Genomic DNA, 545,005 nt, shown 5'->3' on the forward strand with positions numbered 1-545,005 from the left:
TTATGGAAAGTAAGGGGAAATAGGAAAGAACAGGAACTTTCATTGACTTGAGTGGGATTTGGATTGAGCTGTGAACAAATTAACATGACAATAATGGGGATCTTTCATGTTTATCCTCTAAGGGGAAACAGATGGGGATCAAAATATCCCCACTAATCTCAACTTCCTTTCCCCACCTCCATTTAAAGAGAAGATAACAGGGATTAGAGAGAGCCAAGAGCAATTTTTGCTTTAACTGTTAAGTTCTCCAGATACTTTTGCAGCTTTTGGAGAGAAGTAAACAAAATCCAAACAAATCCAGTGCTACCTAAATTGAACTAATATAAAAATACTGAGAATAGGCCCCTTTGCATTTGCATCACCTCAGATTGTTGATGCAATACTAATATACTGCTGAATAAGAAAAAAACACAAGTGCTTAAACACAGTAATTAATAAGTCAGTTATCATAGAATCATCAAGGTTGGAAAAGGCCTCCAAGATCGTCAAGTCCAACCTTTGACCAAATCCCACCATACCCACTAAACCACATCACAAAGTGCCACACTCACTAATTTTTGAACACTCCCAGGGATGGGGAATCCACCACTGCCCTGAGGAGCTTGTTTCAGTGTTTAACTATTTCTTCAGTGCATAAATTCTGCCTAATATCTGGTCTGAACCTCCCCTGGTGCAACTTGAAGCCATTTCTCCTTGTCCTAAGGGAAAATAGACCAGTCTTAAGAAACACATGAGCCAAGTTATAAACACTTCAAATTACCCATGGTCAAGATCCTCACTAATATTTATGTATAAACTCACTTATTATCAGATCTAGATCACTGTTGCATTATAAATACACTGAAACTACACAAAAAAGACCTATTTAATTAGAAGATCCTGGCAAGACCAAGCTCAGCAGAGATGTTATGGATGAAGACCAGTTGTGCTCATCAAACTGCCCTAGTGAACCTTGTCTGCAAAATGTCCCAACAGCTCTGGGAAGTGGTGTCAAAGTGCTGTGTACCCTGAGGGTTGTTATATTTTTATAGGCTGCCCAGAGAAGCTGTGGCTGCCCCATCCCTGGAAGTGTCCAAGGCCAGGTTGGATGGGGCTTGGAGCAACCTGGGATAGGAGAAGATGTCCCTGCCCATTCAGAGGTGGAACTGGATGATCTTTAAGGTTCCTTCCAGTCCAAACCATTCTGGGATTCTATGAACTGTGTAAAGCAGCAGGTCCTCACCTGTCCCTCAACACACCCCACCCAGGTAGCTGGGTTAGGGTTTTTAATGTCACAATCCAAGGGATATGACACTTGCCTGGGCCAGTGGGGCTGCAGCCTTCACACAGTATTTTAAATGGATGTTTTACCACCTGAATTTAAGAAACAAGCTTTTAAGAACAAACCCCTGTATTTATCAGATTTCACAGTCTGTCTGCAGGGAGGAAACAACAGCAAAAGAGGATAAATGAAAAGGGTCATGGTGTATAACACAAGTTATGTGTTGGCCTTGAGGCTGCTGTAAAATCCCCAAGAAAACTAGAGAGAAACAACACTGAAGGGCCCACAAAAACAAACCTGTAGCGTCTGTAAAGCTGGAGCCACTTGGAAAACACACCTCTCAAGGAGCAGTTTAACTTATAAAGTTTCTCAGCCCATAAATTGCTATTTTCCAGGCAGGGCATGTTAGATGTAATAAAGCTATAGAGGGAAGGGAACTGATAATCTCTAATAATCCATCTTCATTTGTCATTTGTGAATATGAGAAGGTGAGAGGGCCCCATCTCTCAGCACTAAACTTTGCTCACTGATACCATCTTGGTAGTTACTCATCCCCCTCTCTCCCTTGACTCTTCATCCCTCTGGAAATGAAACTTAGCACAGGAGAGAAAACAACACAAAGGGATATCATTCAAACCCACATTTTAATGGACACACCAGTCAAGTTTTAAATGCTATTTTAGGTCGCTTCTGTTACAACTATCCCAGTGCTCCCTGCAGAGCCAAAATGTTGTGCAGTATATTAGATTTTAATGGCATCTCTGGGTTTAATATGAGATAATGAATGAAATATGCCCACAGATGGGAAAGGATCCTGCGAGCGAGGGTGCATTCAAATTATTTTTCAGCAGCCAGAGGGTGAGTACTTTTAATCTGGAAATAATTTCCACTATTGAAATCAAAGGAACAGGTTACTGAAAAGGATCTGTAGCTTCTGGTGAATTCTGGGGTGACTGTTCAGCCATTTTTTAAAGACATGCAAGTTGAAAATGCTTTTAGGCAGTTCATTGCTGAGCAGCACAGCTGAGGCTGAGAGGACACTACAAGATACAAGAGAGTATCAAAGTCCTTAATCAAAGGGAGTGCAGCAGGTAAATACATTCAGGTATAGAAAGGACCTGAACAGGGTAGAACTTTCTGGTTTTCCTCAGTAAAGGAGAGTCAGGGAACAGAACCCTGACCCCTTCTGTAAATTATACTCTTCATCCCTCTTTTCTCTAAAGAGGTTGTCATCACTTACTCCAAGAAAATGTTCCTTGGCATGGACTTGCAAGAATAAAGCCCAGAGTTTTATTTCATCATTTATATTGATTTATTACATGTGTCCAAAATAATTTAAAGAGCAATTTTTTTTTTCTCTAGAAAGCTCAGAAGTGCCAACCACACACTGGAAGGGGTGTAGGAACCCTCTTCTTCATATATAAAATATTCTCTGGTAATTCTGAAAGCAAAAATAGTATAGACAAACATACTTTGTGTACATGGAGTGGTGCCCAAGATGAATTTCAAGGCAAATATGTTCATCTGAAAGTCATAAAGCATCTTGAAGGAGGATTTAGTCTGTGAGATTTTCCTCTCTTGGAAATCTCAAGCAGCTGTAGGTGCTTGTTAGCATTCATTAAGGCTAAGAGCACTCTCATTCTCAGCTGTGGAACAGCTTGAAGCCAAGGATGGTTTTATTTCTTTATTTCATTAAAGAAAAGAAGATCCCTCTGATGTGAAAACATTGTGGAGTTGATTTAATTATGGCTGAAAAAAAATAAACCCCTCTATTTTCAACACTTAGTGAGTTTTCATAGCACATCAAACTAAGACACAAGTAAATGTGGGACATATTTATGAATGTAAAGAGGTTTAGGTGATGCTTTTGTGCAGAGGCAAGATCTCCTCCTCCCCCAGTGGCAGGTGCTGCTCAGGGATGGGGAATTTGCCTGCAGGGAGCTGCTTCCTCCAAATCCTTTTTAGAGGAAGATATTGAAGCCAGTACATTCCTTCATGGAAATGTCAGGCAGGTCTTACGTTGAAAGTCTAGCAAATAAAAGGACTCAATCTGTCAGTGTCAGGATGGGACAGGGATCTTTTTTCCCTCCCAGCACCTAGTGGTCCCTAACACTGAGATGTGACCAGATGGAAAGAGTCTCTCAATCCATTAAAATGGGTTTAGGCCAAGATATGAAAAATGTTCTCTGAATAATGTGATAGACAGTATTAAATATTTCTTACTTGTTTATGAACTTGTAAATGGAGTACAAATCCAACAGAACAGTTTGGGTTTAATTCTGGTTTTCCCAAAATTCCAAGCTCAAGGATTTTAGGCAAAATTGAGATTGTTCAGCTTGGAGAAGAGAAGGATCCAGGGAGACCTTCAGACACTGGAAGAGGCTCTAAGGGGCTCCAAGAGAGTTGGAGAGAGACTTTGGACAAGGGTCTGGAGGGACAGGACAAGCAGGAATGGCTTCCCACTGCCAGAGGGCAGGGATAGATGGGATATTGGGAAGGAATTGTTGGCTGTGAGGGTGGTGAGGCCCTGGCACAGGTTGCCCAGAGAAGCTGTGGCTGCCCCATCCCTGGAAGTGTCCAAGGCCAGGTTGGACAGGGCTTGGAGCAACCTGGGCTAGTGGAAGGAGTCCCTGCCCATGGCTGGGAGTGGGACTCGTTGAGCTTTAAGGTCCCTTCCAACCCAAACCAAGAATTTACCATTCTGCTGGACTAACTGACCCCTGTCCTCAGAGTTTCGCTGCTGAGTTGTTTCCCAGCCCACCCTGAGCACGTTGGGTCCATGGGAGGTTCTGTATCCCCTGGTGATGTTCCTATCTGGAGGTTGGGCAGTGTTTGATCAGATCACCAGCCAGATCCCCACAACTTGACTGTTATTTCACATCCCAGTGAGCTGAAGAACACTCAGGTTTCTCCTGTAAATCCAGGGAACTGTATAGTAGGTTTTTGCAAGCCCATTGTTGCATTTTATACTACTTTTATAGTTCCTGTGTATAGGCATGAAAAAATTAGGAGGACTCCTGCTGATTTTCCCATCATGGATGTCTTGTTAAGAGACAACAAATCTGCTTCAGCCTTATTATAAAATTGACTCAGAAGAGTTTTTCTTTAGTTCACAGATAACTGTTACAAACAAAAACCACACAAAATTTATCAGCTAAGCCATCAATCAGCTGAAATGAGGCACAAAACCCAAATAGCTCATATCAAACAAAAAAAGAGTATTAAAGGCACTCAGAGACAGTGACAGTGTTAGAAAAACCTTATTATACATCCAAGGCACCTTAGCCATAACTCCCAGAGGAGTTGAATGCCCCTGAAAATCATCCACATAGTTTTAAGGGGATAAATGGATTCTCACATTGACCCCAAGAGCCACAGTGTACTTGGGAGCAGCTCTTCAGAGAGCAGAGTCATTTCAGGAGTATAATGGAACAGCATCACCCATGGCAGTGCTCTTGGATGCTGAAGAGTTCAAAAATTCTATGACTAAATTTTGTAAAAAGTCTCCAGTGTGTTTAAAAGTGTATAATAAAGAATTTACCCACCAGTAGGAGAGTCAGGTAAGTGGAAGAGCACTCCAGAACAAGAGGGTGTAAAGTTTAAACTCTGATGCCTACAGGAGCCTCTGATGAACACAAGAGTGTGAAATGAAGAATAAAGAAACAGCAAAGGTCACTGAGGTCCAGGAAAGGGGTGAAAGAGCACAGGAAATTCTGGAAGGGAGTAGAAGGATGGATGGAGGAATGCTGTAAGGTCAGGACTCGAGAATCAGCCCAGCAAGTGCTGCCCAGCAGAGCTCTGCTTCCAGTGGCTGGATTAAGCACTTTAACTATGCACTGCCAGAGGCTCTCACAAGGATTGGAAGTTTCATTAACCCACAGGCTGTATTTTTCTCTGTATTTTTTTTTCTTTAGCTAACTATGCTGTAGTAGAGTTTGCTACACTACCCAAAACTCCCCAGCTGGTCTTAAAACAAAGAATCCAACAAAATATTAAAACAAAGAATCCAACAAAATCGTGGTGTGATAGGGAACCAAAGCTCCTCTGCAAGCCATGCAAAGCTGTGTTTTATGCAGGCAGCTACAGCCCTGGTGTTGTCTCAGTTAAGAGGGGCTTGGATGCTGCACACACCTCTGCAACCCATCCAGGAAGTGGGAAAATGCACCTGACATTCCCATTCAGGGTTTGCTGGTCCCTAAGATGACGTGGAGAAAAACACTTTGCTTTTTTCACCCCTCCAGGATACAGCCTGTCCAAATGACAGTTAGAAAAATAAAAAATAAAGAAGAGTTTCATTGTAGCAGCAGTTTGGCTGAAAACCTCTCCTCTGTTTATCTGAGATTGGCACTTCTGTTTTGATGTTACTGCAGTGACAAAGGAATAACACTGAGCTGAAGTGGATATAATGGCACTTCAAACAAGCCAAGGTAAAGAGGAAAACAAGTAAGTAAAGGTTCTGAAAATAGTGCTCACTGGAGCATAAAGTCAGATTGGTTTCTGAGCTAAAACATCAGGATTTATAGACCCCCTGACTCCAAGGTTCACTTCCCCCCACCTGCCCATCTCCAAAATGTGTTTCACCCTCTGGTGCCAGGTATGAAATTATACTGTCCTAGAGAAACTAGAATTTCAGCCCATGTGGGAAACATTTGGACAAGTGTACTTTATGAAAGCAAAAGAAAACATTTTAAGACCCACAAGTATTTTGCCTCAGGAAACTTCCTCTTAATCTTGGCACTGACACCTCTCTCAGACACTTCTCAGCACTTCAAACCCTACAAGAGGCCAGCAGCAACTCTTCCCAAGGTATTTGGTTTCTCCCCACAGGTTTTTGCAGTGATTATGTGACTTCAGATCTGAAGTTTTCTCTTCTCCTTGAGTGACAAGTAATTGAACAGGTGTGCAAAGGGGGCTGAACAAAGATGTTTCCTCCAGAGCTGCTCCTTCCCCCCACAAAAGAAAACAAGTGTTTCTTACCCCTGAAAAAGGGGTACAGTTGTCTGCTAATATTCTCTTAAAATATTTCATAACAAAGTATAATTGCAGGTTTAGATTAGACTCGATTAAGAGGTACAGTAAAGATGATTTTGGCCATCTCATGGCAAAGTGTGTTAACAAACCTGAGCAACACACAGACAAATAGTGGATTTTGGGACCACTCCAGCTGCAGCCCCTCACATGGGGTGATACTCAGAGCCCAGGGGGTCTCTCTGCAGGAATCTTGCATCCCTGAAGAACCTGGTATCTCTGCAGGAACATACACCCTGCCCCTGCTGTCCAGTCTCTCTGCCAGATCAACACTCTCAGGTGTTCTAGATGTTGCACTTGTATGTTCCTGCTACAGAAATTCACTCCTCTCCATATCATCAGCTAACAGAAATCAGCAGACAGAAGAAAGCCAAGTGTCTAAAAAAATTTTAAGTGATGGACATGACAAAGCCTCCAAGCTTCTTTACCAAAATATTACACTTGTGGCAGAAAAATAGTGTTGTGAACAAGGAGCTGGGCCTTGGGAACTCCCTCACTCTTCAGCATCTGTGCTGCTCAGTCCCACATAGCCTCAAGTCAGGTGTGTCTTGTCCTCTCTCCTGCAGTCCCAGAATCCTTCAGGTTGGAAAAACCCTCTGAGATAATTGAATACAACCATTAAAGCACTGCCAAAGCCCCCACTAACCCATGTCTCCAAGTGCCACATCCACACAGCTTTTAAATTCCTCCAGCCACGGGGACTCCATTTTAAATCCCTGCCAGGACTGGACAACCCTTTCCATTATAAAATTTTCTCTAATATGCAACCTAAACCTCTCCTGGAACAGCTTGAGGCCTGTTTTCTCTTGCTGTATCAGCCAGGCACTCTTTCACTGGAGCCAGTTCCAGATGTTGGGGAAGGAGGATGGGTTTGGCCTCCCAAGGCTGTGAAATCCCTGCCAGGTTCCCTTCCCACACTTCCAGGGCTTCTGGAAAGTACATAAGCTGGGAATAACAGCCCAGAACCATACCCAGTTAGCACTGGGCTTTATGTGAGGAGCATTATTGTATCTGACAGGACATGACACATCACTGCACTTCTGAGAAACCAGCAATATAACACTGCACTTCCAGGAGGTGGATGATCTTTTTTACCAGAATGGGAATATACTGTGATTTTCAATTAATGTGTTTGAAACTCAGAGCTATTTAAAGCCTTTTCAAGTTCTCATCCACTCTGGCTTTAACTTACTCAGCATTTTGCATCAAGATTAGCTATTTTCCCTTTTTTTGAAGGTGAGACATGGGAAGGACGTTGCTGTCACAGCCCACAGACATATGCACACTCCTACTTGCTCTCAGCTTCCCACTATGAAATAAAACATTCTGGGGACATAAAAATATGAATTCAATAAAGAGAAAATTACCCTGAGGTAGCAGCTTTATAGAAGTAACTGTAGAAATATTTCCATGGAAATAAAAAATATCCCGTTTATATCCCCATCTGTAAGAGGGAACTGTTTTAAACTTGACTTTCCAGCCCTGTAAAGCAGATTTTCTTCATTACCAATATAGGAATTTTCTTCCCCTATTCTGAAACTCACTTCAGCAACTGAACTAAAAGATCAAACAAGGGACTTCTGAGCATTGCAATATTTTTGATAGAATGAAGCAAGGTCCTGACCTCCATATCAATGCATTGCATTCAGTAGGCAGAAAAATCAGAGCAATACTGTCATTCTTCTTCTAATCAGTACCAAAATCTCCAGATATTCTAGTTTCTAAGGAAACTGGAAAACCAGAAGGTAGAAGAATTTTCTGTGTAAAGGTAAATTAAATAGCTCTTTTATGACAGATATTTGTCACCACCTTCCAGCTCTTTCACCTTGGCTCCAGCCACATTATCAGTAGTTTTAAGTGTCAAGTAATTCCTGTCTCAGACAAAAAAGAAATGAGTCAAGGAACTGTGAGGAGTGATCACACACGAAGGCCTGTGTGGGAGCAGAAGAAGGTAGCAGCCAGATCTCCAATTATTTTCCAGTTCTCTCATTTTCATAGAGTTCTAGAACGGTTTGGGCTAAAAGGAACCTTAAAGCCCACCCAGTCCCACGCCCTGCCATGGGCAGGGACACCTTCCACTAGCCCAGGTTGCTCCAAGCCCTGTCCAACCTGGCCTTGGACACTTCCAGGGATGGGGCAGCCACAGCTTCTCCGGGCAACCTGTGCCAGGGCCTCCTCATCCACACAGGGAGGAATTCCTTCCTAATATCCCATCTAAATCTGCCCTCCTTCAGCTTAAAGCCACTTTTCAGATGTGTCATTTTCCTTCTTCAGTGCCTTCAGAGTCACTTCAGAGCTTTTCAGATTGTCTTTTATCTCACCTCAACATCAGAGATTCAAAAAGTTCAAACCCCAATCAGTGCTCCACCCTGGGGAAAGCAGGTTTTCATTTTAGGACTGTGCTACTCATCTAAGCTTCATTGAGGTCAGTTGGGCAGATATTGCTGTCTGATGCCATCTGATTTACCCAGGTATCAAATATCCACCCAGGATGTCATGTAGGATGTAAAGGAGCCCACAGGTCTGGTACATCTGGAGGAAATCAGGGTAAATGCCACCAAGCATCACCCAGCTGAGTGAGCTGAGCCTCAGGAGCCCACACACAGATTTTCAACACACCTGGGCTGAAGTAAAGCAAACCAAACCAAACCAAATTCTCCCTCCCAAGTGCTTCCCCTCAGCCAGAGATCTGTTTTCCATCAAAAAATCAAGAGCCCTGAAGCAGAAAAAGGAAAGTAACATTTCAGCACTATGAACTCCTTTACCACTTGTGATGTTTCTGTATTTTGGTGCCTGGGCCAGAGGTGAAAAGGCAGCAAAATATTATTACATGGGATTATATTGACAGTAAACAGTCTGAAGCTGTTTCAGCTGTTACACTGGGAGGGAGTACAGGAATCTTGATGAGTTTTACAACTGTGGAAAATACCCAAACAAGATTTTTATGTCTAAATGTTTACAGCAAGTGATACCTTCAGAGCACGAGGTAAAATGTGTGATTGCTTGGGAATGGCAGGGGCACAACAGGCAGCACCATCCTTCTGCTATAAACAGCCAGTTGTAATAGAGGATACAGGGCAAAATAGGTTCAAAATAGCAAAAACATCTCCTCTAGAATAGGTGATAAAGAAGTGATAAATCTTTGCTCTGAGTTACAGCAAACATGATCAGTTTGAGCACTATGAATTATGTTGGAAGAAGAGGAGACAGGGATGAATCCCCCTTCTACCTCCCAGAGCAAAACAGCACTTGCTGTTGTGCTGTGAAAAAAAGGTAAATTCAAATAGCTCTGCTTTACACCCTCCTCCTCCTCCTCACCTGAGGCAGGACAGTGTCTGGCTGTCACATTCTTGTGTCTCTCCACAGAGGCACCACAAGGCTAATTTCAGTTAGTCAAGCTTAGCATTGATTTAGAGAGTCAAAATATTAAAGCACAAGAGATACAGATCAATACCACTGCCACTATGGCTTTAAACTGAAAAGGATTAGGTTTAGATGGGATATTGGGAAGAAAATCTTCCCTGTGAGGGTGGGGAGGCCCTGGCACAGGTTGCCCAGAGAAGCTGTGGCTGCCCCATCCCTGGAAGTGTCCAAAGCCAGGTTGGAAGAACCTGGAATAGGGGAAGGTGTCCCTGCCCATGGCATCATCAGAACTGGATGGTCTTTAAGGTCCTTTCCAACCCAAACCATCAATGATTCTATGAAAAACAGTGATGCTAAAATAACGTCACCCATACCAACTTTGCCTTTCAGGAGTCCTTCTGGAAGGATGCAGACACATGCAGGGCCCTCTATTAGCCTTTTCTGTTGTTGTTTTGAGCTATAAGGAACAAGTGCCAGTATTTTGTTATGTTGTCACAAGTAAATTCCAACATGGCATCTAATTCTGACAAGAGCAAAAAACAAAGGACTGTTTACATGGCACTGTCAATAACAGTCATGAACCAGTGCTGCAGGACATTTTTAATCAAATACTGCTCTCCACCAGGCAAGACACATTCCAGGCTTTAAATCATTCCAGAACACCAAGCAGCAAAGCAAGCTGTCAGGATTTTGCCTGAAATTTTCCAGCTATATGGTATTTTTAAGGGAAGCTGGACCTCACTAGGTGCTCTGCAATAGGTGGCACAGTCTTTTAACAAGACTTTATTTCATTCTGTACAATCTGTGGCAGTGTAGACCTTGACATATTGTTTTCATGGTGACAGTAAGTTGGTATTGGTTCAGTTTACAGTCTAAATGGCTGAGGGGGTGATGGAGTCTGAGATGACTCAAAAATACCTGCTTTTAAAACTGAAATACGAGGTGCTATCGACTGTCTCACTGAACAGTTTTTAAAAGCTTGTTCAGGATGAGATGAACCCCTGGAAAAGCTGCTTTAAGCTTGTTTTTCTTTGTAATGAACCTACCCTTACACAGGACTGGAGAAGCACCAGCATCTCTGAAGGCAAATCTCCAAAGCTGGATTTTTTTTTGGAATGCAAATCCTTTTTGCGCAGGGAGGAAGGGCAACAGCTTCTCCTCCAACCCCCTTAAAAAGGCTCCTCCACCCAATAAAAGCATAAAACCCAACATCATTCAGCAGTTTTGTTTTAGTATTGCCCAGTTGTGATGGACCAATGGAAAGAAGTCTGGTGGAAACCACATCCAGAGCTGGAATTAGGGTAATTTCAGCCCCCTTGCACCCTCTCAAACCAGAAGCAGCTGTCAGGGGATGGGTTGGCTTCCCCTGCAGCCCATGGAAATCAAACCCAACACTTCATAGCCAGTCTCCCACAGCCCAGTGGGTGCTACATCATCTGTTATTTCACTGTTCCATACACACACTACTCAGAGCCCTCCTCCCAGGAGAAAGCACAACCCTGATTTATTTGCAGGGCACTGGAAAACCACCCAACAGGATCACTCGTGGGAAGCTGCAGTGAAATTAGAATTCCTTCAAAGTCTAGAGAGAAAATGAAGCTGCCCCTGCACAGTGGGGCAAACTCAGAGCCAGAAATCAAGTCACACACTCATGGTGTGGTTTCAGCAGCTTCCTACAGGGTCCTGTCACAATTCTCTAAATTAACAAGCAGAAAAGAACATATATCAGCTTCCTTCTGGAAACAGTAACAGAGTGTATGGAAAAGGGTTTTATGACAATAAATAAAACTCCTTAAGTTAATTTTTATGGTCCTCAGCTCCCACAGCATTGTAGGCATTTCATGAGCAACATTAGAACCACGGAACGTACAACAAAAAGCACAGGGAATCAGAGGGACATGAAATATTGAACACTTTATCGCCCTGTCTTGCCAAAAATGTGTTCCAGTTTTAAAAAGATGTCTTTGCACTTGACTTCAGGCATGTTTTCATCTTGCAAGAGAGGCCAGGTACTCATATATAAGAACATAATACAAAAATATAAAATAATATATATAAGATGTAATTACATATTACATATAATACATTGTAACATTTATAATACATCATGTATTGTATTATAAATTATATTATAGTATGCATAATAAGAATTTATATATCTATCTAAACCTCTTGTGAAGCACAAACCAGATTCCAATCTCAGTTCTCCATGAATCCCTTACAGGTTTTGAAGCAAAGCCAACAGAATTGTAGGACTAATTACCCACATAAAACCCCAATACACAAGATCTCATTTCAGTGAGTTTTAGAGAAGATTCAAGAACAGTTTTTCTTGATGCTCTTTCAAATTTCTACTCCTACCTTCCAATTATTTAGGAAATAAAGTTGGAAAATTCTAAAATTGCTGTTAAAACAAGCTTTTAAGGCATTTTGAAATGATCACAGAAAGTGAAATTCTCCTGCTCACAAGAACAGCATAAATTGAAAATGGCTGGGTTGAAGTCAGGCACCTGTGGTGGGTTTTCAGCTCAGAAACACAGATCAAGATAACACCAGATGGAAAGCAGAGGGAAAACTGGGAGTCAGAGGAATACATTTATAAACCAGCCTCTACAGTGTTTCTAATCCGAAAGGTTTCAGAAATTATGAGATTAATTCATAACCAGTGAGAGGTTTTAATAAGAAACTAATAATATTTCTGTCCTTGTTCCTCATAGCAACTTTCATTGAGAAACCAAAGATTTCTCCAATTTAAAAATGAGTCAGAGAGAAACTCGTGCAATAATAATAATTCCCAATAAAGGAGTGTGCTAGCAAACCTACCTCTGACAGCACTGAGTGTTTCAGATTCCTAGTCCTGGTTGGAAGGTTGAAATAAGCACAATTTCTTGTTTGTTCTGCACCAAGAATTATACACTGAAAAGTGCATTGACTCAGTTCACTACTGTTTTGCTCATCTCTTACTAATAAAAAGCTTTTCAAACAGGGAAAGAAGGACATTATAAATATATTGAGACATATATACTTACCTTCCCTTTGCCAAAGCCTTCCAGTTCCAGCCCTTCCACCTAAAATAACCTGATTTCCTCACAAAACTGCTCCACAGGGACCCTGAGAGCTGAAAATCAAACTTTGCGCCATGGCTGGCATTGCTCTGAGAGAGGAGATGGTGGAGAAGCAGGAAGCACAAGCTGCCTATTTAGCCCCTCCTATTGTTTGATTGATAAAGCCAGATTTGGGGGGAAAATGGGAATTAGAGCTGTTCTCCAAGCAGGTGATTCCAGGCTCATGTAATTTGGTGAGATGTAAATCACATGAGAACAAATCCCAGCTGGCCCTGGGGTTAGAACTGGTTTTTATACATGATTGGGTGAATCCTATGGGCTTGGCCAGCTAATTTCAAAAAAATAACTTCAAGAACAATCCACTTTTGATTGTCCCAAATAAACAAACACCATACACCAATTTTGTGTCTCACAGCCAGTGGATGGATGGCTGGATTCACTGCAGCAGATTTTTGAGAGGATATTCCTAGCTGAAGTTTGACCTCAGAGACACTCTTTTTAGGGCATTTAGGTTTTGAACATTTACTCCAGAGTTCTGACAGTGCTGGAAACCTAAAAAACTCAAGGAATTATTCAGAAAGACAAGTGAGATGTACCAGTCCAGATCCAAAGAGCTTTTAATATGCATTTATAATTGGAGTAGTGATCTGACAGATGCTCCTTAAACTTGTGGTCTGTGGTGCTGGTGTCAAAAAGACATGGATGTGGTTTAACTATGTGTGACTCTGGAGTTCAATTGCTTTAGGGATAAATCTTTTCCTGGGTGGATGTCACATAACAATTTGTGCAGGCTCCTGCTCTAAAAGGATCAGGAAGGACTTTTGTTTCTATAAACACTTTGCACCACTCTGCTTTCATTTCCTCAGAATTTGGCTTATTGCTGATGCCTTCCAGTTTCCACTTAATTTTTTTTCTTTCTCCCCAAGTGCTCTCATTACCCTCTGGTTACACAGTTTTGGAAGCAAATTTGGGGGGGGGGGGGAATGGCTCTGCTGTATTGAGAAAAGCATTTATTTATTAAAAAACTCCCAGCTGTCAGGAAGGCAAAGCTAAAAAGGACTGTCTGGGTCTTAATCACTGCTCACTGGTACTGCTGGAGAGGAGGGAGGTGGTGATGGAGGACACTGGAGCACCATCTCCTTGTCTCACTGCTTAGGATGTGACAACTGCGGGGTCTGGAGCTGATATTAAAAAACTTCATTAAAAATGTTTTATTGTTTAAGTGCTTTACACAGTTTAAGGTCAGAGGGCAAAGGATTTAATGAGCAAGGGAGGAGTAATGAGGTGGGAGGGGGGATTGTCCCTCATGACAAAAGGGACATTGAGGGGCTGGAGTGTGTCCAGGGAAAGGAACAGAGCTGGGGAAGGGTCTGGAGCACCAGGAGTGGCTGAGGGAGCTGGAGGGGCTCAGCCTGGAGAAAAGGAGGCTCAGGGGGGACCTTCTGGCTCTGCAACTCCCTAACAGGAGAGGTAAGCCAGGTGGGGGTCAGGCTCTGCTCCCAGGGAACAAGGGACAGGATAAGTGGAAATGGCCTCGAGTTGTGCCAGGGGAGGTTCAGGTTGGATACAGGAAAAATTCCTTCCTGGAAAGGGTTGTCCAGGCCTGGCACAGCTGCCCAGGGCAGTGGGGGAGTCCCCATCCCTGGAGGGATTTAAAAGCCAAGTAGATGTGGCACCTGGAGACATGGGTTAGTGGTGGCCTTGGCAGTGCTGGGGAATGGTTAGACTCAATGATCTTTGAGGTCTTTTCCACCTTTAACAATTCTATGATTCTGTGCTATTTCTAATAGAAAATTTTACTTCAAGGTATATATTTTTAACTTGTGATCTGTAAAATCCACTTTTTCCTACTTTATTTTTTTTATTTATCTATTTCTCTTGGCTATGACTTGTCTTTCTTTCTTCAAGGGATAACATGAACTTCTTCACTCTCATAGAGTCACATAATCATGGAATGGTTTGGATTGGAGAGGATATTAAAGACAATCTTGTTCCACCCCCTGCCATGGGCAGGGACACCTTATACTATCCCAGGTTGCTCCAAGCCCCATCCAACCTGGCCTTGGACACTTCCAGGGATCTAGGGGCAGCCACAGCTTCTCTGGGCAACCTATGCCAAGGCCTCACCACCCTCACTGGGGAGAATTCCTTCCCAATATCCCATGTAAATCTCCCCTCTTTCAGGTTGAATCCATTTCCCCCAAGCAGACAGACAGTAATTGCACATACACAGCACAGGCTATCAGGGAAAGCAGCATCTGTGCAAGGTTGGTATTGGGCCTAATTAACGAAGCTAATTTTATCCCAAGTTTGGTCATTAGAAGGCTTTGATGTCTGTAATTTATCCCCAGCAATTGCTACCATGTGCTTATGGAGATAACTCAATGAAGCATCATTTTATCAGTGGCTGCTTTCAAGGACAATATTTGCTTTAAAATGAGAAGCTGCCACCTTGATGGAAAATAATGATCCTGAAAGGCAAGAGGCAGCAAGTGGTCTCTGGAAATAAGGTGAAAACATGGTTGTTCCCTGGAAGGCCACATGAAATTGTCCTTTAGCAGGTTGATATCCTCAGTCAGGTCTAAAATTTCAGCCTACCTGACACTGCCCATCCTGAAGATACAATAAACTGCAGGAACAAGACATTTAGAGGGCAGAGGTGACCCCAAGCATCTTGTCCCAGCCTCAACAATGAGCCTAATTCAGCTGTTGAGATGAATCCTATCCAAAATATGGACAAAGCAGGACTGTTTCCTAAAAATCCATGTCAATTACATCATTTCTTATGGTGTAATGAAGAAAAAAGCAAAAAAAAACCCCAACAAAACAAAATGTATTTCCAACAGAAAAGGAAATGTGAAACAGCAAATCCCCAGGGCTCAGCTTTGGGCACCCATCTCACAAAGTGTTCCCCAAACGTTGTTCCTCAAACAAGACTTTAACATCATTTAAAGAAACCCAAAGTACTACAGCCAAGGAAAAGAAAAAGAAAAAGGTAACACTCTGAGGGATATAAGTCTGTTGTGTTATTAGACTTTTGTTTTGAATCACTGCAGAATAGCACAAGCTCCTCTCTATTCCCAGAAATTCCCTTACAACCTACTCTTGCCCACACTGTTGCAGAGAAATCCTAAGCTCTCTCCCTCACCTCCCACTTGTGACTTTTAACTCAGGAAAGAGAATTAAACCCAATTATCTAGGTAAGCCTAAAAACAACTGGGCACTGAGATCCTCTGGGGAAAGAGAAAGTTAATTAACAGTGAATTATCTTGAGAGAGTCTCTCTGAAGCCCTGGAGGTACCAGCCAAAGCCATTACTGCCTCATTTAAGTTGACAGTACTCTCGATTCCACCGTCACCTTTTCATTTCCAGGGCAGGATTCAGCTCCTCATTACATATTTGTGTTTCTACAGACCTTTTTCACTCTGCTGTTTTCCAATCCCTTTCATTAAGGGGACTTAATGAAATATTGCATTAGGAATTCCACCCTTGCTGCTGGATAATTTTTCTTCCACAAAAATGCATCAAGGTCAAAACAACATCATATCTCTAATGGGACCACCCTGGTACCACAACTACTAATCATCAGCCTTTCCTGACTTGATTTTGATTTCACAGCCAGGTGCTTTTGGGTGATTTTTTCCATACCACCTCTCTACTCCCAGCGGTCTATTTTTCTTTTTTTTTTTTTTTTCTTTTTTTTTTTTTTTAATTTCAAGAGACAGCTTTTACTCTTTGCTTGAAGGTTCCTGGGTTTTGGTTTCACTGATACCTACTGGAAATATCTTCTGGGTAAGACACAGTCATTCAAGGTCTCTCAAAGGTTGTGCCTTGGCGTGGAGTCCCCATCTCTGGAGGTGTCCGAGGAAGGACTGGACGTGGCACTCAGTGCTCTGGGCTGGGTGACAAGGTGGGGGTCAGGCACAGGTTGGACTTGATGATGTCAGAGGACTTTCCCAACCCAAATGATTCTGTGAAAAGAACTGTTTTGCCTTAAGGGATGTGACACAGAAGACCAAAATCTCAATGGTTGTGGCATTAGCAGCAACAGGTATTCATTTGAGCAACTTCAGTTGTGTCAGTAAAATATAAATGCAATGAAAAGCATCTTGGATTTCAAGAGTCATTCCAGTCTCCTGCATCACATCATCTCTCTGAGCAGAAGGAGTGAATATAGTTTTACCTGTATTTCTTTACGAGATGAATTAATGAGTTTCTGCTGTCATTTGCAGTGAGAAATACGGAGAGCGTGGATTATTTGCAGGATCTCTGGAGTGTGAGAAAATTTCAGAAGGATGAAATATCTCACCACCTTTGTTGGGTTATTTTATAGACAGCAGGAGAAAGCTGTTGGAAGTGAAAATTGATGGCTACTGGTAAAAGATATTGTCATGATTCGGGTCACTTTGAATTATAAAAGTCATCATTGTACTCTTGGCTATGAACTCTTTCCAGAATCCAGCATGATAAATGTCACACCTGAATAATATGTGATGCATTTAGGGAACATCTGACCCCAAAAATATCTCTCTGTAAGATTATACCCCAGTGATGAGAAGTGCAGACACCCAATGGGGTGTCCTGGTCAGATGTGTCACCAGAAGGAGGGACATTGTGACACTCCTGACACCCACTGCAGGGACAAGGTTAAGGCTCTGCAATCTTCCCACCCACTTCTGAGGCTACAAAATCATTTAAAACTTTCCAAAACGTACAGGCGAGAAACCTTGAAGAGACAAATTATTTTTTTAGATGCTCAGAAAAAAAAAGGAAACTGAAAATACAGAATTTGTGTCGAGCTCAAAGGAGTGAAAAATTTCATACTCATGAAAATCTCTTCCCCCTTGTTGCCCAGAGAAGCTGTGGCTGCCCCATCCCTGGAAGTCCAAGGCCAGGTTGGACAGGGCTTGGAGCAACCTGGGCTAGTGGAAGGTGTCCTGCCCATGGCAGGGGGTGGAACTGGATGGACTTTAAGGTCCCTTCCAACCCAAAACATCCTATGGTTCTATAATTCTATGAAGGAGACCTCCAGCCCCCTGAGCTGCACTACGTTAGAGCTCTGAGAGGACAAGAGATTGCTGAGCCTATTAATGCCATTAAATCCTTGACAAAACCCCAGAATGGAAACAACCTTGGGAAGACTGGAAATGACTGCTGTCTTAGGGCATTTTCCCCTTCTCAGTTGGACCACAGCCCCTGAGATTGGGCATCCACAGGTTCTCTGGGCAACCTGTGCCAGTGCCACTCTCATAGAGAAGAATTTCTTCCTCATATCTCATCTAAATCTACCTTCTTTCAGTTTGAATAACAATACAACTTTATTGTGACTTTATGTAGGAGAGAAACAATAAGCCTAAAAATGTGTGCAGGATTGGGCAAAGCAGGAATCAAGACGCAACACAGGAATTATCCCCAGAAAACAGAAGTGTCTTGCTGAGTCACATTACAAAGTAGTACAGAAACTCAAAGAGCAAGGAAACAAAAGCAGAAGGAGCTCAGTTGCAGTGACCTGGCCAAAGGTGTGCAGCTCTGCAGCTCCACTTGGCCCCCCGAAAAATGAGTGCTACTGTGCCCTGAGGCTGGTGAAATTATGCCAAGGATAGCATTTCTGGTTGTAGAGAACTATTGGACTCAGATAACAGGCGATGCATTTCATCCTTTTTAGCTTTTTAGGAACATCCATCCCATTTTCCTCCCCACAGCAGTGAAGCTTTGTCCTCATACCCACAGTCTGGGCAACAAAAAGGGACTCTCACTGAACCCCCTCAGCCTTTGTTTCTCATGATTCCCAGACAAATTTTAAGTCAGTTTTAAGTCTAAATAATCCTCCCAGTTACAAAGCTAAGGGTTGTTCCTCTGCAAACCCCTTTCAAGGACTGAAAGGAAAAAGCACAAATATTTTTTCAGTATTTTGCTAGTTCTCACAAACTGGAAGACTGTAGCTGGAAGATGGGAGGAGAAGGAATTAACTACACAGGAAGTTAATTGTAGTAATTAGTTGTTGAAGAAGAGAATAGTGTATTAAAGTATCAAAATTTGTCACTTATGTATCATTATGAAACAAAGCATTATATCCTACGAGCAGAAACTTGAAGTGTTAATGAGTCATACAGATAGAAAATGCCAGTTTATTTTGTATCCTTAATATCCCTGGGCTCGAGTGCTAAAATGAAGTGTTAATACATCACTTTGTCACTAAATCCCTGTTAGAACTTTCCATTTAAATTTAGATGGATAAAACCCACAAGTGATGTTGTTTTTAAAGATATGTAACTATTAAAAGTGAGGTACATTATTAAAATGGATTTATATTTTTAAAGCAAAGATTAAGGTTGCATCCTCAAAATTTCCTGTTTTTAAAGCTGCACTTTGTGTCCCAGCAGTCCAACCACCTTTCCCCTGTACCCATGGCTCTGACTCAGGGTTTCAAGGAAACCCTTTGCACAGCTAAGAACAAAGAAATATTTTAATGTAATGTCTATCTTGTTCACCTCCTTGCATTGGAGCAGTTTTAAAGCTTTTTTTTTTCTGTGAGGATTTTCACAGTTTTCAATTTTTGTGATGAATCCAATGCACCTACTCACAGTATAACTTCATTCAGGGAAATTGCTTTCAGCAACTCTTTGACTTTAAATACTGGATATTCTTCTAGGAGAAGGTGTCCCTGCCCATGGCAGGAGGTTGGAATGAGATGATCTTTAAGTCCCTTCCAACCCAAACCATCCTGTGATTCTGTGAAATCTCACAGCTTCAGTGGGAATTAATTTAAGCACATGTTATTCTTAACAGGTGTGATTTCCTCAACAATATCCTCCTCTAAAAAAGGCCAAAATCTCTCCTCTAAGCCTACATGTAACAGGGAGTAAGAAACTGTGATTACCTGCTCTCCTCTCCTGAATCAACAGCTTTAAAACCCTCTTTCATGTATTGTAGCTTAACAAACCATGAGAAGCTTATCTTGTTATAGAAACCAAAGTGAGGGGAAAAAAAATTTAAGGGAATGCTGTGATCCCTGGCAAGTTTACAAGGGGAACCTGAAGGGATGGGATGTGTAACTTAAAAAAAAAAAAAAAAAAAAGGAAGCCTGTCATTTTAAAGGGCTCATATGAATCTGAAACCTTCAATTATGGTATTAAAACCTCTTCTTCCTTCTTAAAGCTGTTTCTCTTTCCATGGGCAGCCCCAAGGCCTGTCAGGGAGGATGTTCCCAGGTAGCAGAGCATGGAAGGGGTTGGGAATGGGGGGTTAATGGGCGCCTTGGGCAGCCCCAGCCACTGGAGCAGGGATCAGGCAGGAGTCAAACACTGAGATAAATGGCTTTGGACAAAAACTGAGTGCAAACCAAAACCTGGAGGGGCTAGAAAAAAAAAAAGATAAGCACAGGATGATTGAAGAATCAATTTATCTCCTTGTCAGCAATGTCTGTGCATCTCAGTGTGGATATAACACACGTTTTTGAACCAACACAGCTTTTATACTGCCTGGAGACACACTTATAGGAAAGGGCATTTTTTCCCCAAACAACTTCCACGTGTGATTTTTTGGTTTTTTTGATAGTGCTTTTCTTTCAGACACTATAGAGAGGAAAAAGGGGTTGAAGTTGAGCTGTCAGTTCTTTCTGCTCCTGTTTTACATGTTACAAGGTCTGAGCAAGTCCCTTTTACAGAAATCTCACCTAAACACGTGGGCACTGTAAAGAGCTTTTAAATAGCCATTAATTACATTCAAACTGTAGGAAAATTGTCTTAATATAAAGGAGAAGCTCCAGGGTAGAGTTTGAAGACATTTCATAAAATGCTTAATAAAGTATATTGATCTTTCACCACACACTTCAAGGCAAAAAATTCCCAGCTAGAAATGAACAGCAAAAAAACTAAGTTTATTTTAAAAGCAGTCAATGCTGATCATCTGCTGTGAAGATGTCAGAAAGCCTCACTAGTGATTAATTGCCTTCACATGGAATGGTTTTGCATTGGCTTTTCTTAGTCTGAAGAAATATTCATAAGTTCATCTTAACAAAATGATGGAAAACTCACAAGCTTTAAGTGTCTTTGGGCTCAGCATGAGCAGCAACACTTTGCAAGCTTAGCTCATAATGAAATTAAATTAAAATAAAAAATAAAATAAAATAAAATAAAATAAAATAAAATAAAATAAAATAAAATAAAATAAAATAAAATAAAATAAAATAAAATAAAATAAAATAAAATAAAATAAAATAAAATAAAATAAAATAAAATAAAAAGAGTTCTCTCAAAACTTGACAGGTGCAAACGAAATAAGCTGTTAACAGAGATAGTAGTATGAAATCCTTCAGCAAGCCCAGGAGAAATCACCCTGAAATAAGAAATCTTCCTTTTTTCCATGTGGTTGTACAGGTGATAAGCATTTTCCCTAAAAGAAGGAAAAATATTGCTAATTTGTGTTGCCATTTTGAAAGAAAAATCAGTGAAAAAAACATGTTAATCCTTTTTGGTAGACATGAGTTGGGCTTTTAAATGCTACTGGTGCAGGAAGGATTAGAGTGGTTTTGGTCCCTCCTGCAGCCATATGATCCTGGAGCCAATACCAAGTAGTGTTTTGATTATAATTCATTTTTTTCCCCTACTTCATGATACCATTTCTCCTCTACTATCCCTAGTCTTGCAGTATTTCATTCAGCACTCACTGAAACTGGTCCCCTCCACAAGTTTCCTGCTCTTGGAGGCAGCTCAGAGCATTGTTCAGAGCAGCTCAGCACCTCAAAGGGCCCCTGAGCAGAGTGGGAAGGACACCTGGGCTTGGCAAATTTGGGTGCCTGCATCCCAGAGAATGGATTGAGTTGGATGGGACCTTAAAGATCATCCAGTTCCACACCTTCCACTAGCCCAGGTTGCTCCAAGCCCTGTCCAACCTTGGCCTTGGACACTTCCAGGGATGGGGCAGCCACAGCTTTTCTGGGCAACCTGTGCCAGGGCCTCACCACCCTCACAGGGAAGAAATCCCAGAGCTGAATGTCTGGAGCAGGTTAAACACCCCGAATTCACACCGGGGGTTCTCTTGTGCCATTTAAGTGGCACTTCTTGCCATCCCAAAAGCAGCAGATCCAGGACCCTCATCAGGGAGATCCAGGGCCTGGATGTCACCCAGGGAGCACACGGAGAGGGGCTGGTGTTGGCCAGAAGCAGCATTTGGTCCCTGGGTGCTCCCAGGGCACTGAGGGAATCAGGACACACCAGGACACCAAAGGAATCAGGACACAATCCCAAGGAAGCAGATACACCAGACAGAGATGATTTGCTACAATTTACAAGACGAGTCATCCACATTCAACTTGCTTCCACTCCATATTTGTCCATGTTTTTTTCTACAGGACTAGAACTGCCTCCTCCTGCAGCATGGAATTCTAGACAACTCCTGAAAAGCATGAGTTTCCTGTTATTTTTTATGTAACAAGTACAGACACCTTGCTTTCCCTTCAGCCCTTGCCCTGCTGACTCCGAGGCAGTGACTGGAATGTGGAAACCTTATTATGTATTGATTTTCCCCACACAGTACAGCTGTAGAAAATTTAATAGTCCCTGTTCTGTCTTGCCAACAAAAAAAATCCTGGGAAGCAATGTTGTCATCCAGTAAAGTACAGGAAAGTCATGGTGCTTAACAAGGATGAATCACATGCAAGTATTGGAGTGGATGGAAAATTGAATCAAAAGTAGAAATAAATTTGATTTATCACATCCTGTTTGCATTTATTATGGGCTTCTCCTAAGTGATAATCACTCTAAAAATAGAGATTTATTGCTTTTGCAACTAGATTTGAATATAACTAAGACTAAAATATAAGGAATTAAACCCACTAAAATAATTCACAGACTAATTTCTTAAGAAATGAAACTTCCATCTCTCCTTTCCAGCCACTGTCTGCCTTTCCCTGCCCAGCCAGTGAGCATTGCAAGGACAGACCCCATGGTTTTTTTGGGAATGTGCCATCAGACTTCTTTTCCATTCCTCCAAGTTAATTCAGCAGACACCCCACAGGCACTGTTTGCACGCAATGAAAATCCCCTTCACCCCTGTGAGCCAGAGGTCATTCTGCACTGCCAAGCTTTGTCCAGCCCTTTTTGGGAGGAAAATCTGCCAGGGATGGCGAGAGATGAGTGGCTGTTCCTTGTGAAGACAGTTATTGTGTGCTAAGAGTAGAGATGAACCCTCCAACCTGCTTGGCTTCAGACCTAAAGCTGGGCTCAAGCCACGGCCCAAGAATTAAATGTTCAGCACATCACCTGCCAACCACTCGCCATGGATTAACCTCGCACTCTGGGCATCACTGCCTGCTCCCAAAAACATGATTTATGAGTGTTTGCCAGCCCCTTCTCTTTCTTATATAGGCCACAGTGTTACTCTAGAGTAAAGAAATCATCAAAATTATCATGCTGGATAAAGGAACAGCCCAGATCCTCATTTCCATGGGTTCATCCTTGAATATTGAACCAAGGCTGATGTTTTCTTGCCAGTGCTGCAGCTTCCCCTGTGACAAGCACAGCATAGAGTGCTGTTATGTTATTATGTTATTTCCTGAGCTTTTCCATAATACATTAATATAAGTCCAATTCTCCAGTGAAATGAACCATGAACACAATTTATTGGTCTCTCTGGGTAGTCCCTCAACTAGTGAAGCCTTTTCAACCCTGCTTACAGTTTATTGTGGAGGAAATGGAGAAAAGATGCTGTTTCCTTGATGCTACACCCATCCCTGCAGAGTTGACACCACAGGAGGCACCAATATGTTCTAAACTCCAGCAAGAGTTATAGGATAGAATCAGAGACTATGCTGAGATGGAAGGGACCCATCAGGATCATCGAGTCCAGCTCCTGACCCTGGATCCCCAAGGATCTCTCCATTGGATTTCTAATGTATCTAAGATCAGGAGATATCAGAAATTAAATCTAACTGCAAGAGCATCCTGTGCTCTTACTCATGTTTGACTTCTTGAGCTCACATAGATGTGGAATAACAGTGGCAAGTCATCCAGGGTGTGGGTGGCAGCAGCGGTGTGTGTCACAGGCTGCTGGGGCATTACACACTTAGGGACACTTCATTTTTTACATCTGATTTAAATCCCCAAGTGAAAAGCCCCAGCTCTTCAGCCCTTCTGCATTTCCAGTGTGGACAGGTTTCCTTGGAGCCTCATCCGAGCTCTTGAGTTGGCTCCTTGTTCTCAGACACCCTCCTGAGGAACCCACCCCAATGAGGCTGTTTCTGGGCTTCCATGGGAATTTGGCCCAAGCAAGGCTGGACCACAGATCCCACCCATCCCAGCATCCCATCACCCTTTTCCACTAGAGCCTTCACTACCCAATTAGCCCAGAGCCTCACTACCTGATGCAGTTCTTCCCTCAAGCCATGTTTTTTCTTACAGGGATTACAACTTCCCTGCTCCATTTGACTGATTTATTTAAAAAAATCTCCTTTTTTTTCAACACACAAAAATAGAATTAGAGAACAACAGGAGCACAAAGAAATACAAATGATGGCCTCCATGTACACATTGAATCATCACCTTAAACAGTCTCTGAAGAAAGGTTCTGGCAATGGAATGGGATCCTTTCACTGAGCTGTCCATGGATTTCCCCAAAGCAGGACCCAGGTGAGCTAACAAAGGCTATTCTGGGAAAGCTTGAAGCACCTGCAGCCTCCTGGGGTTCTCATTTTTGTGTTTTCCTGCATTTCCTGGGTCCTGCAATGGGATATTGTCCCGGGAGAAACAGTCTCAAGGTGAAAATACAGAGCTCGGCTCATAAAGTTGCATCTGGAACTTCGTATCCTGAAGCAGAAGAAAATGTGGGTTGAGTGAAATCATTTCTTGCCCAGCTCTGAGGTTCAGTGTCTTCACTGTGTTTTGGAAAGGCTCCTCTGGCTCTTCCTATGTAAAAGTGTGTGCCCATGCCTTGGAGAATGAATATCACAGTCCAAAGGCAGCGTGACCCCTCTGATAGGATCCTACTCACTTTAAAAAAGAAACAAGAGTTATAATCTAAATGACTTCTTACTCAATACCTCTGGAAAATAATAACATGAACAAAGAGATTCTGTCTGAAATATTTTAAAAGGTCTATTCAGAATAGTGATTTTGCTTATGTAAAAGTGATTTTTTTTCTTGTATGACGCTTTTCTTTCAAAAAGGGAATTAATAAACAATAAATTTATCTACATAAACCTACACAGGATATTGACTGATAAGTTCAGTTTGCTCTTTCCTTCACTCCAGATCTACTGAAGTTGGATATTTGTAAACCAGATACTTTGTAATATACTTTATTACATTTGGGGCCAAGAAAAACTTGGCTTTTACAGCTGAATCTTCACTTCCATCAGGAGCTTGAATCTCTGAAATGCTTTGGGTTCTTAGACAGTTTATGTAGCATTTTTTTGTCAACACGGCCCCATTATAATGCACAAAAAAAATGAATTATACAGGTTTCTATTTGGGGTTATTTTCTTGTAAGAAACAACAATAATATTTTTAGCTTTTTACTTAAGAAAGATGTATTTTGGTCATAAATGAGGAAGAGCCAGGAAGAAACAGAAAGCCAGGAAGGAGAGGCAAGAGTTTATACTTGTTTTCTTCAAAAAACAAGAGGAAAACAAAAGCAGGGAGCAGGCATCAGGTATTAATAAGAAAAGGGAGGGTTGACCAAAATCCTCTCATTTGAAGTATTAAATAAAAAGCTCAGACCTCACCACTGTGGCTGCAGCCCATTGGTGCCACGTTGCATTTTCCCAAAGCTTCCTAAAAAGTGCTTTTATGAGATGCTGTGGATAAATCCGAGGTGTTTTCTATGGCAGCCACAAGCACAGGTGCCTTGGGAAGCCACAGGGTGTGTGAGGGGCTGTGCTGGGGGCAGAGGTCGAGTGGTACCAGAACACCCACACCACAGGCCACCAAGCTCCCCACAGGAGATGGGCAAAGGTATGAGCAGGAAAACCAGCAATTAAGGAGCTCCTCAGCAGGGACCTGGCTTAATTTGAGATGCTTGATTAAATCTGGAATTCTTTGTACAAGTTCTGTCAGCTCCACAGGCTGACACAAAGATGAGCTTGTGTTTTTGGAAAAAAAAAAAAGGTTTTTATTTAGGAGCACTGCAGGGGATGGAGGGCTGGGTGAGCTGTTTGCCAGCCTCATATTCCCTGGGAGCAGGGGCTGGGGTGAGGGCACATCCCTCTGGCTCTGTCATAGAACCAGAGAGTCAGAGAATGGTTGGGTTGGAAGGGACCTTAAAGCCCATCCAGTTCCACTCCCTGCCATGGGCAGGGACACCTTCCACTAGCCCAGGTTGCTCCAAGCCACATCCAACCTGGTCTTGGACACTTCCAGGGATGGGGCAGCCACAGCTTTCCTGGGCAACCTGTGCCAGGGCCTCACCACCCTCACACCCAACAATTCCTTCCCAATATCCCATCTATCCCTGCTCTGTGACAGTGTGAAGTCATTTCCCCTTGTCCTGTCCCTCCAGGCCCTTGTCCCAAGTCCCTCTCCAGCTCTCGTGGCACCACTTCAGGCAGTGGAAGGGGCTCTAAGGTGTCCCTGGATCCTTCTCGTCTCCGGGCTGAACAATTCCAGACCTCTCAGCCTGTCTCTCTGGAGCATCTCCTGGCATATCTGGGACATCCAGGCTTGAAAACCATCACTTACCTTCCTGAACCAAGCCAGGAGGGCTGTGACTGGCAGGGAACTCTGCTTTAATCCTGTCCATGGAAAGGTGAGAAAACCACACTGGACACCTGCATGGCAGGAGGTTAAAGCCTTTCCAAGGTGGTGGGAAGAGACAGTGAAAAAAGGAGGGAAAGCAGCATCCACAGCCAGCCCTGCAGGCAGCACCCACACCCTTCCCGTCCTCCCGCATCTCCCTGTAATTATCGATTTTATATAAAAACTTACATTTAAACGTTACAAAAATACTCCTCTCTCGTGCCTCAGTGTACCTGGGTGCGCCCGGGGGGCTCCAGTCAGGGCTGGCCCCCGGCGCGGCCATACAGGGTGGCATCGGGGCCAGGGGGACACGCCACCCCCGCGCCCCCGCCGCCGCCCCCGGCCGCCTCCGCCGCTCCGGCCCCCTCCGCCCGCCGTCTCCTCCTCCTCCTGAAATTCCCGTTATCGAACATCTTCTCGCAGTTGGGGTCGAGGGTCCAGTAGTTGCCTTTGCCTGCGGAGAGAGGAGGATCCATCGGGGCTTTCGCCGTCCGAGGGTGCCCTTCACAGGATCACAGAATCCACGAGGTTGGAAGAGACCTGTGAGATCATCGAGCCCAACCTCTGACCTGACACCACCTTCTCTACTAAACCGTGGCACTGAGTGCCACATCCAATCTCACTCCAAGATCGTCGAGTACACCCTGTGCCCGATGCCCACCTTGCCACCCAGCCCAGAGCGCTGAGTGCCACGTCCAGTCCTTCCTTGGACACCTCCAGGGATGGTGACTCCATCACCTCCCTGGGCAATCATCCATCACCTCCCCTTCCAACGCCCAAACACTCTCTTTGCAAAGAATTTCTTCCTACCTTCTTTCTACCTTCTCTGGCGCAGCTCAAGCCCGTGCCCTCTTGTCCTAAGCCTGTGCCCTCTTGTGCTTACCCGGGTCGTCCTGGTCCCGCGGCACCTTCCTGAAGCAGTCGTTGAGGGAGAGGTTGTGTCGGATGGAGTTCTGCCAGCCGGCCCTGCCGCGCCGGTAGAAGGGGAAGTTCTCCGCCACGAACTGGTAGATCTGGCTGAGCGTGCGGCGGCGGCCGGGCGCGCTGTGCAGGGCCATGGCGATCAGCGCCGAGTACGAGTAGGGCGGCCGGGCCGGGGACAGCGGGGACAGCGGGGACAGCGGGGACATCCCCGGCCACCCCCGGCCCGCGCCCGCGGGGCCCGGCGGCAGCACCGCCCCGGCGGGCGGGCACGGGGAGCAGGGGCCGCCCGGCCACAGGGACGGGCTGGCGGCGGGATGCGCGGGGGGCCGGGGCGCCGGGAAGGGAGCGGAGCATCCCGCGGCATCCAGCAGGTCCCGGGCGAGCGGCGGCGGCGGCGCGGGCGGCCCGAAGGGGTGCATTGTGCGGGGGCAGCGCGGGGCCCGACCGACCCCCGCTTAAGTACCGCCTAAGGACCGCGTAAGGACCGCCCGCCGCCGCCGGACCCCCCGGGGGACCCCCTCCCGCCCCTCCGCCCCAGCACGGCCCGCCCCGCCCCGCACAGCCGGGCCGGTGCGGGGGCAGCGGGATCGGAGCACACGGGGGATGGGGAGATGGGGAGATGGGGAGATGGGGAGTTCCTGGGGAAACGGCGAGGATTTGGGAGTAACAGGCGGGTGGGATCTGAGCACAGGAGGGACGTGCACCTGTTGGAGCAAGTCCGGAGGAGGCACCAGGATGATCAGAGGGACGGAGCAGCTCTGCTATGAGAGAGAACTTGTATTGTGCACCCTGGAATAGAGAAGGTTTTGGGGTGACCCAATTGTGGCCCTCCAGGACCTGAAACGAGCCCACAAGAAAGATGGGGAGAAACTACAAGGGGGAATGGCTTCACGCTGCCAAAGAGTAGGTTTATATAGGATATTGTGAAGAAATTGTTCCCTGTGAGGATGGTGAGGCCCTGGCACAGGTTGCCCAGAGAACCTGTGGCTGCTCCATCCCTAGAAGTGTTCAAGGCCAGGTTGGATGAGGCTTGGAGCAACCTGGGATAGTGGAAGGTGTAACTGCCTATGGCAAGGGGTGGAACAACATGATCTTAAGATCCCTTCCAACCCAAACTATTCTAGGATTCTATGATTCTATGAATTTGGGAAAACCAGACCCAGCTGATCTCACCTTCTGTATTCTTCCAATTGAATGAACAAAATCTCATAACCCCAAGAGCCTCATCATGTAGCAAGGAAATTACCAGCAAGTCAGGAAAAGGGATAAAGGTAAGCAAGTACATATGCACGTTGCAAAATTAAAAAGAGCCTTTATACCATTGGCAAGGTATTCATCTGAATATCAGTTACTGCAGGCATATTTATAGAAGATCTGCCTTCAAATCTCAAAAGTATGAGGGGCAATATTCCATTTCAATGAAAACAACGCAGGAAACAACCTGACCCCTAACATTGAAGTTATTTAATTTCCCTGCCATCAGTGACTACCTGGAGATATCCAGCAGCAAATTGACCTCCAGGTATCACCAGCATGGCTGCCTGTGGATGTTGCTGTTTTGTTTTCCATGGCATTGCTTGTCTGTGTGTCAGGGAAAGGTATAACTTTTGTTTGTATCCATCATGTTGAAGCAGAGCAGCAGAGTGATACTATTTGTATTAGTCTAGTGCCTCGTGGCAAACTTCATGTGGGTTGGCTGAATTTTTGTGTAAGTTGTAGACATCTACCATGCAAACAAGAGGATTTGTTTCATATATTTTCCAAACATACCAATTTACAAGCCCACAGAGAGCTCATTAAATTGTCCCCTTCTCAGCTGAGCTGACACCTGAGGACACAAAACCACATATTTATTAATGCTGACTTCTTTTTGCTTTGCAGGAAACCTTTTACTAGGAAGCAGCAATCCCTGGTAAACACCCAAACATAATTTAACTCCTTGATGATATTCTAACCCACAGGAAAAATACTTCTTATTAAAGAATGTGAAGCTTTTTACAACCTTTTTTCCATTTCTTTAGCATTTCACCTGGATTGACAGGGTGAGGAGCGTGTCAAGGGGGCATGAGGGGAGAACTCATCGCAGTTACAACTTCCTCGGGAGGGGCAGAGGAGGGACAGGCACTGATCTCTGCTCTGTGGGGGCCAGGGACAGGACCCAGGGAATGGCCTGAAGTTGTGTCAGGGCAGGTTTAGGTTGGATCTCAGAAGAAGGTTCTTCCCCCAGAGGGTGGCTGGGCACTGAACAGGCTCCCCAGGGCAGTGGGCACAGCACCAAGGCTGCCAGAGCTCAAGGAGTGTTTGGATGATGCTCTCAGGCACAGGGTGTGACTCTTGGGGAGGGTCCTGTGCAGGGCCAAGGGTCGGACTCGATGATCCTTGTGGGTCCCTTCCAACTCGGGATATTCTGTGATTCTGGGCACAAGCTCTGTTGTGGCTTTGGCAAGTCTCTGATACACTTTTTAAACGCTGCAGTCGCTTAACGGGACCTTTTCCAGCAGCTTTTCCATCCTCGCGTCCTTCATCTCTCGGGCGACGCGCTCCTTCCCAGCGACGCCCGACAAAAAGCGCGAGTGGTCTGAGGAGCGGGATTTGGAGCTCCGGGAGCGCCGCTGACTTATCCCGACGTCATTCCCAGGGAAAAGCAGGCGGGTTTGGTCAATCGTGGGCCGGCGATGCCATCTAGTGGCACCGGGACCGGCTCCGGGAGCTGCGGGGTGTCCGCCCCCCTCCTCCTCCTGCGGGCACCCATCCCGCCCTTCTGTGCCATAAAGCCCAAAAATTGGGGTGCGTTAGCGAGCCAGCAGGAAAGACAGGCGGATTTCTAACCGATATTGGCTTGGAAGGGATTTCAAAGCCCATCCAGTCCCACCCCTTCCCATGGGCAGGGACACCTTCCACTAGCCCAGGTTGCTCCAAGCCCCATCCAACCTGGCCTTGGACACTTCCAGGGATGGGGCAGCCACAGCTTCTCTGGGCAACCTGTGCCAGGGCCTCACCACCCTCACAGGAAGGATTTCTTCCCAATATCCCATCTACCTGTCAGTTCCAAGCCATTCCCATTTGTCCTGTCCCTACATGTCCTTGTCAAAAGTCTCTCCAGCTTTCAAATATTTATCTCCAGCCTCAATTATTTATCACTACAAGTCTATCTGAGACCTTACATTTTTTGAAAATGTCCTGGCAAAGAACAAGAATTCCAGGCAGCACAGTTCCTCCTCATGGCACCATCCCTCATGGATTAACTCCTCTGCATCGTGGGAATAAATTCCCTGTTTATTCCTCTACTCAAAATAGTTACTGTAAACCTGAAGGAGTGGAGTTTACAGAGGCTGGTTGGGAGATTTAAATACAATAATTCACCTCAACAAAGCCTTCAATACTTTCCTGATGAAGCTGATTGAAATGTGGGTGTTTTGCACCAAAAGTGTCACTTTGATTTCTCTGGAAATACCAGATGTTGGAATAAACTCCTCTCATTTCAAATAAGAAGTGGAGAGAGTGAAATACAAACATATGATGAGAAAGAACAACCAAGTCATCTAAAATGAAGCATCCAGAGTTTATCAAAACAGAAACAAAACATCATAAATAGAAATCTGAGTATTATTTTGACTTCAATACTTGGTATAATAATTATTAGCAAATAAATAGATATTAGCTACAGTTTTCAGGTCAATAATGACAATAATTAGGTGACAAATGGATATTTTCCAGGTCAATCAGTCTGTGGCAATTAATCAAATTAGTTATAAAATTAGAATTCATATAATGTCAGCAATTATGGTTTAATCCTGAAATGCTTCTCTTCAAAAGAAGCCAATAAGACAGACAAATCCATAGGTTTGCCATATTTAAATTTCACACTGTATTCTCATTTATTTTGATATCTAACTCCTGACAGGTGAGGGAGCCCCTTTTCTTGACCCTGTGTTAAGAATGGCTTCAAGAAGAGAAATGTTACATAGATATTTCAGCCTTTTGTGTCTCAAAATAATAGAATTTGCATAGACCAAAGGTTTTGGCATTGAATTTAAATCCTTAGGTGTTGTGTTCGGATTATTTGAATTCATATTCTTTACATGGCTAAATTGTTTCATTTATATGCTCTTCTGATTGTTCATGAGCATTTATGGCTTGGATTTCATCCTATTTTTTTTCTACCTTTATCAAAGTTTGATTTTTGACATCCAATGCAATCAGTTCATTTTCTTCCTGCCCATCCATCAACAAAAGCTGTAAGAGCAATTCTTATTTAATGAAAAGCTTTGAAACTCTAGAGTGTTCTTTTAGAAACTTCTAATAAGTTTCTAATTTATTTAAAAAAAAAATGCGAAAACTAAGCTTTTCTCTTCCATTTATTGAAAAAAAACCAGCAAGTAATTTAGATTTCACTTGCTTACCTTGGATGGAGAAGAGACATTACAGTTATATTGTAATTTTATATCAGTGCTCATGTTCTGCAATTATTGGGAATTTAGGGGGAGAGAGGCTCCTCCCTGGTCTTCCATAGACTTTGCCACCCAAGGCTTTTCAAAGTTAGTTTGGATATTAAGAGAAATTTATTCACTGGAAGGGTTCTTAAACACTGCCCATGGAAATCACCCTGCCTGGAGGGATTTAACAGACATGTGGATGTGGCACTTGAGGACATGGGTTAGTGGTGGCCTTGCAAGTGCCTTAATGGTTGGATTCAATGCTCTTTTCCAACCTAAACGATTCCATGGTTCTAAATACAGAAGGTCTTAACATCAGCAGATGTTTAATTATAAAACTCACTAGAACAGCTCAGATATTTACCACATATAAGTGATTTAATCTCCTAATTCCACCCCCCTGCCATGGGCAGGGCCACCTTCCACTACCTCAGGTTGCTCACAAATGGTCTGCAGGAAATTTCTCATATTTCAGTTCATATTAAATACCTAAAGCCCTTTTCTATTTTTTACCAGTAGATGTAGAAATTAGTTTTGAAAACAGCAAAGGAGCTGCAACTACAGAAAACTAACTTTTGGGCAAGTGATGAGCACAGAAAAGAGAGGACATGGCCTGTAGCAACAAAGACTGCATATAACACCCATCTATCTTCTTAAATGAGTGTGTTTAATTCCTCAGTAAGCAGCTCCTTCTTTTCTCAGCTGAGAAAGAATTAATCTCTGCTTAAGAAAACCAGGACTTCATTAAAAAAAAAAAAATTAAAAAACGAAGAGCCACCAGCAATATTTTGTTTTAACATTTCTGAAGTTTACCAAAGACATGTATAAATTGTCTCTTATAAATTTATAAGCTGCACATACAAACTGATGCTTTTATATAAAAAAACAGAGCTTAGTTTTGCTCCTTTCTGGGTAAAATATTCCAGCTTGACAAGCACAAGCACAAAATAGTATTAATATCCTCACACCATGACAAGATCATACATTTCTTCATTAAGTTTTCCTTCACACTGCTCAGACTTTGGTCATTTATTTTTTTCTTTCTCATTAAAATGATCAGAGATCAAGACCTGGAATTCAGAAGGAGCTGTATTGAAAAACAAATTCCCTGCAGCCTCATTAAGGAGCAAAGGTGATCCCAATCATTCACCAGCAATTTGAAGAGGAGCAATATTCCAGGAGGCAGCTCCAGCAAGCTCTCCCTGCCTTCCCTAATGTCTGGACTATAAAGAGCCAGCCAGGAAAATCTATATTTAAAAAAAAAAAAAAGAAGTGGAAAATGCATTGATTTATTTACCTTCTTTTAAATTAAATACTTTTTTCTTCCATTCCAGAGAGTTGAGTTGTTTAGAAAAACCTCTGATTTTATGCTCTGCATGTGCAGTATATTTTTCAGACCAGAGTGTTTAATATGTTACTGGTACTGTGTTTCACCTATTTCCACCTAAAACTCCAGCCAGCTTTAATACTGTGTCCTCAAAAAACACCCCTAAATTATGGTTATCACCTTTCACAAATATCTAAAACCACTTAAAATAACTTTTTCAGACATAACAGGATTCCACCTGCTTTTATTGAGGAAAAATTTCATGGAAATTAATTATTATATGTAAATAAGGTGCTTGTTTATGACTATGTGGCCCAAATAATAGTAAAAACCTTTCAGAGGTCAGCACCTAAACGAAAATCTCAGCTCAGGGACAGGTTTTTTGTGGCTGTGGAAGAGGACACTTTGTGTGTTTGTGAGTAAATAACAAAGAAGATTAAAGATTTCTTTTTCATCTTTAGTGAGAACATCACATTTGTCACAAAACTCCCAACCACCTCTCCTGGGTCCCTGTCTTGGTGGTTTTCCCAGAGGAAATTACCACACACTGGGAGTCCTGCAGCAGAGAGGGAAGTGTTCAGGGAGCATCATCTGATGCTGCAACAGATCCCAAAGCAACCCCATTATTGATTCTGCAGGGCTGATGTTTTCCATTTGTTATTAAGTAGGTTATTCATTACTGCAAAATGCCTGTTTAATGGAAAGACAGAGCAGGGAATGTCTCCTCGAGGAGCTGCTTTGGTTCTGAGAGGCTTTTATGAGTGTTTACATCACACTCAGTGATTTATTCTCAGACTGGCTGAGTCTTGCTGTGCTGGACCATGGACAAAACCCATTTGTTTCTCCAGCCAGGAAGCCCATCCATCAAAGAGTGGAAGAGGGATTCAGGTTGCCAGCTGGGAGCTGGGCAAAGTGGAGAGCTGGATATCTGCTCAGCCAGGGATGCCAGCTTGTCCACATTCCTGATTTCCACCCAAATTTCGCTGAAATAATGGAAAAAAATCTTTTTGGTGGTGTTATGTACACAGTCCAACCTCATTCCTGCAGCTGGTGCTCAGGAAGTATCTGGAGGCAAAGGGTGGGGTTACCAAACCCCACCAAAGGCTGGAGCATCCTTGGCTCTTCATCCTTTTCCTGCTCCCCTCTGCAAGCAGGATCTGTCCAGAAGTTTGCACAATGTGCTGAAGGACAACAGAGGGAAACTACAGCAGAGATGAGTCTGCACCAACATTCCCGGGGTTGTTGCCATCACATGGAAACACTGCTCTGGCCACTCGGAGGGAGAAGAGTTCACAGAAGGTTGGAGGCTCTTGGCTTTCTTTTGAGAGCTAAAAAATGGGAGACAGTTTCATTTTCTGGTAGTTTCTCCACTTTCATTACTACCATGCAACTGTATTTGGATTTGCCACCTCTGGCAGTTGTTTCAAGCCCACACTAACCCATTTTCCCAAGACTGAGTCAAACTTCATGAGAATTTTACTGATCACCTGAGAGCTCAAAAAAAAAATACTGCTTGCAGTGTTTGTACTTTCAGCCACTCACCTTCAACTCTTCATTTAATTCTTCATGGCAATTGGAACAAGATGATCATTAAGGTCCCTTCCAACCCAAACCATTCTATGATTCTGTGATTTTTCAAGAGGTATGAAAACAAATCAACAGTTGCAATAAATCCAACCTCATTTCATTGGCACAGAGTATTGCTAATATTGTTCAGTTCATGAGCTTCTGCTGGTGGCTGCCTTGCATTTGATACAGAATAAGAGGGATTTGCTTCCTTGCAAAACTGTCTTTGCTGCTCTGCAAAGGTATTTGACCCTTAACAAAGCCTCAGTGAAATTTTGACATAACATTTTGCACTTGTTTTGCACGTTTTAAAGAGCTATTGCTGCCTAATCTGAGGATCTGAAAGTAGAAAAGCTGTAACAGGCAACTGATATAACTGATGAACACATATATCATGCAGAAATCTTGTATTTATATCAGCAATGTAAATGAAAATGTATTTATATCATTACAAAAAATGTACACAGGAAAGTTCTGTATCATACAGGAAAATTATCTGGAAAAGAGAAGATTTGCAGCCAAGATTGGAGTTTCCTGTTCTGTTGATGTGTTCCTCATATATTATTATCATAAATCATGCTCAGGTTCAGCACTTTGAGCACAAGGACCAAACCAGCAGTATTTATACTGTACCTCACAGAATTTGCTGATAATCCCAAAAAAGTAATTTCTCTTTACAGCCTTTTTTTTAAAAGATATCTTTTGCACTGCAGTTCAAAAATACAAATACAAATAAAAAAGTAAATAACAGATAATTTTGATTCGAGGCATGTTGTAACACAAATACAGTAGTTCCTGCAAATAATCCAGTGATACAAAATCAACTTGAAATCCTATTCATGGTTCAGCAGGTCTGTGATTTCACTCTGAGGAGAATTCGTGCTTTCTGGCACAACAGATTTATTTATTTTAGGCCATGTTTTGCTGTATCCAGAATAACTGATAGGAAAATACAAAATGAGTTGTTCAGTGAAACCTTTCTTACAGCACAGGAATGAAGGATGTTATCACTAAGAAAAATATTTGTGCATCAGGTGCAGTAAGCTCCTGATGCTACATAAAGCCCAAGTTCTCACTCCTAAACTCCCCAAGGGCTATTTTTTCCCTTCAAAGCACCACCTTCTCTTCCCCACAGTGACAAATTCACACTCTTCCCACCCATCTTTGTACAAGACATTTGTTGTGCTGCTTCAGATCCCGGCACAAAGGTGGGATGGAGGGGTGGACACTCCGGAGAGGGGCATCACAGGGTGTGGAGCCGAGTGATCCGTGTCCTGCTGGGCAGCTCCTGCTCCATCATCTTGTACCAGTCCTTAAAACACAGTTCAAAATCACAGATCCCACCTCCCATTTATTTAATGGATTTGGTTCAGCCAATTAGGCCCCCTTTTCCTTGGATCTCTGCATGAAGGATGGGACTAACACTTCCAACCTCATGGAATTAATTGCCTGTAAAGTCACGGCCAGGCCTTGGAGAGAAGCACCGATGATATTAATTATTGTTATAGATATTATAATGTTAAACATCATTTCATACATTTCTTTGGAAAAAAACTTTCAGAATGAAAGGGACTAAAACCACCCCCAGGCTGGTTAATTATTTTATTGCCCTTCAGTGTCTAGGTGATGCCTCAGCTCTACTTTTCTCCTCACACTGCAGTATTCCAGCCTCTCTAAGCCACGTCAGAAATGGGATTCACTGACTCACAGAAGTCAGAGAGATAAAAAGAACTATTGTTCACTGGCTAATTTCTATTTCTAATTTTTCTACAACCTGCAGTTTTTTTCTTCATTGAAATGTTTTAAATTTGTCCTCATGAGATACAATTAATTTGTGGTTCTAAAAAGGCAAGATGAGCTGAGATTCACAAAGCTGGGATTTAACAGGGCAAACTGTACTGTGCAAAAGTATGGTGCTCATTATAAATATGAAATATTATTTTCTTCCTGTAATGAGAAGACTTCCAACCAATGAAAAAATGAGAGAGCAAAATTATTTTAATTTTTACTGACTCATATGACACTGCACTGGGAAGGTACCAAAGTGCCACTGAACAGCCTGGAAGTGAAACAAATGAGGGCTGTTTCTGAGGATGGATTACAAGTAATATTTATGAATATAAATATTTATTTTTATAACATAAAATAATTATTTTATTTATTGTTGTAATGCAGGTTAGAAAACTGAGGAAGAACATGCATAAAATAGCAGAAATAGAAATATGGCCCTAAAAAAAATAAATCACTTTAAGGAACCCATGGCAGTCTCTAGAGGGACTGATATATAGATTTTTCCACCAAATGATCAAATTAAAAATGGGCCAGGAGTGAACAATCACTGCACTAACAAAAACCCCCTTTCAATACCAACATTTCCAAGCTGGGCTCAGAAAGCAGCTCCCATTATCCACTGGGAACATTGGCTGACTTTCTTACTGGTAAAAGTCAGCCAGCAGGCTGTAATTATACTGAATATCTTCCTGGAACCTTCCTCCCATAAATGGTGCCATCTTTTGAGTAATAGATCACTGGGCTGCCTTGCTCAGATTATTACACTAATATATCATTAGGGCACCAGCTTGGAGTGGTGATGGATTGGTGTAACGTGGTGTGAGAGCTGCAGCACACTCAGGAATGCCCGGGCTCTTGTGCTGATGGATGGGATGGGGTGTCATGGAGAGGTGATCCATCTCCCCAGAGACAGGGCAGCCTGCAGTGAACAACCCTGGGGTGATGCTTGAGAACTTATGGGCTGCTTTACATTCCCAGTGAGAGAGGATGGGGGCCCTGGACTGATTTGGAGCCCCTCAAGACACACCTGGGCTACCAAGGAGGGAGGACACAGGGCTGGTGCTGGGTGCCTGCAAAAACTGAATTAAGGGGAGAAAATTCTTGCTTTGATTACCTCCTATGCCTAAAGGGGGCTTACAAGAAGGCTGGAGAGGGACTTTTCACAAGGCCACATAGTGATAGGACAAGGGGGAATGGGTTTAGGCTGAAGGAAGGGAGATTTACATGGGATATTAGGAAGAAATCCCTCCCTGTGAGGGTGGTGAGGCCCTGGCACAGGTTGCCCAGAGAAGCTGTGGCTGCCCCATCCCTGGAAGTGTCCAAGGCCAGGTTGGACAGGGCTTGGAGCAACCTGGGCTAGTGGAAGGTGTCCCTGCCCATGCCAGAGGGTGGAACAAGATGATCTTCAATGTCCCTCCCAACCCAAACCAACCTGTGATTCCATGACCTTCAGAACCACATTGTCTTAAGCACCAAGAAACTCAGAGACAGTATCTGTGCACAGATATCACCTGTGCAAATACATCAGATCACTCACCATAGCTAAACCAACAAAAAATAATCTCTCATTTTATGGGAGATATGGAAATAAAGCCAAAACTTCAGGTATTTATTTTACAACGTCTTGCTGCACATATTCTGGGTTCTCAAACCACAGTGCAAAACCACTCTAACCCACAAATCCAAGGATTAGTCAAACGTTTTACTGAAAACTATCACAGTGTAAGACTTTTGCATTACTTACCATTAACTAGTTTACATTTTCTTGTTAAAGCTCCATGGTGTTATTCACCATTCTTTCATTTTCTTAGCTGTGTCAGAACACCTCAGGGTGAGAAATGTGGCAGCTAACTTTTGAACTGGGAAAAGTATGTCTTTACATCTAAAAGACTAAGAAAGTCTTAATTGGTTTTTTTTTCCCCAAAGTTTACAAAACAAGATTTAAGTTAAAAAAAAAAAACCATCATAGATTCTCTAAAACTTTCCTTTTCACTCACACAAAACCAAACCGTCACCATGTGTAAAAAACCATAATTCAGATTTCTGGTAAAATCTAAACCCAGAGTAACTCAAGCCCCAAAAGGAAAATATTTGCATTATATGAGTCAGTGCAAAGGATTTACCTTTTTCTGATTTTTATTGCTCTGCTTGTCCCAAATTAAACACTGAAATTCTGCAAGGACACAGAGTTGTCTTGTATCATGATACCAGCTCTGTTATTCTAGAAATGTGAAATCATTTTAAACCATCAATGATCCCCTCAAAAGTTATTCTCTTTTAAAACAAAGTGGTAAAACCTGTAATAAAGCAATCAGTGTTCTCTGTAATTTTATTTTTCAGATATTCACCTGACCTCTGGCAGGATGGTGCTGTATTCCAGCCATGATATGCGTGGAAATTAAATTAATTAGCAGGTGGAAAAGTGAATTAGCTTCAGTAAGTTAAACAATGCATGGAAATTGAACTCCACACTTTCTGCATAACCCCTCGTGTGCTGATCTACCCAGCTGCTCTCAATGCATGTCAGGGCAGCAGCATTCTTGACATGACAAGCATCTGCCACCCACTTTTCTTTTATAAACTGAATAATATGATCATTTCATAGTCTTTGCTGACCCTCCTTCATTATCCTTAAATCCAGGTGGATTTGTCAGCCAGCACAAACCAGCGAGTCCCTTCCCTACCAGCACACAGGAGCATTACCCAGCACAGGCAAATTCTGCTAACAAGGGAATGATTGTTCCAGCTAAAGCTTTGCAGATTTAATATAAAACCATGCTGTGTATCCTTCCCTCTGCCTCCAGTGAAGGTGCTCACTGGCTTTGGCTCCAAACCTGATGGTTCCAGCTCTGCCTCCCTGCACAGCCAGGTTGGCATCGAGATTCACTGCCTGCCCTTTGGGATTTGGATCCTCTTCCATGTCCTTCTCCCACAGACAAGCTGGAAGCAGGAAAGATGTACCTGCTGCCGACCTGCCTCCCACTCCCCTGGTGCTGGGAGAGGCTACAGGGAAATCAAACCCAACCCCACAGCTGGTTTAGAGCATATTTCTCCAGCCCCAGCTGATCGCTCCTTATCCCCTTCACCTGCACTATTTGGGAGACAAGAAGCTGCGGGGCAATATTTGGGGCAAAAAGAGCCCCAAATTCATTGAGATAAGATGGGAAAGAGGGAAGGAGCTGCTGTCCATAGGTGCCAAAGGCAGAGGAGCTGTCACAGCTGTGCCTCCCTACCATATCTGTCCCAGCCAAGCAGCACCTGCAGTGGGGAGATGTTTGGTGCATCCAACAACTGAGCTTTAGCTTGGGGGACATGAAAAGGGATATTAAGAAATATAAATGCTGTGTAATAGGAGAGAAAATTGCCAGGTATTCATGGATTAATTAATAACCCAGTGCACCTTAAGGCAATAATCAGGAGTTAATAAGCTGTAGGAAACATAAAGGAACAAAGAGAAAAAGAGAGTTCAGTAGATTATGACCTCTCTCAGCTTTTGAGTGATGTCTGCCCTGTATTTGGATGGGTCTTGGAGCAACCCGGATTAGGGGAAGGTGTCCCTGTCCATGGCAGGGAGTTGGAATGGGAGGATCTTTAAGGTCCCCTCCAACCCAAACCATTCCATGATTCCATGATATTTGAACTTTGATATTTGGAGCCTTCCATTTCTTTGACATCTCTTCCAAGACAGAGTGATCTCCACCCTACAGCAATAAACCTGAAGGTGAAAACATAATGTCTCAAGGTTGCAGTTTGTCTGATTTTGTCCCTTTTAGTTCCTCATAAGAATTTTCCTGGAGTGATTAGGTGTTTGCTTATGCAAGGTAATTACTTTGCATAAAGCTTCTTCCTATTATGTAGCTAATAAAACCAGCAGCAACATATATCTTGGCCCAAAGAGGCTGAGAGTTTATTAAAGTTTTAAATTATGAATTCTGCTAATGCAGGGTAATAAGATCAAACAGCACAGTATGAGCAGTGATCATTCTCCTATTTTTGTCTACTATTGTGTAGTTATTAGACATCTTGTCCCTTATTAATCTTCTTTGACCTTCTTCCACAAATTCTCCTTCTCATAAAACTGAGTAACTGCTGAGAATCATAATGTGCCTGTAGGGATGATGGGGCACAGTGTGATACAAAATGCAATTGATAAAACAAATGCCCTGGTGAGCCAACCTTACCCCCTCTGCTCCTCCCAGCTGGGACATGACCTGTTGGGTCACAGCTGTGGAGGAGGCCTGGAGTGATGGAGACATCCATGTTACATCAGAGTAATGGAGACATTGGGGGGGCTCAGCCTGGAGAAAAGGAGGCTCAGGGGGGACCTTCTTACTCTCTGCAACTCCCTGATCATCTCAGAGGTCTTTTCCAACCTCAGTGATTCTGTGATCTAAGATTTACTTCAGCAGAATATCCAAATGTAATTTCTTAATGTCAAGAAAGGGATTTGAATGGCAGTGATTTGAACAACAACAACTTCCTGTTTTCTGAGCGTTGTGGGAGAAGAACAGAGCAGAACCTTTCAGCAGAAGGGCCAACCCAGGCAGGACGTGACAAAGCAAACACAAAATCTTCTCTCCAAAGTCTTCTTTGTAAATTCAGTGCAAGATCTCCCACACTGGAAGACAGCCAGTGTGTTCCCACGGCATTCCCTCTTGTGTTATGAAAGATGAAAGAAACAAGGATGTGGCCACCTGCATCAAGGACGTGAGATGGAAGAGAGCTCAGCAGTTTGCTCACTCCTTGTCAGCACAAACCACAGCCCCAGACCCTGTTTCACTGGGAATCCACATGGCAGCAGCATCCAAGAATAGAAATAAATCATTCCTTTTGCTTGTAATATGACTGTGCTGTATAAAAATTTAAGTATTTATAGAATTTATAAGAATTTATAACTTATTCATTATCAATCACGACACTGCCACTGGAGTGAGACAGGTAGGAAGTCTCTACCGAGAAGTTTTTCCCCAAAAAGTTCAGTTCTGATCTCTTGATGGTTGTTTTTTTTTCCCTTATGTACAGAATAATGAAGAAAAACCCACTAAATTTGGAGCTGATCATGCTTGTTACAGCAGGTGGCTAAAGAGGAGAAAACCAGCTTTTAAGGACTATTACAATTATTTTATGTGTAAGCAAAAACAAAATTAAAAAACCCCAAAACACTAAACCCAAACCAGCAAAATCCTAAATCCACAGTTTTCATCATTTGATGGGCTCTGTGTGATGGCAGGCACAGGAAGGAAAACACATGAAATGGATGCATGAAAGTTTATGCAGCAGTGACCCACTGGCTCTCCGTGGTGTGTTCTGCAATTCCATGGACAGCACATGGCCCATCACCCCTCGTGCCTGTTGGCTGCAGTCCAGAGCAGGAGCTTCCACTTCTCCATGCTCAGCTAAAGGGCTTATAGCTCATGTTTGCTTTTAATTTAACACCCTCTGTGAGGTTTTATTTGGTTTGGAGGTGCCCTGTGGTGCTTCTGTATTTATATTCAGAGCATTTTGAAAACAACTGGAAGAGACCTGTTTTTTGCACTCGCAACTTCACTTTTGTGTCCTATTTCCTCTCGTTCATTGTGGGATCCATTTGTCTTTTGCTCGATTTTTGTGTAGAGTACCTTATTCCACCAAACCAAATGTTCTGCTCACCAAGGTAAGGGATTCTTCAGGAAGCCCAGCCAAGGTTGTCTCCTTGGTCTAAGAACACTGTGTGGCCTTGGTTATCAAACTGTTGTGACAGGATAAGGGGGATTGGTTTTAAATTAAAAGAGGATAGATTTAGGTTAGATGTAAGGAATAAATTCACTGTGAGGGTGGGGAGGCCCTGGTACAGGTTGCCCAGAGAAGCTGTGGCTGCCCCATCCCTGGAAGTGTCCAAGGCCAGGTTGGACAGGGTTTGGAGCAACCTGGACTAGTGGAAGGTGTCCCTGCCCAGGGCAGAGGATGGAACTGGATGAGCTTTAAGGTCCCTTCCCACCCAAACCATTCCACGATAAGCTCATTTGAACACCTACACTTTCCATTTTAGCACTCAAGAGACAATGGTTGGCTTTTATCATGAACAAACCCAGGCCCAACACCAGTATTGCAGAAGTTGTTTTTAATTAATTAGAGAGATGGAAAACTTCCCAAAATCTGTTCTGGCACTCAGAATCTGATAGAGGCAACTTGGCACTGCTGGGAAAGAGAAACAGCAAGGTGACTGATGTAAGGAAGGAGCTGTCTTGGGCTGGAGCTCCTCAGGTCCCGCTCCTCAGGACCTCTGCAGGAGGGTGGAGGGGACAAACCCCTGCCAGCACAGGATGCCACCCCTCTTGCTCAGATCTCAGCCATGGACATGGTGCAATGCAGAGTTGGAGTTCAGAGATGCTGAAATCAAGCAGTTAACACACATTTCTCATACACTGGGACAGATTTACTGCCCTGCTCTGTTGGCTTAACCCACAGGAAGGGCACAGCCTCCTCCTGTGCCATCAGTTCATCTCTCCACCAAAACAGGGAGGTTCATGGCCAAGAAGTGAATTCTCAGGACAAGTGACACCAGGGTTTCATCAGGTTGTTTTATGTGCCCCTGACACAGCACAGAGACAGGGACATGGACATCTCTGCCTATCCCATGCCACTGTGACACCTGGGGGAAGCCTGGGCAGGTATTCCAGCCAGGACACAGGAGAAATGAAGAGAAATGGCTGAAGAAAACACGTTGTCACTACAGGGGATGGTCTGTGCAGAGCTTCCATCGAGGGTGGAGATGCCTGGGAGCTGTGAGGACACAGTGGTGTGAATCAGGAGCTGTGTTTAGATCAGCTCTCTCCTATTTCCCTCTTGCATACTGAACTGCACACAGAAACTATTAAAACCTTGTCTGGGATTATCCTGTAAAGCTTATTTACTCCCATACAGCCAAATACTTATTTACTTTACTTATTAGCAGTGTTTACTCATCAGCTGTACTCTCTGAGCAACCTCAAACCTCAGTTTGTTTCAGTCTTTACAGAAGCATCATCTGTCACAAGCTGCTTCCTCAGTCTGCCCCTTTTTCACTCCTCAGCTGCATTTTCCACCATGCAAGGTCATTTTTAGTTGTGTGAGAGGAGAATAAAATGAGCTTTCCCATTTGTGCAGAACTCCCCCCCACAGCCAAAGTAGTGAGAAAAGCAGGAAATATATTGGAAAAATATATTGGAAAAATATATTGGAAAAATATCCCAGCCACAGCCTTCACTCCAAGAGTATCCCTGGGTGAACTGAAATTCTGCTGTCCACCAACCAAGTGAAAATTAACCTTGGAATCTTCAACCACAGTGCCAAGGTCTCTAGTTTTAAAAAGATACCAAAGGGCGAGCAAACACAAGAGGATATGATCCAGTCAGACAACCTGTTCATTTCCAAAGCGGTTCTTTGGCCAACACCAATAAAATCTGAAGAAAAATATAAATAAATGAAGGTTTTTTTCAAAAATATTGCTGATGTCTTTGTGTTCCTCCACCTGGAGTACTGCAAAGTGCTTACTAAGTGTAGAAAGTGTAAGAAAATAATCTGCTGCTTGATGCACATCATCAAGCCTGAAATTCCAAAGTTCTGCCCAGCAGTGGTTTTTTGGGTTAGACAGGGATATAATCCTCTCCCCAAACACCCTTCTGCTGACAGAGTGGGACATTGTCCAGAAACGTCCTTTCATCAATTCCTCTGCTTTATCTACAGGGAACACTGTTTTATTTTTAAGTCCAAATATTTTTAAAGTAAGTGTTTCGAAATGATGCTTTCTAAACCTCTGCAGTTATTCCATAGGAGAAAGCCTAAGGACAACGGCTATGAATGGCAACATAAAGATTTTACTTTAATGTAGCACTAGCTTATGAAAAGCTTTCAATTAATACAAGCTAATTCGAAATAAGCAATTTCCTTTAAGTTGCTCCAATACCCATGAAGTTTCGATAACGTTTTCTGCAGGACAACAGTTTATTCCTAATCCTGCCTCATTAAAGGGCTTTAAAGACATTCTTATCATAATTTTCCATGTGTTGCACATGATTGCTATGGAGTATTGTTTTCACAGTGACAATGCTCCAATCCAGAGCAGTTCCACCACGCTGGATGCTGTCCAAACATTTATCCCAGCTCCAAAGAGTTTATGATAATCCAGGCCGGTGAGGCCTGTGACAAAAAAGGGGATGAGAAGACAATGATGGAGGGATAAGCACTTTATACCCAAGAATGATGTTCAGAAAATATAACTCATGCTATGAAATTAATGAGATAAATGTATGAAATTAATTCCCAGCACATATTTGACTGCAAAATATTTTCTAGCCCATTTTACCTAACTCCAAAAGTCTGTTAACAATCAGCACCAGTAACTCTTTGGTGTTGACCTTTCCCACCCTGACTTGTAAGTTTTGTGTTGGCCAGGGCCAATGGATATTTAAAGGCATCTCAATGGGCAGGGTCCTGTTCCATGTGCCACAATCAATTCCAAGCTTATAGAAGGATGTGTGTTAGAATTTTTGCAGTCCTGCATTGTCCAGGTTTCCAATGCTCTAGATCAGATGCACAAATGAGGAAAAACAAGAGGAAAATATTTGTGTTTGTCCTGGAGTCATGCAAAGGTGGTGGTGATAAAATTGGTTATCCTGAACAGCTGAAAGAGGGTAGGTTTGGATTGGGTGTTGGGGAGGAATTCTGTGAGGGTGGTGAGGCCCTGGTACAGGTTGCCCAGAGAAGCTGTGGCTGCCCCTGGATCCCTGGAAGCGTCCAAGGCCAGGTTGGACAGGGCTTGGAGCAACCTGGGCTAGTGGAAGGTGTCCTGCCCATGGCATTATCAGAACTGGATGATATTTAATGTCCCTTCCAATTCAAACCATTTTGGGATTCTCTGATCTGCTCCAGACAAGGACAATCCTCTGTGCTGGCATTGCCCCATCCTGTTGTAGACACACCCAAACATGCATCATTTATTTAAGACCAACTTATTCAGTTGCTAAAGAAATGCTGTCCATGATACCAGATATGCAGTACTGTCTTTTCACTCTAAAATTTCATATTTTATAGTCATCATAGAATCCTATGATAAAAATATCCTTCCCACTCTTCCCTAAATATTTTTCTCATCCATTCCCACTTTGTCACCAAAGTCACCTGGCAGATTTCTGGTTGCAGAAACCTCAGCTTTCAGTCTGTTTATAAAAGGAAACTCCCAGAGATCAGTGATTTTTAAATTATATTTATGTTACAACGAAGTTCTCTTTTACAAAGTCAGCAGAAAGTTAAGGGCATTATTTGGTAAGAACAAGCATAGAAAGATTCGTCACTGAAGGAGATGGGTCTGGATAATTATCCAAGTCCATCAGAGGAATTCCATGATTTGAATTATATTGGTTGTTACCAATTGTGACAATAAGTAGATACACATTTTGGATAGGAACTCAGGATAGGAATTGATTCAGGGTTTTGCTAAAATGTCAGTGCATTTCAGTTCTATCTATTGATCTCAGGTTTATGGGGTTGCTTTTTAATTTATTTTCCTTCTATTTTTCCATATTACTCAGATGGCAAATGCAAATGCATGTGCAGAGTTACAGCAGCAAATGCACCAGCCAAAAAATCCTTCAGCAGAAGTTCTTTTATTTCAGTTTCAAGAAGTAGGATGGTGTGACTTTATTAAAAAAAAAAAAAAAAAAAGAAGATTGAAAACTTTGTGATGTGAGACACTTTTAAATGAAAACACATTAAATTATTTACTGTGGTAAAATAAGTATTTAATGGAGAAACATTTAAAATTTAATTGACTGCTGAGATTATTGGGTGAATTATGTGAGGCACCCACGCGATGTACAGATTTCTCTTGTAATTGGAAACACTCAGAAAAACATTTTTATAAATCTATTTTGAAACAAACAAACAAAGAGATAATGGAAGGTTTGTTGTAAAATATACTACCATGTTATTACTCAAGTCACTGGAGAAAACTAAACCTGCATAATTCAGGGGGGAGGGGAGGATGAGAAGGGCAGTGCTTAAATTTGAGGGCTATGACTGAAAGTTCTGGTTAGAATTTAAGATAGATAATTAAATAAATTATTTAATCTGGTATGTAATTTAACTGACTTACTGAAAACTCTTAATAAAACTGTAGTAGCCCTTTAATAGAATCATGGAATGGTTTGGGTGGGAAGGACCTTAAATATCATCCAGTTCTGATGATGCCATGGGCAGGGACACCTTCCACTAGCCCAGGTTGCTCCAAACCCCATCCAACCTGGCCTTGGACACTTACATGGATGGGGCAGCCACAGCTTCTCTGGGCAACCTGTGCCAGGGCCTCCCCACCCTCACAGCCAAGAATTCCTTCCCACTATCCCATCTCCCCCCCCCCCCCACCCTCCCCTTCCCTCCCCTTTCCTCCCCTGCCCTCCCTCCCCTCCCTCCCTTCCGAACCGCTCTCTTTCCTTTTCCTTTTCCTTTTCCTTTTCCTTTTCCTTTTCCTTTTCCTTTTCCTTTTTCCTTTTCCTTTTCCTTTTCCTTTTCCTTTTCCTTTTCCTTTTCCTTTTCCTTTTCCTTTTCCTTTTCCTTTCCCCTTTCCCTTTCCCTTTCCTACTATATTTATTATCTCTTCCCACATGAAATCACCAGCCATGGCTTTCTTTGAATGGCAGAGTGGATTCAAAAGGGCACTGAACTGTCATGGAGAGATCCTGCTGGTCTCTGGTCTTGGATAATTCTCCAGAGCACTCTCATTCCATGGGATTCAGCACATGTTGTTGTTCTTCCCCATGTGAAATGGCTCCCACCAGGTCACCACAGCAGTGCTTAACAAGTGGAAATCCTCCACCTCACAATTCCTTTGCAAAATTAAGAGAAATTGCATCAAGTTTTCCAAAAAATTACTCTGTAGTCATGTACTGCTGAGTCAGCCACTACATGATCCTTCCAGACTATTTCTAGTTTGTTTATAACACTTGACCAAATATTACTAATATTATACATTGCCAATGTGTCAAATTGCCACTAATTACTCCACCAGCAACACACATCCTTTTGCAGCCAATCACATTTGTGCATGTCTGTAAAAAAACTGATAACTTCTTTGTGTTATGATTAAATTGTTGCAAATTTATTTTAGATTTGCTGTGGAGCTGGAGTTGGGCAATAATAAAACTTTTCATCACAGCACAAATTTAATTGATGTTTCCACCTATTTAGGGATTTTTCAAAATTGGGTTTTAAAAAAAAAAATACAGAATGTTTAATACAGTCATTTTTTTAAAAATAATTTTGGCTCATAGTTAAGCTTGTGATCTGTGCACAGTGTGAAAATGGCACTCTATTCTAGAAATTCCCTTTTCTTTCTTTTATACCTTCATGGGAGGCAACAAAAGTAAACCTCATTCTGAGTAATTAAAGGCTTTCAACTGCAATCACTTTGCAAAAAGCCAGCAACACGTACCACAAATGAAATAATTCCTGAGGACCCAAAGCAACATTGTGTTATTCCCCTCAAAATGAGTGTATTGGAGTAATTTGTAAATATTAGTGGGAATTTCAGATTCGTGGCAAAAAAAACCCCACCATGGACCATGTCAAACACCTTCCAAAAGTCCAGACAGATGATGTCCACACCCCTTCTCTTATCCATACATGTAGAAGACCAGAAACCTTGTCTAGTTGAAGATGTCCCTGCTCATTGCAGGGAGATTGAACTAGATGGCCTTTAATGGTCCTTTCCAACCCAAACCATTCTATCCTTCTATGATCTAGACTAAAATCTGCACCTCAGGATTTAAGATCTTTCCTTTAAGTCTTCTAGTCTGCTAAAAAGAAAAGATATTGGAAAATGTTGCCTCCCTTAATGTTAAAAAAGCCACACTCGAGCTCTATAAGCCACACTGAACTTTTCTGTTAAATTTAGTAATTAAGTTTAGTCTCAGCTGAGAATCAGTATGGCAGATTTCAGCCTGAAGTGAAAATAAATGGCTGAATTATAAGTCCCTAAAAATAGAAATTCCGATTGCAATCACCGACACAACCTTCATTTGGGCCCCTGTAGGATTATAAAAGACATTTAGTAAACAACAAGGTGGGTAATGATGCAGGGAGTGTTTTCATACAGCACTTAGAGACAACTCACTACACATAATTAGAGCATTACTGGAGTCATCAATGACTAGAACATCTGATAGAGAAATGTCACCTGCCTCAAAATATGGGAGTGATTCTGGCTGCTTTACGTGCAAAAGCTTTAAAAAGCAGAGAGAGAAGACGACAAAAACAAAGCTAATGACGGTTCATGTCTTGTTGTTTTGAAGCAGCACAGAGTTACAGAATCACAGAAGGGACACAATCACCGAGTTGGAAGGGACCCACAAGGACCATCAAGTCCAACCCTTAGCCCTGCACAGGACCATCTCCAAGAGTCACACCATGTGCCTGAGAGCATCATCCAAACACTCCTGGCAGCCTTGGTGCTGTGCCCACTGCCCTGGGGAGCCTGTTCAGTGCCCAACCACCCTCTGGGGAAGAACCTTTCTCTGATATCCAACCTAAACCTGCCCTGACACAACTTGAGGCCATTCCCTGGAGTCCTGTCCCTGGTCCCCACAGAGCAGAGATCAGTGCCTGCCCCTCCTCTGCCCCTCCCAAGGAAGTTGTAACTGCAGTGAGGTCTCCCCTCAGTCTCCTCTTCTCCACTGAACACACCAAGTGCCCTCAGTGTCCTCACACTTCAAATCAAGGCCCTTCACCATCTTGGTTGTCCTCCTTTGGACTCTCATTTGGAAGTGAACTGGTTTATCCTCCAGTGTCATTTGCTGAACTTTGTAATAAGCTCTTGTGGGAGTTAATAAACCAACCAAAGTGTTGTGTCCATCCATAAGGAAATGTGTTGGATTGTACAAAGACTGGGATTGAAGGGTGAGCAATGAAGGTTGGACTCATTTCCCCCCAGGCTGACCATCCACACAATGATCATGTTTGTGCTGCTTGTGCATGAGCTGGAAAGCCTGGAGCTGCTGCCACCAATCAATTCCAATCCAGCTGGAAAAGTCTGTGTCAGCCTCTTGTCTTGGGCTGCACTGGAGCTGCTCACCCAAAATGTGCTATTTATGGAATTCCCTGCACAGACAGACGGGTCTGAGTGCTGAGATCAGCACAGCACCATTTCCATGGATTCTCAAACATTCATGAAGGCGACAGGAACTCAGCAAGCAGAGGAGCATTGGTGATGTGGAACATTCATATAAACAACTCATTGAGTGAATAGTGAATAACTCCAGCTCTACGGGATCTTTGACAGTAATGGCAGGACTCCCATTATTTGGGGTTTTGTTGGAAAAAAATGGCATTTTCTACCCTGACAAAATAACTCATCAACGGGGTTGGACTAGAGGAACTCCAGAGATCCCTTCCAGCCCTAACTATGCTGTGGTTCTTCTTTTACACTTGGAAATATTCAATGTGCATCCACAGGAATCTCTTCTTTACCTAATTTTCTTCAGTATTTTAATTTATGACTTGGATATAAAAATTTTAATGTTACAAAATATAAAAGAACTCAACCAACCAGAACTGAAAATTACTGTAGGGAAGGGAAGAAATGGGAAACATTCAGAAAGGTGAAATTCAGGTGGGCAGTAGCTTTCCATGCAGTGATACTTCAAGACTTACTGGAAGAGAGAGGATATGAAATAAGAGCCAGGATTGTGACTGCTACAAAAGAGATGTTTAAGAGATAATTTAAGAGATAGGTAAGAAAGGTCAGAGAGGAGCTGTAGGGGTTGGAGGACAGCAGGGACACCTAACAGACCTCAAAAAAAACACACCTTTTGTGGAAAAGTTGAAAGATTTGATTCTGTTTAACATAAGAGATGACTACGGGAGGCTGTTCCAGGGGGATAAACCACCAAACAGTTCTTGTCCATTGACAATGAGGCAAAATGAGACCAACAAGAGACATGCTGAGAATTCCTAATTGATCTTCCAGGAGCTGTCTAGACAGACCAGACCTCCTCATTTCCAGTCCCAAGCACTGCTTTTGGCTGCTGCCACAGCAGGATGGTTGTCTAACTTGGTATTTAGAAGAATGTGTTTTTGCTTGGAGGCCACACAAGATCTGCGGCTGAACCTTCTCTGGAGCCTCTTTCAGCTTTTCTTTTGGAGGATTTTATTTTTCTGACTCATAACATCAAACCCCCCATATTTGTTCATTTATTGCTGTTGTGTGTCAGGCAAGAGTCACTTGGGAGAAGAAGCAGAAACCTCTTTTGAAGCACGACGTGTGTGATGACACATGGAAGCCTGCAGCCTCTCCTGGCCTGGATTAGAAAGACATAATGGAAATACACCCTCTCTGTTTAGTCACTGGGAAACAAGTGGTTTCACAAGCCTGTATTTTCCATTCTTCTTGTTATTTTTCCCCCTCAGGATAGTTCTTTCCTGCTTCTAAAGGCTCATGTTACCATGGGAAACATGACAGAAGCCAGTGGGGATTGTTAGCCTGGGAGATATGGAATGATGTATGAAGGGAAAACATTTTCATTCCTAAGGTATCATTTTAAGGTGCTGCTTGAAAGCCCTTTGTAGTCTTGGAAAGGCTTTTCATTGGTGAAATATGTAAGAGTTTACTGATTACTCCTGTATTAACAAATTCCTGCAATGAGAACACGAAGGACACACAGAAGAACACAGAAATAGCTCTTTTGAGGACTGAAAGAGCCGAGTTTATTAACAGTGGAGGAAACCTTTGACTGAGTCAACACACAGCATTTTTCAAAGAGTTTGGTTCATGTAACTCAGAAGTCGATTCGCTGTGAGAATATTTGTTCTGGGCTTGTCAGGAATTTTTTGTAGGAGTAACAGCTTTGTTTGGAGAAGCCTCTGCTAAACACCACTGTCATTTCTGCTGCTTGTCAGATGGGCTTTTAGCCCACTGTTTTTTCTAAATGTGGAGATATAGTCTTGTTCTGTCTTTAAAATTGACCAGGTATTCATAAGGAGGACTTGGGAAAAGAAGCCAACTCATAACGTGATGCTTAGCTGGTAATCTGCTAAAATACAACACAAACCATCAGTGAGCATTGCTTTGTTTTCAATTTTATATGAACAACCTTCAGAAAGCTTCACAACTGTGTAATGTATGCAAACATCTTTTAAGAGAGACTATTTCGTCTTTTATTCTATTAATTCCTTTATCAAAGGGGAATAGGAGCCTATGGGTTTATTTACATTTTATCAGCAAGCAAAACATTGCAATCTGAAATAATCCCGAGCAGAAATCTGCCAAGAACATTGGGAAAGCAGCTTTTCTTGCAGGTGTTAATGTGCTGAATCAGAAGTCAAGCCTCAGAAACAACTGAGAGAAAATAAAGATATTTGTAATGCCTGACACACCACAATTTTCATTTTCCAAGAGGAACACTCTAAATCTTCCCCCAAAGTGTCTGTTTGAATTTGACTGAAGGTCAACATATTCTCTTTGTAAAATGAAAAGTATCCAATTACCCTGTCCATCAGGGAGTTAATGTGAGGACAGTTAATGAGATCTGTAGAGAAACATGAATATTAAACAGTCAATATTGCACAACTCATGTTGCTGCCCCGGGGATCTGATCCAAAGTCTGCTGGGATCAACTGAAGGATCAACAACACACTCAATCCAAAAGTGGGTTCAGCCCCATATATGTGGATGGTTTCTGGGCTGACTGAGATTGAAGTGAAGGGTTGGAGGTGGCTGCACCAGCCCCAAGCACCATTCCCAGCCCACGTGAGCAGCTCCAGCCAGGATGTGTCCTCCTGGGCCACACCAGCTTTTCTGTAACACAAAATCTGTCCCCACTCGTTTCTGTGTGTGCTGAACAATTGCAATCCATGCCTTTAATGCTCTGTTTCTTCTGCCAGACTTCATGGCAATTATAACTGCAATTAGTATTACTGTGTAGCTCCTAATAAACTATGGTAAAACACAGAGTTCTCCAATGTGCTGGTAATCTGTACTTTAGAGGATATATATACTCAGCCTGTCAGAGACACCAGCATCAATTTTGAAGTGTAATTACCCTGAGACACTTCACAAGTTACCAGGTAATTCAAACCAGCAAAATGCACTTATCTGCCTCATATATACAAGCACATTTTCAGTTTAGATTTGGCCATTTCATATCCTGAGTTAGACTTCATCTGTTTAATTGACTTCAAATATTCGATTACTTTTTGTTGATAAGAAACTCTCTAATTGAGTGGTAACATCAGACTCTAGAATGATCTAGGTAGGTGTCTAAATATCTCCCTGGAACGAGTTTTACACTGAAAAGACGAGTTTTTTGGTTGCTTGTGGAATAATTTAAATTTCAGAATGAGATCCGGATCCTTATTTGCTGCAGGCAATATATTTTGACTTATGTATCAGATTCCAAAATCAGGGAATCACTGAGGTTGGAAAAGACCTCCCAGACCATGGAGTCCAACCTGTGCCCGATGCCCACCTTGTCACCCAGCCCAGAGCACTGAGTGCCACATCCAGTCCTTCCTGGGACACCTCCAGGGATGGAGACTCCACCGCTTCCCTGGGCAGCCCCTTGCAATGCCTGACCACCTTCTCCATGAAGAAATTCCTCCTGATGTCCAACCTGACCCTCCCCTGGCACAGCTTGAGGCCATTTCCTCTCCTCCTGTCCCTTGTTCCCTGGCAGCAGAGCCCGACCCCCCCCCGGCTCCCCCCTCCAGTCAGGGAGTTGCAGAGAGTGAGAAGGTCCCCCCTAGCCTCCTTAAAATAGACCCCAACAATCGGAAAAAAAAGAAATCAAAGGGTGAAATCAGTAAAACAGAGGTTTTCAGTGAAACTGCCATTCCTTTCCCCCCAGATGTCTGTGTTTGCACCTACAGCTCCATCCTCCCTCTGGTTACCAGCAGAGCAGGGAAAGAGCTGCCTGCAGCCAGCTGAGATCCTACCTCTCCTGTGGCCATCCCAAGAGCAATGTCCTTAGAGATCAGAAAGTTTAAGGATCATCCCCCAAAGCCATGTTTCTCAAAATCCCAGGTGGAGTCTATGCAGGCAGGCTCAGGAGGATGGAATAAACCCATGAGGCTGTGGGAAGTCAACGGGTGCCTTCCAAATTGTACTAAATCTCTGTGTGAACTCTGTCACTGGGGAATAGAGTGACCTTGGTTCACTGTAGCTTAATCCTCCTCTAATCCTCCCCTCTAAGGCAGGATTACAGTACAGTGAAGAGAGAAATTTCTCCTCCCAGAGGAGAGTTTCCATACGGGAGTTTAACGGGATTTAACTCTTACACTCACCCTGCAACGGTGAAGTTGTGTCAGAGGAGGATTAGGTTGGATATTGAAAAAAGGTTCCTCCCCCAGAGGGTGTTTGGGCACTGAACAGGCTCCCCAGGGCAGTGGGCACAGCACCAAGGCTGCCAGAGCTCAAGGACTGTTTGGATGATGCTCTCAGGCACATGGTGTGACTCTTGGGGATGGTCCTGTGGAGGGCTGAGGGTTGGACTTGGTGATCCTTGTGGGTCCCTTCCAACTCAGCACATTCTGTGATTCTGTGAACTCATAGCGATGACTCCCCTCTTCTCTCCACTGGCACTACCTTATTTTTCAAGAGGTCTATCGAAATTAATTGGACTATTGGGAGAACATGACATAATCTGCACTGGTGCTGTAAAATGTTTTATGTCCTGAATTCCATCCCAGAGGAAACCTTTTGCAGCTCATGGACTTGAATCTGTTTGTTGTTATTGCTGAACAGTGATATCCCACTCAGGCATGTCAGTGGATATGAAGAATAGGAGAGACTTAAGAGTGTGGAAGGTGCACAGAAAAATAATTTTAATTTTCTGATGTTTTAAGGCACCATACCTACCATCAGTTCACAACAAATCAGGTACTGAGGAGGTCCTCCCTGGGCAAACCACTCTTCAGCAAAACCAGTAATTTCGTGCTGCCTAATGAGATATTGGATCATTAGTGAAATGTTTGTTTCCAAGGAAAAACAGAAGCAATTAATTTGGTCTCACATCATGGAAGGTTGCAGCACATGCTCTTTTTAGGGAGAATAATACCTCACAAGGAGCTCCCAGGTTTTCTATGGTTGGAAACCACAGGGCTCGTGGAAGACTTTGAGTCATTTAAAGTTTTATCTGAGTCATTTAAAGTTTTATCACTTTTAAAACAATAACATAAATTGATTTAGGTCTTGGTAGTATTAAGGTAAGAGTAAAACTTGGCAGAAACCTGTAGCCCATGCAGGAAAAAAATGCAGTATGTTGAATTCCACACAATAATCTAATTAGCTTTAAAAGTTCTGAGTTTTAAATTGCTTTATTGTCTTGGTTCTTACCTTTACTAATGGAAGATTTTACCTAAAATAAAGAATACATACAAATAGAACATAAAGATCACAGCCTAGGAGTACAAGAAGTAAATATTTTTAATGCAAACTTGGAATTACTTTTAAGTAAAGAAAATATTTGAAAAGAGTTCAGCGGAGGGACTTACATGGATGAAGACCTGACCCAGTCCTCAGCCAACTCAGCTTTCTGCTGATGGCAAGGGGTATTAGTTTAGGCCTAATGAGATCTCAAGACAATCATGCCCATCTCATATGTTAAGAACAAACCTCAACCCTGTTAGAAACCAAGACCTGTAATTGCCAACTTGGTTTTTGGTATCACAGCCAGAGATCTGCTTTGCTCCTCATTAAGACTTTATCCTTGAGGGGTAACAAGTAATCACAATTTAATTATTAATAAAGGGACTCTCAGAGATTTTAAGATCAACATATCATAGAATCATCACATGGATTGGGTTGAAAGAGGACCTTGAAGATCATTTTGTTCCACCCCTGCCATGGGCAGGGACACCTTCCACTAGCCCAGGTTGCTCCAAGCCCCATCCAACCTGGCCTTGGACACTTCCAGGGATGGGGCAGCCACAGCTTCTCTGGGCAACCTGTGCCAGGACCTCATCACCCTCACAGGGAAGTATTTCTTCCCAATATCCCATCTGAACCTTTAAAGTATTACTCCAGGTATTCCGGATCTTTGACTTCAAATATTAGACAGATTTCATCAAGAGGTGAACTTTCATCCATGGATGGAAAGTTTTAATTCATCTCCAGGAGCATCTGAGGATTGGCATCACCTCTCTGTTCTGAGTACACACTGCCGAAAGTTCTATTTCAAAACAGGAGGTCTGAGGGTTTATTTTCAATTTTTCTATGGTTGTATGCATGTTAAGAGAAAAGAAAAGGTTGTTTCTCTTGCAATGTTTCTACCGTGATATTGACATTCTGAAGAAATCAATAAAAACTCTTCCACTGGTTGGCTGCACCAAAGCAATGGATGCTGATCTTTCCAGTAATTGAATTTTTGTTTCATTTGTGAAGGTAACAGAGCAGCTTCAAGAGGCTCCCCACAGTGTGAGAGGAACATGCTGATATGAGTGGGAAAGGGGAGTTCAACAAGCAGGAATTCCTGGGTGCCCTCCAACAATCCTCTGCAGATCCCTGATGGGTATCCTACAACACAACCAGCAACAAGCCCAGAACAAAACCTTGAGCAAAATAGTAAATATTTCTTTGAATATTTTAAAAGCAAACCCAACTGCTCCTTTAAATATTCCCTGTGCTAAAGCTGGGGGAAGAATCCACTGTTTAAATGTGGGATGTGAGGACTTCAGGCTGGCTTCAGTGGGAATATTAATTCAGCCTTTATTATGGATAAGGTGATGCTGTGTGACAGTGCTAAACACACAGGAAGAAATTAAAGGGTTCGTTTAATTTAAGGTGGAAAAATCAGCTTTTAAATAGGAGTGATGCAAGTACTCGTACGTCCCATGGGCCTGTTGATATTTTCCCACTGTATTTTTCAAAGTCCTGAAAGAAGTGGGAAAAATTCCGTTAAAGTGGAGAGTTTTCCCTCAGTGGCAGGAGCCTTGTGCCTGGAACAACCTTTCTGCAGGAGGCTGTGCTGGATTGGGGGTCCTCCTTCTTGGCTAAAGCATCTGGGAGGAGAAATATTGTGTAACCTGCAGATCCCATCCACCCCATACAGCTTCCAGTGGTGCTTCTGTTGCACATCAGAGAGGGTTACGTGGCTATACTATTGTAATATTGTTATATTATTATTTTATAGCTCAGTTCAAATGCTGCCATGTATAGCAAGTGACATTTTTCTTAATTTTAAAATGAAAAATGTATGGCTTCTGCTATGAATTAAAAAAAAAATCATTGGGACTTAGTGCTAATAAACTGAGAAGTGTAAGAAATGTAAGAAAACTGACTGGAAGCAGCTGGGAATTTGGAACTTTGGAGGCTCTGCTCCCAGGGAATAAGGGACAGGAGGAGAGGAAACGGCCTCGAGCTGGGCCAGGGGAGGTTCAGGTTGCGCATCATAAGGAATTTCTCCATGGAAAGGGTGTTCAGGCATTGGAAGGGGCTGCCCAGGGAGGTGGTGGAGTCCCCATCCCTGGAGGTGTCCAAGGAAGGACTGGATGTGGCCCTCAGTGCTCTGGGCTGGTTGACAAGGTGGGGATCAGGCACAGGGTGGGTTTGATGATCCTGTGGGTCTTTTCCAGCCTAAATGATTCTGTGATAACTCAGGTTTGGTGGGTAACAAATATTCTCCTCGGGTCAAAGTTTGGGGCCCCGAAATTCCTCATGGCTTCAACTTGCTGAAAGAGATTTTTAAAAAATCCCATAAAACCTAAACAAAACAAACAAACAAACACAAAAAGTCACTACCTGAGTCTGAGGCCAAAGGAGATCATCACTTGCAAGGAAAATGATGTTCTCCAGTATGAAACACATCTACTGCTGCCCTGGCAATGTCTGGAACTGCAATATATCCAATATATCCACTTTCTCTCCGACACAAGATCAATTGGGAATCCCTCCTCAGCACAGAATTACTCCTCCAAGCCTCAATCTCCCCTTAAAAGATTTCCCTTCCCTGTGATTGTTATGGCAACTTTAAAAAGCTGAACTGCATTTTTCTGCAGAAAACCTGAAATGATCATTTTGAACATGTGAATTGTCTCAAATGTGGGAGTAAGAACATGGCAATTGAAATGTCAGTGCTGCTGAACGAAGCCACTGCTGATGTTTGAGCAAAATCGGGAGTCAAGAGTTGATGGCTTTTGTGGCACCACCTAAAAGTCTTGGCAGCAAGACCCATGACTGTACCATATGCTGCCATCTTAGCACAGAGCTGTAAAGGTTTATGGCAGCTCCAATGAGAAGTGACTCGACAAAATGCTGGACATCAGTAAAAAACACACGAATCTGAAAAAGCAAATTCATTTTAAGAGATTTCAAGTGGCCTCAATTCAAATAATTTCACTAATAATTTAAAAATAGTCTGTTATGAAACCTGGAGCCATGGTGGAGTCTGAGATGATCACACCAGTCCATGAAGGTGGAAAATGTTAAATGTACCTCATGTAGTGGCCACTCTTGTTTATTTATTTACTTAAGGTAAAAAACATGAATTGCTTTATTATCATGTACTTTTATTTGACTAATGGAGCATATAGATAATTAATTACTTTCTATTCTGAAAACACATTGACCTAAAATATCACATTGAGTTTAAAAATTCAATATAATTCTTTCCATGTAAAGCTCTAGTCAAAACCATTTATTAACCAGCTGGTGGCAGTGTTTTCATTAGGAAAAGATAAAAGTTATCCCACTTGTTTTCCAGAGAATCCACTCTTTCAGCTATTAAAGTGGAAGAATCTTCCTTGTTGTTTGGTTTCCTTCATTTAAATTCGAAGAAAATCCATACAAGACATAAAACCCTTCAGTCACTGCCGTGGAATACTCTGCTTTTAACAGGTTATGGAACGTCAGGAGAGCACAGAGATGTTTTATTGCCTTTTGTTGTTTCTGCTGTGTTAGAGGGCTCCTTGCTTTTCTCTGCAAGTTAGTTTAGATTTCAAACAGAGATGTTAGAAGGAAATAAAAACATGACAGATTTAATATTGGTTTCTGCCCACTAGTGGGTTTTGTATTTGGAAAGAGAGGTTAGAAATTGCTTCTGGGAAGCGAGGGCACAGCAGTATTTCCTTGCTCTCCCCACACACTCAGTAATGGCATGTTCCCATCACTCTCCTGAATCTTAATTTAAACCAGCCTATAGCTCTGTGGAGGGGAGCTGCATCTCTCCTTACGGGATTTATTAAAAAAAAGATAACAATTAGTCAGCATTTATCAGGAATAACTTACAGAACACAGGCTGCCTTAGCTGGAAACGCCTCTCACAATCCCATCCCTCTCCAGCTTCCAGCAATGAGCCCTGACATGTGATATTTACGGAGTTTTCCAGCCTGAAATAACAGGTACCAAGAATCCTGAGTGACAAGTGAAAGCTATTCTGACCCCTCTGATTGAGAATAACATCACACTCCTACTCCAAGGACTCAAACACTCCTCCCCATATGTGACAGCCGTGCCATCTGCACCAGCTCCATCTGCTAACGGGCATCTTAAGCCTACACATATGTACCCAAAACTGATGCCAAGAAGCGTTGGAACACCTCCTTTATGTCTGGGAAACACACCATGCTATAGCTAAAATGAAAAAAACCCCAAAAAACTAAAGTGCTTATTATGTTCCAGAAACACCTCCGGCATCTTGGGTGCAGAGCCAGCAGGGCCATTAACTGTGGATCCCAACTGTTGTATCCCCCCCATTGCCCCTAAATTAGTGCAGGTGCAGGAGCTGCAGGGCTAATCCCTCCATGGAGGATATAATGAGGTTTAGGAAAGCCTCCTGACCCACCCTGAGTACCTGCACTGCAGTTTGGGAATGGCCAATCCATGTGGCAGCTCTCCAAGGCTGGCACTTCTCTCTCTTTTTAGCACCAGGAGGGCTCAGCTTGCTTTGGATTATCTGAGAACCACTGAAAAACAAGGAATAAACACTTATTGACTTCAAGAAATGTGCTGATCTTTCGAGCCAGATTGGTCTTTTAGAGTCCAAATGCTTTGTGAATCCGGGAGATCTTTTCTTAAGGTTATGCCACAGTTTTCAGCTTGGATTTTCTTCTCCTTTCTTGCACAGGAGATCAGAAACCCCAGTGCAAGGATTCCTGACATTAAAAATACCCATTAATAAATGGGAAAAACCAAACACACCTGCATATGTCACTTCAAAAGAGGAAATCTGTCATTCAGCTTCACAGAAAGGTCGAAGTGACACTTGACTGCAATGGCTCTGAAGCTCCTCGTGGCTTCCAGGGTTGGAGAGACACAGGACATGGGATGTGGCAGCTCCCAACCACCTGTCCAGGTGCTCAGGTGGGTGAACATCATTGATCTGACACTTAAAAGAGAGAGGAGCAGGGAGTTTGGCAGCTGGCAGGAAATCTTCCCTGCTGTGACTTGTCAGGATTGATTGATTTCCACAGATCGCTTCATTTTTCATGATCTGGCATTTTCCAATGGAAAACTGTTTGGAGAATATTTCTGGCCAGACCATTTTCAAGCCCCTTTGGGGTTTTGTTTCATTCCCGGCCTTTTTCAATACTTGATGAGCAAACAATTCCTGCATAAATTGTAAATGTTTGGACTAAAATTTGCCCATAAAACCCCCTAGGATGCATGTTTCATTATTCCTTTGTCAAGTTAAAAACCCACTGTAAATATTTCTCAGTGAGCAAGTGATTGATGTTTCAATCATGTTTGAATTTACATCCACCTTGGTGTTCTTCCCCTGTGTATATTCCTATGAGCTGGCTGAATGATCATAAAATTAAGCATTGCACTCTGGAGGGTTTGTGGAAACACGTTTCATGTTTATTCCCCAAACCCTTCTCTGTGGATAAGCAGCAGTGGGTGGGAAACCAGTGTGTGAAATCAGAAATACCATAAACAACCCAGAAATCTGCTCCTGGTCAGCAATGGAAAGCCAACTCCAAAAATATGGTGGTGTAGAAATCACAGAAGGGCAGGAAAAATGTGTGTGTATAAGTAGAGCAAGACCTCACACCCAACTCATGCCCTATGTTTGATAATCTTTGATTCATAACGCAACTGTTGATTTTTCATTTCTTTGGGGTATCTTCAGCATTTTTATAGTACATTTGTTGCAATAAAACGTGGTAACAGATCCACTACATGTTTATTTTATAATCTGTGTGTTTTGACAACTGCTATCATATCATGAAATATTTTATATTTAGAGTCTGCCTTTCCATGGAGAACAGAAATGGGTAAGGTTGGAAGGGATCACAGTGGATCATCAGGTCCAACCCCCCTGCTCAGCTTTTCAGACAACCAGAAATTAATACTTGAAGTTTTTCTTGCTGATGGTACTTTTTTTTTTTTTTTTTTTTGCCTCCTGAAGTATCTTCTGTAAGAACAGAGGCAGCTGGAGGAGCTGACAGCAATGGGATGGTGTAACTTTACTGCTCTAAAATCAGACTCACAGAACCATAGACTGGTTTGGGTTGGAAGGGACTTTAAAGACCATCTGGTTCCAAACCCCTGCCATGGACAGGGACACCTTCCACTAGAAGGTTGCTCAGAGCCCCCTCCAGCCTGGTCTTAAACAAACCTTCTGCTGGACCCTGGTTAGTCTGAGTGACAGCTCCTGTCCCCGAAATGCCAACTCCTGTCCCACAAATGTGAGGTTAACGCTGTTGCTGAGATGTTTTCACTGCCACATTCCTCAAGGCTTTGCATCATCTCATGGGTTTCTTTGTGTATTCAACACCAGAAAACCAGGGGCCCTCTTTTCTGAGCTCTTCACTGCCCCACTGATGCTGCAGGGCAGCTCCAGGTTGTTCTGTGCCACCCAGTGCCAGCTGATTTTGCTGCTAAAATAAACCCATTGCCCACGAGCCCTCCCCTCACAGACTCAATCACACCAAATCTGCATCCTGTGAAAGGCAGTGAGGAAATGGCTGGAGCCTCATCTGGGGGAGGATTTGCAAAACAAACAGCATTTGAGGCTCTGATTTGGCTTTTTCTGGGTCCTGCCATCTCACCTGCACTTGATGCTTTTGAAATACCCACATTTTCAAATGTTCCTCCACTCTTCTACTCAAAATGCTGTTTATCCAGAGCAGTTGCAGCCAATCCTAAACTCCCCTCCCCTCCTTGTGCTGCCTTTCCAGTCCCCTTTGCTTGGTTTTGTTGACGTTAGAGGGCAGTCTTCCATTTTCCTGGTTTTTTTTCCCAGCGTGTTTTAACCAGCTCATTGCAATGTGCGGAGCCACCAGCGCTTTGGGAGGCTGGGGGTGAGAGCAGAAACACGTTCCAAATAAAACAATACTATTTTCATTTCAGAAACTACTACAGTTCTGTGAATATCTTCTCTCAAACACGGCATTTGCATGATCTTTGTACAGCAAGGAGGGTAGATTTAAAAAAAACTCCTAACACACATTAACTATTTCATATTGCAACTGCTCCATGATTTCTGAGCTGGAATTTGTGGGAATTAATGCAATGCAGCCCTTCCTTGACACTGCAGGGTATTAAGCTAGAGGTGGCTAAAAGTGACTACTCATTTTGTGATGAATACCTCTAAAATCCTATGATCTCTTAATTCCACTTGGAAATAAAAGATGAGCCAAAAAAAAAAAAAAAAGAATAGAGAAAAAAAAGTCCAAGACCAAAAGTTGCTTTAAAATGTGTAGGAAATGTGTTTCTGAATCAGAGGCTAAGAAATGTCTCATAGTCATAAAACCATAAACCATTCCAACATTCGAAGTGGTAACATTCATATATCAAAGCTGAGGTGATTTTAGCTTCCAACTTTTTTAGGATGGGATTCATCTTTATGACAAAAATAATTATGGAATGCTAACCCCCAGCAATTTCAGGGGAAAAAAGTGCCACATCTCCCATCCCTAGGCCCACCAAATGAAAAAAGCTCAGCTCATGATCATAAAGAAACGAAGAAAAATCAAAATATAGAGATGTCATGGACTTTTTTCTCTCTGGTAACTTTTTTCTTGGGCAGGTTGCAGGACAAAAGACATCTCCAAAATATGGAATTTACTCAGAGATCCAGTTTTAGACCCTCCTCTCTCCTCTGTAAATCTCCTTCATGCCATCACATCATTCCCACAATTAGTTCTTGTTTGCACTACAGTAGTGCTGACACATCACTTATTTGCTCTTAATTAATTTGCTCTTCCTGGATGCCACACAAATTCCAAGTGGAAAGTGTCTACCAGCCCTGGGAGCAGAAAATCTCATCAATGGAACAAAGGAAGGGAAAAAGGACAAGTTCATAACTTTTTCCTTCAAGACCCAAGTGCAGAAATACTCAGTAACCTGCCCAAGGTGACACAGGAGGTGTGGGGAAGTTTCCTACCAAAAAGAAAGGAAAAATGGGCCCATTTTTTAATGGTTCCATGTCAGGTGTATGTGTTTTAATGGTATGAAACACATGGGAACCCTTCCAACCCAAGCCATTCCATGATTCCATGATAATGAGGAAGATTAATTTCTTTCAAGGTTTGCACAAAATAAAATCGCTCCATTTGCTGGAAACACATTCAAAAAAAAAATATTGCCATAGATAAAAGCTACTGGCAACAGCTGAAAAGGAAGATTCTGGTGCTGTCACAGACATATGGGCATCAAGGAGGCTCATGTGGAGAAGGATGTGCATTGGGGAATTCTTATGAAGTGAAATGCTGCCCTACAGGGGCCAGGACCTTCTCCCTGCCCCTGTCTGTGCTGCAGGGGAGGAGCTTTAATGAGCTAATGCAAATGGTGTGGTGGCATCACAGAATCCCAGAGTGGCTTGGGTTGGAAGGGACCTTAAGGATCATCTCATTCCACCTCCCTGCCATGGGCAGGGACACTTCCCACTAGCCCAGGTTTCTCCAAGTCCCATCCAACCTGGCCTTGGACACTTCTAGGGATGGGGCAGCCACAGCTTCTCTGGGCAACCTGTGCCAGGGCCTCACCACCCTCATATATTAATAACCATTAAGGAACAACCACATCATATATTCCACCACTAACTCTGCAACCACTGAAACAAGCACTTTTCTTCTAATTTCTCAAATGGAACTGTCTTCAGCCATGAGATCCTTAAAAATTCTGTTGCCTTTTTTAATGCTATATGACTATATTAATCTAAAATACAAGGTATTTTACATAAATAAAAAGCCAAATAATTGAATATAGCTTAGCAAAATATCACCTTCAGCTAGTGACCCGAACATCCATTTTTTTAAGCCTATAGCATCTATGGGATCATTAATTAAGCAGTTACAGGCTCAGAGGTAGAGCCTGGGTGACAGGCAAACAGCACGAGCCAGGGATGAGAGCTTGCCCTGTGCCAAAACATCTGACTTCATCCTGAGAACGCTGTGAAGAGAAATGTAACTCATTTCCTTAACACAAGCACGTAAATGACACCTTATTTGTTGATCATAAGGAGCGATCTGTAAAGTTCAAGTACCCAAATATGCAAATTGGCACCATGCTTGACATGCAAAAGAGCAAAGCACCACAGAGCAGAGCTGATCCTGCTGCAGAGCTCATCCTCACACACCTTCCTCACACTGGGAAAATGTGAAGTTCCAGCAGTGCATCACAAAGCACCTGGGCTCCAGAAGCAATAGTTTGGTGGCAAAGGCTTGGAAAAAGGCCAGCTTGATACAAAAATAGAGAAACTGGTTGGGCTGCTCAAAGCTTTAGTGGTGCTGAGTTGCATCTATTTGAAGTGGAGATTGTGGTCTGACACAGGAGCTTGCCCAGCTGCTGGAAGACAGAAACATCCATGAGCATGCTTCTTTCAGGAGCTGGACTCTTCCAGTGAATCCCTTCCAGCTCAGAATATTCTATGAGAAAGCCAGTTACATTATTGCAGGTCTTTGCAGAAAAGCAAATAAAGTATAAAACCAACCCACCTTTGCAAGTGGGAAAAGAAATTTATTTTTTCACCTTTTTATAGCCCAATTCTACCCACATGGGTCATTTGTCTTCTTTCTTTTAAGGCTGTGTAAAGTAATCAACAGGATCTCCATGCATCAGTTGGCATAATTCATGAAGTCCAGCAATCAGAATTTGGCCTTAAATCACTCCATAAGCTCCTCCAGCCATCTTTCCTACATTGCCTCAAGTGGCTGTAATTATAAAATTTTATTATTAAATTGACATGAGGGTGGGGAGGCCCTGGCACAGGTTGCCCAGAGAAGCTGTGGCTGCCCCATCCCTGGAAGTGTCCAAGGCCAGGTTGGACGGGGCTTGGAGCAACCTGGGCTAGTGGAAGGTGTCCCTGCCCATGGCAGGGGGTGGGATGAATCCCTTCCAACCCAAACCATTCTCTGAGTCTTTACAAGACAATATAAATACTGTATTAAGTTTTCTTTCTTGCAATTGAGCTATTTTGTTGACAGATACAGAAATAAAGGATTTTCGATTGTCTTGCACATCTTGAGGGCAGACATATGAGAGCAGCTCGATTCCAGCACTCAGGATTAACCCCCTTTCTGCATGATTTCTGATGCCAAACATGACACAGAGTCAATAATGAGCAGTCAAACAGCTTCTACCCTTGACTTCCACATGGTTTCCTCACATTATGGCCGCTCCAGCCAGCACCAATTGCTGCCTAATTAGATGGATGGCTCACCATCCTTCCTGACATGCCATGGTGTCTCTTGCAACAATTATTTCTGCCAAATTTTGCCACATGAAAATGAATTAAAAACTGAGAAACATGAAACCAAGTGGCATTTCACAGGGTGTACTTTGCCAGGCATCGCTGAGGAGCACAAAATATGCTCGTGACTGTGCTGCTCCCATCATCCAGGAAGATAATGAGATCCACATTCTCAACAGGAAGGAATAATTTGAAGACCTGACTAAAACTACAAAGCAGAAAGACCAGCAGAGTCAAACACATCCCTTGTCACAACATGGGAACCCAAAGGTAGGCCTCTCCAAGAAGCCAGGTTCTTTAATCCAAAATATGTAGGAGTGTAGCAGAAGCCCTTATGCCTTCAAACCAGGAACATGTGATATCTCTCACATTTTCTGAGAGTGGGGAAGGTCACCCCAACTGCTATTCAGTTGCCACAAAAAAAAAAAAAATCATTAATATAATCAGTGTGACAGTTCAAAATTAAGACAACTACAGTTATGACCTGAAAGGAGATGCTTCCTACCAAAGGAGATGGCTCCTACCAAAATATATCATGACCCTGGGTCTTCATTTACTATAAAAGTATTCTAAAACAGTACTGTGGAGGATTATCCATGAAATAGTCAGTGAAAAAGAGCAAATACCACTAAATGGAAATTATTCCCCCCCCCCCCAGTGGTCATTTTATTTGTATATAATCTCCCTCTATGAGTTGAGATCCATTTATTCTTTTCATTTAATTTATGATTTTTACTTGAAAATAAAGGGGGGAAAAAAGCAACCTCTGCAAATGCATAACCACCATCTCCTTGCTAGTGTAGTTTTTAGTTAAAACAAACTGCAAAGCAGCGTGGAGGGGGACTGGAATGACTCTGGAATGCTGACTCCTGTATTTACATCTTGGTGTTTAACAATAAATTTCCACAGTTCCTTCGGTTCATCCAAGTGTCATGCTGCTAATTAAGATGCTAATGAAGACACAGAGCCAACCACAGTGGCCTGGGCTCCTCATGGAGCTCCAGCTCCACATTTGGCTGTGGTTTGGAAGTGCCAGCTGAGCTCTGGTGCCTGAATCGAGAGCTGGCGGGTTAGAGCAGACAGTGGGCACAAACCACAGGGATCAGGGAGGATGTTTTGTGGGCAGAGGAATCTGTTAGAGCGCAGAGCTGCTGTGAGGTGCTCAAGGGTTGCCATAGAGATTCTCTGGGCTCCTTGGACCAGCCGTGAGGAGCGAACACAAAACATTCCCTCCCCCTGAACGTCTGAGCCAAAACCCGTCGAGGAGCTCAGCCTCTCTCGGCTGCCCCCAACGAGTTGTGGGTGATACCTCGAGAGCAGCCCTTGACAGCTCATTTCTGCTCACACTGAGCCCTTTTATGCCTCCTGAAAGGTCCACACCGAAGGATTCGAGGAGATGGGTCTCAGCTGATCAAGCTGTTAAGATATGCTTCATTTCCAGCATAATCAACCCAGTGACTTCGAATCCAGGAGGGGATTAGGAGAAAAAGTCTTTCTATTGGCACAAAGGCAGCAAAATTTCCCCGGGCTCTGGGGTGATGTCTGATGTACAGCTGTGTCATTTTTTCAGGGAAAAAGCTCCATCCTCACTTTGGTTGTGCTCACCAACCATCTCACGTTGGGGTAGAACAATGAGCTCAGCTTGTTTTCGCAAAGAAAAATGTAATGCCACAGTGTTTCACTCTTAAAAATAAATTTAAATACAGTGAAGCTCTCTGCCAGACTAATAAAAAGCGTACCTTTGACATTTTTTCAGTCTTTTCCCAAACTCTTTAAACATTTAAGCAGACAGCTCATCAATGACATATTGCATAAATGCTTCACTGTTAGAAGTAATTTTTCATGATGAATCTTTAAAGTGCCAGACTATCTGATAAGTTAAATTTTGATTTTCTTTCTATGACAAATGGTTAATAGTTGTCTCAGAGTCTTTCTGCACTATGATTTTTATCTCTATTTTATTAGGGTAATAATAACATCTAATATACTCTCTCATATCTGTCTTGTTCTTTCTTAAGGTCAAAATTATATCCAGAGCTAAAAGCAGCAAGAGACTTCTTCCTTTCTCATTTTCAGTATTTTAAGGTAATAAATTACCATTTACAGGCAAATAATAGCAAATTAGGAAATCTCAGTGTGATATATATACTTCAGTATGTGCTTGGTAATCAGAAAACCAAGTATTGGTATGCCATTACAACAAGGAATTTTCAGTCTTGCAAGTTAATTAGATGCTATTACATCAGGCTATTTAATTGCCTTTCTTGCCAATAATCTGTGAAGAAGAAAAAAAATGTTAATTCCTCTTCTTGTCTTCGGGCAGATTTTGCTCGTTCACGTTTTATTGGATTTGTTCTTCTGAGTTTCACCTACTGGGAATCTCAGCTGCCTCCTTCAGAGTCACAGATCATTTTTAGGGAGCAGAGAAGCAGCAGGAAACAGGCAATAACACATCCAGCTCTTTGCAAGGAGCAATTCCAGGTGTGGAGATGGGATGGGGATGCAGCTCCCACAGCCACGGGGCAGCTTCATCCCAACCCCAGGGCTCAGGAGAGAGGGGTTGCTCAAAGTAGTGATTGCTGAGCTCAGTGATGGCTCCCACAGCCCATAGACAGGCAATCATTAGTGGAAATTTATGTCCAAAGCCTCCAAAGGTGGATACAAGTTAGAGCAAAGTAAGGTAAAAAAAATCCTTATGGATTCTGGATGTCCTTTAAATGCATTTTAATCTGTTTTACCAAAGGATGCACGGTCAAAAATTAAGAAAATACGTGGATTACTTAAGATTGAACAAACTGCAGCAGCTGCCCTTTGAAGGTGCAGGGGTAGAGGATGCCTCTCTCTCAGCCTCGGTGGGGAACGAGCATCTCATTCCAGCACCATTTATTTGGCTGGAGCTGGAGTGATGGACAGTGCTGCTGAAAACAGGCCATGAACCTGGGAATTGGCTTGGATGTGGGATCCATAGGGCTCCCCGGGGGTTAGAAAATGGACATGGGCAGAGGATGCTTGGTCCCATGCTGAAGGGGAGGCTGGAGGTGACACTGGTGGTGAAGCAGAGCTCCAGAGCTCACACCTCTCTCCCAGCCCCTCCAGCTGTAGAAACCACCCTTCTCTGCCCCAACATCTCCAAAGCCCTTCCCAAATCCGTCAGTCGTGACACTGCTTACTCAAGATGGCTTGATGGAGACAGTTTCTTATTTTTCAGTAGCAGAAATTCAGTATAAGTTATTTGTCTGAGGTCACAGACTGAATTACTATCAAAGGCCAAGACTGGCCAGGCCATTCCCAACCTCCCAATTTGCTCCTCAATCCCTAGACAAAGCATTATTCTTCCCACCCTCTATTTCTCTTATTTTCTCTCCTTCTTTTAGGTTAACCAAGAAAAATAGTAAAAAAAGTCAACAAAATATCTTTTCACAGTGTAATGAATCCTTGTTCTCCAGAAAGGAATATAATTCCTGGCAGCACATTAATTATGCTGTAAGTTGGCATCCCTATAGCCAGCCCTATGTCCTCTTTTTACTGAAAAAAGAGACATCTTATGCCATATTTCCAGTTTCTGTCAGGATAAAAATTAATGTGCTCAGCAATAGCACCCTTAGATCCTTATTTTCTGACAGAGATCACTGATGTTACTCTCTGTTCTTTCCAAAATAAAACCACCTTTAAAGTTCAGGGAAGAGTTCAGCATTTCATCAGTGGCAGCCCTGAGTTTTCAGTGGGTGGTGATGGCAAGATGAGCCCAGCAGTGACAGAACCACTCCTGCAAGTCAGCTGCATAATCTGCATTTTCCAGGCTTGCTCAGTGTGATTTAGGTGAGTACAAGACTTATGGCTCTTGGTGGCCTCCTCCTACGATCTTTTTGTCTATGCAGATCCCTCAAGGTGGAGTGGCTTGTCAGGGAATGGCTAAATCATAAATAATGAGCTTTTTCCTGCAGCCAAGAAGCTGTTTTTTCTTGCAGCCCATCCTTTCAGTAAAAGGGGATGAAGGTCTGTGCGAGCAGGATCCTGGCTCTGCATCCCTTCCCTGCTCCAAGGCAAATGTCAAACACTAAACGAGTTCCCTTCATCCTGCACAATAAGTGAAAGGGAAGAGGCTGATTTTCCAAGCTCCCCGTAGAGCTCTGTTGACTTCCAGACAACCTTGCTCATCCCAGGTTACCAAGGCAGGAATGTATTTGATTATGTAGAAAAACGTTAACAAAAATGGATGTGAAAGCCCAAGGAAAATCTGAATTTGTTCCAGTTTTTTTTATTTCCTGAAAATTAAGTTGGGTGGGATATGAGCTGCAAGGAGCAGGACAGAATCACACCAGGAAGCTGCACTGTGGCAAAACATCTCCATCCCCACAGCTGTGCACAGATGCAGAACAGAATCATGGAATCATGGAATCACAGGATCCCAGAATGCTTTGAGTTGGAATAGATCTTAAAGTCACCCCGTTCCATGCCCTGCCCTGGGCAGGGACACCTTCCACTAGCCCAGGTTGCTCCAAGCCCCATCTAACATGGCCCTGGACTCTTCCAGGGATGATGCAGCCACAGCTTTTTGGGCAGTTCTGGAGAGACCTGGATGCTGCTGGAGTTGGACAATTGTATTTGCAAGAGACTGCAGTGGCCAAAATCACAGCAGCCAAGAGCGGAACAGGACCAATGTCCTGCTGCAGTGGAATTCCTGTATCACTGCTCTTGCCCTGCTCATCTGACAGTACAGGAGACAGAATTCATGAGAATAACAAATATCTGATATTTTCCTTATAAATTTTTAATATTCTCTAGGAGACACTCAACAAAGAGATGCAAGAGCTAAGAAACCTAGAGACCAGCACTGTCCCAAAGGAGCCCAAGTGTCTAAGCAGCTCTAAAAAATATGAAGCATTAAACTTTTCAACTTGGACAAACACAGACAGGAGCGCGTTTGATCTCCCTGAATCAGCCAGGAATCATCCAGAAATCTGATATCCCACCAAAAGAGCTCCATGATTGGGTCACTTTTCCCCACGGGCTCAGAGGTACAAAACACACGATTGGGCACCATGGAGGTGATGATGCCAAACCACCTTTTTGTAGGGTTAATAATGATCTCCTGGGTTATGATCTTTAACAGGGGAATATTAGAAAACATCCATCTATTGATTTATTAGTAGTATCTTAGCTTTGAATGCAAAAGGAATTGCATGGACACTCTGCCACGTTTCAAGCCAGCATCACAGCACTTGGAGGAAACAGCCACAAGGTAGAACTCACACGTGTAACTCAGCAGATGACCTTTCTTACATCCTGCATTTACCTATTTTCAGACAAAATTACCTTTTTTTTTTTTTTTAACAGGAAATTTTTAAAAAATCCCACATTTGGCACATTTCCTCAGCTGTGTGTTGCCTACTGAAGTCAATTAACTGAGGCACAGGGAGCAGTGCTGATACCCTGCCTTACAGTGATTTCCCAGGACTCTTCTGGAAATGAGCTGACACGTCTCCAGAGATTATTCCCTGCTAAAGTAATTTTAAATAACTATATTAAAAAGCCAGTGGAAGTTACAAGTAGGGCCTGATTCTGCCTTTCATCAGTGCCCCTTCATATCTTTGGAAATCTGAAATAAAATGTGCTTTAAATGTGTATTAAAGTTGCCAGAGCAGTTGCCTTCAAGTAAATGTGATTTGGGACAGGAAAGCAGAGGATTGCCTCGTGTTTGTCTCTATGGCAGAGAGGAGGGATTTTGGGAATAATATTCTCTGTCCTCCCCACAGGCTGCGAACACACATCTACTCATAGCATAGGATTATCTTGGTATTAATCAAAAGCAACTTGATTAAATCTGTAGCTTTACAAAGAAGGGGAATTAACCAACTGAAAACATTCATTCCAAGACAAAACTTTATGACACTGTAACTTGGGGAACAAAGCCCGTTCCGAGCAATCCCATCTGCTCCGCTCGGCTCGAGCGCTCGGGAACAAACACCCGGTTACATGCTGAGGACACGGGCTGGTCTGATCCTAGAAAAGCATCAAAATAACTCTTTAAGCACAAAGTTAAACATCAGATGTCAAAATGGGGGCCGTGGCTGGGGGCACTTGTTCATGACTTTGCTCTTCGAAAGGAAGTTTTTTTAATTCCCGATCCCACGCCGTTGCGAAAGGACCTTTTGTCAAGAGGTGTCTCCAGGTGAGGCTTTAAAAGAGCCAGTTCTTCATCCCTGCCCACCTTGGCTAAGCAGCTGTTCAGCAGGAGCAGGCAATAATCAGATTTTCCATACAGCTGGCAATTCAAATAAAAAGGATTGTTGCTCTGGAGATTAAAAAACAAGCAAACAAGGGGAAAAAAAAAAAAAGACAGATAAGACAAGGTAAAATTATGGATTTGTGTATTTGCCAGGGCTTGTTCACTATGAAAAGCAAAGCAGAAACACAAAAACAATTTATTGTTTATGACAAGGATGAACTGTTATTTGCTAGGGATTTCTCAAACTGAAAATCAGATTTTTTTCATCGTTTTCCAGAAATCTTCACTGCATTTCTGGTATAAAATACTGATACAATTACATTCACAGTATGATAGGAATTGTTTTCTGTGATGGTGACCACTTGTGACATGTGACACAGTTTCCCTGGAATGACATCCGTGTTTATTGCTGTAAAATGAGATTTTTTCAGTGAACAATGAAATAGAATCTTGTTGTAGCTTGTGTGAAGTTATGTAGCTTAAATGACAGGTAAGAGAAAACAAAAATATCTGTAAAGCAGAAATCTGGGAGAGGAAGATTTCCAGTAGGTACGAGTGGTTATGGTAGTAGTAAAGTTTAATAATGAAAATATAGTAATAGGAATTTTAAAAATTCTGGATAAAAATCCATGTAGGTTTCTGGACACATTCCTTCTACCTGCACTTTAAAGGATAAAAATGCAAACTACACAGAAACTTTTCCAGATTTAAACTGCCCTTACACTAAATTGCATTTGAATTATCAATGAATTATAAAAGCAAAACATTTCCTGGCATGTCTATAGTTGCCGTGTGCATCTTTCACCATATCCTGATCTCCCAGCTGGTTGATTATCTATCTAAAAACAATACTCTTCCATCTCTAAAAGTTCCATGCAAAGCCACAGGATTAACCCCTGCCTTCACTGGAATAAAATTTAGATTTACTAGCTTTAATTCAGTATTCTACTGCTTTTATTTAATATTGTTTAGTACTTTATATTTTTTTGTTTGTTTAATGATTCTTAACAACCAAGAGCAAGTCCCAGCCCCTTCTGTCACAGATGAGTTTTCCCAGACTGAATTTTCTCCCTAAAACATGAAGAAACACTTTTTTTATGAAAAAAAAAACCCAACCCAGGCACAGAGAAATTCCCATTTGAATTTTTAGCTGCTACCTCCCTAGACTTCCCTTACTGAGGAGATGACTGTTATCTTGAAATCGAATAAATAAATTCAATGTATTGCAATAATTAAACTCAGTTTTACCTATGATATCACTGCCATAAAGAGATCCAGGAGGAAAAGTGGCTGCTCAGATCAAGCTGTGCCCAAACCACCCATGATCAGAAATGAAAGATGATTCAGCATTTACAGAAGTAAAACAGAGAGAGGAGCCAGGCAATGGATACTTTAAGGATAACAGGGATTTCACATCCATAAAATAGTAGCCAGTAGCCAGAAATTCTGATAACAGCAGATCACCTTAATGAAAAGATAATGATGCAAAACACACCAGAGGACACACAGAAATATGAGCTGTGGCTCCTAGAGGTGATTTACAGCAATAAAATACAGGGATGTAAGGAAGGCTTTGTCCAGAGGAGGGAAATTGGTCATCATTAGAAATAAAATATCTCATTCCACGTTGGGAAAGTCTTGGATAGTGTCTGGGTGACTTGGCCAGCAATTTGTCATGGAAAGGATATTAATATTATTCAACTAACCTGCTCACTTCAGCTTTACAGGCTGTTCTACTTTCTCTCGTAGTTCAATCAACTTTCTACTCCTGATTCTATGCAATAATTCTCCACAGCTTCATATAAGAATTTCAACTTTACCTACCCACTGACAAATAAATTAACTGGTTTATAAACAAGTCAAATTAATACATGTATCTAACTGTACCTATTTGATACAGACGAGGAATTTAGATGAAATGAAGATATTTATGTTTTTTTCTCTTCCATACAATATTTCAGCTCCCCACACTCCACATTAAATATGCACTGGATCTCTCACATGATTATTTTAGAGGCTGGCATATTTTATTAATAACTAAAGCAAAAATTGGGTTATACTCCAGGGAAATTAGGTAATGATAATTAACCAATACCTTTAATACAAGGAACTTCTTTCATTTCATAAAAAAAGCCACAGCAACAAAAAAGCACTCAAACAAACAAAACTAACTTAAATAAAATAGCAATTTGAAATAAAGGAAGCATCTCATCTTGGAGTAAGCAGGGAGTGTGACTTACCTTGGAAGGGCCAACGGGGTAACCCGAGCACACGAATGTCATTGAGATCCAAAGAAGGAAAACAAAGTTTAACCTGCATAGACTCCAAAGAAAAGATGAGATTAATTAAAATTTGAACCAAAATCAAGCAAAACTAGGTGAATACAGAGAAAACCACAGAAACCCAGCATATTTTCTCCATAAACCAAGTAACCAGCAGTGTCTTTACCTGCTCATTTTTTGCTCAGGAGAGCGTGTTGTACGTACATGCAGTCCTATTACCAAATTCCTCGCACATCCCTTCAGTTCTTTCTTAGATGACCATTTTATACCAGAGTTCAGGAGTGAAAATGTCATCAAAGCTGATTTTATTATGACTAATTGGCCCTTGTTTGGCCTTTTCTTCTTCTTAAATGGGCAAATGGCAAGAACACACGTTCAGCTGCCATTATGAAACCACCGAGTGATTTCATTTAAAGTGTCCCATTAAATGTCTCTCGGGAGGGTTTATTGTTACGTCTGGATCATCACAGCAAACCTGGGCAAAGGTCTAAGGATTTCAAAAATACATTCTGAGAGTTTGTTACCACTTCCAATAGATCAGGTTAAGACCTTGGAGAGCCTGGCAGCGAGGGAGAAACACTAAAACTGCACTTTAAGTAGAAAGTTCCTTAAAGAATCTTATTATACTCAGAGCAGCCTCAATACAGAGAACAATACAGAACAATTTTTTTTTCTTTTTCTCCTCCCTTTTTTTTATTTACATGCTTGGTTTCTAATGCACCCAAATTTTAAGTGTTTTTCTTTGAACTAAAGTCCTGTGGACACTTATTTCTTCTGTTACATGCAGACATATCTTAGCTGACATTAAGTTTATTCAATAAATGGTGTTAATTTCCAATGCAGCAAATGTTTGCTGACTGAGTGCATAACTTGTTACTGCAACAAATTTAATTGTGTGACATTTTAGGGGGCTGTGTGGTTTATCTGTACAGAGTCAGTCTCCTGATGTAGATGCACCTAATTCCAGGAGGCAGAGAGCTGGAAAATCTTCAGGTAAGATTTGGAGAAAGCCATGTAAGGGTCTTTACCAGTTTTTATAGAAAAATTCATGATGTGATCCCAGGTTGTGATTGACAATTTGTTCCCCACTGTCCAGGGTGGTGCTGATCATGTCAGTGGTTGACATAATCCAATGACTCTTCAATGACTTCTAAAAAGGACGTGCTTGTAGTTGCTGGTGAAATACTTCAGGATCCTTCAGGACCAGCAGGGCTAGAGAAATAGGGATAAATTAGCCTCATTTAAACCCTGCAGTCAGCAATCCCTTAAGAAAACCCGTCAGGAGAACATTTCACTATTTGCATATTCAGTCTGTGTCCTCTTATTCAGAGAGAAAATCCTCTGGTTTGAATCGAGCCTCCCGTTCCCACTCTACAGGACCTCCAACTCCAAGGATAAGAGGATTAGTCCGTGTTTCTGCTGCAAAGAAAAGCACTTTGTGGTGGATTCTGCTCAAGCTTAGTTTGGTGTCAGCTTTCACTGCATCTGCATTTAGTTTAACTCCATTTTCATACAAAATTAACCTTTGCACAACTCTGCTTGTGAAGACGAGGGACAAGAACAGGCTTGTGATAAAAGTTCAGGATTTCCATGTTCAGCCTTAGACTCTCCAGGTAAACTTTGGTGTGCCTCACTAACTTAGTTTTTTGTAAATCATGAGTTGTTTGCCCTCCTGGTGACCCCTACACTGTGCCTGGTCAGCACCTCCTGTGCTCAGCTTTATCACATCCCTCTAAAAAAGAGGATTGGGCCAAATTTCTGGCTCGCAAGCTTTGTACATGAGAGGTGCACAGAGAAGATTCCACCTTTTCAAGGGCTTTGACCAACCACAAACAGCTTTCACATGAAAAAACCATAAAAACATGAGAGTTTAGGTTGAAAAAGCTCCCAAGACCATCGAGTCCCAAGCACTGCCAAGGCCACCACTAACCCATGTCCCCAAGTGCCACATCTACAGGCTTTTTAAATCCCTCCAGGGATGGGGACAACCCCACTGCCCTGGGCAGCTGTGCCAGGGCTGGACAATAATTTTTGGGAAGAAATTTTCCCTAAAATCCAACCTAAACCTCCTTGGTGATGCAGATGGCACTTAAACAAGTAAGAATTATTGAGACATCACCGCCCCAGAACGGGGCTCAAGGGGTTTGCCCACCCCTCAGACTCACAGAAGAGGTTTTACCTGAAGATTCAATCCCTCATATTTGCTTCTCCCTTCTTTCTGTTTATTTTTTCTGGCTCTTCAGGCTGCAATTTAACACACCACAACTGTGATTTGCATGCAGAAAGTGTATGTGGAGATTCAGATACATCTTATATATTCTCACTTCAGGGTTGGAGGAAATCAGGTTTAACAGAACAAGTGGCAATTGACATTTCTGGCTTCTCCTCTGTCTGCAGGGCACCCAGGTGGAGGCTTTGCTCCCAGCTAAGGTTCACTGGCAGGTATCACAGGTCATGGGAATCATTAAGGACCATAATAAAAACTCCCAGCATCCATAAAATTTGCATTTTAGGACAATAAATTAGCAGCAATATCTTCCACTTGCCTGCAAAGCCCATGGCATCACCTCTTCCCTCCTTTGTTCTTTGCTTCTTTGTTAAAGGAACAGTGTATTGAACCTTGTTACTGCTTTCCTTTGGTTTTCCCACAAAAAATGTATGGAACAATAAAAAAAATGCTGATGAGCCTCTCAAACCTTGCAACTTAATGAGCTTAACAGGCCTATAAGCTTTAGAACATGATATGTCCTTCCCCCATCACAGCAGTCAAGCTAAATTAAATTTTTAATGTTAATTAAATGTTTAAATTAACTTTGCTAAGGGAACAAAACAATCAAAATTGATGAACACACCAAAAACTGTGGTCCATTGGTATAACCCCAAACATGAACAGCAGGCTCATGCTCTGGATAAAGGCAAGGTGTGGAATCTTGTTGTTTTCCTCTGAGATGGTCCCAGTGAAACCTCAGCATGGCTTTTCTGGAGAAAGCCTCCAGGACATTTTGCTCCAAGCTTAATTTTTTTGTTGCTTTCAAGAACATTGAGAAACCATTTGTTTTGAGACCACTGCAAGGTGCAAGATGGAAACTAATCATGCTCCCAGCATATGAATCTGTTCCTGGCTCAGTGATAATAGAAAATCCCAGCAAGACATGAAGACAGAAGAAAAACAAGAGTCAGAAAGCAGGTTTATTCCTTTGGTCATTATTGCTGTGTTCTCACTGCCAGCGAGGGGACATAACCAAACCTCTGCTTGCACCACTGGGATCTCATCTGCAGAGGCACAAAGGAGCTGAGGAGCTGCTGGAGATGCACACTTGACTGTTTCTGTGCATTGTCTCTAAATCCCTTAAACTCATAAAATTTGGATGTGGTTGCTCCACCTCTGGAAGCATCCAAGGCCAGGCTGGATGGGCTTTGGAGTAATCTGGGATAGTGGAAGATGTCCCTGCCCATGGCAGGGGTGGGATTAGATGATCTTTAAGGTCTCTTCCAACCCAATCATTCCCTGATCCAGACAGAGCCCAGCCCTGGCTGACAGGGGCAAGGGGTTCTAATGTCTAATAGTGCAGCTGTGGTGGACACAGCTCTTGCCTCCCTCCTGCTCTTGGATATTTGACAGGCAGTGCCTGACCATCTCTGACTAGTCCCCAAGCACGTGGCACTCGTGCCTGTGGCCTGGAACTGTCCTCTGTGCCATTTCCTTGGCTCCCGTGCCATTTCCTTGGCTCCTGTGCCATCCAGGTGTTCTCACCACAAGCTCTCTGTGGAGGACACAACAGTCTCATCAAAGGTCAGGTGCATATTTTCCCAGTCCACTGAGGCCTGTGTTGGCTGCTGTGGATAAACAGCTTTGTGTTCCTGTTTCAGCTGCAGAAGTTCTCCAGAAGGAGCGACACATTTATTGAATTTCATGCTGGCTGCTAAAGCTGCTGCCCACAGAGCACAGTCCTGTCAGGGACACACTGCTCGAGCTCCTGCAGGCAGGGACAGCTCCTAACTGAGCCCCGACACTTAGCCCTCGTTTAAAAGATACATGGCTCCTTTTTAAAACCTACTTTTAATGCAACTCCACTCAGGTATCACTCCCCTCTAAGCCTGAGCTTGCAGTGGTCAAGGCTCCAGCAATGCACCTTCTGACTCACAGGTTTGATCCAAGAGAGGAAGAAAATCAAAAGGCATTAAAGGCAGGAGAGGCACTGCCAGTCCTGCCTCCCCCTCCACAGCAGTGCCTGGGTTTCCTGGATAGATGCTCAGCAGGCACAAGGGGAGTAGAAAGGGCTGTATGAGGAACAGGTCCAAGATCTGTGGACATACTGATCCTGTGAACCTCAGGATGCCTTTTTCCACCTGATTTCAAAGCACTTCAGCATCATGAGGGCTGTGCATGTCACTATCACAGCAAAGGGGATGGAGCTGCAGCTGGATCCTCCCATGCCGGGAGGAGAAATCAGCTCTAAAGTCACGTTTTTGATCCCACCTCATCCAGGAACTGTCACTGTGTCATAGTCACCATCCTCAGGATCTGAAAATCTAAATCATCCTCTCTAATTATATATATTCCTTTTCTTGGTTACAACAGACACAGAGATGGTGTGGGCAGAGACAGCTTGAGTTTCCTTATCCCACTCCCAGCACGGGGCAGAGCTGCTGCTGATGTCAAACACTGATGATGGGAAGTGATGCCAAACGTCATCGTCTCCTACATCCTGCAGCACGTGGCACCTCACAGACCCTCTGCCAGGCCACAAACATCCACGCCACTCCTGCTGATGCCACCACACTCGTGCCACATCCCACATGGAATGGCACGAATAAAGTTTTTGGCAAAAACATATTTAAACACAGCAGCAATTTATAGACTTACAGATCTCCTGCATTCTTGGTCAGGTTCCTTCACATGCCTTCAGACAAACAATCTGCATGAAGCACAACATGAAAAACAAGCTCTCCTTGCTCTCTCTGCACCACCACCAAGTGTTAAAGCCATTTGATACTTTATCTGGAGGGACAAAAAAATAAAAGAGCAGAGCAGACAAAAGTTGCTCAAACCGTTAAGGGGAGGCTCAGCAAGGGAAAAGTGGCAGTAATTAACATTTTTGCTGCGCTGATTTGTACGTGCCAATGTAATTTATGCACTCAGAAACGTCTCAAATAGATCCTGCAGGAAGTTGCTGCCTAAGAAAAGATGTCAGTGCTGAGCTAAAAAGACACCTGTCAAAGCCAAACCCCAATTTCTGTTCAGATGCAACAAAGATCTCGATGATCTGAGACAGTCTGAATAGTTGTTGAAGTAGAAGGCAGAAAGAGAAAAGAGCCCAGATAGACAAGAAAAAGCAAAGTTTTTTGAGGAGAGTGAGGAGAAAAGGATGTAGGAAAGTCTGATGTGACTTTAGAAGGAGAGATCAAACTTTAAAGGGATCAGACTTTAAAGGAGTCAAGGAAAACTAACATAAATATTATAAATAGTAAGGAATAGGGAGGAAGAGCTGGGTGGCTTTGAAGGGTGCAATTTTTTATGTGTGTTATTGCTCTGTATCTCAAGGTTCTCTCATGGATAAGGCTAAGGAAGACAAGGAAAACATACCCAGTATTTTCTATTATGCTAAGATGCCAGCAGAATATTCTGTCTCAAGCAAGTTTGTGTATTTTCAGCTACAGAATCTCAGTACAAAACCATTTTTTCCTGCTCTCTAAGTCCTTGGGATGTCACAGCAACAGCACTTTGTCAATTAGGAATGGAAAAAAGGGAGCAACGTAGGGCAAAAGCCAGAGCTGGCAGTACTGCTATCCCAGGAATTATGTGGGGAGGCAAAATGTGGGACACAAACCCGCAGACCCATAACAACTGCAAGGGCAGAAAGGGACACAGAGGATGCTGAAAGCTCATCTGGATACTCAGCACCTACAGGCTGGACAGAAAGGGAGGAATTGCTCCCACCTGAACAGGATTTTATGCAATCCAGAGCGACCTTCAGGATGGAAAACAGGTCAGCTGGATGCAAAACATCTGTCAACAGGCTCATTGCCTCCACAAACAGTCCTGATCAGCTGGGTTGGAAGCGAAGTTACCTCTCATTTGGCAGAGAATTATGAGAAAAATCTCCAAATCACAACTCAGAGGTGACTCAATTTCCTTCTGAACAGGCAAACATTTGCGAGGGAGAAATCTCAGCTGTTCCCCAGATTAGCTGTTGGCATTTCTGGAGAAGGGTAAGATGCCACTTTGAATTTGTGACACGAGACCTAAAGTACCTTTAGGAAATAAGTGGCTGCATCTGGAACAGCTCTCATCATTCGGAGGAGGTGAGAGGACACACCTTTTTTTCTCCAAAATGCAGAGCGTTTTCCATCCTTCATGCTCTTTTAGCTCATTGCTATTTTCTTTGTCTGTGCCACTTAAATAAACAAGGATACTGAAGACTCTTTGAAGGAGTCGTTCTTTCCCACAAAAGCCTTTTGAAAGGAGGGATCTTCTCCATAATGACCCACCAAACAGAAAACAAACAGGCACTGAGCCCTAGAGCAAGCGTCTTGTCGGGCTTTAAAATTTGCTGGTAGGAAGATAAATTCAAACTCTGAGTCTGCCTTGTTCTGTAGCCTCTGAAAATGCCAGGCCTGGATGATTTCTTGGCGACTATCACTGCTTATAAAGGTCCTCAAGCAGCAGAGGTAATGTGGCTGTCAAACATTTCGGTGCCCTGGCTGACGTGCCTTTTGTCTGAACATGAGCGACCAAGGAGCCTGATTTCCCCTCGTGTTCTCTCCCCCTTAGAAAAGGCTTCATCCAAAAATATCACACACCAAAAGACAGGAGAAGTTGCAGTTTCCTCACTGAAAGCCTCTTGCAGCTGACTGGATTTTTCTTGCTCTGTACAAGGATTTCTTTGCACCCAATTATGTTTCAGTGTGTGATGTAACTCCTCAAGAAGTTGTATCTGGAAAGGGACTTTTAACGAGGGCCTGGAGGGACAGGATAGGGGGAAATTGCTTTAAACTTAAAAGAGAGTAGGTTTAGTTATATATTGGGAATGAATCCTTCCCTGTGAGGGTGGTGAAGCCCTGGCACAGGCTGCCCAGAGAAGCTGTGGCTGCCCCATCCCTGGAAGTGTCCAAGGCCAGGTTGGAGAGGGCTTGGAGCAACCTGGGCTAGTGGAAGGTGTCCCTGCCCATGGCAGGGGGTGGAATGAGATGAGATTTAAGGTCCCTTCCACCTCTAACCATTCTGTGATTCTATGATACTTTGATATCTCCCTCTCTTATTCTTCTATTACTTGCATCAATACCTAAATTGCAAACCTCACCTCTCCTCCTCTCTCCACCATCTGAATTCCCCTTTTAGCATCGGGGTCTTCAGGATTTTTACCCCTCCCCAGAGCTGCCAACTTTGGAGGCAATCAGCTTCTTAATCAAGAGTACAGATTAGTAGGAATAAACACAAAATCCAATATTAGAAAAGCTCATATAACCTACTCTCTGAGGAACAGGAAAGGCCACAGATGCTGAGGATCAGGATTGTTCCCTGTGGCAGGACAGTGGATATTCTCCAGCTACTCACCACAGAGTTTCACTGCTCTGGTCTCACAGGAAAAGCTCTGAAGGCACAGTACATGAAAAGGAGCAGCTCTCCATTTAGCCTGGCACTGCTCTGACTGCCAGGAGCAAACATGTAGTGCTCAAAAACCCTGTGCCTCTTTCTTCCTTCCCAAGCCCCTTCCTGCTGACAGCCCCTGCTTTCATTTGAGCACGGAAGGTTCACGCTTTTAAACCCAATTCCCAGCTCACAAGTACGCTGCAAAAGTGACATGCTGGACTTCAATATTGCACTTCTCAGTAAAGTCTGAGCGTGTCCCAGCTGTGAGGGGTGAGGAGAGACAGGGCAGCACTTTCAAAGGGCTGAGGGCATCATTTTAAAACCAAGAAGCACCAGGAGCTGGAGAACTTGGCTCTGCAGCAGGCAAGGAGCACAGCTGAGTTAACACTCTGTGGAAGCACCACATGCTCCACTCAGCTGGGCCTCAGAACTGAAGGGGTGTGGTGGGACCCCAGGGTTTATGGGGGTAAGGATGTGCCCCAGGGACAAGGTGATGCTTCCCCTGGTGCTTCACGAGCAGCATCTCCACCAGCTCATGGGTCTCTGTCCAGGGCTCCTGCCCTTCCCCATTGCCTCAAGGGATCAGAGATGCTCCAACTAGCACAACAAATTATGAATGAGCAGCTAAGGAAGAGAAGCTCCCACAGTCCCAGTTACCGCAGCCGGAACGACACGACCACATTACACGTAAGAGATCCCTTGAAACTCAAATAACCCCACAGTTCCCTGCCTTGCCAAACTCCATAATATCAGCATTGCCTGAGCCAACAGGACAAGAGCTAAGAATACTCTGATCCAACTCATTGCAGGCCCCTGATGTGAAGGCAGAGTCTCTTAACATGTGCTCTGTGGAAGTGTTGCAGTGTGTGCCCTCGGGGCGAGTCTGCACCACGGGCCTGACACCGATAACAACGTGGCCAAGAGGCTCAGCCCAAAGTTTTCCCATTCCCCTGGAACAATTCACAGCTCAGCCCTGCTGTGGTTTCTTGGTGCGTCTCAGAGTCAACCTCTCCTTTTTCAGTGCCAAACTATGTTCTCGAGCCACATCAAATCGCTTTGCACTCCCTGCAGTTCACAAGCTCTGAACTGGATGCTTCTGTTCCACATGTCAGGGATGGGAGACACAGACTCTGAGAACTTTGCATCTCCCAGGGCTATTTTCTAACCTAGAATCTCCCCCCAGACCCCACTGACACATTGGGGGTGGTGTAGCCCAAACAGGTGCTGGGGAGGGGTTTTGAAGAGGAGCACACTGTGTTCATGCAGTGTCATGTTCTCCACTGTCCTTCTGTGCTCAGTCCTGTTTTCCACATGAATGGACTCAGAACCAAAACAAAATGTATTTACTATGGTTTTCTTCTGCTGCATAAAGTGATGTTTTCATAGAATCCCAGAACGGTTTGGGGTTTTAAGGGGACCTTGAAGATCATCTCCCTCCACCCCCTGCCATGGGCAGGGACACCTCCCACTGTCCCAGGTTGCTCCAAGCCCCGTCCAACCTGGCCTTGGACACTTCCAGGGATGGGGCAGCCACAGCTTCTCTGGGCAACCTGTGCCTCCCAACCCTCACAGGGAAGAATTTCTTCCCCATATCTAATCTAAACCCACTGGTTTTGAGTTTAAAGCCATTCCTCCCTGTCCTTTCTCTACCTGCCCTAGTGAAAATTCCCTCTCCAGCTCTCTCAGAGCCTCTTTAGGTACTGACAGGCCACAATAAGACCACCCCAGACAGTTCTTCAGGGGGCCTTCTCCTCTCCCCTTCCTAATTTCAGCCATGTGGAGGTTTTGTCTTTTGTCTCACTAATATTTCTCTTTAGAGAGGGGCAGCTCCTGGTTCACCTGCCTGTCTCTGCCCCCTGAGAGGAGTTTTCCTCTGTGTTCCCAGAATCCATCACCCACTCCAGCAGGTCGTAGCCCAGGCTACATGTCTTGAGCAGTTTATTCTGGACAATACCAGCCCCATGAATGACCTTAACTTGGAGAGGGAATATCCCAAACTCATCCAAAGCACATTTGCTTTTCCAGCCTCCGGGAAGCTCGGCGAGGGGCGTCTGTGGAGTGCAGGCTCTCCAGCACGGAGGGAAGCTGGCCAGGCAAGCCCTGCACCCTGCTGGGGATGAAGATGTTACAGTTGCCTGGGAAACCACTCCATGGGATCTCTGAAATGTATTCTATATGTTTGCCTTCAGATACAAGATTATCACCTTGTCCATGAGCAGCGTCAGGAGAAAATCCTGACACGGGATAAACTCAGGCTGGAACCTGCAGGAATCAAATAACTCTTTTCACAGAGATAAATCCAATATAAAGTGACTCACGGTCCAACACCAACCAAATGTGCTCTGCAAGAGTAAAGGTGGGTCACAGAGCATTAAAGCACCTCACTCCTCAGCCAAGGACACAAGGTTTAAATCCATTAGCCTATTACTAGCAGGTGGAAGAATTGTCTGAGTAGAGAGAAAAGACCTATAATCAAAGGAGATGGGGTTATTCAAGGACTGAGAGTATTTATTTAGATTCAATGTTTTTAAATTTGGATTTTTTTTACCTATTTTAAGGAAGAATACATTCACTAATTACAGCAGGAGCACTGGTAGCCACCAGGTAGCCACAAGCCAGGCCCAGATGGATGGTGGGGTAAAATCTCTGTTTGCACTTTCTCATAGCAATGAGCAATACAGGACTCATCCAAGATGTTGGAGCTCTGCCACATTCCTTTCCCAAGGTTTTCTCTGGTACCACAACAGTGACATTGCACACAAAACCCCACAGACTTAATGGTGAAGGAATTCCAGTAAGGACTGGCAAATGCTGGTTTGGGGGAAATCAGGTTTAACAGCAAGCAGGAAGAGAGAAGAATTTAAGGTTAGATGACATTTTATTACAAAATAACAAACCAACAAGTCAAACCAGGACTGTGTTGTGTCTAAATATCACAGAATCATAGAATGGTTTGGGTTAGAAGGGACCTTAAAGACCATCTCATTCCAACCCCTTGCCATGGAAATATGGTGGGGGTATTGGACCAGTTTTAGAGAAGAAAGAGCAATAAAGAAGAGCAAAATATTGCTCAAAATTTCCTGTTTCTGGCAGCAGTTTAAACAAGGAACCAGTACAATTTCACTGCTTGCTTACCTTCAGTCAAAGAACAACACTGGGCTTTAATTCCTCCTGTGGGTGTAGTCAGCTCTTAAGTTAAAATCCAGGCTTAATATCCTCTCCTCATAATTTAGGTCACAGACAGAGAAGCAACACAAGGAAATAGAGAGAAATTTCAGGCTTTGCAGTAGAGGCTAAAAAACTCCATCCTGTGCTCGAGGCTCCTGGGGCATCAACTGCAGCCGCTGCTCTGCTGGGAAAGAGCCAAGTCTTGAAGCCAAAAAAGTCTGAAATCCCTACAGGATTCAAAACCCGGGTTACCAGGCCTTTGCTGGGGTCTGTCTTCCATCTCTGAGGTTGTTTGACTGGTTGTTGAGGTCAGGAAAGAGCCCGTTCTGCTCTTTGAATGGCTCACACGCTGTGGGCAGCCTGGAGAGCGGCAGGAGAAAGCCCAGTGAGGCACTGGGAGAGCCCCATTTCCAGCTCCTCTCCTCTGCCAGGGACAAAAGAAACAAATAGGGATGTTGAAGGAATCACTGGGATCATTCAGTTCACGTGGATGGAAAAAATGAAGGAGAAAACTGTTTAATGGAAGAAAAAGGTGAAAGGCTGGGAGAGCTGGGGGTGTTCACCTGGAGAAGAGAAGGCTCAAGGGAGACTTTAAAGCCCCTACCAGTGCCTAAAGGGGCTCCACGAGAGCTGGAGAGGGAATTTTCACTGGGGCAGGGAGTGAAAGGACAAGGGGGAATGGCTTCCCACCCAAAGAGAATAGATTTAGATGAGATATTAGGAAAAAGTTCTCCCCTGTGAGGGTGGGAGGCCCTGGCACAGGTTGCCCAGAGAAGCTGTGGCTGCCCCATCCCTGGAAGTGTCCAAGGCCAGGTTGGACAAGGCTTGGAGCAACCTGGGCTAGTGGGAGGTGTCCCTGCCCATGGCAGGGGGTGGAACAAAATGATTTCAAGGTCCCCTTTCAACCCAAACCATTCCAGGATTCCATGATTAAACAGCAGATCAGAGCAGTACCAGTCTGGAAGCTTCTTGTGTTGTTTTTTTTTTCCCAGTTCTTCACTTCAAAACTATGAACAAACCAGACCACCTTCCCCTCTGGTCCCTATGACACAGTTGCAGGGTGATGTTCAGTGTTTCAGCTGTGGTCCTGTGCATCAGCAGAGTTATACACATCCTGAGCAGTCAGTGCCATGTGACTCTGCAGTTTATGATGCTCATACTCATATAAACATAATTACATTGCACAAAGCTATAAACTCCACATTCTGGGGGGTGTATCTTTATTAAACTGTGTATTTACACATTCTTACTAATTTATATGGCATCTTTCTTGTTAAATATAACAGCAAAATATAATTGAGTCTTCCATTCCTAATGGTGGGCTGGGTTTGTTTATATTGCCAAAATGTCTGTGCCTAAATTTTTGAACATCCAGAAATCCTCTGGAGTCTTAGATGAGCAGAGCAGCCTTACAGGGCAGCCCTGGGGTTTCTGCTGACTCATCATAAGGCCTGGGCAGAGATTGTTCCATCCAGCTGACCCAAAATGCTGCTAAAAACACAGTCAGGTCCTTCAGCACTGCACAAACCAAATTAAACTTCCAGGAATCTGCATCCAACTGATTCCTGACATACATTTCAAGTATAAGTGCTTCTCCTTTTATTTATTTTTTTATTTCAGTTCTGGCTTGATTTGATTGAGATTTTCAGGAGAAAATAATAATAACTAATGAAGAATAATTAATCACATCCCAGGGGAAGGTGCCATATATTTTAGTTTACAGCTGGTGATACTGCAGAGAACACAGGACTTTATGGGCCCTGTTACCAACTGGCCTCTGTGTATGGCAAAGGGGAAAAGAGAAATGAAAAAGGAAATGGGGAAAAGGAAACGAAAAAGAAAAGGAGGAAAGAAAAAATGGAGGAAAAAGGGAAGGCAAGGCAAGGCAAGGTTCTATTTTGCACATTTTCTTCTGGTCTAGCATTAAGTTCAAGCAGGTTTATTAAGCCTGGCTCCACTCTGACAGACACCCAGCAGAGGCTGATGGAGCTGCTCCAGCCCTTGCTGCCAACGCGCTCCCAGTGGACTGAAGGGAGACTTCCAGGGGCTGGGATGGCAATTCCAACGTCCCTGCTCACACAGCTCCTTGGCCTCACAGCAAGGGCTGCCAATAAGGCTGTCAAATTAGAGAGATGGTGTCCTGTAACGTGGATTTCTTTCCTGCAGGAAAAACTATTTCAGGCTGGGCAGGGAAGCGCCAGAATCGCCACGGGCTGGGAGCTGCATCCACTGCCTGCAGGGAGGGAATGGAGCTGCATCCACTGCCTGCAGGGAGGGAATCCACATCCAGCAGCAGTGCCTGGATATCCAATCTGCTCTGGAGACTCACTTTAAAAACAAATACAGCCTCAAGAAACTGTAGTGATGCAGCAATGCCAGTGATGCCACCAAACCAGGCCCTATATCCGTCTTCTTCCATGTGTTTGGGTACTCTGAGCAAACAACCCAGCACTGCCAAAGCAATGCAAGTGGAACATGCAATAAATCAGGTAATACAGCAAAAATCACTGTGCCAGAACAGCCATAGCAGAGGTCTGAAATTCACTTTTACCTCCTTTTTTTTTTCCTACTGAAAGCAAAAGCTGAAATACCCCATGAGTGCTCCACACCACCAGCAGAGAGGATCTCACCAGAAAGCTCCATGAGAACACTTTTTCAATGCAGAGAGGAGAAAATTAGTGTTTGGGGTATCAAAGCCCATGTCAAAGAGAAAAAAAAATTAATTAAAAAAAATAGATCTGAACAGAAATTCTGTAGTTTTAGTAGGAAATACTTTATGATGAAGCCGAGCAAGCAAACAAACAGAATGGCAAGTAATCAAATAAGACTTTCACATATTGTTGGACAAGCCATAGGTGTTTTGTTGGTGGTTTTTTTTTTTTTTATAATTACATTTTTTTTCATAGTCTTTCTGCAAATAAACATTCCTACACATGTTTTAGGGAGAGCAATGCACTGGAAAATCACACAGCATTGGAGAAGCAGCCTGTGCACATTTCCAGGGTTAGCAGGTCAAAGACATCAGGATTTTCTAGGGAGAATTCAGGTTGCTGGTTAAAACCCCTAAAAAAATCACAGGTTTTCTTCACATCACATCAACTGTTCCCTTTTCCTGTTCTTCTGCACATAAAGCAGAAAATGCCTGGACTGAAACCTCCATGGAAAAAAAAAAAGAGGTGATGTTGCTGCCTTGGGGGTGCTGCTGGAAAACTCTGTGTGTTCTTTTGTCTGCCTTTGCCTGTGGAAAAATCCATCAGTGCTTTAGGCTTTAGGGCTTTATGTAATTATTTTATTCTGTGTTAAGTGAAAAACAGGAATCAATATTTATTGTGCACATCACAGTCCTGTGTTTAGCCCCAAAAAGGGTTTAAATTTGATAGCCAGAGTCCATATGTCAACAAACATATGGGCTGTGTGTGTCACAGACACTTTATGAAGCACATTCCTTTGTGAAATAGCTGAGAGCTTCAGGAATTTTTGGAAGTGCCTGAAAACAATATGCAATTGCAAATGAGGTGCCTAAATTATTTGAGATTATAATTTCAAACAGGGTGTCTCTATTACAGAGTCCTTTGTACTTGCTTCTAGGACTGTGTGATTTATCCTGCACTCCCATCATTGATTTTTGTAGTGGTACATCTCTCTTAGCAGAGCCTACATTTATTTCCATAATTAGGATCATTGCAATGTTTTGAGTTTAATTGTGACCTTTGCATCTCTTTAAACAAAACTTCTTTGAGCCAGTACAACTGTATTTTACACAGCTCTGTCCTGCAGTGGCAGAGAACTGGAAAAACACTCTCCCAAAGGCTTCAGCTCCTCACTTTTAATAGTAAGATGTCCTCAGAAAAGCAATTTCAACTTATTCCTAGACCAAGTTCCATGAAGGACTCCATTTGTCTGCAGCAAGCAGGTATTGACCATTCCCATCCATCCCTGTCCATCCCTAATGCATTTCCTCTGCCCACAGAAATGGGGATGGACACGTTTTCTGCCTGAAATTGCAGCTAGAAAAGTACATATTAAAGAAATTACCTTGGAAAATAGAGTTTTTCAGTCTTCCTCCAGTTTTCTTCAGGGACAGAGAGTAGAAAACTTCTGTGACAGGAGCAGAGATGGGAGCCCACGACTTTTGAGGTGATTTTTAGTTGGCTGAAGGTTCAGTGATGATGGAAAAGTCTAGGATTTCAGCAGTGGTGGATTTTCACTGCCTGTCAAATAATTTAGGAGAAATCATTACAATAAGAAGCCAGTTAGAAAAGGCATTGACATTAAAAACTGTTCTCAGATGAGAAGTAAAGGGTGCTTTGTCCCACACTTGGGTAAAGCAATGGCAGTGATGTCCTTTAAAATACGATTCTGTGATTTGCAGCAACTTGGTTTGCATTTCTTTAGGTAAATTATCATTATCAACAGCCTGAGCATGAGATTGTGCTAAATACACTACTTTCAACAGAAAAGAATGGAAAAAATTGTGCAAAATAACATCCATAAAGAGAGATTTCAAAATTGATCAGGAACAGTAACATCAATTATTCTTGGAAGCACTGGAAAATGAAGGCATTTCCCACTAGGACTGGACAAAAGAGTCAAACAGCCCAACACCTGGACTGACAGTCATAAAGTTCTCACAAATTTTAATTGCTTTGCCAAATGTCTGCTTCCACAACTTGTTTGCAAGAACTTGGCTCTGCAAAAGCTGCTGATATACAAAAGTCTGTGGCCATTCACAGACACTGAAATGAGCCTTCCAGCTTTCCATGAGATGGAACTACTGCCAGCTGTTTGTTGTAGTAACAGGAGTTTGCCTGGAAGTGTCCAAAAGCCTTAATTTGTGTCTGTAGCCAATCCACATGGCAAACAGGGAAAAAGAGGAGAAACAACAAAGCAGAGACTGCAACCTGGAATTTCAACCCTTCCAGAATTACTCTTGAGACGTGGAGAGCAGTGAAGACAGAAATGATGGATGAAATAATTGTGTGAGGCACTATCAGGCAAAACTAAACCTGTTTTGTGTTTCAGTTCATCCCAGTCAGGGAGAAGGGCCAGGCTGCACTTTGCATTCTAACAAATAAGAAACAGTGTCCCTGGCTGCCCTCAAATTTTTCAGGGGAGATCTTCAGCACACAGTCCTGAGAAAGCACCTGTCAAAAAACAGGTGTCCCCAGCCACAAAGCACTGCATGAACATTGATCATAATGATAATTATTTTGCAGCTGGAAGAGGAATGTATTTAACATCAGACAACTGGGGACAATGGTCCTTCTCCTGACAGATTTCACCAGGGGTCACAACAAACCCAGTGTAGCTCATGTCTGTGTGACAGCAGCTCCCTCCTGGGGGACACCTCTCACCAGCAGTGAGTGAAGTGCCAGGGGATGTCATGAATGAAGACAGAAAAGGAACTAAATCTCACTGAAGAGATAAATCTTCTTCATCCAGACTTCCCACAACAAGGAAGAAGCTCAATCAGTCAAAATTTCATTATTGGATTTATACTGGGTTCTGCACCCAGGCAGATGTTTGTGTGATGGACCCACCACCCCTCCTGCCCAGCCCTCCTCCAGGACAGCTCATCTTCTTCTGCTGAAGCATCTGTTGCTTTACAACTCTCCACTACTATTTTTCCTGACTGGAAAATGCTTTCCCATATCTCCCTATGTTTGCTAGGGTAGCATTTCAGTCCAAAACCACTAGAAATGGGTCTGGGATGGAAAATCATGGGTTCACAGAATGGTTTGTGTTGGAAGAGACCTCACAGACCATCTCATTCCCCACCTTACACTACACCAGCTTGCTCCAACCTGGCCTTGAACACTTAAAACTCCAATTCCTTCCTTTTCTTCCCACTCTCCTGCTTTCCCTCTGCAATCAGCTGCTGCCTTTGTATAAGCTCTGTTCAAAAAACTAGTGGATGTGGCATTTGGGGACATGGGTTAGTGGTGGCCTTGGCAGTGCTGGGGGAACAGTTGCACTGGAGCTTAGCAGCCTTTTCTGACCTTAATGATTCTGAGACACATTTGGTATAACCCTGGGCCACTCCAGGACCACTAAAGCTACTTTAATATGTACCAAATTTCAAGGTGAGGGAAAAGAGTGCAGATTTTAGGTGACATCAGTGATGGTTATGAAATATACTCATTAAAATGCCCTTTCCCTGCCTCTACCAGAGCACTTACAGTCACTGGTTTTCAAAAATAACTTCCAAAAGTGGTGTTTTTGCAGTATCAGAGCAGGTGGATCCGAGATCTGCAGTTAATGCAGCTGAGTGTGCAGGAGTACTCTGAGCCAGCTTATTTTCCCACTGAGGTTGATGTGAAACCTTCTTTTGATTTCACTCATGCAGGGTTGAACCACTCAGGTGGTGTTTATCCAGTGAATAAATGAGAGATGGCACAGGAGTGTCTGAGTGAATTCAAAATCACGTGGCAAACTCAGTCGGGAGCAGCAGCTTCCAGGGCTGTGACACTAAAACCAGTGAAAATGATATCAAAAGCAAGATTAAAATAGTTCTTATGTACATGGGGATGTGGTTTAGTGATGAACATGGTGGTGCTGGGTTAAGGGTTGGACTCAATGATCTTAGAGGGTTTTTCCAACCTTAATGATTCTTCTCTCTTCTCTTCTCTTCTCTTCTCTTCTCTTCTCTTCTCTTCTCTTCTCTTCTCTTCTCTTCTCTTCTCTTCTCTTCTCTTCTCTTCTCTTCTCTTCTCTTCTCTTCTCTTCTCTTCTCTTCTCTTCTCTTCTCTTCTCTTCTCTTCTCTTCTCTTCTCTTCTCTTCTCTTCTCTTCTCTTCTCTTCTCTTCTCTTCTCTTCTCTTCTCTTCTCTTCTCTTCTCTTCTCTTCTCTTCTCTCTCTCCTCTCCTCTCCTCTCCTCTCCCTTCTCCCTTCTCCCTTCTCCCTTCTCCCTTCTCCCTTCTCCCTTCTCCCTTCTCCCTTCTCCCTCTCCTTCCCTTCTCCTTCTCCCTTCTCCCTTCTCCCTTCTCCCTTCTCCCTTCTCCCTTCTCCCTTCTCCCTTCTCCCTTCTCCCTTCTCCCTTCTCCCTTCTCCCTTCTCCCTTCTCCCTTCTCCCTTCTCCTTCTCCCTTCTCCCTTCTCCTGTCCTCCCCTCCCTCCCCCCTCCCCTCCCCTCCCCTCTTAACAGTCTGGAGAGCAAAACTGGTATGAAAAACTTGGATATCTCTGGGTTTAAAACACTGGTAGCAATGTTTCATAACAAATCATTTAGTCTGGTTTCCAGACAGACACACTGGGGCTCCTCACCAAGTCCCTTCTTTCTTGGGCAAGTGGAGCAAACAGTGCATGAGACACAGACAGATGTGAAGCTCAGTGCAGGCAGAACCTACAGCTGCTGAAATGGAGTGAAAAACGGAGAAAAGAGAGCTAAAATAAACCTCAAGGCAACTTGCTGGGTGAAATGTCTCTAAAGTGGAAAGCTTCAAAAGTGCTGGGCTGCAGCAGATGCCTCAGGATGGGACTATTTAGGATATGATAATTGCATGATGCTGCCATGAATATCCAAACATGCACATGCAATAACAACATGCAGGCACAGGTATAAATATTTTTTGGGAAATATTTTAAAGTTTTGGACCATATAATGAAGTTTTCTAAAACATTAATTGAGCTAAACCAGCGTGGTCTTGTTTTCAGCACTAGACTAATTATTTACATCAGCTAAATAACTCACTTCTCTCTGAATCCTTCCTAATAAATAAATAACTACCCTTGAAAAAAAAAAAAAGGATTATTTTCATGTAGCTAGAGAAAGGCATTTTGATTGCTTATGGCTTTTAAAAGTGCTTTAGATCTTCCTTCAGATTTGCTCCTTATGTTTCAGGAGCAAATACCACTGTCAGGTTTGATGCTGCCCTGTAGGAGAAGGCAACAGAAAGAGCTTTTTCAATTTTTTTGTCTGCAATTTAAGAGCCAACTTGAAGATTCCAAAGTGCTTTAGTGTTCTTAACTAATCAAGGCACAGGATATATAGGTCAAAATTGAAATAGATCTGTGTTTCCTAGAAAGTACACAGCAATGCATTCCCTAAAAAAAAAAGCAAAAAGGAAAGAATATGAAAAATAACAGCTGCACCCCCTTCTCCCAGAACTGGAAAACTGTAAATTCAGATAAATTATGAGAAATCTAATAGATACAAAATGAGCCCATCCATTAAAACAACAGATGGGAAACAACAGATCATAGGGAAACCCAAAAGGCAACATCTATTCAGGTGGGGTTTTACACATATGTAAATAAGAATATATAATCTTCTATATCTACATGCTCAGCCATAATCAGCCTGATTTTTCAGCAACCAAAATCCTCCATCCAGGACTTTCTTTAATGTCAGGAAGATCCTGCAGTCCCTCACACCCTCCCTGGTGCCACCACTAACTTTTGCAAATGATGATATTCCAGATATTTCCAAGTTTCCTCGGCAAATATTACAACAGAAGTTGTAAGTAAATGAAAGCCACAATGTGATTGTGGTAAAAAAAAACAACAAAGAAAACCCCCTATTGATACAAATCAAATATTTCACTCATCTTCTCTTTACTTCTTAAACTTCCTGCAAATCACTGACTTAGGAGAGAACACCACACTGGTCATGGGTATGTGAAGGTCCTATTTTAGTCAAGGCAGTAGAAAACAGGCTTTCATAATCTAATGTTTATGAAAGACAGAAAAGCAGTATCATCAATGAAGAATCTGGGTGGTGAGGGGGTGGAGAGAATAATTTTCAAAGCACTTTTTACAGCCAAAATTAAAATAAGTATAATTCAAGCCACTCTGCACTCGAGGTGGGATTTTTTTTCCTTTGCATCTGAAGAATAAAGAAGTGTTCTTACATGCAGGAGGGATAAAAACACATTTAGTGCAGATGCTGAAAGGAAGCGTATCAGTGAACTGAGAAGTGATTATGTTGGACCCTTGGGCAATAAGGCTGTCACAAAATTTCCAAACAAGATGTGAGAATCTAGGACAGTTCTGCTGTTGGGTCACAGTGTTTGCTTTGCAGTTCCATTCCCCCTTTTCCAGTTGGAAATTAAACGGCAACATTTCCAGTATTGAGTCATTCCCTGTCACTGGAAATATGCAGGAGAGCCTGAGCAGAGCTGGGGAGGAGAGGGGAGGCTGTGACAGCAGAACGTGTCACACACAGGTCAAAACCAGACAGAAATGAAGGGGTGAAATGGGGGAACAAGAGAACTTCTGGCTTTTGCTCAAACCTACACCCCTTCAGCTATAAAACAATTATTTGTCATAAAACAGCTGAAGTTTTGTGCCTGTCGTCCACTTAAACCCCCTGGAAACATGGGGTTTCATAAAGTCATTTTGGGCACAGGAGATGCACAGGGAGGTTCCTCCAGAAGGCATTTTTAATTATGTATTGCTGAACCATCCCCTGGAGAAGCCCTTTCTTCTCCTCTCCCTCTCCCTCTCCCTCTCCCTCTCCCTCTCCCTCTCCCTCTCCCTCTCCCTCTCCCTCTCCCTCTCCCTCTCCCTCTCCCTCTCCCTCTCCCTCTCCCTCTCCCCTCCCTCTCCCTCTCCTCTCCTCTCTCCTTCTCCCTCCTATTTTTCCTTTATCTTTTTCTTTTTTTTTCCTTCAAAATAAATAAATAAAAAGCCAAACAACAAACCAACCAAAGAAAATAAAAACACTTGCCAAGGTCTTGGTGATATTCTACTGGGGAAGAGAAAATTCTGAGGTCACCTCTGCAACTGGGATATGTTTTTGTGCACAGCACAGAGCAGAGCTGCCTATAGTTACATAGCAGTGACAAAATTCTGCATTTAAAGGCTTTACAGATTGAAAGGGGAGTGAAATGGCACCAATAAAATGGCACAAACCAGTCTGATTAATAATTAAAATGAGTGTTTATGTGGTTAAGAGGGAAAGTTGCCACCAAGTGCCACAGCCATCCCCGAGGCAGCCAGTCAAGTGCAATAAAATGGTTATAAATGCAGCATTTTGGGGCATCCTCCCCCCTCCCAAATATCTCCTGAGCACAAGGAACTTCCAAAGTCAGAAGAAATGGAGCTAATCCTATAGTGAGAGGGTAATTTCAAAGGGTAATTGATGTCTTTTTAACCCAGAACTGTCAAAGTGGATTGAGAATAATAGAGCTTGACAAGGCTGAAGTTAAAAGAGAAATGGGAAGACTGATTTACTTCAGGGTCTGAATTTTAATGCTACATTGGGGTTGCACTTTTAGCAGGATAGTATCAAACAAATACTGTCCTGTAAACAAAGGAGTGAAGGAAAAATGGTTTAATGCTTAAAACAAACCCCAAAACGCTCAAACCCCAGTTTCCCCTTAACTTTGTCAGAATGGTTGAATCTCATTTCTCTGAACAGCAACAATGTGCCTGATAAGAGCAAAGTGTTGGGAAGTGGAGGTCATCTAGAGTGATAAAATCAAATCCATTGCAGTGAAAAGGCATTTAAATCCACCTTCTCTGCATTGGCAACCTCTCTGCTGAGAGGCAGATGGAGAGCTCTGCATTGAGAACGGAAGGGCTGAGGGGATTAAAAGCCTTGGATCAGTTGAAAAGAGACAGGAAAAGTCATGGAAAGACATAGAAATTAGAGATCATACTGACAGCAAGGAGCAGGACGTGAAGCTACAGAGAATGGAAGTGGCATCTTTAATTACTGACCCAGCAGCTCCTCAGGTCAGGGGGATTGGGATGTTCTCCCTCCCTGAGTGGCTCAGAAAGGGAAGATTCCCAAATCTGGGAATTTTGGGGTTATATGGGATGAATTTAGGAAAGGACATGGTTTTCAAAGGGCTGAATGTCCTACAGCTCTACATGTGGCCCTTTCTCTAAATCCTTTCCTTTTCCAAACAAAACAATAAAGATTTAAAAAACGTTATAGGCATTAAAAAACCCCAAACCAAAACCTAAACAAACCTGAATAAAATACAGCTTTATGAATAATAAAGTAATGAAAATGTCCCATCAACCTCAGGAGGCCAAGGTGTTACCAGGCACATCATCCAGGGGGTATTTTGCTGCATTCAGCCAGTTTTAGTGGGGTTTGAGGAGCAGAGTTATGTAAGGCATGGAAGAGGATGATGTAAGATGCAGAAGGATTGAGCTGTAAGAACACTAACATGTTCCCCAGAGGACTGAAATGGCACTATTTATATACCCTTAGATTTTTTTGCAATGTAGATGTGCATAGCTGTGTCATTATCAAAATCCAAAGAGCTCAATTTAGGTTGGGGGTTTTTGGGCCGGTTTAGGTAAAGTAAAAAAGCCCCCAAACCAGCAACTAACATGTAACCTTGTGTATTAATTCACAGGCAGATAATGCAAGACTCAGCTGCCAACACCAATTTCAACATAAGCTTTAAAAGTTTAGCTCCCATTTACCCCTCAGATTCGGGACTGAGGAGAAAGAAGAAATAAAAGCATTAGTTTTTAGGGGAACATTATCTAGAAAACTCAGGTAGTAGTTTCTATAATACAAGAAAACCCCAGCCCTCATTAGTGGTATTTCCTAATGAAAATATCCTTAATCCTTGAGCCTCCCTGCTCAATATTTGGATACATACCTAGTATTCAAAATACAATTATTTACAGTGGAGCTGTCTTTTCAGTATTTCTAACGGTAACTAAAAGAAACACCTTAACAGGACATTTCTACCACTGTCCTTGTTTTAAGTATTGGGATTTTAAACACTGAACACTCTGTGATAGTGGGAATTTAGGGAAGATAAACCCACCAACCCAGTCCTCTTTTCTCTTCAAAAGATGTCAAAGGATGTCAAAGGCCATAATTTTTCTGTCTGAACTCCCTTCCCTGTTGTTTCTTCATATGATTATTGTTTTTCCTTTAGGGTTTTATGCTTTTCCAGGCAAATATTTTCCCTTCTTGAATGCTGGATCTTGTCTCAGAAACCCTCCCCTGGCCCAGAGCTTGGCCACCAGCAGCTGAGCTCGAGGAGAGACAGGAGGGGACACACAGAGAGATGGCATTACCCAGGACAAGAGAAAGCAGGCAAAAATGTATGGAATTTATTTAATTTAACAGCACAGGTAGTCTGCTGCTCCTCTCTATGGGCAGAGGATGATGCATTAATTATTTTATAGATGATTTCTGACTCACCATCAGGATACAGCCAAATCCCTGCAAGACCATGACGCGCACAGGTGATTGTGGTTTTTTTGGATGGTGCACTCACAGCTGTTTCAGTTTATTACAAAATGAAGGAAACAGCACTCTGGCACAAATTCTGTGAAACAAATGAATTTTTGACCTACAGCACCTCAACATTTCACTTCCCCCATGTGAAAGCAAATCCAGAGGTTGGGAAACAGGGATAAATATTTCAGCTACTTTTTGCTACCCTAATTGCCAGCCTTTCCCTCCCACTCCCCCTCTGCCCACCCTTCCCTGCTCCCCACAATGCACACAAGGAGCTGCCAAACACACATCATTGCTCAGCAAACACAACAGGAGCATGTGCTCTACTTTGTTTTCCCACTAGCTCTGCTCTTGCCTGAAGGTGCCTTCCCCTGCTCCATCATTTTGTGTTAAGAGAGAAGAGAAATGCAAGCGACACTCATTTTATAGCTCAGCCACAGGTAAATTATCTGGTGGAACAGGTGAGCACTTGGCTTTCCTGCCTTTCATTTTTCTTACAGTGAAAATAAAATGTAATGGCTGCACTGATTTATTATTACCAGCAGAATGTAGCACAGGTATCATTTGACACTGTGTGTGCCTTCATAAATCCTTGGCTGAATGACAAACCCCATTCTGTGCAGTTTGAGGTTCCCCCTGAATCTCTGCCCCACAACTACACCAACTTTCTGCCAGGAAAAGAATTTTCTAAAGCCCCACATCTCCACTGGGAATAGTCCTCATGGCTTCTGGGACATGTCCCAGCTGGGAGATGCCATTTTCGAATCTGATGAAGGCTCCAGTGTGGGGACATGTGAGCTCAGCCCTTGCTCTGGGGCAAGAGGAACCCACGGGGATGATGGAGGGCAGGGCAGGGCAGCAAGAGCAGTGCCAGGCACAGACAGCTCACCCCTTGGAAACCCAAAGAGAGAGTCAGGATGGTCTGGTTTGGAAGGAACCTTGATGATCATCTCATTCCACCCCCTTCCAAGGGCAGGGGCACCGGCACCTTCCACTAGACCAGGTTAATCCAAGCTCTGTCCAACCTGGCCTTGGACACTTTCAGGGATTAGGCAGCTTCTCTGGGCAATCTGTGTCAGGGTATCACCACCCTCAGAGGGAATTCCTTCCCAATATCCCACCTAACCCACCCCCCTGTCAGTGGGATGCCATCCCCCTTTTTCCTATCAAAAACCATCCCCATGCTCTGGGGCCCACAGGATAACAGAGGTGGGTGAAAACTGATCACCCTCGTTTTTCTAAAACGCACCTTCCAGTTGTTCCCTTTAAATTTTTTTTCCTCTTTAAACAAAAGAAATCATGGAGGGGAAGGAAGGAGAAAGAGGAGGGAAAAAAAAAAAAGAACATCCTAAATGCAAACGTCAGAATGTTGAGAGCAGAGGGATCCAGGCTCCCGCTCGCACACGGGGCTCTGGGGTCACTGGTCACTTCCAATTAGCTCCTACCACCAGCTAATGCTCCCTGTCAGCCAGAAACAAGGAACTCTGGAGAAAAACAAGTTCCACACAGAGATTTTGGGTTTGTTTTTTCATGGTACTACAATGGCCTGCAGGAAAGTGAAGTGTCCCTGCTGAACTGAGTAACTCTGCCTTAGATAACACTGCCAGAGACTGGCTCTGCTGTGGTCCCAGCAAAGAGCATCCTCCTCTCCCAGGGTGGTGTGACAGGAGAGGTGCCCACTGTGGGATCAGCCTGTCCCCACTGACACAGCTGGCATTGTCCTGGAGCTGCTCTGGGAGAGCCTCAGATGCACTGAGGACAGGGGAGAGAAAATCACAGAAACACAGAATGGTTTGGGTTGGAAGGGACCTTGAAGATCATCCAGTTCCAACTCCCTGTCATGGGCAGGGACACCTTCCACTAGCCCAGGTTGCTCCAAGCCCTCTCCAACCTGGCCTTGGACACTTCCAGGGATGGGGCAGCCACAGCTTCTCTGGGCAACCTGTGCCAGAGCCTCACCACCCTCACAGGGAAGGATTCCTTCCCAATATCCCATCTATCCTTGACCTCTGGCAGTGGAAAGCCATTGCCCCTTGTCCTGCCGCCCTATGCTCTTGTCCAAAGTCCCTCTCCAGCTCTCTTGGAGCCCCTTTAGGCACTGGAAGGGGCTCTAAAGTCTTCCTGGAGCTTTCTCCAGGTGAACACCTCCAGCTCTCCCAGCCTCTCCTCAGAGCAGAGGTGCTCCAGCCCTGTGCTTCCCATCAAACAAACCACAGCTTCACATTTTCCAGGTCTTAAAGAGTCCTGGCCTAACATAAGACATGATTTCTGCTACTGACTTGACACAAACACCATGTCCCAGAAAACCTCACACCAGAGAAAAGAAATTAATTTTCCTAAAGTCACTTTTCAAGAGCCCCCTGGAGTAGCTGAGTCCAGAACAAACACTGATTTCTCTCCAGGTGCTCCCAATGGGAGATTCAGAAGTGTCCCATCTCTGCCCAAGGATTATTTTGTTTGGACACATACTTGTGTTCCCCAGTGCCTGCTCAGACACAGCACTGCACAGCAGCAACCTGTAACCTTCCATGCACCTCTGCCCACCTCCACAGGGACCACGAGGTCAGAAAAGACAGAAACTTCTTAAAAAATCTTGTATTTCTATCCTTTACTATTATTTCCCTCTAAGGAGCAAGTTAACAATAGTGTGCTGCTTGGGAAAAAGGAACAACAAATATATTTACCAAGTGTGCACAGTAATAAACTGATGGAATTAAGTTTATAACCAGTAGACTGAGATATTATTAACAACCAGATATCAATATCATTTAAAAAATATCTTTGGACAGGCCTCTGTAACACCAGCAACTGCTTCATCTTTTGAAAGAAGGCATTTCATTTTTGGAAATTTTTGAATTTGTGGTTGATTTATTTGGATTTTTCTCTGTGAGATTTTGAGCACATAAGACTAAAATGCAGGAAAACACATCTAATTTTCAGAGAAACAATAATTAGAGCCTCAGTGAACTTCCTGCCCTCTGCAGTGCCTTCTTCTGTTGCTGCAAGAACACACTTCCCAACACAATGCTTGGAATGTTAAATTGGATGTTAATAAGTGGTTTAAGCTGCATAATTCATGCTAATCTAAGGAATGTTTTGCCTAGACCAGAGCTGGTGGGATTGTTTCACCTGTCACACTGTTACATGTCATATGAGTCGCCTGTGATTCAACACAGCATGTGTGTTGCTGCTCCAAAATGGTGCCCGGGTCCCTATTCCTTCCCACAGGTTCCTTAATATCCTGTGAAGTTTTTTTTTCATTCCAGACAGTTTTTGTAGCTAATTTTCTCAGTTTTCAGCTGTTGGTGCAGTGATCTGTCATTGCTCACAGGAACGATGGAGAAAGAAAACTCAGTTTAAATCGGGATGGCAGTGCTGAGGAAATGTAAGCACAGCCATGGGAGAATAAAACAAAACTTGGAAGAGCAGCCAACAACAGGACAACACACCAAAAAAGCCTTATTGATAGGAAAGCAGGGTCACATTTGGTTTTGTCTGCACTTTCTCTTTGTGAAGGACTCCCTCAGTGCTGATGACACCACACATTCCCCTCTAATGCCACTGGCAGGGGACCATGGCTTCCAGTAACAGCAGAACCAGCATCTTTTCAAGCATCTGTTGAGCAGCCAAAGCTCCTGGTCTGCAAATGTGTGAGAAAGGACAATCACAGAATCATAGGATTGTTTAAGTTGGGAAAGACCTCTAAGATCCTCAAGCCCAACCATCACCCAGCACCACCGTGTTCACCACTGAACCCTGTTCTCCAGTGCCACATCCTCAAGTTTTTTGAACACAGGGTTGGTGTTCCCAAAGCTCAGACAACTCTTGTTCTTGGTTATAAAGAGGACAATTAGAGGCTCCAAGCTTTTTAGTAAGATGTGAGGGGTCACCCAAAGAATGTGGGAGAAGGCAACTGGACTCGCTGTGAGTGAGTGACAGGCAAAACACAAGGCAGCACCTTTGAGGACCAAGCAGATATTGTCCCAAAAGCCTAATAAACACCAAAAGAGGTGTTTATTAGGAATCATCAGACAAACAAGAAGATTCAAACACTTTAAGTGATAAAAACCATCTGAAAAATGGGAATGGGAGCACCTAGCAAGGTGAGAAAATACCAGGAGAATGTGCTGAGATCTTAGGGAATTCTGCCTTGAGCTCCATCTCAGAGGAAGCTTCGTAATAGTAATTTGCAAATTAGTGATAGGACTAGGGGGAATGGCCTCAAGCTGAAGGAGGGCAGGTTTAGATTAGATACGGGGGAGAAATTCTTTACTATAAGGGTGGTGAGGCCCAAGTGTCCAAGGCCAGGTTGGACAGGGCTTGGAGCAACCTGGTCTAGTGGAAAGAGGCAGGAGGTGGAACTGGATGGTCTTTATGGTCCCTTCCAACCCAAACCATCCTATGTTTCTATGATTCTGTGAAATGAAGCAACTGAACAGGAGCTGTCAGTGAAGCACGTGAAGTTCCATCTGTAGCATTAATCTGCTGTGGCCCATGTTCCTCTGTTTAGTTCCCTGGCTGGGCAAGAGTTTGGGCTGCAACACACAGAAGTTCAACAGCATCAGAGCCAGACTGTGCAATGAAAAGCTGAGAGAATGGCCAAACCAATGTGGATTCAACCCAAAATAGCAGCACATCACCATCCATAAAATCTCAGCAGGTTTGGGATGGCTGACAGGGAGCTTGGGTAGTAGTGAGGGCTGGTCAGATTGGATTTGGAGAACCACAGATCATGTGTAGCTGCAAAAAGGTGGAGTGAGGGAATGGAAACCACTTGGCTACACACAACAGGAGACTGAATGGAGTCACCATTCCAGCCCAGCCTCAGCAGGGTCAGTATATGTCTCCAGTGCACCAGTCCACAGCCAGTTAAATAAATGAGTTATTCAATTCAGCAACTTCTCGTTGAAGTGTTTGAATACAATGCCACACACACTTGAAATGAAAAAAAATTAAGTCTGTCATTTGATAGAGAAACACAATTTACAGTAATTATTCATGTCTGCAGAATACACATAAAAAACCCCCCAAGGGAAATTAAAAATCCTATAAATAGCCTCACTGGAGAACAGCTGGATAGATCCCATACAATAACCAAGTATTTAGACTGATCCACACATTTCTGCATCCCCGAGAAGGTGGCAATTGCAAGCCTGAAATTCAGTTTAGATCCATGAAAAGTACAAAAGGAGAACAAGAGGAAATTGAAATGTCAGCGCAGCTGGACCTCACGCTTCCCATTACCACTAAAAACTGAGGAAATAAAGGAAAACCCTGAATTTCAGTGCTCACCATCACTCAAGTGCCTGGTCTGTTTTTCATGGGCATTTTCTATAATTTATTGCTTTGTCAGAGGGCCGAGTGGAGATGCAGATTGAAAACTGCCTTACCTGGTGTGTGCAGAGGGATGCAGGAGCCACAGCTCGATGCTGAGGGGCAGGAAGGTTCACACCCCATCCTCCTGGGAGACCTGCTCCAGCCTGGGAATCTCTTGTCCATGTTTGCACCCTGTCTCGCACTGAATTTAAATACACTTCTGCCATCCTTTCATTTGCCTTCAGCTTGGGAATAAAACACTTCAGGTTTAGAGTTCCAGAATGGTTCAGATGGGAAAAGCCCTCCAAGATCACTGAGCCCAACGATTAACCCACACTGCCAAGGCCACCATTAAACCCCCTCCCCAAGTGCCACATCCACACATCCCTCCCCATCCCTCCAGGATGGGGACTCCATCCCTGCCCTGGGCAGCTGTGCCAGCACTTGCTGTTTTGTTCCAAAAGCACACAAAAGTATTCCACAGCCCAATCCAGGATGGTAATTCCCAGATCAGAAGAGGGTGACTCCTGTTACACCATGTACTGTCATAGTCTAGTCCACATAGATTTAAACATCAAACCAGCTGTAACCTTTGTTAGAAATTTTTCTGCTTATTTCACCTGATTTTGTCAATACATACACAAGAAATGACTTGTTTAGACAAATAACCTTTAGCAAAATTGGGTAATTATGAACATCCATCATGGGTCCACTGGCATCAACATGACATGAAGCTTCTGGCATAGAATGATTCCCAAAAAGGCCACATGAATCAATAGGGAAGATGTCTAATGTGAAGCTAGAAGGTGGACACCTCAAATAGACAATAAAATTAGATATTTTACATTAAAAATGTGTGTTTTGATGTGTGTGCATGAATACACATATATATGTGCACTCCCATGAATCTCTCATTCACATACCATAAGCATAACCATATGCACTGCAAATGTTTTATCATTTTCCTCTGTAAAGTCACATACAACAAACATCCAAGGTAAAGAAAAATGCCTTTGTTAAGACAAAACTGAATTTAAAAACATTTTTAGCCTCAGAATTTGTGATACCACCAGAGACATTTCAGTAATCATAAATGTCACTTATGGAAACCTGCTTAAGAAGTGACCTTTGTGCTGAGCTTCCTGTTGAAAAGAAATTTGATTAAAAAACAAACAAATCTTTTGTGGTTTTGTGTGGGACTGATGGGAACTGATCTGTGCACCTGTAAAAATTTACCCTCCCACTCCCACACCACCACTCAGGAAAACGGTATTGAGGGCTCCTCTTTTTTATATTGGCACTGTGAGTTAACTTTCACTGAGTAAATTCAAGCTACTTTTCAAGAAGTGAAAATTCCTGACCATTGGAATCTGTTTTCTCATATTATGTAGAAACTTGACACTTCTGAGTTTCTTCTTTCAGGTAAATTTGTGTTGGAAAGCCTTGGGGTGCTGCTCTCAAGTCTGAGCAAAGGGACAGCACTTGAGGGGAGGTTAATCCCTGACTTAAATGGTGAAAACCTGGCCCCTGTGGATCCTGCTAAAGCCCTGGAAAAGCTTTGCCATGGAGGAGATGGAGGGGGTCACCTTTCCAAGTAGAAATATTGATTTGAATGAAGTCTGAATGGGGACCTGTGGATGGGGAGGCACCAGGAGAGCTGGCAGGAGGACAAAGCAGTGATAAATACACCAGGTCATTGATAAATACACCAGGTCATCCCAATCCCACCATGTCCACTCGAGGCATTGAGGCAGGGAAAGCAAAAGACTCACTGAAGCCATCAAGGGATGAATTCCCACAGAAAGAGGGCAGACAAAAGACACATGAGATCCCACCACCTTGGTTAAAATCAAATAACCTTGTTCTGTCTTGTTTCACATCAAGCTCTTCTGCATTAGCTCAGCTGAACTGCAAACAATGTGACAAGGAATTCCCATGGCAATGGGGTGCTCTGACACCCAACTCTGGAATACAAAGGAAGAGAGCAAACCGTGAGGAATAACAGCCTTCCCAGGATTGTTCACTGCTTAGAGCCTGGAACTGAATGACTTCCTGAATTTGCTGAGGTGTGTTTTTACCACACTTTGAGGAGGGCAATGAGTTACAGCCTAGAAGATGTTAGATTGACAATTTGGGTCTGAGTGAATCTGAGAGTCTGATTTTCAATTCCCAGGCTCAGGTTGTGCATTTGTAAAACACACACAGATGAGGTTTCGAGTCTGTACTGTTAAGACCCATTTGAAAGTGCAGCTCTTGTTCGAGGAGTCTCATAGGGCCAAATTATACCACTTGCATGAGCACAGGAATTTGCAAAGGATGAGCAAAAACAAACACATTATCAGAAATGCAATTTACAGGCATCCAGTTAAAGGTCGATGGGAAAGCTCTTCCCAGCCTTTAGAAGGCAAAGGGAACAGAAAAGAGCAAAACTCACCAGCATCCCAGCACATCTCCCAGGCAGCACCAGGAGCAGTCTCTAAAGCAATCCTCAATTAAATAAGAGACTTACAGAATTAAAGTTGTAATACATTATTGATTGTCTACAGAATGAGTACCTGATTGACTGCAGCCAAGAATCCTTCCCTGAGTGCTCCTCTTGAACAGAGATTATATTAACAAAACAAAGAGGGAATTGGAGGATGGTATCCAACAGTAAATTCTGAGATGCTCTAGTAGCTGATTTTATAGCAAGAAAAAGTGTGTTTGTTTGATCCAAAGTGACACAGTGGTTTAAGGCAAAAATATGAGAATATCTAATTGACCATTCCAGCCACTTTTTATGAGAAAGGCAATTTTTCTGCCCTTGTAACAACAGTATTGTTTTACTGCTGTATAAAGTCACTTCTGCTTGCAACTTGCATCATGTAGCAGGTACTTGAGGTGGAAAATATTACCTAAAACTCATCTGCTTTCTGAAGAGTTCAGCAACAAATAACTTAAAGATATATAAGCCATCTTTATGGGCACAGACAGCACACAGAGATGGGTGTTTTTAGTGCTGATGTGTATTTTAGCTTCTTCCTGCAGGAATAATCACATTAACACAATGAAAGTTATCAGCTTTATCATGAGTTCCCCCCAAAATTACACCGAAAAGAGGTTAAGTATATATAGCCCTCTATAGAGTGCAACAGCTCCTGAAATTCTGCAGTAAGGATCAAAAATACCCAGGAAATGTATTCATTTTCTTAGACAAGTTTTTAAAATAATATTTTATTTTTGAGTCAGTGGTATATTTAAAAACAATCTACTGTAAGAGTAAAAAGATTGTAGATAGTAAAAAACAAAAGTGTGATGACAATAAAAAACACTAGAGTATAAAGTTAGTTTCCTTCCTCCCTCCCAAAACCCCATCCCACCATTGTCTGATATTTCTCAGAGTTTAATATCTGAAAAAAAATGCTTTTTTCTTTTTCTTTACACTTTCAGTACTTAAGAAATTAAAAATACATAAGGCATTCTTTGCAGGCACATTAATCCATTATTACATGAAAAGCAGGCACCATAAAAATGAAAACATTCTAAAAACCATCATATATACAAACACTGTACAGAATGATGGCACAAGGACAAAGTGATTCCATTCAGTTCATCCTAATCCAACATGAAATATTACACATTAAAGAAAGGAAAAAGCTCTTCCCATTCCTGTACTCAGCTTTTGGGTTCAGAATGACCAGGAGTCTCCCACCTGCCTACTCGTTCCTCTCCCACACGCTCGTGCCCGTCGGCAGCTCTGAGGCTTCCTTGATGTACCCTGTGATGGACACTCAGAAGATCCAACTGAACGAAAATGGCAATGGCAGAGCAACAATGACTAATTTTATAAAGCCCATTAATCATGGAGTCACAGAATACACTGAGTTGGAAGGGACCCACTAGGAATCCAGATCCTGGCCCTGCCCAGGACACCCCAACAATCCCACCCTGTCCCTGAGAGCATTGTCCAAATGCTCCTTGGGCTCTGTCAGCCTTGGTGCTGTGCCCACTGCCCTGGGGAGCCTGTTCAGTGCCCAACCACCCTTTGGGGGAAGAACCTTTTCCTGATATCCAACCTAATCCTCCTCTGACAGAGTTCCAGCCATTCCCTGGTGTCCTGTCAGTGGTCACAACAGTGAAGAGATCAGTGCCTGCCTCCCCACTGCCCCAGTGAGGTCTCCCCTCAGTCTCCTCTTCTCCAGCTGAACAGATCAAGTGCTTCAAACCACTACATGCCCTCAGCCACCCCTTGTATGGCTTCCCCTAAGGCCCTTCCCCGTCATCATGACCTCCTGTCAGGCAAAGAAAGTGTTAAACACTTCAATCTTGTCTGTGTCCCTGTTTGGGAGGTGACCATCCCCCTCCTGGAATGGGCCAATGATATTTCTATACTGCCAATTGCCATTAATGTATTAAAAAAACCCTTTTTATTGTTCCCCCCATTTCTGGCAGCTCCAACTCCAATTGAGCTTTGGCCATTTTCTCCCTGCAGTGATGAGCAGCATCCGTGTGTTCTTCCCATGTCACCTGACCTTGCTTCCACTGGGCACACGCCTTCCTTTTCCACTTTATAGCCAAGAGAAGATCCCTGCTCAGCCAAGCCAGCCTTCAGCTTCACCTACTTGACTTCCAATATTTGGGAACTGCTGCCCCTGTGCCCTCAGGAGGTGAAGTTTGAAAAGTGAGCAGCACTGATGGACCCCAGCACCTGCAAAAGCGTTTTTCCAGAGGACTTTACTCCCTCATTCCCTGAGCACCTGAAGTCTGCTCTCCTCATGTCCAGGGCTGAGGTTTTGCTGCCATTTTTCCCCCTGTCACCAGAGATTCACTTGAACCCTGTGGCCAGGGCGGCCAAGTCGGATTATTTGTAACACAGACCAATTAAAGAGAAGGCACATTTCACAAATAAATTGTATCTGATTTTTAGCCCTGTTATCTGGGGAAATCCTACAGAAGCTTCACCTCCCTGCGAAGCTCCTCCAATGTGCACTGAATTCCATGTGAATATTGTCATCAATTCCTATATACACCAAGATTAGGTACAAAAACTCAGCTCAGTTTAAACTCCAGAGCTACCTGAACACTTTAGATACAAAATATTCAGCTCTCACTTGAATCTCCACAGCCAGCTCTGTGCCTGGCATTACTCAGAAGCAGGGAGAAGGTTTAGGAAGAGGGTACTGTCTGTCAGTTGATGGACAATTCCAGGTCTCAAGTAGAAATCCAGATTTCTTTCAAGTTATGGGAGGGAATAACCCCCAGAAGGGGGGGGATGTAGTGTTGGTTCCATGGCTAGAAATGGATTTCTTATGGAGTTAGAGTCATTGCACTAAATGTTAGATACTGCACACCTGAATGAGGTAAACATTATATACCATAAAATACTTAGGGAAATGAATTGTTACAGCTTTATCTTTGGAAAAAAGAACCTGCTTCCTTCTTCATTGGACAATCCCAGAGTCAACTGACGTTTGCTTCCGAGTTGTCTTTGGAGGTGGAGGCGGGGGAGTCTTGCTGGGGAGAGGAGGTGGCAGGTGCTGGAAGAAACCAAATTGGATGGATCATGTTAGCAAAGGATGGAGTTTGGAAACATTTTCTGTTTCATATATAACTGTGGAAGAAAACAGGTGAGTCTGCAGCCTCTGACTCACAAAAACCTCTCCGTGCAACTTGCTGCTGTGGATTCCCAACACCCTCAGCCATTAGTTTTAAATATAACTTTTATTTTTGACAACGAAAAATAAAAATCTCTCAAGGGTTCAGGATTAATTAGCTCAATATTTCAGGAAAAATCTTTCAAAAGCACTGGAGAAGTTTATAATTCCCCACTTTATATCATGATAGGATATTGATCCCTTGGTGTGTATCGATTGCCTCAGCCCCCAGGCACTCAGAGCTTAAAAACTAAGCTGAAGCAACGGCTTCATTGCTTTTCTGTTATGTTTTGGATTTTGCACATTTAGAACAGAAATCATTTAAAAAAAAAAGAGAAAAGGGAAACAATTTAAAACCATTTAAAGAGATAAGTAAGTCGCAATTTACCATCACACACAGGGTTATAATTAAAATATTCAAAATAGAAATGCAGACTGTTCACATACATATATTTTAAATTGCTTCATGTATCATACAACAGAAGAGCACTCCCAGTTAGAATCATCAGCTAATTGGACAAATTAAAAAAGTCATTATGGAAATTAAGATTTTTTTATAATGTTAAATCATACATATGATAAAACCTGTTTCAGAAGGAGCTGGAGAACACTGCAATTTGCTCCCAGGCTTTGCAGGCAGGTTTTTACAGATTTTGGCTGTGCAGGCAGTGCAGATTTCCCCTCACTGCACCCAGGCTGTGCTGCAGCATCACAGCTCAGAAATGCTGCTTTGGGGTTGTTTTTCCCTAAGATTCTCCTTCTCCTCAGCCACTGCCTTTTGTTTTCCTCCAAACCTAATGATGCTTTTCCATTCCCACTTGTTTGTATTTCGTCCTGCCTCACCCACCCAGCACTAACTGCTGGCTTCACGCACTCTCACAGCACAACAAGCACCAACTCTGCCAAAATTCTTTGGTCACTGCTACAAGAACAGTCCAAACACCTGCAGTACTCCACTGCAGGCACTGCTTGGACAAAATAACTCAGGATTTCTCAATATCAGGAAGATACTGGTATATAAACAACTGATAAACCACGTGGAAGAGCTTAAGAAACAAGACTGTTCCTTTTAAAAGCTGTCCAAAGATGCTGTCCCAAAAGGATGAGCAGTTCAGGGTGATGCCAGGACATCTCAGCCTCTCCTCCTAATGCTCCTGCAACCTTGTGACTGGGAGTTTTCCTGGGAGTTTTCAGAGATGTGTAAGAGTAGGAGGAAAAAGCATCTCTAAGGTAACTAAACACCCTCTTTCAAGCAGGTTTTAAGACAACATGAAGCTACAAATCCAGATAGTTTTACTAAGCACAGACTAAAGAGAAAGGTAAGGCTGCAAATTGGCTGAGTCAGGAAGGCTGGGTTTTTGCTGGAATACTTTTCCTGTATCCTACCTGGGCAGAACTACATTCCCATCTGTTTTAAAAGTTTTCTCACTCCTCTTCTATGTCAAATGAAGAGTGATGCCAAACTACCCAGGTAAGCCAAGCCCTGAGCCTGTCTCTCCATTCTGCTCCATCCACTCTCCATTTCCCAGCCTCTCCAGCAGCACCACTGCCTGGATGTGCCTGCTCTCACCTCCCTCCTTGGTGCCAAAATGCTTCCTGACCTGGCAGCTTGGAAATAATTGGGTTTAATCTGCTGCTGAATGAGAAACTCTGCACCAAGAGCAAGGCACGGGAGCCGGGATGCCTTGTCTGGAATGACGTGTTCCCCTGCCTGCCTGGGGAAGAGGCACCAGCACCTGGCACCTGGGGACATGGGTTAGTGCTGGCCTTGGGAACGATGGGGGAATGGCTGGACTTGATGATCTCAGAGGTCTTCTCCAACCTAAATGACTCCATGATTTTCCAGAGCAGGCTCCAAAGAGGGCACTACTTAGTCCTGACTTCCAGTGGGACACGATGACTTCTGAGTTGGAAAACCAGGTCGACAGATAAATATGAAAGCAGATAATGTAAGAATTTAATTTTACCAAACGCAAAACTGAAGACTTGTTTGGCTTTTAGTTAAAATGCCACTGCTGATCTGCCTCTGAAATGTTACAGTCAGAACCATTAAATGTTCCCTCTACCTGAGCAAATACTTGGCATGTAAACTCCTGAATCCCTATTGAGGCATCTGAATAAGAGTTGGACTGTCAATTGTGATCTGAAGGTTTCAAAATCTTTGAGAACCTGCTTAATTACAGTCCTGTATCCAGGCAAGGGCTCTGGGCAAACTTTGGGAATCGCTGGTGGTCTGCAGAACATCAGTGTACAACGTGCAACAGCTCCTCATGAAGATGACATTCATTCCACAGCTCAGTAAACCAGGTATCCCTCTGAAATACATTCCAAAATATAAAACTTTCCTCTGCTCTGCTCTCACATGAGCTCTTTAACTTCATATTTATCACCAGAAAAAAAGCCCTAACTCTGCTGATAGCATCATTTGTGAAAATCCATTTTGAATTTAAATAACACTACATTGGCAATAATTCTCAATTCAATTAGATCAAAGGCATTTCTCAACCAAATGAGCCCTTCATATTGATCAGAGAACAATCAAATCAGCCCTGAAAACCTGCTTCTGAAGAAGAGATACAATGAGAATAAGCTAAATATATATGCTATAAATAACAAGCTCAAAACCTACCAGAGCTCAGATTCTGCAAGCAAATTAGGCAGAAAGAAATAACAGAGATAGGTAGATAATTATTATAATTGAATTTACAATTTCCATTAGAAAGTCGGATAAATTTAGCACATGTTCATTTATATAATAAGCTACCAATGAATATATTAAGTAGGATGTGTGAGGCTGGTTGGGGTGACATTATTGAGGAATTAGCACCACAAAACATGCCCCTGTGGAACTCCAAATCCAGCCACTGCTCCCAGAGCTGATACATCCTCCCTTTTATTCCAGGACAGGATGAAATTCCAGCATACTTCCTCTCTCCCTTTAATACCACACTCAGAAAATCATTACCAGGCTTATAAAGTTCATTTTTGCTGCGCTTTCCCTTAGAAACTTTGAAATAAAAATAGAGTTTACCTTGATTTTACATTTAATTAAGAGCTGCTTTGCCAAGTTCGTGTTTATATCTCAGTGGTTAATTGTGAATCTCAAAGCATCTTTTTCCTTTCTGACAAATTGACAGAGGCTGGTTCACATCCCAACCTATTTTGGGCAGAATCCTTGACTCGCGGGGACCTCAGGGGAAGCAGAAACCTTATGTAAAAGGCACATCTGCAACACAGAAACAATCTGTTCCTTCTGCTTCAGACATGAAATTGCTCCCATTTGTTTGCTTTTTTCTTTTTTTTTTCTCCCTCAGACAGAGAAGAATCAGGTCCAAAAACATTTGTCTCTGTTCTCTCCCAGATATGAACTGCACTGCAACCGGGCACGTTCAGGACATAGTAAAAATCAATTACAGAAGATGAGAAAATGCATTTTTTTTCTCTCCTCTGAAGAAGCAAAATTGTTTTTCATTCAGGAAACACAAAAAAATCAAACAAATTTGATTCCTAAAACTGGTCCTTGTGGCACTGTACGAAATTTCTTCCTGTGCAACTATTTTTCTTTGAAATTCCATGGTCATCAATATAACAAGCTCTGGAGATCCAATGAGAAGCACTCTAAATTGGAAGGATTAATGGATCTAATTAGGTCAGAAGCAGGAGAAATGGGATGTAAATAAACTATCAGCTACCCAGGACTGTAAATGCTTTCAGATCCTGAGTTGCTCCTTCAGCCCAGAGCTGAGCAGCCTGACAAGCAGCAATGAAAAATAATATCTGCAATGAAAAATAACATTATAGTGTGAGGTCCTGGCAGAATAACACTCCTATTGTGAAAGGGTAATAATGCACCAGCAGAGAGAACAGCCCAACTCCACTAATGTGAACCAAATTACAGACAGTTTAAGCTAATTGGCTGTTTGACCCAGGGAGCAAAGTTATGTGGAAAAGCTGGCAGGTAACTGGTGTAAAAGGACTGTTTGAAGCCTGTTGTCATACATCATCTATTAGAGTCTCATGTCACTGTGTCACAGCCCTTCCTGGAGTGTGCTTAGGTAAAAAAAAGGAATTTTAAGGATCCTTCTGTGGAGATGCACTTGGTGTTCTTCCACCTGCTGTGTGCCACCCTGGGCAATGTGAATGATCCCCCAAAATGGGCAACATGGAATTGCTTCGAGTCGGTGTCTCAGATCAGATCACAGCAGCCCCTCTGCTCTGGAGCCAGACTGGGAGAGCTGAGGGTGTTCACCTGGAGAAGAGAAGGCTCCAGGGAGATCTGACAGCCCCTTCCAGTGCCTAAAGGGGCTCCAAGAGAGCTGGAGAGGGACTTTGGACAAGGGCCTGGAGGGACAGTGCCCGACCACCCTCTGGGGGAAGAACTTGTTCCCAGTGTCCAACCTACACCTCCCCTGACTCAGCTCCAGCTGCTCCTTTGGGTCCTGTCACTGGTCACAGAGAGCAGAGATGCTGCTGCCCCTCCACTGGAGGCTGCTATTGCAAATCCTGACACAGTGCTCCCTAATTACCTGCTGCCTCCATCGTTTCAGCTGCTTTCCAGCTTTTTTGTCTCTGTCATGAGGACAACACTTTGCTGGAGCCTTCAAGGTCACTTTTTGCTCACTGCAGCTGACAGAGGAGATAATTTTCAGCTCTGCAGCACATGCACTGCAACACGGGGAAAATCCCCCTGGATTCTTCCTTCTGTGTATTATATTAGGATATATTATTCCATTATATCTGAATAACCAGCCTGAATAACCCTCATACAACAGCATCTCAGAGAGTCAAACCAGGCACCGCACGAGACCATTCCGCTCCTCGTCCCACGTGCTGCTCCAGCCTTTGCCGTTCCTCCTTTCCAAGGTCTGCCTGGATTGATGGAGGTGTTCTCATCCCAACCATTACCTGATCCTTAGTAAGTGTTACAGCCAATACCATAAACCCAAGTGCTCCTTTGTCTATTTTCTTTGAGCTCCCCTCCGGCCGTGAACACAAAGCAAGCGGTTGATTTGTATGCAAGGGTGAGGAGGAACCCATAAAGCAGGATAAGTGCCTAAAGGAATCCCCTGATGTAATAATAATCCTTGCAGGAGTCATAGGCTTCTTTTTTTTATGTTCTCATATATTATTAAGATCGTTTTTAGCAGAACAAATCACACGGTGGAAGAAAATATATTTATAAGGGTCTCACAGTTAACGGTGAGTAGGGGGACAATCAGGAAATCATAAGGAGATGATCATTTGGAAAAAAGACTTAAGGTACACCAAGGTAACAGTGGACTCCAAATAATCTAAGATTGCTGCCTCAGACACTAAATGACATTATTGCCTGCAGTTTGACTTGAAGCATCTGCTGCATTTCTAGCTGCCTGCTTTCAGTTCACTACAGCACTTGGCTTTCATAACCCACTGCAAGACAACCAGAGTGAAAAATCTAATAATTCCTCACACAAGGAGATATTTCCAGTTTAAAAGCTACCAAGATAATCTTATCTCTAATATGTTTTACTGATTTTTCTTCACTGATACAAAGCTGGTGTAATTTAAAGGATGATCAGTTTACTAGGCAGAGAATGATCAAGTTATGAATTATGGAGCTATTTGACCCATGAAACATAAGGCATTAAAACCGTGGAGTGGGATTTAATCACAGCAGCAATAAGAATTTACTCATCTGATCTTTCATGTCCAGCACTACTCATTTTCTTTATGTTCTTTAACAGCTTCCTTCCTACAAGGCTGATGAAATAAAGGCACAGAGTGATTGTTATAAGATTAGAAACCTTTTCTAAAATGAATTCTAAAACTAATACATGTGGTTTTGCGACAAATCTGCTTTAGATCCTTCTTCCAGACTTTGAAACTAAATTCCCTCATCTTGGAAGTTTATAAAAATACAGATGCTGAAGAAAATATTGGACAGTTAGATAAGAAGATGTAAATTTTGGACAGTTAGCCAAGGAGATGTAGCCTATATTTGATTGCATTTCTTAGCTGTGCTTAAATTCTAAGGCCCTTCAACACTGCATGTTAAAAAACAGGGTCTGTTTCTACAATGACAAGATACATTAAAAAAATGACAGGAGTCTGAAAAAATTAAGGCTGTAAAGAGCAAAAATATTAAGACCTGACTAAAACTTTGCAAAAAAAACCAGCAAGGGAGCATATTGGCACTATTTTTATGAACTTCCATTTAATGATGCAGAAACTCTGCTCATGGCAGGTCCAGGAGCTGCCCAAGGTCACATCTTCCACGAGGCTGAGGCTGGGACTTGAGTTGTCTCCAACCATCACAGCAAGATGGCATTTGGAAGTCGTACAATAACTACCCAACATCTCTCCATGGAGTGGAAACCCCTTCAAACAGCCTCAGAGGGAAGGGAAAGAAACCCTGACGACTGGGACTTTATTTCTCACCATTGTTTAATGTTTTTTAGCTAAAATTTGAACTTACATAAGCAATCCTGAGCTACCACCACGACCTAAACATTATACTATATAATAGAAAATGAATTTACTACTCTGGAGCTCATGCAGGAAGGAGTTGAAGAAATTTGAATCCTAATTTGAATTTCTCAGCTTTCTTCCTGAAGATGCATTCCTCAGACAACTCTCCTGGCAGCCCTGCTATACATGCTGTAATTTTCCACTTAGAGGTCTGAATTCAGGACAAATGAGAGCTGGTCCCTGAGAGAGACACCAGGGAAATGGGTTAAAAGTTTAGTCTACTTTGATGGAAATGAGAGGAAAAGTGAAAATATTTACTAAAACCACCCAGCCATGGGGAACAACTATGGAAGAGAGGATGGGAATAGAGAATTTTTCAGTAAATGCACATAAAGAGTAAAACATGGTGTTTTGAATAACACTATTGACATTCCTGAAGGTACTTCTACATTTGCTTTTTCCTATTTAGCCTATACATACTGAATTCCTGCTACAATAGGAATTACTTATACTATTAGAAATAGTTATAATTTCAACCATGGAAAAAGCTGGGCTTGTGTACTGTTGTGCACTGGGATAGTCTGTGTTAAACCCAATTATTCCCAGAGTTAAACCAAATTCCTGCCTGACACTCTCTGCTGAGACCAGAAATGCTTCCTCTAGCCATGAAAAGCAAATTACTGAACAGAATCTCATTGCAATGACGAACTTCAGAGAACTCTTGGAAGACACCTCTGCAAACAAAGAAGGATCAGTTTCCACAAAATAACAGCTTGGTCAAAGTTAGAGATTTCCAAGTGAAAGGATAGAAAACCCTCTGGTTTGGGTTTGTGTGAGAAGGTTGTGGTAGTTTCTGTGAGAGGATGCCAGCAGCTTCCCCATGTTCAATGGCAGGACTTGTGACCTTTTGGGGTCTCATTGCCCTGCTCTGATTTGATTGGCAATAAATTAAATTAATTTCCCCCAGATGAGCCTGTTTTGTCCATGATGGTAATTGGTGAGTGATCTCTCCCTGCCCTTGTCTCAATCCATGAGCCTTACATTATATTTTTTCTCCCCTGTCCAGCTGAGGAGAGGAGTGATGGAGCATTTTTGGTGGGTACCAGCCAGGGTCAACCCACCACACCTCTTTAAACCTGTTTTCTCTCTTCATAAAGAAAATAAATGGCCCTTTTCAAAAGTGCTGCTTTAAAGAAAAAGACCAAATTATTTTTAAAAGCTTCAAGGCTACAGGAAACAAAGTTGAAAAAGTGTATTTTCTTCAGAAAGCTCAAAAGGCTGTTGATGATGAGGAGTTTCTGAGCTCCTTCCCTCAAAGGGGAGGTGTGTGTTTGCCTCAGGGAAACAAGCAGCGATTGAACATCGACAGAACGGAGCTCCAGAAAGGAGAGATGGCAGGAACATGTTTTATTTCCTTTCCTGAGACAGCACTGAAAGGCTATTAAATCTAATTTGCTGCAGAGAATGTATCCTGTTGGTTAAAGCTCCCTTACCAACACACCTAAAAGCATTTGGCTTAGATTTCACCAGAATGAACCCAATCTCCCCCTCAGGTCGATGCTGCTCCCTCACACTCCAGACACTGCAACTGCAGAACTCTCTGGATGTGCTGACACATCCAGCAGCAGGATCCTGTCTCACCTGGGATTGCTCAAGGGACAAAGGAAAGAAAATTGCAGGAAGTGATGATTCCCTGAGGACTCACCCGCTGGTGGGCAGGGGGGGAGGTCGTCGGGCTGATCAAGTCCTGGCTTTCCATGAGGTTCCCATAGTCGGCTGTGCTTCCTTTGAGGGGCAGAGGGGGAGGAACGTCGGGGATGTCGGAGCTGGACATTCCATTCAGTTCCAGATCTGTAAAATCCAACACTGAGTTAACTCCTTCAGCAACTGAATCCTAGAAACAGAGTGGTTTGGGTTGGGAGGGACCTTAAAGCTCATCCCGTTCCACCCCCTGCCATGGACAAGGACACCTTCCACTAGCCCAGGTTGCTCCAAGCCCCGTCCAACCTGGCCTTGGACACTTCCAGGGATGGGGCAGCCACAGCTTCTCTGGGCAACCTGTGCCAGGGCCTCACCACCCTCACAGGGAACAATTTCTTCCCAATCTTCTCCTTCAGCTTAAGGCCAATCTAACCCAAAACTCCAGCCTGAGCCAGTCCTTAGGGTGCTGATACTGTGATAATGCTGCACATGCATCTCTCTGCCTGCTCTCCACAGCTTCTATAATTAACCACAGCTCATCTAATGAGGAATTCTATAGGAAAGCAGAACAAATGAACCAGCCCCATGGTAGTGGGAAGCTGCCCTGTGGAGTCATATTGGGCTCATTTTAAAATGCCCTCAAAATACTTGAACAACCCCCTATTTTTACCAGAAAACAATTTTTACTTCAGATTTCATAGCAAAATATTAATAGCTTAGCAAATACAATTTTCTCAGCTGTAAGCTCTGCATTTTCACCTTGTACATTAAAAGTTTTGAAAAGTGCACTAAGCAAATATATCAAGCTAGGCTTTATTGACCTTCCTTCAGTAAAATAAAAGCTTCTTGTTAATAAAATGCACAAATGAAAGCCCAGAATTAACTATGTCTCTCTCAAAAACTTTCAGACTCCAGGTAACTATAATAAATGAGCAGCCATTAGTCGCTGAGTAAATAAAATCACGCACGAGAAAGTACCAAACATTTATTATTCCTGTTCGCAGAGGAGAAAGTTCCCTTTTCTTAGCAGATAAATCCTCCCAGGTACATGCTGGAAATAGCCTGAGGGACAATAAAGTTTATTGAGGCCTGAATGATACATAGGTTTTTGGGCAGAAATCCACCCACAGTGTATTTCAGGGTAATTCAGTCATTTTCATACCCACTGTGATCTCTACAAGATAAAAAAGTGAAATTATTTTCTATAAATCAGGGAATTTTACTGAGGAAAAGAAGAAAGTTTTTTTTTATTTTACTGGGGTGATTTCTGAAGTAAGTGGAGGCCTTGTTTATGCAAATATTTTTAGTGCAAAGTTCACATCAATACCTTATTAAAAGTGTGATTTTTTTGTTCTCTAAAATGTCCTCTCACTAACACCATTTAACTCTAAGGTGCCTGTATTGATTTGGCACTGAAAACTCTAATTTTACTCTTCATACTTTTGAACTTTCCACTATACTGAAAGAAGATTATTTTCCTTCAAACTTTCAGTGGCTTCTCCTCCATTAGGCAGAAAAATGTTATTTGTCCTCCAGGACTTGAATTTCTCATATTTTTTTCTACTGCTCCTGGTTTTCATCCTTTCTTTTCCACACACAGAGGATTTCTTCATTCCCCAAATATTTCTAGTACTTTCCTTTAAGGATCTCCATGAAAATCTACTCCTAAGCTCATGTCATTAAACATATACTTGGAAAACAACCCCATGCATTTGCAACTAAATATTGATGCTGTAAACGAACTTCCCTTTTTATTCTGTTGGATTTTCTTGTCATTCTGCACATCTAAAGACCACAATTTGAGACCATTAATGTCACAAAACAACTCCTTGACACACATCCTGGATATCTCACCCCCAACTACACATATACCTATTTACATATCTTATCTAGATCTATATATGCATTTATTCAGTTGGTGTTTTCATGCACTTTAGGAAAATCCTGGGAAATGTTTGGGAAATGGCATTTTCTTTAGAGTGTTTAGCTGTAACTTTGAATCCTGCTTTGGAAAGAGAAACCTTCTTTCCATATTTACTATAAACAAGCCATGTTTTTAGGTCTCACTGTAGCCAGTCCTTGGGTGGAAACTGAAAGTGAGTAAAATAATACACTATTACCCAAAAATAAAGTGAATTTCACTGCCCTGAACACTTCAGCTTTGCATCTTTCATGGTATTTGTTCTATTAACATGACATAATTTCTTACATGATGTAACTTCCAGCTTCATCTAAGCCATTACATGTGGACTAAGAGGTCTACAAGAGGATGGGAACACCAATTTTGTTAGGAGTTACCCAAATCCTTTGTTTCTTTTAATAAATCTTTGGCAGATCCGTGGGAAGGCAGGTGAGGAATGTTTTCACTTGAGCTGTAGAGGAAACAAGGTGTGGAGTCAACTCTGCTTGAACAACCTGGATGGACCCCAGCTGTCCATTCTGCTTCTCTGCCTTTCCCCACATTCCCAGCTCCTGTTCCAGCTCTGATTTTCTGCAGTCCCTGCTGTGTTCCTCCACCTTCCCAACCTCATTCTGTTGCAAGACAGCAATAAATCCCTGCAAATGTGGACAGAGCATTTCCATCCACATGAACAGTTTGTAATATACACTGACAATATTTGCATTTAGCCTGGAAAACTACTTAAGACAACGACAATATTCTATATTGAAAAACAATTATTTGCCCTGACTAACTGATCTCTCCAATAATTTAATGCGATACAGGAGACTTCTCCCCTTCTGCTGAAACAGGTACTGAACACAAACTTCTGAAATTTTCAGTTGTGTTCCCTGAAGATCCATTTCTACAGGTCTATTAATTTTCTCCTGCTTAATCCATCTGAACTGAACAGAGTTACTATATAAATAATTACTCAACATTTTTGGTTTGCTGTCATTATTGAAGGTGTTTCATCAGAGGAGTGTGCTCTGACTATTCATTCCCTGCTGGACACGTGCCACGGGGAAGATCTCGGAGCTGGCAAGAGATCAATTAGGGGACTTTTTTTTTATCATCTTAACCTAATGATCACATTTTATACTCCACTCTCCTAAACTGCCAACTAACAAGCAGCCAGGATTGCTTAGCAACCCATTAACTGCTTTTAGCCCATTTGTGCACTGAAGTAACTTCTTTATCCTTGGAATTCCTAAGAAATTTTATCACTCCAATTCTTCAAATGATTATGGAGCAGCACCACGGATTTTCAATAAGCTGATCCTATTTTACACAACACCCATCGATCCCCAGCACATAAATATTGTCAGAAATACATGATTTCAGATAATTTTTTAAGTGTATTAATAAACATATACATATAATCCAATTAAACACTTCTTTTCCAGGAGTATATATCCTCTACTTCTCTGTACTTCCAGTCTTTTTTAATTCCAATTTATTAGTAGACTTATAAAACTGTAAATAAAAACTATAAAGCTATTAAAAATAAAACATAAAACTATTAAAAATAAAACATAAACCCATTAAAAATAAAACATAAATATAATTATAATTATTATATATTATATATACATTATACAGTTATAAAACTAAAGAAAGGAGAGAGTTAGAGTTCAGCATTATCAAAATACTCATTTTGGGGTCTGACTATTTAAAGGAAAAGGTTTCAAGTATCAAAAACAGTGGATAAAAAAACATCAAACAAGATTTTTTTCTTCACTCTCATCATCTGTTCTCCTCTTTACTAACACTGAACTCTTGACTATTGTACCAGGATTTGGGTACATGTATCAAAAAGATCTTTTTTTTTGCTTTTTTGTCACATGCTGGCAACTGAAAACTCTGAATAACAGTTTTTGGAAACCAGTACTGTGAAAGAAATAGGTGTTGGATTGCACCCAGCTTTGCAATTGGGTTTGCTGAAGACTGGAGCAAACAGATGATATTTTACAGAAAAACTGAGTGATAGATGTCAATGTCAAACAAAAAACACATCAAAAAGACTGACCTTTATTTTCCCATCTGGCTTGTATTCACAATGTATCAAAGACAAGCTCTTTTAAGGTACAATTACCAAAAAAAAGGAGAACACTGATTTTTGACAGTTACTCTACGTCTAAATAATTGCTAATGATAACTTGAAAACAAACTTGTTCAGTGGAAAAATTTTGCTTGGTTTTGTAAAATATTGAAATTATTTTAGTTGGCAAAGTCAAGGAGCACAAGGTTAAGAGGCAAGTTCTTGTTCCTGTTCTACCCACTCAGCTCAAACCAAGCTGCAATAAAATGCTGAGGAAACCCGTCTCTCGACCAGAATTTTTCCAGGAAAAGGAAATTTAGTTAAAATCAGAGACTTACTGGACTGGATGGTGAAGGAAAGCTTTGTCCTGGGGGTTATGGGGGGCGGGGTCAGCTGGGAGCTGGGAGGCGACGGAGACACGGAGAAACGCCGTTCACTGGACATCACGTTTATGACTTGGCTTTTTGGTCTCTGGGGTCTCAGTGGGCTGATCTGGGTGGGGACAAAACCAGTGAGACAACAAAAAAAATACAGGTAACTGAGTGGCAGAACTTGGGATTCCCACATTTTCCTCCTGAACACGACCAGGCAATGCTAACACTCCATATTGCTGATTCAGTGCAGTATCTCACAGCTCCAAGTGTTTCCCCTTCTCCCAAGGAATCACAAGTTAACACCCCTCCCCATACCCTGGCATATTTTCCTGAAGCAGTGAGAGGCTCTGTGACTTCCATCTGAATTCCCCAAACACTCACTTAGTAACAGCTACAGAAGTTTACAGCCTCACACGAGATTACCCGTCCCTCAAAATCTTTTCTTTCTTCTCATGTGGCTCTACTTCCTTCTTAAAATTTATCTCTTTAACCATTTGCAGGGTGAAACTCTCTTCTGAGGAAGACATCATCTGTCCAGAAACACTTTCTTGGTAGTGCTTCTATTTAATTCACTGAAATATCCCTTTTTTGCTCTGGATGCTTCATAGTCCATTCAAATTTTCCATCAGAAACCCTGAAATGATACTTGTAATCTGATGAGCAACTAATGCTTTTAGTTTTAAGGTGATTCTTCTTCCTGAGTTTAATCCTGAGCTCTACTGATGTTATGCATTTACCCACCCCCATATTAACGGTAATCACAGTGAAAAAAGGAATGTTTTATTTCCAACAGATCCCAGAAAATGGAGCAGCAGCCTGAAGTTAAGAGGGGAATTACTCCCAAGGTGCTGCATTAGGACAAACCAGAAAATGCCAGCAGCAATTCAGGCTTTTTTGAAGAATTTTGTCATTACACAATGGGGGTTTTTATGAATTATGTGGTGAAGGAGAAATCTGAAATGACATGTAAGTGCTTCCTTTTATTTCCAGAAGACAAACCCTAAAAGGGTTTGCGTAAAGAAGACCCTTCTATAAGAAATGAATGACAATAAAGTATGGGACGTTTTTTGGAAAGTTCATCCAGACCTCAGGGTGACCTTTCTGAAATTTGCCTGATACGAAAACTCAAGTCCTAAAGACTCCAAAAGTTTCTTCTTTCGAGGTCTTTCAAAGCATATTTTCGGTAGAATGGATGAGCAAAGTAATCGCTTTTTCAGAGGTATCTAATTATAAAAAAGCAACTAAGGAAAACACATGAATTGATGAGGAAAACTGACATTCCAGAATCAAGAGAAAAAACCCCAGCAACTGGACCACGTTCCCAAGTTAACCTGCTCCGTAGCTACTTAAATAAATTTTAACTTCTTCTGTGATTGACAATGTTGGGCCTCCTCTGAAAGCTTCAATAAATCACAGTTCTGCTGGGGAACACGAACCCTTTGGAGACACTAATCCATAATGGACCCATGGCTAATTTTTTTTGGTCTAACGAAGGGAAGATCAATGGTGAGTGATGTCAGACACCACTAAATCAATGGGATGTACAGCCTGTTATTGTGATTTCTAACACAAGCCTTCAATGCTCTGTTAACTACCTGGCTCCAGTGTTAGCTTTGCTCTCAGCTTGTGGGATCAAAGAATTAGCAAAGAAAATTTATCTTGAAGAAGTTTATGTGATACTTAAAAGAAGATAATAAATCTCTAGAAAACTATGAAGATATTACTGATCATAGTCACACACTGAAGTGCTTAATTCATCTTCGTTATCTTATGTAATTAGGGTTTGGGAGTTTGATCAGTCAATAAATTCACTTTGACTGGAAATTCAGAAAAGAGTATTTAAGCCATACAATTAGAGAAAACAGCCTCTGAATGCTCCTTTTCAAAGCACATGTAAAAGCCCCATGAAATAATTCCACAGTTTTACAACATCCCAATGTTATTCCATGATGATTCATTCGATTAGAAAAAAAGAAGTTCCTAAATAAGCCCATGGCAGTGATGGAAACACTCATTTCATTAGACACCACCATTGCTGGAAAAAGCAGCAGAAGCTCTGCAGAGATGGGGTGACCACGGGCTGACATTCTTCTCACTTGATATTCTCTGTAAATTCATCTTCTGCTGTAAACCCCTCAAATATTGTAGAAGAAATAAGAATCTGTTAGAAAATTCACCAAATCACTGAAATATTGTAATTAAATGAGCCATAGTACCATGAGTTCTAAAATTCTCAGCAGAATGACTCCAGTAACTAATATAAAATTTACTAACTAATAGTAGTTTATTACTAAAATCTCACTTTAAAACCTCTTTAAATCTTTAATTTCCATTTATAGTCAAATCTGTGTTCCAACTTTTTTGGGGAAAAGAAAATCCCTAATTTTTTTCCCTCTCCATTTCATCACCTCTTTTTAATTCAGCAAACTTTCTGCTTCCAAGTTCCCAAGGCAAGAGGAACCAAAATGTCTTTTTCTTCCTGCAACACAGTGGCAACAGTGCTTTGGGAATAATTTCAACTGAAAAAGGGAATTTGAACATCAACATTAAACAACGGAAAAGCTGAATTCCTACCCACCATAACAATTTCCCTTTATATCATTAACAAGGGACGTCTCCAGAGCGCGAAACTTTTGACACAAATTTTATCTTTAAAGTCCTTGATATTATTTGTACAAAATTCCTGAAGACAGCAGTGGGAACTGGACAACCACTCTGATAAACTGATCTCAAAGGAGTGATTCCTCTCTTTCACCTACAAGAGAAGATGAGCCTCGCTAACACCAGGCATTAAAAATTGACTCAGTCGTTTTGGAGCTCATCAAGCAGTTTGGAGATGTTGAAAAGGGAGAGTTTTTCTCTCAACAGTAAATTCCTTTTCATATTATTGATCTGTGGATTTGAAGGAGCTCAAAGTAACTGTAAGTAACCAGTTCTGACATTTAACTTCCCTCCCTCTCCATAACCAGGGGAATATTACTCACACCAGTCATGCACCGAAAGCTTCTTGACTGGAAAGAGGAGAAAACTTGAGTCAAACCATGTTGGGCTTTGCTGATTTTTGCTCCTCAGATGACAAATGGGAATATGCCCTGGAGGGTTATCCTGCCCTCCTTTCCAGATGGCATTTACATTTTTCCAATCATGAGCAATCTTTGCCCATGTCCAAGACCTCTCTGAGATGACAGTGACCTGGCAGTGACATCAACCCCAGCATCTCTGGATGCCTCCCATCTGGTCCAACTGACTCAGCTGCCCTGAAATACCATTTTCCTCTTCTGTGACTAATGCTCTCCACCCACAAGCACTGCTGGTGGGTTTGGGAGTCTGGGAGATGCCAGTTCAAGTCCTGCCATGGCAGAGCTCAATCAGTCAAAACACAACTGCTGCAAGGTGCCAAGTCAAAGGCATTGTGTCAGAAACATGAGACACATGGAAATCTATGCAAAATGTCTGCAAACACTGCAGTGATGCTCACCTGGCTGGCTTTGGCAGGAGGAATTTCCATTAAACAAATGAGGGCTGATCCAAAATTTAGTCAATGGAAAAACTCACTGGCTTCAAAGGTGAAAAGCCCGAGACCCCCACAAGGGATCAGAGTTTTCTGACTGGCCACATCAAACAAAACAACTCTGATTTTCTAAGATGTTACAAGACACATCTGAGAGAATAATTTATCTGGATAGGAAAGGAGGAGCAAATCCAGAAAACAAAGGAACTGCGGCTGAACAGCTAAACTATATTCTCCCACAAGTACCAAACAAAGATTTAAAGGATCCAGTTACCACAGATGAGAGAGAAATCATTTCCAAAGTCCACTGTAAATGACACAGCCACCAAAGGAAGACTCTGCTAAGTGAAAAGTTGGCCTACAAGTACTTGCACAAATCTTTCAAAGAACATTACATTTATTTCTGGGAGGCAAGTTTTAAACTCTTGGCCTCCAAACAGGTGTCCAGGCAGAGATTTGGAGGTTACGGTTGGTTCATGCACTCCCTGCTCCAGCTTTGCTTTCATTTTCAGAGCTCAAACTTCTCAGGTTACCTAAGCCTTTAGGACAGTTTCAGTGAATTAAATATAAGCCAAGAAGAGAGGGTTTAAGGGAGATATGGCCTGTTGTTAATATTCTTACACACAGCCACCGCTGGAACCGCTTACAATTTTCTGCTCAAAATAACCCTTCGCGAACATGCAACCGCCATGCAAGGAGTCACCTTGGAATATTTCCACCCTAAACTGTCTTGCAGCACTCAGCTGAAATAAGAGAAAACCCATCACCATCTACTGGGAACCAGCAATTCAAAAGGCTGCTAAAATGGCAGCATTTATTTCAGTTGTGATATACCATCTGCTCCTTTTATCAAATAGACACATATAGCTTTTGGTTAAGATATTCACATGAGGTACCATATGATCTTTTTACACTGTAAATAAAATCTGTATTTTTGCTTCATTATCACATATATTAACATTGAAACGTATTCCCTGAGAGTTATTTCTGGTCTACAAATAATAAAAATCAACATTTTTATTTCAACAGAGAAAGGACACCGCTCAGAATTAGATAAAGCATCACTTGCTAATAAAGTTACCGTCTCTGAAAGGATCACTGCCTCAGACTGCTGCAGAGAAATATCAGTAGATTTAAATTCTTTATCAAATATCTCTTGATGCTTGCTGTTCCTTTTCTCCTTCTTCTTTTCCTTCTTATCTTTATCTAGGTCATCCTTGTCCAATTTATCTTGCGACCTAGAATGCATCTTTTTTGGCAGGAGGGGCTCCAGCACGAACCTAAAGAAAAATGTTGTTGCTTAGCTCCATAAAACACTATTTTCAAACCAACTGATTTTTATTTACATATTTCCCAAAGTCTCCCTCCAGTTAATGACTCTGCTAAACCAGGAAAACTCATTAGAGAGAGAAGGAGGGGGCAGAAGGTCATAACAATCATAATTGTCTTGCAATAAAATTCATTGCAGAACTGCTGGAGAATCAGTGGTGCAGATTTCCCTGCTCTGTAGTGAATTTACTGGTTTGTGGCTGCACAAGTTCCTGAGTTTCATGTAAAAAATGAGTTTCTCATTCAGCATTTCCACTATCCAGGCTGTGGCACCAGGGCAGGTGTGCCAGCAGGCAGACAGTTGGAAATTCCAGCTGGAATCAGCACTAAAAGTGTGGATAATTGTACACTGTGTTAAAGAATCACAAGATGGCTTGGGTTGGAAGGGACCTCACAGACCATCCAGTTCCAACTCCCTGCCGTGGGCAGGGACACCTTCCACTAGACCAGGTTGCTCCAAAACCCATCCAGCCTGGCCTTGGACACTTTCAGGGATGGGGCACTTGTAGCTGGACAAACCTTTTTATGACTTATTTTATATTATAAATGCCAAAAAGCCACTAAGATCATACCTAGACAAAATGACACTGCCAGATTTTAAGAGATTGTCTCAAACCATCACACTACAAAACCAAAACCAAACCAAAAATACCCAAACAAAGGCATTTTTTAACATTGGAAAAGCATTTCCCATTTCATGGGGAGACATGTACAGGCCACAGTCTTTGCTGTGAAATAGCAGAGTATTCCTATTTCAGACAATTTGCAGTGACATTATCCTAATCCCCTCCACTAGCAGCAATATCCAGCAGCAATATCCCAAATTATTATTATTTTTGGCTGTTATTTGAAGCACTAAAGGCCCTTCAGCTTGCAGCCTACTTTAACTCATTTGATGTGAAGATGCTCAAACCAGAACCTGCAGTAGCAGCCCCTGAGCCATTTTTCCCTCGAAACCAAAGCCAAAATCACACAGGTTGGGAACAAAACCACAGGGTTTATCCATCCCATTTTACAGACAGGGAACCCAGGGCCACAAAGTAGTTCAGTGACAGAGCCCTGAGCAGCCAACAGCTCTCCCAACACCTTTTAGCCACCTGAGTTGGATATTTTAGGCTAAGCTGGGCTGGGTTGGAGGGCAGTTCCAGAGGCTGATTGCAGGTTTACAAGAGGAATTACCATTCTTCAGACAATGATTAATTGCTTCCCTTCCAGGCATTACTATTATTAGGGCTATTAATTATTTGTAGGCAATGTATCCATGATAAAATGGGTCAGCACACCATGCTCTAACTGGAAGAACATCAGGACTTGCAACAGCTGACAAATCTTGGCACCCTGGGACTTCCCCCTTCCAACCACTGAGTGTAAGTGCTCAGATTTGTACTTCTAAGTCCCGTTTTAGGCAGTGAATAAACCCAAGGTCCTTTTTTAAAGTCAGTTTTATTTATACCTAGAGTTGGGAGTTGTAAAACACATCCTATGTCAGTGTCTGCCTTGAGTCTTTAGTGTTTAAAAGCTCCAAAGCAGGAGGAGCTGGAGACGGCATAAAATAAAATATAAGTTGGGTGATTTGGACAAGACAGTCTGTTGGCTTAATTTTTAATTGTTTTTTTTAGTTTAATCTCTATTCTAAAAATTAACATATGAAGAGGGGGGACATGGAAAGCAGAGAGAAGAACTGACCATAAACCCAATCAACTATGGTAGGTACATGAAGGAACTTCTTCAAGGTGAGAAGTGCCAAACTTCCCACATGATTTAACAGTCACACGAATTTTTGAGTCTTTCATGGTATCATTTACATCTCATGACTTTTTTTCTCCTGCTCCACTGACCAAGCAAATGAGTACTTCTTCAGATCTTCACAATGCTAATAATTGTTCATTATATTTTCCTGTATCATCCTGGGCTTGGGGCAGGAGCTGAGATGCACCAGGATCTTTGTGAGTTGCTTTTAGAAATACAAACTGAGTAGACTCTTTGTGTGTATTTACATATTAAGACCCTCCCAAACTGCTAAGTGAGACTTACTGCACCAAAGCTAAGATGAAGAGGTGAAACCTGAGTAAATAATATCCAATTAGAAAGAAAAACACATTTAAGGATTTTGAAGGGAAAAAGAGAAAAAGGTAGAGGCAGGCAGCAAAAGAATCAGTATTTTTCTTCTGAGAGAAAATAAAGTTGCCCATTAACCTTTGATGGTTATTACCTCTAAATTCCAGCAAGACAAATTTGTGGCTGAATTAGTCAAAACACAAGCTCATCTCTGCTGTCCTACATTTCCACCATGGCTCCCGGTGTATACATTCTAGAGGCTGAACTGTGCTCTGTTTGCAGCTCTTCCCAATGGGCAAATAAACTACTTGTAATCAAGGTCAGCACCACGTTGGTCCTTCGGTGTTGTATTTAATTTTACTTGATGCTTTTAGTCTCCAGTCAGGTAATAACTCCCCTCTGAAGGTGCACAAGGGACATGAACATTTCTAGCACATCCCTATAAGTCAGCAGCCCTTCAGGAGGCTTTAAAAAACTGCTGCCTAGGTCAAATATTGCATTTCTGGATTACAGGGATGCCTCGGGGCAGGAAGAAGGAGAAGGGACTTCTGAGGCTGCATGGAAAGCCCAGAGAGCAAACAGATTATTTTGTTCTTTGAGGGATGTGACTGTGAGACAGGGCTTATCAACAGAATTCCCAGTTCTCATGTGAAATATCTTGATAAGTCTTGAAGTACAATCTTGCCATAAGCAGCTTTTCCTCTGGCAGCAAAAGTGAGCAGCAGTGATTGAGCAGTTCACTAATCCCTTCCTTCTCCTGAGCTCCACCTGGGTACTGTGACAGGGTTGGCTGCACAAGCACCTCATCACTGACTCCAAAGATCACTGCTGCACTAATACTCTTGCAATACTCTAAAAGGGGTAATTTGTCTCCTCTTTACTTTTTTTTTGTTTGTTTGTTTGAATGCTTAGGGGGTTTTGTTTCACTTTTTAAAAAAGGACAAAGAAGGGCATTATATTTATCTTGGTTAAAAACCTTGAGATAAATGTCCATATAGGCTGATGTTTTTACCCAATATTATGCTGGCACTTAAAAAAATCATAGAAAGTTAGGGTTGGAAGGGACCTTAAACACCATCCAGTTCCACCCCTTCCCAGGGGCAGGGATACCTTCCACTAGCCCAGGTTGCTCCAAGCCCCGTCCAACCTGGCCTTGGACACTTCCAGGGATGGGGCAGCCACAGCTTCTCCGGGCAACCTGTGCCAGGGCCTCCCCACCCTCACAGGGAAGAATTCCTTCCCAATACTCCATCTAACTCCGCCCTCTGGCAGTTTAAAGCCATTCCCCCTTGTCCTGTCACCCCATGCTCTTGTTCAAAGTCCCTCTCCAGCTCTCTTGGAGCCCTTTTAGGCACTGGAAGAGCCTTCTCTTCTCCAGGCTGGACAATCCCAGCTCTCTCAACCTGTTTTAACAGCAGAGGTGCTTCAGCCCTATGACCAACTTAGTGGAAAATCACCCCCACCCCACTCTAGTTCGCAGAGTATTATTATACTATGAACCAAATCTGGGATAAAATTCACTGGGAAACAACCCAACCAAAAACCTCACACGTCTGAGACCAAACAAACATCCTGCTGCCACAGAGGAGGAGTCAGGAGGATCGGAAGGAGTAACACCATGACAGCCCAAAGATCTGGGGATGATGACAACCCTCCAAACCCAAGGATAAGCCCTGGGTGAGCATTTCCCACTCACCCATCAGAGCCAGGCCGGGAGGGGGTGCTGTCTGAGGAGATGGAAGACACGGATGCCACGGAGAGGGGTCTGGAAGACGACGGCATCGTGAAGGACCTCACCATGGAGCGCGGCCGACTGCCCCGCCTGTCCTCCAGGCTGGAGAGCTGCGGGAGAGAAACACGAGATCTTACCTCTTAAACCACAATATCACTGACATCTGGCTACCAAAAGGAATGTGGGAAGGTCCCATGGCTTTCCTTCCACGTAGAGTTTTGTGTTATTTAATTATATTAAATATTATTATATTTATACCTTGTGTTTAACAACTAAGAAATAGATTGTAAAGGAAATTTATTTTAAAGGACTAGGAAGAAATATTTAGGTCCTCATGGGCACATGTGGAATTTTAAGCATATTCCATTAATTCAAGAATACTCTCAGGCACATGGTGTGACTCCTGGGGATGGGCTCATGCAAGGCCAGGAGTTGGATCAATGATCCTCGTGGGTCCCTTCCAACTCAGCATATTCATAATTCCTTTATTTCAATGGTATTTAAATGCTTTTTTACATCTGGTCTTTAAAAAGGAGCTTTCTACAAATATTTTTGTAATCCATCTCTGCAATCAAAGACACTGCCCTGTCAACATATTTAAGTGAAATGGAGTTTAAAAAAACCCCAAAACCACAAAGTAAAAATGCACTAAGAGAAACCTGATGTCAAAAATGTCAGGAGAGCCAATTTACAGAGTGACATCCAGTTTTAGAAAAAAATACCTTAAAGTTTAGGTTTTGTTTCAGACAATTTCAGAGTTCTGAATATTTATCCAAGCTTTGTTAGTCATTAATAACTGATATATGCATAAAATAATTGAACTCTTTCAGTCAACAAATAAGAATCTCATGCTGTTTAATTACAGGTATATTTTCCACCCTGTCAACTACTGGTAAATTGGCTTTGTACAAGGAAGACAGAAGCGATAAAACTCCATCAATGCTGACAATTCTTCCTGTGGGTTGAGTGAAATTAGAGATAACACCACCTGTGTATGACTTTCCAGTCATCTCCCTCATGATGTAAATGGATATTATATTATTGAAGTGACTGACATGCAACTATCATTAATGTTGATTATTCCTGTTCTCCTAGGGAATAAATCACTATTTGAACATTTTCCTAAATATTTTCGATGGGATTTGAAGGACCACGAATGGAGCACCAGTTGCAAGGATACCATGAAGGCTGGCATGTTCCCTGTAAGATCTCAATGTTCCTATTAAAAAAATTGTCATTGCTATGGACAGAATCAGAGAATCATAGAATCATTTAGGGTGGAAAAGATCTCCAAGATCATCGAGTCCAACCTGTGCCCAATCCCCACCTTGTCCCCCAGCCCAGAGCACTGAGTGCCACATCCAGTCACTCCTTGGGCACCTCCAGGGATGGGGACTCCAAACTGCCCTGGGCAGCCCCTTCCAATGCCTGAACACCCTTTCCATGGAGAAATTCCTCCTGATGTCCAACCTGACCCTCCCCTGGCACAGCTTGAGGCCGTTCCCTCTCATCCTGTCCCTTGTTCCCTGGGAGCAGAGCCTGAGCCCCCCCCAACTCCTCCCTCCTGTCAGGGAGCTGCAGAGAGTGAGAAGGCCCCCCCTGAGCCTCCTTTCCTCAGGCAAAAGTGATCGTCCAATACCCCCCAATCCATGTGGCTTTTGACTGAATTATCAATTCTATTCTCAATTACAAAGCTGTTTGCTGGCTTTTGGCCTTCCTCCACCTTGGGTAATGCTCAAAAGCAGAACAAACCCCCACTGGAAACACCATCAAATTCTGGTTGCACCTTGAAGATGAAGTAGCAACTGAAAACAATTTGTTGGAGTGAGAAAAGCATGAATTTGAGTCCTTCTAAAGCTCATTAAGTAGGAGATATTGTTTAATGCCTGCCCACATTTAGGGTGATGCCAGAGGACACATTGATTGCACAGCCCTCCCATCCCTAAGGGAATCACATCTATGAAAAGGTAACATTCAGCTCTTGAAGAATCATGTTAAGTGGCAATTTTTTAATGTATTTTTGTAACCCAAATCCTTCAAAATTGAAGAATTGCCTTGACTTTTAAGGAACAGAGTCAGGCAATTTAGAAATTGTTCCCACGCTCAGAAATGGAAGCCCCAAAGCTTTTTCTACATCTCTTATCACCTCTCAGTATTTCATAATTTGATGACCACTGAGCACAACCAGGCAATGCTTTATCGACATGGCTTTTTTAACCAGTGGGAGTTATGGCACAGGAATACACAAGTGGCTGTCATTGAAAGGAATTCCACCTATTAAGGGAAGAGGAAGCCAGGAGGTACTCACCACAGCACGGACCCCGTACTGCTTCTCCACCTTGTCCTTCAGCTGCCTGAAACAAGCCTCCATCCTCTCATGGAATGGCCTCAGGGCCTCTGTCACCTTCTCCCCGTGGATCCGGATGCCTTCCGCCAGGAACGGGATCTGGAAAGTAGAGTTTGGCTGCTTCACCCTGCCCAGTCCCTCCCAAGGGAAGAGTTAGGGAAGGACTCCCACATGGGAGTAAAAGATCTCATGGAATAATAATTGAAGTAGTAATAATTGCAATAATAATAGCAATGATGACAGTAAAAATTGTAAAAAAAATTAATTATGATAATGACAAGCATAAAGATAAAAACTAATTAAAACTAAAAAAAATATTAAGATGACAATAAGAAGGATTATATTATCATCATAGTAATCATCATCATTCATTGTATGAGACACAATACAATAAAAAAGATCTAAAAATCTGTTATTCATGATTTCCCATCTTCTCTGTTAATCAAAGTCCTTTAAATTTAATACGCCCTTAGTTCTTCCCAGAAATCCCACGTTGGAGGCCAAGCTGGATTTACCAGACAGCACAAACCCTCCTGTGATGTCCTATTCCCAACCTCCTATACATTCTACACTATAAAATGGCAAATTGAGGAATGATGAGTGTCACACCAGGTCAATAAAATCAAATCTTTTCCCAGTTTCATGAGAATAAAACCTTAAAGAGGAAAATAGTTGTAAGTTTTCTTTAATAAAAGCTTCTTCTAAACCTGCAGATGAGCTACATCCTTGGCCAGATCTATATTGCAGAGCAATACTGATTAATAAAACTATCTATATAGTTCTCCCTAAAAAAATTATTTTATTTTCTATGGGAAGAAAACAGAAGATGAAAAAAATTACATTAATTTCTTCTGTAACTGAAAATAATAATTTATCTTCAAGGCTTCTGTCACAAAATATCCACGCCAGCCCAGGATTACATAATTAGTTCAAAGTGTGGAGGTGTAGCTGACCTTTGGAAATGTTTTAAGAGAGATATTTTCATTCCCACAGCTATGCAGACACACCAATAGAGTTTTCTACCTCCAGCTCAGGAAAAATATTTCCTCTTCCAGGTCCATTCCAGCCCACACAGTGCTCTGATTCTAACTTAGATATTCTCTGCAGCAATCAAGCTAAGAGGCTTCTCCTTAATAATTCATAATTAAATCATAATACTGATTAAACCCAGATTTTTCTAATAAGACTGAGCAGCAATCAGAGGGAACAGCTTTATTAGTAAGGAGAATAATAAATACACAGATGAATTACAGATGAACAAACTCAAGGAATCTTATCGAGACGATTCTCTGGGATTTGGCACTATTTAAATGGACTACAAAGAGAAGGAAGAATAATGACTTTTTTTTTAACATAGTCACTTTATTTACAGCCACATGGATTTGAACTCGATAAAAAATAAACATTAATTTCAGAAAGTTCCCTTGCTCTGAGTAAGTAAATGAATTTCTAAATCTTCATAATTATCAGGCCACACTGTGACCCTCCTGTGTTGGAGTGGTGAGTGGTCACCTGGCTCATTCATTTCAAAGAACCTGCTGACCTTTTAAACGGAATCTTTTCTAAAAAAATGGAATTACTGCTGTGAAGCACAGGTGGGGTCTGAAGTTTCAGCTCTGGGATCATTTTTATGAGGAGAAAATGCTCTAAGGAGCCTGTCCCAGGGGTGAGCCACCTCCAATTTGGAAAATCAAGCAACATGAACTAAACAACAATATTTGTAGGAGGAAAAAATATGTAGAAGAAGGAGAAAGGAGAAGAGAGAAGAAGAAGAATGGAGAAAAGAGAAGGAGACAAAGGAGAAGACAAAGATGATGAAGGAGATGAAGCCAAAGAAGAAGAAAAAGATGACGAAGATGAAGAAAAAGCAGCAGCAGGAGCAGAACAAGAACGAGAACAAGAAGAAACCAAAGAAGACAAAGAAGACAAAGAAGAAAAAGAAAAGCTGTTCCTTAACAGAACCTGAAATTTAATAAACTTTCCATGGCTTTGCTACAGAACAACTGTGAGCCTGCTGAGTTGGGATATTTGGTCTCCCTGTCCAAGACCACTTAATCCTTGAAACAATTATCAAGTGCAGGAAGAACCTTCTGACTGTTTTACCGTTTCTGCTTCACCACCTTCTACCTACTTCAAAATTCTTCCAACATCTTCCAACATGCCTTTCCAGGCATTAACACAGGGAAATGTGGAGATGAATGACACGGAATTTTAAACCAACATGAATCTTCAATAGAGAGATAATTTTGCCACATTCATGGTATTGCCAATTTTCGTTGCTTTGGAGAAAGGGCTGGGCTTGCTTAAGGCTCTATTTCAAAAGACCATCCAGGGTGTCCCTCACCTTTGGAGAGGTGAATGCAAAAGTGGTGGAAGCAGCAGAGCTAGAAATGAATGAGGTGAATGAGAGAGGAAACGTGCTCAAGACAGCACTTATTTATTTCATAACTCTCCTCTTTCCTGATGTTAAAATTTTATCAAGCTCCACTGCAACTTTAAATTATTCCCCGATTTTTTTTTCCTTTTTAAAAAATCTTGATCTGCTTGGCTGAAAAGAATGAAAACCCTACATTGATTTGAATTATTAATCTTAAAAGACAATCTTTCATAACATGAAATATCATAAAATATGATCATTAAAACATTTTTGGTATGCAGCAGTTCTTTCAGCTCTGCAGAAGCAGCACAAGATTTTTATGTGCCATGGTATTTTTATGTTTTACTGTGCTGTAAATACATTAGCTAAATGTCATCAATCATTCATTTCACTACCTTAATTTCAATCAATCATTTCATTATCCTCATGTTAAAATAAAAGATCAGCTTGATGTGGTGCAGTTGCATGGGAACAGTTTTTCCTAAGTTGGAAAAGCACCAAGGTGGATGAAAATGGTGTTTTTCTAATGGTATTTATCTGGATTAATAATAGACAGAACCAAAATGTGCATTAAAAGTTCACAGGACTTATAAGAGGATAATATCCTGAAGAGCATGAATTCCACAGCTCGATGGAGAAAGAGGTAAGGGCACGGTAAAAAATTAAATTTAAGTGGTCAGCTGATAATGGGATTGTCAGGCTCCTACTATTTCATATCTCCAGATTGATTTATACAGCACTGAGAAAATCTCTGTGTGATTACAAACTCCAAGCCCCACATTAGCAAAAAATGAAAACTCATTTTTGCTTTCAATCACTGTCAGCCCGTGATGAATTCAGCCCCTGCCTCCCTTCCAAAGCTTCCACACACCTCCCCCTCCCAACACCAGCCAATACCTGGGAGTCAAATCCAACCCTGTGTGCTGAAAACTGAAATACTGTGAGAGGAAGTTTAAATCTGAGGATACCCCAAATGTATATCAAACATTTAAAAGCATGGAAATGGCTTTTAGTGACAAGAATTTCCAGATATAAAAATGATTTTTGATCCCTTTTCTCTATTTTTCTGGTTCCTATTGTTTTGCAACTACAAAACTGATGGGAAACCATGTATTTAAAAGCACTGGATAATTCAAATTCAATGTGATTAGCTGCCATATATATTTCCAAATTGCAATATTATTTTAATACACAAATGCCACCAAAGTGCATCTTTGCTGAGGAAAAGTGTGTTTGTAAATTCATTTGAAGTATCACTCTCAGAGAGCTGACACCAAGTCAGTCTTCTGGGACCAAATTATTTTCCTCTAGAAAACTTAAAGCCTATAAAAATCTAATCTTCTGTAAAAGCTCACAAGAAAATAAAATAATAAATGCATATTTTTTTTCAGACCAAAAGAGTTTTTATTCACTGATAGTTTTACGGCCTTCAGAGGATATTTTGGTTTTGAATTCTGTAGCTTTGGTTCTATCACCTCTAAGATTGAAACCTACAGGAATGTAAATTATTCCCTTTGTTATAAGGACCAAATTGAATATAAAAAGACAATGATTCACTTTCTTCTTCTGTGGGAAAAAACATTTCCAACCATATTGGTATTTTTGTACTTATTATCCTGAGACCACTGGAAATTGTCCAGTATGTGACTATGGAACAAAACTGGATTGCCTCTTGTTTGCCCTGAAAAATGTTTTTTTCATTTGATACAGATGGGAGATTTTCACTGTATTATGGTTATTAAAAAAAAAGGAATTAAAGAGAAAGAGGCTGACCATGTTTGTTCCTTGCAGGTTTATCAAATGAGAAATGATGGCATATGTGAAAAGATGCACTTTAGCTCAAGTTCCAAGTTGGATTTAAATGGCAAAGAAGTGTATCCAGGGTGAGGAGTTTAAGGTCTGGATTTTCTCAAAGTGACACTAAGCTGCCTTTCCACAGCAGTTGGCTCTGACCAACCTGACTTCAAATTTTTTACCTGCCAAGCGATGAGATCCTTCAGCTTCTCAATCTTGTCATGATCTTCCGGATGCTCATGTATGTATTTTTCAGTAAAGAAAGCCTGTTAAATGGAGAGAAAGGAGCAGTAATTTTAGAAAATGGATCAACATCTGCTGCCAGAAGAATGAAAAACAGCAAAGATAAATGAATGGACCCAAAAGGTCTGCAAAATAGCAGTAACAGTTCCAAAGTGAAAATTAGGGAATCACAGAACCCCAGAATGGTTTGGATTGGAAGGGACATTAAAGCCCATCCAGTCCCACCCTCTGCCATGGGCAGGGACACCTTCCACTAATCCAGGTTGCTCCAAGGCTTGTCCAATCTGGCCTTGGACACTTCCAGGGATGGGGCAGCCACAGCTTCTCTGGGCAACCTGTGCCAGGGCCTCCCCACCCTCACAGGGAAGGATTCCTTCCCAATATCCCATCTAACCCTGCCCTGTAGCAGTGGGAAGCCATTCCCCCTTTTCCTGTCACTCCAGACCCTTGTAAATAGTCTCTCTCCAACTTTCTTTTGCCTTCAGCTCCTGAAAGGCCACAATCAGGTCACCCCAAAGCTTCTCTTCTCCAGGTGAACAATCCCGACTCTCTCAGTCTTTCCTCCCAGCAGAGCTGTTCCATCCCTCTGATCATCTTGGTGCCTCCTCTGGACTTTGTCCAACAGATCCATGCCCTTCCTGTGCTGGGGCCCAGCTGAGGCACTGCAGGACAGGGAATTCTGCCCTTACCTTCTCATAGTTTGTGAAGCCTCCCATGACTGCAGGATCCACGATGCCGTTGAGCAGCATCGAGAGGGGGTTGATGGGCAGGTTTGGATCATTTAAGTGCTGCTGAACCATGTTATTGATCTTATCATTGGTCAACTGCATGGTCTCTATTGCATTTTCCAGTGGGCTGATTTCCACCTAAAATCAAACCAAAAGGTTTTAACCCAGGAGCACAGTTTTAAACTGGCTGTTCATTAAAACATCACAATTAGAAACACTTCAGGAATTTCAGGATTTATGATTTTTGACCAGTAATTACCAGAAAGGACGATTTCAGGCATTGAGATATTTGGTATCTCTACACTGAGGTAACTGGTGTGATGATCAGTATCAGTGGAGAAAGTTAAATGCATTTTGCTGCTGCAGGATGGATTACAACCCAGCACAACATTTAGAAAGGCTCTGGCAGGAACCACGTGAGGTTTTTGGAGGATTAGGGAGAACATCAGAGATTAAGGGTCGGTGAGTTTTAGCAGCACAAAGAAGATCCAGCTTAACGTTAACAGAAAGAAAGAAATGATAACTCTAACGTGGATTTTCTGATGGAAAATGTAATCCTAAGCAGCTCAAAAATCAAGGAGATATTTTTGCAGTGATTATTTTGGTGTATTTCCAAGGACATCAAGTTTAATATGTTGAAGAGATGACATCTAAGCAATCTGCTGGGCTTATTCCCACGAGGTCACATTTTCTTCATCAGAATGTCAAGAACTGAAGGGAGACATTTCCTTTCTCCCACAGCCTGGACTTCAATGAAGAGAACTCCTCATATGTCTTCATGGAGTGAATTAGCTCTTACACTGTCTAAAACTTGCTTATTTTAATTGACTGATCTCCAGCTATTTTTTTGATGCCCAGAAACTGTGTCTTTCAGAACGACAGTTGTTCATGTTGAAAAAAAAAAACAGAATTAAAATTTTTTAAGTATTAGTGAACGGGCTAAAAATTACTAATTTGCAGTGACCCAGAGTGTAGACAGTCCTCACTGGAAGACACAGCCTGCTTATATTAAAAAGATGATGTGGTAGGAAGAGAAAGGGAAGGTTAATTGAGGCCTGTGAGGAAAATGCAAGTGTATATTTGATTACACCCTCATTTACATAAATGCTACATAAACAAAGCAGCGCTTCTACCTGGCTATCAGTTGCTTACCCTGTTTCTGAGAACCACTTATAATCAAATCTCTTTAGTTGTTACTCTTACACCTGCCAGCTGATTACATCAAGGATGTTTTAATTAGCATTTTTAGCAGCCTGCCTGGTGAATTATTCTGGAAGGCAGGGAAGGAGCCTGATATTTCTGCTGGGAACAGGGAGCAGTCCAGGCTTGGACAGAGCTGAATGTGCCACAGGGGAAGTTGGGACTGTGAGAGTAAAGCCATATTCCTCATCTGAAGATGTGTCAGATCAAGAACTGTTGTGAACATTACAAGCTAAATTTAGGATTCTGTCATTTGTATTAATGGGTTTGTAATTATGCAATAATGTGTTGATGAACCATTGCTTTTAAAGCTCTTGAGCATCTACAGAAATTAGCACTCATTGAGCTGACAGAGCTTCTCTGACTCTTCTGCAGCAGCAATCATGGCTTTCTTTCTCTCTCATTCTCCTTTCTTTTACTACTCTTATAACCCTCCCTCTACTTTTTTAAAAGCAGATGGAGAATTGCACTTCCCACTACTATAAATTGGGCTTTGGCACTTACTGAAAGCTATTTATTACACGTGTAAATTATGAGCCTTCTTCCAGTAGTTTGCTCACTCTGGGCCAGGAATTACATACTTTCCTGATACATTTGCACCACTACAAAATTACAAGGTAAAAACAAAACAGAGATTAAAATTTGTGCTTTTTAAAATCAAGTGTGAGTCCAAATCCAGTTTTCTAATTCACTGGCTGGCCTCAGCAAATTTTTTTCCCCTACAGCTACTTGTGTCCAGCTAAACCAAATCAGATACAGAATAATGAATGTGGGCCACAAATTTCTTGCAGATAATGAACAGACTGAAAAGGTTTAGGTAAAAGTACTCAGAAGGAATTTTAAAAGCCAATAGATTTAAGGCAATTCTGCACGTTCCTATGGGTTATGTAACATAATACACTGCATTTATTAAATTACTCAGTTCTCCCAGCACTGATTTGATGTGATCTCACCTCTTCCTTTAAAGATATCCCAGTTCCATCAATAAAATATGAAACGTGCAAAGCTGCTTGAATATCTTGGTGCTTAGTAAAAGATCAATAATATCTGTATCCATAATCACAATTTAGCATTACAGGGATGTAACCTCATGATCCCACTCCCAGCTTTTTAGCTGACAGGGATCTCGCAGAAAGTCAATACCTATTTTGTAGTAACTAAGCCAGAGGAGGTCAAAAGTTATCTATAGCTGTCTTCCCACTTAGTATGAAGTTCCATTCTGGTATCATTTTTCAGCTGTGCAACTAATATAATCCTGACTCACCAAATCTCCCAGGATTTCTGCCCATTTGGATGCCAAGCAGAGAGTTAGGGGTGTGTGGACACAAACTGCCTGCCAGGCTCTGCTCTGGGCTCATCAGGAAAAGAGACTTTCACCACGTTTGCCAGCCTTTCCAAGCAACACTTTTTGCAATCAAGAGGTTAAATACAATCTCCTCCATCAGGATTATATTGAAACTACAAAATTCATTAAAAATTCAATGTGTTTTATTCAGCTGCCTATTACTGTCACACATCACATTCATATTCTGTTACTATAGATACCATAGTAATTTTCTGCATTACTTCTGTTCATCCAAATACAACTGTCCAACATAACCTCAATGGAGCAATGAAAAAGGTTTTAATTAATCATATGCAAATTGTTCTTTTCCTTTAAAAATAAGCCTCACAAGAGAGATTTAAAAACCGCAGTAACAATGTTTTTATTGCTCCTTAAAAATTACAGCTGCGTAAGAATAATTTAATCTTAAAGGCATTTAATGGATATGTCTTATCTAAACAGTCTAAATGGTTGAACAGAGAAATGAGTAATTTGGAGTTACTCTGTGAGGTTGCTGAGGGTATATTTAGCCAAATGTGAAGAAGAAACAAAAACAACCTTTAATCACAAATGGTGAGAAAAGCAGACACATACAATGCATTTGATTTATGGTATATTTTGGATAAATGACAATCAAAATACCCAAATCCTCTTTTATAAAATTCAGGCTTGATTCATTAGGATGGGCCAGGGTTCCCCTACACCACCTCGGGTTGCCTAAAATGAAGAGGGCTGTACTGGCCTGCTGGGAGCCACAAATACTTTATAAAAGTGCTCAAGAACTTAATCAGCCCTTGCCCTAAAGGCCCAGGAGAGCTGGCTGCATTCCCTTCCCTCAGGAATGGCAAAGCATTCCTTGAGTGCCCCTCAGACAACAATCAGCAGGTTCCCCTTAGGGTGTGTGGCAGTTTGAGCCACACTGTGCCAGGCACAGTCCCATCGATTCCTCCTTGTCCACAGAACTCAGGCACAGTCACACAGACACAGAAATGCTCCCTGGCTCTACAAAACCCCCATTTTTTTAGGCAATCTCAATACAGCTGAATTGATCTTACCATGAAAACTGATTTGACTTCAAACCACCTCAGAATCCCCGGTAATTTATAGGCTGTCACATAGATGGTTCTCTCAATCCACATGTTCTGCAAATGGAACAGAAGCCCCATGTTATCAGATGGACAGCTCTGAACTCAAGGAAAGCCTTAAAACATTCTCACCAGGAAAAAGAACCACAGCACGACAGATGTTACAAAGCCAAGGGGGAATTTCAAATGGTATCTGCTTGTGGGGAAGATGCAGCAGCACTGATTTATAACTGAGATGTGACTTAGCAGAGAACAACTGCTCTTATGAAAGGAGAAAGCTATGGGAAAGATCCACCAGTTTTACTGGACTGTTATTGTTCACAGAATCCCAGAATGGCCTGGGTGGGAAGGGACCTTAAAGCCCATCTGGTTCCACCCTCTGCCATGGGCAGGGACACCTTCCACTAGCCCAGGTTGCTCCAAGACCCGTCCAACCTGGCCTTGGACACTTCCAGGGATCCAGGGGCAGCCACAGCTTCTCTGGGCAACCTGTGCCAGGGCCTCACCACCCTCACAAGGAAGGAGTTTTATTGACCATTAAACATGTGCTTTAGTAAAAAATGACAAAAAAAAAAAAAAAAAGAAAAAGGTATTAGTGAAAGAAGATTTTTAAATCCCTGATTGGAATCTTCGTGGCAATAGAAGTTTTGGTAAGACACATCTATTGTTTTAGGTGTAGCAATTTAAAACCCTTTCTCAAAACATCTGTAAATTCAGCTTTGCCCATTTTTTTCCTATTGGTATAAAACAGAACATGACAAATAGGTTTAACTGAACTTCTAGAAAAAATAATCACTTTAAACCTAGAATTTATTTTTCAGAAACCAAAAGATAATGAATGGTTCAGATGCTCAAAATAGAGGAGAATAAACAATCCAACCCAAAGTTTAGTCTATGTTCTTTAATATTTTTTACCGCAAATTCATTGTCTGGGTTTTTCTCTCCTTTCCTAACGGGACGCGAATACTCAAAACGTTGGACTTCATTCACCCTGTAGAAACTGGAAGAAAGGAAAAGAATCATGGAATCACAGAATGGTTTGGGTTGGGAGGGACCTTAAAGACAATCTAGTTCCAACTCCCAGAAGCACAATGAAAATCAAACGCCCTCTGTTTAGGAATTGCTACTAAACTCTAGTATTAGAACAAGTTTATGCATAGATATAAAATGCTTATGGGATCACTGTTTTCCAGTGGCTTGGATGGAATCTCTACCAATATTAAGAATTATCATGAAATGTCCTCACTATTACCACTCTCCTTGGCTTTGTATAGATTCATTATACAACAAGAACCAGTTTGTTATAAAGGAGACTGATAAAATCACAAAACCACCCCAAACTCACCTCATGATTTGCTCTGACACTGGCCTGTGAAATTTAGATGGTAAATCCAGTTTTGGCTTTACAGTAAAGCACTGAATATCTGAATTTGGGAGTTAAGAAGTAAAAAGTGAATTTAAGTTACATAGAACAAGCAGCTCAACAGGAACACACACAAAAAAAAGACGGAACAACAAAATTCATGTATTATACAGAATCACAGAATATGCTGAGTTGGAGGAGACCCACAAGGATCATCGAGTCCAATCCTTAGCTCCAAACAGGATCATTCCCAGGGGTGACACCACGTCCCTGAGAGCATCATCCAAATGCTCTTTGAGCTCTGGCAGCCTTGGTGCTGTGCCCACTGCCCTGGGGAGTCTGTTCAGTGCCCAAACACCTTCTGGGGGAAGAACCTTTTCCTGAGATCCAACCTAAACCTGCCCTGAAACAGCTTCAGGCCATTCCCTGGGTCCTGTCCCTGGTCCCCACAGAGCAGAGATCAGTGCCTGCCCCTCCTAAGGAAGCTGTAACTGCAATGAGGTCTCCCCTCAGTCTCCTCTTCTCCAGCTGGACACACCAAGTGCCCTCAGTGTCCTCACATGGCTTCAAATCAAGGCCCTTCACCATCTTCATCGCCCTCTTTTGAACACTCCCTAATGGCTCAACATCTTCCTTATATTGTGCCACCCCAAACTACCCCAATATTTCAGGTGAGGTCGCCCCAGGGCAGAGCAGAGTGGGACAATTCCCTCCCTGGCCCGGCTGGCGATGCTGTCCCTGATGTCCCCAGGACAGGGTTGGCCCTCCTGGCTGCCAGGGCACTGCTGACTCGTGGACAACTGGCCACTGACCAGGACCCCTGGGTCACCCACAAGGGTGCTCCCTCAGTCCAGAAATCCTTGCCCTGTGCTGTTGGACACACGGCTGTGCCCAGGGTGCAGCCCAAGGATACACTGGCCAGAGGAGTTTTTGATGTCGTCGCCCGGCGGTGACGTCGTCTTCATCTTCTCCGCGTTGGGGAACTGAGTCAGGAGCCTCGCCTCGAAGTCCTCCCGTCGCTCGTACTCCTTGCCCCGGTAAATGAACACTTTGTTCTGGAAACAAGTTGACACATTAAATCCTGCTAAAACCAGCAGCCTCAGTAAGGACCTGCATCCCAGAAGCGCTGACTCCAGCGCTGTTAAGCGAGGAATTTCCCATTCCCCACACTGTGGTATAATCAATAGTTTACAAATATTTTATGCCGGCTCAGTAAAGCACAAATGGGTTTTCTCGCCTCCAATTCAGTGCTGAGATCATTAAGCACACACTTACCTTTAGGTATATGTATAAACCACACTAAAATCAACTAAAACGTGATCTCAAGAAGCTATAAAATTGGTGGCCATTGAAAATATATTAAGACAAATCATTTCTACCAAATCTCAGACCGCCCTCCGTAAATCCTCTCCTCCGCCTTCCTCAGCTAATGGTGGAATGCAGGCACATAAACTGAATTAGGCTTTTCATACATAAAAAATATTAAAAACCACTGAGGTGAGCAAGCAAGAGTAGCAGAGAAAAATATAAACATAAAATGATGCCATTTTGAGGAGGAAGATTCAAAAATACTGAGTCTTCTAGAAAGACCGATACAGACTTCATATTTGTGTATCAGTTTTTTGCCATTTTTTGCCTTTGTTAAGTTGTCTGCACACAGCATAACTTTAAAATTAGGTGTTTTCTATTCATAAGTATTGGGGTTTTTTTAACAATAAAGAAAATTAAGACATTTACACAGTCCCTTTCTATGCTGATTTAATTCAATTCGAAAGAAAAACGCATTTTTAACTGATCAAACATATTAAAGTAAGTTTGGATAAAATTTGCATCTGAATATGCTTAACCTCATTATTCATCTCAAAGTGAGCACTTGGTGAAAAAATTATACAGCACTTAATAAAAAAGGGTGTTATGACTCGGGGTAGAAACCTGGAATAGCTTCCATTTGCCCAGTTGGGTTTAATTCTGCAATGGTGCCTTTTGAAATGCTCAGCAGATGAAAGAATACTCTCAAATTGGGAAAAAATGGTAATAACAGATGCCTAAGAAGTTTCTATATAAGTGTAATTCATGTATATACACTTGTAATTTAGAAGGAATATTGGAATAGAAGGAAAAGCTTGAATTTAGGATTTTCTCAATTAGCAAGGCACTTAATAGCCTGTTTTTCAGGGGGTTTATTGCTCATTTATTATAAGTTGACCAATCCACAAGGCTCTTATAAGTGTCTTCCTGAACTTACAAAGCCCCCATTCAGTCGTGAGGAGAAAAAGCAGTTTAATATTAATATATCAGACTAACACTGCCTGGTCTCCTGCTGGCTGTTGATCACAGCAATTAAAGGGAAGGTTGTGCTTTGTGCTTCTGACAGAGCTCAGGATTAGATGGGATATTGGGAAGAAATTCTTCCCCATGAGGGTGGTGAGGCCCTGGCACAGATTGCCCAGAAAAGTTGAGTAAATAACTAACGATTTTAGTGGGAAAAAAATCTAAAATGCCACTAAAACTACATTCCTGGCATCAACCAAGTGACATATGTTTTAAACTGACACAAGACACAGGCAAATCAATGATAAAAGATTGTAATTAAAGGTTTCACACACCTCTGATAGTCAACTTCATTTTAGTGATCATGTTGGAAAGGACTCTGACATGAAAACAGGGTCACATACAAAAGGCTTCTCTACCATACCCATATATATATATATATATATATATATATATATATGTATATAACCTATCAGGCAAGAATGTCACCATTTCAGAGGGTGCTGGTTACAACCTTGAGTGACGGACTGGGTGATGTATCTTAATTTCTAGTTATAACTTGAAGAAATAGAAAGTACTGGATATGTTTGAAGACAAAAAAAAGTCTCTACTAAAATTCAACTACTCCATAACAAAAACTGGAAAAGAAAAAACAGGGCTTGTTTTATACATCTAAAAACAACTGCCGATGTCAGATAGTTTTCTCCACAACCAAGAGAAATTTCCAGAGCAAGAAACCTTGTTGACCTCTATGGAAAAAAGTGGACACTTACCCTTATGAATGTTGGGAATCCCTGGCCATAGTATCCAACAGCAAAATAGTCTGGTTTTGGTCTTATCACTTTCACAATGTTTTCATAGAACTGGGCTTGCTTTCTCTGCAAAGTAAACAGAAGGAATTTTAAATGGCCTGAATTTAGGGAGATTCCTTACACTTAAGATCTGGATCTGTTTTATGTGCACCTCTAAACTAAAGATGTACGTTTCCCCTGCCTCTTTTTCCTCACCACTTTATCAGATACATGGTGACATTTTGAAATACCAGACTCTGGAACCATTATTTTTATGTTCAGCTTGGTGAACCTGACTGTTCCATATCCGATATCTCCACTTTGATGAACCTCATCTTGGTGAACCCCATCATTCTACATCCAATATCTCCATATTGATGAACCCCCTTGCTCCATATCCAATGTTTCACTTGCAGTGAAGGCCAAGAATTTTCAAGGCAATCTGAATTCCCAGTTGTGACACCTCCAATGCCGAAACACAGGAACAATAAAGCCAAGTACACCAAAGCTCGTCTCCACGGTGCTGACTTATCACTTTGGGGCTCTTACATCTCATTAAATTTTTCTACTACTTCTCTTCCAGATTTACAACTCTTAATTTGCATATGGAAAGCAGGCAGTTGAGAACTGCAGGAAAATGTAAATTTTGGGATAAACACACGCGTGTCAGACACCATCTGTTTGGGACACCGATACTTCTTCATCTCAAATGATGAAATAATAACAAATGAGCAGCTTCACAAGATCTGTTCATCAACTTATTTTTAGTCTATTATTTCTGTAAAGAGAATGACTCCTGATTTGGGGGGAGGTTTATTGCTGCTCCCACACAACGGATAACAGTAAATGGCAAGAAGACTACAAAGACCCAGATCTGGTGTGTATTTCTGAGCTCATCTGTAGCAAAACTATTTTGTCATTTGTCAATTGTCTTAGAGTCTGATATTTAATATTGCTTGAATAAAAGAGACAAGAGGGAGAACAGAAAGAACAAAAAACTTCTAAATTTTATTGCGGTGAGAAAAAAAAGAGCTATTCAGCAGCAGTAATAAGAAAAGCTGATGGGGTATGTGAGACCTGATTCATTCAGGAGCATGAATTTGATCTTTGTGTTATGAGGAATGAATGCCCAAAGCACATCAGGACTAATTTTTGTGACATCTCTCTAAATTTCTCCTCACTGATAAATAAAGAGCAGATAAACTCAGTTGTCTGGTGTGAGGATTGGAAGTTCTGGGTTTCCCCTCTTCTAAGAGGGAGAAACTCCATACCCATGCCTGGTTTAAACCATTGCCTGGAATTATGTCACTTAAACACTGATGTATTTACTATGCAAGAGAAATGGTGAAAAATACATAACTTGGTATTATGTCCCATCCCTGGAAGTGTTCAAGGCCAGGTTGGACAGGGACTGGAGCGACCTGGTCTAGTGGAAGGTGTCCCTGCCCAAGGCAGGGGGCTGGAATGAGATGAGCTTTAAGGTCCCTTCCAACCCAAATCACTCTATCACTCTGTGATCACTGGCCATCAGCTACACTGAATAAAGTGTTAATTCCAACTTCTCCTCCAAAATGGATACAGCAGGATAATGAGAGAGTAGCTGCCTCTGCGCCAAACTGTTCATGTTCCCATGTTCAAGCATAAAAGAGATGGAAAATTAAAACTGAGGGACTCAGAGAGTAGCTACCCCCTGGTGAATAATCATTTCTGACACATGACAATCATCTCTAGCTGAGGAACAATCTGTACCAAATTCCTTTTATACTGAAATGAATATTCTCTGTTGAATAAATCCCTAGAACAACAGTGCAGGCCACGGAATAATGGACATTCTGGGGAGATGGGGATGGAGATACTTCTGGGGAGATGGCTCTGAGTCATCTGGGCTGAGTTTGGCTGGGGTAGAGTTAATTTTCTTCCCGGTAGCTGGTGTGGAGCTGTGGTTTGGATTTGTGCAGGGAACAGGGTGGACAACACAGGGATGTTTCTGTTATGGCTGAGCAGGGCTTGGACAGAGACAAGGCCTTTCCTTCTCCTCAGCCCACCAGGGAGAGGCTGGGGGTGCACAAGGGGTGGGGAAGGGACACAGACAGGACAGTTGATCCCAACTGATCCCAGGGATATCCCAGAGCATGTGTTGTCATGCTGAGCACGTAGAGCTGTGGGAAGAGGAAGGAACAGGGGGATGTTCAGAGTGATGACGTTTGTCTTCCCAAGTCACCATCACGTGTGACAGACCTCTGCTTTCCTGGGGATGGAAGATAGTCTGCCCATGGGAAGTGAGGAATGAACTCACTGTTTTCCCTGTCTTCATCCAATCCATTTTATTATTTATTTATTCTCACTTTAATTCTTCTGATTCTCTCCCCCATCCCACCAGGAGTGAGTGAGCTGGGGCCGTGTGGGGCTGAGTGCCTGGTTGGGCTGCTTAAATCATGTCAACACCAGATGAATGCCCAGCTCAGACAGACTGGGATAAAGGAAGCAGATAAACAATTCAAAGAATTTAAGGAAAATATACTCTAAGTGCAAAGGTAAAATGTATCAAAAACCTGAACGTTGAGCATTTTCAGAACCAAACTGGAATCATGTCCCAGCTCCCACGGAAATGGTTGGGACATTTAGGAAGGACAGTGACAGCTGCCATTTATCTCTTGGAAGAGAACAGGAGAAAAAAAAAATGGTGCAGGCATAATGAATGGGTAACATCAGGGCAAAAATAACTGACTCTAGACATGAATGCTTGGGGATTATTCATACCTAAAAAAAGAAATGTGAATATGGAAAGACACTTGAGAGAGAATGGGGATTTTTTCATGTTCCCATTTATATTTAAATTCCAAATTTCCTTTTATACCCCAAATAAATCAGCTTAACATTACTGAAATATTTTTCTTTCAGCTAAAAAAAATAAATTCAATCTTTTTCAGGCACTCCAGTGGTAGCCAGTTAATCAACATTGGTCCAACAAAGCCAAAACTGGCATCTATTTCTGTGTTTTACTGTCATAACTATAGGATTTTTGATATAATTTTACAAGCTTAAGAATTCAACTCTGAACAAATTATTGCAGTGTCTATGTCATTAAAAAAACCTACCAGTAGTTCACTGAGTTGTTCATAATCAAACATTTCATTTTCATACTGTTCTGCAAGTTCTTTACCCAAGGCAATGGCCTCTTCCCACATCTGTCAGGGAAAAAAAATCATAAAACAACAACAAAGAAACTGAATTACATACCTTGGTTAAACAACAACATTAGAATAACCCAAATCTGAATAAAACACACAAAATGCATTGTGTCGCATGCCTGAAAACACTGAGCATCTCATGTGCCAAAGAGCTGTGGCAGAGCTAGACATGTCTGTGCTGAGAGAATCACAGAATCAGGGAATTGGTTAGGTTGGAAAAGGCCTCAAAGAACCTTGAGTTCAACCATTCTCCAGCACTACCAAGGCCACCACTAAAACATGTCCCCAAGTGCCACATCCACATGGCTTTTAAATCCCTGCAGGGATGAGGACCCCACCACTGCCCCAGGCAGCTGTGCCAGGGTTGGACAGCCCTTTTCATGAAGAAATTTTCTCAATACCCAGTCTGACCCTCTCCTGGTACAGCTTGAGGCTGTTTCCTCTCATCCTGTCCCTTGTTCCCTGGGAGCAGAGCCCGAACCCCCCCCGGCTCCCCCCTCCTGTCAGGGAGTTGCAGAGCCAGAAGGTCCCCCCTGAGCCTCCTTTTCTCCAGGCTGAGCCCCCCCAGCTCCCTCAGCTGCTCCTGGTGCTCCAGACCCTTCCCCAGCTCTGTTCCCTTCCCTGGCCATGCTCCAGCCCCTCAATGTCTCTCTGGTCTGAGGGTCCCAGAACTGCCCCCAGCACTGGAGGTGCCCCAGCAGTGCCAGCACAGGGACAGTCCCTGCCCTGGGCCTGTGACACACCATGGCTGGCACTGGGGCCATTGGCCATTGGCCTCTTGCTCACCTGGGCACACCTTGGATCATGTCCAGCTGCTGTCACCAGCACCCCCAGGGCCTTTTCTGCTGGGCAGCCTTGCAGCCCCTCTGCCCCAGCCTGGAGCGCTGGGTGGGGTTGTGGTGACCCAAGGGCACTTGGTCTTTTTGAGCCTCCTACCACCAGCCTGAACCCATGGATGCAGCCTGTCCAGATCCCTGTGCAGAGCCTTCCTGCCCTCCAGAGATCAACACTCCACCCAGCTTGGTGTCACCTGTGACCTGATTGAGGGCACACTCGATCCCCTCATCCAGATCCCACGGCCTTTCCCTCATCCATGAGGTGGGTCCCATTCTCACAGAAGGAGATCGGGTTGGTCAGGCAGGACCTGCCTTTCCTAACCCCAAGCTGGGTGGACCTGATCCCCTGGTTTTCCTGCATGTGCCATGTGACAGCACTCAAGGACATCTCCATGACCTTCCCTGGTAGAGGATGCAAATTTACTTGATGCAAATCAAGTCAAATGATCAAACTGCTTCAGAAACAAAATGATTCCTGCCAGCCCAACCAGAGACCCAGTAATGTGTAAACACAGCCTATCCACAAAGAAACCCACAGGACTTTGGATAAATGCTGCTGATTGATTATACTTCATAATCACCTCTCTCTCCCTCTAATATCTATAATCTATATTAGACAGGACAGGCAATTTGCAGATATTGCTTTGAACAAATACTCATTATATTTCCAATGGTTCTTCTTCCTCTCGTTCTTCAACCATGAAATTCAGCAGCCATCTCAACTGACCCAAAGAAATTTAACAATATCCTTCAGCTCTTCAGAAGGCAACAATCTTAATGAGGAGCAGCAAGAATGGTTTTAAATGTGCATTTTTAATTTTTTTTTCCCCGCTGTAAAGATAAAGAACCACTCAAACCCAAAAATATGCTTAAATTAGCACACCAGGCTATCTAAGATCATACTTGATGATCTGCCTCTGCTGCTGAAATTTGGTTGGCATTGCTGACCTCACTTTATTAAAAAAATGAGATTCAGAATGAGTTATAAATCCATTTAGATTGCATTAGCCGTCATCTGAAATTTAAATCCTCTGTCCAAACCACCTAATTCTCCTCTCAGCACCAGGCCACATGTTCCTTGTCCTGGTGAAATACTGAGATGAAGCAGCAAAAAGCAGCTGGATGAAAGAGGGCTGACAGAAAGGGCTGAACACACAATTTCCCATTGCTCCCCAAAACCAGCCACCTTTGGGAACGAGGAGGTTGAGATGAACAACCACAAATTCCAAAGATGGTGGGAGCTGGAGGTGGGGAGAGAGAAGAGGAATGGTGTCCTGGGGAAACCTTCAGGCACACAACTGATTCCTGCATCCATCCCATACAGATCCCTCAATCCCATCCACTTCAAAGCACTGTGTAAATAAGAGATACTTTACACCCCAAAACCCAAAAGCCCCCCAAAACACACACATGAAATCCCACCATTTAAAGCCCAAAATCAATGTCAGGTGAATTTTGTCTTTTGATCTGCAAGTTGAAATTGCATTTCTTAGTATATCAGGAAAACTTGGAAAAAATAAGACTTTTAGGAAAATTCCTCATTCTAGATGTTGAATTAAAAAATAAGAGTAAAACATTAACGGTTCACATGACTGTCAGTGATGGAGACTGTTGCCAGCACAGGCTGAGCACAGCTACCTCTGACTGAGTGGCACAAACTCCTCACGGGGACTTGGAATATCCTTTTCCTCCTAGGAACTGGAAATTTGGATTCAAGTGTGGCTGAAACCTCAGTAAGTCTTCGTGTGTGACACACCAATGCCACAAAAATAAGATGTGGCTCGGGTCCCACGGGTCTCCATTCCTGCTCCTCCCTGGAAACAAGGAGCCAGTTTTCAAGGGGAGGGCAAAGGATGGACTGAGGGATCGTCCTGGCAAACTGAGGGAGAAGGGCTGGAATACAGCAGCCTGGAGAGGCAGGGAGCTGCTGATGCTGGAGGAGATAAGGAGCTGCACAAGGAAAAATAGTTATGGGAGATCACAGGGAGAAAGGACAGAGACTTATGCTCTCAAAGAGAAAATATGGGCTACAAACTACACTGAGTAGTGTAGTTCGTAGTAGTGTAGAACAGGAGATTTTGAGTTCCACAAATAAGGAATGGGCAGATGTTGGGGCAAACAGAGGCTGAGTGGTGACCTAATTTAAGACAAAAAAGTGGTGGATGCTCACGAGGAGCAGAACCTGGTACTGCATTAACCTTTAGTGATGTTCGACCCCTCCTCTTGATTTCTCTTATTTCTACAACAGGGTTCAGAATATTATTTATCCAGGGAAGAGGACTGGAATGAACATGAGCTCCCTCATGTTTGTGAAGTGCCTTGAAGGTGAAAAACTCATCAGAAGGACTAATTACAATCACGGTAATGAGGGATCACGTCTGCAGGAAATTACAAGGCAGACTATGGGCTCTGCAACGCAATCTTTGCAAATAGAAGGAGCTGAATGTTTTTATCCACATTATGGATCTAATCTAGCATGATGATACAGAACATATTTTTATTTCTAAACAAAAATTAACACAAATTTAATAGTAAAGGCACAGTTGCAGAAAGAGGAGCACATTTTCACATACTGGGTTAATTTTGACTCAGACGAGCAATATTCCACCAAATTATAGAAACTGAACTAGTATTCAGTTGTTTGGTAAGTCAGCAAGTGAAACCTTTCAAAATCACTTAACCTTTCCCCATTTTGATTGCCATTTTGTTTGGAACTTCAGTCATCCATAACTTTTGCATATTTTCATTTCAAAGACAACGGTGTTACCATCATTTCCCTTGCCTTGTGTGTTCCAGATTTAACCAGTCCCTCTCCAAAACCAAACCACTTCTACTCTCTTTTCCATTATGAAAATATTTATAAATGATCTCAGGCAAACAGCTTTGGAGCTGAACAAAACTGGAAATAAATGGAAGTCTAAATCACTTTAGATTTGCATTGACACTGTAAACAAACTCACTGGGTTCTTCCACTGAATCCTGGATAAGCACAGACATCTCAACATGTTCCCAAAGCACGTCTGGGAACACAAAGCCCCAGCTCAGTGCTAAGGCTGTGTGCCATGGAACACCAGCTAATGCACCTGAACATCAAGAGGTACAGGATTCTGGGAAAGAGGAGGGCAAGATTGGAGCTGAGGGGGCTGGAATGCCACAGGGTGAGCACTATCACGTCACTGTGGCTCTGCAGCCCCAGGGTCACACCACAGAGAGCCTGTCCCACACTGGCACCTGCACTGTTGCCCTGGAGCCCAGCAAAACCAAGACATGGACCTGCTGGAGTGGAGCCAGAGGAGGTCATGAGGATGTCTCAAGGACTGGAGCACCTCTGCTCTGGAGACAGGCTGGGAGAGCTGGGGTGTTCACCTGGAGAAGAGAAGGCTCCAGGATGACCTCAATTTCTACCATGTCAAGTGTCCTGAACTCCAGAGGTCCACGAGTCCACAGGTTTATAGAATCAGGGAATTGCTAAGGTTGGAAGAGTCCTCCAAGACCATCGAGTGCAACTGTTCCCCCAGCACTACCAAGGCCACCACTAACACATGTCCCCAGGTGCCACATGCACATGGCTTTTAAATCCCCTCCAGGATGGGGACTCCATCACTGCCCTGGGCAGCTGTGCCAGGGCGGGACAGCCCTTTCCATGAAGAAATTTTCCCTAATATGCAGTCTAAACCTCCCCTGGTGCAACTTGAGGCTGTTTCCTGAACTACTTGGCTTTTCCCTTGGCTGTTTGTGCAGCTTGACCACAACACTTCCAATATCACCACAAACCAAACCCAAGCCAGTGATTTTTCCAACATCCCAAAAAGAAACAGGAACTGTGTGTCTCAAATTCCCTGTACAACCCTCTGAAAAATTCAGCTGTTTACTCCAGAGCCAATTTATTCAGGTGAGGACAACACAGGGCTGTGGCACAGGATCCTGAGAAATGAAATCTATATTCTTGAAGGTCAGTAACTCCCAATCTGCTGCCTCGCAGATTTCCTGCCTTGGAAGGTTTCCCAGGTTTGCCCAGGACATGGCAGGTCTTGTGGAGAAATGAGTCGTATGGGGAGCTACTACACAGGATTTGTACGAGGTACAACTCATTAATGTGAGAAACAATTTATTTGGAGAGGGGACCAGAGAGAGAGGCTGCTGATAGTGGAAGCAAAATGCTTCTTTTAAACTGAAAGCATAAGAAAAATGTGTGTAGCCAAATTTAGCTGTGTGGACACGAGCTGCAAATTGTTATGGGAAAGACTTTGAAGATGCAGAAGGAGATTTTTTTTTTTTCAGGGAAAACCTGGTGATTTATTTTTCAAGCTGGATTGCTTGTTGCCCAAAAAGAACTACAGCATCCAATTTAGTTTTTGAGGTTAACAGCAGCAAAGGAGGATCTCAGGGTATTTCTCAGCTCCTGCTGAGTTAATGGTCAGTAGCAATGAAATAGTCTGGGATAAGAATATTATCATGGATATTCTGATGTGTGAGGGACATTCCAAGCTGATTAAATTTCAGATAGTGTTAATTAACCAACATGCAAGCTTAATATTTTAAATAAAATGCTAAAACACAGTATTTCTCTGCCAGGTTGGAAACCCTTTAAACAAAGAACTATATTCATTTGGAACACACTCAGACACCACATCTCTCCTCTCCAAAGGCTGTCTGTCCTTCACAGCCCTCAGGACAGGCTCACACTCTGATGTGGGATCTGAGCTGGCCATGAGCCTTGTGCTCATTTTTGGCAGACAGGTGAACTTCACCACTCTCTTGTCTGATGGAAGAAAAACCCATTTGATGCCACCCCACGAGCCAGAAAGAACAGGCATTTTAAGCCAAAGCGTGGCATTTACTGTGTAATTTCAAATATTTTGTGCTTTCTGGCTGCAGTGAAACAGTAAAAGGTGTTTTTTTCTGGAGGGGAGGAGGAAGGAGGAGCAGAAATAAATGAGCAGTGTGCATTTATTTACTTTTTTCTCCTCAGGATCAACACTTTCAATTTATGAAGGAGCAGAGGAAAACGTCCTGATTTACAGACTGCGGCATCCACCAGCAAACCCGAGACACGTCGCTGTTCCTGCATTTTTCCGTGCAGGAGCAACAATGCTGCTGCTTCCTTTAGGGCTCCAGAGACCACAGAAGCCTGTTTAAAATAACACCTTATCTTTGTCACTGACACTGAGTATTCCTTGGCTTCAGGAGTTCATTAGCATTGACTAAAACTGCTCCACACGGGCAAAATTTCACCTCTTCCCTCATCCCTTTATTGCCGTCGCTGTTTTTCCTTCTCGCCCTGAGATATCCCAACCTACCAATTTTCAGTAAAGTCCCTGGATTAAGGGCTTTGTTGGAAATCACAAAGCTTCAGGAAAACACAGAGAAAGCAAACACTTGAGAGCAGTTCAAAGGGTGGGTCTGACTGCTGGGATAAGCAGTGAGGATAAGCCTTTTAAGGGCAAAAGCCAAGAGAGATGGAATGAGACTGGAGAGTGCAATGCAGCGAAGAAGAATAATCTAGGAGAGAAAACGATGCCTAGATCAGGGACACAACTTGCAGTTTGGAAGCAAAGAGCTTAGAAAAGGAAGGAATAAAGTATCACTAATGAGGAATCAAATCATAAAGCAGAACAGCAAAATGCAGAAGTTGCACCTGAAAATGCTCATTCACTGAAGGTGTATTTCAGCTTTACAGAAGGTTGGTTTAAGGACCAAAAGTCAAATATAGGTAATAAAACAAGCTTCCTAATAATAATAGACTAAAAATAGAAATAAAAATGAAGAACCTTAATTGGTTCTCAAACTACAAATGACAGGGATATTTGGTAAGGGTCAGTGTTTTGTTCTCAGCCGAAATAAGGTGCCACCCTCCTGCTTTCAGTGCAAGCTCACACTCCATATTATTAAATTATGAATTTCTCAAGCATTTGTGGTCTTGAAGAGAGAGGTTCACTCTGTTCCAGTCTGTGTATGGAGAATTGTACCTTCCTCTAAATCCACCTCACCATGAATGCCAATATTTAGGGAATAAGCCTCATGGTTTGTCTTCACTTGACAAGTGTACCATATGTTCCCACTGGGAAATAACTCTGCTAAGAGAAAGGGATTGTGATTTTTGAGAGGCTGAACTACACAATCCTTTAAAAACCAAAAAGCCAATGATTTAAAACCAAGTGTTACCTTTCAGGAAATCCCTCTCCTCCCTTTCTTCCAGATAATGTTTCTCACCACAACTTCCTTCCCTCCCATGTCCACAGGTTCCCATTAGGCAGGTTGGGGTAGAGGAGGCACAGTCCCAGAACTTTAAAACAAAACTCCTGAGCTTCTGGAAAAGCCTGGAAGTAGCTCTACAGCTGTACAGGGTGAAGTGACCTTCCTTTGACATCTCTTGTTAACTTTATGGGAAGAGAAATCAAACTGGTGGGATCGACCCAGAGTGAATTGCCAGGCCAGGGACACAGCTGGGAGATTATGGTACAAAACTCCCCAAATTGGTTTGTGCATCAGCACAGTCCTCCAAAAAGGCACAGAAAATACTATTTCAGGTGTGTTATTGATCATGGTTAAAGCAGCTGCTGGAATACATTTGCACACTGCACAGGTAAATGTAATGAGTTGATTTAACTTAATGTCAGAATATCCCAAATGAGAGAATTACCTTCACTCTACAGTGGAAACCTCCACCTGGAGTTTCCTGACATTTGAAAATTCACGTAAGATGAATATTCTCAGTGTATATTGATTTTTTTATTTCAATTTTTATTGAACAATATGAAAAATTATCACCAACTTGAGTGACCAGAAAATGAGGGAAGGACTATCTGTAACTAGGAAAGAGCACTTTGGAAATGAATCATCTCCTCACACACACACAAAAATCACACAGGAGTCCTATGGCTGGAGTTATGCAAAGAATGGGAACAATCATAAACCACTAAATGGTTTGGGTTGGAAGGGACCTTAAAGACCCTCTCATTTCACCCCCTGCCAGGGACACCTTGCACTGGACCAGGTTGCTCCAAGGCCCTGAGCAATAATCACATGGTTGTTCACCAAAAATGTTGAGAATGACAAAAATTCAGTTCTTAATCCAACAACGAGGAAAAAGGCACGGACAGCATTTCCAGTGCTATTCCTTTTGAAAGCTGGCAGAGCCTTCTCTCATTTCCGGCAGCAAAATGTGACAGAATTAAGAGTGATTACTTGGTCTAACTGGTCTCTGGAGCACAGACCCGTGCTGGGGGAGGTATTTTGCCTGCTGTGTGTGTAAACACATCGTTAGTGCCATCCCAGACACAGGAGGGACAGCTCTGAGACAGGCTGGGTCCTACAGAGATGTAAAGGATGCTACAGCTCCTCCCTTCCAGCTCAAATCCACTGGCCTGGTGCTCAAAGAGTAATTCCTTGATAGCAGCACCATAAAGGACTAATGGGAAGCCATAAAGACATAAAACAACAAAATAAAAACAGGAGGCTTCTGGTTTTCCTTTCCACAGAGGAACGTGGTATTAAAATAGACTTTTAAGTCAGTTATGACCCTAATTCTAACAAGATTCTCCTTATCCACTGGGAAAGGGTTAGTAAAGGTTTTTGGGCAGGAACAACCAATACTGTCTAAGCACTGTCCAGGCACCTCCACCAGCCCCAGCCCCACTCAGCCACTCGTGCAGCACTCTACAATGACTGTTTTTACAATTTTTATCACAGTCTACAATTATTATTTTTACATTGCTTATCCAAGTCCAGAATAACAACTTTTAGCACACCACTTATTAACAACTTTTAAATATTGCATTAAGGTAAGTTATAAAATTTGACTCTTTAAGCAAAGTTTCTATCAAAATGAGAGAAGTTATGGTTTCTATCAAAATGATTCTATGAATTTATGGAAACGTTAACGAGATTCTGTTAAAAACTTACTTGGAAAACACAAGCTGGATGGATCATATTGCAGTTCTAGCATTTCTATTTGCACTACATTTATGCAACAGAGTTTACTTTTAAAACCCAAGTTCATATTTCTGAAATGTTGTGACAAAGAGATTCTTACTTTTATACTTAAACATTTTGGAAATATCCAAACACTGAAACATCCTTGTCTACAACATTAATCCCCTTCCCCTCTCACACCAGCACTCTCCCCTTCCCACCAGGCAATGCCAAATGCAAATTCCCTTGGCATTAAAAGATGCAATTGGAATGAAATATTCCCATCTCAGAATATTTATGATATTGAACCACAGACATCCATTCCCTGAGGGAATTATTTGTGTACATGAAAGAAAACAAGGGGAGCTGAAGGATTGCATTAGCTCCTGGAACTGCCAGAAAGGTCCCCCCCAAATTAAATGCATCACTTTTTTATTTACTCCATGGCATCATATGCACATATATTTACCCTTAACACGGCACTTGTAACTGTACCATTGATTTCTTTTGACTTTTTTTAGTATCATAACCTGTAAGTGCTTCCTGAAGGTCACTGGATGCAAACTATGTTTACTATTTAATTTATAAGTTAGAGAGAAAAGCAATGAAAGATATTTGCACTTTTTTTCTTCCCTTTTTACCTTGCCCTTGTCGAAGTAATGGATAATTTCTTGATAGAGTTGATCTTTCAACTGTCCTTGAGTAGCAGCTTGGTATCCATCCCGCTGGGTAAGATGTGCTGCACATGCTTCTTCTGACCACTAAATCATACAAAAAAAAGGGAAAAGAGAAAGCAAATCAAAAGTGATGAGATATGTCAGCAACATGAGGCTAAAAATAGAGGTTTTTTTTTTTTTTATTTAAAAAAACCCACAGCTAATGCACTAACAAAGGGGTTTTTGTGCACTTGGATTCTTTGGGCACAAGGACCATTTCTTTGAATGCTGTAATTGGAGGCTAATTCCATCTATCAGTTGGAAGGAAGCTTCTGGAGGTGGTTTCCTGTCCTGGATGAGGTTGATGAGACTGACCTTGGCCTGCTGAAGGTACAACCCCCTGGGGACACAATGAACACTTACAGTTCATTTTGAGAGAAGCCTGGAAGCCAAGATACATCAACACAAAAGGAAAGGACTGCAGGTATGGAAATGAGATGGCTACAACTCAGAGGGAATGTTTGGAGGGCTGGAAAAGCACAATTAACTTTATCCAGCCTGTCTGCAATTAGTAGCTCTTGCTCTTCCAGCAAATGCCTAATGGAGCAAGGCAAAGATGTCAATCACAGAATCCTGGAATGGTTTGGGCTGGAAGGGACCTTAAAGTCCATTCAGTCCCAGTCCCTGCCATGGGCAGGGACACCTTCCACTAGCCCAGGTTGCTCCAAGCCCCATCCAACCTGGCCTTGGACACTTCCAGGGATGGGGCAGCCACAGCTTCTCTGGGCAACCTGTGCCAGGGCCTCACCACTTTCACAGGAAAGAATCTCTCCCTAGTATCCACCCTAAAACTCACAGATTCATTTCCAGAAATACCATTACACCACCCAGTTTTACCTCTTACACCTTATTAAATTTCACCCAATTACTTCTTAATTTGGCCAAAGTGTTTGTGTTTGGGCCTACAGACAACTCTGACACCTTTGTAATGCAAAGCTCTGTTTCTGAGCAACACAAACCTCAGGCAGCCTGCAATACAATGGCTTTTTTTTTTTCAGCATGCAAAGAGCAACTATCTTCTGTTAGTTTTGAACATCTCAATTTTGACAAAATGGGTTAAAAGTACAACAAAAGTCTCTTTTCTTGAGTGTGCTTCATCAGCTTGCAGTAATTTGCAGAATATGATGGCATCTCTCTCTCCACAAGCACAGCCTTCCTGCAAATTTAAAGGTGAAATTCTCTCACACTCTCAGTCTTGACCTAAATGTGATCCCATTAAAATCAGTGTGATGGAATATCTGCTAGTGATGAGTGTCATTGAAAATCCTGTACTCGAGGCTTGACAAAAAAACTCAATTGCTTAGTTACACACACCACAATATTGCTGCTCCTCCAGCAATACTGAACCCTCCATCCAGTGCTAACTACTGGTAGTAACAAGAATTTGGGTGGATAGATTGATACATTTTAATAACAAAGTAATTCCAGGCTATAATATAATTATACTTATAAACAAACATCCCCTCAGTGATGAAAGCCTGTGACAAATCCTGCCCCTGTATTTGCCATGTTCTATCAGTTTGCATTGTAAGAGAGGAAAAATGGATATTTCTTCCCAGTGAATTCAAAGGGGTAAATTAAGATACTCATCTGGTCTTTGAAGACATTATCTAAGAAAAGCTAAAACTGGCTAAACTCTAATTTAAGGTCATATAAACTAACAAATGAGGTCAAGCCATAACAGCTAAAAGTCTGAATGACTTTTTCTGGCGGGGTTTATTCCATCACTTTTCCAGAAAATGAGCACCTGTGGAAGGGAGTGAATCCTTTATGTTGTCTAAAAGGTTCATTCTTGTGAATTGTCATGAGCAAGCACTGCACAGTTTGTCAGTCCTGCTTTATGTCCCTTGTGGGAACAAGACAGACCTTTCCAGCCACAGACTCGGCGAGTTCCTCTCTCCAACTCCTGCCCAGGGGCAGTGATTGCACCAGCCTGGGAGAGGGAGGTGTCAGAGCCATTCCTGATACTTTCTTTCTCTAATTATTTTAAAATACAGTAAATACATTTCAAAGTGTCTTAATTTAAGTTGCACACTTATGCTCTGCATCGTATTTAGTCTAATTATGGCTTGGATTCAGTTTACTCGTAGGAATCATTGGCAGTGCATCCATTAGAAGTATTTCATTTAACACCTTCCACTTTCCAACTTTTGCAAATAGGTTTTTTTACACCTGCATTTCACTTGGGATTGCTTAAATTAAATCCAGGATTGCCAAGAACAATTGGCTGCTTAGAATGAGATAAATTTTCTTTATCAAGTGGGGCACCATAACAGCAATAGTGCAGCAGGTTGCAATAATACAGAATCACAGACTCATCTGGGTTGGAAGGGACCTTAAAGACCATCCCATTCCACCCCCTGCCATGGGCAGGGACACCTTCCACTAGCCCAGGTTGCTCCAAGCCCCATTCAGCCCCTCAGTTATTCTGTCCCTGACTCTCTGCCCCATATGACCTTGGGTGCTACAGTCCTTGAGGGGAGTAGAAAGAGATCCAGGACCCCCTGAGGGAGAAAGATTTCACTGTGGGTGATAAAATATGAGGAAGATGAATGGGACTAAAGTAAACACTTCCAAAAATGCTAATTCTTATCACATTTACATTTTTACTTTTCCCATTAACTGCTTTTTAAAATTAAGAAATAAAACCCCTTGCTGGTATTTCAGTGATGACTGGGTTGTATTAAACCTGTGATTTCATGACCCAAGTGCTGGCAAGAGGAGCATCTTTGTATGTGATAACAAGGGGGACATGGTTGGTACCAGCTCCCACACATGTGACACTATCACATGAACGAGCTGCACATTAGAAACAACATCATCTATCCAGGAAGTTTTCAGTGAGATTAATGCTTAGGAAATACAGTTCCATTATGTTTCTGGCTGACACTGGATAGTGTTAAAAACTCAAATGCTTTATGTCATGTACTTTCTACATATACCATGTTATTAATATACATCACAGGTTCCACTGAAACATTCCTTGAAGAACAGCAATATTGTTGTGCCTCTAAATGTGCTATAAACTGTGCAAAACTGCATTAAAATTATAGGTACCTTTTAAAAGCATGAACTTGGAAAGAAGGCCATTTGAATCTCTCCCTAATTTTCCAAAATCGAAACTGAATCTATTACAGACAGCCAAGAACAGGCTGAAATACTCCCTTGTACTGCCTTTGCACAAAGATTCTGTGGAGAGCTGACTTACTAAAATATGTGGTTAGAGGCTTCCACACATTACACAACCATGATATTTTAAAGATTTCAGCTTTGCACTTTGTAACTCCTGGTGTTGCCTTGACCACGCTTCCATTCCAGATCAAGATCTGCCTCCGCCACACATTAATTCCTCCGTGGATGAGTTACATGGGCAAAAGACAACCCTGCCCTGAGCTGCAGCTCACAGTTTAAAGTGCAGATGTTCTGAGTGACAAACACCTCTCTGGGTTACTGCTGACATGATTTGCCAAAGTTGGGATGTGTTCTGGGGTTTACCTTCAGGAGCTTTGCGTGCAGGAGTAACGTGTAGGCAGCCTCTGTGTAGTTATCACACTCCTTGTGCAGGTCACACAGCTTGTACAAATACCTGCAAGGAAGAAAAACAGTGGTGCTTACAAAAGGTTGGCTTTAAGATGTTACTAAATAATTTATTTTGAAGATTACAAGGGTTCAAGTCCATCTTCTAACACCTAAATATTCGTGGGATTATTTAAAGTTCCTATTTCTGTGTGCAGACAACCTTTGGGACCATTTGCATTTCCCTTGTGTTCTTTTCAATGCATATTCAGAGAATCAGGGAATCATGGAATCATTAAGGTTGGAAAAGACCTCCAAGATCATCAAGTCCAACCTTTGACCAGACACCACCATATTAATGACTTGTGATGAGGAATCCAATAGAGATTTTGTGCAAGACAGAGTACTCTTACAATTCAGCTGTGGAGACAGATAAAAGTTTTCTTCTTTAACTTCAATACCATCACACCTCTGGCAGGGGATTCTCTTCATTTGTTTGTTGAGATTTTTACAAACAATTAAAAAAACCTCCACGAAACCAGTAAAACTGTATTTTGAAAAAAACAGTGAAAATAGTTTCAACTTTGATATTCATTAAGAGTTTGTTAACAGAAATAGGAGAGAGTTTGGGTGGGAGTGTGACACCGAGAGACAATTTGTCTTTCTAGGGATGCTGAGTAGGGCAGACCTATAACTCAAACCTCCCATGTTTGTCCACAGTAATCAATCCTTCCATTTTCTTCTCTTTTTGCAACCTGCTAAAACAACAGGAGCTGAGTTCACAAGTGAAAGTTCTTCCAAAAAGGTAACAAGCATGTGAGAATGAATTAATTAAAAATATTTAGATACCTAAAGTAGCATTACAAACACAAGGTTCAGCATTTTAGCACAACAGTGTAGTCAATTTTAAACCACAGCACAAATGGAGGACTAGGAACCCCGAGGTTTACAGAAAACACAATGACACATTTCCATGTTTACTTTGTGTGCAAATAGATTTTGAAAGGTTCCTGAAAGCTTTAAGTTTAAAATAAGTATCAGTCATGATATTATTTAATAGTTGTTTTTACCCCAAGTCACATATTTTGTACCATTATTTCTTTACTCAGCTTTCTTTTTACTTATTTATTTTCTCCACGAAAAGAAGAAGATTCACTCCTGAGTATTTCAGTGTTCAGTGGAATAAAACCGAAGGAGCTGGAGAAAGGGGACAAAGATAATCTCATGACTCCAACTTCCAGCACTCGGTGTTCTCAGGGAAGATAAGCTTTTGAATTACTTCGGGTTCAGTCAAGGTATGATTTTTCATTACTTCTCTTCCTCCAGCCCCCAAGTGACTCCTTAATAGGAACTCAATTTCCCCAATTACACCGGAGCACATCAGGCAGTTTGTCACCAGTCATGTTTACAAACCTTATGTACATTTCTTCTCTCTCGATCTCCTTGTAGAAATTCTGGAAAAAAAAAAAACAAACAAAAAACCAACATAATTTCATTACAAACTCTTTGATTTCTCAGTTTGGAACGTACAGAGAACACGCTGGAAATTAAAAATTCATAATTGCGTAACATCAGCCTCCAAACTGCAAAGGGAAATTTGCCTCCAGTGCTGGAACACAAGTTATTTAACTTACAAAGTCTAATGCTGTGATGTTTCATGTTGCAGCGGATTAGGGCTCATGTCTCATTGCAAAGGTTAAGAATTTGCAAGAATAGCTCTGCTAGAAAGCTGCTTCTGGCACTTGCAAGTCACACATCATTAACCGTTTCAACTTGAAAATTTTTTAATATACAAAAAACATAATTTTTAAGCAACAGTTGTTCCATGGATTTAAAACTCTGAACCTGACTTGGGCAATACATCATCTGCTCTTGAATTCTAATGGTTTCCTTAGAAATAAAAAGTTAGATTAGTGTTATTTCTCTGGTTTCATATGCCACACATTAGCATTACTCTCCTCTGGTTGCCTTTGAGATAAACTAGTTAACAGTACAAATATTGTAAATGCAAAGTATGATAAACTGGGTGAGATATTAAAGGCAATTCTGAATCTAATTTAAAGTTCACCTCCAAAAGCTAAAATATACTGAAGAAAACAAAATACAAAGCAGTTTCTTCCTCCCTGAATTAAAATATATTTCAATACTCAATTAAAGCAGTTTGAGAAGCCACTAATAGATGCACAAGCCCAGTACTAAGACATGGGTAAACCCGATATAAAGCAGTTCCCTTCAAACTGAACTGGAATACAAGACAAAATTCACATTTCACAGAGGAAATGATGGATTATTCCAGGGATTTACCATTTCAGTTGACATAAACGCTCACTGGTTTTGAGTTCAACTCAAACTGCCAAGGCCACCACTAACCCACGTCCCCAAGTGCCACGTCCACATGGCTTTGAAATCCCCCCAGGGATTGGGACTCCACCACTGCCCTGGGCAGCTGTGCCAGGGCTGGGCAACCCTTTCCAGGAAGAAATTTTCCCTAATATCCAATTTAAACCTCCTCTGGCACAGCTTAAGGCCTTGTCCTGTCCCTTGTTCCCTGGGAGCAGAGCTCAACTTCCCCCCCGGCTCCCCTCTCCTGTCAGGGAGTTGCAGAGAAGGAGAAGGTCCCTCCTGAGCCTCCTTTTCTCCAGGCTGAGCCCCCCCAACTCCCTCAACCATTCTTGGTGCTCCAGACCCTTCCCCATTAGCACTGGCTTAAATGCAGATCAAACCCTCCAACTTAAACTCCTGTCAATACAGACACACTTAATCCCAGGAAAGCCTCTGCATCATTAAATTCCCAATTAAGAACTCTCTGAGACCTCAGGTGGGAATTGTGCCGAGTACCAGTCCATGGCTGGATTTTTGCAAAGGCATGAATTTTGCTTCAGGTGCCTGGAGAATGATGAAAGGGCTGAGTTGGCCCTGGAGGGCAAATGGGAGTTTAAAATCAAGCTGAAGTTTTAAATCATGGCTACTGAAAATGAAGGAAAATTCTGGCCCGCGACACTTCCCGGCATTTCCCGTTGACTCCGGTGGGAGGTTTGTGCAGGGGATCTCATGGTGATTTAACCTGACAGCACCAAATCACCCACAAAATGTATCATCTGGAAACCCTGAGAAATTCAGATGCCAAAAATCAGCATCAGGAGATGCTGCTGGAGACACCTGGAGAAAAACCCAACCCCAAGTGTGCCATGAGTCCCCCGCAATCAGGATGGTGAGAATTCCTGGGAAGAGACTCAGAGTATTCTGGTGAAAGCAAGGAGGAACAAATTGACCTTCCTAAGGAAATTTTCCCAGTTTTATACACTGGCTTAGAGCATGTGATTTCCTATTTCCCATCTTGCTTGTGTGAACTGGCAGGATTTTCCAACACAATTCCGCTCGGGAGGACGCGATGACCTTTCTGCGGGCAACCCAACAGCCGGTGACAACTCCCCACGTCCCTCCTCTTCTCCCACGATGCTTTTTGATGTGCACAGGGAGGGAAAACACACTAAAAATAAAGGCCCAGTTTGTGGTTTGATGTCCCCATCCCCTCTCCTGCTCCAGTGGGCACCGCTGTGTTTGTGGCTGATGGGGCGACACAAAGGCTGCACTGCACGAGCTCCATTATGTGCAAAACAAATACTACAAACCACTCACTCAGCTCTTTCCTGCACAAAATCTATCAGCCATATCACATAAACCATAAACACTGGTTGTGCCCCATATATTAAAGCAAAATAAAAGCTTTGATGGCGATACAGAGGGATGAAAGCTCAGAAGCCTTAGTGGAAAACAGTTTAATGCTGAGTCTTATTGGAAAAATCAAATCTAGTTACTATGATTTGGGGGTCTCTAAAAGTTATTTTCCATATGTGCTCATTTAAGGCTTGTAAAATCTTAATACTCCAGTGCTTCCAGTGTGTACTATGAGGGATAACTTCTACTGCTTCCAACTCAAGTCCAAAGGGAAAAAGTTTAGTGTATAGAGCAGACACTCCAGAATTTCTAGAATTTTAAGAAGGAAATTTCCTGTCAGTGACAAAAACAACCTGAATTTTTTTCCTGTTGTGAACGGAATAGTAACTCAAATTTCCTCAAAAAATTTGAACACGGAGGCTGAGCAGAAAGCAGAATACAAATGGGATTGCAAATGTGTCAATATTTCAGGAATAAACTGCACAGAATCCCAACATTCTGTATGTCAGGTGTTCTTCTGCATAAAGTCGTTCACAAATCCATTGTAAATGTCAGTGAACAACCCTCCTTACAACACTTCTCTTTAAATCTTCCCCTAGAATCAATTAAAGAAGGAATAACCCACATTTTCATAAATTTGCCTTCATCAAAACAGGAAAAAAACCCCAAAGCATTTTAGATTTCCACGAGAATCCCAGCAGAGACTCAGTTTGACACCAAGGTGTAAAATTCCGAGTGCAGGGACCATCCCAGCTGGTGGAATCCCTGCTTACCAGCACGTTGACGGTGCAGCTCATGCGGTTCTCCTTGTTCTCGTCGTGCATGATGGTCCTGTAGTCCAAGAGCCTCTCCATCAAACGCACAACCAGCTTCACAAAAGTTTCCCCACTCTTAGCCAGGTATTTGTGCTTCCTACAGTGCTCCAGGAGACTGAAAAAACCAATTACATTCGCCTTGTTAATCCCACGCAGGAAAAACCTTGACTCAGGTGCAATTTTAAATATTGTGCATCGTTAACAGATTTTAATTATTTCTGGGCTGCAGAGTTCATTGTAGTCTAATTGCTCTCTCTCCTGACTTCACTGTGACATAAATCTCAACACTTACATTTTGTCAAATAACACTTTGTACTGTTCATCCCCTCGGCCTCCTTCCACTTCGTGATCCAGTTTGGTGATGATCTCATTTTCGAACTGTAATTAAACAAAGCAGGCGGAAATAATCAGATGGCAAATATTGCACTTTATTACTGGAGCCTCGGTGCTTCACAGATTGGTTGGGTACCTTGGTGAGATGTTCAGCCACTGTTTGAAAGCCTGACTGACTTTAGGAGTCTGCAGGCTCTGGTTTCAGAGCATCCACCATGAACTGCCCTACAAGGACTTTGTGTTAAAGAAATCACTGGGTACCTTGTTAAATGAAGTGTAAATATTTGTGCTATGAAAAACTAAATAAGGAGATTAATGACAAGAATGAGGGAAGGGGAAAAGAAGACACAAAGTCACAGAATGTCCCCTGCACAGAATGTCCTCTGTGATAAAGGTGACAGCAACAAAAATTGTTGAAAACTCTGTGAGAGAGGAGAGATAACACCTGAGGCTGGATAACTCGGCTGGATGCACATCCCAGCATCACTGACACCCCTTTTCAGCACACACACTGACTCACAGTGGGGCACAACTTGATAAACCTGTTAATAAGTCACTAGAGAGGGGAAGGAAGTAATTTCAAACAACTCCAAAGCAATTTTATTTGGGCAACAATAAAAGAATGCAAACTTAAGTGGGCATTAGAATATAGTTTAAATGCAAACTGGGTAATTCCCTGGATTTTTAATGATTACAGAGGGTTTTAACTGTTGCTGTAACATTCCCTAAGGGCCCAGGTTAGGAATTATGTGAACTGTTAGTGGAGGGAGGTTCACTTCAGGCCTGCTGCTCTGTAGGGAATTGGTTTAGGCATCTAATTCCTAATTCTTCATTAACTAAGCACAGACATTCACAGGATTAGTGCCACAACTTATTGTCCAGGGACCTCAGAAGAGCTGGGTGAGCTGGGAGCCCTGGCAGGGCAATAGGAGCCCATTACTCAGAGTGGGAGTTTATTGAAAGAACGGTTGTCACCAAGTTTGTTCACTGTCACTTGCTTAAGCAGCCCCTTAATGACTCTGAGGAGAAGCAAAGGGCCACCTGCACAAGAACACAGCATCCTCACATTTTGGAAATGTCAAGAGATGTGCTTTGCATCTGCAGTTAATATTAACAGCTCACAATGTGCCAATGGGAAAGGAATAGACTTTCTGATCACAGAATCAGAGAATATCTTGAGTTGGAAGGGAACCATCAGGATCATCAACTCCTGACCCTTCACAGGACACCCCAACAATCCCACTGTCCCTGAGAGCGTTGTCCAAACACTCCTTGAGCTCTGTCAGCCTTGGTGCTGTGCCCACTGCCCTGGGGAGCCTGGTCAGTGCCCGACCACCCTCTGGGGAAGAACCTTTTCCTAATGGCCAACCTAAACCTGCCATGATTCAGCTCCAGCCATTCCCTCGGGTCCTGTCCCTGGTCACCAGAGAGAAGAGATCAGTGCCTGCCCCTCTGCTCTTAGTTAGGAAGAGAAACTGGATTTTTTTAGTCCACACTGTGAAATTCTTCGAGCATATTTATTTCAGTGAGGAGTTAGAGATGACCCTTGCCAAGAGACTTAAATAATGATGAACCTCTATAAGACAGTGCTTTTCACCAACTAATTTACATCACTTTGAGGCACAGTAGCTATGTCCACCACCAGTCTCGTTTTGCCAACATACCCTGCATTTTAAACTCTGCCCACACAGCCTCACCTCAGCCAACAGTGGTTGTTGCAATGCCTCTACCAAGCACCAGCCAGCTATGCCCTTGGTTCTGCCAAAACCCCCTCCTCCTGCAAGGCAAACCTGGGCAGAGCAGGAGGAAACCCTGCACCTGCAGCAGGGAAGGATGAGGAGAAGCATCTCAACCACCTCACTGCTGGAGGTACCTGCCTGCTCCCCTGCAAGTCCTTTGCTGCTGAAGACCACAGTAGCTGTGAACCTGCACATGAAACATGGCCAAGGACTGTGGAGAAGTTCCTGCTTCGCTAAGAAAAATCCTTTATAAGGAGAAATACACATTGGTATGAGGGATTTGCTGGATAAATTGTGACAATGACAAACTACTCCTCTGCATCAGGGCAAGTCAATCTCTAATCACCTTAACAGGGCCAACAGCAGGAATGTGATAATCTACAGTCTGACCCAGGACACTGGTTTTGCCTCCCTTTCCAAGTCTCCATGTTCTTCCCAGCATTAACTGCAGTAATATTCACAGCATGAGAGAATCACTGAAGTTGGAAAAGCCCTCTAAGACCACTTAGTTCAACCAGCATTGCCAAGGCCACCACTAACCATGTCCCCACGTGCCACATCTACGTGGATTTTAAATCCCTGCAGGGATGGGAGGGCTGCCCTGGGCAACCTTTCCAACAACCTTGCTTGACAACCCTTTCCATGAAGAAATTTTCCTTGATCTCCAATCTAAACCTCCCCTGGTGCACCTCCAGGCTGTTTCCCACCTTCATGTGCAACCCCAGACATTTTGACCTCTGCATTTGAATTGGGAAATTTATGTTTACACACTACCTGCAGCCCACCAGGACTGGGTTACACCAGAGCAAAAAAAGGCTGTGCTCTGAGCTCAGTGACTACAAACCTTCATGGTGAAAAAGGGCAGAACAAGTCCTGCTCCCCCAGTGCTCAGAGGAAATTCAGGATACAGGATCAAACCATGCACAGGTCAGTTGAACTGTCAGGAAACTCCAACTACAGATTGTATCATGCAGACAGTGATAAAATCAACTAAGTACCCAAACAACTTGTCCGTCTTAAAGCAACTTTTACTACTATGAGTGACCCTAAAGCTCAGGTTAAAACACTTCAAAGGTGCTTTTCTGGTCCCCAAATGATCCAGAGAGTCAAAGAAACACTGGAAAAAGACCTCAAAGGCCATTCCATGCAGCCTCTCAGGTGATGCAGGATTACTGCCAACACTGGATCAGGCCAAGTGTGGCTTGCTTAGCCAAGAAATTACCATCTCCATGGATGGATGAAAGGTGGCCTTTCTGGATAACTTGTCCCACTCCCTCACTACTTCCCTTGAGAAGAAATGAACCAACAGTGACGTGAAATTAGGATTTTTATACAATGAATCTGTTATTAAAAAACTGACAGGCAAATGACAAAAGGCAGAACAGAAAAGGCAATCCACCCACTCTCAGAACCACCACAGGCTGAAACTTGTTCCCACAGCACGAGAACGTGTCAAGTGAAACACTGAAGAACACGATGATGAAACAGAGAAGTCACAAAATTCATGTTCTCTAATGAGCCCAGAAAGAAATTAAGTTTCTAGACCAGTGTGAAAAATGAAACTTGCTGCCAGTGTGAGCCCTTTAGGTGATGTATTTTTTAGCAGGAGATTACTCAGACAGAGAAGAGCAATTACATTTGTCATACAGGATCCTGAGTATCTTCCTGATATCAGTTTTACTTAAATCTCTGTAAATCCATGCTTTGTTGGGCCATTTCCCTAATGACCCTCTAGGGTTGAACAGAGCCAGACTTGTGGCATTTCTGGGGTTTTAAGGATTATTAACAACATCTTTGCTCTTCAGTCATTCTTGATACTTCTCAAGGAATTGCTGTGATGCAGATCATGCAAGTCAGATGAATAAATGCTATTTAACATCAGCTTAAATTCCTTCTACGGTCTTTCCAAGCCAGATGAATAAATATTATTTAACATCCTTCTCCGGTATTTCCATAGAGGAATGTTTTATCAACACAAGTTGAGGTCTATGGAGCTTTAGAGGTTTATCCTCTTCCATGATGGGAGCAGGAATGTGACCCTGGAGTGCTCAAGCTACTGGCTCTGGGACACTGCACCTTGTATCTGTGGATAAACTCTCAATTTTTCCTTTTCTCTTTTTTTCCTTTTAATGCATTAATTTTTTTTAATGCATTAAATTTAATGCAAAAACAGGCCTGCAATTATTGTGATGGAATTTACTCTCAGATGAGGAAGTGCCAAATTTCCCATGTTTCCATTACAGCCAGTGCCACTTGCTGAGGGTCCTTCTGGAGGCTTAGGGGGAATATCTGGCACCATCAAGGAATCAGATTGGTATCCTTGTGCTGACAGTGAAAGCTTGAGGGGTGATGTTAGGAAGATTACTGGACATTATTATCCACTTTTCCTTGCAGTTGATCAAGATCTGAGCTTCTCTTTAGGATGTGAGAGTTTGATCTTGAGCAAGGAGCAAATCCACAGCTTCATCTGTCTGCTACAATCTCTCATCTGGAGCACATAAATCAAGGGAAGTCATCTCATGTCAACTCAACTAATCGCTTTTGGACTTGGGTTCACCTCCAGTGTGGCCAGGCTGCATTTGCAGACTGGCTGACAATTGAATCTGGCTGGAGATGAGCAGGACTTTCAATCCTCCAAGCTGCTGTAAATTCGTTTTGTTGCAGGGTAATAATGAATTTGCCACGTAAAATTCAAGTGACAGATCACACCACTAGAAATTAGTCCTAATGCAGAGATAGAATGACCACAAAACTTTGCTCAAAGGTTTTTAGGGAAGTTGGTGGTAATTCCCAACAGTTTCATCTGTTCCCTTTCCTATTTTTCCACAGCATTCCAGTTGGCAAACAGATCTGGCAGCCATTTAAAATTATTAGGTGATTTTTGAGGTGTTTGCTCTTCAGGTGGGGTGAGGGAGGAATATTGATAATCTCCAAAAGGCCAGAACACAAGAAAAACTTACACATTTACATTTCAACCGCAGATAATTTAAAATGTTACTTATTGAAACGAATCCTTTGGGGGGGATTAGTGATTTGAATTTGCACGTTCAGTGGGATCACTGAGGAGAAACTGCGGCATCCCAAAAAGCTGGAGAGTCATTAACTTGTGTTCTGGCTGCAAATCTACAGCACAGGGAAAGGGAGGTTAACACAGGGCCCAAAAGTGGTAAAAAGACTTAATAAGGAAACATAGGTTCTAAAAGTCAAGAGAGATTCAGCTAAACCACGAAATTCTTATTAAGAAGAATTAAATCAATTTGAAATTCATCAATAACCAGCATGAAATCACACTGAAAATAAAAATGCCAGTATAACCATCTTGATGATACTGAGATTTCTTGTTAAGTGTTAAAAATGAACTGAAATTGTTTCTTTTCTTATTTCTTCTGGCCTTTACTCATTTAATTCCCTTCACAACAGAATGTTAGCTAGAGGTACTTCAGCTGTACCTATGGGTTTATTTCAGAAATCATATGCATAATGCATCATATATTTGCATTTCTATATAATTCTGTATTGTGCATTCATTGCTTATGCATTTCTATATCATTTTCCTACCTTTTCTGCTATGGATCTGTTGTGCAAAGTGTCATTCCCAGAACTCGCAGAAAACAGGACAGATGTGCTGTTGCATTTTTAGGGCTCTTTCCTCAGATCATTATTTTTCACAGCTCCTTAGTCTAACAGGGCAGGGACACATGCTGGAGCTTGTAAACTGAAAGCACTGATGGAACACCACCAGAAACTGATGGTTCCCCTCAGTAATGTGGTTCAGTCTGAAAATTAGAATTATGGGACTTCTAATTTCTTCCTGCTCATCACTACAGGGGGTAGTGATTTCCCTTTGAAGGATAAAGGTCCTTCCTTCCTGCTTGATGTTTGGGAAGCCAGGCTGGAGAAGAGCTTCTGACTTAACCATCATCCTCTTACCTTATAAAAGCATCAGAGTGGTTTGGGCTGGAAGGGACCTTAAAGACCATCCAGTTCCACCCCCTGCCATGGGCAGGGACACCTTCCACCAGCCCAGGTTGCTCCAACCCCTGTCCAACCTGGCCTTGGACACTTCCAGGGATGGAGCAGCCACAGCTTCTCTGGGCAACCTGTGCCAGGGCCTCCCCACCCTCACAGGGAAGAATTTCTTCCCAATATCCCATCTAAATCTACCCTCTTCAGCTTAAGACCATTCCCCGTTGTCCTGTCACTGCACAGCCTTGTCCCAAGTCCCTCTCCCCATTATTCTGTTAATATTTTGGTTTGGTTCTTACAATAAGCTACTTTTAGTCCTTAACTTGTACCAGATCAGTTAAAAGAACTGATCACTGGTATTGTGATGCAGTGCCATGAGACAGGCAGACCTCACCCACCACCTCCTCCCATTCCCTTCACACTCTGACCTGTTCCAGTTCCTGCACTGGCACATTCCTGGGAATGGGTTCAAGTCAAAACCAAGCAGAACATGACATCAGTAATGACACAGGTCCAGGAAAGGTAAGGTAAAGGTTATGCAAAGAACCAGGAGTGCTGGGAGGAACTGGACCAATGGAGCCTGAGCAAGGGACAGCTGGGAGGAACAGGCAGCAACAGCAGGAGCTTTCCATGCTCCAAACTCCACATTCCAGCTGAATGGTTGTTCCATGATGAGCTTTGCCCCCTGCTGTCACCACAGGATCCATCACAATCACCTGACCAGGCCTGGAACAATCAAACCAATTCTCTTTGATCGCTCCCATGGTTCCAAGATATTCCCTTTGATCTGGAGGGTTTGCTACTGGAACAGGCAAGGGGAGGAAGCAGAGTGGGGAAGGAGGCATTTTCTTCTACTGGGAAGCTTCAGTCCCACACTGACTTTAGTACTGGATTCATGCTTTGAGGTACAGGCTCCTTTGAAGCCTTATATGGGCTTCAAAGCACCTTCAGAGGGAGAGGACAAAAACGGGCAACTCCGGCTTTTAATTCAGTCCTCAACATAGTTCTGTGAAACAAGAGGAGTTTATCTGGTTTTTCTCAGGGCTATAGACACTGGAAGAACAAAAACACCCCTCCTGTCTGTTACTGGTTTTACCAGGCAAACCCAGTTCCTACTGAAATGAAAACCACCATGGGGAAAGCTGCCTGTTTATCACACAAACCATCACAGCCTGCAAAAAATTGAAATTCCTCCCCCACAAATCATGAGGTTTCTACATCTGCTGGAGAAGTGGAGCCAATCTAAACCCTCGTTGATGTGACTAATAAGGTTAGATAATTGGATTTCTGGCAGATTAGTTTAACAGCAGCCAACCATTGCATTTGGAAGTTCTCTTTGGACAAGGATAATTGGTACTTGCACATAAAGGATATAATGCAGCACATTACACCGACCCATTAAGCATGAAAGCTTGCCCAGGTACTGGTAATAGTTTAAAAAAATTATTTTATATCTATTTCTATCACTTAAATATAAAAGAGACAGAAAAATGAGCTGGGAATCTACAGACCCTCTTTAGTTCCTGAGGAAACCATGGAGCAATTCCCTCATGGAAGCTTTTTCCAGGTATGCAATGGGCAAGAGAGTGCCTGGGAAAAAGCAGGTGTTTACCAAGGATAAATCAAATCTGACTGCCCTCTGTGAGAAATCTGCTCATGGGTGAAGAGCTGTGGTTGTCTCAGCCTTAATAATGTTACAAGTCTGCCACTTGTTGACATGTTGGTAAGATCTGGACTGGACAGAGAAACTGGGAGATGGGTGGAGGAAGGGGCTGCACTGCTGATCTCCAAGGGTGGTGGCTCAATGACTCTGGAAGTCTCAGAGAGAGCCAAGAAGAAATTGTGTAAAATTTAAGGAAGAGGAAGTCCTGAATCTGGGAGGGCAGAGCTGCAAGCAGCAGGACAAGGATGTGGTGGACAGCAACCTGAACATGAGCAAGCAGTGTGCCCCTTCCAAGGGGACAAAATGTGTCCTTGATTGCACCAACAAGGGTATGGCCAGAGGACCAACAGGCTTATCTGAAGCATGGCTGGAATGCTGCATCCAGATGTGGCTCCCCCAGCTCAAAGGAGAGTGATCAACTGGAGATGGTCTAATGGAGGCTCACCAAGATGGGCAGAGCTGGGGAACCCGGTCTGAAGAACGGTTGGAGGAATTGGGTCTGTTCAGCCTAGAGAAAATCAAACCCAAGCCTTCCAACACCTGACAGGTGCTGAGAAAGGAGATGGAGTTGCTCTGCTTACAAGGTGCACAGGGGTAAGAAAAGCAGCAACAGGCATAAGTTGATCCAGGGAAATTTCATACATATATAAAAAGTCTTCATCATAGAATCCTGGAATGGTTTGGGTTGGAAGGGACCTTAAAGGTCACCTCATTCTGACTTCCTGCCATGGGGAGAGAAACCTTCCATTAGACCAGGAGTAAACCCTGGAATAAGTCACCCAAAGAACTGCTCAAACAACCCTCACTGGAGATATTCAATACTGAGCTTCAGAGGGCCCCAGATAACCCAAGAGAAGGCCCAGTTCAGACCAGGTTACTGCCAGAGGTCCCATCCAACCTGGACTTTTCTGCAACTCTCTGCTTTTTACAAGCCTGTGATCTTCATTCCACAAAGGCCAATCTGAGATACTCAGCAAACTCTATCACTCCATTATCTGCAAAACCATAAATAGACAGATTGATTACTCCTTGTTAGAGGGAAATGTTCACTCCAAGCCCACTGAAAAGAGGTTTATTACCTCTGCACTTGTCATATCAATGCTACCTCCATAAAGAAAGAGGCTGCACTGCCACAGGAAATATGATGTCAAGTACCTACAACCCGAGACATCTCTGACTTTAACATGAGGCATTTTTCTTCTCAAAAGGTAAAAAAAAAATTGAGTGAAATATTTAAGACATTCATTCATTAAAATCACCCAACTATTCCACAAAAGCTGGTTTCCTTCTGTCAGGAAAATACAAGGCCATAAATTTAGCTATAAAGTCACCCTCGGATTTTTCATGATCTATACAATTGTACAAATAAAAAATGACAAGCAACAAAAGAGAGCATCTGACAGGAAACTGGTTAAATGGCATCCCAGCGAGCATTTCAATCTTCACAGTATCACTGGAGTCAAACATAAGAAAGAATGATTATGCAGTAATTGGATGAAGCCAAAATACAGTTCACAACCTTTGCACACACCATCCAGCACAAAACAAATCAAAGCAATAAAGCTGATGCCATTTCCCTTGCTAAAGTCTCCCCATGCAGATATTCATTTACTCTGCCTACAGATTTATTAAGAGTTGGTTCACCAAAAAAAAAACCAAAGTATGGAAAAGGATAAAGTTTTTCATCCAACAAAGAAAACTGCCAATATAAAGGGGAAAAAAGCAAACAATACATGTCAAACTTTATTGCAAAATTCACAAGGTCATATCCTGAACTGACAGAGATTTCGGTGTGAAGGAGCTCCATTGGCTTATTCCATAACCCTACCTGGCCTAACTAGTTTTAAACTCAATCCATAAGCAAAGTTTCAAGGGAAAGAAGGTCAAATGAATGATGTGAGGAAACTTTCTTTCCCCCCACTTGTCTTTCAGAAGTCAATGCTATCAGGATAAGAAGGTGTGTGAGTATTCAAGGACTTCTCTCAGCATGTTAAAATAAAAATGCTACTTCAATATTTTAGTTTTTGCAGTGCCTGTGTAGCATGAAGAAGCACTGACACTGACTGCATAGTATTTTCCCTCTTCAAAATCCATAAAATGGTAAGGAACATCAAAATTACAAGATCCTAGGGGTAATAAATCCTTAGAGGGTATAGCTTCTGTTGCCACATTATCAGCCTCCCCTTATGTCCAATTTCACTGAGCACCAAACTCCTTTTTGTGAGTCACAGTGACAATTTAAGACACCTGTCTTTGCTCTTGGACCATAACAAAGGGTTTCATTTACCACATGCAAATTTCTCCTTCAATAACGATTTAAAACCAGCAGCTGAAAACTCTACAGCCCCTCAAGAGTTCTGGAAAATAAGCAAATCCATAATTACATTATTTCTTCCAGAACAAAAATCTTTGCGTTTTGTCAAAGACCAGCTAAACCTTTCCCACAAACTTTAAACGTCTGGAGCTCTCTCTCCTTACCCTCTGGAAGCATCTGGTGGAATGGAATTCACACTGCATCATGTCAAAGAAGATTGGGATGGTGGCTTTCCGCAGTTCGGTTTCCGGTATGAGCGTCATTTCCAGGATAGGTCCCACCATTTCCGGGATGAACTTGATTTTATGCTGACCTTTAAGAGAAAAGATGCATTTCAGAGTTAACAAACAGCCACTCATGCATTTCAGAGTTAACAAACACAAAAGCTGTAGCAATAAATACTCATGGAGCAAAACAAAGTATTTTTTAATATCTGGTTCTACTGAAACACTTCTTTCTCTCTTCTTATTATTTTTCTTTTCTTCTTCTTTTTTCTTCTTATTTTCTCTTCTTTCCTTCTTTTCTTCTTCTCCTCCTTCTCCTTCTTCATTATTATTCATTTTTACTCTTACTATTAATATTATTACTCCTATTGTTTTTTATGGCACAGGAGGAGAGGTATGTGATGTGTATAAACCCAAATTAACAAGAGTTGTCAAATCACTCGTCAAACTGGGACTTACCACATTTTTCCACTGAGAATTTTCACACTATTAAATTTCCAGGGTTTATTTTAAAACACAACTTATGGCTGCCAGGGAAGAAGGCTAAAAGGCACATCACTTGTATTAACTTATTTAGACTTCTGTGTCTTCCAGAGTGTACAAAATGTTCTCTGTGTCAGTCTATCAAAGTGTCACCACGAGTGCAGACTTACAGAGCCTCGAGACATGAAACTCCAGCTCACCCAGCTGACAATATGCCTCCTTTCCTCAGGGCTGAGCTCACTGGCAAACTTGATTTCACATTTATCTTCCCCAGAGAAAGCTGCTCCTCCCCCAGCCCTCCCTGCTACACTCTCTACACATGCAAGAGATATTAGAGCTTAACAGGAACGTGGCACCTAATAAATATTGGACTAGGAGAAAATATTACTGTTAATATTCTGAGCTAAATGAAGGCAGTGCTGCAAATTAGCTGTTAAATGACCCCATGGAAAAATCATAGAATCATGCAATAGTTTGAGTAGAAGGGACCTTCAAGATCATCCCTGTCCATGCCATGGGCATGGACACCTTCCACTAGACCAGGCTGCTCCAACCTGGCCTCGAACACTTCCAGGGATGGGGCAGCCACAGCTTCTGTGGATCTGTGCTGGTGTTTTCCCACCCCCATTGTATGATGACACTGCCACAGAGCTCCAGGCAGAGCACTCCTTGGCAGAAGTTTAGAAAATACAAATAAATTCCTCTCTCAGCAGCAGGATTCATTTGAACCTCAGGACACAACAGGAGCCCTTTCTCACCAATGCCGTGTTATGGGTGTCCCCCATCAGGCTCACACACTGCTCATGAGTCCACTGCTGTGCTTCACACCAGACTTCTTTGGATTTCAGCTAATTTAAGGAGCCCTCAGCTTCCTCAGACTCTTGCTTCCCATTGCATTTACCAGTGGTACAGGACAGAAACAGACTGTAACCCATTTATATTCCACTGCACTACAGCACTGTGACAGTAACCAGTGAAGTCTTTAATTAGTAGTTTCACTTTGGACCAGAACGAACATACATCTCAACAAATGTAATCAAGAAGAAATCCTTTAGTAACAAAACACACTACCTTTTTTTTAGCAGATGTAATTTAAATTACTTGATTTGGCAAACTTTACAATCCTATTATCATTAGCAATTCTATCAGGGCAAATTAATACTCAACTAAAACTGTGACTTTGGGTGCTGCTGCAGAGCTGGTTGTTGGTGAGGAATATCAAGTGAGAGGAATAAAGCTTTCCTCGATTTCTCCTACAAGTATTATTACATTTGGCCTCTCAGGTGACAGATTTCTTGTATTATGCCTGAAGACTGTCAGAGTCAATATGTCAGAACACAAATAATGGTAACAAAAGTCATTTGTTGTTCACAGATTCAGTGTCAGGATGTTCTCCCTGTACTACGGTGGGTTTTTCCATGGCTTGGAGCACAGGGATTCCCTCAGAAAAGTAACAAACAGCTTTTAAACTGCAGACATGAGGAGCTGAAAATCCATGAAGGACTGAAATGTTTGATCCTGTTTACTATTCTCCAGGGGAAGTCCATGAACTGGGAACCCTGGTGACATCCACCTGATGCTACACCACACGTTGGTGATGTGACAACACACACACACACACGTGTTTGCTATGATGACACGATCCTGTGTGATGTTGTGCCACAACAGAAAGCATGGGAGCTAAGTTGGAAAGGCAACGACCCTCCCCTGGCCCTCTGGAGCCTCCACTGCTCTGCCTGCACCGGCAGCACTTCCTGATAAACAACCCAACAATGAATTCCCCATTTTTTTCCCTGTGGGAGTGTGGGAACTCCACAGAGACTCAAAATGGGACAAGGCCGGAAGAAAATTGAGGATTCTCTTCTGAAAACCAAATTGTGCAGCTGCTTTAAGAACTACATGTAAAAAAAGCATCCTTTGAACGCGCAAAGACTTCCCCTGCAGCGTGTCCTGCCTTGCCCGTGCTCACACAGCAGGAACAGAGCTCATCACACCAACCAACCCAGTGCTCTCTTTTTGGGTAACGTGATTCTCATCTCCCACGTTCTTACAACTCAAATTAGGGCTGCAAACCCCCCTGACTAAGTTGCCAGCAGGCTCACCTCTGCCTTGGGTTGTTCAGAACATGCATGACTAACCCAGAGAGTGTTATCTGCAGTGACTCCTATTTATGCAACGCCCAAAGTTCAGGGCTATTTTTAAGCCTGGCCTTCCCTCCAACGACATCAACGTCTCTGTCAAGACACCTCTGGTGACGTCAAGCACCCGGAGGGATGGGCTGGATGGTGGGAGCTCACTGGAGGACACCACCAGCAACCAATTCACCTTCAGGAATTTCATTTTTCCACCTGCCTCCAGCTGGTTCAGACATCAACAACCAAAGTGCTGTTTTCCAAACTGCCTTTCCCTGACCAACTCTTCCACAAGGATATGATTTTAAATGGCATTACAACTTCTTTACCACAGAGCTGTTGAAAACATTGCCCCTGCAAACATGGACACGTGACCTCGTGTCAAACTGTTGGGTTGCAGTTGCTAAAACTGCATCAGGTAATGCTTTTAAATGTGTGGGTTTTGAGCTCCTACATTTCCAAGACAAAGGCCATGGCTTGTTTTAAGCATCTCTGGTACTTAATGTCTCACCAAGGTTTAAGCAGCTCTGCTTTCAACAAAACAGTGGCTCAAAATAACATGTTATTTTAAAGTTCAGGTTGTGATATGGAAGGAAAAAAGCCTATAAAGTGCTGCTCTGCACTATAAATGCTCTTCTCTTTTTTTCTTCTATTTGTAGAGAGAGGAAGGTGTGGCCATTGCAGCCCCCACTGCAGCAGAAAAGTGGAGGCAAGGAAAAACTTTTAGAATTTGTATTTTACTCTTTAATTTCAGAAAATAAATTACACTTTTAAATGTGTATTATAGCTGGAGGACTGCCTTGTTCCCAATTGGGGAGTTTTAACTCAGCAGGCACCATGTGTTAATCATGGCATTTAGGGACAAAACCTGATGAGACACAACAGTAATTTCTGAGGCTTATCCATACCTGTTAATCCATAAATCAAAAGTCAGGCTGGTTTAGTTTCATCATATCTTATGCACAACGGCACAGTCATAAAAATTCTGTGCTCAAGCACATTCCAGAATTCCAGCTTTTCACTTCTGATTTAGTTTCTGAACATACACATGACTAATTTGACTAATGTAGTGCAACTTATAAGATAAGAGTGTCAGGCACCCCCCAATCGATTCCCCTGCAGAGGGAAGTGGGAATTTTTTCTTAATTGATGCTGTGACATAGATGAGATTGGTGAAGAGCCAGAAGTTAAACATGATCTGCATGGACAATCTGTGAGAAAGATGAGGAAAAGCAAGAAGAAGCACAAAGGTTGCCTTGGATTGGAATCCTACATCCCAATTTACCTTCCTCTCCCAGCTTTTGTTGGGAAGAGCAGCAATTTACGGACTCTCTCACGACATGAGATTTCAGCATTAATGATCCCAGGTCTTAAGAGAATCACAGATATCAAAGCTAGAGGAGGTCACAGAGGCATCTACCTGGATAATCTCCATTTATAAAAAATCCATTGAAAATAAAAGGCTTTCAGGACAGCACAGAAAGAAATATTGGAGAAAACACCACCCCTCGTGCCAGTCGATTCCCAAAACTCCAGGGGAAATTATTACCCTTGTTAATGGTGAAGAAGTGATCCCTGGAGTGACTAAATAACCTGTCTAAGAGCAGGCAGTGTAAAAGGCACAGTGCACTCCACACACCCAGCCTGGATAGAACAACCTCAGATAAGAACAGCCAGTGGAAAACTCCACATCAAAATTCCTACTTTCAGTCCAGTAAAGTCTGAGAAAACTTTAAGAATCTAAAGAGGCCAAAGAAATTAGTCAGGATAAAGGATGGCTGAGGGAGCTGGGGGGGCTCAGCCTGGAGAAAAGGAGGCTCAGGGGGGACCCTCTCACTCTCTGCAACTCCCTGACAGGAGGGGGGAGCTGGGAGGAGAAGTTGGTCTCTGCTCCCAGGGAACAAGGGACAGGAGGAGAGGAAATGGCCTCAAGTTGTGCCAGGGGAGGTTTAGGTTGGATATCAAGGAAAATTTCTTCACCAAAAGGGTTGTCCAGCCCAGGGCAGTGGTGGAGTCCCCATCCCAGGAGAGATTTCAAAGCCATGTAGATGTGGCACTTGGGGACAGGGGTTAGTGGTGGCCTTGGCAGTGCTGGGGGATGGCTGGACTCGATGGTCTTCTCCAACCTTAACAATTCCATGATTCTATGAATACAGGACTGTGGGCCTGGAACAGGGAAAGGTTTGGCTAATTACTAGCAAAGAGACTGCCAGGATCCTGTGCTGGATATGCAGCATCAGGCACGACACTGATTTTATTACCTGTCTGTCAAGTCCCATATCAGTTGTGCACTAAGCTTTAATCTCTTCTCCAGACACTTAATTCACGAAAGATGCTTCTAATAAAAAGTGAACTCAGCTGCTCTCAGAAGCCTTTTCTCATCATTCCAGCAGATAGGATGCAAATTCTGTGATATCAAATACTTATGAACCCTTGGCACTCCCTTCTCTTAGAGATGCTGGGTTTTTTCAACTCTCAGCAACAACAGCTCAGCCAGAGATAGAAGTGAAGTGGCAAATGCATTTATTTCTGATAATTTAAGGAAGTTTTGATAAAACTCAGAAGAGCTGAAGTGTCTGTGCTGCTAAGCTCAGGAAAATGAAATCTGGCAGATGAGTACACTCAGGTCACAGTAAATACTCAGTTTCTCAGGAAATTCAATCCCATATAGTTAAATTATACCCACAGAGCAGCCCAGGCTGGAGAAAGGCAGAGATGCCTTTTTACCTACGAACTCCAGAGAGGTCCAAGCTCCCATTTTTCCCTGAGTCACTCTGATGCAGCCAAACAAGACTGCAAATCAGACTTTAAGCTGAATTTCCAGGCTAAGTTACTGATAACCCTTGGACACATTTTGCTACACTCCCACTTACTACATCCACAAGCAAGTGTGTATTTATGTGTAGACATATATATGTATATGGATATTTTTAAGGGGGGAAAAAAACCACTCAAGAGGTATCACCATAATATTTCTTTTTGTATTTAGCAAGAGGTTGAATACCATGAAAAAACAAAAGATACATAAATAGTAACAACGTTAAATGGTGAATTAAATATGCAGATTTATTTCTTAAATCACCTGCTTTTTAAAAGCCTTCTGGAAGCCTATCATTATTTCAAGAGAAACCAAGTTCATTTCATAGAATGGTTTGGGTTGGAAGGGACATTAAATATCATCTCATTCCAATGCCCTGCTATGGGCAGGGACACTTTCCACTAGACCAGACTGCTCCAAGCCCCATCCAACCTGGCCTTGGATGTTTCCAGGAACAGTCCTTGGTTTATAGGAACACTGAGGGAAAGCAATATGTTACAGGTGCTCAGGCTACTTACCCAGATTATACCACATGTCCCTGATTTCAAACCCAATCTGCCTTCTCATATCACCATACCTGAAAGAGGAAAACAAGAGCACCATTAAAATAAAATAAATCTAATACTTTTAGGCAGATAAATCCAATTTCAAAATCTGATCAGCATTCAGAAATATGGGAAATTACAGAAGAGGTTGTCAAATTGAACCCATACTCCTGAGATTACCTGGCCACCTGCAAACATCAAACTTTGGAGAACCCCTTGGAAAAGGGAAGAGACAGAGGCTGGAAGCCTTGGTGACCCATCAGCACCTTCTGATCCTCAAACTGGGTTTCCTACTCTCCTCAAAAGACCCTAAAATCCCATTTCTGTAGCAATATTTCTCAAGAGGAGAACATTCACCTGTGCAAAACCTCTCTCTGAAACATTTTCACGTTACCTGTCCTTCCCTGGGGACACAGGGATGCTTACAGAGATTAACTGTAATCATTTACATTGGATATTAGGGAAAATTTCTTCCTGGAAAGGGTTGTCCAGCCCTGGCACAGCTGCCCAGGGCAGGGATGGAGTCCCTATCCCTGGGGGGATTTAAAAGCCATGTGGATGTGGCACCTGGGGATGTGGGTTAGTGGTGGCCTTGGCAGTGCTGGGGAACGACTGGAGTCGATGACCTTGGACTCACCAATTCCATGATTCCATGGTCCCAGGCAGAGCCCATCCACCAGCATCCCTGCTAACCCTGCTCCAAAGCTGGTGCCACCAACACCTCACATCTCCAATCAGGGATATTTTTATATTCCACTCCCTCTCCACATTAATACCAGGAAAGCTCAACGAATGAAAAACATCCCATTGCCTTCAGTAATGAACCAGAATGAGCTCCAAGAACGTATTTGCTACATGGAATATTTGTAAGTTAAAGATCATTTACTTAAATAACAAGATGAGCAAAACTGTAATATCTGGCAACTTGTAGGATTTCTGTGGGATAACAGTGAGACACCCTGTCATTAATGTGGATTAAAGAAAATCTTCTGCATCATTAAGAATCTGTTATTATCTAATGCTTAAATGCAATGTTTAGCAAAACATACAAATTACAATAATTAAATTTTAATTATTAAATATTTGGCATATTAACTGAAATATATACTTAAAAAGATGGGTGAGCGTGATATTGAATTAACTGATTAATTCTACCCCTTTTGGCACAGAACTGGTAGTGGCTTCACATAGCAATGAAAGTCAGTGCCTCCAGACCACACATTTATTGCATCTCAAAGAATTTATAGTCTTGATTCCTGTCTCCAAAACATGATTACACTGAAAATAACACTTTGTAAATTCATTATAAACAAAGATTTACAATTTAGCAAACTTCATTAAGTAACCACTTCAAACAACTTAATCTATTTATTTCTATCAGCAGTGAGAAATGTCTGTTGATTTCTTGAATTTCTTCAACAAGAAATACTGCTCTGCTTAATACAAAAATCACTCAAAGGAGATTTCTGCTTAACGTTCCCATCCTGACAAAGAGGGATTATCAGTCCACAAACATATTTGACAGGAATTTCCAGCCCAGTTACAGCTCAGCTGTTGGCTCTTTGTTCAGGTCAGCTCTGAACTAAAATCCTCATGTAGGTGGACACCAGTGTTGGGTGGAGAGGGCAAGGACATTCTACATAAAATTAAATTAAATTAAAATAAATTTACCTGGCTCTACAACACCATCTCAATTTCTTTCTGCAAACGTGTAACTCTAAAGTTATTTATGATACTTACAGCACAAGCCCAAAAACCTGAGCTCTGCTTGACACCACTTTTCCACTGAACTTGTAAATATTCCTGTTTCATCAAGGAAGGCCCAAGAGTCACAGAAGGTGTATCAGAAGATAAAGAGCTTAAAAATTCTCTTTCAAGGCTCAGGTAAAGCACAGCTTCCAAAGGAAGCACCTCAGAACTCATGATGGAGTGGTTGAGTTTACAGGGCAAAACTCAGCTGCCAAAAAAAAGGGATGGGATGTGGACCCTTCCTTAAATTTTTTGGTCAAAGCCTTTCACACAGTGAAAGCAAAAAGCCTTTAAATTCAAGTCACTGCAGCAGTGATGAACTGTCCCTATTGTCACTGTGATTTCTCTTATCATAATAATATACAGAAAGGCTGGAATTTAGAAGGTGCAGTGATAAAAATGCATCTTCCCTCTCTCTCTCTCTAGACATGTAATATAAATGTACACACAAGGAGCCTGAGCTGCACTTGCTCAGGGAATCAGAGCTTTGAAATTCCCCATTTTTGTGCAGTACCTGTGACCTGACTATGGGAACACTCTGCTTTTACAGCTGCTCTTTCCAAATATTATGACATAGAAAAAGAAACCACACATTTGTCTGAAATCACACAAGTGGCTTTTCTCTGCTTGGTGTTTAGCTAAGGAATGATAAGGTCACTACTATGGAACCCCAAAGAAAGTCAGGGGGAAATACTGATAGGACAGAGGGAAACAGCCTCAAGTTGCACCAGGCAAGGTTTAGGTTGGATATTAGGGAAAATTTCTTCACTCAAAGGGTGGTCAGGCACTGGGACAGGCTGCCTTGGGAAGTGGTGGAGTCCCCGTCCCTGGAGGGATTTAAAATCCATGTGGATGTGTCACCTGGGGACATGGGTGAGTGGTGGCCTTGGTTAATGGCTGGACTTGATCTTACATATCTTTTCCACCCTTAATCATTCTCTGATTGAACAAAATATTCCTGCTCCAGCCTGATTTCCAGGTTGTTTTTTTTCCCTTTGACAGCTTTCCTTTGCTGTGGGATTCGGAATAGCAATGGGGTAGTTCAGGCTCCCTGTGTGGAGCCAGGCAATGTAATCCCTTTTAACCAGGGAAGCAGACAAGGCTGCAGTTATCCAAAGCCATTCTTCAGGGATATCACACTGAAACTGGCTGTAGTTACAAAAATTCCCTTGAAAAGGCCGTCAGGGATTAAGCAATAAAGAGCCCACGTAAAATGAGATTAGAATGAGGACGAAGCTAAAGTGATTTAAAAATGCAGTTTTATAATATGTTAATACTTCTGGAAAGTCTTGACTTTATGAACATCCTGCAGCATAAAATACTGTCTTCATCAGTAATGAATCATGTAATTTAGATCTTGATTTGAGGGTAGAAACACATGCAATACTTGATTCATGTTTTTAAAACCAACCTTTCATTACACCATGATTGCATCTCAATTTGAATAGATTTAGCTAAGAAATTAGACTAAAATTATATCAATATACCTTGAGTTCTTGCCCCTGATTTAGATAACGAACAGGACTTACTTGTTAAGGATTTTTGCTCTTTTAGCACTTGAAAAATTCTCCAGCTGTAAAGATTCTTGTGTGAGAAAAGCCACAGCCAGGTGGAAGTAGTTGTTCCAAAGCTGAAAGCCCCCAAAATGACAAGAACAGGTATCATTAATTCTCTGAAATGTTTTCCTGCACACCTACAAAACAACTTAAAAGTCTCTAAATTATGCACATAAATATTTAAAGGAGAAAATAACAGACACCACAGAGATGGTGCTTCTTGATAAATTCTTAACACATCTCGTTGTCTTTGTGTTTCCATGAAATATCTCCCATCTGCAAATCCTAACTCATTGTGTTTTGATGAGTCAAGTAAAATTCCAGTCCAAACCATCCTGTGATTCTGGGATTGCATGACAAGACTCAAAAGAGTGGATTACAAATACCTGAAACAGCTTAACTGGGATAAGTGGTCGGGACAACACAAAAAATCATCAAAATTACACGTTTAGGGCAGAAATTTATGACATTCACATCAGTCCCCAAGACACTGGTGGGTTTTTTTCTTACCTGTAACTCAAAGTTGGCTTGATCAAGGAATTTTTTGTTGAGCATATCTGCATACTGATTAATTGCTCTCAGGAAGACTCTGAAAGATCAAGAGAAAATGACATAATTACACACTTTTCTGGGGTACCTTTGTATATCTGGCATCCCAATTAGACAAAACTCTGAGTCTGTCTGGAAAGTGAAATTTGAGGCTGTTACTGGAACAGCAGTGTGATCTCACCCCACAGAATTCTGTGCAGAGGTTCTCCAAATTAATCAAGTAAATTAGCATATGTAGCAACACATGGAATGTTTGGGATGATATCACTTGTCTTTAAAATATCGCACGATAATCAAGAGAGCATTAAAAATTCAGTTTATTAGGAAAAATATATATATTTTTAAAGTTACAACATTTCAGTGTTGTATTTAAACTAGACCTGCAACTGGTTGTATTTTAACTTGCAGGTGAAACAAAACACATTTTTAAACACGAGGCAGAAAATATTTTACTCGTGGCACAACAGAAATGCTGCTGAAGGACAATCTTCCAAACACTGTTCACTGCTCTACTTCCAAAATGCTAATTTAGTACCCTCTGTACTTATTGAGTCTCTAAAATGCTTCTTAAATTGCAACAGGAGTTGGCCTGACAAGCTGTAAAGAGAAAACCAAATGGCACAGGAGAAGTAGGTCACTACATATTCATGGTGCTGAAAAATAAACATATTATTCTTTGGTTGCCTGATCTCCATTTTCAAAACAAACATTAGAGTCCTCCTGAAAACTTGGAATTAATGCTTTGCAAGTGCCAGCTGATGCCCAGACAAATGAGTCTGTCTTCTGGGAAGCTGTGGAGATTTATGTCTCCTCAAAGTCCCAACAACATGAAGACCTCTCATGACATGAACGAGTTTTTCTCCCCCACCCCAACAGCAATTTTAAAAAGAGATTTCACTGTTGAATTCAAATAACAAACTTAATCTTCCTACAGGCTGACAAATAAATACCAGAATTATTTAAAACAGACTATAAAAGGCAGCTGGAAAGATCTTTTACTGAATTTAAGATACCTACTGATCTCTCCTAAAAATAATTAATAATTAGCTAAAACTCTGGTAACCCAAGAGAAATGAAGCCTCCAGAAAACACACGGGCAACATCTTGCCAAGAGATTATTTATATATCTTTATATCTGGGCACTATGTTACCAAGAGATTATTTAGTGTATATTTATATATAGGCAACATTTTGCCAAGAGATCATTTATGTATATATTTATGTATTTACATAAATTGACAGAGTAAGGCATTGGGATCCTCAGAGAGGTTATTTATTTATGTATTTAAGTAAATTAATAAAGGAAAAATTTTGATGTCACTGGGATGTATCTGTAGTATAAAGTCAGATCACCTCCAGAGTAGCATAATGGAAGAGTGAAAATAAAACTTAAATTTAGAAAAGAAAATACAAAATAATTTAAAATATGAAAGTATTTATAAAATATTAACAAATATATATATATAAAATTAAATACATACATATATGTAGGTATATTTTATAATATTTCCCTTTATAGATAAGATAAGCTGGCAGAAACATCTTTGCCCTTGCACCCAGCACACACAAGGATGTCTTTCAGGACCAGCACTTCAGCCCGTTATTCAGCATCTTTGTCAGTGGCAACAACTTCATTAAGAGGTTTTATAAATGAGCTGAATGCAGCAAACACAATAACACTCTGCACTGATCTAAAATATATGTATTTGAGATCTATGATTCAATTACTGAGCTGTAGCACATACCAAGATTGAAACCCCAGTTATCTGTGTAATCAGACAAGCACCAGTTTGATACGTTGACTTATCCCCTGGCTTGGTTTGTGCTTTTGAAGTCTGATAATACAATGAGATTCACAAATCTTAGAAGAATTAGCAGTTTAATGTGGTGGGAAGGGCCATCCAAGTCTCCTTTCCTCATGGATATAAAACTGGTTCCAACTCAGGAAGGACTGTGCCTACAACTTAATTCTGCTGCCTCAAGACATCACTGTGATGTATTCAATCTACTCCACCTAATTAAGCCTTGGCACGATCTCATTACTTTATATACCATTGTTTTTCTTCAAATTGTAACTCATTTTTCCCTTATATTCATTCTAGTGGATACCAATAAAGAACAAATAATGCAGATTCTACTGTACATTGCAACTGGAGAAGGACCAGAGCACACAAGTGGAATTGGAATTAAACAACTCCATCCCAGCCCAGCCCACATGCTGCCCTTGTCCCCAGGTGGCATTAGGAAGGCAGGTACTCCTCCAAAATTCCACAAAAGAACATCCAAAGACGAGATGCAGAGATTTAAGTGTTGATTTTTGAATTATTTATTCAACCTCCAATTTGATTTTGATTTGATTTGATTATACACTGAGTCTTTCTGTTCCTGGATAAAACACTTTGTAACACAGGTCAGTGAAGAAGTCCCAGTGAAAGTCAACAGAACAATATTATTATTATTATTATCACTACTATTACTATTATTGCAGTACATCTTCATTTGCAAATCAAATGTCAGTCAAGGAGGATTTTATGCCCATTTCAACCAGTACTGAAAGAACTGCCCCTTCCAACTCAGACTGTTCTGTGACTGCCACAGGAAAAGAAAGAGTCTGTGATAAAATCCTGACAATGAGAAGCAGCAAGTTGCAGAGCAGAGCAGAGAGGTTCCATTACAGCACTCCCCCTTCACCTTGGGGTGAAGCTTTACTGTTACAGGGCCAACAGGGAAAGCTGCATTTAGATAAATGCAGTTTTCTACCAGGCTGAGGTCACTGATACCACTCTGTGCCCCCTGCCCACCTTGTCCTCTCCTACAGACCCACACAACAGTGAGGAGAGGTGTCAGCTGAGAAGGTTGGACACCTGGAGGATTCAAGCAGCATCCCAAGAACGAGCTGTGACTTGGGGAAGAAGAATGAGAAGAAATAACAACGGACACAGGGCTAGAGGGAAAAAGTAAGAGTACAGAATTATGGGATCATTTAGGTTGGAAAAGACCCAAGACGTAGTTCAACTGTTCCCCAGCACTGCCAAGGCCACCACTAACCCGTGGATTTTAAATCCCTCCAGGGATGGGGATTCCACCAGTGCCCTGGGCAGCTGTGCCAGGCCTGAATAGCCCTTTCCATGAAGAAAAACAGTTCAGGCTTATGCCCAAACAAAATTTGAAAGAGGAAGCAGAAATATTTTATTTCTCATCCCAGATATTACTTTAATCCTCCTCCAAAGCAGGTACTGCCAATTTTCAGCAACTTCACTGTCAAAGTCAGAAAATCTGAAAAAACGGAGGGAAATGTGGCTCTTCAAAATAGGCAGAATTAAACAATGCAAAGTTCTGTACTGAAGAATAAAGAAGTTGTCTGCTGGAACACACTTGAGGATGAAAGGTGGACTTGGACATCACTGGGCCAACACACAAGTGATCAAAACTCTCCCCTACACTCAGATGGAGCATCACCCTCAGTGCCTTCCCTTATCTTGCTGTAATTAATAATGAAGATTAGTTTCCAGTTGCATGTGAATAAAAAGAAGTGCTTTTCTTGAAATTCAGCTTCAATTAACAAAAGAATACATTATCTGTGTCAGGAAGAGCCAAAGAAGTTAAACCTTGGAAAAGAGAGAAGTTCAGAGACTGGAAGCAAACACAATGTTCTCTGCTGCCATGTAACACAACAAAACCTATTTCTAAGGTATTGGAAAAGATTTGTTAGACAAAAGACTTTATCAACTCAATTAAAAGAAGGAAATTAACATTTCCTATGATGTGAGTGGAATAGAAGGAATATGATTAGGGAAGGAAGTCACTCCAGGATATATGGGAGGAAGAATGACCATTGCTAAAGGGCATAAGAATGTACCAAACAACCAAATTAACATCCTGGACACACAAGGTTTGTGTGTGCTGAGCCCCAGGGGATCAGTGAGGATGGGGATGACTCCCAAGTGCATCCACAGCTTTCTGCTGCCTCTTCTCCTGTAGTTTGGTCCTTTCAGATCGGGATTGTCCTCTTATTCTGTGTTTAGAGCTTCCATAGAATCCTAGATTGCTTTGGGTTGGAAAGCACCTTAAAGTCCATCTTGTTCCACCCCCTGCCATGGGCAGGGACACCTCCCACTAGCCCAGGTTGCTCCAAGCCCCATCCAACCTGGCCTTGGACACTTCCAGGGATGGGGCAGCCACAGCTTCTCTGGGCAACCTGGGCCAGGGCCTCACCACCCTCACAGCCAAGAATTCCTTCCTAATATCCAACCTAACCCTGCCCTCTGGCAGTAGGAAGTCATTCCCCCTTGTCCTGTCACTCCTTTTCCAAAGTCCCTCTCCAGCTGATTTGCAGTTCTCCATGATCCAGCAGGAAGAAGGAATTGCAGACACACAGGGAAAGGCTGCAGAAGTGGGATGTTCAGCTGCTGGGCAGCAGAACAGAACTCCAAGTGCCATCTTGTCCCAAAAAGCTCGGTCAGGGCTGTATTAGGATGAGGGTCCACTGTGAGACAGGAACTATTTCTTCCCATCTCCTTGGCCCTGGAAAGGCTTTGGCTGGAATATTGTTCAGTTGAAGTCACCACCCCTCAAGAATGACACAAAAATATGGGGACAGCTCAGGTGAGAGAGGACAGGAGAGGAGGAAACCATGGCAGAGGTTGGACATTAGGAAATACACGTCATAAAGGGCAGAAATTCTCAAAAAAACAAACCCAAAGGCCAGATTAAGCAAATATCTGTGACCTGGTTGGGTCCATTCCCCTTGTCCTGCCTTGGGCAGTAATTTCTTCAGTAATTTCCCCTCATTTATGGCTCTCAGTCCAGAGTCAATACACCCAATAATATGCTGCTGCTCCACGGACCAGCTTCAACTGCAACTGCTGGCTTGTGGGTGTTTTTCCTGTTACTGATGATTATTCCCTTCCACTGGGCCCTCAGGTGGTTAATTGGTTTGTGGATTCAGAGATTGCTCCACCAAATAGTGTAACAATTAATGGTTTGATGCTGTAGTTTTCCAAAAGGTCCTTTTTTTCCTACAAACAACCTCACTGACTCCAGGAGGCTGGGAACATACATCAAATCCTGACTTCCAATGGCAATTGTAAATGAAGAAGGGACAAAGGGATTCGATTTATAAATGTAACAGGAGTCACTGTGCCAAACAACTCATTCTTTTTCCTCTCTCAGGTACAGTCATTTTTTATCCCACCATTCTCTCTCCTAATTAGTCAAGTGCCCTGATTTTCTCATGTTTAAAAATATTCTGTGCCCCATTTTCTTTCCCTCAGCTTCTCACATTGTTTAAAAAATATTTGCAAGAGTTAAAGGAGCTGAAGAAAAGTGGATGCAGGACACCCCACATCAGGTAACACATACAGATCAAACTGCTCTGCAAATGACTGTTCTGGAGAAATAATCTAGACAGACATTCCAAAAGTTGAAATATTTTTACAGTCTATGCCATTCTTTTACATTATTTAGTTTGTTCAATTAGCATTTACACTGTAAGTATTTGTGCAAAATATTTATGACAAGAATATATGAAACAACAGAAACTAGGAATGTCCTCCCCAGCATTTTTCCTTAAGCAAACATCAAAAAAGAGGGAAAAAGAAGGGACAAATGACTTCCCTAATGACAGAATAATTATCTAAACAAGAATACAGAGATACAGCTTAGAATAATTTCAGTTTAGCTGATAATTCGATAAAAGAGAGGGAATTTGGAGTGAGGTTCTAAAAGGCACTATTATGATGTCATTTCAGTTAATTTAGATGGAAGGATAATGAATGCTTTATTACAGCTCATCAGCCTTCCTGCACATCATCATGCTTTCCATGCCTGAGCTTTTGCTTCTCTGGGAGACAAATTTAGTGTGCTTGGATGAGACAGACCTCTCTTATCTTGTCAGGCTGTGTGTGAAACAGCAGACCTAGACCTTGAAATCCCAGTGCAAAACCCAAACCTGAACAAATGCTCAGTAAGGCATGAATAGCACAGCAAAGCCTTCCTTGAGCAGCATCACCTCAAATACCTTCACATGCTCCTGCAGCGCCAGCCTTGCAAAGCAATTCAGTTTTAAACAACAATAGGAATTAAACATGTATAAATTAAACCCAGAATTTCCCCCCAATATCCAGCCTGAACCTTCCCTGGTGCAAAGTGAGGTCGTTTTCCCTTGTTCCCTGGGAGTAGAGCCCGGATCCCCCCAAGCTCCCCCCTCCTGTCAGGGAGTTGCAGAGAGCGAGAAGGTCCCTCCTGAGCTTCCTTTTCTCCAGGCTGAGCCCCCCCAGCTCCCTCAGCTGCTCCTGGTGCTCCAGACCCTTCCCCAGCTCTGTTCCCTTCCCTGGGCACGCTCCAGCCTCTCAATACCTGTCTTGTCCTGAGGGGCCCAGAATTGTCCCAAGGATCTGAGGGGCCTCAGCAGTGTCTCACACAGAAAGTCAAAATCATTAAAACAAGCAAGTCTGAAGGTATCCTTGCACCTCCCCACACTTTTCTCCTTTCCCAAATTTTCTTTCCTCTTTATTTACTGCTGATGTAATACTGTTCACTCACAGAATCACAGAATGTGCTGAGTTGGGAGAGACCCACAAGGATCATCGAGTCCAACCCTCAGCCCTGCACAGGACCATCCCCAAGAGTCACACCGTGTGCCTGAGAGCATCATCCAAACACTCCTTGAGCTCTGCCAGCCTTGGTGCTGTGCCCACTGCCCTGGGGAGCCTGTTCAGTGCCCAACCACCCTCTGGGGAAAGAACCGTTCCCTGATACCCAACTTAAACCTGCCCTGACACAACTCCAGACCATTCCCTGGATCCTGTCCCTGGTCCCCACAGAGCAGAGCTCAGTACCTGCCCCTCCTGAGGAAGTTGTAACTGCAGTGAGGTCTCCCCTCAGTCTCCTCTTCTCCAACTGGACACACCAAGTGCCCTCAGCTGCTCCTCATCCCACCTCCAGACCTCCCAACTGCCCAGCCCAAATGAAGCTTTCAATCAATTCCATTTTACACTTCTTTATATTTACACACCTTTCTCCAGTCTCCTCCTTTCTCTCCTTTGAAAAACATTTAAAAAGTGCTTAAAAGACTCCTTGCAACATCCTCTAATTCAGCAGGCTAAAGAGCAGGCAAAACTTTAAATAAAAAAAAAAAAAGAAGGAACTAAATCCTTGATCATTTGCTGCCTTTTGAATTCCAATTCCTGGGCTGAGGATGATAATAACACTGAGTAATCCCAAAGAAGACTTGCTACTAAATACTCCCATTAGCATAATCTTCTCATAATGTGGACTCCACACCAGCACAGGTGCTCCATGTCACTTTATTAACCTATTTTCTAATAAATATTTCAGAAACAGCTTTAGCATATTATCTATAATCACTGATAGTTCTTCCCTCATTTATATTCTGGGCTGGCTGTCCTCTGAAACAATGGGGACAGATGAATGAAAAATAACTGTGAGTTACAAAATGCTGAAGGACAAACTTGTGGGCTGACTACCAATAATCAGGGCTGGGTAAGAGGCACAATGGGTTATTTTAACAAAAAAATAGGCTGAGGGTGGAAGGTGCCTCTGAAACAGTTGCTCAGGGCTGTATCCAGAAGAGTTCTGGAGATGGAGACCTCCTTGAACCTGAACCCTTGCTCTCCTCTGGGGTCTGTGCTGTGGTTTCTGGATGACTTCAGATTCAAGAAAAAAGCAGCTTTAGACTTCTACACCCTTTTTCAAAAGCCTCAGTAAATTCTGTCTCCTGAAATTTTAGCTAAGATATAACCCCAGCCACGGATAGAACCTTCTGCACTAAATTTTACCACCTAAAGAATTTTATGGCAGAGCAATAAAAGCCCAGAAATAGTGTTTTCTAATGGAAATGCTGGAAGACAATTTAATTTAGGAGTTTTTAGCTAGGGCTACAATGCTGGGAAAATAGCATCTATTGCAAGTGGACAGCATTACAGTTGCACTACCCAAAAGTTAATATTCTAAAGGAAGAAGACTCACTGAATTCAAAGAGATTGTTTCTATTATGGTAGTTGGCCCAAACTTGCACGAGATTTTGTGATTTAAAACATGGAATTTGTTGCAGTACTGCTGGGATGAACCTCTGCCACCAGGTGAGACATTAAACAAGCAGTTTTCATTAGAGTGAAGTGCTTAATAAAATACAAAAATCTTTGCAATGAACAGACACCACCTCCTTCCCCTCTGGAAATATCATGGAATTACAGAATGGTTTGGGTTGGAAGGGACTTTAAAGCTCAGCCCATTCCACCCCCTGCCATGGGCAGGGACACCTTCCACTAGCCCAGGTTGCTCCAAGCCCCATCCAACCTGGCCTTGGACACTTCCAGGGATCCAGGGGCAGCCACAGCTTCTCTGGGCAACCTGTGCCAGGGCCTCACGACCTGACTTGTCATCTTAGTTCTTGTTTTCACTTGCTCTTACGTGGGAATTCAGCCAGTTTTTGCAGAGGTAAAAATCAATAAAGCAGAAGATGATTTTTTCCTATTGCACTGCTTTTCACAGAAATATTCAGTCTGGAAAGAGAAATAATTACAAGAGAATTAATTAAAGGAAAGGATGGGAAAGGATGTCACAGATAAATTTTCTTGCCATGCACCAAAGTTCTGACTGAATTTGGCAAAAGGTTGTCAAACATTTGACTGTCTCACAGTTTGCAGCACAGGAACCTCCCCTGCTTTGTGCTGAGGGCACTGCCCGCTGCACCTTCCCCATTTCCATGGATACCTAGAGGTGATTAAGGCTACTTTAGCTAATTATGGATAAATCAATAGAATTGATCTGCTACATTTCAGGTTCTTTGGCATTTTCATCAATCTTGCAATCAACTGCAAGACAATTGCACCTGGCTAAACAAACATCATGAGGTTGCTTAGAAAAGAATCTCAATTTTTTCCTGCAGGATTTAATTTATCCAATTCCGCCAAAGAATACTAATGAGGAAAAGGAAAGTGATCTGCAGATGAAGAAGATGTCCAAAGGTTTCTTTAGCACTTCTTAAGTGCTGGGGTCACCAATCAGGTGTGCTCAGAGGTCCCTTCTCTCTGTCCATCACCCAAAATGCGAACTTCACTGTGATGCCTGATGGCAGAAAGTTTCCATGGGAGCAGAATTTGGCTTCTAGTCCTACACCTTATTTTCTAACTACAAGGAATCACAGACACAGAGCAGAATTTCCACAAAACTGGGATCCATCTCCCCAGCAGACAGACACAGGCAGTGTGTTCTCCCTGGGAAGAGGCTGAAAAGTGATTTCTTGTAAGAAATGAGCAGGCTAAACCTCAGCAGCTGCTCTGCTTTGCTGTTCCTCGGGTGCTTACATGGCTGACAGCTTTGTGAAGGGAACACTAATGCTGGTAAAGTAAAAAAGTCTTGCTGGAGCTTTAGGTAAGCCTGTGTTTGATCCAAAGTGTGGCTCTCAGATATTACAGTGACACAAACCACTTTAAGGAGGCAGTGGGGTGTGTGAGGGAGGGAGTGAGGCGAGACGGGAACGTCGCTCTCCTCCTGCACAGCCTCTCACTCCCCTCACCCAGCCATTAACCTTCGGACAAGATCACTGCTTTGCTGTTCTTCCCATTTCTCCTTCAGCCTCCTGTTTGTAGAAATGAGACAGGAGTGGAATAAATGCTTCAATATGATGCTTCAATACCTGCCAGTAGCACAAATCCTCCCAGCACGATGCCCGTCCGCTCCGTGGTTATCAGCAGGATTTTTGGCTCATGGGGAAAGGGTTAAATCATCCCACAAACGAGGGATTGTGCATGGAAACAGAGATGATACAGCACAAAAATCAGGCTTGCAGGGCAGATAACAACACTGTAACATCAAGAATGTTGCTGATTTCTGTTCTAGCAGGACTGAAGGGCAGCAGAGGGACATTCCCAACACTGCAAACAGATGCATTTAAACAGGGATCACCTGCACCACACCAAGGGGCTCTTGTGCAGGGGGGCTGCAGTGCAGCCTTGGGATGGGCTCAAGGCCAGGCAGGATCCAGGGCTGGCTCAGACATTCCAGTCCTCCCAGGAATTTTTACAGCTGGGATTAGTTTCTGCCCCGTGAAGTCAAAGCCTAAGAGGCAAATGCAACTGGGGTCATAAAAAACAGCCAAGTGTGTCAGTGGCACAAGGATGGTGCTAAATTGTTTTGGTGTGAAGTAAGACACGAAATATAATTGCGGATATAAATCCTTCCCTGTGAGAGTGGTGAGGCCCTGGCACAGGTTGCCCAGAGAAGCTGTGGCTGCCCCATCCCTGGGAGTGTCCAAGGCCAGGTTGGACGGGGCTTGGAACAACCTGGGCTAGTGGAAGGTGTCCCTGCCCAGGACTGGATGGGCTTTAAGGTACCTTCCATCCCAAATAATTTTATGGTTCTATGACATTATGCTGTATAAGATGAGGACAGCTTTAGCTGTTACTCTGTACACAAGCACTGGTTGAAAAAAGTCACCATGAACATTTGGTTTAGGAAGTTTTTTTCTGGGTGAGAAAATCTCCTATTGGGGTTGGTCTGAATCTTTCCCCACTTAGTTTTTTTGCTTATATGAGCCCATAAAATAATTACAGTCTGCTCCAAGAGAAGCTGCTGGCTTTCAGTGCCCTTGGCATTATAAATCATCCATTTAGAGGTAGCCAAACCGTGCAATTCAGGCCAGGGGAGAACATAAAAAGAGCATAAATGGTGCATAAATGTTATGTGGGGCTTTTGCCCAACTCTTCTTTGATCCAGTGCAGGGAAATCAGTCCAGTGGCACTGATTTTTGGGAGGGGAGTGGCTGGCTTGTCCTTGTGAGGCTCAGAACCACATTCCTATGTCCAAATTAACTTCCCTGGCACTGCACTGCCCCGTCTGCACTGCGGGATCGATGGAGTTCCCGTGTGCTGGAGTCAGGAACTTCCCAAGTAAGTGTGATTTTCAAACTGCAAGTAAACAGACCTTACACAGTTTTAGAGATGCACTTATTGCTGTGTCCACATTAAAGCAAACTGTGATACGGCTCTGCCTTGGCAAGGTGAGGATTCTTTAGAGCAGCCCCTGCAGGTTGTTGTTCTGTCTCACAAACTCAGCTGTCAGAAATGGAATTTTAGTCTTGTGGTGCTCTAAACTACTGTTTGTATTTCAAAAGCTATGTAATTTTCTGTAGTTTTTAAGTTCTTTTATCCTTAGCATAATTCAGTAGCTTAAAGAGCTTCCTCAGGATTAAGAGACGGAATGGAATTAAAGTATTTCATAAAAGGAATTGCAGAGAACCCGATTTCAGGGAATCACAGCATGGGTTGGGTTGGGAGGGACCTTAAAACCATCTCATTCCACTGGCACTGCAATGACTAGTGAAGGGCAAGAAAAAATCTGCTTTTCCAATGGATATTGATGCTCACACAGATCAGACCTGCCAGGATTTTCAAGTCCATTTGCAGCAGATATTATGGAAAAAGCCTGGCAACAGCCAGGAGCTCTGTAGGCCAGCACTGCTCAACTGGAGGGTTCAACTAAGGTTTATATAAGGTAAAAAGCATATTTTTCTGGATTTTTTCCATATGCAAGGAGAGAAATTAAAGGCAGAATGGCATATACAGGTTGTCCAGATTTTACATAATTTCAGCTTTAATGTCAGCAATAGCCAAACCCTGATCCCTGAAAACTGATACCCAAAAGACACTAAAAGTGAGATTAAGATCTTTCCCCAATATTTTAAGTCTTCTCCTTTTTCTCTGGAAAGAATGGCCTCTCCCCCTTGCTGGAGAAAACAGTGAAAGAGTTTTTATGATCTTTTTTTAAATCTATATCCATCTGAATATTTAATTTGCTACACTGAATTGAGAAATTCTCACTTTATTTATAATCAAAAGTTAGACACTTTCTCTGCCCTACACACAGCACATGAAGGTGCAAAAGAGCCTCAAAAACTGTGATTTAGTCCAATCCATGAGAGATTATTGAGTGATGACACCATTCAAATGATGTTCTTACCATGGGAAATATGTTCCTTTATGCACATTCACTCAAATTTGTAATTCATGATAAAATGATATTTTTATTCCCAAAGAATCATGAGATGTTTGAGAGCCAAATGCCACAAAAAAGGGAGGAACAGAGACTTATGCAGAGACCTCCTGTGATTCAACCCTTCAAGAGCTGACATTTCCATCAGAAATTATCTAATTTGCTCTAGGAAAGTTGTTCACTCACAACTGGGGCCACGAACACCGATCAGAGCCTCTCACCTCTCGTGGAATGAGCAAACATCACTAATGTGATTTTCATCAACAATCCAGGCTCCAAGCCCTCGTTCCACAGCCTCATTAAAAACCCTTCCGTTAAAAACACCACGTTCCAGCCCAGCTCCAAATAAGTGTGATTTTCTCTGTGCCACAGCAGGATAATTTAATTGTACAGAAACACAAAGGCAGAATTAGAAACAACTCTTGGTCCAAATTAACCCTACATGTATTATTTCTGCAAGAGACCATCTTAATTGCAATTACACATCCAGGGACCAACACGGGGCTTTGTTCTTAATTTGGACGTAGGATAACGAATGGGTTTTAAATTAGTCAAAGAGGTAAATATTAGTCTGTGACAAACTGTAATTACTGGGTGATCACAGCTGTTTAAATTCACTTCTGCCAAGGAGCTTTAGGTTATGGTAAACACAGATTTTTTGGGGAAGTTGCTTTGTGCAGCACAGGAAGTTGGGGTGTCACTTGGTTTCTTTCAAAATTACTTAAAAACACGTTTATGGGGACAGGGCTGGAAATCATAAGAACATTTTAGCACCTTGATTTGCCTAAATTAATGACAACTGCAATGGAAACAGCACTCAGTCAAGTGGTACCCAGAGACACGGTTAGGGATGGGCTTGGCACTGCTGGGCTAATGGCTGGACTCCACGGTTTTAGGGGACATTTCCAACCTAAACAATTCCATGATTCCATATATAATTTCTAACCTCATTCCTGCATGGGGAACAATGAGGATGGAGGACAGCAAAAATCTGGATGGGTGATTCCACAACAGGAATGAAATCTCTGGTAATTTCCCTGGACATCCACTTCCAGGGATCCAGCTTCTCTGGACAACCTGTGCCAGGGCCTCACCACCCTCACACCCAACAATTCCTTCCCAATATCCCATCTAACCCCACCCTGTGGCACTGGGAAGCCATTCCCCCTTGTCCTGTCACTCCAGGTCCTTGTCCCAATTCCCTCTCCAGCTCTCCTGGAGCCCCTTTAGGCACTGGAAGGGGCTCTCAGGTCTCCCTGGATCCTTCTCTTCTCCAGGTGAACACCCCCAGCTCTCCCAGCCTGGCTCCAGAGCAGAGGGGCTCCAGCCCTTGGAGCATCTCTGTGGCCTCCTCTGGACTCATTCCAACAGGTTCCCCACGTGTCAGGCAACCACTCACAGAAACAACTCCAGTTTTAAACAACAGATTTAAACTCATAATAAACCTTTCCTGTGGGAAAAGGTTTACAGTGGCTCCCCACGGCTTCTCCTGGGGAAGAAATGCTATTGGAAGAAATAAAACCCTACTCTTGAGCCCCCTCCCCAGATGATGTGATTTCCTGATACAGCTTTAGAGATGCCTTCCCCCTTCCAGCTGCTCCCCTGTGCCCCTCCAGGCACCAAAGGACATGTGTAAGGAGGGCACTGTAAAGGTTTTTTTAACAAATCTACATTAGAAATGTGTAAAGTCACCACGTGAAAGCTCCACTTGTCCCAAACAGGTCAGTTTTACATCATCCTGTGTCCCTGCATGCACGGCATCCCTCTCTGCAAGAAACCATGTCCAACCTGGAAAACCAGCTTCCCAGCCACAGGGACTTGGAGAGAAGAACTGAAGAAGCTTGAGTGTATCACATTTATTTCAAATTAATTTTCTGCCATCCAGCTCCAGCAGTTCATTTTTCCTACTGAATGGGATCTAATAAGACCTAATAGGTGATAAATCAGTTTGCTGGTGTAGGGCATTAAGGAACTGCAGTGATATGTTCTGCTAGACCAGGAAGGTCTCCAGTGCTCTGTTCCACAACAAGCGGGGCATTAAATAGTCTTAAATCACCAGGCTGTCCCTTCCTCAGCTCTGTGACCACTCCTGAGGCTCGGAAATTTCAGAATGAGAAATCATTCTTTCCAGCAAACTCTGTAGCTGCAAGCAAAGCAATTTAAAAAACACTTGAGGAGAGTGGTTCCTACATCTTGCTCCTGTTACAAATGACTCGGCCTTGGTGTTCACAAAATACACAGCTTAAATAATACAAATGGGTTATCAAATTATCAGGATGGGAACAGATAGAGAAGTTGTTTCCTATCAACAAATTCATTACAAATAACAACAAAATGGGATTATTTACTCAGCATCTGTTCGTTCCTACTCGTTTGGCACAGTGTTATCAGCACTGAAGCTTTACATGCAAAACACTCCAATTCTTGGGATAATCTGATAATGCAACACACGTTGCCTGATGCATCTTTTTATAGGAGAAAGGTGAAATAAACCTTTGTGCTGACAACTCAATCCTTACCCAGCTCTCATGTGGCAAAGTACATCCAGCTCAACTGTGAGCAACACCAGTTCTGCAGAAAGTTTGGATGAGGCTGATGTTTATTATCCTTGGATTTACAACCCACACTCCAAAGGCTTTATGTTCTAAGTTTAAAGCTGAACAAGGCTTAAAGAAGGTTCTGCAAACAGAAGAGGCTCCCACCCTTCACCTTCTTCCTGTTTGTGCTCTGGAGCTCAAAGTAAAGTGGTTCCTCAGAGCACTCACCATCCGTGTCAGTCAAAAGCCACTGGGTTAACTTGGTTAATTTAAACCATACAAACCATCCCAGCTCTTTTTGCCTAAATCCAGTGGGAATATTTACACAATATTTACACAAGGTGCTTTTTTGCAGCAATATTCTGGAAGTGATAACCTCCAGCAGCAAGATGGGGATCAAGAAGGACCATTGTTCAGCTCAGAGAGGAGAAGGCTCCAGGGAGAACTTGTGAGTCCCTTTTCAGTGCTCAAAGAGTCTCCAAGAGAGCTGGAGAGGGGGTTTGGACAAGGGATGGAAGGACAGGACAAAAGGGAATGGCTTCCCACTGCCAGAGGGCAGGGGAAGATGGGATATTGGGAAGGAATTCTTCTCTGTGAGGGTGGGGAGGCCCTGGCACAGGTTGCCCAGAGAAGCTGTGGCTGCCCCATCCCTGGAAGTGTCCAAGGCCAGGTTGGATGGGGCTTGGAGCAACCTGGGCTAGTGGAAGGTGTCCCTGCCCATGGCAGGGGGTGGGACCAGCTGGTCTTTAAGATTCCTCTCAACCCAAACCATTCTGTGATCCTGTGACAATTCTATGACCATCAACTTTAAACTCCACAAAAGTAAATAACCCTGTAGCCTGTTCAGGGTGAATGTTTGCCTACATCTTATAAAACTAAGTATTACATTGACCTTCCTTGATTTGGCATAAAACTTGGAATGAATTTTCAACTTCTTCACCCAAGATGTGAACTGGGCTCTCTCAGCTGGACATATGGGTTAATATTCATAGAGAAAACACACTGGTTATTAAAATGGAGCAGAACATTCATGTGAAAATAATCTATGATCTGAATTCTATTCTTCACTGCTGGTTGTTCCCTGCATGGGCACAGGCAAATTACTTCATTCCTCTATGAATCAACTTGAACATCTGTAAGGTCAACATAATGCAGATGATCTCCCCCAGATGCTCTGAGATTCTTACAAAAATAATTCAAATTAATATTATTGTTGTTATATAAAACTGTCACTGTGAATCTCTCTTTATGGCAAACAAAGCATCTTTGACAAAGGCCCTTCAGCAAAGAAAGAACTGAACAAGTTGGGAAAGTTTAATTTACCCACAATGCCCAGTTGTTTGAGTAACAAATCCAGTGTATGTTTTTTCAGATTAAAATGTAAAACCAACATTTTATATATATATAAATATATATGTACATATATTCTTGCACACGAGATCAAATTAGGCCTGTTTGTCATTGATATTTGTGCTGTAATTATCTCAAAAATAATTTTAACTGAATTCAAGCCAAAAGTATCTTTAAATTAAGTACTCAGTTAAGTAAGTGGACTGTGAATGGAAGACTGAATTTATATGTAACTTCAAACAGCACATAAAAAATAAATCCTTTACTATGCCAAACTAGGTATCATAATAAAATGCTTTTTAAAAAAAGGTCATTAGCACATTTATGACTAATGTTTATAGGAAATGGAAAACCACATACTGGTTTCCTGATAAGGAAGGAATTGATTTTCTTATATTGGCATGAGATTTAGAAAAACAATAGGTTGGAGTTGACACTGTGGATCCCTCCCAGTCTTGGGAATCAGCTCAAAGACTGAAGAAAAGTAAAATTTTAAGGCAAATTAAAATAATCCAAACTGCATCCTTAATAATCAGAGAACCATGGAATTTGTTAAGGTTGGAAAAGACCTTTAAGATCATCAAATCCAAGTGTCAACCAGCAGCACCACCACGTTCACCACCAACCACGTCCTCAAGTGCCACATCCACATGTTTTTTGAGCACTTCCAGGGATGGGGACCCCACCACTGCCCTGGGCAGCCTGTTCCAATGTTGGACAAGCCTTTCCATGAAGGAATTTTCCCCAATATCCAATCTAAACCTCCCCTGGCACAGCTTGAGGCCGTTTCCTCTCATCCTGTCCCTCGTTTCCCGGGAGCAGAGCCTGACTACCCCCAGCTCCCCCCTCCTGTCAGGGAGTTGCAGAGAGTGAGAAAGTCCCCCCTGAGCCTCAATAAAGCCAGGAAATATTGTCCTGGTGTTTATTTTCACATCATTTTCTGAGACCACCCATTAGCAGCAGCCATTCTGACGACACAACACCTCATCAGAGACACTTTGGTGCGACCACATTCCCACTGCTCTCCTGTGTGCTCAAGGATGGGAAGCAATTAAAAACCTATTAATAAAACCCCTCTGATTCTCCTGGGGGGTCCTCAAAGCAGGCTACAAACCCTTTATTCAACATCTGCCAGAGTACATCTCCTCCCAGCAGCCCGTGGGCCCAAAGGCAACATCTGTCTGTACAATTTATGCCCATTTTTTGTGAAGCCTGTGTCTATCAGAGCCTTCAGCACATCCAGAAATGAGCTGCTTTCTTGACTTTACTGCTGCCATCCCTCCTGACACCTGCAGTATAAATTCCCTGCGCTGGTGTTCTGAAATACCTGAATTTTGACATAAAATCTGTCCCTTTTCTTATCTTTGCTATAATTCAGACTCCAAAACGAACTGAGGAACTCCAAAAAAATGGGTTAAAATGCAAAACCTTCACAAATCATGTCCTTCTTAACCCACTGAATTTGCATGGCAGAATATGCCTCCTTGAGTAGTTTTCCTGCAGTTCTGTTGGATTCCATGGCCATCCTCAAGGAAAACTCCTGAATATGAGTTCAAGTACAAAAAGACATAAATCTCTGCAGAGATAAGCAAGTTGTTGCTTATTTGTTTTTTTCTAAACTTCTTCAGAGGAACTTAGTGCTACTTTTTAAAGCTCTTTCACATTAACATAACCCACTGAAATTCCATTAGGAAAAAAAAAAAGAGAAGTATTTACACTGTTACTGATAAAAGAGAAAAAAACCAGCCAAACCATGAAATTATTCACTTAGACCATCCTACTTCTGTATTTGTGAATTAAAATAAGATAAACATTTAGTGCAAAAAATTCACTCTGGCTCACAATGCTCAGGGCATGAGGGTCAGTGCCAAGGAACGAGAATCCAAGGAGTGATGAGAAGTTGTTCCCTGTGAGGGTGGTGAGGCCCTGGCACAGGTTGCCCAGAGAAGCTGTGGCTGCCCCATCCCTGGAAGTGTCCAAGGCCAGGTTGGATGGGGCTTGGAGCAACCTGGGCTAGTGGATGGTGTCCCTGCCCATGGCAGGGGATGGAATGAGATGGGCTTTAAGGTCCCTTCCAACCCAAACCATTCCATGATTCTGTGAGTGTCACAGCAAGACCCATCCCATCCCATCCCAACCTTTGCTGTCTATCACAGAGCAAAGAAAACCCACATTTTTCACCCCTCCAACGACATGTGGAATCAGACATTGTGCCCAACTTACATCTGCTCTTTTCAAAACCTGGGCTTTAATTTCCTTCTTCATTTTAATCTCTGACCTGTCTTGACTAAGATTTAAATAATCAAAACCCATGCCAGGTATTCGTGCCTTGGATTGATGAGCTGCTCTTTGGGTGACTCCACACCCAGTTTCCCCAGCTCAGCATCCTCAGCATTCCCCCCATCCAGACAGCACTCCCAGAGCCAGGGAATTTATGAGTCAGGGAAAGAAGGAATTGTTTAAGGGAAGTGTTTTGTAAGCTGACAATGGTCACAGCAATTGCTTATTGCAGGCAAGGAGAGCTCAAGGACACAATGTGCACCTGGAGCCCAAGAGCCACTGCTGTCAAGTGACTTGGAGAATATACCACCAAAAAAAAGTCATTTTCATAAACATGAATTTTTAATTATCCCATTATTTGCAGATCAGGAGACTTACACAGTAGGATAAGAATACCTTATAAATTTAGGTTGGAAATTTAAGTATGTGTAACCAAGACATACAGAATAATCTAAGAAAATTTTAGTATGAAGGGGGAAAAGGGCTGAGCAAGATTTAGTAGTAGGTATTTATTTTTCCTTTGCATTTTACAACTGAAAAAAAAAAAAGGAAAAATAAAATGTTGTAAAAGGTAATAAAAGTTTAGAATCATTGTTGGATGGGGCTTGGAGCAACCTGGTCTATGGAAGGTGTCCTTGCCCATGGCAGGGGGAGGAATGAGATCATCTTTAAGGTCTTTCCAGCCCAAACCATTCCATGATTCCATGATTCAATGTTTGTATCATGAGCTGTTTGTTCATGCACTCAACAGCCAAAATGCAGCACTCTAAGAGTAAATAAATACATAAATCAAAGCAATTAATCAATATCCAGAGGGGGAAAAACATCAAAAAAAAAAAGGCAATAAAGAGGCCAGTTTTTACCCAGTGAAATTTGAAGGAGAATTTGTGTAGGGAAATTCAGACCCATACAATGATCAAATCAAAAACACATTTAAATTGTTATTATAGTGTTCTAATGGACAAACTTCACACTGACCAGCACCAGAAAACCCCTTCTACTGTTGGTGCATCTTTAGTTCATCCTTTATACTGAATTTTCTAATTGATGTATCAAATTTAGTGATACAGAAGTAGAAAGTAAGACAAGTTAAAACCTTTACATGGTGATTTTCTCTCCAAGCATAAAGAAACCAACCACGTAAATCTCCCTTTTTTATTTTAGAAAAGGCTTTTCAGGATTGCTCCTTTGCAGCCTAAAGCTCCTGACAGATCCTGCAGCATTCCCAAATCCAGCACTGGCTCTGTAAGATGCACTACAGTACTTACATCCCAAACAGGCTTATTCACTGCATGGAGAGAATTCATTTATTAATAAAGAGCACTGGGGAGGAGGCAACAAAAACCCAAAACCCTAAAGCAAGATGGTTCAGCACCACTGTGATTTCATTTAATAACACAGCTGGAAATGATTTGGTGGGAACACTTTCAGACCATGGATAGGACAAGAGGAAATGACCTCAAAGTTGTGCCAGGGGATGTTTAGGTCGGATATTAGGAAAATTTCTACATGGAAAGGGCTGTCCAGTCCTGGCACAGCTGCCCAGGGCAGTGGTGGAGTCCCCATCCCTGCAGGGATTTAGAAGCCATGTGGATGTGGCATTTGGGGACATGGGTTACTGTGGCCTTGGCAGTGCTGGGGAATGGTTGGACCTGATGGTCTGAAAGGGCTTCTCCAGCCTAAATTGGAAATATGTTTCTATGATTCTCTGGTATTCATCCCTTCTGACCATGCCATGGGTGCACAACTGCCATGTTTACAGCTGCATGGACACCTCCCACGATTCAGATGGAGAGAACAAGACCTTCTGCTCTTCCTTAGAATCACAGAATCGTTTGGATTGGGAGGGACATTAAAGATCATCTTGTTCCATCCCCTGCCATGGGCAGGGACACCTTCCACTAGCCCAGGTTGCTCCAAGCCACGTCCAACCTGGCCTTGGACACTTCCAGGGATCCAGGGGCAGCCACAGCTTCTCTGGGCAGCCTGTGCCAGGGCCTCACCACCCTCACAGGGAGGGATTTCTTCCCAGCATCCAACCTAAACCTACCCTCCTATACCTTAAGGCCATTCCCCCTTGTCCCATCCTATTCCTTAATCCAGTGAATCCCTTTTGCTTCGAAAGAACTCCCACTGGCTCCCACCACATTTTGACAGCATTTATTTGACATCTAACACTCCTATCCACAAAACACAACTCAGCCCTTCCAGATTTTCAACTGAGTTACCTGAAAAGCTTGGAAAACCTGTATGTACCAGTAAATTTTGTCTCATCCCAAGCTGGCTATGTCAGGGTAATTGTGGTTGGTTGCTATCTCACGCCACGGGCTTTCTGTGAGACACTGCTCTGTCTGACAGATGGAAAAAGTTTTTCTAGATCTGGGGATTAATTCCCAAAATCACCCAGTCTTGGAGCCCTACTGCTCACCCCACACCCACCCCACACCCACACCTCTGCCCAAAACCCACTGCAGGTGTCTTAATTCAAACCCTCCCTATTTAGCAGCTCCAACAAACCCATCCCAGTCTCCACATTAGATCAAGGCAACTGCTGGATTTCATCCATCACAGGGAGGATTTCCATGTCAGAACAAGAGAACAGCTTTAAGAGAAACATGTAAGTAAAAGGGATTAGATATTTTACAGCAGAGAGAACAGCAAGCTCTGATACCAAACTCCATGTACGGGCGAAGTTTACAAGTTTCAATCAAATCCAGGTTAAGCACAAAAAATGGAGGAGTTGGTCACATCAGGGGAACCATGGAAAAAATGCTGAATGCAACAGTGTTTTTGCACATTGGCTTCTGTGGAGTCATTTTTTCCTGCTAACTCTCAGCCCAAACAAATTAGCAATTCGTACTACAGATGTCAGAAATTATAAAGGAAATTAATGCAACAGTCAAACTGAAATGAGGCTGAGGAAAATGCTATTATTTTCCCTGTGGACTCATATGTCCACACACCGAGTTCTGCTTTGTGAAGATAATATCCAGAAAGTGCCCAGAAAAGCTTAAAAAATAAATATCTAAAAAAACCCTGCTTTTTTTCTTCTTTTTTTTTTTTTTTTTCAGAGATGCATGTGAGTGTTGGGCTGAGGTTTGGGGGTTCTTTTAAAGATCTAATATTGAAGGATTTGGTCTAGGTTTGTTATTGGCAATACTCCAGTTTTCTCCTAAGGGGTTTTATTCCATGACTTTTTTCTAAGACAAAGATTAAGTTTGAAATCCTCACTAACAATGAAACAAACTCTTCTAAGTTAGAAGTCCATCAGCTGGTGCATAGATACGACAAGGGGGAATGGCTTTAAGCTGAAGGAAGGTAGATTTATATTGGATATTGGGAACAAATCCTTTCCTGTGAGGGTAGGGAGGCCCTGGCCCAGGTTGCCCAGAGAAGCTGTGGCTGCTCCTGGATCCCTGGAAGTGTCCAAGGCCAGGTTGGATGGGGCTTGGAGCAACCTGGGATAGTGGAAGGTGTCCCTGCCCATGGCAGGGGGTGAGACTGGATGGTCTTTAAGGTTCTTTCCAACCCAAACCACTCCATGATTCTGTGAAACACAAAGCCCAGCACAGGATGGAATCCAGTGTGCATATTTATACAAACCAGTCAACAGTTTTAGTCTATATTCAAACTGCCCATTAGCAGCTCCGATGTCAGAAGTTAAACCACACTTTATGTGCTGGATGAATAAATCTCTGAAGTCACCATAAATTTTTCACGATTTCCTCATAAATTCCTCATTTCTCCTTGTCAGTTTTCTTGGCAGAATCTAAAATATAGGAAGCTGTAAAAACATCAGGATGTTTTAACTAAGCCAAATGCCTGCTCTGAGTGGTATTTGACAAGCACTGGCTGATGCCATAGATCACCCACAACACACATCAAAGGGTGCAATGGCCCTTCAGAAATACAGAGAATTTAAAAAACCTGCATTGCCCTCTACTAGCTGGTGACCATTCACAAGTCCCTTGGCTTTTACATTTAATACTTGTTTGTGATTCATGTTCATTATAAACTGTTTTCAGCACCGAATGAGAGATTTTTACCTTCTGCAATCAAGAGACAAGAGTTTACCAGAGTGGTGGATTTTTTTCCATTTGGAAAACATTAGACTAGACCAGAAAATAGTAAATTAAAAGAGGAGAAATGAAGAAATGGACTACTGAGTACAGGTCTGGTGTTCCCAGCGTAAGAAGGACATGGAACTGTTGGAGCAAGTCCAGAGGAGGCCATGAAGTTAATAAGGGGACTGGGAAACAGGCTGGGAAAGTTGGGGCTGTTACAGCCTGGACAACAGAAGGTTGTGTGGAGACCTCAGAGCACCTTCCAGTGTCTGAAGGGGCCTACAGGGAAGATGAAGAGGGACTGTTCATCAGAAAGTGAAGTGACAGGACAAGGAGTAATGGGTACAAACTGAAGAAGAGCAGATTTAGTTTGAATATTAGGAAGAAATTCTTCCCTGTGAGGGTGGTGAAGCCCTGGAATGGATTTCTCAGAGGAGCTGTGGCTGCCTCATCCCTGGAAGTGTCCAAGGCCAGGTTGGACTGGGCTGTGAGCAACCTGGGCTAGTGGGAGGTGTCCCTGCCCGTGCAGGGGGTGGGACTGGACAGGCTTCAGGGTCCCTTCCAATCCAAACCATTCCAGGATTCTATAACTCCCTGCAGAATGAGAGTCCTCAGACATCAAGAGAAATTACAGAAGGGTTGAGAACGTGTTCTTCAATGAGAACCAAACTCCTTTCCTTAGAGATCTGCTGTGCTTTTGCCAAAAAAGGTTGGACCAGAAGATCCTTGAGGCCCCCTTACAACCTGGGATTGTACGATTTCATGACATGATTCCAGAGCATAAAGCTGAGAACACATTCTTCAAGGAGCATCAAGCCCCCACCCCCTCCCTCAGCAGCATTTAAACATGGTGAGGGTGAAAAATGAGCTCTGGAGGTTTGGCTGCACACACAGAAGTGTCATTTGAAGGAAAGCCAAACTCAGCACACATTTGTATCATTTCCTTGCTACACCAAGGTACTCCAGCAATGAATTTGGCAAGGAATGACAATGCAATGATCCCTCTCTACACCCCTCCATCAGTATTCACCTGGAAAAGCACGCCTGCTTCTTGGCATTGCTGCCATAAAAACACTTCGACAAATGGGAAAAGATGAAGAATAATTCTTTAAAAAACCCAATAAAACCCTTAGATGCTGTCAAAACCACTGAAAACTACAGGTCTATGTAGATCAGGAAAAACTCTGGCTAAGAAGTAGCATTTTTTAGGATACAAGACAGTGGCAAGTGCTCAATGCATAACTGTAAGCCTAAAAAGTGCTTGGGGTTGTATCAAAAGAAGAAAGTAAATCTCAATATGACACCAAATATCAGGTAATAACTATGATTCATATCTCAAATATGGAAATATTTTTCCTTAAGAAAACTTTTCCTTGAGAAACACGACTGAAGTGGTTGTGGAAGAAGGATGTTGTCAAAAATAGTTCGACAAACAAAAAGTTATTCCGTGTTCGAGAAGAACTTACAAAAAACATGTTTGGTTTTGACAGCGGGTAATTATACTCTGATTTTTAAAAATGAAACCTGGTTTCTGGCTGACAAAACAGTCCAGCAGGAAGAACACGAGACAACAATGTGGGAGGGAGAGTGGATCCTCACAAATACATGGGAGTTTCACACCTCCTTTAAAAACTCACTGACGGGAACACGCAGCTGAAATTCATCCCAGAAATGTTTCTGCTTGGATATCTTTATCAGTGAAGTGACAGAAAATCATCAATTATCTTCTCCTACATCCTTTTTTTGAGTACTCCCGTTACACCTTGCATACCTCAGGCCTGACTGGGCCAGCTACAGGCAAACAAACTAAATCCATCTCATCAAACACAGAGAGGAACAAACCCAGGGATCACTGAACACCTGAGCTCTCAGAAGGAAAATCCCAGCATTAAGAAATGTCAAAAGGTGATTTTTTAAGTTTTCTGTTAATGTAGAACCCAAACCCCTGCCACGGGCAGGGACACCTTCCACAGTCCAGGTTGCTCAAGGCCTTATCCAACCTGATTTCAACACCACCAGGGCTGGGCCATCCACAGCCCCCCTGGGCAAGCAGTCCCAGGGTCTCACCACACTCACAGTGAAAAATCTCTTCCTAATACCTGACCTAGATCTCCCCTCTTTCAACGTGTGCCCATTACTCCTTGGCCTATCAACTCCAGTTCCTGATGAAGGGTCCCTCTCCCCTCGGTCTGGATCTGGAGCGATCCCCACCCAGGAATTGGCTGTGGCACAGGAGACACAGCCCCTGCACCAGGCAGGGCTTTAGTGCTGGCTCTGCACCAGCTGCAGACAGACAGGTGACACCTGAGCCAGCACAAAGGCTGCCAAAGGCAATTAAACTGTCAGAAAATGAACAAATGGGATCAGGGGACGTTGCTGCACCAGAGGAGCTCTGTGTGTCACAGGGAGGCGTGTCTGTCACCTGGGAGCTCTGAACTCAACTGCAGCAGTTGTCCCAGCACAGGCAGAGATGGGATCAGGGAGCAGATGCTCCATTTCAGCTCTCTCTGTAGCCACTTGCAGAGAGAGAGACTTTTCATAATCACACTGACCTGAAAAATGACAGTTTTCCCACCTCCTGGAGCAGCCATATATTTATTTAATTTTTTTTGTATTTTACTGAAGTCTCTGGCAAGCAGCAAACAACTCCCACAAAGGCCAGGCTGATGCTCTCCCAAATCTCAAGGCGAGGGCTTAGGCAAGGCTTAGGAAAGCTAAACAGTCAAGCGGGGGTGGGAAAGGTCAGAGGAGGAACAGCAAAGGCATTTGCAGAGCTCAGTCCTTCCCACAGCAGGAGCGGGCTCTGGATGCAGGTTGGGAGCACAGAAAAGGCTTGAAGGGAGACTGGTGCTGGTTTTAACAGAAAAAGGGGAAGCCTTTCCCACACAGGCAGGACAAACAGCCGGAAAAGCTGGGAGAGCAAAGCTCCTGCCCCTGGCAGAGCAAATACAAACACATCCCTGAATACACTGACAGTAAAAATAAAAACCCTTCCCAGCTCAACAGGCATTTGCTGAATGTTTATATACAAGGAATTTAAAGAAGGAAAACATTTGCTTTTCATATCTTTCATATTATTGTTTTGAAGATCCCAAATGAAAAACACCTCGGAAGTTTAAACATCAGCCACTGAAAGAGCAGGATTTGCACAGCAGGTGCCCCAGGATGGATATTTTCTACTACCAATGATTATATGTATCCATTACCTGTATATTAAGGGTGCTCCCAATTTGGTTAATGCTCAAAAATAATGAATTTAACTTCTCACTTCAATCTGTTCATCCCAAGATCTACCAATCTCTCTGTTTTACTGCCTGCTCAGCTGGAATACTAATCCGTAGGATGGAAAAGGAGAAACATCCATCAGGAATGGCTTAGCTCAACCTATGCCTGCAATGCCATTGAGGGAGAGAGGTGATTTTCAGACCTCATAGTCAGTGATATAAACCCTCATACTGGTGATGGCCAATGATCTGGCACCTCTTTTCTCTCTAAATATACTTTAAACTCTTCCTGTCCTATAATCAGAGTGCACAATTTGTTACATCAGAGCATGAATAATTTCTTTCCTTTTTTAAAAAAAAACTCCACTTTTTACTATACTGGCTGTGCTTTCTCATACTTCAACTGTAAAAGCTTGTTTTCTAGAATCTGTTCATGAAATATTTCTGATCCTAAAATTTAATAACCCCAGAAAAGGCCTCACTGGCTTTTCATGCATCGAGCCTACTGCTCTCGAAAGCCAAAGTGCTGCATAATTGTCAGTCATTGAAAAGGATGGAAACCCAGAAAAGGGATGTGCTGGCAAGATAAAAACGAACAGGGCTTTAGGTATATTTTATCAAAATTGTAGTAAATTCATAACTGGGCTGGTCACTATACTTGTGATTTATTAAAAATCAGTATATTAACAATAAAGTACTATTTTCTAATAGGTACAAAATCTCTGTTTAGTGAAGCTGCTCCTCCTGCCAGGTTCACTGGAAATCATGGAATCACAGAATGATTAAGGATGGAAAAGCCCTCTAAGACCACCCTCTAAGACCACCGAGTCCAACCATTCCCCCAGCACTGCCAAGGCCACCACTAACCCCTGTCCCCAACTGCCACATCCACACGGCTTTTAAATCCCTCCAGGGATGGGGACTCCACCTCTGCCCTGGGCAGCTGTGCCAGGCCTGGACAATCCTTTCCATGAAAAAATTGTTCCTTATTTCCAATTTAAACATCACTGGCTCAGCTTGAGGCTGTTTCCCCTCACCCTGTCCCTTGTTCCCTGGGAGCAGAGCCTGACTTTCCCCTCCCCTCTGGGTCCCTCCTTCTGTCAGGGAGCTGCAGAGAGGGAGAAGGTCCCCCCTGAGGTGACAAAAGACTTTCTCAACACACAGCAACCCAAGAAGCTTCCCAGCATCACAGCTGCACCCTTCCCTGTCTTTGGGCTTGTCCAGGCCAAAGGAAAGTGGCTCAAAATATCACTCCTTCCACTTTGAGGGAAGCTTGCTCACCTCGCCACACTTAAATGGGGGAACTGGTGTTCCCAAAATTAAAACCAGCTCAGCCCAGAAGGCTCTGGGAAGTTTCTCTAGGTGTTACCCAGTTGTCATTTTTCACCAAATGCTGGCAAAATAAAGCAGATGAGATTTTTGAAAGGGCAGAGAGTAAAAGGATAGAGTTCTGTATACACTTATCAGTCCTAAAAGCATCTCCCAGGCAAAAAAAAAGAGGAAAAAACCATGAACGACCTTTAATAATTCTTAAGTCTGATAACCTGATGTGTTCTTTACATCTAGAGCTACCCAGCCACCTTCACTGCTTCAGCATGTGAAGGTTAAACTTCTCCAGGAGCCTGATAAATTTTTCTGTCCCTCATTCCTCAGGTTTAAAGCCTCCTGACTTCTCATACCCGTAATGATAAAAGTCCTTCTTCCATTTCTTCCCTGATGGCTCTTGAGATTGGTACAGTACAAGGGACAATATTGGAGCTTTTATTATTTCCCAATATTTTTTTACTCCTGTATCAAAAGGTGATTGATGGAAGGCAGTCAGAAGGAATAACCTGGGAATGTTACAGACACTGATCTGACCAGGGAAAGTAAATCAAGAGGAATCAACACACTTCAGTATTTCCTGCACTGTTTGCTGATACACAAGGAGAGGAGCATGGATTCAACTCTATTTTCCTTTGCAATGTTAAACTTCTCCAAGAATAATCCTAGAATGGTTTGGGCTGGAAGGGACATTAAAGCTCATCTCATTCCACTAGCCCAGGTTGCTCCAAGCCCTGTCCAACCTGGCCTTGGACACTTCCAGGGATCCAGGGGCAGCCACAGCTTCTCTGAGCAACCTGTGCCAGGGCCTCACCACCCTCACACCCAACAATTCCTTCCCAATATCCCATCTAACCCTGCCCTCTGGCAGTGGGAAGCCATTCCCCCTTGTCCTGTCCCTCCATCCCTTCTCCAAAGTCCCTCTCCAGCTCTCCTGGAGTCTCTTTATGCACTGGAAGGGGCTCTGAGGTCTCCCTGGAGCCTTTTCTTCTCCAGGTGAACCCCCCCAGCTCTCCCAGCCTGGCTCCAGAGCAGAGGGCTTGGATTCTCCCTTGTTTCTTTGGAAGAAGAAAAGAGGCATGAATTTCTGTTGTTCTAATACTTATTTAAAGAAAACTGCAGAATTACAGTGCAGAGCAAACTATTTTACTGGAAAAATAAATAAAATTCTTTTTAAAATATGACTGATCAGCCAAAGGGCCATTTTCTCTCCTACCTCTGAGTGCTGAAAATAATGAAGTCACTAATTGATGGTCAGAACCATAGAATTTACAGTCCAAAGGTAACTACAGAAATCAGCATTACAGAGGAACAGCCAAGAAAAGCACTTAAGCCTGAAATTCCATTTATAATATCCAAACAACCATTTTTTGTTCCTTCTAAAACTGAAATATTGAGGGGCTTTTTACAATACTGGAGGAGGAAAAGATTAATAAAACTCAAGTGTGAAAAAGCAGCACATATTTCACTCACCAGGTATTTTTAAACGTGCAGTAGCATTAACTTAACTGAGACTGACGTGGAAAAATAACGATTTTAAGTGAAAATTGCTACACCTTCCCTGGTAAAAACAGACATTAAAAATAGACATCACATGACTTTAACTTTTACTGTTGGTAAAAATGGAGTCCTGCTCACATGCTTTGGGATTTAACACCTTCAGCTTGATTTAATTACCTACTTCATGCCGTTGCTTTTATAAGAAATGGGGATTCACACATTTGTGTTCTCGACACACATTCTGTGCTAAAAAGGAGCAGCAGTTTCATATTTGGAAGTGTGACGTGGACACCCCTCATGGGGGTGCTTAAATGTGCAGAGTGGATGGAGCACAGGCTGTCAGGGCACCAGAATTCCCAGTAATATTGGAAGAGCACATCCAGGTGGGTTTAGGTGCCAACGTTGTTTTTCCCCACAGCCACAGAATCATGGAATTGTTTAGGTTGGAAAACCCCTCTAAGGTCAAGGCCAACTGTTAACCCAGCACTAAACCATGTCCCCAAGTGCCACCAGGATGTTCTTTGGATTCTCACCATCATCATTTTCTCAGTCTTGTTTATTTGTCACATTTACAACTGATAATTTTTCCCTGTGGGTTCCTAGATAGCAAATCCAGGTGGTCCCAAGAAATGTGGTGCTGCAGGGAGAGAGTGATCTGGCACCAGAACTTAATGAAAAGAGCCAGGCAAAGCAGAATAAAGCTGGAAGGAACATGGTCCCAAAGGCTCCAGGAAATGAGAAAGCAAATACTCAGATGCAGCTTCATCCCAAACACCCACACTGGGACAATAATGGGAATTCAAACATTCAGGATCTCATCTTACAGAGAGCTAAACTTGGAGTACGTACACACCAGGAAACTCTGAGTATCTACACACCAGGGTCTTTGGGGTGGCTTCAGACAACAATAGAAAAAAAGAACATTAGAATTCTAAAATCAAATTTAAAATTTAAAATTATGGTTCTTTCAGCTGTAATCAGAAAATTTTAAGAAAATTTTAAATTATAGGAACTCTTATGCTAAAGAATTTATCTGAGGAAATGTAATCTGCCAAGGGTTTCTGTTACTCCTGAAATAATTAGAGCACAAACCAGACAAACAAAAATATGTAACGACATCTTATTATCCATCATTTACTGCAGAATATATTGAATTCTTCTTGAACTGCATCATTTGACAACCAAAAAATAGCATAAAACTCGAACTGATAAATATATTAGCTGGTATGATGCTCATGAGTACAGTCATCCCAAAGTACCTTGATGTCAACCCAGGTTTAGATTCCAGAAGGGAAAATAATATCAGAATCATTCTGTTCCATTTGAAATTAATTTGGCAATGCTGCTTCAGCTCTCAATTAGACTCTCAACAGAGAATTACCATGACACACAGTCTAATAACCTCTTACAGCTTTCTTTCCAAACAATGTATTAAACCCAGGAGCTCTTAACGCTCAACATACACAAGTTGGGAAAAAATAGGGCAAGGATCCAAAATAATGAGTTGGCTTTGTAAGTGTATTGTTAAAAACAAAAGAAACCAGACATTCACAGCATCCTGTGGAAGATGGTTCCAGAAACAGAAGAAGAAAAAGCCATTTTCAACATTATCTTATTGTACCAGTCGATCCAAGCTGCCTCTTTCACTCTGTGCAGCTCCTGTGCCCTATTTTTCTCTAAAATTATCCCATTTCTGAGCCACTTTGGGAAGTGACAGACCTCTCAACTGCTCATTAAATGTTTGCAACAGATATTTAAGAGCTGGTAAAATACACCAAGGAAGACCAGCAGGACAAACTGGAGTTTGGTAGGAGAAGTCACTCTTACCAGTGATTCCCCTGTGGATAATCCTGTATGGAAAACCTGCAGGAAAACCTGCAGCAGTAACATGGGATGTCCCCTGGACCCAGTATCCTAAATGACAGTGACAGGATGACAGGGAACAGCCTCAAGTTGTGCCAGGGGACTGAATATTAGGAAAAATTTCTTCATGGGAAGGGTTGTCAACCCCTGGCACAGCTGCCCAGGGCAGTGGTGGAATCACCATCCCTGGAAGTGTTCAAAAACCACATGGATGTGGCACTTGAGGACATGGTTTCGTGGTGAACATGGTGGTGGTGCTGGGTTGATGTTGGACTCAGTGATCTTAGAGGTCTTTTTCAACCTTAACAATTCCATGGTTCTGTGATAAATCCATATATTTCTCTAAGCTCTCAAGGTTTCTAAGGCACATGTAGCATTCAAAAGGTCTTGAAGGGATAAATTTACCACCACTGCAAGGAGGACAACCAGTCCATGACCAGGAATATTGCTGTGCCTAACCCTCAGGACTGCCTTGCTACTTAAAACTTGGCAAGGTGCCAAAATAAAAGAAAAAACAATCTCAAAAAACCTCCAAGTTCACTTTTTTTCCCCCTTGAACTCAAGAACAGCAGCACCTGGGATTGTTTTATTTATCCCTTAGTGTTTCTTTCTGGTGCAGGAAGAGGTGTTCCCTAACACACAATCCCTTTCAAGTCACTGTAATTTTCTTGTGGCAAATCAAAGGCTGAGGTCTCAGGGAGTATATAAGGAATATTCTGAGAAGATGTTAAGTGGTCCTGACCAATGAAGGTGGTATTTCTGAAGCAAGACTAAATGCACCTTCTCCCTTTGTGCTTAGGATGAAATACACCTGCAACAGCCTTCACCTGGTTTGATGGAGCTGCCCTGGCACCAAGATCTACATCCTCAGGAGGACAGCAAAGCCCATCCCTGCTTTAGGGACAGAAAAATAGGTTTGGCAAGGGAAGCAGGACAATAAAATCCAGAACAAGCAGTGTCACAGTGGGTGTTTGATACAGTCACCAGCCCAAGCCCACCCTGCTGCAGGACATCTGCCCAAAAACCAGCATGTCTGCAAACCCATGAAACCCCTAATGAAGGTGATATAATTATGATCAACATGGCAACTATTTTAGCACTGGAAATGGCTATTTCAATTCTAGACCCCAGAAGGGATTAACCATGACACAGAAGATGGGAGGAGTGCTCAGAGAAGCAGCAGATGTTTTGGGGGGGCTGGGAGGGACTGTGACATCTCACAGACACATCCCCAGTGTGGGCAGCTTCACTGGCTCCTACTCAGCTTAGAATCATGGGATGATCTGGGTTGGAAAAGATCTTAAAAATCATCTCATCCCAATCCCCTGCCATGGGCAGGGTCACCTTCCACTATCCCAGGTTGCTCCAAGCTCCATCCAACCTGGCCTTGGACACTTCCAGGGATGGGGCAGCCACAGCTTCTCTGGGCAACCTGTGCCAGGGCCTCCCCACCCTCACAGGGAAGAATTCCTTCCCAATATCCCATCTAACCCTGTCCTCCTTCAGCTTAAGGCCATGACTTCTCCAGCAAAAGTTATCACAGATTACAGAAATAAAGGAGAAAAACAGATCATTAAATCCAATGAGCTGCCAACCCCCCAAATGTTCATCAATTCTCACAACCACAACACTGATGTATGTTATCAATATATAGTAACAACCACACCTATGCCAGGGACAACATTTCTAATTCTCTGGGATGGGATAAATCAACCTGCTGCAGAGGATGCTTCCCTTCCTCCTGCTATGGAAACCATCAAGGGGAAAGAAGAATATTCCTTCAAGGAATCGAGGCCTTTTGAGTAAGAAAAATCCCCCTGTTATTTTAAACACAGTCAAGTACATTCATTTTACTCCCAGGTCCAGTTAATTTGACAGGTACAATGCTAAAGCAAAAATCCTGCAAGGTCTGTCTTGAAAAGGTCAGTACATTATGCAACCAGGTTTTATGGACAGCAAAAAAAAAAAACCCTCCACGTACAGAAATTTTATATGGTTTTATCAATGTGCATTTGTGTCTTTTATTTACAGGTGAAAAGCAAACTTTGAGAAACAGGAGTTAATTCTAAAAGCTGGTTCCTAAGGAATTCCATGCTTTGAAAATTGTTATCCTCAATCTATACATGGTAAATAGGAGGAGGTTTTTCTATACAGAGAAATATTCAGCACTGAGGGAAAAGAAAATTGCTCCCATTCAAAGTCTTGTTGCATTCCAGCCTGGACTAAAATTATTTTGCTGTTCAAGCTGCATGTCTGGACTCTTAAACTTTCTAAGTAAGCACAGTCCTGTAGGAAATGCATTAATAGTCAGGAAAAGTAATACCAATTCCTTCTACTCCTTCTGCTTTTCATACTGTTCAGACTCTTCTTGAAACAATAATTCCTTTGTCCTCCTAAACTATAACTGCATTTCAAACACTTTCTTTGTTCCTATTTCAATTTAGAAATGTAAAGCAGTGACCACATTCCATAAAAAACACAAATTGAGGAAATATTTTAAAGATCAGTGCCCCAGATATAAGTTCAGACTTTCAAGTCACATCTACTAATCATGGAATAGAGTTGTTAAAGTTGGAAAAGATCTCCAAGATCATCAAGTCCAACCATCAACCCACTGTGTTCATCATTAAACCATGTCCTCAAGTGCCACATCCACATGTTTTTGGAGCACTTCCAGGAATGGTGACTCCACCACTGCCCTGGACAGCCTGTTCCACCCTTTCCATGAAGAAATATTCCCTAATATCCAACCTAGACCTCTCCTGGAGCAAATTGAAGCCATTAATAATATCTTTGAACATGGAATTACCACAGGCTTGAACCCATGCAGTGGTTTGGAAAACAAAACAATGATTTTAAAGATTTTTTTTCTGCTTCTTCCACCCCATCCCCACACATCTAACATTACTTGATAAACCGTGGAACTCTGTGTGTCCTTGCTTTTCCTGCAGTTTTCAATCCAGAATCTTTATCATCTTCCTGGTCTCTTTTTCCCTGTTATGAAAACTACACCTCATCCATCAGGAGCTTGGGATGGATTTTTAAACAAGGGCTTCTGCACTTGCACTTATTTGATGAATGCAACTTGACTGGTCAATTATGTAAGTGCAAAGAGCCCATTTTCGTACATTTATTAAAACCATCAGTGGGTTTGGTTTTGTTTCTTTTTCAATAAGCCTGTATAAAACCCAGCAGAATATTGCAATTAAACCGAATTTCCATAATCTAAACCCCAATTTTATTTTGGCTTTGGGTTACTTGTCAGGAAGAATAACTCCCAGGCTGCTGAAGCCTGGACTAGATTTTAAGGCTCCGAGTTACGCAAAACTTGCCCCAGTTGCTGCAGCACGTCAGTGTTTGCCCACTATTGATGGATGGTCACAGCCATCACTGGAGTTAATTCTGAGAGCACAGGATAGATCTGACAGGTACTGCTATGACAACCAGGGAGCAGAACAGCCCACATTTCCCTTGAAGCTCCAAAAATAAACACTCCGGAACAGTAAAAAGGTACATGTTTATCCGGTGTTCTCTCCCTCATCCTGCATCCTCCTCTTTGCAAGATGTTTTTTGGTTTTCACACAGAAAATTCATGAAGTTTCTGGCTGGGGTAGAGTTAATTTTCTTCCCAGTAAGTGGGGTGGAGCTGTGGTTTGCATCTGTGCAGGGAACAGGGTGGACAACACAGGGATGTTTCTGTTATGGCTGAGCAGGGCTTGCACAGAGACAAGGCTTTTCCTTGTCCTCAGCCCACCAGGGAGAGGCTGGGGGTGCACAAGGAGTTGGGAAGGGACACAGCCAGGACAGCTGATCCCAACTGATCATGTGGAATCATACTCAGCACATGGAATTGGGTGGGATGTTGGAGGGGGTGGCTGCTCAAGGCCTGGCTGGGAATCAGTCAGTTGGTGATGAGCAACTGTTTTCATTTGCTTTTCTCTTTGCTATTTTCATTTAAATTACATTTGTTGTTACTGTGATTATTATTATACATTATTGCATTTTATTTCAACTAATAAATGGAGGGAGGAGAGTGAATGGCTTCCCACTGCCAGAGGACAGGGTTAGATGGGATACTGGGAAGGAATTGTTGGCTGTGAGGGTGGGGAGGCCCTGGCACAGGTTGCCCAGAGAAGCTGTGGCTGCCCCTGGATCCCTGGAAGTGTCCAAGGCCAGGTTGGACAGGGCTTGGAGCAACCTGGGCTAGTGGAAGGTGTCCCTGCCCATGGCAGGGGGTGGGACTGGATGGGCTTTAAGGTCCTTTCCAACCCAAAGCACTTTAGGATTCTGTGCTCTTATCTCAAACCTTCTCACTTTTAACCTTTCAATTCTCTTCCCCTTCTCCTGCTGGGGGTAAGGAGTGACTGGTTATTGGTATTTTAGTTGCCATCTGGGACTAAACCACAACAACCAAGTTTCCAGGAGGAAACAAACCTCCAGCCCCCTGCAAAGCCAATATTGCTCTGGTGGGAAGCAGGGAATGCCCACTACATTCCCTCCCCAGGGCCAGATATATTTCCTCTGGAAGAAAAATTAGTAGGCACAAGAAACCTCATTTTCACTGAGAAGCACCTCATCCCTTTTTCTCTGACTTCAAAAGGCAAAACAAACAGGTATTTTATGTAAATGTGGACATTAGAAACAAAAAATAGAACAGAAAATATCAAATTCCTTTTTCATAGGCAACTCAGTTTCCAGTGGAACAGCTGCAGATGAAAGTAGTAGCTACAAATTAATATATCATAAGGTCTACCAAAGGAACTGATTGTCTCAAATGCCAAAAGTAAGACCAAAGACTAAATTATTTTCATTTACGAAAGCGTAGAGAGGAATTGCTTTCATGTTGTGAGTTATGTGTTTAGGAGGAACCTAAGTTGGGCCTGTCAGCTTCTGACAAAAGTTAAAAACAATTCCTAAAACATTTCAGAAACATGATTTAGAAGGGGGAAAGGTAAACAATACAAAGTCTCTGCCTTTTGCTTTAACTCCTTTTACATTTAAAACTCCTCGGGTGTGTTCTCCTGCAGGAAATGCCTGGAATGAAGAATCTGCCTCCAGACTGGTGACACCAAAACCTTGGACTCTTAATCAATGAATTGCTTTGCTAAAGTGATAAATGTTGGTTAAATTAAATTAGAGAATAATCAGTAAATATTTTACCAAAAAAGGAACAATTACCTCACTGGATATGAGGATTTATTGTGTTCATTGCAGCATGAAATATATAATATACGTATTTATATATATATTTATCCCACTAGTGAAGTGCAAAAAATTGTAATACTAAATTTTAACTAAACTTATATTTGCAAATATTCCCTGTATTCCAGTTGTTCTCACACATTTCTCCATTTCCCCTCTTCCCCCATAGCTACAACTTCATTTCAGCCAGAATATTTTAATCCACTGCTTAATCCACTGTATTTTAATCTGGAAGGAAACCACTGCACGGAGAGGAGCTGCCTGAGCTCTCTCTGCCATGAAGGTGATGAGATACCTCCTAAGAGCCTGATCTCTCTAAGAGGGGGCTCTCTTCCAGCTATTTTTATTTTTTTCCTGTGGTTTCACACTAATAGATAAATTCCATGCAGGGACATCAATGAAATTGTGGATATAGTTAAAATTTAGCTCACTTTCTTTGGCTCATGGCACAGAAATAGTCGACCTGCAGGACATGATTCCAAGAACGACCCAAAACTGCACATTCCAAGTTATTTCTCTTGAGAAGATGTTGCAGCTTTAAAAGGCGGAATTTGTTCTTAAATTTTGTCTCCTTTTCTTCAATAAAAGTTTATAGGGGTGAAAATAAACAGAGCAGATGGACAAAGAGAGGTATTTTACAGTGCAGCTTTCTGGTTTTGGAAACCACATTAACTTCAACAGGAAAAATGAAAAGCACGGAAATCAATTCAGGAGCATTTCCAACCGAGCTGGTGCAACGAAAATGAACGAGGGAATTAGGGATGAACAACCCCCTTCAGCACTTCTGCAGATATTCATCAGCAACACAGAGACTTGAGAAAGTTTTTAACTTTAAATACTACTTAGATATTCTACGGGCACTGAGGTTAGTCAGGAAGAATCTAAGATCTTAACAACACATCCCATCTCTGCTTCTTCAGGACTTGATGTTCAGTGTGGGATAAAGAGAAGCCTATTTTTAAGGATCAAAAGTCCAAGCCCCAGCCCTGACTGTGGATCTCTGCACCACACTTTGTACTGCTCCAAATTTTCAGAGCGAGGAACTGCCTGGGGAAAGGTGCCCTTTGTGCTTCAAGGAAAAACCGATGGTGAGGGAGAGGCTCTTTTTGCCCCTTTGCTCTTTGATTTGTATGACTGTAACTTCACAGTTTAAAATAAAAATCAAGGTCAAATCCCCACCCAAATGAACACTGAGAGGTCATCTGGCAATAGTGTGAAGATAATGCAGTCACAGAGTGGTTTGGGCTGGAAGGGACCTTAAAGCTTGACCAGTCCCACCCCCTGCCATGGGTAGGGACACCTTCCACTAGGCCAGGTTGCTCCAAGCCCTGTCCAACCTGACCTTGGACACTTCCAGGGATCCAGGGGCAGCCACAGCTTCTCTGGGCAACCTGTGCCAGGGCCTCACCACCCCCACAGCCAACAATTCCTTCCCAATATCCCATCTAACCCTGCCCTCTGGCAGTGGGAAGCCATTCCCTCTTGTCCTGTCACTCCAGGCCCTTTTCCCAAGTCCCTCTCCAGTCTCTTGGAGCCCCTTTAGGCACTGAAAGGGGCTCTCAGGTCTCCCTGGGGCTTTCTCTGCCCCAGGTGAACCCCCCCAGCCTGGCTTGAGAGCAGAGGGGCTCCAGCCCTTGGAGCATCTCCGTGGCCTCCTCTGGACTTGCTCCAGCAGCTCCACATTCTTCCTGTACTGGGGACCCCAGAGCTGGCTAATTTAAGGAATCCTCTTTGCAATATTGTTCTTACCCCTATAATTGCCACATGTCAGCTTATTTATGCCAGTCAAGGTATTAAGAGCGTCCAAACACAGACCTTCCCAACCCTATTTCAATCTCCCACAGAATCCCCCCGAGCCCAGAGGAGTTCTCCTGTTCCAAAGGACACAGGTAACACACACTGTGAGGGTTTCCCAAGCACCTGCAACAAGGCTCCTGAGACAGCTGCAGAAGCAAAATCACTTTGGAAATTACTAAAAAACAAAGAAACCCAAGGGGCTTTAGATGTTCCTCATGAGCTGCTCTCCAAGGGCTCCTGATTTCAAACACCAGGTGCTTCCCAAGCTGTGGCCACACACGAGGGAGAATCCCAAACCAGTGAGACGACCCCAAAATATGGCTCATTCTCCTGCCTCGTATTTATTCAGAATGAATTTTAGGAGGCAGTTAAGGAGACCTCAGAAACCAAGATTAAAGTTATGGCGCATTTTTACAACTGTGGTTCAGGATTTTATAGAAGTAAACGCTGACAACTTTATAGCCGTGGTCGCTACCAGTGAGCGCAGCCGAGATTTCTCCAGGCAACTAGTAAATATAATGTTTTTGCCTTATACTTTCATCTCAGTACACATAAAAGCATTTGACACACTTAATAAAACGTCACCAGCATAAAACACTGCACAAAGGAATGCTAAATAATGACACAGCTGCAATTATTGAGGAAAAAAAACAAGCATTAGGAACATTTGTAGCCTTTCTCTGCATTGTTGTGATGGTGGAATCTGGGTTTAAAATGCCCTTTTTTGTTAACACCACTGAAAATATTCCTGAGCATACAACTCCATACAGTAACTAGTTTTGAGGTCATGTGGAAAACATATCATTTATCCTGAGAAGAATAAACTTAATTGTTATAAGGTATGTATAGAACCTTTGCTGCACCTACTGTTGGCTCCAAAATCTGGGATCTCAGGCTGATGCCACCCTTAATTTGGGGACCCCTAAAACAGGTCACTAAAACACTGCTCAGCCACCTCCAAAGCCAGTTCTTAAATAATTCTTTGCATCAGAGAAGGAGAAAAGCCCAGCCCAGGCTGGCTGCAGCTTTGTGTTTTACTGTTTCCAAGCAACCCTGTGGTTTCGGCTCCAACACGAACCCAACCAGCCCAGAAATCCAGGGAGCCTTTCCCTCCGTACTCACTTATTCTGCATCATGTTCATTATCACCCAGTCGAAGGGATAGACATTCTTCCCGATGAGATTCTTGAACATGATGAATGTTTCCATCAGAAAATCCTAAAAGGAGAGAAAATATTTGGAGAAGGCTGTTCTGCTGGATCACAGAAATCCACGGGATGGTGGCAGTTATTAATGACCACACTCCAAAGGTGTCCTCGTGTTCTGCTCCATAAAAAAGCCATTATTCATATAAAACACACCTAAATCCTACTAAAGCATATTTATACATCATGTCCATAAATCCTACAATAATTCCAGTTAAACTTGTCAGAAGTTATAACAACTTTAATCCCACATTGTAACAGCCCATGGGATGACTCAGGACCTACCACTGGTTCACCAGTTATCCCAAAGGGAGTAACATCTGGGAAAAAATAATTTTATATATATCTATATATACATATACACACATTATATTTTTATATTTTTGATATAGAATAATTATTTTCTATACTATGAAGTCTCACAGTCCCTTTGTGGGCAGCCTGTATTGTGACACACATGTTGTGACACATGCCTGGGGTCTCTTAGAAAGCTGTTAAAAGCACACTGGGACATGGAAAGAGAAGGAAAAAAAAAGCTAAATATTCATTAAAATCTTATCATTACACTGAAAATACTCCCTGGAGTCAGCTGATGAGTTTTCCCTCCCTTTGTGAGGGATTTCCTCCTGAAATCAAGATTATTTATTTATTAAAATAAATACATGTTCTAGCTCAAAATGGGATCCTTAGGTGTGGTGGTGCCCATCACCCTGACATGAGGTAGAGCACAGCAATGGTTTGGTCATCCCAAAACTGGGAGAGACTCTCCCTAAAGGCAGCAACAGTAATTCCTTCTGCAAGTGACAACCTGTCCCAGAACAAAAGTTAATTTAGCAGCATAAAGCAATTTATTCCTACACAGCTATAAACAAACACTTCTTTGGACCAGAAACCTCATGTACTTTACAATGTAAATCATCTCCTACAATTTGGGAATCTGTAATTGCTATCTGACAATTGGAGCAATATCAAATGCTGGGAGAGAGATAAAGGGGAAAAAAGAACTTAATGCAGAAAGTCCTTGATCCACTTCACACAGAGATAAAAATGAACTTTTATTCCAAGGTTAGAATATTTTCCCTTTGATTCAGTTTCTCAGCAATGGTATTTATCTCGTCTATCTTTAAAATGTCAAATGCCTACAAAAAAACCCCCAAAATGTTACATTCACTGGACTTTTAACTAAGACTGCTTTTTATGTAACCTTTTCAGTGAGAAACAAATCTGAAGTTGCTGCTCTCATCAGTCTTTCTCCACGTGTGAGAGATGGTATCTTCGTCACATTTTATCTCCGGTTCGCTGTTCTGTTAAAATGCCTTTCCTGGCTCAGAGATCCCCAGGCAGAGGGATGCAGGGAGCTGCAGAGATCCTGAGGACACAACACTGGGATCACAAATCACTGAATCATAGAATGGTTGGGCTGGAAGGGACCTTAAAGACCATCTGGTTCCCCCCCCGCCATGGGCAGGGACACCTTCCACTAGCCCAGGTTGCTCCAAGCCCTGTCCAACCTGGCCTGGGACACTTCCAGGGATCCAGGGGCAGCCACAGCTTCTCTGGGCAACCTGTGCCAGGGCCTCCCCACCCTCACAGGGAGGAATTTCTTCCCAATATCCAAACTAAACCTACTCTCTTTCAGTTTAAGGCCATTCCCCCTTGTCCTGTCACTCCATTCCTCCTGGACATTCTCTCTCCATCTCTTCTTTCATGAAGCAACACGAACTTCCAGGGTCCTGGGCTCTGCCACATGCACGGCACGAGGGCTGCTTTGGGATGTTCTGCATCCCAGCTCCTGCTACCCAATTAATCATAAAATCAAAGTATCATTAAGCTTGGGAAAGACCCCCAAGATCATCAGGTCCAACCTTTGACCAAACACCAACGTGCCCACTAAGCCACATCATGATGTTTTGGAACTGCTCGTGATCCAAGAGGTGTCACCACTGTATAAAGCCAAACTCAGGCCAGATGCTCTCCAGGAGCTCAGTAAAATCTGCCTTCATGTAAGAGATCCAACTGCAGATTTTACTGCTCACTTTTCATGTACTTTGGTGGAGGAATTACACTGTTGATGATTGGGGCTCGTTCCTGACCCTGGAGGTTCTGCCACGTTGATCTGACCTACTTTGCTGATTCAGCTCTACATTTTAATCTACTGATATTTACATTTTAATAACCCCATGTTCACTCAGGTACTTTAAATAATGCTCTCTAACAACTGAGCTAATTATTGATCAAATACAAAGCTCCTCATGCTCACCTGTGGTTTATGTATTCAGAACATTGCTCTCTTTGCCATTTTATCTTTCTTATAGGAAAGCAAATGGCTTGGATGAATTAACCTCATGTTATTAGCAAAACCCAGGGCTTTTCTGGGGGGTGGGAGTGGAGAGGGAAACTCCCAGGGCATGCTGGGTTGCTGTAGAATCTACTTTTTTCAGTATATCTGGAAGCAGAACAAATTCTTCTGAACATAAAAAAATTATAAAAGCCTGTATTAAAGGAGCAAGGGCTGCAACTCCTGGTCTCTCTCCAACTACAAATACAAATCATATTTAATATCCCAAGGAAGCTTAATCCAGAATAGGTAAGAACCCTTCCCAATTCCCATCCACTGAGTAAGCTCAGCCTGAGATATTCCACATGGCAAAACATCAACATACTTTTTTTGTCAACTAATACCACATATGTCTCAAATAAAAATAATTTTTATCAAGTAAGAAGGGGAGAGAAATCAATTAGTCCCAGAAATAACCTCACTGATCTTGGCTGATGTTTCCTCTCAGGATGACAACAGAATCACAGGTTTGGATTTCAGAGAATCACAGAATTACAGCCCAGTTTGGGTTGGAAGGGACCTTAAAGTTGGAAATTCCTCTTTGAACGGACATATCTTAATAAATCTAAACACTATATTCTGCAGAGGAATAAAAAACTGGTTTTATTGCATTCTGCCTCACACTTTAGAAGGCTCTTGAGGCCAGATATGACCATTATAATAATCTAAACCTGACACCACCATCACACAGCCCATAAAGTTTCCTCCAGCAGTTCCATCTCCTGGCTGAGCAAAAGCACAGAAAGATTTAAGGGTCTCCCATGGCAAAGAAGCAACCACAGCTTCACTTTTCTTGTCATTTTTTTTCAAGAAAAACCTATTAATTTCTGTTTGGCTTAATCTAATTTCAGTCCTAAATCACTGCTTTGTGATTCAACTGAATACTCTGGAATAGGAGGTGCAATTATCACCTCCATGTCCAGGGATGCTGAGACTAAATGAAAAGACTTGTGGATTTAAACTCCAATAGGTGAGTCAAATGACAGCAGCTCACAAAAAACTGCTGGATTAAAGAAATGGAAAGCCCAAGAAATGCCAAATGAAGAGGCAGGGAAAGGTGTTTTTCCCATCCAAACCATCCAGTCCAGTTCAGCAACATCCCACCACTGAGGAGAGAAGAAAACAGGAGGTCCAAGAGAGGAACATGGACTGAGAACAGTAAAGGAGGTGACAGAGCTTCAACTCTGATGGGGAAACAGAAACCAGTGACCAAGAGGTGGCTTTCACACTAACAGTGAAATCTCATCTATGAGGAAATACTTCTGAGAACAGAAATTCCTGGGGTTGGCTCTCACTGAAAAGGTTGTGTCAGCTTTTCTCTTCAACACAGAAACTGAGTTGTATCATCTTTTTGTTCTCACTGATGACTCAATCAGTTTTATTTGTGCTTTAAAAAAAGGAAAGAAAATTCAGTTTACTCACTGAAGTTTCCTTTTTTTACAGCATTAACAACGTTCTGCCATTATACCTGCACATCTTCTTTTATTATACTTAAAGCCAGTTTAAGGTAGCATTTTCTACTCTTATCATATTACTCATTTAATATTTTACCAACTTACTACATACTTTAGTTTCCATTAGCACACATTATCATTTACACAGCAATATTAAAACATTTAAAAGGTACATTTAATTAAAGATATAAACTGTTGCAGCAACTGACCAAGTTTGGATTTGAAAACCTGCTAAAACAAATGATTACAGGGGAGCACAACAGTGGAAAACAGGGATTCAAACAGTTCACATGCTGTTGGATGGAAAATATGATTTTAACAGTCCAGAGTAATTCCAGCTGCACAACCCCAGAACATGCAGGATGAATATTCAGAGTCAGGACAGAAGAAAGAAGTGATTCCTCCTGAATCCCAGAGCACTGAGTGCACATAAATCAAACTCTTAAAAAGGACCCATTATAAACAGACCACTTGCCAAATTTCAAATATATAATAACTCTGTTTTTCACAAGGAAGTTCTGACCTACAGAAGCACCTTGCAGGCAATTTAGATCAAAAAAGAGAGATTTTAAACAGAACACTTTTGTTGCCATTAGAAAAATCCCAGATTTCCTAAGCAGCATTTTTCTCTCTGCATGTTTTTGTTATATGTTGTCCTGATTTTGGCTGGGATAGAGTTAATTTTCTTCCTAGTAGCTGGTACAGAGCTGTGTTTGGGATTTAGCATCAAAGTAACATTGCTAACACACTGATATTTGGGATTTTGCTGAGCTGGGCTTACCCTGAGTCAAGGACTTTTCAGTGTCCCAGGCTCTGCCAGGGAGGAACTGCACGAGAAGCTGGGGAGGAGAATGGCCAGGAGAGGTGACCTGAACTGGCCAGAGGGATATTCCACACCTCAGAACATCATGCCTGGTCTATCAACTGGGTTTTTTCCCAACCAAACTGGGAGAACTGGCTGGGAGCTGCCAATCACTGCTGGGGGACGGGCTTGGCATCGGTCAGTGGGTGCTGAGCCATTTTATTGGACAGCACGAGTCTGTCTGGGGTTTTATTCCTCTCCTTCTGTTTGTTATCTCTCCTTTAGTTGCTATTTTTATCATCATCATCATAATTATCATCATTATTACATTACTAATAATTTTATTTTTATTTTATTTTCCTTTCTTTCAATTATGAAACCATTCTTATCTCAACCCACAGGTTTTACCTCTCCCTGACCCCCCTCCCCACCCCACCAGTGCAGGGCACTGTGAGTGACTGTGTGGCACTTCTTTGCTGCCTGGGTTAAACGTGTTTTCAGAGCAAACTGCTTTCACCTTTCCTCATGTAAAACCCTGCAATCAGACTTCCTTTTCCAGAGCCAAATGCTTTAAAAATAGAGAAATATTTGGCTTGATAAACCTTAACACTCATGTTTTTTCTGTCTGTTAAAAAGCAGTATTTCCACTCCACTGGCTGCATTTCGCTTGGGAACGTTTTATTATTAGTGGAAAACCAAATGACTATCCATGTAAATGCTCCAAGATCCCACAGCAGGGTAACTGGGAAGCCCTTTCCATGTAGTGATGCCCATCTGCAGCTCTTTGCAGCAGGACTTTGTCTTCACCCTCTGGAATTATCAGCTCTGTGACTCAGTGATGCCAGATCAGGTGTAAACAGAGGCTTTAGCAACTTATCTGAAAACTGGCACGGGGCAAAGAGCTCAAATCTGGCAGAATATGGGTAGAAATAAGAAAAATAACAATTAAAGACAAACTGGAAAGTCCAAACATAAAGAATTTACAAAAAGGAAAGACCCTGGGTTTGTTCTGTTGGGTCTGGAAGGAAGAGAACCTGAATAAAGATTAAAATCCAGGTGAGACTGCCTGGAGCATTCCCAGGATTGCAGTGGGGAATGGTACAGAGCTTTGGGTCACCACTAATTGATGGAGCTCAGCCAAGAGTTTGGTGTCCCCTCTGCAGCCATATGGCAAAGACAGTTTAGGTTATTACAGAGTTATCTCCTCAGCTATAAGCTCCTTCTATTATGCTTTAATTAAGTTGGGTTGTTGCCTTAGTCAGGCCACTGAACGACTCTGAGAAGACAAATTTCAATTATTATTGCTTATTTAACAACTAAGGGCACCTCTAAGGTTAAAATGGTTTGTATAAAAGGGAAAGTGAGCAGATCTCTGTGTAAAAGCTACTCAAAGAAAGGAAAGCAGGACATCTGGAAGATTCAACACTGAAAGTTCCTTTCCTAAGAAAGTTTTATTTAATATTCTTCTCTTCTTGAACAAAAGTCTCATCACTTCTGTTTTTTCATGCTTTAATTGCTTCAAATCCAGTGTCTCATGCTTTGAACAGCTCCAGAGCTTTAATAAAGATTTTTATATTAATTCTATAATGCCAAACACATTTTGTTGACATTTCACGAGGGTACTTAATGACCAATAACAGGAAAAAAAAACAAACAGAAGGTGAACTATTTTATGAAGAGATAAAACAAGTTAAACTTACCACAACATCCGACCTCATCTTCCCAAAAGTCTTGATTAAATGAGCATAGTGATAGTCCTCCATCTGCCTTAGAATGGCTGTCATGCAGGCCACAAAACTCCCCTGGAAAAAATAAAAGTAAAGAAGGCAATTGTTTAAGAAAAGGCAACATATTTCTTGCTATCAAAACATAATATTGCTTGAGAGCCCCACACAATGCAGTAGATGTAATTCCATCATTAAAATTCATCTGTGAATATGCAAAATTCTGTTAAGAAAACAAAGAAACATCTCAAAAAGTTTCCATTTCCAATTTCATGGGTTTAGCACTGAAGCTTTTGCAACATGTTCTTCATCTAAAAATTGCTCTGACATTAAAGGCTTTGCAAGGTAATAAACACCACTCCTAAAAATATCACACAATATCAGGATTTGCATTTGGAAAGTCAATACTCTGCTCAAGGAAGAAATCTCTTAAAAAATCATTACACTGAGCACCACAGCTAAACCCCGAGTTTTAATTTCACTGAGTGGTATTTTCAGATATTGTGATGCTTAAAAAAACTCCACCAAAATCCAATAAGTTTCATAAAAGTAGAAGAGTTGTACCAACCAGACCTCTCTCAAACCATGGAAGAAGTAAAAAGTGCCAAAAAGAAAGTTAAATCTTTCCTTGTGGGGTGTCAAAGTGTGGTAGTAACAAATCCAACCCAATCCTATGGCTACTAGATGTAGTAAGATCCCATAAATAGGTTCTTCTTGTCCATCATCTCTCTCTAAATATCTGCTAAAAGCCTGTTAATAATTTCCAGGTCTCTTCTGGTCTTTGATGAAAAAAAACCCCAATAAAAATTTGAAAACCCCACAGAATGACTCAGAAAATAAATGATTCTTTCTGTGGTTTGATAAAACTCTAAATTCCCCTTTTCAGTGCCATTTCCAAGGTTATTCTGTGCCCCAGCCCAAGAGAATACGAAGGAATTTTCTCTCCTTTCTAAGGCACAGAGCCTTTATTGTTACCTTTAAGATCAGCATTACTTTCAATTTAAAATATTTCTTTCCACATCAGTCCAAGTAACTGAGATTAAAGCCCAAATGACACCAGGTTATCTGTGTGTGCTCTGAGCCCTTTTAGTTACAGGCTAATCCCCAGCCTCCACCAGATAAGCACTCTTGGAATGTGCTTTTCTCCCATGGAACTCCCCCAGAACTGATCTGGCCCACGTGGAACATTTTCAACATGATGCAAAGACACCTGATGGGAGCTGTCAGGAATGTGCAAACTCCAGGAATATGAAAGGGAAAGGCCACCAGAGCTGCTGTTCCAGGACATCAAAAGCACTTTCTAACAAACTCTGACAATAGAAGTTGGGGCTGCACAAAGACAATGTTTACAACTGTGAAATGGAAATCAGGAGGGCTCATCTCAGAAATCTGAACATTAATTGTCACCACAGCCTCTAACGAGCACTCACAACAAACCCCGTTGATGGGCCTGGAAGAAAACATCCAGTAGCCCACATTCAGTCCTGTCTCCCCTAATGATGTCATCAATCAAAGGGATGTGCCAGCACTAGTCAGAATTATAAATTTTTTAAACAGGCTGCCTAAGATGAGCTGCAGATGGAACTCAGTCCATCGCCGCACTCACGGCGCTGCAGACGGTTCAGAAACGCTCGGGAGAGCTGGAGACAAACCTTGTTTTCTCATGGTGTCTTTTCACACACACTCAAATAACCTCCACGTCCATTGCTTGGCAAAGACAAACCTATTTTTGCTTTTTCTCACATGAACACATCGAACCCACACTGGCAAATCCAGCCCTTTCCAGGTGTCCAGCAGCCAACACACAGCTCTGCTGCCTTCTGACAAAGTCGGTTCTGAAAGTGGCTGAAAGCTTTGGTCATATTTTGGTGTTTATCTACCATTTGGGGAGTAATTTCAGTGACTAGACAGGGCTGCAACATTCAAAAGATGAATTTCATATCCAAGGAAACTGTCATGGCAATTTGGTATGAAACAAAAATCACGGAATCACAGAAGGGTTTGGGTTAGAAAGGACCTTAATGACCATCCAGTCCCACCCCCTGCCATGGGCAGGGACACCTTCCACTAGCCCAGGTTGCTCCAAGCCCCATCCAACCTGGCTTTGGATACTTTCAGGGATCCTGGGGCAACCTGTGCCAGGGCCTCACCACCCCCACAGCCAACAATTCCTTCCCAATATCCCATCTAACCCTGCCCTCTGGCAGTGGGAAGCCATTCCCCCTTGTCCTGTCCCTCCAGGCCCTTGTCCCGAGTCCCTCTCCAGCTCTCTTTAGGCACTGGAATGGGCTCTCAGGTCTCCTGGGAGCCTTTTCTTCTCCAGGTGAACCCCCCCAGCTTTCCCAGCCTGGCTCCAGAGCAGAGGGGCTCCAGCCCTCAGAGTATCTCCGTGGCCTCTCTGGACTCTCTCCAGCAGCTCCACATGGTTCCCATGTCGGGACCCCCAGAGCTGCCCAGAGCCCTGCAGGAGGAGTCTCTCCAGAGCAGAGCAGAGCAAATTAATGCAGATCAACTGTTGAACTTGCAAACACATTTGAACTCTCATTTTTCAATGTAGGAGCAGCCAGAGGTGTGGATGAATTTGATTGTCACCCTCTGCACCTCCTGGTGACCCCTGTCCCTCCTCCATCCCCTCTAACATCCCAGCTCCTGCCCAGGCAGTCCAGCCCTCCCCTGGGAGCAGCACAGGCTGCTCTGGCTGTCCCCATCAGCCAGGAAAATGATGAGTCACTGAAGGGAGAGATAATTACACAAGAATATCTTCTTAATTAGCATGGTGAGAATGGGAAAGGAACATGAAAGTTTAATGCCTGGTGGTGAAACACTCTGAGTCCACGTGCAAGAGCGAAAATGCCAATAGGAAAGCCTGGTAAAAACCTGGAATGGGTGCTGGAGGAAAAAATAAACATAGGAAAATAAAGCTTAGCAAATACAAATGGAACATGAACAGGAGGGGATTATGTAGTGCTTTAAGTTTTAGTTAAAATCACAGAACTTTGTGAAATGTTGTTGTGTAGCTGATGCTGAACCCCCAAAGTGGTGCTGAGAGGGTCTTTGAGCAGTTAAACAACACTTATTCCTGTTTTCCTGCATAAACAATGATTCATGCTCCTCTCAGTATTTACCTAGGTAATAAACCCCCTTTTCTTTCTTTCTTTGATACATTATTGTTCTTTTAAGCCAACATTGTCTCACACAGACATCCCTGGTACATTTACCTGCAGATCCCCACCTATAAACACTGTTCAAGTCCCTGCTGGGTATGAAAATCTATTTAATATTAAGAAAAAAATGCACTATCAGTCATTTGCTCACCCTTCATCATTTTTTTTGCACTTAGTGAGGTATCATCTGCAGCCAGCATGCTCTTAATTACAATGCTAATAAAATTTGCAATTATTTATAGGCAATATTTGTACTCAAGGTGCTACTAACTATTTAGCAATAGCTAAAGATGATTAAATTTTAACCTTAAGCTGGTTCTTAATCCCTAGTTGGATGTGGAGACCACTGTCATCATCTACAGCACTCCAAGCAACACATAATAAAAAGGGGTCTAATTCTCTAAAAAATCAATTTTAATTTTAACCATAGGAATAATTGCAAAGCCACACTGATACAGAGAGTCCTGCAAGGGCAACATCAGGGACTTGCCATTGCCCTGGCAAGCAATTTATCAGCTATTTATTCACTGAAACACTGTCAGGGTTTATCCTGAAGTCTTTCACGTCCTTCCTTACTATCAAAGCTCAGAAATGAGGGAGCCCCACAGACAGTAGGATAATCAAAGCCTATCACACCAGGGGAGCACATTTACTGCACTTTGTAAGCAGTTTATTACAATTAATGTCTCTCCTGCCCAAACACAGGGGTGCTGGATTCACTCTTTCTTTTCAAACCAGCTGCACTGAGGCCAGTGGGTCACCTGGGGTCACCTCAAGCCATGGAGAGCTCCAGGCTGGAGGAGAAGGGGCTGGAAAGCTGCCTGGGGGAAAAGGGGTGCTGGTCACCAGTGGACACGAGCCCAGGTGTGCCCAGGTGGGCACAAGGCCAGTGGTCCCTGGGCTGTGCCAGCCATGGTGTGTCCAGCAGGACCAGGACAGTGATTATTCCCCCTGTGCTGGGCACTGCTGAGGTCAAATCTCAAATCCTGGGGTCAATTTGGGGCCCCTCCTGACAAGTAGGACATTGAGGGGCTGGAGTGTGTGCAGGGAAGGGAACAGAGCTGGGGAAGGGTCTGGAGCACCAGGAGCAGCTGAGGGAGCTGGGGGGGCTCAGCCTGGAGAAAAGGAGGCTCAGGGGGGACCTTCTGACTCTGCAGCTCCCTGACAGGAGGGGGGACCCGGGGGGGGGTGGTGGTTCAGGCTCTGCTGCCAGGGAACAAGGGACAGGAGGAGAGGAAACAGCCTCAAGCTGGGCCAGGGGAGGGCCAGGTTGGATGTTGGGAAAATTTCATCCCCAAAAGGGTTGTCCAGCCCTGAAACAGACTCCACAGTGGTGGAGTCCCCATCCCTGGAGGGATTTAAAAGCCATGTGGGTGTGCCACTTGGGATATGGGTTAGTGGTGGCCTTGGCAGTGCTGGGGAATGGTTGGACTTGATGATCTTAAAGGACTTTTTCAACCTAAACTGTTCCATGATTCGAGTATTCCCAAAGCAAAACCATGGGATCCAGTATCTGCAAGCCTGGATAAGGGAAGCCAGACCCAGCTCCCATATTGGAGGATGGTAATTCAGCCACATTAAAAGAAAATCAAACTAAACACAACACCAAAGTGTCCCTTTTTCCTTTGGAAACGATGCCTGATTATTCAGAAATTAATTTTATATTAAAAAAAACAGAACATGAAATTCCAAACTGTATAATTACTTCTAATTTCTGCACCATTGAGCTCTGAAGGAAAAGTTGAAGAGGCCCATAGAAGCTCCAAAAGTACCTATTTCCCTAAATTATCTTTAAAATAAGACACTCCATGTTCAAATGGCTCTTGAACAGGTACAAGAAGGGGAATTTTCATATCAAATAAACCCCACAAGTAAAACTAACACTGAGGAATTTCAGAATGAGAATTCCCTGAAGGAGAGACAACACATGCCAACACTTTTCTCCCTCAGGGATAAAATATCCTATTTTAAACAGTCTTGTGCATTTTCTTTCAGGGAAATCTTTAAATTGGGAATATTAAGCTCCTTATGTATAGTGAGAAAATCTAAAGAGAAATCAAAAATACATTGAGTTTAAGGATGTTTCAGTGCAATGTCCCTCTTTCCATGCTCAAGATTGATCAAAAAGTGTAAATTAGATTTATTTTTACAAAAAAATTCCCCTCCCATGTCCTTAAAAGACTACACAGCTAAATAAATAAATGGGTAAATAAATTAAAAAAAAAGAAAAACAAAAACCTCAAAACCACTTGAATGAACTATCTGCATTTTGGCTTTCAGAACGTTTTCACCCTATTTTGTTGAAAAGGGTTTAAGTCCCTCACAATTACCAGTTTGTAAAGATATAAAAATGAAGTTTTCTCTTTGCTTACAACATGTATTCTCTCTACATCAGCAACAAATAAAGAACTAAAAATCAGTTGTTACCAATTCTAGAAGCCACAAATTAAATTGTCACCATTCATCGACTCAAAAGATAAAAATCCATCTCTAAAATGTCCCAAATTTCTACTTTTTGTTAACTTCTAAGGGTACTGGCTTGTGAAAATGTAAAATTCAATCTGTCAGCAGACCAGTTTGCTCACTTAAATAATATATTTCATATAATTTATTGGATAAAGATATTATACAACCCAACATGGGTATGGCAGAGGGTCTCCCATCACTTCTTGTTTTAAAGAATATTTTATATTGTGTAATGTTTAATGAGCTGGATGGAATTGCAGCTTTCAGTGCATCCCAAAGGGAGTTTGACACAGATTCCTGAAGCTTTTACCAGCAGCATCACACCAGTAAGAGCAGGAAAAAGAACCAAAACAAAGCAAACCCCCTAAGGTCCATAAATATATATATATATGTATATAAATCCATACATGTATTTCTCACAGTATTAAAACAAACATTTCTTTTCCTGGAATAGAAAATCTGACAGTAAATTCACCAGCAGAATACAAACAAGTACCAAATGTTCCCATTTATCACATTTTCTTACTGAATACCCACTATTTTCCATTTCCTTAGGCCAAATCCTGCCTTTTTGAACAGGGGAAATAAAACATGGGAGTCTTTTCCCTTTGAGAAACACAAGTGAGCGTCTGCAATAGGGGGAGTGATAAATATTTGGGGATTCTCCTGCTGCCACAAACATTATTATAAAGCCTCTTTTTGCCAATCAAGATGCAGGAAGGTATTTTCACTGATAAATTTTGCTCCCACAGCTCCTGGAAAAGATGTGCCACCTCCTCTATTTGATATGATTTAAGGAGCTCAGGGCTTGCCTCGACAGCAAAACCTCTTTTAGGTCAACCCAGGGTAAGTCTATGCAGAATGCAGAGCACTGATATCAGAGTTTATAGGTGAATATCAATTTATTTAGTCTTGAAAATCTTGTTTTGCCTCATAACATATTTTATAGATCCTGATTTGATCTCTACAATTCAGTCTCAGTCAATTGAAAACTTGTTTTAAAAGGAAATCTCTCACAAGGCTTCAATGCTGATGATCAGGTCCTGCCCAGCTTCCAAAATAGGAAAGAATTAAAAAGACCTGATTTTCCTGAAAAGTGCAAAAGGTCTAAGGAAATTTTCCATCTTGACAGGTGGGGCATCAAAGAACAGCATCCTGGTGTCCTACTGGGATAATGAGCTATAGGAGGAACCTCAGGAAGCTTCTCCAGGGTTGCTGCTCCAGGGTTCCAGGACAAGAGGAAATGGCCTCAAGCTGTGCCAGAGAAGATTCAGGCTGGACATCAACAATTTCTTCCTGGAAAGGGTGGTCAGGCATTGGAAGGGGCTGCCCAGGGAGGTGGTGGAGTGCCCATCCCTGGAGGTGTCCAAGGAATGACTGGCCGTGGCACTCAGTGCTCTGGGCTGGGTGACAAGGTGGGGATTGGGCACAGGTTGGACTCGATAACCTTGGAGGTCTTTTCCAACCTAAATGACTCTGTTATTCCATGGTTGGACCAGGTTCCTCTGGGCTTCACCCCCTTGGATCTCAAACCTCCAAGGATGGAGGGAACTGCAGTGAGGAATCTGCCTCTGGCATCTCGACACCCTCGGGCACAGTCAGATCCCCCTGGAGCCTCCCTTGGGCACAGCAGAACTATTCTGCTGTTGCAAGGAGTCACAAGCTCCCAGCTTTCCCTGTTCTGGGGACCAATCCTGCACCATCAGGTGATCAGGATCTACCCACCCCTCTTTTGCCACCCCACGGGCTCAGCCCTTCCCACAGCAGAGCAGTTCCAACCCAGCCCGCACTTCCCAGTCCCAGGAGCTCTTCCAGGCCACACAAATGAGGCATTTTCCATAAAAGAGAACACTGGAGAGCTCAGCTCCACGCTGGGTCCCTGCAGGAATGGCTTAGCACAACTCCTACGTGGCAAACTAAGAAGCAAAACATTCCTCAGATAAAAGTTTAAGTCGACAAAAGCTCTTGCAATTAACAGAAATCACTTTGTGGACGCGACATAAATGCAACAAAAGTTCATTTTTCAGTTTCCTACTTCATGTTTTACTGAAATAAATTAGTTTGAGGACCACAGGGAAAAAAAGCCAGCTGAAAAAGGAGATTGGAGCCAGGTGAGGGGTGGGCTCTTCTCCCAAGTAACGAGAGACTGGACAAGAGGAAAGGGCCTCAAGTTGTGCCAGGAGGTTCAGATTGGAGAGTAGGGAAAATTTCCTCATCAAAAAGTTGTGCAGCCCTGGCACAGCTGCCCAGGGCAGGGGTGGAGTCCCCATCCATGGAGGGATTTAAAAGCCATGTGGATGTGGCACCTGGGGACACAGGTTAGTGGTGGCCTTGGCAGTGCTGGGGGAATGGCTGGACCTCATGATCTCAGAGGGCTTTTCCAACCTAAACGATCCCATGATTCTCTGAAATACCATTTTTGGGGAAGGTAGTTCAGTTGGTTCTTAGCAAAAAATCCCTGTCCAAAAGTTTCCAAACTTCTTTCAACTACCAAATGCTAACAGAGGACCAAACCTACAGACACCTTGCCCTGTTTGGGAGCAGCTCTCCATCACCCTCCTCTGACAAATCCTTCCCAATCCCAGTGAGCCCCAGCAAGGTAAAAGTACTCAACCATCTCCCTTTGATAGCTTCCTGTGCTGTAACACTTCCATGGGTTCTGATCTGCTGCTTCAGAAGGAACTCGTGATTATTGTTTCATTAGAAGGAAAATCCTATATTCCCAAAGAGCAGGGCAAAAAGCCCCACAGCTCTGAATCCAGGGAAACCTCTGAGGAGAAAAGGATCTTCACAGAGATCACAACCAGAACCCAAACCCAACTGGGGCCTTCCAGTACCTGAAGGAGACCACAAAAATCATGGAGAGGGACTACTGAGAGTGGCCTGGAGGGACAGGACAAGAGGGAATGGCTTAAAGTTGACAGAGAGCAGGTTTAGACCAGATATTAGGAAAAAATTCTTCCCTGTGAGGGTGGTAAAGTGCTGGAACATTTCCAGAGAAGCTGTGGCTGCCCCTGGATCCCTGGAAGTGTCCAAGGCCAGGTTGGATGGGGCTTAGAGCAACCTGGGCTAGTGGAAGATGTCCCTGTCCATGGCAGGGGGTGGAATGTGATGGGCTTTAAGATTCCTTCCAACCCAAACCAGTCTGGGATTCTTAGATCACAAGAGCTCAACTGGAATTCATTTTGCAAAAGGTTCACTGGTTAGAAACTCCAAAATCCACACAATGGGAATACAAAGCATTCCCTGCTTTGAAAGTGGTTTGCAGTAACTTCTGTAAAAAGCAAGCAAAAAATTAATGAGACATTTTAACAACACCATTTATCATGTTTTTAGGGCTCTTTTTCAAAGAAGTCCATTTTAACCAAAAATGCTTTGCTTTTAAAAGCTCCACACAGTGTCAGGATTGAACAGGAGGCTCTTCCATGGCACCCACGGTGCTTAACAGTCCTCAAGGTCAGGACTGTTTCTGGTTTTCTAAATGCAATTTCCTTTCCCCATTTTTTTTCTCCCCCTGCTATGCTAAACACCATTTCACCAAAAATCTGGAGAACTGCGCTCAATAAATCTGTTCCAGGTATCTTGGTTTACACATCTATTAATATTGGTAATAGAATTATAAATGTAGTCATAAAATACAGAAAACAACTGTATTTATGGCAATGGCCAATATTTAAATAGGATAAAATAAAAAGGAAATGACATATATTTTTAAGTAATTCTGAAAAAATGCAGCACTGAATGTGGGAATATAACCATTCTGGGACTTAGAATTCCTTATTTTTATTTTAATTATAACTGGTTGGTGCTCAAAGCCATTCATACCATTCCATGTGATAACAGGACACTTTGGGAACGACAAGGAAGGAGATGCAGAAGGAACAAGAGCTGGAGGGCCCATTTACCAGGAAGAGCTTCCAAAGAGAGGAGCAACCTCTGAGGAAGGGCTACAAGGACTCAAACTCACAGCAGAGCAGAGAGATGTCACTGACATTTTCATGGAATCCCAGAATGGTTTGGGTTGGAAGGGACATTAAAGTCCTGGGCAGGGACACCTCCCACTATCAAGGTTGTTCCAAGCCCTGTCCAACCTGGCCTTGGACACTTCCAGGGATTCAGGGGCAGCCACAGCTTCTCTGGGCAACCTGTGCCAGGGCCTCCCCACCCTCACAGAGAAGAATTCCTTCCCAATATCCCATCTAACCCTACATTCTTTCACTTTAAAACCATTCCCCTTGTCCTGTCACTCCATGCCCTTGTCCAAAGTCCCTCTCAAGAAATCCCTGAGGGAGCAAAAATAAAAACAAGACTAATGCAATCAGAAACTCCATTTTACTTATCAAACACAATGAAAGTTGAAAGCCAGGTAAATAAAGTGATGACATTGGTGCAGACCAGGCAAAGAATTTAAAGTTTGCAAAATACCTTAAGAAAAGAAAAGTGTAGATAAGCAGCATCCTGTGTTGGAAATGCCTGCAACTATCCCAGGAACTGGGATGGCTACAGGTATTATGGATATTGGCTCTGCAGCAGGCAAATCACTGCACTGAGGTATCCCCACGACAAACCAAGGGAATATTAAGGGAAGATTTATCACCTATTAAATGAACCCCCTGTTCACACCAGGCAGATGATGCTGCCAGATGAACACGCACCTAAAAGCAACAGCCATTTTCAAGACAAATTATTCCACTTTTGTTGCTTCTCATTCGACTGTTGTGACATAAATTATTTAGCAACTGGTTTATTGAGGGGCTCAGTGAGCTTGAAAGATAAGAAATATGTGCAATCAAAATTTAATTGATAAAACCATGCAGTTTGGATATCCCTGGATTAAAAAGCTGTTTGCAGGAGGTCTCCTGGGGGAAGCTTTTGCATTTTTTAATTAGTTCCCACCTTTGGTTTGTTTAGAGCATAAACTATCACACTATACCCTGGGGGCTGTTCTCTTACCAAATTTTTGGGAGAGACAACAGTGGATATGGGAAGGGGGTTCATGGGGAAGCAGGATGGGATGTGCTGCTCTCAGCTTTCAGGGCTGCAGAAGGTGACACAATCCTTGCAGACAGGAATTACTGCCAGGCTCTCATCAGTGGTAAAAATAAAGGCAAGGCTCTCCTCATATTTGCATGATATCAAAATGAAATCCCCATCACAGGCAATGTTCTCATTCCCTCCTCCCCAAAGAGCAGGAAAACTGATTAAATACAGAAGCACTGCTGATAACAGGCTGGTCCTTCGTTATGACTTCTCTAACTTAAGTTCAATTTTCCGTGATATTTAACATCAGAGCACCAAAATTAGCAGTATTTACACAAACCCACCACCATGGTAAACAAGAGAAATACAAATTCCAGACAGGATCCATTTCCAGTTAGAATTTCTGTCCCAACATTGACAGCTAAGAGGAGCTGTACAGATTAATACCCAGTAGGAGCAAACACAGGATTTCAAAGAAGTGAGATTGCTCTTCCCTGCCTACTGGAATATCCTCACCTTACCTGCCTCTTCCCTTGGAATCTGGCTCCCAAATCACCCCCGTGCTCCTCTGGGAGAGATGCAAGGTGAGGGCTGCAGGAGCAGAGCTCCTGCTAATGCACAGGTTGCAGCTTTGGTCCAGAGTTAGAACAGGAGTCACCAGAGGAAGGAGAAATCCCATTATTCCCATGCCAGAGGCACAAAACCAGAAGCACCACGAGAGGGAGCATTTCCATGGGGTCCCAGGCCAGGCTGTGGCAGAGCTGTGGGCTGAGCTCTGCTGGCCATGGAACCAGAGCCATCGCAAGAACCTGGATCCAGCATCCAGCTTCCAGCTCTCCCGTGGGGACAGATGGGAATATCAGCACTGTTATCCCATGGGAATTGTATACCAGAAAGTTTTATAGAATACTAAACTGCTTTGGGTTGGAAAGGACCTTAAAGCCCATCCAGTCCCACCCCCTGCCATGGGCAGGGACACCTTCCACTAGCCCAGGTTGCTCCAAGCCCTGTCCAACCTGGCCTTGGACACTTCCAGGGATCCAGGGGCAGCCACAGCTTCTCTGGGCAACCTGTGCCAGGGCCTCACCACCCCCACAGCCAACAATTCCTTCCCAGTATCCCATCTATCCCTGCCCTCTGGCAGTGGGAAGCCATTCCCCCTTGTTCTGTCATTCCATCCCTTGTCCCAAGTCCCTCTCCAGCCCTCTTGGAGCCCCTTTAGGCACTGGAAGGGGTTCCCAGGTCTCCCTGGAGCCTTCTCTTCTCCAGGTGAACACCCCCAGCTCTCCCAGCCTGGCTGCAGAGCAGAGGAGGAGAGTTTTATCCTTGTCCTACATGCACAGGTTGCCTCTTGCACAGACAATCTCACTTTGCCTGTAACTCCTTCAGGTTGTTCCATTTTGTCCAACGTGTGCAGGGTTTCCAGGAGCACAGGAAAAACTCCCAAGTGTTTCCCTTCAAGACCAAAAAGTCAAAAGTTCAGATTTCTCTATTTTCTGGAAGACTCCCTGTAGTTATTTGGAGGAGCAGTCACACCTCCATTCCATACATTCTCAAGGAACAGAGACCTGTTTAATACTTTGCAGTTAATTAAAGGGAACAGGGAAGGACTCCTCTGCAGAACCTGAAATGATAATATGTGGGCTGAGTCTCCAAGAATGACCCAATTCTTCCTGTAACATTATTAAATTTGAATTTTATTTCTTATTAAACTCACAGTAATTCAGAATACTTTGGGGGATTCTCTCAGACAACCTCCTGCTAAACAGTCTCCAGAAGAGCTTCAAAGGTACCTCATGAAAAGAATATGAAATCAATCTCTAACATGCAATCTAAGCAAAAGGAGATGAACATTTCTACTGTAGAAAACTGAATTAATTAAAACTCTTTTTTATTAAGATTTGGAACAATGACCAAAACATTCAGCATAATAAGCTCCAATAGGATGCTGCTGATAAAAGGCTCTTTATCCTTTTCCTACCTGAACTCAGCAGAAATCCAACACCAGCAGGAGAAAAGGGGACTATCAGCTGGGTAAAGGACAAACTTCCCGGAGCAAATAAACCACAGTGTGGAAACAGGAATTCCCCCCTCCACACATAATTCTTATTTTGAAATTCAATTTATTCTATTGACTTCAGATCAATAACAGAGACTTGGAAGTCGAGAAACAAACTAAATATTTTAAAACCAGGACATCTCATTCCCTCTTCCATTCCGTGGAAAAACCAAGGTCACAGAATCCCAGAATGGTTTGGGTTGGAAGGGACCTTTAAAGTTCATCCAGTTCCACCCCCTGCCATGGGCAGGGACACTTTCCACTAGCCCAGGTTGCTCCAAGCCCTGTCCAACCTGGCCTTGGACACTTCCAGGGATATCCTCCAACTCCTGAAGGAAGGAATGGAATATTTGAGCAGGTGGTTCTACTCCAGATAAAGGTAATTCAGGTTTTTTTACGTTTGCAATCCCACCAAAACCCACCTAAAACATCTGAGGGGAATAACTTCCCTACTGAACAACTCACTACCTCTAAAGTGCAGAACATGTTTTGGTAATTTTCCTCATCATATCCAGTGCTCTCTGTATATTCCAGCAACAACAAACCCTTTTGAAGTGCTGTTTTTCCACCACTGAAATAAATTTCGATTTATAATTGAATTTCATTTTTTCCTCCCAACTTGGTCTTGGCAGAAATCAGAAGGGAAAAAAGTAAATCCCCTCCCAAATAAGAAGTCATTTATCATGTTCTAACAATGCCCCTCACATTAACACCAGGATTAAATGTATATTCAGTATATTCAGCTCTGTAATTGCTTTCCCACACGTGTGGCTGATGCGTGTGGGCAACAAAAGCAACTTAAGTTGAGAGATGTTTTTTAATTACAAATCCACACCTAAATAAGAACTAATCTCTCTTTGAAAAAAGCAATTAAATCCAAACCAAGATTAAAACCAGTGATTTAAAACGTTCCAAAGTACAAATCAACCTTTCTGGCTGCAGTGGCAGCAGAGGGACGGGTCTGGGAAGGTGGTGGGAAGGGGTTGGTTTGGTCCACAGAGCTCAGCTCACCCTTCCCACATCACTCCAAGCAAATGCACGTGGATATTCCATCATCCACACCCTCTTCTCCTTTTTTTCCTCCCAGCTGGGCAGTAACAGGACTAAGCAGAACCTCTTTCAATGCCCAGACCCCCCCAGGATTTCCCATCCCAGACTCTGCCAAGTTCAATCCTCTCAGAACAGCACAACTGAGGCAAAGTCACTTTGATATATATTCAAAATGTGAAACAAATACTAAGAAAGAATAAATAAAATTCAAACTAGTGCACAGTAAAAGCTCAGTGGAATGGCAGGGGGTGGAACTAAATGAGCTTTAAGGTTCCTTCCAACACAAAGCATTGTGTGATTCTATGATTAAAATACTATAGAGTTCAAATATTTCTATATGATACAGTACTGCTTAGATATACCAAAAATATGAAAAGCTGGAGAAGCAAAACACCTGAGAGATCTCAAAAATCCCAATTAATCCCATCTTCAGTTCTCAAAACAGGAGTGAAATGTTTTATTCCTACTTTATTGCAATAGTATCATTATTTTGAAAGTACTTTTCCTGACATAATTTCTGTGCATTTAGAACCATCATAACCACGATTTTTTTAGGTGTAACATTTGAAACAACAGCAGGAGAATAAGCCAACCCTGTGTGGTGGCAGAGCCTACAGGACTCATCCCACTCCTGACATTTGGCAAAAATGAGATTTGAAAAGACTAAGAATTACTTCTGCTGGTATGGCTGAAAATACTCCTCATCTGTTGGGGAGGGGAAAAAAAGGATTATAAAAGAATGCTTTAAAAAAACCTTAGAAAAGCTACTTAGAGCAAGACAAAAGTCTCTCAAGGCTACAGAAGTAACCCTGGTTAAGTCTGTTCCTATAAGTAACTGTGAGGTATATGGGCAATTTCTGCATAAAGAGAGTACAAATATCACCCAAAGTCATTAACTGGTAGGTAGGAATTAATATGTTTATAATTCAAGGCAAGTGATAAACATGAATAAATAAAAGGGAAGTACTCATTGCATCCCTGTGTATTACTAAAACTCTTTTTTTTCTTATTAAATGTAAAAACTAACACGCATTTTGCTTTTTCCAGTCACTGGGGTTTTTCTAGCCAGTAATCTCCACCTAGTAATTTTGGATAACACCTGAAATTAAACAGTTTTCATTTAAAGAAAATCACCAACAAACACAAACATAAAAAACCCCCAAAAGATAATTTCAAGTTCAATTAAAATTTTGTGAAAAACATCACATCATAAATTGTCTATTAAATGAGCTCTTATGGGATACCAAGACACGGTTGGAGCAACTTGGTCTAGTGAAAGGTGTCCCTGCCCATGGCAGGGAGTGGGAATGGGATGAGCTTTAAAGTCCCTCCTAACCCAAACCACTCTGTGATTTTACAGTGACAAGAGAAAGGGGTTTGTCCTTTTTCCCCCCAACTTGTCTCAGCCACCAAAAAACGTGTGTGAGGTGAAACATCAGTCACAGGATGTCCCTCCCTGTCCATTTAGCATCACCTTCAGTCCCCAGCAGCTTTCCCCCAGGATATCAAGCCCCTTATTTAGATAATCAGTTCCTGCAGAGCTTATCTGTCACTGGGTAATTGATGGGAAATAACAGAATTACACATCCAAACAAACCTCATTAGCTCCTCAGCCCAGCTCATCGGTCCCAGGAAAAGCTCAGCTCACAAATAAAGCCCCAGTGGTGTTTCCTACAAGCCTTCGAGGAAAACTTGGATTTACAGCAACTCACAGGGAAGGAAAACTTGAGTTCAGTAAATAAATACAGTCTCCACAGCTTGAGGGGGATAGAAGGGATTGCAGGAGGTACAGGGAAGGGCAACAAAAATCCCAGCCTGGAGAAGAGAAGGATCCAGGGAGACTTTGTGGCCTTTTAGTATTTAAAGGGGATTTGGAAGAAAGATGGAGAGAGATTTTTATTGGAGTTCAGAGTTAGATGGGATATTGGGAAGGAATTCTTGGCTGTGAGGGTGGGGAGGCCCTGGCACAGGTTGCCCAGAGGAGCTGTGGCTGCCCCATCCCTGGAAGTGTCCCAGGCCAGGTTGGATGGGGCTTGGAGCAACCTGGGCTAGTGGAAAGGGGGGTAGAATGAGATGGAATGAGATGGTCTTTAAGGTCCTTTCCAACCCAAACCACTCTTTGCCTCCAGGACAAGGAGATGGAGAAGCTCCCTCCTGAGAAGAGGCCACAAAGTCACAGATTCTTCCAAGAAGACAGAGAGGAGATTTATATTTTTCCAAGATTTCCAAATCCATAGTGAAAGGAGTGCACAGCTGGTGTTCCAGATTTCACAGGTTGAAAAACAGGAGGCAGCTGCTGGAGTGAACAGGAGATGAATTTCAAACAAATATGAGATGGTACTTTTAACTGAGGCACTTATTTTCCACATGCAGTGAAAAACATGGAAGTTGTGTCTCCGAAAGTCCTGGAGCCAGGCAGCAAAGGCAAGGCCACCGAGGGAATGCACCAAGTCAAGTAAAGTTTGGAGACAAGGAACAATCATTCCAGCTCTCACCCAAAAAATTTCCCCATCCAGGCTCGGGCAGAAGGGCACTGACAAGGGAGGGATGTGGAGACACTCAAATATTAGGGCACCACTTTGAATGCCTAGAAGCAAAACGAGGAAGTTTCACAGTATTACCAAAACTACCAATTTATTTCTGTGGTTTCGGAGGTTTCTCCCTCCTTCCCAAGAGCCCCTTCAGTTATTGGGCTTTCCTGCAATGCTGATGGACACCCATGGATTTAAGGCATCTGCTAATTATGCTCCTCAACTGCTGCTACGTATTAATATTTAAAATTGTTTAAAAACTGAAGAAAATCAAAATGTGGTGCTGCTTTTAATGGTTTTTAATATAGTGCCCAGAAGTTATAAAGGACAGAGACACTTTATTGAACTGTATTTTGAAGACCTACAGACCACACATTAAGAAGGACTTCACTTGGTCCCTGCTGTCAACTGTAAACTCATTTAATGTCATTATCAGGCTTCCCATATTTATCATCAGGCTCCTGCACAACACAACTTATTTAAATAACCTGTGCTTTTAGGATTTTCGGACTTTAAAAATAACTTCTTATATTCCTGAGTTAAAACTTAGTCACATATATTTTAACACATAAAAGATTTAGGTGTCTGCACAGTCAGTCACGAATGTAACATATTCTTATGTGCAAAAGCTAAGACTTTAGCTCATTTTATTTAGAAAAAATAAATAAAGGAGTGGAAGCTCTTAATTGTGAGCATATGGCTAAATTTGGGGTGCCCACGATATTGCAACCTGCCTCTTTATATCCCTTTTTATTCACTGCCACCACATCTCTGTGTCGTGTATCAAAGTTATTGAGGGCAATTAGATTTTGGTGCCTGCTCAGGGATTTTAGAAACTCTGCTAAAGAGTTCATTTCTCAACATTATGGCCAAAATCTCTAATTTTGGTTTAGACTCAGAGCACCTGCAGAAATGGTGTGTTCAATTTACATCTATTTGCTCTGGTCACTTATTTCTCTCTTCCATAATTTCATATTTTCATTTTTCACTTGCTTCATACATTTAATCTTAGCTTGTTTTTCCTGTTAAACATTATGCAATAGGACCAGGATGCTCTCTGGGCTTCTAACTTCAAGGCAACATGTAAAAGCATATAAAAGTCTATATTTTTATGCTCTATTCAAATTTTAAATAGTTCAATATTTCAACTGAGAAAACCTTGCTGAGGGTTTGGGAGTTTACATTACTTTATAACATTGAATGTTCTCCAGTTTGACAGAAAAGTTGCATTAAATCCTCCATCTAATGAAATCAATGTTGTATAAATAATACATTCCACCACAGAGCAAATAGGAAGCAGATGCAGTATCCCCATTATTTGTTAGATCTGCCTTTTTTTTGGTCCATAACTTGAATTTTAAGATGGAATTCGTGCTCATTCCAAATTTCATTAGGTGCTTACATCTGAAACCATTTGTCTGAAGGCAATCAGAAGTCTGATCAGATTTTTTTATTTTTAAGCAGGGCAGTATTTTTCCCTTTGCCATAAAGCAGTCAGAGAGAAACCCCCGGAATCTGGAAAAGTAATAAAATAAACGAGACAAACCAAAATATTAACAAAGTTGGCATAATGTTCCTTTAAAAAAAAAATTCCCCCACACTCCCAGTTTCTCTTAATAAGGATGTAATTCCACATTTGTTCTCACTGAGCAAATCAAACAGGGTGATTTATTATTCAGATGGGCACAAAGGATTTCTGAAATGCAGAAAGAAGGGCTATAAAAGCACAAGTCATCAGTAATGAGGACAAGCTAAACTGCCTTTCAAATCTGAACAAAATGCAGCCATTTAGGGTCTCATACATCACACTCTCCCAGCCCCTCATTTATTTCCACACTGTACAAGCTGCATGATAATGGAACCAGGGCAGAATTCAGCACCTACTGAGAACATCTTGATCAGACAAATGATTCCTCACCACCAGAGATCAGAATCCTCATCCTCAGAAGAACAAACAAGGATTTCCAACCACTTTAGTTCTCTTCCCAAAAATATCTGTGTATTGAAAAGGAACTTTTCTGAACTAGAAACACAGTGGAAATATGAAAAAACTCCCACTCTTATTCCAAGAAAATTCAGATTTTTTTCTTCGTATGAATGATAAACATCTACAGCAATCTGGGTTCCTGATGGGACACCATTCAACTGGAACCCAAAATGTCAGCTTTAGCTGCTGAAACCTGCTGTTATATTTTCTTCTAAAGAGAAATTGAGAGAGAGGACTGAATCCTGCTCCTGCTTATCCCAACAAAGCACAGAAATAACCATCAGAGCTAATGAGGTTACTCAGCATTTTCTTTCTTAGAGCAGCAAACCCACAAAGAGCAGTTCCCTCAATGAGCTGGTTAATATTTTAGCTGCACACAGGTATTATGGGTATTACACACACAGGCTGAAATCCACTTTATCTTCAAAAAATAAAGATAATGATTATCTTCAACAGATAAAGAAAGACAACAGCACAGGCTCAAATGAATTGTCCAAGCTCACGGAAAAAACTTATCATGGTGCAAGACACTACATCAAATCCCTCAAATTTCTGCTGAACAGGACTCTGAGACACCTTATTTCTTTGGCATCACAGCCAAGCAGAATAAATCCTTCCTCAAAGCAAGGAGCACCTCCAAGGATTTGACTGCATGGAGACCTGTTTGAAATTCAAGCCAAGTTTGCCTCCACCTCAGCTGGAGCAGAGAAGCATATTTAACATCCCACCATTTTTCTTCCAATGGCAGGCTGGAATAAGTAAATAAACAAATAACCAATGTAGTCCAGGAAGCCAGGCAGATGTCATCCAAAGGCCTGGAAAAAAACCACCTAATTCATGGGAATAAAGATTCAGCAATGTCAAAATACCTGCTTTTAGCAAAGACTGGGTGACAGCACTGGGCCCAAGTGACTATAGGGAGAAAAGCCATAACATTGTCCATATCTGTGTTTCAAATCCAGTGAACTTCACTCTTCTTTCACCTAAAACAGAGTCTGTAATGTTCTGAGACAAATTAGGCTGGTCCTAAAGGACTGTGTATATCCCTTGGAGCCTAGCTCAGGTATTTAGTGTTGGGACTTAAATTACACCTCCTAATTTACTGAAGGTAGATCCAACAGCAGGCCCTGCAGGAATGGTCCCAAGCTGTGACACCTTCCCGAGCCCCAGACACATCAGCAGCTCAGCAGAGCCCGCCAAGGGGCATCTCCAGCCCATCCTTCACCTGGACATGACACCGGTCCTTTCCTTGGCTCTTCCCTCCTCACAGGGCCCTGAACTCACCCCTGAACCTGCCCCTCAGCGTTTCAAACCAGGGGAAGTTTGAACAGCAGCTTTCAGGCTGATTCTGAACAGCCCTTTGGTGTTGGTTTATCACCTTCCCCTCGCTGGTGCTCCCTGGAACAGCCAATGATAACTCCAGCTCTGGCTGCCACATGCTTTTCCCTGAGCTGGATTCCAGCTTGTTTCCTCAAAGACTGACAAGAACTTCATAGACTGTTCCAGAAAATCACATTTTAGCATTTCACTGTAGGACCTGCACATTCTAGTGAAGGGTAATCACACAGAACACCGGCTCAGCACACACAGCCCCCCAGGAGCAGCCCTTGAGCCAAAACCTGAGTGTGGGGAGGACAGGCCTTGGTGCTGCCAACCAGGAGGGCACAGGCTGACCCTCCCACACCAGCACCTCAGTCATTCAGTAGTGCCCTGTCTCCTCACACTCTCCCAGAAGCTGAATTTAAGAAAAAAAAATCAAGGAAAATCTGAAGTCTGTAACATCAGGCTGCGCTAGAAGATTAACATTTATAAGTACACACTCCTCCCCAAATTTATTATGCAATTAGCAGTGTAGAAGAAGGACCCCTTGCTGTACTTCTCCACAGAGAACACCACTATATATATATATATATATATATATATATATATATATATATATATATATATATATATATATGCTCTCAAATATATGATTTTCTCCCTCACTCCATAAGTCCAAGGCAGGACTTCCACTCACCCACCTGCCCGTGTCATGGGAACACACCATCACAGCCCTGGGCAGTGCTCACCCCTCCCTGACAAACACTGGGAGAAAAAGGCAACCTGGGAAGGCAGGACACTCCATTAGGGAGCAATAAATCTGTAATCTAAAACAATTAAAATGAACTGTCTCTTTTCTCTTTGCATCCTCCCAGGCTGAAGCCCGACCTCTCTCCCCCTTCTCAAGCACTGCTTTGACACTACATTTCATTATGCAACAGTTGTGCTCAGCATTTTTAAAGGCTAAAAAATTGGCAAAGGGGATGATGAAGCATTTCCAAGTTCCCAGTGTATTTACTTCTACGTGCTTTTACAGTAACGTGAACCACAATAATCAGGAAGCACTTCATTCTTCACAAACCCTCATCTGAAATATCCCTGGGCACACCAATGGTGTCAGTAGTTACACGTGAATCTGGTCCAGAACTAGAAAGTACTTTCTAATTCCCTAAAAATCTACAGAAAATGCTGTATGGTTTACAAATGGGGCATATGCATAATGCTGTGCAAGGCTAATCAGCCCTGAGACAACAGCTTCTAAATATCATTATGGAGAAGACAAGAATGATGTTTAACTGCTGCTTCTGTCAGAGAGATTCTCCTTTCAAGTCACTCAGGATATCGAGTATTTTCTTCTAGTAATCATGGTCTGTGCAAAGTCACATCTTCAGCCTGAGAAAAGCAACAGCATCTCCTACCACTGATCTATTTGCTCTGTGCAAGTAGCACACGTTATTTAAAACATGGTCACCCTACCATGTAATTTTAGCCATGTCTGTGTGCAGGCTGCAGGCAAAAAACACATTTATTTTGGTACAGAGAAATCCACAAAGGACCTGGAATAGAGCAAGTCAGCACTGCTGGAAAGAAAAGCAGAGAAAGGAAAAAAGCAAAAGCATGGTGGTTGCTGTCCTATCAACAAGCAAGTTGATATTTAATTCTTCCCACTGATGTCTTGGGGACAAAGAATCTCTGATAAAATACCATGAGAGATCTTCAGTGTGATCGAAGTTGTGCCACCGGCCTGGGGAGCCCCCAGTCCCTACCCCAGGGACTGATCATCAGTAGCTGATGCAGAAATCACCCCCCTGGACACCCTCTTTTAGGGATCAGCAGCAAACTTGCAGAGTAAGGAGCAGAGGAAGGAGGGCAGTCGGATACCTGGACAGGTACAGGCAGGGAGAGCAACTTAGCTGCCCTCTGCTGACTGCCTGATTTGTTGAACACTGCTCTGCTCCAGTCCTACACAGCCAAACTGCAGTTTAACCAGCGAGGAATTCTGTGGATCCATCTCCACGCCGATGTCTGTGTGGCAGCTGTGCCCACAGGGATGTCCCTGCCCACTCTGGGGGTCTCTCTCTCTCTCCCCTGCCCAGCCTGGCCCCGGTGCGGTGCTCCGGCCGCTGCGGCAGCGCCGTGCGTTCCCTGCTGCAATGGGCTGCTCCAGCTAATTAACTCCAGAAAGACACCCAGGACTCCAGCCAGGAATTCTGCTGCATCCTGCCCTGTGGATGCACTGACTCGTGCAGTGCCCAGCCCGGGTGTCCCTCCCTCCTGTGCTGAGGTGTTTGTCAGCCCTGGCACTGACGGGGCGGTTCGGGCTCCTCCGGCCGCTCTCAGCTGCCAATTCAAATCAGGGGCCGCTTCAGTAACCCCAGAATCAACAATCCTCACCAACGCCACCCATGGCCAAGACGGTGCCACCACAGAGAAACTGTGGCCTGTAACTGGTGGCACTTAGGTTAGGTGAGTTTTATGCCATGGTGAAAAGTATTAAACAGCAAAACTACTGGAATTCTCAGAACGAAAGGAGACCGACCCACCGCTTCCCAACTCGGACCAATTCCCGTGCCTCTCGTGACATCTTCTGTCAGTCAGTCTGGTTAAATACACACGACCCATTTAACTTCCAACTTTTTTTGCTATGAAAAACTAAACCTTCTATAAAAAGACAAAGTGGTTTGAGAGAGAATGAGGAAAGATGGGATTGAAGTTTTAAGCCCATTATCGCATTTATCAATCCCGGCTGCTCTACCAAAGTGCTTTGCTCTGAACTCGCATCCATTTTCCCCGAGCTTTAAAAGCAAATGGGAGCATCTATTCCTTCAGCACCTCAAACACTTGCCCTCCCAATAAAACGCAGCCGTGTAGCTTTAACCCAGTGTTTCGCTGAGATTCCCAATGGATCAGCATCACCCACTCTGCGGCTGCTCCAGTGCTCCCGTAGCGCAACTGGAAAACCGGGGTGCTCGGGGACGGTGTGTATGAATCTATTATTAACGAATCCACGCGTCGAGGAAACAGAGGAGTAACTGTGGGGTTTTAGCGAGGCTGCGAGCGGCGGATTCCCCGTTCCCCCCTTCATTTTGCGCGGACCCCGCGCGGCGAGCATCGCTCCATCCCTCCATCCCTCCATCCCACCTCCCCCGCCCGCCCCCGCCGCCAGCCCGGCCCCCGGCTCCTCCTCCCCGCTCCCGCCCGGCTGGGGGACGCCCGCCGGTCCCGCTCAACAAGTTCCCCTCGGCGGGGACCCGGCCGAGGGGACCCCCGGACTCCGAGCCCCCGCCGCAGCCCATGAGGGCAGCGGGGAGCGCGGCGGCGGCGGCTCCGCGGCTCCTCCGCGGCAGATGCGCCGAGGCTCTGACGCCCAGCTCGCCCCGGCGGCGGGAGGGAGATGCTCGCCCAGACCGCCACTTCTGCGTGAGGAAGCATAAGGTAAGGGACAGCCCTGCCCGCGGCTCGCTCGCCCCCAGACCCAAAAACCCCCCCCGCTCCGCTGGTTTTTCCAGCGGAAAACTTCGTAGGGATGAGGATAAAGGCTGGCGCTGAGCGCCAGCGTTATGCAATAGCGTATCTGCCTTCCTGGGAACAGCTCCTGCATCCAATAACTTTCGTGACAGAGAAGGAGAGAATATCCCGATCTAGCAAAATGCCAGCCTTTCTTTCCCTGCTCCCTTTCCAGCGGTGCCTGGGAGGGGAGAGGTGTAGCTGGAGGATTTTCGGAGGATGCACGAAGTGCTTTAGCTTTTCACATGGCTGATGGCGAGGAACTACCGCTGCTTATTAACTTCAGCCGTCCTAATGAAGTGTCCGCACGGCGCGGCGATGGAGGAGCATCGGATGCGTTCATCCCTTAACTTGCTATTAAAAGCCAAACCAACCCAAAAATCCTCCTCGGGGGCTGAACTGCTGCTATTCAGTGAAGTGTGAATATCGAGACGCAGGGCTCTCACGATTTAATACACCCAAGTCCCTCATCACCATCGGCACAAATCGGGGATGCCGCGAAAACGCCGTGGGAAAACGGGACGAAAGGTAGCAGGGATCCATCCCTGAAGTCACAGTCCTTGCATCCTGCAAGGCATCCCAAGCTTCCCGCTCTGCATTTCCATCTTGCCTCCCTATCTCTAGTCCGAATCCTCTCCCGTGACCTCAACGCCTGTACTTAATGCCATGTTTACAGGGAGTTACGGCAGCCAGGGGATGCAGGACTGCAGTTCGCTGGGATCAGCCTGGGGGAGGCGGGGGGGCAGCCGGCCCCAGAAAAATAGGGACATCTTGCAATGCTGGGAGCAGGGAATATATTCCCTGCTTATGTCACCGTCTCCCGAGGGCTCTGTCCCAAAGGAGCTGTGCCCCCCTCTCTGCACGAGTCAGAATAGGTAATGGAGCGGTTCCGTTTGACCTTGTGTGTCTAAGCAGCTCAAATCCTGCTCGGAGGAAAATTTAACTCATTAGGCTCTGGGATCGGGAAGTTTGGGAAGACCTGTTTTTTCCAGCCTCTGAGAATCATTTTTTTTTTCCCTGCTGGCAAGCGGTAACAAAAGGCAAACCAGTAACAGGTCAGGTCTGATATGAACTGGGAATTTATTCCCTCTCTTAAAGTGTTCCACGGTGCTCACCATTCACATTTACAGTGCTGCCAGGAATGCTGCATGTACCAAGGTTAAAATCAGGCTGCTGGCTGGAAAAACTACTAGCTAAAAATAAAAAAATAAAAATAATCACATGACATGCAACTGTCCTAGCCATGTACTCAGATGAATTTAATGTAGAATTTCAAGGGAACAGACCTATAGTAAAAATACGAAAGCAGGGAGAGTAACGTATTTCCTTACTCTTGGTGTGATGCCTGTTGGTGTCCTACGAGCCTGCTCTGTCTCCACTACAATGATCTGTTCTCTCCCAGTACAAATACCAGTTCTAAGTTAAAAGCTGGATTTTCTTCTGGCATTAGAAATTCAGATTCAGATGAAAAGATCTCAGTGCTCAGATATTACTGATTTATCACCTACCTGGAGGTTGATATTCTGCCTTACAGTGATGGCATATGGTCCCTGCTTTCAGGAGAAATCCATAATGTATATTGCTAATCCAAAGGCTCAGATGGAATTGTTCTAACAGTTCTAAAATAAAATTCCTGCCCCAGAGTTTAAGGTGCTGTTGCATCGGAAGCATCCTGCCTCCACAGAATGGGGAAGGCTGATATTAAATCAGTTTTTTGGGGGGGTTTTTGTAAGGATGTTGTGATGCCCTTGATGAAAAATGTGTGTTCTTTAGGACTCCACCATTATTAATGATGTGTATTTTTAACAAGATGCTCAAGATAATTCTAATCTTGAATGGAATCAGTGCCTTTCCCTCAGATTGACACATAAAAAGCAGCTGGGCAAGAGCACCAGAAGAGAAAGTGTTAGTTACTTATCAAGAGGGCCAGCACCTAATATTCAATGCACCCTTCTACTAATTAAGCTCACAAACAAGTATCTTATAAAATCATCGCTGTGGGGTTTTTTCCCAGTTAACTATTGCACTAACGAAGCATTTTTGCATGAGAGACACACATACAGTATTATATATTAGAATTTATATCTAATTAAATCAGAGGGGACACAAAGAGTAGGAAAGTTCAGTGGAAATAAACATAGAGAAGGAGCCCAAGAGCTGCCGAATCATCTTCCTGACCAGCACCACCAGTGCCCAAACCCTACTGGTCACCACAGCACACCATTAGTTACCTGGAGATCCAAACTCAACCACAGACTCTGCAAAGGACAAGGAAATATCAACACTGATGTTCTGTTCTGCAGAATTTAAAAGCCAAACTTAGCCATGCCAATCCTTTGCCGTGAGTGATGTGGTGGTGAAAGCCAGGGAAAACCTATGAGCCTGCCAAAAATCCAGGCTAAAATGTCAGGATACCTCCAAAAAGCTCTTGAGCTGGGATGTCTCAAGGCCATTCTGACCACAGGTCAGGCAGAACTGAGGATGTCTGGTCCCATAATTCAGGCACACTTGAGGAAATGATAGTAAATCTAGAATATCTGAGAGCATAAAAAATTCACGTGATTATCTGAACTAGCTGTTAATATTCTGCTTTCTGACAGCCACGATTTAAAGAACTGCTGAGAATTTGTGTGAGAGATTAAAAAACATGTAAGCAACAAATCTACTTTATAGCCCCTACCCCCTTTGTATTTTTACTAATCAGTTTGCAAATTAAATAGGCTTTATGGAAATGAGATCATGAGCATATTTTATGGGGAAAAAATCATCTTAGAGTGATAAATTCAGTGGGAGTTGCTTCTGAAAATCAGTGCTTGCTTAGAAAATGCTGTATAACCTATGAACACACACGAGTACAACTCATTAGATACTGCCAATTTTAAATTGTTATTGACCACACAGAATGCACTCAATTCACCTACTGTAGTGTAGCACATCCTCACTTTGAAGGTTATTTATTACAATTTTACTACATTCAGGCAGAAAACTTATCCCTTAATACTGACAACAGCTCACCTTGTTCATGAACATGCACAGCCCCACGTCGGGGTGATCAGACCTTAAAGCTGCTTTCCAGTTCCACATCCATGCAGAGTCTCACAGGCAAAGAGAATTGGGTGTAAAAATAACACTTCAGTGATCAAACAGCAAATCTTGGTGTCCACTTTGCTGGATTTTACTCCAGAAGTAGTTTTTCCAGCTAAATCTGCTGGATTTGATACAGTGTAAAAGGGTAAGGGCCATTTTCACAGTCTGAATTAAACAGAGGTGGATTTAAAAGCTGAAGGCCTCCAAGTCCTGCTATATTTGGGTGCAGATCTGAACTTCTATATCTGTCATTACAAGAGATTTTTGTGCTGGAGCTCCACCACATGTCCCGTTCCCCAGACTCTGCACATCGCTGATACCTCGTCTCAGACTCAGCCCACATCAAAAAGAGTGAGTTAAACATCTCACAAAACCCCAGCCTTACCTCATGTTTATGACATCCATGAGGAAGAGAAGCAAGTTGTGTTATTTTTGCCTGCCCATGATTGCTGTAACATGCCTATAAATAAAGCCCACACAGCTACAAAATTAAACCAGTTTAAAAACAAAAGCATTGGAAGCTCATTCCATCTGGTCTAAGTGAGGAGGAATTGTCACAAGTTAAAAAAAAAGCAGGCTTTGCTTGTTTTGTGCACTTCCCCACCTTCCCTGCTTGTTTTACACCTTCCCTTCCTCACCTCTTCCATTTTCTTTTTTCCCAATGCTCATGCCAAGGTTGTGATCCTGTTGCTTGGAAGGATTAGGTCAGGTGAAAGCTTATAAAGCCCAACCACGGTGGAAATGACTTTAAAAACTGGAACGGGGACTCTCTGACTCTCAGTACAAACCCACTTAAGCAGGTGTGTCAATTCAGGGCTGTATTTTCAAGTTAGGGACACGAAAAATAGTTTTGGTTTGATTAGTTGCCTCCTGGGAGAAGGAAGAGGAGAGGATTCGGTAAAGTCACTAATGTTTGTGTATTTATCTACAAGGAGCCCAGTGTCTCCTTCAAACCATTAGTGATTGGGTTGTTCGTGCCCATTTTGTTGTTATATTCATTATTCTCTGCAAATGCCAACAGAAATAAACGAGGAGACAACCACGAGTAAAGAAATATAACTTGTGGATCAGTTTAACACATTTTTGTGTATCAAGGCCATCGGCAAATAAAACACAGTGATATCTCTGAGGAGCTGACAGAGAGACAGATAAAACATCCCACTGCTGGAGAGAGTCACTCAGCAGAAATTATGCCTGAACTGCCTGGTAACACTGATAACACACAGCCCTTCTTGCAGACTGAGCCTAAGTTGCTGAATTCCAGAGGAATCTGTGTATTTTAGGTAGTTCTAGTTGAGCAAGTCAGTGAGAATAATGTGTTACATTCTCGCATTCACACCCTGTGATAAAAGCACACAAAGCCACAATAAAGGGGATGCAAATTATCTGTCTGCTTGTGGTGCCTCACCCAGACAGTTCTGGAGTTATCACCCAATTCTCATTAATAACAGGGGAGTTCTCAGCCACCATTCTGCAGCTTCACAGGCAGAGTACATAACTCAGACAAAAATATTCTTAACAAGGTCTTGAATCATTTCACGCACTTCCTAATCATCCGTATCACAAACAACCCATCCTAAAATCCAGAACTGGGTTGGAAGGGGTCTCAAAGACCATCTGGTTTCAACTCCCTGCCACAGGCAGGGACACCATGATTATTTTAAGGTCTTATTCCACATTGTCCCAGGTCCACAAAACCTGGGAGCATTGTGTTCAACATCTCCACACCATCTTTGCCTGCTCTCATTGTTTCCATGTTCATTCTCCACACAGTTCATCCCACATGGAACCAAAAACATGTTCCCTGGTGACCTGGAATGAGCTGTTTGCACCAGTGCTACCCATCAACTCCGAGCCTTCTCCCGAGTCCTCATGCTGGATGAGAACTTGAGGGTCTGGGAGTTGAGATTCGGGGCGTTCACACCGATGTTCGTATTCAAGATAACTTCCCCTCACATCAGAGTTTGGCTCTTCCTTCATATCATTTCAAAAGCATCTTACAACCAGTTTTTATGAAGACTTGCAGCATTAGGGACCATTATTCCCCTGCAGCACAGCAACCGAAGCACAGTTTTTTTCTTTACTGTATCCCTCTTTTTGGGTAACTAAACTCATTTTTGTACAAGCCTTTGCTGTAGCAAAGTCAGACTGATCTGTGCACTTTCCCCAAAATCAGCAGGCTCAGATCCAGCTGTACATGGATAATTCACAATTCCAGCAGAGCCAGAACCTGCTTAAACCAGAAACTTCAGGAATGTGCTGCTCGAGAAGGTGAAAAATGACACAGCCTTTATTTCATGGTACCTGCTGACAGCACTGGAGAGCAAATACACTCCTTGACTGAGACTATTCCCCAATTAATATCCTGCTAATGATGCCAGGTTTTAGACCTAAATTACCCAGCTGAGTTGTTTAACATACCTTCACACCCTCCCAAGCTTGTCTGCCTGTAACCCTAATCCAGGCAGAACAAGCTGACAAGGCTCTGCTGCTTTCCAACCACTGACCTCAGGAAAGTCATTCCTGGCTGTCATCTCCCATTTGGAGGAAGCTCCAGCACAGGCTACACAACACCCTTTCCATAGGCTGAGTCACCTGCATTCCCAGGGGAATGCTCTGATCTGCATCTCTTGTGCTGCTGTGGTGCCTCTCTGATACCTCACAGCAAAATCAAGGATGCAGGATCCAAGCCTGGAGCTGGAACCTGCATCTCCTTCTTCCCCCTTACCCAACATTTGTAAATCTATGATAAAGGAAAAAAACCAGCTGCAGTTGCTGTAGGAGCTCACAGGCCATCCCTGAAGGTATTCACATCCAGGCTGGACTGGGCTGGGAGCAACCTGGGATAGTGGAAGGCGGCCCTGCCGTGGCAGGGGGTGGGACTGGATGACCTTTAAAGTTCCTTCCAACCCAAACCATTCTGTGAGTCTGTTTTCAATCCCCAGCAGTCAGATCTCTCTCTCCAGAGCTCCAACAGTTTTAAGACCTGTTGGTCCAAGCTAAGGAGCAGAACTGCTCTTTTCCCCTGTGGTTTGGCTGTTTTTTTCCTTAAACACCCACAAAACCCATCGATGTTGACTCAGAACAATTAATGCTGAGCATTCCCCAGTAATGCAGATAAGGAACTGTCCTTAAGCTCTTGTTTTTAACAGCTTGCCCTTTCAATTATTTAACAGAAAGGCCCATAAAAATGAAAAAGCCTTGCAGTGAAAGTAGTGTGGCTTTTGGACTCCTGGAAGACAGTGCAGTGTAGTGAGAGCAGAGCTGAGAGTGATTCTCTCAGCAACACATCCCCAGCACATCCTTCTCCTGCCAGTACCACTGGAACCCACACAAGGAGTTGCCCAGATTTCCATGGCAAAATAATGTTAATAAACCTTTGCTCCTCCTATTCTCCATAAGCTGCAGAGCACAGTAAGAAAAAGCAGCATAATTCTTGTAACAGTTCTGTGATTTTTTCCAGAACACTAAATCCCAGCAAATGTTTGGCATTAGAACACTATGAATTCGCAGGGAGTATCTTCTGACATTGCATTTGTTCCAGTAGGAAGTTAATAGTTATTAATTCACCCCATAAGTCTGCACTGTTCTTAATGCAAGTGCAAATCTCCTGATAATGGTACTATTCGTTGCAAAATTCTACATAACCCTTATTTTCCAGGAGTTTATCACGTGGAATGGATTCCTTTTAATTTTATGCACAATATAGGAAGCAACAAAACCTAAGTATTATTAAAATTTGTGTTCACAAAGCACAGTAGAGATGTCAAAATTAGAGAAAATTGCATATACCAGCTGCATTCAGCTGGTTTGGCTCGTAAGGAAATTCTTAAATAGTTTATCCTCCAATAGATTCCTGTTTTATCTAAAAATTCTCCAGGCATATTAAATCGTACATTTTATTTGTTGCCATTTAGTTCTAAAGCTGAAGCTCACAAAAGCATTTAAAGGCATTTATTGGGTATCTCAGCCATTAGCTGGGATATGATTTTATACATCATTCTTCCAGAGCCTGCCAGTGGATGGGAGGGGAGAAAAGACAAATCAAATGCCATATGATCCTGTTTATTCCAAAGCAAAGACTTCCAAGGCACTTAGAAATGCAGCAGGAAGAATGACTTCAGTAGTGAGCAATAAATAAGGAGGTTCAAGAGAGAGAAAATTCAAGTTTGGTGCCTCGGGGTTTCCAAACAGAGTTAAAAAAATACTAGTTTGACATTTAGCAGGACTGCAAACTCTGTTATTCTACATGAACAATTCTGTGATAAAATGATGACAGGCTGCTCCACCACGTCACTTTTCCTAATAAGAGTCAGCAGTACTTTTTACCCCACAAAAACTGGGCACACCTGCACCCCTGAATTTATCTGCAAGACATAATTTATCCTCAGTCCTTATGTATTAAAAATCCATAAAACTTTGTAGCACAGGCAAACTTTCTGCAAACAACTAATAATTAAAAGCTAATTCATATTTTCCAGCATTTTTATCTTGTTACTGGACATTGCTTATTAATATTTAGGATAATACTATATGATTTTTAAGATATTTTTTTAAATAATGAAAAGACTCCTAATTTAATGGAGTCAAAATTAATGGGATATTTAGAATTAACATACTGTATTTATTTATATGAAGTAAATCTAAGTTTCTTTAAAATCTTTATTTTTAACAATAGAATTGTATGATATTCTATGTATACACTAACAAGACTTACAGGTTTTTGAAAAACAAGCATTTTCTGGTAGTATTTAGGCATATAAAAATTCCAAGTGAGGCAGCAGGGATCTCTCACAAGGAAGCACAACCTGGATATACTCAGGAGCCCCAAGATGCTGCAGATCACTTCCTTCACACGGAAAAGGCCAATTATTTGCAACCCTTTGCATGATTTTAAGCTTTTACAGCCATCCACAAAATCCTGTGTGCTCTTAACATGTGCACAGTTGTTTTCAGCTGCATCTCCAAAGCCTTCATTTGGTCTGAGAACACAAGGAATACATGGAAGCTGTGCCTTCCATCTGCATTTGGAACGTGCAAAGTTCAGGTCCAGTCTGTATTAACACATTGTGAGTCTGCTTCTGGAGCATAAAACTGACAGAAATAAAATGTAAATTACATTTAATAATATAATAAGAGCTCCAAATCTCTTCTTCCTTCGTTAACTAACCAGTCTGGAAATTCCACACTGTAATTCCCCCTCCCAGGGCAGTGACTTTGCAGAGTTTTGGATGCAGAGTGAAGGTCCTGCAAAGATTTGTACCTAAACTTTACCTGCTGACATACCCTGGAACAGGACTGTTGGTTTCCATAATTCCCCTGAAGATTTTATACTAACTTAAGGCTTCTCTGTGCATCACTTTATTATTATTATTATTATTATTATTTAATAGTTTATTTCCATATTCAAACATAGGAGAACACTCCTTAAGGGTAATCAGCCAGAAGTTTATAAACAAATCAAAGCTAAAAACGGAAAAAGTAAGCTGTGTGATAACTTAAATATTTAGTTGAGCAAATTGGGGTTTGTTGGGAGCAACTACAGACAAAAAGTTGAAATCTATTATGTGTATGTAATTGGCATCTGCAACTAAAATTCAACTTCAAAGCTTGACAGAGAGAGCCACAAAGTCTGTGCTCATGCAGACTGAGAAACTCAGTATCCGAAAGTATCCAAAAATCCTGCGGAGAGGACGCTTTAAGTAACTCAAAATTGGAGGCAACACCTCGTCCAACCCAAAACTGAAACCAAACAGGAGGCATTATGTAAACCCTTCCCTGTGAGGTGTTTAACTCACTATCCACTCTTTGCTCAGCTGTTCTTTTATCAGCTGAGCCCAGAGAGTTCCCCTTGGAGACACCGAGAGCCGAGCGAGGCTTAGAAAAAAATCGAGTTCTTTTGGTTGTTGTCATTCTTAATCACAGATATCTATGAAATTATTACTCCAAGCTACTGGTGGGAATAGAAAACTCCAGATCAGCTAAATCAATCAGGCCTGGGAGGTTGGGAAAGGGAGACAAGCAATTTTGTGAGGAATCAATTTATTGGCTATTAAAGACATGCTTAAAATTAACTGCAGAATACAGTTCCCCGTTTATCTACTCCGGAGAACAGCACCGGGCTCCTGGTTTTATCTGGGTTAGGGACTCCATGTTAAGTCATTCCAAACAAACCCAGTGATCCTGCAGCCCCAAAAATGATGGGATTAAAGGGGTAGTGAAATAACCTGGAAGTCGAGACAGGGCAGAGACACTCATGAAATATCAAGGCAATACTTGAAAATAAACTGCACGTTAACGGATCCTGCTGTCAAATAACCAAGTGCCCGAAAACTCACTTTGACAACTCTGAGGTATCCTCAGAGATGGCTGTAATGGGTGACTTTCAGAGCTAAGAGTCAATTTTTTTAAGCCTTTTTTTTGGGTAAAAACATGTGTTCTCTTTTCAGAAGCAATTACTGAGGATTTCACATCTCTGGAAATGCAGCATTTCATTTTTGCTGCAATTTTTTGGTAGCGCAGGAACTCACATTAGCAGATTTGAACACTAATGGCTTTTATGTTCCTGTATTTAGTTTTTGGTAAACTCAGTAATTTACCAGGCCATTTTGGAACATTGGCATCCAGTAGTTCTACATGACTGGAAATGCAGAGTTTTGGGGTTTGACAGTAGTTTTTACAACATATTTCAGTGTCTAAAGCTGATGTGTGTCCAATTGCAAGCTAATGGATCAGGTTCGTATCTTACACAGCACTGTCTTCACTAAAACATTCCAAAAACTCCACTCTAGGTAGATGGATGGATGTCTGTATTTCCTACCATCCCCATCTTTGGAAGCTGTGACCCAGTGGGGCTCTGTTTGCAGAATTTCTCTCAAATAAAACCATAACTTGACTCACAAAAGAGTTCATAATTAAAATACAGCCTAACACAGCCAGTACAGGACTCTAACAAAGCTCCTTAGTCATGGTTTCAACAGAACAAAAAATTCCTGACATTCATATGTAGTCAATTTATTCCCTTCAAAATCTGTCTATATTTGTATATCATGTAATAAAGGCACAGGGATAACTGATCTTTCCCCCCAGCCCAGCACAAAAGGATAACTCTACTCCAATTTAATGTTCAGGCTTCCCCCTAGAAGTCCCATTTTTCACTCTTTTCCCAAAAAAAAGGGGCTTGGTCGCTTTGGTATCAGCTACTAGGCCTGTATATATAACATGTCTAGAGGAAAACTAGTCTGGCAACCTCAAAATCCATTATTTGAACATTTTTTTCCTGCATTTTCCTTCCTTTTGCTTTCTTCTACAGACTCTCCACTACATCACACAGAGACAGACAGAAACTTCCCCTCCTCAAACAAGTGCAGGTCACTCACCTCTACCTGAGCCTCACAAGTCACACAGAAAAGGCAAACTAGGTGGATTCTAGAATATTTCAGTTACCTGTTCAAAAATTACTGGGACCAGGGAATTAAAAGGTTAAGAAAAAATTAAGTAATGACACCTTTGCATGAGATCTTTTGACCCAGGCATCCAACCATGCACATCTTGTGTCTTAATATCTTTAGAGAAGTGTTATTATTGCTTTTAAAACTCATAAACATTCAATTTTCCACTGAAAACAATTTCCCCATTATGCTTTCTTAAATTAAAACTAAATATAGACCAGTCATAAGGATTGACTCCCCTGTGCTTTATAAAACATATGCTATCGTGGCACTTAACTCTTCAAGAGTTCCACATATTTTATTTAATAGACAAAGGAATTTTAATTAAAAACTTATTTTAAATACACCTGAAAGTCCCTTTACTCATTTTACATCGTACTCCGAGTCCCTCTGAGGGTCCATCTGTGGCTAAGTAGGAGATACATGCAGAATATTTGGATTAAGTGGGAATTTGGTAATTCAGCAAGTCTCAGGGAGAAATTTGTGCAATAGGAGAGTAAAAATGACAACTTCAAATGAGGTGTAAAAATGAGATCTTAACTATCCTGCTACTACAAATTCCCTTGTGATCTGAACAACCACAGAGCTGTTGGGTTTTGGTGCGGGGGGGGTTGGCATCTTCTCGTCCTTGAGGAGGTGTTTATATTTCAATGGCAGATTAAGTAATTTCTGCAAATTATCACAGGTTTGGAGGGTTTTTTTTAGTGCTTTAGGACCCTTTGGGATAAGCAGCTGTATCATAAAGGCATTTACTGCCTCAAGGAAAGGATGAGTTGGTTTGCATTTGAAGCAAACCCTTAATTGATGCACTGCTGACTTCTTCCACAAACTTCCCTAGTTCATAAATTCTACACATCCAGCAGCACCAACCAGTTGCTAACAATAATTATTCTATATTTAGATTATATTTAGGTTTGGCTATGAGGTAAATTTTTATAAAAGTCAAAATCATGACACCTCTAACGACCAATTAATTTCTTGCCAAGACACTGAATACATCGGACAGGAGAACGTGTTTGGTAAGCAAACCCAGTGTAAAAAATAATGCCAGTGTGACACTTCTTGCTACTAAACATTTGCACTAAAGGAGAATTAAGGCTGGTCAGAGCTCTAGAGTTTTCTTTACTTGCACAAAGACACTTGTTTTTCATTTTCCCTGGAGTTCTGATTAACTGTCTGGTGAATTCAGGGGACTGGGAGCACCTACTGATTTGCAGGGAAGCACGAGTGCTGAGTGAGCAGCCATGATCCCTGTCCTCTGAAAAGGGGTCTGGAAAAGCTCCTGCTGCCAGGAATCCTTCCCTTTGAGGAGCAGGTGTTCACAAACCAAGATAAAAATCAGAATTCTCTAGAAAAACCAAAATCTAACACGAAGAACTACGACTTTACAGAGCCAAGCACATCGGTTGCGAGCGGCAGCCATTTCAGGTGCATCAGACAAAAGTAGCCCAAAAACTGCAAACCTGAGGGGAAAAAGTAGGAAAGCAGCCCAAATATTGCAAACCTGAGGGGGGAAATTAGCATTTGTGTTGTAATATGAGGCTTTTTGCACTGTTTTTGGCTGCAGGCATCATGGTGAGTAAGGAGCCCAGCAAATGCTTACTCACCGCCTCGGACAGCGACGTCGAGCCAGCGGCTTCCCTGGCCTTGGAGATGAAATACGCGCTGGATCCCAACCGGCAGATCAAGAAACGGAACAAAGCCCTGCAGGTGAGGTTTAAGGATATCTGCGAGGCCCAGAACGAGCAGAGGGACAAGCAGCTCTCCACCTCCACCGCCAGCACGCAGGACCCCGACAAGAGGGACGCCAAGGCCATCGCCTACAAGACGGCGTATCGCAAGTACATGACGGTGCCCGCCCGCAGGTCCATCCCCAACGTCACCAAGAGCACAGGAGTTCAGACTTCCCCCGATCTCAAAAAGTGCTACCAGACCTTCCCTCTGGACCGGAAAAAAGGGAATATTCTTAAAAGCGCCTCGACCGTGGACACCTTGCAGGGCGAGAACAACGGGTTTCTGATCGATGTGAAGGACAGGGAGGGCCGGGGCTCGGCAGAGGCCGTTCCGTGGGGCAGGAAGGCCGGCAGCCTGCAGACGGCCGAGTTCATCTCCCACGTCTCGGAGCGCGCCAACGCGGGCGCGCACGACGACGGCGCCGAGGCCTGGAAAAGCAGCGATTTGCACAGTTCTCCCAAAGAGCCGCCTCCTCCTCCCCTCCCGAACTTGGCCGACCCCGCCGAGGACGAGCCCGCGCGGCCGCCCAGCCGGGGCAGAGCGGCGGCGGCGCGGCTGAGCGGCGAGGAGGCCGCCCAGCCCCTCCACCACGGGAGGGTCTTCAAGACTGAGGTGGCCACCGTTTACCTGCCGGCCTCGCAGCCTGACCTGCCCAACCTCGGCGACTGGTCGCCGTGTGCCGAGGAGGACAGGAGGAGGACGGTGCACCTGAACGGTGTCCAGCCCGCGGCGGGCGACGCCGGGGCGTGCGCGGCGCGGGCGCGGTGCCCGGTCACCGAATGTAATGACCAGCCCCTGCAGGTCAACGTCTCGCCCGTGGAGGAGGGCCGGCCCTGCCAGGCGGCCGTGGCCCTGAGCGAGGAATGCCAACAAATCGTGCCTCACACCGAAGTTGTGGACTTGAAAGCGCAGCTTCAGATGATGGAAAGCTTGATCAGCTCCAGTCAGGAAACCATAAAGGTGTTGTTGGGTGTTATACAGGAGCTCGAGAAAGGAGAAGCTCACAGAGAAGGGTGAGTAGAAGCTTTTCGCGTGAGTTTAAGCTGATTTAAAATGTCTTTTCTAACAATCCTGCCCTTGAACTTGCTGACGTCAACACGCACCCGCCGCCGCACACGTGGTGCTTCCCACGCGAAGTTTTGCTGCTTTTTAGAGGCCAATCCTAGGGAAACCTGCCAGCACTATTCACAGATTGGTATCTGCTTGTCCTGGGACCTAATTAAGTAATTATTTAACGAAGGGCCTGTAATACATCTTGTGCCTTTTCCTCGGAGCACAGAACGAGCCGCTCTCCAAACAGGATTAGTGAGGATGCTTTCACATCAGCAACTTGCATTAACCATAATTCCTCACAAGGCATGAAAAGCAGCAGAAAAACCTTAATTCTGTAAGAGACTTACCTTTTTAAGATTAAGGGATATAATTACAACTCTTAATATAATTCCATTAATGGCATATGAATCTTGTCTGGTTTACTCTCACCTTCTGAATTTTTCATGGTATTTCTTTCAGAAGGAAATGAAATGAAAACTTTGAATATCAAAGCGTTTTTTACAGCATTCACACAGCTCAACACAATAAACTCAAGCAGAAGGAAAGAAAATTGTGTTTATCCCTATCTTTCATTATTTAAATCAACCTATAAGGCATTAAATAAATACTGTAACTCAGTACAACCTTTAGTGTTTGCCTGGACAGTTCAATCCCTCTATTACATAACCTTAAAAAGCATTTTGCAGACTGACTCACCTTAGTTCCCTCATCTTTATTCAATGAACACACCTCAAAATGTATGTGCACTGTTTGGGTGCTTTTAAATACTTCTGCAATTAAATCACAATTTGTCAGAAGAAATCAGGATTTTAAAATTAAGAACCCAGCAGCCTGTGCTACTTGAAGCAGCCCATGTTTTCATTTGAGCCAGAAAGGTACATCTTTAATTTAACTCTTTCTTTAGGAATGTACAAATCATGTTAATCCTAAAAACTAAAAGCGTTTGTCATTGAAAAGTCCTCTCAGCTGTTGGACACTGCTGTCAGCACAGCCTTAGTGCTTTTAGTTAATTTTACAGTATTATCTATATCAATATCAGTTATCTATATCAGCACTTTATCAAGTCCTGGATCTTCAGACTAGGAAGTCTCTTGATGTAGCTGAAAGCCACATGGGCTCACTGATCTTAAAGGTCTTTTCCAACCTAAACGACTCTATGGTTCAATTTTTTTAAATTATTATTCAGAATAATTCCCCTGCCTTTCTTAACTTACAGAAACTGCAGGAGATTTGGACAGAAGTGTCAAGCAGCATGTCAAATCCCAAAATACAGAAAAACTCTTCATCACAACTCATCACCTGATCCCTGAGAACCCTGTGTGCAGGAACACCCACCCCCAAAGTCACCTGCTATAAATACCTCTGCTTCCTCCAGACAATTATACAGCTGGTTTTTATCTCTTCCCAAAGATAGCACAGCAACAGGTGCAGCAAATACCTATTTTTTTTATTGCCCTTACAGAAGCAGAGCTATTTAATGTAGCCAACATTAGGGGCATGCCCTTGGCACAAAACTATCAATGACTGTCTTGAAATAATTTCAACCTGGCAAAGCTGTATTAGCCCTAAAATAGTGAAACTATCCATAAACCCCAGTTCAGAAAATCTCTACAGCCTCTTAGACACACAGACTTATGCATTAGAGTCTACAAGACTATATTTGACTGAAAAGAGCCTATCTATTAGCACTCCTGTGTACTTGGAACCACTTCCAGCTGCTCCTGCATACGCTCCAGACACGACCCAAACATGCCCCCTCCGTGCTGGGCAGGAAGGGTGTCGAGATGGGGAAGGAGGGAAAAGAAAGGAGATGCATACTTGCATATTTTCTCCTGTTCTAGGAATCCTTGCATCCCAGATCCCTAATTTCCTAGCTGCTGGGTGATTTTAAAGGAGGCTGCACAGAGGAGATTATGCTCAGGCCATTGCTGTTCTCCCCTGATCACACTCCAGAGCTGGGAGAACACTCTGTTCTCCTGCAAAGCACCAACACATCATTAACATGAAGCTTGTCTTTATCCCCATTCCCCTCAAATTAGACAACTCTTTCAATAATAGGCTGCCCCATCCTTTTATTAGAATAATTCTTTCCAATTGCTGCATTCATTCGACATTTTTGCCACAGACACCCAGCACTGGGTAAATTATTACGTGTCTTCTCCATTTCAGCATGTTGGTCTTTTTTCCTGTTATAACCAAGTGTTAGGTCAGCAAATACCAAGAAATTAAAGCAGTGCTACTGCTCCATCTCTGTTTATTCTAAAATACAAGAGTCTTCCATCTGCTAAAGCAGGAAGAAATGCTCTGTGTGTATGGACCTCTCCTGGTTTTCTTATGTATATTAAATTCCTCAGAACAACACACTGCAAGAAACAAATACAAGTAACACACTGCTGGTTAAAAAAATAATTTACAAACCCAGAAAACAAAGGCACAGCTAAAATCCTTAATCAGATTTTTCTCCCTTTAAGGAAATCAGTGCTCTTTAAGTGCTGTTGTAGTGCCCTGGGACTGGTGCTCAGTGGATTCATTTTCACTAATGTGCTGTAGGTCCTGAACTGCTATTACTGCAATTCATCACTAAATGAGTCAATGCCAGCAGAAGTGTAGCAGTATCTCTGAAGACAGCAGCATCATCTCTCTATACTTCCCAAAATGTCAGTGCTACATCATCTGCAATTAGCAACAACATCCAACTCCCAACTCTGCTGAAGGAAAGGGAAAAGCCACCTGAGGAGGAGGAGAAGCACAGCCAGCCTGTGACCCCCCCCAGTATCAGAGGAAATTAGTAAAATTGTGTATTATTTCCATCATTATTTACTAAACCTTTGGCAAACTGGCAATTCCACCTTCTATGTGGAAGCTTCTACAAAAAAACAAATTATATGCCAGCAAAACACAGATATTGCTGGATGCCTTAAGTCAGGCATGAAGAAAGTGCAGAGCTGCAGCTTCAATTAAGCTCAGAGTTAAAAAAAATGTTGAATATTACATGATGCAGGGTTCAGCTGCACAACACAAACCCATTTTTATGCTCCAGTTTTATATGAGAAACTATTAGCAATCTACATCACTTATAGACATATTTGTCTGTATTCAGATACAGAATTTAACAAGCCAAATTCTGCTCTGTGTGAAGCATAAATGCAAGTTAATAATTCTAAAACCTTGCTAATAACATCTAGGAAATGTATTACACAAGATGAACACATAATCAAAAATATTTTGCTGCTGGAGAACGACAATGACCTGCCCTTTAAATCCTTACTGTGGAAAGGAACAGAAATGTGGGCCCTCCTCATTATATAACAAATCAGCAATTTTAATAAACAAAGTGCTCAATTTGCCACACAAAACCAAGTCACAGTATTTTGACTCTGACAGGCCAAATGCTACACATTAGACAAGAGTTAAATGAACCTGTTTCAGAGATAATTTATATTCATTTATTAGTCAGCAGTGGTTCAGGAATTTAAAGAGCTCTCAACAAACTCCTTCGAAGAGGCTTTGAAAGAACATGTTGTTATGGAGGGAATTTAAATGTCAGCTCATGCTTTTCAGTGACTAAGGGATATTTGTGGCTCTTACTCTCATTCCTAAGCAGAAAATAAACCAGTATTATGTGTCTGGATGGATGTCTCACCAAAGGGGAGAGCAGGGAGCCTCCTCACCCAAGTCCTGCCTTCCCAGCACTGCCAGAAATCATCCCCAAGGTCACACAAACTTCTCCTCTGCCTCAACAGAGGAGAAAGTCAGAGAGCCAAAGCAATTATTGCCCAGATTGTTTGCTTTGCTGCCTTTCAGGAGCCAGCCCAGCTCTTCAGCTCAACCCAAGGAGACAAGGCAAATAAAGGCAGTAACAACCTCTGCTGTCTCGCTCAATCCATCCACACCCCCCCAAAACCCAGGGAGCTCCTTATTTCACACAAGAAGAAGGTTTAAAAGAGTTCACAAGAGCAGAGCCCCTGAAAGCCCAGCCTTTGGGAGGAATGTGCCAGTTCAGACAGGGATTTTCCCCCTCTTTGGTTTTGCTTTTTTAATTACAGACGTGGCAAAGGAGAGGTTTAACAGAACCATTTCTAAGAGCAAGCCTGGAAATGCAGGGAAGCACTAGATAAGCTGAACAGAAGGAGGCAGCTGCTCTGCAAATAAATACATGAAAATCAGAAAGAACATGGCTCATTCCATCTGTGAGGCACAAATTGTGTCACACTGTGAGTGACACCAGATTTTGGAGTCTGTAACAGCAGCCCTTGGGAAGAGGACTATGATCAATGCCTTTATTTCCAGTATTGGGATCTTTATATTCATCCATCCTGCCCTGTCCCTTTGGAGCACTCACACTTCCTTTCCCCTCTCTGGAGTTGCTGTATTTCAGATTATGCATCATTTACAGCTCATTCCCACACACAGACACACCAAAACACCTTGGAGATTGTCACAATTCACCTTCCCAAGGCAGAGCCAGAAAATCTCTTTGGATGCATCTTCCTTAGCCAAGGAAAAGGAGTAATTTTTGCACAGATCAGCACTTTGTGGATCTTGTGATCCTTGGGCCGTTAATGGTTGAGTGCTTGTTGGGGTTTTTTAAAATTCTAATCCACACCTACCATTTTCTCAGCTGTTTCCACAAAGATCAGTGTTAAAGTGAAGCATTTGACTACCCTAGAAGCAGTTTTTATTTTCTAGTTCCAACAGCAGCAGAACACCCTTCTGTGCCTTTTCTTAAAGTCATTTGTGTAACTATTCCCTCTCTTCTTGGAAGTGTACAGTTAATTCTAATTATTAATAGGTGCTCTGTCAGGCTTCACCACTGCCCAAAAGGAGTGTGTCACACTAAACTCTGAGTATAACCAAGCAAAATGCATTCAAAGACCATTTGTGTTTTCTTTTAGGTCCCTAAAGCAGTTTTTAAGCCAAATTCTTTGCCTGTGGGGATCCCATCTCCTTGTCCTGTGCTCATTCCCCAAGTACAGCTCATCCCTCAGATGCTCATTTCCCCTTCTCCCAAAGCAGGATCAGTGCTAAGATGTCACAAAAATCCATTTACCTGCCCTCACCATGAGAAATTTGGTTTTCCAAGTTATAAACCAGCCCTTCCATGCTTCCTCCCAACACACTGACACCTCCTCACTGGAACTATTCCATCATATCCCAAAACTCCCTATTTCCTCATGGAATTATTTCAACACCTGCTGTCAGTCCATATGACCACCCTTGAGCCCTTAAAATTCTCTTATTCAAAGAAAAAACAAATGAAACCTGATTAATTACGACTGATCACTGAAAGATGCAGTATCATTCAAGGGAAAAGATCCAAGATCAGCCAAGGTTTAACCTCATATTCCATTTTTTTCTGAATTAGCTCACTAAAATCACTCTGGAATTAGAGCTACAAGGGCAGGTAACATGAGTATCTCAGAGCACAGTAACTCACAGGCCTTCAAAACATGATGAGATTTATATTTTTGATAGGATTTTTCATTAGAGTTGGACACATTTATCCTGTTGGTGATAATCAAAGCTTCAGATCAGATTGTCAGAGTGGATAAAAAGGTCAAACTTCCACAGTTCACAGACATCCTGGAGCATTAATGTATAATAATTCAGAGTACCTGGACACGATAACGTTTAAGATAGAGAGCACTTAAATAATCCTGCTGTCACAGCCAGTTTATATCCATCCTCTGTGAGGAATGAAGTGGTGGGAGGTTTTCAACAAGCAAATGATGGACGAAAAGGAAAAGTGAACCCTTACCAACAACCAGTCCAGGGAAAAAAAGATCAAAAAAATATTTTTTTTTTTAGCAAAATTATTTGATCTTAATACTCTGTTTTCTCAAAAATAAAAAAAGACACTAAGAACGTTCTGAGTCTCAGAAAATATAACTTACTTTGCTAATACAGTCCAGCTTTTTATCTGCATACACTGGACTGGCACAATTCAAAGGGAAAGTACTTGAAGTGCTCAGAAAAATGATTTGATTTCTATCTGGTTGCTATTCACTGGACTTTAAAACCAAGATGAAATGTCATTCCCCACCACACTTCCCTGTTTCAGTCGGGATCAGCAGCTCTGAAGGGAAATTAAGGCTCAGGACTTTTCCAGCACAGGGACACGAAGGCCAAGAAAAGCAAATTGCCACAATTCAAATCTGGAAACACTGGTGAAGTCTTATACTGAAGGATTAAAACCAGTGTAAGCAAACAGTTCTTGCTCAGGATATCCACAGGAATTACCAGGGATCAGGAGCTTTCCAATGTCACCAAGCTGCCCAAAACACCTGCAAGGAGAGTTTTCCTGCTAAATCGGTCTTCTTTTAAAAAAGGATGACAAGGTACTGAATTCCCAGGTTTCACAATTAGAATAATCCTTTAATAACTGCATTTTGGCTCTTGGCAGTATCAGGATGCAAAGAGACAGAGCCATGAGCCAGGTGCCTGTGCAGGCAGGGAAAATGAGACCAAAAGGAGCTTTCCAGTGTTAAATTTCTCACTGTTCTCCGTTCACCAGGAGATGAAACAACAGAGTTCTAACTGACAGCTGCTCCTGAGCCCCTGTGCTTACACAGAGGTACAACTATCTCTCCTCTTGACTGGGGAAAAATGGGGAAAAAATAGGAAGAAGACTTGCCTGAAGATGGAAGTGTTTTGTTTTTAAACTGTTGAGGCTCCAGCTACCCCGGGTTCCAGATCTGGGACATGAACATGCAGTTCAGTCTTAAAAAAACTCCTGTGTAACATACCCAGGGAAATGAAGGTAAAGAAACATCAGAGATGATGGAGAGTTGAGCTGGATTCAGATCTGGGGGGTGGAACAAGGTGGTCTTTAAGGTCCCTTCCAACCCAGACCATTCTGGGATCTGTGGACTGAGGAAAACTTCTCTTTTAAGTCGGGACTTCCCAGGCTTGGATCTGTCCATCCTCCCTGCATCCCACCTCTGTGTCACTGCTGGGTTCTTAATTACAGACCCAGGAACTGTTCTCACTCAGATCTTAAAAAACCTAAAGTTTCTACATTGTTTCATAGCTCTTATGGGCTTCTCTTTGAGCTTTGCCAAACAGAGGAATTTTGAAGACAAAATTCCCTGTCATGGAACCATTTTTCCATGTTATAAGCAAGCCCTGGGAAAAGCAGCAGTTTGTAAAATACTTGAGTGAAACTGGGACAATTCTGAGCTTTCCATGAGAGTTTGTGGTGATGGTTTTTGCATGTCATGGAGCAGCACTGGAGGGATCAGTTGTGTTACGGGTCGACTGGGAAGGAAAAGTCCCATTCCAAGGGAGGCTGGAAACATCTCCAAACATGCCCAGCTGTGCTGAGCCCTCTGTATTGATAGGATGATGACAGGGGATGTTTTTCACCCCCACTCGCTGCATGAACAATGGATGAAGGAACAGTACCATTTTTTGTCTTGTTTCCAGTATCACAGAATGGTTTGGATGGGAAAGGACTCATTCCACCCCCAGCCATGGGCAGGGACACCTTCCACTAGCCCAGGTTGCTCCAAGCCCCATCCAACCTGGCCTTGGACACTTCCAGGGATGGGGCAGCCACAGCTTCTCTGGGCAACCTGTGCCAGGGCCTCACCACCCTCACAGGGAACAATTTCTTCCCAATATCACATCTACATCCACCTTCTTTCAGCTTGAAACCACAGAAGGTGTGTGAGGTCTACTAATTCCTCAGGAGAGGCTGGATTTAGAGACCAGCAGAGGTATTCTGGCACTAACAAGGCAGTTTACACTCTGGAGTAGTTTGAACCTGGCATGACTTAGCTCATTTCTTTGGTAAATTAGAGGGCATTTCTTTGCTTCATTGTCATTCATGCAAGCTCAGAAAAAATTCCCAGGGATGGGATCTGTAGCTGTGTACAAAGCTCAAGCAACTGCCAAAGTTCTGCCCTGTGGATTCTCCTGTACTGCAGTAAAGCCTCAAATATCATTATTTAAGGAGATGAGAAAACAAAGTACCAAGACCATCTCAAGCTGCAACAGAAAGAGTTCAGCACTGATGATTTTTTTCTCCATGAAGTTTCCCATCCTTGCAAGTACAGAATCACAGAATCCCTGGGGCTGGAAAAGCCCTCCCAGCCCATGGAGTCCACCCTGTGCCCGATCCCCACCTTGTCACCCAGCCCAGGGCACTGAGGGCCACATCCAGTCATTCCCTGGACACCAGGCACAAGCTCCACACAAGCTGCAGGATCAGTGGCCAGCAAATGTGCTCCCTATTCTTAATTTTAAACAGGCCTGGCTGCTGTAGTTATTATTTTAGGCCAGTGTAGGCTTAGAGATATAATGTACACGGGGTGTTTGAGCTTGTACTGAAATCTTCATCACATTGAATTAATGAAAAAATACCCCAAAATTGTATTTCTCACATCCTTCCTCCTTTAGAGAAACAGTGCCTGTGAGCAGGACTTAATTGAAATGTCCAAGCCAAGCAAAATCCAAGGAGTTGTGTTTTAAGAGTTACTCACCCTGAGTAGTTGAAGAACTCAGGGTGGGAGCAGCAGGGATGGATTTTCACCCCTGAACAAGCTCCTCCCAAAAAATTAATCTTAAAATTCAGTGGATTTAGGGGTGGAAGAGCACTGGGAAGTGGGAAAAGGAACATCACCACACTGAAGCTGCAGTAAAGGATGGATGGTGCAGCAGATCTGATGATGAGCTGTGGGGTCAGGAGTCTCAGGGCACCCAAGAAACAGCCCCGAGGTCAGGAGGAAACCACAGCAGAGAGATTTGGGATGAAGGAACAGACCTCATCTTAGCCTAACTACCACAATGTGCTCCCAGATAACTCCTGGAAGTGCTTGGCCTAACAATTACACACCATCAATACAGTTGTTATTCAGCCAGAGCAAACAAATTCCCTGAATTATTATTAATACAAAGATTTGACATTTTAATTATCCTCCTGATTTTTCTGATGAGACAACAGAGGCACAAATATTCAAGAGAGATACAAAACCTTGTATCCACCTAATTCCTGTAAGATTTCGTGATTTCACTTGAAATATGTTTTAATTCTCTCCACTCTCGGTGGGTTTTTTAAATCATTCAACGCCCTATTAAAATATGTATTTTATTTTTTTTTTAAAAAACACTCCCTGACTAACCTGAGTATAATACAAAATGTATTTACAGGGTGAAAGCACTTGAATTGCTGTTGTGGGAGTCGTGCCATACACCCACAGTGCAAATACCTCAAAAAGAAAATTAGTCATCTGCTTCCAACTGTCAGGATTCAGGAAAAGACAACAAACTACTGTCTTGGAAACAGCCTGAAAAATGTCACCATTGAGCTGCTGTACATTGCAGAGCATTTTCAGAAACCAAATCAATAATATCAGCCCTGGAATAAGAAGGGAGAGAGGAAAGAGTGTTCAAGTGGGGAAGTGTCCAAGAGCAGGCTGGATGGGCTTGGAGCAACCTGGGCTAGTGGAAGGTGTCCCTGCCCATGGAGATGGTCTGTTGGAGAGAGGGAAACTGTTCAATAAGATTTACTTAATCCTCAGTGACTCCCTAAAGAAAACCAGCCAGGGGCACATAAGCTGGGATCACTTCGACCTCTGTGGTTCTCTGAGGGCTTCCCAACTCCCAGGGGAAAACAAAACCAAAGGAAAACAGGAAGAATAGAAAAAAAAAGCAGGGAAAATGGAAACATTTTTAGGTGAAACCAAGGAGGAAAACCATAAAAAACCTGAAACCTCAAAGCTCCCCTGAAAAACACAGAACAATTTCATGTTTCCATCCAGCAGAAAAGCCTCGAGGTGATTGCTCAAAGCACAGCATCATTCCTGAGTTTTTGGGGCTGAATCACTCTCATCTATAAATGAAAACTGCTAATTAATAATTATCTTCTTAATGAAAACACAGCAGCAGAAAGGCTAAAACAATTTTTTTCTCCTGGGCAAGTGACTTTTCAGAACAGTTTTACATGAGCCAAAGGCTGACCCAAGGTGTTTGCACCTGCACAGACCTGCTGGTTTGGTGGCAGAACAGAAGTTCTTAAGGTAACCAGAGGTTTTCATCCTACAGAAACAGGATTTTGCTGACACAAATGCATTTCTAGGAGGTTTCCATTGAGCTAAAATGGCAAATCTTTCCTAGGTCAGACTAAACCTCTGTGGCTAAGCAGGATTTATTTTAACCTACAGAGGACATAAAAGAGATTTTCCTGCACTTTATGTGGCTAAAACATGACTTATTGAAGTCATAAGGACAACTAAACCACTCATGGCACAGTGATCTTATTCTGCCAAAAGGCAAATTATGTTAATAACAGCATTGCTAATTTTCTCCTGAAACACAGTTTTTAGCAATATTAGCTCTGCAATACTTTAGGAAACAAAGGCTTTAAGAAGTTCTCCACCAAACCACTGATTTTTAAAGCATTATTCTGTACAGACAGGGAACATTAGGCCAGGTTGGACAGGAATTGGGGCAACCTGGTCTAGTGGAAGCTGTCCCATGGCAGGGAGGTGGAAGGAGATGATCTTTAAGGTCCGTTCCAACCCAAACTAGTCTGTGATTAGTGTGTTTGACTAGTTGTGCTATAAACAGTCCCAGCAGGACCAGGAAATATAATTCCCATTTATACAAAGCCTTAAGCAGGACCATGGTCTGCACTTCCTCAGCTGTTCAGCACGGCCAGAACTGTCACTTCCAAAGCACTTCAAAGGCCCCCTGCCTGCTTCAGATCATTTGTTTCACTATATTGTAATAAAAACATTGAGAAAGAAAAATTCTCAAAGTCTGTTTATCCTCCTTGGTGCTGATGATACATCAAAAGTGTGAGGAGCATAAGTATCATCCAGATCTATATCTATCAGAGCATCAACACACTCTGAGGCACAGCCACTTCTGGAAAATTGTGCCATTAAGGAACTCAATTAATCTCAAATATTCCCTACATCATAGCAGACAAGGGAGGACATCCAGATGTAAGAGACCTAGCCTTCTAAATTGCTTTTTTGCTTTGTTTTTAATAGGTGTCCATTTAAAAACAAATCAGCACACACAGATCCAAGCTTCCCTCTCTCAGCTCGACATTGGCTCTAATTTATACAAATGTTCAGATGCAAAGATTTTGATGTTACAGTTGGTATTTAAATAAAAAAGCCTCAAGCAAGTGCACAAATTCTGGGTTTCCCAGGGATTTAGAGGGTGTAATCCCCTTAGGCTGCTCTGAAAATTGCAGCCTATTCTTAGTTACTGCCAGTCCATGTCAGCAAAATGGTTGCTCTTCATTATAATATTTTAATACTTGGGAGTGTTAATTGAGGTTAAGTTCAGGTTGTGCCCAGAATGCTAAAAAAAAAACCAACCCTGCAATAAAATGAAAGCCTCCTGAAAATAATATGAAATGTAGACAGGAAAAATATGTGGAAAACTTGGTGTGGAGATGAGATCTCCTTCCCAAGGGGAAGGACTTCCAAATCCAGGTTGGATGGGGCTTGGAGCAACCTGGGATAGTGGAAGGTGCCCCTGCCCATGGCAGGGGGTGGAATGAGATGAGCTTCCAACCCAAACCATTCTAGGATTTTCTGATTCTGTGACCTGCCCATCTCTGCACAGCCACATGGAAACAGAAAATCCAGGATGTAAGGTATGGAAGGATGAAGCTACTGCAGTACTGACTTCTCCTTAGTGCACATCAACACACTTTAGATCTGAAGCAGCAGGAAACCACAGGAATAACATGAATCCTAGAGAAGTTCATTACACATTGCAGTTCCCTTCTCACAGATCAACATCCATCCCATCAAACCAGGAATGAACAGTAACACATTTTGCTATGGTGATAGGACTAAAAAAAAAAAAAAAAAAAAGAAAACCTCACAGTTACTCAAGTCTATTTTCTTCATTGTTTTTGGGAAAGAAAACCCATAAGGTAGTACAGGTTGTAGCCAACTAACTTGGAAAGCAACCTAATTAAACCAACACATCTCCTTCAGCACCCTCAAGATGCATATTTCCCCAAATATAAACTAGAACATCTTTCTGACGTTTCTTTGGCGATCACTTTTATGTTTCTGATTTTTTGTTTTATGAGGAAGAACTGGGGAGTTCCCAGTCCCCTTCCACCAGACCATGTTGCTGGTTGATAGGGGAAAGGCCTAGATTTGGGTCTTATTCCTGAAGTCAGAAGTAGATGTTGAGAAGGAACTCGTGTCAGAAGGCAAAGCTGGCACATGGTGCCCTCACGCTGTGGTACCAGCACCACCATCCAGGTTGGACAGGGCTTGGAGAAACCTGGTCTGGTGGAAGGTGTCCCTGCAATGGGCAGGGGGGTGGAACAAGCTGATCCTGAAGGTCCCCTCCAACCCAAACCACTCCGTGATTCTGGGATTACAGGCACATCCAACTCTCACACCGGACAGGTCAAGCCCAACCTCACGGCAACTATGCTGAACCATCCTGAAGATTGGATGGAAAAAGGGAGAGACTGAGCTTGGAGTTAAAAAATGTCATATCCTTATACATAAACCAGTGAGGGATTCTCAAAATCAAGATATTAAGATTAATACAACAAGCTGCAAGGCTTAGTGCTGAGATTATCTTTAGGTGAAGCACAATGCCCACAGGAGTCCCAGCTCGGAGGGAACTCCTGGCTCCCAGGCATCTCCCTCAGTTCCAAGGGAAGAATTCCACTTTGGATCTAAACCAGACCAAAACCAACTTGCATTTCTCTAAAAAGATGACAGATTTTCTGTAGGAATCTCTGTTTTGTGAAAGACTTCCCATTTTAAGGGATTTCCTCTTACCGAAAATAATCACTGGTCTACTAAAGAACAACCAAGTTTTTGGTCTCTAACCTGACTCTCCTACACTGGAATGCCTTCCAAATATTTTTTAAGAGGAAGAAAAAAAAAAGCTTATTCAAAATACTGCATCATCACCCAGAACTCTGCTCTCCTTATCCTGGTATCCGGACTGTGCTCACAAACTGTTTCTAGCAGTTAACGCTGATAGAAACTCTATTTTTCAGGAATTCTGCACTGCAAATCAGCCTAAGTTTTACATGGAAATGCTCTGCCAACAGTGAAATCCTTGCTGGCATGAAGGAGATGAATTCCATGCAAGTGTTTATGTAGATAATTATGTGAAAACAAGAAAGTAAAAGTCCAAAGCCCTGGGGTATCAACAACAGAATTAATTTATATAGAAATAATTGAATTTATACTGTACTAACACACTCCCAGAACACAGAGCTCTGAAAGTGCCTGATGGAAACCAAACACTGGGACACCATGGGGTGTTCTTGGGGCTTACAGAGAATTCTAACAGGGTGGTTCAAAGAAGACAACATTACTAAATATGTAAAAAGTCACCTCTGAAAAACTAAAATTATTCAATGAGGAAAATATTGCTTTAAGAAAATTTAATGAAAAATAACATCCAGCTAGAAAATGAATGTATCACCATAACCAGTGGAGCTTGAGAAGGACAATGATGCTAAAACAAGCAGAGCTGAATGTGTCAGTTGAGAAATCAGGATTTCAAACTCATCATGCAAAAATCATCTCATTTTTAAATCCTTATATCAAAGGACCATTTTCATCAGCTTAACGAGGCTGCCTTATACTAGCAAATATGTTTTTAAGTATATGAAAATCTGGAATTATTGTGCATTTAAAGATCATCATATAATAGAATCACAGATTGGTTTAAGCTGCAAGAGGCCTTAAAATCCATCTTCTTCCACCCCCTTTGCTTATGTCAAAACCTTCTCCTCTGTTCTCAGTCCTACAGTGACCACCACGGGTCTCAAACACCCTGATGAGGGGAGAAAAGAGAGTTTTAGCAGTAAAATCAGGGTTAGATGGGATATTGGGAAGGCCAGGTTGGACTGGGCTTGTGGAAGGTGTCCCTGCCCATGGCAGGGGGTGGGACTGCAGGGGCTGTCAGGTCCCTTTAAACTCAAATAGTCTGTGATTCTATAACTCGGAAGATTTTATTGAAAACCTCTTACTATTAAATGATTTCTCAAGCAACAGAGCAGAGGCTGAACATGATCAGCAGAAACCTGTGTGGAAGGAGGAGAGACTGGCACAGGAGGAGGTTGTTAATCTACAAGCCAGATAATTACTAATTTGAATGGTTGTTTGCAGGCTTACAGAGATGAATGAAAATGTCCCAACTGGAAACCAATTTTAAACAAAAAGACAAAAGAATGTGGCACCTACCACAATATGTTTATGGCTTTACCTATAAAGAGGCCCTCACAGAGTCATGCACATTCCTCTGAGGGCAACTATTGACTATTCTTTATATCCTCAGTAAATAAAGACCTTCACCAACTCATCTGTAGACTTTAAATGTTGTATCTTTAGTAAGAGCTTTTAGTATCTGATCAATAGCTTGGGAAAAAAAAAAAAACATTTTACAAGTCTAAGTTTAACAGCAGTGACATTTGAATGTCGACTTCTGAAAGACTTTTAAAAGGGGAAATGAAAAACAGGTCTTGCTTCTGCTCCGAGAGAGCATAATAAGTACAAGCAAATACAAACTAGTGCTGTTTTTTTCCCCCATCAGAAATAGCACAGAATACATTTTGCTTTGTAGTTCTTTTGCTCAGCCAAAAGAGGACAGGGTCAGATGGGATACTGGGAAGGAATTGTTGGCTGTGAGGGTGGGGAGGCCCTGGCACAGGTTGCCCAGAAAAGCTGTGGCTGCCCCATCCCTGGAAGTGTCCAAGGCCAGGTTGGATGGGGCTTGGAGCAACCTGGGACAGTGAAAGGTGTCCCTGCCCATGGCAGGGGATGGAACTACATGATCTTTGTGGTCCATTCCAACTCAAACCATTCCATGATACTATGGTTTGCCTTTGGTGTTATGTTAAAATTTAGGTAATCTGAGCATGTTCCTCCAAATAAAAAGCAACTTTTGAGGCCAAATAATCATCTAGAACAGCAAGAACTCTACGTTGCCTTTGGCTTTTAGAAGGAAAGAAGTCTTAAAAGAAGTAGATTTACCCTGTTGTGAACTTCTGTCTGTCCACCAGAGTGCCAAGAGCTGTACCCAGAGCCTCAGAGCACTTGGCTACAACACAACTTCCAACTACCCATATTCACATCTTCAAACCTTTAAAATATTTAAGAAAATTGACATTGTCAGCACCAGCTGATCATTTTCTAAGCTAAACAACCAGCCTGCAGCATTTCAGAAATGCTGATTTCTCATCTCAGGGCCAGGCACATCAAACAGTTTGGGTGTAATTTCCCATTAACACTTGATGTTATATAGGCTGGGTATTTTGTCATGTAAAAAATAAGGCCATTTTTTTCCTACTGCTGGATTGTTCATTACTGTACCTTGGCAAGGAAGCAGAGGAGCAGGTTCTCTGCCCCTGCATGGGCAGGGAAGGGGCAGAGATGCCCCTGTTAACAAAGCAACACTGAATTATTTGAGGTCAATCGAATAATTTGGGTGAGGAAGGTCCTGGGCTTCAGGGCAGAACCTTCAGCAGCATTCCCTGAAGTAATCCTGACTGGATCTATCTTCCACATCTTCAAAGTTCCCCACATGAGTTATTTCCCCACTTCATTTAAAAACAACCATGGAGAAACTTTGCAGATACCTGTTTGTATTTAACAAACTGAAAATAACTTTAAAAGAGTCTAAATTTGTGATTTACAGAGAAATATCAAAGTACTTATGCATAAATACTGACTTAAGAATTTTCATTTTAAACTCGCCACGACATTCATGTTGACAGGTAACTGTTCTTTTTTATTTATTTATTTTAATGTGTAGAAAAAAAGCAGCTGCATACTTTAAAAACCCCTTTTTAATTAAAACTGACCAAATCAGAGACAATTACAGGTAAATGAGGAGTCACTGCTGTAAGAGACTTCAAACCAGAGCACGACAAAGCACAGCTGCAGGCTGGATGAGTACAGGAAATGTAATTGAAAAGGCATTTTCTTCCTTTTAAGACACAAACATCCCTAAAACAGACTTCACTGAGAGGTACAAAATTTCTATATATATCCTATTTTGCATTATTATATCCTATACATTCCTCCTAATATAATGCATTATGTGTTTTAATTTATTGCTCCATGCTAAGTTTGCTCAGTGTGAAAGTGGAGAAAATATTAATCCACCTCCAAAAAAATTAATTTCTTCATTGAAGCTGAATATACTGATTGTGGTCCTGGTTTCCTAAATGGCTTGATTTTCGTGTTCAATATTAAAATTTAAAAAAAAAAATCTTGAAGATCTGATTATTATGAAAAAAAAAATCATAGAAAACAAAAAAATATGTTAAAAGAAATTAGGTTTTAATGATTTCATGTTCTGCCTTTCCAGGCTTTCGTATCGGACTGGTCAGGACACGGCGAACTGCGACACATGCAGGAACAGTGCATGCATTATCTACAGGTAGGTTCAAAGAATATCAATATTCCCATTTTTTCCTGAGTGAAAGCCATGATTTAGTCACTAATGAAGGCTCAGTGGTTGGCCTTGATTTTTCGAATCAACACAACATAAATTTAACTTTGCCTAATTAATAAAATTCAAGTGTAAGTCTAAATTTTCAGATCAGAGATAGATGATCGTGGTCAGTGCTGCTGGAGCTCTGGGATGGGAGGGGCTACAAGGTGGGAGCTTCAAGATTTTGGGATATTTAGGATTTTCTGACCAACAACTCCAAATTTATTTTTGTACGCTTCTGTACACCAAATTTCTTTTTATAGCAGTAACAACTGGACTTGGGAAATCATTTGGAGAGAGGGAATGTACAACAAAGAGAATGAGATATGGGTTAAATCCAGAGAGTTTTAGCAGTAAAATCAGGGTTAGATGGGATATTGGGAAGGAATTGTTGGCTGTGAGGGTGGGGAGGCCCTGGTACAGGTTGCCCAGAGAAGCTGTGCCTGCCCCATCCCTGGAAGTGTCCAAGCCCAGGTTGGATTTGGAGCAACCTGGTGCAGTGAAAGGTGTCCCTGCCCATGGCAGGGGGTGGAATGAGATGGTCTTTAAGGTCCCTTCCAACCCAAACCACTCTGGGATTCCATGATTGTTACACACTGACACTCCTACCCAGGCCTTTTTTTGGCACGTCCTTGTATCACAGTGAAGGAATAACATGACACGAGGCCATCATGAGTCTGATGATGTGTCTCATACTGACAACTTAATTGTCCTTCTCCATTAGAGCCTTAAAAAACCAACTGAATGTTTTCCTGCATTGCAGGAAGGAGGAAAACAAACGTATCTCAGAGTGTGTCACAAAATCAGGTACCACAGCACAAATGAAAATGTGCAAACGTGACAATTCCATGGAGGTACAAACTGAAATGAAAGTACAAATGTTGCCCAGGACTGAAAAGTGTAGGATTTCCCCCCTCACTCCTTAGTTCTCTACTTAGTCTGGTTCAGACAGAAGAGCTGAAGGTATTTATTTAGGGAATGTCTCCTCACTGCACAGAAGTGAGGGGAAAAAAGGATGGAAACCCTCAGCTCCATCTTCCCAACCACAACAGAGTTCTGTGCAGGGGCAGGAACCAATTAATTTCTTTATTCCTCCTTTAAAGTCATGTTTAGAGGCATATAAATAAGCAAAGCCTCCCATGCCTCCCTTTTCCTGAGCAATTTCTGGCTCAGGGCAGCCTGGAGGTACAACCCAGCACAAATCCATCAGGGAATTATTCTTGTTTCATTAGCGAAACAAAATCCAATTAGAATTTTTTTTTTTCAAATCTTGACTTCTACGCAGTGGATTTCAAGTTAAAGAATAAAACCCTGAGGTTCCTTTGCTCCCTGCAAATGAAACGGCTCCAGAAAAGCAGATTTGAAGTGTTTCCCTAATGGGAGATGGTGGAAGAGGCAGGGCCAGCTCTCCATTCCCACCCCAACTGCCTTTGGAGTGGACATTTGCCTAAAGCCATGTTTGCAGGGCAGGTTTTAGCACAAAACAGCTCAGCTTTTTGCCAGTTTAGGAGAACAAGTGCTGCAGGCAAAAAAACCCTAAAAGCAGAGACATTGCAAAGCAGGGAACCACGAGAAAAGTGAATTACTGAGACAAGATAAGCAGCCAGAAGGGATAAAACAGGAATTCACTGATAAAACCAGCACTGAGACAGATTGTCTTGTAGGAACTTCTGCTCCTCCACAAATCAGCTACTCCCTGACACCTCAGAGTGCAGCAGTTCATTAGTGAGGATGTTAATTAAATCCACATGCACCTTTGCCAAGGGTTCACATGTCAAACACTGCACAGAGTCACCTGATTTCTCTTCAAGGCAAAAACACCTCTCAGGACCAAAAATTAAAGCTCAGCTTAAACTGTTCAAGGGGCAGTAAAACCTGGAGGAAACATCCCTGTCACACCAGGAGGTCCTTAGTCTTGAGCTCTTTTGCCCAATTAATACATAGGAAAGACTTAAATAAAAATATAACCAAAGCCTTGATTGCACAAAGCAATAATTTAAAGAGAAAACCTTCAGTTTGCCATAATTGACTGTGTAGGTTGTTTAAATATGGTCCAATTTTGAACGCTCTAACATTAAAAAAAAAAATTAGAGCTGTTTCAAATGTATATTTTTAAACTCCAGTGAAACAGTATCTTAGAGGAAGGATTAGGTTACCCAACTGCATCCTGCAGTGCCAGGTATAGCACAGGTGAGAAGGTGGAAATCCATGGAATTCAATTCTTCTCCCTCAAGATGAATTTTCAGAGTATTAATATAATGTAGCACAGAAGCCAGAGACAGTGTAGAAGGCAACAAAAAAAAGCCCTGTTGTACTTTATAGGGTTTTTAGCATCAAAACCATCAATACTGTTAGTAAAAATTCCTTTTGGTAATAGTTATTTTGCATGTTAAATTTAAATTTTTGCTAAGATTACAAATCTACTTTTACATTGTTTTCTCTTTATATTGAAAAGAATACATATTTCTTAGTATTAAAGAAAAAAAAAGGAAAACTTTCTCATTTGTCTTAATAAGTAGGAAACTGACAATCAAATATTAAACAGTATTAAAAAGAAAAGGTACCAAAGCCTGAAACTGTTTTAGAAATCAGGAAGAAAAGAAAAACATCCACATTTAGATACTCTATTTTCCTCAAAATTCTGCTTATTTCTGCAATATGTTCAGGAACTTGGAGCTCCAGACAGAGGAGTCACTGACATTTTCTTCCACTGCATCAGATGAGCCACAGACTTAAAACTGTCACTAAAATTATTCAGCATCGTGTCTTTGTAGTCATTTCCAGACTGTATTTAAAATAGGACCCAAAAATGTGATGAAATGCTAAAAACAACCAACCACTTTATCATTTTCCCCATCAGTATCAATATCTCATGACCCGAGGTCACAGAACAGTTTCAAAATCATCCTCTCCAAACACAAATGTCCACGTCTGTACTTCACAAACTAATGTTGATTCACCACTGACATTTTTAAAGTAAGTTTTATCAGGGCATATATTTCCAGGATAAAGTCAACTTAAATACAGAAATGAAGCAAAATCTTGCTATTAAGAAGAAACTGCATTATTATGCAGTCCCTGTATCAATCTGAAACACCCAAAACCCACGTGGACTCAAATCTCCCCAGCCTGGTTTATTCTGTAATTATCTTTTCCTGGAACTGTCCTTTCTGCTCCTGTTTAATTTCCCAGCCTGGGTGAATTTTAATCCTTGAGCAGAAATCTGGAGGAAAAAAGGGGGCTTCTTTGTAATATTTTGTGCAATATTCTTAGGCCTTTAGCAGGAATTACTTCTGTGAAGGAGCATCTTGGAGGATTCCTGCTGGATTTCCCTTTACTGGGAAAGGTCAGGAATACTCAGTAGCTTTTACAAGGCTACCTTGGCTTCTGGAAGGCAACTTTTAGGAGATCAAATCCCAACCAATTTCTGCCTATGGAGAACAAGAATTCAACTCTGCATTATTGTTCTTTGCAGGGGAGGAATCACCCCAAGTGGTACCAACCATTAACTCTGGCTGCTTTTTACTCCTTTGAAATGTTGATTTATGCTGCTGTATTTTTATTTGATATTAATCTAAGGTGGGTTCACATTATTCAACAGAAAATGTATTCTTAGAATCTATTAAATGCAATTCACTATAAAATCTGCAAGAGAAATCTGTTATAATAGAGGGATAAAGCTAAAAGTTAGCAAAGAGCCCACATGTAAAGGTTAGATATTTAATTTACTAATTATTAAAATTAATAAATATGGCCATACAAAGTGAACATAAGGCATCAATCCCTAAAATTGCAACAGTCTAATAAAATCAGGTGATTAAATGATTAGAATAGTCATTTTCATCACCTTTTTATTTCCTACCCACATTAATTAATTTATATGTTCTCATCTTATCTCTAGACTGCAAGATACTTAGTGGGAAAAATGGATCTTGGTGGCTTGTTAATGCTGGCAGGGCTTTGGATCCCAGGCTTTGGGGATTTTTGGGTTGCAACAGGAAATTTAATGTGCTGGAAAGTGCATTAAGGTAATTTCCAAGTGATTAGTGCTTATCTGGATCCTGTTTTTCCAAGATGTGGCACGAACTAATGCCATGTCATCCAATTACCGTGACCCAGGAAGAGACAGGATGAAATTCTTTAATTCCTGCTTCACCTATTCGACCTAAATTCAAAGGGTTCAGCTGCTCTATAAATGCTTGGAGGATTTGGGCTTAACATTGGAAACTGCAGGATAAAGAGGTGAACTGAAGGGGTGTCACCTGAAATGAGAGCAGAGGGAAGGGCTGCCTGGAGCCTTCCCAGGCTCCAGCCTTGGAGGTGACAACAGACAAGTGGAGGAAGGACATGGAGCTGCTGGAGAGAGTCCAGAGGAGGCACCACGATGATGAGAGGGCTGGAGCAGCTCTGCTGGGAGGAAAGGCTGAGAGAGCTGGGATTGATCAGCCTGGACAAGAGAAGCTTTGGGGTGACCTGACTCTGACCTTCCAGGACCTGAAGGAGCCCTCAGGAAAGAAGGAGAAAAACTATTTACAAGGGTCTGGAGTGACAGGACAAGGGGGATGGCTTCAAACTAACAGAGCAGGTTTAGAGAAATCCTTCCCTGTGAGGGTGGGGAGGCCCTGGCACAGGTTGCCCAGAGAAGCTGTGGCTGCCCCATCCCTGGAAGTGCCCAAGGCCAGATTGGACAGGGCTTGGAGCCACCTGGGCTGGTGGAAGGTGTCCCTGCCCATGGCAGGGGGTGGAACTTGATGGGCTGTAAGGTCCCTTCCAACACAAACCATTCTGGGATTCTATGATTCCCTGATCAAACCCTCGGCAACCGAATCCTGAATCTGAATCCCTCTGATTCAGCAATCCTGCAGTACCCAACAGATCATCAGCATCTCACAGTCTTAAAAGGATTCATGACAATAATGTGTGACTGTGCTAGAAAATAAGAAAACCCATTCCTACCTCTGAGCCTATTGCTTGATCCCCTCCCACAGTCCATCTGCTTAATCCCAATGGTTATCACTCCTCAAACTCTGCTTTCAATCCCTCATAAAGCAACTAAATTAGCAAAGGTTCACTGCTGCCTGCATGCAAAAAATAAATTAACTAAGTACTCAAAATAGTTAAAGAAACAAAGCCAAATCCAGAAAGTCCACATCAATTCCTCAGGTCCCTGACAGAAGAGCTGGAGAGGGATTTTGGACAAGACATGGAGTGACAGGACAAGGGGGAATGGCTTCCCACTGCCAGAGGGCAGGGATAGATGGGATATTGGGAAGGAATTCTTGGCTGTGAGGGTGGGGAGGCCCTGGCACAGGTTGCCCAGAGAAGCTGTGGCTGCCCCTGGATCCCTGGAAGTGTCCAAGGCCAGGTTGGACAGGGCTTGGAGCAACCTGGGCTAGTGGAAGGTGTCCCTGCCCATGGCAGGGGGTGAACTGGATGAGCTTTTAAGATCCCTCCCAACCCAAACCATTCTTACTGTGAAGGGATTACAGACATCTTAATTACAAAGCTCTTCCTGGTGTATAATGAGCACATCAAAATTAAATTCTCAAAGAGCTGTTATTTGGTTTTACTTGGCCAACTTTTCATAGGAAAGACTTTGATAGAAATACCAATATACAGGCAACTGCCCTAAAATGCAAAGTTCTGGCTGTAAACCGTGTAAGTACAGAGTTATTGTGGGGAGAAAAGCCAGAAAACCAAAGTATTTATCAGAGATAGAATTTTCCTGTTTATAGTTGTTCACAAAACCAGCTCATCGCTCTGCACTGGAGGAAGAATTTGAGACAGGCATTGAACGTGGAAAAACCCTGACCCAGTGTTCCAAATTTAACAATAGTGTAATTAAGAGAAGCTTTAGGATGTCCTGCTCAGGTGTGTGAGGCCAAGGTTTGTGCTGCTGGCATTATATAATGGATTTATCTCTTGTTTCTGTCAGGCTTCTTCACAATTGTCAGGCTCTTGAAAAATATTATTATATTATCTAGGAAAAAATGCTTCTGAAGCAAATAATTCTCACCTCCATGTGTAACAGCAGAAGAACACGGAGTCCTGGATAATTAAGTTAATGGAGTTATTACAGGGAGGCTTATGGGACAAAACCCAAGTTTGAAAATGAAAAGAGGCACATGGCACAGAGGATATTTCAGGAAAAGGTCATTTGGAGGGAGGATACCTATAGATACTGAGGGACAGAAATAGCACTGAGCAAAACAGGATGTCAGAGCTGTGACAGGTGACAAAATCAAATTTAGGAGTGAAAGACCTGGAAAGATCTTCAGCTCTATAACAAAACTATCAATAATTCCTACAAATATGGAATTCTTGCTGAATTTAATCCATGCAAGTGCTCAAGGCCAGGTTGGACAGGGCTCAGAGCAACCTGGGCTAGTGGAAGGTGTCCCTGCCCATGGAATGAGATGATCCTGAAGGTCCCTTCCAAGCCAAACCAGTCTGGGATTCACCAAACCAGTCTGGAATTCTGTGACTGAAGACTGATGGCGATTAATGTTTGATATCAAGAGTAAAAATAAAGTGAGCTATAGCTAATTTAGAAGGATACTTTAAAAAAATTAAAGAATAAGTAGTTCTTTAATTTTTAAAGAAATTTTAAGAAAAATTAAATAATAAGAAGAAAAGTAAAGAACTGTCTTGTTACTGCAGCATAAACAGGTATAAACTGAAACCTAAGTTTTCAAGCACACAGATTATTTGCCTGAAGGGAACTGGTCCATTAAAACACCTCTAAAGCTGGATAAACTGATCTTGAGAGACACCAATCAATTATTCTGCAAAATTTACACTTCCAAATGCTGAAATAAAACGGATGTTTTTCATGCAGCCTCTTTATACCCTTCAGAAGCAAAATATTTCATTTGGATGTGAAAGGCTGAAAGCCTGAGCTGAAAATGGCAATAACATGGGGTTTGTCAGATGGTCTGGAACTAAGATGCTTTTTTTCTCTTGAGGTCTGTCTTTAATAGAAATTGGTTATGTAAAAAGTTACTCTGTTCAGCAAAGGGTTTTTATAACAATTTCTCTCTCGCAGCAATTTCCAGCAGCTCTTAAGAGCTCCCCTGCAAGAATAACTCTTGAAAGAAGTCAAAATGAACTCTGGCAATGCCAGAGCTGAAAAGGCCTTTTTTTTCCCCAAAAAAATTTATCCTGAGAAACAAACCAGCCAAATGCTGCCCTTTAAATGAGATTTAGAGAGCTCTTAGAAGAGCATCCCCTTCCTTCTGAGATTTCCTTGCTGTGTCACCAACAGCATTTTTGTGCTGGGACATTCCCCATGGACTGATCTCCCCATCTCCCCACTGAATTAATGCTGCACTTCTCTAAAATCTGCTTTTTGCCAGCTAAAGTGCACACAGGAATGTGTTATCAGTGAAGACAACACTGTTCTTTCATCAGCAAGGAGGGATATTAATCAGGAGGGTCAGAATGTGCTTCTGCAGGAACACAATGCCCAACAGCTGCCTCCTGCAAAGTCAAGATTCTCCACTTCCAGCACAGAGCTGGGAATTTTTAAATTATCCTCTTTGATTTCAAATGGCTTTTTAGTCACTAAAAACATAATGCTGGGCAAAATACTTTCTATATTTGAACTCTTACCTAATGTATCTCTCTTCTCTGCTGTTACAAGGTTTATCCAAATAACTCCACATCACTAAAATGCTGACACTTTTGCTAGGGATGGATTGAACAGTTAAACCAGGCACCAAACTAGGCACAGGCTGATGCAAAACCAACCAAACACTAAACTAGGCACAGCCAGATGCAAAAAGCCCTCACACCCTTCCAGCATCCTTTTCTTTGGCTTCCCTGGAACTCCTTCCAGACAGACTCATCAGGTCTTAATAAAACCAAGCACAAAATTGTCCTTATCCTTCTCCCAGCATCTTTGACTCCTTCTCCTCCACCCTAAGAGGAAAATAAGCCCTGCCTAAGTCAGCAGATGGTATTAGAGGATATTCAGTTTACAAAGGCTGTGCACCAACATTGCCCATGGATTTCCTCTGAAATGGCTTTAGGTGTTCTGTACCAGATCCTTACTCTTTAGGCCAGACAGGGGTAGTAGTAACAAATCTTTTAAAATCTCTTTTTGGACCTTGTGCTCCACTGGGAGCACAAGGCCTGGGGAAGCAGATCTCACCTCTCCAGTGGGTTGTGCCCAGCAAGGAAGGGCAGAAACAGCTCAGAAAACACATTTAATACTAATTCAAAGTGAATTTAAGTCCAGGAACAACAATTTCACATTAATGATGAAGGCAGCCAGTGCAAGGCCAAGGACCCCTCAGCTGTGGAGGTGGACAGGGAACCTCTCAAGTGCCCAACAGCCACAAACTGCTACATTTAAAATATCCAGCAAAAGGCAGGGAGGAAATAAATGAACCCTACTGTCTAAATTCCCTGAATTTCACCCTTTTCAATCCATCCTCTGATATCCAGGGCCCTCCTGCAATGGGGTTGGACTAGAGGACTTTTAAAGGTCCCTTCCAGCCCAAAATATTCTGTAATGTGATGCACAAGATGGGAAAAGCCTCAGTGCACAAACCAACCAAAACCATCAAGTTCCAGGATATTTCTGAGGGGTCCAAATTCCATTTCCATCATCAGACAGGATTTTTCCTGAATTTTATAACATGTTTCTTTTGATTTATAAGGTTAACTCAAAGCCCTCTGTAGCATCCTGGTGGAATGGGGATTGTAATTTCATCTTGATTATGGTTCTTAATTGCTGACAGGATTTTGTAGCCAACACAGTGTTTAGAATTCAGGAGGGGAATTTTAGAGCCTCAGCCTATTTTTTAAATGCAAGGCTGCTCTGCAAGAGAATTGCTTTTTAATTTATTTATTTATTCTCCCACACATGTATATGACTCTATACATGACAGTAGCTTGGTGATATTTGGTTTAATTTACTGAAATTAATCTATTTCAGGGTAAAACTGGCAAGAAATACATCAAGTAAAGAAACTGCCCAATTGTTTATGGCCAACCAGTCAGCTTTTCCAAAAGCACAAGGATGCAGTGCCTGGCTGGCTGCTCCCAGGGCACCCAGACAGGAGGGAAAACCAAGCCTGGAAGCCCTCAAAGATCATTCCTCCACAGCAGGAATTGTTCCTCCCATAATCCTCAAGGCCCTCCTAACCCGCAGGAAAGGCTGAACAATCTCATTCCCACTTTTCTTTTGCACAATGTCCTTTTTTTGACCCTTCTCTTAAACATTTATTTTTTACTCCAATTTCTAAATTAAACACTTGGATGCTGGGTTAATTGAAATACTTTTATCATCACAATTAATAACTGCTTTTTTCCTTCTCATTTCTAGCGTGGAATTGGATTTTAAACAGCAAGAAGACAAACTACAGCCAGTTTTGAGAAAACTTCATCCCATTGAGGAAACTCAGGTTGCACCTTTGCCTTATTCTCAGGAGAGCTACTCCTCTACTCCCAAGCAAAAATCCAAAACTGAATCAAAAAAGCATGGAAGATGGAAACTCTGGTTCCTTTAACCCAAGTGTGGAGTTCAAGGCCTTCTCTGAAAAATATTTGGAGTTCTATCCATCATCTCTGACAGGCTCGTGGTGGATCAAGGAGGGTTCCTGGCCAACGGCAGCGCCCAGTTCTCACCGTATGTACCAAAAAGGCCTTTGTACCTTTGGACTCACCGGAGCAAGGGGGCAGGGAACACCTTGCCCACTTTTATTTGCAGTTTGCCAATGTGGGATGTAAAACCTGAATGGAAATTTGGACAGAGATGGAAAGCAAAACTATTTCCCCCTCCTCAGATCTGAAAGCATCACGTTCTAACCTGTTAAACCGTAGGCTCCTCCCGTCCGCTCCGAAACATCACCTTGTTTTAAAGCCTTCTGGGGGGTAGGTGGGAAGAACAAAAAACAAGCAAGCCTTATGTTTGCAGTGGTGTCAGTTTTACAGATCCATGTTGATTGGGGAGTGCAGTTTTCAGCACAGAAATCCTGGACAAAGCACAATTTTTCCCGCGGCCCGAGGCCACGACGGCCCCGAGCCCTGACTGTGTGTTCCTGCCTTCACGCGACGTAGACTCCAACCAAGCTCTCACATTTCCACACCATCTCTGATTTAGCTGTGTCCTCATCACCAGAACAACCAGTTGGTTGCTCATCTCCAGAAACTTCCCAAAATCAGGACAGGCCTTTAACCAACACCAAGCTCACAGGGTCAAGGCTACAGGACAATCTCGATGTCACTTTTGGTACCCAAAAGGTCTAAACGACACGTTCTGGCACAGGAAACCAAACCCAACCCCACAAACAGAACAAGCATAATCTGGATTGTTGGCATTTGCCATAATTTAGTATTTTTTGTAACAGTCTTTGGAAAACCTCTCCACTATTGCAGAAGGCACCAGGAAATTTCTAGTCTGCAGCACGTGACGAAACCTGCTTGGAAAGGAGCTGGAATTTTAAATGCTGTTTATTTACTAAGCTTCTCAGATGGGTTCCCCAACTTATTATAATTTATATCTCGATCTATTAATTGTACTTGCTAATTGATACACACTTAGGGGAGAGATGTGAAGCAGTTTTTTTTTTTTCCTAATATTATTTTGGTTTTCCTTTTTTAAATGGCACTTTAAATTTCGCTCTGACTTATAAACTGCAGCATTTTCCTTTAAGTGTTTGTTACTGTCATTAAACTTGCATCTAAAATGACCATGGGTGGAAAAATTCCTCATGTTAGAAGGGGCCAGCGAGTGGGAATCTTGCTGTCTTTTGTTCTGGGGGATTTTTTTAAGGATTTCAGATAACTTGAGCGTCATGTGACAAACTGGGGTTTGGAATTGCATCACCTGCAGCAGCTTTAAGGTACCAATTCCTCAGCCTTTAGGTGGAAGAAATGTGATCTTTAGCTTGCACACACTAAAAGTGCTGGAAGGGTTTTCCTTGGCACTATTTTTCCTCTTAGCTCAGCAGCCAATCCATTACTACAAGGAAAATGGAGGAAAATAACTAGGTTGTTTTTTTCCCCCCAAAAGAGCAAGAAAAGGAAGTTAAATTGGGAATGCAGGTGATGTCCATGGCCAGCCCAAAATTAATTTCAGTCTGTTTTCATGGAATAAAGGCACCTTTGCAGTAAAACTTCAAGAGGGCTACGAGTTCTTGCACAGAAACAAGTATCCTGGAATCCTTTGGTGGAAGCTGAAGGATTAGGAAGGTGATCCTGTGTACCAGGAAGGAAGTGCCATTGTTTCACATGGGGAAAAAAAAAATGTGTTTCACGTATTTTATATTGTTTTTAATTAAAAATATAGAACTGTTTACATGACAGCCCACCTGACATGGTTCAGAATATTTCCAAACTAAAAAATACTATTTTGTTTTCCCTAAGGTGAAAGAAATCTCAAATATAGACAGAACAAGGAACACACAGCAGTATCCAGTATTATTTTAAAATAATGTTAATAATTCATGAACTCTTCCGTGCTCACATGCCTAGTGTTGGGTTTTTTAAAGAAACTAAACCATCTCTCCGTGGCAATCAGTTCCAAAATCCTTGTAGTGTCACCACCTCAGTAGCTTTGCCCATGAAGCTGTTTGTGTGTGACACCAAACCTGTTTCCGTGTGGTTATTGATTCATCCAGAGCTTCTGGAATCCCGGAAAACAAGAGAGGGAACGACAGACTGGTGAAACAAAGAGCTGAAAGGGAACGTTCTCATGGCGTGTTCTGTCCATGTCCAGGCTATTTTCTTAAAGAAGTTGCAAATTTTTAATTTTTTACATTTTTTTAAAAACTGGGAAAAGCAAACATCCATCGAGTCTGGCTTCCCACCCGGCATCTCGTGTCCTCTCCTACCCTCCCATGTAATTTGTAATAAAATGTTTTTGCAAGTGTGTAAAATGTATCATATTGTATTGCCTTTAGAATCACTCAGGCTCAGGTTAGATAGACACCAAGAGAAAAAAAACAAACAAACCCAACCCTAATTCTTTAGAGCTTTTAGTTAAATGTGACTGACCAGGCTGTTTTCACCCTCCTGTAGAAGATCTCTGAGGTTATGACAAGGAAAATGCGTTTTTACTTTCAGTGTGGCTTTGCTGCATTCACTGACAGCCCCCTGCACTTCATACACTGATTTTCTATCTGCACTTCTCCCATTTCCTGCTTCAAAATACTTTTTAGCCAATAAATACTGCAGTGATTTTATATCCCTTGCGATTTGAGTCCATAATTTCCACGAAGCCACAATTCCATCCTTTGGTTCAGAACTCTGAGGAAACACCATCCCTGTGAGTAGCCCTTGGTTTCTTAAAGATTAAAAATCACTGTAAAAAATAGTTTAAAAAAAAAATCAGGATAAACTGAAAAAAATCATGATTAAAACTGGAAAATCCTACTGTGGGTACAGAGTGTTTGCTTTTTCTTGCCTGAGAAGCAAAACCACCATCCCTGCCTTTAATCTCACTTGATGTTTTAAAGGTTAATTACTTTTTCAAATCAAATAGGGTCATTTTTCACGGACTTTCCAATCTGCTGTTAGATTATCCCAGTTCTTTAGGATCTGGGTAGCAGCACACATTATATATATGGAATTTAACTGGACTGCCACTGAAAATCCACCAACACAAGAGAATGAAAGGAACGGCATGAAAAATTGTCATATTTCAGCAACCACAAAATACATCTGTGGTTCATTAAAATAAGGGGAGAGCTACAAATTTGCTGGCCATTTGATTAGGAGGATGCAGCTTCTTCCCATAAATGTTGGTAGGGAATGGTCCCTATCCATCCCTGCATGGTGATGGTTTGACAACACAAAAAAAATCCCACTTCACCTGCTGTGAAATTTAGTTTGCAGGATGTAATTTCAAATGATTTTGAAAGAGAAGAAAAAACATGTGATTCAATAAAACAAAGTATTTTCACATTGAAGAATTCCAGTGAAGAAAATGAAGCTGTCATCAACATTTTGGAATCCATTAACCCTAAACTAGACAGATTATAAGGCACAGAAAGATAATTTACAAACAGCTTCAACTCCTAAATAACTGTTAGCCTCAGAACTCTCTCCTGTGACTCTCAATAATAAATATTTTATACAGATTTGCTCTTGTATTTTACTGCCTTTCAGAAAGGCCTCCAGCCTAGAAGGTGCCAAGAGATGGACAATTCACCACTGTCCTGGATTGACTGATTATTTGTCCTTAAGTTGCTTCCCATCAGAGCCACACTCTCTACTTTACTCCTGCCTCCAGCCCCTCCTCCCTGTGACCCGTGTCACCTGCATCCCACAGAGCTTCACTAGCACCAAGGGCCACCTCTACATCTCCTGCACATGGACCTCAGATGGCTTCTGCATCTCACCACAAATCCCTTTCTTTATTTGCTGATGACTTCTGCATCATTTCTGTCCTGGTTTCACCACATCCTTGTCCTCAAGCATAGAGTGGGGAAAGAAGTGACATGGGAAACACTCCACCCATCAGCAAAGCCATCAAGGCCTCTCCTGTCCACTGCTTCCTAGTCACACATCCCAAGAATATCCAAAATAGGATTTTTTGCCCTGATCTCAGCAGGTTTTCACACTGACTTTGTTCCCCACAGACCACTACGTGTTCAGAGCCTGTTCTTCAGGACAGATTGTTGGGAGTTAAAATCCCAGCTTGCTCTGGGGAATTGAATCACAGAACCATGGAATGGTTTGGGTTGGGAGGGACCTTAAAGATCATCCAGTCCCACCCTCTGCCATGGGCAGGGACACCTTCCATTAGACCAGGTTGCTCCAACCTGGCCTTGGACACTTCCAGGGATGAGGAGTCCACAACCTCTCTGAGCCCTCTTTGCTCTTACATCTACAAGCTACATTTTTTTCTGTATCAAAATGGAATTTGATTTGTTCCATCATACAAAGGAATCAAGACTCTATTCACTATGATCACTGCATAGATCTGCCAACTGAAAGTATCTTCCAAAAATTACACAGAGGAATCCAAAAACCCCACCTGGACATCACAGGATCACAGAATCACAAGTTGGAGGAGACCTCCAAAGGCCATCTCATTCCAATGCTCTGCCATGGGACACCTTCCACTAGACCAGGAAATTCCCTTTTTAAAATTAAATTGTTCAGGAACTACCTTGGTTTTCTTGGCTTTGTAAATGAAGCACATTCCAAGCTGCTGAGCACGAGGAGGATTCCCTTTGGACCCACCATGGTGGCCGGTTAGCCCTGATTTATTGAAGGAGGACAACTGTTGCCTCACGCTGAAGAATGCTGGAACCCAACATTCTTCAGAAAAGGTAAGGAAAGGGATGGTTTAAAATCATCCTTCCAGAGGCTCAAGGATCTTGGCTCAATTTACTTTTTCTTCAGGCAACATGTCCTTCAGCAAGAAAGACGTGATTTTGTTCAAGGTGACTTCTCACTGTGCCAGGAGCAGGAGCAGCTCGAGGCAGGAGCAAAATTAACCTCAAACAGGCAGCTTTGAGCAGCAACCTTGCAGGAGACAGCTCAGCACCCACAGCCTGCATCCTGCTCCTCCCTCCACCAATAATATAATAAATACATATATAATAAATATAAAATAACAAAGAACCTTCTGCTCAGCAAACGGATCAAGTAAAAACCACCACCGAGGCTTCCACAGGGAAAAAAAAAGAATCTAAAGCAATGAGGACTAAAAATTCTCTTGCTACCAAAATTATGGTCAAATCAGATTTCAAACTATCAATTATACTCTGTTTTATTTGATATATAGTTCTTCTCCTTGCATCTGGTCTATATTATTTCAAGGTAATTCTCTTTTGAAGGTATATGAAAAAAACAACTTATTTTATGTAGGAACTTACATTCAAGGATTCCAAAAAACAAATGTGCAAGGTCAAAGGAAACTGTTGGAGAATCTTCCAGTTCAACACTCTAAAAAAGGCACCTCCTGTCATCAAACATTTTCACTTGAGCACTTAAATTCTTGACATTCCTCCACTGCTCATAAACTGGATTATGCAACATCAGGTTTGGGATAAAGATGGTATCACTGAGGATGTTTCCAAGGAGAAAAGATGCAGTTTTAGGACACCAATACAATTAAATTCATAGAATAAACAAATTGTTATGTCCTGTATTTTACTTCTTTTTAAAAAGTTATCATTACTTATACTTTGTCTCTAAGATCCTTTACTTTTAGAATTCCTTCCTCTTACTCTTCCTGGATGGTTAATTCTCTACTATAAGTTCCAGGTAAAAGTCAAAAAAGAAAAGTCAGTGCATCATTTCAACCCAAATCTGATCCAAGGGAAGTCAGGTTATGCTTCCTAATTATGATTATTATACATTTTGCTCTCCCTGCTTTGCTGACACCACAAAAATAAGTTGTTACTGGCTACTCACAGGGGCCTCCTTTCAGCAACAGGCTGAATGTTAAGTTAGGAGTAAGTACTCATTGAAAGTACCCTTCCTGTTAGTCCTCATTAACTAATTACAGAGCCTGCAGATGGAGGGACTCCAGGCTGTGCTCATGAGCACCAGGGATATTTTTAATACAAATGTACTTAATTAAAACACAAACAGAAGTTTTCAGATCTAATGTGATAACTGTAAAAGGCATAATTAACATTTTTGAATGCCATTTGAATCATGTTCATCAAACCAATAATTAATTCACATTCTAAGTGAAGCTGAAGAAGTTAAAATAACATACACGTCTTTCGACTTCCTTTCCCTGTTACTGAATCCCAGCACTGGAATATTCTGTAAGAATGATCTACTTGGAACCATTTGCCCAGAGAGGTTTTGGATTCTTAATCCCTGGAAGTGTCCAAGGCCAGGTTGGACGGGGCTTGGAGCAACCTGGGCTAGTGGAAGGTGTCCCTGCCCATGGCAGGGGGTGAATGAGATGAGTTATAAGATCCCTTCCAACCCAAACCATTGTAGGATTCTATGATTTCCTGCTCCAGCAATGGATCTGCTGACCCATTATCTCTTCCTTAAAACAAAAACTGTTGTTGGAAACTGAAGTGATAAAAGTGGAAGACCAAAAATAAGTCAGTGGATGATGAACAAAATTAAGCTGCAGCATCTTTGCCAACACAAGCACCACCATGTGCCAAGCAGAGAGGCAGCAACAGGTAAGTGAGAGGTGCTGAGGACACAGAGCCTTCTTAAAAGTCACATATCACTGTGTGCAATTACACAGAGAATTTAAAGTGGAAGGGAAAGGGGAGATCAAAAAAACAAGTTGCTAAAGGACTCAGATCTGACTAACAATGAACCCCTTTTTAAGAAAGAAATCAGGGTATTGAACCAAACCAGACCAAACTGGTGCAGAACAGAGGGACAAGGGCTCAGACAGATCACAGATCTGGGCCACTTGGACCAGTTTCCTACATGTATCACTTGCCAGATGCAGACACCAACAAAAGAATACAAGATAAAGGGAAATACACAATGACACCCCCCAAAACACACAGTGACACTCCCAAACCCACACTTAGATCTGCCCCTATTTTAGATATCAATAGGCCTCACTATCCTATTCATTATTTAGACCAATATTAATTAATGAACAGTTGAAAAATTCAAGTGTCAGGCTTTAAAGTCACAGTGGTAAGACAACAATGTGACTGGTATCAGTCCTTCCTGTAGGTATTCAGAACATCATAATTCAGGGCTCTATTCTTCAATAATTTGAATACCATCAGCTTAATTATCTCAGTCAAAAAAGGCAAGTAAGTGCTTGTAAAGTAGTAACAAACAGCCAAGTCTCTCATTTCCACCCTTCTCAGCTGACTAATTACCAACCATCCATCATCTAGGTGAACACAGATATCTCAGATCTGGCTCATCACCTGCCCACAGATACTTTTCAAGTCTTTTTTTTCTCCCCGGCAAAATGAGCAGCCAGTGTTTTCCAGCTTCCCAAGCACACAGACAGTTACAGGAGGTTTTGATTGCTTTGGGTCAGCTGGGATTTAAATCCTATTACAGGCAGGTTCCCAAAGATGTGACAGAGGTATTTAAGTTTCCATCAGGAGACACTTACAATGAGCTCGGAATCACGTCCCATGGAAATAACTGTTCTGTTCACTGTTCTCAGTAGGTTCTCCATGATTATCTGGACATGTCTCTGGGTTGGCCCCTAAGGAAAGAGAATAAATTAGTGGAAACTACATAACAACAGACACCAACACAACTGAACTTTAAATCCACCTGTCCTGTGAAAATTAATCAAAACATCACTTGCTGTTGATCAAAAGCAGAAAATTAAGTCTCCCACTTCAACAAAGTCTATTTTATTAACACATGTTACTGATAAATTAACATGTACTGGTACAATTTCAATGAAAAGCAACTCTCTGGAAATACAGTTACCTATTAATTTTCTTTTCCCCAAGTCCTTTTTCCAACATCAAAACCCCCCAGGCATTACCAAATCAGGAGGGGGCTGTTCTGCAACAGCTCAATTAAAAGAGAAAAGCAAAGCAAAACTTTCATTAAGGAACTGCCCATTTCAGTCAGTTGTTTCAAATTAGTATTTCTGTATTAGGAGCAATCCACCACTATTTTTGAAAGAGTTGAAAATGAAATATTTACTGCAACAGGTATTAAGGACAAGCCCAGAAACCCTGTGAAGAGTGATGGGCAAAACTCAAAGTCAAAAACACAACAAGGAGAAAGAAACAGATGAGCTTTGCTCCCATCTTTTATTTTATATATGAAAAATGTATTTGAAGACTGATCCCTCACCACTACAAATATACACAGGTACTGGTCCTGGAGCCAGGAACAGCCTGGGAGATGGTGAAGCTGTAGGTGAGGTCCCACCATGGAGAGAAATGCAGCCAACAAAGAATGACAGGAGCAGCCAAGCTGCCAAAACCAAATTCCTTTGTAAAACAACCCCCTCTCTGAAGCAGTCACACAGAGCTACTTTTAAAAAAGCAACAAAATCAGAGCAATCCCAAAAACCACTGTTAAATAAGATGCCAGATATGATGTGAGTGGCTGACCCCCGAGGTCCTTTCCAACTGAATTAGTGTATGATTCCACACAGGAATGAAGGCTCAGGCAGCAGAAGCAGCCCAAATTTTAAGAGAGCATCAAATCACTGCAGCTCTCCAGCAAAGCACTGATATTTGTATGTTAGCTGAAGTCAAGAGAAGGCAAAAAAAGGGACTATTATGCAAAAAAAGGGACTTTTACACATGCTGCATGTCTGTGTACCTTGTCAGGAACAATACATCTCAAAGCACATTTCCCAAAATGCTCATGGGGGAACACAAAAACAAAACACCAAAACAAAATGTTTTCCACCTGGCAGAGGCCACACACCACGTAAGGGGAAGGTTGAACTCCTAAAAATATCTATTTGCTCACTAACTAACCAGAAAAGCTGTACTGGATGCGCCTCAGAAACAGTCAGTGCTGTATTGGATGTGTTGTGTGAGGTGTCACACTGCACATCCTCATCCCTAGATACATAACAGAGCTAGAAGAGACTGTTTGAGGGGGGTTATATTTAAAATATAAAAATAAAATCCAAGTCATCAGGAGTTACCTGCTCAATTATCTTACTGAGATCACTGAAGTGCTGATCATCACACAACTGTGCAATACTCACCACGTCTTTCTTGTACAGCACTTCCAGGATGTTACTCAGCAACTGGCAACAAGCCTCCAAATCTTCTTGTCTTTCCAAGTGATACTTGAGCTGGTCTGTCATGGTTGGCAGCAAGATTTCCCTGCAGTCTGCACACAAAACAGGAGGTTACATACACAGCTTTCTGTAACTCCAGAGAGCTGCCTAAACGTCCTTCAGTGCTTATGTAAGATACAAAAATCAGGAAAAAGAAGGTAAATTCCAGATTTCCAGCCACCTGCTTTTCAACCAAAACCTCCACCTTAGAAACTTCTGCCTCTGAACTCCTCCAGACTTTGACCACTCACTCCTATCCACAAAATATCCCCTTCCCTGCTCACGTACTCAGATTGTTCTTACATACCAGGAATCACCAGGTCTAAATTAATTACTAATTACCATATAAATGTCAACCCAAGGAATGGCCAAGCTGCTTCAGTGATCTCAACCTGGTACCTCTGCATTTGTAAAGCCTCAGTCTAAGCTGTTCCCTTAGTCTTGGACTGCCATGGAAAAACAAAAAGAGCAGATTAAGCAAAACTCCACAGAGCAGGGGAGGGGAAGGGGAGAGGAAGAACCTCCATGTCCTGTTGCACAGAACATGCCTTTGCAAACCTGAGAGGTGAATCAATCTTTAGTAACCTAAAAGGCCCCTAATTAGAGGTTTGAGAGTGTTTCATGTCCCTGCTAAGCCCCACTAGTAGAGAGGGCAAAGATTAATTTAATATCTGCAGCATGAAGAAGGCAGAGCTGCAGCTGTGTCACCTCTGAGCTGGACTGTCTGGAGTCAGCCCTGATCAATGGGGAAGGGATTCAGATTGAATTTCTGAGAAAGGGAACACTAATTGATTTGTCACAGTGCTTTGTCTGGAGTTACACAACCCACACAAACAATCAGTTCCCTTGGGTGGACTTGACAAGGCTCCTCAGTTCCCACCTCTGCCTTCCTCAGCATCCACCTGGGAGCACCTGCTGGTTATAAAACAGGGAAATAAAACCAAGTGTCAAGGTGTGCTGGGCCCTTGAGAGAAAGATCCAAGTCTGAGGAGGAGCAGCTGAGGGAGCTGGGGGGGCTCAGCCTGGAGAAAAGAAGGCTCGGGGGGACCTTCTCACTCTTTGCAACTCCCTGACAGGAAGGGGGAGCTGGGGGGGGGTTCAGGCTCTGCTGCCAGGGAACAAGGGACAGGACAAAAAGAAATGGCCTCAAGTTGGGCCATGGGAGGTTCGGGTTGAATATTAGGGAAAATTCCTTCCTGGAAAGGGTTGTCCAATCCTGGCAGAGCTGCCTAGGGCAGGGGTGGAGTGCCCATCTCTGGAGGGATTTAAAAGCCGTGTGGATGTGGCACTTGGGGACATGGTTAGCAGTGAACACGGTGCTGAGGCTGGTTGACAGGTGGACTTGATGATCCTAAAGGTCTTTTCCAAGCTAACCAATTCTATGATTCCATGAAATCTTTTGTAATAACAAACAAACAAAGCCAAAAACCAACAAAATCAACAGCCAGAGGACCCTGCAAGCACCAAATCTGTGAAACCTTTCTGAAGATTACGTGGCACTCAAATTACCAGCGGAACTTTTATTGTAAAGAGAAAACACTGATATAGAGCTTACTATGAAGTAGGGAAAAAGGAATAAATACTGCCAATGGGAAAGCCAGGCCTAAAATCAAAAGGTGATTTCATGATACTCAGCATCTGGGCAGGTAAGGAATAAGGTTGCCCAGAGAAGTTGTGGCTGCCCCATCCCTGGAAGTGTTCAAGGCCAGGTTGGACAGGGCTTGGAACAACCTGGGATAGTGGAAGGGGGTGGAACTGGAGGGTCTTTAAGGTTCCTTCCAACCCAAACAATTCCATGATGCTCTGATTTTTGAACCAATCCATGGAGTGCTATGGAAACAGCCCCTAGGGGGACAGGAGATTTTCAGTGCATCTTTGCTACAGACTGTTCTAGACAACATTGAGTTGATCAACTGTATGTTAATTACTCGGAAGTCCAGAGGAGGAAAGGCAGGTATCAGCCTGCCTGTCACAACCCCCTTCCAGCCCTGATTAATGGGCAATCTTGATAAATGTATAGTCCAGAACATCCTTCTCCTGCTCCCAAGGCAGCTCTGGTGGCAGCTCCCGAGTGTGATGCACAACGATTCCAGACAACAATAATTCCATATCTGTTCCACTGCACAAGTCCAACCCATGGTGATTAATGTCAGGGAAATGGGCAGTGGGAATCAAATATTAATCTTCATAAAAAGGATGCTCAGGAGGAATTATCAACATAGGAGCACCCAAGCAAAGACTTCACTGAAGCAGTGACACAGGAACTGTGCTGAAGGTAAATACATGCAATAAATTTGTGTCAATTGAAAAGCATCTCTTTTGGAGGACACTGACAAATGCATTTCTTTATTTTATGGTTCATTTAGTGGCCAAAGAAATTAAACCAGTGCTCAGTAACTTCATTTCCACTACACAGCATGGAAACAGAGATGTAATTTTGGTCATAATTAAACAATAAGAACTCTTATAAATGCTATCTGCTGCCTACCAATATTTAATAGACTAAATTTCCTCATGGAGAAATCCCTAGATTTTCTTTTTCAGACAACAGCAGCTCCACAGCTCACTTGGTAATCAGCTGGAAGTCATTTGGAAAACAAAGCAGCAGAGAATCCAAACAACTCTATAGGACAAAACAAATCAGACAAATCATTATTTACATAATCCAAAATCTTGATGTTTGCAAGGATAAGACATTTTATTTAACTCCCAACCATGAGCACTTACATGTGCAGAACTGAAAGCATGCATTAGGTTATTATAAAACTGTTCCACACTCATCTATATTGTTATTTTATATGTTATTAATTGTGGTAGGGATAAATATCACCTATTTATACATGTATTTACTTCTATATGGAAACAACTAATTGTTTTATATAACTACTACATATTCATATTTAAGTTTATATATATAGATACATAAATTTTAAAACTGTATTTTACATCTTTTTTTTTTTTTTAAAGATACACAAACCACAGCACCATAGTCCATTCTCATCCAAGGTCCCAAACTCCTCAGATTTCACACTGAATCATCCATCACTCAACATCCTTCCAGTCTGATCCTTTAGCAAACTGCTTCACACACCCACCCCTCTCACCCCCAAATCCTCCAAGCTTCACAAATTCATATATTTTTGGATTTTAATTCCTCCGGAGACACAAATAAGTCCCCTCTGACCTCTCAAAGTACAGAATTCGAGTATTTTTCTCCACCAGAAATACACTGATGAAATTTTCTGAGCATTCACCAGCCCTCCATCAATTCCACAATCCTGTAGAGCACATTGCTTTTAGAAAAGAAAATCTCATTTCTGCAGCAGGATACAGGATTAGTTGACTACTTATACAGAAGTATTCCCTATCAGTTTGAAATTCCTGAATCAATGGGAAGGAGGAGAGGCAGTCAACTGCATTTTAGTCATGAACTCAACCCACAGAGCAAGGGAAAGAAGCAGTTAAATTTAAAAAGCTAAGGGGGTTAATTTATTTCCAAGTGAATTTTAGTGTTTATGAAAGGTGCCCAGCACAACTGGCTCTGCAGACATGAGCTCTGGAGAGAAGGACCATGATGATGAATTGCTACGAGAAGATCAGAGGGTTGGAGCCACTCTGCTGTGAGGAAAGGCTGGGACAGCTGGGGGGGTTCACCTGGAGAAGAGAAGGATCCAGGAAGACCTGAGAGCTCCTTCCAGGGCCTAAAGGGGCTCCAAGAGAGCTGGAAAGGGACTTTGGACAAGGGATGGAGTGACAGGACAAGGGGGAATGGCTTCCCACTGCCAGAGGGCAGGGCTGGATGGGACATTGGGAAGAAATCCTTCCCTGTGAGGGTGGTGAGGCCCTGGCACAGGTTGCCCAGAGAAGCTGTGGCTGCCCCATCCCTGGAAGTGTCCAAGGCCAGGTTGGATGGGGCTTGGAGCAACCTGGGCTAGTGGAAGGTGTCCCTGCCCATGGCAGGGGGTGGAATGAGATGGGCTTTAAGGTCCTTCCAACCCAAACCAGTCTGATTCCATACTGGTGGCAAGAGAAGTTTTTAAGAAAATAATTTGTTTATTGACACACAAAAAAACCTCAATACATCCACGAGAATCATGGAATCCCAGCATGGTTTGGGTTAACAGATGAGCCTGGAATCCTCATCACAACCCAACTGAAGCACATCAGATTTAAGAAGTTTTTAACAGCCAGTGACAGGAAAACCCCTGTCAGGAGCCTCCTGACAAGATCTCATAGCCATTAAATAGCTCTGCTCTGTCAGCAAACCTGGCCTGAGTTCAGATTCATCACCTTCCCGTTAAAACAGATTCATTTAAATCTCTCAGGAGCTCAATAATGTTGGACTGCACCATTCACTGCACCCTCAACAGCTGAGTGTGAGTCAGGTTAAAAACACAAAGCAGCCACACACAACTTCTCCTTCCACCTCAAAATTAAACTGGTTGAATAAGGGAAGTCAGAGATTAGTGTGGTAAAGGCATGATGTGCCTTTCTTAGGAGTGTGTTTTATAGTCATAATTTCTTGGTTTATTTCAGTTATCTCAATTTTCTCCTACCTAAGACAGTAAAGAATGATACCTTTTATTGCTGATTTCTGCCCCAAAAATCACCGCAAGCTAAGAACAGTCAGGAGAAGGCAAAATTACTACACAGAGAGAGAGAGCTGAGAATTGATGAATCAAAGGAATAACACTGATATGCAGATCTGCAAGAGCAAACATTAATGTGGTCTTGGAAACATCAGTGCCATTTTACCCAGGCTCTGAGAGCACCAAACCCATCTTCATTCCTCTGCTTTATTCCTGCACATCCAGCCCCATTTATGGGTTGAATAATTTCAAAAGATCTCAAAAGTGAAGATCAAGTTTGGACCTGCTGTTTCTGCCAAATTTCTATACTCTCAAGCAACAAGTACGTGGTGACACAACTGGCAGACTCTGGTTTTCAGCTTTATTCTTACCTCATCACCACCTGACCTGGTATAAGCCTACTACAAAACTAAACCACCAAGAATATTTCTTTACATTGGAATCAGAAAAGTTTTTAGTATTTTGCATCACATGGTCCCAGCTTTCCTCATCAAAGCATCCCTTCAAATCTCCTTTCTCATTGAACCATTGCCCATTTGCTCCCTCATTAACTCCCCTTAATAGCACACAAACACTTGGTTAGGTATCTGCACTGGGGTAGAAAAAAGAATAAAAGGTTTCACCCTAAATGAGGAAATCTGCAGGACAAGTGCTTGAACTTATCTTTCACTGGCCCACTAATCGAAAAGCAGAAAATAACAAAGCACGGATGGAGAAAATAATAAAACACGGATGAGCAGCACACTCTGAAAGGTTTATGTGTTGTTTTACTTCAGCCAGGGAACAGCTTCAAGGGAGAACATGATGCTTCAGACAGAAAGCACATCAAAAACCTCCATTTCCTCCACAGAACTTCACTGAGCACAAAAGCTGAATTAATAGTTTTGATGAAACCCACGGCAGTTAAAGCTACAACAAAGGCCAAGGACATGGTTATTTAGTGCCCTTTTAAAATAACAAATTCCAAGTTTTTGCTTTCAGTTCTTTTATGATCTGTAACCTGCAGTGTCAATTGGCATTTCCTCATGTTCAGGTTGGATGGGGCTTGGAGCAACTTGCTCCAGTGGAAGGTGTCCCTGCCCATGGCAGGGGGTGGAACTGGATGGGCTTTAAGGTCCTTCCAACCCAAACCATTCTGGTATTCCATGACTTTAACTCCTGTCCTTCTAATGGAACACCCTTAACGTGTTCCAGACCCTGCTGTGATGGCAGGAAGGACAAAGCAGCAGGAGCAGAGGTCTGGGGACACTGAATAAAGCCACAGATTGCTGGTGACAGGGGCCCACTCACCGTGCTGTGTGAAGAGGTCGCTGTGGACAATCTCGATGAGGCAGTAGAGCTTCTGGATGGTCAGTCGGCTCATGGGGACGTTCAGGATGAACTCAGTGAAGAGCTTGCTGCACACACAGGGAAAAGGAAAAACACATTCAACTCTCTCCAAAAATACATAAAAAACATCCAGCAGTAAAGGACAAGATACACAACTTCATACTTTTGAACAAGCAAACTCAGCACTTTTGAGATGTAGAAGAGTTTGACAGGAAAGTCAGAGAAATATGAATTGCCTTCAACACATTTGTTTGGGTTTTGATGCCTTTTCTTCTGCCCCCTCCCTTCTATCTCAGTTTTACACCCTTCTCCCACGTTTCAGATTTCTAACTTTCATTGTCTCTGCTTGCCCTCAATCCTCACATCCATGATTATACACACCAAAAATTAAAAGGGAATAATTCATCTTACTAGCTACCAACAACAAAAATAAATAAGTAAATAAAACCCACACACATTTTAGCATAAAATACCATCACACTCATCAGTTGACATCCCACAGAACATTGAAAAGACTTTTCAGTAATTTTGCATCCCTTCCTAAAATCTTGGGGTTTTTGGTTTTCCTGTTAAGCCTTCACTTCTAATTCAATCTCAATTTAAATCCTCTCAGTATTTAACTGTAATTTGGATTTCTAATAGCACAGAAAAAACTGTAGTTTGGGGTAAAAGAGGCGAAGTCCTGGTGTTTTCATTTGGTCTATTTTCCCAGTACTTTTGCTGTCACAAACCAAAGTTATTGTTTAGTCCAGAAACTCCACAAAAATGTACTTCCCAGGCCCAGAGGAGGCATAAATGGACATGTAACACAGTTGACAGGCAAAGAGAATCTAAATGCCAGGTTCCTCAGGCCACTGAAATGTTAGACTGAGATTATACTTATCTATTTCATTTCTACTTTACCTTTCTTTTCCTCATTTTCACATATCAGACCATAGAAATAAAACCAGACAATATGTAGAAGGGTTTGTGCAATCAAATTAAGCTAAAAAAGGGTTTTATTCAATTCAAATGCCTTGTAATAGCACATGAAAGACAAACTTTTTTTATCTCTTAAAAGTTCTCCTGAAATAAGACTTTTTATTTGGTTTCTCCATTTTTTTAATTAAACATCTTACTATCCTTTTTATTTACTAACAACATTCCTGTGTTTATGAGCTACTGAAACACTGATCCAGCAACAGGATTGACTGAATTATTTATTATTCTATTATTTACATTAAATTTATACTTGAAAAAGTGAAGCTTCATGGTGGCAGCTTAAGAGTTTTGATGGCAGTTGCCTGATTGATAATTCCTGCTATGTCACATTGTACTGCAAAGTTTCTCAGACATTTGTCAAACCTTGATGTCATACTTTAAAAAAAGATTCTTTCTGTAGCCCTATAATTATTTGCAAGGAAAAAAAAATAGGGTATAAAACCAAAGTAATAAAATTTCTCAGATGATTGTATTATAGAGAGAGATATATAAATATATATTAGAAAAATAAAGATCTGTATGAAATTCATATTTAACTAACTCCACTCACCTGAGCTCCTTTGGATCAAACACTAATTTCACATCATTGACAATAGCTGGCAAGTATTTAAGTGCTGCCCCCTAATAAAAACAAAAAACAAAAAAAAGACTGAAATTAATGTCTTTTAAGGGGGTGGAAACTGCAAGAAGAGAATCCACATATGAGTAGGTTGCTTTGGTTTCATTGAACCCTTGTGGTATGGCCTCGAGCATATCTTTGGGGGTAAATCAGCTAAACTGAAAATCAATGAAAATTAAACTCTTAAGTTTAACAGATACAAAAGAAGAGCCATGAAAGGTTTGTAAACTGGGAAAACTGACAAGTTATACCAAAATTAGGGACTTAGAAGCTCCTTCCAACACGTTACAGATACCTTTTGGTTCTCTAATCCCTTTATTCCCATCTCCTGTCTGGCACCTTCCCACCCTCCTCACCAGCCAGGCTGTAGTTGTTTGGGTTTAATTTTCACTCCACTACTTAAAAATTAAGCAAAAAGGCATAATTATCATCTTTCCCTGCAGAAAATGTTTGGTAGCCACTCATGGAACTGCAGCTCTTCCTAATTTCCCCCTTGAACTTGCAGCTGTCCCTCCATTTCACACCACAGAATTTCACAAAGAATTCAGAAGATGCAAAGAGATGTTTAATATTTTAACTCTTCACAGTAATTTTACCTCATTTTGTCTTTCCATGTTTCAGGAACAATTAGTCAGTATTTATTTATTCCTAGAGCAAACATTGCCTTACAAGCACCAAGAGCAAAAATCCAGCAGTTAAAAATTCCTGCCCAGCAAGTTCATGCAAGTATGTCAGAATGCACTTTGGTTAAAGAATAGTTGAATAAACCTCCAGTAATATTCCAGATAAAAATCATTTAGTCTGCACAGTCATTTCAAAGAGAAAAAGTTGGGGGGGGGTTGTTTCTTCATATTTTTAGTGACTTTCCTCAAGTTCTTGTGTGCACTGAGCACCAGACTAAGAAAAAGCCCACAGTAACTCAAATACAAACCACAACAGCCAGACTTATACAATAACATTTGTATTTAGTTGATAAAAATCAAACAGTTTGATTAAAGATGTATTTTTGCCTCAAAAGGGGGAATGATTCATTCCTTACACAGGGGTCAGAGGAGGCCACGAAGATGCTCCAAGGGCTGGAGCCCCTCTGCTCTGGAGCCAGGCTGGGAGAGCTGGGGGGGTTCACCTGCAGAAGAGAAGGATCCAGGGAGACCTGAGAGCCCCTTCCAGGGCCTAAAGGGGCTCCAGGAGAGCTGGGAGGGACTTTGGGCAAGGAAATGGAGGGACAGGACAAGGGGGAATGGCTTCCCACTGCCAGAGGGCAGGGTCAGATGGGATACTGGGAAGGAATTGTTGGCTGTGGGGGTGGTGAGGCCCTGGCACAGGTTGCCCAGAGAAGCTGTGGCTGCCCCCGGATCCCTGGAAGTGTCCAAGGCCAGGTTGGACAGGGCTTGGAGCAACCTGGGCAAGTAGAAGGTGTTCCTGCCCATGGTAGGGATGGACTGGATGGTCTTTAAGGTCCCCTCCAATTCAAATCACTCTTGGATTCTCTGAGATTCTCTGTGACAAGTGATTATACTTTACACCTCAGTCTGGGGACAGACAAATTCTCTGATCAGCAGTTACTACTGGTAGAAGAGTCACGAGGAACAGACTCAAGGAGTGTCGCCTCGTACATAAAAAACCACTTGTCTCGAAATAACATTTTCCTGCCACGACCCCAGTAATTTTAAACCAAATTCTACACTTCTTGAATGCAAGAAGTCAATTGTTTGAGAACTTCAAGCAGCCAGCAAGGCTTGTGACCACTTCTCAAAGAGCAAACCCAACCTGTCGATGGGTTGGGCTTCAAATTTCCAAGCGCTCCCATTCCTCTTCCTAGTCCACAGAAACTGTCAGGCTTGCTGATCAAACATTCCCACGTATGCTTAAAGGACTCCTTCCACGCTCCCAAATCAGGCTCAGAACTGTAATTATGCAAATGGGGCCATTATGTGCAGGCTCATGTGTTGTGATGGATGAGGGCTCTAATGACCAGTTATAAAGCTCACTCAGCGCTGGGGCTTTATTTGCTTATCATTCAAATGCATGTAGCAATAAATGTTTAGTAACACATCCTAAAAGGGAGCTCGCATTTTATAATCCTGAATTAAAATTTCGAGCTTGCAATTTTATAATCATGAATTAAAATTTCACACCGCGCCCGGCAGAGGCGTAAAAATTAACACTTAGATGGATGGTGGGTAAAACGCCATTTGCAACATCCTGTAGTTACAAAAACTAGAAGCAACCTCAGTTCTACTTTCTGGACAAACCAATCAAAGTTTAATTCTTAGCATTTAAAGAAAATTGTGGAAGTTTATTTCCTTATTTCCCACCTAAACTGGCTCGATTATACGACAAGATGATCAGACAACGAGGCTCTGCAGCTCCGTGATTAAACCTTTATCTGTCTAATCCAAAGGGCTCCTAAAAATACCTTTTTGTGGGTATTAAATCATGGAAAGAGCAGCTCTCAATGAAGATTTTACTCTGTTACAGCTGCAGCTGAAATAAGTTTTTTTTATTAGGAGCAGCTCAATGGCAATGCTGGTTATTCCCAGGATACTGGAATGTGGAAATTAGAAATATGAAATTCAGCACATAAAAAAACCCCTGTTCCTGCCTTTTCAAATAGCATCAAGAGAAAGCAAATGAGCATCTGTTTTGTTGTAGTTTGGTTGGGTTTTTTCCTCACTTAAATTAATTGCTTTCCACTCTTGATCAGCACTGGACTGAGGTTCAAATTTCCTCTTTTCTGCAAGAAGCACATGGCAAACTAAGACAAAATCTTCACTTCATAGTTACACAGCGATGCCTGAATTTGAATATTCCAAACAGCATTAGAAAAAAACACAATAACAGAGAATCTTAATTTTTAATCAAACAGGTTTTTGCAGTAATTTCCCTGTGATCACACAGGACGAACACACAAAGCTGGAAACCTCAGTCTCACACACACAGTCAATAATTACACATAGTTTCAAGCTGGGCTGCAATAAAAATTTTACTGCCTGAAGGGGCTTCTCTCTTTGTGGAAAACAAGTGACAAATTATTACCACCCTTATCGAGTTACAAAATCATTAATTTTCACTACTACAAAGCACACAAATAAAGCAGCAAAGGGGAAGGATGAAAAGGAGAGAAAGCAGGACGAGACAGGGCATTGTATGAATAATGGACATGTTTTCCTTGAGTTAAATTTCTTTGTACACTCAGTGTTCTATTGACTGTGGGGGTGTTACTGGAATTTGATTTTTCTTCCCAGGATGTGATTCACGTGGCTCTGCACGACATCAGCAAGGACAGGGCAGCCTGCAGCAAACCCAGAGTGCTCTTCCATCTTGTGTCTCATCCCTGATTTCTCCCTCTCCCAACCACACACTCACAAATTATCCATTAATTTCTCCTTTATGCATGTCATATCTGTGTATGAAGGGAGTTATATCCAGCCAAAGTAGATCCATATGCAAAGAAGCATTAAAAGCAGCTGCCAGCACAGCCCATGGAAGTGCTCAGTCCATGAGTGCAGCGCCTCGAGGATCCCCTCCTCAACTATAAAAAAGCCAATTAAGTGTGCCAAGAAATAAAACTCACCAAGTGAAAATTATAAGGGCCACAAAAGTCAAAGCTTTGCCTTAAACAGAATAAATTAAGCAATAATTGATGGCCACAGTTCCCTGCACAGCCAATCCAGAGGAGGATAATTCCCAGGTTTTAATCATTGCACGGAATAATTGCGACTTGTTCCTTAAATCATCACAACCACCTCTCAAAGTGGAGCAGCCACCCTTTGCAACCTTTAAGATAAATTCATTGATGGGTTTATAATGACTTAAGGGCTAATTGTGTTTTCCCAGACTCCTTCAGAGCTGGCAGTGAAATAATATTTGTGCTGAAGGAACAAACTCAGTGATGGGCTGTTTCTAAACATTAGCTGGGAGAAAAAAACCCTTCAGACATGTTAAGAATTCCAGAATAAATAAGATCAAGATCAAGAGGTTTTATTCCCAGCACTGGCCCCTCTGAACATCAGTGAAGAGTCCACTGCACTGCCCACAGCTCTTGCTGATAGTTCAGTTCCAGCCAGGTTTAATGAGACAAAAATGGGTAAAGAATGGGATCAACCAAGAGGAAAACCAGCACATGGCTCAGACCTAAAAGTTTGAGGAGTTCCTATGACTCAAAATTGATCTATCTTTCTTCTGAAATGATTTTTTTTTGCAATTTTTTTTGAGGGGGGAAAAAAACCAACTCAAAAACCTCCACTTCAACACTTGCAGATATTAACTGTGGAAAATAAGAGTAAGCTTCATTTATTTATTGGAATAGCAAAACTATTTAAAAAAAGAATGACAGAAAACAGTCACAAATGCTTCCTGGCAGTAGCTGTTTAAAAAACCAGCAATAGTAACTTAAGGTTGTCATTAGATTGAACACATTACATCTGCAAAGGATGAAACAATATGTGTTCTAAAAAAAACACACTCCAGGTTTTGTCTGGGGTTTATGTTCCTCTCTTTGTACTCCATAAAAGCCAAAATACTTAATTTAAAACTGTCATTTTCCAAAGTCATTCATTTCCACCAGTAAATGCCTCGTCTCAAAATTAAGCATAACATCTCTGCCAAATGCAGTGTATTCTTAAGAACTCTTTTGTTTGACAAAGCAATAAATTTGTTTTACCAGACTCCATTTGAACATTATTTTAATGTTAATTGTCATCTTTTGTGTTATTCAACACAAAGCACCTGCTCTCTACACATGATGCTCTTTTATTAAACTCAAATCTATTAAAGCCAAATACAGCCCAGTCAGCAGCAGGATGAAACAATATCCAGGGACACCTAAATACTATTTTTGAATAGTATTTAGTATTTTAGTATTTTAGCCCCAGTCCCCACCAGTTATTCCACAAACTGAAACAGTTTTCATCCCAGTTGTTCATTCCCAACCAGCACCTCTGGCACAGAATTCAGTGTAAAACAGCCCAAAGCACGATCACAAGTAAATCTCTTTTAGAAGTGCTTCCCCAAAAAGGTTCTAAAAGAACACAGAAAACTCAGTCCATGATTGTATTTTACTCTTCAACTAATTTTTAAATGATGGTTATTAAGTATCCAACCCACTGGAAAAGCCCTGCAGTCTCTTGTTTTCTTCCCAGGCACCTCAGAAGCTTGTGAGCTCTGTCTTCCTTTAAATACTTTTTTGTGGCTTTAACAATAAATGCTCAATAATAGAATAGGGAAAAGTAGAGTGTGGATACTGAGGAATGTGTTAAAAGTGACAGAAGTTATGCAAAAAAAAAAAAAAAACCACACAAGAGAATTCCCTTTAGTGAAATGATATCACCTTCCAGCCCAGCTCTGCATGGTCACACACAGGATCATTTAACGCCCCCAAAATACACACACCCACTCCATCAAATCATTCCAAGCACAGAGAACTAAAGCAGCTCCCAGCCTGTGTCTTCCCAGTCATCCTGAACAGGCTTAAGCTGAGGAAAAAGTTAAGGAATAATTATCACGCACCAATTAGCAGAAAACAGGAATAAACCCAGGAAGGCTCCTTACATTTGGAACTGTTAAAAATACATCCCAACTGCTGCACATCTCATTTCTGCAAGGAACTCTTAAAATCAAACTGGTGTTTGAAAAACTAAGTGTAATCTCACCTTCCCAAGCTGTAACTGCAGCTCTCTGCCACTCAGCATGCAAGGAAAATTTTACTAAGAGGACAACCAAAACCTCTGTCAGCTCGGATCACTGTGGGAATTTCCCTCTCCACTTTGGAAAATGGAACATCTTAAAAAAAACAGGTGTAAAAGGCAGCCCTGAAATGCCTGTCCCCACTGCAGCCAGCAATGACACACCAAAAAACCCCAATAATTATAATTATTTAACTACAAAACCCAAACTCAGTGTTGTTTTGAACACTGTCATTTATACCATTCCACCTTCTCACATTCAAACCTACAGGACTGATTATTGCTGCCCTTATAGCCTGGGAGGAAAGTGGGGTTTAGTCATTCTTGCACCTCAACATTCTAATTTCAGCATTTTTGAGTCTATAAGACGTAAAAGAAGTAAGAGGCATAAATGGTAGTAAAGTGCCAGAAGAATTTTCAAATCACGTTCCAAAAATACATGGAATTTTGCCTATTTATTATAAAAATACATAGCTGAAATAGTACCACTGAAATTTAAAATAACCCTTTAACAATGTTTATATATATATATATATACACACACATGTGCCCCTATAAAATCTCTCCTAAGGATTTTTGAACATCCATAATCCTAAAACATTTACAAATTCCCAGTCTCTGTTTTGTGCTTTACAACCTTAAATCCTTGTACAATTCAGAGACTTTTCTTTTTAGGAAAACTTTTATTTTGAAGCCTTGAAAAATTCAAATTAAAAAAAGAAGAGGCAATTTAAATGCAAAACATTAAGTGACTCAAGACCTGAGCTACAGTCAGGAACAACTCAGCTTCCACAAGGACATAAATATTTGAATAGATAAAAAGGAATTCTTGCTAAGAACCCACGACTGCAGTCAGTCATTTAGTGTCAGCTTGAAGGCTACTCTCCTACAGACAGCAAAAAAATCCAGTATATCCACCCAAAGAGAAAAGCTGTGAACATCTCAAGGAAACTTTCCCATCCTAGCTCTGCTTCTTGTTGATAAACTATGGAGACAGATACCACTTTTTGTAAGGAGAAACAGAAACACTGAAATGTGTGAATCAAGCATCTGTCTCTTTTAATGTGAAGCACCTTAATTTTCTGTGTAGGTCTTTGCAACTTCTTATCTCCCCAAACAGACTTATTTTGTGTATAATATTTAACTTCCTCAATATATATAAAAAAATCGGTGGAAAAAAGCCTAAAACTGCTACAGCTGGATCTGCTGAACTTCCTGCACAACACAGGCACTGGGAATTATCTGCTTATCTTCAGTAGCTTTCTATAAAACTTCAGCAGAGTATCCCACAACTCCAGAATGGTTTGGGTTGGAAGAGACCTTAAAGATCATCTCCTTCCACCCCCTGCCCTGGGCAGGGACACCTTCCACCAGCCCAGGTTGCTCCAAGCCCTGTCCAACCTGGCTTTCGACACTTCCAGGGATCCAGGGGCAGCCACAGCTTCTCTGAGCAACCTGTGCCAGGGCATCACCATCCTCACAGCCAACAATTCCTTCCCAATATCCCATCTAACCCTGCCCTCTGGCAGTGGGAACTCATTCCCCCTTGTCTTGTCCCTCCATCCCTTGTCCCAAGTCCCTCTGCAGCTCTCCTGGAGCCCCTTTAGGCCCTGGAAGGGGCTCTCAGGTCTCCCTGGATCCTTCTCTTCTGCAGGTGAACCCCCCCAGCTCTCCCAGCCTGGCTCCAGAGCAGAGTGGCTCCAGCTCTTGGAACACCTCCACAGCCCTCAGAAACATTCCCTGTGCCACACTGATGGTTTGCACCGCCCAGCACTTGGTCTCCAGCAGCAGCCATGGAGATGCCATCTGCAGTCAGTGTGTCCATTCCCCTCCTTTACAGGCTGCACCTCCACCCATCCTTTCAGAACATCCAGGACCTGTGCTCTGTCCATCTGCTGCCCCCACAACCCCTTGTAACAACAAGCTTCAGAAAAGATCAAAAGTTCTTTTGCTTACTTAAAACTGCACACTAAATCCCACAGTACAGGAAATTAGTGTTTCATCTGCCAGGAAGGTGCACCATTCCCAATCCTGGTCCTCTGCATCCCTTTAGCTACTTCCTGAGGTATGGACACCAGAACAGCACCTGGCATGCAGTAAGAGGATGCACCAAGGCTGACAACAAGGTGACAGCCCTGCCATCTCCTCCTCATCCCTCTGGCTCACACCCAACACCCTGCTGCTTTCCCTGCCACTGCACATGGATCTGATGCCTCTGGAGAGCCACCATGGATGACTCCGAGGTGTCCTGCCCAAACTCCAACTGCCAGCTCCAAGCAGAGCATCATACAGGGATTTATTTCCTCTTCCTGACATGTGTCTGCCCTCCAGCTCTCACTGGAGCCCCCTCAGTCCTGGGAGGTCCATCCTGAGGTACCCACTAAAGTCATAACAGAGATGCTGAGTGAAGTCTCTAATGTCATGTCCACTTCACATGGCTACTGACACCCTCCCAGCACTCCAGCAGCTTGGTCAGGCAGGACTCACAGAATCCAGACTCACTATCTCTCAAAAAAAATCCCACATTTATCCACCTTTTCAATAGTTTTGTTCTCTGTAACAGAACCACACGTTTCTCATTACTGCACAAACTGAAGTCCTTCAGTGGATACCTGAACATAATAAAAGCAATTTCACAAGCTGCAAAAAGCCAATACCAACAATTATGTGTTCTAAGAGCAAAGTAATTAGAGTCCAAAGGAGATGAAAGCAATGAATACTGAATAAAAGGTTGTCAAGGCTTCTGAAAGGCATCCTCAAGTACACTTCAACTCCACACTGGCTCCTCTGTCAGTGCTTCAGGAGATGTGCTCTACCCAAGTTTGCAGAGTCCTGAACATGAACCAACACACTGCAGTGTGATCTCTCCAGCCTTTGCCAGGAAGTTTTTCTTCCTGCATTTCAGGTGAACACAACCAAATCCATTTTTTAGGGTATTTTTTTTCCCCCAAGGTATAAATTGTTACAAAAGAAAAAAGCCCATGTGCATCTCCCTTCCTGAAGCAGGCCTTGCAAACAGGCCTCAGAATAATAAATATTACATTCCATTCTCATAATCTGAAAACATCCTATTTGCAAAACCCCCGACAGCACACTCTGACCCGCTGCCTCCAACTTCCCAACTTCCATTCAGGACTAATGCTTTGTCAAGGAAATGAAAATACAGCTTTGTGGAAACATAAAATATCCCTGTTTTATTATCAGATGATACAGTCTCAGCCTCTCTGCCTAAAACATTCCAACTCAGCTGCTTTATCCCCACTATCTCTCTTTGCTGTGTGCTCAGCATGGCATTACAAGCCCCAGCCCTGCGTGTGCTCAGCTACAAAGGACTGGGGTCTTTGACTCAGGAGTTTTCCTGCTCTACTTCTCCCAGTTCCCTTCAGGAGGAACCTCTTGCACCGGCACAGCACTTTCCCACTGTCTCTCTCTGCAACCCCTGCACACCTGAGCAGGAGGAATCAAACTATCCCCAAATTCTCCCCCAATTCTTAGTCCCTTTCTGATCATCTTTCAAGTGATTCAGCAGGGTTGGGTCAAGAGTTTAATCTTTTTATAAATTCTACTTGGAACCACGTGGAGAAGTTCAAGGTGTAGCTCATCAAACACACGTTTATGACACTCCCTGTACTTTTCCATGATGAAAAAGATCCACTAACTTTTGTATCCAGCCTCCTCTGGATACAAAGATCTAGGAGTCCTACAATTCAGTGATTCTGCTCTTTGATATCAACATCCATCTGAGGTCAGAGAGCACATTCCCAATTCCACGAGCCAGTCAATGTTACTGAAAGTAGATGCTGTTTTAAAGGGACACCAGAAGAGGGATGAGGGGTGAGGGTGAGGTTTGCAGTCTGACTCACTACTGCTTAAATGTTCCATTTAAAATATTTACTAGGGCTTAAGATACTAAACTGCAGTTCTGGAACAGCCTAAGACATAAATAAGTGCATAGGAGGATCTATGTTGTCATCAGCATCTTAAAGATAATGTTTTAAAAATAACTTGTACATTAAGGTAAATTAAATGTCATTTAACCCTTAACTAAGTTCTCTTTTAAAAAGAAAAGTATTTGCAGCAATGAAAGGTTGGACTCAATGATCCTAGAAGTCTTCTCCAGCCTAAATGGTTCTAGGATTCTATAAACTTACTTGGAAGTACCTTACTTATATAGTCCCAAACCTTCATTAGAACCAGCACCAAGAATTAACCATGTTTGAGGTAAAACCAGCTTTTGGGCAACCACACAAGCATCTACTTCATCAACTGCCTAACTGTGGTTTAGGATGCAAAAGTAAAGCCAAGATGGAGCTGTGGGAAGTACAAACCTTCACTATGACAGTCTGATCAGAGTTACTGCTCATCATCTCATTGATGGACTTGAAGAGCTGCAGCAGAGACTCCCTGAATGCTTCTTCTCCTTTGTTCTCATAAAGTCTGAAAAAGAATTACATTTCATAAGCACAACCCAACCACAATGGAAACCCACTTTTTAAAAACTCTATTCAAGTGACAGATGACCATTTGTTGTGTCACATTTTTTCAAGAATTTCTACAAGTTTCTTCACTGAAGCAAAAAATATTTTCTTTCACGAGACAAGACAGACTGACCAGGCTGGGCCAGGCAGGAGCAACAGATTTTTATTTTAAAGCTTCCTATGGTAAAATGCCACATCCAGGATTGTTGTTTCAGCCTTCAAGTCCTGGTGAATCCCTCAGCAGTGACCCAATTCCAGGAGCCCACACAGCAGTGGGAGAGCGTCTCTCCACCCTGCAGATGTCTGGGGGAACCACTGCCAAGCAGCTCTCCCATGATGAAGCCACAAAGCATCCAGACAACTTGCCAGCAAGCATTAAAATCTACCAGTAGCCTAAGGTGAGTGACCTTAAACTCTGTGAAAGAAAGAAAAAGCCCATCAACTCACTATTTGCTAAAAAAACACCCTTTTGTTTCCTGTGGGAAGGAAGCACTGAAGTTGAGTTGTGTTCCACCACTAATTTCAGGCTCAGTTTCCCAAACAGTCAGTACAGCTGCCACAGAAGAATGACTAATCCACAGCTCAAACTCACAAGGCAGGTCCCTGTGCCTTCAGGCATGAATCTTCACAGCTCATCTGCCCACAGAGACCCCCCTCTCTCTTTTTGTCAGATGCTTTCAGGGGGATAAAAACTGCCCAGAGATCACTGAGTAACACCAAAGACACAAAAGGTACAGCCAAGCTGAAGACCTTGGTCCACTGGTTTGATACAGCACAGGAATGAGTGTTCCTGAAACTCTCAGAGTATTTTAAATGCAGATTTATCTCTGCTTCAGGTATAGGATGAGATAATTCTCAGTGGAAAGCAAGGGGGAGAAGACCACAAGCTCAACATAAATATTTTAAAACTTGTTCTCCTCCTGTGGCACTGTGTATGACTCACCTGTGTCAGGGTTACACAGACTTATCATGACCAAAATAAAAAGGCATCTGGCATCCAGATTAAATCTAAGCAGGGGTGTTTATAAACATCAGATAGAATTTCAGTGCCAGGTTGGATGGGACTTGGAGCAACCTGGGCTAGTGGAAGATGTCCTTGCTCATGGCAGAGGGTGAAAGTGGATGGGCTTTAAGGCCCCTTCCAGCCCAAAGCATTCCATGATTCTATGACTCCTTCCCCAGCTAAAACCCCCTATTTACCCAGTCAGCTCTGGTTGTTTCCAAGAGTTTCATGCAACAACAACTGGGCTTCCAAAGCCATCCTTGGTTCTATTAGCTCTGTCCCTGAACCCCCTCAAACCCTTTACACCAAGACCCATTAGAGCAGCTCCCAGCAAAAGTTCAATTCCCCTCTACTTTCCTCCATTTTATTCTGGAATTAAACCCACCAGGAAGGTCTTGATTGTGGGTCTGCAGCTCCCAAAGAGCACCACACCCAGGGTTTTCTAGGTACAATCATTGTACTATTTCTTCATGTTTCAAGATCACTGAATCTCAGAACGGTTTGGGTTGGAAGGGACCTTAAAGCCCACCCAGTCCCACCCCCTGCCATGGGCAGGGACACCTTCCACTAGCCCAGGTTGCTCCAAGCTCCATCCAACCTGGCCTTGGACACTTCCAGGGATGGGGCAGACACAGCTTCTCTGGGCAACCTGTGCCAAGGCCTCCCCACCCTCACAGGGAAGAATTTCTTCCCAATACCCACTCTAAAGCTACATCACGATGGATCACAAATTACAGCAGGAAAAGGGCTTTTCTAAGGATAAACCCAGAGTTCAGAATGTTCTTGCTGCTTTACACTCAAACTAATGTGGATCATTTTTAATGCCGTGATCAGAAACCTTTGGGAGCCCCAGATATTAAAAAAGGCTATTTAACCAGGACCCAGAGGAAACGAATGCTACAGAAAAAAAAAAACCAACAACACAAAATGGTGTTATTTTGCACTGCAAACTCCTATTCTCCCCTTTTAGGCTAAAACTGGGGGTTATGCAGGACAAATAACTTGTTAACTCCTAATTTCAATAATGGATTTCACTGTCCCCCTGAACAGATTAGAGAGGTGAAACTAATACCAGTACAAAGCGTAACTAAACTTGACAGTCCAATAAATCAAAGTGCTTCAGACAAAAAGCTTTGCCTTCCAAAAAGGAAGTTGTAATAAAAATAAACAAGGTATTCACAAATGTGTTTCTGCTGTCAGTTAATAAGAGGTATTTATTTAATATACTTGTAATGCACAAAAACTCTGCAGCTCTGAGAGAACCAGGATTACACCAAGTTGGCCCTTCTAAGCACTGCCTTCAAAATTTTAAGACTGTTGTAAATACACCGTAACCACTGGGATCATTACTGAGGAAATCAAATAAAGATATTTCTAAAGGTCACTTTATAAACCTTGCCTTTATAAACCCTGATATACTGAACAAATAGATGTGCCACCAGCCTTTAACTAGATGAACAAGGCTTCTGTGTGTTTATCCAGAACTGAAACTTGCCTGCAATTCCACTGCTAAAACGCTCCATATATTCAGTCCACCACCATATTCCTCAAGTTAAAAATATGTTATATTTTTTAATAAAAGACTCAGCCTGCTCATTGTGATTTCTCAGCAGAAGCCCAGCAATATTTCAGCCCACTGCCACACTCCTGCATTACAATCACTCCAAATCACACACCCCAGGCAGGACTTTAATCCTACAGCAGAACAAATCATGGTGTCGTTCAGCATTCAGTAATTTTGCTGATTAATCCCTTGGCATTGAGAGCTGAGTCTTCCCAACACTAAAGAGCTGTGAATTAGTGCTTCACACAAGGAAATCCCACGGCCAGTTCCAGAGGGTCATATTGTCTGTAAATCTAATCTGCAGCAAGAGGTAATTATTTTTTTTTTTCTGTTCTAAAGTGATTTGTGGGACCTGCAACAGTGTAAGTGACATCCAGTATTTTATGAATCTCACAGCAGGACTCCTCCAGAAATAAATTACAGTGTCTAAATCAGAGGAAGGTTGGTGGAGATGGTAACGCAAGAGCTCTCCATAAATCCCCTGTAATAAGGTTGTTACCATGGCTAACAAGTAGTAAAATGACTCAATCTGAGGCTGAATATATCATCAGCTTGGTTTATAACTTCTTTAACATTTGTGTATAAAACACAATACAGTAACAGAACTTTTCCTCAAATAATGACAAGCTCTGTTCATTCAGAGACGTAAACTATCATGATTTTACCAGTTCACTGCTACTTGAAATACACACCTGTGTGAAGGAAACCTGCCTGGCTCACAGGGACAAACCTCCTGAAATGAGTCATCACAACTTCAGATATTTCTGAGCAACTTGAACTGTGGCAATTATGAAATTTGGCCACTTTCTGAGCAATATTAGCAGCGGCATTACAGGAGGTTTTAGCATCTGCTTTACTTACTGATTGAACAATATCCTGGAGCGGACGATGAACTTGAAGATGTATTCCAAGGCTTTCATGGCTTTGAAGAGCTGATCAGTGATCCCACTCTTCTCAGCATTGTCCACATATGTTCTTAAAACCTTGGTCAGTTTGCTGTTTAAATACAAAACCACATTCCAGTTACAAGTATGTTCACAGAAAAGAGTTTGGATTTTTAAAGCTTTCAAGAAAAATTATGTGCCCACAAAGTTACAGAATTAATTATGCAGCTAATAAACTCATTATGTTCTTCTTTCTGCTGCAACCTATTCTTGAAAAAAAATAAAATCAGAGCATGACACCATTCAACATACAAGAAATACAACATCTGACTTATTTTCTGCTGGATATTTAGGGATATTCAGATTTAGGCTGTTATGCAGATGCATTTACTAATAATAAATACATAATGTTTGGAAATAAATTTTACATATATTAATAGTCAAAATAATATTTATAAATACATAAAACTAATGATCAAAATAATAACAATAATTAATTGAAGTACAAACACATTGTTAGCATTAACACACAAAATATGAGTTTCTTCATTCAACAAAGGCTTTCCCTTCATAAAGCTTTCCCATGGATTTTGGGCTGGAATTTGTGAAATTTATGTCTCAAAAATGTATATAACCAGTTGGAAATTCTCTTCTTCCCCATTTTGAAGCCTATCAAACTCGAAAAGTGAAACAATTTTCAAAATAATCCCATTTCAACTACCTCCCTTCCAATGAATATAAATCAGGATTTTAATGGAACTACCAGCAATTCCATTTTAAATCATCCCAGCTCCACTGCATGATCCAACATCCTCAGGAAAAGGAAACAAGTACAACATTATACTCCCCTAACAGAAAACAACAGAGCAGACAGAAATCTGGATATCTGAGGATTTGCTGAAATAGGAGAAAACTGCCCAGGAATTTCAAGTATTCACTTTGATATTGTCAGTGCAGCCTCTCTTACTTCAGCAAACTTGGGCAGGAGTTTAAGGTTGGACTTGATCTTGGAGCTCTTTTCCCAACCTGGGTGATTCTATGTGTGTTGGGGTGTCCTGTGCAGGGCCAGGGGTTGGACTGGATGATCCTTGTGGGTCCCTTTCAACTCAGGATATTCTGTGATTCCATGACTCTCTTATTCTCCACAATTTTAAATCAATATTTTCAAACATTTTCTGGTCACTTAATAGACACTTTACAACAAAGTGCATCCCAGGCTTCCTGGTTTGGATTTGCTTTCCCATCACCACTGCAAAGATACCCACACTAACAGTCTAAAGCAGCAGCAAAGACCCCAATTGTCAAAAAACGCTTAAGACCACAAAAATAATGGACCTTTGCTTTTTTGTTCTCCACTGCTTCCTCCCCAAACTGGCAGCAATGTGGATAATCCAGGGTAGAATGTCAATTTAATGCACCAAACCACCTCTATTTGAAGCATCTTAAATGGACATGATCTCCTTCTCAAGTGTGAGTGAGAATTGCTCGTATTTTCCTTACAAAAACATTCCCTTCATCATTACAACACAATCAAGACTTCAGCCTTGCAGATGACTCCAAGTTTTAGCAACATTATTGCAAGAAACACATCCAATCTCCTTCAAGAACCTCCCACCCTCCCAAGCTCTATGGGCACATTCCTAACTAACCTACACAAACAAGTAACTAAATGACATTATCTGGGAAAATCATCCAAGCCACGTTGGGAAAACTGGATTTTCCAGCTTACGTGTAGGCCAACGTAGCACTGAAATGCTTCTTAATGTAGGTTTCCAAGACAGGATTAAAATGTTGAAATTTTCTGTCAGCAATCAGTCCAATGATAAATACCTGAAAATACAGCACAATTATTGGGTTATTCTAAGAAAAAAGTCATCTTGCATTTTGTCCAGTCACCTTTCTTTTCAGAGAAGACACATTACAGACACTAAAAACACAGCCTCTGGCTCCTGATCATCCTCCTAATATATAAATATTCTTCTTCCCTATGAAAACTCCTTGCTTATAACTAAGTTTTCTGTTCTAAGCACAGATTTTCTGTTTCTGTCCTGAATTCTGCTGTTCACCCACTAGAACAACCGGATTTGACTGCTTCCTTATTTTCTGGGGGGATAAAGTCCAACTGAACCTTCAAATATAACATTTGAATTAAATAATAATTAACAACTAAGATCTTTTTAATTAGCAAACTTTATTCCATCATTTACACCGTGTTTGTTGCATTTATTCACCATTTCAGTACCTACATTTCAGTCCATCCCCAAGGCAAACTTACCAAAGCATCAAACACTAAAGTGTCAAAGGTGTCGCTCTCTGAATTCTCCATCATGATGTTAAAAAGTGCATCCAATGTATCTTGAAGAAACTACAAATAAATACACAGTTCATCAGATTTTAAAAGACAAATTATAATTCGGATTTTGCAAAAGCTTCTACAGCTATATTTGCTTTCATTTGTACTTTTTGCAAAGATTAAAAGTTAGCAAAAAAAAAAGAAAGCTTCACATTTTTTCTTTTCAGCAAATTATTTTTTTAGTGAAGTTGATTATCTATACATACATCATCACTCAGAGAAAAAAAAAAAAGTCAGAAATCACACTTGGTACAGCTGAACAAGGAGTTTAATTTATTATAGTGAATCAACAAAATGTATTTCCAAACTCCAGATCCAGCACAGAGTCACCAGGATCATGCATTGCTGAAAATGTCATATTTCAGAGCACAAACCAGACAAGCAACTGAGTCTCATGCCAATAAATCCAGTAATCCTCAGCAACTTCGGAGCTGAGCAAGGGAAGGTTCACAGCACATCCCTTCTCAGGGCTGCACCCACTCAGAGCCACAATTCCCAACGGGATCACACATGCAGGCATGGGAAGCAGAGCACACAACCTGCTGCCCCAGCCCCAAACCTACAGAGGAATGTCTTCACCACCCCCTGGGCTGGGCACCCTCATCTGTGCAACACGAAAGGAAAAGCAGATTAGTGGTGGGGGCTCCAGGCAAGCAGAGGGAGAAAAGCTGTTTTACACCTGTGTAATTCCAGGATTTCTTCCCAGTGACAGCCAGTGATCCACACACAGCCCAGAGATACTCATCAGGGTTATCAGCACAGGGCTCTGTGTCTGAACAGTTTGTTCCTCCAGCTGACACAAAAAGGTTCCTGAGGCACAGTAAGGATGGATCACAGCCTCAGTTCAGGTTAGCTGTGGTTGAGAAAGGAGGATTGTTCTGGGCTCCAGTGAATCATAGAATAACAGAATAGTTTGGGTTGGAAAGGACCTTAAAGATCATCTTGTTCTACTATCCCTGCCACGGGCAGGGACACCTTCCACCAGCCCGGGTTGCTCCAAGCCCCATCCAACCTGGCCTTGGACACTTCCAGGGAGGGGGCAGACACAGCTTCTCTGGGCAACCTGGGTCAGGGCCTCACCACCCCTACAGCAAAGTAAAATGAAGCAAAAATAGTTTCTGCCTTGTAGACGAGACAAGGTGCAGCTGGGGAAGAACATCTCAACCAGCAGAAGCAAACTGATTCCTGAGATTGCAGCTACAAAGAGAGATTATACCCTGTGGGAGAGATGGAAAATCAGCCTGACTCTCAGATTCCTCCTTTAAAAATGGGTCTTCTGGATCAAACATGATTCACCTGATCTACTAAATCTACAATTAAACTTCAGGATTTAACCTCAATATAGCAACTGAATGCCAAACTCAAATCAAGTGAATACAGAGCCACAATTCATGCTACTAATATTTGAGGATGAAAAACCAGAAAAAGCAAAATTCTGGCAGCTCATTTTAGACTTCAGTCCTGGGGGAGATCCAGGTCATAATTTCACTACAGGATTTGGGGGCAAAAAGCCCCCAGTTGCTTTCTCACGGTCCCGTTTGCTCCATTGAAGAAGACGTGCAATTAAAGCATGTTAAAGGTTGGACTCCATGGTCTGAATGTTGAACTCAGTGATCTTAGGAGGTCTTTTCCAACCTAAATGATTCTGCAATTCTAAATGACTCTGTGATTTAACCAGCTGGCAGGAGGGAAAGAGTAAAGCACAGTTCTGAGCCTTGACAGAAGTTCCTCTTTGGTTTGAAGAGAAGTTGTACTCTCAGGTCCCACACACGGAGCCCCCTTGAATCCAAAGGATGGTTGGAAGGCCTTGTCATGACTGATCAAGTCTCCATTTCACATTTAGGTATCAAATACTGACTTTCATTAGCAGAGTTCAAGTTTTAAATCTGTTCCCAAGGACTTGATGTAACAGCAAGAAGGGCACAGAGCAGATGCCTGTGCTGTGTGAAGTGGCAGGACAACATTTCTCAGGTAGCATGAATAATTTCTAGACTATTAGTTTACATTCTCATATTCTAAAAACTCTCTGCACAAATGGAGCTGAAACCTCTGGGAAAGGGAGATAACATTGACTGTATCCACAGTGTATGGAAGCTGTAAATCACAGAGTGAGTATCTTGGCTGATCTCTACTTAGCAATAAATGAACACCAGTAGGCAAAGGCCTTTTACTGGGAGTTTTAAGAAATAGCCTAACAGAAAATATGAATATGTTTTATCACATCAATACTTCAATATACATAGACTGCACCATGTATTTAAAAACCTGAAGGACAAAAAAAGCTGGAAGAATAGAAAGCAACAGTTACAAACTACATATTGCAACAGAGCAGGCTACACAAAGATCCTGTGACAGATGGATAATGTAAACAGAGGTCTTCCAAAAAAAGAAAAAAAAAGGCATAAAAATGGTGATGGGAGCAACATTAAACACTCCCTCTTCTGTCCTATGCATGAATCCAGTTCTGCTCAGATCCCTGTGCAACAGAGAGAAGGGAATATCAGCCCATGAGTCCTGAGCACGTGCCAGCTGGAGAACCTCCTGATACTGTTTTCACTTAAACTCACTTGCGATGCATCCTGATGAAATCCCCGACCCCCATCCCACAGTAACCTGCCACACCCCCTCAGGGGGCACATTTGGAGAAGAGGGAAAATCACAGATGACAGAGCCATGACAGTGCTTGGCAGGAGCCAGAACCAGTGTCAAGTGTGTTCCTGTCAAATGATCCACAGCAGGTAGAACCTTCCTGAGAACCAGATAGTGTGAGATCCCACTTTCACCACCCTCAGCAAAGAACATCAGCACTCCCAGATGGTTTAAGTTACTCCAAGCTGAGGCATTCATTATGCTCCTATGAACCAAATAAAAATCCACTGATGTAAGGAAACAACACTCCAGGCCCTTAAGGGTCATCTGTCCCCAATACATCTTTTGACACTCTTTCAGACTTGATTTATTACAACACATTCAATAAAGTCCCAGTCTACCCTTTTCCACAGCTTTATGTAGCTCTCTACAGTCACTCAGTGGCCTTGGCAAATGTAAATAACTTGGCTCAGCTAAATATTTCCAGAAGAAGTATTTTAAAAACAAAAAAAAAAACCAGCAACACACAGCAGGATTGCATTGCACATCCATATATTAAAAACACATTTAATATCTAATCTTGCAAAGAAAGACCCCTTTTGCCTTCATGTATCTGTATATAAAAATTGACCAAAGTGCTAAAAAAGAACAAACTAAATTTTCAGAAATGTGCATTTTCTGTGTGTTTTATCAGTCCTCAACATCTAAAATGTTCTGTGAGGGCAGGGAGAGGGGCATCAGCCTCCTGAAGGCTGAGATACCTGGTTGCAATTTAATATGCAAGTGAGGTTGAGGGGGAGAGTGTGGGGAAACAAATACCTCAAAATAGGGGATTCAGGAAAATTATGATACCAAGTTTATTTTTAAAGAAACCAAATTTCTTTCTAAGGAAATGAACTTGTTACCTTAACCACTTCACCACCATCGACTTTCATCAGCTGCTTCAAGTTCTGCTGCAGCAGGTTCGTGTTAGATCTCCACTTCAGAAGTCCCAAGAGATCAACTAGGAATAAGAAAACCAATTATATCATGCAGGATGTTTAATATTTACCTTCCCTCACTCTCCATAACCACATTCAGGACAAACAGTTTTCCCTCCTTACCTCAGCCTTTTCCACTGGACAACAACATATTTCTGGTGTGCTCTGACACTGCAGAAAACTTGTACAATCCTTCTACCATGACAGAACTCTGAAAGGCTTTCAGAAAAGCAGCCAGCTTTTGAAAATATCAGCATGAAAATCTAGGCCAAGGAAGTCTGGTCCCTGGGTTTTAATTTGTTGTACACAACAGTTGTGTATTTTGAAAAAGATGCCAAAATGAAATTAGTCAGCCACCAACACAGTCATATCTACAGGGCAGTGACTCTCCCAGCTTTAATGTTTCCAGCTTCTTTGCTCTCACTGAATAAACTGAAAAGAAAATAAGGCACAATGCAAGGCAAACAGTTGCAAACTAAATGAATTCAGTGGAAAGCTGTGTGATGAATAATTGCTGGGTTGCTCTCAAATGATGGACACTGAGGGTACAGATCAAATCATGCAAATGGGCTTATCCCCAGAGTCTGCATTATTAAGATCCTGTCACTTAAACATTTCCTGAGAAATAAGGGAATATAGAAGGCAAGCTCTCCCTGTTAGTCACTTTAAAGTTTCCTTCAGGGAAAACTCCAGAGGAACTCATGGTTGGGGTTGCCCTACAAAGCACACTGGTAAATATTAACACCCACACTGGAGCCCCAGTGAGACAAACCCACCCCAGCATCTGCTGAGAGGCTGAACTGACCACAGACCCAAAACCCCCATGTTCATCCTACCAGACCAGCCTCAGGGAAAAAATCCTCCATGAAAGGTCAGGTTTTGGCACAAAACAAACCAGCAGTAAGTCAGGCTCAGGAGAAGCCTTCAGTAAGAGACTGAACTCGATCATCTTCGAGGTCTCTTCCAAACTAAATAATTTTATTATTTTACCTTAAAGATTGTCTGTCTTCAGTTCAGCCCCTGGATCACTACTGCACATTAACCACCTCCCAAAATGGTTCATATTATGTGAATTCTGCCCAAAGTCACTTCAATCAGGCAGTTTCTCTGAACCAATACCTCTTCACTTCTTTTATTCAGAATTCCAAAGTAACTAGCACAATGTTTATCAAGGCATGAATCTGCAGAGTATTTTCTGGAAATTATCTGCAGAGACCCAAAGTAGTTGCTATATTTTCCCAAAATATTTCATTCTAAGCAGTAAATAAAATGATTTCCAGTGGAAAGGACTGCAGATCTCCTTGGACAGACTCCTCTCTGAGCAGCACTCAAACCAAGCCTTCTCATCATCTCTTTGGGAACAGATATAGTGTTTCACTACATTAAAGCTTTGAACAATCCAAGTCCCCCATTCCCCCATTTTTTTTAATATATCCTACAAGTCTGTACCTGAACCCAAAGTCTTAGAAACTCAACATTAACAGAAAAATTCCTTCTGGAAGGAAAGCAAAGATGCCTCCATGAGTTATCCAAATTGTTTCATGAGTACATTTACATCAGCTTTCCACCACTGAATTTGGCTCCAGTCTGACTTCTAACAAGGCATCAGCTTGACAGAAGAAATGATCTGAACAAAAGCCAGCCCACAGACAATCTCCAAAGAGCATCATGGATTGCCCCAAGAAAACAAATCCACGTGTGCTCTCAGCGTGATGACAGAGCAAATGCTAAATGAATATACATATGTGCACAGAAAATGTCAGTGCAGCCCAACTTCCAGGAAGAGAAAAATAAGATACAGAGCACAGAAAAAATGGGCATTCACTCTATTAGTGCAAGCACTAAAACCCCAGCAAAGCACCAGTCAGTCAGTGAATCCCACTCTGTAGGGCTGTGTAAGGTAATACAGTGGAAGAATGCAGTAAATAAGAATATTGCAGTCAGCCCAGGTCAAGTGAAATGTGAGATTAGAAAACATCAGGAAGACAGAACGAGGTTGCCCAGAGAAGCTGTGGCTGCCCCATCCCTGGAAGCATCCAAGGCCAGGTTGGATGGGGCTTGGAGCAGCCTGGGCTAGTGGAAGGTGTCCCTGCCCATGGCAGGGGGTGGGACTGGATGGGCTTTAAAGTCCCTTCCAACTCAAATCAGTCTGGGATTCTGTGATTTCCAACGGCAAAGGGTTTAAACAAACATCCAGAATGCCAAGTACCCAAGAACAACTTTGCTTTATTAATGTGATTTATATTGACTCCATATGGGATTATCCTTTGCACAGAACTTACAGTTGGGAGAAAACAACCCAAGTTCCTGGTTACCTACTTTCCTTGACCTGTATCCATGGAAAGGTTTCCCTACAGATGTACCCAAATTCTTCTCAAAGCCCAGTCACTGCAGTCAGATAATACTTCCACTCACATTAAATTTCCACCCGTTCTTTGAAATTATCTTTCTTCTTTAACATTTGATTTTCCATTTTATGACTTTTATTTTAATTCTATACTTACAGCTTCACTTTTTATGCCACTACAGCACCTGAATTTGTCACACTGTGTGTTGTTTTGGTTATTTTTTAATTATCAACTGTGCTGACTGACTTAGCCAAATTCCTCTCAACTGTTTTCCAACAGCCTGGTCTCCTTGGTTCCTCAAAGTCCTGACTACAGTTAAGTAACAGCCACTATTATCTAGAGGTTTGAGTCCTTCAGGCAGAAAAGAAAAGACAGGAATTCTCTGAATAAGCCTTAGAGGTGCCCTGGATCCCTCACCACAGCAAATCCATGGGGAGAGCACCAGCTCCTGGCTACTGGTAAACAGGACATTTTTCCAGCAATATCAGTTTCTATTCCCAACACCCTGTTAATAAAAGGACATCCATCCTGTTAGTCCTGGAAGAGGCACCACTAGGATTTACTTCCACAGGTCCTGGGGGTATGGGCTTTTCCTCTTTGTCTTACATCACTATTCCTCCTAAAAATTCAATGCAAAATCCAGGAAAAGGCTATGGAATGTGCTGCTCTATTATATTTTGCCTCAAATCACTGACAACTGCTCAAGTTAATTAAGTAGATATTTCATATATTGCTCTCTCAAAAAAAAAAAGCAAAAAAAAAAAAAAGCTGAATTCTTACCAGTTTCTTATTTTGGAGACTAATGAAAGGCAACATTAATAACTTTAAAGATTATAGAGAACTGAAGTACTTTGCACCATCAAATACCACGCAGAACAAGCAAAGTGATTTATTCACATACTTTCAGAATTACTAAAATTTAGTCTTAAAGCCAATTCTAAGATGCTTGCAGGGGGGAAGAAAGTACTATTATAGATGAGCAAAAGGAGAAAAATGTGTTTTGGTTGAACATTTTGGTAAATGAGGATAATCATGTGTTCTAACTGACTTATTTTTAAGAAAATTAAAGGAGAATTATTAAACAACAATTTTCCAAAACTTAAAATCAGCTTTAGAAATTGTCCTGTGAAGAGCACTGCCAACTTTCAGAGGAAAACTCATACTTGAGGGAGGAATTTAATGATGATTTTTTTGTTTGCTTCTTTTCTAAACCACTCAAGGACATGCGGTGATCTTGTTGAACAATGTCAGAATATTTTGAAGAAAAGACAAGACTTTGGCAACTTGGAGGAAAAGTTTCACAGACAACATAATTAACAGCAACACTAAACAAAGATCAGACCTTCAAAGCAAACTACATGTAAATTAAGGCTGAAAACAATGCTCTGTCTTAATTTTAACAGCAGTGCTGTGAAGGCAACATCAATATATTGATCACCGTGAAATACTTCTAATTACTAACAAGCACCAGGGAAGGCTGAGGGGAAAAACAACACCAATATCACAAAAAGCAGCTCAATCCTATGTGCTGGTTCCTGTGTTCCACAGCCCCCATTCCCAGTGCGTTGCTGTGGAGCTACGATCCCATCTTTGCTCTGAAATCCTAAAAGCATATCCCAATTTTTTGCTAAAGGCCCTCTTAGGCTCGGAGCCTGCCAGGCTGCAGTGGATCCCATGTGCTCGGCATGTGAAACACCCGGGAAGTGCCGCTGGAAACGCCGCAATAAACTCGGAGCTCCCTCCAAAGTTGTACCCGAGCAGTGGCATTCCCTGTCAGTGGCATTCCCTGTCAGTGGCATTCCCCCTGGACACAGGGAAACTCATTAACGTGCCAATCTCATCGTTATTCCCACCCACCCCCCCATCCCAAGCTCCCCTCGTGCACAAGCTCAACTCCCAGCTGATCCATCCCCTCTCCTGAGTCACGACAGAACGATCCCGTTCCCTGGAATGACTCACTCCCGGCTCAATGACCCACCCACACTCCCAGTCTGCTGCTGGAGCAGCCACGAGAACAAGGGATCACTCCATGGCAACCAAGCACAAAAATTACACAGAGGGCACAGTCTGCAAATGTGAAATATTTGCTTTGGTGGCTGCCATCAGCTCTGACTGCCCCAGCCTTTGGGTGCACTGAGCCAGCTGACGAATACACAGGAAAAATGTAGAGAAGGCAAGTTTTATTTAAAAGAAGCAAAATATGCCAACTCCACTGCCAGCAGCCTGTGTTCGTGTGTGAACCTAAGAGTGACCTCCATGCAACACATTCTCACGTTCACATCCCTTCTGCATGAGAGGAGAAAACATCAGAGCTTTCTTCAGGTGTAAGAGCTGGGTATTGCACCTTGGAAATAACATAACCAGCTTATTTGGGAGCAGAGCTGTGATATCACCTCCTCTTGAAAGCAAACTCACCCTCTCCCTTAGTGCTATCCTTCATAGCCAAGGAAAAGTGCAATCCCACAGAGCCTGTTTGCAGTGTATTTCAGGATAAAAGTCTCAGCTCTATGGCAAACAGTATCCCTGTTCCCATTTAACTTGGGATTCTTCTGTTTGCTCAGAGACTTGTGCTGCTTTAAAGCAAAACAAAGGCTGGATAACACACAAACTCAGGAGATGCTTTTGCTGCACCCAGACAATGTAATTCAAGACAAACCACCACCATCCACTCACAGAGGAAGGGGGATGGAGAAGGCAGGGAAGTCAGCACAGAGAATCCAACTCCTACAGTAAGGAGCAGAAGCTCCAGCAGTTCCATGAACTCACCATTCTGGGTAAGTTTTGTTGAACAAACTAGAGTAGAAATCTGGAAAGAGTCTTTGCTGATGGTGCAGCTCCCAAGGTTCTGCATGCTCTTCCCTGTTGCTGAGTGTCCCTTTTCCTCCAGTTCTATTTTGGTGGAAGGCAGACTCAGATAGGTCGAGGCATCCTCCAGCTTCTTGGCTTCTGCCTGCAGTGATGTTTTAAACACGAGAAAATATTAAGTAAAAACCTTAGTAATAATAAAATTTTAACATTTACAGTGGATTTTCTTAGGTTTTGGAGCTATTCAGTGGGTCTTTAACAACAAAAATTTAGCACCAAGATAAGAGACAAGATGTGATTATTTAAAAGAGCTACAGAAGTAAATTCTCCCAATCAACACGGAACTAAGTAACAACTGCCTTTGAAATTAAAACATGCCCAGAAAAAACATATTCAAGTTTTAATCCTCAATCTGCCACACACACAAACTGCACAGTACTTGCTATTTAGTTGTTTGATCTACAGAACAGTCTAGAACACATTTTTCTGGGGAATTCTAGAACAGAAGTCAGTCAGCAGAGCTATGGAAAGTCAAAATTCTACCTTGTAAACTATAAGGTCGTGTTCTCCATCTCTCAGAGTTGTCCCATCATATCTCATGAGCTTCACAAATGCCAGGGCAAATATTTTCTCAGATTTATCTTTGGCTGTTAGAAAAAAGACAAATCACCACATAATGAAGTATTTGATACTTCTACAGACAGTACACCTAAATCTCAAAGACGTGGGTGATCATAGCAAAGATTCTCCTATGAACAAAGTGTACAAGGAATTAGGAGAGTCTTCTAAACACGAGATAGAACCAAAAAAAAAGCAAAATAGACACATCAATGGACCAGATGCTTCAACAGTAACCAGATGCTTCATATTTCTATATTATCTGTTCTTTCCAAAAGCTTTATTAAGGCAACTTTTTAAAAATAAACCTGCAATGTGATGCATTTAGAAAGTCCAAGTTTTTTAGAAGAATGGTAGTGTTTGGAAGCAAGAACGAGGATTTAAAGACCAGCACTAAGGATGTCAGGGCACAGAGCCCTGACAACAGACATCTGAAGGGGGAACATGAGATCCAAAACAGAAATTGGATCCATAATTACACAGCTGAAGTGCCTGAGCTTCTGAAAACTGACCCACTCTACAGCAACATGAACTAGAAAATGCATTGTTTGCTCTCATTGTTCAAAACTAACCGTCAAAAGTTAAATAAAAACAAAGCAACAGGACAAGTAGAGATCACAAAGTTATGAAGTAAAACCAGAAGGGAAGTGCAATCAACCTGAGACAGCCCAAGGAGCCTGTGAGAAAGCCCTGCAGCCCTAAGGAATGGCCTCTTTTTATTATTTAGACTGTGGCCAACCTAAATATTTGAGTCATAAAAACATTTCTAACTCTACTAATTTGTAGCACACAGTCATAATTTTGACACTTATGACACTGACTTTGCCACATTGTTTTCCTTAGCAACTATCATCCTCTCAATTAAGTAAATATTTTATTAATCAAACTTCATAATCCCAAAGTCTTTAATTTCTGATGCTAAGCTAACTGTAAACTCTTTCACATAACCATTGGTAAATATTTTTACTACTCTCTACCCACCTACCTCTAAGAGATACAATACCACAAGCCCTTTGAGTTACTAAAGGAAAGATTTATTCCATTAGTAATAAATTCCATTTACTCCTTTTCATTTGATTTGGAGAAAACAATGGTCAGGAAAGGAACAACTTGCTGTGGACAGGTAAGAGTGAGGAAGGCGTAAAGCGGAAAAGAGGCATAAAACAAGCAGGCAAGAAACTTAATCCTGCACTAAAATGGCAACAGCCAGTTACAGCTTGGGAATGTTATGCCTGTTTGAGGAGATTTTGGCACCAGTGACAAGAGCCATAATGAAGAGGCTGAGTTACTCACAGTCCTGTGAGGATCGGTGGCGGAAGGTGAACCTCAGGTGGCTGCGGTTCACATCCTCGATGGGGATTGCGACCTTCACACGTCGGGAGAGAGGATGGAGGAAGGAAACAGTCAGTACAGCACCCAAAATCTCACCTAGACATCTTCCAGCAAGACACCTGGCACTTCCAAACAGATTAATGTTTAAAAATCCCAGCAGAACATCTGGGTTTCTGCCACTTTCTGTCACACTGACTCAACAAAAGCACCTTTGGACTCAAAACGATGTTGTGGGGAGTAGCTCTAAGTCCCTTCTCAGCACACAGACCCTGCTCCCACTGCCTACAGCCAGATAGGATGTATTTTATGCAGCCAACATCAGCCTCCTCTGTAATATCCAAACTTGGCATTGAAGTGAAAAGGTTATTAGCCAAGCAAATGGACCAAGCTTAAAGCACAATCAGCCAGATCCCAAAACAGTGATGAGTTCAACGCTATGGCAATTGTGTTTTAACCTTAATATTCTGCCTCTCTAGGTCAGCTCCATGGAAATAGAGCAAAACCATTCCTAAAGAGATGTTGGAGGGCCCCCACAACAGTTGACCAAAGGATGAAATAAAGTTCAATATGCAATAAAAGTCAAATTCTTCCTTAGCTGAACTATTCCTTGTCCTGCTAAACACAACTACCAGCACTGAATTTCCCCAGGTTTGTTTCTCAAGCCTTCTCACTGAAATATATATTTAATGCATATTAACACACAGAGGAAGTTATTTTAAGAGTTTATATACCTTTACAGTCTCAAACCAGCGAGGTTGCTTTACTTGGTAATAGATCACTGACTTGTACTCTGAGATGGCTTCATCACCAGCACCAGGAAAAATAACACTCTTCAAAACACAAACGAAAGAGAAAGTGTTTGTATGTCTCAAACTTGTTTTTTTCATTCAAATAAACAAAACAGAAAACAAAAATCAGTGAAGTAGGTCAAAATAAGATAGAATGGCTCTTGCTCAAAGCTCCTCATGAAATTAATATCAAAGGACATCACTGATATGGCAAGATGTATTTAATTATGACAAAGGAGCAAGTGTGGTTGAAAATAAAAATTGGGACTTCAGCTGACAAGTACAGAAAAAGATGTAGAAAAGGCTTAAACAGATATGTATCAAAATCAAAACCCCCAGCCATTAAATACTTTAATACCTCTAATCTCTTGCCATCTTCATCATAAACAGACACTGTAACTTCCACATTCTTTGCTGTGGTTTTACTGCCTTTGTCAAAATCTCCCTGAACTAAGGTGACATAGATGTCATTCCGAACATCACCTGAAAGGCAGAGCAAAGCACAAAGTAATTCACAATTTTCACAGTAAACCCAGTGATTTGTGAAACCAGTGACACACAGAAACAACAATCAATCAGACTTACACATGGCAAAACATTTAAAACATCAGTTCCACCTGTTTTAGTTTTACACAGTTTTCATTATTCATTTGAAAGAATGCGTTTCCACACACGTGTAAATTTAGCCCATGCTCAGGTATTTTGCAATTTAAAAATATTTAACAGCCTACAGAGTTCTGTTTAACTTGTTACACTGGGAAGTGGTTTGATGTTTTCACTGGTTTGGGGGTTCCAGGGGAGGGTTATTTTTAGCTTTATGTCTTAAAATGCTCTTCAGCTACACCCCAATTCAATTGAAATTTTGCAAATTAACTGGGGAAACGAGGGATTTCCAATAATTTCATGAGGCAGATGGTTTATGTGCCAACATATAATCAAAACAAGGTGCTGAGGCACTTCCACCATACGGGATGGAGAGTAAAACATCTGACAAACACATCTGCCAGCAACCACAGGGAGACCTGGCACTGGGATGGGCTTTGGAAACATCTCATGGATCCTCTAGAGTCCATCAATCTGAGGAGGACAGTGCAGGGTTCTGCTCTTGCTTGTGGCAGGTTTCATTTTGAGAAGCACCACGTTCCATTTTGTGGGTTTTTTTTTTTGGTAAACACCTGAATTAAACATCCTCTGAATGCACATATTAAATAAAGATGACACAGCTTTCTTTCAAATACATTCTCTAAATCTGGTACAAACCTTAAGAGACTTGCATATCTCTAAATCAAGCCTGTTCCTCTGAAACTGTTTCAGGTTTGGATTCATCACAGGAGATAAGTTTTACATGTGCCCTTGCTATGGGGATGATATAAAGCGTGCACTTTGTATAGGTTTTTTTTTCCACTGGAAAAAAAAGGAGAATTTCCACAGCCACTGGGATTTCATGGTTTTTTGGAGGGAGTGGTACTTTTATTTATTGATGCAGCACATGTGGCAGGTATTACTAAATATTTTACATTTATTGGAGACAAAATCTTTTGATGCCCCTTTTTTTCTAATACGCAACATACGTCAAATTTTTTATTTTTTCATTTCCCCCCAAATTTTCCACACGTACAGACATTTAAAGCAGGTTAAAATATAACAAAGCATTCATTCATACTGGCTTACCAGGCATAATAATCTCAGGAAAGCCCATTTTCCGAGCCACAGCTGTTGACCTGTCCACTAAGTGTGGAAACTCCTTCCTAATCTGATGGATATCTCCTGGAAGAAGTTTCAAAGTCACCCACAAACCTGTTGTGTAAAAAAACCCACAATTATTAAACTGGTGGGATTTATTCCTAGTTACTAAAGATTTCTTTTTACAAATTGAAAAAAAAATGTAAGAACATTCAAATAATTAAGACACATTAAGATAACATTTAGGACACAAAGTATTTTAAAACACTCAAAACATCCTGCCACTTCAAGCAAAAATATGAGTGAAGCACATCTGATTATGTTCCAGTGTTTCTGATGAAACTAAACTGGAAAAAAGAAAAGAGGCAACAATGATTTGCATGAAAAAATAAAGTATTATAACCAAGGAATACCAGCAGATCCCTTCCCCAAAATGATTCATCACCACCACCCCATAAGTTGTTTTTACTGCTCTGAGCACAGAGAAATCTACAGCATCAGCTTTACACAGCTGATATTTTTCTCTTCAGAAGCAAAAGAAGCCACTAAAAAGCTGCTGCTTTGCCAACTAACATCAGGCATACTTGGTACAGTAAAAAGAAAGATGCCAAAATGGAAAAAACCCATAAAAATAAAAAAAAAAAAACCAACCTCAAAAAAGTCTTTCACTTGGTAAAGTGACTGGCAATCAAGTTTAAGCATGAAATAATCACAGCAGCAATTTGCAGAGGAAAATCCTCAAATTAAAATCTATGAAAAACACCCCAAAAATATTCATCTATGAAACAAATTGTGGGTTATCCTGCACCACAATTAACTGTACATTCATTTTGTACACAGTTGGCAGCTTGCTGTCTCCTCTGTGTTATCTCTGTAAAAGGCTCTGTGCTGACTTGCTGCCAGAGATGGTTCTGACAGCAGCTATTTCACCAAACAGCAACTGTACCTGCACTGACTGGGTAAGGAACAACTCAATCTTTCCCTCTTTGCTTGGGCATTTCTTTCTTTTTTTTAGGGAAAGAATCTGAAATGAATCCAAAAAGCTGAAATGTTTCCTCCTTTCTGATACACACTGGTTGTATGTGAAAACAAGGGGAGGAAAAGCAGATCTAAATTTTCCTCTTTAGCTAAAAGATAATTCAAAAATAAGGCTTATGTAGATTTCTATCTGCTATTAATTAGTAAAGAAAAAAAAATTCAGGAAAAAGTATATAATCTTCCTTGGGTCTCTTGTGCAGATATGGCTTAAGTGATACAGTGAAACACAGTGTCTGGGGAAAACTCTGCATTAGTTTGCATAACTCTGTATTAATCCAGAATCCCAGGAAAATATTGAAGCCAGTAATAACTGGACAGATCATGAAGTTTTGTACACACACAAGAATAAACCAACCCAGACTTGAGAAGTTGAGTTTCATGCCAGCTGTGTACAGTGAATTCTGAGCAGCCCCTAAGAGAAGGTACCACTGCAGATCTGAGAGGGCTCGGGCTCCATCCTCACCACCTGCAGGCTCAGGTGGGGGCAGTGCTGCAGGAACAATGCCCTGGTCTTCCTGGGAGGGAGCCAAATGTTGCAAGTGCAGCTGCAGAGTGGAAAAATAGGGCAAAGGAAAAGAAGGAAGAGAATATACCTCTCCCTTTCACATGAGGAGGCCAAAATCCACAGCTTAAGGGTACAACGGCCAACTCTTGAGTCATAATTTCCAGCATGGAATCACAGAATTGTTAAGGTTGGAAGGGACCTCTGGAGATCATCCAGTCCAATCCACTGCCAAGGCAGGGTCACCCAGAGCAGGTGACACCAGAACACATCCACGTGGGGTTGGAATGTCTCCAGAGAGGGAGACTCCACAGCCTCCCTGAGCAGCTGTTCCAGTGCTCTGCCACCCTCAATGGAAGGAAGTTCTTCCTCATGTTGAAGTGGGACTTCTTGTGTTTTAGTTTTAGTTTATGGCCATTGCTCCTCATCCTGTCACTGGGCACCACTGAGAGGAGTCTGACACCATCCTCTGACATCCCTTGGAGATATTTATATGGACTGATGAGATCCCATGTCAGCCTTCTCTTCTCCAAACTAAATAGGCCCAGTTCCCACAGTCTCTCCTCATAAGAGAGATGCTCCAGACCCCTCATCATCTCTCCAGTAGCTCCAGTAGAAACATAAAGACATCCAGACATGAACAGTGATGCAACCTGTAGAGTCAACATGGGGCAGGGGGAAAAGATGTAGGGCAGGGGGGCATATCAGGATGAGCCCTGAAGGTGGGAAGAGTCATGCCAACACCTTTTCTGTCACCAAAGAGCAGTGAACAAGCAAAATTCAAATCATCATCATGTTGCAAATCAGGAGACGAGCAGTTTTAGGCACTGGGGTGTAGATAAAGAAGGGCACCTACCCTGACCCTTGTGGTTGACTTCTTTAGCAGCAATCACTTTGTTTATAACAGTCTGAAGGAAATCATTCTCCCCTGCCACCCTGGGTGAAAAACGGGATGATATGTTCAGCTGCTTGTGTCGAATGGCGTCATCCAACGCTAGCCTGGAGGATGCACATGACGACCAACACCAGGAAACAAAGGGGCACAGAAAACCAGAAGTCACAGTGACAAGGGAACACAAAAGATCGTATCATAGTTTTGACAAAGAGTGTTTATTAGTCAACGCAAGACAGAGGACAGGAAAGGTGACAAGAAAGACAGAGGAAGATCATTAATCAGAAGAACGCTGGTCTACCAGAGAGTACAGCACACCTGGCATGTTACTGCTCCCCTCAGGGACATGCACAGACCCACTGCCCTCCTCCGTGAGCAGAGGAAGGTCTCCCACCTCAGAACCCCCAGTTAAGCATTGAAAACCTACACAGGCAGTTTTCCCTTTAATATAAATACATATATACAGCAGGCTGGCCCTGCAACACCTCCAGGGTCACCTCTGCCATTCCACAGGTAAAGCAGCAGTGCAGGGTGTCTGAAGGAAAAGCCACCATAAATCTCACAGAAAAAGGAGGAGAAAAGCAGATAACCCAAACGTTCTGTTAAACTTGGGGAATAAATGGAAAGATGGGAACTATAAATAAACAGCAGCATTAAGTGGCACTGAAGTAATCTTGCCAAGTGCTTTTGACAGCCATTGTGTCGGTGGCTAGTGAATGAATACAAACAAACAAAGATGTGAAAACAGACTTGTGTGTGGTACAACAGAAACAAAGCATGGAATGAGGAGAAAAATGTGGCTCATATGAACAGCATAAGCCTACGTTGGAAATAATGACACCAGCGCTCAGCATGCGATTCCACGTTATTCATGTTCTTTGGAACATACTTTTTTCAGAAGAATGTTTTAATTTATTACAGGGGGAAAGAAAAAAAAAGTCACATTGTACATCTTTTCCAAAAACCTGATTTGTCTACACAGAAAAAAATAAATCAGTGTTAATGGAGCAGAAAACTAGATGTTCCATTAGCATCCACTTTGATACACAAATGTTCATTTTCATTGCTTACTTCCCCACTCACTAAAAAACAAACTTGCTATTGTTTACCTCACAATAAACATATGCTACTCTTCCCTAAAAACCTATGGTTCCCTTGCAAAATGGAATTGTACTTTGATTTTCTCATTAACACCTTCTGCAGCACCTGCATGTCTTGCAGTCCTCTCACCAGCCCTACACCTTCAAACCACAAGGGCTTCCTGAATTAGGCCTATTTTTCAAAATAAAGTTGATTTGAGATAACATTATTTCAAGCTTCCTTTCTTTTTAATATTATTAAACCCCCTCTGAATACCATTAGTGTATCAATCAAGGAACTTAGGTCCCATAACTATGTTTTGCCTTTTGGAACAGATGGCACTCCAGCATTTCCCACAACAGGAAAACTAAACACCCATATTTTATGCACTTGTATTTGCCTTATCATTCTACCTTTCCTTGTTTCATGGAACAACAAAAACCCCTATGATCTATGGATGGAACAGAGTATTTCCCATACATTCTCATTTGTTAATAAGCTTTTGCTTCTAAAAGCAGTTTCTCTGCACATATCTATATATTCCATGTCAACAAGCTCAGAGTCAGTGTGGGAAGGTCTGTGGTTTCAGATAACTAGAATTAAGAGCAAGTCCATGTAGACACTGATCTCCCTGATTCTGTGAGCAGATGTATCCAACCACCAAAATATTTAAGGTTTCTGGTAAAAGTCTGGCATGATAAAGTTGAATTATGAGAAGATATTGCAGGAGGTTTATCAAGCCATCCTTCAAATGCCCAGTTTTTGTTTTGATTCTCATTACTGTGGCTATGAAATTCCATCTCCTACCAAGGAAAAGACAAATGTTATCATTTACTAAATCCACAGAAGTCACCTGCACTGGATGTTGGTAACACTGCTGGTCTTTATCCATCTCAGGCAGACATAAACTCAGAATGAACTTATTCAGGTGTTTCACCTCTCACACATTATCACCCTGATTATCACCATGTTTAAATAAAAACAAAACAATGCTGCAAAACTGGGAATACAGGCTTTAAACTCAAACTTAAGAAACCCCAAAAGTTATGACTAATGGGAAATAATCAAGAAGATATATTAGCACGTACTACTCAAAATAAAATACCTCACTAAATAAATTAATTTCAGAATATCGACTGTTTTTTTAAAAATCAAAGTTGAATTCTTAATATTTTCCCTTCTGCTATTCTTTAAACTCTTTCCTACTTACGGTTGGAATGGGATGAAGTGCTGCTTGTCCTCATCATCAACCTTCCCGTTAATTATGTCAGTAACATCCATCACTGCAAAGAAAAACAAAGGGTACTGAATTAAGGGATCAACATGGGAAGAGGGGGGCAAAGGGAACACCCCGGGGGACTAGAAGCAACAGAACAACCCAGAAGAGGGATAGAATTATTAACTACGTAATCTCAGAATTTTCCTATGGAACAACAACACATTGCAAATAACCTTTGGCACCTCTTAACACAAGTCCTGGAAGCTACAGTAATTTCTTTGATACATCAGTCTGATTACATTTGGAACAACTCTGAGTTTATACAACCCCACAGGAGTTTCACACACCCAATTTCTGTGCAAGAGATGACATGGACAGATCCAGCACAGTTACCTGCCACCCCAAAAGGTCTCCGCAGTCCAGACGTGAGTTTCCTGGTGTTGTTGTCTCTCAGCTCCATTCTGCCAACTCTTACAATCTGACACACAAAACTGATTTTCTCTCTCTTCAGGTCTTTGCTACCCAGGTCCTAGAAAGAGTTGTTTCACCAGGTTACTTCATAATAATTGGATTTCAAGTTCTGTTTCAGTAGGCAGAAGGTTTGCTGTTCAGAAGGTTTGCCTTTACTGTGCAAGCCTCTGGCACCAGGGCAAGGTGTTTTTGTTACAGTATATAAACATCTCATCTTGACTTCTGTGTAAATTAATTGCTTTGGAGGTCAAACCATTTCTAATAAGTTAAAAATTCGAAGAGCAGTTTTAGTTTTAGCCTGGAGTTGAGAATGTTTAGTGGATCACTTATGGGAAATGTCTCATGTGAGCCTTTGCCAGCGTAGAATCCCTGACTGGTTTGGGTTGGAAAGGGCCCTAAATTTCATCCTGTTCCAACCCCTGCGATGGGCAGGGACATCTTCCACTAGCCCAGGTTGCTCCAAGCCCCATCCTATCCAGCTTTTAACACTTCCAGGGATGGGGCAGCCACAGTTTCTCTGGGTAACCTGTGCCAGGGCCTCGCCACCCACACGGGGAAGAAGCCCTTCCCAATATCCCATCTATCCCTGCCCTCTGGCAGTGGGAAGCCATTCCCTCTTGTCCTGTCCCTCCATGCCTTTGCCCAAAGTCCCTCTCCAGCCTTTTTTTTGTAGGAAGCCGCAGTCCCAGGAGAGGTAACCCCACACAGATCGTATCCCCCCGTCACCCCTCTCAGAGCAGGTCGCACTCACGGTGAACACGGCGCGCAGGTTGTGCAGCCTGTCGATGTCCTTGGGCAGCCCACAGCTCGACCATCGCACCAAGTAGTTTTCACTGGAAAAAAACAGTATTGTGAGATTATTTTTTTTTTATTTCATAGAACAACACAATCACAGAATGGTTTGGGTTGGAAGGGACCTTAAAGACCATCTTGTTCCACCCCCTGCCATGGGCAGGGACACCTTCCACTAGCCCAGGTTGCTCCAACCCCCGTCCAACCTGGCCTTGGACACTTCCAGGGATGGGGCAGCCACAGCTTCTCTGGGCAACCTGTGCCAGGGCCTCCCCACCCTCACAGGGAACAGTTTTTTCCCAATATCCCATCTAACCCTCCTTCAGCCCTCCTTCAGCTTAAAGCCATTTTCCCCTTGTCCTATCACTGCGTGCCCTTTAACATAAGCAGATAAAAATCAACTTCAGAATTTACAGAAGACTCTTTTAAACCCCATCTGCTTATCCTGAACAAGTGAATACGTAGTGGAGAGCTGGCATTTCCCTTAGTGTATATTATTTTTATAAAGCAAACAACTCCTCAGCAACAGAGTGTGAGAATTTCTGCAGCTAAGGGAGGGCTCACACCTTGCCGGTGTGTTCACCTCTCACATGAGATCTGCTCTTGGGGAACCACAGGACAGCCTGATGAGGAACAGCACAACCCTGAAACTCAGATGTACCCAGGGACTTGCCTATGCCTTTCAGAGAAATTTGACTTTCATGAGCCCCAAAACTACCTCACTACTAGAACTGAGTAAGCACAGCTTAGGGGTTACACTGAGGAGTGCACTAACCTGATAAATTTTGATTCCAGTGGATCATACAGAGACATGAGGACTTCAGCATCTTCTCCTATTTTACAGACCACATTTTTTAAATTTACAAATAAAGCAAAGGAAGGGGTGGCAGCAAACTTGGCTTGTCTGTTGATATCAATATTCTGTTTCTGAGACTGCAATTCAAGAACAGAAGAAAATAAAGTTTAACTCAACCTAACAGACATTCTACCGCTATAAAACTTTCCTAAAACCTTTCAGACAGAAGAAGGGGTTTGTTTTTTTTAAGTGTCTACTTCTTGATCTTTGTTTATATCAGGATTTATGACAGTGTTTTCTGGATCTGTCTTCAAGTGCCACACCATAAGGAGAGAGAGTAAAAGAAAAAAAAAAGGGAAGAGAGATGTCTTCAGTTATTAAAAAGAGAGTTAAACATATGGAGGAAAAAAATAGAGCCTCGAATATACTTGACAAAACCCAGAAAGTTTGTTCCTTGCTTTGCCTGCTGTTTTTCTGACAGGTACAGAGCACCAAGAAAGACAGGAAAGGAAACAGCACAATTTCTACTTCCCACAAACTTAGAGATCTTGACCATAAATTCTACTAAATCCTTTAAAGGAAGATAAAAAAACAACCTAAGACAGACAAGTTCTTACAAAATGTTTAAGCCTGATAACTCTTCACAAAAATATCAAATTCCTCATTTGCAATGCTAAAAACAACAGTCATCCAATTAGTTTACAGTCTTATGTTGAAAGGGAAAAGCCACAGTGCTCAGGGTATCTTACTTTTTCCTCCTGTAGCCTCTCTTCAACTTGCTTGGAAGCTATTTCATGTGCTCTGAAAAGGCTAATGGTGCTGGTCTGCTCTGGGTCCAAAATGTTGCCATCCTCATCTCTAACCACCAGATCTAAATCAAGAATTCTAAGCAAACAAGAAAATATGCTTGTGAATTAACAGCGCTCAAATAAAGGCTTAAAAATCACCTGCCAAGTGTTTAACTTGCACACCTGACATATGAGAGAAAAACACATTATCTGATACATGATAATGTAATTTAACATGTCACCAACACTGGAGATAAGCATTCCTGGCTGGAAATCACTTATTGCCACAGCACAGAGAGAACTGATGTAAACGGAACAGCAGAAAAGCTGGGGAAGTAATTTCTTAAACAACTAAATTTGCAAGAGATTTTGTCTCCTCCTCTGATTCATCCAATAACCACTGAACAACCAACCACTACGGTCCCACCACAGGCAGTTTCTTTCATCCCATCCCACTCCACCTTCTCCTCCTCCTCCAAAGCAGCAAATTCCTGTTTTACCCAAACCCTACGAGATCCAAACAGGCATGAATTGTCTCCCTTTATTTAAAGCAGAAGCCAGATTTGTGTCAGCAGGGTGTTAACATCCACGATTACCTTCTGCAGACAGAAAGGTTTCTGCCATAATCAAATCCAGTCTTAGGACAGACCTTTCACGTTTTTCCAAGTTGGTACAGTGCTGGTAGCAGAACCAAGGATTAAAAAAGTCAGGTCCTCTCCCTAAGACTGACCTTCTCACCTCCATCCCAATCCACCAGGTCTCTATTTTCTCCCTCTAACTCTGCACTCAGCTCTCATGATGGAGTTGCTGTAACTGTGGGTTTGAAATGTTTGATCAACGAGCTTAAAATCACATTTGCTGCATCTGGTAATTCACTCAGAGGTTGGTGGTTTATCTGAAAGTAAATCCCCCTTGGACAGAACCTGAAAGCACTTAAAGAACAGGAGCTGTGGCAGACAAAGATGAGTTTCATGGACTTAAAGGATCTCTCTTCATCCCTTCTTGCACAGAGGGAGACCTGGAGGTGTTAAAGCCTGAAGCACGGTCAACACACAAACCCCTCCAATAACTGCACTGAATTAATTCAAGGGGAGAGAAACATCACTCAAGTTGCAGAGTGAAGGCAGAAGATTTTTAAGCAACACCTCCTAAGTTCTGCTCTGTAACTGGTTGCAGCCACCATGAAACTCAAACACCCCTGGAATATCAAGCTCCCTGATGAATTTTTTTAGCAAGAAAACGGTTTCATCATTGAAATCAAACAGAAAAGCAGCCAAAATAGTCTTGCTCCTCCCTACTACTGTTTCCTGGACAGCAGCCACAGCAGGGGATACACCCACTGAGCACTTGTGCTGGAACTGCCAGTCCTGCAGGGTCCTTCCATGGGAGGAACTGCCTGGAGCAGAGGAAATGGTACCTCAGGAATTCAGGGAAAGGCTCATCACCCAGCCTACAACACCAATGGGACAAGAACGTTTGCACAGACTGTCAAATAAGTCAAAGCAAACACTTTGATTCGATTCCTTTGTTTCATCCTTTAACTTGCAAATGATGCTTGGAAAAAAATCTGGATTTTTTTTTTCCTAAGCGTCCCAGTTACAGATTTTTGCAACTGAACAAAAAAAGATGTTTTCACAACAAAATTACCTGACCCAATTTCAGAAAGATATTAAAAATACAGATTCCTAAGGCCATTTTTACTTCCTCAGTTATTCTGACAACATGCTGTAAAAAAACGTTTGGTTCTATTTATAGAAATAAATCTTATTTACGAATCAGTATTTCACAAATCAGGAAAAGGTTGGGTATGATTAGAATAGAAAACATTTAGAATGGTTTGGGTTGGAAGGGACCTTAAAGATCATTTCGTATTTATAAAACACATAATGAATTCTTTCTGTCTGGACACTGAAATCACCATTCATGCCTCTTTTAGACACAATAAATGCAGGACTATTAGAAACATATGTTATCTTTCAGTTGTGAGTATTTACTCATAAGTTGGAATTCACCTCCCTCCTGCACCCCCCAGAGAACATTCTGATCACTTAATTAGTCCATCAGAACATCATGAATATAAAGCACAGCACAAGATGTTCCATTGTATTTGAAGGCTGAGCATCTGGAGGTTATTCAAAGTAACTTTTACCAACTCCTTGGACAGATGGTAAAATACAGTAGCCAAACAAATAATACCAACAACATCTGGTTAATTGTGTACAGAGGTACAGCCGTCCATATCTTGGATTATAAATGATAATTACTGACTGAATGCAGTCACTGAGTATTTTTTTCATTTCTTTTTTTTTAAATCACAGCTTTTGCTGATCAAGTGCACAAACAAATACTGCAAATTTGGCAGTTCTTAAGGAATTTAACACAAATAGCTAAAATCTGATGAGATATTTACATCTCAGAGGATTTAAAGACTGGTTTGGTGAAAACTTTTTCAATCCCCAGGTGTGCAGGACTACAGGATCCCACAGAACAGGTAGGACTGGAAGGGAGCACTACAATATTGTCTCTCAGTGTTCAATACACTGCTTCAAATAATGTCCTGACTGAAGTGCAACACGAGATTTCTCATTTTTGATCAAAATGGAAAGTTATAACTGTACAGACAACTTTTATTTTAAAAAATCATGCTTAAATCCAGACTGTTTGCAGAGAGAATACATTACTAAAACACCTAACATATGCAAACTACAGGTTTTGGTCAATATTTTCTTCCCAACTTCAATTCTCTTCTGCTAAATAGATACTTTCTTTTATGAAATCTGCCTGTTAATCTTCTGCTACCAGCTGGATACCATGGAAATAGAGGAACACTGAGCTAAATGATGCTTCTGAGCCAAATCCTTCACCATCACATTTAGCTGAGTGACTCCAGGGCACACACAGCTGGTGGTGCTGAGAGGGCCACAACTGTTTGTGCTGCAGAAGCAAGTGGAGTTTAAGTTATATTTTGAATGGAAGCAAAACTTGCACTTTTGAATTGCCCTTAAAAATAACAAATTGATGATATCATCATGAGAGAGATATATGGATTCCACTTTACATATTAGAAAGATGCTGCATCAACTTCAATCTTTACATTGCTTTAACAGAGCTGTTAATATGCAACTATCACATCCCCATAAAAACAGGAATAAAAGCACAAAAACTTGGAAAATACCATTCACAAACCTGTTGCCATAATCAATTTTGGCAGTCACTTTCTTTTTCAGTTCCTTGAGCTCATCTTGGGGCAGTGTCCCAGACAGGATTTGGGATCTCCACTCAATGAGATCATAAATCATGTGCCTCACGTTGCGGAACATTTCCCTGTTGTCCTGCTGTTGGGAGGGAAAAGAGGGGCAGAAGTTAGTTGTGAAGCCCTTTTAAATACACAGAATTAATTGCAATTATAAAACATGAATTTAAAGGGTAAAAGTCTACAACAGCTCTAAAATGGGAGCTTAATTTTTTATAGCACAGAACACCGAATACAGAGTCTGACATTAAGCTTTAGGGCTCTAAATGAGTGTAAAAGTTTGTGTTTATGACACCTTAAAACTTGGGTCATGCTGTATTCAGGCATTCTAGGGGAATATTCACAAGTAACTTTATTCAATGATTCTCTGTCCTGAGCAGAACAGGACTAAAAATGGTTCATTTTAACAGCAGGAGGCTCAAGTTCTGCAAAAGTCCATCTGCAACAGATTGGAGAATCCTTCCCCTCCCTAGTTAAACCTTCAGAACAACACTTTAAAATCCCTCAGGCTGCAAAGTCAGGTACATCAGTACAGGTAACAGCTAAAGGACAGTGAAAAACCAGGAAAACATTAAACCTCATAGGAAGTTAAATACCTAAATTATTTTTAAAGCCTGGAACTGTGGATATTAAACAGTGCCAGCAGTATATACAAACTTCACTTGGAAACACTCAGCTAACCTAAGAATAATTAAATAATTACAATAAAATTCCCCACTATATATAAGAGATAAAGAAAAACTGCAGAAGATGCAGGAAAAGAACATAATGATTCCAAGACTCTGGGAAAAAGGATATCTAACTGTGAAGCTTAAAGACTTCAGTCTGTTCAGATTATCCAAAAGCTGCCTTGATTATAGTGGGAGAACCTTCACAGTGAGAAAATACCCATTATTAAAAGCTCTGTAATGTAGCAGAGAAAGACACAAGAGGCACATATGGCTGGGAGCAAAATACAGACAAATCCAAATGGGAAAGTGGTTCCTGATTTTCAATGCTGCAGGAAATCATAAACTGGGGAGAGGGAAAACATGCCACGTCCTCTGCTTTGTGGAAATGAAAGCTGAGTATCCATTCAATATTTAAACTCGAATGACAAACTGAATAAAGGCATAAATGTGCCCATTTAATGGTTTTAGATACGCAAGATATGGACAACATGGAATGTCTATGTAGTCTGCAGATTACCCAGTTTGAAACCAGCTACCTCCAGTAAAACAAAGCTCCCCTGATAAAGCAATCCCACTGCACCAGTGCTCTTTCTGGCAGCTGACCACATGCAATTAATCCAACAGATATCCTTGAGATACAAACTCATGATCTACCTACCCAGAGTAAAGCTGTGACAGGGGTTGCCTTGAATTTTTCCCTAAAATCCAATGGAAACCTACTCCCTGTCAGTTTGAAGCCATTCCCCCCTGTCCTGTCACTCCAGGCCCTTGCAAATAGTCTCTCCCCATCTTTCTTGTGGGCTCCTTCAGGTCCCGGAAGGTCACACTAATATTTCACCCCAAAGCCTTCCCTTTTCCAGGCTCCCAGTTCTCTCAGTCTTTCCCTGTAGGAGAGATGCTTCAACCCTCTAATCAACTTCATGACCTCTTCTGGACTCACTCCAAAAGGTGTAGCTGTCACATGTGTTCATGGACATAAATGGCTGACAAACGAGATGTTAAAAATTAACAGCAAGGAGAATATTTACTACTAAAAAAAAGCACACATGTCATGGGAAGAAAACTCCTAACAATGCTTCTCTGCTATTCCTTCTTTCCTATTATATGTGCACTGCAATGAGGTCTTGTGTGGTTCAGAAAGCAGCATTTCTCTGACATTAGGAAATACCAGACTCAGGATAATCCCCCAAGAAGGACATCAGGTCAAAATGTAATTCTCGGTGTCCTCAGCAGCCCACAGGGCATGGAGTGTGAGGATAAGGGGGAATTCAGCTTTAAGGTGAAGAAGGGAAGATTTAGATTAGATATTAGGAAGAAACTCTTCCCTGTGAGGGTGGGGAGGCCCTGGCACAGGTTGCCCAGAGAAGCTGTGGCTGCCCCATCCCTGGAAGTGTCCAAGGCCAGGTTGGACAGGGCTTGGAGCAACCTGGGCTAGTGGAAGGTGTCCCTGCCCATGGCAGGGGTGGGACTGGATGAGCTTTAAGGTCCCTTCCAACCCAAACCATTCCATGATTCTACAGCAATGGAACTAAGGGCAAGGCTGTTCTCAGTGCCCTTCTGAGACTCTGTTCCTCCTGCTTTGCTTCTGCCTCCCTGCTTCTTCCTTGCTCCTCAGCACAACCTCTCTACTATAACATCATGTTAAAGCTCTCTCTTTAATATACAATCTGCTTCTCTTCATGTAAGATATTATCCTTCTTCCTTTACTCTGCAACACTGCATCATTTCCATTACACTGTATTTCTAATCTTTATTTTCATGGGTGTGATTAAAAAAACACATTAGTCAACACAAACATCTTCACTTCCAGTTGGTGCCTTCATTACCCAGCTTGCACTTTTATGATAGAAGATTTCAAACACATTTATAGGAAACAGACTCTGAATTAAATCCTACTTTAAATAAAAGGCTTTCATGTTCCCATTATCTTGTTACAGTGACCTTGCAACATGAGAGCAGGAGAAGAGTGAGCCAGGGCACCTTAAATCTCACAGCAGGTGTTGCTTTGCATCTGAATTGCACTTTTAGGTGTAAGTTTAAACTCTTGACCTTACTTATTTGCACTTGCATCTGTCTTTTCCTGTTTTCCCATCTGAGAGACTATCAGTGCTTATTACTATAAATTCCTAAGAATGTATTCTTATGTGCTTGGAACCTTAGCACATGAAAATAATCAGGTATGTAACTCAAAGATCAGGATAAACTGAGAACAATTAACTTTGAGTACGAAAATACTGAGAGGAAAAAGGCCTACAGTGATGATTTTACAAAGGTTTAAGTTTACATCTGCAAACTCAACATTAAATATTCATTTACTTCATAACATAGACAGCCTTACGAACTGCCCTGAAAACTATTTTCTTAATTAATATTATTATATGTTAGATTATTCCAAATCTGTCTACATCTCAAAAATCCAATGTATTCTGTATAACAGAACCCCCACACAAAATGGGTCATAATTGCTTAACAAATTATTCCTAGATCAAGGCAACACTCTAAAAAACTGATTCTGCACAATAAATACATGGGATTTGAGAAAACATGCAAGGGAATCACTAGAGAGATTTTCTGCTTTAACAGAGAAGATGCTGAAGAGCTTTTCAATACTACAAGTAGTCACTAGAAATAGTAAGAGAAGGGGAATTGCATTAATACTTCCTTCACCATTAGTAGTTCCATCCTTCTTCTCCCTTGCCAGCACTACTCTTTCCATAAACCATTACCAGTGGAAATGTTTTCCTCAGTTGTTACTTACAACGTATAATTGCCTCCATATTATGGACCATTCCCGGAGCGTGGTGGTGACCTCCTGAATCAAGGGGAGCTCGTTGGGGATCACTGTTTCATGTTGGCTGAGGAGGAGGAGGGAAAAAAAGGCTGAATTAAGTAGTACTTTTGAGTGAGAACACAGAATCACAGAAACTTAAGGTTTAAAAGACTTTTAAGATCAAGTCCAACCAGCAGCACCATGATGTTCACCAATAAACCATGTCCTCAACTGCCACATCCACACATGTTTGGAACACTTCCAGGGATGGTGACTCAAACACTGCCCTGGGCAGCTGTGCCAGGGCTGGACAATCTCTCCTGTGAAAATTTTTATCCTAATGTCCAATCTAAATCATCTAATCCAGAACCATTCCTAAGCAGGAACTGTTCATTTCCAAAGACGATAATACAAGGTTGAAAGTAACATCATTTACTATAAATTTATAAGCAAAAAGAAGATGTTATGAGATACTGAAGAGGTAAACCAGTATGGACACACAACATAAAGGGTACTTGGATGGGCTGAGACTATGGAACCACAGAATGGTTTGGGTTGGAAGGGACCCTAAAGATCTGCCATGGGCAGGGACACCTTCCACTAGCCCAGGTTGCTCCAAGACCCATCCAATCTTCCTTGGACAATTCCAGGGATGGGGCAGCCACAGCTTCTCTGGGCAACCTGTGCCAGCCCCTCCCCACCCTCACAGGGAACAATTTCTTCTCAATACCTAATCCAAACCTTCCCTTCTCCATCTTAAGGCCATTCCCCCTTGTCCTATCACTTCATGTCCTTGTAAACTTTTCCCACCCTCTCCTTATTTCCATACTCACAAGGATATCAAGACACACCTTACCAAATCATCTATTCCTGAGACATTTATTTTACCAGAAGCCAGATAAAAGCCACATATACACAACCTACAATACAACAATACTAATCTGTAATTGTTTTTTTCCTCAATATATTGGTCTTGCAATGACAATTCAGACATTCAAGTTCTCACCACAGAGTTTCTGTGTGACTTGTTTTAAAATTGTGAAAGTAAGAAACACCAACTAGATCTTTTAATATTTCCAAAGTAGGGTACTTAAAGGCAGTTTTGTAATCAGGGAGAAAGATGTCATTATGCAGCAATCTCATGATTAGAAGTTTGATCATTTACATATTTAACGGCGTGTAAAAATAAGTCAGGCACAAAGGAATAAAATATTTTAATCCTGTTTCACTCCATTTCATACCTGGGTAATTATTTAATAATTTCACTCCCTTTTTTTCTTCTCTGGGATTTGGTTGGGTTTTTTTCCTGTTTTTTAACTAAACTTTGATATCAATGTTAGAAACTTTTATATGTGTGTCCAGCAAAGCAGATTTGACATATTAGGATCTGAACAGCTGTTAAATAATAAATGCAGCTCAAATATTTAGTGTTGAACATGCCAGGGATGGGAAGAAGACACAAAATAACTTCTCAGCAAGGCAGAAAACAATGCCTGGATAATGGTTTTCAGCAAGGAGACCAGTCTACAAGATTAACTGAAGAAAAATAAAGAAATTACTTCAATTCCATGTGCATAAAAGAAAGGTGTCTCATATCAAAGGCCTCTTTAACACACCAGACAGAAGCCATAAGACTCAAGGGCTGCAAGATAAAAGAAGCTGGGAAAACTGACACTGGACTAAAGCAGAAGGCAGGGATGGAGGAATGGAGGAAGTTAATCTAGGTAATTATTAGTCTAGACAGTAATAAAAGTTATAAAGAGAAATGATAAATTATTAATTCCATGAATAGAGAGAAGGTTATGCTTTAGCTCGAGGCAGCCCCATCCAGCTCTGCTGATGTGACACCATCTTCCATGTGAGGTGAGTTAATAATTTAAAACATTTTAAACACCGAACACACCCATTTTCCATCAGCAGCTCCTTGACTAACTGGAAACAAGCCTAAGTCACTTGTTAGTACACCAAAATTACATCAATACAAACAGGAAAATGGATTTTCGTTCTTTTCAAATCAAACTTACCCTTTGCCTTCAACGATTGCTTCCTTCAGGTGTATATAGGAGGCAGGAAATATGCCCTTGGAGAGGGAGGGAGAGGAAAGAAATGTGTTAAATAACCAGTTGCACGCAACATCTTGTGTTTATTACCTAAAAATATGCCAAGACATTGCTGGGTCTGCAGAGCCATTCACATCCTCTTAAACATCACAGTAGTTGTGTCTGGGATTTTTTTAACACACATTTAAATTTTGTGTTGCATGTCCTCTCAAGAAGGTGTTATTGCAACCTTAGCAAATGCAGATCAAGTGCTTTTAAATTAAATTTCACAATATTGAAGGAAACAGCATAGACACCCTGTCAGAACTGGCCCACAGAGGGGTTTTTCCTCCCCTATTAGAGGCACAGTTTGCCAAAATTCTCCAAGTCCCTGGATCATTATATTCAGGTGATAATTAAGACAGATTTCATTTTCATACCATGAAAGAGATGATTTTACATAATCCACTCCAAAAATGACATTTTGCCTGGAATCCACCTCCACTCCTTGCTTTTCCTCACCTCTTACCAAGCTTTCTGACCCTGCTACAAGATGTTGCTTCTGGTCCCAAATTGCCTTCTACCACCAGCCTACTGTTACTACTACAAGCCAAAAACCAATTCAACACCCAATACTACAAGACACCAGTTCAGCTTTTCCGAAAAAAATATTCTAAATCAACCAAGATTCCAGAAATACAACAATATTTTTAAAATAATGTAAGCTCATATCAAAAAATAATTCAAGTCAAGCTGGGAAAGCAAGTTCCTCCACCTCACCCTTCAGGGTATAAGTTCAGTTTTCTTATCATATGGGAATGCAAAAATAGGAATTCTTAGAAAGCCACTGGGGGCACAGAAAGAGGAAGGTGGTTTTTTTCATCCCAGTTAAAAAAAAAAAATAAATAAAAATCACTGCATTTAGTGGCAGTCAGAGAAGTGCAGCAACACGTGGACTTAATTTAAACCAAGAAGAATGTGTAATTTCTTCTTAGGCTGTACAAGGCACATTTGTAAAACACAGTTGGTAAGAAATTTAAATGTATTCCCAAAAAATAAAAAAGAAAATATCAAAATAGAACAGAAAACCAGGTCTGGTAAGGAAATGGGTGGGACAAACCATACAACTCAGCTCTGTACTTTTAGACATACACAGCAACTAAAAACACACCTCTGGAGGCAAACATGACATTTTTGGTGTTCTAGTGAAAAAAAAGAAGCAAAACCAGAAGATGTTTAATTCTGGTTAATTACTACTATAAAGTAAAATGCTCAAAAAATAAAACATGACGTTACAACCAGTATTTGTGTGGTTTCCCTTTCTTTTTATTTTTCAGAAAGGCTGCTCTAAACTGCAGCCTGAAATTACACTGCTGAAGATTCCTCCCCTTCTCCCAGAGAAGGGCTGAGAAATCCCACTGTAGAGCTCCGTGTCCCTTTCCAAGATGCAACTGGCTTTCACCAGTAATACATTATTTAACAAGTGTCAGGCTCTAAATAGACCAACTAGAACATAAAGTTCTGAACTTTTTACTGAGCCAAAGACTTGATACATCAGTTACTGCAGAAAACAAGATGGTGCACATTAAAACACATGTAGTGAGTGACCAATATACCTCAACATTGCAAAAAATGGAATCCTAGAATGGTTTGGGTTGGAAGGGACCTTAAAGCTCATCCAGTCCCATCCCCTGCCATGGGCAGGGACACCTTCCACTAGCCCAGGTTGCTCCAAGCCCCATCCAACCTGGCCTTGGACACTTCCAGGGATGGGGCAGCCACAGCTTCTCTGGGCAACCTGTGCCAGGGCCTCCCCACCCTCACGGCCAAGAATTCCTTCCCAGTATCCCATCTAAACCTATCGCCAGTTTGAAGCCATTCCCTCTTGTCCTGTCACTCCAGACCCTTGTAAATAGTCTCTCTGCATCATTCTTGGAGCCCCTTCAGGTCCTGGAAGGTCACAATTAGGTCATCCCAGAGACTTCTTTTCTCCAGGCTGAACAACCCCAACTCTCTGCCTTTCTTCACAGCAGAGCTGCTCCAGCCCTCTGATCACCTCAGTGGCCTCCTCTGGACTTGCTGCAACAGGTCCATGTCCTTCCCATGCTGGGCCCCCAGAGCTGGATATACAACTCATCTTTTGGGCCTTGCTAAAATAAGTTTCCTTTTCTTTTTTTTAACCCTGGAAAATTCACACTGAGCAGAGCTTGGGAATGCAGTGATCAGGGCCCAGTGGACACGTGTTGACCAGCACACAAGATCTCCACAAATCAACACACCCAGTGCCACAAATTCATCTCTGTTCGGGAGAAAAATGAGCACCTTGCTCTGGCAACACTCACCTTCTTGGATTTCTTCCGTAGTGTGTAACCCCTGTACCAACCTAGAAGGGAAAAAGCATGAAAAAGTTCATTCATGTCACCTCCCAGCTCACCAGCACCGAGGTTTCTGATCATGCTTCACCCCTGCACATCCCACGTGAATTTCAATTTTCTACAGGTTGAATAACCTGGATAAAACAAGTCATCTTGGAAGCTGTAAAAATCCCAGTGACGATGATCAAACTGATGGACAAGACATGACAGAGATGGATGTTTACATTACGTGTTTAATTACCATCCACTTAATTTTAATTACTAATTCACCAACATAAACAAAAAACCACCTCAAGAGCATTAACTTTACAAAAATGTGCTGTTTGACTGGTTCAATTTTAAAACCTATTGAAATTGCACAACTGCGAGTTCTCAAATGTAGATCAGCCTTTAGCCATCTCATCAGAACACAAGAATACTTTGTGATTTATGGTTCACACATCAAAATATAAAAGCAAGGAGCCCTCTTGGAAAACTGAGCCTGGATGCAAACTGAGCCACACAAACAGGGGTTTTGTACAGCAAAGCATCCATCTCTGGGCAAGGAGGGAGAGATCACAAAGCAAATGTGGAAGAGAAATTGCAACCAGTAACAGCTGGGGCAGGAAGAAAGTTCAGTGAAGTCACTACATGCTGATAAATTCATTATGCACACTCTGGGACTAGAAGCACAAATTAAAGGTTCAAGCACACGGGATTTTTCAGTCTGCTCTCCTGCAGCAAAAGGTGAGGTGATTCATCACCTTTGCACTCCACCAGGAGCTCATCCCCCACGTTCACCTGGGGAAGGTTAGTGCCATCTTCTCAGAGTTGGGGTCTACAGCCATCACAGTTCACTTCCCTACAGAAGTTGCACTGGCCTCACATCTCACATTTCCACTGCCTTCAGAGGAATATCAACAACAACTGCTGTTGAAATGAACACTCCCAGCTTCCAGCTCAGGTGCAGAGAAGATAAAACATTTCTGCCACCGTTAACTCCACTGGCTGAAACCCACACACAAATCCCAGTCCTATTAAATAACTGAACTCCCTCAGTTTTATAGGAATAAACCAACATTTTGAAGTTCTACAGTCTGCTAAACACCGTAACTCCGCCCAAATGCACTGTACAAACTGAAGAACACACAGTCACAGTATCTCTTCTCCCACCCCATCTTCTGTGCTGCCTCAGGACACCACACTGATTAAAAACCACGTAGCAAAGAGAGCTCCTCGTGGCTGAACCTCTGCTTCCTGGAGCTTTGCAGCCAGCAGGAATTGCTCCAAGGATCACAGACAAGAGAGCAGCCAAAATCTGCCTTGGAGAACTGGTTGCACTCCTGCTCATTGCACAGGTCCCAGTGTGGCCAGGCAGGTCCAACCGGGCTCCTCCCTGGCAGCTGGATGGAGCTGGTGCCAGGTATCCAGCCTGGAGCTGTGCACTGGGGAGCCAAAATTTCCAATGCAGCTCTCACTGACTCAACTGGAGGCACTGGGGCTTGCCATGAATACACACAATGCCATTTAAATGCATGAAGTCATCTCTTATCAACTACCCAAAATCATGAGAGAGCTGGGGCTGTTCATCCAGGAGAAGAGGAGGCTCCAGGGAGACCTTGGAGCCCCTTCCAGTGCCTAAAGGGGCTCAAAGAGAGCTGGAGAGGGCCTTGAGACAAGGGCATGGAGGGATGGGACAAGGGAGAATGGCCTTAAGATGAAGCAGAGTAGATTTAGATTAGATGTGAGGAACAATCTTCCAGTATCCAAATGGGCTTACAAGGAATCTGGAGAAGGACTCTCCATCTGGAACTGCAGTGGCAGGACAAGGGGGAAGGGCTTCAAAGTGCCAGAGGGCAGGGTTAGATGGGATACTGGGAAGGAATTCTTCCCTGTGAGAGTGGTGAGGCCCTGGCACAGATTGCCCAGAAAAGCTGTGGCTGCCCCATCCCTGGAAGTGTTTGAGGCCAGGCCCCACCCTTAACAAATATTACAGGATATAATGCCTGGAAATACGGATCCACATAAATGCTCAGCTAAGGGAAGAGACCAATGAAATACTTGTTTCTCTGTTAAAACTGCAAAAGACATTCAAATATTTGCTTACTCTTGAACGATGCATCTCTTTACTAAACAGTTACACAGAGAAAGTATTTGCTGCATTTAAAAAAAAAAAAAAACACCTGCAACCAAGAACTAAAACGTTCTCCAAGTATTGGGAATAACTTATTTGAAAATCCATATTAGGGAACCCAAACCCCCTTCTCACAACAGCACCAGAAATCAACTGATGCTCAAACACACAACCTTGGGTTTGAGGTTGATTTTCTGTTACGTTTCATAGGCATTCACCTTAATAAGCCACATTTAGTGACCATGGTTTTTGGCCCATTCCATCAAATAACGTAAAGAAACAGAATTAAGACAATAAAGATCTGACAAGTACAAACCCAGATTGTGATAAATAGTTGTTTTGGGATATCTGCTACAAAATGAAGGATATTTACAAATTCATATGGCTTTGTTTGGTCTTTCCTTAAGGCTCATGTTAGAAGGAATAAGAATATTCTTTCTAACTGAAGAATAAATTATCTAATATTCTTCCTGAAAGAAAGGATATTAATTTGACTTTCAACATCAATTACTCTAGAAATTAGCTTCATCTTTACTTTGGTTCCTGGAAGAACACAAACTTTGACAGTGCAACGTGCACATTCATTTCCAACCTCCCAACTCCTGTAAAACAGAAGCTTGTTCTCACCACACCTTAAATTTACAGGATCTACATATTATGTACATATGAAATAGAACACTTTTTTCTTGCATTCTGGAGGAAAAAAAAACCAATTCTTTGATTAAAATTTAATGTGTCAGGTTTTTTGTTTAGTAATAAAAACAAATTCCAAAATAAGTTGTACTAACAGTTAAAAAACCAAATATTATTTCCCACACACAGTCAAAGTTCATCTTAGCAATCCATTCCATTCTCCTACAGACTCCTGTCTCTCCTTAAAACAGCTCTTCTAGACTATGGATGTGGGGCTGAGCCCTCCCAGCTGCTCATCTTCTGGTGCCTTCAGAGAGAAAACCAACTGAGCAAGGATTTCCCACGAGCTTTTCTTGACAACAGTGCAGATTCAGAGGGAAAAAATACACAAAAAAAACCCCAACTACTATGTACCACTTCAAAGCCTGCAGACACATCAGTTTTCAAAACTACTCTTAAGAATTATTGTAGAGAACTATTTCAAAATAGTAACAAATCTCTAGCAGGGTGGGAGGAGCAGAACACATGATAACAGCAGGTATCCACGAGAGAAGCCAATTGTTTTCCCCACAGCCTTCAATACAGGGAAAAGGGGTAGACCTTGGAGAAGCAAAATCCCAGATCCTCAGTAAAAAGGAAACACTGAGTCTTCAGAAACCGTTTCTGTCCCATGCTCATATAATTAGGGGGGTTTTCTTGAGATTGGACAGCAGTGGGATGGGCAGGACTGAGGGCAGGTGAGTTCCCAGGCACACACCTGGATATGGATGAAACCTCCTGGGGCACAACCTACACAGATTTTATACCAAGGAGATCAAACAGTTCAAATAATCACCTAATAATGGCAGCTCTGTGAACAAGAGAGATAAGAATTATGGGATCTAATTTCCCATCACAGCAGGGCCTTAATGAGTAATCACCGTAAAACACGTTTGGAAGAACATTGACTTATTTGCATTTCTTTTTACATGACCTCATCCCATGTGCTTGAAGCCCTGAGAGGAGTGTGAAGGTCTTCCCATTATTCCAGTCCAGAGGAAAAGTGAGTCATCTCCACTGTCCCACTTACTTGGCAGCAGTCAGCATTTGATATGGTTTCAGAGTTTCTCCCACGTTCATTAAATAAATCTATTTATATATAAAAGTACAAAGCTGTGCAATATTTAAATCATTCAATTTGCATTTAAAATCTTTGCATTATTAGATTTTTATTAAAGCTTGTAACGTCAGATAGCGGAACCATTGCTTTGCTCAGAGACAAACTTGGCACTGGAGCAGCAAAGCTCAACTCCAAGAAAATGTCAGCCCAGGAATAATGAGAAAATTCCATTGTACACTGATGAGCAGGGCTTGTTACTCTTGTTGAAATAACATTGTTTCAGTAAATATAATAATAAAAAAATCCAATTAAGCCAATATCGAAAACAAATTTGTCACACAGATTTCCCAAAAGATCAATGTCTTGAGAAAAAAATTAAATCAATATATTGAAATAAATCACCTTTCCACACGAAAAAATAAGTTGCAAGATTTTAAACCACACAGAGATTAGTTATATGTTCCTTACACCTTTCCAAACTGCACCATGCCATAAAATTTCAACTCAAGGATATAATAAAACAGCTGTATTTTGCTTGGCTCAGTACTGAATTAAGAGCTGAAAAGTGTTCTGATAATTTCCACATCCTGTTGATTATCAAACTCAGCATTCAAAATCCCTTTTACATGGATCAAGGAGGAAAGGTTTTGGTACAGGGAACATTTCTACAGTTTCATATCAAAACAAGAAAAGCATCTGGAAAAGCCTGAAATCAGTGCAGGGTACTGTAACACATGTACCCTTCTTACATGAGAGACATAAATAATTTAGGACCCGGGTGACTTTCAAATTCAGATTAAACTCCTTTTAGCAGCAGGTTCTTTTGCATTACCTGAGAGTATCCAAAAAGCATCTATCATTTCTCTAACATAGGGTAGAAGCTACAATTAATCCATACAAATAAAGCTGTGAGAACATCCATCTCCCCCAGAAAAGGAAATGATTATTCACCAGGTCATTGACCACACGTGGCTTCACTCAGTTAATTCTGTGTTCATTAGAAATAACAGGGTTTGTCCTTAAAAAAGCAAATTAGCAATTCACCACCTGATCCCATCAGAAGGTCATGAACAGAAAAAGGAATGCAGTCATGAAAAAATACTGGGTTTAATTCAGTTTTTGCCACCTTACCTTCATATGTTTCCAGGATGTGCACGGTGTCCCCAATTTGCAAGGAAAGTTCATCAGGTCCCCTGGCATCGTAGTTGTAGAGAGCTGGACAGGGGAAACACTGCTGTCAGTACATGCAAGGCAACACAACTTCTAGGATTTTGTTTCTCCACATAATTGTTTTTCTCACTCCTTGTTGCCTTTCTCAATCATTTTGTAAAGAAAAAAAACAGGAAAAATTTGGCCAAGTTCTTAAATCCATTAATATTTCCCCTTGCAACAAAAAAGCCACACGTTCACTTTCTAAAGCTGGCCCTCACTCCATTTGTAAGGCTTTGCTTCTTCGTGGCAATACAATCAATTAATTTTTGTTGTACTTGCCCATCTTCCAGCACTGTATGTAAATTTTAGGCAGTTCTGTCATGAACTGCAACATCTTCCACTATCAGTTCAACACGCAGAACACTTACAAAGTGTCTTTCTAAAACTCAAATCACCACCACAAACATTAAAGAATCATTTCTCGGTCACTTTATTCGTTTACTGCATGCATACTATAGTTAAAAACAGGATTCCAGGATTCCTGAATTCCAGAGGTAACTGCATCAACACACCATATAATGAATTACAATTAAAAAAACCCAGTAACTCAGAGACCACTCCTCCCTACCCTTCCCAAGAGAAAATCCAGAAACTCATGAGCACCGAGATTAGCAGAAATTTTTCTGACAAGTAACACTGCAAACTAGGTTTGGTTGGAAAAAAAAAAAAATATTAATAATCTGAAAAACTAAACAGTTGTGATTCCTAAAGCTAAATTTTCATGTTTCATATGGAGCAAACTCTCTGCAGGAAACAAAATCTCCCCACACCAAGTAGGGTCCTCATGACCGAAGGCGGCGACTCTGGTATTTCACAAGACTGAAATTAAAGAATTTTAGTCAAAGTGGATCCACAAAAGTTTCTGTCTAAGTGTGCAACTGCAGCTACTCCCTCCAATGAGGTTATCAATCAAAAACAGCTGAGAATCAGAATTTCTTATTGTTTGTCATAACTCTTGAGGGTGTCACAGCATTTTCTGGAACACAATAGCAACCAAACTCCCTACCACCACTCAGACAACCACTGCTTTTCTTTCTACCTCAGCTTCCAGGGCTGGTGGGCAGCACTGCTCAGGAGTGCTCCAGTGGGACTCCAGGATGCTATAACTGGAACAGAAAGACCTGGATAAGTTTGGTGTGACTCTCCTTCCCAGGAAATCTTCACCAGTGTTCAGACCAAAAGAGTTCGTAGAGCATTAACATATTCCACACTCATTACAGGTAATAAAGCAAAACAAAATCCCTCAAATATAAAATTTATAGCAAAAGCCACAGTTATAAATTAAACAGTGAGACCCAGGAAACACCTTCCCTCACCTGCCCAGTTTTCTCCTATCCCAAGCAGTCCTAAGAAGCAGAGGAGAGCCCTATTACACAGATCAACAACATAAATTACATCTGTAAGAACTTGTAACTCGAGAAAAAAGTACTTCCTTGACCTCAAATCTGATAATCAGTTTAGCCCCAAGTGCAGGGAACATCCAAGTGGGCACATGAGAAGGTCTAATCCCACCACAAGGACAGGGCACGGAGCCCAACCATGGCCTTGACTGCCTTTTCAACCCCCAGGAGTTACTATTTATTCTCCCCAGAACTTCTTGAATCCCAGCTCACAGCATTACCAAAACCAAACACCTAAAGGGCTGTCTCGGTCCTCTTCTCTGCACAACTCCTCCTGCTTGACAGACTTTAATGTTAAGAGGTAAATAAATAAAAAAAGCAGTTTGGCAGACAAAACACAGTGCACAGTGTAAGATTATAAATGGAATAAAAGGACACTGCAGGGTAAAAGGAACAAAGGTTGGGTGCACTGCAGAGAGTAATATCAACAGTATTTAAATGAAGGCTTTAAAAAGTAATAAGAGGTTTTTATTGACATCACAACGAGCCAAGCTATTCCTGTTCTAATGTTTTTGCTAATTTTGTCATTATTAAAGAGAGATAAACCCTCCCTCCCAGATATCTGGCACATGATATTTGAGAGCCATAACTGCTATTCTGCAGGAGAAGAGGCTTCTGTGAAACACATCAACAAAAATTGCCATTTTAAACTGCTCTGAGCAGAGGGATGATAACTATGGTGAGTACACGGCACGTGGGACCGGCTGCTTGATAACACTCATCAGGAATGTTTTCAGTTCAGCTTTTGTACATACCAGGGAAAACAAAGTTACACAGTCCTAACTCCCCCAAATTTGTAAGGCTGGTCACCCTTTGGGTGTTCACTCAGATCTCTTCAGTGCTCACAAATCAAGAGGACCAGAGGATGTTCATACATCCAAAAATTAATCCAACGAGAGTCTTCAACCTTCACAACCCTGACAAGCAATCCCACTGCCTCAAATCAGGCATCCCAGTCAGGAAAAATTCCCATTTATGACAGATTCGAGCTAGTCCTGTACTCAGTTCACACTTCAGCCAAGCAGTGCTCAAACATTAAATGGAGTAACGCTGAGGATCAAAGGCAGCTACAAACAAAAGACACTAAAATTTATGCCCAGAAGTCTTAACTGGTGTCTGCCATAACACAGGTCATGCACCAGGAGCTTCACTGTAATGACCAACCCTTTGATGATGACAAACAGCCATCAAGTGGTAATTACTGCCCAGACAGCTCCCACTGCCCTGAACTGACTGAGGAGCAATGGCCATGGAGGGGTGATTTATCTTTAAAAATATATGTCTGAAAAATGTGTCTGCAAGAAAAAATAAATCACATTTTTGGCTTGCAGCAGCATTGACAGATCATGAAAAAAACAACCAAAATAACTATAAAGTGCATTCCACCCTATGATTACAAAGCAAGGCTTGCACTGCACTGCCTACTCCTATGCAAGGTAGCAGATAACTCCCTCTCAGGGTACCTTTTTTTATGTACAGTGACATCAAAAGATGTTATGACAGAAAATGTTTGATTGGAGCAAACAACAAGGCTTTAATTAAAGGAAAAAACAAAATTTTGGAGGAGTAAAGCATGAAACTGGAATGCTTATATTTTGTTTGAACAACTGTATTCTGAGGCACCATTTAAAATATTTAAAATCTGACGTATAACTTCCCTTTTTTTTTTTCTTTTAACTAAGTTTTCCTTAATTTGGAAAATCCAGTTCTCAGCATGACAGATTTTCAGCTGGGAGAGCTCTAAACTAAATGGAGCATTAGGAATATTTACAACAGGTAAATTCTCCCAAACTGAGAATTACAGCTCAAGTTCTGGCAAAGGAGTTACACAACCTCATAAACCAGAAACACCTCTGCTACAACACAGAGCAAAATAAAGAACGTGGTTCCTCGAGCATCAAAAGATTTATGACCGAGCCCAAGCCAGGGTGAGTTACCTGGAGGGAGACAAAAAGGAAGATGGAGAGAGACTATTTGCAAGGGCCTGGAGGGACAGGACAAGGGGGAATGGCTTCACACTGACAGAGAGGAGGTTTTGATAAGATTTTGGGAAGGAATTGTTCCCTGTGAGGGTGGGGAGGCCCTGGCACAGGTTGCCCAGAGAAGCTGTGGCTGCCCCATCCCTGGAAGTGTCCAAGGCCAGGTTGGATGGGGCTTGGAGCAACCTGGGCTAGTGGAAGGTGTCCCTGCCCATGGCAGGGGGTGGGAACGAGATGATCTTTGTGGTCCCTTCCAACCCAAACCCTTCTGTGATTCCATGATTTTTGTTTCATACCAAATTGCCATGACAATTTCCTCAGGTATGAAATTCATCTTTTGAGTGTTGCAGCCCTGTCTATTCACTGAAATTACTCCCCAAATGGTAGATAAACACCCAAATATGACCAAAGCCCTCAATCACTTTTAGAACCAAGTTAGTCAGAAGGCAGCAGAGCTGTGTGTTGGCTGCTGGACACCTGGAAAGGGCTGGATTTGCCAGTGTGGGTTTGATGTGTTTACGTGAAGAAAAGTAAAAACAGGTTCACGTCTTTGCCAAGCAATGGACTTGGAGGTTATTCAAGGGAGGTTATTTAAATTACTTTGTCCAGAGAAGCTGTGACTGCCCCATCCCTGGAAGTGTCCAAGGCCAGGTTGGACGGGGCTTGGAGCAACCTGGACTGGTGGAAGGTGTCCCTGCCCATGGCAGGGGGTGGAACGAGATGGTCTTAAGAGTCCCTTCCAACCCAAACCATTACAGGATTCTATGAAAATACAACAAAGTCACAGTGACTCATTCCTAAGCCACAGGTGTGATGACTCACCCAAGACAGGAGGTTTCAGGCCACTGAAGGTATTTTTCCTCCTCAGCTGCGCTTCCAGCCAAGGGATTCTCCAGGTAAAGGCTCTCCCTGCTCCCCTACTCCTCCTCCTCCCTCCACAACCACAAATCACATTGACACAAGAGCCCTGAAGTGCCAAAAGCAAAGAATTAGTGTGGGCACAGAAAGAGCCATTTTTTTCTACTCTAAGAGTTGATAAAGGAAGGAACAATGAACAGGGCATTACAGTAATTGCACTAAAACCCCATTTACTGCTAAAGAATACAAAACAAACACCTTTCCTGAGCTGCACTCGTTAATCTGCACACATTAGAAAAACGAGGATGGCAACATAAGAATTAAAGAGGTGATGAAGGAGGAAAAAAAAGGAAAAAGCAAACAAAGGCAACATCAATTTATAGTGAAGGAGCTTTTCTCTGACTGTATCAAAGGTGAGATAATCTTAAGATACCATAAAGATGTCAGAGAGCAATATTCCCTGGAATTACTTTGCATTAAGGGCTGTATTAATCGTTCCACACTCCTGAAAGAAACCAAACTACATTTAACACATTCTCAGTTTTATTTTACACTGTCTTTTTAAAAAATCCCCAAATCATAACTGTGCTTTTTCAATAAAAGTAGTCTGAAAATGCAGAGGTGAAAGCAGTCTTTTGCAAATTCTCTAGCACTACAAATCAAAGATACCTGAAGGTTTTACTCCTATTTTCCCTAAAGTGAAGTGGTTGCTTTCAGTATTAGGGAGACTCCTTAGTCCTCTGCTACTTACCCAGATAAGGTTCTAATTTCTACAACTGAGATCAAAGGAGAAGGAAGAAGAAAAAAGAAGTGTTGGAGTCAGGAGGTGCTCCTGAGAACTGTTCAAGATGACTATTTCATTAATCAAGGGTAGATCTGAAGTCACCTTGTGTTTTGTCATTCCTGGTCTCACCAAGCCTGATGCACAGTTCTTTCTCAATCTTCCAGTTATGTTGTTATCCAAACATTACCAAAAAATGAATTTCCTAAAGAGAGGAGAAGCCTGAAGAAATTCTTAGGCCTGAAACAGTTACCACCAAGCCTACAAAGAAAACACAGCTTGTGGTTCCTCCTCCCCAGTTACACTCTACATCTTATTAAATCTGTGATGTGACTTTTACTGCAGGTCTAGACCAAATCCAAGAAGTTCAAGCAGACAGTAAGGATTTATTCTCATTTTCCTTACAGAGGCAAGACTATTCCTTTGACCCCTTCTCCACCTGAGCAGTGAATTCCTGAAACACACCTGGCTTCATCTGGAACTGTATTCCCACATGAGCCTGAGAGCATTGTCTCTGCTCCATGAACTACACAGGGCATCTGTCAAGGGTGAGAGAATCCTGACCCTGTACTCTGGAATCCCTCAAACTGAAATCCCTGCAGTGACAGCCTGTCCTCCCTCTTCCAAAGTGAGGACACCATGAGAGTGAAGGACCACCAAGCCTCTCTGAACATAAGCAGACATGTCAGGTTTTCTAACAGATGGCAGCACAGGGGAGCAATATGTTTTGCATCACATTTGGTGTCTTATCACTACCCAACATGAATTAATAAGCTGAGGAAACTTCATCAATCCAGAGCAATCCCCAAACTTGAGTCATATTGTCTTCCAGAAACACAACCACCTTATTGATGAATGCTGTAGGCAGAGCTCAAGTAGGACAGAACAAGATGCACACTTGTCCTTTCTGCACTAATTAAAAGTGGAGAAAAGGAGGCTCAGGGGGGGATCTTCTTGCTTTCTCCAACTCCCTGACAGGAGGGGGGAGCCAGGGGGGGTCTCGGGCTCTATTCCCAGGGAACAAGGAAACTTGAGAGAGGAAACTGCCTCAAGCTGCACCAGGAGAGGATCATACTGGAGATCAGGAGGAATTTCTTCACAGAAAAGGGTGTTCAGACATTGTAAGGGGCTGCCCAGGCAGGTGGTGGAGTCTCCATCCCTGGAGGTGTCCAAGGAACAACAGGACATGGCACTCAGTGCTCTGGGCTGGGGGACAAGGTGGGGATTGGGCCCAGGGTGGACTTGGTTAGATTGGAGGGATTTTCCAATTTAATTGATACTGTGATTCTGTGAAATAAAGAGTCCTGGACCAAGCCAAGATTACCAAGAAGCAAGTTCAGGTTCTTGCTTTTCTTCCTCCCCCCTTTTAAACCAGACACTTTATTTTTAGGGAGCTAATGAAGTAAGATGCCAACTCACTGTTTAACAGCTTTCTCCCTCCTCCTTCTTGCTAATCAGTATTCTGAGTACTTCAGCACAAAGTACTGGGGGTGTAAAACTGAAACTAATGCTAAAATAAATATATATATATAATTATCGACTTTAACAGTATTATTAATGTGCCATAATGCACAGCTAACAAGAAGCACAATCAAGAACATCCAAATTGATTTTTAATATTAAGAAATCCATTAACTGAAACACCCTGTATGCAGGAAGGAATCACATCACCCTGAGCTCTTAACACTGGCTCTGCAGAAAAAGCAAGATGCTGATGTAGACTAACAGAAAACACTATCTAGTGGCAGATGTCTTGGCATCTGTCTTCTGGTAACTCAGAATCACAAAGTGAATGAGTTTTGATGTTCCCTTGGCTTTCCTACATGTCACCAGGGGACACTAGGAAGCTGTAACTTGGCTCTTGCTGTGGTGGGGTTACAAGGAACATCCTCAAAGAAGGCAAGGAGAGCATTTGAGCCTTAACTGTTCAAAATGGACTTGGTATTAATGAACTGAAATTCCAAAACAATTCTACCGAAGCCTTTGCAAAATCTGCCAGACCATAAATATTGCTGTGGAGGAAATACATCCAGCTGTGTGCTGGCCATGGGAAGGAAAAGAGTTAAACACTGGAGGGGAGGAGGAGGCAGTCCAGCACAATCAGTGTGGCAGAGGATCAAATGTGCATGAACTGGCCATGAGTCAACGTCAGGATCGCTGGACTGAGGTTCCCCAGGAGATAAGTGACCAAAACCGGCAGGGCTGCAGCTCCACACCCATTCCTGGCTCCTGAGCCTCCAGCTGCATGTCCCTGCCCCTTCCCTTGCACCAGCACTGACACCTTGTCCCTCAGGCAGCAGCTGCAGGAGTCCAGCTTGTTCCAAACCTCAGGGTGATGGTGACAGCACCAATTAACAGACAGCAAGTGTAGCCTTAGGGAAAGGTCCTAAATTGAGCCACAGAATCTCAGAAGTGTTGGGGTTGGAAGGGACCTCTGGAGATCATCCAGTCCAACCCCCCTGCCAAGGCAGGGTCACCTGCTACAGGTGACACAGGAATGCTTCCAGGTGGGTTTGGAATGTCTCCAGAGAGGGAAACTCCCCGTCTGCCCTCCCTGGGCAGCTGCTCCAGTGCTCTGCCACCCTCCATGGAAAGAAGTGCTGCCTCATGTTGAGGTGGAACTTCCTGTGGTTTAGTTCATGTTCTGCTAACAGGTGCAACATCCCCAAATGCCACAAGCTCAATCTTACAGTCCCTTTCACAAGCTGGATTTGAGTCACACGAACGATGCAGGCAAACCCCGAAGTCCTTCCCAATCCAGAGCACCAGGATAAACCAGCACAAATTATGTCAAAGCCCCCGCAGGCACAATTTTGAGCTCAAGGACGGCACAAAGCACCACCTGAGGCATCAGTCCCCTGCTTCTTCAAGCATCTCCCTTGCCACTGCAGCAGGCTTCTATTGCACTGAACATAATTTTGTGAAGACAGTGTCTTTCACTAAGCATTTCTACAGCAGAGAGCTTAAAGTCACAGCTATATTTTAACAGTCATTTCCATGACTATAAAAATCAATTTCAACATGATAAAACTGCTACTGCACTGCTGCAGAAACAGGGGAAAAATGACACTATTCCCTGCAATACAGAGCTGATGATGCAGAGCAAAAAGCCTAAAGCAAGGAGGAAACGAGGTGATGGGAAGATGTTTTCATTTCCTACTCTTCTTCCTCCTCGGTATTTCTACAAGAGAAAACAAAATCAAAACTCCTCTGCTGCTTTCTCAGAAAAGCTCACGGAGTGGGGAAGAGAGATAAAAGAGCTTTAGGCTTTTCCCACATCAAACCTTGCTCAGTTTTTCTTTGCCATCACGTTATTTGTCTCTCAGGCCTTCAGGCTGTCTCCAAGAGCAAGAATGACAGAGCAGGAGCACAGATCCCGAGTCAAATAATCCCTGAGGAACTCGTTCTGCCTCCTCCAAAAGAACACTAGAGAGAGGAACGACCTGCCAAGAGCCACAATTTGATCCACCAATATTTCCCTTTCCCAAAAGAGCCAGAAATTGGAAAGAAGGGACACTTTTCCTGAAGTTGTACCTTAGACCGGAATTAAGGGGGAAACGTAACCATGGCAGCGAGTCAAGCAGCACTGAATGCACTGGAAGATAAGAGCAGCATTTTGAAAAAAAAAAAAAAAAAAACAGGGAAAAATTGTTTTTCTCCAAGCCAGAGAGCAATCACATGCCTTGTGCTGCTTTCAGAGCACTTGGCTCGGCCACTGGCCCTAACAAAGGGTCACTGTCCGGCTCACTCCAGGCTGCAGAGTCCCCTTCTCATCACCAGCCCTTCCACCAGCGCTGCTGGAGCTGTTAGAGAGAGCTCATATCCCTACAAATCCATGTTTCCCACCTAAAGGGAATCCTCTGAACCCACAGTAATTTTTACATTCATTCAGCAAGAAATAAGGAGAAGGAATTATACTATACAACATCACCATTCTTTAAGAAACAGCATCACATTTTACTGTCTCTATAAATATATAAACTTCTGGGAAGTGAGAAAAACCTGAGTAAAAGAACACCTTTCCAGACACCTGAACTCCACAATTTTTGCCCAATAAAAACCTACATTTATAGTTGCAAACCTTAACTTTATCACCAGTTAATTTAATCATTCTAAAGCCTTTTCTAATCAAATCACAGAACATTCTGATTTGGAAGGGAGCCACAAGTATCTTTAAGTCCAACTCTTTTTTTAAAATTATTTAAATTAACTAATAATCTTAATATGTATATTATAAAAAATTAATTTTTAAATTAAAGTTGATGTAACCCAGCAATCAATCACAAATGTATATAGGAATTCCCAGGTGAGAACTTTCCACCAGCAGCTTCTGAGTCCTGTCTGACTGATCATTGGTAAGACACCCCTCAACCCACTGAAATATCAGAAACAACCTTTACAACTATGTCCCTTACTTCCCTGAGCCTCAAAATCACCCTTGGTAATTCAGAATAGCTCAGGGCTGTAACACCTTCCTTTCTAAGCATAACCACACAAAGCAATTGTATTTTAGAAACACCACCAATGGTCACATTTATTAATGCCAGGAGGGTGTTTAAGGTGCCACTAACCTGCAGTAACTTGCTAACTTGCTATTATAAGAAAAAAAACACAATATTTTGATTATTCTTTCTTTGTCATGTTATTTTCCCAGCATCAATCCAAGTATTCCCTGAAAAGAGGTGCAGCATTAGCACCCAGCACATGCCCAGGGCAGCACCAGCCAAGGGAGGGGGCAGAGCCAGCTCCTGGCTGGAGGAGCAGCCCGGTGCTGTTCCCAGCACTGCTCCATAGGAAACAACAGCTTAAGGAGACATATTTCCCTGTCATGATTTCCAAACTCTGCTCAAATGTATTTGGCAAGCTCCAACCAGCAGCACAAGTTTGTGCTATGCTGGGCAGCATATCCTGTCTCCACAACCACTTTCACCTTAAAAGGTGCTTTCCCCACTGTAAAAATACTGCATTAATCTAAAAAACAGTGGTTATTTCTCAACTACTCAACTCATCCACCACTTTGAGGACCTCTCCCTCAAAATGAACCTATTAAAAAAATCAAACTAATGACTGCAAGCACAATATACACTCAGGAAACATCCAGCAAACCAGCTCTTTTTATTTTAAATATATCCCTAACACACACTTGCACTGGCTAAGTTTGGTGCAAGCATCCTATGAGACACCAGGGCCACTCAGCAGCGGGATTCACATCCACAAGGGAGGTGGAAAAAGGTGGGAGAGTATTTGTGCCATTTTCCTGTAGGAATCCAACTTACTCCCCTTGCTAAAGAGCCTTCAGTGTTCCAGAGAAAAACAGCTTAAACTTCACAGTGCCCCAAAAGCCAGAGTGTGTTGCTGCATGCAAAGGCAACAACAGAACCCCTGTGATGTGCAGATGCAACAAGAAGGGAAACAGTCGTAGAGCACAAGGCTTCACTAACCATCACCAATATTTTCCTTTTCACTACATTTACCCAGTCATTTCTCATTGCTATCACCACCCACCTCCTCAACACCTGAGCTGCAATTATTCTATTACCCCTCCCCAGAACTATTTTATATTTTCCACATTCCTTATGTAAATGTTATGAAAGCATCAAGACAGTATTTTAGAAATATCATACACAAACTTCTAGTGTTAAAAGTTTATATCTTGATTTAAGAACAACTCCCAGATCAGCACACTGGGTTAAGATGGTATCACACCTGGACTGTAAAAGCTTACACAGTTATCCCAATATTTTAAATATTCAAGCCCTAAAAGTATTAAAACTACTGGTTTACAGTCAAGAACACGTCCACCTTTGTGCTCTCTTAACTGTGGAAACCAGCAGCTGTTGCAGGAAACCCAAAGTGTACTTTGTGTTGAAGGCATAAATCAGAACCAGTTAAATCAGTCAGTTATCACAGCTCAGTAAATAAACGGAGGCCTCTTTCGCAGCACAAGTGATTGATTAAAAAATGTGTTAATAAATCATTTCACAAACACATTCAATTACAAAATCAAACCTGAGCTGAACCCACACAACACTTCCAAAGATGTAAGAGGCACCAAAACCAAGGAATTCTCACGAGTCTTTAGTACAATGTGCTTATCTGGCTATATCCAGTCCACTGCTTGATTTGTAAGGAATAAGAATTCCCACCCCAGCCACTTCAGGCACCCCTCAAAGACTCAACTGCTTCTCAAAGAAGGTTTGGATTTCTTTCCCCAAAAAACCTTTACTAATCATAAAATTGTTAAGGTTGGAAAATGCCTGTAAGATCAAGTCCAACCATCAACTCACCATGTTCCCCACAAAACTATGTCCTCAAGTGCCATATCCATGTTCTCTGAACACTTCCAGGGATGGTGAGTCCACCAGCTAATATAGGACACACTTCACACTGGCTGTGGCACTGCTTTAAAGAAAGCTTTGCCATAAACACCTTAAAGCTTGCTACCTACAGCAACATCCCAACAGCAGGAGAGAGACCAGATATGACAAAACAGAGTCCAAAGTCCAATTCCCATCATCAACATTTTAGAGACACACCAAGACCTCACAAAACAAATTCCCTCATCCATCAGCACCTCATGGAGCTCTTTAGGGTACTAATGCTCAGCATTAAAGCAATCCCATCCAATGTAACTGCAGATGCCCTTATTATCCAGATAAACATCTAATGTGCTTTTTTAATCCTTTTAGAGTCTTAGTTCCAGTCAAACACTCAAGAACAAAACCAACAAACAAACATAAACAAAGTGTAATGCAATAAATACCAAGAGAATATTTGGCTCTCCATCAAAAGTCTGGGGTTGGTGTTTTGTCCTGTTTGACTCACACACTGTGGAAACTACTAAGGAATATCTCTGCACCAGAAAAAGTGGCTGGAGATGAGAACAGATATTTAATCTCTGAGCAAAAACAACTGTTTTCTCACCAGAAAAGCTCAATAACTGAAATCCCTGGGAAAGGGATCTTTATCCACTGCTTCAATCCCCTCCAGTGCTTTGTCAGATGTCACTAAATCCATTTTCCAAAGGAGCCAATTCCAGTTGCTGTGTTTGTGAGGCAGTCCCAGTCTTACAGGGTTTTGGAGCTGCTTTTCTGCCCTTTGCCTGGGACATCCATGACAAAAAGTTGGCTTCTTTACGCCCAACCATCAGTGAGCAGCATCAAAAAAAGTGCAGAACAGCCCAATGGAGGTCACACAGAGGTGGAACAAAGGCTGTCAACAGCTACAGGGGCGTTGCTGACAGGCTGTCAAGGAAGGACAGAGGTAAAAATTGCCAGACCAAAGACATGCCTTCTACAGACTAACTCTGATCTGAAATGGAAGCCCAAAATACCTCCAAAAGTAAATGAGGGGGGGGGAAAAAGCCACAAACCACCTTCTTTTTAAACCAACTTAGTAAAAACACTATCAGTAAAACCACTGGTTTGGTTATACCACTTAGCTTTCACACTGGAAACTTCACAGATCAACCCATGGCCAAAAAAAAAAAAAAAATCCAAAAACCCAACACACAACACAAGAGACACCAACCTCAGCCAGGAGGAAACAAAACAGTGTCTCAAGTCTACTCCACCTAAGATTCTTGGTCAAAGAAGCCTCAGGAAGGTGATGGATTGATGGAGACACACCAACATGTACTAGTCAAGGTAAGAAAAACAAAGGCAAGACTGAGGCAGCACAACACAGGGAGGTGGATGAGGGTTGTAAGTCTCCAAAAATGAGCACAATTTCCCCCCAGTGTGAAACAGGGGGAGCCAGGTGAGTGGGATGGAAGGAACTCCAGCAGGGATGGCAAGATGACGGGAGGTGGCTGCAGAAAACTGGGTGGCATTTGTGTGCAAGGATAAAAGAGGAGATATAATGAAAAAAGAGGCCAGACACCAGGTAACACCACCACTACCTCGTGTTAGAGCACACTAAAGGCTTGAGTGTAAGCATTATTTTCTATATTAGAGCTACAAATGAGTCAGATTGATGCCAAACAGCAAAAATGCTCCCAGACCACCCCAAAGCAGCAGGAAAAAGTCAAAGACAAGTCAAACAAAAGCTGACAAGCACATCCTCTTTTAGCTCTTTCTGCTACTTAAAAAACAATAATTAAAGTAAAAAAATCCCACTTCTTGTCATTTTGATGTCAGTTTTCATTCATAACGCTCCTATTTTGAGAGATTAACCTTATATTTAGTCAAGAGAAGGTTTAAAGGTTCCCACAGACCCTTATCTATAATTTTCCTCACCCAAGCAACACTTAACCCATATCTACACACAGTCACTACTGCAGTGCAACCCCTCCTTCAGAGCACAGTATTTATAGGGCATTCCAAGCCACTGCCTTGATAATCCAGAGCCATGTCAGGGTCATGATTTGCTCACTGGAGTCATATGCACAGCAGATTTTTTTTGAAAGCAAGCGTCCCTTTAAATTGTTCACCATCTGCCTCAAGACTCAGAAACTCAAATTATCATCAGTGACTTCCATCTGGCTCAGCTTTGAGATATTTCCTATTCCAGGGTCTACTACAGGAATACTTTTGGCATTACCAGTTGCTTTCACTTTATTTCTGATGCACAGCCTTTGCTGCAGATACTACACACACTGGGCTGAGGCAATAAAAGGACCCAACTGCATCCATTGAAACATTCCCTACTGCCAAGATTTTCTTCCTGCAGATCAGCTGGCACCATTAGGAGGGTGTTAAAGGCTAAAGCACCAGCTAGGAGGCAGGCAAGCTGCTGGAGACACAGGTAAGAGTGGAGCTTTCCATGATCCTGTATCTCTGCCCACTGCCTGATTCGGGAATCACAGGCACCACCAGCACCAAGGCTTGACAAGTTATTCCTTAATTCTTTTTTCTCCTTTTATTCCAGGTATGGAAATTGGGAAAGTCCTCCTAACATAGCCCAGCTGAAGGCCCTTGAGAGTGAGGTTTGGGTATGGTCTGGCCTCCTCAGCTCCTTATGGGTTCCCTCAACAGATGTTATTTTATTACATTCAACTGCAAAGGGAGTGACGTGGGTACTTCCGTGCTTTGTTTGGATAAGGAGGACAGGGCAGGCAGAGCAAACACAGACACCTAAGGCTGCACTTCCAGGAGGTATCTGGATGCTTGAAGAGGCTCTGGGAGCACTTCAGCCTCTGTGCTCACCCCAGTGCCCACCTGCACTGCCCAAGGGACATTTTCCAGGCTGCCCAGGAGCCGTGCCTCCAGGAAGCTCTGCCAGGAACTCCTCAGGTCAAGCCAAAAGGTTCCCCCACGAGGAAGGCACTTCTCCATCATGCCACCACCAATGCCCTCCACACACAGGACTCCTCAGGAACAACACAATCCTCTCCCAAAATCCCTGCACCAGGCTCAGCCTGGGAGTTGCTCCAGCAGCTTTTCAATCTCAATATTGAATAATTTGTGTAGTACAAACATCAGAGTGACACAGCTACTGCAAGAGCAGAGGTGTACAGAACGCAGTGCCTTAAACCCCCAAGTGCCTACAAGCACATACATTGATTATGTACAATTTTACTGCCATTCACATTCATAAATTACACAGCAAACTGTCCCACTTAGTTGTTGGCATTTTCTACTGGGCAACAGAAAGACATTTTGCTACTCCAACACCCTTAGGCAAAATCAGCCACCACAAACCTCTGAAAACATGTTATAAAAAGGTTTGTGCAGAAATAACATCAGCAATACTGGAAACAAAGCAGCAGTACTAAGAAATATTATAAAAAAACCCCAAAATTCATGTATCACAGGCAATAGTTACCTCAGTTATTCATCCATCTGCTTGTTTTGTTAAGTATGTGGATCCCTGATTGCACAGAATAGTTCTCAGTGTAATTATTTCAGTTTAGTTACAAAGCTACATGGAGCACAAAAGTATTTCCAGAGATATTTCCTATTTTTGCTGACAAAATTAAAATTCAGCCACTGCTGCTTTCTGTGTTACAAATCTTTACATCAGAAATCAGATTTAATTCACAAGTTACATAAACATGGCCAAACAATACTATAAATATATAAATGTTTCCTCAACTACAGCCTGAAAACAGAGATAAAGTTTCAGAATTACAAGAATTATCTCTTACTGAACACTTTTTAGTTTAGATAGGGTAAGATTTCAATACTCCTCCCCAAGCCAAAGGAGGAAAGTATTCCAATAACTCATTAAGGAATTGATTAAAACCTTACTCAGAAAATTACTATTGTCAGAACAGCCTCAGGGGCTACCACAGGCTAGAAAACAGAATTAAAAATTCTTTTAAGTTTTAAAAAAATATAAAAAAAGCTAATTTTTCAGTGGTCCATCTCCCTGTCAAAGAAGAACCGTAATAATGAAGAGCAGCACCACTGAATGCTTTGTGGAAGTTTTGGACTTGCAGCAAGTCAAAGAGGAGAGACAAGAGTGACACCTTTGATAGAGTAAATACCTTAAGACTGGATTAGCAGCAGTTCCTTGCTGGAGCTTCCATTCATTAATATAAGTCAGCTTTCAGCTATTTATCTTGAGTTGGACACATCTACAGGTATTTAGCAAGATGTATTGGATTTCGGTCCAGCAGGGCTGCACTGAAGGATAAGACAAAGCATATCCTGCGTGTGCCCTACAGCCAACACTGGGCAAACCCCAGAAACACAAATATTTAAAGGAAAAATTATCCCAACACTCACACCCGCAGTTGCAGCTGACAGAAAGGCTTCCTGGAGATGTTGCTTTGACTCTAAGTTACCTCCAGTTTATTTTCCCCTTCCCTGCAAACTTTGCCTTTGCAGAAAGGAAAATGCACTTAGAGCACAAAGAAATCCGTGCCAAGTGTGGCAAAGAGCCCAAAATTAGCATTGTTTCAGTGCACCCAAGTCAAGCATTTATAATAGTAGAGATAAAGGGGATAACTACAAACCCACCAAGCTGCTACTTGAAATCACAGAATGGTTTGGCTTGAAAGGGACCTTAAAGACCATCCAGTTCCACCCCCTGCCATGGGCAGGGACACCTTCTACTAGACCCCATCCAACCTGGGGCCTTGAACACTATCAGGGAGGGAAATACCAAACCAAAAACCTTAAATCAGCCCCTGGACCTACTGTCACTGCCATACTTGTGTATCACGTATAGTGTGAAACCTCATCTTGTGAAAACTCTCCCTCCCCTTCTATTTTCTAGGAACAAGAGTAAAACTAATGGCTGAAAAAAAATCCCTAAACTGACTGAAAACTTTCTCTGCAGAGAGAGTTAAATAAAATCTCTGTATTACAGAGCTGGCTGCCTACTGGAAGTCAGTACGTGCTCTATGAGAAAAAAAGAGTAATAATTCCTGGTAAATCCCTAATCATTTCTCAGAACAATCCCAGCTTGTAATGTTGTTGCTGACCTGGATGAAAACAAACAGGAGTACACACTTATCCGGTATCTTTATCCCTCTCCAATCTGTTGTTTGCAACAAGTGTTTATTGATAGAGAACAATAGTGGCTGCTGAGTAAACTGGGAGTAATTGAGCACATGCCTGCAGTCAAATTAAGATCACTCATGTAGGAAGGAGCCTGTTTCAGCTACCAGTCCCTTCCCTCTGCTTCGTGGGGTGACAGGGATGGGGGAACGTGGAAATGCATCCCCTCAGCAAGTAGGGAACGAAAAGGTGTTGTAAAGATAGAATCCCAGGCTGGTTTGGGTTGGAAAGAACCTTAAAGATCATCCAGTTCCACCCCCTGCATGGGCAGGGACACCTTCTACTAGCCCAGGTTGCTCCAAGCCCTGTCCAGCCTGGCCCTGGACACTTCAGGGATGGGGCAGCCACAGCTTCTCTGGGCAACCTGTGCCAGGGCCTCCCCACCCTCACAGCCAACAATTCCTTCCCAATATCCCACCTAAACCTACTGTCAGTCTGAAGCCACTCCACCTTGTCTTGTCACTCCAGCCCTTGTAAAAATGCCCTCTCCATCTTTCCTGTCAGCTCCCATCAGGTCCTGGAAGGCCACAGTCAGGTCACCCCACGACTTCTCTTCTTCAGGCTGAACAATCCAAATTCTCCCAGCCTTTCCTCACAGGAGACAGATACCACAAATAAAGCCCTAATTTGGGTGTCCATGGTGTTTGTCATCTCTAGGACACTGAAGCTGCATGTGCTCAGTCAAAATGACTGATCAATACTGATCAAACACTGATCAATAAGGCAGCAAATCTTTTATGGGCATGAATATGCATAACACAAGGTCACTTTAATCAAAAAGAATCTCCACATGCCACCACTGCTCACCACAGCCATAGACCATAACTCCAGGGTTCCACAAAAGCCTTAAATCTGTCCCACAGCACCACAGTCCTCCTTGGAGCATAAGAAGTGAAGCAGCAGTGCTGGGCTGTAGGAGTTCCTGTGCTCCCACCAGCATTACCAAATTCCTATTCCCCCATTCAAAGAGCCATTACAACAGCAAAACTCAGTTGCAAAATAAGTATCATGACCATGGTATCACCACTTAGTTCACCAACTCCTCACAGCCCTCCCCTAAATAATAACAAATATGTATTTCTATGTACCTGGTACGAAGATACTTCCATATACACCTTTGGAAAAGCTCTCCCAGTCTCACAGAGGCACTAAAACACCCTCAGTGTGAAGTGTGGCCAAAGTCCACATCTAAAATCTGGCTAGTTATGATCTGTCCTGTCATGACACGCAACAAAAACTCACCAGTAACAAGGAAAAATACAGGAACACCCAACCGGTGTGGCACAGAGTAACATTGGATTCATTTGGGGGTTCGTTTTTTGTTTGCTTTTTGTTGTTTTTTTTTAAACTAATGCAGGTGTAGGCACCCACCCTACACAGTGAGTGGAGTCCCCATCCCTGGAGGTGTCCAAAGCATGCCTGGACATGGCACTCAGTGCTCTGGGCTGGGTGACAAGGTGAGGATTAGGCACAGGGTGGACTCGATGGTCTGGGAAGTCTTTTCCAGCCTTAAGTCCAACCTGTGCCCGACCTCTACCTTGTCACCCAGCCCAGAACACTGAGAACCATGTCCAGGTGCTCCTTGTAACGAGCATCTCCAGGGATGGGGACTCCACCACCTCTCTGAGCAGCTGTTTCCAGTGCCTGACCACCCTTTCCATGCAGAAATTCTCCAGATGTCCAACCTGACCCTCCCCTGGCCCAGCTTGAGGCTCTTTCCTCTCATCCTGTCCCTTTTTCCCTGGGAACAGAGCCTGACCCCCCCCCAACTCCCCCCTCTTGTCAGGGAGTTGCAGAGAGGGAGAAGGACCCCCTGAGCCTCCTTTTCTCCAGGCTGAGCTCCCCCAGCTCCCTCAGCTGCAGCTCACAGGATTTATATTCCAGACTCTTCCAGCTCCATTCCCTCCCCTGGACATGCTCCAGCCCCTCAATGTCTTTCCTGCAGTGAGGAGACAGAACTGGACACAGGATTCATGAAGCTGTCCAAGGACAGGAGCACTTTGCCTACAAGGCAGAGATCCTTACTGATTACAGCAAGGGCACAACTATCCACATTCTCTTTAGGAGTAGCAAAGTAGGGACCCCATCCTGAAAATTAACAGGATCTCAACAGAGCTCACAAGCCCCATAACTGGGAAGTTCTCCTTCTACATCCGACCATCCAAGGGCACTATTTCTTTACTTCACCATTCATTAAAAAAAAAGGGGGAAAAAGGGATTAAACTATCATAGTAATGGTCTAATTCCCCCATATAGGCACAAACCTTTGGACACAAAGGCATTTTAAATATTTATAGTAAGACCACAATGGCACCAGTTCTACCTCTCACTGCAGGTCTCAGCCCAAAGGCAAAGGGTCAAAAAACAGCAGAAGTCATGAGGATTTGGAAGCTACTACCACCACTTTATGCTATCTCAGAAGCTCTGTTCAGGCTCACAGAGTTGCCAAAGCAGCTCATTACATCTCATTAAGGAAGAACACCAAAATTACAATTTTCACATCACACTAAAAGCAGGAAACGGGAGACTGAGCAGCCACACTCCGGAGCCGCTGGTGCCACCGAGGGGACACAGCAGACATGAGAAGTCCTGGGACTCCAACAGCCTCTGATGTCCCCTCTGAGGAAGCCATACATCCACAGGGTCCCCTCAACACAACCATATGCATCCCCCCAGCTCAGGGAGGGAGATGAAAGGCAGGATTGAGAGGAAGGAGAAGGACATGCAGCATCAGGAGCGGGGAAAACCTTCTCCAATGAAGCTGATGGTTTTCCTGTTTCATAGGGCTCCCCATATGTTAATCTAATAACCATATTATCCCATTATACCCACACCCAGCCCTCGTGCAGCCTCCCCTGAACTCTCTCAGGAAGTGGAGCTGAGTCACGCTCACAAGTGCCTGCTGAGATAATGCCTCTGTACAACACCAAATTCACTTCACTTGAGTGCAGGAAATCCAGCAGCACCACAGACCTCACTGTGCCAGGGCAAAGGGCTGGGCAGGAGGAGCCTTCCTTAACACACCTGTGTCCTACCACTGTCTCAGCACAGATTGTTGCCTTAATTTATTCCAGCTGCATCACAGCAGATGTTCGGGACTGGATATGTTAAAAATCCTCAGTGGTGCACAGAAATATACCAGCCAAGAGGAGGGGGGAAAGTATATATATGTATGACATGAACATGTGTGTATTTCATATATAAACATCTCTTTGTATATAAACACACATATATAAACATCTCTTTAAATATAAACATCTCTCTATATATGCCCACAGTTCTGAGCTCCCACAATTGCGACACAAGTAACAATCACAACAGAACACACCTTCCTGCTATTTCTGCTTTAGGGAAGCGTGCACACTGAATGCCAGAACTGTTGGGGTTGGAAGGGACCTCTGGAGATCATCCAGTCCAACCCCCCTGCCAAGGCAGGGTCACCCAGAGCAGGTGACACCAGGACACATCCACGTGGGGTTGGAATGTCTCCAGAGAGGGAGACTCCACAGCCTCCCTGGGCAGCTGTTCCAGTGCTCTGCCACCCTCCATGCAAAGAAGTTCTTCCTCATGTTGAGGTAGGACTTCTTTTGTTTTAGTTTATGGCCATTGCTCCTCATCCCATCGCTGCACATCACTAAAAAAAGAGTCTGACACCATCCTCTGACACCCCTTGGACATATTTATATGGACTGATGAGATCCACACAGAACACATTATATATCACTAAGATGGCAGTTCAATTAACAATACTCTTTGGGAACATGAAGACTGAGTCAACCTCAGTCTGCAGGATTGGTCAGGGCAAACAGCAAGAAAAACATTCTTATGTTAGAACTTTTGGCCTAACAGTGCCTTCTGCAATTCTGTTTGGGACTGTGCAACTGTGGCATCAATTCTCCACAACCTCCAATTTCACAAGCAGCAAAAAATAAAACATCAGAAGACTCGTGGTGTACACAGGTGCCCTTTTTTAAGAACACAAACTTATACAACCAAACACATAAAACCAAACTGAATATTCATTCTCCTCAGGAGGAAGCCCAGCGACACCAAAAGGAAACTATCCCTCCCAAAACAGCCCAGTGAATTGCAACATTCAATTAACTCTAAATCCAATTTTATCTCCTTGCAATGCAACTTTCAACTCTCACACCCCTGTGATTCAGCAGAGAAATGCCCCAGTTTGGGGAGGACAGTCCCTCTCATCTTATTTGCAGGAAAAAGAAAACAAACTATGAAAGAAAAACAATCCTATTACAAACCCACGACAAATTTCTCTGGACACAAACAAAATATACCAACTAAGCACCAGCTGAGCACATCGTCTTGTGCATTTCCAAACTGGGAAATGTGATTTTTTTATTCTTAAATTACAGTTAAGTCTAGTTCTCTTACTACACAATCTCCAACGCTGAAGATCCATATTTACCTAAAGCATATTTTAAATTACTCAGTGTATTCCACGCTTCTTTCTCTCTCATCCTTTCAAAGTCACTCCCAAGACACGGATTCCTGGAAAGCCAGGTCTGGGCAGTGGCCTCCACCACAGCAGCAGACACGAGTTTGTGCAGAAGAGGAACTTGCTTTCGAGTGTCACTGGTTTGTAACAACTTCTACTACACGACAATTTATCATCCCAAACACCCATCCCACACCACGAGGAGCTAATCTGGGAACCTAATGAGCGACTGCCACCAGCAACACTTTTGCTTCCATACAGTTGTCCTGCATCCTCAGCACTGAAATTACTCCTGGGTCTCACACAGTGTAACTGGGGTTTGCTAATAATTTAAAAGCTGTGCCATGTTTTCTCAGGACATACACACAGAATTTAAAATTCATTCCTATAATTCACATGGGCTCTCCTTAGATCCAGAAACTCCCTTTTTCCTGCTCACTTTGTTTATACAAGGCTTATATGTAGGTTTACATGAAAAGTTTTTCTTCACAATCAATCCCACAATCAATCCAGTCCAAGAACTGTGGTGGACACTGAATTTCGCCCCTCCAATTTGAACAGTCAGATTTATTATTTCCTTCCCCAAGACAAACGCTCATTCATGCCATTAAAGTTTTCTTCTCCGCAATCCTTAAAAAAAAAAAAAAATACTCTTTTGCTCGAAATCGAACGTCTTTAAACTCAAGACGGGCCCTCTTGGCACAGCCCTGCCCAAACCCACGGGGCTTTGGTGCTGTTTAATTAGAGTGGAGATGTTTTAACCACCAGCTGGGAACAATCCCCCTCTGTTTGGGAGCGACGGAAGGAGCGGAGAACGAAATGGATCCGCGGAGAGCAGCGCGCAGGGAAACCCCTCATCTGCATGAACATCACACTCCCCGCAGAGCCAGAGCCCTGTCCCTGGGAGCCTCAAAACCCCCAAAAGAGGGACAGGGCACAGGGTGGGCTCCCAGCGGCCACCAAGGATCCAGCCTGGGAAGCGTATCCTGCCCTGCTCCCACCAGCGAGGTGGGAAAAAGAAACCGCGGTGGAAACAACTCCCAAGCCTTTTCTACTCCGAGCAGCGCTCGGGAAGAGGCAGCAACAGCGGAGCGAAGGGAAAGGCAACTTTTCCAGCTAGAGCGCTGCTCGCTCCCAGACAACTCCTAAAAGTTCCTGGGAGCGAGTCCCGGCAGGCGGGGGGCCGGGGAGGGTCCCGGGAACACCGGGAACACCGGGAACACGGGGGTCACCGCGCTCCATCCCGGCCCCGGAGGGGGGGATCCATCCCTGCCGCTTCCAGGGGAGCGCAGCGGGGGAGCCGGGCAGGGATGGGATGGGACGGGATGGGGGGAGGCCCGGGCCGGGGGTCCCCCCGCGGGGCACCAGGCGGGCTGGGGGCGGTGTGTCCTCACCTACGCCGTACTTCTCCTCCCTTTTGGTGGGCACCCAGCGGGTCATGGCGCTGGGAGCCGCCGGCGCCGGGATGCGAGAGCCCCGCTCCCTACGCCGCCATTTTCCAACCGCGGGACGGGAAAAGTTTCTCGGATCATGTGGTGCGGGCGGAGCCGGAGCCCGGCCGGCCGCCCCTTCCCTCCGGGCCGCCCGCCCTCCGCATCCCGCCCGCGCCCGGGGATGCGGGAGCGCTCCCGGGGGACGCTCGGGAACCAGCCCCGGGATTCCCACCGACGGGAAAACACGCCCGGCTCCCGCACAAAGGACAGCGGGACGGGGAGGTGCCTCCCTGATTGTGTTCCAGGTGCACCTGGTGCTGCTCCGACGGAAAGTTTCGGTGCCTGCGCAAAAAGTGTTTCCTTCGCAGCGGTGCGGCGATAAAACGGGAAAGGTTTCTGCGGGTGTTTCGCGGTTGTGGCGGACTCTGCGTTTGGGACCTGGACGGGTTCGAGAAGTGGGTCTGTAAGAACGTCGTGAGGTTTAACTGTGCCAGGTGCTGGTGCTGCACCGGCGTCGGGACAACCCCCTGTGCCGATGCCAACTGGGGATGAACTGATGGAGCAGCCCTGGGAGAAGGGCTTGGGGGAGCCGGTGGGTGAGAGGCTGGACAGGATCCAGCCCAGAAACCCCCACGTGTCCTGGGCTGATCCCACAGCCTGGGCAGCAGGGGAGGGGAGGATTCTGCCCCTCTCAGGTGAGACCCCACCTGCAGAGGTGCCTCCAGCTCTGGGCGTCCACAAGAAGGATGTGGAGCTCCTGGAGCGAGTCCAGAGGAAGCCACGGAGATGCTCCAAGAGCTGGAGCAGCTCTGCTCTGGAGCCAGGCTGGGAGAGCTGGGGGGGTTCACCTGGAGAAGAGAAGCTCTAGGGAGACCTGAGAGCCCATTCCAGTGCCTAAAGCAGAAGGATAACACTTAAGGGAAATAAGGAGAGAGGAAATGTCTGACTGGCTGTAATTTGGTAGGATTAGTTCTCAGCCAAAGGGGAAGCTCTGTACCACAAAGTTAAGGATTAAAATAGGTCCGGAGTTGAATCTTTTATCTCTCATGTTCTTTTGTTGTGATGGCAAAGGGCCAGTTTCTGCAACAGCTCTCTTTACTGTCAGGTTTTGAGATCAAGTATTCTCTCAAACACCTGAAGGAGTCTACTCCTCTTTTCATGTAGCTTTCCTTTGCCGATCTTTGGGATTAGTTTCCCAGATCATCCTCTACATGTTCAAACTAATCTAAATTTCATTGCTCCTGTCCTGCAGAATCCAAAGGCCACTGGGAGAGAGCAAACTCCTGCACCTTCATTCATTCTGCCTGGGAGTGAGGAGATCAAAAGGTTTTCGAAGTCGTGGCTCATCATCTTTATCCTGCACTGATGGAGAAATGATTAGAGCCTTAGCAAAGACAACTTACAAGTGAGCTCTTTGGTTTCACAGGTTTATTTTTGTAAGGGAAATCAAAGTGAATTAACTGAGATAATGGATGTACTTGCTCTGTGCCTATAGTCACCTTTGCTTTTCCACACAAGACAAAGTGGAATGGAAAAGCAGTGCAGCAATAATATTAATTTCCAACACTTAATGTTTCACACTTTTATACAACCGGTGCATTATTTTTTGTGGTGCTCCTAAATATGTGCAGCAAAGGTGTAGAAGCTGCTCGGGCATTAGATGGTTTAGAGACTCCTAAGGCTGTTAATGTAACAATCTGTAAATCAGGGAAGCTGATTGACTTTTCATTTAGATTCCTGATAACCGGGAATCACTTCCCTGGAACTGCAGTGGCTTTGGGGGTGTGAGCAGGGGATACAAAGCAGCACACTGATGTTAATTGAGCCTTGCAGATAGCTATAATTAGTTAATAAATGAGCTGTTGCTCATTTCTCCTTTCTGGGCCTCAAATCTGGAAGTCAAACTGTGGTATTTGTTTCTATTTTGAGGGAGGCTAAGGGAGCATGTTTACCCTTGGTGAAGAATGTGCTGCTGCTGACCTTTCTTGGGGTGTTAACCAGGGGTTAAATTAATTCTCATATAGATTGCCACTTCTTAGTCTCAGTTTACATTTATACCTGTACTAAGTGGGACCTGAAGATTAAGTGCATGCCTTTGCCAGGAAACACCAGATTCAATGAAATGAAAGCTGGAGAATTATTTACATATTCTACATATTAAATCCATACAATCCATACAACAGCAAAATTTATTTTGATGTCAGTGAAAAAAGAGGTTTGTCCTGTTGTCTGATGATGATGTGTAACAAATACAACACAACTGATCCCAAGACCACCATAAAGCCTCGCTGATGTTGATGAGGGTCCATATTCATTTTATTGCTTCCCACATTTTCATTTTAATGAAAACCTGTTACAAATAGAGCTAATGCCACTAAAATTTTGATAGCTGGTAAAAAAATACTCCTAATTCACCAAGCATAAATATCCCAATGCTGTTTTTTTTACAGCTAGAAAAAAATGGTAATGGGATAGGACTGTAATAGTGAGAAAATAAAAGTTTTATTTTTCTCTTGCAAACATAATATAAGCTATCCTGAAAAACATTTTTCATTAAACAGTAAAATGTTCAAGCTGACATATTTTACATGCTTAGGCAGGATATGATTCTTCACACTGTGCATGTATGGTTTTCATTTATTAAGAGGAAACCAAAAAATGCTTCTTTCCATAAAATCTGAAAGTTTTATCACATCCTTATGTCAACTCCTTGGATTCTCACCTTATTTTTTCAATACATCACACTGCATTGGAGGCACAGAAACATTCCTTTTCATAACATTAATTCCAGGAAACCCAAATGCAGTATTTGGCAATGGATGATATTTGCAGTTCTTGTCGCAGTATCTTTTCAAAAGGATGAATGGAAACAGAACTGTTACCCTGCCTGAGACAGATTTGCAATAAATAAAAGATACTCCATAAATGTACCGATATGATCAAGATTAGTTTCATAGTTATTGCACATGATTACACAAGGGGAATGTTTGTTCCATCTCAGTTAAATAGCACAGGTTTTTGTAATAATAATATTTTTCATCATCAGGCCTTGTAAGTAAATACAACATTCTCAGTCAAAACATGTAAGTAGTTATTGTGCACACACAATGCAAATTCTTCTTGGAAATATTCCTCCCAGGAGATGTGGAGAACTTATAAAAACTTTAATAAATAACTGTTTGGCTTTTCTATTTCTATTAAATATGTTGTGTTGAAGATGTTATTGCTTCCAAGCAGCTGCTCATCATCTAGTTTTGCTGTACAATTTCCATTTGGGGTGAATGACCTCTGTGCTCTCTAGATCATTTCTCTGATGAAAACTGCCTGTGTTCCATGTCTGGGTATTCACAAAGCCAGAGGGTTCTGTACCTGATGGAAACACAAGTTTAATAAATACTCTGGTTTTTACAATATATTGCTCTGAGTCAGAATGGAAATAAAATTAAGTTTATAAGTTTGTGTTACAAAAATTACTTCAGCCATGGTTTTACATATACCTGATATATCTATGATTTTGGGGATGTCTTACAGATGCATTTGGGCCATTTTCAGGGGAATTAAGAAGACAAAACTGCATTCCCTTTGACATTACTGTTGGCTTCAGTCAGCCAAGGTGTGGCATTTATAAACCTGGACAAAGTTTCACAACAGAGGGAAATTTTGTGCTCTCCCAGGCCTTGCCCATGTGTTTTTGCTCTTCCTTTCACTTCTATAGAAGCATTTTGATTACCTGTGGATATGTCTTAAGCTTTTCTTCCAAGAGGGTAATGACATTTGTGATAACCAACTTCCTGTGCCAGCAGAAGTGTTCCAAGGCAGCATTTGAATTTATTTGGCTACTGTGACATATATTGCATTGATTGCACTGATTTGGGATCTCTCAGATGGGTTAAAGAGCATCTCTCCTTCCATCCTGCTGACTCAATCCACAGTTACTTCCTTCTTGCATTTGAATTTTTATATCCAGAGATTATAGGGCTGTCAGGAATTTAAAGGATAAGTAATTATTCCTTCAGAGAGAAGGTAAAGATACTCAGTTCAGAAAGGAGCTAAAGATACTGATTTATTAAGTAATTTTTTTTATTAAACTGTTTGTGTTTCAGCCTAAAAAATGGGGCTTGGCTGTACATAAAGAAAGTGGTTTTTCCTAAGTTATGTTCCTTCAGACTGTGCTATACTGAAAGTGATTTAATAAACAAGTTTTCTTCAGTGGGTTGGGTGTTTAAATGCAAATGTGTGAACATCTCGAGGTGCTCTTTACAAATACACAGGAGTTTCCAAAGCAATGTGTTTCTGGAAGGATGTGATTATTATAGATACAGCTTAGTTTATACCCTGGCATTTCATCTTGTGCTCCATAATGAAGAGAGTTTTACAGTGCTACAATAAATGTAAGTGGCTTCATTTCTACAAAAGGGGAAAATCTGTTTTCTGATCATGGCAGAATGTAAGATTTTACATTCTCCAGGGAAAAGTGCAATGAGATTTTATGGGGAGGGGGCAGTCACTGTCACTGTGTGCTCTGCACAAATGCCATTTACAGGAAGAGTAGATCTCCTCCTGTCCAAAGCACCCCAGGCATCCCCTTGAGCAGCAGTTTATTTGATGTGTATCTTGGACACTGGCAAATAAGGAGTTAACTGGGGGCAGAAGGGTTGCCTTGCTCAGGAGATCTTTCCCTGCAGGGTCCTGAGCAGTGTAATAACCCCCCCCTTCACCTTCTCAGGAGGTTGTTTGTTCCTGCAGGACTGAGGCAGCTGAAATACTGTTGGCATTTGCAGGTTTATCCCACTCACTGCAGCCCAAAATTTCACCCAGTCTATCTGGACTGTTTTATTCCCAGCTGAAATATCTACTAACAGGAGGAAGAGACACTCACACTCTTGGGTGTTACATTATAAACTCCAAAGCACAGAAAAGTTAATTTTTCATCAGTTCCTTACACAAGCTGGGCTTTAACCCTTATTAATAACAACGGATTCACACCCCTGAATCAGAGCTCAGGAATATCATGACAAATTTTACAGTCAAGCCCAAAGCAAGTTAGGGAAAGGGTAGTAGAAATTAATCTAAACTACAAATTAGCTTATTGTTCACTGTTGATTTGTGACAACCTGTTGCTCTTTGCAATAGGTGTAAAAAAACCAACAGTATAAAGGTTTATGTGGTTGTGGGTTTTTTTCTGTTCAGTGTTTACAGGTACATTTTTCATATACTTGATATTTATTCTCAAAATAATGAACTCAATTTACATCCTGTTTGGCAAATTCAAAGGTAACCAGCAAAAAAAAAAAAAAAAAATGCTGGATGTAACAAGTTAGGGATGAATCATTCCCAGAAAGCTGATAAAGTTTAACTTCATCAACTCCAACAGATCTGTGATTTTAAACCTGACACATGTTCAAGCCTCCTAATAAAAATTAAGAACATTTTCCAAGAAGAGCAAACAAGATGTTTTCTGGGACTACATTCTGATAAAGTTGTTGCTTATTAGAAGCCAGATAATGATTAGATAGAAGAGTACAAGCTGCAGATGAAAACATACATTACTCCTGGTAATAATGCTTAGCACTTATGTAGCACTTAACATTTTGAAAGCACTGAACAAATATTAACTCTCTCTTGTGAGACAGGAAGGTTTCTGTATCTCCATTTACAGCAGCTGAGCTAAACCCAGCTTTTTAAAATGTGACAGGCATTCAGAAATTGAGAAACTCAGAATATCAGAGCACTTCTGGCACCTCTTGATTATGTGATTTTCCTAAGGCCAGAAGTGACACGTTAGCTGGGGCAGGGTTAGATTTTATCATTTCCTGGGCCTGCAGACAATGTTCCCTCTCAGCCTTTGATGAACGATATGAGATGACAACGAGAAATGACAGTGGAAGAACATGATGTCCTAGCACCTGTTATAAGGTTGGAAAAACTAGTTACTGAAATACAAAGTGTTTGAAGCGACGATGAAAATGGTTTTGTGGGAACAAAGAACAGGGCAGGAGTCACGGGAATGGCCTGTGTGTAAAAAGTGTTAATTTTTAAAGAAAAAAATAAAAATATTCTATCGACTTTCTACCGAAATTTTATAGCCATTTGGGCCCTTACAAGACTAAGAGGGGATGGGAGGATGCCCAGGAGGCTGCATGTAGTGTAAGAAGCTGACATTGCTTTTGACAGAGGATTGATCTAAAGCAGTTGGCAAACCCTGCATGGGGAATTGTGCAGCACTGATAGTCATGGGCCAGGGGCAAGTGGTCCCCATTATCTCTCCCTGCCTGCTGGAATGCCTCCAAAATGAGGTTTCTAAATGTATTTCTTGACAACTGTACTGCCAGGCTTTCCTACTGAGCAGAATTGGTTTCCTAAAGAGCCTTTTAAAAGACTTTCTCAGCTGTGCCATAGAACAAAAGCTGTGCCATAGAACAAGAGCTTTTGCTATTCCCCTGCTTTTGGATGGAGTCTGCAGTTCAGCCTCTCTCAGGGTAGATGATGGGATGGCAACTCCACACCTTTCAGCTGGGTTGGCATGACAGGTCCAGTTCCATTTGGAAAAGCCCAAATAGTTCCACTGAACCTTGCAGCTCACAAATGATTAAAGTAGCTCGAAGCAGCTTCTCCAAAATGAGGTGTTATTTATTCAACTGGGGACAAAAAACCAGCCAAGGACTCAACCCCTTGCTCTGATCTTCTGTAAATTCTTCCCTGTGAGGGTGGGGAGGCCCTGGCACAGGTTGCCCAGAGAAGCTGTGGCTGCCCCATCCCTGGAAGCATCCAAGGTCAGGTTGGACAGGGCTTGGAGCAACGTGGGATAGTGGAAGGTGTCCCTGCCCATGGCAGGGGGTGGAATGAGATGATCTTTAAGGTCCCTCCCAGCCTAAACCAACCTGTGATTCTGTGAAACTACATGAATTTTTCTTCTGATCATGTAAGATCCAGGATTCTGGCAAAGTGAAGGCAGCATTACCTGTGTTTTGCACGAGGCCCAGGTGGGTAGTCAGGCTCAGTTTTCCACCTGGAGCACGGAGCTATTTTGGAATTGCCCTGCAATTGGCTGCCAGACATTAACCAGTGCATTGCTACCCCTAGGAAAAAAAGACAGGAGCTGATCTAATACTCTGTGCCTTCCTTTTGCCTGACTTAGAAAAACATCTCCAAATTCTCTCCTGTCACACTGGAAAAACATCACTGTTTTTTTTTTTTATTTTCTCGAGGACAGTGCCCTGAGCTGAGTCAAACACAATCAAGCCCATATCTGTATTCCTGAGCTCGCTCTGGCTGGGCCCAAACTTCAGCTTGCAAACTATTTCTGTGGAGCCATTTGGAAATAGGAAGTTGTGGGAGCTGGTCCCTCACTCTGCTGTGTCACCCACAGCAACTCCTCACCAACGTGCTCTGACAGTGGTGGAGATGGAAATACAGAAGCCCTTGTCTGAAAATGAGAAAAATCTTCCTCCTCATCAGAAGCCTCCACCTGAAAAACAATGATTTATTTGTTTGACAGAGAGAGAAATAACTGATAAAATGAACCATGTTCCAGTCCATTTTCAATGTTCATCATCTATCTGTATATGAATATGTACTTTTATCTCTAAAATACACATATTTCTGTAAACTGCAATAAAAGTATTAATATTCTGGACAGGAATCCAATTTTATCTTTAAGCAGCATTTGCCAGGGATTGTTAAATCATATAATGGAAGCTTTGTCTAGACAGATTTCTCACTGGCCAAATGATTTTTTTTTTTTTTACTTTGACTGTTTTTAATGTATTTCTCGGAACAAAGGGTCCTAATAATTTGTTTACAACCTTTGCTGGAAACTATGTCAGTTTTATAATGTTCAGAGCTGATAATAATTTTTCTAACACAGACCCTAAATCCCTGGAGTCTGAATGTTCTCAGAGATCCCATCAGCTGTGAGTTGTTTCAGATTGTTGTAAAAAAAGTTATTTCAAGTGAAACATTATCAAGTGTATTACTTGGAAAGCAGCAAAGGTTTCTTTCGATGACTGTGAGATGTTTCCATGGGATGATTTCTATGCTGAATTACTATGGATATAAATTGACTGGGTGTATTTCCCCAGTGGAAAAGCCAAATTAGGACCATTATCAAACCCACTGCTTCTGTGACAGTCTCAGCACCCAGGCAGAGACCATGACATGGCTTAGAGTCTCAGCAGTGGTTGTTGGAAAAAAGGGAAAGATATTTTTTTGCAGCATTTTCAAAGCTGCTGCCTTTGTCCTCTCAACCCTGGCCTTGGTCCAGGCTCCCTGAAACCAATGGAAAGGCTCACCTTCGTTTTGGTTGGCTTTATCTCTGGACCAGCCCTTTAGTGAACAGGTTTAAGACTTTAGATCTCTGAATCACAGGCATTAAAGCAAGCCTGACAAAAAATTATTGGCTTCAGCAATGCTGCAGGTGCTGTTCCTAAGGCATGGATGGTATATTTTCATTTATTTTTTAATGTATGATATTAATGAAGTATTATTGTCTTCCACTTTCAAGGTATCTACCCCATCACCTCAAAGGCATAAAATAAAGAATGCTAAGATGCTTTTTAAAAGCAGAAATAGATGCATGAAGCTGGATTATCACCAAAGGCCATGGGTTCATTTGTGACACCTTTATTTGGTTTGGGTTGTTGGGCTTTTATCAATTAATTCTCCTTGAAATAGCACTGGAGGGGAAGATTGTGTTTCAAATTTAATTCTCTGTAACTTCAACCTGCCTGCTCTCTAAGAACTTCGGCCTCAGCCAGAGAGGAGGAAGTGAAACTTGTTGATTAGGAGAATAAAGCAGAATTAGCCCTTCCAGGATATGGAGCTTCCTGCCTCCCACAGACACAAGGGATGTTGAGATCCCATCCCTGCCCTGAAAAGAAGGGGGTGGGTGGGACACAAGGGGCTTGTTGGAGGTTGCCAAACCTGCTGAAGCATTTAGAGGGAAAATGTCATTTTGCGAGACTCCAGCGATCCCAGCGCGTGCCTGCTGGTGATCCCTCCTCTCCTCCAGGAGGGCTCTTGGATCACACTCACCCACCAGGTCCAGCTGCTGGGAGGTTTCCAAGGACATTCCATGGATTACATCACCAGGTGCCTTTCCTGACGTAAGGGAGAGTGGTTTCCATAGCCACCCTTCCATCCCCTCATCTCCCTGCCTGCTGCCTTGAACACAAAGGATTCACTTCCCAATCTAAAAAGCTGTGCTTAGTTGTGTATCAAAACTGTCACATTCTGATTGTTCTTTTAGTGCCTTAAAAACTCAACTTTTAATCCAACAGGGGTTTAAGAAATATTTCTTCCTGGAACTCTTTGTATTTATATAGCTCTCTGTCTTTAGATCAGACAAGCAGATACAAGAATTGTCTTGTAAAATTGTAGTTCCCCTTTAATAAGCCACTCTGACAGGCAATTATTCATGCAGTCTGCTCGGTGCTAAATGTTTTTTCATGCTGTGCATCCCCATCTCTTGATTGCAGGAATGCACTCCTGTGAATTATAATTATAAGTCAATATGAACTGGTACGTAGGAAATTATTTACTAGACCTTCCATTGCTACGTGGTGTTGATTCTCCTCTCCTGCATTGTAAAGATACTGGAGTTCTAATGAATATCAGGTGTTTTTTTCATTCTTTGTGTTTTTAAGTATTTGCTGGAAGTTGTTTTGACAGAAGTTGGTAATACTTTGCATAAGCAACCTCTTCAGTGACAAAGTGTTGGCTAATGTTTAAATTCCAGAACAAAATTACAAAAAGGTGTTAAGTGGAATATTGAATAGTGTACAGATATAACCAGGTGCATCCAATTCACCTTGATAGTTATCCCATTTTCAGCAGATACTTGCAGACAAAGAAAAACCATCATGGTACTGAATGTTGTCTTCAGGTCTGGCAGGTCTCAAAGAACAAGTCAGATTATACAATAAAAATAAAAAATATACCAATAAGGAATTTATATAGAAGTTCTCTACTTAAAGAGTTGGGGCCTGGTTGCAACTGGTCATCTGGGCCAGTGGGAGAAGAAGGGAGCACAGAAAACACTCATCCCTTTTGTCTCAGGGTTATCAGGATGGGATAAATCATCAGTGATCTGGTGGATGCATCACTGTCCACGGCAGGGGGTTGGAATGAGATGAGCTTTAAGGTCTCTTCCAACTCAAACCATTCAGGGATTCTATGATTTATCTATTGAAGTTAAAATATCTTCTGCTGGGGAGAGATTTATGCAACCAGCATGTCATATTTAGCTTAATAAAACAGATAGTCACTCATGATTGAAAGAGAAGTCTGATCTCACTTTTTATAGAGCTGTGTATATTTGGGCCAAACAGAGTGAAAATATAAAACTAAATAAAAACTATGTAATAATAACATGCTGTTTTGCTCTGTGGTTTCAAATAGGAGCTGTGTGACAGAAATGCACCAGGAAAGCACAAAAATAAAAGAACACTGAGGGTCTCTCAGGATCTAAAGTATTCTTACACACAAGGCAAATTCTGTTGACTCAGATGTGCTTCCTCAGAGAAAACATTGGAGGTTCTGTAAGGATCACAGTTGTATTTAATTTTAGCAACAGTATCACTTACATGGGTATGTAAAGAACAAATCATGCCAAGCAAAGATGATTCTTTTTTAAATTAAATTCTTAATTAGTGGGAGAGGGGAAGGAAGTGCATTAAAGCATCTAGAATTTACTAAAGCCTTTGACACGGCAGGTCTCAAAATTGTGTTTGACAAATGAATCCAAACGGATTACACAGAAATGCAATTAGGAGCCCCAGTAATTGACTGAAGAATGTGCTGAGGAGTGATGATCAACGTGGGAGTGAGATCCTGGGCCCTGGCAGGACATTATTAGGGTTTCACTACACCCCGTGGAAGGAGGTTTCTGGTGATAATGTTGCAGAAACAATTTAACTCATGGGGTTTGTGTGGCAGAACTGAGGATTCAAGGAGCTGCACAAATATTCTTCCCTTAATTCCTGCAAAGGTGCTGGTGGGCAACAGAAATGTCCAACTTGGCTCTGCTCACAAACACATCTGTTTGACATGTGTGGCTTTACTGATTCAGAACGATTTCTCTGACTTGCAGAGAAACATTTGCAGACAGACTTCAGTGCCCAACATCACCTCCTGCACAAAGCTGTCACCTTTTGAAGCTGTTTGCCCACAGTTCACCAGTGAAAATACAAATTAAACCACGATATTTGCTCATGGCAGGGCGCTAGGAACTCACAGACCACAGATATTTCTGATCAAGCGCATCCCTACGGACTGGATGCCAGGAATTAGAGAATCATTTAGGTGGCAAAAGACCTCTAAGGTCACAGAGTCCAACCATTAACCCAGCACTGCCAAACCCACCACTGAACCATGGCCCTAATCAGGATGGAAAAGAAAATTTCCCTGCTGGAAGAGCTGTAAGGCTACCAGAGAAATAAATTGTAAGTCACTGTGTGTCAGCTGAGCAATTGCCTTCACTGTGAGGATAAACCTGAGGAAAACATGAGCTCGGGTTACAGATCAAGGAACCAACAGGCTGGGGTGAAAATAATAATTGGCCTCTTTCCCTGTTTCACCTTCTGTGTTCAGTTACAGCCCTGAAAAGGGAGAGCAAAGTGTTGCAATTTGGGGCTGTGGCCCCAGTTTTCCCTTCATCCTGTTTGGCTTTCGTGTAAACCATTACACAGGTGCAGAGGTGGCGAGTTTGGCTCTACAAATACAGAGGGTTTTGATGAGCAAGATGGGATATAAAAGCCCAAGTCAGTTCTCTGGAATATATAAATAGGTGAAAATGAAGCAAGAGCTCTGTCTTATTGCTCAGTGGTCTATTGAGCAGCACAAAAAGCTGGGAGTGTTTTCAGTTATAACAGATAAAAAAATTCTGCATCCAATATGGGATGGGGTGTGGATTCTAGACCCTGCATTCTGCTCTAAGGGCTAAATTTGCTCCTTAAGGGGAATTTACTGGCCTTTATGGCAGCAAGTTTTATTTGAGAGGAAGAGCCAGGGCCTTTCTCCCCATTTATGTCAGGAACAGTTTGGCTGGGATGTAGCTCTCCACCTGAAATAGTACAAATGGTAAATATTTAGTCTGTGCTTTCATCTCAGTGATCAGTAAAGGGAGGATAATACATCTCATTTTAAAATATGTGCAAAACAGACCAGGTAGGTAGAATAAGTCAACTTATCCTTTTCTATCAGATAAAGTTACCCTGGGCAGGTGTACCCTACACAGAGCTCCTCCTGCTGAGGGGGGCCTGGGAAATTCTTAAAATCTGACACTTTTGTTACCCACCTCAGCTCTGGTTTACCTACTACTAAGGTTATAAATACTGATAAATTCCATTTGGGTTTTTGCCTATATTTTTTTATCCTACTTGCAAACTCCAGCTCTGTCCTTCTCCCCTTCTGTAGTGCAGGGAGTGACACTTGAGGTCTCAAAGTAAAATTGATTCCACCTCTACTGTGCAAATTCCATCCATCAATAAGTATTATCAAACGGGTCAAACTTTAGAAACCAATTTTTTATTAAATAAAAATAAGTTTTCTTCCTATAGGAAAATCTTTTCCAAGCTTTTACCAAGGAAGGCTGGACCAGATGGTCCTTGAGGACCCCCTCAGTACTGAGGAATTCTTTCCACCAGCATTAAACTGGTAGAAAAAACCCCTTCAGCTGAGAATGTTTTATATATAAAAGGAGAGCATTTGGCCAGAATATTTCAATCCATTCAATTAATGTTTTTCACTCCAGTAATCACAGGTTGGTGGAAAAGAACTGAGGAGCTGTTTCCCATGAAAGCAGCTCCACTGGCCCCCAGCTGAGGCCACCTGGGCTGGTGAACTGCAGAGATGAGGCCTGAGCTGACTAAAATAGGTGAATGTTGCCACTCATAGTACTTTAAAAAAAATAGCTGCCTCAGTATTCAGTAATCAAAGAGCATAAGGACCTCTAATGATCCAGTATTCCTCATTTTTATTTCTAGATCAAGTAGGCACCAGCACTGAGCAATGTATTGTCACCGTTGTGAGTAATGAACTTGAAAAGTGGACACTTTCCTAATTTGCTAAAAATAAGATTTTATATCTCTGTAAAAGCTCTTTTTCTTCCCTTTGGATGATCAAATACTGCCCTGAGATGTTCTGTTACATCAGGGCACAGGCTGGAGAACAGACTTCCCAACGTTCAGTCTTTAATCCTATTTCATGTGTGGTGGTCTCATAGGGAGAAAATAAAATGTGAATAGTAGAGTCATAGTCATAAAATAAAGAAAGTACAAGGCTTAACACTGGGACTATGAAAGCAGTTTCCAAGCAGGCCTTGTTGAAATTAGTTTTTAATCTGGTAAAAATAGAATATACATTTACAAGACTCTATTTAAATGGAGTGAAAATACTGCGAAATAAAAAGCTCTGTAGTTTATCCTGTGGGTTAGTGTTTGCTTTTATGAGAATTTTGTCATTGACAGAACAGATATTGTAAGTATTTCCTCATTTTTTTCTCCCTCTACTTGGGAAAATAACAAAATAAAGAAATAATTCTTTATTTTTCTCTGCCTGTTCATTCTGATATCGTTCTTCAAACCATTTCCCTTCAGTCTCAGTGACAAATGGGACATTGCAAGGAGCAGCCATAAAGCTCTCACAGTCTGTTTGTTGCACCTTGCTTATATGGATTTTAAAAGAACATTGTGTGGTAATAAACATCCGTGAAAAATTACAAATACTGATCAGTTGTGCTAACAAGTGTTTGTCAAATAAATCATAGAAGTGAGGGACGTTTAGTACTTTCAGTGGAGTCTCTTTGCCAGGCTGGGAGTTTATTTCATTTTTCTTTAGTTTTTAAAGTCAGCTTTGGCTTTTTTTAGATCTACTTTCCCATACAATTTGAAAATATATCATCCATCCCTCCTTCCATCCCTCCCTCCTTCCCAAGCCATTAAAAATGGGGTTTCTATCTCTGTACCCCCACTGAATTCCAGGGGGGTTTTTTCCATTTATTCTGCTGTGAGCTCTGTGGGTGTTGCACTGCAGAAGGATGTGGATCCTGCCCTGTTGGGAACAAATTCATTCCAAACAACTTGTCTGTAAAGTCCAGTTATTTGGAGACACCAAACAAGATAAGTTATATCGTTATGTTCTTTCTAATGAAATTAATCTCCATTTTCCAATTAGTCTTTTCTTTTTTTTTATCAGTTCTCACACTTAATAATATCTACAATTACTAATATAAATTTTAGTTAATAGTGTCTATTAACAACTGACTTTATAAGAATTTATCTCACATTTAAATATCTATGGTCATAGTAACAGAAGTAATTTAGGACTAAATGAGTTTTCAGCCTTGAGCATTTGATAGATTGCATTATTTCCTTTTTGTTATTTATGCAGCATCACAAGTTCAGATGGTGCTTTATGAGGAGGTCACAGGTGGAATTACACCCAACACATCAGTGTTTTATGAGGACCATAAACAACATACAGGAGAGTGCTGGAGTTTTTCATAGGCAGGGTGCAGGTTTGATACCTTCATCTGGGTCTGAAATGGTTCCTACTGTACATTCTCTTCCTGAAGGACAGGGTTTGGATTCTTTATCACGGAATCCAAAAATCATTTAAGTTGGCAAAGCCCTCTAAGATCATCCAGTCCAACCATTCCCCAGCACTGCCAAGGCCACCACTGACCCACATCCCCAGGTGTCACATCCACACGGCTTTTAAATCCCTCAGGGATGGGGACTCTACCAGAGGCTGGACAGCCCTTTCCATGAAGAAATTTTCCCTAATATCCAACCTAAACCTCCCCTGGTACAGCTTGAGGCCGTTCCCTCTTCTCCTGTCTCCTGTTCCCTGGCAGCAGAGCCCGACCCTCCCCGGCTCCCCCCTCCTGTCAGGGAGTTGCAGAGCCAGAAGGTCCCCCCTGAGCCTCCTTTTCTCCAGGCTGAGCCCCCCCAGCTCCCTCAGCTGCTCCTGGTGCTCCAGAGCTTCTTCCCTTCCCCTTCCAGCAGACTCTGTCCCCTCCATGGTGGTTCCCCAGGCAGACCCTCAGTGCAGTGCTGGTGTGACAGCACCGTCAGCAGTTTAATGTTGCTTTTCTGCATCTCAAACGATCTCCTTCTCTCCTGCCAAGTGATCTGGAGACAGGCCTGGGCGTTACATGAGGAAGATAATTCAGTGCAGGTTCCTTTCTCATCAGCATTTGTAATTCTATGCCATCATATTTCCGTTTATTTTCAGGAAAGCTGCTTTCCCAAGGAAAGGCTGTACAGTCACCACCATTTCACACGCTGGACAAGTCTGGAAATGAAGTACAAATCCAGTGGCACAGAGAACAAAGTCCAGAACAGAAGGGAATTCTCTTTAGTCCCAGCTGGTATAGGCTGGGCTCTTGCACTCCAAAAATTTCTGTAACCATCATTTTTAATGGACAAAATGAACTGTACAAGATGCACAGGAATTTCAGAACAGCCCAATGAAGGCAATGCTGCAGTTAACCCCTTTTATTTCTCATCATTAGGGCCAGATCTGGTCCCAAACAGCATCTCTCCAGCTCTGCCCTTACTCTTACAAGTTCTAAGCACTTTCTGAATGTTCTGGGCTTTTTCCTCCTCATTTTCCCTTTTCTTTATCTCTGCCTTCTGTTTGCTTTTTTTCTTATTCATTCTATTCCTTTTTCCGTATTAGTGGTTAATGTAACCTATATCCTTTTACATTTTCTAGGGGCATTCTTTCCTTTTCTACTTTTCTCCATTTATATTTTTCCCTCTGCTTTTTTGGGTAATTTCCATTTTTCATTCTTTGTAGGAAGATTATATTAAGTGACAAGAATAATGTCAAATAAATGAGATTATGTTAATTAACAGATCTTGTCGCATTTCCATGATTCACAAGAAAAAACATTCACACTGGCTGATTTTTCAATTAAATCATTTGCTGTGTTATCTGTTCAGCATATCTTTATGAATATGCATAACTATAATGCAGTTAAATTGTTTCAGGGTCCTTATTAACCTCAAAAAGCCACAAGGTGCCTATTAGCAAAAGTAGTGGATTTTTTTGCTTTTTTTCTGTGTAAAAATCACAATTCTTTGTTTTAGCCTTGATATCTTTTTCAAGGAAGTACAGGGGATTAGATGTTTGAAAAAATATCTTGATTCTTTCCAAGGATAACAGACTTATTCTTTTCCTCATTAAGCTTATTTCATCTTAAAAGTATTCTTTTTTTTTCTTTAATATTTCTTATAATGCCTCTTTGTCCCATGAGGGCTCCAACCACCAGCAAGTACATCCAAAAACGCTTCATAAAGGATCTGTAGAAAATTAGCTACAACTTCAAAGGTACCAGAAGTGTTAATTTTGAAGGGAAAGACTGCTACTGTCCACATACAAAGGGAACCTTTTGGGAATAAAAGTTGAGTTTCTTGAACATTCCTTTCCTATGGCTGTGAAGGAATTACAAGGTCTGGCACATGGTTATTGGCAAGAACCAACATCTCTGATTTTAGAGCCTGTAACAAAACCTTGGGTCGCTGTTGAAGTTTTAAAATGAAAAACTTTTATCAGCAGCTGAAAAATTGGGCTGCCATGGGCACATTCCCAGAGGTTTCCTGGGCTGAAATGGCTTAAATTGGTTATCCAGTGAGATTCCCCTGAAAATAAGATAGCAGTGCCTTCTGCCACGTGTGCCATGGGAGAGAGAGGAGGATACATTTCCCCTGGAGGCTCCAAAGACAGGATAATTTGGAGGAATTACAAGTTAAGGAACTACAAGTTGAGTGAGGTGGCAGTTGTTTACTGAAGGAAATCACATAAGATAGACATCCTCCTCTCCAGGTTCACTCTTTGAGGGCTTTCCCATTTGTAAACTTATCTCTACTTTGATTACTCTTCTAGAGACCACAGTAAAATTAAAAAATAAATAGAGGATTAGAATATATCAAAATTTTAAAAGATTGGATTAAAATCCAATTGCAGCAGAACATGTAATTTTATTGCAGTAAATGCTTCTTCTTTATGTGGCCCAGAGTACTGTAATAATTATTTTTCTTTAATGAAAGGTTAGCATGCTGTCAAATTTACAGCCTTTATGTCTTTCTATGTAAAGAACATAAGAGATAAAATAAGACCATTTGCTAATGTGGAAAATATTTTTTTCATTATAGAATGTGGTGGTTTATGTATTTGTAAGTCTAATTAGAACAGCAAAAATATTGGCTAACAATCTCCAGAATATTTTCCTTGGGATTTTCACAGAATTATCATAGAGTGGTTTGGGTTGGAAAGGATTTTAAAGCCCATCTCATTCCACCCCCTGCCATGGGCAGGGACACCTTCCACTAGCCCAGGTTGCTCCAAGTCCCATCCAACCTGGCCTTGGACACTTCCAGGGATGGGGCAGCCACAGCTTCTCTGGGCAACCTGTGCCAGGGCCTCACCACCCTCACAATATATAAGCTTATAAAAGAAAACATTGCAAGGGATGTTTTATCCTCTGCTCAAGAATATTAATTTTAAGGTAAAACTGATAGATAATACAATATGGGACAGAGCCCAAGGGCACATGAAGCTCACAGGAAGCACAACCCCAGCATTCCCCTTCTTCTACTTTCATCCTTGTCAAAACTCCCTTCTCCTCCCAGCACACATGTTCAGGTCATATCCCCCCTCCCTCACTCTCCTTCTGATTAGGATCTGAAGGTTCCACTTCCCTCAGTCAATCTTTGCCTTCTCTTCCATGCCCTCTGGGGGAGAGGGGTCTCCAATTGCAGTGACCTCTTCAGCTCTCTTGGATTGGGGTCATTCTCCCAAAATCTTGGCAGCAAAACTGCCCTGCAGGTTCCAGCCTAAATTTGTATGTTGTTTTTTGTTTTAAACAAGTGCTAAAGAACAGGAAGCCCAGTGTTCACCCCCTTTGTGTTGAATAGTTTTCAGCCAGATCAGTGATGACCACAAATGGGAAAGGGGGAAGGCACAGTGAGTCTCTGTGAGCCTGATCCAGGCACCTTTGCCATGAAAAAACTCAGGCTTAGGTTAAACTGAGCTTCCCTCTCCCTTGGAGTTCTCCTGGGTGCCTGTGGGTACTGCTCCTCCTCTCTGTCTCAGGCTCAGTTAGTTCAGATGACTGCTTTGACTTTGTTTCAGTGCATTGCTTGGGCTATAATTAATTTGAACATCTCTGCCTTTTGCTGACTGTCTTCATTTTATCAGAAATAAATGTCCCTAATCAATATCCATTATTCTCTTAAATTCATTATTCCTTAATTGCTGACAGGGTGCTTGCCCTGCTCTGTGCTCAGGATGGAGCTGGAATCCCAATGATGCTCCTGGAGGTGACGTTTTTCCCCCTCCTCCATCAGCCCTCAGGATGGATATTTTGGTGGAATTCAAACCGCAGTAAATGTAATTTTGTGTCCCATCACTGTAAATTAAAAATACAGGTGAAATCAACTTTTTGCCAGAAGTTTTTGATTTTCTGGGAGTGCTCTTCCCTAAAATATGCTTGAATTGACACCCTCGAGGGTTTAAACAAAGAAGATAATTAAACAGATCCTTCAAAGCAGAGACCTACTGGTGTGCTGGAAAATGGTGGTTAAGAACATTCTTTTATTTGAAAACTGTAGCTTTGCAATAGTTATTTTCTCTTTCCTCACCCATCTTTTGTGTTTATGAAATTATAGTAGGCCAATAACAGGCGGTTCAATTCCGAACTCAAAATCAGAAATATGTTCTTTGGGTTCCATCTCAGGACTCGGATTATGAGCAACGCCAGCATAGTCCAAAATGTTCTTCTGATCCTGAAAAAACCCCTCTGGAATGTGAGCATCCCAGCTCTTGTTCTGGTGCCATCAAGCTGTAGGACCGCTGGGACTGTGCTGGTTGTCCCTAGAGGTCACCAGTGGTGTGTGTTCACACCAAACACCCCCCTTTTGCACCCCTTCCTTGGGTTTTGAAAACTGAAGGTTTCAAAAATTGCATCAGTTTTTCTGCAAGACTCTGGTAGGATCTCAGTCCATTCCCTGGTTTCTAGTAGGCAAGTGAGAAAGGGAAAATAGTGTGATTAAAAGCATGATCCTGTGCAGACTAATGTAAAAATAAACTCAGTTTTAGTAATCAGCTGTAGGAAATTAACTCTCTCAAATCCTGGCTGCCTTCTTTTAAGGTAGAATTATTCATATTCTGAAACAGCCTCTTTAAATTACTTGTAAATATTTATTGGGAATAACTGCATAATATTACAATGCTCTTTGGTGACATTCTGAGTTATGGAAAAAATAAATCCCCTCATTATCAGGGGAGTTATTGGGCTTTGCATTCTCAAAGCAGCAAATTTCCCCTGTTTCCCTCCCACACGCTGCAGGTACGACACAGAATGACATCATACTTTGCAAGCTTTGTTACTGTTTATTCAGAATATTCTACAAATAAAGCCAGATAAAGTTACAGAGATATTTGTAACCCTCAATATTTGATCACTGTTGTTAACATCTGGGCAAATAAGTAAAGATTTACAGTCTTTGATTGTTGTTGCTCTAATTAGGTACTTAATTCCAAACCTGATCTCAAAGCTTATTTTAGTGGTTGGAAGGAAAGATGCACTTTATTGACTCTATTTAATAGACTTCAGGAGAGCTGAGAAACAGAAGTGGAATCTTGGTTTCAATGGTGTCAGTGGGAATCTCCCCCAGTGATTTCCCACAGGTCCATGAAGCAGCTGTTTAAAAAAGCTTTTGTTATTATTACAACCATAACTTCATAGAGCCACAGACTGGTTTGGGTTGAAAGAGACCTTAAAGCTCATCCAGTTCCACCTCCTGCCATGGGCAGGGACACCTTCCACTAGCCCAGGTTGCTCCAAGTCCTGTCCAACCTGGCCTTGGACACTTCCAGGGATCCAGGGGCAGCCACAGTTTCTCTGGGCAATCTGTGCCAGGGCCTCACCACCCTCACACCCAACAATTTCTTCCCAATATCCCATCTAACCCTGCCCTCTGGCAGTGGGAATCTTCCTAATGACTTCTTTGGCATCAAACGGTGCCCACTCAGTGGTGGGAAACCAGTGCCATAAAATATTGTTCCTCACCTTTTGTCAGCCTCCAGGCCAGAGTGGGGAACAAAAACACAAATAAAAGCTGAAGGAACCTGATTTTGGTCTAATTCCATCATACCCACATGATCTGGATAGTGCTGGGACTGTGGATTAAAGAACTGAGGAATATTTGGAAAGGTGCTGACCTGTAGCTGCCATGAAATGTAGGTTGCTATGTGTGACATATTAGCTTTGTACCCATTTTTTGCTTAGATTTTTCCCACATCACCATGGGGGAACCTACTATAGGGTCAGAAAACACTCTTGGTTTCCACTCCATGTGAGGAGAAAAAGAATGGAACTGGAAATTAAAGCATTAACACAAAGTTACACCAGAAGAGTGAGAGAAAACAGAGAAGAAAGGGAAAGATGCAAGTTTGGAGAGTTTCAAGTAGCTATCTTTGAAGTTTTTTATGTTCCTCTCATCTTTCCTGGTGCAGCCCATTGGGAATCTGAGCATGGAAGTTCAGAGCTCCATGTTCACAAAAGATGAAAGGCAGAGTCATTCAGTGGTGAGAGCTCATTTCTAAAAGCGCGTCCAACCCCACGTAAGTGCAATTAAATTATGGTACATGGTGTTGCTGGTTAAGGGGTAACGTGGCCCTCAGAGCTGTACAAGGTAAAATGAATAATAAGTTCTGGAAATAGTCATAGATCACTGAACTTTGCAACGTTGGTGGCATCACTGAAAATGAGCGACTGGGGATTAACTGGGAGAGCGTGCTGCTATAAATTACACAGACACATGCTCAAGTTCATCAGCAAAGGTTTAAAAAAGGCTCTTTAAATTAGCTTTCTAATTGATCAGGAGCAGTTCTGAGAAAAGATAGGAAAGGATTTGAGCAGTTGAAGTCTGTGAGCACATTCTGGACCTTGAAAAGTCTTGGTGTTCATAAATGAGGAGATATTCAGAATATTTCTCCAAACCTGACTCATCCCACTGTATGTCAGCTTGTGGAGAAGCAGAAGCCAGTGACTCAGGAGAAGAAAATGTTAACTCATGCAATGAGTACAAGAATTAAGATGTTTTCCTTTCTTTTTTGTAAATATTAGGAAATGCAAAATAATGCAAAAGGTTTTAGGATTACTTTTGTTTGCTGACACACTGTACATTTAGACGAGCAGTGAATAATGGGTGTTTATTCTGCAGCAATAGCTGTGTGAATATTGAACACCTGGAAGCATTTTCCTTGTTTTTATCCGAGCTTCTACCAGCATTGCAGAGCACAAAAGCAATGAGGTTTGTTCTGTTTGGTTTTGAGTGTGTCTTCTTTCCTATTTAGTTGCAACTTCATTTCAGAAGATGAGCAATTTTCCTTTACTTTCAGCCGTGCATGCTATTATGGTTTAACTCTGTGGACTAGTTTCTGTGATTCTATGAGCTCTGGGACTATCCTGGTGCCCTGAAGTGTGAAGGGTGTGATGATTCCTGGAGTGGGCATTGTCTCATCTCCAGCCTGGGACCAGCTGGAAGCCCCCTGAGATCCTGCTGGCTGAGCTTCCCCCCTCCAAAGGCACACGCGAGTTCTGCCGAGGCTGCTTATGTACAACTTAAATGCAAGAAAATGAAATAAAATAACCCCTTGTCTGCTAAACAGATGAAGATGAATAGTCATAGCAAGCATCAGTGGCCACACTGTTATTTTTTCTGCCTTCTGAGATCCTGTCATTGCATCGAAGGTTTAAGGCAATTCAAAAGGCATCATATTTAGGATTTCTAGTGAAAAAAGCTGTAAAGGTTCACACTTCCCTGCCTGCCTTGAGGTGGAATTACACAGGGTAAGCAGCAGGATGTGTCTTCATTCCCTGGTTTAGATTCTCTCGCTCTCCTGCCACTCACAGCACTCTCAAACATCATTAATCATGCCATGATAAAAGTTGGCTCTGCATATGTCTTACTATGCTCCCAGTTCATTCTGTAGCTCGTTACACTTAACTTCTCATAGGTCAAATGATAAAAGGAGATGAAAGAGGAGGCATTAAGGGTTCTCCTGTCTCCTCGTGTCCTGCCATCGCTTATTTCTACCGGGGAGAACAGGAGATAATTATAATCTCAAAGTGGGAAAATAACTGTCTACCTCCTAACTGCCACCCTGGGGAGCGTTTAAGTACTACTTAACCACAGGTTAAGCATTGCTGGCTTTGCAGTAAAGTTTAAGTACAACTTGCTTTGAATAAGTACAGGGTCTGCTCTCAGGGAAGCGCTCTGAGGGCAATCATCTCCTCAGAGACATCAGCTGGTAGGATTGGCTGGCACCTGAACTGCCTGCAAAAACTCGTTCAGCAGTTGAGTTGCTGAAGAGTTCAATAATTTAAAAATGGAGAAGACGTACCAAATTATCAAGGTAATTTCCTGAATATGGGTTTAACTGAATTTTCTGTGTCTGCAGCAAAGCAGTGCCCAACATTTCCCTTGGGAGCCATCCTAACGAATCTCATTGCCGGAGAATTTTCCCTTATCCTCAACCTAATTTTTCCCTGTCTTAATTTAATCCCATTACTTCTGCTTATGCTCCCTCTTGCTACACTAAATAATTCAGTGTCAGTAATTAGGTGCAATTATAGATGCATCAATTAACGTTCATCGGCCACAATGCTACGGGAAGGTCCATAAGACCTGGCTGAATTTAGAGAGTTCCAGGAACTGATGAACATGGATGAGGAGATTCACTCATCTGGTCCCTTCCAGGCTTTCATCCCGTTCCCACTCCTGCTCTATATATAGATGGAGTTGCTGGGCAGAGCAGTGGAGATATTCTTATCAGCTTTCCATTATTCTGATGACACTGAGCACATCCATCCCCCGAGCCAGTAAGGCCCGTTTAGGCCAATAATTAGCAAGATATATCACCAACATGAGTGTGGGTATGAAAACACAGACACATAAAATCATCATACTTGTAAGAAATACTTCAGTTGGTATGAACCCATTTAAAGTGTTCAAAGAAGCACTAGAGCCAGTTCAGTTAATGTCATTATTCCAGATACTGCTTGGATGATTTTTTACCACTGAATTTTTCTGTGTAAGGTTTGGCATTTTCTTTCCTTTTGACAACACAATTTTCCTCTTGTTTCCTGTAACAGTGACTGTGGTATGATATATATTTGCACTGCTGAACACTCAGCTGGAAAAGATTGACTGTAGCACTTTGTATAAATATATTTGATGCACAGATGTTCTAAGAACCTATTTTGCATGCTTGCCTGACTCGCTTTCCTTTCCATTTTAAAGAGGGATTCCACCTATTTTATCCATCTGCAATTCTTTTCTCTTGCCTTTAAGGAAAATAATAAATATTGACCTGCAGTTTTATCAAATCATAGAAGAGTTTGGGTTGGAAGGGACTTTAAAGACCACATAGTTCCAACTCCCTGCCATGGACAGGGACACCTTCCACTAGACCAGGTTGCTCCAAGCACTGTCCAACCCCTTGGACACACAATTTGGATTAATGGATCCCATGGAAATCCAGCTTGGTGAATGGGCAGTGTGCAGACAGAACTCATTCATGTATCCATCAGGAATTCAAGACCCTTTCCAGATCAGGAGTGTCCTGTCCAAGATGACAGACCTGGAAGAAGTGACTGTACCTGGAACAGCTCCCACTGGCACCTGCCCTGGTTCCACAAACCAAACCTACCCCCCTCATCCCTCTGAGTGAGGAGGCACTGCCTCGGGACTGCCTGGTGGCACAAAGTTCTCTGATCCCTCCACATTTTTAATGGCATGAAGTCGCTGGAACTTCCTCAGGACAAGCCACAGGAGAAGCACTGAACAGGATTGTCCCCAGAACTGCCAAGTCAGTCGTTATTTCCTGCTGTTGTCCCTGTGTTACATGGTTTGAGGGGCACCAGGCACGGATGTCAAAGCCTGTCCTGATTCCAGCTGATGCCCCTGGATCTTTCCAGGGAATTAGAGAGCAGTTTTATCCTCTCCCTTGAGCTATTCATATGCTTCCAGTTCAGCAATATAACGAGTTCTGTAATACTATTATTCCATATAAATTGGCTTATTATCCTTTTGAAAAACCTAAAGATCTGTGTTTACCCTTGTTGATATTTCAGCAGAGACCCACATGACCTTTTCTCAATAAATTAAAGAAATAAATAAATTTTTAAAAAGTAGCACAAGGAAATGAATGGGGAATGACTGCTAATTTTTTTTTCTTCATTTTAGGAAAAGAAAGCTACTCCAGCTGGAAAGAAAGCAACCTCAGGGTGATTTTACCAGAGGGGTTCTTATGTATTTTTTTCTGTATACTATCACCAACATAACAGACAGCCTTCCTGCCCTAGAAGGGGAATGAAAAGGTGCTTAAACTTAATGCATTTTAAAATAATTAATCATTTATTATATATGGCCAAGTTCAAGAAACAGTAAATTGCTTTTTATCTTTTATCGGTGAAAAATGTAATTTCAGGCGTGGGAATGGATAAATCTGGGTCAGTGGATGGATTTTCTGTGATTTCTCTGACATTTGAATAAATTAAAAATACACTTTGAACACTGAAAAAAATCCATCATTAAGTAAAAGAAATTTAGGAATTGGGCCTTCAGTTTGCTTCTCAAGGCATTGGGTTCAGTCACAATGTTATGACCAGCATATTTTTAATTGTATTACGCTCTCTGCTACTATTTCAATTGTGGCTTTGGGGCATATAAGAAGAGGATTTCTCTGGTATTATTTATTTTGGCTTTTCCCTTCTGAAAGTCAAACTGTGACTGTCAGTTTTACTTTTCCTGTGTCATGGCTCTACCTCACTTTGACCTTTGAGGTGAGCATCCTTGTCCTGGTCAGTCAGAATTAAGTCATGAATCCATCAAATTTCAGCAAGCTTAAATTGTGCTTTTTCCTGAAAATCCTCTCATGACACTTGTAATTCTCCATCTTTTCTTCCTTCTGTTTCCCACCCAGTATCTTGCTGCCTTTTTTGAGCAGGTGCTGTCCTGGTCTAGATGCAGCAGCATAATTGGTCCTTTGTCATCTTATTTTATGACATTATTGGTCAAATATCTGCCAGGTGCAAGGATTCCTGCTGACCAAGAGACACCCCTGCAGCCTTCATCCCTAGGGCTGGACTTGCTGCACATCAGAGTCAGTAGAAACTCATCAGACTAACCTGGGGAAAGCAGGGATAACAAGGAGCAGGAATGGGTAGGAAAAGAGCCTCTAAGCCAATTTACCTTCCCAGGCTCATCACAACATCCAAGGCTGTCCCAGCTCGTGCTGAGCAGACAGAGTAAGGAAATCCCACATGGCACGTTTTGGGCAGTAGCACCACAGCTTCTAACACAGGGTTGTCTGTCATGTCTTCATTTCTCCTGGATCTTATGAATATAAGTTATTCTTAATGGTGTGAATAAAAGGTTGATTGGAAGGCAGAAAAAATTTTAGGACCATTTCCCATGATGTTTTTTTGATCAGCACTGGTTTTATATGTTCTTTCAGATCATATCCTTTGCTACCATGTGTATTTACTGTATTTACTGTATTTGAGTGTTATTAATATGTTCTTTGGTCATTTAGACAGACAGAAAGGCAAGGTAGGGAGAGATCATTTTATCCAGTGAAATGTGCAGGAGTATTTACCCAAAACTAAACTTGAGGGTCTGGAAGGAGCCCTCCCACAGCCAAGATCAGCTGTGTCCCCAGATCTGGGGTTTATGAGGCATAAAAAAGAACATCTGTCTAATTGCAGTCTAATCCTTTGTATTGTTCACTTGAAACAGAAAACAAAACTCACCTGAGGCTTTGTCCAACCATCAGTTAAGGAAAGCAGGACAGGAGACAGACTGAAGGGGCAGGGGAAGGAGAGTGTCAGAGTGTCCTTAGTGCTTCATGGTCTGGTTATTTTCCTGATAAATAACTTGTGGTTTTGTCATCACTCCATGGCAGGTTCTCTTCAGGCCCCCATTGCATCTTCAAAGGCTCCATTAGCTGAACACCTTGTTTCAATTATTTTTGGAGGCTGTTGAGAGACCTGTTCTAAAACATGAATGAAACACCTTTTCCCTGGTTTGCTGGCTACCTGAACCAAGCAAAAAAACCTTAAGAAGCATTTCTTCAATTTTATTATAGCTTTTCCTTGTACAATAAAATCCCATTTCCCCTGAATTCAGACCTAGAATCCCCCCAAAATCTGGACTTCACACTTACAGGATTATACCTTAAAGAGGCTGGAGGATTTTATTCTTCCCTCATTTAAAGAGTATCAGACTGTTTGTCATCTACTGATGAGATATGGAAGATAAGGATTTTGAATTTCTTGGTTACCAGGATATAGTAATTATATTCTGCTTTTCCCATGGGATGAGCTTCTCCTTTAGGCTCCAGGACCTGTGCAAGGGTAAAGTTTTCCTGTGGAGATGCACAGGTTTGGTTGATGTAAAAGTGAATCTGAACAATCCTGTACAGAAAGTGGGAGACCCCTGGGGGACCCAGTTCCACACACACCAACAAGGAAAAACACCTTTTCTCCTCCATGGACATTGGATATTAGGAAAAATTTCTTCCCAGAAAGGGTTGTCAGGCTGGAATAGGCTTTCCAGGGAAGTTATGGAGTCACCATTCCTGGAGGGATTTGAAAGACATGTAGATGTGGTGCTTGGGACATGGTTTAGTGGTGACCTTGGCAGTGCTGGGGGAATGGTTGGATTTGATGGGCTCAGAGGGCTTTTCCAACCTTAATGATTCCATGATTCTGTGATCCCAGGAACGGAAGTGGATTTGCTCCAAATGGGAAAGAACAGAGCTTTAATGGAACTTTAATCTGAATAGTTTCAAAGCACCTTTCTTATCCTTGGCTAAATTGAAGCAAAATAAGAAGGAAGCTGAAGTTTCTTCCTCATTTGGAACTCACAAACTATTTAATTCCAGAAAATGGTAGGTTTGGTAATTTTAAGACAGATTTCCTGGGGAGTCCCTAAGGGCAAACTTTATCCAAGCAACAGCAGAATGATAGATGTGCTATTTAGGACACACAGCTCCACAACTGTGGATATGTCAGTAAAATAAGATTAAATTAGGAGAAATTCTTTTCAATTTCCCTTGGGTTTTGGTTGGATCTCCAGAGACAACGAGCTTCCCTGGAGGTGAGCTCTAGGGAACAACTGGAAAAAAATCAGCCTCCCAGCTGAGAAAGGGAGACAGCACATGTACACTTAAAGCTTCCTTGGTAGGAAACTGGAAGTTGCTAAGGGATGGATCCAACAAAAGAATCCAAAACTGAAAAGGGCGTTGCTGTTTTGGCCCCTGTGCAGGAGGTTCTCCAACACCATGTTTGGACTGGTGGTTGGTTGAGAGTCTCCATCCATAATCATAGAACTAGAGAATGGTTTGGGTTGGAAGGGACCTTAAAGATCATCCAGTTCCAACCCCTGCCATGGGCAGGGACAACTTCCACTAGCCCAAGTTGCTCCAAGCCCCATCCAACCTGGCCTTGGACACTCCCAGGGATGGGGCAGCCACAGCTTCTCTGGGCAACCTGTGCCAGGGCCTTCCCATGCTCACAGGGAAGAATTACATCCTCTCCTGCTGCAGCAAACCCACAATTTCTCCCAACATTCCCTGGCTGCTGATTTTCTCCTGCGAAGGAGAGAGAACTGCTCAGGGGGAGCCTGAGCGGCGGCGCGGGGTGAAGAGTACAGAGGAGCCCACTGGAAACAAGCTACAGTCATTAATATGGATTCCAGGGTAATTTTATATTTCATGAGCTTCTTTTCTCTCTCTCCTCAAGCCCCCAGGAGATGGCAGATGTTTTTGGGTATCACGTGGAGAGCAATGTGTCTTTTTTTTTTATTTTTTTATTGTGAAGATTCCTCCTCACTTGAAAGGATTACGAGAGGAAAATCTCTCTTTTGTTTTTTGTTTGTTTTTTTTTAATCCAAAGCCTAACTCAGATCTTCTTCACCAAATGCAATCAACATTTTTGAAAAGTTTTCCTCACGGAGCCCTTTCCCTTTTGAAGGAATGAACTTGTTCATTAAAAGTGGCTCCTCAGGAAGTTTGGATCCCTTCTCTCCTCCAGGGTTGCAGCCCATGTGCAATAAAATACCAGGATCAGTGAACTGCAAAATGTTTGTGCTGTTCTACATTGTACATTTATTCCATACACATTATTGTCTCCTTCTAAACCCAAATTCAGAGCAAAGCACCTTGTTAGATCAAATCTATGCATGATATTTGCAAAATTAGGTCTAACCCTGCAGTTTGTAACTAAAGAAAGGTATTAAAAATAAAACCTGCAAAAGCCACATTGAATTTCTTCTGGCAAAATCCAACATTATCACTGTAACAATGGACAAGATCACACATTAAATCTCTATTTTCCTCGCTATGGCATTAATCTTATTTTAATACTGAATCTATTGAACTTATCTATAATTGTCCCTTCAATTTCTTTCTTTTGATTTCCTGCTTTCCTTTAACAAGAAAAAAAAATCTCTCTTTTGCATACAGATATAAGGGTGGGAAGATGAAGTACATTATTTTTTCTGAAAAACTGTAAAATTTCAGTGTATTAATTCAAAAAAAGCAAGTTCAAAAGACTGGCTTTTGCCAGTGCATCTCTGATGGATAAACATGCTGGAAATGGGACCTTTGCTTCAGTCTACTCTGGAAGTACTTTAAAAACACTCCATGACATGGAGATGGGGACTAAGGTTGGAAATCGTGGTTGGATGGGATGTGGTCACTGTTTTACTGACATTCAACATCCATGAATTCCCTTAAAATGTGGGCATTCAGTGTGGGTGAATCAATGTTCCAGGACAAATGCAGCAATGTTCAAGGATAAATACAGCAATGTTCAAGGATAAATACAGCAAAGGCACTCCAGAAGAAATGTCAAAGTTCTACCAAGTCTCCTCTCTCATCTGACTTTTATTTTGGCTTAAAATGTAAGAAATAATTTACTTCTTAGAAAATATGGAGGGCAATTCATAAACTATTCATTTCCCCCTACCTTGCTGTTTAAGGTGGCTCTATTTTTTTTTCTCCTATTTCCAGGGAGGGGAACAGACAGATCAAACTCTGCTGAATGAAAGATATATGAATGATAAAATTGCTGGAGAATCTCTAATGTACATGTTCGAGACATCAGGCTTCAGTTCCTTTTGAGTGGGAGCAAGGACTCTGCCTATTCCCCTGTCTGACTGACATGGCAGGGTTTGAAACATTTATTTTAAAGGACAAAAGCTAAAAGAACTTTTATAGATTTCACTCAGAGTAACCAGGAATATTTTACAGAGTGTTATGGTTTAATAATCACAAAGAAGAGAGAAAGAGAGGAATAAAACCTCAGATGAACTAGTGATGCCCAGTAGGGTTTCTCAATCTGTCCCCTGGCAGTGATTGGTGACTCCCAGCCAGTTCTTCCACTTATATACTGGGAATGATGTTCTAAGGTGTGGAATATCCTATTTGGACATTTTGAATCCCCTGTCCTGGCCATGCTTCTCCCAGCTTCTCGTGCAGCTCCTCCCTGGCAGAGCCTGGGACACTGAAAAGTCCTTGACTCAGGGTTGACTGTACAAAATCCAAAATATTGCTGTGTTATCAACATTGTTCTCTCTATCCCAGCCAAAACCAGATGATGAGGATTATATTTCCTAAACCTAATGGGAAGGGTCCCCCAAGCCAGACCTTGCAATATTGGCTGCACAGAGGAAAACAATAATTCATTGTAATGTCGCTTTGCAATTTCCCTCTGCCTTCTCACCTTCAACTGATGCTCAGCAAAATAAAATGATTGTGGATGTAGCAGAAAAATGCTTTTAGTACTTCTCATAAAATGAGATGCATTAGGCTCTGTGAGCTTCTCCTAATGGTTATAATAGGGAGAGGCAGCCTGAAACCCCAGACTAATTTTGCAGTGGGGGTGTTATACAATGAGATATGGAACAAAGAAAGAGCTGGAAGGAGGATAAGATGATGATGGAGCCCTTCCTCAGTCTGTGATGTGCCTTTGCCCATTCCCAAGAAACGAGGAAGAAAAGTCTTGTAAGAATTGTCAGTGATATGAAAGTACATTATCTGGGACACTAAAGAAAAAAGATCATAACTTTTGCTCTGTATCCTCTCTATTCCCCTCGTGTCAAATGAGAGAACCTTAAAATACTCTTTTTTTGTTTTATCACTTGGAAAAGTGGAACAAAGTTACAAATGTGAAGTTTTAAATAACTGTATTTTTAAAGAAACTGCTTCTAATGGTACTTTTGCCTATAAATGTCCTGATGTGCAATATTGTGCTCTCTTCCCGGGCACATGGAGTAAAGGTTTGATCCTGGAATGCTCAGGGAGGTGCCTGGGAAATGAATAGTGTATAGTAGTATTTATATATGGTGTATACACCATATATAAATATATACAGTCTTCATATATGTACTACTGGATACTATTCATATATACATTCAAATAGTAGATGAAAAGAATATAAAAAACAGACCTAAAAATATCTCAGTGCAAATAATCTCTGCAGAGCTGAGAGGTGACTGCTGGAATTGGGAAAATATGGGAAAACACAGCAAAGGACAGCCTTAGGGTAAAACATGGACACATGTATGAGTTGGCAAATATGCAGCTGTCTATAATAATCAAATAAAATTTGGACAGACCTGACCATTCCTCATCCTCCAAACTATTCATTTAAATAATTACACTTATTTGCTTTTTCCCCCCCATAGGACTGAACATTCCAGAGCTTCAGACAAAGCCCACTACATGGAAGAAAACCCCAAAACCATTAAATTGGATGTCATTGGCCATGCACCATTTTTTCATAGAATCCCAGACTGGTTGGGGTTGGAAGGGACCCTAAAACCCATCTCATCCCAACCCCTGCCATGGGCAGGGACACCTTCCACTAGCCCAGGTTGCTCCAAGCCCCATCCAACCTGGCCTTGGACACTTCCAGGGATCCAGGGGCAGCCACAGCTTCCCTGGGCAACCTGTGCCAGGGCCTCACCACCCTCACAGGGAAGAATTCCTTCCCAACATCTCATCTAACCTCACCCTCCTTCAGCTTAAAGCCATTCCCCTTGTCCAGTCCCTCCAGGCCCTTGTCCAAAGTCCCTCTCCAGCCTTCTTATAAACTCCCCTTTTTCCTCACATTGTAAAATTTTGAAATAAATATGAAAATAATAAACTATGTGCTGTAGCCCAAAATATGACTGGGGCAGCTGGGGTGGATTTCCCCGCTCTCATGAGAATTGAGCGTAAAATTCCAGAGAAAAGATGGGGAACCATGAGCAGCATGGAAGAGTTTTTGTTTGCCACTTTGCAGAGGCACTTAGACTGGTGCCTGTGAGTGTGGAAGCACCACTGTCATGGAATTCCCACACAAGGCTCCCCCCTCTTCCCTCGGAGAGGATGAGCCCTTGCAGATCCAAGGCAGGAGCCCGTGATCCCGAGGTTCAGGGAGTGTGCAATTATGTGTGAGATTCAATTAAGGGCTTGTGGAGGCCTCCCTTCTTCCTTTCGACCAGCATTTATGTAACTTCTGCTTGATACAAATATAGTTCTTCCTGCTTAGGAAACTAGAAGAAAAATCCCCCTCAGAATAAAAAGTTCCCCTGGAATTTCATTCCTGATGCATTTTTCTTATGTAAACAGCTTCTGGGAAGGGAATGATCTCCAAGAGGGGGATGCTTTTCTTTCCACGTTGATTTAAAGGAGAGGATGAGAATTCTTCACAATGCAGTTCATCATTCCTTAACCATGGCTGTGACATGGTCTCCTGAGAAAACACACTCATTCCATCATTCCACATCAAGCCTGACACTTTCAAATCCCATTTCACTGTCATACATTTTGCCCTGCCATGCACTCCACAATTTATTTTGACAGAAGTGTATTTCCAACCCCTTTTCCCAGTGCAGTCATTACCAACGGGTGCAGTCCATGGGAAGCACAGGTGATGCTGGGAATGTCATGCTGAGGAGCAGAGGAACAGCACAGGGTCTTGCTGAAATCTGTCTAGGAGCTCTTCTCAAAGGAGAATTTATAAAAGATATATTAGAAAAAAATCAAACCATTAAGTTTTCATATAATGTAGAGTGTTTAGAATTGTAAATTTTCTCCTCTTTTGCAAAATCCCAAGAATATGCTTAAAATTGTAAATTATTTGACCTACAAATATTATCATCATAGATATTTAAATGGTACGACAGAGCTGGTTCTCCTCCCTTACTCTGCTCTCGTGAGACCCCACCTGGAGCTGCATCCAGCTCTGGAGTCCTCGGCATGAGAAGGATGTGGAGCTGCTGGACAGAGTCCAGAGGAGGCCACAGAAATGTTCCGAGGGCTGGAGCCCCTCTGCTCTGGAGCCAGGCTAGGAGAGCTGGGGATTTTCACCTGGAGAAGAAAAGGCTCTGGAGAGACCTCAGAGTCCCTTCCAGTGCCCAAAGGGGCTCCAAGAGAGCTGGAGAGGGACTTGGGACAAGGCTTGGAGGGACAGGACAAGGGGGAATGGCTTCCCACTGCCAGAGGGCAGGATTAGATGGGATATTGGGAAGAAATTGTTGGCTATGAGGATGGGGAGGCCCCGGCACAGGTTGCCCAGAGAAGCTGTGGCTGCCCCTGGATCCCTGGAAGTGTCCAAGGCCAGGTTGGATGGGGCTTGGAGCAACCTGGGCTAGTGGAAGGTGTCCCTGCCCATGGCAGGGGGTGGGATGAGATGGGCTTTAGGGTCCCTTCCAACCCAAACCAGTCTGTGACAGGCACAGACAAGTGGAGAGGTGCAGAGATACTCAACCACTCTAATACATCCAATCAAAGCCCAAAGAAAAGCTGAGGACCCAAGCTGGGCTGACAAGGAATTTAAACCTGCCTCTCTGTCCTGTATCCCTCTGTTTGAGGAAACCTTTCCAGGACCTGCCCTTGGATTGCTGAACTGTTCATAGCACCAGCATTTTGCACATTACCTTTTACTCTTCTGCACTTAGAGGAATTAAATGCTTCTAATGGCAAATTGGGAAACTGGGAAGTGATGTCATTCCTTCAAGACAAAGGGCATTTGATCAGGAAACAGTGACTTGGGGCAGGAATAGAGATTTCAGTTTTGGAAGGTGCTTTCTTCTGCCCCTGCTGGGTGAAGGGACAGGCCCCTCTCTCACCATGGAGGACACCTGGGGATGTCTCACTGAAATGGGCTTTTACAATGCCAAATCTTTTTCTCAGCTACTTCTGATTATCAGTTTCTGTCTTCAACAACAGTGCTTATTACAGTGAAGGGAAACCTTTCTTCAAGGGATTTGTGCACAGACCACAGATTAAGCACACACATTGATCATAACTACGGGTTATGATTAAAGTAAGGTTTTAAAATGTAATTCATCAGCTTAACATACTGTCTGAGTTCTTTTTCCCTCCAGATATTTAATGGTTTGTGGGTTTTCAGCAAATAGGAATCATATTTAAAGAATAAACTGAAAAAATATGTTTGAATTTCAATTATCTTTTTACCCTAGTTAAATTTTATTTTTTTTTTATAAATATGTAAAGAAATCTGTAAATTAAATAAATCCTCTTATCAGGAAAATGTTCTTCCCCCAGAGGGTGGCTGGGCACTGAACAGGCTCCCCAGGGCAGTGGTCACGGCCCCAAGGCTGCCAGAGCTCCAGGAGTGTTTGGATGATGCTCTCAGGGACAGGGTGGGATTGTTGGGGTGTCCTTGGCAGGGCCAGGAGTTGGACTCGATGATCCTTGCGGGTCCCTTCACTCTGTTCTTCAGAGCCAGAAAACACACTGGTTGGACTTGATGATCTTGGAGGCCTAATTCCAACCTTAATGATTCCTTGATTTTTCTTTGCACAGGGAAGCAGAAAACCTCCAGGTTGTGTTTCAGTGTTTCCTCTTCCGAAACAAACAGGCTGAACTGTGCCTAAAATAAGCACAAGCTCTTGAGCTGAAAAACAACATCAACCAGCTTTTTAGAATCCAGTTAATTATTAAACGACCCATGAAGATTCTGAATGCATGGCTGGCTTTTGTGAGCTTATCTGATAGACTTTCTCTCTGGTTTGTACAGATAACTTCAATTCCTCCTCTTTTCTCAAAAATATATCCATATTCATATATATCTATCTCATATATCTATGAATAGATGAGAACATGTGTTCATTTTGAGTAAGGGGTACTTTGACAAGGCACAACAGAGGAATGAGAACTCCAGAAACGTTGAAAGGAGAATAAGAGGATTGCAGATAAGTCAGTTTTTGACATTAAATAAAGGTCAAATTCAATTATCATTAGAGGTTATTAAGAAAATGCTGCAGGCCAAGTAAACACAGTGGCCAACATACCAAGGAAAACCAGGTGTATAATCAGATGGACCTTAACACCAAAACACATTTGTACTAACTAAAACAACCCCATTGCACGTGTGTGTAAACATTTGCCAACTTTCTAAGCCCAGCTTCAAGGGATCAGTCCAGGCCCAGTTTCAAGGGATCAGTTCAGGTCTGTTCTTTCTGCTTTGTACCTCTGGTCTCTCCCCATATTTTTTTCATTGCTCTTACCAAGTAGTGACAATCCAGAGAAGATATTTATCCTTCAACTCCCAGTGCCATTTGTGAGCAAGGATCCCAAAAAGCTGCTGCTGTTACTCAGTGCTGTCCCTGTGTGCTGTCCCTGATGGGGGACAGCTCAATTCGAAAAAGCACGGAATTAAGTGTGTGCTAATTTTTCATTTCCATAATGAGCTTTTAGAATTCTGTGCAGAGCACGAAGAAAAAACCCTTTCAAATATAGAAGTGATTTCCATGACAGGCCTTCCTGTGGATTGATTGCCACTCTGGCAGATAAGCAGCACCCCTTCAGTGCAGAATCAGTCAGTCCTGCTATCACAGCCCTCAGTCCTGCTCCATTACAAGAGCTCTGTCACAGGGACCCCTTATCTGCTGCTGGGTGATGGGCACGGCTGAGGAATGAAATCTCTCGTGATAGAAGAAATGGAATAACTGGATTGTAAATAAATCCATTTCAGACACTTAAGGAAGGCTAAAACCTGTGATCAGTTCTCCAGAAAAGGAATTATTATTTGTTTGTTAACTGGAGCCTGCCAAGTAGGTTATAAAGTGAACCCCAGTTCTAAGGTGAAATGGCAACTGGAATAGAATCACAGTTACAGACTATAATGATTAGCCCATCGTTATACTCCTATTATTTTGGGAGGTTCACAAATATCATTTCTAAGCCCTGCTGAAATCAGTGAGTACACTGCCAAGAAAAAAAATGAATACTCCAAAGGGAGCCTCACTGTTACTTAAGTATTTTAAGTACTTGTTTTGATGCAAGGATTATTTTCCAAGGAAGTTATGGGAGTGGAAAATTCTTGTGGAGAGAGATGGGTTATTTTTCATCATGGCTACTTCAAAAAATCAATTTCTGAGATAATACATTATGCTTAAGGAATCTGGTAAAACACAGGGTAGAGATGTATACTCATGTTTTCCTCTTTTTGCTACCATACTCTTACTTTATTCATCTCCAGCAGATCAGTAGGTAAGTTTGGTCCTCATCCTCTTACTACTTCAGCTGTTACTATTCTCTGATTCAGGACTTAAATATTGAGTATTTAAGTGTGCATACACATAAGTATATATACATCTATAAAAGTATTTAAGTATGTATATATATAAAGTATATAAGAGTATTTGAATATAACAATCAAGTTTAAAAGTGGAAGTTTTGTGTGATTTGCTGAACAATAAGTTGCACATATTACATGGCCTTGGAATGAGCAGAGTCAGACCTGCTACTCCACCAGTTTAAATCAACTCAGCCACAGAAGAAGGCTCTCCTGTGAAGATGGGGAGACCTGAGAACCCCTTCCAGTACCTAAAGGGGTTCCAAGAGAGCTGGAGAGGGATTTTGAACAAGGCATGGAGTGACAGGACAAGGGGGAATGGCTTCCCACTTCTAGAGGGCAGGGATAGATGGGATATTGGGAAGGAATTCTTCCCTGTGAGGGTGGTGAGGCCCTGGCACAGGTTGCCCAGAGAAGCTGTGGCTGCCCCATCCCTGGAAGTGTCCAAGGCCAGGTTGGACGGGGCTTGGAGCAACCTGGGCTAGTGGAAGGTGTCCCTGCCCATGGCAGGGGTTGGAATGAGATGGTCTTTAAGGTCCCTTCCAACCCAAACCATTCTGTGGCTGTGATTTAATTACCATAACTCTGCACCCTTGGCCCTCTACTGCACTGGCTGGAAAATGCTTTCAAAGCAATATAAAAATTCTCCTTTGAGCAATACCCTATAATAAAACTAGGAATTTGTTACAGATTAAAAAGAACTTCTAGGGTTTGATCCTATAGTTTATAGAATAAGTAATTTTACATTCATGCTTCAAGGTATCCTCATTCTCTTCAAGCAGATGTTGAAATGTAGTTATAAAGGGAACAAAGTTCCACCAGTTTCCTGAGCCTTTATCTGCTTTTTTTCCTGTCATTTTTCATATAATACAGGCATTTAAATGCTCTTTAAATACTGATCTTCCTTTTGACTGGCCATTGATCCTAATGTCTAAATCCATACCTGCTTTGGCAAGGTACATCTTGCTGTATATTGATAAATCTATATTTTTATGGTCTGTTATCCAAAAGAAAACAAAGTTTAATGTGATGCATAAGTTTATGTTTGATTTTATTTCTAGTAAATAACAGTGGAGCTAAAGACAATCCTCTTGACTGACCTCTGTGTTATAATTTCACAATTGTGTACACACATTATTCTCACGTTTTTCATGCTTTGTGAGCCACAAAAAAAATAAGCCAAATACAGATCCTGCATAAAATAAAAATGTAGGATTTTCATTATTTTATTTCTGTTGTAGAAATTTTTTTTCATCATATAAATAATCTTCATTGATTTGTTTGGTGCTTAAATATATTCTGACAAGATCATAGAAACATTAAGGTTGGGAAGGACCTCCAAGGTCATCAAGTCCAACCAAGATCTTAACTTGTAGGGAGACAATTCTCCTGTAGCACTGATGTCAGCTGCTGGTTTATTTTTCTGTAGAATGAGATTTTCTCCACCAAAGAAAGACCAAAAAGGTCCCATTTCAAATGACACTGAGAATACAAGGCCATGGCCATCATGGGCCATGACCAAGCATCTTTGGTGTGACCCAAAGAAAGATGCTGCCCATGGTTTTTCTTCCTAACACAGCTATTTTGACATAGAATGAAGTTCTGTTTAAGGCTGCTTAATGTACTTTCAAATGCTTTTTCCATTCCCTGGAAGTGTCTTCATTAAATCATATTAAACTCAGCCTCAACAGCATCTCGTGGCAAAGAGGCACAAACACCAGCTATGCATGAGATGAAAAATTAATTCAGTTTTATTCATAATTTCAATGAATTTCTGTCAATTTGGACTTTAGGCAAGGCATAAAAAGAGATTGGAAAAAAATAGCATATATTAACATGCTGGGGTTGAAATTAACTCACAAACTACTTATCTAATTATTTCTCTGAGTTGCAAACACTGGTTTGAGTTTGGACAACACAAGAAAAGAAGTGTTTGCTGCTCTGAATGCTGGCAAATGGGTTAATCTCCCAAAACATGATGCACAACATGTTTCTAAGAAACAGCTTAAATCAGAGAAGAGCAAGAGTTTGATCTGGAGCAAATGGGAGTTAAGAAACAGCTACGCCAGAAGACAGGGGTGGTTTCAAACCCTCTTCTCTCCAGGGCTGAGGCACTCGAGGAGCTGGAGCCACACAAACTTTTCAACCCTGCCCAGGGAAAAATCCCTCCACTGATGCACAACAGCTATTTTTGCTGCTAAACACATGAATTGAAGCCTGTTTGGCTTGTAGGGAAAAGTGCTGCTGGTGCAATGCTTGTACATGTGAACCTGCTCCCATGGGGGATGGCTGCAAATCAATTTTAAATGTACTTTGCAACACAGACCATGTAGACAAGGAAAGCTGCTGGAACAGTTCTAGCACTGCCATTGCACGGATTAAAATCATTGGTAGAAACTCCATGGCTTGATGCTGTGGCACCCAGAGCCCTGTGATGCTCCTCAGCCTCTCTGCTCACAGCCCTTTAACTCCCAGATCCAGTTCAGGTGTCCCATTCAGGGATTGACCCCGTGTGTGAACCAGATGGGGGTGTTGTGGCCAAATCTGGATTCTCTAACAGAGCAAAACTCTACAGAGAACAGTTCCCTCATTTTTACATCTCTCAGCAGGGCAAATTTGGCCAAATAATGGGCAGAAGCCCCCAGATAGGAGAGGTCAGGTCTGTGTCTCAGTTCAGCTGGACACACTGGCTTCAAAATGTGATGCTCCATGGGCATTGTAACCCTGAGAGATGATATTTCAGGGTAAAACTTGATAAAACAGTGCAAGTTAAATCATAGAATGATTTGGGTTGGAAGGGACCTTCAAGCTCATCCAGTTCCACCCCCTGCCATGGGCAGAGACACTTCCCACTAGCCCAGATTGCTCCAAGCCATGTCCAACCTGGCCTTGGACACTTCCAGGGATGGGGCAGCCACAACTATTCTGCATAGGGAAATAGGTTATTTACCCCAAGGACCAGTACTTTTCTTAACTACAAAAGGAATGTGCCCATGCCCTAGCAGTGCTCTTACAAGAGCCTTGTGTGATCAGCAGCAATAATTCAATAATTCCATCTTCGGGAACTGCTCCTTATTATTGTCCAATTTCCTGCCAGGGTGACCAACTCTGTCTGCATTTTGCATGTTTTTCTCTCATGTTGGTTTTTTTTTTTTTAATCTGATTAATAGGGTTAAGCTCTACTTTTATATTATCTTGTCTAATGCTTGCTTTTGTCCTATCAATCAAGTCACTTTAGGCAGTCCAGCACAGAGGAGCTTATTTTCCTCAGCATTAGTTACTTCTGGCATTTTTCATCCTTGCTGCTCTTTACTACTCATTTTGCTTTAAAGGTTACATGGAGAGCCTGTTTTAAGAATCAGTGTTTTAAGAATTTCTTAAACACGATGATGGCTGCACAATATTTTATCTAAATGTTTTGATAAAAACAGCAGAGAGCTGGGTCTCCCTCTCTTGGTGTCAGGAACACCCACGTGTCAGCTCAGTTCTGCTGTAACCCATGTATAGGACCATTGTATATGCAAATGTGGAGAAAGGGCAGAAAATAATCCTTAAAAAAAAGAAAATTATACATTGTTAATGAAAAACAGAAAGGGTTTTCTTGGAATTATTTGTGCCATCACAAGTAAAGTCACATCCATCAGGCTGGATGGGGCTTGGAGCAACCTGGTCTAGTGGGAGGTGTCCCTGCCCTGAAAAAGGGATGGAATGAGATGAGCTTTAAGGTCCCTTCCAACCCAAACCATTCCATGATTCTATGATTCTATGATCTTTCCCTGTAAATTGGACATAGAAAGAAATAAGCTTCTGTCATGACAATGACTAAAACATACCCTAAACAAAGCTTTGTGATGGTTAGAACATACCAAATATGACAAGGAAATGGCATGGAAATGGCAAGATAAAATTCCTAGTGGACATATACATTAGAATTCCTTCTCCTCTTATCCAAATATTCAACATATAACCTTAGAACCTCCAGCACCATAAATAAAAACAATCCTCTAAGTTGGCGTTTCATTTAATTTTTGAATTAGAATGAAATGAAAGTGAATTTAATCACCCTATCCTGTTTTGGAACAAATAAAGTCATTATGATTAATGTTACTACACAAAAGACTGAATTAATTTTAAATTAAATCACTCTTGCAGTAAGTTAAGTGTCTACAACCAAAGAGGGAAGCCCTTTATAAAATGGCATGGCAACTAAAAGGTCTCTGGAATTACTGACACTGGCCAAGGTGCAATACATGGGCAGGAGGCAGAGCTTGGGTGGCCTTAGGAGAAATTCCCTTTGTAGGCAACAGAATTTTTTGAATTGATATAGATGTATTTTTCTTAATGAGATGAGATGGGTTCAGAGTATGTGAATCTCTAATTCAATTAACAGATCACAGCTGTATTTCCTACTCAACTTTGGCCTCATTTTCTTGTGTTTTCTGCACTGGCAGGTCCATCAGTTCCATCCATTTCATTACAATTTTAATAACTACTCTTTCCTTTTCAAAGAGTCATAGGATGGTTTGAGTTGGAAGGGACATTAAAGACCATCTTGTTCCACCCCCTGCCATGGGCAGGGACACCTTCCACTAGCCCAGGTTGCTCCAAGCCCCGTCCAACCTGGCCTTGGACACTTCCAGGGATGGGGCAGCCACAGCTTCTCTGGGCAACCTGTGCCAGGGCCTCCCCACCCTCACAGGGAACAATTTTTCCCAATATCTAATGTAAACCTACTCTCTTTCATTCTTTTGAGGGGGAATGGTGAAGATCTCTGAGTGGTGGGATTCTGTCTTCTGCCCTTGTTTGCTGTAACTTAATGTCTCACTGCATCAAGTCTTATTCTTAGCAAGAAGGACTTTGTAAACCTGAGCCTGACTGACATTTTTGGTACTTGTGTGCATGTTCTAAATACACTCAGACCAGCGATGGTTAAAGCAGTTCACAAAATTAAATCCATGAGTGGTAATAAAGAGTCCTTCCTCCTTTTTGAACAAAAAATATGATCAAAAGTACCAAAAACTAGTGGGCTTATAGGTTAGTTCTGATCCATTAACAGCAACTAAATAATTTTGAGGCCAAATTTCTGGTTTAAAAGCCATTTCATTGCATTCATCATGTGAAGGGCTGTGGCCAGTCCTGGGATTCAATGAGGTGCTTTGATGGGAGTTGAACAAGGTTGTTTTGTGACTGAGAAGCTCCAGCGCCTCCTTTGGCCCCTCCCTCTGCATTTCATCAGCCTCCAAACCCAAATCCAAACCCACTGTGACATGATATTAATTCAGAGCAAACATAAGCAACCGAGAGCAGCTGGATCTGAATTCCAGCAGTTGTTTTCCCAGAGACCAGAGGCAGCACAACACGAGCTGTGATCCCAACCCTGCGTTTGGGAAGGGAACAGTCGTCCTCTGCCACCCCATCTGCACAACTGGCTCTTTCCCTGGCACAGAGCTGCCTTTGTCCAAGGAGGGCAAACACAGAATCATTTTATCATCCTGGGATTCATAATATGCTCCAAATTGTTTCAGGAAGAGAAAACTTTTTCAGAGATTCGAAACAGGACATTTTTTTCCCAGAGATTTTTGGTGATTTATAGAATCTTTCAAGGAAAATCCTTGTGAGAGGTGCAAAAGGAAGGTATTTTCAGGCAAAAGTCAAACAGTAGAACCCCTAAATATAGTAATGGCTGTTGCTGAATTCCCTTGAAGCTTCACACAAGAGCAGTGAGAGCAAAGCTCTTCTTATCTCTTTGTTTTAAAATGCTCAGTGGTTTTAGTGTTTATGGTTGATCCTCTCCAAGGGATAAAATCTCCCCCTTTTCTATTCAAAATTCTGAAAGCATTAGAAGTTTTAAAAGATTCCTGTTCTTTAATAGGCAAAAAAGGAGGAAAAATAGGAAGTGACTCTGATTTTATGATAGTCATTTACACTGGAGCTGTTCACAGTGTATTTATCTGACAAGAAGCCATTACTTTTCCTCAGAGGATGCATCAGGATTTCAACCATGAACAGAATCCAACAAGCCAAGGAGGAGTTAGTTCATGGCCTCTCATGGAAATTAATGTCAATCCTTCTCTCCGTCTCTTGTGGTTTGGTACCAACACACACCTTGAGTCCCACGATGTGAGAAGGTGCTGATTCCCATTATGATTGTTGGAAAAAACAAGGAATTGTTGTTTCCCAGAAGGCCTGGGGAGGCTTGAAGAAACTTTTGGCTGATGCAGCAATTAAATAACTGTAAGCAACATTGATACTGTATGAAGCCACATACCTGACTATGCCCATGACATACCTAGGAGTAAAAAACTGCATGTCATCAGCATTTCAAAAGAAACTCAGTTATAAGTTCATGAATTCAGAGTAATCTGTTTTCCTGACATTTAATGTTTTATTGGATACACACAGCCCAGTGAATATAAGCACAGGAACACTGCATCACCTGCAGTGGAAGATCTTTCACAGCACTGAATGTTAATCTCATTACAAAATTGATATAGATATATAGAGATAAATATATACGAAATAAGATAATAATAGAGCACCTGTAGTTATTTTACTCTTTAAAATAATTCATTTTTAAAATGGTTAAATGCATATTAAATACTGCAGGTCCTATTGCTTTGCAAAAGAACAAGACTACATTAATCTCGAGCAGTGGAACTTAAATACATTGATTATATACTAAAAGATGACTTAGTGAGTGTGTTCTTTCATGGGGAAAGATAGGGAATGGTTTGGAAGTCCATATATTTTTTTGGTGCAGTTCAGGTGTAGGAGGACTAGAAACTAAAGCAGAGCCCCTCAGCCATCCCTGGCCACTCCTGGGATGGACACACCATAAGTGCCTGAGCAGCACCAGGCTGCTGCTGCAGTCAGAGCACAGATATCCCAGGGAGAGTCATGGAATCATAGAATGGTTTGGGTTGGAAAGGATCTTAAAGCTCATCTCATTCCACCCCCTGCCATGGGCAGGGACACCTTCCACTAGCCCAGGTTGCTCCAAGCCCCGTCCAACCTGGCCTTGGATGCTTCCAGGGGTGGGGAATGTCCCATGAAATGCACAGGAAAAAGGGATCCCATCCCACTCTGCACCCTACCCAGAGCTTATTTAACTTGCTGAGGGATTATGATGATTTCTATGAACAAACCTTCTCTCTCCACTGAAGCTGCAATTGCTCCTCACACACGGCTGGGCTTCAGCAGCCCAATATGTCTCTTCATTTCAGGAACAAAACAAATCCTGGATTTGATGTCTTTTCCCTGCTTCTTGTCCAATGTTAGCACTTGGCTGGTTTCCTCAGACAGTAGGAACATACGGACATAGCCCGGAAACACTGCCCAGGATCCAGAACATAATTAGAGCAGAACAAAACGCTGCATTTCACAGCTCCTGGGAAAGCCTTTCCATCAGCATGGAGGGGAAAGGGCCACACGGAGCAGCCAGCCCTGGGAATGGAGTGTGTAAAAAGCAGGGGGGGCAGGAAAACTCTTTCCTTTCCCTGGACACCCTTCTGAAATAAATCAGGATGCCGACTTCGGTCCAAGGGCATCTTGGGGCCAGGCTATATCATTCCTAACAGGCAGAAGTACAGTGCCATTACAGAAATTACATTTATAAATGAAAAAAATTGACAGAAAAAACATATTTTCTTTGGTAGTAAAAGCCACAATCCCCAAACCCACTGCACACCAGATGGCCCTCTCTCCTCTACTGTTCTAGGACTGAAATCCCAGTGTTTTAACATCATCAACTTGCTAATTTTATGGAACACAATTAATGTATTTCTCCATTCAAATGACTTGTAGCTGTGAAGTCATGTTTTCATCTGTTTGCTTGGTTTTCCCAGGCCAGTTTCAATTCTAGCATGGAAAATAGCCTGGAATAGCCCAACATCTTCCTGGATCAAGACATACACCTGCCCCAAATCTTGCAGCTCGCTGTGAGTACACCCTGAGTATGCCATGTGTAAGCACACAGGCCTTGTCTGAATACATTCATTGTGGAAAAACTTGTTCTGCTGGTTCATTGTATTATCACAAATGTTTTCGCTGACTTAACTCCTCTGATGACTCACACAGAGGCAATTGGGCTCCCAGAATAAAACACTGTTGTAGCAGTTTTTTCACATAAAAGGCAAGTGTTTCAGGGCTCCTGCCTCAACAGGGGTTTATTTTTAATGTATATAATACGTGTTCAGTGTAATCTCTCGTGCGTTGTCCGGAAGCTCCAAGTTTGTATGCAGCCAGGAAGGATGATCTCCCACTGAATCAGTCTGGAGGAGGAAGCTGCAAACCTTAACGGGCCATCTAAATTTGGAGGAGAAATAAATTTGCCTCCTGGGACAGCAGTATCTCTATACGGTTTCTATGGCTGCCAGTTCAGGTCATTCTACTCCTCATGAAGTCTCTCTCTCTGCAAAAAAAAAAAAAAATCTGATTTTTTTAAAAAGATGAAGAGTTACTGACATATTCATATTGTAGCATAAATCTATTTGACAGGAGTGATTGGCATTTTTCAAGCCATGCGGCTACATTAAGTGGACACATTTGTGAGCTTTTGTGAACAGATGAAGAAATGATACTTATACCCCAATTCCCATGTCTCCTGAACAAACAAAAAAAAGAGGTATAAGACTTGCAACAGGAGAATGAGATGATCCATAGGAAGGAGGTGGTGGCTGTGTTTGAAGGAAGCCAGTTCCACCTAATGAAGGCTGGGATAGGGCTTGCTGCTCTGGACATATTGAAGCTGTCACTGTTTCCTTTGGCACAACACAAGCAGAAAAACACAGCCTCATGAGGATGATGAAATATTGTGATGAAATAAATTAGGAAAAGAGGGGTGTTTTATGGTAAATATATATATATATGCAGGCTTACTTATCAACCCCGTTAAGGAAAAGAGTTCTGCAAAATTCCAGTGCTCTGTAGACTCTCTAGGAGACATTTAAGAATCATTTAAAACCAGAATTTTGAGGCTGAAAGGAACAGCTACTTGCTTTGCAGTTGGATACTTGATTTCAGAGTCTCTAAGCATGAAATAAGGTCGTGCCTTTGAAACCAAACTGGTGGGAGATACCTGATAACCGTGGGACAATGGAGCAGCCCCACAAACAAGGGGTGAAACGTGGGCTGGCCGATGCTCCCAAGGACTTGGGAGGGCAGTGTCATGCTGGGGATGAGGCTTTTGCATGCCAAAATCTCTCTCTGGAGCTTCAGATCCAGCAGGCTCGAAAACCTGATCTCACAGTTTGAAAGGAATTGGGCGGGGAGGTCAAATGAGTGAGTGGAACAGCAGCTCCAAAGAACCTTCAGCACCTGAACTGAAAACAAAGAGGGGTCTGTTCCTCTCCTGAGCTCCCTGACAGCAACAGGATTTCCTCTAGCATGAAGGATTTGGGAAACTCAGATGCATCCAATACAGGGAAGAGTCTTGCAGTGATAGTGAAGGTGTGCTCAGGAAAGAGCGAGTCTGATCCTCTTGTGCAGGATCTGGAGACGTTCCTACGGTGAGAATGAAGCTTTTGGAAAATAACTGAAAAAGGAAAAGTGAAAAGCTTCACCTGCACCTGCCAGACACTGGAGAACAGAGACATAAGAACCAGGAAATACAAGGTAAAGGTAAATTCAGAATTATGGGGGGAAAGGTCCATCTGTTGAAATCGGAATGTTTGGATATTGGTGGAAGCCTTGGACACTCTAATTGATGCCTCTACGATGTGAAACTGAACTATAAAAAGTTCCAATTGCATTTTTCTTTTAGCTAATACCCAGACTGAGAGGATGAATGTGAGCTAGTTAAAATTAGGAGCTATTTGCCACCGTGGAGAAGGAAATGGATGTACAAGGGCCCAAGTTGACTTGTCAAGGACCTTGCTCCAAGAGCAAGATTGCAGCCTGAGGCTCTGCACGTTGCCACTGAGTTATGAAACAGTATTTCTAAAACTTCAGCATCTCGCTTCAGATTTAATTAATTTTCCTCTCCTTCAAAGTTCTAGAAAGAAAATAAAACCATATCAGAAATATAAATGCTGTTACTATGGGCCTTTTGTTTCACTCCTGCATATCTAATAAACTCTCAGATATATTGTATGTCTGAAACAAAGCGAGTCCTCTTGTGTTTGGGAGAGATTATTCCCACAAAGGGGAATCGCTTTGTCAAAACAATGAGAATAAGAAAGTTTTCAAGATTAAAATGTCAGGTAGATAAACACATTACTTTGAACCATATTTGTATTCCACAGCTCCTTCAAACACGCCGGCAGTTATCTTTCAAAAAGTAAACACGCGTGAAATCTGATCAGCTCTTTATTGTACACGGAATAAATTATGCAAGGCATTGTAGGAGACTCCTATATGGCTCATTTACACATCTTTTGATAAATGTAATATGCAGATTCCAAGTCCTTTGTGAGGCATTAACCTCCCTGCATATTGATGCTGTTATTCTGAGAGATGACAGGCACTCAAAGACCTTTCTGTGTCTCTTTGAAAGGCAGCAGGGCCCTTATTGGGGAGGGACTTGCTCAGTGATGTACAAATGACCTTTCTTTAGACTTCAGGCTTGTCATAAATTTTCTTCTCAATGTCAAAGAATGAAAGGTTTCAAGTCATTTTAATCCTGGTATGAAGTGGTCAGGATAGAAGACCTGCCTTTAGTGCACTATTCAGGAGGAAGTCAGTGCTAATCCACCAGCCACAGGAATTACTGGGAAGTTATTTTACTTGTGCTGGATGATAAAAATTCACACTGAGAGGCCAAACTCTTTGAAGATAAATTATTTGGCATACTTATCTCAGTTTAAGACACCTGGAAAGGCTATTTTAAGAAAGGAAAGAGCTCCTTAAGTATCTCAATTTGGCACTCCAGTGAGGCACCAACAATCCCAACTCATCAGATGCTGCAATGAGGATCTGGAAGCTTTTCCCAAGTACCTGTGCAATGGTAATTTTTGCTAATACCTTGTCTGATAGGCCTGAAAGCCAATATAGCATGTCTTGCTACAGAACATTTACTGATAAATGGGATTGAAATTATGTGTATGCTTTTTTTTGTGTGCAAAAATGTTCCTTTTCCTTATTTGGCAGAAAAAAAAAAGGGATGCTGTACTTTAAAGGTGAGGTTTTGTGGATTTTTATTTTGAAAGAAGCAAATCCAAGGGAAATCTGAAGGCTTATTTAAAGTATTCTTTGTATTTAAAGTCAAGGCTATTTATTCTTACTTCCTTCTTGTTCTTATTTAAAATCAAGGCTGGGAAAAAAAGACCTTTGGCGAAGGAAAAAAAAGGAAAAGACGCCTTTTGTGAGATGTTTGGTGGTGGGGTCAGAGCATTTTCCAAACATCAGCTCACCTGCTGTCCTGAGGGGCAGTGAAGCACTCGGCAGGCAAGACCTGCTGGTCCTGGAAGGTCCATTTATCTGTGTCTCCAGGTTTAGTGACCTTGGCTGGATGAGCTGCTGGAGGAGTGAGGACACAGCCATGGGATCCGTGGGCTGGGAGGTGGGTGCAGGTCCTCACCTGTGCTCACTGGTTACATTTGAGCAGCAGAGAAAGGACTGAGGTGAAAATATCGGCAGCAAAAGAGAAAACTGACTCCAAACTCAGCAAACTGACCTCTGAGAAATCTCCTCCTGACTCAGCCCATCCTGTGGGATGAGCCCAGCATGTGGAGGCTGCTGGATGCAGGGAGAGTGGGAGCTGCTGAATTACACAAGTCCCCTGCTAAATCAAACAGCTGGAGGGCTGAAACAGGAGATGTCATTTGCTTGACAGTGCAATGATTATTTCACTTGACAAGGTAAGGAAGGACTTTGCTGCAAAACATCCCCAAGCTGAGACCTCTTCTCTTGATTCCTGGTTTCATTCTGGCTGGGAGGGATTGGTGAGGAATTGAGGAGCTGGGGAGGGAACAGAAGAGTAAATGGCTTTTCCACAAGTCTTTTGAATATTTGAAAAGTCGAGATATTGCTGATAATTGAATAGAAATGTTCACAATGAGCTGGAACTTGGTGAAACCTCCAGACAAATTAGATAATGCTGCTTTAGTAAGTTAGTAAAGGAACCTCTTAAAAGCCACAGTACCAGGGTGTCATTGGCTTAATCCTCATGTGGACATGAGAAAAGCTACTCCAGAAGGGAGCTTTTCAGCCTAATTAAGTCTCACTCAGACTTCCAGGACCTTGAAGTCCTTTGTGTGGCTCTAATACAGAAAACTGACAACACACTTCCCAAAAAACCCCTCTATTAATTGTTAGCCACACAAAATTCTCGTTTTAATTTTGCAGAAATGTAAATAGAGATTTTAGCTGATATTCTTGGCTCTGCAGTGCTGTTCTACAGATAAGAGTAGGTTCCTTGTCCTTCCTCCATTTGCAATAAAGCTGTAGCTGAAGTGCAAAGCAAGAGCAGGAATTCCATTAAAATCAGCATCAGGACAACAAAAATGTTATTGGCTCAAAAATCAGAGGTTTAAGATAATTATATGTATGCAGATGCATAATAAATGAAGCCTTATTAATTATTCTCTGGGGTTGGAGTGTGTGGGATGCATTTACTCAAAAAACCTGAAAGCACACACACAGCTGTCAAGGCTTGGAAGAGTTTTTTATCATCAAGCAAAAAAATAAAGTAAATAAATAAAGGAAAAAACAAGAACAGGAAAGGAAAGGCCAGAGTACAGTCACTCACTTTTAGAAGCATGATTTTAGAAAGGTGAGCCTTGGCAACACTGGTGCCAGCAAACCCCATTCCCAGGGGAATTAATACCTGGTGTCTGCTTGGCTCCAAATTGATGGGAAAGGATGGACTTCAAAGGAATCAGAGTGAAAAAAACAATTAAACAAACGTGCTATTTTCTGATCCCTTTTATGCCAAATCCTGGATTAATGAGCAAGATCAGCCTGTGGGCCCCCTGATTTGGTAGAGCACTTGATAACCACACATTTCCAGTTAAATCTACAGCTCAGAGGATGTGTTTGGTGCTTGTCTCTGAAGGGAAGAATTACTCACACTCAAAATTACTTGCTGGCTGCTGGCATGGAAAAAATATTCTTTGTGTTTCTCTGCCCTGGACAGAAAGGCTTTCAGATGTTTATTTTAGGTACCCATATTTTCCCGTTAAATGATATAGGAACATCTGACAATCTTTTTATGTATGAATTTACACAATGCTCCTGTGAGATGAATAAATGTGATTAATCTATTTTATAGGCAGGGAACTGAAACAGAGAAAAAGCAAGGAGCAGATCTGTGGAGATCCTAAAATGCCCAGTGACACTCCAAAGTTTCAAAGAAAAAATATCTATTCCACAAAAAAACCCCCAAGCTCAGTCAATATCTTATTAAAATCTTTCAGCATCTCACTTGGTGGCTTCATCAACAGACTGTCCTGGACAAGGAAGGAGATGAATCTCCCCTAAATAATCAGAACCAGAGAACAGGATAGTCTAAATTCTATCACCTTTAACATCACAACTGCTGCTTCACCACTGCCCATCTGTCAGCAGCACCTACAGCTCCAGAGCAGGCAGCTGAAGTAATTAGCTTTATGCTCCTGATTAACAATACTCTAATTTCAGTGCAACAGCCAATGAGGTCTTCAGACACCCAGAACCTCCCTCAAATCAGGCTATGTCACTTATTTTTGGAAAGGTACTCACAGACTACTTGCTTATATTGTTCTATCCTGACCTACTTTGAAAGACATCTCTGAAACAGCTTATTTTTATGGCAATAATTGAGTAACCAGACATAAAAATAATGCTGTGGTGCCCATTTTCTACAGTTGTGCAAGCACTGTAAAAATGTGCCTAGTAACAGGAAAATATAAATTAGTCCTTTGTTCCAGAGGGAGAAAATTGTCAATAAAAGCTAAAGAATAGAGCAACTTTTTATAGTCTACAATGCAAAAAGCACCCTAGAATATTTTATGTTGTAAAACAAGAATTGCTGAATGGTTTGGAATGGAAGGGATGTTAAAGGAGGTTCAACCCCCTGCCATGGGCAGGAAACCAAGTTTTCCTTTCCAAGAAGGAAAGCTATAATTTGGGAGGAGGAAAAAGCAAGGATTGTCTCTTTGCTGATTCTTTTGGTATAACATGTTCTTTCCTGAAAAACTTGCTCAAGACAGAGTAGCTTGGGCTCTTCTTTCTGTCTGTCCCTCAGTTTGGGAGTAGCTGAGGAGGAGCAGAGGATGCACTGCATCTCCCTCAGAGCATCGTGCCTGTTCTAAAACACTTTATTGCTTCAAAGAGGGTCCTTCCCCTTGGATATTATAGCCAGAGGAAGCTACAATAATTTTTTTTTTTTTGCTTTTGCTTTTAGCTATCTTATTCCCAGATTTAAAACTGCATACTAAAAATCCCCACCAAATATAGGCATGGGAATCTGTGCCATCACTATGGCTAAGATAATTTAGGGGAAAAAAAGTATCCAGCTCGAATTCCAGGTAGGATATACAAATTGCAGCTTAATTCATGAAGATTAAAGTGCTGCATAATGTACCTATTTTCCCACCCACTCCACAAGCTGAATGCTAAAGAAGGACTTGTTAATTATGGAGCTTTGCAGGCAGTGGTACGTTCTTTAATTGATTTTCTGTTGAGTGCTGTATCCAGCTCTTGGGTCCCCAGCAAAGGAAGGACATGAGTCTGTTGGAGTGAATCCAAAGGAGGGCTATGAAGGTGATTAATGGGATGGAACACCTCTGCTATGAGGAAAGGCTGAGAGAATTGGGATTGTGCAGCCTGGAGAAGAGAAGGCTTTGGGGTGACTAATTGTGGCCTTTCAGTGCCTGAAGGCAGACAGCAAGAAAGATGGGGAAAGACTATTTACAAGGGTATAGAGTGACAGGCCAAGGGGGAATGGCTTCAAACTGAACGAGAGTGGGGATATTGGGAAGGAATTCTTGGCTGTGAGGGTGGTGAGGCCCTGGCACAGGTTGCCCAGAGAAGCTGTGGCTGCCCCATCCCTGGAAGTGTCCAGAGCCAGGTTGGACGGGGCTTGGAGCAACCTGGGATAATGCAAGGTGTCCCTGCCCATGGCAGGGGGTGGAATGAGATGAGCTTTGAGGTCCCTTCCAACCCAAACCATTCTGGGATTCTGTGACAATTGATCTGCACAGCCAAGTGAAGAGACCCCCTTGAGTTACACTCCTGACTAAAATTATCACAAATAGGAAAAACACAAAATCAGTAACCAAACCCTGAATTTGCTGGTCTTGCCAGTCTCTTCAGAGCCATGGAGCTGTTTGAACAGCAGCTCATGATGTATGTAACAATCTGAAAATTAGTCTCCAGTTCCCAAGCAACCACTCATTTGGAGGGTGGGCTGTGGCATTTTCCCCTGACCTTCCTGAACTAATGGCAGTTGTAAAAAGCTGAGGGGAGTGGAGTTTTATTCTATTTCTTCAGTCAGCATTTTGTACAATGAACAAAATCAATACAGGGCAGAATCTACATGAGGGTTTGGATGAGTGAGCTGTGCTGTACAACAAAAAACCCCACTGGAAAGGTCAAGTAGTGAAATAGAAAGGCAAGACCACATGGCAAAACCTCACCAATTTCTTCAGGAAAACTTTCTCCCTTTAACTCTTGCCTTCAGTGATGGCAGTGCTGGCTCTGGTTGCAGTTTCACAGCAAGTGCTTGGCAGAGTCACCTCACATTCTGCAAACCCCAGGGTCTAACCCTTTGGGAAAATTTTTACATTTTCTCTTTTCCTGCTCAAGGGGGATCCACTGGCTTGTATCTCATCTGATTAATTAGTAGTATCCTGCCCTGTTAATTATGCAAAAAAATCACACCTCATTGGCATAACACAATGTACATAAAATCCTCCCATGAAAAGTAGGGAGAGTTCATGTTCTACAAACTGTTTTTTATCCTGCCTTTTATAGTGCTCGACAGCAAATTACACCAGATCCAAGCTGAGGATAAATCTAAGTTGCCTCCAGCAAAAATTTGGAGATGGGCAATCTCCATACTGCAGATTTGTTGTCAGTGAAATGCTGCAAAATATTGAACTGAGCACTTGGGAAATGTGCAACGCTGGGTGAAAACAGGGGTTACAGGGAAAAGCTTGGACTCAGAATTTTTGCCTGCTGTGCTGAAAGGTCATTGTGACCAGCTCAGCTTTAAATGTGTTTAAATGGTCTGAAACAAAACTGAGAAAACAGTGACTCTGCAAAGGGAGTTGTGGGAAAATCGAGGGATGATTTGTAGTTGTAACTCTTTAGCACCTGATTGAAGCAAATGGAAGCTTTGTTTGAACTCAAAAATGTAACAAAAGGCCTCTGTAAGGCAGGGATCCATGTGCAGGACCTACATCCTCTTACAAGGACAGGCTGAGAGAATTGGGATTGTTCAACCTGGAGAAGAGAAGGCTCTGGGGAGACCTTAGAGCCCCTTCCAGTGCCTGAAGGGGCTCCAAGAGAGCTGGAGAGGAACTTTGGACAAGGGCCTGGAGGGACAGGACAAGGCAGAATGGCTTCAAACTGGCAGTGAGTAGATTTAGATTAGGTATTAGGGAGGAATTCTTTCTTCACTGTGAGGGTGGTGAGGCACAAGTTATCCAGAGCAGCTGTGGGTGCCCCATCCCTGGAAGTGTCCAAGGCCAGGTTGGACGGATCTTGGAGCAACCTGGGCTAGTGGAAGGTGTCCCTGCCCATGGCAGGGGGTGGAACAAGATGGCCTTTGAGGGCCTTTCCAACCCAAACCATTCTGTGATTGTATGATAAATTCACCTGAAAACAGCCACCTTTTGCTTTTTAAGAAAACACTATAAACCTGATGCTCCTGTAGCTGATTCAATTTAGCCCAAGCTGGTTTTATCTCTGCCCACACCTGAAGGGCTTTGCAAGAGCAAAGTCAAGTCAGATCCTGATGGTGAGGAATTTTTCACGTCAACTTCTAAATGCCTTTGAAGTCAATGTTGTCAGAGCAAAGAAATTAGTCTTGATTATGGCCTGACTGGCTGAAACAAGCCAGGACACCCCATTTGAACCCTGATGCAGAGCCCAGGCACACAGAGGCTACAGGAGAGGCAGTTTCCCCTGCAAGAGGGACCTGGCAGCTGCCAGCTTATTGCTGTAAAGTCTCTTATGCTTGTGAAATAAGTTTTTTGTGTCAATTTGAGGTGAATAACAGGCAGGGGCTTGGTACAGCCACTGGAAAAGCCACCTTGTGTAAATCAATTCATCCCAGTACAGCAACAGCAGCAGAGTCTTTCTAAATACTGATTTTAGTCTGGCCCCCGTGCATTAAAATACATTAAAGACCCTCTAAATATTAAAATAAAAGCTGAAACCACATGCAAATCTATGCTATTTAAATAATGTCACATTATCTTGTCCATGGAAAACCCCAATTTTCTTTTACTTTTTTTTTTTTTTTTTTAAGACATAAAATTCAAGTTATTTGTAAAAACTCCAGAGTGGGAACGTTTTTATTCATTATTTTTGACCTGACAATTCTACCATTTAAAATCAGACAAGGGATATTATCTTTGCAATAAAAGGCTATCGAGAATCTAAATGAGAAATCAAATGCTTTTTCATGCTGGTTTAGTTTAGATTAGAAAAACTTGAACCAGACATAAACCTGAATTGCTGAAGCATGGAAAGGGAATCACAGCAGAGTGATAAATATCTGAGTTGTGTTGTTCTAGGTGCAGATTTGCATTAACTCAAATAAATTGATCCGTAAGCTCTTCTAAAACTTAATTAATGCTGCAGAACAAAGCTGGAGATCAATTATCAGCTTGATATCTTGGCACAGATAAGTTTGAACTGAATTAACTGTCCAAAAGTTTATGTTATCAATATCATGGTGAAATGATTGCTGTCATGGGGTAGAAATGGATCCCAGTGTAGCCTGAGCCAGAATCCTCTGTTATAGCCAGATGTTGGAAATGCAGGAAGTATATCCATAAACTCTAATTTTCCTTTAGCAAAGAAAGAGAAACAAGAGACTAGAGATGTCAAGACATGGGAAGTATTTTTCTAAGCCTACTCAGGAGCAAACATGACTAATTTTTTTTCAGAATACTGAATTTACTGGTGAGCTGTGGATAACACTGTGAAATTGGTAGTTACTGTTAATAATTTGGTGGCAGTATTGAATTAGTGAGACAAAGATGTAATTTCTGTGTATCTGGTAACTCTTCAGGTACTTTATTTTTGCTTCTTTCTTCTGCTCCTTCTTTAGGCTGAATTTTCTTGTGGGTTTGCAGTGAAATTAGGCTTTTTTAATACAAGTTAGTAGGAAATGAAGATAAGAAAACGTAGAAATGGAGATTCCCTGGTTAGGAAGTTCACACATACACATGAAATGTTCAGCTTGCACCAAGATGAGAAGGTGTTCTGGATGAGATAATTAAAAATTCTCTAAATTCATTGATTTACTTCAATCCCTACATCATTTGTAATGAGGGCAAGCCTCAAAAGTCCTATATCAAAGCCTCTCAAATGAGATTGATGACTCCACTGTCATCATTCCATGTAAGAAATATAAATTAATAGAACATCTCCTAGTGTAGATCTGAAGCTACATAGATCTTCACGTACTTGATCTGAATTTTGACATGAAAGACAAATTAAAGCTGTTTCCAGTTCAGCTGGTGCACAACTTGGCAAGGACAGATGGATGGATGGATGGATGGATGGATGGATGGATGGATGGATGGATGGATGGATGGATGGATGGGTAAATAAAGGGTTCTGTGATTTCCTTTTTAGCTGCCAAACAGCATCTTGTGGAAGCTAAAAACACATGAGCATTTGTCTTGTCATCAGCATCATTTTCTCCATGATCCCCAATCTTTCTAAAATCTTGACATGTTTGCCACCTCCCTTTCACACAGTGTTATTTAAGGGCAATGGCTCCACTGGAAGGTTTTCCAGTGATATTTCCTTTCCTTTAAAAGTGCTCAGCTAATGGTGTAGCAGGCCATGAGACCGTCCTGCCTTTCAACCTCTGCTTAAGCATGACATTAAAAACTTTCCAAGACAGAAACAGAGTATCCCAGAGATGGATTTTGATCTCTCCAATCAATTATATTGATCAAACACTGCACCACTTTAAATTCTGAGTCAGATAGCCCTAATTTGTTTATAAAAGGGTCTCTTTGAAGATAGTCTTAATTAAGTAGAAGGAAAACCAGCATGTCATTAATGTGAAGAGAGCCATATAGACAGCTAAATAAATATCCCATCACCCAAGACATATGCTGGCGTTAAAGCTTTCCAAGAGAATGATTAGGGAATCACTAAATACAAAGGTATTTGTCCTCTGATCAAGGACTTCTGCTGGAGTCCCGAGCAGATAACAGACAGCTTGGTTCCTGGCTGTGTCTGTCCACTGCATGGCAATGAGTGTGTGGTGCAGTGCACTGGAAAATTCACCCTCAGAAATGTCATTTATACAAACGTTTGTGCACTGCCCAGCACCAGGGGACCTGTTCCCGGGGGGGCCTCGAGGAGCTGCTGCTGGAAACCACACAAGTCCCGGGGCTCGTGGGGGCTGCTGGAGTCAAAAGTTCACTCTGCTCAGTTGCCTGTGGCCACCACCCACAGTGAGCTGGATGATAAATTAAACACAGCATCTCCTGCTGAGCTAATAACTGCTAACAAAGATGGGAATAAATAGGATTTTGCCTCTCTCATTCTGCTGCTTTGTGCACAGTGGGCATAGGACCCTGCAAGCTTCACTACACCTCGTAGTAAAATACTACAGACTCAAAATCTTGCCCCTCAAAAGTTATTCCTGTCATAGAGCGTTTAAGTGTTGGTTGATCATGATTTGTTACTTCATTTTTGCAGTTCCTTTGAAGTCATCAATATCCCAGGTTCATTTTGAGGCAGAGTTAGCTCAGGGGAGAGAAGGAGTGGATCATGGATTCAATTCCACAGCTAACAGCTTACTGGGACTGAGCCTCTAACCCTTCATCAAGGAAAACTGCTGTCCTTAGCAAGACAGGGGGAAAATGCTCCAGGATACTTCTTGGACTTGTTTTCATCCTGATACTCATTATTTGAAGATTATATATCCAGTGAGTGCAATAACAGGGGGTTGTTTTTATGTCTCTGCAAGAGAGTCATCTCATCTCAGAAAGATGTAGAACAGAAAGGAAAGCCTTTCCCACAAAGTGCAGGGAATTGCTTCCTAGCTACAAGACCAGCTTGGTGGAGCTTTTATTTCCATTTCTCTTATTAACTATTAATAATGATATATGCTCTTTGAAGTCCACTCTGTTTATACATAAAAATCACAATGTAACAGCAATGACGAGGCATAAGGTAAATCTGGGTTTCTAAACAAAACATTTTTAAATGATAAAGCAGTTACAAGCAGAGAAAATGCAAGAAAAAATTGGTCACTTGGGATGCTCTCGCTGACTTTTGGGACCATGAGAAGATTGCTGACTAGATTAGATTAAAATCACTGAAGCACACAATTAAATTTTCATGCAAAAAAATTAATTTTAAATATTGATGACAAGCTTTTCTTACAAACCACTTAAAAAATAGCTGTGGCAGCACACTGGTGTCAGTGCAATAGAGTGACACAAGTGAGGGCTATATGGCCAGTGATACCCCTTCAGTGTGTCAGCAAAAATCATCTGCAAATCCAGCTCTGTTCCTTGGATGGGACCGGTGTCATCTCTGAGGGGCAGATTCTCCAATGCTTGGTCACACTTTGCTGTTATGTTAAAGAAAGTTTCAAATAAGAGGCAGATGGTGAATAAGATCTGCAGCCAGGACACAAGTTCTTTGCACTGGGCCTTCACCTCAAACTGCTGAAGATTTGAGAACTTTTCTAAAGTTCTCATGGGTCTAAATGATAGAGGCCTTCCAGAGGAGGCCATGAAGGTGCTCTGAGGGCTGGAGCCCCTCTGCTCTGGAGCCAGGCTGGGAGAGCTGGGGGTGTTCACCTGGAAAAGAGAAGGCTCCAGGGAAACCTGAGAGCCCCTTCCAGTGCCTAAAGGGGCTCCAGGAGAGCTGGAGATGGACTTGGGACAAGGCATGAAGAGACAGGACAAGGGGGAATGGCTTCTCATTTCTAGAGGGAAGGGTTAGGTAGGATATTGGGAAGGAATTTTTGGGTGTGAGGGTGATGAGGCCCTGGCACAGGTTGCCCAGAGAAGCTGTGGCTGCTCCATCCCTGGAAGTGTCCAAGGCCAGGTTGGACAGGGCTTGGAGCAACCTGGGCTAGTGGAAAGTGTCCCTGCCCATGGCAGGGGATGGGACTGGAAGAGCTTTAAGGTCCCTTTCAACCCAACCAGTTCTATGTTTTTTCCTGACAGGCAATGACTTCCCTGATGGGATGGAAAGGTTGTTTTTAAAGGCAGCCCTTGTTACACTCCAAAACTAAACTCTCCTGCTCTCTGCCTGACATCTCCCTCACCGTGCCCTAACTGAGCCTCCAAGGACCATGGAAAAACACACACAACAGATGAGAGTTATGCAACTTCTTGTTACAGCAACAACCTCTCCCCTGCTGCTGACCGGGGAGTTTGTGCCTTTGTAGGGCCGTGCTCTCACTGCTCCAGGTCTGCTCTGCCTGATTTGGCCAAGTTCTGATTCAGTAGGCACAAGAAGGAGCACATTAGGGGCAGAGAAGTTAAATGCAGGGAAGGAACTGCAGGTAGCAATAGCTCTTGTGGTTTTTTTTTCCTTTTTAAAAGTCTCAGGAACAGTGAATGCCTCAAACGGTGGAATTTTTTTAAGTATGACCCGAAAGGTAAGAGAAGGAATGTTCTGTTGGCTAGAAGGTAAAATGCAAGTGGAAAAAAGCATTTATAGGGGTTTCATATGCAATTATTTCGCATATAATTCAAAAACTAAACTAGAAACAAAGGAGAGAAATACTAGAGTGAAGGAAGGAGGGGAAAAAAAGAGGAGACAGTCCTCTAAGTGGATGCAAAATAGTGGCACTGACATTGATGCTGTGCCACTTTCTTCATCTCATGTGTCTTGAAGAAATCCTCAGGAATGAGCTCCATGAAAGTCACCAGAATAGGAAAAACTAAATCCTGTGGGAAAACATGTTGTTGGTGGGGATCTGACAGCTCCCCCACTGATGGTCTAGAGACCACCTAATGCTGGTGATGATGAACCAGATTTCTAACTCTGGAACCTCTGGACATCATCTCTTTAATGAAACTCAAGAGATGACTCTGTCAATGGATTTGGGCAGGTACAAGCAGGAAAAGGTTCATGGTTTCCTCAGTGTTACTTTCCTGCCTTCAGTCATCCCCAGTTCACGTGAATAGAAAGGATGAAAGTGTTTATTTTGTAACTCAGAAGGAAAAAAACCCCAACATCCAAATCCTGAAATGAAAGGAATATGCATTTTCTGAAGCAGAAAGTGATGTCTCAGCTGATCATTCGAATGTGAACCCAGGTAAGGGGTTGATACAGTTCAAGAAGACTTTTTCCTCTCATTCCTGCAGCAGCTTTAAGAACCCCGAGACCTGCCAGTTATTTAACCTGAAACTGTGCAAACTGAAATTCTCCAGAACTCACTGTCAAAGGCAACCAGCACTGCCAGTGCCACACACTGAGTCAAAGGAACCTCACCACAGAATCCCAGAATGGTTTGGGATGGAAGGGACCTTAAAGCTCCTCTTGTTCCAACCCCCTGCCATGGGCAGGGACACCTTCCACTGGACCAGGCTGCCTGTGTTCTGTTAGTTGCTGATAATAACTCAGTGCCAGTGCCTGGATTCTGCTGCTGAACCTCCAGAAAAGTGTTAAGATCAGAGAAAATCCTGTTGGGAATTCAGCTTCAGCCTCAGGGGCCTTGGTGGCTGCCCCTGGTGCAGCAGGACAGGCACGTGCTTGGAGATGGAAACACTGAGCTGCAGAGGGCTCTGGCTTTGCCCATCGTGGGTCACTGCAGTCCTTTATGATCTTGCTGCCAATTAATTTCCCTTAATACATTCAGGATGAAATCTGGGAAGTGCTGCTGCTTTCTGGACACATTCCTGGGCACTCACATGGTTCTCTGGGTACCAGAGCCCAGAAGATGAGGTGGTAAAACAAATGCATCTTTTAGGTCAAGCCTTGGCCACTGAAGTTGATGGCAGAAAACTCTTTGACTTTCCTTCTGCTGTTTCAGTGGGGTCAGGATTTAATCAGGAGGAAACTAAACTTTCTAACTCAGTATTAAACCAAAAAAAACCCAAAACCCAAACAAACAACCCAACAAGAATTGCTCTCTATCATTGCACTCCACTGAAACTGTGAGAATAACAAAGAGCAATTAACAGAATATATAATTTAGGTTTTGATTGATGGCCGGGCTCAAGAAAAACCCTGGATTTTTTTTTCCATTGAGGTTAACGGTGCCTCATTATTTTAAAAATAAATAATCTACCACTGTTCTTTTCTTATTGCAATTTTGTTGGCATTCCCTGCAATGTGAGCTAGTCCTTTCCTCTGTTGCTATGGAAGTCTTGTCTTAAGGCTTACCAGAGAAAAGAGTTTAAAAAATGTAAATGGGAGATTGACTCAAAGATATTGATTGTTTCTACAAAGTGCATCATGATTTCATTCTTTCCTTGCTATATATCTTTTTTTTCAATGTCATAATAGACTTGCAACATAAGTTTCAAAGTTATAACAGAATTTTGGCATCTAAAAAGAATTATCTCAGTAATTATACAAGATTTTTATAAAAACTGTGTGCAGTGGAAGTCTTGAGAACGGGAAGGAGACTTGTGAATGAGGAAAGAATGGTGCACAACTCACTGGCTTTATCAAGCCAGGGAGTAAAAATAGCCTGAGTTTTCAAAAGCCTTTTTTTTTATTATTTATGTCCTTTGTGGAATAAAAAAAGGTTATTTCAAATGATGTAAAGAGCTCAGAATTTTCTGTTAGGAATGATACTCGGAAAATTAGATTTAAAGCTAAGCCCATTTTGATTTAAACACTCTGGACTGATGAAAAGTGAGTCTTACTTCCTATTTGTAAACTTAAACCTGAAGCTTTGGAGTAAGTACCCAGAATCTTCATTTTTTATATTCTGCACACATGGCTTGGTTTCTGTTGGGTTTTCTGGTTGGTTTTTTTGAAGCAGTAAATGTCTTAATTCCATGAGGAAAAAAAAATAGAGCACTGAAATTGAATTTTGAAAATGTAGGGGATAAATTAACAATGAATCTTTTCATGCAGGGATGGCCACTTGAAGGTAGGTAGGAAGACAATCAGACAGATAAGTAAGGAGATAGATTGACAGATTTATTCAGGGATTGGAAACCCATTTGGAGCAGTCTCATGAACTGCCCTGGAATCACAGCAAAACTGTTCAGCCAGAAATGTATGAAGGGACTAAAACTGGATTTTTTAACATTTGTGCAGGGAATCCAAAGACTTTTGGCTCCTGCAATATATAGACTATTTGCAGCAATTAAATTGCTCTGTTACTCTTGATTCTATCAGAAATGTGGGGCAAACACTTAGAAAAATGGAATGGTGGAGTCTCTTTGATAATCAGATTTATGTTCTTAAGCTCCTCATCAACTTCTGAAAACGGATTATGAGCAACTTGGTCACTTAGGTAACAGTCATTTCTTGGGAAAATACTCTGAAAGCCCCAATCACCCAGGAACAGCATTAGACATCACTGGAAAATAAGAGAAAAAGGAAGAAAAACCCATTCTCTGGCTTTACCACGGCTTTTGAAGATCCCAAAATCACAGCTCAGTGCTACTCTTGGAATCTCTTTGGTTTCTCTTGTTTGTTTGGACACAAATTCATGCCTGCAACCTTATTTTGTTCAATCACCAACATAACAAACAAGTTTTTATGCATGATTTGCTCATTAGTGGCTGCTTCAAACATCCCATCTCCCGGTACATAATCCAATTTTTAAGAATAATTGGGAAAATGATGTAGTGTAATTAGCATCCAGAAATCTGTTTTAATCCGTGTGGCTCTAGGTCAGCTGGGGAGAAGCAATTTCAATTAGCCATTAATTGTCTGGGGGGGAGGGGAGCAGGGGGTGTTACACAACCCTGCGGTGTCGCCTTGGCCGGCCGGGGAACCAGATCTTCCAGAAAGCTCAGAACTCGCCAGCGCGCTTCGCTTGGCAGAGCTTTTCCCCTTTGATTTATTTCAGATGGAAGGATCTGATCTTGCACCTTTTGAAGTCAGAGGGAGTTCAGCAATTCCCTTCCCCGGGGGCGGGGCTGGAGCTCAGATCCCGGGCTAACGCGGGCTGACACCGCGCTTGGGACCGGGCTCATCAGAGCATCCCCGGCTGCTCCGGGTGCGGATGTGGGGCATGCATGTGTGAAAGTGCGGCGCTGATGGTAATTCCCTGGCCACAGACCAATTGCAGGAATGTCACATAAGTAAAATTCACCCCGGAGCCTCGGCTGGGAGAGCTCTTCACGGCCAGGCTGGGAATGCTGCTGCTAAGTGACTCGTTTGTGGCACTTTGCCCTGAGATCTGTTTTCTTTTATCGGGATAAGCACCTGACAAAAAAAAGAGTAGTGAGAAAAACTTCCAACAAACAAATGCAGGCATTATCAAGGTTGGAAATATCCTCATAAACCTGTCCTGTGTGGATAGATGGAGATTTTTATTGCTATGCAAATGGCTGTTATGTACAAGTCTCACAGGCTGCAGTGGAGATGAATCATTTAAATTGACTTAATCACTACATATTCTGTTAAAGGGTTATCTGAGAATCTCATTAAGTATCACTGCTAATGGTTGGAGTGTTTAGGACATTGTTTTAAAACTCAGAAGTCACCAAGTTTACATCTGACAGGGAAATAAACCCCTGGAAGCTCAACAGCCTGACTTTTTATTTTGGATGCTTCATTTAATAACTCCTCGGAGAAAGAGTGACAGCACTGAGATTTATGGTCTCACTTCAAGGTATTCCACAATTCATCTTGAGAAGCTCTGAGCATTTTCTTAAGCAACTTAAAATAGAATGACTTAGGGCTTATAAGTATCTTCATTTCCAACTTGTTGCTTGTGCACTTTTCAATTACATACGTGGGGATGTACCTGGAATTCACACCACAGAGAAGTCCCACTGGCTCCCATTTTTCCCTCTGTATTAGCTTTAATTGTACTGGCTAATACAAGGATTTAGGGGATCAGCTTGGACAATATTTCCTAATGATATAAAGTAACATAGAAGCACAGAGCTTGAAGCAGAGGATTGAATTCTCAGGCTTAATGAGATACGGGGCTTCAGCTTATCTATTCAAGCAGGGATTTTTATTGACAGAAGGAGCATGAATGCAAGGTTTGGAAATGAAGTGAATACAGCAGCTCCTCAGAAGATCACCTTGACTGCAGCTCCCGTGGTCAGATGCCCACTCTGCCAGGAAGCTTCTGCATTATCCCCATCCTCAGTCCAAATCTGAAATCCAAAGATTGGAACTCATCCTTCCAATTTCTCCCTCTGCAGACCAGCTGGCACACGGACCTGCCTCTGTTCCCTCAATCTTCTCTTCCCTCCCTCAGTAATTTTCCACTTTGCACCCCCACACACCTTCTGCCCTCACTTGTTGCAATTCCTATTGGTTTTATGTGAAATGGACTTAATCCTCCCAGAGTTGCACCCCTGTGCCAGTGAATGTGATGCAGGAATGCAGATGTGTCATGGAATAAAAGAGAGGTTTGGTTTGGGAGGGACATTAAAGCCCATCCAGTCCCACCCCTTGCCATGGGCAGAGACACCTTCCACTAGCCCAGGTTGCTCCAAGCCCTGTCCAGCCTGGCCTTGGACACTTCCAGGGATCCAGGGGCAGCCACAGCTTTTCTGGGCAACCTGTGCCAGGGCCTCCCCACCCTCACAGCCAACAATTCCTTCCCAATATCCAATTTAAACCTGCCTAATGCTCATGATTTTCTTCCCTACTAGAGATCACGTGCAAGCAGATGTGTTTTGCAAACTCAGCACATTAATACAGTCTCCCTGCCCAAACAATTTTATTACTATGGTACCAGTGAGGCTGCTTTAGGCTTGGCTTACCTCGAGGGGCAGGATTTGGGCATGGAACTCCCCAGGTCTGTGATGGGCACGGCACCTGCCTTTGGTGATGGAATGGTGCAATGATATTAAACAGCACAAAGGTGAAGGTTTGGGGATCGGGGATTGCAGCTCAGGCTCCTACAGTGGGGGTCCTGTGGGGTGCTGAGCACCCTGCACTGAGATCAGAGTGTTCAAAGGTGACAAAGCCGATCACATCCAGGTTGTTATTCCTGGCCATCACAGCGCTGTTAAACCCGTCAAGAAATATTCAAGTCCTACCCCTGCATTCCTTCTCGGCTTTAAAACTGATGTAAATTTACATGCAAATGAGGTGCAGCCCTCAAGCTCTTGGCAATTTGCCACTGCAGCCTTTGATATTGCCCCGAGTAGATCGTCCTTTATGAGGAAGCCATCAGTCATCCCACAATACCGGAGGAGGATCATTGCCCTGCATGAGCTGCATAAAGATGGCACTGCACGTTGCTGTACTACCCAGGGCAAAGAGAGGAAACAATTCTGCTCCCAGGGTTTGCTTGGCTGCTTGGTTTCTTTTCCAGGCTACTGAGCAACTGCAGAAATTGGATTTAGAGGATTAAAACAATAGGGTTTTTTTGGAACTGAAGTTCAGCGTTCTCATGTATGTGCAGGTGATAATCCTTTATAAAAAATGCAATTTAACTGTCTTGTGTACATTCCCTCTTTTCAAATATTGTATTTCTTCCCATTTCACTGCCTTGCTGGTTACATATTCTTCTCTGTAAAGAATGTCACAGAGAAAAAAAAAATCCTGGGGGCAAAATCCCAGGTCTGGCCCTCCCTAATAGATAACTCGTCATCCCTCCAAAAATGTTTGGGAGAAGAATAACTGTGTAAGAGTTGCTTGAAATTCCTACTGTTTACTGCTTGATTGCTTCTTTTAGTGCAATGTTAATAATGCAGCAGTGGCCAGAAAGGGTCGATAATGAGGTAATGTGTATTTATGGGCTCTATGTCCAAATGATCCTCAGTGCATGGTTATTTGAAAATAAATAGTGTATTGATTGGAACAGCCATGGAACAAAATGGTGTTTCAACATGTGCTGATAGTTGATAATTACTTAAAATTTTTTTTTTTGGTGGTGCTAATATTTAGCTCTTTTGTATAGAAAAGCAAATCCACTCAGAAAAATATGATCATTTCTCCATCAGTTTGAAAATTCTGCCTCTGATGAAAATGCAAGATTCATACCTATTTCCCATATCTGCATAGTCCCATTTCAACACAGTCAATACCAATTTGAAAGAGGTTTTAAATGGCATTTAGTGTAGCCACTCTACTAATATTCCATTAAAACCACATAACCTTCTGTCATGGGAAAAATCAACAGAACCCAAGAGCTGCAAGTAGTGGAATTTATAGGGCAAAATATCCAGCTCTTAAAACTCTCAGGTCTATGGGTGAAATCTTTCATGGCAACAATTTTGGTAAATGAATGAAAATTATTTGAAAGATGAAAAAAAAGGGATGAAAAACCCATGAAAAGAACAAATCAGGGGAGCTTTATCAGATGAAAAGATTCTCCTCGGTGATTTGATGGACCCTGATCTCATATTCAGTTTTCCTTGCATTCTAAAGCCAACAGATAAAATTCCTACACAGAGGAAGAGCTGATGTGGCTTATTGGGTGAATATCTGATTTAAAGAATTAATTCAATTTTGAAAAAGCTGGGATGGGTTGAAAATGTGGAGTTTCAATGAGAAAACATAACGACAACTTGCTTGGTTTTTCATGCCAAAATAACCCATGAAAAATTAAAGATGATTTTTAAAACATTAAATATCATATTCTGAGCTGCTGCAGGCAGTAGCATTGTTGGGATGTTTTAACCAAATATTTGCTATTGATATTTACCAATGAAATACTAATCCCAAATATTTGGTGTTGACTCTTGCAAAGGGATGTAAATATTGACCTGCAAAGCTGATCTAAGCATGAAGAAGATACTTTGTCTTTGTCTTACAGTCAACAAACATCACACTTACTCACTTCAACCTCTAGTCCTCTGATTTTGCAGGGAGGAAAATGTAGATTAAAGCAATCTGAGGATGTATTCACTCTCCACCAACACACCCAAAATGTGACACACATCCTCCTCTGCTTGCCTTTACCCTTTAGATCCTTTTCAGTGAGGTCCCAGCTAAGAAAACCACAATATTGTCTCCTGCAGGCACTTTTTAAAAGTGCCATTAGAGTAATAAAATCTATAGTGGTCTGTCCCTTGGCCTCCTTTATAATTCATAAGTATTTTGTAGTTGTGATCTTTTATATTAAGAACTTCCAAACTCCTAAACTATCAGGTTCAATCCCATTTAATTGCTTGCCTGCAGCACCAGAAAGGAAAAAGATGAATCATTTATTCATTTATAAACCTCCTCTACACAGCACATCCAGCTCTGTAGATTTAAGAACAACTGTCTTAATACCTGTGAGTTTAACAAGAAGATGTTTATAACACAGAGCTATAAGCACTTACCAAGCAATCGAGGTATTTTTTGCCTGAGAGCAGCAGATGAATGTACCATTTTGGCAATTCAAAGGACAGTTAAGGGTTTTTTTGCATGGGAAGGATCAGAGTTACAGGGCATTTGTTGAGGCAGTTGTAAAGCCAACCCAGATTCTGTAATTGCCAGTACAAATCTAACGTGCAGCCTGCAGCAGTTGCACCACTCCAGCTCTGTTTATTGATCCCTGTGATTCAATGTTTGTGCTCATGGGCATAAGTCAGCACTTTGAGCAGATCAGCACGAGGGCTGAAGGATCAATGGCTCCTTCCCCCTCCTGAGCCATTTTAATTGGGGTATCAAAGGTGGAGTAATCTTTTCTCAGGTCAGAAGATGTATTTGAAGCTGGGACAAAGCTGTGTTATAAAAGCAGAGAGACTCTGCTATGCAGATCTAAAGGGAAACCTTCTAATTCCAGGAACCGACCCCAAAGCAGCAGTCGGTGATGCTGAGCTCAGTTTAAATTGTTACAACAAGCAACTCAATAAATAAAGTGGTTCACTTCCCTCACCTCTCCCTTGGCAGCAGTGGAGAACAGAGAGGCAAACTGTCTCTGCAGGACAATGGTGCTCCAGGGAAATTATTAAGCTCAGACTCAGAGTCTTTATTTTGACATTCAGGAACAACCCAGAGCGCAGACATGTTACCAGGAATGTGAGGGCTGAGCTCGCTTGAACTTTGGCTGTGTCTTCTCTTTCTCTTTTGAAAAAATCTCTCCTTCCTTCCATCCACCAGCATGTTTAACCAAGGAGAAATAATTCCTGGGGAGAAAATAAAAAAAGCTTCTCAGAACAGCTGCTGGCTGCTGTACTTAATGGAGAGGTGTAATTAGGGAGCTGGGATGGCAGCTCGTCACAATTCAGAATTGCTCTCTGTGGTGGGGTTGGATCTTTTTCTCTTTTGCTTAGAGGTTTGTCACCTCTGCCTTTGGCTATGCAGGATGTTAAGGCTTTCACATTCCATGTGGAAGATTGGTCTACATCTTCTTTGGATTTTCTGGCAGATATCCTGTGGAGGAAGCACATGTGGGAGCCATGAAGAGTGGTGGAGGGAGAAAGGGGATTTCTTCAGGGCTCCTGCACTGGTCTACATCAAGAGAATGCTCTTGAGACTCTTTGGAGTGATTTCTCCTACCTAATTTGGGTTTTCTCCATCCTCTAGTCCTAAGAATTCTACCCAGGAAGTTGAAGCTGGTAAGTCCACATGCTGTAGGCTTTCTTCCTCCTGAAGAAGACATTTTGCCCTTAGGCTAATGCTGCCCCTCACAGCCAGCATCCTTCTTAGGATTCCTCCAGAAATGGCCCTGGAGGATCAAGAGAGGATTTTTGTCTGGGACAGAGCTTAGGAAACTTTAGAGTGCCCAGCTGGCACTCCAGCAAGAAGGACAGAAGGAACCACAGCTTCTCTTGCTCCCCTTGGGTTGCAAGCAAGAGATGGGGATAGCGAGGTGGGGTGGCTGGAGATCTGGATCCAGAGAGGAACTGGACTAATACAGAACACACAGCTGAAGGATTTCATTGGAGTGGTGCAGAATTTGTCTCTGAGGTCCTGACTGAGTGAGGAGATGCTGCTGGCAGGAGGCCTGGGATCCTGGCTGTGCCCATGTGGAGGAAGGCAGTGAGTGGCTGCCACACCAGGCACCTCTGCCCTGCTGCCCGCGGGGAGGTGAGGGCTCCCTGCCCTGATTAATTTAGAGGGGCCTACAAATAAATCAAGGCTGAAAATGCATCCCTTGCCTTAGCTTTGGGATTACATTCCAGGCACATAGTTATCCAGTGGCTTTTAGACCAGGCTCCAGCAGCACTGTCTCACAACAAGGGTGTGTTCCCCTGGTTCCCGCTGAGCTGCCGCTCACCTGAGCTGGCACAGGTGGCACACCTGGAAACAGCAGGCTTGGGACCTGCTGCAAGCTTCATTCCCTGCTTATTCATGAGGAAGTTGCTTATCAAAGCCTTTACAAGAGGCTGGTGGTGAGAGGGGAGTCAGGGAACTGTTGCCTCTCCCGTCATTCCCGTGTTCCAAGGGAGATGCTGCAGCAGCAGCACCCTCAGATTCAGGGATGATTTCAGCTTTCCTTGGACCATGAGGGACATAGATGTGGAACCACAACCTAGAAGAAGAAAAAAGGTTGAGTTTTTTTAATGTTTGTTTTATCAGATTTTATTTTCTCTGAGAATTGAGGATAATTTTGCATTTTGACTGATTCATAGTAGTTTCTTGCTGTGTTGTGGGAGCAGAGAGGTGCCAGCCAGAAACAAGACTGTGTTCAAAGGTGTCCACTATCAGACCTGGAGACTTCTCAGTTGACCCCTACAGCACTCTCACACAAAAAAGTAATTACAGATGATTTGATTTCTCAAATTTTCCTTCAAAACTGATAAATTGTCCTCATTTAATTTTGCATTTAACTGTGAATGCCACAGTTGACTCTCTCATGTTGGTGATATTAGATTAAGAAGACTCTCCTTAATCAGTCTACACAAACTGGGCAGCACATGCTGCCACATTATTTACACCCACAGACAGGCAAAGATTCAAGATCTTCTTGCATACATTTAAAGTGAAGTTTGAAGTGAATCTGTGACAGGGATTTGTAAAGATGGGAGCACCGAGTGGAAAAGGAGTAAATAAAATAATTAGGGGAAAAGTGTCAGCATAGGAAGCAGGAGAGGGATGGAATAAGAGAGGCAAAGCAAAATGAAGATTGGCTGGGCTGGGAACACACAGCAGGTGTTTGGACAGCAAACAGGCATTAGGAGATGATTTTATGGCAACCCTACAGTGAAATGAGGGGATGCTGCAGACAGAGGTGAACTAACAGACAGAGATAGGTACCTTTAAAAATTAACATGCACAGAAAGAGGTAATGGGAGGTAGAGCTGGCATAAAACTGCAGAGATGGATGGAGAGGCATCAACAAAGAGGAGACTGGGAGGAGGGAAGGAGGGGGAGTGTATCCTGGACTCCCTGAAGAGAAAACGATTATCACTGTTAGATAAGTGTAATAGTCCAAGTCCTTGAGATACTGTTATCAGGAGAAGAAGCTGGAAATACAGCCCGAGATAAAGGAGCTCTGACACAGCTCCTGTAACAGATCCCACCTCTGTAAGGTGATGCTGAGGAGCTCCAGATTGATCTGCTGCTGCACCTCGCCAGGTGTCATCCAGAATTCAACACCCTTTGATGCTCAGACACTTTTCGTAGCATTTCGTGGCTAAAACAAGGCAACTTTCTGGATTTACAGTTTTTCCTCTGAAAAACAGGATTTGAGCAGGTGACCTGGAAGTGGTTTGAGGACAGAGAGGTCATGAGTTTGTTCTGATTTGCTGTGAAGTGCTTGTTCTTCTGTTTTTCCCCATTTGGGAACCAAAATCTGAGATATTTTCAAAGGTCTCTCCAAGACTGTTTTCTTTGCTTTGTGTATCTATCTATATATGTATATAGGTAGATCGAATCTATAACAGAGGTATAATTTTATAAATATAAATTACACTACTATAAACTGTACTTTGGTACCTCTGCCCTACCATTTTAGCCTTTGGTGCATTTATTGCTTATTTATTGCTTATCATTTTGCCTGTGGTGCATTTATTTTCCCTTTCTTTTCTCATGTATGTGGTGACCCCAGGTGTTTTCACATCTGTAATAGCATTCATTTTTTTCTCCCCTACCTGGGGCATGAGAAACCAAAAAAGTTATTGTCTGGGAAGCAATCACAGAAAATACACTCTCCCAGTTAAAGGTATGGCTCTGCCTGATAACTTTGTTATCCTTCTGCTCTCAGCACTGAGCCAATATTTGGTGTCCTGCAGGTTATTTCCATTAGGAAGAGACAGTGATGATGGAGTTGTGTGGTCCTCTGGTGAGCCCCTATTTGTTTCCAGGGCATGTTCTCACTCCCATTTCCCATTTCCAGTGGGGCTGGAGCTGTAGGAGACCACTCACCTCAGCTCCCCCTCTACCCAATGTTCTGTACCAGTACTGTTTTCTTAGCTTTCCCTTTTCTGTGTCCCTCAGTGGTGTTTCCTTGCTGCCTTTTCTTGCTGTTTCTCCCATTTTTGTCTTTCTTATCCTCCCAAAGTGCCTCAGAGATCTTTGCCCCTGTGTGTGCTCAGCACACGGTGGTGGTTTGCATGGAGGCTGCTGGTCATGAATTGCTGGGAGATCTTGTTGTGTTCATTATTTTTCTAAAAGATAAGGTGTTTTTTTTTCAACTAGTGAGTTAAATTAACCAGAGTTAATCCCACTGACAAAAAGGCATCTGATTTGATGCCTGATCGTTGCACCTTGTTACTGGTATGCTCCTAATGATCGTGGTAGGGGGGCTTTATTGCCTCTTCCTTTAATTTCATAGGATGGTTTGGGTTGGAAAGGACCTTAAAGCTCATCTGTCATGTGCAGGGACACCTTCCACTAGCCCAGGTTGCTCCAAGCCCCATCCAACCTGGCCTGGAACCCTTCCAGGGATGGGGCAGCCACAGCTTCTCTGGGCAACCTGTGCCAGGGCCTCACCACCCTCACAGGGAACAATTTCTTCCAGTATCCAATCTAAACCTACTATGTTTCAGTTTAAAGCCATTCTCCCTTGTGCAGGGAGGAAATAATTTATTTATTTATAAATGTATTTATACATAGATTCAGTCTGAGTACCCAAAAAGAAATGTCTTCTGCCAAATGGCTCCTACTGAGGGAACTTCCCAAAGCAAGGTGGAAAATCCCTCTTGTAAATCATGGCTCAGTATGTAATAAATGTCAACTCAATGTCTGCTTTGCAGTAAAAGGTTGCAACTTGTCTATGAAATCATCCACCAGAGTAATCCTCTCTATGGCAAACTCTCATAATTCACATCAAGGGTATCTTTAAAATAATGCAAAAAAGCTGAAGATTTGTGGTTGTGCAATGAGACACTGAAAGGTTGTGAGGAGAACAGCCAGCTGGTCATATCTCATCACCAAATCCATGCTGACATGGCCACAGTACAACTGTACTGGATTTTGAGCTTTATCAGAGATACTAGAAACTTTCTCAGGTTTTCAGATGAAACAATAATCCTGTAACCCCTTTTTTCCCAGTTTCTGGCTGAAATGGCTTGATTACTTTGTAGGTTTTCTGCTCTCTTTTTGTGGAAGAGTTTGACAATTGTATTAAAGTAAAACAAACTCGAGGATGGAGGTGTTGCAGCCAGTTCTGAGTGTGATGAAGTCAAAGATGAGGTGATTCCTCTCTTGGCTGGAATGTTTGCCATGCTCCTACCTTGGTTTCTGCTGGGATTGTCCCCTATTCTCACAGGCCTCCTGGTATTTGGCATAATTCCTAAAATAAAATATAAAAAAAAGGAAAAGAAAAAGGTTGGAAAAAATCAGCACTAAATAGCTAAGAAGTGAAACCACTAATTTTTAAGATGTGGTTTGTGTTTATTTTATAATGAAGAGGAAGAACTCCTTTAATGAATTAACAACTGAGAGCAGATTAGACCAAAAATACCCTATTGCCACTGTCTCTAATCCACCTCTAATAATGCACCAAGCTACCATGGAGCACTTCAGACCTGAAAAAGCCTTGGTAAGGAGCAGAAGGCAATTGTCTGCTTCAGCATCTCCGACAGGGGCATGGACACAATCCAGCTACAATTGCCTTTTATTCCATTCTTTCTAAGCTCTTCACAGCCCTGCAACAGTTTGGGCTGTTAAATGGAGTCTGCAGGTGCAGCCAAACACCCAAAATGCAGAAGCTTCCACTGAGGAGGAAATGTATTCCAGGGTGATAGGACTAAGATTGTCCTTCTCTGGATTTTTGCAGAAACAGAACATGTTTCAACATTATTAAAATAATTCAGATCACTTTGCCTGAAAAAATGTGGATCTGATTACTGCTAGTTTGCATTTCTTTTTACTTAAGTTTGGAGAAGGCAAAGCTCTCCAGTGAATTAATTAATTTCACTCAATTTTGACAGACTGCTTAAATCAGCTTAGAAGTGCCACAGCTGAGTAAACCCATCCCACAGCCCGTGATTGCTTCTCTGGGAAGGACCTGCTCAATACCAACAGCAGCTGAAACAGTGCATTAAGGAGAACCACTTAATTAAAGAACTCTTGCAAGAGCAGACAAGGCTAAAGCCTGTTCTGTTCCCATAACAAATTGATGTGAGGTCTTAAAAAGTGATAAGGAATTTTTTTCTTTACATTTGTACATTTACCTTCATGATCTGATGGAAGATGTTCCACGGGGTCCCAGATCTGATCCCCCTTTAGCTTTCCAGGCTCACAACCCACAGACAGAAGTTTGCAGCTGTCTTTTTCCAAGGCTGGAAGTTGTTTTGTTGGTATGTAATTAAATTAAAATGTTTAATCAACCTGAAGTTTTCAGAACTGGTGTGTTCTGGATATTTATCTCCCACTTAATGCATTTATGTAATTATATATATTTTATACTATGCATTTATATATAAAAATACTGCACACTTAGCCCTCTAATATGTATTTCACTCTTGAATGGTCCATCAGCCTTTCATGTGACAACCTGGCATGAACTTTGTCCCAAAGAAAATGTACACTGCAAAAGTTCATTAAAAATGTATATCCCTATGAGAATGAGCTGTCAGGCCTCTGGACCAAAAGTGTCTTCTCATATTGATCTGAGTGGACACAATCTGTGGACCAGCTCCTGTGAAATACTAATTCCTTCCTTTCCTGACATGTAATAATTTTCTTTTAAGTGCAGCAGAATTTGAAGATGGAATCACAGCACAGTTTCTTAAGCTAACAAATCCCTCTGCCTATAATTTCTGCAGAAGATATTTTCATCTGCTTTATCATGAGACAAAAATTAAAATGCAGTCACCTACAACTTAGAGATGGGACTAACATTTGTGTTATCCTTCTCAGTGCTGTGTTTTCCCATGTTCCAGCACATAACTGGAGTCATCAACCTTGTTGACCTTTTTAAGTTTTGATTTTGTAGAGATCTTCCATTACTGTGAACGCTCCAGAAAAAACACCATTCCCAGCAACACCTGCAGTCAGATAAACTCCTGTCATCTCCCAGTTCATCCTTCCCTTTTGAATTATTTATGAAGATCATGAGTTTCTTAGAAAATCAAGCAGCAAGACAGCGAGAAGTGAAGAGAGCCCTTTGTAAGTTTGTACCTGGGAATTAATTTACTTACCTGAATTGGGAAGCGGCCAAAGGGAAGGTGTGCAACCCCATACACTACACAATGAAATTGCTTCTTGTTGCTCGTTGTTGCAGGTCAAGCAGGTTACTGTGCCTGTAAATTCCTTTTATATAAGACCCACTTGCTGCAGACGACAAAGTAATCAAACCCTGCTCACCTTGGGAGCCTCAGAAATTCCCACAGGAAAGCAGAGATGATACAGGGTTTGTGCCTTCAGCAGCTGATGGGAGACTTTCCAGCTGCTCCACTAAGGCCAAGATTTCACTCAGGATGGTTTTGAAGAGGTTCTGTCTAAAACAGACCCAAAGAAATATTTCAGCACGAGGACATGGTGCTCAGAGGTGAGAGTGCAGTCCTGGGCTTGCTCTGATGCTTCGTGGCAGCATCTGCGTTTCCATAATCTTATCTGGAAAAAATAATCATTTCTGGGTTTAAGTTGTAATGGGAGAACTGAACAGCACAAGTAATTCTAAGGTTGTGATCTGCTTCTATTCCATTATCTAGGCAATTCCAAAGTTGCAGTGGGCTAACAGAATGTTTTGTCTCTTCTTCTTTTTTATTTTTAATCCTATGGGTTTGTGTTAGAGATCAGTGCAGCCTCTCAGGCTGCAGATCTGTGTGTTTCTGAGCAAAGCAGCTGATCTGTGGGTTTACCAGGATGGAGGGCAGAGGAGCTGCAGGGGGGGCTGTCCAGGAGGCTGTGTCATCCCCATCCTTGGGGGTTTGAAGGGCTGCTGGGGGAAAGCCCTGAGCAGCCAGGTCTGACTCTGGAGATGAAGCAGGGGTTGGACCTAAGCCCTCTGGAGCCCCTTTGCACTGGGGTTACCTCAGAATCCTGTGAACTGTGTGGAGAAGATATTTTACTGAGACATTTTACAGATATTATAAAGGCTTGCTACTAATTCATGTGTACCACTTTTTTTTTTTTTTTTTGTGGCTGACCTCTGAGAGTCCTGAATGGATCCCTGAAAATATGAAAGGGAAAACATCAAGCTGATCCTGTCTGGAATGATCTATTTACTTTGGTGTGGCTGCCAAGCTGAGAGTCACAATCCCATCTGTCTTGCAGCACTGGCCAGGCATCCCAGCTCATCAAGGCAGGCACTGAACAGAGACTGAAATGTAGCAGTGCCAGAGAATTTACTGCTGAGGTAAAAGCTGGGAAAACATGGGTGACTCTCAGAAAAGTTGACAGAAATACAAGGTTACTGTGAGGATCACAAGGGCTGCCCCAGATCTTCAGTTCCTTGACCATTATTGAGGTGTTTGGTGTTTTATTCTCTGCAGGAGTGACAACAGAGGTGACCTCTGAGGAGAGAGGAAAATCAAGTCTCCTTTTAGATTCTGAGAGGGGAATTGTTTCAGTCCATTAAGCCTGGCATGGAATGCAATTCCAAAGAGAAAGGTATGACCCTGCAGCAGCCAGGGCTGTGCCAGTGGTAGAGCAGAGGCCGGGATCAGCCTCCCTGTGATGGTTTGTGTTTGAAGCAGCAGAGAAGAGCTGCCAGCACAGGGCTGCGAGCAGGGAATTTATTCTGCTGGAGCAATGAGCCAGAAAAATTATCTATGAAGAAGGATGGTTGTAAGTGAGGTGGTTTGGGATTTGTCAGGGTCACAGAGAGATTTCTAATAGCCCACGACAGAGGTTAATCAAGACCAATATGAGCACTTTGCAATGTGCAGTTAAGAAGCAAAACTTGTACATTTGTTGTCTAAGAAAGACCTTAGAAATGTCGTACAGGATAAAGCACAGAATTTGACTTCAACTCCAGCAGAGCTTACATCAAATGACATAAACTAATTGTAGGACCTCTCTCTTCTTTGTGGGCTGGAATTAAATAAACTTTAAGGTCCCTTCCAACCCAAACCATTCTGTGATTCTCTGATAAACTTGGATAATATTGCTTCTGGGAAGCAAAGGCAATATTAAATGATTGCATCTACGTAGGAGATCATAATTTCATCTCCCTCTCCTTATTCCCATTAAATTATTTAGGATAAACTGTTGGTGATACAGTGCTGATGATACAATCCCAGTCCAGCAGTCCTGCTATTCAGGACTCATGGACAGCACAGCCAGTTACAGAATACATTTGTATTTTGCTACTTGAGCCCAATTAATATCAAATGGCTTGTTAGCAATTAAATAGCTTATGTTTAAATATTAAAAAAGCTTGGGAGACAAATATTTGAGGGAAAAGGCTATTACAGGTGCTTTCTCAGTTTAGATACTTGGCACATCAATTTATGAGTCTCTTTATTACATTTTATGAGAAACAAAAATGAGTCAAAAAAGCAAAAGCTTTTTCTTAGTAAACAAATTCTCTTGTTTCTCTCTCCTATCTTAAATATGTGATTGTCTATTGTTCTTTAGCACAGTTTACAGTAAGTTTGATGTGAGACACCCTACCTTGTTCCTTGTTCCACACCAGCAGTTCCACTGGGTCTCCCTTGGCCATCTGGGTCTCTGTGGTGGATGTCAGATGAGGAGCTGGGTCTGTGTCTCTCAAGGTCCTACTCCTGCAGCTGAAGGCAACTGCAACTTCTCTTGCTCTTCTCTCACTCTTGTTTACCATCAGTCTTGATGTCTTTTTAGCTGAGGTGGTGCTTGCCCAGAGAAGCTGTGGCTGCCCCATCCCTGGAAGTGTTCAAGGCCAGGTTGGATGGGGCTTGGAGCAACCTGGGCTAGTGGAAGGTGTCCCTGCCCATGGCAGGGGGTGGGACTGGGTGGTCTTTAAGGTCCCTTCCAACCCAAACCATTCCATGATTCTATTATAAATGATTTATTCAGTAAATATTAAACAATGACTGAGGGCCCATAGGGATGGACATTGTGGAGGTCTGAAAGATATCTGAGTAATGAGTGAATAGCATTAAAAGGGGGCAAATAAGGCTTCTGGTTGTCTGGTCACCTATAAAGGTGTATGTAGGTCTCCTACTGCCTCTCAAGGAGCCAAGATTTCACCTGTGTTGCAGCAGACCTCTGGGAAAGAACTCCTTAACTGCAGTAAATACTTCAGCCATGCTTAGAATTCTAAAATCCATGCAAAAAAATATTTGAAATTACTAATCACTATTTATATTCTTAATATAATGATTTTTCACAGAATGATATCTAAGAGAAGTTTAAAGAAGTAATGTGATGAGAGGAAACCATTGTGGGAAAAATTGCTACAACATTGTGAAGGACAAAAAATACACAGTTCATCTCCCTGTTGCTGTAGAATGTTTATCAGAGAGACATTTGCTACCCACGTTTTCTTGGTGATTTTGCAAAATTGCAGTGTCACTGCCTTCTTCTTTTACAGTTAATCCAGTTTGTGCATTGTCTGCTGATAAGTAAAGAAATTTCAGCAGGCTGGTCTGGTGGAAGTGTCCCTGCCCATGGCAGGGCTGTGGAACAGAAGGAGCTTTAAGGTCCCTTCCAACCCAAACCATCCTGTGCTTCTATGGCTGCAAAAGGCTGTGGATATTTAGGATTCGTAGTTAGGGACCCTAATGGGAATTCTGAGCCCATGTTCATCTCTTGAAAACCCCTGCCTGTGACAGAGAGCTTTTTGGAGATCCAATACTGGGCTGCAGCCAAAAGGGCTCTGACTTGTATTGAGGAAAATTCTGAGTCTCTGTGTTTCCCACTGATTTCTGTGTTGGTGGACGTGCTCAGTATTTTGCAGTGTCATGTTCTACTATGGGGGGGAAGTTAATTACACTCCATATAAATATTTAGTCACTTTTTGTAATGTATCTGAAATGCAAGCCAGCAAACTATACCCTCAGTCCCCTTCTCAGTTCTTTCTCCCAACTTTCTAAGTTCAATTTTCTCTCATCATTGCCCTGTTCTTAATTCCTGGATTACATGACAGAACAAAAAATATGTTCTTGTTTAGTCAAGGGAAAAATTACACAAGTGTTTTTACTGCATGTCTTTGTAAGTAAAGTATCTTCATACACATTACAAACATAGAGGAATTCTACAAAAACAGTACTGTGGTGTTTATTAACATAAGATTTTCTTTCCCTTGATTCAGTGCTGATGCAAAAAACCCATCCTTGCCCTTAGGTTTAAATCATGCTTTAATTAGGTCATTATAAAATCACCTGTGACTTTATTAATCTTGCAAAAATAATAGTTGTTTTCTGTACATGGTGGCCTGAGAATTGTGGTTTATATTTGTTTAAACTGCTTATTTTGTTAAATTAAGTGCTTGAACTAATTAAAGACATTTTTGGGGATGTCTCAGCTTTGGCCTAATAAATGAGAGGCACAAGAAGGTACACACAGACACTTCTTATTGCCCATAAATCTGCACTTATTGCAACTGTAAACTCTGGAATGTAGTTTTATGGTTCCCATTTCATCGAGAACTATAGAGGCTGTTACTGATGGTAGATATTTGAGTAAGAGCAGTTTTGAATTTTAGGTTTGATTGCTTTTAACTGTGAATTATGCTGAAGCTGCTGTAGTCATTATCTTAAAAACTATTTAATTAAATGTAAGTATCCAGCTGTGTGTATTTTCAAAGAGCCAAAATGCTTTAAGATCTTGAACAGAAGAGCAATGTATATAATATATATATTTATATCACAGGGTTAGCAAAAAACGTCCCCCCTCAGTTTTCTTAGAATTTTCTTACTCTGGGGTATTTCATTTGCAGCTTTAGTGACTGTTTTAGTCTCTATTTCTTGTGTGTAATTTTAATTTCTGAAGTAATAAGCAGGAATTAAGGGCAGGACTCAGCCAGCACGATCAATATGCAGCGTGCCTTGGGCAGGGAGAGGAATGGAGACTGGAATCCTGTTCTGCCTACAAAAGAGGAGCAAGTCTAATGTGCCCTGACTCTTCTGTCCACTGCCACCAGACAGGAGCTTTTTTCCCCTCTTCATTTTTCTTCTTCAGCCTCTCCCAGTCCTAATTTCTTCCTCTCTGAGAGACCATTGTTCTCCTTCCATTTCCACTGCAGTCCCCATCCTTGTGCCAGATCGATACCAGAGCCCAATCCAAGTCTCTCTCCTCTCATTCCCTGTTGTCTTTACTTTTTCACAGTACCCACACACTCCCTGTCTGGGTACCTGTCTTTCCCTGCCCACCTTTTAACTCATGTCATCACTCTTGGATTCCTCATTTGTCAGTGTCCTTAATTTTTCTTTTTCTTCTCCAGAATGAGCTTATCTCTTCTCTCCCCTCCCTTCCCCTGCCTAATTTCTCAGAAATCTGTCTCTTGATTGCTCCTCTTTTTCCTCATTTCAGTGACGTCCAGTCTCTTAATTCAGCCCTGTTCCCCTCAGATGTGTGAATCCTCAGCTGGTTACTCATACCAGCAAGAGCTGAGCTCAGGCTGCTGCCCAGGCTTCAGGCATGGCTCTGAGTTAATGTTGTGAGTTAAGGAGTCAGCATTAACTTGGAATGTCCTGGCTTTTGACTTCTCTTTTCACAGCTTGATGTTTTTGTAATGCTTTGTTTTTCTGGTACCTCAAAAAGCTGCAGATGGGGAATAATGAGACAGCAGAATGTGTAACCCTGACTTTGGCAAGCCTGCCACCCCACTGCCACAGCTCTCAGAGCTGGTTAAAGGTGTTGTCCTGGGTCCTCCTGAAGCATTGCCCCTCCTGGTGCCATGTGCCAGAAAACCCACAATTTGGTGTCTCAGAATTACAGGATTATTAAGATTGGAAAAGACCTCCAAGAACATCAAATCCAACCTGTGTCTGATCCCCACCATGTCACCAGCCCAGAGCACCGAGTGCCACGTCCAGTTGTTCCTTGGACACCTCTAGGGATGGGGACCCCATCACCTCCCTGGGCAGCCCCTTCCAATGCCTGAACACCCTTTCCAAGAAGAAATTCTTCTTGACATCCAACCTGAACATTCTCTAGTGCAGCTTGAGGCCATTTCCTCTCCTCCTGTCCTTTGTTCCCTGGGAGCAGATTCTGACACACCCCCCCCCGGCTCACTCCTCCTCTCAGGTAGTTGCAGAGCCAGAAGGTCCCCCCTGAGCCTCCTTTTCTCCAGGCTGAGCCCCCCCAGCTCCCTCAGCTGCTCCTGGTACTCCAGACCCTTCCCCAGCTCCATTCCCTTCTCTGGACATGCTTCAACCCCTCAATGTCTTTTTTTGTCGTGAGGAGCCCAAATCTGGAGACAGGATTGAAGGTGCAGCAGCACCAGTGCTGAGTACAGAGGGCAAATGATGAACATCTAGTCCCAAAGCCAGCTCAGCCACCTCGGGGAGGTGGCAGCTGTAGATAGGTCTCTCAACAGGGAACACATGGCCTGCCAATGGTGCCAAGGAACAAGAAGAAAGAAAAGCCAAATAACTGAGGTGACAAGCTGAGAGACAGCCAAGAGGGAAGGGTCAGCCCCTGGGCAGAGCAGGGAATCGATTCACCAACCTCTGAGATGCATCTCACTGATTTTCTGCAGTACCCTGACAGAAACCAGATACTACAGTGATAGCTAATTTAAAGGTATCAATAGACAGTCACACTCCAATCTCTTGATTCCCAAATCTTTTCCATAGTCACACAGTCCCCCTGTCCCTCCCCAGCTCCACAGCATGATGAAGCTCTGTGATATCACACACATCTGCTTTGAACCATGACAGATTGAGGCTGTGCAAACCATTTCCAAGGTATGGTGCAGCTTAGGATATCCCAGGAATGATTTCAAGCAATTACATACATGGATGCAACTTTGTACAAAGGCATTTTTTTTTATGAGCAGTGGAGATTTACTAAAGGATGGAGCTCTGAGAGTCACCACTGGAGCAGTACAGATCAGCAGGAGGCTGCTTAGCTGCCCTGTATTCAAATCCCATCTCAGCTGCCTAGAGGAAAAAAAAGATGAATTAAAAATGCTTGATTTGAGTGGAATTTCATCATCTGGATGTTTTAAATGGAACAGAATCAATTTGTCCCTGGAAGGTTCAAAAAATGTGTAGATGTGGTGCTTAGAGGACACGGTTTAGTGGAGAGACTGGCAGTGCTGGGTTAATGGTTGGACTCAATGGTTTTAGATGTCTTTTGCAACCTTAATGAATTTATGATCTCAGAAAATATACGATAACGTAATCAGGGGTTAAGGTGTTGTTGAGTCCTCCTGAAATGCAATTAGAGAGATCCTATTCATGTTGTGAACAGCATACCTTTAATCTTAAACTATTTCAGAAGCTCCATTTGTGTGGTTTTTTGCTTTGCATTTGCAGGAAAGCTCCAGCCTAGGTTAATAATATAGTGGCAGTACTTCACAATGCTCTCCAACATACAGAAGTAGCTATTAAACTGTCAACAGCACTAAAAGATGATATTTTGATGGCAATGGATAGGAGCCCCATCTTCCTGCTCGTCCTACTCAACATTTCTGTAGCTTTCAAGCACAGTCAAGCATAATTTGTCACTGACTTGCATATGTGACATTGTCTGAATAGGGAGTCTGAGCTACAACTGTGTCAATCACTTTTTTTTGCAGGCAAAACTCCCGTAGCATCACTAGAGAGCTATTCCCTGTCCTTCTCTCTACCTCCTGCACTCACTCCTGTTCACCATCCACCTGGAGACCTCTGGAGGAGCTGCAGGACGTGCCAGCTTCCCTGCTGAAGCTGTTCTGCTCATATTGACCTGTATAATCCCCTTCCCAGCTGCAGCCAGAGATATCATTATATGGACAGAGCGAGCAGCAAATTCCATCTCTGACGGGAAACGTTTCCAAGGGCTGAGTTGGCCAATATCTGCCTGGATATCTCCTCTCTTTCAGCATAACCTTTCCTTCAAAGCTGCACATATCCTAAAGGACATTTCCAACATTTAGTGCAGGTGAAAACATATTTGTTGGCTGTTGTTGCAAGCCCACCGTAGGGGGGGGTGACCTCAGCAGTGATCTCTGTAATCACCACCTCGAAACCCTACTGCACCTGCAATCTGGAGGAAACAGCAGATCCTGGTTTGTGCCAAAATCTAGCACATAATCACAAACCCTTCTGTCCCTGCTGCAGTTTTAAGCCGGTGATCAAAGTCTTAAAAGTCACTCAGTCCCATCTACATCAAACACCAATTAAACTTGTGTTTTTCTCAGTCTAAACCAGACTAGAGTCAGAATATCAGAGGCAGAAATAAGTTTTACTTCTAAGTTCTCAGGCAACATCAAATTATTTCGTGTCCTTGTGCCCCAAGTTGTTTTTCTTTCTTGTCTTAACTGGAATAATGAGAAAAAGGTGGGAGGAAAAGTGCATCTACCTGGGTTGTTCCAGAAAGGCTCAGCAGCAAACATTTTGAAGTCTGCCATGAAACATTCATCAGCCTCATTTGCATTACAATGTAATGGTTCTCTGGGTGAAATCTTGAAATCATGGCAAATTTTTTTGATTTAGAGATTACTAAAATCACTCCATGCAGCTTGATAGGAAGGTACATGCTGGAAACTTCAATGAACCACATGAGCACAACACAATGCTGAAAGGATTTAAAGGAATTTGTCCTTATGTTCTCTGCATTTTAAGTTCTGAGTCCAGTCATTTTTTTGCTGTTTGTTTGGCAAAGGCATATTTTCTAGAAAGGTATCTCAGAAATGCAGAGGTCACTGGTGTACTCAGGACATTTTTGAAGTAGGTAATCAGTGTCTCCAAAAAACTATGTACCTCAAAAGTACTTCTGTCTGAGGTATTTTCTCCTTGTAAAGCCCTTGGTGCACTGTAATCAAGTTAACTCTCAATATCTTTTTTGACAGCAAAACAGCTTGAATCACATATTTTTAAGACTTTTTTTCTTTTTTAAGTTCGAATAACTTTCCTACAATTCTGTTTAGAATAGGAAGGTCAAAATACAATATTCCAGTGCTGCTGTTAGCAGTATCAGATAAAATTATATAAATCTTTGTTTATAATGCATTATTTAACTAAATAGGATTAAAAATCCTTCATTGGGTCCAATTCTTAGTTTTGTGATTGTTTGTTATTATTTTCAGTTATTGTAGATTTGCAGACAAATGCTGAGGAAAATAATAGTTCTACTGCTGATTATTTAAAATACTTGCAATAAAAATTAAAATATCACCTTCAAAACATTTTAAAAATAACTCTCCAATGTATGGCTATTTTTTTAAAGTGAATTATGAATTTGCTGGCTTTCATTGTAGTGGTTTTTTTTTTCCCCGTATCTTGTACTCGAAACAGGAATATTTTGGAAGCCAGGTGTTAGCTATTTAAAAGTCCAAGAGGTCATTCCAGAAATATGTGTGCACTTGGAGATTTCCTCTGGAAGCACTTGGAAACAGGGAGCCCAGTTCAATACTTAAGTGAAGAAAATGAAACATTCATGTGCCTTAGGCAGATATTGTTGCTGCAGCCAAACAGGTTGAGGAGGCACAGCTGAATTTGTATTCCGTGCATTTAGGGATACAAATTCTCCCCAATCAGACTAAATAAATCAGCAGGCCCAGGCTTTATCATCGCAGATAACCCTTGTTAAACCAACGAGTTGTTTTGGTGTGGTTTTTTTTTTTTTTTTTCCCGGAGACAAAGGCTGGAATGAATTGCTCCACCGGAGCTGCCAGAGCAGCGCGTTGATGCGGGAGGTGGGAGGGGGAATTATTCATGCCCTCGCAGCCCGAGCTGGCACGTCCTGGCTTTCCCTGTCACCGCCGCAACAAGTGGCGGCTGTTCCCCATCCCATGGCCCTGGAGAGCCCGGGATGCCTTCGGGAGAGGGAGCAGCTCCGCAACCCCGCTGTGCCCGACACGCCCGGCTGGATTTCCAGGTTAAGCCCTGTGCAAAAGCGACTCGGGGAGCACAGTCCTTTGTAACTCAGATGTACCTGACCATAAACTTTGCTTCTTGGGAGAAAACTGCTTGTTTCGGTGAGTTGGTGCAGCTTCTGATGTTTTCTGAGCCTGCTGTAAACTCTTTTCTCTTTTCACACGTCTTTCTAAATACACTCTGCGTTCTTTCTGATTTTAAAGGAAGCCTAAAAAGGCAGGAAATACCTTTATTTTTAACTCCAGAAAGTATGTAAGCAGTACCTACAGAGCAGACACAAAAGTTATGATCAAGCCTTCCTAAATTATCTTGTACTAATTAAATTTTCAAATCCCTGTAGCATGCTACCAAAACAAGGTATATTTATGTTCCAAGCCTGATTTTTCCAAACTGAGACTAACGTAATTCAGTGTCACATGCAAGAATCTGGAAGGAGTTTTATTTTCCATAAAAAAAAGTTAGTTCCCTGTTGGAAGTGTAACTTGTGTTGTTGCTCTTTATTCAGTTAAATACATTCCTGACTGGGTTGGGAACAGGAACTGAGACCTGCATTAAATCCTTACCATGCATTAAATATTCTGTTGTGTCATAAAATAGTGGAAAAACTTTGGTAATGTGGTTTTCCTAAGGAGAGGAAGGAGATATATTTTGTATGTAAAGGGTATGGCAGCGATGAACTAAAGGAAGTTTCACCACTTCTTTATAAAGTGAAAAACTTCAAAGTCTTTTGCTTTATTAATCATTATCAGCAAACCTACCTGTATTGTTTGTTTCAGCTGTCTGAGTTCTGTTATTTTCCAGGGGTGATATTGTCAGCAGAGCCTGAGAGCTCTCAGGTAACTCAGTATTTGGCACAATTAAAAAACTGATATAAAAACAATCAGCTCCCCAGAGCAGAGGCCACGGGTAGGAGCATGAACGTGAAATGAATCATGAATGAGTCGATTGTGGATAACAAGGCTCTCTCTCTTTTTTATTTGTTTTTAATTGCAGAGTCCAGATTCTGCTGCTTCTGCTTTATTTTCTTTGTTTTGATCACAAAGGCATTTTATTTTGCATCCAAAAACCAGTCAAAATTTTGAAGGGATAAAAGTATAGCATAATGATATCTAGTGCTGACAGTAATTAAAAGCCCTGTGTTTTAAGGGGAAAAAAAACAATCCAAGAGGTGAAAATAGGGATGTGTAAACAACAGGAGATATGCAAACAATGGATGTAATCCTGCACTCCTTAATCATGGGAGTAATCCTTATTCAGAAAAGTAATCCTGTTGCTTTGAATAGCCTCCCATCAGTAGGTGCTGTAGCACAAGGCCCAGCTTTTCCAGGGAGATAACAGTGTTTTACCTGGTTTTGTCTGCAGAGCAATTTTAGCAACACGGGTTTTAGTGATGTGTTTGAATGCATTAGTGATAATAATATTAAATTAGACTTTACCAAATGTCCGGTTTTCCCTCTGAAAGTATGAAAGAGAAAAATGGAATAATGGATTAGATGTGTCAGGGAGAAGGTACAAACCCCACGAGTTTTATTAGAGTTGTGGAATAGCACTGCTCACCCTGTTGACCACATTTGCAAATCACTTTTTGGTCCATGAGATATATAAACTTCGTGGGTTTTTTAGGGTTTTTTTTTTTTTGCAACTTGAGCAAAAAAACTACTGTGACACCTGATATCTCTTAAGTATCTCTTAAAGGTGATGTTGATAAATACTGTCTATCTTATTTAAATACATGGGGTTTGTGGTAATGTCCTGTGAATATTTTTGCTGCTGTTATGGTTTGTGGTCTTGCCAAAATAACACCTGCAGTTCTGCTGTGCAAATAACCCGTTTTTATTTAGATGTGGGGGTTGTGTTGCCCATTTTTATCAGCCCAGCTCAGCATTTCTGAGCTCTCCCCTTCCAGCCCGTGTCCTGCTGCCCTGTAATCCAGGATGGGGCTTGGGAGCACCTGTGTGCCCTTCCCCAGGCAGTGCATCTGTTAATGAGGGAAACTAATTACTTAAAAGCTTTCAGCACAATGGGGTTGAGAAGTATAAATAGTCATGAACTGCTCGTGGTGCCCTGCAAGCCGTGGAGCTGTGTCTGTGCTGCTGCCAGCAGTGCTGGTGTGGGTATGGGTGTCACCCTTTGCAGTCCCTGCTCTGTTAAGATGCTTCCTGGGGTGGAATATTCTCTTGTGTGCACCCTGAAGGGGCCAAAATAGAAGTGAAGTAAAAATGCAACGGTCCCAGATGGTATAAAAAACTTAAGTGAAGTTGGTATTAAGTACTCTTTTGGCTTTTTGTTGGCTGCAGTGGGATGTCAAAAATGAGCTGATTTTCTTTCATCAGCTGTAAGATTTTGGCAAAGACATGGCGAAGATTTTGGTCATTTATATTTGGAAATGAGGTATAGTGGATTCTCAGTGTCTATTTGCACAGAGATAGGATGCAGGAACAGTTTAGTGCTGAGACTACATGGCTCTCATGGACATGAGGGTGCTGGAGGCAGTAAAATGTCCCCAGTACCAAGAAGCTGGAAGGCCAGACTGGCATCTGCTGCCAGGGAGAGACTGGACTGGTCCTTGGCAGCAGCATTTCCTTTCTCTTACTCCATACAGAATCCCAGCAGGAGCATTAAGTCTCTCCAGGCGAGTCCCCTTCTGTCCCCTGAACCCTGCCCCTGTGGTCAATTCCTAATCCTTGGAGAATCCCACAAGCATTGGTAGCACATCAACTTGTATTTTATAACCACAGTTTGGAGGGTACTTTTTTATCCATCCATTCTCCTTTATTGAATTTTATAAAAAAACTCACAGGCAGCTATTTTTGTTTAAAGATCTCCCTCTGGCAACGGGCAGAGGTCAAGTGCCTATTTTAAATTTTTCTACCTTTTATGAATTTTAGAGGTGGTTCTTCATGCAAATTTATCAAGAAGTCTTTAAAACTTGGCCAAAATGTGCTCATTTGGTGTCAAAAATCGTGTGGGCAGTGATGTAGAGCAGCCTGAGTTGGATTTTTTTGTGTGTGTATGTGTGTAAGAGGTGTTTTCTGTGATTACTGACATGACATTCTCATGTCTCTCTCCATTAGGGTTAGGGTTGGTGGTATTTGGTTGAAGGTTGGACTGGATGATCTTGAAGGTCTTTTCCAACCTGACTGATTCCAGGATTAAAGGATGTTCATGTCTCCCTGCTTCCCACACAAGGTGGGGAGATGTGTAGTCTCAGCTATTTCCACAGGTTAGAATCTCTGTGAGAGCAAATTTCTGGGTGTGCATGTTGGAAGGGATGGTAAGAACAGGTTTTGCACGGTTTGACAGCATTCCCAAAGGAATGTTGATGTATTTTGCTGCTCTTTGGGGTTGGTGACACACCAGCAGTGCATCGTGGCTGTTTTGCCTGGCAATGGGTGTTGCTGTGGTGGATGGTCTTTGCTGCATCAACATAAACACGTGTTCAGATTTCCCACTGAAAAGGTTGCATAAATAGTAGTTAGATGATATTTGAAACAATACCAACATTCAGTTCTAAATCCAAATACTACACAAAATAAAAGGCAAGTTTTAAAGCCCAGGTAGAGGAAATATTCTGGCTGTTGTTTTGCAGCTGAGAAACTGCGGCAGAGAAAGCAGGAGGACTGGAAAAGCCAGGGTGCAGCCTGCACAGGGTCTGGATTGAGCAAGGTCTCTGAGTGTGGCCCTGGGAATATCAGCCAATGACTTGATTGGTCCCCCAGGTCACAGCCACGTGGCAAACTTCATCTAACACAGCATGGTGTGGACACTGGCTGTGGAGAGGAAGATGTGTCCCGTGGTCCAGCCTGTCCTTGGGATGGGAATTGCCATGTTTGCTGTGTGTAGGACCTTGGGGACAGCAGTGCCATGTGTGTGTGACCGGGGAACAGTCACAGCAGAAGGGAACCACAAGATGTTGTGGATGACTCACTCTGGTCTTTAACCTTAACAAAAGATTAAACCAACATAATTACCTTAATTACAGGCTTATCAGCAGCTTCCTAGTGGCAGAAGCCAGGAGGAATGCCCAGGGAGGTGGTGGAATCCCCATCCCTGGAGCTGTCCAGGGAATGACTGGACATGGCACTGAGTGCTCTGGGCTGGGTGACAAGGTGGGCATCAGGCACAGGTTGGACTCGATGATCTTGGGGGTCTTTTCCAACCTCAAGGATTCTGTGATTCGAAGCGGAAAAGCTGTGCTGGTGTGACTGTACATGTTGCACTTTAACGTATGGCAACAGCACAGGTGAAACTGCAATGCACATTCTTAAAATAAAGGTTTTTACTGGTTCTCCATGTGTTCCTTTGCTGTAAATCCCAGTCTGAGAGCAGCCAGGCCTGGAGGAGCAGAGTTAGTAGCAGTCCTTACCCACACCAGTGTCCCCCCAGGGCAGGTTTCAAGGGTGTTGAAACATTGCTCTTGTTTCTTGAGACAGTTCTGCCTCTGTATCTCTGCAGAGAGGGAGAGGTGAGCAGAGGACAGTCACACTCAAACCTCTCTCTGTGTGTGGTTCCAGGCTCAAACATGCCTCAGATTTCCATCAGTGACGTGCAACACTCATTAATCACAGTCCTGTGATGGTGTAACACGTCAGTCACACACCTGACACTCCACTGGGAGCAGCTGGGAAAATTTTGGGAAACTACTGTCAGGAATATGCAATGACCACTATTTTGAACATGGATTAACTTTCCTCCCCTCTGTGCAAAGTATAAGCAGCTCTCTTTGAGTGTTGTGTCTTGTTGATGGTATGTTACCATTAATAATTAGGTTCCTGCATAGGGATGTATCACAAACAACTGAAGATATGCCTCTGCTGCCTTTATACAAACCTCTCCTGATGATTCAAGACCATCAGGGCAGGATTTGTAAGGGACAGAGCACATAATGGTGCAGAACAAACACAATAAACAGGGATGAAATTATTGCCATTTACTTTTGCCATCTTTTGGAAGATGAAGAGTTGAGTCAAGAGAATGTGGGTACAATTTCCCTTGTGTCTGTAGTATAGCACAGGATAAACATATGGAAAAAGAGAAGTGTTTTTAGCAGCAGAAGACAGAGCAGACGGTAACACTGGCTGCACAGTATCTTCATGCAAATTTATTGAAAAGTCCTTAAAACTTGGCCAAAATGTGCTCTAGAAGGGTTCAGCTCATTTGGTATCAAAAATCACGTGTGCAGCCATGTGGAGCAGCCTGGGTTGTTTTTTATGGTGCATTCAAACTGCATATGAAAGAGGTGTTTTCTGTCATCACTGACATGACATTCTCATGTCTCTCTTTGTCAGGGTTAGGGCTGGTCAAAGGTTGGACTCAATGATTTTGGAGGTCTTTGTGGGTGCTCTGGAGCACCTTGGGGTTTGTGTTTCAAATCTGCTTGGATTTAATGGATTACATTTATTTTTATACTTCATTGATTTAGACTTCTGGTGTCTCTTAGCAATGCAAACATATAAAATAAAGTTGGGAGGTCGAGTACAAAACATCTGGGAAGATTGGGAAGATACCTGGCATGGCTAGGCTTGGGAGTTCCCATGGGAAAGCAGGGCAAGGCACAGCCCATGGCCACACACAGAGACATGCTCTCTACACTCTTCTGCCTGCTGTGTCTTCTGAAACCACCAACTGATGCTTTTTGGGTGCTGAGGAGGAGCATTGAAAGTTATTTTTAATTTTTTTTCAAAAGTATCAAACTTTAACGGGCAATGTTCCTCTGCAAAGCCTTACAGGAAGGGGGTATTTTTCTGTGTGTGTAGTAAGATTTTGTTAACAGGTCACCTTTAAGGGTAGATTATACTGAAAACAAGGTTTTATCAACGTTATGTGTCCGGTTCTCACTTTGCTAAAATTTTGTTTTTGTTTTTTAAACTATCTTTTTGCTCATGTGACTGAATAAAAATGAGACACCCAGTAAATTCCTGACCTTCATTAGTGATACTGTGCAGTACTGCAAAAGCAGAGGAGCTGTCTGCAGGGAGGGTCTGTGCCAGCCTGCAGGTAACTGCACAAAATATCTCCATTTTTAAAAAGGGAATGGAAGAAATGGGATTTCTTTCTCACTTTCTTTGTCTGGAATTGGATGTGGACACTCCAGTGTGCATTGTGGCACTGGGTGTGATATGCAGAGAGGGCATTGAGGATGGATCTCTTGTACAATCCTTCCCATGTGGAATAAAAGAGTTGATGTCATTATGCAGCCTGAGAACTGCCTACTGGCAACAACCTTTGCCTGGTGAGCCCATAGCTAAATAAACCAAACTCTTATTTTCCTATTTTATCCTCTTTTTGTTATCTTTTATTTCAGAATTTCTCAAGGCTGAATTTTTTTTAAGGCAAATGCTGCCTGCTTCAGTTTTTTCCCCTTTTTTTCCTCTTTCAGTCTTCTTTTTCTCTCTGCATATTGCCTTGAACAACAGCTCATGACCTACTTCTGTCTTTTAATTGCTGCTGCAATATGAATTTTAATTCCAGCTAGAGTCCAGATGTATTGAGGGCACACAGCACATGCCAGAGCTGGTGCCATTTATCTCACAGGCCAGTGTTTCCCAGCCCTTTGAATTCAGGGACCCCTTAACCTCTCTGAAAAAATATCTAAACCCATCATCACACATTTCACTGTCATCTGGTGATGGGAAATGGAGATAATAACTGTTAATCTAAATGCTAATATGTATTTTCTCCGACAGCTTAGTTTGTTTTACTGTTCTTTAACCTTTGACTAAAAATATTAATGGAGATGGATGTGAGTCTTGTGTTTGCATCCCCCAGTGCCCAAGTGAACCTGGCCATGGGCAATTTATAGGAGGTTATGTCTAGGGGTTTTTTAATATATATTATTATACTTATATTTCTATTATTATACTTAATATTTTTTCCTCTTTTCATTCCTATTTTTTGGAAATAGTGGACGTTAGAAGACAAGTGGGTCATTGAGAACCATAGGTATTATACATGTGGTAGAGATCACAGCTTGATGAGCAGGGTATTGGGCTTTACATGCTCCAAGAGAGTTTTGTGAACTTTGTTCACAAAAAAAATCTCTTTATTCATTTCTCTGCACTTGAGGAGAAACACTGGCTGCATGCACTGCATTTTGAGCATCTCACAGATTCCTCTATCAGTGGATATTTTGCTATTTTACTTAGCTAAGATTTCCCTTTTTTTACTCCCTGAAATGGGTAGTGAAGGCAAGTTATCAATATGTCTTCAATGAAATTAATTCCACCAGAATTAGAGCTAAACTCGAGAAAGGCTTTAATTTGAATCATTCTATGATTGTAGCTTGTGAAGGACTCGAGGATCCTTTGGGAGGGAAAAAAATAAAAGCATCTATAAAAACGTAAGATGGTTTAGGATTGGTGAGATTAAATCTTGAAATTCTGGGATACACTAGATTTTGTGGCTGGGAGAAACCCAGGGAAGGACAGCCCATGGGGGAGGATCCCTGCCTTCACCATTACAGTATCCTCTTTCCCATAGATATTTGCCAGACCCTGTTGCTTGCTAATCACTGCCAAGGAAGGATTTAACAGCACAGATGCATCAAGTCATTATCCCAGTGATGTATGACAGGTATGATGTTTTTGCAACCTGTTCTCACAGCCGACATAACGTTACTGCCTGATATTATTACTGATATTTGATGTACAGTACAACTGTACTTAATTAGTTAACTCCAATGCATTTTCTGCCAGAGCAGAAAGGAAAATCACCTTCTTGGAGAAATGCCTCAGAGCAGGATGAGTGAAAAAAGCAGATAGGAGAGTGTGAGAGGCAGAAATTTAGCACATTAATCCTGAAGACCCTCCAAAATCTGCAGAACCTTGTAGCTGAGATTTTGAAATACAAGCCAGCAGTTTAGCTGTGAAATAAAACTCTTTAAAGGAAACTGTCATGATATTACCTAGAAACATTTTAGAACAGCAACTTAATCCAAATGTTTATGGGTAAGGTAGCAGAGAAATGCTTCTGTGCTCAAAGGAGAAGTACTTTTATGTTTGGGAAAACAACCTGCTCCTCCACCAAAGGGCTGAAGATGTGCCTTAAACACAACATTCAGCCATGGCCCAGGGAGTCATCCCTGATACAACCACACTTATGTCTCCTTCATACCTACATTCACAGTGGCACCACAAGACCATTAAATAATGTTTCATCTTCTTTTTGCATCCTCTGTGGAGGCAGGAGACTGAGTTTTGCATTGGTCTCTTGACTCCCCTTTGAGTGGTTGATGACAATTTCTGTGCTGCCATCCTGCACACAGCCAAAACCTCCCTCAGCAGCACACAAAGCCTTCCACCAGCAGCTGAGTTATTAGAAATAGCTTTCATGTACTTCTGTCCTGTGGGAAATGTGGGCTGGCTTGGTTATTGTCCGTGGGAGGAGGATGCGGGAGCCAAACACCGCTGCAGGTCCCTTTTCTCTCGCAGGTGGAAAGATAAAAGGGCTTGTAAAGGGGTCTCTGAGCCCTCTTCCATAAAACCAGGGGGGATTTTCTTGCTCAGGGCCCATGGGGGGTTGTGAGAAGGGCCTCCACTTGCATTTCCAATGCTGCTTTCACCCTGTGAGGCTGGAACAAGGAGCAAGGGATGCAACAGGGCAGGAGCACAGCTCCTGGAGCTCTGGGCTAGTGGAAGGTGTCCCTGCCCATGGCAGAGGGGTGTAATGAGATGGTCTTTAAGGTCCCTTCCATCCCAAACCATTCTGGGATTCTATGATTCCTGCAGTGCCTGTTTGAGGCAAGTCTGACTCCTAAGTTTTGTCATTCCCTGCAAACCTCTTCCAGATTGAACAGGACTGCACTGGGAAGGCTTGTGGAAGCCTCCAAGGGAACAGGGCTGAATGCAGGGTTGATAGGCTTGTGGAAAGTGAAAGAGCTGTTTCAGTGGCTCCTTCCAGGAGCTTGGGAAGCAGAAAGGTCAGAAAGAGCCAGCAGGGAGAAACCTGAGGAACAGCTCAGTGAGCTGCAAGGAAACCCAGGCTGCTGCCTGCATTTTACAGGGTGGGAAATGAAGTCCTGCCCTGGGTCTGGGAGAGGCAGATAAGGGAAGAGTGAGGAAGGGGGATTGTCTCACGTGCTGGTACTGCCTTTCCAACCCTCCCAGCCTAGAGGGTCGTGGAGTGATTTAGTCTCAATCAGCTGTGCTCATGTACTGTTGGGATCTTCAGTGAGCCGCTCTGCCTCTTACATCCAAGCTCCACTTTATTACTTCCCATGTTCTTTCTCTTCCCCTTTGTGCTCCTCAGGTAGCAACTGCGTCTCAGCTTGTTTTCAGAAACCAGCAATAATATTTCCTGAGCCGATTCCTTTCTTTAATTCGTTGTTCTGGTGTCTGACACATCCTGCTCATACAGAGCTCTCCCTGGACTCCAGAGTCTCTCTGCAGTACAAGTGTCTTGAACGCCATTTATTTTAATCAGGGTTTCCAAAATTCCGTAATACTTCAGGCCAATTTCCACAGTAAGTCTGAACACATTCAGCAAAAACATGTGCAGCCAGTGATCAGACATAATTGCCAACAATTTCACACCCACAGAATCCTTGCTTGCCTCTAACATTCCCAGAGCCCCATCCTTCCCATCACTGCTTCAAGCAGGAGTCTCCCAGTTGCTAAGGGGATGGAATTTTTTATGCACTTCTATATGAAATATTTTCAGCATAAAGTGGAGAAATAACCAGAAAGATGTATGGGTAATGTTTTCTGTATTAAAGTGGAAGGACGAAACTGCAGTGAGAAGCAGATCTCCAGAGGTCTGGAGGCCAGGTTTGATGCAGGTACATCCAGGCATTCAAAATATTACTTGATCCGTGTCTGCTGCATTTCACTGGAGCTCTGACAATTACAGGCTGTCACAGGAGACTTCCACTTCTACTCCTGGCTCAATTACTGTCTCATGCTTCTCATAAATTACCACTGCTGTACATAAAGTCAAGTTCATTCTCCTTTTTCTTTAGTATTCTAAGGAAAAGGGAGAGGCTGAACTTCTACCACCCAGCATCAAACTGAGCCCAAGCCTCAGATGAGCTCTTTATTGCATTTCAATTAAATATTTTTTTGGCAAAATTGTGGTTATTGATGGCACTGAGTTTAAAAAACCAGCTTCCTATGCTTATTGGCCATTCCCAAATTGTTGCTATAGGAGTACCTAGTACACCAAGGAATAAAATAACAAATATACCTAATCAACTTAGGTCCTCTTAAAATTTCACAGACACAAATCAGTACTAGACACAACACTTGAGGACATCACTAGATTATATTATTGCTACTGTACTTTCCATACTGCATTCTGTTCCTTACACAGCCTAATCCTTGTTTTCCTTTTTCCCTCTTCTCACATTTACCTTAAGCTGTTCGTGACTCCTGGTTTCTTTCCCAAGAGATTAGTTGATTGCAGCTCAATAATGTCTGAGTAGTTCCAAACATTCCTTGCTCTTGCTGTTTGTAGTGATCTGAGTGTGTCTACACACAATTCCTGAATCGTGTCCAACCCTGACACTCAAATGTGTCAAGCAGGCTCCACTTCCCTTGTAAGTGTTTCCCTTCTCTTGCTTCTCTGCTTTTCCAGCTGGGATTGCACAGCCTGATTGCCAGAAAGGGTATCAGCAGAGGGTCATCTCTGGAAGTGCTCTCCTGTTGAAATGAAATTCCTCCAAACCTGGGAAACTGTGAAGTGCACACACAGAGCTACTGGAATATGGGATGAGTTGTTCCCAAATGACTTATGGAAGTGCTTAACTGAGCTGCAGGAGAGAAATGCCTCCATTCAGGCAGTACCTCCAAAAAATTCCATATCTTTTAGAGATCCCTGTATACTCCTATGACTTTGCCCCTCTTCCAGCTCAGGTGTCTCCCCCTCTGAGACACCCCAGTTAGTTGCATTTGGGCTGATGTCTGGAGAGATGGGAATGGATTTGGCTTTATGATGTCATGGATTGAGGTATGAGAGAAATGGTAAGGAGGTTGGGAGATGGGAAATGTTTTAGAGTCCTGGGTAAGGATGTAAGGATTTGACTCGGTTTAATAGAGGAAGAAGCAGTTGATTCATGTCTGGCACTTGTGCACAAATCCTCTCCAGGAAAAAATATATCTGCTTAATCAGTTTGACCAAGGGTGATAACACAATGTTAAAAATCAGGTGGCAATGGGATGGAAACCTCATGGAAGAGATAGGGTTTAGCAAACAAGGCTGTTATCCGTGTTACCTCCTCTGGTTTGACAACAGCAGAGGGAATGTCTTGACTGCACTTCCTGGTTCTTATGTTTTAATGTACTTTATTAAAGTACATTAACATTTTTGTTGTCCTAAATGCATGAGCAGCTCCTTGAGGAAAGAATTCCTTCGAGCAGTGGATTGCCTTCCCTATTCTTTTATGTGCTTTCTTTCATCCTATGAACCCTCTATTGTTTCCCTGCCCCACGCTTCCACCCAGCTAATGGGTTTGTTCTGGGAACAGGAAAATACACTTCTGAATCTCAGGTCTAGAGTCCATCTCCTGTTTCTTTATCCCTTTAATGAGCCATTTATGTATAATTAGAGAAACTACCCGAGACACCTATTAAGAAGGATTTAGCTGTGGATCATAAAATCTGTAAAGAATCGTAGAAATATGGAATGGTTTGGGCTGGAAGGGACCTTGAAGCTCATCTCATTCCACCCCCCTGCCATGGGCAGGGACACTTTCCACTAGCCCAGGTTGCTCTGACCTGGCCTTGGACACTTCCAGGGATGGGGCAGCCATAAATGGCATCACTGATGCTCTGTTTCAAGAGGGCTCATTAACTCCCCAGCACTGTTTCTGAAGATGAAAAGTCTTCCTTTCACAGTGCAGGATTTTTAACTGTGCCCTGGCTGAGGATTACCTCAACCTGCTATAAATTGAGATGTTTCACTAATTGGTTTCTTGGTTCATTAGCCAAATTGTGAATATGAGGGAAATGGAAAAGGCTCAGAATGAATTTCCCTTGCAATCCTTAATTTAAATGGTGAATAATAATTTAGTGTTGAACAAAACATGTTATGTGATTTGCTGTGATGGAGGTAATTTTTTACTTAGGAATCATCTGCCACCTCTAAATCTTTGTGGGAACATTATCCTCAGCTCTGCCTCGTTCTGATCTGATGTGACACAAGGTAGAAAGTATAATCATTAGAGTATAATGTAATAATCTCAAAATTTATACAGAAACACTTTGTCATGGGAAGTTTCTCCTCACATATTATTTTAAGTATTGAGATAAGAGGCAAAAATCTTTAAAAGTCAGCTTTAGTGCCATGGATGCCATGGCTCTATTTCCATTTCAGCCATGTAAGTAACAAAAATATATAACAAAAATACAATGTGTCCCCAGTTTACTCTTTCCAACGCAGTGCACTCAGCTGAAAATCAAAGATTAACTCTGAGCAGCTAAAAGGAACACATTCTCCTGATTCACAGAAGCCACTGCTGTAGAATTTAATCTGTTTTATGAAACCCCAACCATTGATTGTTATGGCATGACTGTGGCACGGGAGGTCATTTGTGAGCACTGAATTACTGGTTGCATGACAGGGAAAAAAAGAGGGCTAAAAGCAAGGTTAAATTAAAGAAGCTGCTAGAAGCTATTTATGTGAGATGAATGGATATTATCCAAATTAATGACAGGAAACCTCCAATTAGCTGAATATTGATGCAGAATTACAGCTTTATAAGGTAAATACATGTTTTCTCAAGCCAAAGGCTTGGGTATGGGAATGTTTATCCTGCAGCTGTAATGGGGGTACAGGTAGATGAACATTTTCTGTGTATTGGGGCACTGTGACCTCACTGCTGTTGCTGACAAATCTTTACAATAAATCTGTCATTGTTTCCTAACATCAATAGGAATATTAAACTTCTGACCTTGCTCTCTAGACTGTTATCCCAGAATATGGGATGGGCAAAAGCCTTGACTTGCTGCTTTGTGTTTCAATAAACAGCTTAGCTTTTATTTTAGAGCAGAGGTTTCTTCTTTAGCCCAGTGGATGTTGTTTTGGCATCACTAAGTGTGAGGGGAACCTCTAAACTTGTTTCTGTTTTGTTAATTTATATAATTTCTCTGCAAATGTGCATCAAGGAGAACTGTGGCTCTGAACTCCTTTTGTTGTGGTTTTTTTTGGTGATTTATACACTGTAAATAATTGTGTAATGGAGTTATTGGATCAATTTACTCCTTGGGAAGGGTAGAATTTTCTTTGGAATTCTCTTTATGTGAAAAGGGGGTTGTCCAAGGCCAGGTTGGATGGGGCTTGGAGCAACCTGGTCTAGTGGAAGGTGTGCCTGCCCATGGCAGGGGGTGGAACTTGTTGGGCTTTAAGGTCCCTTCCAAGCCAAACTATTCTTTGATTTTATGATCTCCCAAGCTGTGTCCTCTCACGGTAAAACACTGCAGTTCACATTCATGAATCCTTGTAGTACACCATTGACTGTGTATATATGGTCTGCAAAAAAGTAAATTAAAAAAACCAAACAAAAAAAATCCCACCCCAAATTCCCAAGACCTATTAAGGTCCTATTTTCCTAAATATTTCTAAAGGATGCTCACAGTGTCTTTTATATAGTGATGGGAGCAGAATAACAGCACTGGGCCAGAGCAAGGATCCTGTTACTGCCTTATCCTGATTCTGGTCATTCAGGTTCACAATTTCATTGCATGTTGTGCAGAAAAAATATCTTGTAACATTCCCACATCTCTTCCTATGCATCTTTTGAAGATGTTTGTTATTCTTGTCCATCTCTACCCTGTTCCCTCTCTTTTGACTTTTGCTGATGAGTCCCAACTTATTTAGTGCCAGTATTTTTCACTAATGTTCCTTTTTCTGGGCCATTCTGGGAAAATATTAGTTCTTAGTATAGTTCTGCTGTTTTAGGATGCAAACTGGGTTTAAGGAGATTTAGAGGCACTGCTGTATTTTATTTATTTACCTAGTTTACTGTATATTTTCTTTGGTTCTTGACTGTGCTCCTTTGTCAACTTGATCTTCTGTCATTTCCATATAATTTATATTGAGTTTATTTTTTTATATCATCCACTGATGTATCTTAATCCTATAATATTTTTGAGATGCCTGTGATATCAGTATCCCTTTTTTTCAAATTAAGCTGGCATTCTGGATTACTCAGCATTTCTATATTATATATTCTTACTTGAACTCACACACTGTATTGCTTTGGTTGCTATTTTTATGCTTCAGGTACAAATGCAGCTTTCCTTGTCTTCACTGTTCTTTCAAATTATTTTTTTTAAACCTGAGATTTTTCTCTCTCCACTCTGTCCAAAAATACAGAGGCTTTTATAACCAACTTTTCTTCAGCTTTTAGTTGGTGAAAAAAACATAAAAACCCATGGAAAAAAAAATCCAAGAAAACTCTCTCAACTTTAAAAGCATTAACTGTGCTGTTCTATTCTGGTGTAGGTGGGCAAGGCTTTCTTTGCAGTCTCCTCCTTATTCTCCAGGGTTTTCCCAGTAAACTTCTCTATTTTCCTACTTTCCATTGCATTTTCCAGCACAGGGACTGCTTTGGAGTGGGATTGGGTTTTTTTCTGTGACAGTGTTTCTTGTTTTTTTCCTGTATCCACCTTGTCTTTCCCAGTTTGTCTGACTACCTGAGGAGAGATTGATCTCCTCCCGAAAGCTGAGGGATATTTCCAACACACATAATCGAAGACAATTACTTATATATGTAGTTTGATCCAGATAAAGCACCGGCCCACCTTTACTTTCTTTCATTTTTCCCTGCCTTTGATCCCCCCAGCTGTTTATTTTACACTTCTAGCAAGAGACATTTAGTAAAGGCTTTGGATATAAGATGAATCCTGCAACCAGAGCTTTTCCTCATATTGTATTTTCAAACTGAAATCCTCTCAAAAGGTCACTTGAAGGCTTGAAATATCGGAGCATTTAGATTGCTGTTGATTTTTCTCGCAGTGATTGACTGGCCATCAAGCTCATCATGCTCTTCTACTAAAAACAGAGTAACTGGTTATGTTTTCTTTCCTTGCAAAGAATTTTTCCACATAGCTGCCAGTGTTACTGCACTGATCAAATGGTGCAGAGGAAAAACCATTTCATGTATGTGCTGTAATTAAAGGAAAGCCCTAATCCATTTATCAATGCTTATGATGGGGGATTCATTTTCACAGCCCATGGGAGTGTTTGAGTTTTTCTGCACATAGCCCAGAGAAGCTGTGGCTGCCCCATCCCTGGAAGTGTCCAAGGCCAGGTTGGACAGAGCTTGGAGCAACCTGGGCTAGTGGAAGGTGTCCCTGCCCATGGCAGGGGGTGGAATGAGATGGGCTTTAAGGTCTCTTCCAACCCAAACAAATTTATCATTCTATGATAATGGTCTCTGAATGATTAACTCAAACCCATATCCCCAGTGAGGTGACATGATGACCTCTTTCATTCTGGGGGCTGGTTTGCATGAGGTGCTTTTTCTTGAGTGAATTGTATCAATATTCATGTTAATAACATGGTTTTAGTTGTACAGCTGGCTGTGGGTGTATTGTCTGGGACAATGTATTCATTGGTTTGGTTTGATATCCTTTCACCAAGTTTGGCTGAAATAAGGATTCGAGTTCCCAGTTCTCCAGGCAACCCCAAATGGTGGATAATTTCAGTATTAATAGCACTGAATCAAGGCAGGAATGGCAGAAGGTGGTTCTTTTATGAAACAAATACATTAAAAATATAGCCCCACCACCATCATACATGCAAGGATCAAATTGCTTTTAAGACTTTAGAAAGAAGTCATATTGAAGGTTTTGGGCAGATGGCAAATTCTTCCAGCAGTGACCTGCCTAGACATGAGTTTGATGCCATTTTAATTATTCATTTTTAAGCAGCATGATGAAGTGTGTGAACTTACATGTGTCATCTCAGTACTTTTTTCTCTTTGCCATCAGTATATTTCTGTTGGTCCGCTCTTAGTTCATGCCCTTAAAATACTTTTCTTCTTAACTTCCAGGCTTTGATGATCCAGCTCTGCATTGACACAGTGCAGAGTGTTTGAGTTATGGTAGAAAAATGTTAATAACATCCAGGGAAGGGGTTTTTTTTGGCTTGAGAGAGGATAGATCATGTAAATGAGGCAATCATTGCTGAGAAGCTCACTTAAAATCCTTCATTTCTCCAGTACAAAGAGCCAAACCTTTTAAAGGAAATGGAAGATATGAAGTGCTTTATGGAACTCAGTAGCAGAAATATAATAGCTCCGTGTATCCCCTTTATGCAAGTGTGGGAGTTTCTTGTAATGAGTGAAAAAGTAAATTATATATTATTTTTGCAAGAGAATTAGCTTTTATTTATGTAATCAATGTTTATTATAAGTTACGGATTTAGAGAAACAGATTTGAAAAAAAACATACTCTCTTGAGTTTACAATGGGAGTGATGTGCTTGATTTTCACCACAGTGAAATAAAACCTTATCCTTAAAAAAAAAAAAATAAATTCTTCAATTCTTACAAATATTCTTCAATTCTTATAAATATTCTTCAATTCTTATTAAATGTTCCTCAGTTCTGGATAATCCTGTATCATCTTCCATTTGGCAGCCTCAAGCAGCTGTTGGCTCAGTGTCTTTTGATTAATTCTCTCCCTGTTCCAGGGTGTATTATACCTAGTTTGTTTAGTGAAAGGGAATATGCTTCATATTTAAAAATCCCTTTTAATGCAGTTACTGCGTCTTTGCAGATTTAATTAGGTCTCAGTCCCTTCCAAATCACAGAAGTCAGAGGTCCCATCTCACTTGTCCCTGAGGCACCATTACAAAAAGTCCCCAGACAGAGTCGAGTTTCCAACTGATGACTTTACCATATAGGGGCTAATTACTCCTAATCTTACACATTGATGAGGTTGTATTTTATGTCTCTGAGCCCCTGAGACTGTGACTGCCAAATTATCCGCTCCTGTAAAACACGGGTTATTTCTCCATTAAACGGACTGGCTTCACAAATGACAATCCCTTCCTGCCAGGCTCTTGCATTTTAAACCCTAATTATTCCTGGCACACGGTTCCACCCGATGAGCCCTTGTTAATCCACGTTATGATCCGGGATAAGATGGTGGTGCCTGGCTGGTTTAAGCCAGGGAAGGGTGAGCAGAGCGAGGGAGGAAAGCCGTGCCCCGAGTCCGGGGGGATGTGGGAGCTGCAGCTGGACTCTGTGCCTCACTCAGCCCTACCTTGAGTGCTGCCTCTCATTTTATGAGCAATAACCCCAACAGATCTTTAAAAGAAATGACTCAACACTTTCACCTTCTGCGAGGGGAAAAATGTCTTTGGAGTCTGTAATGCATGAGAAGTGCTGGAAGCCTAATCTAGTATAAGCTGCCTTCAGCCAGCCCTTTTAAGCACCAGGGAAGAGAAATGAATATCTAAAAAGCAGCAAATAACTACAATTGCACTCTGATTTCATGGTTACATGTGCTAGAGGTCAGGAACACAAAGCTGTTTATTTCTTCACACAAAGCAGAGGCTGTTATCATAACCTGCTGCAGGCACAGGTACTGGGAACTCTTCAGGCAGGGAAATCTTGTATTTTATTACAGCACTGCTTCACACCACATAACCTCTCCTCCCTGCTTCTTCCTCTGGTAGTTCTGACCCACCCTGGTGGAGCTTGGGGTTGGCTCCCAGAAGGAGGAGTTTATGCCAGGAATCCAAGCGTGAATAATTTGGGTTTAGTTTATACAAGACCTTAATCCAGCTCTGCCAATAAGTAACCACTAACTGGGAGCTTTGTTAGAAAAGAAGAGGCTGGGAAGAATAAGGTTTGGAAATGGTGGAACTTCTCCTTGTCTAGTTGCAAGGAAGTCAATAACACCTTGATTTAGCCACTACTTTTTAAAAAGCAACAGGGACCTAATGTGGTAGTGCTCTTTGGGGGGAAAAAACCCAAAACCAAAAGACAAATAACTCCTTCAAAAAACAACAAAACCCCAAACCCTCCACCTGGGAAATCCTGGGAAAATCCAAGTGTTTCTTACAATGGCTACCACAGGCAGAAACACCAAGGTACACCCAGGGTACAGAAACATTTTGAGCTCATTTCAGTATTTTATTTAAATATAAAAAGACCTAGATAAATTAGAAAAATCCACCTGCTTGTGAATTAATAAACTTTCCTTCGATGTTGAATGAAACATATAAATCTACGTTTTTATATCTATCAGCATTGAATTTCGGGCCAAGGTGTTAATTGCAACATTCCTCTAACTAATGCAGTGACACATTTGGAGCAATAAAATGGTTCTAAATCAGTGTGACATAGAGCAGACTGATCTTCCAAAATGGTGCATTCAGTTTAGAGTATAAAAAACATTTTTGCCCTTTTATTTAAAATAGCATGAGTGGCTGACATTTTTTTTTTTATGTCATAGATAACTTCTATCCCACTAAGCACCTACAAAATGTACATACTTCTGAGTGTACTTTAATTTTCTTTTGCTTTTTAAAAAGGCACTATGCTGAAAGCCTGGGTTTTAATCTGTTTAAGGAGGACAAAATCTTTAACCCAATGCCCTTGCAGGTATCCCTACATTGTTTTTTCTCTCAAGTTGGCTGCAATTGGTTGGATTTTAATTTACAGTAAATACTGCTGTTGTAAATATTGGCCTTTTCTCCTCAGTTCTCTTGAATAATGCAGTGCTCTCTAGATTCAATCCCTGTGTGTACACATCTGTTTATCATTCTCACCATCCAGATTGCAGGGAAGTGTTATGGGAAAGAAAATACAGGATCACTAAGCTCCATGGCCCATGGTTTGAAATAAAACTGGCTTGTTTTCCTGCTCGTGGTGGGACAGCTCTTGGAGTGCTCCCAGCACACATTTATATGTGTCCCAGCAAAGACCAGGCTCTTCTCTGTTTTCTCTTTGGATATAAAAGTCACCAAGGTAACTTTTTTGAGCAGATGTAAAAAAGGTCCATTACAAACTAAAAAAAGAGCAAATAAAACAGCCAAAACTCCATCTCTTCCTAAAAAAACCCCCTGCAAATTAACCAAATTAAGTCCAAGTAATCCAATAAAGATGTCCACCTAAGCCTATCAGTCCAAGAAAATCAGGAGAAAAAAGAAGAGGTAGTTGTAGAAAGGAGGAGGAAGGGGACATGCTGCTCAGAGGGGAAGTGCAATTGTTATTTCTGGAAGGAGGGACAGCACAGTTGGTGGCAATGAAGTACTTCCCTGGCCTCTCATACCAACTGCAGTGGGTTTGTGGCTGGGAATTCAGCCAGAACACTGTTCTAAAGTGGGAAAGTGTGGCACCAGCAGCTGAGTGACAGGGAAGGGTGTCCCCACAGTGATGTGTTAGTTACCTGAGCTCACCCTGGCTGGAAAAGGATGGGAGCTGTATTTGCACCAGGATTCAGGAGTCAGGTAGAACACTGTGTTGCTGATGCAAAGAATTACTAACTCAGTTAACGTGACTGGCAATGACTAATCCACTGGCACAGTGTGTGTCCATTGCAAAGAGCTCAGGTTAATAATTACAGCCTATTCCACAACATGCCCACTTTTTCCAAGGAATTTTTCTTTGGTGTTTTTGCTTGGCTTTGAGAAGGTGAGGGAGGAGAGTCGTGTTGCATCATGAGAGAGTTCAGCTGGGAGCCAGCCTTAAATGGAGAGGGGAGATGTCAAAATTGAGGACTGTAGCAGTGTAGACAGGCTGTAGAATTTTATATCCTAATTTCCAGCTGAAACTTTCCTAAAAGAAAATTCCACCTGAGCTTCTTTTCTGCCAAAGCATCCAGGCTTGCACTGGCTCTCTGCACACTCCCAGTGCAAAGTTCACTGCCCTGGGCTTCAGACAGACCATCAACTGGTCACATCCCACCCGAGCACTGGTGTCACCAGCAGCTCTTAACATACTCTTTGTTAAGCTTGAAAATGCTTGGGAATGTCCTACAGGTCATTTTGCAGCTTCCAGCTGCAGGATTTAATGGCAGTTAATGTTAGAGAGAATATTGATAATGACCGAAGAGGTTTTTGAAAGCACATTCAGCAAAGTCTGTCTCCTGTAACTGGTGGACCTGAAGAGACCTTTGGGATCAATCCTTGTCCCAAAGCACTCAGTGGAAATGCTGAAAGTGAGAAGGGCCAGGATTTGGCTTGGGGAGCAGTGCTGGATGAAGAGTGCAGCTAAATTATTTAATGGTTTATGTGCTGGCTCTGGATCAGACATTGTCGTGGAAAAGAACAACTGTAGGACAAACCAAGTGGGGGTGGTGGGAACCATCCACAGCCACCTAATTCTGCCTTTGAGAGGGGGTCACTTCAGCATTTGGTTGCTCTGAGCTGTTCAGTTATTCCTTCTCACTGCATTATTCCATGTATTCTCTGGGATAAAATCTGGGTATCCAATACTGTGCCTATCATAAGCACATTTAGGAGGTTGACTAGTAGTGATTTGCTACATGACTTTAAACAGGACAGATGTTGTACATGATTATGTCTAAGGTACCAGTTATGGCATCATTAGATTGGCCTCCAGCACCAACTTTTAAGCCCCATAATTTTCATAATCTTAGCATGAGATTCAATATTTATTTAGAGACTGAAAGCAAAAATATTAAATTGAAAATACAGGCTAAAAAGAAAGAGGTAATTTCATGAGGGCACTTGGTGTGTCCAGCTGGAGAAGAGAGACTGAGGGGAGACCTCACTGCAGGTACAACTTCCTCAGGAGGGGCAGAGGAGGGGCAGGCACTGATCTCTGCTCTGGGGGGACCAGGGACAGGACCCAGGGAATTGCCTGGAGTTGTGTCAGGGGAGGTTTAGGTTGGATCTCAGGAAAAGGTTCCTCCCCCAGAGGGTGGTTGGGCACTGAACAGGCTCCCCAGGGCAGTGGGCACAGCCCCAGGGCTCAGGGAGTGTTTGGATGATGCTCTCAGGCACATGATGTGACTCTTCAGAAGGGTCCTGTGCAGGACTAGGAGTTGAACTGGGTGATCCTTTTGGGTCCCTTCCAACTCAGCACATTCTGTGATTCTGTGACAGAGCCCATGAGCCAAGACCCAAATATCACCCTGGTGCTCCTCCCTCCTCCCCTGTCTCCTTGGCCATTCCCTCTTCCATCTTCCCCTGTCCCTCCTCGTTGCTCCCAGTGCAAGGAGCAGCACCCCCCATGAGGGATGTGTCCTGCCCAGCTGGTAGGAGTGTCCATGGATCAAACATGGGAAACCCAGTGAACCTCTCCCTGTGGCAGCCTCTCATTTTTACAAAGACATTGATTTTCGTGGGGAGCTCATTGGAGATGAGCCATCGACCCTTCTGTCACGTTGTTTCAAAGAGACCACAAGCTCAAAAGCCCAAGGCTGGGCATAAAAAAGGATAGGGCATAAATCAAATTCCTCCTGGAAATCAGGCTAAAATCTGATCCAAGCAGAGGGCACAGTGTAAAAGGGTTGTCAGATTTTTTGTTCTCTGTGTTTGTTTTTCTTTAATTGTTTCACATGCAGTAAATAATAATTAGGAAAAATAATAATAGTTAGGAAAAAACCAGGACTTCTAAAACACAGGGACAAGTTTTCTGCAAGCACATTTGTGTCATGCTATGCAACATCCTCCTGCCCAGGAGAAAGTGTCCCTTTGTGTTTGTTCCTGTATCAGTCTTAGTGACATCATCATTAAAATGTAAAGGTGTGTGAATGACTTTATTCACAGAAGTATCCTCTAAAGGATGAATATTTTGAAAATAACTAGTCACATACTGAAATATTTTTCCAATTGGTCTTGCATCAAAGTGTGTTGGGGCGTGTGTGTGTATTTTACAAATGCAACCCTGGAGAGCGAGGAAGACCTGCAGCAAGTAAAGGAAAATGCGTTTTCTTCTCAATCAGTCACAGCTCTGGTGTCGCTGAATGCAATAATTTGGGATCTGAGCTTTTAGTCTTGCACAAGAAATGGAATATACAAACAATCATCAGTTGTGGTGGTTGCTAGGCAGCAGGTTAGTGCTCCTTGAAAAGCAGCCTGGTGGGGCTGGTGGGTGCAGACAGTTCCCAACCTGGCTCCTTCCCATCCAGGTGACACCCACAGCCAAAGAGAGCTTGAAAATTCTACTTTTCCGGCATTTAAAAGATGCAAAGTTAAAGCTTTGAGGGATTTAACATTTAAGCATCAATCCCAAGCTTTTCTGCACCTCCATTTCTGAACTGAAAGCCTGGGTGATTAAAGAAGAAAAGAAAAAAGGCAATGGCCAATTATCTTCTGTTGAGGCTCGTGATAAACCTAAAATCCACCATGCCCTGTTTTATGATCATATGACAACGTTTTTGTTTTAATCTCTGGCATGATCTGTGTTTCTAAACCTGTTGTCATGGAATTCAAAAGGGATAATTCCAAGATCAAACAAGTCATGGATGCGCGGTAAAAGCATGTGATGAATAGAGATTTGGTTTTTTACTTTCCCTTCAAAAGGTAAATGTAGGTAATAATTCACCAACTGAAAAGTTTTATGTGGTGGAATAATTACTAAGTTCAGCTGTGTGAAGAGCTGTTAGCTTTAGAATTGAGGCAAGTCAGTGGCAACTCAAACTAGGGAGAGCTGCATAGAATTCTTAAATTATGCAAAATAGAACTATTTATTTGTGATCAAACTAGTGACTTAGAAACAGAACTTTTTAGGCTTTGTAGTTATTTAAATCTTAGCTATTGTGAATGCTGACTTTTTAAACTTGGTTTTAGCATCCCCTATCATCAGGCAGTTTCTGATGTCTGTAATCACAGCAGTTAATGGGAAAGACTTTCCAGAAAGAAATAATAATCCCAAGTATTACACAAAACCAAATGCTTCTATTGCACAGAAGTAGCGTGAAAAGTCTCTATTAAAGTTGGCATGGCTGGTGCTCCACTGAGTTCAGTTTTGTTGTACAAATCGTTCGGTGTCAAATTTGGCTCATGTGAACATCTTGTTCCTTTGTTTTGGGAACAAAATGGGAGTAACAGAGGTGTGTGTCGGAATCACTGCTTTGATGCCTCGACAAAAGCATCTGTACCCGCAGCACACATCATTTTTCTGGTCTCACCACTGTATTAAGAGTATTAAAAGGGAAAAAAAAAATCAATAAATACCATTGTTAAGCCAAAGCATCATGAAAAAATCCCTGCAGCAGGACATATATTGAGTCATAAAATGCGTAAGAGACAGTGCACAGGTTTTCTCTTGTCCTCCCTACAGCTTCTTGTCTTAAAGTTAAGCTCTTTCAAAAGCAGGTAAATGTAGGAAATATTGAATCCCTGAGGCCAAACAATTACCTCGAGCTCTTATTTCTTATTATGCACAAGCAACTCTGGGCTAATTTGTGCAATTTGTATTTGCCACCAGTTCTGAGGAACGCGGGTGGAATTTTTATTTACAGAATCCATTTGTACCATCAAAGTCTCTGTGGGTTATGACCTTTACATAAATATACATAATAGCACAAAATAACTCTTCATAAATATACTTTTTGGCTGCAGAACTACTTTTCCTTTGTTTGCTTATGCATTGTGTTTGTCATGTTTGCAGTCACTTAAGAATTTTCTGGCCATCTCAAGCATTCCTGAGCTTCCAGAAATGGACGTGGACCCTAAAATGATGTGCTGAGAAGGGGACTCTGAGAGGGGTTGGAAGAGTCCTTCCATCAGCTCCTTCTGTATGAAATGTTTCTGTTAGTTAAATTTCTTTTGAAAGGACATTAGGTGGTCAATAAGCCAAATAATGTGACAGTAGGTACTAAGGAATCCCAGTGCAAGGCTCTGAAGCAGGAATTGTATTCAGAATGCCTTAAAATTGGAGATAAGTGGAACCTGGAAAATTTAAATTTGGATTTAGCTTGGACTTGCCTCCTTTGTTTGCCTCTATCTCCTGGCTACTTTCTTTTCTGGCACATCTAGTGTTCATATTTAAATGTTTTATTCAAATTTTTGTAACCCTGGTGTATCTCTGACATGAAGGAGTTCCAGAGTTTGCCTTGCTCTTGGTTTTAATCCTCTCCTGCCTCCTGTGCCATATTGAGGACACTTTCAGAGCCTGTCAACCCGTTGCCTCCATCTCTGATTGCCATCCATCTGCCTGGTCCCACGTGGTCCCAAATATCACCTTCAGGACAAAACCCCTTCCTGTGATTCCTGACCCCACAGAAGGGCTTGTTTAGGCAATCCCAAATAACTTTTTCATATGAACAGTTTTCCAAAAGAATAGGATGGCCCTGAAACAGGAATTTTGGCAAAAAACCAAAGGTGTCACCTCCCTTGTGCTGCCCCTTGCCTTGGTGTGAGCAGAGAGCACCTCATACAGGAACTAGAACTTCCCAGTTTTACCTAGAGAGGACTCCTTTTCTCCAAGGAGAATTTGGGTTCTGTTGCTGCTCATGCACAGCCTCCGTCTGCTTTGCCAAATCTTTGTGTCCCAGTTACAGAAACTCTGTCTCACAGGATCCTGGTGAAATGTATGGAAAATACGGGATTGCTTTCAGCAGGACAAAGGGATGGGTGGAAGCCAGTCCCACCAAAGTGGAGGAACCATGAAGCTTCAAGATGTCTCTTGTTCATCAGCAGTGGGGAGCTTGATGACTTGCTTCTTGTCCCTAATTTTTCCTCTCCCTGACACAGGAACCTGTGACATTCATGGCATCTCTTCTGTTTCTAGAGTGAAACTACTGAAAAAAAAAACTATGAAAGAATTATTTGACTATTGAACATTGTTATCCCTCACGATCCACCCCAGTTCTTGGTATCGTCCCTCCATACCCTGTTTTTGAGCTCCTTGTTCCCCTCCTACCACATTTTACAAAGATGCCAGCAGAGCTCCATCAGGGAGCTCCAGGGACAGCCCATGTTGTTTACAGTGAAGAAATCAAACCTATGCCAGTTAAATTTTTCTGTACACCCCCATTTGAGCCCTTGGCCTGAGTTATGTCCACACAGTTGGGCTTTAGAAAGTTCAGTGAGTTAGTCACTACTTCTAGGGACTGAGATTTGTTAGCATAAGCCTATGGTCCCTAAAGAAATGTAGGACTGTGTTCTTCCCCACACCTCTGAAAATTGAACAAAATAAATGTTTAATTTATAATAAAAATAAAACTTGGAGGAGGAGAAAGAGAAAAGGGAGAAAGTAGAGGATTTTCTTAATTTTATCTCTGTGTGTGTGATGGATTTGCTGGGGGTGATTCCTCCCTTTAAATTATTAACTGAAGATAAAGAATAATAGCAATGCATAATGAAAACACATTTCTTTTCCTCCTTTGCATGGGCTTGAAGATATAATTCTTGTGCTCCTTCCAGCCCCCTGATGGGCACCTCGTTTCTAATGGCAAGGATAATGAGAGATTTATGACTTCTGGCTTTTTGATAGCAGAGCAGGACTCATTTGTCCCTTCCATGGTGGATCCTGTAATCATCTCTGCAGGCAGCAGCTACAGCTCCAAGGTGTGTGAGCAGGGAAAGATAATTCACTTATCAAAATCTCACGATGCCACTCGTAACAGAAGAAAATCCATCCTGACATCTTAGAAAAAATATTTTTCTATTTTGTTTACATAATGAATCCTGTTCAGGCTGAAATGATTTCAGGCTGTTTTGCTTACTCTGATTTGAAAGCCTTCCCAACAAAGCTGCCTTAAAACACTGTCATCTTTGTGCCACTGTGTTCAAGTGCTTTCCTTTGTGGCAAAGTGCTTGTTTGTATTGGTTTGGCTTTTTTCATGACAAGAAAGGTTTCAAATAAAGAGCTGGCAGCTGCTTTTTCCTTCTTTAAGCCTGTATCATTTGACCCCCATTGTAAGGATGTGCAGGGTACTTTTTATGAGTTCTGCAAAGATTCTTTGAGAGGACTGGGAGACTGTCCCTGTGTCATCCTCTCTTGATGAGTGCACACTGTGTGGGTTTTAGCTGTGTTTGAGCTCTCTGGGTGGCACCCTGTGCTCCTTCAAGTATCTTGGTGAAAATTGCTGCCTGGTCTTACAGGAAAGTTGTTAAATGTCAAATCCTTCAGAGATGAATGTCAGGTGTATTGTTATGGGACTGTAAGAGAGTAAAATCCTCGTGTGGCTGTGGGGCTGCCTCCCTGCCCCGCCCGGTCCCATCTTCACTGGGCTGCTGCCTTTGGATCATTGTCTGTGCAACACCTCCCCTCTTCCTGGAATTTAACATCCCTTCTGAAGGCTCAGGGTAATGTCCTTGAAGGACAACAAGACTTTTACCCAGAGAAGCTGTGGCTGCCCCATCCCTGGAAGTGTCCAAGGCCAGGTTGGACGGGGCTTGGAGCAACCTGGGATAATGGAAGGTGTCCCTGCCCATGGCAGGGGGTGGAACGAGATGGTGTTTAAGGTTCCTTCCAACCCAAACCATTCTGTACCTGTTCCAAGGCTTTCTGGAGATGCATCACTATCTCCACTAACAAGTAAACACAATGTTTGCTGGTAGATACCATATAAATTGATTTAATATCATCAGGGATTCTGATAAAAGTTTGAATTTTCAGCATTCATCTGTCTCTACTTTTAACATCAAGCATGTGAACTTCAGCTTCACTGTTCAGTTCTATTTTAGATGACAGCAGTCTCTGCAATCTTATGATATTCCTTCTTTGTGACACATGAAGAAGACCAGAAGACATGGATTTGGTTCCGGTGTTCGTTCTGCCTTGGCTTTCATCTCAGATGTATCTGAAACGTCCGGATGGTTTTTCTGGATGACTCACTTCAGATCTGAAGGAGCGAGTGATGATCTCTCCCAGCCCTTTCTGAGAGGGAGCATGATGAATCTTTAATGATGACACTTCTGTCCTCAAGGCTTCCTCAGGTATTTGAATTAAAGAAGTAACAAGGAAATTTAAGCAGTTTTAATGTTTTAAACAGAAGGAAATATAAATTACTTCCTCCAGTAGGAATAATGCACAGAAGGAGGAAAAGGCTTTAAAAAGAAGGTTTAATGATGTTAAAGGTATTGTATTAACAGGGTGGTTGCTCTGATGGCTGACCCTACAGCCAAGCCAGTGGTGTCCTTTTGCTCCCAGGTTCCAAATAGGGAATTTGAGCATTTTTGGATAATCAACAGTGCTGACTAGGGGGCTGTAGGGATCCTGGCTGCCATGGATGTGGGAGGAACACCAAGTCACTTCACCATTCTCATAGATGATCATCTAAGATCAGCCAAAAAGATAATTTTTCTGCAAAGTGGAGAAGTTTTCCTCTTTTCAGACAGTGTTCATGTTCTGCAGTGCTGTTTTATGGCGTTTTGAGGGAAGTGCTGGAGGTTCCTGGAGACTCTGGAGGAGTTCATTGGGAGGTGATGCTGGAGGCTCAGCAGTGATGGGGGATGTGAGTGGTGCAGAGCAAGCAGAGCTCGGAGCAGAGCAGAGGAGACCAGAAGTGCTGACACACATTTGAAATTTGTCAGCATGTGAATAGTAAATGAACAGAATATGCAACTTTCATGACAAAAACTGGAGATGAGGCCAGGGCCAGCGGTCTGAAGTCATTCCACCTCTGCCCAGTGTCACTCTGGGTGTCAATCATGGAATTGTTTAGGTTGCAAAAGCCCTCTAAGATCAAGTTCAACTGTTCCCCCAGCACTGCCAAGCCCATCACTAACCCACGTCCCCAGGGGCCACTCCACAGGTTTTTTGAACACTTCCAGGGATGGTGATACTACTGCTTCCCCAGGCAGCCTGTTCCAATGCTTGACAACCCTTTTGCTCAAGACATTTTCCCTAAACTCTAATCTAACCCTCCCCTGACACAACTTGGGGCCGTTTCCTCTTTTCCTGTCCTTTGTTCTCTGGCAGCCGAGCCTGACCCCCCCCAGCTTCCCTCTCCTGTCACGAATTTGCAGAGGGAGAAGGTCCCCCCTGAGCCTCCTTTTCTCCAGGCTGAGCCCCCCCAGCTCCCTCAGCTGCTCCTGGTGCTTCACACCCTTCCCCAGCTCTGTTCTCTTCCCTGGACGTGCTCCTGCCCCTCAATGTCCTTCTTGTAGGTAGTTTATCATCAAACAACATCCCCCAGCAGGCAGCCTGTATATGTCTAGAAAACACCTGAAACATTGGTAAAACAGCATTTTCCATGGACTGTTTCTCTGTGTGTCTCAAGTTTTGTACAAAACCTCAGCTGGCTCCACGCTGGGCTGTCCTGTGCGTGCCAAATATTCAGAGGACGCTGTTTTTCAGCAGCACCCTCACCTTTGCAATCGATCTCTGTTTCAGCAAGCTGATTTACAAGTACATCTTTTCTGAATCATTATCTGAGCAGGCTGCCAGTTGGCCCGAGGCAGAGATCCAGGCACTCGAGACTGGGAGAATCGGTTCCAGCTGCACTCCGTAATTAGGAAAACCCTGGTCTGGAGCCGGATGTCCAGATGCCTTGCCAAGGAGCGTATCATTTGGTTCAACAAACAGCGTTTTGAGGGGAAAAAAAAAATAAAAGAAAAAGAGGGAAGATGTAACAGGACAAAGGTCACCTGCCAGCAGTTGCTTCTCTATTCCTCGTTTCATCTCCCGTTAGTGTAAGCTGGAGAGGTGGATCGTGGTGGGAAGGGAAGGTCTGGGGAGGTTAAACAAATCCATGGGATTTCAGCTTGGATAGAAATAAGTTTCTCATGCTCCCCACAGAGATGGAAAGTACTTGAAATGCCATTTCTTTCGTGCTTTCGCACCAGGGAAAAACTGAACTTTGCGTTTCGTTGTGTAACAAGAGTTCCAGTGCAATGTGTTTTGTCAGCAAGGAGAATTTGAAAACCTGGTATGTGACACATCTCAGCTAAAGCCTTGTGCTCCCTGTAGTGTCTTCATTTCAAACACAGACTCAAGCTCTTTTTAAAGGTTTAGTTGTTTTTTTTCTTTGCTTGTTCTGGTGACATGAATTAACAGACATGAAGCTTCCAGGAACAGATTTAATAATATCAGGAAAAATACTGGTGCTTTTGCCACCAATGCCATTTAATCTGTCTCAGTAATGAGATCAAATGACTTGCCAAAAGTTTGAGTGTTTTCCAACAATAGGATTCCTATAGTAATATGAGAATGTCATTGCACAGGATATGGTAAAAAAGGCAGTGCAAAACTCCACTGTGAATGATTTAGCAAAGAAAATAAATATTTTCTCCTCTTCTTCTTCCCACCTCAATTATTCCCATCTTTTCTGCTTCAGAAACAGCTACTTTTTAAAGTTAGATAAGCAAGGATTAACCAGTCTATTCCAAGGGATCTGTAGGAAATTGGAAGTTTCTACCTACAGATTATTGCTAATCATAGGAGATTACTTTGATAAGAATAATTTACCTGTTATATGAAATCTGCAGTGTGGACTTTGACAGCTTGTTCTTCTTTGGCCCTTTAGTGTCAGTCTTTTGTGCTGGAAGTACATTTGAATGAAATTCATGGAAAGCCATCTGGTAAAAGAAGCCTGTCTGGATCTGATTTATCTCTGGCCAGCCCTCTGGATTTCCTTGTGCACTGGTTGACATTCACAAGTTGATGTTCTCCTGTTGTAGTTTCCTGCTCGATCCGAGACAACTGTGGGTTTCTTACTGTAAACCATTTGAGGAAAATATTGATAACTCAGTGGAATTTGTTGCTTTATTACATAAGGTTTTTTGAACAAAATTTTGGATTTTTTAAGATCTTGTCATAACTCAATCCAAGAATTTCTTCTTTATCCTTCTCTGCAAGTTATTCTCTATTTAGCTGTTTTAAAAAGTGAATAAGACAGCACATATAGCAGCTCTTCATCCTGATGGCATTCACATGTAACTCGTCACATTACTGACACACTGAAAATAACCTTTCCACGAGGCTCCCCCGGGAGTTACCACTATCCCACTGCTCGTGAATCCTGATGGATTTTTTCCCTTGCTGTTTTTGTGCTCCTCTCTGTGCCCCACGACAAGGTGAGGTGCTCCAAGGGCATCTCGCCCATGTTTGGTGCCAGCAGTTACCAACATTAGATCAGGTTCACTGATTGCAACTCTGCATTATTTCTTTGCCAAAAAAACATGTCGTGGGCCCTCTGCTCTGGCTATTTTCTGTATTCTCTTTTTTTCCCATGCTGTGGCTAATGAGTCCAGCTGTTTGCTCTGCTGCTCAGGACTCTCTGTTGCTCAATGACAAAAACCAACCTCTTTTTTCATGCCAGCCACGGATAAACACAGTGCCATTGGCATCTTGGAGTTGTGCTAGTAAAGTGTTAAAGTATATTTTGGTGTACTTTATTAAAAAAAAAGGTTCATCAAACATCCTCTAAATGTTTTGAGATGTGGTGGGACTGAAGGAGATCTCTTGATCTCTTCTTTCCTCTCTTCCCTTCACCCAAGGAGACAAAGCCATGAAGCCTGTTGTGGTGAGTATGCTTAAAAAAACACTTCTTGAAGTGGAGCTGAGTTACATTCCTTTGTTAATATATTGTTACATATAAACTGAAATTCTGCTTAGCAAAAAACTTCTGTGGTAGGCTGTCTAGGTGAAAGAAAAACAATACAAAAGCGCTTAGCAGTGGTGTGACATGTTGCTGTAAAGCAATAGCCAGGAATGCCAAGAGATTTCAGTCCAAATGGAGAATTTCTGAAAATTAATTTTGGATGCTTGATACAAAATAGAAAGTAACGTAATTTCTGGCAGAGGGGTTGACAGCAGACGTAATGCATCATTGCAATGGCCCAGCCTGTGTGTTAAATGGAAATTAGCTCCAAGTAAAAAGCTGCAGAGAGAGTAGAGCTCACAGAAAACAAAAAAATAACAAAAGCAGAGGCTGATGTACTGGTGTAATAGTTGCCCTGAACTAGAAACGTTCTGATGTAATAGAATCGGTGAATATGGCTGGAAATTACTGCAGTTCTTTAAACGTGAAGGTGACTTAGTGCAAATGAAATCGAGCTCACAGTGTCCAGCCCGTTCCTGGGCTGGTTTGTGCTCCCTGTTCTGCAGACAGCACAAAGGGATGTTTGTTGGAATCTGCGTTTCCCACCTTCCCTGATACCTCCACCCTCATGCCTGAAGCCATGGAAATCAAAAGCAGAGATACTGGAGCTTTGGATCAGCCCTGAACACACTGTGAGACTGTCCACATCCTTGCAACAGGATCCCAGGGGTGGTTCAAGTGCCTCTCCTGCAAAGCGGGAGAAACAGATCCCAGGGCAACCAGATCATTTACAGGAGCTCTTTCCCTCCTGCTTGTACTCCATTTAAAAGCACATTTTCTAACTCATCTCCTCCAGAACACTGGAAATAATGTTCCTTTCTCTGTGTTTTTCCCCAGGGGTGACACAGAAGCGATGGAGCACTGACGGTCACAGGACATGCTCAGGCCTTCAGCAGGAGAGTGCTGGGGGGGGAACATCGAGCTCTACCAAGGTAAAATAAATAAATTCTGTTTGGATAGCAGTCAGCAGAACGCATGAGGGTTTAGAAAACAATCACTGATTGCTGAGCAGTGTGTTTGGACTTGGTTTTGTTTAGCTAGGCTTAGCTTAGGCAGCAGAAAAGCCAAATAAAATGATGGCTAAGTGTTGTGATTCTGTGCGCTCTTGGTCAGGGGGGAAAATTGCCTGTTTTGTTGGGGAAAAGAAGTTGTTAAAAACACCCCAGGAGACTAAATCAAGTGGCATCCCAAATATCAGTACACTCTGCCTGAGATGTTCTCAAGATAAAGCCCGAAGCTTTCAGATCCTCGCAATTACTTTGTGTAAGTGTGGATTTTTCTCGCAGGGTGCAGTGAAGCTTGAAAGCTCCCAACGAGCAAAGGATCTGCTGGTCAAACCTTAAGGATCCATTTCTTTGCCAAAGATTGGGAGGAGGAAATAATACAAATATCCAAGCAGAAAAAGGAAAAGCAAATTATTTAAAATACTGGTGCAGGAGTTTGTAGCTAATCAGGAACGTTTTTGACATGCCTTTGGACTCTTGCAGGATGTCTCCATCTGTGCAGCCTTTAACAAAAGGAATAAATGTCAAACTAACTACTGGAGCATGAGAGATGCATCCAAAATAAAGTCTCTCAAGGAACATTCTTCTTTGGTGCCCTGTAGAAATCTTGGGGAAGGCGAGAGTTTTGGAAGGCATGCAAAGGTCTTAAACCTGGAGGCAGAAGTAAATGAAGTGCAGAAAATATGAGGCAAATGTTGTTACAAACCATGAAAGAAACAGAGAAGGAAGAAAATGCTTTCCCTGGGGCTGTGAAATTATTGAATTGTCAAAACCACAGGCAGCTGGTTTAAAGAGTTGATAAAATTTATTTGGCATTTCACCTCGTTAATAAACGCTTGATCTACCTCTACCCATTTGGGTTCCCAATCACCTCCTTCTAAAGAGTTACAGGGGAGCCCAGTTTTGGTGGTGTTTCCCTGCACGGAGAACAGGAACACAGGAATGCTCTCATAGGATCTCAGGGTTGGGTTAGAAGGGTCCTTAAAGATCATCTCCGCATGTGGTTTGGTGCAGTGTCCCAGCTGTGGCACCAAAGCCCTGACAAGGATGCCCCTGGTACCTGGGAGGCCACAATACTGCCTCCCTCACAGTCTGAATAATATTGTGTTCTGTGAAACCCTTGTTGAGCCCTGGCGCTGATTATCAAATGAGAGACGCCCAGATAGGACTGAGGTGAGCTCATAACAAGCAGGAGTAAATGGCACCTAAACAGGGGCTGAGCTTTCATTATGGAACTGATCCTCAGATCCTGCATGCCAATTCAGTGTTTGGGTTTTTTATTTCCATCAGGATCAAAAGATCTGGGAGCACAGGGCAGGAGCAATCTAATCAGCCAATTTACAGCAGCAATGAGATTAGGCCAGATGCTTTATTGCTTGTGACTTGTGTGACCAGCCACGTGGATAATAATAGCAGGAGGTTTTAAACTCAGGTTTACTCTTTGTCAGAGAGCTGAAACATGAAAGCACCTCCTCTGACATTTCAAGTGAAGTAACATATGGAATATCAAGATAGATGTTTACTGTCATGGAGGGAAAATGAATCTGGGCCACTGTCAATCAATCTTGGACATAGATTTTTTATATCATTGGTAGGTATCACCAAGTAATCATAAGCAAGAGGGAACTAATTAATTAAAATAGTACCCAGAACTCCTATCTGAGTAATGGTACCACTTTTGTGGGAGGGATCATGGAGAAGTTTCTCCATGCTTATAACTGATGAGGTTGTAGAGCTGTGATGACCCTCGTGCCCACAGGTTCTCTGCACCATGTGATGTCATGCATAATGATCCATAATATATTTAAATGTACTTCAGATTCCAGCAGACCATCATGAAAGAGAGGTTTAGAGTCTGAAACTGGCACTTGCCTTTGCCACATCCATTTTTAAACAGCTACAAATCCCAAATGTGGCGACAGAATAAATACTCAAAATAATAGTGTGGAGTACACAATTTAAACTTTAATGTTTTTTTTCATTGAAGCCTCCAAGACAATTCAGAGCTGATTTCAAGAATGTGTTCTTAGGTGACAAAACATTTAATATGAGTAGAAAATTAAGAAGAGATATTGAACAAAACTGTCTGTGATTGAACAAAACTGGTGTGATAGCTGGTAGATGAGAAACAGTTGCACATAGAGTATGTTGATAATTTGAATCTTTTCATTTGCAGGAATCTCCGTCTTCACAAAATACAGCATTGATTTCACCAGTAATCATTTCACAGATGATTGATGGGAATAAATCCAAAGGAAAGCAGCCTGCCTTGCCTATGCAGTCCATGATCCCCCAGCCCAGTGCTTGCCACACAAAGCAGTCTTCGTCTAATCAGGGGTCAGTCAAGGTTACCAGAGCATTTTTGGTACTTCCCAGCAGACTGGAGGTTCAGGCATCTTTAGAAGACACCAAGTCACCACTGGACTCTCACATCACAGAGGAAAAACAGTGTCCCAAGCAGCAGAACGGGTTTGCCTCCATAACTGTGACAGCCAGGCGTGTGGCTGTGGGCTCTGGGGACACAGCTTGTGGCCCTGGGGCTGTGCAGGACCCCAGCATTGTGTCCCCCACCTCCAGCAGAGTCCCTGCTCTCCTCCCCCAGTGGCCTCCACCAGGCCACACACACCAACGTGCCTCTCCAGGAAAGGTTTCTGAGTCTTGCCCAAGGTTAGGTGAAGAGCCACAAAAGCAGCTTTTTGACCCTGGAATCAAGGAGACTGGCTTGGGCCTTCAAAGCAGTGATGGGATGGAGAAAGTACCACCTTCATTCCTCTCCTGTGTCCACCTCCAGGTTTCTCAGCGGTGCCCAAGTACCATCTATTATTTAGACAAGTCCCTCGATGTGTGCATTGCCCAACCTCGAGTTAAATGCCAAAAAACATATAGATCCACGTTATCCTTCAATATAAAGTGCAGTTTGTCCAGATTAACAGCAGATGGAGTAGATGGCATAGCTAATGGAGAGCCCATGGAGGAGACAGCTCCAACAAAGCTCCCAGGAGCAAACAAGACTCCACTCAGATCAGACTTGAGTGCAGACTTCACAGAAAATAAGGTAATTAATAAAGTGAAAACAAAGGAAGGCTGTTTGGGTAGCAAATACCCTTTGCAAAGTGTCCTTATCTCAGAACTTCCAGCATTTGTGGATATACCCAGAGGACATAATAACGTAGTAGCAACAAAGAAGGAAGATGATGAGCATTCTGGCAGCTCTCACACTCTGTTTTCCCTCCAACTTCCTAGTTCAAGTGGTGAGCCAGGTAAGTAATTTCCTTAAACCTCAGTCTGGTGGAGCAGAGGTTCAGGCTGGAACAGACCCACCCCAGTGATTTTGTGTGAGCAGATAACAGTAATGCTTGTTTCTGCAGAGGCACAGTGAGTCAGAGCACAGCCCAGCTTTCAGTTCCAGGACTGCCATGAATATTTGCCATGCTGCTCATCAGCTGATAGGGAAAACTCCACCTGTGTTTTCTGCACTAAACCTCTATATTTAACCATCTATTACTGTAATTTTTATTTTTTTTTCTCCCAGCAACATGCAAGTGCTTATCCCCTGAAAATAACTAGGTCTTTCTTTGAATAAGGGCTGAATTTCAAGGTGTGAAATTAGGAAGATGATTGCACTGAGCTCGGTTTTGTGCTCCTTGCAATCCAAAATGATCTTGTTTTCAGCTTTTAGTTTAGAAGGCTACAGTAACAAGCCCAGGGTTTTATAACTAATGGATCCAGGTAAATGGTTTGCAAATCTTGAACATATTTGTTTCCAACATTTCCAAGTATTTTGCAAGCATAAAATTTCCTTTGCAACATTGCTCTCGGGGAAGGGAGAGGTGCCCTGGGGATTGCTTGGTGCCCAGAGTGGTACAGCTCCTGCTGCACTGGGTATTTTACAGTGCAGCTGTTTTCCAGCACATTTGGATAACCACAGCTGAGTTTATTGACTTTCCAGGAAAGGAAGGTGGATGGGAGGAATGTCAATGAGCAAGTCTGTTTTTCAGCAAAAGCACGATGATTAAAACTTACCCCCCATGTATCCCACGACCTTGGGCTACATTTAATTGCAATTACCTTGTTCTTATATGGTCTTTTTGATCTAAGGGTCAGTGTATGAACATAAGCTACTTCCTAAGATTCCTCTGTAGCTTCATCTTCCCAGTGTGCACATGGAAAAAAAAGATGAGAAGCTGCATTTTGTCTTGAGGGCTGGACAAGGTACAAATTCCTTGAAGTTACTGCTGCTCTCCCTTTCCCATCCCTGAAATCAATGGCACTGATCCTGCAGCTATAGGGTTGCAGGACCAGCACCTGAGAGAAAATATTCCTTTGTGTTTCCAAGCATAATCCAGGCTGCATGTTGTTGGGAGGGAGATGGCACAGAGGGAAGGGGGAGAGGGAAGATGTCAGCCTGTGCTAAAGGGTTGGAGGGAGAAATGCAAAGGGATGACAGCATCAAATTAAGCTTTTCATTGCATACATCCCAATTTCAAATAACAATGTCCTCCTCAAGTTTCCGTAGGGAGTGTCACTTATTCAAGGCTTTGTTCAAAACCATCTAAGGTGTCTCTGTGATATTCCACCGAAACAAGGAATAAAATAACACTGAGCCTTCCCTGGGCTTGGTGATACCATGGTGGCCATGGAAGAATTACTTTTACCAGAAGCAATTAGAAAGTGAAATGGGACACTGCTCACGGTTCCACAGTTTTACTGAAAAGAGGAAATCAGTGAGGTAAGAAGCTGAGAAATACTGGTTTCTGAAAAAGGACTTCCACCATTTGTATACATAAGAATATAGGTGTAAATAAACATGGGAAGTGTTACCTTTTTAACTGCTTCCACCTTTTGTGTGAGCAATAATGTAGAACGTAAAGATATATATTTCTCTTGCTCAAACCCTTTGTAACATATAAGAAGGTGTTTATCAGCTTACTACAACTTTCCTGTGTGAAATTTGTATAAACAACCAGAATAATGCTGCAAAACAACAGCCTTTCTCCCCAGGATCACTGAAGTAATGAGGTCTTGCACTGCCATCAACCATTAAATGTGACAATCATGAGAAACCTGGTTGAACACACGAGACATCCACACTGCTCATTAAAATGAAAGGCAACTGGTATGATTTTAACCTGGGAGGAATGACAAAGTGAGTCCCCTTTACTTCTGGGTCAGATGAGGGAGAGAAGTGATTAATATGAGATTAATCATAGAATCATTAAGGTTGGAAAAGGCCTTCAAGTCCAACCATCCCCCAGCACTGCCAAGGCCACCACTAGCCCATGTCCCCAAGTGCCACATCCACATGGCTCTTAAATCCCTCCAGGGATGGGGACTCCACCTTTCTGGGGAAGAAATTTCATATGACAACATATTCCCAATTATTTTAGATATTTTTCCCTCCAGTGTTTACTAGCTCAAATCCACTCATGTTAAGCTTTAATCTGCTAAATGTTTATGCAATTAAATGTTTGTGAAATGAAATGTTTAAAAAGAAGGAAGAACTAGCAAAGAAGGGGCAGCAAACAACTTTTGACACCATGTTAGTACTTTAACATAGTTATCTCATTGGCTGAAGGAACTGCAGAAAGCACTTTGTCCATCACATTTCTGATGACCCAGAAAGTTGGAGTTTATATTGGTTTGCAGCTGGAGGCAATACCTTCCTGCCAGCAGAAATACAAGTGGTAATAACATCACCATGGTTAAAAAAAAAAAAAAAAGGCAGAAAAATTACTTTCAAGGCTACACTTCTGTGTATGAAATCTGTAAATGTAGTTTCCAGGATGTACAGGCTGCTTTATTAGGATCTGAATTGGAATGAGCACCCAAATACTTCTCTGCTTTACAGGTGCTGGGGCCAGGTTTGCTGTCTCCTAAAGGGCCAGTTGAGTCATGGCCTCTTTGGAATGTCTTTTTCCTAATTTTTTTGTGTGACTTCACTAAAGAAATGATAACTCTACTTACAGGATTGTTCATAGTATTTCGTGTTCAAATCCAAGTATTCAAGTCTTGGCTTTACACAGACCTGGATAACCTAATGTAAGGCCCTGCTTTCAGCAGGAGGCTGCTCCAGGTGATCTCCAGAGTTATGTATTTCCACCATGTGCCACATATGAAAAGGATATTTTAGGATTATTAATGAAATGTAAATTTTGGGCTATGCTCATGGGTGGTTATTATATGTAGAAGTCCAAATCTCTCAGACTCAGTGTTCAAAGCCATGTTTTGTGCTGTAGCACCCCAAGGATGGAATATGATCCCGTGATTTCATCACTATGGACTGTATCTTCTACCAGCTCCATTGTTTCGGGTCTCTACATCCATCATCTGGCAAGAAATTAAATTCCAAGTGCTGCAAAATCCATGTTACATGTGAAGTCAGACTTGAACTGTGGGAGGACGTAGAGTCGTGGGACTTAAATGTGTTTATTTTAGTGAGTGACCAGCATTTACATCCCCTGGGCAGCTGGAGGAGCGTGTGAAGTGGCCCACTGAGAGCCACAGGACCCCCCTCAGAGCATGGCCAAGGGGAAACCCTGGCCAGGCTCCATGGGGTCCTTGTCACGGGTGATGGATGTGCATCACCCTCCCTTTGGTCACAGCTTTTAACAAGCTGTCAGAACCTGCTAACGCTGCTTTTCAGGGAATGCTGCAATTTCCTTCAGTGTCTGCAGCTGATGTCTCATAAATACAAGGTAAGTTAAAAATGAAAAGATTAGTCTTGTTTCTGCTGAAGACAGGAACATTTTTAATCTTGATTTCTCACTTACATTTCGTGAAGTGTATATTCCACATGAATATCTAGTTTTCCATCCATCTTTTACAATCTATTACCCACTGGGCTCTATGTTGAATTATTAAAAAGGGGCAAAGAGAAGAAAATGGGACAACTTTAAATTCCTTTTGACCTCTTGATTAAACAGTATCATCACTTTTCTATGGAAGATTATAAATGCCAACGTCTGAATTTATCTGTTTAAGCTTAAATAACTGTAAACCTCTTGATGCCTGAGCACCTTCACAAACATCAGCTATTTTCTAAACCAAAATAGTTTCTGCTAACAGCTACACTTTTATTCTTCTTTTGTTGTCATACCCAAAACTGCTGTGCAGAGTTATTAAGGAAGAACCACTGAGGTGGAGAGTAAATCCAGTTTGGATGGTGGGTGCTGTGCTGGCTTCCTCAGCTCTGTGTTGAGATACAGAAGATGGTCAAGGAAGGTGGGGGGAGATGAAAAAAGGGCATGTCATGAATCACACTCCTATGTAAACATCAGGATTGTGGGATATGTATCAGCACTGGTGTGCAGCAGGACCAGGGCAGTGACTGTCCCCCTGTGTTGGACTCTGGTGAGGCCAAGCCTCAAATCCTGGGGTCAGTTTTGGGCCTCTCACAACAAGAGAGACATTGAGGGGCTGGAGCGTGTCCAGGGAAGGGAATGTAGCTGGGGAAGGATCTGGAGCACCAAGAGGAGCTGAGGGAGCTGGAGGGACTCAGCCTGGAGAAGAGGAGGCTCAGGGGGGACCTTCTCACTCTCTGCAACTCCCTGACAGGAGGGGGGAGCCCAGGGGGGGCGTGTCTGGCTCTGCTCCCAGGGAACAAGGGACAGGATGAGAGGAAACAGCCTCAAGCTGTGCCAAGGAAGGTTTAGATTGGAAAATAGGAAACCAAAAGAGTTGTCCAGCCCTGACACAGCTGCCCAGGGCAGTGGTGGAGTCCCCATGCCTGGGGGGATTTAAAAGCTGTGTAGAAGTGACTCCTGGAGATGTGAGTTAGTGGTGACCTTGGCAGTGCTGGGGGAGCAGTTGGACTCAATGACCTTAAAGGTCTTTTCCAACCTTAACAATTCTGTGATTCCATGAGTGAGTCAGCAGTGGAAGGCGAATGACACACAGGGGATGGTTGTAATGGATGTGCTCAGCAGGAGCTGTGGGCACTGGGAACCAGTGGGGGTGCCCGGGGGAGTTGCATTGCCTGTGTTCCTTCTGCAGAACTCCAGAGTGAAATGCTCAGGAGGGGAAGAAAACATTTACATCAGTGAACAGGATAGATCAGAGAGCTGGTAATGGAGTTGCTTATATCTTTTCCCAAAGAGAATGGCAGGTGACTTGAAAGCATAATTCACTTAATTGAAATAACCCGAGTCAGTGAAGAGGGAAAACTGAGATGGGATCTGGGCTTTTGGGGTGTTCAATGGCCCCAGATGATTACAGGCTTGTTTCCTTCTTAGACAAGAGTTTTATTAACAAGTGTTGAAGTCAGCAGCGTGTTTTCTAAGGGGTAAATAGCTAGATTTTAATTTGTTTCAAGAGGTATTTTAATTTCTTTATGCAGTGCTCAGGTATGTATATACATACTCCTACTGGAGTAAAAGCAGAACAGCTGGTGCTGTGGGACTTTGAGGTGCTTCTACCTGCAAAATAAAAATGTATTTGTGCTTTAAATACACATCGAAGAGCCCCTGATACTTGAGGTGTTTGTGCATCATGAAAATCCTGTAGGTCACTTTTAAACTAATATGTACTCCTGGTAATCAGGATGGGCTAACTAGGAAATCTGAAGACTATAAGTAGTATTTACTTTCCATTATTAAATAGTATTTGAAATGTTATGGTGAAAGAATGTGGCCTATCTGGTGTTCTCACCTCATCTTCTGTTTATGGGAAAGTCACCATGCAATAAGGCAGAGCACAAGATTTGTGTATGTGTAAATAATATATATATATATATATATATATATGAACAAGATATAATTAGAGGAAAGCTGTTCCTTACAATATGGAATTTATTGTATAGAAACTTGAGTAGCTCCAGCTGATGCCAATTAACTCTCCAGCCTGTGAATGTGTACAGCAGCAGGGATGGTGAAGACAGGAGAAATATGAAATATGGCACACAAGATTTTACTTTAGCTTGCACCTGCTAAGCACAGAGAGCCAAATCTTCAGCTGATGTCAACCAATAGAAATATCTGCCTTCAGAGGGGTGACACTGATTTACATCAGCCCAGAATCTGGCCAGGGACGTTACTGACTTGGCACTATGGACACAGCAACTGGTGCCGACTTGTTAAGAACAAAGCACCACATGCCAAAAAGCCCATTAAAAAGCACTCCTTTGATGTTTCCCTTCATCTGGTATAAATTTAAAATGGAGGAGGCTGTCAATTTTCCTTAGTCTAGACATTTTGTGTCATTGAGTCTGTGTCACACTGCAACGTGACCTTCACGTACTGCGTCACATGCTCAGAAATTGAGAATTCGATCCTTTCAGATGCTGAAAACTCACTGGGGAATTGGCAGTCCTGTTCTGGGTGGCTCTGGAAGATGCTGCCAGCCTTCGAGACAGACCCCAGCCTGTGGGATGGGCAATAGCAGTTGTCTGTGTTTATCCTGGAGCTTTTTTATTCACTTTTTGGAAGTAAGAGGATGCCTCTTCTTCTCCTCTATGGTGGACCCTTTCGCATTTATGGAGTACCAAGCTCTTGAGCTTTACTTTTTGTTTCAGTTACTTGCTGCTGGTTTCCCCGTCCTCTGGTGCGACCAAGGAAGGAGTGATGATATCTTTGAGTGTAAGAGAAGTAAGGGATCAGCGTGGAGGGGTATTTATTATTCCATTTATTTAAACTATGGGACTCAGAAGAGCTGTGTGGCCTGCCCTTCATATGGATAAATGGCTACCCTTGGAGATCTTAGACAACAGGTGAAAGCAAGAGGGATGGATGATGTTCAAGTTGTGTTAGTCTAAGCTACCCTTAAGCTGTTTTTCAGTGATGTCACTGTGATGTCACACTGGCCCAGGCTGAGATTATTTTCCTATAGATATGATTGTTTTTTAATGATTTCTCTGTGGCTTAAGGCAACGAGAAGTTAGGGATGGTTGGGGGGATGGCTGGGTTTTCTTGGTTATTCTTTTGTTTGGGATTTTTTTGTGGATGCTTTTGTTTTTCTAAGGGCATGATCATAAAATAATTTGGCTGGAGTTGAAGGAGCTCCTAACCTTCAGGTGTCTTTTGGGGACTAAAGGCTCAGTTTTATGTTATGGGACATAGCAATGAATGTGTTGGATAGAAAGGTCATTATTTCTCGAGAAGACAGAGGGATGTCTGCTCTGTTAATGATGTTATGGAACATATTTCTATGAGTGAAATACACAAATTAGAATTATTTTCCCAAAGATCTTCGTATTGTGTGAAGATCCAAGTTGTTTTGGCTTGTGAAAGTTAAGGGTTTGATTCTTCTGCTGTTTTCCATCTTGGTTAGGTTGGACTTCATGATGTTAAAGATCTTTTCCAACCTACACAATTCTATGATTTTGTGATTCTATGACATTTCTATCTGGAGTTGTCAGAGTTGGTAAAAATGTGAGACAATTTGGAGTGAAAGACTCTGGAGGGTGCAAGTCACTCGTTAGCACTCAGGGCAAGCGGCAGCAGACGGAATACTGGAATCATTAAAATAATGATTAAAAGAGATGGGCTATGTGGATTCAGTGACTGCATTATGCCACTGGAGTAAAGGGCCTCATTTTGCCCTAATTCACACTTGGTTTAAACCAGGAACAACCCTTCTGCAGTCTGTGAAATGAATACTTGGCTCAGCCTGGCTGCGGTAAATTATCAGAAAGAGCTGAACTAGGTGCCTTGGACATGATGAGAATAACAAGTGGTCGATACATTTCTTACCCAGCAAATCACCATTTAAATGTTCTGAATCATCCTGAACGTTTTTTTTTAAAGTCACACTGCATCAGATTACTCCTTGAGTCATTACAATAGTGCCTGATAGCTTCTAGCATGACATCCTGGAAATGCAAACATGGGTTTCTGACTCCGAGGTTTTTGGTTCGTGGCTGTTACTGGGAATGTCTCACAAGTACAGCAGCAAATTTCAAAGTATTTTTCAATAACTGTTTCCATGGTTCTTAACAATATGAACACACATCCTCTCACTCTAAGGACCAGTTGCCCGGGAGTGTTGCGTCTGTTAAAGACACAGGTCTGGCACAGAATGGTCAAAAAAAAAAGGCAAGAAAAACCAGGATGATTCAAAGCATGAGTCTAAAACCTAAGACTGATTATCTTAAATGAGAAAATAATTACCAGGTGCTTGACCAACCTCCAAATTATGAAAGGTTTAATGAAAAGGAAATATTTTTCCTTTTATTCTGTCCCAGCTCATGGGAAGCAAAGGGGCAAAATGTTAGCAAAACATGGAAACACTGTAGTCGACCAGCTGGATATTGGGAGCTCACTGGTGCAAGCTGTCAAATCGAATCATGGAGGTGGATTATTAGCTGCCCACTGAAATGTTCTGCAGCAACAGTACACTGTCATGATTTGAAGTGTAAGATGATCTCCTGCAGGTGCCATTGATAGAGTCATAGAATCATTAAGGTTGGAAAAGACCTCCAGGATTATCAAGTCCAGCCTTCAACCGAACACTGTCATGCTCACTGAACTATATAACTTAAATTTCAGTGAAGAAATGTTTCCTGATGTCCAACCTGAACATCCTTTGGTGCAACTCAAGGCCATTGAACTGCACCTGGTGCAGCCCTTGCAAGTCCTTCCTCCCACCGAACCTATCCGTGCCAGTTGGAGTCGGTGCCACGTCCTGTCCTCAGCAGCATATCTGTACCCATGACCTCCCTGACATAAGTGTCATTCTCTTGTTTGACACCAAGAAAGAAGGTCAGTTAGTTATTTGTGAAGCATTTAGAGAAAATAAATTAGCTATCACCACGGAGAGGCTTATTGTGAGGGGCTGTTGATTAGTTGGTTATGGGATTGTTTGCTCTGAAGCCAAGTGTGGGACTACACTAATTTTGCCAAAAGCCTTCTGTAAACAAACTGTTTCTTGACATCAAGAAGCTCTTCCTACTTTGGACTGATTATAAGGTTTGAAGCCTAACAGCTCTTAGGTACACTTGATAAGCTTTCTCTTATAAATGATTACAACTTCCTACAGTCAAATATTAGTTTTTGCCAAAAGAAAGCCTTTTTCCTTCTGAGAAATGTGTCCACAGCTGTCAACATGGTTTAAAGCAAACCCAAAAGAGAGAGCTAGGAAAAAGATAACCTTTTTTTGTTAGAGATAATTTTTTAATCTAGACTCTTAGCTTGAGGTTTTATTGATATAGCTGAGATAATTAAGCTTTATCCCCACCAGGCAGGGCTGTTTGAAAAAGAATTAGTGCAGGTACAATGACACTTTCATTGGGAGTAATGGGCTGTCTGATTCTCTTGCTTCAAACTTGCAAAGTAACCTTGACTTTGGATCTTGACAATTCCGGGAACGGAGTTGAGGACATGACCCAGCCCTGTTTCTCAGGATCCAACCCCAGGTTTTTGTTGAAAGGTAAATCAAGACCTTGTTTAGCATCATATTTTGAATAGGGAGCACGGGCAGAGCTACATTCCCAGCAATTCAGGTAGTTTCCATGGGTGCTAATGCTGAGCAGCAGCTGACGCTGCCTCTTGTAAATGAGTCATTTGACAAACATCAGGAGGCAGTTTGGGACATGGGGCTCATTGCTGGTCAGCAGAAGGTTTAGTAAAAACATCTGAATTTTGTAGCACTCCTTGCCGACTGCAGCCTGTTGACTGATTAAAAGTGATGCCTTTTCCTCGGCAGCAATGTGAGAAATAAATTATCCGTCCTATCTTGCATCCCTTGACAAACACTGAAATAACGAATAATACTGTCATTGCTCTCAGTGTTTCCATCTTTCTGTGTTACCAGGCTGCTGAGATGATGGGGGCTGTTTACTCATGTCTGAGATTGTGTGGCTTAGCTGTGGCAATTCTTGATTCATGATAAGAATTGAGTCATCAGTCTTTGTCATCGGGAGTCTTGCTTTGGATTAGGGATCGTTGCTCGAGGCACATGTGGGCTCTGTACAACCCACTCCTACACGTTCCTGGGTCTAAATCTTGAAGAAAGCAGAAGTTTCTCATATTTGAGGAATGTTAATTGCTGCTGCTCTCTGCTTGGGGTATTGGCAGCATCAGCTCCCACCACGGAGGTCCAGGAGAGCTCAGCAGCTCAGGACATGGGGCTTTTATTAAATTAAAATAAAAAAACCCAATGGGTGGTCTGGAATGGAAAGCCTACCTACAGTGGGGATGTCTGATCTCATTAATGACACACAGTGGATCAGCACTGTGTGTCTCCTTCCCAGCCACCTTGTGTTGGGCTGACTCGGTGGCCGGGGAGGATTCGTGGTGCTGCGGCTGCTAAAATGAACTTCAGCCCATTTCAAAGGAGCACTTTGTCACAAATCGTCAAAAATCCCCACTGAAACACTGTGAAGAGTCTTCTATGCAAGTATGAAAAGCTGCATTATCCTGTTGTAAAGTGAAAGGGGAAAAAAAAAAGGCAGTAACAATGGCAAAGGGGATGTTTGCCTGGATTGTGTGTGTCTCAAGGAAAGGCAAGTTTAACCTGCTGTAATGCAGGGTCACTTCCCGTTAGCAAAACCCCCTGAAGGGAGAGGAGGGAGAATGTAAAAAGATACTTTACAGTAAAACAATATACTTCTTTTTCTCAGAGATCAAGGATTCGGTTTTTTTTTTTTTAAAGGAGTTTTTGAAAACCTACCCTTGGTTTCGCAGAATATTTTTAACTCCTCCAATATGGTGTGGTTTTCACTAAGCCATTATTTAAAAATTGAGCTGTTGTCATCTTCTTTCTTGCACGGGACAAAAATGACCTTTCTCCAAATGTAATTATGACTTTGTTCCTTAAATTTTCTCCTGAACTTTTACAACTAGGATCTGTACTCGCTGAATTTTATTAATGGAGTCATTCTGTTCTCTGTTTCTTTGAGTTTTGCTCTCCTGTATCTCCCAAAGCATTACACTTTCATGTCTTTGTTCATTAGTTTTAAAGTCTTTCTTCAGCTGGGATAATAGGAAAACCATATATTTCTAGTCATCCAGTTGCAATTCTAGCTGCTCTCAGAGGGGCATATACATTTCAAGTTTGGTTCGTGGGGATTTAGATATACAATTCCAGATAGTCTTAATGAGAGTAACAGTCCTAATTCCCCACACAGTATATTAAAAATGGGTCCAGAATGTACAGAGTGAAACACTGTGATCTTACCTTTAAGTACCTTTGCCTTGTTCTTTTTTTTTTTCTCAATATCATTTGCATCTGTGTTCGTTAGTGAAGGTAACTGAGAGCTGCCCTGAGGATGAGGGAGCTGATCTTTGGAGCCCTTGTCTGGTTTGCTGTGCTGTGTTTTCCTGTGGATTCACTGCACCTGGGTGTACCTTTTGAACAGAAAGGTTAATTCAAGAGGGAGTTGGAGGAAAGAATTTAGCAAATTGACTCTGTTATTATTCTGATTGCCTTCAGTGTTAGACAAGAACAAGACACACCTTTTTTGTCACCTTAATTAACTAAAAAAAATTTAAAAATCCCCCCATACTGTGAATCTAATAAGGATTAAGATTTAGTTATGATATTAGAGCAAGATCTAAGGAAGACAGTTTTCATGCAGGAGGAATGTGGTGGTTTTATACCTGAATTTCATGAGGAATTGTGCTGGTTTTAGTTCTTTCTTAGACATCCTTTTGTTGTCACAAAACACCAAGAAACATCCATCACTTTTTTCTAATTTGAGACCCCATTCCTAGTTTTGTTGGTGTGTTTCTTTCTCTCCTAATCCATATCTTTACAGGTATTCCCCAGACCTTTTGGGGTGAATGCCAATGGTGGCATTTCTTTTAGCAGGGAAGGGTGCAGTGAGGAGGGAGAGTTGTCTCCATTTGCAATGCATTAAGGCATTTCTTGGAGCTTAATTCTCACTTCCTGAAGGTTTCTGTACTTACACCTGGAAGCCAATATCCACAAATAACTGGTCTGGTAGTTAGGAGTAAATGGAGTTTGAATACTCTTCTTTCTTTTGTTCAGATCAATACACTAAGAAGTTAGAGAGGAGAGATGTGAGACTCTGCTCCTTCACTCACTCTGGTCTCTCCTGTTTTATCCTTCTTCCTTACAGCCCATTTTGACCACCCTGATGATTCCAGCTGGAGTTTTGGGTACTGATGCCCAGCAGCAGCAAACAGTCCCTCCTGGGGACACAGCCATGCTTTGAGCTGTCTGGCTGTCTCAGTGAAGAAGGTGTTTGGCTTCACAACACACACACATTTGTTGCACAGACCATTTCTTGATATGAAGGCAAATTATCTCCTGCTTTGATGTAGCCATGGATGAGCAGAAACTTTTCACATTTACAGTTTCTTCTTCTCTCTGTTGTCTGCTGGCCAGTAAGCTCTTTCAATTTAAAAGGTGATTTAATGAGATAATTTGTTTTCCATTCATGTTCTTTCTGTGGCTTAGCTCCCCTCTTTTTTTCCCCCTCTATCCATCTAACATTTTGGCTGCCTTATTGAAAGGACTTCCTCCTCTGCAGTTAATACTACCTGCTGCTTTCTTCATCTTCTCCTACCCCACTGCATGTTCCTACCTCCTCCCACAAACACTCTGTGATGCCCATAACCCCATTAATCTGTCCCAATATTTTTTCCTCTCTATATATCCGAAGATATTCATGGCAACACAGTGTGTGACTGCAGGTACAGGATCAGTCAGGGACTGAAGGAGCAGGTCACTGTATATGCATGAACTCTGAGTGTATGCACAGAATTGAGTCTGTCCAGTCTGCTGAGAGCATTTGCATCAAAACTATTTCCCTCTGAGAAGAGAGTTCAGTTTTGAAAAAGATAAGGCAAATATTTGCAATGCATGAAAAGCAAGGAGAAAAATAAGTTATATCAGGGAGGAGAGGGAGAGCTTGGATGCTACCCCAGAATGTGAGAGCTCTGTATGCACCTCCTTGCTTTGAGCAGATTTCCTGTAAGGCTGTGGAATTGCTTAGGATGGGGTTCATCTCAATCAGTGAAATAAAGGGCTGGTTTTTTTCTGTCTGTGGTGATCTTCAGGGATCCCTCATTAGAGGATCCCCTGAGAAGCTGACTCTGTCTCCCTGTATGAACAGTTACAGAGAGGAACTTTAGATGTTATGATTGGAGTAGATGATCTTAGAGGTCTTTTCCAACCTAAACAATTCTGTGATTCTGTGTTCAAAACTTTCTGATCTGCATGGTAAGGGAAAACCAGTAAATGCTGTGTCTTAATGGCTCTGATTTCCTCAGAAATACAGGGTAGTCAAAAAGAGCCACTCAGACCACTAAAAAGCATAGGAGACCATCATTTTGTGGCAAGAATATTTCTCATCTATTGTGAGTGGGTTAACGATTGGGAAAGTGAACTGAAAACTTGCCACACTGCAAGATCTGATTTTAGTGAATGACTGTGAAATAAGAAAGTGCCTAAGACAGAATCATAGAAACACAGAATCATTTAGGTTGGAAAAGCCCTCTGAGATCATCGACTCCAACCATTCCTCCAGCACTGCCAAGCCCACCACTAATCCATGTCCCCAAGTGCCATGTCTAAAGGCTTTTAAATACCACCAGTGCCATCTCATCCTTTCTCATGGATTGGCTCAGAGGAGAAAAACACTTCTAATCTTCCCTCTGTCCTCAACCAAGACATGGGAAAGAAGTGTTTAGAGAGGGGCAGCTGCTGAGAGTGAGTCAGCAGAGAAAGGAATTATGTTAAATCTACTTTTAAAAAGTCTTTGTATTTGAAACACTATTCATTTATTGAATGTTTTGTGTCCACATTATAGAGTAGGACAATCCCTGCCTGGTTTGTTTGGCACTGTGGTTAGGGCTGAAACCAGTTGGTTTTTTTCCCCTTGTACCTCCCAGACGTCTCAGTTGCATTTTTTTTCAGAGATTTTAAATAGCTATTGATCATTCCCCCCTACATAAATCTCTAGGTCTGATCCAACCTGTGACTAGAACTGCCAATAGGCCATTCATGCAGAGGATTAAAAGGGAAGAGCAGAGTTGTGCTGTGTACATGGCCATGGGGCTGCTGCTACAAGGGACCACTGCCCAGGGGCTTACGGAGACATTGAACAGTTTCCATCTGCTCCTCCTTTCTCTCCTTGCTGATCCTGATGCCCTTTCCATGCTGTCTCTAATTTCTTGGATATAATTTCCTGATTTTTCTTTTTTTTTTTTTTGCTACTCTACTTTTTCTCCCTTCCATTTGTAAATGGACACTTGGTTTAATCCATTTTAAATCATAGAATCCTAGAGTGGTTTGAGTTGGAAGGGACCTTAAAGATCATCTCATTCCCATCCCCTGCCATGGGCAGGGACACCTTCCACTAGCCCAGGTTGCTCCAAGCCCTCCAACCTGGCCTTGGACACTTCCAGGGATGGGGCAGCCACAGCTTCTCTGGGCAACCTGTGCCAGGGCCTCGCCACCCTCACAGGGAAGAATTTTTCCTAATATCAAATCTAAACCTCCTCTCTTTCAGTTTGAAGCCCTTGCCCCTTGTCCTGTCACTCCAGGCCCTGTAAATAGTCTCTCTCTGTCTTTCCTGCAGGCTCCTGTCAGGTCCTGGAAGGCCACAATTAGGTCACCCCACAGTCTTCTTATTTCCAGGCTGAACAATCCCAGCTCTCTCAGCCTTTCCTCACAGCAGAGCTGCTCCAGCCCTCTGATCATCTTGGTGCCTCCTCTGGACTTACTCCAAGAGGTCCATGTCCTTCCTCTTAAGCAAATAAGAGGCAAGACAAAGACACATAACACAGTTTTTTGTCAGAGATATCTTGACTCTTCCATGCTGTCCGTCAGAGTGTGTATGCATTTTTCAGAAGGGCAGTGTATTTTTCTGAATAGTGCCCTATGAGATTGTTTATACCCTCTGTGATTATTTCTGTCAATAACTTTTTGTTACAGTACAGCTGCACAGCAATCCTGATAAAACTTGTATCAGTTACAACTTTTAAAATATATTCCTGAAAGCAGTTTTGCAGGAAATAAAAATCATGTGGACTGTGAAAAAAGAAGTATTCCCATGATATAGGATTTGGGTGGGTTTTTTTCTGTTTTTTACAGGAACACAAATGCTGTTGGGAAGCAGAAGGAGGAGCTGCATTCTTCCAGATGCAGCATCCAGAGAGGCAATCACTGCTGCTGGCTCATCAAAAAGGAGAGATCCCTCCAAAGACACCTCCAAATCCAAAGAGATCCAAGCACAGGGCGTCCTCAAACCAAAACTGTCTGTCTCCAACTGTATGGGCAACATAAAAACATCATCAAGGATCCTCTCGGAAGAAAACGTTCACAGGCAAAACCAGCTCCTAAAAAGTAAGGTACAAATCCTGCTGGGGTTGTCAGGAATATGGTTTCAATAATACGATGAGATCAGCCTCAAAGAAAAATGTGAAATAATGGAAAGTCAGGCCATTTTTGTCCAGCTTTAAGTGCAGAGTATGAGTCATCTGGTGAGAGATCAATCAGCTAATCTGACTGTATACATTGCTATGGTTAATAGAAAACAAGATTAAAATGAGAAGGATAGGCTTGCTTTGTAAGGAAGGTTCAAAAAAATCTTGAAAAAGCATTAAAATTGCAAAGTCAAGCAGCCCCAGCCCAACCAAGAAGCACCAGAAGTGAGGTTATTTTTACAACCTCGTTCTGATACCTTTCTTTCACTTCTGCAACCTTTTCTTTTTGACACAACAGCCTGAACTGTGATTATGAACAAGGTTTCAGCATGTAAAACATAATTTCCTCTAGTTCAGCAGCGGCTGGGATGTCTTACTTCCAACATTTATTCTCACAGCTAAACTGGAGGTGACACAAGCAGCTGTATTCATGCATAAGATATTTTTGCAGAAGAAAACTGTTAATTTGGCTTTAATATCAATGTGTTTGTGAGAAATTTATTCCTTAAAATGCTGTAGTGGTCATACACCCTTTTTTTTCTTAATAGTTTTTTGTAGACAGGTAGGCAAAACCTTTTCATTATTGACTATAAAGCTACTGAATGTGACACCCATTTAGCTGGGAGAAGCCTAAATTCTGCTCTCAGTGCCTGAAGTTAAATTTTCCTAACTGGAAGTGAGTTTTGTTTTACAAAAAGTGAAGGATCCACTGAGATCTGTCAAAGACCAAATTAATCCACACCTCTGTAAACCTGGCTTATTGAGGAGTTTAATTTCATGTTCACAGGTTTCAAGGTTTATTCCAAAATGTTACTAAGAACAGTATTAGGGAGGAAATACAGCTCAGGCTTTTATAAGGCAAATGTACCCAACACAGATCATTTTAATATGTTTTTTAAGTACAATATAATATGTACAATATGTCATAAAGAGGAAAATATTTGAAGTTTATTGTAACCAAAAATTGAAATAAAACAGTAACGGGCTTTATTCCCAGATACTTAGTGCTAGAAATCAATTTATTTGGCAAGGAAGAAGTACTCCAGTGTGACTTTTCAAAATAGTTCATATGGAGCTCTTCCGAAGTTCTTTTGTTATTTTGGAGTCATTCTGTCCTCCAAATGAGAATCTTGTCAACTCTGATTTTTGATCACAGAGCCTCTTTTGGTCCTAATTTGTGCAGGGAGTAGCAGCCAGTGAGCATTAAAATTTAATTATAATTGTAGCAAATAATCTCTTTTTCTCAACGTGAATTGACAGCTTTCAGGATAACATGCTATAAGGCATATTAAACTTTGTTGATTATTTTTTTCATGGAGTCTTTCCACTGACTAAGGAATATGTAGAAATGATAGAAAGCAAACAGTATTATCAGCAAAGCAAAAGACCCCAGTATTGTTTATGAAAGACTCAAAGTGGTCAAAGTGAAATGATACGTGATTAAAGTCCATAACAATATGTTATTTTGTGCAATAAATTGGAGTGAACTCAAACTGCAGGTAACAGTGTGATATCCTTTGCTTTCCATGGTGCAACTGTGTCTTGCTTTTGGGAAGGGAAGACCAGCAGACAGATCTAAGTGTCCAAGAGGTTTAATTACAATTATACTTCAGTGTGAGCTCTGGCTTAATGTGAAAGATCCTCTGGGTGTCACAGGGCAGGGAGTAGTACCTGTGATTAGATCTGATCTATTCTGCTTAATGAGGCCTATTAATAACACTTTGGCATTCTTATTTCAGAAATTGCCCTCTGAGTCTAATGAGGTGGAGAACCCAATAAAAAATTAGCCATGCACTCTTAACGAACATTTAAATCTCTCCAAGGTGATTCTGAATTCTGTGGTTCAGGTGACAGAATAAAGGAGCTCAAGGATGAGTGGGAGCGAGCCAGGAGGGTGACACTGTCCACATCTCGCTGGCCAGGTGTGACTTGGGAGAAAAACAATGTGCTCACCTGGCCAGAAACCAGCTCCCAGCCGGAGGAGATTCCAGCAGCCCCATGGACACTGCAGGTAAAGTATCGATTTGTTTCCTTTTTTCCTCCTTTTTTCACTTCTTTTCACTTCTTTTTCCTTTTTCCCATTTTTTTTTTTCCCCATGGATGGTGTTTGCTTCCTGGGAACTGGCTGCAGGTAGAAGTTCCCGTTTCCTTGATTTTTCTCCTTTCCAGTGAAGTTTTGGTGGTCTGTATCCACTGCCAAGACTTGCTTGGTTGTCTGGTTGTTCAAGCTCCCCGTTTTGAGCCCCAGCTGCCATTCCTACAGAGGAACATGTTAAAATTTGGGGATTTTACAGCTTTCCAATGTCCCAAACGTCCAGCACCACAAGCACCAGCTGTAGGTGTGGACATGGCCCCAGGTTGGTACCAACCACCAGCAACAGATGAACTTTCCTGCCTTTAACTCCAGCACATGTTGCAGACCAATCTCTGCCTTTTCTGTCCCAAGACATTCCTAAATGTTGAAGCAGCCTTTGACTGGAAAGTGTTTTCTTTCTTAGTAGATCTGCATGACAATCTAAATAAACAGGGAAGTTTGTGAGCTGTCAGTGACAAGCTGCTTCAGCAATGGAGTGAGACAGGGAAATAGGCAAAACATCAAGAACTTGAATTGGATAACTTATAAAAATATGTAATTCAAAACATATAAATGTATAAACTTGATAGGACAAGGGGGAATGGCTTCACACTGCCAGAGGGCAGGGTTAGATGGAATATTGGGAAGGAATACTTGGCTGTGAGGGTGGGGAGGCCCTGGCACAGGTTGCCCAGAGAAGCTGTGGCTGCCCCATCCCTGGAAGTGTCCAAGGCCAGGTTGGAGGGGCTTGGAGCAACCTGGTCTAGTGGAAGGTGTCCCTGCCCATGGCAGGGAGTCAGAAATAGATGGTCTGTAAAGTCCCTTCCAATCCAAACCATTCTATGAATAATTTTCATCACTTTAATTATCTCCTACTGAACCTATATTGATGCCTGTCACGCTTTTTTCTTCCTTTGGATTATGTTAAAATAAGGTGGGGTTTCTGTTTCCTTTAGGAAGCCCTAGAAATCCACAATCCTCAGTTCATCTCTCGCTCCCAAGAAAGGCTGAAGAGACTGGAACACATGGTCCAGCTGAGGAAAGCCCAGCAGGGTGACTCCCCTCTGAGCAGCCCGGGAGCGCTCGTTCGCAAGCTCTCCTCAACATCCACTTCCAGCAGGAAAAAGCACTACACCATTCCTGACCCACTCAGTGGTGAGTTTAACTGTGACCAGCAGCGGGGCTGAAAACCTGCCACATGTGTAGTATTTCCATATTAACTTGTGGAAAAAACACAAGGAGACCTCCTTGGGGACTTTTTGTTGTTGTCACATGCGGTCATGTTCAGAGCTGATACTAATTGTGGAGGTGACAGTAATAAATGGCATTTCATCCCTCTCCCAGCTCACAGGTGACCAGTTTGGGGAGAGAGGTGACAGGCAGAGAGACAAGGTGGGATTTGGGATTAGGAGGCCCAATTCAATTTTCTAAGGAGCTTCAGGTGTGGATTTGCCATTTGACTCAGGAAGCCCATGGCAGTGAGTGGGCTATGAAAGAACTCTGCTTGTTTATAAGGCTGCTAAATTGAGGCATCTAAACTCTGTGATTTCCTGATTCAAGATGACTATGTTGTTTTATTACCCCAGAAATAAACAGTCTCAACACCCAGTGAGCAAAGCAGTTCTGAGCAGCTCCCTCCCTAAAGCACCTCTGTAAATATTATCTAAGCACAAGATGTAAAATTGCTTTTCTTTTTCTTTTCTTTTTTCTTTGTCTTTTTTTTTTTTTTTAATTGCCATCTGGGTGTTAATTACCTCAGTTGACTAAAGAAAAAGATTTATTTGATTGATTGGCATTCCTCTTTATAGCTTGATTTTAAACCTGTGCCTGTTTGAAGACACATTATTCCACTGAAAAGTAAATCAATTGACAACATTAAACAACCAGAAGAGACACCTGGAAGATTCAGGAAAGGGAATATTTGATGTCCTCAACTCAGGCTGTGCTACAAGCTCTTCCAGCAGCCATGGAACAGGCCAGGAGTTTGTCACCTATCTTAGAAGAAGTGGCAAAAGTCTCCCCCTTTTTTGTCATCTTTGAAAGTCCCCCAAACCACTCTGCAAACACTTTATGAAAAAAAAAAATAAAAAAATGATTAAACCTATTTCTCCTTAAATTATAATGAAGGTTTAATCTTTATGCTTGTTTAATGATTAATAAAAGCATACTACTGAAATATATTAATTAATTATTCAACTAAATGACTGTTTCCCTCTTTTAGTGGCTGGTCATTAAAGGTAAATTTGTCTAAGGAGAATCTTTAGTTTCTGTAACTGATCTGCCTTCATGAAGCCACAGGTAATTTTCTGTTTGTGAGATTCTAATATTTTTATAATGACAGAAGTGTCAGATGTCTGTTATTTAAGCATAACTGCAGTTAATATTGGAAATCCAAGATCCCTGGACAAGGCCCAGCTCTGTAGGCTGCAGTACAGAGGGCTGTGTAGGAGTGTGCTGAGCATATTTAATTTGCTCTGAGTCCTGACAGTTGATATTTTAGGATTTGCCCTGGTGGATGCTGTTGTGCAGAAGGATTTGTGTCATCAGTGAGACTCAGAGTGGGGGATCTTTGTTTCCTGTGAGGGCTTCTCCCTCGTGCTCACCCAGGGCACTGGATACCTCTGTCCTGATGCCTCTGCTGATGACATCCCTGTCCCTCTGAGGTCACAGCCTTCTCCTTCCCTTCTGCCAGCCCCCAATTCCCTGCCCAATTCTCCATGTGATCACATGGGAAGGTGGTACAGGATAGGGAGATGTGTGTGCCCATTTTATTCAGGTGGAATGAGGGTTAAACTGCAGCCTGAGGTGTTTCCCTTGGTGCTTGACAAGTTTGCTGTACTTATTTCTCTCTGAAATAAGCTTGTTACATGTGCTGCTCTCTGGTCCTGCAGCTTTTATTTCAGTAAAATAATCTACGCCCAGAGCAATGATCTGTAGAGATTTTTCTCTACCTGGGATTATTCTATCAGCCTAAAATGTCTTTATTGGTAATATGAAATTATTAGCGTGGTTTCCCTATGTTTTGACAGTGTTGTTACAACTTTAGTTTCTTGTAAGAGAAAGAAATAATTGGCATTCATCACCATTTCCATATAAATACCAACATCTGTGCACTTTCCATTTACCTTCTCATCCTCAGAAACCCAAGTTGTTTACCATTTTTTAATTGTGATTCACGAGCGGGGTTTTACAAAGTGCTGAAAGTAATCTCAGAAAAATGAAAATGTTTATCCTGCAGAAGATTTTTATCGTCACAAGAGCTCTTTGAAGGCAAAGAACCTGCAGCTCTTGCTCTAGCCTTTGTGCTGGGTAATGGGTACTGCTAAATTTGAGAGTGCTAATTAGTCCAAGATAGACTACTCTGCTGTTTACTATGTCAGGCAAATTAGAGATCCCACTGTGACGAACTGAATAGAAACAATGTTCAAATAACTGGATTTAAATCTCCAAAATCGTAATGTAATTACTTCAGTGACAGGACTACCAGCTGTTTATAGGCCTTTAAATCTGCATAATGAACAGCCCTGTGATCTTGGTGTACACAAGCACTTTGAGAGGTTTAACAAAATTTCCCAGGCACATATGATTTTTTCATACCTTCCATTTTGCTGCCCTCTGAGAGGCTGGTGGTTCACTGGAAGTGGCAATAGAAGTTGAATGTTACAGTTCAACCCCACCAGGGCGCCTGATCTGTTCTTCTGGATTTGTATGCAAATCCTCCATCTTTAGCAACATTTTGGAAACGAGTTTGTATCTCCTCAGTTGTGGTTCCAAACTGTTCCAAAAAGCTTCATTGTAGCCGTAGAAGCCTGGAGGATGAGGATTGCTGTTGGTTTGGGTTTTCAAGGTTCCTCGAGCAGCTCCGTGCCAGAGAGGTTTTTGTTTAGACTGCTGAGAGAGGAGGAGGTGGCAATCAGAGAATAATCCTGCACCACTAAGGTGCACCCTTGTGGTTTTCACATGCCATTGGTGGCTGATGAGATGTTTGCAGCCACCAGCAGCCCATGTGTGACTTTAGTCGTGCCACTTCTCAGGTCCCTTTTCACCATCCAAACTCGGAGCCAGCAGTTGTGCCACTGATCCTTTGGGCACCGGCATCTTGTTGAAGGCTGACAGCTCTGAATAAAGACTAAGCTGCAGCCAGGTAATTGAATTAGGGAGTGGAATGACCTATTTTTGAGATATTATTGCTCATCACACGGATTAGGTCAGTGCCTGTGAGTCAGCTGGACACGGCAGCACATTGCAGGTCACTGGCAGTGGGTGACGGTGGGTGACACGATCCCTGGGGACAACGGGAGGAGATGAGAGTGAACGGGGTGACCAGTGTGTCCCCTCCATGACCTCATCCTCGGGAAGGAGGAAATAGGCAGCCCCTGTGCAAGGAAGTGGGCAATAAATTGGAAAATCTTCAAATGTGGAGACTTTTCTGTGTGGGTGATAGGAAACTGTGTCTCACAGCGGTTGACTCACAGGGCTCAGTCAGTTTGCTGGGGGGCCTTGGAGCAGCCAAACAGAAAACTGAATTTTTATCCTCAACTTTTTAACCCAGGAGTAAAAGGTCTGATTTCAGCCATGATTAGAAATTGAAGCTAAAGAAGTCAGGTTTAAGAAGCTGGTGCAAATTTTACCAAAGATTTATTTGATGTTCGATGACTTTATCAAGCTCTGTCATACCTTCTTCATTAACTGCTATTTTTTAAATAAAAGAAATTATGCTTTTCAAAACCATGTTCTCTAATGAAATGAAAAAGATTTAGGAAGGCCAGGTGAGATGCTAATTGATTTTTTTTTTCTGGATAAATTCCATTAATATTTAAGTAACATTTGGACAGAGTGGACTGAAATCTCCTGCATCATCCCCAGAACTCATTTAGTATGAAAATGTTTTCGGAAACCTATCAACTTTACAGCTTTTTCAGAGGTATTAGTGATTTTTAAGACTGAAATATTAAGGAGGGTCAGAAGTCTCAATAGCCACAGTGTAGGACCTGAATAGCTGGAAAGCCCAAGAACCACCTTCCTATGAGTCCTCCTGGGGGAAGGACCTCCTGGGAGCTTCAGCATTTCTCTGAGATGAGCAGAAGCTCAGACAGTCTCACCCTCAAACCTTTAACTAATGGCTTATTGCATGTTTTATAAATAATACCAAAATGTCATCTGTTGACTGCAGCTGAAGGAATTCATTGCATGAAGTCATTGACATGGGATGTGCAAAGTTTGGGCAGCACCCCTGGGTGTAGGCACTGCTTTATATCATCATCATCATGGCTGGGCTTCGCGAACGAAGATTTGGGAAGGCTCTATCCACATTTGCTACAGGCGCGCTGGTGGCTTATGAGGCCAATCCGTGACAGACATATCCGATTGCAAAAGGCACAGCAGAAAGACTCCTTAGATGGTGTATTCTGCAATACACGGTTCTTTCTGCGTTGCCTTTTTTCCTCGAGGGTGATCCTGCGTGCTTTCTCAAAGGCATCAGCTGCGTTATAGATGGTGTGTCTCCAGGCCTCCCGATTTGAGGCCAGAGTAGACCAGTTATGGTGATCAATATGGCCAAGGCTGAGATGTTGTTTCAGGGAGTCCTTGTATCTTTTCTTCGGGGCTCCTCTCATGCGGCAGCCAGTGGCAAGTTCACCGTAAAGCAAGATCTTAGGGAGGCGGTGGTCCTTCATCCTGGAGACATGACCTGCCCAACGCAGCTGTGTTCTCATCAGCATGGCCTCAATACTTGTGATAGCTGCTTGCTCTAGAACAGATGTGTTGGTGACATAGTCTGACCAGTGGATGTTTAGAATTGTACGGAGGCAGCGTTGATGGAAGCGTTCTAAGAGACGCAGGTGGTGGCGGTAGATGACCCATGATTCAGATCCATATAAGAGAGTAGACAACACTATGGCTTTGTAAACACTGATCTTGGTGCTTTTCTTCAAGTGTTTATTACGCCATACTCTTTTATGGAGTTTTCCAAAAGCACTATATGCCTTTGCTAATCTGTTGTCTATCTCTCCGTCAATCTTACCGTCTGAGGAGATGAGGCTACCGAGGTAATTAAACTGTTGGACTGATTTGAGCTCTGATTGACCAATGGTGATGTGGGGATGATGGGGGACATCCTGAGGTGCAGGCTGATGGAGGACCTCTGTCTTCTTTAAGCTGACTTCCAGCCCAAAGAGCTCAGCAGCATCTGCAAAGCAGGATGTTAAACGCTGCAGAGCTGCTTCTGTGTGGGCAACAAGGGCGGCGTCATCAGCATAAAGCAGCTCCCGGACAAGATGGTTTAAGGTCTTAGTGTGGGCCTTCAGTCGCCTTAGATTGAATAGACTTCCATCAGTACGGTATCGAATGTAGATACCGTCCTGATCATTGAGGTCTGCCGTGGCCCTTTGGAGCATCATGCTAAAGAAGACGGTGAATAGGGTAGGAGCGAGAACGCAGCCTTGTTTCACACCATTCTTAATTAAAAAGGGCTCAGAAAGTGTGTTGCCATATCTGACTTGGCCATGCTGATCCTCATGGAGTGAGATGATCATTTTGAGGAATTTAGGGGGACAACCTAAACGTTCCAAAATCTGCCACAGACCTTTTCTGCTCACAGTGTCAAAAGCCTTAGTGAGGTCGACAAAGGTTACATAAAGACCTTTGTTCTGTTCCCTACACTTCTCTTGCAGTTGTCTGAGGACAAATACCATGTCTGTGGTGCTCCTGTTGGCTCTGAAACCACACTGACTTTCAGGAAGGATACCTTCTGCTATAGTGGGTATTAGTCTGTTCAAGAGTATTCTTGCCAGGATTTTGCCAGCAATGGAGAGCAGAGTAATACCACGATAGTTTGAGCAGTCAGATTTAATTCCTTTCTTCTTATACAAGGTGATGATGACTGCATCACGAAGGTCAGATGGTAGTTCGCCGAGTTCCCAACAGCGCACCACGAACTCATGGAATTTGGTGTGGAGTGCAGGGCCCCCATGTTTCCAGATTTCAGGTGGAATTCCATCAATCCCAGCTGCCTTGCCAATTTTCACCTGCTGTATGGCCTTGAGGGTTTCTCCTAAAGTGGGGGCAGTATCCAATTCATACTTTACTGGTTGTTGTGTGATGGACTGAATTGCTGAGTCTTGGACTGTGCGGTTGGCACTGAAAAGAGTCTGAAAGTGTTCAGACCATCGATTCAGAATGGAGGTTTTATCTGTCAGAAGTGTTTGACCATCAGCGCTGAGTAGAGGGCTTTGTACCTGGTATGTAGGCCCGTATGCTGTTTTCAAGGCCTCATAGAAGCCTTTGTGATCACCTGTATCTGCGCATAATTGAGTTTTTTCAGCTAGGTCAATCCACCATTTGTTCTGGATGTCACGGAGTTTCTGTTGGAGCTTACTGCATGCGAGACGAAAGGCTGCTTTTCTTGCGTGACAGGATGGCAGTGCAAGGTGTGCTTGGTGGGCGGTTCTCTTCTTCCTCAACAAGTCTTGGATTTCTTGGTTGTTTTCGTCAAACCAATCCTTGTTCTTCTTGAGGGAGAACCCTAAGGATTCTTCGGAGGATTGCAGGATGCTGTTTTTAATATGATGCCAGATTGTTTCAGGAGAGGAATCTGCAGAATTTTTGGGAATGTTATCGAGCTTAGTTTGAAGGTTTGCCTGGAAACTGTCTCTTACTGTGGCTGATTGGAGATTGTTAACTTGGAGTTTTCTCCTTGGGATGCTGCCCCTTTTTGGTTTGATTTTGATCTTGAAATTGAGTTTACAGCGCACCAGCCGATGGTCTGTTTGGCATTCTGCGCTGGGCATCACGCGGGTATGGTGGACATCGCGGACATCTCTCCGTCGCACCAGGACATAATCGATGAGGTGCCAATGCTTAGAACGGGGGTGCATCCAGGTTGTCTTCAGAACTGCTTTATATACTCTGGATGAATTCCCAGTCGAGTGCTATGGGCACGCAAATCTCAACATCACCTCAACATTTATCTTAGATTCAAGGCTAATTTATTTTTTAGGGGGCTGTTGATTTAAAAAAAGCAGTGTTTAAAAAAATTTTTTGTATCTTAGGACTTCTCTGGGCAAATGGGCTTTCGGGGAATTATTTTTTTCAGTTCAGTAAAAAAAGCAGTTAAATTAGAGAACCACCACTGCTCTTCAGGGACTGGCAACACATTCTCAAACACATGTTTTAAGTCCTAACAAAGTTTGAGAATTTGCATTCGTGTTAGAGGAAAATGTATGTATATTCTGTATATTTTGATAAATTTTGCCACTGATTTTCTCTTTTAAGTGTTTTGATGATTTAGTGGTAAATAGGAAGCCAGGGGCTGGTTCCAACACAATCATTTCATCTGTTCTCTGTCTAAACATTTACTAACTTCCCAAGCAGGGAAGTTACTCATCCTGTTGGAGGTGCAGTTCAGCATTAATTAAAATGTATTACAAGGATGACCCATTTACATTCATTTACAACTTGCTGAAGTGGCTTCTTTCTCCCACCGTGGAAGTGTCAGACCTGGTGCACACAGGGCTGGTGGAAATACCAGAAACTCAGTAGTTTCACATGGTTTGAATAAAACACCAACAAAGTGTTTCATGCCTCTCTATCTATACCTTTATTTAACTGTGATGCATCTCTGGAAATGCTGCATATCTGCTTTGAAATCCCTTGTTTTCTATCATTCACAATAGTTGTCTCCAAAAGTGATACAAGGCTATGAAATTTGATAAGGAACATCTAAAATGCAATTCAGAAGACTATCAGCTTGGGGAATTGTCCACCTTATGCCCCATTTTATCTTGGTGGGAAAGAACCTCAGTTCAGGTCTGTATGATGTGCTTGGCAGGTTATTATAGCTCTGAAGGTGTGCTGCTCTTCCACTTCAAAATACACTTTTTTCTTAGTATTGAGTATTAGCAATATTTAAAGGCACATATAATCCTTATTTTCTCATTTATATCAATTTTTAATTTAGTTTTCACTTAAATTTTGAATTCTAATCCTAAAATCTTTCAAGGATTAGCCTTATTTCTGCCTGATGTTTGCATGTGTGTTTTTTTTTACTCACACATAACAACCTGAGAGGAGCCAAGAGACACCATGAATGTTTAGCAATGAGAGTAGCCTTTTGACTCCACACTGCTTGACAAAGGATATTTTTATAACCAAGGTGGATTGATTATTTTCTTGGAGGATTTTCCCCAGACTCCCTTTTTAATCCATCCCTTCAAAGCCCTGCACAGCCACACACCCTGTTGCAGGCACAGCTGTGGGCAGTGGTGGGTCTGATGCCCTTCAAGATTGTTTCTGTGCCATCAGGAGAGAACTATTCTGGAAGAAGAGCACCTGCCCAGCTCCTGGCCTCTGTGGTGCTTCCCAGCACTCCAACACAGAGCCCAGGCTGTCTTAGGGGCTTGTAGGAAAAATACAGATTAGCTTTTGGTGCTGTACACAGAAAGGGTCGCGGGGCTGCAGATCCCCACGTGGGTTTTGCTTGTTCTGGTGCCTGTGCACAGGGGTCTGGAAGTGTTAATGTGTCTTCATGCCCCACCCTTGGAAGTGTTCAAGGCCAGGTTGGAATGGGGCTTGGAGCAACCTGGGATAATGGAAGGTGTCTCTGCCCATGGCAGGGGATTGGAATGAGATGGTCTTTAAGGTCCCTTCCAACCTGAACCATTCTGTGGTTCTGCAATTAACAGCTTTTATTTAGGAAAAAGAGGAGGGGAGATCCCTAAAACAATTAGTTTTATTGCAGAAAACCTATATCTGAGAATTCCTGGAGTAAAAATTCATCGATTTGAGCAGCTGTCACTCACAGTGCACAGGAGAGGATATAAAGGCCCTGCTGGTCAGTCACACTCTCTGACTGTATCACACCCCTGGGGAGGTCTGCCTTGACTTACTGTGGGAGGACTTCATGCAGGCAGTGCAGGTTTGTGCTGGGGTGTCATTTCTAGTGCCCTCAGCTGCTCTTCTGTGCCCAAGGACAGGGGAATATGCAAGGAACTGGCTATGACATCAGGGATCTCCTACTGAGGACCATATTACCATACAGACAAAAAGATGCCTGAATTTGCTGTGCAGCATTAAATGCCTCCTGGTTTTGTTTTGCACTGCAGAGAACCCACAGTGATGGTTTTATGTGATTTCAAACTTACCCTGTGCCATTCTCTGGATTGGAGGACATGCCTTGTGGGAAGGGATGCCTCCTGCAGCCCTGAGCTGTCAGGATGAGGTGTGAACCTCGAGCAGCAAGGGAGGCTGAGCCTCCTCTGGGATCCACCTTGCTCCCAGAAAATCACCTGGACCCCAGTCCTGCACCAGGACCTTCTGGGTCACAGGCAAAATCTGCTCCCTTTGGTTTTAGGGTTATTTGGACAGTAATAGCATCCAAGTGTTTATTCGAGTTAATCAACATATAAATAAACATTAAAACACTAATAAATAAAAGACAAATTATGTTTTCCTATCAAATTGGGCATGTTGCTTGTGTGTACTGAGGATTTAATAAGAATGATGAAGTGTAGGCAACTGCTGAGTGGAGAAAAGTTAGTCCTGAGGCAGAGGAGGCTTCACAGCCTCTCTCCTTTCTCAAATTGTGCTTGGAAAACTGCACCAGTTCAGAACAGAAACTGTTGCAAAGCTCCCTTTTATTTTTGATTAGAGGGATAGAACATCCCTCCTATGAGAAAAGGCTGAGAGACTTGGGATTGTTCAGCCTGGAGAAGAAAAGGCTCCAGGGAGAACTTAGAGCCCCTTCCAGAGCCTAAAGGGGCTCCAGGAGAGCTGGAGAGGGACTTGGGACAAGGGATGGAGGGACAGGACAAGGAGGAATGGCTTCACACTGCCAGAGGGCAGGGTTAGATGGGATACTGGGAAGAAATTCTTGGCTGTGAGGGTGGGGAGGCCCTGGCACAGGTTGCCCAGAGAAGCTGTGGCTGCCCCATCCCTGGAAGTGTTCAAGGCCAGGTTGGATGGGGCTTGGAGCAACCTGGTCTAGTGGAAGGTGTCCCTGCCCATGGCAGGGTGGTGGAACAACAGGTCCCTTCCAAACCAAACCATTCTATGATTCCATGATCCTATGAAGTTTACATAGAGATACAGCTTACTCCCACCTTGTATGAGCACCATCCTTTCCCATTCAGAAACCATTTTTTGCAGAGAAGGTGTTAAAATCACCTATTCTTGAGAATCACTGACTGCTAAGATCAGTAATTATTTTCCTCTATCCAGGGAAATGCTGATTGGAATTATCACAGATCTCTTCATATTTGATCAGAGAAGAGTAATGTAATTTTCCTCCTTCTAACACTGGGCATAATTATTCAAAGCCCTTCCAGACAGGTGTAAATTGAATCAGAAATGATGGTACCAGGCCAGGTTCCCAACACACATCAGCTGAGGACATGGCAATGTGGCACAAGGATGTGGGGAAGGTGGATCCCTTGAGAGAGCAGAAATCATCACTGGTTCTTAATCTGAATAAAGGGATACACAGCTACATGTGACAATGACAAAACCCATATGGCACTAAAATGAATGAACTCTACAATGAAGGTGGTTGCTGTGGGTCTTATCCAACCTCCTCATTCTGTAGGGCAGCTTCAGGATCAAACACAGCTCCAGATGAAGCTGTTAAATATCTTTCCATTGACCTGAGGAGATTTGGATCTGGCCTTAAGCTTTCGAAACTTCAATCAGCAGTAGCACATCACAGCTGCATGGAACAGGACCTTTAAGATTTAAATAAATGCAGATTTCTCCAGTATTAACTTTATTTTCCCTCTGCTAGATAACCTCTTCAAACCAAAAGAAAGGTACATTCCTGAGAAGGAGATGCATATGAGATCTAAAAGGTAAAAAATCTCTCCAGTTTAGAGTTCACTCGTGGTTTTCTTCCACTGTATCACTTTGATAGATTTGGTGCAGCCCTGCCCTTTTAGCACCACTTTTCTACCAGTTTCAGCCAGCGTGGCATGAAAACTAAGTCCCCAACAGGTAATTCCTGTAGAAAATTCAAAAATGGAAGCAGTGCAGTCACTTTGGTGGTTTTTTTTTTTGGTGATGTCTGATATTTAACTGCATCGCACTTTGTGCCCTCATGAGCAGCAAGGGAAGCTGTGAAGAGCCACCACGTGGAATTTATCCTGATTTTAAGAGTGCTCAATATGTGTCCCATTCCTCTCCTCCAACATACAATCTCCAGCCCAAATGGGCTCCTTCGAGAACTCGGTATTGCAAAATATCATGAGGAAAAATCAGAATTGAACAGGCTTTTTGTGCATGCAAAACCAGGACTGCTGGGAAGGAAGGTCCAGCTTTCTTTCCAAACTCCTGTGAATTTTATCGTTGATTTTAATGGAAAAAGATCAGACCAGAAGTCACCTTTTTTAAAGGCAACTCTTGTTATTTTGAAAATGGAAAGATTGTGTTCTCCCGGTAAAAAGAGTTCCTAATGACAGTGAAAAAATGTTAACAGTCTACAGTCTTATAATGATGGTTTTCTTGTATTTTAGAAAAATACTTGGAAATGATTGCTTGGTATTAATTTTGTGACATAAATTAAAAAGAAATAATGTACAGGCCAAATTCTGGTTTGAATTATGTTGCTATAAATTGAAACCAACTCCACTGAGCTCGTTAGAAGCTACTGCAGACTTACACTGATGCATTGAGATAACCTGATCACATCTCTTTCTTTACTGTTTTTCATTCCAATATTAGAATTTCCAACAAGATTTTCAACAAATCAGATTTCATATAAAACCATTTTTGTTAATAATTTATAATTCCCCTGCCATAAATCTACTTCAGGTACTTAGAGATGCCATTAATGACAAATATTGCATTGAAAGCAAACATTTCCTATAGGAGTCCAATAGATGACATGTGAACTTCATTTTCTTAATTCATTGCAGGATTTATGACAATTTACCTGAAGTTAAAAAGAAACAAGAAGAAAAGCAGAAAAGGATCATCATGCAGAGTAACAGGCTGCGGGTGGAGATGTTTAAAAAGGTAAGGATTTACTGTGAAAGCCAAGTAGAGTTTTGTAACCCTGCAAATGGGTCTGTAGAGGCACTGGGGAGACTGTGCTCACCATGTGCAAACCCTGAGAGCTGGGGATGGCTTTTAAATCTTGTCCTCGGGTTCAGACACTTCTTTAAACTTGAATTAACAGCTGAACCTTCACAGAAGGATGGAATGGTTTGGGTTGGAAGGAACCTTAAAGACCATCTCGTTGGCCGTGGGCAGAGACACCTTCACTAGACCAAGTTTCTCCGAGCTCCATGTTGGACTAAGCAGCTCAGATTTTTGTTTTTTAAAAATCAGTAATTAATTATGATAGAAAGCTGCAGGTGAAGACTGGAGGCATTCCCAAAATGCTCCATGTTGCAGATAAGTACTAGTTTCTCCTTGATTAAATGCTCTGTTCCTCCATCTAACAACACCCTTCCTGACCAAGATGGAAAAGCCTGCAGTATTTGGTTATTTTTTGAACAATGTAATGAGTATATTTGAAGTCTGAGAATGCCAATACCATCTCACCTCCCTTATCACTGAAGTTTTCTACCACCTCATGTATTTTAACAGTATCTTAAAACTGTTTTTCATCTTTTTTTTTAGCAATTACTGGACCAGCTCCTTCACAGAAACACAGAGTGACAAAGGAGTCTCTTGCCCATCATCCTAATTGGATCTTGAATGCCTTTGACTGCTAGATAAGCCATAAATTAACTGTTATCTCAATTACCTGGAGGTATTTTTCTTATCTTTGGCTCTTTAAATAAAGAAAGATCATTTGTATTTCAATTGAAATTTTAAGGCAACTTTCAAGTAATCAAAGACAGTCTGAAAAGGAACACAGCTGTTTCAGAGCATCACCTTTTGGTCAGCTTACCCAGAGGAAATAATTTTAAGAATTTTTAATGCAAATATTGAATTACGGCGGTATTATTTATGTTAATCTTTTGAAAAGTATTCTTCTCCGTAGCATTAGAAGAGAGTTTGTAAGACGTGGAAAACTGATTTCTCTGAAGTATTCTATTAATTGATGTCCTGTAAGTGAAATCCTTGAAGTAAAGAAAAATGAATATTGTTATTTGTTATGTTTAGAAAGTAGTTGAAATAGCATTACCACATAATCATAGCAGCGGCAGTTTCACATTAATACTTAACATACCAAAAGGGAACAATATTTCAGCTTTCTGAGGGACTCTACTTCTGTTCATATATTGAACTGACCTACCAACATTACCAATTAAAAAGCAATATTTAAAGATTTGTTTATAACACATTTTTTTCATGTTTTGCATTGTAATATATATTTTACTCCACTTCTGTGAGCATTCAGTATTTATAGAAATGGCATATTAAGAAGTGGTGCCAAGAAGTATGTTTGCATCAAAACTGCACAAAACTCAAACCATCTGTAATGTTTCCTCCAAAAATATTTAAATCTTTATTTGTACATTCTGGAAGTAAAAACAAGCAGCTTACAAACCAATGGAGTTTATTTATGGAATAAAGTATGAGTGTAATATTGATCCAACCGCTCTGTTTTTATTTGGTGCTGTTAAATATAACACAATTATTGAAACTGCTAGAGAAGTCATGTTTTTGTACCCACAAACCCCATGGTATAAAATATAGTAGAAATCATTTCAAGTGCTAATCTTTGTTGCCCCAACCCCTGATTGAGTGTGCTTGAAGGAGGCTGGAATTTGACCTTTGATATCTCTGCTTTATTTTTCTAATCTAGGCTGAGATGGAAGGTCAGTTTTTTTGGAAGAGGGATGTTTGTGAGCTGGGCTTTGGCCACTGCGACATCCTCCAGCTGTGTGACCTGTGCTGGACACAAGGGACCTGCTTATATTTTGTGCTCTCTTTGTTGGATTATTTAGCCTTTTTGTGTTCCAGTTAACATAGGAATAATGTTAATTTTTGTTCACAGAGAAGACAGAGACCTATTGAACAAATATGTTGCATTCCAGATAGGTATCTTCAAAAATTCACCAAGTAGTTCAACACAATGTAGAGGACATGGAAGGTAAGGTAATGCCGGCTGTGAGGAAGAGGTTGCCAGGGTTCTTCCCCAAAAAAGGTCTTTTTAACCAAGCAAGCAAAGCTTTACTGGAAACCAAAGTCAAATCTGCACCACAGATAACTCAAAGCAGAACTTGTAAAAGGAACTCCAAGAAGGAGCATCCTCCAAGCTTTGCAGCTCAGCTCCGTGGTAGATCTGCTCTCCTGAGGGCTCATTGGTCCCTCTTGCTGCTCTCCAGGAAAAACACATTGCCTGCCTCAAACAGGAGGGTCTTTCTCTCCCTGGTGCACTCCTGGGTCTCCAGCACAGAGTGATAAATTACAGCCATGCACACACCCACATGGTCTACTAGACTGAATCTGGAGGATTATATTTCAAGCTTTCATCCAGTTCTAGATCACTACAACAGTTAGAGACATTTCCTATAGAATCAATGCCCAAATCTCCTTTGATTTCAGTAGGAACTGAGCATTTCTCCCCCTTGGTTGCTTAGTCTCTGGTTTCTTGACTTCAGAGAAATTTAGCTTTGATTCAAGAAGTCAGAACCCTTCAGAAGCATTGTTTCCTGTACATATATCATATCCAGAGAATTATCATATACATTTAAACCTGCTCTACTTTATACCATTAATCCTGCTTGTAATCTCACCCTTGAGCCACAGCAAGATGTTTTGGCATGGAGAAAAAGCATTTGGAATTCAGTATCAGTGAAGGACACAGCAAGGTACTTCCTCTGTCAGGGATGTCCCCTGGTGTGGGACTGACACCCACAGCCACCAGAAGAGAGCCTCAAAGCTTTTTCCACTTCTTCTCTGGCAGAGTGGAAGAGACAGGGTCTTCCTTGTTGGGAATAAGAGTATTTTACATGGAAATCAGGCATTTGTCCTGCAGGGATGCCCAGGAATTCAAGGGAGATGGCTTAATGCAGCTGCCATAGTGTATCCCTACTCTGTGCCCATACAACTGCATATGTAAATATACGTCTATATTTGATATGCTTCTCACTTTCTGGCTGGGAATATCAGAGGAGCTGATCCTCCTTAAAAATCATGGCACCCAGATGATCCTCATGAGGAAATGAATGATGTGAGTATTTTATGGGATGGAGAGCACAGGCTTCAGGTGGGTTTTTGCTCCTTGGAACCCCCATTGATATTCTGACCCTCCTGATGTCCTCAACACCTCAACTGACCTGGTTTCCTCTCCCTTTTGCTGTTGTTGGGTCTGGGATACCTCACCAACCTGCTGCATCCTCATCTCCCCTGGCTCATGAACAACTCCACCTGCTCACAGCCTTAAGCCAGTGCACTACTCAAAAAATCTTCTGTGTTTGTGTAATGGATATTTCCAAATATTTTTATTCTCTCTAAATAGAATTTTCAAAATCTTCAGGACAAATACATGGCAATTTGAGGTGGAGATTCTCTTATATAAATAAGCTTGGGAGTATAACTATTGAGGAAAATGCATGATGCATACTGAGAATGTTTTACATGATGTGAAACCTTTGATTCAGAAAATGGAAAACTATCTCTGTTGCAACCCTAATTTCTCTCTTTCCGGGCCTGAGAAAAGAAGGTACCCACCAAACAATTCTGACATTCATTTCAGCTCCATAATCCAGTCATTGTGGTAGAAAATAGATGGTACAGGAAAATGTTACTTCACAAAAACAGGAGCCTCACAGGCATAGCCCTGTACAAGCAGCAGCAGCTTAATGGAGTTTAGAGTTAAGGAAAAAGTGCTGTGATTTCACTTTGGACTTGCAGGTACTTCAAAATAAAAAGCATTTGCTGTCAGATAAAAGAGTTGGAGATCACCAACACTGGTCAAACTCTGGAATTTTCCTTCTTATTGGAACAACTTGCTGATTGAGTTCAAAGTCTCCGGGTGTCAGCTGTGTCTTCAAGAGGGACAAATTTCCTGCTGGAACAACTCTACAAGGATTAACATATCTGGTAATAGCCATTGGTCATATCTGTTGGGTCATCTCACACTGCTGCTCTGTACGTGCCCGTAGAGCAGGTTTTAATAATCAATGTTGGTTGGGGAGAGATGTTGAGATGGTTTGGGGGTGTTAAGGCACAGAGCCTGTGTAGCTTTGTCAACACATGGACTTGGTATTGTCCTTCCAGAACACAAAGCCTCTCCATAGGGTTGGAATTTTTTCTTTATGGGAAATGAAGCCCACATGGGGAACACACAGTGGTTTAGGTGTGCAAGACGTGGTGTTTGTTTGCTTGCTGGCATCATTAATTTCATCTGACAGAAATGCCTCATTAAGGGCTGAAAGTCATTGTAAGGTAAAGCACTGAGGGTTACAGTGTTCTGGGGATTTATTTAAACCCAAATATTTTCCTGTGTATGTGTATGCAAGTCATTAATTACTTCTTCGAGTTTACTCAGCTGGTCAGATGGATGAGGAGAATGTCTGGGTAAGACTTTTTAGGGGTTTTGTTGTTGAATATCTGGAATTGGTCACGTTAGTGTAATGTTTTCTGTGAGAGAGCTGATTTACAAGGGAAACAGCACACAAAAGCAGGGATAAAGTTCCTGGCAGCTCTCTCCAGAGGAAACCGTTCCCTGATACAGCCATCACAGTAAGAGCTCCACAGCTAAAAATACCCCAGCTTGCCTCATCTGAAGGGCTGTTTGCCCCCTTGACTTGAGGAACAGACATGCCTGTGTGCTTTGATGGGTGGGTAATTATCTTTTCAGGAGCATTGACTGGCCACTTGTTCACTGCCAGAGTAAATCAGGATGCAAGGTTGTCCCACAGGGTCATATTTCCAGCTCTGTGACTCCATCCAGTGTAGTTTGTCACTCAGTGGTTCCTTGCTGGGCTGGGGTTGGGCTGGATGCCTGTGAGATGCCCTCACTGTGCTCCCCCACTGCCCTGGCCACAGGTCAGCACCGGGCAAGGGGGGCTGGAGAAGTCCCAACCCCAGCTGAGACCATTCCCCATCTGCAGCCTTCTGAATAAAGGGGGTTTATTTTAACAGTGGCACAAACCAAAGGGCAATAAAAACAGATCCTGGTTAACAAAGCTAATGAAAATATTTCGAATATACTGTAGGTAGAGAAACTCGATTTGTGTCTGACAATATTAACTAAGTTTACATTTAAATATGTGTCTACTGACATCAAAATCACAAAAATTCTTGCCCAAAATCCTTACTTAGGAGCCTGTGCTGCTCCTGGAGTGGTGCCAGTCTGCCCATCAATAATGATGTACTGGTGTGTTGGGCTCTGGAAGAGAAACTTGTCTCCCAGCTGAGCTACCTGGGGGTATCTTGGGAGATCATGGTTTGTCTCTTGGAAAGTCTGTTTAGCTGTGACAAAACTGTTGGAGGAATCATGTCATGCATATTAGGAAAAAATTCCTCCCTATGAGGGTGGTGAGGCCCGGGCACAGGTTGCCCAGAGAAGCTGTGGCTGCCCCATCCCTGGAAGTGTCCAAGGCCAGGTTGGACAGGGCTTGGAGCAACCTGGGCTAGTGGGAGGTGTCCCTGCCCATGGCAGGGGGGGTGGAATGAGATGAACTTTAAGGTCTCTTGCAACACAAACCATCCTGTGATTCTATGTGAAAACACATTTCTACATTGAGAATATAAAGCATCCTCTTTTTTAGGTCAGGAATCTTACTTTTCCTAGTTCTCCTTGGCTCCGTACCAAAGCTGTAGGAGGGAGAATTATTTAATATCCATTTAAGATGACCCACAGAATAAGATAACGAGGTGTATCATCTCCCTACCAGCTGCAAAGTGACTAAAAAGGAAGAAAAATTGAGATGAAACTGCACAAATTTTCTCATGGTACACACAGTTATACAAAAGGATATAAAATAGCAAAAGTGCATTGAACTTCTTGAGGATTGTGTTGCATAGATAGGAAAATGTAAAAGAGCTCCTAATTGCAGAAAAATTGGTTGTTTTTTTAAAAAAAAATTGGTCACAGTGCTGTATTTTTAGACTTTGTGTTTTAAAATATTTTTGTCTCCTACAGTATCTTACAATGACTAGACTTTAGTTAACATATAATTATAGGAGGATTCTCATGCAAACACCTATTACATGGAGACTGCTCTGAGGTTCTAGAATTACTGCAAGTCTGCAACTGGCTTGAGAAATTGGCAGTAGAAAATGGCAAAAAACCTCTTTGAAGACCTTCCTCTTCTTCCTTGGGCCATCTGCTAATTCACTCTGTAATGTGCAGCTCTTGAAGCTGTGCTTGAAGAATGGGGAGACTTCCATTTCTATTTCCTGTTTCTGTGGGGTTTTTAGAACTTTTTGGTCCCTAAAGTGAGCACTTTTTGTCCCCCTATATCCTCTTATGGGGAAAGTTAATAAAAACCATGGCCAAAGGATGCTCAGGGGAGTGGTGTCCAGTCTGAATGTGGGTTAGTCTTCTGATTGCCTGATAATGGTGTCTAAAAGAAAAGTCCCTCAGCAGTCATTAAATTAATTGTGATATATGACTGTGGCCAGGGAGTTGAACAAAAGCCACTGGCAGGACAGAAGTCTGGTTTTGTAGCTGGGTTGTCCTCTGGAATTGTGTCACTGCAGAAGGAGGCAGGGAAATATACTGGAGACAGACTGTGCCATTTCATACATGAGGAAATTACCATGGCAATTTGGTATGAAAAAAAATCATGGAATCACAGGACAGTTTGGGTTGGAAAGGACCTTAAAGACCATCCAGTCCAACCCCTGCCATGGGCAGGGACACCTTCCACTAGACCAGGTTGCTCCAAGCCCCATCCAACCTGGCCTTGGACACTTCCAGGGATGGGGCAGCCACAGCTTCTCTGGGCAACCTCTGCCAGGGCCTCACCACCCTCACAGCCAAGAATTCCTTCCCAATGTCCCATCTAACCCTGCCCTCTGGCAGTGGGAAGCCATTCCCCCTTGTCCTGTCCCTCCAGGCCCTTGTCCAAAGTCCCTCTCCAGCTCTCCTGGAGCCCCTTTAGGCTCTGGAAGGGGCTCTAAATTCTCTCTGAAGCCTTTTCCTCTCCAGGTGAACACCCCAGCTCTCCCAGCCTGGCTCCAGAGCAGAGGGGCTCCAACTCACTGTCCATAGGATCATTTAGACTGGAAAAGCCCTCTAAGAGTAACAGTGCCAAGGCCACCACTAAATCATGTCCCCAGGTGCCACATCTACATGGCTTTTAAATCCCTCCAGGGATGGTGACTCCACCACTGCCCTGGGCAGCTGTGCCAATGCCTGACCACCCTTTCCAGCAAGAAACATTTCCTAATATCCAGTCTAAACCTGTCTTCCCCATAATCCCCCAACAGCAGCTGTGTCCTCCACAGCATTGCAGTGATGTCAGGGAAAGGGAGCCACCAGTGAGTTCCAGAATTCCAATTTCTAGAGGAATAACCCAGTGATCAGGTATTATATCCACATTAGTTCTTCATGACTAATGTTGTTACAATGAATACCAGAGGAATTAGTAATGAATGCCCACTTACTGTAGAGTGGTGCCAAATCTATACTTAACTTGTAATGCTACTGGGAGCATATATATAATTTTCGTGTTTGTTATTATGTAAAAATATAACTTTGAGGGCTCATTGGTCTAAATTTAATTATGTAATGGCCTAAGTTAAACTGCATGAAAGATATATAATTATGGGCTGACTGCTCTATTTAATACTATTAGCTGATGTTACAAAACCAGCATTTTACTTCTATTTGTTTTACTTTTGAGAGGTTTCACTTACTTTGTTTAGGACCCAAAGCAAATGGAAGTTTTGCAACAGAATCTAACAGTCAGAAAAATGCCTATAATAAAGAAGCTCTCTTTCATTCTTCCTTTCATAAATAACTTGAGATTAAGACCTAATTGATTTTGTTCTCCTGTGATGTATACCACAGTAATTTTTAATGATTTCTCTCAAGTTTCCCATTAGGAATATTTATTTTTCTTTAAAAATGCCCCAAAATATGCTGTCCTCCTAATTTACTGTCACAGCTTTTATGATGATGGATGTTGCATTGTTCTGTGGTTTGCAGAGGGCTAGACAGGAATATTAAAAATATACGACTTCATAATTTTTAGTCTGAGTTGAATACTGTCCTCTTGTGAGACATGTAAAAAATTGTGGGCTTTTTTCTTTCTTTTGTTTCAGGGAGACAGTGAAATTTGAGGCAACAGATCAAAGGGCTCATTCTCAATGTCTAGTCTGAAGGAAAAAAAACCCACTTATTTAATGGGTTATTTGTTGGATTTAAAGGGATTTCAGCACAGAACACCTTCCTGACATGTTTTCAGGAATGTCCTGTCTGACAGAAGGATCCTGCTGGAGAATCATCACTTCTCAGTATTGAAATTAGTAGGAAAGCTTAAAATGTTGTTTCTTCCACCATGGAGGTTTAGGGCTGTGCAGACATGACATAGAAGGTTGTTTGTTTGTTTATTTATTTATTAGTATTTGGTCATGTTACTAAAACATAAGCAAGTTTAGCTACTGTGGTTTTTAACTCTTCCTGGAGGAAGCCTGGAAGAGAAAAATGTTGATGTCTAATTTGGTGTGGGGTAAAACTGGGAATTATGGAATCATGGAATATCCTGAGTTGGAAGGGACCCACAAGGATCATTGAGTCCAACACTTAGCCCTGCACAGGACCATCCCCAAGAGTCACACCATGTGCCTGAGAGCATCATCCTTGAGCTCTGTCAGCCTTGGTGCTGTGCCCACTGCCCTGGGGAGCCTGTTCAGTGCCCAACCACCCTCTGGGGAAGAACCTATTCCTAAAATCCAACCTAACCCTCTCCTGACGCAGCTCCAGCTGCTCCCTCAAGTCCTGTCACTGGTCACAGAGAGCAGAAATCAGTGCCTGCCCCTCCACTGCCCCTCATGAAGATTTTGAAGACTTGAATGAGGCCCCCCCTCAGTCTCCCCTTCTCCAGGCTGAACAAACCAAGTGCCCTCAGGTGCTCCTCATATGGCCCCTCCAAAACCTTCCCCACCTTCATGGCTCTCCTTTGGACACTCTGACAGCTTTATATCCTGAGCCCCCCATTCCCTGGGATATTAAGGCTGTGGGTCAGGGGGTCCTGGGGGCTGCAGGGGGTTCTCCAAGGTGGATTGGGTGTCCCCAGGAAGGCTCAGCTGTGGAGTGAGGGCACAGGAGGCTCAGCTGCCAGTGGTGTGTGTGCTTAAGGAGAGCTGGGTTCTTGCATGACTGAGGGTTTATGCTACAGGAAAAGAATGGAACTGGGGACCTTGTGAGGTTTGGGCTTTTGTGTTTTAACTGCTGATGAACTTAGGGGGTTGCTGTTGTTGTTGTTAAGGTCCTGTATCCTTGAAGTGGTGGGTTTCTTTGTTTGCTCATGCCTGAGCTCCTCTTGGCTTTTTCACCCTTGGCTCTGTTACAGCAGCCTGCGACGGGCTCTGTGTAGTTTCCCTGTAAAGGAGTATATAGAGCTTAATCAGCATTGAAGCAGAGCTTACTCCCCTGCTTTGCTACAGAAAAAGGGGCTGTTTTCCAAAATTATATTGCCCATGGAGCAGCAGGATGAACTGGGCAGAGAAAACAGGGGTAGTAGAATGTGATGAGCAAGTACCACTCCCCATCAGCCCTGCTGTCCTTCTTCCAGGTAGAAATGGTGCTAGCAGAGAGTGTTCTTCTAATGGAAGGAACTTGCTCCCTCTCATTATGTTTTATCCCTGAGACAGACTAAAAATCCTGCATCTCATTTTTTAAATTTATAAAGAAATTCAAGATGGCTTTGTTAATTTTACCTGTGCTTGAATTTAATGTTATAGCACTTTATCATTCAAACCAGGTAGGAATTGGTTTAGTTTTTTTCTCTATTAAAAAAAAAGTTATCTAGAAACATGTCAGTTTTGGGGTTGTGCAACCCACGATAAAATTAATTCAGTATTATACCCTGTCAATCAGTCATAGTAATTCAAGGTTCTCTACAAGTACAAAGGACCATGTTATTTGGAATAGCTCAACAAACCCCCAATTTCCTAAGTGTGCCCCTTGCATTTGTGCAACGAGGGAGAAACTTTAATAAATCATTGGTTCTCTAAGTCTGAGAATCGTAGAATGATAGAATGGTTTGGGATCTTTGGAAGAGACCTTAAAGCTCATCTTATTCCACCCCCTGCCATGGGCAGGGACACCTTCCACTAGCTCAGGTTGCTCCAAGCCCTGTCTAGCCTGGTCCTGAACATTTCCAGGGATGGGGCAGCCACAGAAATCTATCCCTGTCATTGAACTGAGCTCTGTTGAATCTCGTGGGTCACCAGCTGGGCACTGGGAGCCCCTAGACAAGGATGAGCAGATGGATCATGGTCAGTGGAGGGGAAACACAAGCTCTGGCTGGAGCCTGGCCCTGTCTGCTTTGTCCTCTACTTGCAGTTCCCAACTGCACTGGCCGAGTCAAAGCTTTGGGATAGAAATTCCAGATGAATTCAATATTAAGGGACTTCTAGGACAAGAAGGGAAAATCATAACCAAAGCAGGGAGTTACAAGAGGAGTGGAGAGGAAGGGATGAATATATTTATTGATAACAGAACACTGAGATTGCTGACCTTGCACTGCATCTCATGGGCTTAACAGCTTGGTCCAGACTCACTGTGATGCTCAGGACAGCACTCCAGCTCCTCAAGGAATGCTGGAGTGCACAGAGGGTGGAAACCTGCTCTCTTAGGCTTGGAAATCTATAGAATGCAACTTCTCTCAAGTATGTGCAGCAAGCAGAATTTCTAGGCAGTATTTCATTTCAGTGCACAGCCCTGATGGATGCTATTCTGGGGAGCTGCTATTTTGTGTGTGAATGCTGGGACAGAGGTCTGTAGCAGAGCTCTGTGGCTAAAGGTCAGGCTGTATGATGCTGCATCTATGCCTGGTAATTATAGAGGACTGTAATCTGCCACTGCAGTCACAAGTCAGCGGCATCTTGATTGTGCAGAGAGTTAATGAAGTGAGGGAGGACTGGAGACACAAAGTCTCAGCAGCTGGCTGGGGGACACACAGATTTCAAAGGGAAAAGCTTTTTTGTTTTGTTTTGTTTACTCTAAGAAGGAAAAACTTCAGCCTGGAGGCCCCCAAACTGTAGATCCCTGTAGCTAAGCCCAGACAAGTCTTCCTGCATTTTGGCACATAGGGGAATAAAAAAAAAAATTCTGGATAATAGTCAATGCTGTGATTACAGTGAGGTTTCCTGGATATCCAGAAGGAGATCACAGCTGATCTGGGAAGATGTGAGAGCAGTGTTACAGAGGTGCTTTCTGCCCACCAGCTCCTCTTATCTTGAAATTGTTCAGCTCTCTGAAGTGGCTTATCCTCCTCATTTAACTCAGACTGTAACACAGGGATGCAAATGCTGCTCTAGCAGAGAAGGGTAGCAGACAGTTTTCCTTTTCCTCCTTTTCCTTTCCCTTTTCTCATACTCCACCCCCCATAGCATACCATAACCCATCTCACAAATTCCATATTTATTTGTCACATTGCTTTCCAGCTAATGTCACAAAAGCACATGAAATCAGAGTCTGAAGGTTTTACACTTAATATTTTGTCTCTTGGCTCCTTATTTTTTTTCCTGTTATCTCCATCAGTCACTGATTCCTTCTCAAAACTCCTTCTTCTTTAGCCGAGGGGAAACTAATGGGAATTGATGTTTCCCTCAGTACATCCTCCTCCTCGCTGGTTTCTGTACTAACCCGTCTGCTAAGCTTGTTTCCAGGTAAGTTATTCCACACTGCTCTCTTCCTTATTGCTCTCTTCTGGATTGACCTTTTCAGTGCCATGCGAACTAAAGCTCCTGCATGAATTAGTAATTTGATAACCAGAGTCCAAGCCTGTGTTGTCCTACAGTCAAAGATTAACCGTTCCAAGTCGCGAGTGCCCTTTACATCAAATCGTTTTCACATGTAAATGCAAACTGAGAGTTGAGCTACTTCAATCCGACCTGTTCCAGTGACACAGTGACAAGTCAGAGGCAGGGAGGAGAGCTGGAGAGAGGAGGATTCTGGCTGCAGCCCTGCCTCGGGAATGACAATGGGTAACGATTAATGCGGGACACATTCCTGAGCACCCTGTAAGCGTTACCAATTCTCGTATTCTCCAGCTGAAAAACGCGTGTTAAACGTTTCCATGCAGCTGAAAGACACGCCTGAAGTGCTGTCCTGATAGGATCTCAGAGATCCTTGTCACTTCATTCCTGGGCATTCCCCCAGCCACAGGTGACCCAGAGCCGCAGGGGGAGATATTTTGTCCACATATCTCAAAGCACAGAGGTGCCACAGCAATGGGATCTGTTCTCTTCAGCTTGTCACTTGTGCCTGGCTTGCTTTTCCTGCAGAGGCTTAAAGCTCAGTACAAACGGAGCAACCAGGATGTGCCAGCCCCTGTCTGTGGTAACAGAGGAGGAAGAGTGGTGTGCTCAGTTCCCCTTTCACAAGGAGACAAAAATTAAGATAAAAAAAGACTATTTAGGTGTTCATGTGCTGTTGCTATTGCAGGATGGCACAGAGTGCAGTTCATGATTTGGAAAGAAAAGCTACTTGGGGGTGAAGTGAGGAAAAACTAAATACATGAATTAAGGAAGCTAAGGAAGAGAAAAATGGAGGAGAAAAAAAAAAGACCATAAAGAAGAAGTAGCAAAAGATGCAAAGGTGAAAATGACCCCAGAAGCACTGAGACACCTCCACACAACACCTTCCCCCCTCCCTCCATTCCTCTTCCCCTGACAGTGCTAAAGAACAAAGCTGGGAAGGATGGATGGAGAGCCATCGCCCGCGGGAATAACCTGGAAAATCGGGATTGTGGCCCCCTTTGAAGCAGTCACACAACCTGGATGCAATTTTCATTTCCTGCAGGGAAACGCAGCCTTGTTCTTCTGAAGTGGATAAACCAGGACTCGTAAAACTAATTGTGGGATGTGGTTTGACATGAAAAATTAAAAATCAAGGCTTGGCCTCTCTTGTGCACGTTGCAGTGAGTCAGGAGCACATCACATTACCTGACTTTTGCCTGTTTTTGGTTTTTTTTTCAAGAGAATTTTGAAACAGCTGTGAAATTGTTCTGTTGTTCTCCAGAGCCAGAGGTACCTGTGATTCAGTAGCACTCCTACATGGATATTGTTAATGAAATATTTGGGGCTCTTTTGTGATAAACTACTAATTTATCAACTTCAAGCCCATAAAATTAGTGTGCTAAAATGCAATAATTCCTTTCTGGTTACATTTTTGGGGAGGAGAAGGAACTCTGATAATATCTACTTCATTCATGCTAATGAATGACCAAAATATAATTGGCTCCACATTCTCTGTTATCAAATATTATTACTCAAATGAAAGTACTACCATTGAAGTGAAAAGCCTTGTGGGATTACTAAAACCCTACTTGGAAGTCTTTAGTTCCCTTTGACTGATTTTTTTTTCTTTCTAATGGGGAAAATAGCTCTAAAAGATAAAGATGTCCACATGGCTTTTATGGTGGCCTTCCACAAAGGAGTTTTCTGTTTTAATTTTAATGTTTTTAACCAATGTTCTGTGAGGAGCACATATGTTCTTAATGAGATACTTGATAGAGTTCATTAGTTTATATTTAGGGGATGAAAAGTTACTGAGTGTAGCTGCTAAATTGTAATTGATAATGGGTGAGTAGGGAAAATTTAGCATTTGGGTATTTAGAGTTATATATAGGATAATTTCTGACTGCTCACCTGGTTGGGGGTTCCTGGGAAGGCACATGATGAGGAAAATGTGAGACTTGAGGGGTAAATGTAGGTATAATTCAAATTTCAGAGCACCTAGATGTTTAGTTTGGGGCAGAGGGGTAATGGGTGGGAGATACTTTTTAACTGGGCAAAACAACAGTTGATAAGAGCCCTTCCTGCAAATGCTTCGCCATCTCAGCTCTTTTCCAGGTTTACTTGTGCTATGACCTGGCATTACCATTTATCCTAGGATGTGACTGTCCCTGGGATGGCTCAGTGATGTTGTCAGGGGTAGGAAGATGGCAGAGTGCAGGGCTCCAGTTAGGGAACCACAGCACTTTGTCCCCATGGAGTTTCTGCTGCCTCATTTATCTTTGGAACTGGCCAAAGGCATAGTCTGGATCACTGAGAATAATCACCAGCCTCTGCTCCAGAACAAACCCAAATCTGTGGTTCCAAGCACCATTTTTTAAGTGGAATTCCATGACTATTTTGCATGGTGGCCTACAGACACATATTGGGCCAGCTTT

The 545,005-nt window shown here is 42.3% G+C and overlaps 5 protein-coding genes and 1 long non-coding RNA gene across 10 annotated transcripts; 2 read left to right on the top strand and 4 right to left on the bottom strand.

The window, feature by feature from the left end:
• Window positions 1-22,253: 22,253 nt before the first annotated feature.
• On the bottom strand, window positions 22,254-27,846 carry FOXI2 (forkhead box I2). 2 transcript variants are annotated; one of them, XM_064663538.1, is made up of 3 exons: window positions 27,331-27,846; window positions 26,637-26,901; window positions 22,254-24,521 (listed from the first exon to the last, which is right to left on the bottom strand). In XM_064663538.1, exons 1-2 carry the CDS (start codon window positions 27,788-27,790, stop codon window positions 26,705-26,707), a joined length of 657 nt encoding a protein of 218 aa, XP_064519608.1. In that variant the 5' UTR covers window positions 27,791-27,846; the 3' UTR covers window positions 22,254-24,521; window positions 26,637-26,704. The 2 variants fall into 2 exon arrangements, with proteins under 2 accessions (XP_064519608.1, XP_064519607.1); XM_064663537.1 differs by having other exon boundaries at window positions 22,254-24,704.
• Window positions 27,847-69,370: 41,524 nt separating this feature from the next.
• Window positions 69,371-91,148, bottom strand: NPS (neuropeptide S). Of its 2 annotated transcripts, XM_064663539.1 has the most exons (6): window positions 88,437-91,148; window positions 78,507-78,641; window positions 75,819-75,883; window positions 74,668-74,851; window positions 73,598-73,679; window positions 69,371-71,423 (listed from the first exon to the last, which is right to left on the bottom strand). In XM_064663539.1, the coding sequence occupies exons 4-6, from the start codon at window positions 74,763-74,765 to the stop codon at window positions 71,214-71,216; spliced, it is 390 nt and encodes a 129-aa protein (XP_064519609.1). In that variant the 5' UTR covers window positions 74,766-74,851; window positions 75,819-75,883; window positions 78,507-78,641; window positions 88,437-91,148; the 3' UTR covers window positions 69,371-71,213. The 2 variants fall into 2 exon arrangements, with proteins under 2 accessions (XP_064519609.1, XP_064519610.1); XM_064663540.1 differs by lacking the exons at window positions 78,507-78,641; window positions 88,437-91,148 and having other exon boundaries at window positions 74,668-78,490.
• A 13,900-nt stretch (window positions 91,149-105,048) lies between these two features.
• Window positions 105,049-383,906, bottom strand: DOCK1 (dedicator of cytokinesis 1). Of its 2 annotated transcripts, none has more exons than XM_064663542.1 (52): window positions 383,784-383,906; window positions 361,385-361,468; window positions 356,376-356,416; window positions 354,019-354,074; window positions 351,983-352,079; window positions 348,487-348,635; window positions 345,262-345,397; window positions 344,492-344,649; window positions 343,676-343,757; window positions 342,847-342,982; window positions 342,445-342,517; window positions 340,119-340,198; window positions 337,711-337,836; window positions 336,398-336,522; window positions 335,983-336,081; window positions 335,213-335,285; window positions 333,845-333,948; window positions 333,263-333,446; window positions 328,074-328,171; window positions 324,502-324,591; window positions 323,956-324,056; window positions 322,204-322,338; window positions 318,626-318,734; window positions 308,542-308,612; window positions 306,972-307,078; window positions 301,018-301,145; window positions 299,440-299,535; window positions 229,552-229,653; window positions 223,176-223,270; window positions 184,860-184,938; window positions 184,323-184,423; window positions 181,018-181,076; window positions 175,007-175,155; window positions 165,120-165,205; window positions 164,786-164,942; window positions 161,748-161,788; window positions 160,314-160,404; window positions 156,744-156,863; window positions 147,260-147,349; window positions 144,144-144,248; window positions 142,013-142,154; window positions 141,082-141,160; window positions 140,652-140,736; window positions 139,707-139,793; window positions 136,089-136,265; window positions 135,339-135,422; window positions 130,947-131,084; window positions 128,603-128,748; window positions 124,601-124,799; window positions 119,973-120,126; window positions 115,659-115,804; window positions 105,049-107,389 (listed from the first exon to the last, which is right to left on the bottom strand). In XM_064663542.1, exons 1-52 carry the CDS (start codon window positions 383,827-383,829, stop codon window positions 107,294-107,296), a joined length of 5,592 nt encoding a protein of 1,863 aa, XP_064519612.1. In that variant the 5' UTR covers window positions 383,830-383,906; the 3' UTR covers window positions 105,049-107,293. The 2 variants fall into 2 exon arrangements, with proteins under 2 accessions (XP_064519612.1, XP_064519611.1); XM_064663541.1 differs by having other exon boundaries at window positions 340,119-340,261.
• Window positions 251,971-294,604, top strand: INSYN2A (inhibitory synaptic factor 2A). Its single transcript, XM_064663543.1, has 4 exons — window positions 251,971-252,567; window positions 264,745-265,924; window positions 282,288-282,359; window positions 291,745-294,604. Exons 2-4 carry the CDS (start codon window positions 264,750-264,752, stop codon window positions 291,926-291,928), a joined length of 1,431 nt encoding a protein of 476 aa, XP_064519613.1. The 5' UTR covers window positions 251,971-252,567; window positions 264,745-264,749; the 3' UTR covers window positions 291,929-294,604.
• Window positions 383,907-465,788: 81,882 nt separating the features above from the next.
• On the top strand, window positions 465,789-532,291 carry C8H10orf90 (chromosome 8 C10orf90 homolog). Of its 2 annotated transcripts, none has more exons than XM_064663546.1 (9): window positions 465,789-466,048; window positions 497,197-497,291; window positions 499,540-500,623; window positions 515,358-515,609; window positions 517,537-517,700; window positions 518,720-518,918; window positions 529,537-529,600; window positions 530,663-530,762; window positions 531,372-532,291. In XM_064663546.1, the coding sequence occupies exons 1-9, from the start codon at window positions 465,883-465,885 to the stop codon at window positions 531,408-531,410; spliced, it is 2,163 nt and encodes a 720-aa protein (XP_064519616.1). In that variant the 5' UTR covers window positions 465,789-465,882; the 3' UTR covers window positions 531,411-532,291. The 2 variants fall into 2 exon arrangements, with proteins under 2 accessions (XP_064519616.1, XP_064519615.1); XM_064663545.1 differs by having other exon boundaries at window positions 465,790-466,048; window positions 517,513-517,700.
• Window positions 475,132-476,815, bottom strand: LOC135418303 (uncharacterized). The gene is made up of 2 exons (XR_010432386.1): window positions 476,293-476,815; window positions 475,132-475,413 (listed from the first exon to the last, which is right to left on the bottom strand). It is a non-coding gene; the product is annotated as an uncharacterized LOC135418303 (long non-coding RNA).
• Window positions 532,292-545,005: the final 12,714 nt, after the last annotated feature.

This window comes from Pseudopipra pipra, chromosome 8 (genome assembly GCF_036250125.1).
Source record: "Pseudopipra pipra isolate bDixPip1 chromosome 8, bDixPip1.hap1, whole genome shotgun sequence".
NCBI lineage: Eukaryota > Metazoa > Chordata > Aves > Passeriformes > Pipridae > Pseudopipra > Pseudopipra pipra.

Excerpts from the sequence above, each read along its gene's own strand:
- FOXI2 (XM_064663538.1), bottom strand. The coding sequence starts at position 27,790 with ATGCACCCCTTCGGGCCGCCCGCGCCGCCGCCGCCGCTCGCCCGGGAC. Across the intron at positions 26,902-27,330 it reads GCGGGACCAGGACGACCCGG|GCAAAGGCAACTACTGGACC; the intron begins GTAAGCACAAGA and ends CTCTCTCCGCAG.
- NPS (XM_064663539.1), bottom strand. The coding sequence starts at position 74,765 with ATGTCAACCACTGACATGATCAGCACCACCCTGGACAGTGGGGAACAA. Across the intron at positions 73,680-74,667 it reads GAATTTTTCTATAAAAACTG|TCTATGCAGGTTAAACTTTG; the intron begins GTAAAGACCCTT and ends TTTTCTTTGGAG. Across the intron at positions 71,424-73,597 it reads ACCCCGTTGGCCCTTCCAAG|AGCAACAATCCTTTTTATTT; the intron begins GTAAGTCACACT and ends TTTAATCTCCAG.
- INSYN2A (XM_064663543.1), top strand. The coding sequence starts at position 264,750 with ATGGTGAGTAAGGAGCCCAGCAAATGCTTACTCACCGCCTCGGACAGC. Across the intron at positions 265,925-282,287 it reads GGAGAAGCTCACAGAGAAGG|GCTTTCGTATCGGACTGGTC; the intron begins GTGAGTAGAAGC and ends CTGCCTTTCCAG. Across the intron at positions 282,360-291,744 it reads AGTGCATGCATTATCTACAG|CGTGGAATTGGATTTTAAAC; the intron begins GTAGGTTCAAAG and ends TCTCATTTCTAG.
- DOCK1 (XM_064663541.1), bottom strand. The coding sequence starts at position 383,829 with ATGACCCGCTGGGTGCCCACCAAAAGGGAGGAGAAGTACGGCGTAG. Across the intron at positions 336,523-337,710 it reads TCCTGAGATTATTATGCCTG|GTGATGTTCGGAATGACATC; the intron begins GTAAGCCAGTAT and ends TCTGCCTTTCAG. Across the intron at positions 139,794-140,651 it reads ACCCAGACAATGAATTTGCG|AACATGTGGATTGAGAGAAC; the intron begins GTAAAAAATATT and ends TTCCATTTGCAG.
- C8H10orf90 (XM_064663545.1), top strand. The coding sequence starts at position 465,883 with ATGCCTTCGGGAGAGGGAGCAGCTCCGCAACCCCGCTGTGCCCGACAC. Across the intron at positions 517,701-518,719 it reads CAGCCCCATGGACACTGCAG|GAAGCCCTAGAAATCCACAA; the intron begins GTAAAGTATCGA and ends TGTTTCCTTTAG. Across the intron at positions 518,919-529,536 it reads CATTCCTGACCCACTCAGTG|ATAACCTCTTCAAACCAAAA; the intron begins GTGAGTTTAACT and ends TCCCTCTGCTAG.